The following is a 576,716-nucleotide window of genomic DNA, read 5'->3' as shown; positions in this document are numbered from 1 at the left end:
GTAATCCACAGCCTATAACACATCAGAGGGGTATAGAAAATACAAGAAGACACAAACGAAACATGCTGTCTTACCGGCAATGCCCACCAAGCAGAAAGGCAGTATAAGAAAACCTTAAACCCTAGTTTTGAGGTCAGTCCAACTTGCACTCAAATTCTGACCCTGGGGACTTGATTGGTGGTCCAGTGGCTAAGACTCCACATTCACAGCGCAGGGGGTCTGGCTTCGATCCCTGGTCAGGGAACCGGAGCCCACATGCCACAACTAAGAGTTCCCATGGCTCAAGGAAGATAGAAGACCCAACACAGCCAAACCCACCAGACCCTGACCCTGTCTCTTCCTAGCTGTGAAAGGCTCCTGGATTGTTTCCTTTTCTGTAAAACTGACCTAAAAACACCCACCATGCAGAGTGACTGTACAGAGTTAAGACGGAACACATGTAAACCCTTGACCACATGTGAGCATGACAACAGTAGTTATTACTGCTGTGATTACTAGACACAAAACTTCAAGAATTTTTGATTTGATATTTTTAATGTTTATCATTGCAAACACAACACCGCGACAGTAACAAACTTAAAAAGAAGAACCAACCCCCCATCAACCCAAATCAAACTATTTACCTTTTCCCATATTTTCATTATACAGGATATTTATATATTCAGATTTTCTTCACCTAAGAAAGTGAAGAAAATTATTGTAAGTTTCTTCCTGTCGTAACATGGTCTAGTTTAGTGTAAAATAGTTATTTCAACAAATATACCAAAATCTAATTAATCACTCCTCTATTTGTGAACATTTACTTGTTTGGGGAATATTCTTTCCTTTGTTTTTGCTATTGTTAATATAAACACACGATTTTAAAAATATTTATGTCTTTTTCCTTAGATGTACATGTATTTTTTAGCTCGAGTTTGAGAACATTGTATAAGCTAATGGCTGCTGACTGTGGACAAAGAAAAGCAGCTTCAGACTGGTTTCTAGTGGAAGGCAAACTGGGAAAACCTCAAGAATTCTCATGTTTGTTAACCTCGGTTTCCTCGTCTCCACACTTGACAAACTGGTATAAGGATGACCAAAAATTGAGGTAGGCACTCCAGAGACAGATCTTTAATGTGGACTAAACACACTCATGGGAAATAGATGGGGAAACAGTGGAAACAGTGTCAGACTTTATTTTGGGGGGCTCCAAAATCACTGCAGATGGTGACTGCAGCCATGAAATTAAAAGACGCTTACTCCTTGGAAGAAAAGTTATGACCAACCTAGATAGCATATTGAAAAGCAGAGACATTACTTTGCCAACAAAGGTCCGTCTAGTCAAGGCTATGGTATTTCCAGTGGTCATGTATGGATGTGAGAGTTGGACTGTGAAGAAAGCTGAGCACCGAAGAATTGATGCTTTTGAACTGTGGTGTTGGAGAAGTCTCTTGAGAGTCCCTTGGACTGCAAGGAGATCCAACCAGTCCATTCTGAAGGAGATCAGCCCTGGGATTTCTTTGGAAGGAATGATGCCAGTACTTTGGCCACCTCATGCGAAGAGTTCACTCATTGGAGAAGACTCTGATGCTGGGAGGGATTGGGGGCAGGAGGAGAAGGGGAGGACAGAGGATGAGATGGCTGGATGGCATCACCGACTCGATTGGCGTGAGTTTGGGTGAACTCCGGGAGTTGGTGATGGACAGAGAAGCCTGGCGTGCTGCGATTCATGGGGTCGCAAAGAGTCGGACACGACTGAGCGACTGAACTGAACTGAAACAAGCTCATGTTCTTGATTTCATTCATTCCCTACACATGGTTCAAATCGGAGTGATAGATGTTCACATTATTTAAGGCACAGAGAGGGTAAGGTGCTTACCCTAGGTCACACAGCAGCTGGGAAAGGACAGAGAATATTTTTCGCAGTTTCCCAAATTTCCAGCTCTCCCACTGAGTTTTGAAAAAACAAACAAACAAACAAAAAAATGCCCTCAGACCCCACCGTAATTGGGGACGGAAACTGAGTGGGCTGAAGGTCTGGCTGAACTCTGAAGGAGGCCTCGCCCACCCCGCCAGGAGGCTCCTCCTCCCCGGCGCTTGGGCCCTGCCCGGCTCCGAGCATGCCCAGTGCTCTCCGGGCCGTCCCAATGGTGCCACAGCTCCAGGTTTTGCTGGAGACCCGGGCGCGGGGCGGGGCACAGGGAGGTGCGCGGGGCGGGTCCTGTTCCTGGGACTCCCTACCTCTCCTGAAATTCCCCCGAGGCGATGCTCCGGGGGAGCCCTCTGCAGGGGCGCTACCGGGGACTTGCGACTCGGGTATAAGGACCAAAGTGAAGCAGCCAGGTTCTGCCAGCTGCCGCGAAAGGCCCTAGGCCGACAGGGCCCCTGGACCTTGGGCATTGGTCAGGACAGGATGATTACAACCTTCATTCCCTCCATTCACATATTCGTTCAACAAATCGTTTTTGAGCATCTCCTGGGTGCCACGTGCTGTTGTAGGGGCTGGGACAAGGTAATGAAGACAGGCAGGACTACAGTCCCAGAGCTGAAATTCCAGAGGTGAATACACAACAGTGTTAGTCGCTCAGTCGTGTCCGACTCTTAGCGACCCCATGGACTGTAGCCTGCCAGGCTCCTCTGTCCATGGGATTCTCCAGGCGAGAATACTGGAGTGGGTTGCCATTTCCTTCTTCAGGGAAATACACAATAAGAAGTAAACAAATCAGAGGAAAAGACAGTGACCGACCTCATCTCCTGCTACTTTCCCCAGCTTGCTATTTCCTAAGCAGTCATGCGTCGTAATGTCTGCATTGGCTGATCCCTCTGTCAGGAATGCTCTTCCCAATTTATCTGCGTGGCTGAAAGGTCTTACCGACTCATTGAAATTGCACTCCCTCCACCCCTTCTCTTTATGGTTTTTTTCCCTTGGGCTTCCCCGGTGGCTCAGTAAAGCGTCTGCCGACAATGCGGGAAACCCGGGTTCAATCCTTGGGTCGGGAAGATCTCCTGGAGAAGGAAATGGCAATCCACTCCAGTATTCTTGCTTGGAATGGAAATCCCATGAACAGAGGAGCCTGGTAGGCTACAGTCCATGGGGTCGCAAAGAGTCGGACACGACTGAGCGACTTCACTTTCACATGAGTTCGCTTATTTGCATGTTTATTGCCTGCCGAACTCTAGCAGGGAACAGGATTTTTGTCTGTTCATCACACGTAAAGAATCAAAGTAAGTGATCAAAAATTATCTGTTGAATGAACTAATGGATAATGATAAATGTGAAGAAAATAGAGTGACGACACGGAAAGTTCTATGATCAGGGGACTAATTTAATAAAGTGATCAGGGAAGGCCTTTCGGAGAAGGAGGACGTAAGTACAATGAAAAGGTTCCAGTCAAGGGTAAAGGTGGGCAAAGACATCCCACACAGAGGCGAAAAGGCATATGCAAATATCCTGAGGCTGGACACTGAGTGTTTGATGGACAGAAAGGTGCTCCTGGAGGTGAAGGAATGCAGGAGCCAGGTCAGGTAAAGGGCCCATAAGTCTTGGGAAGAAAGTTTAAGCTGGGAAGTTTTTAGTGGACTGGGATGGGCACTGCACGGGAGTCAGCAGGACCCTAGCTGGGCAACATTTCCCATTTCAAATATTTGTTTAGCGCTGGCTGCTTGACATTCCTAGGCATAAAATCACTGAGGGCTGGGCACACAGTAGGTGCCCAATAAATGGTTATGGCACGAACGCCTGCGTGCATGCGCGAGGGGACGCCGGGCTGCACGGACCTCGGCTGGAGAGCGCGGGTAGCCCTGGGAGACGAGTCCGAGCGCACCGGCCCCGGGTGGGGGCGGGGGCGTCCCGCAGGGCGTTCCGGGCGCCCGCCCCCAGCCCGGCGCGCGGGCCCGTCGCGGCCAGCCGGGCCGGCGGGAGCCGCCTGCGGGCGGCACTGGGCATGCTCAGACGGCGGCCAGGTCGCGCCGCAAGCGAGCTTCCGCGCCGCCCGTACGCGCGACCTACCTGGGCGCCCCGCGCCCCCGGATGCTGCAGGTACGGATCGGCGCGACCCCAGCGGGCTCGGGGCGGGGCGCGGAGCCGCCGGGGGCCGGGGTCGCGCTGGGCGCCGCCCCGCCCCCACCGTCCCCGGGCGCGCGGCGAACGCGCGGGCGGACTGGCGGACGCGGCGGCCCCGGCGTCCCGGCGTCTCGGCGGGGCGGGGAGGGGGCGCCCTGGCCGCGCTCACCTGGTGGGGCGCGGGCGGGAGGGAGCAGGCCGGACCGGGTGGGGCTGGGTCCCTGGCGGGACGCGGCGGCGGCGGCGGCGAGGCGTGGGCGTGCGCTCCGACCCGGGCATGGGCGGACGCGACCGGTAGAGCCGGAGCGGCTGGCGATCCGGGAGGCCCCAGCGCGCCGCGACCCCCCGCCCCCGACGCCGAGGGGGCGCACAGCCCGCGCGGGGAGCCAGCCAAGCGCGGCGGCCAGACCTTCTCGGCTCCCAGGGCGAATCCGCCTCTCGGCTTTCAAAGATGGCATTTCCTGGGCCTGGCACGAACTCCAGCCCCAATAAATCCTCCCCGTTCCGCGGGTGATATGGAATGATTTATCAGGTACCTGCGGTGAGACAGCTGCAGTGGGGGACTGTATGTGAGAGCGCCCAGTGCCCCGGAAATTCCCATTTTCAGCAACCTGAACTTACTGAGAAGTTGCGGTTGCCTTAAAAAATTCATGGGAAGTTGAGACGACTTGACACCTGGGTTTTCCGAGGTGGTGGAAAGAGCTTGTGACTGGGAAACTGGAGACCTCGGTTCAGGTTAGGCCCCCAGCTTAAGCCAGCTGATGACCTTGGGCGAGTTGTCTAACCTCGTTGATCGTCAGTTTCCTCCCCTGCAAACAGCCGGTAATAATGCCCACCTCACTGTGTTGTTGGGTGGATTAAGTGGGATAAATGATGTGGAGGTGTTTGGCACGGTGCCCAGCACAAGGCAAGCGAGCAGTTGGCGTGATGTGAATTTAATTCGTTTAGAGACCCTCGTGGCTCCCATTTCACCAGGAAATTAGAATTAGGAAGGCATCTTCAGGGCCTAGTGGCAGAGTGACAGACCCTGCCTTGTGCCTGGGAGAACTTCTCCTGAAATCTTTGGAAAAACAGTTTAGCTGAATTGTATTCGGAGAGCATCTTCTTTAAAAGCAGTTTTATACGTTTAGAAACTCCAAGAGTTGGCAGTTCAGCTTTACTTACAAAAGAGTTGTCTGGCAATCCATCTTGCAAGTGTTTAGGCAGCTCATGCTTGAAAGTAAAGCCTGGTTAGGAAGATTTCTGCTCTAAAAAGCTCCCAAACTCAACTTTCAGTGATTATTTAGATTAGGGTTTTTTCACTCTGGCACTATTAACATTTGGGGTTCAATAATTCTTTGTTGTGGCGCTTTTTCTCTGCATTGTGGAATGTTCAGCAGCGTCTTTTATCTCTGACCAGTAGATCCCAGTAGCAGTCCCTCTCCCTCAGTTGTCTCCCCAACCTCCTTCCCTCTGGACGAGGGCCACATTTTCCCTTTCTCCCCCTTTAGAACCACTGATTTAGATCCACCCTGCTTTTTGTCATTAGCCTGTCTGAGTTGTTTGAGAATTTCATCTTCTGTTTTCACTGTAATAACCAACTTTTTATAGCCTTGTAGAACTGCACCGGAGTGCATCCACATGCATCAGCTCATTTAATTTTTACAGCTCCCACCAGTAAGGCTGGTGTTATTCCCATTTTACAGATGAGGAAATTGAGGCTTTGAGCAGCCAATTGCACAGTATGTGGTGTAGCTGGGATACAACTCCTGTCATCTGGTTCCACAGGCAGGTCTTTTTTCTTCTGCATCAGGCTGCCCTTTATTGTATTCTCAAATAGATGGCTTTCCTGATTAAATCAAGATGGAAAGTAGATTGTAAGCTGGAAACCTTTCTGGCTAGTTGAAAATTAACAACAGTAAGCTATTATCTGACAGAGAGTAGGTCATTCTAGTTAAATATTCTAGTTCATAGTGAGCTCCCGTAAATTCTGTGCACAGTTAATGGAACACCAATTTGCAGAGAATTAGAGTAGAAGACAACGTGCCTAATACTCTGTATTGATCCAGCCTTGTCTCTGGTGATTTGCTGGCTCCTAAAAACAACTCCTATGCAAATTAGACATCAGCTGGAATGTAAAAGGTCAGGTTCCTGAAGGCATCTCAGAGTGGCTGGAGGGTCCTAGACATTCCATTCAGCATTTATTGAGCTGCTTCTGCATGGCAGGTGCAGTGCTGGGTGGGGATGCAGAGTGGGCCAGACTCCAGTAAACCCAGGGTGCCTGGGGAACTCCTCAAGGAGAGGGCAGGTCCTGGCCAGGCCAGACACATGGGAGGCCAAGGTCAGGGACAGCTTGGGGCAGAGGAAAGAACCTAAGTTAGCACAGAGTCAAATTCAGGATCCCACACTGCTTCACCATCCTTTATCTGAGCCCTCCTTCCCACATTTTATCATAGAGAAGGTATTCTCATAGCTTTTTAACATTCCCATTCAACCTAGTCAGAGACAGTCTTATCCCTGAAAGAAGCTGGGGTTCCAGGCTGGTTATTGGTCTCAGAGGATTGGGACCAACTCCTCGATTGTTGAGTGTGAACTAGGAGGTCCCACGTGCGGTGTTTAATTTCAGTGTGGTCCCTCTCCCCTCTTACAGATGAGGTACCTCAGCTAGCAAAGATGGAGTGGGACCAGGAGCTAGAGGGATGAATTGGGATTGTCTGACTCTCAGGTCCAGGCATATGAAGGATTCCGTTTTCTAGGATGGATATAACCTACCAGAGGGGCTTAGGGAATGGTGGGAGACAGGAAGACATGGCCCCTCACCTCCCCCGCAATCTTTAGGGTTTGTGGCCCATTGGTGGAGGGGGATCCTGCGATTTGTGGTCCTTCCCTCTTCCAGAGAAGTGCCTATTAACCCTAATTCCCATGCTCACCTTCCTTCCACCAGACAATGGGCCTGGAAAGCGGGGCCACCCTCTTCATTTCTCAGCAGGGGCTGGAATGCTGAGGGCAATCCCCTGGCGTTGACAAGCTGGGTGGGCGGGGCAGCGTGGCTAGCTTAGTTTTCTAAGCCTGAGCTCTTCTTACCGACTCTGAGACAAGACCAGGTCCGTGTGTCCGCTCTGCCCAAGTCTGGGTCCTGGCCACTGCAGACCCTGCTCTCACAGGTGTGTCCTTTCATCTGCCTGAGGGACAATTAAAAGGGAGTGCTAAGTAGGTCCCTGTCTGAAATCTGATCAGATCGTGCATTCCAAGACCCAGAGATCCTGCATCTCTGTAGCTTCTCCTGATGCATACACGTGTAAGGGACTTCCGCCTCCAGAGGAAGGCCAGCTGGGAGCACAGACCTGACAGCAAATTCAGGCCTTTATTGAGCCACTTCTGTGGGTCACAGAGATGGAGGGTGAACCTGTCTTGGAAGGATTCATGGGGGAGTTAGGAAGGCAGTGACATCGTGACATTTCTGTGTGTATATATGTGTGTACACGCATGTGGGCATGTGTGTGCTGTCATCTGTCTGATTAATGCTTTAAAAGAGGATAAAGCTAGATGCAAGAGATCCCAGTGGAGACAGCCCTTTGTTCTGATGGGCATCAGGGACCACTCATCGGGAGTAGTTGGCATTCAAATTCAGCCTTGGAAGTGGAAAAAGATGGTATTCAGTGGGCAGACAGAACAGCAGATGGGACAACTTAGAGGCATGAAGAAACCTGTTGTATTTCAGGAGTGGTGACTCTTCCCAGATCCAGCCTTCTGATCTTGGCTAATGCAGGACCGACCTTCTGTAGTTAGGGTAACCCCCCAACCCCCCCGTCTCTGTATAGCGGCCTAGCCTCACTCAGTCCAGGGGTAAAGCCTTGTTTTCCCTGCATAGGAGCAATGCCTCTGGGCTCTGTCTAAGGCATGAGCACCTTCTGCCAGAGATACCTCTGTTTTTAGTTATTAAACACTGATACGGCACTTATTGGCTGCCAGGCACTGTTCTGAGTACTTTCCAAACATTAATCAGTCCTTTTAATCTTCGTAGCAACTCTCTGGCTGTGCTGCTTTCCTGCATACAGGCCACTGGGCAGGTAGATGGAGGCAGAGCTCGTGTTCCTAGTCTGAGTCCCTCTGTGGGTGATGCTTTCATCGCGGTATAGCTTCTCCTGGCCTCCAGTTCACGTCCACGTGCCAGGAAGCAGCCGAGTCTGAGAGTCCTGACGGAGTGCTGACTGCCCCCAATTTCTCTCCCTGACCCCATTTCCTTCAGGGGGCCAGCGGGGCTCCACTGACTACATTTTCGAAACCAAAGATTGGGATCTGTAGTCTGAGAAAGAATGTTTGTGCTGCGTCTTTGTGCAAGAGGAGGCCTGGGAGGTGTTGTTTGGATACTGAGAGAGTGGAATTTTTGAGACATTTCAATGGTTTATGTGGAAAGTTAGGACAGAGGATTTGAAATTGGGGTAGTCCTGGAAAATTCAGGTCCCATGATTTACTGTCAGGATACACAAGCTCTTTGTAAATATTTAAGCAATGTGTAGTTTGAATTTTCTGTCCTCAGCCTCTTGGCGCCTCAAAAGGGAATAAATAGTACCTTCTAGCCCCAGAATGTTGCTAATACTTAGCAGCCCCAGTTTACAGAATGGGATGAGAAACTTGAGGCTCAGAGCAATGAAGTGACTCCTGGCAGTGTATGCTGCTCTGCAAGGACAGCCAGGATTGGAACTCAAGTCTGTCCCTAGACTCATCTTGACTGTAAAACGAGGATAATGAAAGAACCTGTTGCCCTTAAATCGACCATTTTAAAGGAGCCAATGAACTGAAAACCCACTCGGGCAGAACCTGGCACAGAAAAGGGTCTCCTCCCTTTGTGGTCGGGCCCCTGACTCACAGACAAGCGTCCTGTTTAGCGTTTGATCCTGAGAGAGGCTGTGGTGAGTGATGGCCGGCTCCCAGGGCCGTGCTGAGGGCCCAGTTCCCAGGGCTAGAGGATCATTCCAAGGGGCAGGATCCAGGACCAGAAAGGGGCGGTGGCCAGCTGCACGCCGTGGTGATGAAAGGCACTGGTAAGAGAGGGGGTTGTGAAGACCTGGTCCCTGCACCCCGCTTCCCTCAGGTGAGTCAGCCTCAGTGCAGACCCCAGGGTCTCGGTGGGAGAGGCAGCAACCGGCTTTGTCAACCACCCCTTGACCCGACCCACTGGTGGGCCTGGAAGGGGTGTGGCGACAGCCTGAGCTCGTGTCTGGCCCACTTTGCCTCCCACTCTTCCCTCAACGCCCTCCCCACTCCCAGCCCCTTTCCCCGGTCTGGTTACCAAATTCATACTTGGTGGTTGTAGAAAGTAAAGGCATCAGGGAGCAAAGGGAAAAATCATGCGTGGTGTTCTTCCTGGAGGCGGCTCAACACCACCACTGTGGTGGACGCCACATGCCTGCCACGCGCCAGCCTGTTCTCTGCCACCTGCCAGAGGGTCTTTTAAAATCACTTCCTTTTGCTCCTAGAGTAAAAGACAAAACTAACGCTGGCATCTCTTGCAGGCCCTAGTGTACATGCTTTGGTCCCCATGCTTTCTCTGCTGATGGGGCCAGCGAGAGCCTGAAACCTTCGTCCCCACCTCCTCATTAACTCATGCTTCAGACCTTGGCTCCATCATTGCCGATGTCCCCCCTTGCTTTCCTGCTGTGGGTAAAGCCGCCTGCTGTAAACACTGCCATCGCACCACCAGGTCTCTCTCCTTTTACAGCACTTTTCACAGTTGCAATTTTGTGCTTAATTAGTGCCATTTATTTGTATTAGTACCTGTCTCCCCAGCCACACTATGAGTTTTGTGAAATCGGAGTCTGTCTTCCTTTAAACACACACACACACCCCCCACACATACACACTGTCCCTGAGATTTATTTTTTCCTTTAACTTTTCATTTTGACCTAATTCAGACTTATAGAAAAGTTCTAAGAATAGAACAAAGAACTCCCATATACCCTTCACCCAGATTCCTCAAATATTGCCTTCTTATTCTTCTGTATATGCATTTTTTTTATCCTGGACCATTTGAGGATCATTTGAGGACTCTTCCTATCCCTCCAGATACTTAAGTGTATTTCTTAAAACCAGTGACATCCTCCTGTATAACTGCGGTACACTTTTTAAAAGCAGGAAGTCAGTACTGATGCAGTACTGTTATCTCATCTACAGACCTGTAGGCTTTGCCAGTTGCCTTGAGAGTGGCCTTTGCAGCAAGAAAACCCCGGATCAGGCGTTGCTTGTGGTTGTCATGTCTCTTTAGTGTTCTTTAGATTAAAGCAGTTCCTCAGGCTTTGTTTGTCCCTTATGATCCTGACATTTTTGGAGAATACAGGCCAGTTCTTTGGTAGGATGCGCCTCGATTTGAGTCTGTTTTAGCCCGCCCTTGTATCTTCACTGCCACTGAAACATCACACACACTCAGTTAACATTTGGTGAATGAAGATGGAAGGAGGTGGGAGGAAAGAAGTCAGCAGGTTGTCTAGTTTGCCCCACTCCCACGCCTCTTCTTGCTGAAGGATGTTATTTAGTTGCTGTCATGCTGTGTATAGGTTTGAATCTGGCTACTCTTATTTTCATGCATTTGCTTTTTAATTGAAGTGTAGTTGACATACAATATTATGTCAGTTTCAGGTGAACAACATAGTGATTTGACATTGGCCTGTGTTATAAAATGATCACCAGGAGAAGTCTAGAAACCATCTGTCCTCCTGCAGAGTCATTACAGTAGTATGGTCTTTATGCCTTAAACTGTATCTTACATTCCCCATGGCTTATTTATTTTATAGCTAGAAGTTTGTACTTCTTAATCTCCTTCACCTACTTCGCACGACTCCCTCACTCTCTCCGCTCCTGCCACCACCTTTTCGTCCTCTCCATCTATGAATCTCTTTCTGTTTTGTTTCATTTGCTCTTTTGTGTTTTTAGATTTCATGTGTAAGTGAAGTCATACAGTATTTGTCTCTCGGTCTGGCCTACCTCACTTAGCATAATACCCCCTAGATCCATCCATGTTGCCACACACAGCAAGATTTTATTTTTTATGGCTGAGTAATATTCCATTGTGTATTTATGCCACATCACCTTGCTGATTCATCCATCCTATTTTTGTTTCAATAACACAGCTTTCTCCCAAAACGAGAGAGGCCTTTGCTGTCTCTGCAGGAATACAAGCAGATGCCAGGTGATGGCCTGGCAGGCATGCTAGAGAGGGAAGGAGAATATTTCATGAGGGGCAGGACTCAGCCTGACTGTCCCTCCAGACGCTTAAGTGCCTTCGCCAACTGCAGCTCTGACTTCATAGGCCTAGGGGCCCAAGAATAAGGCGACTAGAATTTTGATCCAAACCAGAACATTTTGAGAATAAACGGGGTGCAGTTAATTGCATCTAATCGAGAGCCTCAACTAGGGCTGTCCCGCACAAATCAGGCTGTGTGGTCACTCTGCCCACATGCGACTTTGAATAGGAGATCAGCGCCAGGGGATCAGCCTAGGAAACTCTTCTAGCACTAAGAATTTTCTGCCGGGACAAAGCAAACCTCATTGCCCTGGCATCATCTGCCGAGTCACGTGTTCATGGCTTCGGTTGCCTCTGTGGTCTCACCTCCCTTGGCATGCCCCTCCCAGCCTTTCTCCTGCTACATGAACCTTGTGTGAGCCCTCCCCTCACCTGCTGCTTCCTGCCACGGGGACTGTGAGAGAGTGGGAGCATCACTTCCAAAACCAGGAGGAGGGGGGACAGAGTCTGTGATGGGTGTACAGGGGGAAGGACAAGCCAGCTGTGCTTCCTCCTGACCCAGTCCTAATGGATTTTAAGAGCCAAGATGTGTAAGTGAAGTGGGGCTGGAGACCAGAGTTCCCCTGGACCTTTTCTCCACTCCCCCCAGCACCCACAGTGCTCACACTTCCCCTGTCTTTCCTGCCCGCCCCCCCCACCCCAGTCCCAGCACCCACAGGGCTCACACTTCCCCTGTCTTTCCTGCCCGCACCCCCCTACCCCAGTCCCAGCACCCACAGCGCTCACACTTCCCCTGTCTTTCTTGCCCGCACCCCTCCCCACCCCAGTCCCAGCACCCACAGGGCTCACACTTCCCCTGTCTTTCCTGCCCGCAGCCCCCCCACTCCAGTCCCAGCACCCAAAGGGCTCACACTTCCCCTGTCTTTCCTGCCTGCCCCCCCAATCCCAGCACCCACAGTGCTCAAACTTCCCCTGTCTTTCCTGCCCAGCACCCCCCCCACCCCAGTCCCAGCACCCAAAGGGCTCACACTTCCCTGTCTTTCCTGCCTGCACCCCCCCCCCACCCCAGTCCCAGCACCCACAGGGCTCACACTTCCCTTGTCTTTCCTGCCTGCCCCCCCAATCCCAGCACCCACAGTGCTCACACTTCCCCTGTCTTTCCTGCCCAGCACCCCCCCACCCCAGTCCCAGCACCCAAAGGGCTCACACTTCCCCTGTCTTTCCTGCCCAGCACCCCCCCACCCCAGTCCCAGCACCCAAAGGGCTCACACTTCCCCTGTCTTTCCTGCCCGCACCCTCCCACCCCAGTCCCAGCACCCAAAGGGCTCACACTTCCCCTGTCTTTCCTGCCCGCACCCCCCCACCCCAGTCCCAGCACCCACAGGGCTCACACTTCCCCTGTCTTTCCTGCCCGCACCCCCCCACCCCAGTCCCAGCACCCACAGGGCTCACACTTCCCCTGTCTTTCCTGCCCGCACCCCCCCACCCCAGTCCCAGCACCCACAGGGCTCACACTTCCCCTGTCTTTTCTGCCTGCCCCCTCAATCCCAGCACCCACAGGGCTCACACTTCCCCTGTCTTTCCTGCCCGCACCCCCCCGCCCCCAGTCCCAGCACCCACAGGGCTCACACTTCCCCTGTCTTTCCTGCTCCCCCCACCTAATCCCAGCACCCACAGTGCTCACACTTCCCCTGTCTTTCCTGCCCGCCCCCCCAACCCCAGTCCCAGCACCCACAGGGCTCACACTTCCCCTGTCTTTCCTGTGCAGGCACCCAGGTCCCTCTTCCAGCCCTAGTTCTGAGATTAGAACCGAGTTGCTGGTCTTTGGCAGAGGCACAGAAGCAGCTGGCGCTGGGGACCCAGACATAAGAGGATGGGCATTGAATGACAAGGTGCAGACAAGGACTTGGATGCAGAGAGACCAGGCCAAGAAACCAGCATCGAGGGATTCTGGTAACAAGGCCATTAGGGGGCCATTTATCAGGAAGCCTAGACCTGCAGTATTGAGTGCCCTGACACTCATCATAGGGGGCGAGCTCTGGGGTCTGATGAGTCCAGTTCCTTAACTCATTTTCTGCCTGGCAACAAACACAAACCCTGCCTGCCTGGATTAAAAAGTGTAGGCATGCCTCATTGTACTGTGCTTTGCAGACATTGCATTTTTTTTTTTTTTAATTACAGATTGAAGGTTTGTGGCAACCTTGCACCAGACAAGTCTTTTGGTCCCATTTTTCCAATAACATTTGCTCACTTTGGTTGGGTCTCTCTGTCACTTTTGGTAGCTCTTGCAACATTTCAGACACCCCACCAGCAAAAGATTGTGAGTCACCGAAGGCTCAAATGATGGTTAGCATATTTTAGCAAAGTATTTTTAATCAAAGTACATATATTGTTTTTTTCAGATATAATGCTCTTATACATAATAGACTACAGTATAGTGTAAATGTAACTTTTGGGAAACCAAAAAATGTGTGTGATTTGCTTTATTGCAGCATTCACTTTTTTTATGGTGTTCTAGAATGGAACCAACAGTATCTCTGAAGTATGCCTGTATTATAGGGTGAAAATGTGAAGGTATAGAGAGATTTCCTGGGGGATCCTGGTCTTGTGGAGTTCAAGAACATGGTGCAGTACGGTATCATGTTTTTATAACTAAAGGTGTTGGTGGCTTTAATGGAAAAGCCAGTTAGTGAAAGAGTTTCTAGGTATTGGAATGCAAGATACTAGCACTAGTATCTTGGAAAATTTTCTAGTTAATTGTGATATGTTTACTGGTTAATAATGTCTCCCTCATCCCCTGTGAGACTGTGTAAAAGTGTTGAGTTTGAGGTCACCTTTTATAGGACAAAGGGTCATACAGTGTCTGAACTGGAAGGGACCTCAGAAGAACCTTTTTCAGCTCCCTCTCTTTACAGATGGGGAAACTGAGGCATGCCCAAGGCACACAGTCAAAGAAGCAGGGACCGATCATACAGGGTCCAGCCCCAAGACCCTGGGTGCGTTTTCTAGGTCTCATCTAAGGAAGTCTATGAAGTAGACTGTGTATTTCTATTGTTTTATTAACCTCCTGTGGCATTTCTCTAACTGTAGAAATAAGCTGTGTTGGCATCAAAGCAGTTACTCATTCCTTGCTCTTTTTATGTAGAAGTTGCTAGGCTGATCTTTTTTTTTTTTTTTTTTTTTAGTTTTTGTGTAAAGATGATATAAACCCTTCACTGAATTTCTGTATTCCGCATTAGTGTTCCTCAGACTTGAGGACATCACAGTCTCATCTTTTAAGATCCAGGCTGCTGGGCTCCACCTTCAGAGATTCTGAATCAGTGGGTCTGAATCAGACTCACGTGAGGCCTCAGAATTTGCATCTCTTAACAAGCTCCTCTGTGATGCAACTGGTGGGTCCAGAGACCAGGGACTGTCCTTTGAGGACCGCTGCCCCAGGCTTAGTGATTGTTGCAGATGGTGTGCTCTGGGCTTTACAGCCAGCGGGACCCTTCCTGCTGCCCAGCCAGGCCTCTGTTTTCCCCTGTTGCTCTCATGCCAGCCAACCTGACCTTTCCACTCTCTCCAGCTCTCCTACCTGTTGCCTTCCCCTCTCCAGGTGACCCCACCACCTGTGGCGCTGGGATGGCCATCCCTGCTCCCTCTTTCTTTCTTTCTCTCTCTTTCGTAGAAAATGAGTGTCTCTGGCTCAGGCTCACCTCTCCACTTCCAGCTGAAGACTGTCATCATATCACCTGAGGGGGAAAAAGCCTCCTCCCAGCCTTGCCTCACCGTTAGGTCACCACCCCATCACACCTTTCCTTTCACTGGGAAGCCTCCTGGAGGAAGTCTACAGTCACTGAAAAAGATCCACTCTCCCCTCTCTTGACACAGACAGTTCCAAGAGCTCAGGTTTTCTATCCCTCTGCTGGAAAAAAGACATATGTTTTCAGAGTATGTCCAGTCCAGTGGCATCAAGCATGATTTTGTGTGACCATCACCACCATATAGCCATGGAACTCTTGTCCTCTTGCACAACTGAAACTCTGTAGCCATTAAATACTAACTCCCCATTCTCCCCACCGCCAGCCCTGGCAGCCAGGCTTCTTCTTTCTATCTCTATGATTTTGTCTACTCTAGGTACCTCATATAATTGGAATCATGTCGTTATCACGTCAGTACTTGCTGTTTTGTTACTGGCTTATTTCACTTAGCATAATGTTCTCCAGGTTTATCCATGTCTCGTGTCAAAATCTCCTTCCTTTTTAAGGCTGACTAATACTTCACTGAATGTACATACCACATTTTGTTATTCATCTGTCAACGGCCGCCTGGGTTGCTTCCATTGTTTTTGGCTATTGCAAGTAATGCTGCTAAGAACAAGGGTGTACCAGAGAAGACAGTCTTGATGAAAGGGGGCTTGCAACCCCAGGTGAGATGTTTAGACATGTATTTATCTAGCTGCTGCTGCTGCTAAGTCGCTTCAGTCGTGTCCGACTCTGTGTGACCCCATGGACTACAGCCTACCAGGCTCCTCTGTCCATGGGATTTTCCAGGCAAGAGTACTGGAGTGGGGTGCCATTGCCTTCTCCAATATATCTAGCAGTCTCAGCTTTACCGCCTGCAACTGCCAGCCCAGTGTCCCCAGGCCTCCCCACCTGACCCTTGAGTAACACTACCCTTGCTGTGGTGGATCGCTCACTTGTCAAGATCAGTGGGATTTGGTCATTCAGCCCACTTGGTCTCCGTGCTGACGCCCTCATGCTGGGGCTTCTGTGATGCAGCCCCGCCTCCTGCCTCCCTGCCCATCCTGGCTCATCTTCAGCTATCTGTTTTCCCTCTGCCCTTAACCGTCCTGCACGCCTTCCTGGGTCACATCATCAGGGCCTGCTCCAGCCCAGTCATCTCTGTGTGTATCACATCTGAGCATTCCCCCCACCTGCCCCCCGTGCCCTGAGTTTCCCCAGGGTTCTCCTGTGCACGTGCATGCCCAAAGCAGAGCTCTCCACCCTCCTCCTTAAAAATGTTCTCTCTCCGAGTGACATGTTTGCTAACTTAGAAATCTCAGTATGTCCCTCCCACTACAGCCGCACTGGACAAATCCCGCCCATCAGCCCAGCTCAGCCCCTCCTTCAGCCTGCCCTTGCCACCCCTCAGCAAAACTGGGTGGGTTCACACGCTTCTCCCATTTGCCCTCCACTTTGCCTCTCTCCCCAGTGGGCCCCTCGCATCTATACCTGCTTCATGTTGCTGTCATTGTTCCCTGCAGAAACACCAAGATCACCTCTTCTCTGCGGGTCCCCTGTCACCTGTCTCCATAGGCCTTGCTTTTCCCTGGTCTCTCTCTCTCCCCTAAGCCATGCAGACCATGTGCTCTCAGCCAGGGCATCCCAAGCTTTAGTGCTGACGTGCTGATTCTGACTCGAGGGGTCAGGGGTGGGCCCTGCCTGCTGCGTCTCTAACAGGCCCCCCAGGTGGTGTTGAGACTGTGGCCAGGAGACCACATGGGGAGCAGGTGGACTCCAGAGGAGATCTGTGTTTCACAATTTTCAGCCTATAAATAGTGGTGGAATTTAAAAACTCTTGTGTTGTAATTTTAAGGTTTTCTGTCTTACGCAAAGTTAATCTTAAATGGTTTCGATCGGATTCCTTGTTGCAGTGGTTATCTGTTGCTAAAAGACATTTTCAAAAACTTAAGATTTCAGTCTCTTGAGAGTTCGCAGTGGATCCAGGTGCCTGAGTGTATGGGCAAATGAGATTGTTCCCCTGCCGAAGGGGCTGCACACTCAGGGTCAGGCTCCCCCTCGTCAGCCCCCCCAGGGCAGAGAGGGCCTCTTTTTTCAATTCCATTCCCAGGGCTGAGCTGGTGTCTTCAGGCTGTGGGCCACAGGGGAAGGAGGCAAGTCTCCACCTGTCTTCTTGGAGATGATGGTGGAAGCTGGTGATTCTATGTGGGAAGACTGGGTTTGGAAGGGAGCCCTGTCCTAGGAGGGGAGGGAAAGGATTCCTGGCAGCTGGGCTTTGTTGAGGGCCACATGGGCCTCCTGGAGAGGGGAGGGCAGGGCGGGAAATGGAGCCGAGCAAACCCGGGGAAGTCGGCTGTATTGGCCACTTTGGAGGGTTGGAGAAGCCTGAGAGGGTTAGGTTAGGAAGGAGGGGACGGAGTGAATGCCAGGGAAGGTTCAGCAGCTTAGGGCCACCCTGCTCCAGAGGCGTCACTGCTCCTGAGCCCCAAAAGCTGCAGCAGTTGAGTCCGTCATTGAAGGGCTCCGTGATCTGGCCCCCGCCTGCCTCTCCCACCTGTTCGGTGACTCTGCCCCTGGTTTCTAGGTCCAGCCAAGTAACTGTTCCCAGTTAAAATACAGGTGTCCCTCCTCCTCCCCAGTCTTCTGCGAGGCTATGGTGCGCACTCGTATCTCTTGGTGCTGAGCGTGAACTGGGGCTGTCTCTGGAAGCCTGTCTCACTAACTCCAGGACCCCAGCAAGCCTCCAGAAGTCTCAATTTCCTGATTTCCGTGGTGGGGGTGACAGGTGTCCCAGGGTATGACAGGGTTGAGTGAAGATTCCATGATGACCCGGGCCCCTCCCAGTGGCACACGGTCATTTCTCGGGAGGCGCTGCTGCTCAGTCACTGCCTGCCATCTGTCCCTCTCAGTGAGCTTGTCAGGAGGACCGCAGGGTGACAGTTGACCCTGGGTGGGGCCGGGTGTCGGATGGAGGGGGCTGTGGTCCCTGTGCTGGGGCTGGAGGGTGGGGCTGGAGCAGCGCCGCTGTGGGGTGGACGTGCTGCAGGTGTGTGTGTCAGCTCTCTCTGTGGATACTAAAGGCACCGAAAGGTGGCAGCTGGCCCCACAGTGGAGAGGAGAAGGCCGAAGGCCTGGGGGTGTAGAACTGGGGTGGAGAGCAGGGCTTCTCAGGCTTTACCATGTGTATGATCTCAGCCCGCGGTTGGTTGTGAAATTGTGTCTTCCTAATGGCATGTGGTCATGTATGGATGTGAGAGTTGGACTCTAAAGAAAGCTGAAGAATTGATGCTTTTGAACTGTGGTGTTGGAGAAGACTCTTAAGAGTCCCTTGGACTGCAAGGAGATCCAACCAGTCCATCCCAAAGGAGATCAGTCCTGGGTGTTCATTGGTAGGACTGATGTTGAAGCTGAAACTCCAATACTTTGGCCACCTGATGCGAAGAGCTGACTCATTTGAAAAGACCCTGATGCTGGGAGGGATTGGAGGCAGGAGGAGAAGGGTATGACAGAGGATGAAATGGCTGGATGGCATCACCGACTCAATGGACATGAGTTTGGGTGAACTCCAGGAGTTGGTGATGGACAGGGAGGCCTGGCATGCTGCAGTTCATGGGGTCACAGAGTCGGACACGACTGAGCGACTGAACTGAACGGCATGTGGGTAATACTGATGCCGCCAGTCCAGACACCACGCCTGGGTGGCTCTATTCAGGAGTGTGGTGCGAGGTGGCCAGGTGAGGACAAGAGGATGTGGAAGATGCTGAACAAACGCAGCTGTGTGGCTTTCTACCCAGCCTCGTGGAGCAGGTGCACCCAGGTGTCTGGGGTCTGGAGGATGAGATGGGAATCAGCTTGTGAGTGATGGACAACAGGGAGCAGGGGTCCCTGCAGACTTTGAGGGAAGTGTTGGGTGACTTGATTGTGCTATTTGAAACTCCAGCCTTCAAGGTCTAGTTTTGCCATGAGAATCCCCCTAAAAGCTGTTTGCTTTGCTCCCAAGCTGAGCTGTGGTCATGCCAGGCTCCCCCACTCCCCACCCCCGCAGCCAGTGGTTCACAGCTGTCTTCACAGACGTACTTCCCACCCTGGAAGGAGATTATTGGATTATTCATGCATCTCTCTCTCTGACTAGCCTCTCAGTTCCCTGAGAGCAGGGCCCTGAGACAGCCTCTTAGTCTCTGAGCCCCGGCACCTGCCGTGGAGCCAGGCTACAGGCAGGCCTCATTAAACGCCTGCGGGGTCATCAGGGGCTGAGCACAGAGTGTTCACACGCAGGAAGAACAAAGCTCCATAACCCAAAGAACAGGAGAACCAAGCCCCTGTGAGGAGGGCCCGGGAGATCAAGCATTGGTGTGGATGGGAGAAGGTGGCGTCAGGAGCTGGCAGGACCTCAACTGAAAATGCGGGGACCGCTTTGGCAGCTAAGATGGGGACACGGGGAGGATGAGTGCTGGGGGCGTGGGTTTAGGCATCAGCTGTGAGAGTTGGGCTCTTGAGTTTTCTGGAGTGCTGGAGGCTTCAACAGTGAGGATGGGAACTTCAGCCAAGAAACAGTTGTTTAGTCCGGGATCCCAGAAGCAGACCTGCTTTTCTGCTTCCTGCAGGGGAGGGCAAGAATTCTGCTGATCGAGAATTGAGAAATTTCTCCCCAACCACCGGTGTGCCATAAGCAGTGCTTCTCAAGGCTGAGTGAAGCCGGGAGGTAGGGGTCTGTCCCGAGGTAGGGGGCTAGAGGCACACCGCCGTTAGCATGTTGAACCTCTAGCCGGGGAAGAAAGGACCCCCTGGGGTGTGGGGGCTGTCTAACGCCTGAACCTCAGATGCCCTGTGAGTTGGGGTTCACCTCATTTTCCTGCGGAGGAATTGGAGTCTCAGGTTCAGCAACTTGCCCACAGTCACGCAGCTGGGAGGCCGAGGAGTCAGGCTCCGACCTGGGGCTGGGGGCCAGGGAGTGTCGTGGTGGGGGCGGGGGGTGGGGGGTGGGCAGCCCCGCCTGGGGGAGGAGAGGAGGCGGTGGAGCAGGGTCAGAGCTGTGGTGGGCTGGGGAGGGCTGCTGGTGCCAGGGGCTGGGGGCCAGCGGGAGCACCAGGGAGAAGCAGGGTCAGGTGAAGGCAGAAAGGGGCGAGGAGGTGGCCGAGTGTCATGGGGTGGAGGTTTAAGCAGTTACACACCCTGTGCACCAATGAGGCCTCAGGTGATAGTGTTTTAAGTTCAGTTCAGTTCAGTCGCTCAGTCGTGTCCACTCTTTGCGACCCCATGAACCACAGCATGCCAGGCCTCCCTGTCCATCACCAACTTCCGGAGTTCACCCAAACTCATGTCCATTGAGTCAGTGATGCCATCCAACCATCTCATCCTCTGTCGTCCCCTTCTCCTCCTGCCGTTAATCCTTCACAGCATCAGGGTTTTTTCAAATGAGTCAGCTCAATAGCGTTTTAAGTGCTATCAATTTGATTTTTGAATTCATTATTACTCATAAAAAACTTAGGCAATACAGAAAGATTGAAAGAATGGACAAGTTAACAATTTTCACATCCTGTGAGTTCCTGTATACTTTATACAAGGACTGTTACAGTTGTGCTCACACTGTAGGTACAATTTTAAAACCACCTTTTTTTTTTACTTATAATATTTTCCATGTCATTATGAAGTCTTCATGGACATCCCGTGGCTGTTTTGATTTACTTAACTGGCCTTCTGAGCTTGGAAATCTGGTTTTTATTTGTCATTTTCAATGTTATGTCTCTGCGAGGAAGATTTTTGCAAATAAAACTTCCACGTCTCAATATATCCTGACAGTAGGGTCCTAGAAATGACCTACCAGGTCAAAGCACCTCCCAGCGTTGTTGGAATGATGTGCTGTTGGGAATGCTGACGCAAGCCTGCTAGGAGTGCAGGTGTCAGCCTTGTGCACATTAGCCATTCACTGGTATGTGTGTGTGTGTGTGTTTCACAAGCATTTGATAGGCATCTTTGGGAAAAGACTCCATTCTCTGTGGCTGGGTGAGCACAGCAGCAGCTGCTGGCATCCTGGGCTTGGCTGGGACAGGTGGGAAGTTTGATGGTACATGGTGTCCCCGCCCTGCCTGCGCCATCACAGGCCCAGGAGCCTGGCACGGCCGGAGGGCCTCTGGCCGCAGGGTCCAGGCAGTGCCCGCCTGTGAGTCTGGAGCCGCCCGCCTTCCCCGCCGTAGCACTCCGGACCCAGAAGTAGTTCTGGGTGTGTGTAATGGGGAGTGTCATGCTCCCCGTTCTGTCCTTTTGCCCATGTCATCCGCAGGTGCATTACAGGGCACCTCAGGCTTGCTAGGAACGGGTCCAGGTGCTAAGGACACAGCCAGTAACAGTAAAGCCCCTCCCTGCCTTTAAGGAACTTCCATTCTAGTGGGAGGCATGGACTTGGGTATTGGGAGGAAGCAAGCCATGAATGTATTTAACATATCTAGGGGTGAGCAAGGAAGAAGGGAGATTGGGAAGGCCTCACCGATCCGACACTTCGAGTGAGGGATGGAGCCAGGTGGAGGATGTTGGAAGGAGAAGAGTTCCAAACCGGCGGAACAGCAACTGCAAACAGCTGCGGTGGGAGCAAGCTTGGAACATTGGGGTACCGGGGAGGGGGCAGTGTGGCTGGAGGAGGGAGCAGAGGAGGCAGATAGGGAGGGCACCCCCCCCACCCCGCCCCAGTGCAGCAGGATGAGGTCCAGGACCCAGAGTTCACCCTTCCACTGGCAGGTTCTGGAGTCAGAGGGCCGCTCCCACCATCGGAAGCAGTGGAGGCTAACCCGGTGCCTTGCGGTGTTCTCCAGGGGGTGATCGCTCGGGCCTGTGTTTGGTGGGGACGCCCTGGGCGTGAAAGCCCAGACTTTGGGAAGTCACTGGCTCCATTGGCCCTTTGATTTCCTCCTCTGTGCAATGAAGGACTTGAACTAGGAGACTGGTAAGGACATGTTGAGCTTTCCAGGGCTGGGACCCTCTGCCTTGTCCTTAGTTAAATGTGCCGGTTAGATCTTGGATTGTTTTGGTTGAGCTAATATTGTTGTTTAGTTGCTAAGTCCTGTCCAACTCTTCAGCGACCCCATGGACTGCAGTCTGGCAGGCTTCTCTGTCCATGGGATTTCCCAGCCAAGAATAATGGAGTGGATTGCCATTTCCTTCTCCAGGGGATCTTCTGACCCAAGGATCGAACTCGCATCTCTTGCATTGCAGGCGGATTCTTTACCACTGAGCACCTGGGAAGCCAGTTGAAGTAATAGGAGTGTATAAAGTGCAGTTGTTGATACATATTTAGTTCTTAATACGGTTAGCCTATAAGGTTACTTTGTTACAGACCAGAGGCTTTCAGCCAGCTGTGGGTGTCTGACAGTAGTGATGAGAAGCAGGTGGGGGATAGGGGACACCCCCCCGCCATGGTTTATCCACTCAACTGTCCATTTATCCTACAGTTAATTCTTGAGCACCTGCTGGGTACCAGGCCCTGGAGCATGGTTTTTAAAAGACCCTTGCTTCATGAAGTTCACAATCTAGTGTAGCAGTCTTGTGCCAGAGGATTGTGGTAGGGAGGGATCCTTGTTAGGAAGACCAGGGTGCCTCCTGCTGCTGCTAAGTCGCTTCAGTCATGTCCGACTCTGTGCAACCCCTTTGACGGCAGCCCACCAGGCTCCCCTGTCCCTGGTATTCTCCAGGCAAGAACACTGGAGTGGGTTGCCATTTCCCTCTCCAATGCATGAAAGTGAGCAGTGAAAGTGAAGTCACTCCTTGCGACCCCATGGACTGCAGCCCACCAGGCTCCTCTGTCCATGGGATTTTCTAGGCAAGAATACTGGAGTGCCTCCTACCTTGTGCCATATACAAATATTAACTCAACATGGATTAATGCCCTAAATATAAAAGCTTAAAGACTTGGAACTCTGAGGGAAAAACAGGGATAAATCTTCATGTCCTTGGAGTTAAACTTCGATATGACACCAAAAACGCAAGCAACAGAAGAAAAGTAAATTGAACTTCATTGAAATTACTCTGGTGCCTAAAAGACATAATCAAAAAAGTGAAAAGAAAGCCTGCAGAATGGGAGAAAATATTTGCAAATCATATCTGATAAAGGCTTAATGTAAGAATATATGAAGAACTTCTATAACTAATCCAAATTAAGATAACCCAATTTAAAAATAGGCAGAGGACTCAAATACACATTTCTCTGAAAATCTGCAAATAGCCAGTAAGCACAATGAAAAGATGCTTACCATCATTAGTCATTAGGGCAATGTAAATTAAAACCACAGTGAAGTATCACTTGACATCTACTAGGAAGGCTGTTATCAAAAGTACTGGTAAGGATGTGAAGAAATTGGAACCCTCTTATATTGCCAGTAGGAATGTTAAATGGTACGACCTCTGTAGAAAACAGTTTAGTGGCCCTTCAAAAGGCCAAGCATGGAATTCCTGCATGACCCAGCAAGTCATGACCTGCTTCTAGGTGTACACCCCAAAGCAGTTACTGATAAAGAGATGTAATTGCAGCACTATTTACAATATGATAGCCACACGGTGGAACCAGCCCAAGTGTCAACAAATGAATGGATAAACAAAATGTGGTCTCTCTGTACCATGGAATATTATTCAGCCTTGAAAAGGAATGGAGTTCTTATACATGCCACAGCATGGATGAACTTTATACATTAGGCTAAGTGAAATAAGCCAGTCACAAAGGGACAAATATTGTATAATTCCACTTATATGAAATATTTAGAATAGGCAAATTCATAGAAAATAGCTGGTTGCCAGAGGTTGTGGGAGGGAGCAGGGAGTTATTGCTTCATGGGTACAGAGTTTCTGTTTGGAGGGATGGAAAAGTTTGGGAAATAAATCGTGGAGTTGGTTGCACAATGTTGTGAATGTAATGTCTCTGAATTGTGCATTTAAAAATGGTTGACATGCACATGTTCTGTTTAAGCACACACCAGAGCAGGTGGTGCGATGTCTGGGGGGAGTATGACTTCATCAGGAGCCACTGGGCCTGGGCTCTGCTCTGTGCCAGGTGACCTCAGGCATGGACCTCGCTGTCTAACCTGGGTCCCGCATCTGATATGGGAGCTGGATGAGATGAGAGGGGTATTCTCTAGTGGCTCATGGGAGGTGGTCAGGAGATGCCTTTCCATCCTCTTTAAATTCCGCTCTAAACTGGTGAATAACAGAACATCTGGTGGTTTTGTTCCAATTAGCATTAATTACCTGCTCATCTGTTTTTTGCCTTTTTTTTTTTTTTTTTTTTGGTCAGATGGTGGCCTAGCCTTTCCCATCACCTTGTGCCCATGCATCTTTGGTGGCTGGATTGTGTTTTCCCCCTAAAGCGGGCTCACCTGGGCCCCAGTTCTTCATGTTGGTCACCTGCTCCTTCTTCCCTACCTGCTTTACTGTGGTTTCCTTTGGAAGTCTGCTGTGCTGTGCTGTGTCACTGTTGTGTCCAACTCTTTGCAACCCCAAGGACTGCAGCCCACTGGGCTCCTCTGTCCATGGGGATTCTCCAGGCAAGAATACTGGAGTGGGTTGCCATGCCCTGCTCCAGGGGATCTTCCCAGCCCAAGGATCCAACCCAGGTCTCCCACATTGCAGGCGGATTCTTTACTGTCTGAGCCACCAGGGAAGCCCTTGGAAGTCTGCTGCTGCTGCTAAGTCGCTTCAGTTGTGTCTGACTCTGTGTGACCCCACAGACGGCAGCTCACCAGGCTCCCTCGTCCTTGGGAATCTCTAGGCAATACTGGAGTGGGTGGCCATTTCCTTCTCTAATGCATGAAAGTGAAAAGTGAAAGTGAAGTCGCTCAGTCGTGTCCGACTCTTTGTGACCCCACGGACTGCAGCCCACCAGGCTCCTCCGTCCATGGGATTTTCCAGACAAGAGTACTAGAGTGGGGTGCCATTGCCTTCTCCGTTGGAAGTCTGAGCCTTCCTAATTAGAAGTCATCTGAGCACCCAGCCATGGTTACGGTTCCACTTGGTGGAATACTATAAAACCATAACAAAAATCCCAGTAAAGTGTTTGAAATACCTGGACAAATGTTTCATTATGCGATGATGGGAAAGAGTAGGCTGTATGGTTATATAGACGTGAAAGTACAACTTAAAAAAAAAAAAAGCCCTCCCCAAACAGACAGCACTATTCATGTGTTGGAGCGGCACTCTCCTTCCGGTGGTCGGAGTCAACTTGTTTTTTTCACAGGCGTGGAGGTAGGTAGGTTCTGTGCTGCCCAAGTACCTCCAGTAAGTAGCCAGATGAAAAAAACTTCAAGGTTTGGGTGCTGTGAGGCTGTCCTGAATCCTCCTGGAAACCCAGGCCCCTGCCACACTCAGGCTCCACTCTGCCACCCCCATCCCCCCACACCCAGTGGCTGTCCTCATGAGGTCCAGTGGCTCGGAGCCAGCATGTGTGCCCCAAAGGTGAGTTGGCAGGGATCTGGTTGAGCTCAAGTTCACTGAGAAACCCAGGCTCCTGGGGGCTGCAGTGTACCCAGGCCTGAGTCTTTCTCAGTTCCGAGATCCTTGGAGGCAGGTGCCGTGGAAAGGGATTGGCCAGACACTCTCAGGATCTCCCTGGAAGGAGAGCTGTTAGTCACGGGGTAGGAGAGGCCCAGGCCAAACCCAGGGCCTGGCCTCAGGAAATGAGGTGGCCCCCCCTGCTCTCCCGCTGTTAATAATTAGCTCAGGGTGGCTGCCTCTGGAGCTGGAAGGGCCTTCAGATGTTCTGGGCGCTCGCTCCAGCCCACGCCTTTTATAAAAGTGAGGCGAAGTCCCTTGCTATATCTCCACAATTCTGAAAGATTCCTGTTCCACACTTCTCTAAAATCACAATCCTCACAATCAGAGGGTACTTTGGATGTACTGTCCCTTTAAAATAACTTCTGAAACACCTGTTGTCACTTTAGAACAGAGGGACGATGGTAATAAATACTCAGGCATTACTCAGGTTTCTGATGTTGCAGAATTAATTAGAGGGAAAAGGGGTTTTTCTGGATCATTTCCTCCCTAAGAGGAAGTTTACCAACATGTGAGCTGGGGGAGTGCCGATGAAGACGATCTCAAAGGGTGAGAACATACCTGTAGTCGGTCGTGATGAGGTGGGGTCTTTTCCCTGCAGCAAAGCACCTGTAATTCACCTTCCTCTGAGTGCACAGGCCAGGGAACTCAGTGGGGAGGTATGTGGTGCCCTGCACCAAGCTGGGGCCCTCATGCCGTTTGGTGGCTGACTGCGACTTGGGCAGGGTTCTCCCAGTGTCTCCTTTACCATCTGTAAAATGCGGACAGCTGGGCCCCATCAGATAGAGGAGAGTCAGGAGGAATGGGCGTCAAAGCCCTGTAGGGCCCTTGGTTGCTCCTCAGGGTAGGAAGCCTGGCAGTGGGAACGGCCCCAGGACTAAGGAGGGGGCAGAGAGGGCCACTGTAAAGGCTCAGTCCTCAGGGTAGCTGGGGCTAACTGTCTGCACAGAGTTAGATGCGAGATCGCTGCTCCTCCACATTTCTTAGAGATGCGGAAACAGACTTTTGAGAGTGAATTCGTCCAAGGTTCCATCAGCCTGGGCGTGGCAGAACAGAGATTGGAACGCTAGTCTGGTGCATTCCTTCAAACCTCCAGTTGGCCCTGGCCACCGGGTGGGGGGGGCCCCAGACAGCGGTGTCCCTGGTCAAGTGGCTTGAGGACTCCTGGAAATCAAAGAGTGGATCATATGTCCGTATTCCCAGCTCCCAGCATGTGGAAGGTCTCCGTACAAATACATAAATGCAGCTACAGCAGCAACAAGATGCATTATTTTCATTTCATTATTCCTAAATACTAATCTGATGAGCATTTTGGCATGCCTTTATAAGTCGTTTTTTTTTGTTTTAAGAGTTTCTTTTGTGGTTTCTTTTAATTAGTTTTCTGGTGCCCTCATCTCACCAAGTCAAAGCCCTGAAAATCAAAATAGGCTATATGAAGATAGATTTTTAAATTGGTTTCTAGACCTGCTGGGAGCCAGCAGAATTACTGTAGCTAATATAACTGGAGATGGCTCCTCCAATGAAAACCTTACAGGCAGAGGATTTTAAAGCTGAGAGGGGCCTTAGAACGCTTGAAGTTGGAAAACCGAGCTGAAAAGAAATGAAGCAGTAACTTTCCAGGTCACTTGGCTGAAAAGTGACAAAGAGGGTGGTGCTTTGGTTAAGAATCTGCCTGCTATGCAGGAGACCTGTGTTCGATCCCTGTGTCGGGCAGATCCCCTGGAGAAGGAAACGGCGACCCACTCCAGTATTCTTACCTGGAGAATCCCATGGACAGAGGAGCCTGGCGGGCTACAGTCCATGGGGTCACAAAAAGTTGGACACGACTGAGCCACTAACACTTTGGTGGCGGGAGGGGAGTTCGAGGGTATTTTTCTCTGTGTTTCCTTGAGATAACATTATGGCGTGGGCTGCTGGTGGCAAGGACTGCGTTTCTCCAGGCAGGCTGCTGCTGGCCTCAGACTCCTTGGCAAGAACAGAGCTGGCGGGATGGTCCAGTTGTGAGATTCCAGCTTCTTGGCTGGGATGTGCCGTGATTAGCACATCTCAAACCTTTCACAGTGACTTTAGCTGTTTTCTTTTCTGAAGGCTTCTGCTGCTTCTGGCTGTACAGGGGTGGGAGCTGGAGCCTAAGATAGAAATATCATTGACTGACACCCAAATGGGCGTGTCTGTGCCCCAAGGGCAAATATTAGCACAGTATTTTTGTAAAGTTTATGCAACTTGATTCATGTCCCTGTAGAGTAAATTTATTCCATCCTGTTTTCCAGCCTGTTTGGGGCCCAGTGGAACTATTCAGAGGGAGAGTGAAGAGAGATGGGTAGCTTAATTTTAGGTAGAAACTGCTCAGGATAAGATCGACTTCATCGTCTATGTTTTTAGCTTTACATACTGCACTTTGTTCATACTATTTTGTCCTCTTGTTTCATAGTTTAACAGGCCATTTTAGCTTTTTTCCGCCCAAGATTGAGGTATCCATTTAGAATTATTTCCCATGAGAAATCCAGCTTTGACCCAGCGCTACTTTGAGTGCTACTTTGGGTTTTGGCACTTTTGAAGTGGAAGTCATAGAATATTGGTCCTGGAAGCTGGAGGAAGTTCACCTCTCCTACCCCTTCCAGCGCCGGCCTGCCCTCTACAGCTTACCAGGGGCCTTATCCCCCTTCTTTGCTTGATTACATCTAGCGCTGGGGAGCTCACTCCCTTCCAAGGCTGTCCCTGCCGTATTTGTGCAGCCCTGAGTGTTCAAAAGCTCTTCCTTTTTTTTTTTGTTTTCATCTTCTACCTATTGAACCTTTGGGGTCTGAAACAATCAGTCTCATGATGGTAGTAGTGATAAGTACCATTCGTCAGGCCCTGCTAGTGGCAGCTAGCTTGGATCCATATACCTTCAGTGCTTAACACAACCCAGGAAACAGAATTTCCCCCTTTCTGCAGATAAGGAATCTGAATCTCGGGCAGGGTGATCTCTTTATCTTCACATAGCTGGCAAGCAGTTAAATAGGGTTTCCAGTCCACATCTCTGCCTGATTCGACTGATGCTGACCTTCTCACCACCTCTAATTGTGTCCTGATTCCTCTTCTGTGTGACACCCTGGATTTTTGAAGAACCTACTCTCCTCTTTCAGATTTCTCTAGGATTTCAGTTATTCCTCAGACACTCCTACTAATAAATCTGTTTTTGTGGGGTTCCTAAAATGTGCATGTGCCTCCCCTCCTGGCCTTTGCACACATGGTGTGCAATTTCCAGACTGCTACTGCTTCCACCCGGCCAATTCCCCCTTTATCCTGCAGACTTTCCCTTGGAGCCTCTGTGAGCCAGTCCTGCCCCCTACCCCAGCTTCCCTGGCTCGGATCGGGAGCCTTTCCACTGTTCCTCTAGTACCCTGAGCTTTCATGCCTCTTAGAACGTGAAACTCCAGGCATCTCTGCCTTCACCCACCCCATTCCCTTGGCCTGGCACCGAGCAGGTGCCCAGTTAGCAAATACTGAGTAAGTAAAAGGTCCAGAACTCCTGCCAAAGTAATAACAAAGGCTGGAAGCAATCATAAACGACATGGGTTGGCCTGGGAAACTCCAATCCCGGTCCCATGCAGGGGTTTGGCTTGGAGGTTGTGTTGACAGCTTGTCTGGTAGCAGGTCCCATGGGTCATCTCCCCCAGCGTGGTTTGCTTCAGTCCCTCCACTGCTGGCAAGTGTCTCTCTCTCTCTCTTTTTTTTTTTTCTTCTACCAGAAGGCGGGCTTGCTGGCCTCTGAAGTTTCTGGGTTCACTGAGGTGGCACCCACAAAGCCTCCACGTGCACAGAGAATGGTTCTAGGATGTCTGGATCCCGCCAAATGTGTGGTTTAGTACCACACCATGATAACCTCTTCCTAAACATTGTTTTTAAACTTCAGAAACTCTCATTTAAAAAAAGCTGTGAAAGTGATGTTAAAATTTGGGAGCGTGCTCCCTGGGGCATGCTGGGGCGGGGGGGCATCATGTTTGGAAGGAGCAGGAGGACACTCGCCCCAGCCTCCTTGACAGCGAAACACGTGCACTTGAGATTTGTGTTTTTTCCTCGGTGGTACTTCAAGAAAGAGGAGAAAAAGAAGGTCATGGGTTCACAGGTTGAGCGTGTTTTCTGGTCACCGAGGAGCGAGCTGTGTGTTGCAGGTGCTAGCTGGCCTCTCATTAAAGCCCTGGACTCCCGGCTCGCAGGACGTCAGAGGTTGGTTTCTCTTTATAGCAACATTACCTCTGTCCCTGAAACTGCCTGCGGCTCCCACAGCATTCTTTGTCTTGCCCTTCAGGCAGCTTAAAACTACTTCTTGTTATCCTCCCGGTATCAAGTATAACTTTTATTTGGTTAGTTTTGTGCGTGTCATGGTGTCGGGCCTATAAATAAACCCAACTCCATAATAAGAAAACTATTTGACGTTTTGAAGTTGTAGGAGAACAAGGGCGCTAATTACAGGCCTCCATTGGAATACCACTGATCCTACATATGACCCCTACCCTGCTTCCCAGGGGCTCCTGGATGGAGCTCCATTCCCTGAACAAATTACGGATCCTGTGGAGTAAAGGGCTTGATCCCAAGATGGTACTTCCAGAGTATTGGGATTAATAATTGCAGAGATGGGGAGGGATAAATTAGCAGGTTGGGATTAACATATACATACTGCTGTATTAAAAAATAGAAAACCAACAGAGACCTGCTGTATAGCACAGGGAACTATTCTCAATATTTTGTAATAACCTATACAAGAAAAGAACCTGAAAAGGAATGTATATGTGTGTATAACTGAATCACTGTGCTGTACACCTGAAATGAACACAGCATTGTAAATCAACTGCACTCCAATTAAAACATAAAAATAAAAAAATGAACTAAGAAAAGGACTAACAATTGCAAGATAATTTGGGTATTGAGCTGTGGTATTAAGGCAACTTGTGTGAGCATTTTCTTCCATATGGTGAATAAGATGAAGTCAGAGTTAAAAACTCATAAATGCATTCATGGAAGCATTTTTCTAAATAAAATTTATTAAGCACTTTTATATATGCATACCCAAATTAAAAATAAGTCTTGTGCACCAATACTTCCATTGTCAGCTGTGATTATTGCATTCATTAGCAGGCTTAAAGCTGTAAAGATGTTAGTTAAAATTTTTTGGTATGTAGGCCCAGGACAAAATAGTTTATTGGTCTTATCATTGAGTTAGCATCATAAAAATGCCTCTCTTAGTGAATAGATTTTTGTAATTTAGTAAGTATTCAGTAGTAATTATGTTTACATTCTAAGCTATTTTTTAAAATAAGTTCGTATATTTCTGTTTATTATTATGCAGTGTTGTACTTTGGAAATTAAAGCCAAGTAAGTGGGGGGAAAATGGCAGAAGGTGGTGCTGATAAATTTATGAAAATTATAGTCATGAGAATATTGAACTGCATTGTACCAGTTGTATGGTAACACGGTTATCAGCTGCACATAATTTAAAATAAAGTGAAATAGTTATTTCTAAGATATGGGCATGTCACAAATGAACTAAAATCACTGGTTTTTAATTAGTTGGAGCGAGTTTATTAACATTTGTGAAGCATATAACTTGGATATTATGAATTGCTAAGAATTGCTGTCTGTGAAAGATATGAACTAATTTGAATAATTCAAGAGGACAGACAGTCACACGACAGGATCCTTTCTGAACGGAGTTTGTTGTCGTGTTGCTCTCTTCCTGTTGTGACCGCAGCACTGATTCCAGGACCAGCATGCAGCCTGGAGAGTCGGTTACTTCAGCACTGCCTTCGGAAGTGCCTCCAGACTGAATGACGGGGCAGCTGAACTGTAGAAACCCCTTCTGGTTCTGGGAAGTGACTGGCAATAGAGACAGGAAAACGGACTTGGAGGGAGTGCTGACCTAACCAAGCCCCTGACTGTAGGCACAGTCGGTCAGAACTGAAAGGTGATACCTGGCTGAGAGTTTTGCATGGCCGTGGTGCTCAGGCCCCCTGCATCAGCGTCCCCTTGGGACACTTACTACAAATGCAACTTCTGCCTGACGGCTAAAGCAAGGCAAAGTCCTGGTTAGGAGCATCCCTGGATAAGAAGGAAAGAAATAAAGGGGTATCACCAGAACAATTTGCAAAATTTTGGTATGGACTATACATACTTTATTGATGTTAAATTTCCTCAGTATGATTATGGTGGTTATGAAGTACCCTTGTCCTTGGAAGATACTTACTAAACTATAGAGGTAAAGAGGCATGATATCTATAGCTTCCAAGTGTTCAGTATTAATCAGGAGAATGAGGGGTATGTGTATGTGCAGGGGAGAGTGTGAAAGAGTATGTGGTAAAATGCTGCTTTTATAATTCAAGCAGGTGGGGTTTATTAAGCAGGCAGCAGATAGTACACCTTTGAGACGTGAGAGCTGGCCATCCCCTGTAGGAGTGGCTTATACAATGTTTTTTTTTGTAATTGAAGGATATTTTCTTTACAGAATTTTGTTGTTTTCTGTCCAGCTAATGTTATGGTTTTGAAAGATACTCATTTGGCTGAGTCGAGGGCACTCAGCAGCTTCGTTGCATCGCGCGGGATCCTTCGTTGCAGTGCACAGACTCTCTAGTTGTGATGGTCTTAGCTGCTCTGTGGCCTAGTGGCATCTTAGTTCCCCAGTCAGGGATTGAACCCCTAGCCCTTGCACTGCAAGGCAGACTCAACCACTAGACCACCAGGGAACTCCTGCAAAATGTTTAAGTGGAATCCAGGCCAGGGGGGAATACAGGAGCTCTGTTTTTCTTGGAACTTTTCTATTGTTTAGTCACTAAGTCGTCTGACTCTTTTGTGACCCCATGGACTCCAACCCACCAGGCTCCTTTGCCCATAGGATTTCCTGGGCAAGAATACTAGAGTGGATTGCCATTTCCTTCTCCAGGGGATATTTCCCACCCAGGGATCGAACCCAGGTCTCCTGCATTGGCAGGTGGATTCTTGACCATGGGCCACCAGGGAAGGCCCAACTTTTTTGAAAGTTCAAAAAAAAAGAAAATTTCAAGTTTTAAAAAGCGGTTTCCAAAGTCCTTGCAAAACCAGAATTTCTATGGGTGGTACCCAGGGATCTGTGTTTTAGCAAGCTGCCCAGATGACTCTTAAGTACATTTAAGTTTTATTTAAGTCCCTGCTTAAAGAGTCTCCTTTTAATCATTGTTTTTTGTTTGTTTGTTTGTTTTAGCAACTTAAGTATACACTATTGCAGTTTGATTTGAATCTAGTGCTTGATAAGTGATAAATCCCCATACAGATTTTGTAAATTTTCTCTTTAGGATACCCCAGTTACTGCAGGCGAGTGTAAGGAATGCTGAGGCGCAGGCTAAGAACAGATTGGAACTAGAAGCTCCATTACGGGGTGAACTGGTAATTCAACCCAGCTTCTGTGTTTACTGTGAAAAGGAAGAAGCAGTATTGGTATTAGCAGTTAAACAAAACATTTATCTTAAATACATCAAATACTGATATTTGAGAAGCACACAGTTTGAGTCATCCGTCTAGCATGGCTGATTGTGTATGAATGTTTATTACCTTTCCATCTAGAGAGGTCCCTCTTCTGCCTATCAGACATCTGTTGAGGCTTGTAAATAGTCTAAAGGAAAAAAAAGGGAAGAGAGCTCCCCTGAGTTCAGGAGGGAAAGGGAGAGACTTAGGTGACAGAGAAGGCCTTGTATATTCTAGGAGACTTTTACAATGATCATCCATGGCTGAGTCATGGATGGTAAACCAGAAAGGAGCCTAACTGTACGTGTTTCCCTTGAGGAAGAGGGAGGCAAGTCATGCTCAGAGCTGAAGTGTATTCCTCTGGAGGCCACTAGGGGGTGGCATTGGCCTAGGTCAAGCTTGGGGATGTCAGGCCAATTATGTAGGGAGCCAGCCGTGATTGTCTGTGTGGTTTACTCTCAAATTGCTGCTGCTAAGTCGCTTCAGTCGTGTCTGACTCTCTGTGACCCCATAGACGGCAGCCCACCAGGCTCCCCCGTCCCTGGATTCTCCAGGCAAGAACACTGGAGTGGGTTGCCATTTCCTTCTCCAATGCATGAAAGTGAAAAGTGAAGGTGAAGTGACTCAGTCGTGTCTGACTCTTAGCGACCCCATGGACTGCAGCCCACCAGGCTCCTCCATCCATGGGATTTTCCAGGCAAGAGTACTGGAGTGGGGTGCCATTGCCTTACAAATCAGCACCGCTACCTTTTTTTTTTTTCCTAACTGAAACTTTTGCACTCTTTGAGTTAGGGATGTAGTTCTTATTCTTAAAAACAAGGGTATGACATAACTTTAACACTCCTTTTGAAATGATCAAAATGGAGTTGGGTTGCTTTCTAACTTAGTGGAGAAGACTCCTCTCCCTTCTTCCTGTCCATGATTCCTTGGCTTGTGAAAAGAACGAACGTTCCCAAGATGAGCGTGTAGACCCTCAGGAAGCAGCACACAGCATCACATCCCTCTCAGGCTCCAGGGCAGGTGATGGCAGCTCTGTTCCCCGACTCTGACCACCAAGGCTCTGGTGTCTGGACGCCTGCTTCCGGGCCCATTGAGTTGGCAGAGCAGCTGAAAGGTGTATCACATCTACAGCTACAGGGAACGCTAGGACATCTCTATTTGAAATAGTGCATTTGTGTTTGTCCTGCAGAATCCAGACTCTGCAGTCAGCATCTGATGGCATTATAACTTAGAATGCCAAGCTTAACATTGCTTTTGTTTGTTTGGGGCCAGTTATGCTCAGAGACTGAGATTTAACCCAGGTTTGCTGTGGGAATTATGATTTATAATATTTTACAAGCCAATAGCATGCAGGATGTCAACTGGAAAAAAAATAAATAAAAAGCACAGCCTAAAAGTTGAGAAATGCATTTTATTTGGCAGACTTTCTGAGGACTTCATATCCTGAGAGGCAGCCTCTCAGATAGCTCTGAGGGTCTAAAGAGGTAGGGGAAGGAGCCAGGATATATAGGGTTTTGTTTTGTTTTGTTTTAGCAGTGACCAAATAGTTGGGACATCAAAAGATTCCTGTTCATTAGAGAAAACCAGATGTCTCAAATTAAGGAATTTCACTCATTTCTATGTGTGAGAGGCTACAAGAGTCTGGGTCCGTTGAAATCATTCCTTTGATATGCACCTTAGCTCTCTAGGGCCAGCGTCCTGGGCTTTTTCGTCCCCAGTGATGAGGGTGGCTGCAGAGGCCAAGGGCCTGGCAGCGGGCAGGCCATGTGTTTCCATCCTGAGTTCCCTCAGGGCTCACCTTCAGAGGAGGCTGTAGCGGCATGTCCTCTGTTTACTAATATGGCAGGCAGCATTGTTCATTCACTAGGATCATGTCTCTTAATAAGCCAAGAAAGAAATAACACACACCACACCAATGACAGATTGATTGCATTACTGTTCCAGGCAATGGGGAGTTGAAAGAAGTCCAAATTTAGTTGAGCTGGACCTTTCTAGGAGGTGGTTCTCATAGAGATCATCTTTTGAACCAAAAGCTGCCAGTTTGGGTTCCTGGCTGCTGGGGCACATAGCTTATGGGCAGTTGGCACCAGCATTGCCAGGCTGGGTGAAATGCTCCAAAGGTTATTATTCCAGGAACCATTACTTGGCCGGCACTGCTGTCTATGTACAAGGAGTAGCCTCGCCAAGGCAGGAACAGACGTCCCTTCTCTTCCTGAGGCTAGTGCGTATTTTAACACCTCTGCAACCAAGAGTAGCCTGGGCGTGGCAGGAGCAAATGTCTCAAGTGCTTTGTAGAGCTATTTAGATCAACAAAGAGTAGCCTTGCTCAGGTCGAACACTCTTGAGTTGCTGGTCAACCTCCTGGTATTCGGTCCATCAGGCGATGGCCACCAAGCTGTTACTATGGTGTCAGTGACGTGATGGTCCTCGCCACTTCAGGTTTTAAGAGTTGGATTTTAAAAGTCCTAATAATCAACTTCCAAGCCATTTCATCAAAACAGGCTCTTCAAACAAGTTCCAACCACAAACAACTTTTGTCTGAAACCAGCCTTCACAGCATAGATTTGAAATCATAAGTCAGAACAAAACAGATTGTTATTAAAATGCCTGCTATTGAGTGTCTGGTATGTATCACATTGTGTAGGCACTTAACACGTGGTGATCCCATGGCTCATGGTAGGTATGGAGCCCCCACCATCTCATCGTACTGAGATGTGCCTCATTCTATAATGTTTTGCAAGTGTAATCTTTGTTAAAAACTATAGTCAACAGTAGACCCTGAGGTGTTGTGCATGACATTCTTTTTTTCTTTTTCTCTTAATGCAAAGAACCAGCTGGGCTTCCATGTTGTAAAATTCATCAGCTCCAGATGTAATCATCTGTGGTTGGAGAGGCCAGTGTGTTCCTGGTTGGGTTGTCGCTTTGTTTAGAATTAAGAGGCTTATAAAGGAAGCCATAGAAACCCTGAGTTCCCCAATTGCCGCGGTACAGGAAACAGGGCTGTTAGTCAGCATCCATTGTCCTGACCGGATTGTTTAAGATATAATTTCAAGACAATCGGAAAACACCACATGGCTCAATTATGTGGTTATTCAACATCAGGCTCACTCGTATTAAGGTTTGCTTTGGGGATAATTATGGGGAGAACGTTTCTGAAACTCATGAAATTTCACCGAATTATGAGGATGTTGGGCCCCAACCTGATTATGTAACAGAGATCATGCGAGGAGGAAAAAGTAGATCTCTTCTGGGCAGCTGGTCTGCAGAGTTTGTCAGCAGCTGGCTGAGGGATCATGCGGGGAGCACCACTAACCCTGGTTAAGTTAGTAAGTCCCCGGCGTACACACGCTGGCGCCAGGCGCAGAGCTGCCCAGGTGCAAGCGGTGTGAAGATCAGACCTGCCGTCGCCACCTCAGCCCGTGGCACTTGGATTTGGAGGCTCCTATTTGAAATCACGTTCGGTTTTTTCCTGTCCAGGGTCGTGGTGTGCTTTGCTCTCAGTTGTAGCTGCTCTGAGCACCTCCCTGAGTGTCGCACATGTGGTCTCTGAGTGGCTCAGATTTTGTGGAACCTGTACAGTTGTCCCTTTGGTATCTGCAGGGAATTGGTTTCAGACTGGGATGTGAAAACCTGAGGATGCGTAAGTCCCTTATATATAGTGGCGTAGTATTTGCATATAGCCTGTGACATGATTTAGTGTGCTTTAAATCATCTCTCGATTACTTATAACAGCGGTCCCCAAGCCCCAGGCCATGGGTCAGTACTGGTCTGTGGCCTGTTAGAGACGGGGCTGCACAGCACAAAGTGAGCTGTCAGCAAGCGGAGCTTCATCCTATTGGCAGCCGCTCCCCGCCGCTCTCATTGCCCCTGAGCTCCACCTCCTGTCAGATCAGCAGTGGTGGTAGATTCTCAGAGGAGCTCCAGCCCTGCTGATCTGTGCACATGCGGGATCTAGGCTGTGTGCCCTTATGAGCATCTAATGTCTGATTATCTGAGTCTGCATTATGGTGAGTTGTATACTTATTTCCTTATATATCACTATGTGATAGTAATAGAAATAAAGTGTACAATAAGTACAATGCGCCTAAATCATCCCAAAGCCATCCGCCCTCCTGCCGTGGGAAAGTTGTCTTCCACGAAACTGGTCCCTGGTGCCAAAAAGGTCGGGGACCACTGACTTGCGATACCTAACGCAGTGTAAATGCGTTAATAGTTACAAATATGACATAAATGCTGTGTTAACTAGGTGTGGTCTCATGCATGACAAATTCAAGTTTTGCTTTTCCCAACTTTCTGGAATTTTTTGTTTTCCTGAAGAGTTTTAATCAGTGACTGGTTGGATCCGAGGCCAAGGAACCTTGGATCCGGAGGGTGAACTGTATTCTAAATCTGAGCATCTGAAACACACTCTGAGGTTCCCCCCAAAACTTGCTCTTCTAGCCCAGGCGGGCCTGACCCTCTGAGGGCTTCCCGAGAGGAATGTCATTCTGCGCCACACCCCGGGATGCTGAGTCACCATCTGTGGGGCAGGGACGGCATATATTCTGAAAGCTCTCCAGGTAGTTCTGATGTGCACCTCCCACTAAGAGCCATACTGGAAATGGTTCTATTGTATCTTAAAAAAAATTTTTTTTATAACCCACCTGAAATTCTTCGACAAGAACTAAATAATAAATTTGACATGTGAAATTCAAGGCAGTTAAGGCATTATGGAACACGTTTGTTGTCTTTTGATAACTTTTGGTATTACTCAGAAAATGCACCCCTTCTTCTGATGACATTTTCCTTGGAAAGGGCACGGTGGAGGTGGTGGGGTGGGTGGAATTTCATAAGTGACAACAAGTTCCCATCTATTGCCAGTCCCAAGAGTCTTTTTTGATGAATTTTTGATATTTCCTGTCCCCATCTACAAAAGAATGGAGGTTTTCCTGGAGCTTCTGAAGTAGGATTAGCTTCTGAAATACCCAACGACACCCTTCTGTCCTGGGTGTATCTTCCGCACAGCTTTCATCTCTTCTATGTCTTTGCTGCCTGCAGCTAAGCTGTTCTGCTGTGGTTCCCGAGGCTCGACTGTCCTCAGGCCTCTCGTCAGCTTTGTCGTCATTCCTTCCATGCTTCCGGCTGCCAAATCTTGATCTCTGGCCCTGCCCTTACAAATGTATGTGGTTTTCTGAGTGTACGTGACTGACTATCACAGTGTGGGCCCTGAACCTGCAGCTTCAGTGTCACCCAGCAGTCTGAGAAATGCAGGTTCTCAGGTCCTACCCAGTTCAGTTCAGTCGCTCAGTCGTGTCCGACTCTTTGCGACCCCATGAATTGCAGCACGCCAAGCCTCCCTGTCAATCCCCAACTCCAGGAGTTCACTCAAACTCATGTCCATTGTGTCGGTGATGCCACCCAGCCATCTCATCCTCTGTCATCCTCTTCTCCTCCTGCCCCCAATCCCTCCCAGCATCAGTCTTTTCCAGTGAGTCAGCTCTTTGCATCAGGTGGCCAAAGTATTGGACTTTCAGCTTTAGCATCAGTCCTTCCAAAGAACACCCAGGAGTGATCTCCTTTAGAATGGACTGGTTGGATCTCCTTGCAGTCCAAGGGACTCTCAAGAGTCTTCTCCAACACCCCAGTTCAAAAGCATCGATTCTTCAGCGCTCAGCTTTCTTCACGGTCCAACTCTCACATCCGTACATGACCACTGGAAAAACCAAAGCCTTAACTAGACGGACCTTTGTTGGCAAAGTAACGTCTCTGCTTTTTAATGTGCTAGGTTGGTCATAACTTTCCTTAGAAGGAGTAAGCGTCTTTCAATTTCATGGCTGCAGTCACCATCTGCAGTGATATTGGAGCCCAAAAAAATAAAGTCTGACACTGTTTCCCCATCTATTTGCCATGAAGTGATGGGACCAGATGCCATGATCTTAGTTTTCTGAATGTTGAGCTTTAAGCCAGCTTTTTCACTCTCCTCTTTCACTTTTATCAAGAGGCTTTTTAGTTCCTCTTTACTTTCTGCCATACGAGTGGTGTCATCTGCATATCTGAGGTTATTGATATTTCTCCTGGCAATCTTGATTCCAGCTTGTGCTTCTTCCAGCCCAGCGTTTCTCATGATGTACTCTGCATATAAGTTAAATAAGCAGGATGACAATATACAGCCTTGACGGACTCCTTTTCCTATTTGGAACCAGTCTGTTATTCTATGTCCAGTTCTAACTGTCGTTTCCTGACCTGCATATAGGTTTCTCAAGAGGCAGGTCAGGTGGTCTGGTATTCCCAACTCTTTCAGAATTGCCCACAGTTTATTGTGATCCACACAGTCAAAGGCTTTGGAATCATAGTCAATAAAGCAGAAATAGATGTTTTTCTGGAACTGTCTTGCTTTTTCCATGATCCAGCAAATGTTGACAATTTGATCTCTGGTTCCTCTGCCTTTTCTAAAACCAGCTTGAACATTTGGAAGTTCATGGTTCACATATTGCTAAAGCCTGGCTTGGAGAATTTTGAGCATTACTTTATTAGCATGTGAGATGAGTGCAATTGTGCGGTAGTTTGAGCATTCTTTGGCATTGCCTTTTTTTGGGATTAGAATGAAAATTGACCTTTTCCAGTCCTGTAGCCACTGCTGAGTTTTCCAAATTTGCTGGCATATTGAGTGCAGCACTTTCACATAGCTCAACTGGAGCTATTTCAATAGCATCACTTCCACTAGCTTTGTTCGTAGTGATGCTTTCTAAGGCCCACTTGACTTCACATTCCAGGATGTCTGGCTCTAGGTGAGTCGTCACACCATCGTGATTATCTGGGTCATGAAGATCTTTTTTGTACAGTTCTTCCATGTATTCTTGCCACCTCTTCTTAATGTCTTCTGCTTCTGTTAGGTCCATACCATTTCTGTCCTTTATTGAGCCCATCTTTGCATGAAATGTTCCCTTGGTATCTCTAATTTTCTTGAAGAGATCTCTAGTCTTTCCCATTCTGTTGTTTTCCTCTATTTCTTTGCATTGATCGCTGAGGAAGGCTTTCTTATCTCTCCTTGCCATTCTTTGGAACTCTGCATTCAGATGCTTATATCTTTCCTTTTCTCCTTGGCTTTTCACTTCTCTTCTTTTCACAGCTATTTGTAAGGCTTCCCCAGACAGCCATTTTGCTTTTTTGCATTTGTTTTCCGTGGGGATGTCTCCTGTACAGTGTCAGGAACCTGCGTCCATAGTTCATCAGGCACTCTATCTGTCAGATCTAGTCCCTTAAATCTATTTCTCACTTCCACTGTATAATCATAAGGGATTTGATTTAGGCCCCGTCCAGACCTGCTTAAATCCTTGTCTGCATCTTAATAGTCCCTTGGACTGAAAGGAGATCCAACCAGTCCATCCTAAAGGAGATCAGTCCTGGGTGTTCATTGTAAGGACTGATGCTGAAGCTGAAACTCCAATACTTTGGCCACCTGATGCGAAGAGCTGACTCATTGGCAAAGACCGTGATGCTGGGAGGGATTGGGGGCAGGAGGAGAAAGGGACGACAGAGGATGAGATGGTTGGATGGCATCACCAACTCGATGGACATGGGTTTGGGTGGACTCTGGGAGTTGTTGATGGACAGGGAGGCCTGTCATGCTGTGGTTCATGGGGTCACAAAGAGTCGGACACGACTGAGTGATTGAACTGAACTGAGCATCTTAAGACCCCCAGATGATGTGTGTGCGTGTGGCAGTGTGAGGGCCCTGGTCGACAGCACCCCAGTTCACAGTGGAGCTTGGGGTCCACTCTGCGTTCTAATCGAAGCCTCCACTCTCACCACATCCTTTTCTCCTGCCTGTTTCCACCATCCCATGTTTGTCTATTAGGTTGTAATATTTTTTTTTCCAGGCTATAATCTTGGCTTCAGTGTTCATTTTGTTCATTGATTCATTCAGATATTTATCAACTGCTCCCAGAGCTAGGTGTTGGGAGATGCAGTGAGCGAGACCAGACCTGGCTCCTGCCCTCATGAAACTCAGCTTCTGGTGGCAGAACCAGATATTAAATTCATCATCATTTATAAATGTGAAATTACGATGAGCAGTGTAGAGAGCCTATAACAAATATATGAGTCATCAGGAATGCCAGGGAAGGCTTCCCTGAGGAGGTGATCTTCATGCCAAGCCCTGAGGCCCGAGTAGGAGTTAACAAGGTGAAGAGGAGCAGAAAGAGCTTCCCAGGCAGAAGCAATAGCATATGCAGAGGCCTGGCTCGTCAGAGAAAGTCTGCAGAAAATTAACTTTTAAACGGACATTAAATTGCTCTTTAAGTCTTTCATCTTTATCTGCTTTTCCACTCAGTCTTGTCAGATTTACACCTCTGTTCCTAAGCCGAGGAGCTGGCCTGGATGCGTATGCCTCCCGCTTGCACAAAGTGGCTGTGTCCTAGGTTGCATATGGCTTTAGCCTTGTTAGTCTAACATTTCATGATGGCATTCACTGGTAAAGCCGCTTTCCTTACTGTTCCCTGATTATACCATGCTCAGATTGCAAACTGCTCTCTAATTCCCTCTTCATTCATGTTTTCAAAAAGTGAACTCTGTTGAAATATACATCAAAAAAAAAGCACAAATCATAATGATGTTTGATGCATTTTTACAGAGTACATCAGTGTTATTAGCACCCCAATCAAGAAGTAGACTATACACACCCTAGAAGACCCCTGTCCACCCCCTCAGTCACTGCACCCAGAGGTAACTGCTGTCCTGTCTCCTATCGATTAGTTTTGCCTGGAGCTGGGTCAGTTGAATCATGCTAGGTCATCTATTGAGTCTGGCTGCTTTTGCTCAACACAACACTGGAAGAAGTCCTACCGTGTATCACAGGAGTTCATCTGTTTTCTTTGCTGGATAGGCTGTGCATGGCGTGACTCTACTACAGTTTATCCATTCTAGTCGGCCTTTTCCAGTGTGGAGCTATTATGAAGTCTTACGCATGTCTTTTAGCAGATAAGTGTATACTTTTCTTTTGGAAATAAGCCCAGGAGTGGAATTATTTCACAGAATTTGCGTATGTTCAGCTCTAGTAGATACTGCCAAACGGTTTTCCAGATTAGCTGCACTAATTTCCATCCTCACTCATAGTGCCCAAGAGTTCCAGTTGCTCCTCACTGTGGCCAACTTTTGGTTTTGTCATATTTCCTGGTAGCCATACTGGTGGGTGTGTGGTACTATTGCTTCGAGGCTTCACTTTGCATTTCTTTGACAACTGATGTTCCCATTTTTTACCTACTTGTTTTTTCTCTTTTTGATTTGTAGGAGCTCTTTGTATATTCTTTGTAGTTATTTATTACAGATATCTCTGTGGGTTGCCTTTTTTAAAAATAGCCTCTTAATGAATAGACATTCTTAATGTAGTCTAATTGATCAATAAATGTCTTCATATTTTAAATAATTTCTGTACCACATTTAGTTCCGTGGTGCAAAAAAAAAACAATCTTAGCGGTAGAATACACAAATATATAAAGTAGTAAAGCATAAAAAATTATAGGCGTGGAAAATATGAATTAGAAGATTTAGACTAAAGAGATAATAAGACACAAAGAAGCCATATAGTTCTCTGAATGTGTTATAGTTGAGCAATAAATATTGTCTAAAGCAGCTTAGAAGTCAAAACTCAAAGGGAACATGGTTTGTTATCCAACTCACATTTATCTGAGGTCTTCAGGCAGACAGGCGAGGGGTGGATAGACTGAGAGATACATTCAAATGGAAATGGTAATTTGCATATTAGAGCTAACAGGCGTGTCTTCTGTTACAGGTTATTCAGCGATAGTTATGACCTCCCGGTTACGTGCGTTGGGTGGAAGAATTAATAACATACGCACCTCAGAGTTACCCAAAGAGAAAACGCGATCAGAAGTCATCTGTAGCGTCCGCTTTTTAGATGGCTTGGTACAGACCTTTAAAGTTAACGTAAGTTCTTTAATTTTTTTCTGAATAAATGCCCCTAAGAAATATTTTTTCATCTCTTGGTTTGTAAAATGAAGAGAATTATTTTAAAATAAAAGCTCGATGTCTCCGACCTTGCATGTTGAGCTTGAACTAGAAATACCCATAAAAACTTTGCTCACATTCTTGTCTCTACCTGACGTGTCTTTCCCTCTTACTTGTAAACTGTGTGAGTCTTAGATGTTACTGCTTCTGTGGCACCTCTGCCCTCCTGCACTGACTCTCCAGTAATGGTGCCCTGTGTATGCTTTCTTAGAGCCCATGTCACGTTGCATGAACAGTAGTTACAACTATCAGGTTATATGTCGCTCTTCAAGCTGTTGAGCTCTGTGGAATAGCAATAGTGTCATTTTCACTGTGCCTGCCGCACAACAGGGGCTCATTAGTTGTGCAGATGGTAAATAGTGGGTCCTCTCTGGAGGGTAGTGACGTGGCTAGCTACCCAGATGGCAGGGTTTGGAGATGGCCTGGCTTCTCCCACCTCAAGCCTGTGGCAGAAGCAGGCCTAGAAATGAGGTCTCTAGCCCTACATCAGCAGTGTGATGCCTAACCAGAAGGCTCCCCTGCCGCCTCACCCCACACCACTCACCACCTGGGTTTCTGTGACCTTTGCCTGTCCCATCCTCTGGCCAGTCTTAATGGGGTCATCTCCAGTCCCAGACTGGCTGCCGGCAACTGCCCCAGCCTGGAAAATTAAGTGTGCAAGGGAAGGCATCAGAAAGAGGAAAGAGGGTATGGAGAACCATTGAGGGATGATAGGAGGCCACAAGAATTTAAAGGGTAACAAAAACCGGTCCCTTCTGAAATGCCCCCCACCCCACGAGTCTGCTTCCTGCTGACCCCAGGTCACTGTGGACCTGAGCAGGGAAGAGAAGAGGGTGGTGTCTATGAAGTCACCGCATGTGGGTGCTCTCTAAAGGCCCCACGGGTCTCTTCCGGTTGCTATAAACTGACAGCTCAGCTTAGACCTGGCCCTTCTGTTAAAATTTACATTGTCCTGGAGCTATTCCCTAGCCGTATAGCTTCTTCCTGACAAGAACGTGAATGTTTATTCAGCACGTGTTTACTGAGCACCTGCTCTGTGCCAGGCCCTGTTCTGGGTACAGAGAATACAGCAGTGAGCAGAACAGAACAAAATCTGGGTCCTTTTAAAGCTTGCCGCCCAGGGGGAGGAAACGGACCATAAGCAAATGTCTGTTAAGTCAGGTGGTAGTAGGTACTTAGAAGAAAACTCTGGATAACAAGGGTGGAGAGTTCAGGGCAGGGCAAAGGGTGGAGCTGTCATTTACAGATTAGGGAAGACCTCACTTGTAAGATGACATTTCAGAGATGACCTAAAGGAAGTAAGGGAGGAACCCTGTGCTTCTCTGGAGGAAGCACATTCCAGGTAGAAGCAGCAGCAGAGCCAAGGCCCTGAGGCGGGGTTCCCTTAGTGTGGTTACAGAACAGGCTGGACGCCAGTGTGTCTGGAGTGTAATGAGCGAGGAGGAGGGGAGCCAGAGATGAGGTCAGAAATAACAGGTGATGGGGGTTTAGTTTTTCTTCTGATGCATGCATGCATACGTGCTCAGTCGTGTCTGGCTTTGCGACCCCCTGCCAGGCTCCTCTGTCCATGGGATTCTCCAGGCAAAAATACTGGAGTGGGCTGCCATGGCCCCCTCCAGGAGGTCTTCCCAACCCAGGGATCGAACCCATATCTCCTGCATCTCCTGCATTGGCAGGCGATTCTTTACCACCGTGCCACTTTGGAAGCCCTAATAGCCATTTCAAAAGATTTTTTTTTTTAATATCATAAAATGTTTTTATGAACAAATGAGCTGGCGAACACACATACACCAGCGTGCTTTTTAACAAAATGTCCCTTCCTCCCACATCAAGGTGGACACAGGATTGGAGGAATGAACACGGCAGATGGTACAGATAGAAGGAAAAAAAAATCAGTAAGGATGGAATATAACATTGTGCTTGATTATTTTCCCATGTCACAACAAAACATTTGGGTGCAAATAGTTAATTTTTCCTCTTTCCCACTTAAGTCTGGAGAAGAAAAAAACAACTTTTTCTATAATAAAATAGGTACAGTTTTGGTGGTTTTTTTTTTACTTTTTTAACGTAACTTTTTTCCTCTTAAGGGGCCAGGGGGATTGTGAAGAGCCCTGTAGGTCGGGCTGAGCGCTGGCTGTGTTCTGAATGAGGCAAAGAGTGTTGAAGGGTTAGGGCAGAGACCTGATGTGATCTGACTCAAGTCTCACTCAGGGTGCTCTGTTGACTGGGAGGTAGGGGTAGGGCAAGGGCTGAGACTCACAGTCTTTGGCAGAGACCGTGATCATTAGATGGGGTGGTCATTCGGCCAAGAGTAAACGAAGCCTGGAAGTAACTTAAAACATGGAACCAATGGGATCTGGGATGTGAAAGAAGCCTCGAGGTGATCCCCAAGGTTTTTGACCTGATCAGTGGGCAAGATGGAGTTGGAATTATAGAAATGGGAAAGGCTGAGAGAGAAACAGGTTTGGGAGCAGAAATACCTGGTTCTGTTTTAGACGTGGTCAGTTTGAGATGCTTGTTACTTGTCTTTATAGACATGGCAATATGTACATGAATGAGTTGAAGGAAGAGTCTAGGCTAGGATACACGTGTGGATGCAGAGATGTTATCTCAGGATCACTTGAGACGAGACGGAGAAGATGACTGAGGTTCTGTGTTTGAAGCCTGGGGAGATGAGGAGCAAGCGGGAGACTGTCTCCGGAGATGAGGGGAGGCTGAGAGGGAACGAGAATCCCAAGTGAGAGCATGTTTTAAGGAGGAAGAGTGGTGAGGACGGCGTCCACCCAGAGGTTACGCGAAGCCTCGGAACAGAGCCTGGTGTTCAGCGGGCGCCCGTCATCATTAGTGACAGATGTCGCCGTGACAGTCTCTCCTGCCTCCGCTGCTCCCCGGGCTTCCAGCAGCCTGGTCAAGGCTGACCCGTGAATACGAGGGCCCGGTTCCAGCTTAGAATCTCCATCACTTTGTATGTTTTTGCTCCCAGGGGTCCCATTCAGCTTCCTTAGCCCAGTCCCTCTCATGACCAGGAGCGAGCATCCTCAAGGAAGCTGGCCTGGATGTCAGCTGTTCTCAGCTCAGCCCAGAGAGCAAGGTTGTCTCGGGCAGTGACCTGATGTAGCCAAGGTCACCTCTGGCGGCCCCTTCTCATCAAAAATGTGTCTTATTTCGGGTCCATTTGAAAACTGGGTGAGTTGTGCAGATACCGGAATGAGGGATGATGCGTTCCGGAGGGGAGAGAGGCAGTGCAGAGGGCACGTGCAGGCTCTGGCATCAGACCCACCTGAGTCAGGCAGTCAGACACCCGTCAGCTGGCGGCCCAAGGTACGGAGCCTTTGGGACCTCTGTTTGCTTCTCTGCACAGGAAATGTGGTGGCGGCTATGCGATGTTGCTGCGCAGATTGGAGATCCTATATAAAATGTGCAGAGTACCGAGGCTGGCTCCTTGTAGATGCCCCATCGATTACAGTGATTGGTTTTGTTGTCGTTCAGTTGCCCAGTCGTGGCCAACTCTTTGCAGCCCCGTGAACTGCAGCACGCCAGGCTTCCCTATCCTTCACAATCTCCCAGAGTTTGCTCAAACTCTTGTCTGTTGAGTCAATGATGTGATCCAACCATCTCATCCTCTGTTGCCCCCTTCTCCTGCCTATCTTTCCCATCATCAGGGTCTTTTCCAACAAGTCAGCTCTTTGCATCAGGTGACCAAAGTACTGGAGCTTCATGTTCAGCGTCAGTCCTTCCAATGAATATTCAGGACTGATTTCTTTTAGATTTGGTTTGATCTCCTTGCTGTCCAAGGGACTCTCAAGAGTCTTCTCCAGCGCCACAGTTCACGTTAAACATAATATAAAATCATACAACTAATAACTTCAGCAAGGGCAACGGATAGCTCTTGTCCTTGTGAATATCTTGTAATCTGGGGAGAGACTATGTCATGATTTGGAGTGTGTGGACTAGGTCATCTTTTCCAAACCATCCTGACTCCCCTGGGATGGGAGGTGACCTGGGAAGCGGAGGCAGCAGCAGGAGCCAGGGCCCCGGCGCAGGAAGGGGACGTGTTCAGGACACGGGTGTGTCTCACATTCCCACACTGCGGGCCAGATAATGTGAGACTGTCCTGGAGAAGCAGCTGCAGGAGAGGGTGACAGTTATCTAATTCTCCCCATCCTGGTCATGGTGACCTGTTTTCAGGTACATCATCTGCTCTCACGCGCTCAAAAAAGCTACCTTTGCTGGTTCTCTACGTGGTCTATTTCTGACTCACATTGCCCTTAAGTTAAAGGGTTGGGTTCAAACGATTCCGGAGAAGTCTGCCTGTTCAAGTAGAATTTGCAATTCCCACCCTCGCGCCTTTGTGCTGGGCCTTCCGCTCGCTGCCTTTGCTGAGTGCCTGCACCCGGAGAGAGGCCGTGGCTCTCAGGCCTGTCACTCTTGCAGACCACGGTCAGGGGCTGCCTTGCTCTGCCCCGCTGTGTTCACTGTGCCCCAAGTGTTCTGTGGCACTTGGCACACGGAGTCCTGGTCACTGCTTGCACAGCTGACCTCCCCGGGAGGGCAGGAAAGGGACGCGTGTTGTGGCTCTGTCCCCGTTCCTCAGCCCCACGCCCGCTCCCTGAGCAGCAAGTGGAGAAGGTGGCTGAGCCCTGCTCTGGACGTGAAGTGGGCTGAATGTCTCCACTGGCTTCTCACTTCAGATGGCGCAGAGTAGGGAGGCAGATAATCCTCCAGTGTCCCCTGCCAGATCCCTTTGAGAGTATTTCCAGTGGCATTTGAGTATTCTTAGCTGTCTTCCTTCATGCCGTTAGAGTTTTCCTCCCTGCATATACTTGCCCGGCTTCTGAGGAGCCGGCACGGACCGACGTGGATTAGCATTTCGCTGTGGATAATCCATGAGCAGGTCATGCAGAATTTACTGTCATCAGGATGTCTTAGTTTTCCGATTCAGACATTATCACTTGAGAATCTCAGCTAAGAGGAAGGAAGAAATCTTAGAAAATTAATCTCATTCTCCTAAGTCATATTTACCTTAGCCTTATTTTCCATATGTTCAGTTGTGCTTCTTAACTTGGAATTTATTAAAGCATTTCTTATTGTCGGGTAGGGCTTCCCAGGTGGTGCGATGGTAAAGATTCTGCCTGCCAGTGCAGGAGATGAAAGAGACATGGGTTTGATCCCTGGGTGGGGAAGATACCCTGGAGGAGGAAATGGCAACCCACTTCAGTATTCTTGCCGGGAGAATCCCATGGACAGAGGAGCCTGGTGGGCTACAGTCCATAGGTCACAGAGAATTGGACATGACTGAGCGCGTGCGCGCACGCGTGTGCACACACACACACATACGCATTGTAGGGTACATGCGTGCATGAAGTCTCACCACATGTTTTAATACTTTCTTATCTGCAATAAAGACTTTAGAGACCAGCTCTTAATTTGTTTTAAAATTTTGTCCACTGGCCATTTTCTTTCCTAGAAACAAGATACCGGTCAAGTTCTGCTGGACATGGCTTACAACTGCCTGGGTGTGACTGAGAAGGAGTATTTCGGTTTACAGCATGGTGATGACTCACTGGACTCTCCTGTGAGTATCCTCCCTTGAGGACATGCTGGGCTCCTGCAGGGGTTGGTTTTATATCTTATGTTTTCTTACCCAACAGAGATGGCTTGAAGCAAGCAAACCCATCAGGAAGCAGTTAAAAGGTGGGTGTGAGCTTCCCATTCCGATTGAACACTAGGTGTTAGCATATCATGGCCCATTTCTCTCCTCCAGTTCTCAGCATACCTGAAATATCTGGAACCTGGATTCCAGGTGGCCCAGGAGATGTGAATAAGCTGGCTTCCTCCTGCCTGACTTCTGAGTTAGCAGAGAAACTTCCAGATCAGCCCCCAAGGCTTCTCGGCAGCTGTGGGCAAGAGAGGGAAACGTAAAAGAAGGCAGCTAAGAGCAGGGGAACCCACACTTCTTTTTTATAGGAAAGAAAGGGGAAGGACGATGACCTTTTTCAGCCCAGTGTGAGAGCCAGGATGGGAAAGACACACACACACACATCACACTCCCCCACCCCCCCGCCCCCACCATCGCCAGTCCTTTTCAGCAGCACAGTTCCATTCCCTGGAAGCAGAGGCATGCATGGATAGATAGTGTCACAGATACACACGTGAGTATATCCTGTTGCTGTAGGTTACCTTCCAGTTAGGCAGGCTGTCCAGCTACACCTCACCCCCCTCTGTCTGGCTTTCCAGTCATGCTCTCTGTTCCCCTCTATGCACTTTTTGCCCCAAACCTAGCTGACACACAGGGCCACAGTCCCGCCTCTGCACCTTCCCTGGGTCTGTTCCCTCTATTGGGAATGCTCTTCCCTCCCACTTCTCTATGTCCCAGTCTTGCCATTTCTCTTCAATGCCACTCAGAGTCCATTTCCTCTAATAGAAGGCCTGCCTCCCTCTCCCCTCGCTTACATTGATCACTGTCTGCTTTGTGCCTCAGAATACCCTCTCCTTCACTCTGAGTTATTGGCCTTTATCGTCCTTGCAAAACAGCCACCTCTTTGCAGCTAGGGTACTTGTCACACCCCGCGTGGTGCTCTCCATATAGGAGGCAGCCAGTAGATGATCGAGGGGTGAAGCCAGGTGGATCTGTACACACGAATGTGCACACCCATGATGACACGTTCCCCACTGGCCCGGCGCCAAGGCGGGAAGGAGTAGCGATCAGGGGACCTGACTCGGATCCCATTGGTGCCCTCACCTGGAGTCAGGGCCTCAGCCCCCTTTCCTCCTGTGAGTTATGTCCTTAGCATTCAGAAGTACCAGGGGGAGCCGCAGAGATGCTGTGCAGGCAACTCTGTGCCCCCATTTGAATTTACAGAGGAATGAGCTCACATGTGCGGGGACAGGTGTTCTCATTCATTCTCTCATTAATTCTCTCATCAGACAGGTTCCATGCTGAGACTCTGACATGGCACTGGGCTAAGCTCTGGGAATGAGAGTCGGACCTTGCTCTCAAGGAGCTTACAGCCAAGTGTAGGGATGGAGACAAGGGTAGCGGCAGCTCTGGGGTAGCCCTGAGCACGTGATACGATGCTCTGGGTGCACAGAAGAGGATGAGAAAGGCAAGGAGGCATGCTTGGGACACAGAAATGAGAAGTTACAGAGTGGGGAGGCAGGGAGGGGAGCCAGTAGGGCATCCAGACCGTTGGGAGGACTTATCCATCCCCTGCCTGATGTATAGGTCGTCACCCTGCACCTAGAGCTACAGAATCACCCACTGGACCCAGGTACCTGAACAGAGGGACATTCACAAGTACACGCACACCATTAGAGGCTTTGATACAGGCTGGAGATAAAGACAGGAGCTCTACTGAGATGGGAGGGTGGAGCCCAGAATGAACTACTGTAGAGGAGCTCAGTGGAGGAGAGCAGGGTAGAAGAGACTTGAGTTTCAGAGAGCAAGAAGGTTCTGGAAAGGATCAGTGACTAGATACTGAGTAATGGAGAGGTGAGAAATGGACATGAAGAAGAGCGTGGGATCTTTCAGACAGAATCTGATCGTCTGTTACCACATCCAGCAAAAGAAATGGACAAAAATCTATCCTTACAAATGGACTCTTGGCCTCGTTGCATAAAATATCTGAGTATGTTAGCTGTGTAATATTTGCTGGTATATGAATCATTTTTAGAATTCACTTTGCATTAAAAACATGAAATATTTTCCAGGATCAAAATTAATTTTAAAATGTGGCCATGCAGAATCAAAAGACTCAGTGCAGTTAACCGTGGTGTTGTCTTCAGCTATGTGACCTAAGGCAAAACTCTGAGGGGCTGGGTGGCAAACCTGGTGGCTAAGTTGTTGCACGCTGCAGTCGACAGCCCCCTAGCCTGTTCATAGTCGTGGTGGTGTTTGCATTCAAGAATGTATCTGAAAATATTTGAAAAGTATGGAGTCATTGTATATGTGAGAGATTTTCTTTGTGAGTTCTGTTTAATCTGCTAAATTAAGGATTTTTAAAATTCCTAGTACAGATGATGGAGTGCAGTGTTTGAACACCTCCCTAGGTTAAACATGTTACGGAAAATAGATTATATCTCATTTTATGCTGATGTTGCAAAAATATTTTACTCCTTATAGGCTTGGAGATTTCTGAACAATTAACTAACTCATGCACTCCTTTTGTGAAGCTAGTCCTTTTATTGATGGAAAAAGCTGTGGTCTAGTAAAAAACATGCATGACTTACGGGAGAGTAGCTGCTTACATACATTGCCTTTCTTAAAGGGAAAATTTAATTTGTTTTTGAAAAATGTTGTAGGAGGTTTCCCCTGTACCCTGCATTTTCGAGTAAGATTTTTTATACCTGATCCCAACACACTGCAGCAAGAACAAACCAGGTAATAACACTTTTTCTTAAGTTTTCTATTTAGTGTATAAAAATTGAGTAACCACTAAAAATGTACCCTTCAATTTGTCACTGTGGTCAAATCCTTCATTTGGGTATAACTGCAGCAACAGTCATTTAAAATCCCAGTAAAAACTGGGGGATATGTATTGAAATTTTAATCAGCAAATTAGTTTTCACCTTGAGCCTCTTTCTTCTGATTTGGTGTGGTCCCCAGCATGCTCCTACCACCGTCTCCCCTTCCATCCAGGCTCCTCTTTGAGCTGAGCACCCTTGGTCTGAGAACGTGGGTATTTTCTGCTCCTGCAGGAAGGGAAGTTTGTCAAGGTCCTCTACTGATCAGATAGCACAGTGTCTCTGAAGGGCTAGGAGTGAGCTCTTTAGGAGAACCAGAGGTCTCTTACCTGAGAACTTTCTATCAGATCCCCAGTTGGTAGGAGAGGAGGCCGGCCAGCATCTTGCCTCCGCCTCCGCGACTGTGAACCAGATAAGGGAGAGAGGGCTGCAAGAGTTGTTTACCCCTCCAGGGTTGGCTCAGGTCCTGGCCCTCCTGTTGTGTTGGCACGTGGGTTTTCTGGGTGGGGACCCGTGCTTGGAACCAAAGGGCGGGCACAGGAGAGTTGATGCTGTTTAAACAGGGCTCTGCAAACTCACCTGGCCTCTCCTTCCCCTCCCCCAGGGCATCAGCCAGCCCTTTGGTTATTGAAACGTTTGTTTTTCTTAGGGAGGGAAACTCTTCCACCTGAAAAAGAGCAGTGAATGTTCAGGGTTGTTAATTCCTGTCTTGTGCCCATGGTGTCCGTGAGATTGTCACCAAGGAGGCAGCATTAACTGGGACAGAAAGTGCTGTTTCATTTTTTTCCTTTTTTTTAATTAGTAATCACATGATCACATTTTTAACTTGTAATGTGTGTAAAGGCCAAATATTACTCTATTATAAGTTTGTCTTCTTTGTACACCTCGTCCCTCTACAATAGAAGGCATTGAAAATTTGACTTGTGTTTACTATCAAGTTAAATTTTAAGCAGATATAAGATGTCCCACATGACTCATTGGGTAACCACAGGACATACACGTGGTGCCTTGAGTTTTCCCCATAATAGCTCTTCACCCAGGTGGACTAAGGGAAGGTGTAGGATGCTCAACCCAGCAGATTAGCTCATGCTGGTGGATGCAAAGTGGTGACATGATCTATGAGATTTCCCCAGGCTGCCTACCCCCAAATACCAAGTTTTTTTCAAGTTTTGTTTTAAAATGTCATGATGGATTATGTGTGTGTGTGTTTTTAACCAGTGGGATTTTTTTTTTTTATCACAACCCCACATATATATTTTGCTTTGTAATATAGTACACGGATACATGTAAATGACTGAAGCAGACATTTCTTGAAACAGTAATAAGTGCAAAGCACCCTTAAGTTTTATCTTTCCTTCGCTTAAAATGTCAACTGTGGCTCATTAAGTTGATTTTACTACCCACTGAAGGGTTCCCACCCCAAGTGTGAACTGTGCTTCCTCCACTACTGGGTTGTCCCCCATAACCCCTTGTTCCTCCCTGAGATGCTGGTGCCCCAGGGTTGTGGCTGCCAGGGTACCTGAGTGAAGGGATCACTCCCGCCAGCTTAGCCCAGGCGCCCCTCAGGCGTCGGACCCCACATCCATACCCACCAGGAAAGCCTCTGCCTGCTGAGCCTCCCTGGTGTTTGAGGGACACCTGAGGAGGTGTAGGGAGCTGAGGACCGAGAGAAGACTCAGAAATGAAGGCTGCCTTCGGATCTGCAAAGGGCTGTCATAGGAAAGGGGGAATTAGATGTGCTTGGTGGTAGAATTATAGCCAGTGAGTGGCGGATTTTGGCTCAAGACAAGTAATAGACTAAATTTTGTTCTTACCTAAGTCCCAGGTAAAATTCGGTTTGTCCGTGTCCCTCCTAAGAGTCACCAGTTGCAGACGGACACCCAGCCCCACCACCCCACCTCCCATCTTAAGATGGGTGGTCGCCCCAGTGTGGAGACGATTACAGCTGTCAGTTCCTGGGATGTGGGCACCACTTTGCTCCTAACACAGCAGGGGCCATGTGCTGCCCCTGTGCCTCCTAAGAGCCTGGAAGACAGGCAGGACTACCAGATCTTCTTTTTAGTCTGGGCCACGTTTCCACCATTAATTTTTTTTAAATGGTCTTTTGTCTTGTTTTTGCTTAAAGGAAGAATTTTTCCTGTGTTCCTGACCCACAGTATCTCTCTCTTTTTTTTTAACTGAGGTATAATTGATGTACATATTATACGCAGTATCTTTTTTAAGCCCCAGCTCTATAGCTTATCCAAAAGGAAGTTCCCCTTTAAAGAAATTTTGGTCTCAAGGGTCAAAGAAGGAATACAGAGGTGGTGTGTGTTGCGTCCTGTTTGTTTGCCAAGGATCTAGGCAGGCAGGCCTTCACTGCTTTTTTCTGAAGCTGAGGTCATGGATGGGGCAGACTCCAGCAGTGAGCCTTTGCATTTCTCAAGTCAGACACACGGAGCGGCTCTTCTAAATGACTTCCTTTATCCTAATCACTGTCTCTTTGATTGTGAGCCTCTACAACGGCTGTTCCTGATAAATTTAGACCATTCTATATAGACTTTCGTGTACTGGCAGTCTCAGAATCAGGCTCCTTTAAGATTCTTAGGGAGATCCAAGATTCCTAGGGACTTGGGCATCATTCCACTATTCCTGTCTCTTTGTGTGATATCCTGGGGTTGACTCAGAGACATTGCTGAATATACAACAAGGTAGCATGTGGTGAACGGGGGTGTGCAGGTTCCTGTCCTCCTTTACGGCCCAAGGAAGACCTACTGCCTAGCAGGACTCGGCAGTGAAAGTCCAGATTTAACACTGGATTACCTGTGATTCCCTCCCTCCTCTTTTTTCTCTCAGTAGAATTATAGGAGGAGAGAACACTTAATTCCACGTGAATATCAGCTTGAATAAACATAGGAACAAAGTAGAAAGGACCCGTTGTGTTCCCCTAGGTGGCAGAGATAGAGATTCCGATACGAAATAAGCGTGAATCAGCGTGTGTATGTCACACCATCCCTCAGTGTTCTGGCGCTGAATGCATTAAGAGTAATTGACAATTCTTATAATCAAAGTAATATCAGTTAGGAGATTGATCCTAAGGTTTTTAGTCATTAGACACATAAGAAATTTGTAATATAGTCAGATTTTTTTTTCATAACATTAATGTCCAGGTTGAAATAAGACATCACTGACCCCACGTCACTCATCTGAACATCTGTGTCCTCATCAGTAAAAAAGAGAGGCAGTGGTACCCACTTCAGAGTCCTTCAGTTCAGTCTCTCAGTGGTGTCTGACTCCACAACCCCATGGACTGCAGCACACCAGGCCTCCCTGTCCGTCACCAACTCCTGGAATTTACCCAAACTCATGTGCATTGAGTCGGTGATGCCATCCAACCATCTCATCCTCTGTCGTCCCCTTTCCCTCCTGCCTTCAATCTTTCCCAGCATCAGGGTCTTTTCCAATGAGTCAGCTTTTTGCATCGGGTGGCCAAAATATTGGAGTTTCAGCTTCAGCATCAGTCCTTCCAATGAACACCCAGGACTGATCGCCTTTAGAATGGACTGGTTGGATCTCCTTGCAGTCCAAGGAGGTCAAAATGAATCAGTAAGTTGTGAAATAACCACACACAGCCCAGAACTGTGCAAATACAGGGTTGTAACACCATGTGAAACATTCACATTTCAAAACACTGGCACCTTGACCTTTAAACATCAAAATTAGGACTATTGAGACTGATTTGTTTCAACTACCAAAATTCTCTCTCTCTCTCCTGCCCCTTGAACACTTCTATTGCCTCTGTATTAGATTTCAAGAAGTTTCCCTTTTGTCACCTTGGCCAGACACTGGAATCTGTATCCCAAGTGAGTCCAGGCTTTGAAAAAGAGTGAGGACAGCAGCCAAGTGTCACATGTGTGCCGCGTCCCTAAATATAACGCACTCCAGGGCCCTTCCTGGCCTGCATGGCACTGTCGATGCCCTCTGCTCCCTGGATGGAGGCGCCTGTGACTTACCAAGAGCTTACCAGGTTTTGTCCACAGATCAAGTCCCAGGTTTCAAAGCAGCAGTGCTGGGAGCTCACAGACACTCGCAGAATTCAGCCTGGAGGCCTAGCAGCCTGGAGATGGCTGATGTCTGTGCTTTTGCTCAGGTACCAACAGTTCCTGGGACACAGGAAAAAGCCCAGCTGGGTATTTGCACCCCAGCCAAAAAGGTATCTGCATAGACCCTCCTCCTCTTAGCAACTTCACACAGCGGAATGTGGGTGTGCAAATACTATGTGCAGAACGGCAGCCCCTTGGTGTGCAGGGGCTGCCTGGGGGTCCTGGTGCTCTCAGATACCCCAAGTTTGACTGGGAAGGTCCAGGGCGGGGGCTCCCACTGGCAGCAGCACCAGCCAGTCATTGGTGGGCTCCTCTTACTCCGTCCATCCCCAAGACAGCATGTGCATGTGGGGCTGGCAAGAGGCTGGCTGGAAATCACCCCCTGGCCCATTGAGACTGAGGCAGCCACATGAACCACTGAGACAGAAGGTGGGCAGCTTTGCAATGTACGGGAACAGCACCTGATACTTGAGACAAAAATATGTTTTGTGTGTTTTGCTTTTCAAATGTGTTGGTCTTGTCCTTGGTTCATCTTTTATATATATATATTTTTGCATGTTTTCCTTTGTGTATTATGAATTAATGAGATCAATTATTTCATAGGCATTTGTATTTCTTACAACTGAAGATGGATATTTGTGAAGGAAGGTAATGAGAATTTTGCATCTTCTTTTTCCATCAGTTGCCCCAGACTACTGAAATTCCTGGTTTTAATCTAATGAGCGTGCATTTCTGGTAACAATATTAAATGTAAACAGCGATCGGATGTTGAAAGCAGCATCCTGTTTGAGACGTCTGTTTCTGGCTCGGTCTGGACTTGGGAAGCTGAGAACCGATAAACCTCATTTTGTGTTGTTTCAGTTTTATTACAGAAGGCAGTTATCTTTCTGGTAAAGAGCTGAGAAACTCCAGAGAGAGGGAGGGAGAGACCCTGAACATGAAAAGAGCTTCACGCAGGAAGGCACATCAGGCCCAATTTAGGTCCCCTCCGAGCCCCTGAGTACCCAGAAGTGACTCATTTTCTCTCTGGGGAACTTTGCTGGAAGACTGGAGCTTCAGCCATGCTTCAGCAGTTCTCGTGCATGAGGACCGTCTCCATGGCTGCAGAGTATCTGAGCGGCTCAGGAAGGGGCAGGGAGACTCCAATCAGTGGTCCCTAAGCCGCCACCTCCAGCATTCAGAGCTTTTCTTGACTTAGCAGAGACACTGCAGCAGGCGAATGGGTGGGAACAGCCGTGTTTTGCTCCTGTCCTTCCCACTTCCTCTTTCCTTCTACCGAGGAGGGTCTTCGGAAGCCCCCGCTAGGCTTCCATGTGGGAGCTTGCGGTCTCATCGGAGAAATGAGACAGGAGCCCATGAAGCAACTGGGACCAGTATGCAGAGTGGAGAGCACAGCCGCCTTAGGTGTTAGGAAAAGACGACGCCGATATGAGCTTTGTGAAGAGTGTGGACCGCTGTGATGAGCTGGGGGTTGGGGGCTGGTGGAGACGTGAGGAGTCAGATCTCCTTGGGCAGAGAGGACAGCACCCCATGCCCCGCAGTCCCAGTTGGAAAGCACATGCTGGGGGCTTAAGAGAGAAGAGGGAGAGAGGGGGAGCTCTCCCTGTCACACGTAGGCATGCGTCCTGGATCCAGCAGGCAGAGCAGTGCTGTCAAGGGTGTTTAAGCAGGAGGGATCTGGCAGGAGCAGCATCTACAGGGAAGGCTGGAAGAGGCTGAGGAGCTTCCGTCTAGGTGAGAGGGAAGGTGCAGCCCTTAAGGGAGCTGTTAAAAGGCATCCAGGCCAGAGAATAGGGGGCAAGGAGTGTGGGGCAGGAGGGACAGTTAGAAGCAAGAGACCCCTCGAAGAAAGGATCGCCAGAACTTGATGCCCTAGTGGGCCTAGACTGGTTCTGTAATGTGGCTCATCCTCCCATTTGAGGGAGGAACAAGTCCCTTCTGTAGCATAATAAACAGGACATGAGATAAATCACTTCTCGGCCTCTTGGCTAAGATCAAGCGTAGTATCTGCTCTTACCAGTTTAATAAGTCTCATTGGGCAGTGAGGACACCGCCCTACCCGCACAGTCCCAGCGGGAGCCCCCCTGCCTATGCGAGAACACAGGGGGAGAGAGAGGACCCCTCCCATAACCCGGTGCCCACCCTTTCCTGCGGCAGCCTCGTGTTTCAGGGGAACTCTCAGCTGCAGTGGTCACCCCTGCCCTGGGCCCAGGCAGCCCTCTGTGGCAGCAGACACGGTTGTGTCTCTCTTGGCTACACACCGCCGTGTTTTCCCCACACATTTTGTGAGCACCTGTTACAAGACGGGCACTGACTATGCTGGTCACATGGGGCTGGGCCCCCCACCCCTGTGCTCGGGAGCTTCCAGTCTGGCTCTCCAAGTGTTGGAAATTGCTCATCTTCATTTTCAGCAGGAGAAGCCTCTTGAGGGCCATGTCCTGGCTTAGACCCCTGGCACTTGTGAGGCCTGCAGGTGGCCCTCATCTCGGGGGCGAGGGGTGTGAGGTCCAGGTGGCATCCGGCCCTTAGGAACCGTGGATCTCTTGACAGAGTCAGTGGGGCTAGTTAGCGTTCCTCCCGGGCTCAGAAGGGTTTGTTCATCCTCTCCTTCCTGCTGAGATAGGCGATCTTGTCTGACAGATGGAGACCCTGAAACTTACTGAGAAAGAGAGGAATCTGTCGAACATGGTGTTCTTTAGTTTGTTATTTACACCATTCTTTGGAAATGTTCTTTCTGACCTACTTATAGGGTTGTTCCTTCCGTCTAGACCAAACCTCCTTAGCCACTCTCCTAAGCTGTTCCCTGAATCCCATTCACAGGCTCTTCCTGTAGCAAGGACACCAGCTTTGACTTCACTGAAGCCCATCCTGGTGGGAGAGTGACAGCTGACCTTTGCTCTCCCCATGGGCTGAGTCTCCAGATGATTGAATAGACAGCGAGTATCCCTAGATGTACCTGCATTTAGAAGTTCTCGCAGGAACACGTGGCTACTTGAAAGATGGGGCCCCCCTCAGGGCTACCTCCATATTCATGTTCTGCTTCAGGACCAGCGCACAGCACAGCAGGCCAGGAGGGGAACCCTGGTGAGCCAGCCAGATTAGTCAGAGAGGTGGGGGTGACTCACATCTTGGGAACTTCACGGGCTGCCATGGAAACTGCACGTTTTCTCTACTTCCCACAGGGTTGCTGGGCGGAATGCTTTTAAACTCTGTGTCCCCCCAACCCACCCAACCCTACAAGCCCTCACCCTTGCTGCCATTCATGTGTTGCTCTACCTTGGCAGTGATCCCCGGCCCAGATCTGCTGAATGAGCTCCTAGGCAGACTGTGAAATCTGAGGTTGAATGGAGAGAAGGGAGCCACCAGATGGTTCGGAATATGACAGAGACAGAGATAGAGCCTTTGGCCCAGACAGGGTGTTTGGGAGGCACTGAGCTCAGGAGGAAAGAAGGAAGACACGCCCAACTCGGGTTCGTGGATTTCTGATGGACGCAGGAAGACTGAGGTGCCATTGCCTCTAGATGGGAAGTTTCAGGAGGGTGAATAGATTTAAGAGTCTTAAATCATAGTAATCAAATAATTGAAAACTCACAGGAGTTTTAAAATTCAGAATACGTTTCTGTTTTTCCCTTCTAAAAGGATGTGACCCTTTTGGAAAGCAGGTAATCAAGAATCAGAGTTAACAGAACTCAGGAATTCAGTTAGTCCTAGGAGAGGTCTCACGTCTTTACCAGAAAGAAACAAAGGCTGCCTGCCCATTGACCTAAGAGTACAATTTTCGTCTTAGTGATATGAGCCTTACCTTTCTTGACCAGCTAAACCCTGGCCAACATCGGGCCTTTAGCCTTATGGTATTTGTATTAATAATGTATTATTTTAAACATGGGAAAATTCTCTCTCAATTTCAAAAACTCTTCAGTGTGTTACGTTTATCTTTACTGTTTGAGAATCCTGAAATTCTTTGTTATCATTCGTGATGTGTTTAAATGATTAATCCAAGAAAAAGGCACCTACCCATGATCAAATGATGTTTTGGGCTGTGGTAGGTTCTGGTAACTTTTCTAATGTGTTTTTCTCCTGACAGGTTAACCTGCCCTCTTAACTCAGCGGTGGTTCTAGCATCCTACGCAGTACAATGTAAGTCACAAATGAGTGTCCCGTGGATGGACAGCTTGCTCTGACCAGTATATTAAGAAACTCGCTGGCCTCTCCTATTTGACGGAGTCGCTTCCTCCCTTCCCCAGGAATCCTGTTAGGCAACATCTCTGGCTATCCGGATGGTCCCACTTTTCGTCCTAACTTATACTCTCCTGTGGTTCAGGGGTGTTCGGTTAGAGAAGATGAGGTTTTCTCCCCGGGAAGCCGAGAAGACAGGAGTCCTATCACATGTTACATTTTCCAGTGGCTTCAGTCAGTTTCCAGAGGCTTCAGTCTCAATCAGATTTGACTCTGTAACAAATCCCAGTGGGGCAGATGCTTCCACCAGTCACTTCGTATAGATGTGGGAACAAAGACCCAGCTAGGTTCAGAAATTTGCTGGAGGTCACTCCCAGTACTTGCTGGGTACTGCTCAGAAACACTGCTGGGATCTTAGGAATTTTATTTTTAGTTTCGGTAGAGTGATGGGTTATAGGCCTGGAGCAGCACAGTAGAATAGAAATATATTGGGAGCTGCACATGTAGTTTTAAGCTTTCTGGTAGCCATATTAAAGTAAAACAAAATGGATCATATTAATGTACTTAGCTCAGTAGATTCAGAATATTATTTTAATATGTAATCCATGTAAAAATAGTTAAGGTATTTTCCTTTTTTTTTTTCACAGTAGGTCTTTGAAACCAGTCCGGGTTTTACACTCCCAGCACATCTCAGTTTGGACCAGCCACATGTCACGTGCTTGCTAGCCACTTGTGGTTAGTGGCTGCCATGTGGGATGGAAAGTCCAGATGGAATTTTCCATCAAGGCCTGTTTAAGCTGAAGGAAGAATCCACTTATTCAGTCATCTCCCCACATAGCTGCATCTCCTTCTCCCCAGTGGGAGATATGGAAGAGGTGGCACAGGGGTGAGCCCGGGTGGATGCAAGATCCCCTCTCCCTTCAGTACAGCTGAAACAGACCTCGCCTTGTCCCGTACACGTGGGAAATGACACCAGCCAACCTTGTTCTTAGTGGTCACTAGACCCACTGGACTCCATCTCTGCCAGGCTGGTCTGCTAAGGAGAGGTTTTTTCCCATATCTCAGAGTGAATCTGGTACCCACAGCTAGAGCTTCAGGTTTGAAGGAGAGGAGCACCAGGAAGAACTTAGCTTTATATGCTAACTCCATTCAAACCCGGCCCTCCATCTGCTTCTAATGTGGTGTTACCTTGCTGAGTCTCAGCTTTCTCACCTGTAAGAGGGAGGTGGTGATGGTGAGTAGGACAGCTTGGAATAGGACTGTTCAGTTCATGTATCACCTGGGAAGGTGATAACTAGAAGCTCTTTAGAGTTGGACCATCGCTGTTAACTGAGTCAGTGAAAGCACAGGCTGAAGCCACACTACCTGGGCCTCAGGTCTTCCGCTTATCCCTACCTGACTCTGAGCCTCTCTGGGTCTCAGCTTTATCTGTCCGGTAGGGATGATAACAGTATCTAGTCATAGGGTCATAGCAAAAATGAAATAGACGTAAAACTCTTAAAATAGTGCCTGGCTGATGGCAAATATTACAATGTTTAATTCGTACTATATTTTCTTTTCTGCCCAGCAGAAAACTAAGGAACAGCCTATTGGGGACTTCCGTGGTAATCCTTTGGTTAAGACTTTTGCCTTCCCATGGAGAGGGTGTGGGTTTGATCCCTGGTCGAGAAGCTGAGATCCCACATGCCCCATGGCCAAAAACCTAGAACATAACAGAAGCAGTATTGTAACAAATTCGATAAATACTTTAAAAAATAGTCCACATCAAAAAAGAAAAATCTTCAAAGGGAACAGCCTATTGTAAACAAACTATTTGTTATTGTTCAGTCGCTAAGTCATGTCTGACTGCGACCTCAGGGACTGTAGCATACCAAGCTCCTCTGTCCTTCACTATCTCCTAGAGTTTGCTCACACTCATGTCCATTGAATTGGTGATGCTGTCCAGCCACCTTATACTCTTGTCACCCCCTTCTCTTTCTGCCTTCCATCTTTGCCAGCATCAGGGGCCTTTTCCAGTGGCCAAATCTAGAATCCCAAATAAAATTCCTAAGTTTCAGCAGTCAGGTTTTCCTCTACAAAGAACCAATAGAATAGGGACTAAAGAAAGTTATGAGCACTTAAAAAGTCTAAACTAGCTGCAGTGCAAATTTGAGCATGACTGTCATGCTAATAATATCATAAGTTGTCAGATGAGCAGTTTTAAGTAGAGGTTTCTTATTCTTCCACCCTCAAGTATATATACCTACATACATTATCTTACACTTCTGTGCATATATTTCTATAAGATTAATTCTTGGATATGAAATTGCTTGATCAAAGAGCAAGTCTAAACTTTATCTGATATACTTTGCCAGATTGTCCCAGAGAGACATCTGACATGAAGACAAGCCTACCAGTGGTCAGCGATGGCCAACCAAAAGCACATGTTCTGACCAGATAAAAAGTAAAGTGATCTGTGGATAAAGAATCTGAAAGGACTTGATGGTGAAAAATTGCTGGTGGCCTGCCAAGGATCTGTGCGGGTCAGAGAATGAAATTTTTGAAAATAACGTATCTGTTCTATAATGATCTCTGAGCCCCTGCCATGTGTGGGTTCTGCACATTCCCCAAGTTGCACAGAGAGCATGACTGCTCTCTGCAAGGGGTCTGCAGCTGGTGGGAGGCAGAGCTGGACCAGCTGATGCTGGCAGTGAGGATGCACCCGGGGGAGGCACTTGCTCTGTTCTCCTTGGTGAGGGGGATAGGAGGTACAGGGGGGCATAGTGTGGGAAAGCTTCCTAGTGATGACCCCTAAGAAGAGCCTCCAAGATCAAGTTGGACTATGATGAATAGCAAGGCAAGCACTTTCCCAACAGGAAAGCTTGACACGCCATACATTTGAGTACCCGAGACACCTTCTGTCCCGCAGAAGAATGCATGGGACTTAAAGGACAAGGTATTTCCCACATAAGCGCTTATTTCCTTTTCTTTTTGCGATAGTTAGCTTTCTCGTGTGTTGCTTCCCCACAAATAGAAAAGTGTGTTGCTCTGGAGTTTTGGGCGTGTGGTACAGTAAGTAGATAAAGAGGATGGACTGTGGTCCGAGTCTAGGCTCCAAGTTACCAGCCTGGGCAGCAGTGGGCAGGTTCCTTCCTTGAGTCTTAGTTCCTTTATCTGTTTAATGGGGATAGAAGCAATGCCTGTCACTAGGTTATCAAGAGCGTCTAGTGAGGTGATGTCATTGGTCATTAAATTCAGTGTGAAAACTGCCCTGTGCTTTGCAGATGGTTTCCAAAGACTGGTTTAACTTTATTTCCCCCTAGTGGTTGGCACAGGGCATTGCAGAGTAGCCGACTAAGATTTCAAGGGTCTGTGAGGGTCAAAAAATGAAGTTTTTGAAAACGCATATTTTTATATAATGGCCTTTGACCCTCACAGAACCCCCTAGAGGGAGTTCTTTGGTTTTATATTAAGTACAGATATTTGTCAGTGACCTGACTAAAGAGAGAAATTTGCTCTGCGTTTGCAGAAAGGCACAGGGGTTGGGACTATTCGTTTGCATGATGGATGACCAAGTCAGGCTCTAAGGTCTTCATGAGCTGATGTAACATGCGGCATTCACTTTAATAGGACTCTGCCTTGAGTTGTTTGACCTCAGGAAAGCCGTTTGCAGTGTTTGGCTTCCCTCTGGGGACGTGACCACTGTCATCTGCAAATGGCCAGCAGCAGTTCATAGGCCTGGCAGGCGGGCTGGTGGAATGATGGGAACTCCAGCCGGGTTCTGGCCGTGACTGCTGAAAAATGGCTCTGTGATAGGGGTAGGTCCTTTCTTGCCTCTGGACCTCAGATTTCTTTTCCTTCAAGACTCAGAGTTCGGATGAGCTGATTCTAAGGCTTCTTCGAGCTTTCTTCATTGGGGACCCTGCCTAAGGGCATCTAAATTACTTCTTGTAAATGCCCTGTCATACACTTCACCATGAAAAGACTCACCTGTAAGCCACACTTGTGCTTACATAGTATAGCCCTGACACTCCTGTCCAGAGCTTAGCCACATTTAGTTGGCCTTCCTGGCCTGTGGTCCACCCATGACCAAGTCTGCCCTTTTCCCCTTGCAAAGTTCAACTTTGCAGTAGCCTCTGTACAGGTCAGTTCCAAGCACCCAAGTACCTACTATGTGCCATGCCTCGATGCCAGGCTCAAGAGAGGAATGTGAGCTACTCCTAGCCCTCAAGGAACAGTGAAAGGAGAACACAGACCCCTTCATCACAGCCCAGGTCTCAAAGAGCAGTCCTTCTGTGTGATGGCAGTCGAGGGTGAGCCAGACCAAGTAATTGTAAAGGAAATACTCTTGCATCTGACTTTGCAAATTGGGGATGAAATTCACTTAAGCAACCACCTTGCTCATCTCCTTCCCTTCTGGGATGGGAGACATCGATATTAATAGCAGAGAGTATTTCGGATGAATTTTTTTTCTTGTGATGTAGGTGCTTAAAAATACAGACCACATTGAAAAGGTGCTCTTCCCCTCATTCTGTCTTGATAGCTCATTTCGGAGACTACGATTCTTCCGTTCACCTTCCGGGCTATCTCTCTGATAGTCAGTTCATACCGGATCAGAGCGAGGACTTCTTAGCAAAGGTCGAGTCACTACATGAGCAGCACAGGTGAGGAGGGGCGGGTGACCTACTTTGGGTACTCAAGTCGGTGCTGTCAGACCTCGCATCCCCTTGGGTTTGATGTCGTCTTCTCTGGCTTTGGCTCGTGAACGCTCTTTCAAGAAGTGGGAGGTTTGTGAACCTTGAGCTCTTATGGTGACAGGTATATTTGGCATAACTAGCATTTCTGTAAAGTAGGAAATCCTATGAGAATTCGGGATGACTTGCTGTGTTCTCTTTCAGGATGTCATTGAAATCCGTTAATTCCTGAAGGAGATGCCCATTGTAAATTTGGCTTCCCCACACGTTGACTCTACCAAACAAATCTTTGAACGGTTTCCTACATTTAGTGAAATGGACCGTTCCCTTAAGTGGTGTTGAATAGACAGACAGGCACATGGACCTACGTGCTGTCAGGCTGGGTAAATCCCAGCCCTCACTGGTTCAGTTGGTGAATCCGCCTTCCTTCCAGAGGGGAGCACCAGCCTTCTGTAGCTGCCTCGGGCCAAGCCTCCATTCCAGCAAGGTCACCCTACTCTGGCCTCCTCTTCCCTCGCCGCCTTTCTCTTCAAGCTGCAGTGGCTCCATTCAGTCCAGGTCAAATAAGGGCCACCCTGACCCAAGGGACAGGGTCCCTGACTCAAGGGACCTCACTTTCTCAGGAAGGCCTTAAAAAACGAAGGCCTAAGCAACCAGTGTCCCTGCAAAGAGGCACTGCCAATCCTCTCCCAGAATTGCTCCCCATGCAGGAGCCAGCATCCTAAAATAGTACAGTGACGTTTGGAAGTTTGAGGCTGCTGCTAAAAGGATAGATAAAGGCCGAAAGACCTAAAGAGCATGTGCTCACTTAGCAACTTGGAAAAAGTGGGGTGGGGGTTGCAGAAGGTGACAGTCTTTGTCTCTGGATGTTGAGAACCCACTAAATGAGAGGTGTTATTTAATATAGGAACATGAGGGCTAAATGAAATCATAGTCAGTGGACAAGAAAAAGAAAAACTTGGTTTAGTAGCTTTAGGGGTTCAGTTGTTTAAGATGAACAGTGTAAGGCATTTCATCACCTTATAGTAATGATACCAATTTTTAAAGATTTTTATTAGCTTTAAAATTTGGAGTTAATGTTCTGTTTGTTGGATAAACACTGTGTATTCCCTCTGCCTCTGTAGTGGGCTAAAGCAATCGGAAGCAGAATCTTGCTTTATCAACATAGCTCGGACCCTCGACTTCTATGGAGTGGAGCTGCACAGTGGTAGGGTAGGTACCTTTGACATGTTGTAATTCAAAACTTTTTTCAGTTTTAATTTCTGAACATCTGAAAGCTGCTGTGAAACTTTTCCAGTTTCAAATAAAAAAGATCTTTTTTTTTTAAGGTATCTGAAAAGTTTATAAAATAATATTAAGTTTTGCTGGTTATTTGTCCACTATCCACTTGGTTTTTTCATGTTTTCCTTTGTACTTGAAGACTTTTTACTCTTGGAAGGTGATGTGGGCTAGAAACAAGTAATTTTTATAAGACCATCTCATGGTTAAAGAGGTGAAAAATGTATAAATTTCCATTTTCCAGTTGGCTCTTTAATGAGCCAAGGTTTCTACTGTTTAATCTTAGTGCTGCTCAAGTTAGAACCTATTATGTACTCAAATGTGATAATTTTTATTATGATGATCAGTTCAGTTCAGTCGTGTCCGACTCTTTGTGACTGCATGGAGTGCAGCATGCCAGGCCCCTCTGTCCATCACCAACTCCTGAGTTCACTGAAACCCATGTCCATTGAGTCAGTGATGCCATCCAACCATCTCAACCTCTGTCGTCCCCTTCTCCTCCTGCCCTCAATCTTTCCCAGCATCAGATCTTTTCAGATGAGTCAGTTCTTTGCATCAGATGGCCAAAGTTTTGGAGTTTCCGCTTCAGCATCAGTCCTTCCAATGAATGCTTAGGACTGATCTCCTTTAGGATGGACTGGTTGGATCTCCTTGCAGTCCAAGGGACACTCAAGAGTCCAACGCCACAGTTCAAAAGCATCAATTCTTCAGCACTCAGCTTTCTTTATAGTCCAAATCTCACATCCAAACATTGACACTGGGAAAACCATAGGTTTGACTAGATCGAACTTTGTTGGCAAAGTAATGTCTCTGCTTTTTAATATGCTGTCTAGGTTGGTCATACATAGCTTTTCTTCCAAGGAGCAAGTGTCTTTTAATTTCTTGACTGCAGTCACCATCTGCAGTGATTTTGGAGCCCAAGAAAATAGTCTGTCACTGTTTCCACTGTTTCCCCATCTATCTGCTGTGGAGTGATGGGACCAGATGCCATGATCTTAGTTTTCTGAATGTTGAATTTTAACCCAACTTTTTCACTCTCCTCTTTCGCTTTCATCAAAAGGCTCTTTAATTCTTCTTCACTTTCTGCCGTAAGTGTGGTATCATCTGCATATCTGAGGTTATTGATATTTCTCAGCAGTCTTGATTCCAGTTTGTGCTTCATCCCACCCAGCATTTTGCATGATGTATTCTGCATATAATAAGTTAAATAAGCCAGGTGACAATATATAGCCTTGACATGCTCCTTTTCCAATTCGGAACCAGTCTGTTGTTCCATGTCCAATTCTAACTGTTGGTTCTTGACCTGCATACAGATTTCTCAGGAATCAGGTAAGGTGGTCTGGTTTTCCCATCTCTTTCAGAATTTTCCATTTTGTCGTGATCTACATAGTCAAAGGCTTTGGGATAATCAATAAAGCAGAAGTAGGTGTTTTTCTGGAGCTCTCTTGCTTTTTCTATGATCCAGCAGGTGTTGGCAATTTGATCTCTCATTCCTCTGCCTTTTATAAATCCAATTTGAACATCTGGAAGTTCATGGTTCACATACTATTGAAGCCTGGCTTGGAGAATTTTGAGCATTACTTTGCTAGCGTGTGAGATGAGTGCAGTCATTCAGTAGTTTGAACATTCTCTGGCATTGTCCTTCTTTGGGATTGGAATGAAAACTGACCTTTTCCAGTCCTATGGCCCCTGCTGAGTTTTCCAAATTTGCCAGCATTATTGAGTGCAGCATTTTAACAGCATCATCTTTTAGGATTTGAAATAGCTCAACTGGAATTCCATCACCTCCACTAGCTTTGTTCATAGTGATGCTTCCTAAGGCCTACTTGACTTGGCATTCTAGGATGTCTGGCTCTAGGTGGGTGATCACACCATCATGATTATCTGGGTCATGAAGATATTTTTTGTATTGTTCTTCTGTGTATTCTTGCCACCTCTTCTTAATATCTTGTTTCTGTTAGGTTCATACCATTTCTGTCCTTAATTATACCCATCTCTGCATGAAATGTTCCCTTGGTATCTCTAATTCTCTTGAAGAGATCTCTGGTCTTTCCCATTCTATTGTTTTCTTCTGTTTCTTTGCATTGATCACTGAGGAAGATTTTCTTATCTCTCCTTGCTGTTCTTTGAAACTCTGCATGCAAATGGGTATATCTTTCCTTTTCTCCTTTGCCTTTAGCTTCTGTTCTTTTCTTAGCTGTTTGTAAGGCCTCCTCAGACAATCATTTTGTCTTTTTGCATTTCTTTTTAGGGGGGATGGTTTTGATCCCTGCCTCCTGTACAATGTCACAAACCTCCTCTACAGTTCGTTAGGCATTCTGACTATCAGATCTAATCCCTTGAATCTATTTCTCACTTCCACTGTATAATCGTAAGGGATTTGATTTAGGTCATACCTGAATGGTCTAGTGGTTTTCCCTACTTTCTTCAATTTAAGTCTGAATTTGGCAATAAGGAGTTCATGATCTGAGCCACAGTCAGCTCCTGGTCTTGTTTTTGCTGACTGTATAGAGCTTCTCTATCTTTAGCTGCAAAGAATATAATCAATCTGATTTCGATATTTACCATCTGGTGATGTTCATGTGTAGAATCTTCTCTTGTGTTGTTGGAAAAGGGTGTTTGCTGTGACCAGTGCATTCTCTTAGCAAAACTGTATTAGCCTTTGCCCTGCTTCATTCTGTATACCAAGGCCAAATTTGCCTGTTACTCCAGGTATCTCTTGACTTCCTACTTTGGCATTCCAGTCCCCTATAATGGAAAGGACATCTTTTGGGGCTGTTAGTTCTGAAAGGTCTTGTAGGTCTTCATAGAACCATTCAACTTCAGCTTCTTCAGCATTACTGGTTGGGGCATAGACTTGGATTACTGTGATAATGAATGGTTTGCCTTGGAAACAAACAGATATTATTCTGTCATTTTTGAGATTGCCCAAAAGTACTGCATTTCGACTCTTTTGATGACTATGAGGGCTACTCCATTTCTTCTAAGGGATTCCTGCCCACAGTAGTAGATATAATGGTCATCTGAATTAAATTCACCCATTCCAGTCCATTTTAGTTTGCTGATTCCTAGAATGTCAACGTTCACTCTTGCCATCTCCAGTTTGACCACTTCCAATTTGCCTTGATTCATGGACCTGACATGTCAGGTTCCTTTGCAATATTGCTCTTTACTGCATCAAACTTTATTACCATCACCAGTCACAGCCACAACTGGTTTTCACTTTGGCTCCACCTCTTCATTCTTTCTGGAGTTATTTCTCCCCTCTTTTCCAGTAGCATATTGGGCATCTACCGACCTGGGGAGTTCGTCTTTCAGTCTAATTGGCAACTGACCTTTACATTTTCTACCTGTAATTGGCCTACATCATATCCAAGGAAAACAAATAGTAACTGAATACCTAGTCCACCTAGTCCATAGTCGGAGAAGGCAGTGGCACCCCACTCCATTACTCTTGCCTGGAAAATCCCACGGACAGATGAGCCTGGTAGGCTGCAGTCCGTGGGGTCGCAAAGAGTCGGACACGATTGAGCGACTTCACTTTCACTTTTCACTTTCATGCATTGGGGAAGGAAATGGCAACCCACTCCAGTGTTCTTGCCTGGAGAATCCCAGGGACAGGGGAGCCTTGGGGGCTGCCGTCTATGGGATCGCTCAGAGTCAGACACGACTGAAGCGACTTAGCAGCAGCAGTCCATAGTAGCCATTGTTCCAGATGCATCCCTTCTGATCATAGCTCATTAGCCAGGACTAGTCACACAGTCCTGCTCCACAAGCTGGAAGGTGGAGATGGGCCTGAATTTAGCCGGCAGTACCTGTCCTCGCTGCTGTGGGTGTGGTGCAGACGGGAGCATCATGCAACCAGGAGATTTGAGACCCATGTCACTGGCCCATCCAAAGCGTTCATTTATTGCTTTATTCTGCACTCAATTTTTATTTTGTTTGCTAATTTTCTCTCCCACCTGCCTCATATTTCCATGTATTCCGATTCCAAGTATCATGTTTCGATGCCACCCTGGTTTTCACCTTGTGGTTTGGTTTTGCTTTCTGCGTGTGATTTCAGCTGGGGGCCCAGTCGGGATTACTCTCTGGATGCTCCATGTGTCAGGAGCATTTGCTTTGGTCAGTTTCTTCAACTCCCCACATGCACGTCACTGTTCATAAGTGATTCATCCCACTATCTCTTGAGAGGTGAATGAGATGGATGTTTATTATACCTACTGCATGCCAGGCCCTGTTCTACGTTCTTATATTCTCTAAGTTCAACCTGATAAAACTGTTAAGAGGTGGATTCGATAATCCTTATTGCACAAAAGGAAAAATTGAGGCTCAGTAGCCCAAACCAACATAGCTAGTTAAGTGACAGATCTAAGGTTCACACTCACTGGTAACTCTGCTCCTTCTTGAAAATTAAGAGGGACTTCCTTGGTGGTCCAGTGGCCCAGTTCTTCACCTTCCAGTGTAGGGGATACAGGCTAAATCCCTTGTCCAGAAGCTAAGATCTCACACTCCTTGGGGCCAAAGAACCAAACCTTAAAAACAGAAGCAATATTTTAGCACGTTCAATAAAGACTTTTAATAAATAGTTCACATCAAAAATAAAATTATGAGTATCCGAGTGGGTAAATAGAATGTAGATTATTCAGGGGGAGGAACTGTTTTCCTTTGGTTTGGTTTGTTCTTTGGCCATGCTGCACAGCATGCAGGATCTCAGTTCCCCAGCCAGGGATCAGACCGAGGTTCCCAGCAGTGGAAGCTGAGTCTTAACTGCTGGACCCCCAGGGAATTCCCCGTGATGGAACTGTTTTATTTTAAAATTTTCATTACTTGTTCTTTAACAGATTTAAGATAGCTTTCATCACCGTATCTTTCTTTTGTCATCTTAATTATCTACAACAATGCCTAGCACATAGGCTCTTAAAAATGTTGAATATATTGGATCTAAAAGCCATATTTTATTTCTTCATTGGGTTTAGAATCAGCAGTGCTACACTTCAGCTAAAGCCTTTGCAGTGATGGGAGTTGAGATTTGTTTAAAGCAGTGTGGGGGGATGAGGCTTTTCTGTTTTTAATACGGTGCCTGATACTCATTATTGAAAGTATAAAGGCAGATGTTCATTTCTCTGATTCTGTGGAATGAGTGAGCTTGCCTAATAACTTTGTAACCTGGCAGGACCCAGGTGTTGCTGTCAGGCAGTATATTTTCACTTTAGGAGAATTTGGTGCTAAGTACTTAGATCTTAAGTTTATCTGTTAAGAGGAGATTTTTGCCTGTTTTCTATAATCTTCCTTTTGGAGCTTATACTTCGTGCTATTTATAAAAGCGTGGGTGCTTGAGTTACCAGAGGCCATAAGCATGACAGTAACACACTGTGAATCTGAGGTCTTCCTATTTTACAGGATCTGCACAATTTAGATCTAATGATTGGAATTGCTTCTGCGGGCATCGCTGTGTACCGAAAATATATTTGCACAAGTTTCTATCCTTGGTAAGTGCAAACCAGTTCTAATTATTCTCTGAATCATGCTTTAAAAATATGCTGAACAAAAGTAACGGTACCTCTAATTTTAAACTTTTATTTCTAAGGAAGGGACAGAGACTTTCTCCCAAGTTTTTACCTCTGACCTCTACAATTCATCCAGATTCTGTACCTGGGAAAATTCTTCTGGTTATTACTGGACATCCCCTTCTGCCTTGGTCACCCTGTGGTTTGGGATACTCTGTGAAACATGGATAAAAACAGCACAAGGCAGGTTCTGGTGTTAAGGAATCCTTCCTGGGCGGCACATGAGCCAGAATCCAGAGAACTTCCTCTGAGCAGGAGTTGTATTTTCTGTGCAGTTCCTGAGCTATTAACTGAAGCTTTGTGCCAGATTCTGGTCTAAAACCTGAGGAGGCCCAAAAGACTCGAATCATCACAAATCTGAGAAAGGCAGTGCTGTCCCCGTTGTTCCTAAGGCTCTCTGCTGGAGGAATTAAGAGTACATGCTCCGATCCTGGCTTCAAGCATCTCTGGATGAATGACCTGGAGCGCTTACGGGATATCTCCCAGCCTTAGTTTCCTCATCTGAAAATTGGTTATAACGATTTGGACTGTTGCAAGGCTTAGTGAAGGGGCTGCCGTAAAGCTTGAAGCAGAGGATGTGGTGCATAAAAAAGGCTCAGTTCGTGGTGGCTCTAATTGTGTTACTCTGCAGACAAGAGGCTAGTTGACACATGGCTGTTAAGTGGCTTTTAAGTTGCAAAGCAGCTGGGCCCTGGATCTAGGTCTGTCTGCGCTCCTCCCACTGCTCCACACTGCCCTCAGCTGTCTTGCCCAGGTACACACCAGCTCCCGTAAAACTGCAGCGTCACCGAACAGCTGACAGCAAAGGGAGCGCCTTGCCCGTGGTCCTTGTTATTTAAGAGCTACATCATAATCCAGTGGCCGTGATGTGATGCTCGGCTTCGGTCAGCTACTTGGTGTTTGGCCGGGGCCATGGGGCCGCCATCCTTTCTACGCTGAAGCAAAGTCTAGGAAGCCGAGAGCCCCTGGCCATCACCGCGAGGTGTCAGCTGCATCCTGGCTGCTCCCTGATGTGCTTTCTTTGTGTCATGTTTTATTTTTTTTTGGCAGGGTGAACATTCTAAAAATTTCTTTCAAAAGGAAAAAATTCTTTATACATCAGCGACAAAAACAGGTGAGTTAAACCTCTACTCGCTTTGGTTCTTTTGCTTTTAGCCACTTCAGCTCTTAGCCCTTTGGTAGGTGAAGGCATTTGTCGTACGTGTAACAGGGGAGAGAGAGCTCAGCAGGCAGTGGAAAGAAAGTAGGCACTGGGATCCAGAGGGCCCCATGGTCCCCTGTGTAATTCACTCTGCTTATCTGGCTGGGGAAGTCGCTTGCTCTGGAGCCAGAGACATTGGGTTCAGGCCCTAGCTCTCCCACTTGCCCAGTTGAGCGGGTTACTTAACCTCCCCTAGTCGGAGTTACCTTGTTTGCTGGAACACAGCAATACCCATTTATCAGGGAACCATCTGATTTAGGTAGAAGTGCCATTGGTCAAAGCCCCTGGCCAAGCCCACAGCAGAGATAGCAGTGAAAGTCAGCAAGGTCAGTTTCTGCCCTCGATGTGTTTAAAATGCATGGTGGCCTTGGGCGTATGTCTCGTAGGAGGAATCCACAGCCCTCCACATAACTCAGCTTGCTTTTCCACTTAGAGAAGAGCGACTTAGAGGGGAGGGAATCCACAGCTAGCAAGGTGGAAGAGCTGGAATTTGAGCCAGTCTTTATGAATCTGAGCTGCCAGCTCTTACCATGACGCCACACTCTGTCTTGTTTGTTAGGCTGCATATTTCTCACTTAGCGTCACTATGCCACTTCCCAATTTCCCAAAGACAATGTGTGCTTACAGGGGCTCCACACCACAGTGAACTCTTAGGAATGAGAACACTAAAGCTCAGCACAAATAAGGACTAGAATCTGAGTCTGCTGAGCCCCACATCCAAGATGCAGGGTACCAGAAAAATGCACAGGATGGTAATTTACCATGAGAACAGAAAGCCTGAATTCAAGTAGGAGGGAAATTGAGCAAATGATCAAAATGATGATTTTGAGTGAGCACTAGATTTAACTCGCTTTGTGGAAAGCAAATAGAGAGATCCAAAGCGTTATAAGAGGCCTGTCATTTGACAGGTTAAAGATTCAGGGGAGAGATTTTTCCCAGAGCTAAATTTTAAAAAAGATTGTATCAGACAACCCTTATTTGATTGCTCCAAATATATCGAACCTAGAAAGGTAGACAGATGTGAAATGAAAGCATTCATGAAAGACCACAGAGGATGAGAGAGAGTTTGACGATGGGCTTTTTTTTTTTTTTTACCACGTTCATAAAGATGGTTAACAACTCCCACTGTTGAATATTCTTAGAATCCTGTTTTGTAGCCTAAGGAATTTTGAAGCCAGTTTTCCACTGTCTGTCGTTTCTTCCCGGATTACCACTCATGTGGGCATAAAGTGTTCGAGACCCTACTTCTCCAGCTATGCAGTTGAAATCTCTACTGTGCTTTTTCTCCCAGACGGAATCCAGGGAGCATATAGTGGCCTTCAACATGTTAAATTACCGATCTTGCAAAAACTTGTGGAAGTCCTGTGTCGAGCACCACACATTCTTTCAGGCAAAGAAGCTGCTACCTCAGGAAAAGAATGTTCTGTCTCAATACTGGAGTCTGGGCTCTAGGAACCCCAAAAAGTGAGTATTCTCTGGAGGCAGTCTCCACACTAGCCTGAAATGTAAGCCCGACCTAGTAACCCCCGGGGAGCAGACATCCCCCGGGAAAGAGATGTCTTTCCCCGGAGGCCCCATGTCCTGGGGCCAGAGCTGCTGGTGGATATTAGAACCTCAGATGAAAGTCTCCTCAGGGACAGGCAGCGATGTCTCCTTCCACACACATTCAGGTACTTCTATTCCGGTTGCTTGCTTCTGCCTCCTCAACTCTGTATTACTCAGAGCTCCCAAGCGCTCACAGTTGCAACGACTCCACCATGAAAGCCCTCGGCAGTGACTCATGGTCATCGTGGTGGCATTAAGACAGCCTCTCCCACTGAACGTTAACTCCATACGATGCTCTGTAATAATGAATGAGTGAATGAGCACAAGGAAAGCTTTCCAGAGTCAGGTGACTGACATACGCGACATACGACAGTCACATGGTAGTAACAACAGTAATTGCAGTTGACAATTACTGAGTGCTTACTTTGCTCCTCGCACAGATTTTGCTTAACTCTTTTTTAAATATGGCAATTCCATGTATGCTGTTAGTCCTAGGAATGATATTCAAAATATCTAATGATTAATACAGTAAAATAAATCTATAAATTGAAATTTTTTAGTTTATAGTATATCGTCTAAACTAACCATAAAGTGTATATTTTTGTATGTTTTTATCCTGCCCTCTAAATAAAAGATGTAGCAAAAATTGCCTGTCAAATTATTTAAATTGTTTGGTTGGAAAATTTATTTTTGTGGGTTTTTTTTTTTTTTTTGATGTGGCTGTTACTAAAAATGGTGCCCCTTTCTGAGCCATTATCAGATATGTGGGACTGTATCAGACTATTTGACCATTTCAGTGACTTTCCTACTATATTGGTAATCGATAGCATTCTAGATTGAATGAGTGGTAAATGTCTTTTGATATCATCGATAGTATTTATGGTGCTAAATGCTGTCTCTCTGTTTCTGATGAACCAAGAACAAATATATTTTTCAAGGTTTTGGCTTATAAAACCATTCAGTATTTTTATACCTGCAGTAACTACTTCTGTCTTCTATTTCTATAAACATAATTTGCTGGAATGTAGCATTTACTTTGGTTGGACTTAATCCTCTCGGCGAGCTGAGAAGTGGCATTGAGAGCAACTGAAAGCTTGGACTCTGTTACTAAGAAACCTGGCTTCAAATCTGATCTACATCAGTTTTAATTTAATTTGCTTTTTCAATTTCTTTTTCTATAAAGAGTGGCCAACATGGAGGATTTAAAAACTTTTTTTTGGTTATCCATTGCAACAGGTAAAACCACCCCTATTTTGGTAGCTTAGAGCAGTAATCATTCTATTATATCTCAAGACCTTGTGGGTCATGTTTTCAGGAAGGGCGTGCTGGATGGTTCTGCCACTGCATGCAGTGTGTGGATTGGGGTTTCTTGGTGAGATGAGGCTGGTGGCTGGGCTGGGCTAGGCTGAGGGTCCAGGACCATCTTTCCACACCTGGTGCCTTGACAGAACGATCAGAAGGCTGTACTCATCTGGACCCCCATCCTCTCTGTGTGTTCTCAGGGCCTCTCCCAGGGTAGTTGGCCTTCTTACGTGGAGGCTCAGGACTGCAAGAGTCTAAGACAGAAGCAGCTGGTCATCTTAAAAGCTAGGCCTAGATCTGGCACAGTTAATCTTGGTCAAAGCAGTCACAGGCCATTCTGGGTGGAAGAATCAGAGAACTTGTCCCCCGCACCACCCGTTAATCTGCAGCTGTGGGTCACTTGGGATATGGAGGGTGACTCGGTGGCCATAGGTAGACAGTTCTTGACCACCAATCCCAGCTTCAGCATACTGGCAAATCGCATTCCTTATTATCTCTGTTTCACAGATAGAGAAACTGAGGCTTAGCTTACATGATTTGCCCAAGCCCTAGAGATACAATTACACATTTGCATATTGGGCCCCTGAAACCTTCCACATGAAAGAAACTTGTTTGGTGTTTTCCAGGCTTACAGGACAATGGAACACTTCTTTTTCCAAAGAGTACCTATTAATAACCTGTGACACATACTTTGGGGAACTGCTGGATTCAACCTTTGAATCATCTGGCTTGCTCCCACTGTTTGATGCTGTGCTCTCAATCAACGATAATTGGGTTTCTGATGTAGATTCTCCTGGTGATGCTGCTGTGAGATTTTGATCAGGGTGACAGCCATATTTCTCATTGAAAATCAGTACATTGATATTCTAGAGGGTGTGCTTCATGTCACCTATGGTCTTTTGAGGTTTTTTGTCATGATTTTTGTTGGCTTGCTAGCTTTAGTCTGCAAGGAAATGTGTCAAATATTTTAAGGTATTAAAATATCGTTTAAAATTTAGAAGTGCCAGACTGAGTTTTCCGGAAACTAGTTTCCAACTCCATCCTCTCAAATAATCCATACTCTGAGGGGTCTAGAGAGCTGAGATTTAAATTACCTAAGTATAAATGAAATCCGAAAGTAACCTTTAGGGTGGCACGTTCAAAGAACACAGCCCAAAACTCTGCTGTCTAAGCGTATCTTCTCTGGTCTGCTCTTAAAGAGTTCTGAGTGATTTACGGTGACAGCTTCTGCCAGCTAGAATGACAGAGAACACCGGGAAGGATGGTTAATGTTTGTACTCATGCCGCTGTGAGTAAAAGTGAGAATTCCTTGAAGTTCCTTGAACGGTGTTTCAACGTTAATCCTGAAATTCCTTCTCATCTGGTAAGGCGTGGTTATATTCTGAAAACAGTTTTGTTGCTTGCAGTAGTAAGGACAAGAAAATATTTTTTCACCCAAAGAAAAGAAAAGAACGTCAGAGAAAGCCAGCCCAGAAAGGAATCTCTGACCCAGGTGCCTCCACTCCCGGGAACCTCGGCTGGGGTCACCAAAGTGTTAACTGGCCCTGCGTCAGGGAGGGAGGGTGTGCAGACTGTTTGTTTCATTTATGCTATCACTTCTATCTCGTGGAACATGTCAGTGTAGAAAGTGAACCTGCATCTGGTTTTTCAGGTCTGTAAATAACCAGTGTTGCAAAAAGGTGATTGGAGGGATGGTGTGGAACCCAGCCATGAGGAGATCTTTATCAGTGGAACATTTAGAAACCAAGAGTCTACCGTCCCGGTCTCCTCCTATTACTCCCAACTGGTATGTCTTCCTTTTTTTGGTACTATCTGCCAGGAAACACTTTATTTCTTTTAAAAACTAAGTAAAAATAAAAACCTAACTATAGATGGTCTATGATGAGAGTTTATATTTGCATATTTGACTATTGCAGAAGTAACTATTTTTATGAGATGCACAAGTATAGCTAGACATTTTTTTTAGTGTATGATGTTTGGATGTTCTTTTATATATATATATATATATATATATATATATATTTTTTTTTTTTTTTTTAAGTCTTTCAAACTTGTTACAACATTGCTACTGTTTTGTGTTTTGGGTTTTTTTGGCCATAAGGCATGTGGGATCTTAGTTCTCCAGCCAGGAATCAAACCTGCACCCCACCACCAGACCACTCGGGAAGTCTCTGGGATGTTCTTTTTTAAAAAGTTATTTGGTCTAAATAAATTTGAGCACCACAGCCTACTGAAGTGCCCCTCAGCAACAGTAGCAAATGCTCATTGGAAAGTAGCCTGCCAACTTCTAAGTTGATGGACTTGGCTTAAAAGGAAGGAATTGGCAGTTTGGTGAAGTGGGTAAGGGCACTGGGCTTGTAGCTGGAACACCTGGACTCAGATTTTGGCTCTTCTGTTCATTAACAGATTTGTTTAACTCTCTGGTCTCAGTCTTTCCATCTGTAAAGGGGTTGAATGAACTAACAATGTACAAGTGCTTTGTAAGCTATACAAAAAGGATCAGGTAGAATTGTTGTTTATTGTCAGTTATTTTTATTATTTTATTATTATTATTGTTAGTATAATGTTCCTCAGAGACATCAGGCCATTTTTTAAATGCCTCCAAAACAGCCAGACATTATGGGGGGAAGGGGGAACCAAGCTGGAAACCTTGGCTCAACTCCACCCTAAAATAGGATTATGGCTTTCTGTTCATTTCCTGATAGACAGAGTGCACCTATAAATTCTTAAGGAGTGATCTACCAAGACTAAGAAATATTCTGCCAGGCAGGCTGAAAGGGAGTGGCTGTGCAGGACTGCTAGGAAAGGACTCTCTGCTGGGGCCAGATGCTCTGGGCAGGAATGGTGATGGTGTTTAGTGTTGGAAAGTTATAACATGACCGAGTAGATTGATTCTTGGTTTCTGAAATGTAGGCACTCATCCTGTAGTGGTCCATGTGTGCTATAAAGTAGCAGCTTAATTTGTCTGCAAGTCTCTTAGCAGCAGAGGCCAGGACAACATTCAGGAGAACAGCGGGTTTTGGCTCTTAACTGCTATTTATAGGTCCTCTCCGGAGGAGTCACGAGCCTTGCTGCTCAGCTTTGGGCACAGTGTATTGATCGTTCAGGCCCAGAGGGATTGCAAAAGTGGAGGCCCTGACAGGCCCAAGGAGAAATGGTTAAAAAGGAAGGGGAAGATGAAAAAGCAAGGACAATGAAATTTAAGAAAGTTCAGCAGCCTCGAGTTGTCGACCGCAGGAGCTGCTAGTGCCTAGGTGCTGCCCCAGGTGTCAAGGCCTCCTGAGAACATTGCCTCATTTGGTTCATTGTCAGGAGCCAGATGGGTACAGCTGAGGCTCAGAGAGGTAGTGACTTGTCTCGTGGCACACAGCTACTGCTGCTATTGGAAGGACAGGGCGGTGCTAATACAGTCCATGGGGTTGCAAAGAGGTGGACACGACTGAGCAACTAGCACTTTCACTTTCAATACCACATAGATCTATTTTGAAAAGCAAACATTTCTTCTTGGATCAAGTGAAATTGACATTAGGGAATATAGTTGAAAGAAGGTTCAAATTTTGCAAAAAAAAAAAAAAAACCACCTTACTTTAGCTTCTGAACCTTCTATTTATATTGCACAAATGAATCAGAAAAATTTGTCTGATGAGCAGCCAGTTTGGCCTCCTTATGCATTGAGATCTTAAGTGCTCTTGGAAGAATAACTCCCTCTAAACCAACACTCAGCAGCTTCCCAAAGGGCACAAACCAGTCTCATCTGCTGGTTTATAAAGTTGAGGGGCTGTACCACTGGGCCCAGAGTCTCTGGGACCACGCAGCCCCTGGTGGATTCTGGTGTAGTAAGGCGGTTAACTGGCTCTGAAATTCCAGCAGCATCAGCAAAGCCCCCCTTGGGACGGTCAGGGCACAGAGGTTAGATCACTGATGTCTGATAGAATCCTTCAGTAGAATCTGCCTTCAGCACTTCGCCCTGCACTTTTCCCCACCAGGCGAAGTCCTCGGCTCCGGCACGAGATCCGAAAGCCACGGCACTCTTCTGCGGACAACCTTGCCAACGAGATGACGTACATCACTGAGACGGAAGATGTGTTCTATACCTACAAGGGCTCCCTGTCCCCTAAAGACAGTGATTCCGAGGTCTCTCAGAACCGAAGCCCGCACCGAGAGTAAGAAACTTGCGCTCCTCTCTTTCCTGTGTCTCCTTGTTGGGGCTGTTGAGGAATTTGCACAGGCCCGCTGGCCATTTAAGAGGAGGCAGAGGCTAGAACCGGCAGCCAGCTGCCTGGGGTGCTCTCTGCCAGGCTGAGAATATCAGTCCGCTCTCCCTTCCCCCACGAGCTGTGTGCCTGGGGTCATTAGCTCGCCCTGCTTTTTGTCAGTGACAGCAACCTACCGTCCACATACCCATTAGCTCTCCTGAATGGTGTTCTTTCCAGTTGATGAGCAAAACTCAGTTTAAACCATTCCATACACCAGAGGTTGAGGGCGTGTTGACTAGAGCAGTGTGTCTCTAGATTGTCAGTATTTGTCCGCTGCAAGATTCCCCACCCCTGTAAGTGTGCTCATTTCTCTCTGCCCACAGAAAACCTTCTCAGATCCACAGTCTGTCCTCAGGGCATTTGTTCGCTTTGGTTTTTAATGAATATTTAGTATAAAGAAAAAAAACACGCAGAGAACATCTCAGCATCTCAGATTTTCTTTGTTAAATTTTTGTTAAGGACAATTTGCATCAAATTCTTTTATGTTCCCATAGTCCTTTTTTTTTGTGTGTGACAAACTCCCTTCACATTTCAAGATCAGGAAAAAATATGTCTCTCCTAAAATACTGCCTTGAGTCCTTTTATTATTCAGTAAGATAATATCTGATTTACTTGTTACCTGTTCGCTTGACTAGCAAGAAGCTCAGAGCTGCATGTCAGACTCCGTTGCATTAGCTTCGCAGAGCCCAGATTTCTGAAATAGTCCTTACTCTTTCTTCTCTGTCTTATTAATGAGTCTTATTTTTTCTCTGGTCTTAATGAGTTCACTGTTCTACCATGTCTGCACATTTTAGAGTAAGCTATCTCAAATCGTTTTTTAAAGGGAGCAAAACACAGATCATAAGTGACAAAGTGTGATGGGAATGGATCTTTTTTTTTTTAGGAAGTCAACCAGGGTCATTGGGTATCCATTCTGTTTAGTCCCATGCTGTGCCCCAAATGTAGAAACATACGATTCCTCCCCCTGACTGCAGAGGATTAACGAGAACGCACGTCGGTTAATCTGTAAATTTTTACCACTCTAGCTCCTAGGATTAAAGCCTTAAATGCATCCTGACCATTCTCTCAGCATCACAGGTGAATCAGGGATCTCACTTCACACTTAAGTGTGAGATTGCTCTCTCTCTGCTGTCCCTGACCGCAGCAAACATGGTTTCCAGTTTATCTGTGTTCTTAACACCTCTGGCTGAATAATCCTCTGGTCATTATTTCCTTGTGACCTGAGCTTGGATGATGCTTCTGTTGAAATGATCGCTATCTCTTGCTCCAGCTTACAGCGCCGTTGAGCCTACAGTGGAAGGGTGTGAGTTCCTCTGTGGCGCACAGTGGTTGTGCATGTCCTACAAGGCAGGAGCCCAGACAAGCATGACTTGAGCCAGAATGAGCCTGTCAGGGGCTATGTCGCTTTGGTGAAGGGAGGAGGAGGGTTAGGAGCTGACTGAAGGCTCTGAGATGCCCAGTCACACCTTCCTCTGTGTCAGACCCCTGTTGTGGTTTGCAGTCCCATCATGGAATTGTACTGTCCAGTACAGTAGCCTCTAGTCACATGTGGTTATTCAGATTGAAATTATTGAATGTAAAATAAAATGTAAGTTCAGTTCCTCAGTCACACAAGCGTCATCTCGGGTGCTCTGGACCACATGCAGATAGAGGCTACCAAACGGGACAACACAGATACTGCACATTTCCAGGGTGGCAGGTGGACGAGAGATGGATTCTGTCCACGGGTACGTGGATGTCCTCTGCTCATTGTGGGTACGTGGACGTCTTAAAGGGCTCCACTCGTTGCTGAGTCCTGCAGTGCACTTTATATACCCTTGGCTGCTCCTTGAGGGACCATGAAGGTGAAGTAGACAAGTCTTTGCTTTCAGGGACCTCAGGCCACCTGGGCAAGTAGCACATTATCAGCCTTCATCAGCACACTGTGGGGCTTGGTCCGTTTGATGAAAGGAGAAGAGAGTTTAGGAAAACGGTGGTTTCTGAGAAGCCTGATTACAGATCCTACCTCAGATCTTCCTAAGTGCAGTCTGTGACCCCACCATGGAATTACAGAGCATCCAGACCTTCACAGGCCAGGACAGCCACACACACGTGGCTGTTTGAATTTAAGTTTATTAAAACTCCATTGAAAATTGACTTCCTCAAGCCCTGTTTGGTTTAAGTCATTCCTGGCCCTACTCATCCCTGGGCCTTGCCCATCAGTTCTTCCTGAAACTCCTTCGTGAGACCTAGGAAAGTATATCATCCTGGGACACTCTTTATTTTGCAGCAAACCATTAAAAGTAGCAAGTAATGGTGATTCAGAGGCAGCCTACCTTGCCGTGGCTTTGCCAGGTGAGCCACAGTAGACAGCTCACAGAGTCCAGGTAGCAGCTATACTTTGCAAGTGGGATGAACAGTTGAAACAAGTTCAGCCCCTCGCACCTCACATAGGTAGGGGACCCCGTCCCACTGGCAGGAAGCCACCTTCTGCTGAGCTTTTCAGAGGCAGCAGGCATCCATTGGTCCTCCGTTGCCCAAAGCAAGAAGGGAAGGTTGGTCTGTACTTGGTGAAAAAGCTGCAGTGGTGTTTTCAGTGAGTACAGTCATCCCAAAGTACCTAAGGGGGATTGATTCTAGGACCCTCAAAGGTATGAAATCCATGGACACCCAAATCTCTTGTAAAATGGTGAAGTGCGGTTGGTCCTTCACGTGTTAGTCGCTCAGTCACGTTCTACTCTTTGTGACCCCATGGACTGTAGCCCGCCAGGCTCCTCTGTCCATGGAATTCTCCAGGCAACAATACTGGAGTCAGTAGCCACTCCCCCTTCCAGGGGATATTCCCAACCTAGGGATCAAATCTAGGTTTCCTGCATTGCAAGCAAATCCTCTCAGGATTCCCTGAGCCACCAGGGAAGCCCTGATCCTTCATAACTCTGGATTTAATTTGATCCCCAATTAGCTGAATCCACGGACTCCCAGGGTTGGCTGCAGTATTTGCAAAGTGTTTAAGAAGCATTGGACATGTTTTATATAGCAAATTGCCGTGTTAAGAGGCAAGGAGAAATATCCTGTCAGAGATATCAGATGAATACAGACAGCAAGGAGAGTTCCTTTTAGAAAGAAGGAGGACATGCAGTGTTCTGTACCCATGTAAACAAGAGGAAGAAGGAGAGAAAGGAAGAAAAGAGTGATTCAACTTTGGCTCTCAACTCTCTGAACATTGTCCTCGCGGATGAGTCACTGTGGTTTGTCGCGTATTTATAGCAGCGCGGCAAAGTTTATGATTATAGTTACGAGTCCTTGGCAGTTTGCTTTGTGCCCGAGCAGGCAGTCCTCTGGTTACCCCTCAGCCATTCTGTGTTCCATGCCTTGCTTCAGAGCCAAGGCCAAAATCTGCAGAGAAGGAAGTTTCCAAAAACAAAAACAACCTGCCACCCAGGGAAGAAATTTTTTTAAAAAAGGAGAGGGAGTGCCCCAGAGGAGAAAACGACTTTGCAGAGCAGAAAGCCAGAGGAAAACAACTTTGAGGGCAGATGAGGGTTGTGTTTGAAGAACTTTTCGGCCCCCATGATGTCTTGGCTGTTTGCTCATTTCCTTCTCCAGAGCCTGCCTTGTTCCGGGGACATGGGGCAGCTGTCGGCTTTTATTTCCAAACTTCTGTATGTACAGCCATGTAAATACACTTCATGCTACTGAGCTGTACACTAGAAAATGGTTCAGATGGTAAATTTCATGTGTATTTCACCACTGTTTTTTAAAATGTTTTAAAATAGCCTCTATGCATTGGAAGGTACTCTAGGTATCCCCTTCTTCAGCTGCATCACCAGGGGTAGGAATTCCCTCTGCCCTGTCACCTGATCACCCAGCCAGTGATGAGCAGCTCTCCTGCCGTGGGGCAGCCTGCTGTCCTGGACAGCCTGGTTTCCGAACTGTGTCTCCCCACAGGAGACCAGCCAGCGACAGGGTTTCACAGGAGTTTTGTGTTCATTTTCCCTGCACCTTGCCTGCCCTTCTCTTGGCCTCAGGCTGCTTGCATGTGGACGTCTGATGACTACTTTAAACGCAGCCTGGCCCGGCCTCAACTCATCATCTTCTGTCCAGCCTGAGGCTGCTCCTGTGTCTTGGTGAATGAGGCCATGTTCAAGAACCACCCTCTTGGCACCTGTTGGGACTTGAAGCATCCTCGACAGCTTCTCTCGCACCTGCGTCGTCCAGTTCCTCACCCCTTGTTTCTTTCCCACAAACATCTCTTGACCTGGACCCCTCCACCAGCCTCCCCATCGCCTTGCCCGTGTATAACTGCCATCATCTCTCAAAGGGGGGCTTGCAGCAGTGTTCTGAGTATCCTCCTGTCTTTGGTCTCTCCTCCTCCTTCCAGAGCATCCTTAACAAGGGCTCAGTTCAGTTGCTCAGTCGTGTCCAACTCTTTGTGACCCCATGGACTGCAGCGCGCCAGGCCTCCCTGTCTGTCACCAACTTCTGGAGTTTACCCAAACTCACATCCATTGAGTTGGTGATGCCATCCAACCATCTCATCCTCTGTCATCCCCTTCTCCTCCTGCCCTCAATCTTTCCCAGCATCAGGGTCTTTTCAAATGAGTCAGCTCTTCGCATCAGATGGCCAAAGTATTGGAGTTTCAACAAGGGTAACAGGCTTATCTTCCTGAAATTCAATCCTGAGAATGTCACTCCCCTACTTAGGTGTCTTTTCTGTGCTTTTTCAAAGTTTCATGCCTCTGCAAATGCTGCAGGTTTTTTTTTTTTTTAATTAGAGTTTTATCTAAAATACTTTCTTCTTCCCTCCTGACTACCTGTTTAAACCGCTACTAGTTTATCTCTGCCCCCTCTTCTGTGGAGTCTCTCGTGGCCTCCCACTGTACCCCAGACATCTGAGCATCTCCCTTAGAGCGTGATGATAATATTTGATCTATTTCTGTACCTTAAAATAGACAGTGAGCTCTCGGAGAGCAGAAGTAGTGCCCTGTTCACCTCTCCTTCCCCCAAACCTGGCATGATGTCTGGCACTTAGATATGCAATGACTGTGTGGATAGATGGACAGACAGACACATGGTCACATGAAATGGGATGCAGCCCTTGGGTAATGCCCAGACCAACGCCCAAGTTTTCATAATGGGTGTCTCCTCTGCCACTTCCATGGCAGGTCGCCACATCACATGAGCACACAGCATCTGATCTGCACACCAAGGACTCAGACAGGTTTATTGCGACAGGTTCTGGTTAACTGTCCTCTATCAGCAGTTCTCTGTGGCAGGTGCTGCTGCAGGGTATATATGGGTGAGAAATTCTCAAAAAATTCAAGCACAAACTGACCAAAATATACCCAGTGCTTTCTTGTTATTGAGGTATCACAGCATCCAAGGGGGCAGCCTGGGGACGGTGCATGACCTGTGACTCCATTAGTGATGAGACAGAGCTCAGAAAGCAGCGTTTCTGACCCGTGTTCCCTCCACCACCTGCGTTGCTTCTTGCATGAAGTTTTGATCTTGGGCCCTTGACGTGTATTGCAGAAAGAAAAGTATCACCTGAACAACGTCTCCACATCATAAACACGCAAACTACGGAGACACTTCCTGTTACTCAGTGCGCCTCACATCAGGATCCATGTAGATTAGCTGGCTATGTGTTAGGTGCCCTTGGGGAGGAACAGACAGAGGGCTAGGGTCTCTCCCAGCCTGGAGAAGCTCACAGGCTTGAGAGAGAAATGCCGTCCGGAGCAGCTCCCATCCTGTCAGGCGCCTCCAGTGACAACTGTGAAACCCTTGGTGGGAGCACAGCTTGGCTTGGCTGACAGGTTTGGGGACGGTGGGGGGTGGTCTTTGGAATTTTCTAGGGTGTAGGAAAGAGTGGTATAAAAAATATCACGTGGTAAATCTTGTCATTTTAACTTTTTCTTTAACCTTGCTTCTCTTCAGAGAAATGAACTCTGTCCTGGCTTTTGTTTCCGATGCCTACTGCGTTTATGCCTCAGAAGCGTCGGCTTCTGAGGGCGAGCACCCGTTTGTCTGCCGGTCAGTCCGTCTGTCTGTCTCTGCCCCTTTCTCCTCCAGGAGCTGGGGGTGGCCAGTCCCTCCCCTCTTCTCCTGCCTCTGGGACAAACTGCTTGCTGCCAGTCTCTCCCCCTGCCTTTCTCGGCCCCTTTCACAGTTGGCCCCTAAGCCTCAGCAGCCCCCCTCGCCCCTCCCTCCTCACATCCTGCCCCAAGAGGGGAGGACGGCTGCTCAGCCTGGCATCCTCACTCATGGTGTCCCTGTGCTGCGTCCAGCTGCCACCTTCTCGTTGCATCTCATCATTAGATGTCCTCCTCGCCATCTGTCTGTCCATCTTCCACGCTGAGCTGAACCTTACTGCAGCCTGCAGGGAATGTCTGTACGTGGTGGCTCAAACAAAAAAAATATTGTCATGTTTAATAAATTACCATCTAAAAGTAACCTCTCCGCCCCTACTTAGAAAATAGGATTGGGGACATAATGACTTTGAATATGTTATTTTTAGTACTGTGGGTTGTTTTGGGTAGACCATGAAGTGTGATACTGAAAAAGAAAAATACTTTAAAACCTTATAAAATGTCGTCTAAATTCTATATGACGTATTTCAAAATTCGGAATTTAGAAGTTAGACAAAATGAATACAAAGATACATTACACTTTACTGAGAAGCCTGCCCGCTTCTGCTGCGTCGCCGTCTCTTCTGTTTACATGTCGTCACCCTTTCCATCACGCTCATCTCCAGATTCTTCCAAATACTTGAAGTATGAATGCTGTCGGCAGCTTCATGTTAGAGGTTCAGTCCCACGCCTAGCTGGAAATAGCGTTTCCTGAATCCTTTGGGCTTCATCTTGTTTGGCAACTTCAAATCTCCCTTTCTGCCACTAGGAGGTGCTCTTAGAAACATCAAAACAGAAAAGTTGCCCTACTTGAGAACTTTTTTTTTTAGTTTCCTGTTACCTAAAGTCATTTATTTTCAGCCTGAAAACATCCCGCTGGTACACAGCTTTAAGTCCAAAATCTCCTCGCTCTGAAATGCTTTCACATCCATAATACCCCTTAACCGGCAATTTGAGCACCTTAAATTCAAGCTCTTCTCTTGCAAATAGCTCTGTTTCTACACTACTCTGTCACCGAAATTTTTTATCCAAATGAATTGGGATTGTGAATCACTTTGTATGAGTAAAACAATATAGATTGTATATTTAAAGTAAGCTAATTTAAACTTTCTGGGAAACAGAGAGGTACTCCATTAATGAAAAAAAAAAAAAAAAAAACCCTGGAAAAGAACCTGAAATAAAGGTTTAGTAAGAGGCAGCAGTGACTGTTGTCTGTCTGTCTGTCTGTCTGTCTCACTGTCTTTGTCTGCTCACCTTTCCCATCACTAACCTGGAGTGAGGTCAGAATGTGCAGGAGTCTGTGCAACATGAGGACAGCCCCATATTCTGTAGGCGTTTGAAGGCATCTTTTGCTCACCCTGTGGCCCTGGAAGGAGTCTAGTGTGGGTGTGCGTGATGCAGAGAAGTTGTGTGCGCTACGCAGTGTTCATCCTTGCAACCCTAAGAGGTTGGAGAGGATGGTCTTAGGAGCAGATCCTGTGGCTGGGAGAGGGGAGAGGTGCTCAGGGACTCATGTTCATCAGACTCCTGCTGGGTGAGGAGAAAGCTGTGTGACCTGGGGCAAGTCACTCAGTGCCTTTTGACTGGTTTCTTCATCTGTGAAGTGAGAATGGAACAGATGAGCCTAGAGCTCTTTGACACTTCTCAAAGACAGCGTCATCCAGTAGAACTTTCTGCAGTGGTGGAAGTCTTCTGTGACTGGTCTTGTCCAGTGCAGGATCTTCTAGCCACATGTGGCTATTGGGCATTTTTGCAGTGTGACTGGTACAGCTGAGGAATTTCCTAATCTTCACTTCTTTAAATAGCCACTTGTGACTGGTGGCTGCCGTATTGGACTGTGCAGCTCCAAGGTACAGAAGTACCTATATTAGAGAAAAATAAAATGTATGATCTCAGCGGAGGTGATAAGTGGATGTCACAGGTGAATAATGCAAACTAGTATTGATATAAATTGTCCTGAATGTGCAGAGTCAGTCCCATTTCCTCTGGGTAGCAAACTGTCCTGTGAAGCAGAGCTATGAGCGGGAATGAGATGGAAGAAAAAACTTTCAGCTGTGATGGAGACCCACATGCATCTGAGTGAGCTTCAGTAATTAAGCACCAGAGTAGCTGGGCACAGCTCCCTTGTTACCCTTCTAAAGCTGCTGCGTTTTCAGCAGTTCTTGGTACTGCCCTGCCCTCTTTCCCCTTTTCCCCAAAACTAAAAGCTGATGCTATTGAGGCCAGCTGGGGGTGTGGGCAGCCAGTGGACTCTGGGTGTGCACGAGCCCTGGGCTTGACCTTCAGAGCCCCTGTAAGGTTCTAAGGATCAGTAACAGCCGTGAGATGCCAGGCTCCAACAGTCAGTATTGTGTGCTCTGATAAAATATTAATCCAGTTATTAAAATATCTCCTCCTCCCCCACGATGAAGGAGTATATCCGAGAACAGCCCAGCACAAAGCTGCCTGACCCAGAAGTCATCCAGTTCTGTGTCTCCATCTTCAAATGCTCCAGGCTCCTGCTTCCGGGATGGCGTCGATCAGCAGTTCCTAGAGGACTTCCACAGGGTGACCGATGGGGGCTCCGCCGAGGACTCCAGCCAGTACTACTGTGACAAGGTGGGGGGCGGGGCGGCTCAGGTGCTGTGGCCAAAGCAGGGCCAAGCCGGCCAGGCTTCCTGTGTGGGGCCGCCTCTCGGGCAGTTAAGTAGTTAGGACTCAAAGGAAATAGGTTATCACCAATCACTGGAGAAAGAAGTAACGTGATTGACAATTTTCTGACATTTCCCAGAACGATGGTGACGGCTACTTAGTCTTGATCCGCATCACGCCGGATGAAGATGGGAAATTTGGATTTAATCTAAAGGTACGTTGTATGTAATTTATAAGGACGTGTGATGCTCTGAAGCACTCTTCAGATGACTTTTAAACTTCCATTACAAATGTGCCATAGACCTAAGGCTGTGTAGGAGAATTGGCTTGGCCTTCAGAATTGGGAGCTTTTCAGTGGGGCCATAGGAGTTGCCTCATACCAAGTGCCTACTCTACATACTTGTTTATATCCCCTAATTGAGGATATAAAGAGGATCATTCATATCCCCATATTGAGTCCTTTTATTAGGTGGTGAAATTGGTATTTTGAAACATTTTATAGATGTACACTAAGGGGCTTCCCAGGTGGTGCTAGTGGTAAAGAATCCTCCTGCCAATGCAGGAGACCCAAGAGATGCAGGTTCGATTCCTGGGTCAGGAGGATCCATCCCCTGGAGGAGGAAACGGCAACCCACTCCAGTACTCCTGCCTGGAGAATCCCATGCATAGAGGAGCCTGGCGAGCATCAGTCCATGGGGTCGCAAAGAGTTGGACACGACTGACTGAACACAGGCTCAGAGAGATGGGAACCCCTCAGCACTGCTAAGAGAGAATAGGGATTCAGGTGCAGGGCCATAACCTCCTCTTGTTTCCCTCTAGGCCGGCTCTGCACACTATGACCTACGGGCCCAATCCCATCTGTTCTTACAAGTAAAGTTTTATTGGAACACAGACACCCCATTCATTTACAAATGGGTTATATCTCCTTTGGCATTTCGATGGCAGAGGTGCTAGAGTGCCCTCTGTCCCATAAAGCCACAAAAAGTAATATCTGGCCCTTCACAGAAAAGGTTTATCAGCCTTAGAGCAGAGTGAGGGCAGGTGATCTTTGCTGCCCACCCTGCAACTGCCATCATACACTCCTTTCTGATAGCCCAGCAGCCCCGCTGACAGCCAGTTCTCAGAGGTCAAAAGCCCTCACAGTCTGGGACCTTTCCACGGCTCCTCCCCTCCACCGTAAACTCCTCTCCCAGCAGTGCTTATGGGCTGGGCTTTTAGAGTCTTTTTCCTGAGGATGTTTGCATTTTTTGAAAGGAGCCTGCTTCTTCCAAGTGCATCTTTAGTCCATGGATGGTGGGGATGGCAGTGGGAGGCTTCTGAGTGGCCTTCTGGTTGACCCGCTAGACCCATAGCCTCTGGAACCTTATCCTAAAAGGTACCAGCCCTTGGGAGTAGAGTATATTTAAGTGAAAGTTGAGCCCTCCCTTTGTGTCAGAGATATCTGCATGTCTTTGGTGCTGGGAACAACTCAAGTGGTTTTTAATGAATATGTTTACAGGGAGGAGTGGATCAAAAGATGCCTCTCGTGGTGTCAAGAATAAACCCAGAGTCACCTGTAAGTAGACGTATTCTGTAATTTCCCAAGTCCGTTTTCCCATAAATGTAACAGATTTCTATTTCTGTGTCCTGTTTCTTTTTTACCGGCAGCATAGAGTGTGTGTCAATGCATGCATAGAGATAGGAAGAAAGAATTTTCCAGGACCTTGCTGCCTAGTGTGGCCCCCAAGGCTGCAGCACCAGCATCCCTTGGGAAGCTTACTAGAAATGCAGATTCTCGTACCCCACCCCAGACCATCTGGACCAGAATCTGCATTTTTAACCAGATCCCCAGGTGATGGGGAGGCACATTAAAGTGCAGAAGTCCTGCTCACAAGAAGGCAACTGGGGCGTAGCGTTTGCGGTTCTACAAGCTCTAAGTGGGCTCGTGGGTCTTGTGCCTCTTCCTCCACCCCACCCCCACCCCACCCCATCCTCAGCCCTCTGCCTGGGCCTCTAAGCATCTAGGAGATGATTTTTTTTTTAAGCATTGAGCACCAAAGAGTCCCTGTACCTCCTAAGAAAGGGACCCTTTTGGGGGTTTTACTCTTAAGAAGTCTTTAAGCTTGTGCTTTACTTTTTCTTACTGTTTATGGCCTCTATGAATTAAGAAGCCTATTGATCAGTTACATGGCTTCTTGTCCATAACAGTTCGTGCCTTGGGGGTTATGCTTGCAAAGGCTTTCTCCATCACAAGACAGCTATATATTTGCTTTTAGCTGACAAATCATTTTCTACCAAAACACCTAGAAAAACAGAAGATAGAGGTATTAGAGTCATTCTGACATTACAGTAATAAGTGAAGCTTGACTGCCATAGAGAAATAGCCTCAGTACTTTTTTTCACTGTATTCTGAAATGTTTTCATTCGTAATGTAGGTTCTGAGCAGCAGTTCTTTAAAATCCCACCACTAGCCACCATGTCAACATAGCAGTTGCTGTAATAAAAATAAAGGCAGTAATGCCAGGGGGAGAAAAGCAGAACTTGGTCGCAGTCTCCAGTGTCCAGGCTCAGAAAGCATCAGGTTCTCCCCTTGAGGATTATGTTATGGTAACGAAAGAAACTCACTCTTCCCCTGCATGCAGGCAGACACCTGCATTCCTAAGCTGAACGAAGGGGATCAAATCGTGCTAATCAATGGCCGGGACATCTCAGAACACACCCATGACCAAGTGGTGATGTTCATCAAAGCCAGCCGGGAATCGCACACGCGGGAGCTGGCCCTGGTGATCAGGAGGAAAGGTAACAGCCCCTGAGGGAGAGGAGCCTTAGCGAAGAGGGCCTTCTCCGGCCCGTTCCTTGGTTTCGAGATGTTGTGCTCATAGCCAGCATCGGTAAATCAAGACCTTTCCCCTGTTGGGAAACAACCTGCTGGCTGACTTCTCACTTGAAAAATGTGGAGATTTGGCCCCACAGGGCCCCATCCCTCATGACCAGTCCTCTGCGGGTAGGCAGCACCCCCTGCCCCCACTTTCAATACAAGACATGACATTCCTCTCCCCTGTTCCTCGCAGGTCCATCTCAGCCCCCTCCACACACCCCTCTTAGCTGCCTGCCTCTGCCTTCATTTGCATTTTCAACCCTTTCTCAAAGGATCGGGTTATATTTCATTCACGTGCATTTGGTTTCCTTGGAGAGGCTTTAGCAGAATGGGGCCGGAGCCTGGCTGCCTCAAGGCTGTTCTAACTCTGCCTCCTCCTGGCTTCCGGGACCTTGAGCAGATTTCTTACCCAGTCTGTGTTTCAGTTTCCTCTAATGTAAAATGAGGATGACATAGTCGCTACCTCCCGGGATCCCTGTGAAGATAAAATGAGGCTCATACTGGAAAGCATCAAAGATGCTGCCCAGTTCTTAGTGGGTGTTGGAAGGGCAGCCTCTGTTGAATACGGCTACTATTAGTGTTGTTGTTGTTATAAAGCAGGAAGCCCAGTCCTCGAATCCTCCTTCCCAGCTTTCAGACACTGAAGGTAAATGAAGCACGTGACTCGGGCCCTGGCCCTGCATCTCCGTCTGGACTCACAGTCATTGGCACAGCCCACGCCCCCCACATACCTGCCGTCTTTGTTCCCACTAAAACTCCCAGTGCCAGCGCTCATCCCACCTCTTCTGTGAGGTCCTCCCGAATCTCTCCAGCCCCCTAACCCAGCTCCTCCCACCACCCATCTCCACCAAGCCCAGCTCCACCCTGGGCACATAGTAGGTGTCACTAGTGACAGTGGCCGACATCTGTGCAGCTCCAGTGAAGTGCCTGCCTGGTGTTAGTTGCTTTGCATAATTACCCCCTTCCATTCTTACAATGATCTCATAAGGCTGGTATTCTTATCCCCGAACGAGGATAACAGTCACAGAGAGGTTAAGTAACTTGCTGTGAGTCTCGTAAGGCCACGTGATGGTAGAGAAGGAAGGAACCCAGCAAGTGGAAGCAAGCCTGTCCATCACGTGAAGTGCCAGGTGACCTGCTGGCTGATAAGGGGCGGGGCCTTGGGGGAGGGGAAGGGGAGTGCTCTGGCCAGGCCTTGGGTGGGCATCCCCCACTGACCCATGGCAAGCGGCCGGCACCTTTTTGAGGTGAGGAACAGAGATGTTTGTAGACTAGTGGAGTTGCAAGAGCCATGCCACCGATTTTCTGTAACTGTCATGATAAGTTCGTTTTTAAAATAAACATTTAAATAAAAAAATAGTAGTAACAGAGTTACAGAACCCATGAAAATCAGTGAAGCATCTGAGCTTCTGTGATCAGTGAAACGAATGTTCCCTTTAGAGTCAGACGTGTGGACTGAATCCCCGGGTCCCACCCTGGCAGGCTGGGTCACCTTGGACAACTCTTTCGCCTGTGAGCCTGTAAAGTGGGAATAAATAGCTAAATAAGGTGGGAATACTAGTCAGCACTGTAAGGATTCAGTTCAACTGTGTGGCAAAATGTAAAAGTTGTTTCTTCTCTTTTACCTTGAAGACAGTAGAGAGTCACTGAAGGCTCTGGAGTAAGGGAGTGACTTCTCTTTCTGGGTCGAAAGGGAACATTCAGAGATGATCCCAAAGTTGGACGTGATGGTGGACAGAAAGAGGCACGTGAGGGAAGTGGTGTGCATGGAGGGGAGGAGGAGGTGCTCTTTTGGTTTTCACCTGTATCGAGTCTGACGTGAAGGGAGAATTCTGAAGAAGCAGCTGAGAGGTGTCTACTCCAGAGCCTCCCACCTAACAAGAGCCTTGAGTTAGAGATGAACTGACCTAGCTCTGTGGGGTAGGGGTGTGGGCAGCGCCAGACCCCATACCAGCTTCCTGGGAAGATGCCTGTTTGAAGGGAACCTGAGAAGGAAAGAAGAGCTGGGTAGAAGAAGAACCAGGTCGGAGAAAGCAAAGGGAGAAAATGTGTTCTCTTCAATGACATGTGTTCCCGTCCTCTTACCTCTGACAAAAGCCTCTTGAGTCCTAAACACCATCATTTAAGGCTAACCAGAAAGATTAGTATGTCATTCTGTATAATTAGCACATATTGAATCATTCAACGGGAAGTAGTATCTTTGGTGAAAATGATTACCATGTGCTTAATCATTTAATAAGATGTTTTAAACTGTCTGCATTCAGGTGTCACAAGTATAATTTGCGGGGGAGGAAACTGATTCCCTGCGCGTGGCTGGGCAACCCTGACGCACCCTTTCTTGTCCACTGCAGCTGTCCATTCGTTTGCCGAAATCAAATCTGAAGATGAACTGAACCAGCTCTTCCCAGAGGCCATCTTCCCCGTGTGTCCGGAGGGCGGGGACACACTGGAGGGTTCCATGGAGCAGCTAAAGAAGGGCCTTGAAAGTGGGACGGTGCTGATCCAGTTTGAGGTAAGAGACCCCCGGGGCCTCGGTGGGCTGCTGATGGCTGCAGGGTCCCCCGAGTCATCACCAGGCAGCCGGACTCATCGAGGAACCCCTGAGGGGCTCAAGGCCTCCGGGAGAAAGCCGGGGTGGGGTGGCTGGGGCCATGGCCCATCCCTGAACTCTGCCTCCCCTTCCTGTTCTAGTAACGATCAGTAGTCATGGAGAAATCTGTCAGAAACCGAGGAGGTGGGACTCTGAGAATGTTTAGCTGCCAACACAAAAGCTCAGAACACTCGCAGTCGAAGGTGGTGGAGAGGCAGCGTGGGCGAGCGCAGAGGGCTGATGGAGGAGCCGGGCCCTGACCCCAGCAGGCATGCTGTAATTTGGAGCACTTGATACCATCCCATGAGGGCACAGGGGCTGGGCTTCTCAAGTCCCCCAGAACCTTGGGGACATGAGTGGGGATCAAAGTCAGACCCCATCTTCCCTCCCCAGGAGACACCTCTGCTCATGGGATTGAGGTTGTTGACAAAGGCACACACAGAGACTCTGCAAAATAAAGTAGGACTCAAGGAGGCTCAGTTTTCAAGTCAGTTTTACTGACTGCCAGCAGCAGCAGCAACAGAATATAAATAGAATGTATTTATCTTCCACATTTTTTAAAAGTGGTAGAAGACAGAGTCGTTCATGCAGTGAAAGATAACAGAAGCGAACAGAGAAAGCATAAAACAGGCCGATGAAAGACAGTTGATCATGATTAATGACAACACACAGTCTGGATTCATAAATTAGCAAAGTCTCAGGTCAGATTCAAAAGCCGGAGTCTGCACTGCATTGTTTATTAGAAAGCCATATAAAGGGAAGAGTCGCAGAAGCAAAACTAGGGAATTTGTCAAATGTTTATGACTGCATATTGGTTTAGGAAAGCATAAGTAATGTGAATATCAAACAAGAAAGATGCAAAGCAGAGAGTCTTGAGTGAGAGGTTTATTTTACAATGGGGTAAGGAATAGAATGTAAATAAAATACATTATTAGAGCAGTGTGTATTGAACAACAGTAGAAAGGAAAACCCACAATGAAAGGTGAGTTGACCCCACCCAAAAAATCAATAGGGAATTTTGAACTTAACAGCCTTGACAGATAATATAGACAAAAAATAAGTTGAAATCAGGATAAAAGGGTAAGAATAGTAAGATTACTTAGATAGAATTGATGAACATATACTAAATATCTATTAATACAAAGATAAAACCTTTTTTCCAGTGGCCTGCAGGAGGCTAGGTAGGCTTAAGACTTTTAAAAGAAAAAAAATTGTAGACTCTTTGCATTGCAAAAACCTCAAAATTGAGACATACATTTTAAACACTACAACTCAGGTTTTTGGGCAGGGGGGTGAAGTGTCTGATTTGTTTTTTTAACTTTTTATTTTATATTGAAGTTTAGCCATTTAACAGTTGTAATAGTTTCATGTGCACAGCAAAGCGACTCAACTTTAAACATGTATTAAAACACTTAAAACAAGGAGTACTTAAAAGCCAGAACATATCAGTTTTATTCTGTTGGCAGGGAATTGGAAGGAAATGTCAAGGGGGAATTGTACTTTGGAGTCGTCCGTTCCTTCATCCAGCGAGTGTGTATTAGGTATTTATCATGTGCCAAATGCTGGATCAGGAACACAGTCGGGGAAGAAGGGGGATTTCTGGCCCCAAGAATCTTACAGTCTTAATTTTGGTATATTGGTGGGAATGTATCATGAGTCCCAGAAGCAGCTGAAGACCAAGGTTTCATTCCACAGAATGTATGTTCTGTAGGAACTGGAGGTGAGAGGTTTCCTCTAGAATAAGATGTAGTATTAATAGAGGGTGGATGGGATTAAGTGTGGAGGGGAGGGTATCCCAGGATGGTCGCAGACTAAGCTCATAGGCGCAGGTAGGCAAACAATCCTCCCTGGGGTGACCGGCACTCAAGAGTCCTGGGAGATGTCTCCAGGTGACAGAAGCTCTTCACCCAGGCTGAACCAGGTCTCTTTGATCAGACTGTCCACAAGGAGGCGCTGTGGGCTCTCTGTGAGGAAAAAGATGGCGCCTGGTCTTCAACAGTGCTCCAGAAAATCCCCTCCCCTTTCACGTTTTCCATGAGACTCCTCTAAGAGGTTTGTTTTCCTTGAGCAATAATGTTCACTGAAATTTGTTAAGAAGATAAAAAATGCTTTAGCAAGAAGTACCCAGCTGTCCCCCTGTGGTTTTGAGCAGTATTTCTCACAGGGTGACACCCTGACCACCTGTGTGGGTATCACCTGTGAAGTGAAGTGAAGTCGCTCAGTCGTGTCCGACTCTCTGCGACCCCATGGACTGTAACCCACCAGGCTCCTCCGTCCATGGGATTTCCCAGGCAAGAGTACTGGAGTGGGTTGCCATTTCCTTCTCCAGGAGATCTTCCCAACCCAGGGATCGATCCCAGGTCTCCCACATTATAGGCAGACGCTTTACCATCTGAGCCACCAGGTATCACCTGAGGAGATTGTTGAACAGCCTCAGCCCACAGCTACTCAAATCAGCCGCACTGGGAGGGCACCTGGGTACTGGTTCTTAATAAGGTCACCAGGAGGCTTTCTTGCACAAGCTGATCCTCAGAATGAGAGAGTAAAGATCACACCAGAACCACTGTCCCACCTAAGTCCTGCCTTTAGAGCCTATACTTGGACTACAGAAGCAATAAGAAATGGAGGACATAGAATTTTTCGGGTTAAATTCTTGTATGTACACATTTCATTCATTTAATCAAAACATTTCCTAGAAATTAAGTAGGAAAAGCCTCTTTTTCCACACACTCCAAAATGCGGAACAAATAATAGCAGAGCTGCTCTTCGATGGAGCTAGAGGGATCCATGGAGCCCTGACTTTCCGTCTCTCCACATTGCCCACGAAGGAATCCTAGACTGTGAAACTCAATTCAACAACCACTGCTCTAGGTGGGGGAAGATGTCTTACACAGCTGCTGAAGGAGCGGAAGACCAGAGGGAGGCAAAAGGTGCCTCGAATGTGCCTTTACCGTGTGCCAAGGGCTTATGGACATCCTCTCCCAGTAGCCCCCCTGTAGGTGCTGTCATTATCACTTTGTATAAATTGTATACAAATTTGTATAAATGAAGGATCAGAGTCTTGGAGAGGTTCTCTTACAATAAATGGCACAGCCTGATTGGAACCCAGGCAGGCTAAACTCACAGAACTTGTCCTCTTAACAACTGTAGAACCTTCATGTAGTTATATGCGCGTGTGCTCAATTGCGCAGTCATGTCTGACTCTGCAACCCCATGGACTGTAACCTGCCAGGCTCCTCTGTCCATGGGATATCCCAGGCAGGAATGCTAGAGTGGGTTGCCATTTCCTCTTCCAGAGAATCTTCCTGACCCAGGGATCAAACCAGTGTTCCTGCATGGGCAGGCAGATTCATGGTGCTACTGAGCCACCTGGAAACCCCCTTACATAACTGCTGTTTCTGCATGAGAATTGTTAGAATAACATAACATCAGAGCTAAGAAAGATCTGAAATGCCGTCTAGCCACGTGGAGTGAGAAGACTAAATCCTGACTCTACCACTTGCTTCCTATGTGACCTCACACACGTCCCTTAACCTCTGTGGCCTCTACTTCCCCATCTGTAAATTGGGTATTTCACGGCTAGTTGGTTTTTTTTTGAGGAATAGCTGATTAACAATGTTGTGATAGTTTCAGGTGAGCAGTGAAGGGACTCAGCCATTTGGAATGGACAGGTACACACTGCCATGTCTAAAACGGATAACCAACAAGGACCTACTGAATAGCACATGGAACTCTGCTCAATGTTATGTGGCAGCTTGGATGGGAGGGGAGTTTGGGGGAGAATGGAAACATGTATATGTATGCCTGAGTCCCTTCAGTGTTCACGGGAAATTGTCATGGGCTAGTTGTAAGGGTTAAGAGGAGATAAATGTGTTGTCTGCCACATGGTCAGAGTGCAATAAAAAGTAACTATTACAATTTATAAATAAAGTCTAAAGAACCCGCCCCGTCCATACAAGAAGTGGAACCCAGCGTGTCTGACTCCAGGGTCTTGGCTATTCTGTTTCCCCACCTGCTCCTCTTCCAGTGCCTTTGGCAGGTGGCAGCTTGACTGTTGGAGGCTGTGTCTAAGAGCAAGAGGCAGGGCCTGGTTCCTAGCAGGTGCCCATACCACCCTCTCCCCGGCACAAAGGACCTGCCCTGGGGGATCTCGGCTGTGGGTGGAATCCCTTTTGCAATGATAACAGGCTGGTTTTCAGAACAGCTTGCTTTGAAGCATTTTTCATTAATGGAATTCCCCTGTCCCTCCTGTGGCTTTCAGTAAACAATTACAAATGTGTTCCAGAAAGCATTTGGTTCCGGCTGTAGTAAAATCGCACTTAATAATTAGTGTTTCTATAGCATTTTAGAATGCACCAAGTGCGTCTCACATATGTTGTCCCAGTTGACTCTCTCAGCAGTTCTGTGAGACAGATAGGGGCAGAATTATTGGGATCACTCCTTTTGTAAGTGACGAGAACAAGGCTCAGTGGCTGCAGGACTCCCCCAGTGCCACCCTGCTGGTCAGAGATAGAGCTGGGATTAGCATCTGTGTTGAAAGCCCATTGTCAGAACTCACCAGGTGTGACCCAGTTCTCCACCCAGCCTCCAATGGGAGCTCTTGTCTTCAGGAGCCACACGGTGTGAGCCATTTCTTGTGACCCATTTGCCAGCATTGATCACCAGCCCCAAATCGCCTCAATACCGTGTGCAGCCGAGGTACACCGTTCCTCTGTCTCTCACGTAAAGGAGCCCAGACTTGGGGTTCACAAGGCCCAAATCCATTACCATTACCACCTCCAGGACGCTCTCCTCTAAGGAACTCTTGGACTCAGCCCCAGAGTCATTCCTTCCTGAGTAACCTGTGGCTCATTCCATGCTTTTTCCCGAGTTGAGCTTTCTGTGTCGGCAAGGGAGAGGGAATGCATTCAGTATAGTCAACCCTGGGTAAGAGCTAAGTGATGATGCGAACTGTCCTTTGAGAACCAACTTCCCAGCACACGAAGGCCCCTCGTGCCCATCCTCACCCAGTGGCCTTGCAACCTCTCTGGAGATTTGTGGAATGCAGTTAATAGAAAATGAGAAACATCTGTCCTCTCGCCTCCCAGGACTGATGAGTTGGAGGAGTGTCTACAGAGCTCCATCAAAGGTCATGCCAGACTTGGAGACCCCTGCCCCTCCCACCTCAGCATCTTCCCTCTTTACCAAAACCAGATGCCATCTTTTTATCTCTTCTGACCACTGTTTTTCCTGAACCTGCTTCTACATCACCCATTAGAAGAAACATCCATTACTGTCAAAGCAGGTGACTTACTACTTACTGGCTGCTATGATCATTGTAAACTTGACTTGGAAGGACAAAAACAGCTGAAGGCTTAACACATGTAGGTGCGCCTTCAAGATCGAAGCTCACACCAAAAAGCTTTTTTTTTGACTTTCCAGATTTTTGTTTTAAGAATGGCAAACGTTATCAAGTATAACATCCATGGAATACAAGGAGCAGACTGTGGGCTTTGGAATGAACACGAGAAGCCTTTACCTTTCATGTGCCAGGGACCCATTTAAAGGAGTTGCCACCCCAACTCATTGCCAAGGATTTCCCTGTGAAAGAATAAGAGTCTTGTAAGAATACTTGAGTCTGCCAGCCCTGGGACCTGCATCTAGGACTGGGATCTGAAGTAGCACTCTCAAAAGTCCCCAGATTGCCAGCAACAGTGTCAGTTCATTTCGGCAAGCCTTTACAGGAAGGTAGGGAGAGATTCTTGAGTCCCCCCAAGGCAGTGTCCTGGCCCTCTGACTGGGTCAGGTACAAGAAAGATGAAAGTCCCTAATGTGGGTGAGCTGTTGATGAGCAGGGAATTGTTCTTATGTCTGCAAAGTAGAGAATAACCTCTCAAGGCCTTCATGAAAAGGGACTACTCTTAGCCTAGTTACCTGCCTCTAAGCCACCTCTCATCCTGCTCTTTTGTTCAGAGCAGCAGATCCCATCATTCTGCCACACTACACATTTTTATTGAGCACGCTGGCCTAGGGCTTTAATGGAACAAACAAAGTTACCTGCTTTCGTGGAGACCACAGTTTAGTGCTTGGTACAGAAAGTACAGTGTATGACTGTCTTGAAAGTCTTTGCCCTGCATTGGACTGTGGGTCATTGCCAAGGGCATGAAAGGCAGTCTCTTTCTACCGTTTGCTCTCCTTGCCTATTGTCCCTTCAACTCCCTTCATTTTTTTGTCTTTCCTTTTTTTCTTCCTCCTCCTTGGATTGTTGCTGCTGCTGCTAAGTCGCTTCAGTCGTGTCCGACTCTGTGCAACCCCATAGACGGCAGCCCACCAGGCTCCCCCATCCCTGGGATTCTCCAGGCAAGCCTTCAGGAATTCTAATGGGAATTCCCTCTCAGTCTGGTAGTACAGTTGATGGGGTGCTTGCTTCCACTGTGCTCAGCCTTGCCAGCACATGCTGGTTGGAGCCAAGTGGGTGTCCAAGGCCTTTATCTGAGGGGTGTGAGCAGGGTTTATATCTTTGGTTGGACCAGAAATCCGAGATCAGCGTTGTCTCCTGATGTCCTCTCTCTGCTCTGAGATGATCTTTTCAAAGCAGACGTGTTTAAACTGGAAAACTGATACCTTATCCAGCCCATGCAAACCATGCTGATCTCCTCCAGTTCCCAGTGTTCAGTTTTCTGTCTCTGAAGTTCAGAGCCAGTGATACTGTGTTTAAAGCTGTACTTTAAATACAGCTGTCCCATAGCAAACCCTCTCAGCTGATCTTATAATTCACCCTTAGTTTCACAACTACTCAGAACTAGACCCTGGTGGCTCAGATGGTAAAGAATCTGCCTGCAATGCAGGATCCTCAGGTTTGATCCCTGGGTCAGGAAGAGCCCTGGAGAAGGGAATGGCAACCCACCACAGTACTCTTGCCTGGAGAATTCCATGGACAGAGGAGCCTGGAGGGCTACAGTCCATGGGATTGCAGAGTCAGATATGACTGAGCAACTAACACATAGAATTACACTCTGATAATGATGAGAACAAAGCACTTGAGGACATTAAAAATTAAGATTTTAATAAAACTAAGTGGTCTTACAACCCTCCCTGCCTATGACCTTCCTCAGCCTCCTGATTGCTCTCATTCTAGGGCAGAATTAAAGGGATCTTAACGACTGGCAGTTCTTGCCTGCTTCACATACCTTTAGCCCAAGAATGAACAAAACAAACTGTCTTTCCAACGAGTAGTTCTTGAAAGAGCCGTGTCTCAAGTTCTGCCTAATGGTCTTCAGCTCATTTTCTTCCATCCCTGATTCTTGCAGAAAGACATACCTGTGTTTCTAACACATCACTGTCCACTCTGGACCACTCTTCCTCTGGGCAGTGTGCCACACAATTTACAAAGTCTGGAGAAGAGTCAGTAAATTAAAAGAACTTGAAAAGCAACTGCTAACTCCTTCAGAAACTAAGTGTGTGAACAGGACTGAAGCAATCCAGTGGGAAGAGCATTCAGTATTAGCCTTGGCAAGGCAGACATAAAAATGAGTGTGTTGTCAATCCTTCTAAAGGCCAAAAAAACACAAAAAACAAAAACTTACCTTTACTTACCCAATTCTGTGTAAAAATTTTTTAGTTTTATATATAAATTTCTTTTGTTGTAGCTCTTTTTCTTCTTTCATTTGAATTTTTAAAAATTCACATTGTAATAATTCAAGTAATTCAGAAATCTCCTTTAACTTCTGTTATAACTTACAAATAATAATTTGATGTGTATCCTTGCATACTTGTTCTATTGTTCATGCAAATAAACTTTATACACACATGTATGTAAGTGCACATACATTGTACACACATTGTACATACGCTGCTATGTATAGAAGTGGGATCATCACTGTTATTCTGCCACTTTTATTTTTTACTTAACTAGATGAGGGGATATCCTTTTGCATCTGTACTTTTAGTCCATCTTATTCTATTACTTGCACATAATTTGTGGTATGACGGTATCATAATTTAAGTCGACACTTCTCCCTATTAGGAAATATTCAGGCTGTTTCCAGTTTTCTACTAATAAGAAAATATTTTGATGCAGATAAATTTCTTTGATATGTATCTTTATGCACTTCTGTCAAATAAAGTCCAGGGTGTGCACATTTAAAGTTTTACAGATAGTTCTATAGTACTTTATTTTTTATTTTGCTTTAATACTCTATAATCTTATCAGCACTTATTTACTGCTGAGATACTTCATAAACTTGTTGCAGTTAAAGCCCTTTGCTAGATCTATGCTTTTCCACTAAACCATCTCAAGTTGATTACATTTACATTTTTGTTATTTGGAAAAGAAAAACTTCCTGCCTCCAGGTTAGCATTACTGATTATATTCACTCAATTAGATTTCACTTCTATGAAGTTAGAACTAAAATGACATTTAGGGGAATTGACTGACTTAGATATTCTCCTTCTCCCGGAATCAAACCAAAACTTCTAATAAATCACAAATGTATTTCTAGAAGGAGCCTGGAGAGTCCATTAAAGCTCATAGACATCTAAGAAGTTGCTCAGTGGCTACTTGATTGTTAGGAGCTGAAATTGTAAAGATGATTAATACTTGAGCTTAGGGAAATACTGGAAATTCTGAACATTTGGTAAATGTATGAGACATAATTATCATTACCAAAAATCTCTCTGCTAATTGTCTCCTGTGCAGTTTGTTTGTTTAGTAAAAGAACTAATCAGAGAAAAAAAAGAAACAGACCAACAAAAGCTGGTTTATAAAATAAAAAATACAAAATATGCAAAAATATACAGGGAAAGACATTGTTCTGCCTCTCTATTCACATTGCAAGCACATTTTAATTGATGATGCTGGCTGCAATTTGGCAAACTAACCATTCTCATATTCCCCTATAGGACAACTGCACTATATACATACATATCTCCTCAAAAATATGCTTTAATTCAGTAATTCTGTTCCTGGGAATATTTAATAGTAAACAATTGAAAACAGTTCAATCAAGAAGTGGAATAAAAGTTAAACTTTGAAAACTTACAGATTGTTGAGCTAGCTGAAATCATGTATATAGAGAATATTTCAAGTGTTTAAATGACACAGGAAACTAGGCATTATATAATAACTAGGAGAAACAGCCTTCAAAAATATGGTGATAGGTCCCAGAACACTTCTTGTGAGACATGAGATCCTCCATGGCCAGGTTAGCTTGAGAAATGCTCTAATCAGAATTAAACAAGCTTATGCACTGCAGGACTTGCCAAGTTAGAGATTCATAGAATATAAGATGACTTACAGTATTACCTAAATTTCCTTGACCTTGAAACTTACTCTAAGCACCACCTAGTATAGTTTTTTCTAGAATACTTGGGTTCCATAGAACATAATATAGGAAGTGCTAATATACGTTGTCTCATTTTTTGTTTTTAAAAAAGTAATGTATCTGTGTATTATGTGTAGTCACACATATAATTACATACATTGGTATACATGTGTGCATGAAAAACAGATAAAATAGATGGAAAGAGATATCTTAGGGTTGTGAAGTTACTGATTGTTTTTTTGGTTTATATTAGTCTGAATTTTTCAAGTTTTCTCCAAAAAGTCACTTCCAACACTGAAAAAAAAAAGAAAACTTTTAGAATTCCCACAAAGTTAACTAAAACCACTGGTGAATATTGTTTCACACTCTAGTTCAAAGTGACAGATACAGATGTGTAGAAAAGAGAACTCAAAAGGGCAGGAAGAAACTTTGGGAAGGAATAGATGTGTCTTGGGGCTTCCCTGGTGGCCCAGCTAGTAAAAAGCCCATCTGCTAATTCAGGAGACGAGACTCGGGTTCCATCCCTGGATCAGGAAGATCCCCTGGAGAAGGAAATGGCAACCCACTCCAGTATTCTTTCCTGGAAAATTCCATGGACAGAGGAGCCTGCAGGTCTGTAGGGTTACAAGAGTCAGACACAACTTAGTGCTATCTTTCTTTCTTTTTCAAAGAGAAAAGCTCAAGCATTAGAGTCAGATCAGAGTTCAGCCTCTCGTTTGTAATCTTGAGCCAAGCTTTTCATCTGTGTCTCTTGCTTGCAAAATAAGAATACTATTCAATACCTTTCCTAGAGCTGTTATTAACATGACATCAGGTACAGTACAAACGTGTCTAATATGTGCTTCTAGATATGCAGTGAGGGTTTTAACTGAATTTTTGCTAGTGATTGCATGCATAGGGAAATACCTCCTTAAAGGAATATTTAATTGAAGTTTACTATGTATTGAAATAAATGTTTTTACTGTGGAGGTATACTTCTGAAATGATGAATGAAAATCCTCTTGTTCTTGGCAAAGAACGTGGTTCACTCCATTAAATTGGAGGTAAATGTTTTTAGACTAATGTAAATGATTTCTATTTAATTTTTAGTCAGAACTCTATTTTTTTCCTCTACTTGCTTTTAGTTCTTGTCAAATAATTGTCATGAAGATGAAGTTTTACTTACTGTGATCCATTATCTGTGACTCACACTCCTTCCTATGACTTTTTTCCCCCAAGAGTCTCATGTTAAAAAAAAATCCATATATATTGAAGAATTTAGTCAGTTTCTCATGGGATTACAGAATTTCTTCCTGGGAAGATTTTTCTCTTAATATATAAAACCACTATTAAATGTTAAGATTTGGCTGCTGTGAATGGTAAACTTTACTGTTAGAGTATGTTTTCACACTCTTCATAGCTGTTTTTTCCTTTTTTTTTTTTCACTTTCTGTTTGTCATATAGCAACTCTATAGAAAGAAGCCTGGTTTGGCCATCACGTTTGCAAAGCTGCCTCAAAATCTAGACAAAAACCGATATAAAGATGTACTGCCTTGTGAGTATCTGGCATGAATGCCTCCTCCCCCCACACACACTGAGATAATGTTTCCCTTTTTAAAACAGATTGTCTGGTATTCTGGAACGACTCTCAGTGTGTCTGTAAACACCACCGTCTTTATTGCAGCCATTTCAAACTCGGAACAGTTGGGGAATAGTGTTTATGCTAATGAGGCGAGGGCTGCAGATGGGCTGGGAACTGAACCCTTGTTTACTTGGGGTGGTAAAAATAACACTCCGAATAATCAGTAAATTTCTTTCTCCTCCACAGATGACACCACCCGGGTATTGTTGCAGGGGAACGAAGATTACATTAATGCGAGTTATGTGAACGTAAGTTAGAATTCCGGATCATGAGAAAAGGCACATTAATCGTTGTAACAAGCATGACAGTGACATGCGTGGTGCTTTGCAGTCGGTGAACTGCTTTCCTATTCACTGTCTTGTCTCAGCACCACAGCAGCCGTTGAGGAAAGGCAGGATAGTCTCATTATACAGAGGATGACACTAAGGTTCAGAGATTAAATCATCTGAAAAGTCGTAAAGCTAACAGGAGACCAAAATTCAGCCTTCTGTCCTCAACTGCTGACCTGTAGGTGTTTTGTTTGACCATTGGTACATTTGTAACTTTCTGTATTTTCCCCCCAGTCTGATTACTATACATCCTGCCTAAAAATAAAACCACCACAGCCGAAAAACAAAAGGTCCAAAATTTCAACTTGTCGTGGGGAAAGTATTCATTTCACTGTGAAAATGCATCTTGAGCAACTTAGCCTCTCTGAACCTCAGCCTCTTCATCTAAACCAGGGCTCAGCACACTATTTCTGTAGAGGGCTAGACTGAAAATATTTTGGTCTCTGCAAGCCAAAAGACAAAATTGAGGATATTAATTAGGTACTTATATATACCATTTCAAATGCAACCATGCAAAAATATTTAAAAAAATACTGTTAGCTCTCAGTGCAGCATTTAAATTTGGCCCTCAGCTCACTGTTTATCTGACCTAAATAAACAGAGGACTTCTCAAGTTCTCAGGTTATAGCATGATGTCAGTAACTACCAGCAAGAATGGGTCTGATCAGTGATTCTACTCATTCCGAAGCATCTGTGAGATTCATTGACCCTCACTTTCAGCATTTCTGGTGTCCTGTGATTAGAGCACTGAAATGATGGGGGCGGTAAGACCATGCACTCAGGGGTGGGGAGTGGCTAAGACCAGGGCTGAAAAAGCCATTAACCAAGCACCAACCAAGCCATGAATGAGGCACCTCCATCTACTATCCCCACCTAAGAATGAGTGAATCACTGTGCTGTTCCAAAGCTCAGCCAGTTCTGAGTGTTCTTTTACAGAAAACACTTAGTTTAGGGACTTTGTGGCGGTTTAGTGGTTGAGAGTCTGGCTTCCAATACAGGGGATGTAGGTTCAACCCCTGTTGGGGAAAGCAGGATCCCACATGCCAACCAATAAGCTCGCACACTCTAGATCCTGCACGCCACAGCTGAGACCGGACACGGCCAAATAAATAATTAAAAACAGAGAAGACTTAGTTTAGAAGTAAAAGCAGAGCAGGGTAGGAGAGGGATGACAGTGGCACTTATTTTAACATTTTAACATTTATCAGTTCGGACAGTAACTATTGTGAGGGGGTGATGTGTTCAGGAACTTGAATCTGATAATCATTTCACAGTGTATATGTATATCAAACCATCATGTTGTATACCTTAAATATATACCTTTTTTATTTGTCATTTATACCTCAGTGAAGCTGGGGAGAAAAATTGATCAGCTGAGTGGCGCAGACATTGGCAGCCATGCAGAAAGCAAAGTGTAACAGTAGTTGGTGGCATAAGCCTGTGTGGTTTATGCTTTAAAGAAAATATTTTGATAGAAAACCCTGCATATGAACAGTTGTGGGCATAAGGATTGGCATGGGTTGCTGAAAATGCAGATTCCCAATATTGATTATATTTAGGATACAGCAGAGAAGGTCATTTAAACTCTTTCATCTTGTAGGTCCACTTCTGGTTATCACCTATTGAATTTCACAGTTTTACCCTGAGTAGCTAACATTATTGTCAAACACCTTTGAAGCATTTTCTAAAGTAGCTTTTCCTTTGATTATTCTTATTGACCAAACTTGGTAGAACTGTTCTTCTGGTGTGCTGATGGTCAGCAGCTAGAAGTGTGTGAGCTGTAGTTCCCTGTCCCCCTTGTGGCAGTAACAGATTCTAATGCCTGAACCATCTCCTGCCAGATGGAAATTCCTGCTGCTCACCTTGTGAACAAGTACATTGCCGCTCAGGGACCCCTGCCACATACCTGTGCACAGTTCTGGCAAGTGGTCTGGGACCAGAAGTTATCACTTATCGTCATGTTGACGACTCTCACCGAGCGAGGCCGGGTAAGTGGCTTGACTTCCAGACAGGCGTGCGTCACTCTATGCTCTGCCAGAACGCGAACTTCAGAGCTGGAAAAGGCCTTACTGAAATGTTGCCCAGTCCAGCCCACTTGGTGACCCATGAATCTGCACACAGCTCCTGACGGACAGCTCTAGGGATGAGAAACTCAGCCCTCCTCCTTCCCACTTGCTGGCCTTTCCGAGTTAAGCAGTGATCAGACAGCTCCTTCCATTCCTGCCTTGGATCTGTTACAGCAAGCTGCAAGGCACTTCCCTTGCCTCACCTGCCCCAGAACTCCTGTGTTAGCTGTGATCTCACCCACCTAGGACACGTGCTGATCCTCAGAAGAGCAGTGTTTAAAGGCCAGGTTCACAATGGAATACAAAGTAGGAGAAATTACCTCTGCTTGTGTTACAGCAAAACCTGATGCAAAAAAAAAAGCTAAGAAGGGCTTAATTAGAAGAGCGATGGCAGCATGCTGTGTTCAGCCTGACATGTGTGTTTCACAGGAACAGATCGCTGATTGTGTAACTGAAGTCACTGTGCAGGGAGTGCTGTGTAGCATGAATTCTCTAACTTCTGTCTGCATCTAGATATCTTCATGATGAAATGTTCATCTGGAAACACATTCAAAAATCAAATATAAATTAATATTTAAGGGATCTATGTGCCACTTCCTTCCAGGCCTGTCTTCAGTATATAGTTCAGAATGCCAGATGAATCTGTGCCAGAAGTTAGATTATAGAATCAGAATGGATCGTATGTTTGAGGAGATCAGTCTACACTCTCACCCCAAAGAGCAAAATCAGGGTTCCTGCTAATTCTGGAGAGCCTTGTGGGTTCACCTAGGCTGTCCCAGGCAGATGGCTCCCCACCTTGGCTAAAACACTTCCAGGGTCTATCCATGGGTTATTCAGCTCTGATTAAAAAAACAAAAAATCCCTCTTCATAATGAACTGAAATCCACACCGCTTTGAACCCCACCCCACCAGCTTCTCTTGCCTGGAAGACACAGTAATAAGTGGCCCTTCTCTTCCATGCAGTGCCCTTTCAGATATCTGAAGATAATCTTGGACCACCATTAAGTGGGTGGTCAGCAGAAATTGTCTGGTCTTTGTCTCAGTCTTGCTGTGGAGTAAGTCTCCCCATTTTGTACTCATACACTTGACTCCTGAGACCTACACTGTGGCATATCGGTGGGGCTCTGGAGCCAGACTCCGTGGGTTCAGAACAGGTTTTTCTGGAGCAAGTTATAAATACTTAACCTGTCTGACCCTCAGCTTCCCTGTCCGTAAGCTGCAGATAGTGGTGCCGTCTCAGAGGGTTTGTGGGGACTGAGACAGTATATATGGAAAGCTTAGAGAGCTGTCTGTCACAGTGTCTGGCAAACGGCTCTGTGTGTGTGTCCGTCACTATCATCCCTGGGAGGATCTGCCATCAGATCTGGCCTTTTGTGTGCCTCACGCTGCTTGGCCTTCCCATCTGTCATTGTTCACCTCGGCCCTCACTCTTGGCTTCTTGTCACTCATAGTGTTGATCAGAATCTCTTCATATAAAATCACTGTTTAAAAATATAAAGGCCCTCAAGAGACAATCAGAAGTTCCTTCTAGGATGCTGTGAGTCAAAGGCGTTGCAGACACTCATTGGGGAGCAGTTGCTGACTCTCCCAGCTCTGCTTCCAGCCCTTGCCGTCTCTGCATCTGGTTTACCTAGTTACTGTGAGAACTCTCAGAGGCTTTGCTGAAATCACAAGGCAGCAGGTCTATGGCATCCCATTGTCTGGGAGTCTTGTTTTTTGCCTGTTTTTAATTTTTGTTAATATTCTGTTTCTGTGTGCCTGTGTGTGATTTTCTGATCTTGTTTTGGAAAGGCAGTGAAGTTACTGGGGCCTTTTTGAACTCCAGGAATGCCAGCTGGCTCACAGTCCTATAATGCAGTCTCTGTGTTTCTGGATCACCTGCACCTGTCTTGTTCCCTGGTGTCCTGAGTAAGAAGGCAGATGCCAGGGCCATGCTTTCTGAGTTCATGTTCCTGCTCTGTCACTCCCTACCTGTGCAGTTAGGGTTAGTGAGCACACCATCATGGTTATCTGGGTCGTGAAGATCTTTTTTGTCCAGTTCTTCTGTGTATTCTTGCCACCTCTTCTTAATATCTTTTGCTTCTTCTGTGTATTCTTGCCACCTCTTCTTAATATCTTTTGCTTCTTTTAGGTCCAGACCATTTCTGTCCTTTATCGAGCCCATCTTTGCATGATGTGTTCCCTTGGTATCTCTAATTTTCTTGAAGAGATCTCTAGTCTTTCCCATTCTGTTGTTTTCCTCTATTTCTTTGCATTGATCGCTAAAGAAGGCTTTCTTATCTCTTCTTGCTATTCTCTGGAACTCTGCATTCAGATGCTTATATATTTCCTTTTCTCCTTTGGTTTTCACCTCTCTTCTTTTCACAGTTATTTGTAAGGCCTCCCCAGACAGCCATTTTGCTTTTTTGCATTTCTTTTCCATGGGGATGGTCTTGATCCCTGTCTCCTGTACAATGTCACGAACCTCATTCCATAGTTCATCAGGCACTCTATATATCAGATCTAGTCCCTTAAATCTATTTCTTACTTCCACTGTATAATCATAAGCGATTTGATTTAGATCATACCTGAATGGTCTAGCAGTTTTCCCTACTTTCTTCAATTTGAGTCTGAATTTGGTAATAAGGAGTTCATGATCTGAGCCACAGTCAGCTCCTGGTCTTGTTTTTGTTGACTGTATAGAGCTTCTCCATCTTTGGCTACAAAGAATATAATCAATCTGATTTCGGTGTTGACCATCTGGTGATGTCCATGTGTAGAGTCTTCTCTTGTGTTGTTGGAAGAGGGTGTTTGCTATGACCAGTGCATTTTCTTGGCAAAACTCTTATTAGTCTTTGCCCTGCTTCATTCCGCATTCCAAGGCCAAATTTGCCTGTTACTCCAGGTGTTTCTTGACTTCCTACTTTTGCATTCCAGTCCCCTATAATGAAAAGGACATCTTGTTTGGGTGTTAGTTCTACAAGGTCTTGTAGGTCTTCATAGAACCATTCAACTTCAGCTTCTTCAGCATTACTGGTTGGGGCATAGACTTGGATAACTGTGATATTGAATGGTTTGCCTTGGAGACGAACAGAGATCATTCTGTCGTTTTTGAGCTTGCATCCAAGTACTGCATTTTGGACTCTTGTTGACCACGATGGCTACTTCATTTCTTCTGAGGGATTCCTGCCCGCAGTAGTAGATATAATGGTCATCTGAGTTAAATTCACCCATTCCAGTCCATTTTAGTTCACTGATTCCTAGAATGTCAACGTTCACCCTTGCCATCTCTTGTTTGACCACTTCCAATTTCCCTTGATTCATGGACCTGACATTCCATGTTCCTATGCAATATTGCTCTTTACAGCATCGGACCTTGCTTCTATCACCAGTCACATCCACAACTGGGTACTGTTTTTGCTTTGGCTTCATCCCTTCATTCTTTCTGGAGTTATTTCTCCACTGAACTCCAGTAGTATATTGGGCACCTACTGACCTGGGGAGTTCCTCTTTCAGTATCCTACCATTTTGACTTTTCCTACTGTTCATGGGGTTCTCAAGGCAAGAATACTGAAGTGGTTTGCCATTCCCTTCTCCAGTGGACCACATTCTGTCAGACCTCTCCACCATGACCCCCCCGTCTTGGGTTGCCCCGCGGGCATGGCTTGGTTTCATTGACTTAGACAAGGCTGTGGTCCTAGTGTGATTAGATTGACTAGTTTTCTGTGAGTATGGTTTCAGTGTGTCTGCCCTCTGATGCCCTCTTGCAACACCTACCGTCTTACTTGGGTTTCTCTTACCTTGGGTGTGGGGTATCTCTTCACGGCTGCTCCAGCAAAGCATAGCCGCTGCTCCTTACCTTGGACGAGGGGTATCTCCTTACTACCGCCCTTCCTGACCTTCAAGGTAGGATAGCTCTTCTAGGCCCTCCTACCCCCGCGCCGCCACCAGCACCTCGGGTTGCTCCTCCCAGCTTCCGCCCTTGGCCTCGGGCGCCGCCCCTGGCCTCCAGCGTGGGGTGGCTCCTCCTGGCCGCCACCCGTGGCCTCCGGCGCCAGGTGGCTTCTCCCAACCGCCCCTGACCTAGATGCGGGGTAGCTCCTCTCGGCCTCCTCCCCTGGCCCCGGACGCGGGGTGTCTTCTCCTGGCCGCCACTGACCTCGGTCGCGGGGTAGCTCCTCTTGGCCGCCTCCCCTGGCCTCAGACGCCGGGTAGCTCCTCTCGGCCGCCGCCCCTGACCTCAGACGCCGGGTAGCTCCTCTCGGCCTCCTCCCCTGGCCTCGGACGCAGGGTGTCTCCCGGCCGCCACTGACCTCGGACGTGGGGTAGCTCCTCTTGGCCGCCTCCCCTGGCCTCAGACGCCGGGTAGCTCCTCTCGGCCTCCTCCCCTGGCCTCGGATGCAGGGTGTCTCCTCCCGGCCGCCACTAACCTCGGACGTGGGGTAGCTCCTCTCGGCCGTTCCTGCGCCGTCACAGCCTGGCACACTCGGCCACTGCCCCTGACCTCGGACGTAGGGTAACTCCTCTCGGCCGCGCCTAGCGCGCCGGGTCGCAGCCGCCCGCGCCTAGCGCGCCGGGTCGCAGCCGCCCGCGCCTAGCGCGCCGGGTCGCAGCCGCCCGCGCCTAGCGCGCCGGGTCGCAGCCGCCCGCGCCTAGCGCGCCGGGTCGCAGCCGCCCGCGCCTAGCGCGCCGGGTCGCAGCCGCCCGCGCCTAGCGCGCCGGGTCGCAGCCGCCCGCGCCTAGCGCGCCGGGTCGCAGCCGCCCGCGCCTAGCGCGCCGGGTCGCAGCCGCCCGCGCCTAGCGCGCCGGGTCGCAGCCGCCCGCGCCTAGCGCGCCGGGTCGCAGCCGCCCGCGCCTAGCGCGCCGGGTCGCAGCCGCCCGCGCCTAGCGCGCCGGGTCGCAGCCGCCCGCGCCTAGCGCGCCGGGTCGCAGCCGCCCGCGCCTAGCGCGCCGGGTCGCAGCCGCCCGCGCCTAGCGCGCCGGGTCGCAGCCGCCCGCGCCTAGCGCGCCGGGTCGCAGCCGCCCGCGCCTAGCGCGCCGGGTCGCAGCCGCCCGCGCCTAGCGCGCCGGGTCGCCGCCGCCCAATCCCACACTCTGCAGGCCTTGATCTGGGCCATTCTGGCATTTTATATATACAAGACAGCATGGTTAGAGCCTTGCTGTCGCCAGAATCTCCGCATATGAAACTGTGCTGGGTTTGCGTGTCTGTTCTGTGACTCTGGCAGTGGGGGGAGGGGTGCTGAATGCTCCAGATTTTCTCAGAAACTGCCCGTGGAGCTGCCACTGCCCGAGCTCAGGAGGTCTTTAGCGACGCTGCACTTCCTCAGAGCCACCACCTGAACCCACAGGGCAGCCGGGCGCTTTCTCCTCACCTGTGTTGGGCCGCTCTTTCGCCTTCTCGGTTGTCTTGGCCCGTCCCAGCTGAGCGGCCATTGTTCTCCGTGGAGTCAAGGGAGCCCCAGCAGGCGTGGTTGGTGACAGATGATCTGCCCCGATGGCAGCCCCTTCCCTTCCTTCTGCCCACACCAGTATGGGAGAAAAGGCGCTTTCTTTCATCCAGGAGGCCTCACTTCCCCCAGCTGCTCTAGAGTCCTGCCCCTCCTGCTCTGTCCTGATTGGAGTCCGCTCTGAACATGAGCTCCTCCGAGGTCTCCTTGTGACCCAGGGCATTGTGGGGCGGGGTGGGGGTGGGGGGTGGGCGGTGTTTGTTTCCTAGCCCTTTCTTCCTAATCGAACCCCTTCCGGCTGATTCCTTCAGGTTCCTGCGTTAGAGATCTCCATCTCCCATGAGTCAGAGCATTCCGTTCGCCATCTCTGGCCCCAGGAACTGACTTCTGTTGTTTATGGGTGGCTGGAAGCCTGTTCTTCTCAAATCCAGGCTACTACGTTTCCTGCCTCTCCTGTTACAGAGTCTCAGCTGACCTGAGCCTTTTGTCCCGAGGTCCCTTATCTGGTTGCCACCACTGTCCCTGAGTTCCTCCGGATTAGGAGCCAGTCCTCCTGGGTTAGCAGCTCTGTCCCCTGCTTTCCTGAGAGATGAGGTTCTCAGCGTGTCCTGTTTGCTTTTTCCCCTGTTCTGCGTTTAGCTGAGCGGCCTCCCCGTGGGCCTGAGAGCTAGTGGGATCTTCCTCTCTGCTCTGTACTGCTCTCACGTCAAGTGCACAGAGCCTCCCCCAGAGGCTGAGGTCTGGGAGGCACTCCCACCATGGGCTCGCTTTCATTGCCCTCTCTTTTTATTCCCACCCAAAACGTTTTCCATTGTGCTCTCTCTTCCGATCCATTGTTTCCTCCAAGAGGAAACAGAGCTATAGAGAATAGTCCTTCCATTGAAACAGACATCTACATATGCCCCACTTCCTATCTGTAGGACAGGACACAAGCAGATTCAGTCTCTGAGCCTCAGTTTACTCTTATGCAGAACAGAGGCAGTGACATTATCTACCTCATACGGTTGTTTTGAGGCCCAGATAACATAATGTCCATAAAAAGCACCATTTAGTGCTTAGCATATACCGATCAAAAGAAAATAGGTATTAGAGACTTCCCTGGTGGTCAGTGGTTAGGAATCCATGCTTCCCTCTGCAGAAGGCATGTGTTCAATCCCTGGTCAAGGAACTAAGATCCCACAAGCCTCAAGGCACAGCCAAAAAAAAAAAAATGTCATTAGCATCATCCCTTCCCATAGCAGCAGCATTCATGGGGAAACCGGGGATCAAAAAAGTAAAGTATCTTGGCCAGGATGGCACAGTTAGTGGAACTTAAAAACCAGGAGGGAAATTCAGAATTTCCACAGACTTCTTGCTCTTTCCTCTATACCCCCAAATGGTTTGAGATCCAAATCAACCTAAAATCTAGATTTGATCGAGAAGTAAAGAGAGTCCCGTTCTGGTCAGATTCACTGGGAATCTCTAGAAATAGAGATACTTGTGGTTCTGCCCTGAATGGGCTCATCACTTCAGACAGAAGCTTCCCATCAGCTGTCCTGTGGGCAGGACCCCAGGAAGCCTGCAGCAGAGAGCCACACCCCTTGTGCAGAGGAGGAGATGGGCACAGGCCTGGTGGGTATCCACTCTGCCTCAGGTTCTACAGACAGCCTTCCTTTGTGTCTGAGAGGAATTGGGAAGTGGTCATGAACCAAAACCCCCAGGTTTAACATTTGCAAGTAAATTCTTAGCTCCACCTTCCCAGCAGCATGCTTTAATTCCAAACATTCACTGTGATGTTTGAAAATAAAAATAGGAAAGCTCTTTCAAATTTTTGTGCATTTTCAAATTTTCTGGGGGTTTATACCCCCTCTTCACTTTAAGTAAGCATAATTTTTACCCAAGTTGATGAAGCTGTAGGCTTGGAGAGAAAAAAACATTTTTTGAATGAGTCAGAAATTGACTGATGGATCGATGATGGGATAGGCAGCTTGACCTTGAACTTTGCTCTGAGGCCAGAGGCAGGAGCAAGACTGCTAGGAAAGAGAATGCAGGATTTAGAAAGTGAAAGTGAAAAGTCAGTCAGTTGTGTCCGACTCTTTGCAACCCCATGGACTGTAGCCCACCAGGCTGTGCTGTCCATAGAATTCTCCAGGCCAGAATACTGGAGGCTATAGCTGTTCCCTTCTCTAGGGGGTCCTCCAACCCAGGGATCAAACCCAGGTCTACCACATTGCAGTCAAATTCTTTACTGTCTTAGCCACCAGAGAAGTCTCTAATATCTAGCGTGGGTAGCCTATCCCTTCTCCACTGGATCTTCCTGACCCAGGAATCGAACGAGAGTCTCCTGTGTTGCAGGCAGATTGTTTACCAGCTGAGCTACCAGGGAACCCCTAGGATTTGGAAGGGGGAAGAGGAGACTGGGGGGGAGGGGTGGGGGCAGGGGGCAGTCCACCTGTGGGGAAGCACAGCCACCTGGACCGGGGGCAGCTCACTGAGTCCCACTGAGCCCGGGTTCCTCCTCTGCCATCTGCTGAGCGTCGGCTCCATATGAGTCATATGTGAACGCGCTCATGGGACTGTAGCAACAACAGTGATGACGGTGGCCGCTGACCTGTCCCCGCCTCCCCCACGGTGAGCCGGGCACTGCACACCATCACCCCCAGCCTCTGTCACCATCTGGGAAATAGGTGCCGTCCTTTCAGGTGAAGAATGCGGAAATCAGAGAGGTTAAGTAGTAGCAAGTTTGAGGTCACGGGGCTCACAGAGAGGAGAGAATAATCCTAATGGAATTCTGTCTGGCTCTTAAATGTGCACTCTTAGCAGCCATGCCTCAAGGCCTTCCTCCTCAAGCGGGGAAGGAGCGGATAGTGAAGGAGGGATGAGGTAAAAGGGGGTGTTGAGAGCAGGGAAGGGGCAGAGGCCCTGCAGTGGGGAGGGTGGGGGGCAGAGGTCGCTCCTAAGTCAAGGCCTCTCACGTCTGTCTGAGGCTCTCCTGTCCTTCCAGCAGTTGGACCCGGTGATGAGGAGGGAGAGTCAGTGCGTTCCTCCTGGAGCTCCAGCGGGGGTGAGAGCTGTGTCCTGGCCCCTGGCAGGCTGACTGACCCCTCCCCCTGAACAGCACAGACACAGGGCAGAGCGGCCTCGCCCGCGTTTCTTTCCCCTGCAGCAACTCTCAGAGCATCTAGTGCAAGTGAGAGAGTTGTAGCCCAGCGTCCGACCCGTCTGTCCGGTTAACCACTCACAAGCACCGCCACAGCCCAGCCTAACTCCTGCCCGGCGATTCCTTTGCAGACCAAATGTCACCAGTACTGGCCCAATCCCCCTGACGTCATGGAACACGGCAGCTTTCACATCCGCTGTCAGTCAGAGGACTGCACTATCGCATACGTGTTCCGGGAAATGCTGGTCACCAACACCGAGGTGAGCGGGGCCCGTGTGGCAGGAGCTGTGGGGGGACCCGGGAAGGCGCGAGTTAAACGCTGGTGCTAAACCAGCGTCCACCGTGGGCCTGGGGAGGCCTCTACTTCTGGGTCAGTCTGGGTTTTCTGCCGGTGAGCATTTCAGTAGATGTGCAAGGTTGCCTGGAAAAGAACCAGCATCCATGTTCACAGCAGCATATTCACAACAGCATATGGGGGAAACACCCCAGGTGTCCACTGACAGATAAACAGGTAGACAGAACATGGTATATTCATACCGTGGAATCCTAGTCCCCCCACAGAGAAGGAGAGTCTTTCTAACCCATGCTGTAGCATGGCTGAACCTAGAAGACGTTGTAATGAGCGGAAGAAGCCAGACACAAAAGGACAAATACCATGTGACCTCCTGGAGTAGTCAGTTCACAGAGACAGAAGTAGGACGGCAGTTGCTAGGGCTGCAAGGCTGTTGGACGAAGAGTTAGTGTTTAATGTGCACGGTGTTTCAGTTTGGGAAGCTGAAAAGTTTCTAGGAAGAGTGAGGAGGGTTGTACAACTTTGCCAATGTACTTAATGCCACTGAACTATACAGTTAATAATGTTTAAAATGGTAGACTTCTTGTTATGTATATTTTGCCCATTAAAAAAAAAGCCAGTGTGGGTGGCCTTGACAGCAAGTACCACGGGAGCAACCAGGAAGAGATGGCTGTGTGCAGAAGTGGTGCAGAGCCATCAGGCAGGAGGTGGCCTCCGCAGAGTCCTAGAGACAGGGCCGGCCTGGGAGCATTGGGGAGGTGGGTAGGTGGGAGTGGGCAGGACTCAAGGCCGGGAGATCCCCAGTGGGCAGAAGAGCATCCAGAGACAGGAGCTCACTGGCTGGAGGCTGGGAAGGGGCCGGGGTACTCCTGCCCACCAGTCCAGATAGACTCAGCGAGGCTCCCCTGCCCCTTTGCAGACCGGGGAGGAACACACACTGACCCATCTCCAGTACGTGGCCTGGCCAGACCACGGTGTCCCCGATGACTCCTCAGACTTTCTGGAATTTGTGAACTACGTGCGGTCCCTGAGAGTGGACGGTGAGCCTGTCCTGGTTCACTGCAGGTACTGTGGCTTGTTGACCTGGTTTTACCAATACTGAAACTCCTTGGGCAAGGCCTGGAGACAGTTGGCAGGCATCAAACCCACCTACCTCCCACAAGACTCAATATACGCTTACAAGGCTCTGGTTGCTTTCTGTCTTCACTCTGTCCAAAGATTTGGACAAATTCTGACTGCACCGTAGAACTGGACAACAGAGTCCCTACCTCGTTTTTCCCTCTGTTCCTGTGGTAGATGTGCAGGAGATGGGGGTGGAGTTTGCACAGAAAGATGGATTTCTTCCCATTGGTTTCTTAAGCCTCTGGCTTGTTTGGGAGCATGCCCTGAGCTCAAAGTTCCATGTCCTTTGAAGGTCAGGGAGGAGAACTCCGTCTGAGTAGAAGTGGGAACTGACAAGGAGCTGAGCTGGGCTGTGCATAAATGCTGTCTGAGCAAATTCCGCCTCTGCTTCTCTTCCCCCAGTGCTGGGATAGGTCGGACCGGTGTGTTGGTCACCATGGAAACAGCCATGTGCCTGATCGAGAGGAACCTGCCCATTTACCCACTGGATATTGTTCGGAAAATGCGAGACCAGCGCGCCATGATGGTGCAGACATCAGTGAGTAGAAATCTAATAATAAAAATACTAACAGTGGCCAGGCCTGTACAAAGGGCTTTTCAAGTCAAGAGGCCAAGGGCCCACGGGACTGAGTCACTCACACACGGTCACAGAGCTTGTCAGGGGCTGAGCAGTTCCAATGCCCACCCCATCTGGCCTCTGCGGCTTGCTGCCCTCCACTTCTCCTGCCACATAGTTTTTTTCCTGACAGCCTCTTGCTCCCTGCTGACCAGGGAGCAGCCCTGATTGCACTCTGCATTGTCAAGCCCCTGACCCATCATCGCCTGTCTGTCAGAAGTAAGCAAGGTCACCTGAGGGTTTCACCCCACCCACCTAGATGTTTCACAGGGCCCCCTCTCTCCCACTCTGGGCTGTCTTCCCCTTGGTACCCAGAGCTGCCGGTGTCCTTAAGAGGAAATGATCTGGGGACTTCTTTGGTGATCAGTGGTTACGATTCTGCCTTCCAATGCAGGGGAGTTCAATCCTTGGCTAGGAAATTAAGATCTAGGTGCCTCATGCTGCTGCTGCTAAGTCGCTTCAGTCGTGTCCGACTCTGTGCGACCCCATAGATGGCAGCCCACCAGGCTCCCCTGTCCCTGGGATTCTCAGGCAAGAACACTGGAGTGAGTTACCATTTCCTTCTCCAACGCATGAAAGTGAAAACTGAAAGTGAAGTCGCTCAGTCGAGTCCGACTCTTAGCGACCCCATGGACTGCAGTGCACCAGGCTCCTCCGTCCATGGGATTTTCCAGGCAAGAGTACTGGAGTGGGGTGCCATTGCCTTCTCCAAGGTGCCTCATGGTGCAGGCCAAAAAAAAAGAGGAAATATTCTGGTTTCCCCTAGATCTACAAAAGGGGCAGGGGGCTCTGGGGAAGTACACAATTCACTCTCCCCATGTACAGGGCCACCTTTGAATAGTCCCTTAACCTCTCTAAGCCTCAGTGTCCCCATCTGCAAAATAAAGACCACCCCCTATTCATTCATTCATCCCTTCAACAGGTAGTGCACTAACAGGAGAGGCCTGAGCTTTTATCTAGTAGAACTGCCTCAGTTAACTATGAATCTCAGCAGCAGTGGGAGGAGTCCAAGGGGAGCCTGAGAATTCAGGAAGAGTATCTGAAGCTGACTTGGAAAGGCAGGGCTTTCTAGAGCCAAGGCCTCCAGAGCACCCCACACACCCCCACACCTAGCCACCCCGCCCCTGATGGGTGAGGAGGAGTTAGCAGAGAAGAGAGTGGGGCCTGCACACAGCTCTGCATCCTCACAGGCTCATGGCCTACGGTTGTAAGATCTCTCTAATGATTATGAGCTCTTGTTTTTATTTTATTTATTTTCTTATTATTTTTATTTTTAATTGGAGGATAATTGCTTTATAATATTGTGTGAGTTTCTGCTGTACAATAACATGAATCAGCTATAAGTATACAAATATCCCCTCCCTCTCACTTACCCATCTATCCCGACCCCACTAGGTCATCATAGGAGCTCTTGTCTTAAATTCGTGTGCACTCCTGGGTGGCCCTAGTGGTAAAGAACCCACCTGCCAATGTAGGACATGCAAGAGACGTGGGTTCAGTCCCTGGGTCGGGAAGATCCCCTGGAGAACCCACTCCAGTATTCTTGCCTGGCGAATCCCTTCTATGAGAAGCCTTTTGGGCTATAGTCTATGGGGTTGCAAGGAGTCGGATATGACTGAAGCGACTTGGTATGCACACACCCAAGAAATCTGGTTAAGAAAATAAAAAAGTTGTTAAGACTATTCTCTGCCCGGTTTTGTGGTATGGAGGACCTCATTGTTAGTTAAAAAAATAATGTTTCAAGTGTATCTTCTGGACACATTTTCCTAGCTGGTGCAGCTCAGTCTGAGGCTTTCCTTCACCCTGAACACATCCCTCAAATAGTCTCAGGTGTTTGTTAATGAAAAGAACCATATCCTGCAGAGTGACTTCCAGTGGCTGTCCTTTCAAAAAGACAAAGTCTAGACTCCTGACCCCAGTGCAGGGGTCCCCCACAATGAGGTCCCAGCCTACCTCTGCAGCCTCCCTCCAGTCCCCCCACACCCAGGTGTTCCACGCAAGGACCATGATCCCTGACCTTGCTCTGACCCTGCTCCTCTGAGCGAGCATCTTTGTCAGAGCCGCCCACTGGTGCATCTGGAAGGGCCACCCTCCAGCAACCTTTGTCCCTCCCGGGCTTCCCCAGACTGCTGGTCCCCCTCGGCTGAGTTGTCACGCAGAACAATGAACTCACAGGTGTGTTCACTCCACTCTGTGCCCCTGGGTGTAACCCAGGGCTGGGCCCCACTTGAGCTGGAGCTCAGGGTGTTTATGAATGAGGTGGAAGAATAACTCTGTCCGGGGTCAGAGGCTGTGTTTGTGGAGCTGCTGGCTTGACGGGCTTTCCTTTCCTCCCCAGAGCCAGTACAAGTTTGTGTGTGAAGCAATTCTTCGCGTTTATGAAGAAGGCTTAGTCCAGATGCTGGATCCCAGTTAAGACTGCTGTGAAGACGTTCATTCCTCTTTCCCCGGGGCATCCTCCTTCTCTCTGGAAGCAGCAAGAGGAACCTGTAGGCTGTGGGAAAGGAGTGAGCACATTTGACCCAGGCACTTTAAATTTCTATTAAAAAAAAAAAAAAAAGGTATCGTGTACATAAGAACTGTAGATAACGCATGCGGTTATAGCATCACGCAGGCCTGTGTCTCCTCTGGAGAGAACTAAGCAGAAGGGGAGCTCAGTTTGGGGCCTGTCCTAATGCCTTCCTCTCTCTTCATCTCCATATTCCTGTAAACCATCCTTGGGCAGTTGGGAGAGGGCACCAGCCATGCTGTGGGCCTCACAGAAGCAAGATGGTATGGCTGTTCAGAGTTACTTGGATGCGTTGTGTGTATACGGGTCTAGGACTAAGAGCTGAGCTTTCCGTGGGTCTGGGCGGAGCTGAAACAGTGTTCGCCAGCCTTGATGATGCTCGGGGGGACCCCATGAAAGTACTGAGTGGCAGGGGATGGGGTGTCAGGCAGAGAACGAGCAGTGCCTTTGTGCCCTTGTGCCCTCCCTTCCTTTGTCCAATCTCCCTGCCACGTCTGACATTGGCATTTCTGAGAATCGTGTCCCCGTGCCCTGCCTCCTCCCTGCATTAGTGACCCTCCTCAGGTTCCCACCAGTGCCTGAACCAGACGAGCAGTGCAGGTTTCAGGTGAGTCTTCAGCTGAGACTCTGAGAACGAGGACTCCCGGCGTCGCCCCGGTGTTAGCTTTCGGAGCAGGTGCCTCTTGTGTCTGCCTCCCTCCTGTTGCACACCCAGCGCCCAGGACTGGAATCATCCACTACTGAATCTAATACATGGACTGCTGCTACTTCAATCTATTACACTTGAACCATTACGATTTTCCCGAGGGGAGATGGGACGTCATCTAAATATTCAGAATCGTTGGCCCTTCTGAGGAAAGATCCAGACATTGAACCATGGGGAACCCAGCTTCGAGAGGGTTGCCTGTGGATGTGTGTGTGTGTTGTGTGTGTGTGTGCGTGCCCACGGGTGAGTGTCTCTCAGGATTCCTAACTTGATTCGAATTACAGTTGAGTTTATATAAAGAATGAGTCTCTGTATAGAAGAACAAATGTGTGCATTCACTCCTAGTTACAATGGTCTCCGTTTCATTTCAAAGGAGAGGATCAGACTATCTGAATATAAACACAATTTGATGTTAATTTATTCTAAGTACACCAAGATTTTGATTGTCCTAAAGAATTCTGCCTTTGTTGATACTGTGTTAATTTTTTTTTTAACTTGTGCCAGGATTGTAGCAAATTATTATTTAAGGAAAATAAATTACGTGAAAATTCGAATGTGGTATTTTGAAATAGTGGTTTTATGTATCCAGAAGAAGCAGCTAACTAAGTATCCAATTTCTTGATGGGATTTATAGAAAAAGGATGGTTCCATGTTACAGAGCACTGAAATGAGGCTGTTTTGATGTTTAGCAAACTCCAGACCAATTGAGCCAAAACGTTTCCTGGTCACAAGATGGGTAAAGATCTTTACATAGGGGCCAGGTTTCTAAAGTTCTTTGTCTCCAGACCTAGCATATTTACTGCATTCTTTCCATCTTTTCCCCACTGACATTTTACTCTTAAATGACAGGGGTTGGGGGAGCTGTTGTACAGGGTCATAACCCACACTGGGCAACAGGAGATGACGAAGCCCCAACCTTGTCAGCATGGTGCCAAGCTAGCTGAGTGTAGCAGCAAGGCTTGGCGCTAAGGGCTGGGGGATCTAGTTTCTGATTCCACTCAACAGCTAGCCCTGGGCCTAGTCACCTGAAAGCTTTACCTCCATTTTCTCATCTGTAAAATAGGCGAACTAGATAATACTGAGGACTCTAGGTCAAATATGAGGGTTGAATGAGATCACGCTATTAAAGTTTTCATCAGCTGGAATCTGACTCTGCTCTGGATGCATTACTTGGAAAGATTAATTTATTAGTGACTAGCCCCCAAATGCATGAATCAGAAGTAGAATCACTGGGGTTTTTATAAGAGGAAATCGCTTTTATTCTCAAGAGAACCAAGGGCACAAAGGAATATCGTACAACTACTTCTATTCAATCTGGACTCAGAAAATTCCATCAGCAAGGCACCAAAAAAGAGAGAGGCTGAAGTAAATTAACCCCATCAGGATATTGAGCAAATCATTGCCATTTGATAAAAAAAAAAAAAGGCATCATCACCCTGTGTATAAAAAGCTTGCGAAGTTTAAATGAGTTTGGAGATTTGTGTTTGTGTGTGTGTGTTTTTTTTTTAAAGAAACGCATTGTTTAATATGGTTGCAGAAATGCTGCCATTATTTTATATCAATTTCTCAAAAGTTTACCAAAGATTGCCACCAGCCTTTTTCTGCCACTGTGCAAGCCAGTAGTTCAGACTCAGCAGATGTTACCAGGAACAAAATCCATGCAACCCTGGGGAAGAACAAGACAAGAGAATTATCAAAAGGAGTAAAATGTGCAAGTACCTATTATAGATGCTACTGATCAAATTGGGGAGTTCAAGATTTCGGCTTCACCACCGTATACACTTCCTCAATTGGACCTAAGAAGCCCTTATTAGCTGTAAGTGAAGAACTTCATCAAAATCAGGATAAATAGTTTGTCCAGGAAATTGGAGTATGCACGGAGAAGACATTTACATCCTGCATTCTGGCGCTCTCGGAAGATCTAATTAGACATCAGTGTGCAGACATAGGATGGGAGGTCTCTCCTGGTGTCACTCCTTAGAACCTGCACTTGACGTTGTTTGACTTTCCAGAAGAAGAGATTCAACTCAGTTCGGTTGGGGCAGGAGGGTTAGAGAACAAACTTGGGCTGGTCTTCAGTTCCTACCACAGTAATTTCATTTGTCACTTTGCTTTGAGATGAGCATAGAGGCTGTTGCTGCAGTTGCTGGTTGACGTTTTTTTGTTTCTCATAGAAGTTATCATAGAACTAGAGGCATCGAAGAGGCAGCGTCAATGGGGAGGGGCAGTGAGAGGCAGGATGTGGGTCCAGACTAGACTTAGACAAGACACGTCACCCTTGGCCCTCACCTTCCTCATCAGTGAAAGGGAGGTTGGGCTGGACTAGATGAGCCCTCAAGGCTACCATTCTGGGAGTCTGTGTTCCAGAGAATCGAGATTAATCCTAAGCCCAAGCCTCCAGTAAGCTACTAGAGGGAGATATGTCACATTTCTAGAACTTGTCTCCAAGAGCTGGTCCCTCAGCTCTTGGCAAAGAGTCTGACCTTAGTCTGAGGAGCCAAGCAGGGGCGGGGGGTCTGATAGTCTGGCTGTCCAGCATCTCTGATAACTCACGTTCCATCTGGAACAACCAAGGGATTTGTGTTAAGTCTTGTCGTTTTGAAAAGTATCTTAATTGATTAGCAATATTTTGTCTGTAAATTTGGAATGTTTCTTACAGTGACTCTGCTGAAATACAATTTGATCAATATAAAAACATTCAAGCTATGCAACACTGTTATTGTGTGTTGATACTTTTATTCTGATGTCTTGATTTTCTGGAGGTGTTTTCTCATTTTGTTTGCTTTGTTTTTTTAAAGTAAATGTTAACCCACTTGGAGGAGATTGTTCTGTGCCCGTCTCTACCTTCCCTCTGGTCGGAAGCGTGACCACGGGCAGCCTTGACCTGTGTGGCAGGTTCTAGATCAGAATCAAGTTCAGCTGTCATGACAACAGTAGTTTACACAAAGGAGGACTCTCTTGCCCACTACCGTGCAGAACTGCCAGGTGGGCCCATGATCCCTAGGGTCCCAGGTTCCTTCTGACTTTTTGCTCGGCCCTCCCCAGTATGCAGCCATCTACACTGAGGTCCGTGATGGCGGCTCCAGCCACGTTCACATTCCAGCGGACAGAATGGAGGAGAGGGGAGGAGAAAAGCAAGACTTGTTCCTTAGCGTATGTCATGTGGATGTTGTACATTTCACTGATCTGAACGTACAGGGAAATACCTACCACACAGAAGTCTGGGAAAGGTAGTTTTTATTCCCAGATGCTATGTGCCTAGTTGAAATTCAGGAGTTCTATTTCTGAGGAACAAGGGAAGGATGGGCTTGAGGGACAATTAGTGATCTCTGCCATAGCTCAGCCCTTTGGTGTCACCTTTTCTTAGCTCATGTGGAGCCCATGCCTCCTCTCCCCTAAGGTAAATAACCTAAACCCCTTCCAGATATGGCATGGACCTACAATGAAAATCTTGTTTGAATGATTTGTGGTCTTCTCCGTCAGCTTTTGTGGTCTAATGACCTATGAACTCAAGTTATCTCCTCCCAATGCATCCCATAAACAGGAGTGAAGTAGAAACAGGCAAACAGCCATTGAAATGAACAGGAAACGCTACTGCAGGTGGTTATCCACTCCCACTGCAGGAATAGTGAAGATGCTTCTGGCAGGCCAGCAAGTCCTTTGGATAGCCACCTGCCATCGCAGTCCCACTCTCCAGGAGGGCCTCCTTGCCATTGACCTTCATGGCCATATCCAAGGTGGGACTGCAGAGCTTTTGTAGCCCTCCTTACTTCTGGGGTAGTTTGGGGAGAACCAAGGGTTCTAATTTTTCTGCCAATAGAATTCCACCAAGTACCCACAGCCAAAGATCTTATCTAGCCCAGTGTTCTCTGTTCTTCCTGTGCCTCATCTCAGCTTAAAGATAGCGACCTAGGGCCTCCTGACCAAGACGTTTGAGGGAGGAGGGTAACACCTGCAGTCTGATCTTTGGAGCTACTGGTTTGTGTTTTCTGGCAAAGAAGTCTTGACAGTGGCTTGCTGCCACCAGTCTCCCACTTCAAGGCCACAGTTTTTAATAGCTGCAGTTTGGCCAAAGGCAATTGGCATTGTCTGTACTTCAAGACCTTAATCAGTTTTGAGCACAGGCTCCAGCCAGTGCCTCCCTTAGTAAAGCAGGATTGTCTTCCATCTCTGCTGCAGTCTGGCTGGCTCTAGCCCTTGTTCTTCGCAATTTTATATGACTTTGTGAAAAGCAACAAGGAACAGCACTCACCCTTTGGCACTCTCCCACCATTTCCTCTATGGCCGTATCCTCAGTCAGCATGTGGTCCGTCCAATTTCATTAAATGTTTAACCATTATATAAAAGACAGTATCTATTCTTGCCATCCACTGCCTCCTAATTCCACTAAGCTAGTGCTATGTTTTAGATGTTATTTGCCACATCCTATCCAAAGTAGCAAAGTGGAAGCAAAGTTGGAGCAAAGTGGAAATTTATTTCTCACATAAACATAGGAGTCCAGAGCTAGCACAGTGGCTCCACAGTCATTGGGACCTATGCTCCTCCAATCCGCAACATACACTTTCACCTCATAATCCAAAATGGCTTCTCTAGCTCCAGCCATCACACCCACATTCCAGCCAGAAGAAAAGAGGAAGATAGAGAGAGGGGGAAAGAATGCCCTTTCTCTTTAAAGATAATTCCTGAATGTTCCATAGGCTATTCAGAATAACACACAGTTGGCCGGAACTTCATCATGTGGGTACACTTAGCTGCAAAGGGGTTAAGACATGTAGTCTTTACTGTGGATGGCACTCAGTCTGGCTGAAATTCAGGAGTTTTATTATTGAAGAAGGGAAAATGATTATTAGGGAAAAAATATCAGCCTCTCCTGCAGACTCCTTGACTTCAGATCTAGTGAAGGGCTGGCTTATGAGGAGCTAACAGTCCTAAGACCCAACATACAGCAACAAATGCAATTATGTCATTTAAGTAAAACTGACCCAACATCTTGAAGAACAACACTGACAGCTCCTAACATGATCAGCACCCATACATTACATACACGAATCATTTGGCTAAGAATAGACTAATCACAAACTTAACCTCTTTTCTAGAAACCCCAGATTGCCACCCATTCCGAAACCCCAAATCATACAGGTCATTCTTCTGTGGCCACCCTGTATCCTTTGCTGGTTAGTCCCAAAACCTCTGGATTCCTCTCGTGGTTGAGGCAGGCTCCAGAATTTCTCCTTAGGCTGCCCCAGGGCTTCCAACATCATTGTCCAAAACAGGAAGAGCCAGAGAAGAAGACCTGTTGGGATGCAGTGGCCGAGATCCGGGGAGGACGGATGGTGGCAGTGAAGGCAGTAGGTGGTCATAGTTTAGACATATTTAAGAGGGAGGAGTATGGCAATAACAGGTGTACCAAGGGAGGGGCCAAGGAGGGGGCCAAATTCAAAGCTGGGCACCTGGCTGGGTATGGATGCTGCAAACCAGAACTAGGTGTGAAGATAACAGATTGTTCTTTGGGTCTGAGATCTAACATTAGGGACATGTGTAACCAATCTGAGTCTCACACAGCTACGTCTGAACATGAAAGTTTATTCTTAAAATTGATGTAGACATTTCTGGGTCTTGAGCACTCTATAAACAGCCACAGTAAATGTCTTATATGCCATTCTTATTTGAATTTTAATCCATTCAAATGATTTCTGTAATAAAATCCAATTATTAAAGTAGCCCGTTTTGGGGTGAATGTGCAGTTGTCTTTGCCTCCTTGGACTGAGATAACGAAATACCCTGACCAGGAGGCTTAAACAGCAGACATTTATTTCTCATGGCTCTGGATCTTGAGAAGTCCAAGATCAAGGTGCCAGGAGATTTATTATGGTAAGAGTTCTCTTCCTGGCTTGCAGACAGCCACCTTCCTGCGGTGTCCTCATGTGTTGGAGGGGGAGCCCTGGTGCCCCTTCTTTTTATAAGGGCACTATTCCCATCACAGGGGCCCCTCATGACCTCATCTCAACCTAAATATCTCCTGAAGGCCCCATCTGCAAATACCATCACCTGGGGGTTAAGCTTCAACATAGGAATTTGGAGGACGTAAGTCAGCCCATAGCAGCGAATTCTTATTTGATCATGTAATCAGAGGTTCAAGTTCTCTCTGAATTTCTTTCCCCACCCCTCCTCTGTCTGCCTGAACACTCAGAGGCCTCACTCCCCTCTAGAGCCCCACAGACAAGACAGGTCGAGGGCACAGCACACTGGGACTAAGAGAAGTCCCCAACCTCAGTCTGGATGTCAGCCTTTGTGGGTCGGTGTTCTCGGCACAGGTGTTCATGATTTTCTTTAGTGGTGGTCACCATTACCCTGACCCCCTCCAGCCCAAGGGAACAGCCCTCTTTCTCCTTCCTGGAAGGGTGGGGTAATGGAGTGGGGCAGGAGGTGGGGATACCCTCCTTCAGCTCCCATCAGTGGTACCCACCCCAGCGTACTTCCAGAGTCATATATCCCATCCCTCAGCCAGGTGGCTGCTGGGTAACTGCACATTTCTGGCATCTCTGTTCCTCCATCAGTGACGATACAAATCACATCCCCAGAGTTGTACCCAGTGACAGTTCCCATCATGCTTTCTCACATTGACCAGGGGAACCATTGGGTCATCTGTCCTGCCCTGGAGCCCCACAGAAAACCCTTCAGTGCTTGATGGATTCCTGGCCTAGGCTGAAACACCCTGCCCCACCCAGAACCCCATCCACTTCTCACTTGTATTTGGGGAAATGAATCTACCATCTTTGTTGTCTTCCAGAACTGCTCATTGGCTACCTGGTGCCAAGCCTGAGATTCTGATTGAACATTTTCTGAAAATAAGCCTCATGCCTTAGAGGCTTTAACTTGCAACTCATTATTTAATGCCAAAGTGAAAGTGAGTGAAGTTGCTCAGTCATGTCCGACTCTTTGTGACCCCATGGACTGTAGCCTACCAGGTTCCTCTGTCCAAGGGATTTTCCAGGCAAGAGTACTGGAGTGGGTTGCCATTTCCTTCTCTAGGAGATCTTCCCAACCCAGGGATTGAACCCAGGTCTCCTGCATTGTAGGCAGATGCCTTACCATCTGAGCCATCAGAGAAGCTTAGTGCCAAACAGACACTTATGAATACAGGGAGGAAATATCTCTCCCCTGGCCTCTTCCTGCTACATACACACACACACACACACACACACACACACACACACACACACACAGGAAAGGTGGTGAGTGGTACTCTAAATAAAGTGGTGTGGCCAGTGTCAATGTGAAGATCAGATCTCAAAATTGGTCCCTGTGGATGCCATTGCCACTGTACCTAAGTACGGAACATGGCAGGAACTACTGACACCACTGAAGCCCATCCCACTTTGGATACTGGATGGAGCTGACCCTGCAGCTGCCCCACCCCCTCACAAAATGAACCCTCACGGTCCCTGCAGCCTGTCCTCTCTGAGTCCTGGGGCAGGCGCTTCTCATTGGCAGAGTCTAGCTTATGAGCCCAGGTCTAGCTGCAAGGGAGGCTGGAAAGCAAACGTGTGGCATTTTCAGGGTATGTAATGGGAGATATGGGAGGGGATATCTGCCTGCTATGGTAGAAGGGTTTCCAAATTTAGAAGCTGGGTAACCAAAGCCAGATGCCCACTATAATCCACTCCTTTTGCCACCTAATACCCAAACTCCTCAAACATAACAGTGCACCTGCCTGACATGGAATAACCATCCCTTATATAACTGAAAATCTTCTCACCCCTCCCACAAAGATGTCAAGCAGAACAGACATCAATTACAGCAACAGCGATTCCTTTTCTCCTGGGTAATGTTCTATCTCAATTTCCTATACTCTGTGGTCTAAATTGTATATGACAGCTATCAGCATATCCTATAAAAGAGTACAAGAAAAAGAAGAAAAATTAGATTAAATATTTTAAAATATATACAACACATCCAGGGGAGCTGGGGGAAATACAACAGAACTATCTGGTGACTCACTGGAAAAGACCCTGATGCTGGGAAAGATTGAGGGCAGGAGGAGAAGGGGGGCAACAGGATGAGATGGTTGGATGGCATCACTGACTCAATGGACATGAGTTTGAGCAAGCTCCGGGAGAGGGTGAAAGACAGGAAACCCTGGCATGCTGCAGTCCATGGGGTTGCAAAGAGTCAGACAAGATTCTGCAACTGAACAACAGCAACCTCTTGGCGTGAAGATAGCTGCCTGGACTCTATCCAGAGTATGAGGTCAGAGTGACCTTCAAGGCTCCGGCCAGGAACTTAGCTCTTAGATTTCACTGACATCAGGTACACAGTTTGGGTTGCAGTGAGAGACCTACCTGGCAGAGGCAGAGGTGTGTAAATGAGAACAGGCTTGATAGTAATCAAGACCAGTAAGTCAAGTTTCTGAAGAAAAGTTATGCATGCTATTTGTAAACCAACCATAAAAACTCAGAAACCTGAAACAAAAACAACTGGGAAATACCTAGAAAAATATGTTCTAAAAACATTTTTTAAAGTTACTGTCCTTCAGCCATCCTTCGTTTCTTGTATTACATCCAGATCGTCCTCAACAACAAAAAGCTTGTATGAATTCTATTTTTGCCTTGTGTAGGCATTGTCCAAAAGCTCAGAAAGAGGTGATATCTTCCCTGCAGACGCCACCATGTCCAAACTCCTGTATTTCTATATTTCTCTACTTAAATAAATTGGTGAGCCTTCCCCCACAAATCCTTTTATCATCTTCTTTCTGCCTACCTAAAAACCCTCCTCTCTCTTCTTCATAACATCAAGAACTAAAAAAAGTTCATAACAGTTCATGACCTTCTTAAAGGATGAAAAGTGGAAACCACCCAAATGTCCATCAGCTGTTGGATGGATAAGCAATTTGTGGTCTAGCCATGCAATGGAATATTATTTGGCTATAAACAAGAAAGAAGCTCTGATTCATGCTACAACATGGATGAACCTTGAAAACATGCTAAGTGAATGAAGCCAGACATAAAGGGTCACATACTGGGGACTTCCCTGGTGGTCCAGCAGTGAAGACCCTGTGCTCCCAATGTAGGGGCCCGGTGTTCAACAGCTACTCGGGGATGCTGCATGCCGTGGTGAAGATCTCGTGCTCGATAACAGAGATCCCATGTGCTGCAACTAAGACTCGGTGCAGCCAAATAAATAATTCATTTTTTAAAAGTCACATACTGTATGATTGTATTTATGTATGTTATTCAGAAAAAGCAAATACATAGAGACAGAAAGTAAATCAGAAGTTGCCAGGGGCTGGGAGAAAGTAGAAGGGGCAGTGACTGCTAATGAGTATAGAGTTTCTTTGGGGAGATGATGAAAAGGTACTGAAATTAGAGAGTGGTGATGGGGCTTCTTAGGGGGAGCTAGTGATAAAAGAAGCTGCCTGCCAGTGCAAGGAGATGCAGGAGACACAGGTTTGATCCCTAAGTAAGGAAGATCCCCTGGAGGAGGGCATGGCAACCCACTGCATTATTCTTTCCTGGAGAATCCCCATGGACTGAGGAGCCAGGCGGGCTACAGTCCATGAGGTCACAAAGAGTCAGATGTGCCAGAAGCACAGTGATTGTACAATGTTGTGAATAAATGAAAAAATATGGAAGTGTACACTTTGAAATGGTGAATTTTATCTTATGTGAATTTAGTCCTATTTCTTTAACTGTTAAAAAAGAAACCAACTAAACTAAAAAACGGTGTCACAGCTCCCAGGCAGGGGAGCCTAAGCTGTTCTGAGGAGTAGGTGGCTACAGATGTCAAAACCATAAAACCATCTGCAGACCCACCAACCCAGTAACTTCACTTCTGGGAATCTGACCTAAGGGAATAATTTAAGGGTCTTGTCTTATGTTATCAAGACAGTTTTAAAATATGTTCTTGCTTTGAGATATTTTTATAATAGTGAAAATTTGGAAGCAATCTCAGGGCGCATCAGTCTGAGTTTGTTCCAACAGAGTTTGGTGCATTTTTGTTACAGGATGCTGAGCATCTCTGAAAGTCACAGTAGATAGCATACACAGAAAGAATCCAGGATATTTTGATAAGGGACACAGGATACAGAAGAGTATTCCTGTGTGATTTTAACTTTAGACACAGTCAGTATAGTGTGGTAGCCAAGAATATAGATTTGAAAGCAAAACCACCTAGATTCAAATCCCAGCTCCTCACCATTTGCCAGTTTTAAGTCCTTGGGTTAGATAACTAACGGCTCTGAGCCTGTGTTCTCTAACCTTTCCATGCATTTCTAAGCTTCAGTTTCCTCACCTGTTATACTGGAAGTAATAATACCTATGTCAAAGGGTTGTGGTGAAGAGTGAGTTATTATGCAGAAAATGAAACCATCTGTGACACATAATGAATAGATAGATGACAGGTAGGTGACGGATCAAAGAGATAGATACAAGATCAAAGAGATAAAAATAGGTCAAAGATAAATAGATCCACAGATGACAGTCAAAAGTGAGGGAGCAGGGAACCCCAATGTGCTAAGAGTGACTGTCTCTAGGGACAGGGTAGTAGGTGAATCTCCTTTTCTTTTTGCTTATTGGTTTAGTCTAAGTCTCTGTAATGAACATGAAAGTGAAGGTCGCTCAGTCGTGTTCATCTCTTTGCCACCAAATGGACTATACAGTCCATGGAATTTTCCAGGCCAGAATACTGGAGTGGGTAGCTGTTCCCCTCTCCAGGGGATCTTCCCAACCTAGGGATCGAACCCAGGTCTCCTCCATTGCAGGTGGATTTTTTTACCAGCTGAGCCACCAGGGAAGCCCTGTAATGAACATGCATTACTCTAAAATTTACTGTAGAATTTTTTTTAAAGGCTGGAATATTGCTACTGGTGCACATATACTGAAGAAGTGAAAAACATTAAACTTGGCAGTGAAATTAAATATAAGAATCAGACTTTTATTCCTCTTTGTGTCAGACAGGATTCTTCTGTTTGCAAGTGGCAGGAACCCAATTCAAATTAGCTTCAACCAAAAAGGAGTAATCCTAGGCAGGACACTGGGGCAGTATCAGTACGGAAGGAGGACTTCAGGGGGCAGGACAGCTAGTGGAAGGATTGGATTTTCTTGAATCCTTTTGCTTCAGCTTCTCTTGGCTTTCATTATCTTGATGCCTTCAAATGGCTTGGAGGATGCTGATCCTCAGAGCTCCAAAGCCAGAAGGGGAAGACAGGATTCTCTCTATGCCCATTCAGCACTGCTCAGGGGGCCATTCTTACTGGTTCAGGTCAGGTTAAGAGTTCATCCCTTGGACCAAGCTCTGGGACCCTGGGGTTGGTCAGGAAGTCACAGCCCCACCCCTATAGAACTCAGCTGGATTCAGGAGTGGGAGATTGAAGCAGCTCTTCAGAAAAGGAAGGAGTTATTCTGAGTAAGCATGAATAACTAACAATTTGGCCACGTCCTGGCCAATTTGAACCCATCACTGGCCAAAGCAATCGGCGCGCTGGTCTCATTGCATAAACACCTGGAGAGTGCTCAGAGGCCTCCTCTGAAGTCACAAAAGTCACAAACTCCTGCCTCATCTTATCCTAGTTAAAGCTGCATTATCTCAGAGACTTCCCTGGAGGTCCAGTGTTTGGGACCCGCGCTTTCACTGCCCAGGGCCATGATCCCGTCCCTGGTGGGGGCAACTAGATCCCACAAGATGGCAAAAAATAATAATAATAATAATTTTAAAATTAAAAAAAAACTGTATTACTTCAAGGACCTATCTTCAAGAAAGATCTTTCAATATGTTTCCGCTTTGACTGACGTCACCGTCAAACGATATTCTGCTGGTTAATCTTGCAAGTATGATGTGGATTAAATGGACAAGTCAATTTGGAATTTCAAACCTTCATAAGAAGATGGTGTGTTCTAATACAACTCTTTCTTTGTGAGTGGGAGACAGCCTGTATTTGCCCATTACTCTAAGGAGGGTTTTGTTTTGTTTTGTTTTTGCCTCGTACCCCTAACAGTGTCTTTCTGCTCCCTTCCTGGCAGGAAATGACACCTTCTACCCTTAGCAATTCCTGCAGCTCCATCTCCTCCCGTCCTCTTATCCATAGGCTGCATGCTTTCCCAGTCATCCAGGTCTAGCTCAAATACCCTCTCCCCCAGGAAGCCTTCCTTGCCTGCCCTTTCCTGAACTGGAGCCATGTTTCCTCCTCTAGAATGGTTGGGATACATTGCCTGTCTTGAGTCACTGGTCATGCTCATCTTATCTCCCTGTGGGAGAGAATCATGCATGATTCATCTGTGTGCCCTTAAGGGGCACATGCAGTGATAAATGGGTACAAATAATGCCTGTTGAATGGATGCAGGCCAGCGCCCTTTACATGGCTGATCACAGCTAGGACACTGTGCTCCCTAACACTCATTCTCTTATACGTTACTTTATGCCCTATCACTCTTATCCCTTTGGCAAAATAGTTTTGAAAGGGCTAGGGGAGGTGAAGTTCTTCCCCAGTGGCTCCACAGTAAAGAATCCACCTGCAATGCAGAAGACACAGGAGATGCAGGTTCAGTCCCTGAGTCTGGAAGATCCCCTGGAGGAGGGCATGGCAACCCACTTCAGTGGTCTTGCCTGGAGAATCCCCATGGACAGAGGAGCCTGGCGGGCTGCAGTCCATAGGGTCGCAAAGAGTCAGACACGACTGAAGCGACTGAACACACACTCACAGGGGAGATGAAAGAAAAAGATTTCTAGATCTGATCACAAAAATTCAGAATGCAATAAACACAATAAAAAGGCCACCAAGAAGCTGAGAAAAATATTTGCCACACATATGACAAATTCAAATAAGAAATCCCATTTTTAGCTTCAAATTGGCAAAAATAAATGTTGTGGATTTGAAGCATATTTAATGACAATTTCACCAAAAATATTTGAACAGAGAAAAGCCTAGAAAGTCAACACCATTTTAACAGTGATTAGACCAAAATTTTGTGATTATGGGTTGTTTTAAGTTTTGCTCTTTTCCTCTTGTTTATAATAATAAATAAGCATTACATATATAATCATAAGAACAAAGCAACAGATGTCACTTTTTGCTGAATTCCCTATATTATAGGATAAAACTTCATGTGTTTCAGAAAGTGGTGAGATGAAGACATTGGAGCATAAATTGGCACAACCAAAAGAGGACGGGATATATTCAGTGCATATTAACTGTATATTTGGGCTTCCGAGGTGGCGCCAGTCGTAAATAACCTGCCTGCCAGTGCAGGAGATGTAAGAGACGTGGTTTGATCCTTGGGTGGGGAAGATCCCCTGGAGGAGAGCATGGCAACCCACTCCAGCATTCTTGCCTGGAGAATCCCATGGACAGAGGAGCCTGGTGGGCTACAGTCCGTGGGGTCTCAAAGAGTTGAAAAACTTTTGCTTTCACTTCTTAATTCTGGTGATTAGAATAGAAAGTGATTAGGAAAGCAGACAAAGATGGAAATAATAACTTACATACAGAAATATTCATTGCAGAGCTTTCTAAAATGTGAAAAATTGGCAATAACTAAGTGTCCAAGGAGATCCAACCAGTCCATTCTGAAGGAGATCAGCCCTGGGATTTCTTTGGAGGGAATGATGCTGAAGCTAAAACCTTCTTTGGACACCTCATGCAAAGAGTTGACTCATTGGAAAAGACTCTGATGCTGGGAGGGATTGGGGGCAGGAGGAAAAGGGGACAACAGAGGATGAGATGGCTGGATGGCATCACTAACTCGATGGACTTGAGTCTGAGTGAACTCTGGGAGTTGGTGATGGACAGGGAGGCCTGGCGTGCTGCGATTCATGGGGTTGCAAAGAGTCGGACACGACTGAGCGACTGAACTGAACTGAACTGAAGTGTCCAATACCAAGGATATAGGTTAAGTAAATTATGTTCCTACATGGAATAGTAGGCAATCTTGAAAATGTCATTTTTAAAGAATATTTAAATAAGATAATAAATGGTTAGGATATGGAAGTTCAGTGTAAAAAATTCAAATAAAATCCAAGTAAATAGTGTAATCGCCAACGTATGTACATGTGTATGTACATACACAGGGAAAAGGGCTCAGAAGATTATACCAATGTTAACAGTGAATATCTCTGGGTTTATGATTTATGGGTGATTCTAGTTTTTTTTCATAATTACTATGTATTTTTCATCATAAGACAAACAATCATTGTTTAAAAGGTCCCCATGATTTGTAACTAGTCACAGATTGCTTTATAGTACTATATAACTTCACAAATTTACATTACTCTGACCCAGCAGTGTAGCCTTTAGAAACAGATTTCTTGTGTGTATCGTTATTCAGAAGGTCGGAAGCAACTTGAATGTCCAACACAGAGGTATAGTTAATTATAATACAGACCTGTATTATAGAGTCTTCTGCAGTCATAAACAAGAATGAGGAATCCCTTTGTTATTTTGTCATTATATTCTAATATTAATCATAGTATATATTCTATGATATTATTGTATTATTATTATTCTATACTAATACAGAATGTACTCCAAGACAGGGTGTTAAATGAAAACAGCAAGATTAGAACAAGGTATAGGTGAAACTTCCAACTGTGTAGAATGAGTATGCACTTATGTAGATAGACTTGTATGTAGTGATATCTCTAAACACTTGCTTCTATAGTCACAAAATAACTCTTGAAGTTACACAAGAAACTAGGAACACTGGATGCCTCTACTGGGGGACAGAAATGGGACAGAGATGTTTTAGAGAGATGTTCTAGACCTTTTGGCACATTTTGAGTCAGGAACTGTATTGCCTATTCAAAATTAAATAATGCAAAAAATTAGAATCAAAACAAACAGCCACAGTCTCTGTTAGAAGCTTGGACAGTGGATTCAATTTGCCTCAGTTTGAATCCCAGCTGTATTGCTTGGTGATTGTGTAAACATCAGGGAAATGTCTTAAACGGCTGTAAGCTCAGTGTCCTCAGCCACATAATGGAGGTGATAATAACTCCTGCCTGGAGGGATTGTTGTGAGGATTAATGAGATTGTTAAATGAGAGCTAAATGAGATAATCCATGTAAAGCAATTTATTTTATATGTAACATTTCATTTTTATTCTCTGACTACCCTGGGGATGGCCCATCCATGGGCCCATCAGCATACTCTCTGCCTCCCCAGAGTGGGACCAATTTCACGAGCTTGTGCACATCTAATGAGTTAATATACTGCCATTGAAACCCCTGAAACAACGTCTAGTTCACAGGGGAAGTTTAACAACTGTTTTTCACAGAAACATCCTTTCAAAGGAGATTTTCATTTCCCCCTCCCATCTCTGAATTCACAGACTCCCTTTATCTCAATTTTATTCTATCTTTCCTAGAATGTCTATGTAGATAATTTTTAAGCCTGTGAACTGAACTGATTCTTTTCTCATGCTATTCTGTTCTGGCTTTAAGGTTTAAAGTAGCTGTTCCTTTCCCTTCCTTCTTTCCTTTCTTTCTTTTTTTTTAATATTTTCTTGGCTGCACTGCGTGACATGTGGGATCTTAGTTCCCCCATCAGGGATCAAACCCACATCCCTTGCTTTGAAAGCATGAAATCGTAACCACTGGATGGCCAGGGAAGTCTCCCTCTTCAAAAATTTTAGTCCTGCTTGTTTCAAAGTTTCTACTATCTTTAGTTCCTGGCGTGCAAAATCTTGCGCTAGTTGCAGCTGCTGACTGCTTGTGGCTTATTTCCTCACACGCATCATGAAAGCCCATCCTCATGGGATTTCTGTGAGCAAACTGAACCCTTCATTATGGAAGTGTCCCTATTCCAGGGCTTCATGGAACCTGAGGTCTCCAGAGTTTTAGCAGTTCAAGACAAGTTTTCACTTGCCCACTTGGAATCCACTTGGAATCCTCATACTGTACACGTGATGGGAACCCATACCCCAACCCTACCTTGGCTCATGAGGCAGCCTTGATGGTATCTCTCTTTTTCAAAGCAGGCAACTCATCTTCGCCTCCCTGTGAGCACAGAGCCAGTGGCTGTCCTCTCCTCACAGGCAGATATGAAATCTCCAGCCCCAGCCACCAGCTTTCATATCCTATTAGCCTTGCAAAGTGAAAGTGTTTGCTGCTCAGCCAGGTCTGACTCTTTGCGCTCCCAAGGACTGACACTCACCAGACTCCTCTGTTCATGGGATTCTCCAGGCAAGAATCCTGGAGCAGGTTTGCCATGCCCTTCTCCAGGGGATCTTCCCCACCCAGGGATTGAACTCAGGTCTCCCACATAGTGGACAGACTCTGCAACCTGAGCCACCAGAGAAGCCATCCTATTAGCCTTGGGCTGTATCTTATCTCATCTACTTCTGCTTTACTGACTATGCCAAAGCCTTTGATTGTGTGGATCACAACAAACTGTGGAAATTTCTCAAAGAGATGGGAATACCAGACCACCTGACCTCCTTCCTGAGAAACCTGTATGCAGGTCAAGAAGCAACAGTTAGAACTGGGCATAGAACAACAGACTGGTTCCAAATAGGGAAAGGAGTATGTCAAGGTTGTATACTGTCATCCTGCTTATTTAACTTACATGCAGAATATATCATGTGAAATGCTGGGCTGGATGAAACACAAGCTGGAACCAAGATTGCCAAGAGAAATATCAATAACCTCAGATATGCAGATGACACCACCCTTGTGGCAGAAAGTGAAGAAGAACTAAGGAGCCTCTTGGTGAAAGTGAAAGAGGAGAGTGAAAAAATTGGCTTAAAGCTCAACATTCAGAAGACAAAGATCATGACATCCTGTCCCATCACTTCATGGCAAATAGATGGAGAAACAATGGAAACAGTGACAGACTTTATTTTGGGGGGGTTCCAAAATCACTGCAAGTGGTGACTGTAGCCATTTGCTTGCTCCTTGGAAGAAAAGTTATGACCAACCTAGAATAGCATATTAAAAAGCAGAGACACTACTTTGCCAACAAAAGTCCATCTAGTCAAAGCTATGGTTTTTCCAGTAGTCATATATGGATACGAAAGTTGGACTATAAAGAAATCTGAGTGCTGGAGAATTGATGCTTTTGAACTGTGATGTTGGAGAAGATTCCTTGAGAGTCTCTCAAGGAGTCTTGACTACAAGGAGATCCAGTCAATCCTAAAGGAAATCGATCCTGAATATTCACTGGGAGGACTGATGCTGAAGCTGAAACTCCAATACTCTGGCCATCTGATGCAAAGAAATGACTCATTGGAAAAGACCCTGATGCTGGGAAAGATTGAAGGTGGGAGGAGCAGGGGACAACAGAGGATGAGATGGTTGTATGGCATCACCAACTCGATGGATGTGAGTTTGAGCAAGCTTCAGGAGTTGATGATGGACAGGGAAGCCTGGCGTACTATAATCCATAGGGTCGCAAAGAGTCGGACATGACTGAACGACTGAACTGAACTATCTTATCACGGCTTTCCCGGGTGGCTCAGTGGTAGAGTCCACCTGTCACTATTAGAGACACAGGAGACATGAGTCTGATCCTTGGGTTGGGAAGATCCCCTGGAGGAGGAACTGACTACCCACTCCAATATTCTTGCCAGAAGAATCCCATGGCCAGAGGAGCCTAGCAGGCTACAAACAGTTCATTGGATCACAAAGAGCAGTACATGACTGAGCTCTCCCTTAGCCTGGTTGCAGCACGCTTCCTTCGTGGAGGGGGAAATATCCATGATTCCAGGACTGTGCTGATATCTGAAGAGAGAAATGGGGCCTAAAAGCTTCATGATAAGGCTGAAAGAAAGAAACAGAAAGCTTTTGGCCTAAGTAACTTCTTGGAAATCAATTTTCCAAAGCAAAAGACAGAAGGGTGTGGAAAACCTCAAATACCTCTTTATTGGAAAGAGATTTGGAGGTAACATCCCCAAACGTTAACTGAGCTGGTTTTAATGTTACAAAAATGCATAAGCGGTCTTTCTACTCTTCTGTGTGTTCTGTCTTTTCTATTCCTTACCTTGGAGAAAAGAAACCATAATTTTTTAAGTGGTTTTGTTTTTTCATAATGATCATGTTATGAGGTATAGAAATTTTGAATCATTATGCTGTCCACCTAGAACTAACGCAGTATTGTAGGTTAATATACTCCAATAAAAAAAAGAAGAACATGTAATCACAGCTTTCTAATAGGTTCTGCAGTGCACAATGCTTATGTTGTCATAATGATACAAACATTAATTATTGATATAATTAAAAGTAAGATAAAGTTTAAGGGAGGGGACAACGAAGGAGAGGTGGAGGCATTAAACTTTCATCCATTGTAACATTTATCAGTTGAAAAATTGCTTTTGTTTTCTTCATTTATTGTATCTATAAGAAATGACAGGTGTTAATGAAACCTCTTGTGGTGACACCGTTGCACAACATATGTAAATCAAACCATTAAGCTGTATCCCTTAAGTGTATACAGTGATGAATATCAACTATTTCTCAATAAACTGGGAGAAAATTCAGTGATTTTCCAATCAGCCGCAGGAGGTTGCTAAGGTGACAGCGTCAGACCACTTCCTCCTGTCAGAGTGAGCGCTCAGTTGTGTCTGACTCTTTGGGACCCCATGGACTGTAGCCTGCCAGGCTCCTCTCTCCGTGGAAATTTCCAGGCAAGAATACTGGAGTAGGTGGCCGTTTCCTCCTCCAGAGACTCTTCCCAGGGATCTTACCTGTGTCTCCGGCGTCTCTTGCGTTGGCAGGTGGATTCTTTACCACTAAGCCACCTGGGAAGCCCCAGTCAGTCAGTCAGTTCAGTTGCTCAGTCGTGTCCGACTTTGCAACCCCATGAGTCACAGCACGCCAGGCCTCCCTGTCCATCACCAACTCCCAGAGTTCACTCAAACTCACTCATCATCAAGTCGGTGATACCATCCAGCCATCTCATCCTCTGTCGTCCCCTTCTCCTCCTGCCCCCAATCCCTCCCAGCATCAGAGTCTTTTCCAATGAGTCAACTCTTCGCATGAGGTGGCCAAAGTACTGGAGTTTCAGCTTCAGCATCATTCCTTCCAATGAACACCCAGGACTGATCTCCTTTAGAATAGACTGGTTGGATCTCCTTGCAGTCCAAGGGACTCTCAAGAGTCTTCTCCAACACCACAGTTCAAAAGCATCAATTCTTCGGTGCTCAGCTTTCTTCACAGTCCAACTCTCACATCCATACATGACTACTGGAAAAACCATAGCTTTTACTAGATGGACCTTTGTTGGCGAAGTAATGTCTCTGCTTTTGAATATGCTGTCTAGGTTGGTCATAACTTTCCTTCCAAGGAGTAAGCGTCTTTTAATTTCATGGCTGCAGTCACCATCTGCAGTGATATTGGAGCCCAAAAAAATAAAGTCTGACACTGTTTCCGCTGTTTCCCCATCTATTTCCCATGAAGTGATGGGACCAGATTGCACTCATCTCACACGCTAGTAAAGTAATGCTCAAAATTCTCCAAGCCAGGCTTCAGCAGTATGTGAACCATGAACTTCCAGATGTTCAAGCTGGTTTTAGAAACGGCAGAGGAACTGGAGATCAAATTGCCAACATCTGCTGGATCATCGAAAAAGCAAGAGAGTTCCAGAAAAACATCTACTTCTGCTTGATTGACTATGCCAAAGCCTTTGACTGTGTGGACCATAATAAACTGTGGAAAATTCTCAAAGAGATGGGAATACCAGACCATCTGACCTGCCTCTTGAGAAGGTCAGGAAGGAACAGTTAGAACTGGACATGGAACAACAGACTGGTTCCAAATAAGAAAGGGAGTACATCAGGCTGCATACTGTCACCCTGCTTATTTAACTTATATGCAGAGTACATCATGAGAAACGCTGGGCTGGAAGAAGCACAAGCTGAAATCAAGATTGCCAGGAGAAATATCAATAACCTCAGATATGCAGATGACACCACCCTTATGGCAGAAAGTGAAGAGGAACTAAAAAGCCTCTTGAAAGTGAAAGAGGAGAGTGAAAACGTTGGCTTAAAGCTCAACAATCAGAAAACGAAGATCATGGCATCTGGTCCTATCACTTCATGGGAAATAGATGGGAAGCCCCAGTTGGTGGCAAATCAGGGAGGAGCTGAATGAGACCTGTGCTTGGAGGTGGAGGAACTGGGTTGGAATCTCAGCTCTGTCATATATCCAATGGACCATCCTCGGAAGTAAAACTTATCTGAGTCTCCTTTTCTTTCCAAGTGGAGATCTGTTCATTGAGTCATTCATTCCACGACTGCTTATTAAACATGTGCTTTGTGCTCAGCGCTGATGCAGGGACCAGGGTGACCATAAAGAACAAGATGGACTCACCTTGGAAGCTCATGTTCTAAGGCAGCACCGTCTCATAGAACTTTCTAGAATGATGGAACTGTTCTCCATCTCTACTGTCCAGTATGGTAGCCACTAGACCCACAAGGCTACTGAGCAATGAAATGTGGGCAATGTGACTGAGGGACAGAATTTTACATTTTTATTTAAGTGTAATTAAATGTAAGGGGCCTCGGGAGGCTAGCAGTTACCAAATTGGACAGTGTCATAAAAAGCAGATAATGCCTCTTGTCCTGTCTTCTACAGTTTGGGGGTGGGGAGGGGTCAACACAAAGAATGCAACTGTGGGCATCCCCAGATGTGAGGATGTATCACGCCTCCCTGAGGCAGAGCAGGAAGAGGCTCAGATGTTGGGACTTTTGAGACCCAGATGCTGTTATTCAGGGCACAGGCGATGGAAGGAAACACTCGGAGGGCTGGTCACATGGTCTGGGAGAACCTCCCCCACGGGCAAGCTGAGGAGTCCCCATGGAGTACAACACGTACTGAGGGAACAAAAGGTAACTAAACCTGTCCCAGGGACACCTGACTGCTTGCTGCTTCCTTCTCTCTCCTGCTCTTGGCCCCTGGGTCCCTGCTTTCTTCCTGTGGTCGAATATCTGGAGCTCAACTTCCTTTGAAAACAGGCTGGGCTAATCCATGTGACTTCATTCCACACATACCCACTCTCCCCTCTGCCTCCCTCAACCCTTCGTTCCAAATCCAGCTGATTATCTCCTTAGCCCAGAGCACAGGGCTAACAGCCCTGCCTCCTTGCTTAACACAGTGTTCTGATTCTTGTCCTTTCCTTTCACCTGGGTTTTTAGGGGTTGCATTTGTACTGATATCACCTTCTTATCCTTACTCACAATGCCTACCCATCCCCCCACTAACCCTGCTGAAAGGGAGGCCCTAAAGCCCTGAGCTTTCCCCACCCCCTATGCCAATGACCACAGCTGATCGAACTGGAGGTGGGTCCCTGACACAAAGTCAGCCAGTCTCTTGGTTTGTTGGCAGCCTATGAGGTGGCTTGACTTGAAAAGCTGAGCTGGGCCAATCAAATGCTCTCTTGAAGGAACTGACACAGTTCCCAGAAGAAATACCCAGAGAATGAGGGGATTAGCAGTGGAAGACGAAGTTGAGAAGTTTTGAGATGGCATTAGGACCACCAGTGGTCAGGAAAGCCTGACTTCTCCGGAAGCCGTCATGCAGAGAAGATGCAGGGAAGTGATGAAAGAGACAAAAACGGCTGTCCTGATGACTCTAGGTCCAGCCCTCGTGACTGAAGACAGCTGAGAACTGGACTAGGCAGTAACTGGTCATGCATCATTAACTGGGTTTCCTGGTAATGGTCTCTGAGAAGGAGGATTGTAAGCAGAAAGGTGACTGGGGGATGCTTTTGAGAGAGACACTGGTAAGAAGATGAAGGAAGAAGGACTGGATTGGGGAAGAGAGGTGAAACACAGGTGCAGCTGTCTTGAGTGATCCTTTGGAGAGTTCTGGAGCCATGATGAGCTTCGGAATTGTCCCAGAATTGAGGCAAAGGGGCTGGGCTTTTTACCATGCATTAGCTGCTCAGTGGTCATGGACCATCCCCAAGAGGGAGCAGAACCTGGAGGCAGGCAGTTCTGTGTAGCTGAAGAAAGTTCCCACTGAGGTGTGTGGCTGGGAGCCATCGATAGCCACACTTGCCAGTATCTGGGGATATGGGTACCAGGGCAAGAAGAGGGGATCTGGTTGGAGTAGCACAGTACCTTTGTGACACATCTCAACACACACACACACACACACACACACACACACTGTACATTGTCCCTTAAGGGCAGAGATGTGTCCTGTGGTGTTTCTTACTTCAAGCCTAGCACCTAGCACAGGGTACTATTAGAGTTTGATTCAACAGGTATACGTTGAGCACCTACATTGCGCCAAGCATCATGCTAGGCATACTATTTGGACTATCTCACAGAACCCTCAAAGTAGTTTGTAAAATATAAATCTTTATAAAGCACAAATTTTTAGCACCATTTTACAGAAGTAGGAATTGAATCTCAGAAAACAACTTGCCCAATCAGCCAACAACAAGTAAGGGAAAGACACCATGTCTGGCCAAGATTGGGTAGGCTAATCGCCTACCCAATACCCATTCTCTTCTATTTCCTTACTGATGGGACCCTGATTTTGGGGGGAGCTGACTTACACACAGCTAAAAGACTACATTTCCCAGCTCTCCTTGTGCTTAAAGGGTGGCCAGTGAGACATAAATAGAAATCATTAGATGAGACTTCCAGGAAGTTCTTGGAGAGGAGGCGTTGACTCAACTTGAAGACTCACCTTCTTCCCTTACCACTTTTTCCCTCCTCCCTGGAAGTGGACATGATGTCAAAAGTTGCAGCAACCATCTTGGTTTGAAGATGGAAATCACATTATCGAGTTGGCAGAGCAGAAAGATAAAGGAAACCTGAGACATCACAATTTCCCCATCAGTCTTAGAAGGCCCATTTTCATCTGTTTAAGACCCTTGTTAGTTTAGACTCTATGGTTTCTTACAGATATATTAAATTAGATTAAATTCATTATTAAATTAAATTAAATTCATTATTCTGCTATCTTATAGATACAACCCAATATTGCGTTTGGATTCCTTGGCCCATGAAGTCACATGCTGAAAATATACTTTCACCACAGTTGGAAATTCTAATTGACAAATTAGGAGATTTTTGAAAAAGTACTAGAATGCTTAGTTCCCACGCTAACATATGACATACTTCAGATTGAATTAAAAATAGTAACACCCTGCTTTTATTTAGCTCCTGTGGAATGTGCATCATCTAGTTTGGTCTTTGTGATTTGGTCCCTGTATGAAATAGACAAGGAAGTGGTGCTTTTGCAATTTAAAGAAACAAAAATTCAGAGAATCATCAAGTCTTGGGTCAATAAAGGATCTTAAATCGTCTGATCATGTCAATCTTGTACTCAGTGTCTTTGAGTTTTCTTCTTCCCTGCAGAACAGAATCCAAATTTCTTAGATGATATTTAATGCCTTAAAAAATGATCCTAGCCTATTTCTTCTACTCTGTCCTCTCCCAACATGAATCGGTATCAGATAGTATTGCTCCCAGCTAAAGGAGAAGAAAATGGGGTTGACAGTCAAAACTTAGCCTGGGTTCCTTCCAAAAATGGAGACTGAGACAAGAACTTGAGTCAGATAGTCTATTTGGGAGTTGATCCCAGAAGACTGAGGTACAAAAGAAAATGAAATAGGGAAAGAAGAAAAGCCGATTTAAAGAGTATGTTATTATGCTGGTCCCCGTTGGGGTCACTGGGCCTCACTTCTCCCAAGGGTGCCTGAGGAGCACACAGAATTCTTGAAATTGTCTGCTGGAGAAGTATTTCTCCAATGACTTCCACCCCCCACTACTTGATGGTTGCCCCAGAAGACTTTAACTCCCTCACCCTTCTGGGCTGCACACACGTGAATGCCAACCATCCCACACAGCAGCACTGGAGAAAGCTTGGGGACACAAAAATCAGTGGAATAAAAAAAAAATGGAACAAAATAGAGATTTCAGAAATAGACTCTTTCTAACATAGTCAAAAGATTTTGATAAAGATGCCAAGATATTTAAAATTGGGGAAAGATAGGCTTTACAACAACGGTACTAAAACAGCTGGATATCAACATGGGGGAAAAAAAAATGGAACCTGACCCATATATCAAACCATGCCAAAACAGTAACTCAAGAGAATTCATAGCCCTGGGAATTCCCTGGTGGTTCAGTGGTTAGGACTCAGCGCGTTCACTGTCATGGCCCAGGTTCAATCCCTGGCTGGGAAACTAAGATTCCATAAGCTGTGTGGCATGACCGGAAAAAAAAAAAAAAAAATCAAGAATCTATTAGCAAGGGAGAAGAACAGAGACTGTGTATTGGGTAGTCACCTTACAGTGTCTGTCACTTCACCCTAAACTCTACCCATAAAAAATAATCTTTTTTCCCAATGTATTCCAAGATTTTCTATATATCCAGTTCTTAGCTCGTAGCATCTGCTGCCTGGAGTGATCTTGCACTTTGTCTTTACCTAATTCCTTCTTAGTATTTAAAACTCAGGACAGTTTTACCACAAATACATATATATTTAAAAGCTCGGGGCAGATATCATCTCCTTTTGAATGCTCATCCTCCCTTCTTCCCTCTCTTCTTACTGTGAATTAAATGGTCCTCATTAGGAATACCTGAACTCCCCCAAAACACACCTCCTGGATTGTTTGTCACTACTGGGTTGTCTATGAAACTAAAAACCAAGTCACTTCCTTTTTATTTTCTCACCAAGTCAAGAGACGTGGTACCAAGTCAAGAGACGTGTCTCAGTGCTTTTGCAATTCCTGATTCTAATCCCTGCTGGATGTTCAGTTTTATTTCTGCCATTTGATTCTTGAAGACACCTCAAAAATCCTTGTAATAAGTTTTCTTTTTTGTTTGTGCTAACTCAAGCTGGTTTGTTACCTGAACCCAAAGAATCTTAATTAATACTGGATCCCTTGCTTGCTGGTGTCATAGCATTTCCTAGGGAGACAGAGACAGTCAGTGCTCACCAAGTACCTGTGAACTCCCCTACATCTCCTGGCTCCCATGGAATTAACTTAGGGTGGCCACGTGACCCATCCTGACCAATGGACCATGAGCAGAAATGATGTGCTTTACTTATGGGTCAAGGCAGTTAAGAGCCAATGTTCCTCCTCATCTTCTTTACCCCACTGTAACAACAATGTGTCCCTTATGCTGTGATTATAAGAAGGAAGAGGGTCTCCGAACCTACACTGGACTTTGCATGAGCAAAAAACTAAACTTTTTTTCATGATAAGCTACTAAGATGTGGAGAGCAGGGAGGGGTGTTATGCAGGAGCTACCATTAATTACATCATTATATTCACTAAATTATAGCTATACTTCAGTGGTCTCTTTCATTAGACTGTGACCTGTTTGAGGTCAGTAGCAGGTTTTCATCTTCTGACTCCAACATCAAACCCTAGAGGGCCTGGAACATAACATTTGCCCATTAAATGTGTGTTGAATGAATTACAAGTGAATGAATCACTCCACCTGATGTTTCAAAGATTCAAATGAGTGCTTACTAGTAACCCAAGGAATCTAGAAACTTTCCAAGCTGGAAACTGAGCCTAGAGTCTTCTAACTCCAAGCCACGGGATCACTGTCATCACTGTGGATGGATCATGGGAACTAAGAATTAATTCCAATTTATGGCAGTCCAGCACACAGTCTGCCCATATGTAACTTTCTAGGACAATTATTCTGGAAAGTCATTTCTGGGAAAGGGCCCAAGAATGTACAGCTGAGGAGAAAGACTTCTTTAAACGTTGACTGTTTCTGTTGCTCTGGTCATGACACTCTGAAAACAACACAAGTCAGAAGCCTCCTAGGGGACAGAGGAGCATCTGTCCCTGCCAAAATTTGCACATTCCTGTTAAATAATTTCCCTGGAGTTAACAAAGGGCAAACTGAGCAGGGAAATTCTTAAAATCCCACAATTAGAGTCAAAAAGTCAATGCAAGTTCAGGGTAGGAAAACAGATTTTATGACAGTTTGTCTTAAGTGTCTGAATTAACCACAAACTCAGTAATAATGAAAATAAAATTTGCTTTGCTATTGCCAATGGAATGAGTCTACTGTGTGTCAAGGACTGAACTGGATTGTACACAACTTTTAAAATTTTTGTTTATTTATATATGCTGCGCTGGGGCTTCGTTGCTTTGCACAGGCTTTCTCTGCTTGCGGCGAGTGGGGGCGACTCTCCAGTGGCAGTGCATGAGCTTCTCATTGTGGCTGGCTTCTCTTGTTGCAGGGCACAGACTCTAGAGCGCGCGGGTTTCAGGAGGTGCAGCTTGTGGGCCCTAGAGCTCAGGCTCGGTAGTTGTGGCGCACCGGCTTAGTTGCCTCTCAGTATATGGAATCTTCCCAGACCAGGGACTGAACCCACATCAACCTGCACTGGCAGGAAGTTTCTTTTCTGGACTACCAGGGAAGTCCCCTGAACTGGATTTAGAAACACCATTCTTTCTTAGTCCTTACTGTCAAGTGATGAGGTATCTAAGGCACTTCCCTTGTTACAGGTGAAGAAAATGGGTTTAGACTAGTTATGAGATTTGCTGAAGGTCACAAAGCTAGTAAAGGGTTAATATAGGACTCAAATTGAGGCTTTTTGAACTCCAAAGTCCATGGTCTAGACTCTTAGATGTGATCAATGTGATTCTTTTATTTGAAAGTCTCAGAAAAGCACTGGGTTAGACAGAGGATGGTTATAGTTCACAGAATCCAAGGAAGATGAATTGACAGCCTACTGGAATGACAGGGCTGGCACACGGAGCTTCCAGATACCTGAAGGCTTCTAGCAGCCCCTCACCCTCCACCTCTCCACGCCTCTAGGGCTCCCTTCTTTTTCTCTCGATGTCTTTTTGCCACACATGGCCCATCACTCACATCCCTCAGCTCCCACCAGCAGAGAGGATCTGACTTGCCTCAGTTTCAGTTTGAAAAATGCCAGAGCAGAAAGCTAATGGGCCAGCTTGGGTCTAGAACTGATCTGTTCTGGCCGTGGAGATGGGTCATCTAAAGAACAGGGCAGCTCCTTGTTTGCTTGGAAGAGAATGAAGTGTCTGAAAAAACCAAAATGGTCAAAGGAAATAGAAAAGCGTAGCTTGAAGCATTTTAGGGGGTAGGGAGGGTTCCTGCTACCTTTAAACATCTGAAGGATGGTCAATGAGGAAGATGGAGGGAGTGATCCAGTCACTATGGGATATAAAAGTTTATAGGAGACAGACTTTAGGTACAGATTTAGCATCCACTGAAGTGGATCACAATAGACTGTGGAAAATTCTGAAAGAGATGGGAATACCAGACCACCTGACCTGCCTCTTGAGAAACCTATATGCAGGTCAGGAAGCAACAGTTAGAACTGGACATGGAACAACAGACTGGTTCCAAATAGGAAAAGGAGTACGTAAAGGCTGTATATTGTCACCCTGCTTATTTAATTTATATGCAGAGTACATCATGAGAAACGCTGGGCTGGAAGAAGCACAAGCTGGAATCAAGATTGCCAGGAGAAATATCAATAACCTCAGATATGCTGATGACACCACCCTTATGGCAGAAAGTGAAGAGGAACTAAAAAGCCTCTTGATGAAAGTGAAAGAGGAGAGTGAAAAAGTTGGCTTAAAGCTCAACATTCAGAAAATGAAGATCATGGCATCTGGTCCCATCACTTCATGGGAAATAGATGGGAAAACAGTGGAAACAGTGTCAGACTTTATTTTTGGGGGCTCCAAAATCACTGCAGATGGTGACTGCAGCCATGAAATTAAAAGACACTTACTCCTTGGAAGGAAAGTTATGACCAACCTAGATAGCATATTCAAAAGCAGAGACATTACTTTGCTAACAAAGGTCCGTCTAGTCAAGGCTATGGTTTTTCCAGTGGTCATGCATGGATGTGAGAGTTGGACTGTGAAGAAGGCTGAGCGCTGAAGAATTGATGCTTTTGAACTGTGGTGTTGGAGAAGACTCTTGAGAGTCCCTTGGACTGCAAGGAGATCCAACCAGTCCATTCTGAAGGAGATCAGCCCTGGGATTTCTTTGGAAGGAATGATGCTAAAGCTGAAACTCCAATACTTTGGCCACCTCATGTGAAGAGTTGACTCATTGGAAAAGACTTTGATGCTGGGAAGTATTGGGGGCAGGTGAAGACGGGGACGACAGAGGATGAGATGGCTGGATGGCATCACTGACTCGATGGATGTGAGTCTGAGTGAACTCTGGGAGATGGTGATGGACAGGGAGGCCTGGCGTGCTGTGATTCATGGGGTCGCAAAGAGTTGGACACAACTGAGCGACTGAACTGACTGACTGACTGATCTAATGCTTCCCATGTGCCAGCTAGTATATGCAGTTCCTTCAGATAGGTCAGCTCTTAGTCCTGACAACAACTCTGTCAGATAAGTTTCATTACTCTGCTTTACATGTGAGAAAACAGACCAAGATCAGTAAAGCAAATTGTCCAAGGGGCAGGGATTGGAATCCCAGTGTTCTGTCTCTGCTGTGTCCACATTCTGCTTTTTCATGTTCAGTTCAGTTCAGTCGCTCAGTCGTGTCCGATTCTTTGTGACCCGTACAACTCTCTAATAATCACTTCTGTCCAAAGAGAACTGAGATTTTTCTAGGAGCGAGGGGCTGCCCACGCCTGAAAGTCCCCCTGCAGGCATCAGTCACCGACCATCTTCCCAGGACTTGATAGAGATGCATTTCAAGATGGGAATCTGGTTGGACTGGAAACCTCTAAGACCTGACTCAATTTTGAATCAGTCAATGCTTCAAGCTTTTATAAATCTTTTTAAAAGGCTCTCCTCCGTACGCCCCTCCAGTTGCTCTGTGGTCTGCTCTGAGCCTCATAATGCTAACCTGAATGCATTGTAACGTGGCTCCTGGTGCTCCGGCTTCCAGTGGGTTCTGTCTGGTAGGGAACTCCAGCAGGAGGTCAAGGAAGGGAGTAAGTGGCTCTGTGAGGTCACTCTGGAGGGCTGTTGCCTCAACTAAACGTTACTGCTCCTCTAACCTGGCTTGCTCTGCACAACTCTGACTCCTTCTCAGTTCTGTTAACTCCTTCCTTGCCTCTTCTCTTTGGCCTATGGATAGCAACAGCTCTGTCTTTTCTATACCCAAGGTCCTACAGCATTTCTTGAGGTTCCCCTGCACCCTTAAGCCTTTGTAATTAATCCCCTTGGACCTTCTTCAAACTGCTTGAAGTGTGCCCTCTGTTTCCTATTGAGACTATGACTGATTAAATAACTTTTTCCAGATTATAGACTCTATGTGATAATTACATTTTTTAAACATGCTCTGTGTGGGCCTTTCAAGTATAGACTAAAGAAGAAAATAAAAACCATTTATAATGCCACTCCTAAAGAGAGCTACCATTTGGGGCCATTTGTTCCCAGCAGTTTTCTGAGCACATGTTATGGGGTTTCTTTTAAGTTTTTTTTTTTTTAATTTTGGTAAAATATAAAAATATAAAACATAACCATTTTCATCATTTTTAAGTATACAATTCAGTAACATTTTAAATACATTCACAATATTCTGTAACCATCATCACTATTTCCAGAACTTTTAAAAAAAGAGTTTATTTACTTTAGAGCAATTTCAACTTCACAGAATAATTGAGAGGAAGATACACAGATTTCCCACATACTCTCTGTCCCCACACATGCATAGCCTCCTCCATTATTAACATTCCCCACCAGAGTGGTACCTTTCTTACAACCGAGGAACCAGCGTTGACACATCGTAATCACCCAAAGTACACAGTTTACATGAGGGTTCACTCATTTTTTTAATAAATGCTTTGTTGTTTTGTTTTAAAATATTTATTTATTTGGCTGTGCTGGGTCCTAGCTGTGGCATGCAGGATTTTCGATCTTCGTTGTGGCACGCAAAGTCTTTAGTTGCAGCATGTGGAATCTAGTTCCTTGACTGTGGATCAAACCCATGCCCCCTGCACTGGGAGTATGAAGTCTTAACCACTGAAGGCCAAGGAAGTGCCTAGGGTTCACCCTTGTCATGTAGTATATCCTACAGATTCAGACAAATGTATAATGGCATGTCACCACCTTTATAATAACATATGGAGAAATTTCTCTGCCCTACAAATCATCTGTGCTCTGCCTATTCATCCTTCCCTGCCCTATATATGTTTCTTAAGCTTGTATCATGAGTATTTCCTTGTGTTATTAAAAGCTACACATATATATTCACACACATCATATTTCCAAGTTACTATTATATCTACTACTGCGAGCAGGAATCCCTCAGAAGAAATGAAGTAGCCATCATGGTCAACAAAAGAGTCCGAAATGCAGTACTTGGATGCAATCTCAAAAACAACAGAATGATCTCTGTTCGTCTCCAAGGCAAACCATTCAATATCACAGTAATCCAAGTCTATGCCCCAACCAGTAATGCTGAAGAAGCTAAAGTTGAACGGTTCTATGAAGACCTACAAGACCTGTTAGAACTAACACCAAAAAAAGATGTCCTTTTCATTACAGGGGACTGGAATGCAAAAGTAGGAAGTCAAGAAACACCTGGAGTAACAGGCAAATTTGGCCTTGGAATGCAGAATGAAGCAGGGCAAAGACTAATAGAATTTTGCCAAGAAAATGCACTGGTGATAGCAAACACCCTCTTCCAACAACACAAGAGAAGACTCTACACATGGACATTATCAGATGGTCAACATCGAAATCAAATTGATTATATTCTCTGCAGCCAAAGATGGAGAAGCTCTATACAGTCAACAAAAACAAGACCAGGAGCTGACTGTGGCTCAGATCATGAATTCCTTATTACCAAATTCAGACTGAAATTGAAGAAAGCAGGGAAAACCGCTAGACCATTCAGGTATGACCTAAATCAAATATCTTATGATTATACAGTGGAAGTGAGAAATAGATTTAAGGGACTAGATCTGATAGATAGAGTGCCTGATGAACTATGGAATGAGGTTCGTGACATTGTACAGGAGACAGGGATCAAGACCATCCCCATGGAAAAGAAATGCAAAAAAGCAAAATGGCTGTCTGGGGAGGCCTTACAAAAAGCTGTGAAAAGAAGAGAAGTGAAAAGCCAAGGAGAAAAGGAAAGATACAAGCATCTGAATGCAGAGTTCCAAAGAATAGCAAGAAGAGATAAGAAAGCCTTCCTCAGTGATCAGTGCAAAGAAATAGAGGAAAACAACAGAATGGGAAAGACTAGAGATCTCTTCAAGAAAATTAGAGATACCAAGGGAACATGTCATGCAAAGATGGGCTCGATAAAGGACAGAAATGGTATGGACCTAACAGAAGCAGAAGATATTAAGAAAAGATGACAAGAATACACAGAAGTACTATACAAAAAAGATCTTCATGACCTGGATAATCATGATGGTGTGATCACTCATCTAGAGCCAGACATCCTGGAATGTGAAGTCAAGTGGGCCTTAGAAAGCATCATTACGAACAAAGCTAGTGGAGGTGATGGAATTCCAGTGGAGCTATTTCAAATCCTGAAAGATGATGCTGTGAAAGTGCTGCACTCAATATGCCAGAAAATTTGGAAAACTCAGCAGTGTCCACAGGACTGGAAAAGATCAGTTTTCATTCCAATCCCAAAGAAAGGCAACACCAAAGAATGCTCAAACTACCGCACAATTGCACTCATCTCACATGCTAGTAAAGTAATGCTCAAAATTCTCCAAGCCAGGCTTCAGCAATATGTGAACTGTGAACTTCCTGATGTTCAAGCTGGTTTTAAAAAAGGCAGAGGAACCAGAGATCAAATTGCCAACATCAGCTGGATCATGGAAAAAGCAAGAGAGTTCCAGAAAAACATCTGTTTCTGCTTTATCTCCTATGCCAAAGCCTTTGACTGTGTGGATCACAATAAACTGTGGAAAATTCTGAAAGAAATGGGAATACCAGACCACCTGACCTGCCTCTTGAGAAATCTGTGTGCAGGCCAGGAAGCAACAGTTAGAACTGGACATGGAATAACAGTCTGGTTCCAAATAGGAAAAGGCTGTATATTGTCACCCAGCTTATTTAACTTACATGCAGAGTACATCATGAGAAACGCTGGGCTGGAAGAAGCACAAGCTGGAATCAAGATTGCCGGGAGAGATAGCAATAACCTCAGATATGCAGATGACACCACCCTTCTGGCAGAAAGTGAAGAGGAACTAAAAAGCCTCTTGATGAAAGTGAAAGAGGAGAGTGAAAACGTTGGCTTAAAGCTCAACATTCAGAAAATGAAGATCATGGCATCTGGTCCCATCACTTCATGGGAAATAGATGGGAAAACAGTGGAAACAGTGTCAGACTTTATTTTTTTGGGCTCCAAAATCACTGCAGATGGTGACTGCAGCCATGAAATTAAAAGACGCTTACTCCTTGGAAGGAAAGTTATGACCAACCTAGATAGCATATTCAAAAGCAGAGACATTACTTTGCCTGCTAAGGTCCATCTAGACAAGGCTATGGTTTTTTCTGTGGTCATGTATGAATGTGAGAGTTGGACTGTGAAGAAGGCTGAGCGCTGAAGAATTGATGCTTTTGAACTGTGGTGTTGGAGAAGACTCTTGAGAGTCCCTTGGACTGCAAGGAGATCCAACCAGTCCATTCTGAAGGAGATCAGCCTTGGGATTTCTTTGGAAGGAATGATGCTAAAGCTGAAACTCCAGTACTTTGGCCACCTCATGTGAAGAGTTGACTCATTGGAAAAGACTTTGATGCTGGGAGGGATTGGGGGCAGGAGAAGACGGGGACGACAGAGGATGAGATGGCTGGATGGCATCACTGACTCAATGGATGTGAGTCTGAGTGAACTCTGGGAGATGGTGATGGACAGGGAGGCCTGGCGTGCTGTGATTCATGGGGTCGCAAAGAGTTGGACACGACTGAGCGACTGAACTGAACTGAACTTATGCTACGATGTAGTGTGATGGGTTTTCCACTTTCCAATTTAGGTTATTCATATTTGTTGATATATAAATGTCACTGCTAGGATTATCCTAATTCATAAGTCTTAGGCCAAATATCTAATTATGTCCTTAGGTCCTTCAAAATGTTGACACTCAAGTAACACCCAATACATTGTACACACTAGAGGGAGCTTGAGACTTCTCAGAAACAATGGTGTTGTGTGTGTGTGTGTGTGTGTGTGTGTGTGTGTGTGTGTGTGCGTGCCCTGGTGAAGAATGAAAGTAACCTGCCAAGACTGGCCAAAACATTAAAGGCATTTGAGGGCTTCCCCTCACCACTGGGAAAGCTATGCCTGATCTCATGGTGAAACAATGTGAGCATTTTCTTCTCAGGCCTCATTCCATCGTGGTCATGAGCAGAGCTCAGTATTTTGACTGATGACAAGTGTGGTCATGAATCTTTAGGTCTGTGGATGACCAGTGGGTGAGTGCAAAGGCTATGCTGAGTCTGTGAAGAAAGGCACCGTGAGCAGGCTCTGTGAGGAGGCCCCACCCAGCCCCAGGGAACATCAGCACCCAGGGAGCTCCCTGAGTTGCAGGCCAGACCTCACCATGGAACCCGCTGGACAGGTTCTCTGCCGCTGTCACGGTGGTGACTGCCCTTAACCAGGGCCCAGGGTCACCAGCAAATGTGCGGGTGGCAGGCAGTGTGACGAGACCTCCTGGACTGACTCGGAAGAGGTGGGGGCAGGGACCTAGCACTCCAGCCCTCGCGCCTCCTCCAGAACCCACTCCCACCTTTCTGGATGGTTCTTATAGCAGAAGATTCTGACACAGGGACAGACTGCCAGAGCCCCTGCAATCAAGAGTGGCTGGGCAAATGCAGCTGAGAAAAGAGGGAAAAGAGACTGGGGCTGTGGGCAACTTCAGTGTCAACTCTACAACTCCCAGGGGTTAAGATGGCACCGTCTGTTGCCCTTGAACCAAGGATCTTGCCTTTTCTCCTCCGCCCCCACCTCCTCCCACCCCCCACCTAACAATCCCCAACCCCCTCCCCTGCCCCAGCTCCCTCTTCTCGGGGGGTTGGCCACTCCTGCCTCACCATACTTGCTCATTTGTGCAGAAGATAAACTAAGACCCTCTTTCCTTGAGACTATAAACACAGGAAGAATTTTGACTGTACGCCAGAGTGCTCACAAGACCTGGGAAGGATTTTCATAGTGGGCAGAAGTGGTAAGCTTTGGGGAAGGTGGATCTAGTCAGGTTCAAGGACCTGTGCTTTCACATGCTAAAAGCAACACAGGTGAAGGTAGAACTTTCTCCTAAATCCTTGGTTCTTCCATCTTAACTACATAAAATCACCTAGAAAGTTTTACAAAATTGCCACTCCCAGAACAAGCTCATCAAAATCTCTGAGGATGGGACCCATCCATCGGTGGTTCTGAAGCTCCCAGGTGACTCCAATGTGTAGCCAAGGTTGAGAGGCAGCAGCCTTAAAAGGGCAATGAAAGAAGGCCAAGGCTTTAATGAATTGATGAACATATAAATTTCATGGCCATATTTCCAGTCTATACTTAGGTGTTTTATTTCTTTAAATCTTGCTTTATAATGCATCCTGGCCTTCACTGACAAAGCCAACTAGAGATCTGTAAACAAGTTACAATTTTAATAGATAAATTTAATGAGGAAAAAAATACCATGCCTGCTCAGTGAGTTACCCACATATGAAGAAAGCTTCATTCACTGGCACACCCAGGTCACCTTCTTTCACTGAGCAGGCAGATGGCTTGGGAGAATGGAGGAAAGGTCATCGAAGCAAAAACGCAAAGCTAGCAGGTTGAGAAGCTGGGGGAACATCAGATAAGCACCCAAGGAAGGATTCTGTATTTTAGGTGCAGTGGAAGAGGCTTCTGAGGCCATGGGGTGGGGGCACAGGGTCGGGAGCTTACCAGGGTAGCATACCTTCATTCAGGACCTCTTTAGACTAGACTTTGGTTAGCCCAACAGGCAGCAAAGCCAACATTCATCAAATCTTAGAGCCTCAAAATTCAGCCCCCTGTTTTCTGTACCCTCTTCTCTCTTCAACCCCAGCCCCCAGTCCCCTTTGGTCTTTCAAGGAATAGCATAGGATCCAGAAAGAGCAGGATCTTGAGGTCAAAACAACATGAGTTCCCATCCTAGCTCCATCACTTATTAGCTATGTGTTGCTGTCCTCTAAATTGTGTCCGACTCTTTTGCAGCCCTATGGACTGTAGCCCGCCAGGCTCCCCTGCCCATGGGATTTCCCAGGTAAGAATACTAGAGTGGATTGCCATTTCCTTCTCCAGGGGATCTTCCCAACCTAGGGATCAAACCTAAGCCTCCTGCTTAGCAGGCAGATTCTTTACCACTGAGCCACCTGGGAAGCCCAATGAATATTCAGTTCAGTTCAGTCACTCAGTCGTGTCCAATTCTTTGCGACCCCATGAATTGCAGCACGCCAGGCCTCCCTGTCCATCACCATCTCCCAGAGTTCACTCAGACTCACGTCCATCGAGTCAGTGATGCCATCCAGCCATCTCATCCTCTGTCATCCCCTTCTTCTCCTGCCCCCACTCCCTCCCAGCATCAAAGTCTTTTCCAATGAGTCAACTCTTTGCATGAGGTGGCCAAAGTACTGGAGTTTCAGCTTTAGCATCATTCCTTCCAAAGAACACCCAGGGCTGATCTCCTTCAGAATAGACTGGTTGGATCTCCTTGCAGTCCAAGGGACTCTCAAGAGTCTTCTCCAACACCACAGTTCACTGAGCACAGCCCAGTGCTCCTTGGAATGGACTGCCATTCTCTATTAAAAGTATCTGGTAAACAATAATAAATAAGAACTATCAGTGCTCGGTCATATCCAGCTCTTTTAGACCCCATGGACTGTAGCCCATCAGGCTCCTCTGTCCATGGGATTTCCCAGGCAAGAATGCTGGAGTGGGTTGCCATTTTCTTCTCCAATTAACTATGTGACAGACGTGTGATGTTTAACCTTTCAGGGCTTCAGTTCTCATAGAGGAACTCAGGGGTGGATTTGGGAGTGTGGAGTGCTGCTGGGTCAGCCCTGCATCGCCCATGGATTAAGGTGGAATCTTCTATTGCCCTTGGATTAAGGACTTTGCTTCTCCCCACCTGGGTTTATCTTCCCAGGGACTGGCCCCTCTGACAAGCTGTATTCTACTTGTTTATTTCTGCTGGAGATAAAGTCAGTGAAATCTTTAGGCCCAGGCAAGAGGGGCCTCTACTCTGGTCCTCATCGTCTACAATGCTGTTTTTTCATCTGTACTTCTCCCTGCTGAGTGAGGGATTCACGGGACGAAAGCCGCCTAGAACCTTGCTCCCTGTCCAGGCCATGTTATAAGGGCTGGGACCCTTGAAATCCCCTGTCCATATGGACCTGAATCCACTTCAGGGTCTGTGGGAGCTGATCCGCAGATCCATTCTCTGGATGTGCTACACTGCCTATCTGAGGCCTGATGGAGACCAAGGTCTGCTGTTGGGGAGGGTGTGATGGGGATGCAGGTGGACAGGGCAGAGACTTCTGGTTTCCTCACAGGCATGTTCTCTTCATGGCTTAGGACAGACTCAGGCCCGAGAAGAGAAGAGGGCTTTCTCTCTGCCCTTCCACCCTCTCAGCTCAGAACTCTAATGAGTCTCGGAATTCTAAACTCCAGCTTGGCTTCCCAGGTCATTATGAAGCTATTTGTCAGTTTCAGAGGGTAGCACATTCTTTATTTATCAGCTTTTAGGGAAGTCCAGGTGGCTCAGCGGTAAAGAATCTGCCTGCCAATGCAGGAGACATAAGAGATGCGGGTTGGCTCCCTGGGTCAAAGAGAGCCCCTGGAGTAGGAGCTGGCCACCCACTCCAGTATTCTTGCCTGGAAAATTCCATGGACATCAGAGCCTGGCGGGGCCATGGCGCCTCAGAGAGTTGACACACGACTGAGCACTATTCACACACACAGCTTGCCTTTTAACTCTAAAGCGCTGACACATAGGATATGCGGTATGTGGACCTCCATCTGTGCGCTTATCCTGCAAACGTTACCTGCAGGCCTCATGGAAAACAATACTATCAGCATTTAGATTGTGAGGATTCAATGCAAAAAATTACATGAGGGCATAGTAGGTTCTCAGTAAGGTTATTCTCTTGTACCTTTCAGTACATCAATGTTACTCAAAAAAATGCAGTTTCAGAGGAGAATCCTTCCCTAGGCAGGGCCACCACCTTCCTCTTTTTCAGTTCCAGGGTGCAGCTTCACGCTGTGTTGACTTACTGGGGCTAACATGCCCTCAGGCCTTTCCACCGAGAGGCTGATCCATGTTTGAGAGCTGAGCTCTGCTGCTGCAGCCAACCAGGAAGGCTGCGGGTCCTTCTGAAGTGGCTCTGGGGTGAGGTGGCCTCAGGGCAGGCAGGGCCTGAGGAATCCAGGCCTTACAGATGGCCAGTGAGCTGGAGAGACCTGTGGAGAGAAATTCCTGGGTCAGGAAGCAGGGAGGGCACCCCAAGAGTTGTCTGCAGAGTTACATTGGCCTGAGTTCAGGAATGGTACCTAGAAAAGCAGCAGAGCTTCCTGAAGGGCCAGGGAAGAGGGGACGGGGCAATGAGAGCTGACTGACTGGTACTTGGCGGTTCAGGACTCAGGGAAGCCAGACAGGAACCAGTTCTGTTGGAACCAGCTGAACTGGTTCACTTTGCTGCATATCTCAAACTTGCTGTGGTGTGTCTGCTTTATACTTCAAGTACATTTATTGTTCACATTTTAAACAGCAATTGGTACTGTGTTTTTTTTTTAATTTTTTTAATTTTTCACTGAAGGATAATTGTTTTACAGAATTTTGTTGTTTTCTGTCAAACCTCAATAGGAATCAGCCATAGGTATGCATATATCCCCTCCTTCCTGAATCCCCCTCCCACTCCCGCCCCATCCCACACCTCCAGGTTGACACAGAGCCCCTGTTTGAGTTTCCTGAGCCATACAGCAAATTCCTGTTTGCTATCTATTTTACATACGGTAATGTAAGTTTCCATGTTACTCTCCCCATACATCTCACCCTGTCCTCCCCTCTCGCCATGTCCATAAGTCTATTCTCTGTGTCTGTTTCTTCACTGCTGCCCTGTGAATAAATTATTCAGTACCATTTTTCTAGATTCCATATATATGCTTTAGAATATGATATTTATCTTTCTCCTTCTGACTTACTTCACTCTGCATAATAGGTTCTAGGTTCATCCACCTCATCAGAACTGACTCAAAGGCATTCCTTTTTATAGCTGAGCACTGAAGAATTGATGCGTTTGAACTGTGGTGTTGGAGAAGACTCTTGAGAGTCCCTTGGACTGCAAGGAGATCCAACCAGTCTATTCTGAAGGAGATCAGCCCTGGGTGTTCTTTGGAAGGAATTGATGCTAAAGCTGAAACTCCAGTACTTTGGCCACCTCATGTGAAGAGTCGACTCACTGGAAAAGACTCTGATGCTGGGAGGGACTGGGGGCAGGAGGAGAAGGGGACGACAGAGGATGAGATGGCTGGATGGCATCACTGACTCGATGGATATGAGTCTGAGTGAACTCCGGGAGATGGTGATGGACAAGGAGGCCTGGCGTGCTGCAATTCATGGGGTCACACAGAGTTGGACACGACTGAGCGACTGAACTGAACTGAATATTCCATTGTGTATATGTACCACAACTTCTTTATCCATTCCTCTGTCGATGGACATCTAGGTTGCTTCCATGTTCTGCTGCTGCTGCTGCTGCTGCTGCTGCTGCTGCTAAGTCGCTTCAGTCGTGTCCAACTCTGTGCGACCCCATAGACGGCAGCCCACCAGGCTCCCCGGTCCCTGGGATTCTCCAGGCCAGAACATTGGAGTGTCATGTGGCTTCATGAATCACAGAGAGAAATGCCCTTGAAGACCTTCTAATGTGATTTCCTCGTCATCAGGAAACTCTCATTTCCTATAAACTTTAGAAAGTTTTTTCACTGTGGTTATTGCATGTCAAAGAATGTTTAACTGGTGTATTAGTTGGACTTCATGTTGGTTGAGCTTTTAATCTATCTCTCATTATCCATCTGTATATGTTTTAATCTCTCATTATCTATCTATCCGTATATATTTTTAATCACCAGAAATAGAAATTTCTTTAGAAACAAATAAAATTTATTTTTTAATCACAACGAAGTTCATCTTCTCCCACTTAGTTCTAGAAAACAGATTCTTGGAAATCACTCTTAGAAAAAGTTCCTGTAGCCTCAGATGTCAAAAACAAACTGTATAAGTATTTTCAACATATTCAAATGCTAAAGAGGGCTGTAACTCCCAGAAACAAGATCTGTTTGGTCATCCAGGATAGCATTATGTTCCCTCAAGATCAAGAAATGTGAGCTGACATTGAGGCAAAGTATAAAAAGCTTTCAGGATTTCCCTGATGGTCCAGTGGTCAAGAGTCTGCCTTCCAATGCAAGGGGCTCGGGTTCAATTCCTGAGTGGAGAACTAAGACCCCACATGCTACTGGGCAACTAAGCCTTCATGCCACAACTACTGAGCCCACAGGCCACAATGAAGAGCCAGTGCAATTATCCTTCAATTAAAAAATAAATAAATTTTAAAAAAGAAAACAAGAAACAAACAAACAAAAAAGCCAGTGCAGCCTAAAAACAGTAAACAACAACAAGTCAATTACTGCAATAAATAAAAACCTTTCTATTTATGCTCTGCCAGATGGTATCTGAAGAGCCTGGGGGTTAAGGATGCAGAAAGTTCACCTCTGTATCTATCGTGCATTCACCCTCCACGCCTGCTTTCTTCTGACTCTGTATCACCCCTCATTTTAAACCCAGGTTGGCAACTTTCGATGATAAACACTAGTTCTTTACACCTATTGTTGATACAAATGCAGCACTGTTTACTTGCCAGATCCCGGAGAGGCAAAGATCCTAATTAATCTACTAAAGCTTTTCTTGGAAAAACGTCAGACCTTTCAGATGGAAAACCTGGGTAGATATCATCATTGTGTTTTGCAACAGGTCTGGCCAGATTGCTCCAGACAAATCAGCCAGTTTCTGCTCAGCACTTTGTGCAGTTCAGGCAAGCCAGGAATTTGCCGGCTAAGAATACAGAAGAGGGAGCCGTCCTGATTGAAAATGTTAATCAGGGGGCCTGAAGCATCTGCCAGGTCAATGTCCAATGCCCTCTGCAGTGGAACAGCTGTGCCTGTGTCTCAAGACCTGGGACTAGAAGAGGGGGCCTCAGACACCCCCTGGCATGTCCCTGTAATCTTCCAAATGGTGTACTTGAGGGTGGTGGAGGCTCAGCTCTGCTGAGTGAAACTCTCTTCTGAGGCTTTTCCTGATAGGCATGGCCACTCATGGTAAGGAGGTTAAGCAGACCCCGCAGAAAGGCCTCCCAGGAAAGCATGGTACTGGAGTCGGCCTGGAAGGAGTGGGAAATTTGGTTTATTTTCTTTTGGCTGGACCATAAGGCTTGAAGGATCTCAATTCCCTGATCAGGGATTAAACCCAAGCCATGGTACTGAAAGCCTGGAATCCTAACCACTGGGCCATCAGGAAATCCCCAGGTTTAGTTTATCTTTAATTCTAACCTTTCAAGCCCAAGAATACTGGAGTGGGTAGCCTATGCCTTCTCCAGGGGTTCTTCCCGACCCAGGAATCGAACTGGAGTCTCCTGCATTGCAGGTGGATTCTTTACCAACTGAGCTATCAGGGAAGCCCAACGTTTCCTGTTTTCCCCAAACCTTACTGGCATTGTGGAACCCTGGACTGGTCATCCCTTTCAAGGGTCCTCTCCCTTATGGGTGCGTGTGTGCATGCTAGGTCGCTTCAGTTGTGTCCAACTCTTTGGGACCACACGGACTGTAGGCTCCCAGGCTCCTCTGTTCATGGGATTCTCCAGGCAAGACAACTATTGGCTGCATTGCTAAAATAATAATAATAATAATCAAGAAGGAAAAAGAGGACCTAATGGAATCTTAACTCTCTGCAAAGTGAGAGAAAACCTTGAAGTTCTCCATCTAAGAAACCTGCCAGTGGTGACTTAGCGAAGTGATGCAACTGTCCTCAGAAGAGCTTTGTTACATGGCTGTGGCTCTGTAGCTCTCCAGACACAAATGCTAAACCATCAAGAGATTTCCAAACTGGTTTTGTGCTGTCTGTCCCCACAGGGCAGGTGCAGTGTGACCAACATTTGGCAGGAGGGCAGAGGGATGGGAAGACGGCTTTCTCTATAGTTCTGTCCACCCGAACTTTCTGCAGGAATACCACATGCCTCTAGACCTGTGTGGCTGTTGCGCCCTTGAATGTGGCTAGTGCCACTAGGCAGCTGAATTTATTATTGCAGTTCATTGAAATTAACCCAAGGGAATTCTCTGCGGGTCCAGGGGATAGGAATCCATGCTTTCACTGCTGAGGGCACAGGTTCAATCCCTGGGCGGGGAACTAGAATTCCACAAGTCACATGGTGCAGCCAAAAAAAGAAAGAAAGAAATTAAATTAATGGCTACACATGGTCAGTGGCTCTTGTATTAGACAGCAGAATAAGAAGTTCACTGACCTTGAATTTCTACAGAAGGGAGGGCAGCTTCAATTTCCCTGGGTCTCGTCTTTTGTCTTGCTTCCCTGGACATTTAGCTTCTTCTTCTGGATCCATCTCTGGCAGCTCCATCTCTGAGGTCTCTCCTCAGTTAACCCTATGCACCGGCCAAACTTCAGCAAGAAGCGACATTACATTATCTGCTTTGAAAGGACTGAGTATGGCTTTCTCTGAGCAGGATGAGGTTGGCATGGATTGCTGAAGCTGAGTATGATACACCAAACTGCTAATTTGCTAAAATAATTTGAGAAAGTGCTACTTTCAAACCCTGACATGAGTGCCACTTTCTGAAATTGGTGGGAGGCCAGAGTCCATGCTACTGGAGGTTATGCTTGCTAATTGTCTCAGTGGTCATTTATGAAATGGCTATGGAATATTTCTTCCTCTCTGTCAGAGCACTTGGCCCAGAAAGGCAGGCTTGTTCACTGAGATTCTCTACTCTGACCCAAGCCAAAGATTCAGCCTGATTTCTTGTCAACTGGAAATTGGGAATTGCATAATCTACTTTCCCCCCCAAGAGATCCATATTTTCATGATTGCCCTTGCATCCCAGGTGACCTGTCCTCTGCAAAAGCCCTGTTGAGGAGAGGGAAACAGGTGGGCCTGGGGACTGTGTTTTGCACTATTCTGCTCAACCATCTACAGCCGGTTGGATCTGGGCTGGGCATTAACCCCAGAGCAGCTGATTGCAAAGGTTGGCCAGTAACCTATGACTTGGCACAAAAGAATGTCCTCCAACCAGAGTTCCTCTCTCTGGGCTCTGGAAGCAGAGAGACTGGGACACTGGAAATGGCTGGTGGGGGATGTGGAGGCAGGAGCCTAGTGGCTTAGGCAGAGGCTGGTTTTCACACACATGGAGTAAAGCTTTGGAATCTGTTTTTAAAATTCCTCAGGCAGTTCAAACACACTGATAACCATTTTTTTTTTCATTCCATATGTACTTAGTCACCTCCAAGAGAACGCTTCTACTTCACCTTACGACCCCACGGGCTGTAGCCCACCAGGTTCCTCTGTCCATGGGATTTCCCAGGCAAGAATACTGGAGTGGGTTGCCATTTCCTCCTCTAGGGGATTTCCCAACCCAGGGATCGAACCTGAGTCTCCTGCACTGCAGGCAGATTTTTTTACCCACTGAGCCATTGGGGAAGTCCCCTGTCTCACCTTACACCTCCCATTTGCAACTTTAACATAGGATACAGCCAGTATTTCGGTCTTGTTGGTAGCACTTCAGTGTAAGGTTTTCTTTTCAACATTTCCTAAGGAGAGATTGCTAGTAGTGGGATTCCTAGTCGAAGAGACACTTGTCTTTGTGATTCTTGCCCCATATCGCCCTCCAATAGGGCAGTGTCAGGTAAATGTCCATTGGAGCGTTGTCCAGCAGTGTTCTGCACACAATGACCGACTCAGGTGCTTTTCAAGGAACTGTGATCCTCTGGTTATGTGGCTATGGTATTCAGTGGTCATAATTAAGATAACCGGATTAAACAAAATCAGCCAATTCTGGACCTGTGTGAGATACCCTGCTGCTGCTGCTGGTAAGTCACTTCAGTCGTGACTCTGTCCGACTCTGCGCAACCCCATAGATGGCAGCCCACCAGGCTGCCCCATCCCTGGGATTCTCCAGGCAAGAACACTGGAGTGGGTTGCCATTTCCTTCTCCAATGCATGAAAGTGAAAGTGAAGTCGCTCAGTCATGTCTAACCCTCAGCGACCTCATGGACTGCAGCCTACCAGGCTCCTCCATCCATGGGATTTTCCAGGCAAGAGTGAAGATCCACTGGAGAAGGGATAGGCTACCCACTCCAGTGTTCTTGGGCTGCCTGGTGGCTCAGACAGTAAAGAATCTGCCTGTAATGCAGGAGACCTGGGTTCAATCCCTGGGTTGGGAAGATCCCCTGGAGAAGGGAATGGCTGCCCACTTCGGCATTCTTGCCTGGAGAATTCCAAGGACAGAGGAGCCTGACAGGCTACAGTCCATAGGGTTACAAAGAGTCAGATATGGCTGAGAGACTTTTACTTCACTTCATCTTAAGAAATACTTTAAGTAATATATTTTAAAAGTCAATAACGATGTCAGGAAGATATTTTGTGGTGTGGAAAAAAAAAACTTCACCATGCCATGTGGAAAAGGATCCCATTTTCTGTTCGAAAGAAAAAGATATATCTTACTGATTACTTCTTGTCTCCTCCAGCCCCTACCACCACTAGAATTTGTCTCCAACAACAAAAATGTCCAGTCACACATGCCATTCTGAGCTTGTTTAAAATTTTAGGGTGTGGTTATATTGATAGATTATTGTGTTGTTGACCGCACTTTCCTATTATGCTTTATATTTTATTTTAAGATGTGTTTATATTATAATTTTTTGTTTTACCAGCAGAATGCCATTTACTTAATAATAAAGTTATTTTAACAAATGCTAGACAAGGTGTGGGAAAAAGGGAACCCTCCTACAACCTCCATTGTAGGTTGCAATGTAGGTTGATGCAGCCACTGTGAAAATAGTATGGAGATTCCCCAAAAAACTAGAAATAGGGTTGCCATATGATCCAGCAATCCCACTATTCAGTATATATCCAGACAAAACTATAATTCAAGAAGATAAACACACCTTTATGTTCACAGAAGCCCCTTTACAACATAACATGGAAGAAACTAAGAATGAAATTTTGCCATTTGCAACAACATGGATGGAGCCGGAGGTATTATGTTTAGTGGAGTAAGTCAGAGGGAGACAAATACTTATCATTTATATGTGGAATCTAAAAAATAAAACAAACAAATAAATGTAACAGAAACAGACTCACAAATATAGAGAACAAACTTGTGGTTACCACTGGGGAGAGGAAAGGGAGGAGGGGCAAGGTAGGGGTAGGGGATTAAGAGGTACAATTGTTATGTATAAAATGAATAAGATATACAGATATATTGTACATCACAGGAAATATAGCCAATATTTTATAAAATTTTACTTGAAGTATAATCTATAAAAATATTGAATCACTATGTTGTACAACTGAAACTAATATAATATTGTAAATAAATTATACTTTAACTTTAAAAAATAAAATTAATAAACCTTCTTAAAAAGAAAAAAGTCCATTCACAGAAGAATGGATAAAGAAAGATATGATACATATGCATAATTGACTACTGCTGCTAAGTCACTTCAGTCGTGTCCGACTCTGTGCGACCCCATAGACGGCAGCCCACCAGGCTCCCCCGTCCCTGGGATTCTCCAGGCAAGAACACTGGAGTGGGTTGCCATTTCCTTCTCCAATGCATGAAAGTGCAAAGTGAAAGTGAAGTCACTCAGTCTTGTCCGACTCTTAGCGACCCCATGGACTGCAGCCTTCCAGGCTCCTCCATCCATGGGATTTTCCGACTACTGCTTAGCCTTATTATTATGAAATAATGCCATTTGCAGCAACATGGTTAGACCTAGAGACTGTTAAGTCATAAAGAGAAAGACAAATATCGTATGATATCACTTATACGTGGAATCTAAAATATGACACAAATGAACTTATCTGTGAAACAAAAACAGACTCACAGACATAAAGAACAGATATGTGGTTGACGAGGGAGGAGAGGCAGGCAAGAGATGGATTAGGAGTTCGGGATTAACAGATGCAAACTAGTATTCCCAGGAGGAGGGCATGATTACCCACTCCAGTATTCTTGCCTAGAGAATTCCATGGACAGAGAAGCCTGGCAGGGTACTGTCCATAGGGCTGCAGAGTCGGACACAACAGAAGTGACTAAGCATGCATGCACGGTATAGTGCAGGAAATTATATTCAGTATCCTGTGATGACCCATAAGGGAAAAGAATATAAAAAGAATGTATACATATGTAAAACTGAATCACTTTGCTGTACAGTGGAAACTAGCACAACTAGTTGAAATTAAATCAAATAGACTTCTAAAAAAATTCAAGATATTATTAGTAAATTTCATTGAACGTTTCAAAAATTATTACTGTGACTTCCCTGGTGGTCCAGTGGTTAAGAATCTGCCTTTCAGTGCAGGGGATGAGGGTTCGAACCCTGGTTGGGAAACCAAGAAAGGAGCAACTAAGCCCAGTTGCCAAACTACTGAGCACATGCGCCCCAAATAGAGCCCATGCGCTGCAACAAAACATCCAACATGATGCAAGGGAAATTTTGCATGCCACAACTAAGACCCATTGCAGCCAAAAAAAAGTTATTAGTAAATTAACTTGATTATGAAACTCGCTTCTCTCTATTGGATATTGTCTGAGAAGAATGTTTTCACAATGAGTGTGTGTTCATTTTGTAACCAAAGGGAAAAATTAAACTATTTTTATTTGGATGTGGCAATAGGGAAGAGAATATCTGAGCATATACTATGCCCCAGGTGTAGCAATTATCTGATATCATTTAACCTGTTTGATTATTATTCCGCCTGGTGGGCTACATTCCATAGGGTCGCATGGAGTTGGACATGACTGCAGTGATTCAGCACGTAGCACACATCAATGCACATGGACATCACCAGATGGTCAACACTGAAATAAGGTTGATTATATTCTTTGCAGCCAAAGATGGAGAAGCTCTATACAGTCAGCAAAAACAAGACTGGGAGCTGACTGTGCCTCAGATCATGAATTCCTTATTACCAAATTCAGACTTAAATAGAAGAAAGTAGGGAAAACTGCTAGACCATTCAGGTATGACCTAAATCAAATCTCTTATGATTATACAGTGGAAGTGAGAAATAGATTTAAGGGACTAGATCTGATAGATAGAGTGCCTGATGAACTATGGACGCAGGTTCGTGACACTGTACAGGAGACAGGGATCAAGACCATCCCCATGGAAAAGAAATGCAAAAAAGCAAAATGGCTGTCTGGGGAGGCCTTACAAATAGCTGTGAAAAGAAGAGAAATGAAAAGCAAAGGAGAAAAGGAAAGATACAAGCATCTGAATACAGAGTTCCAAAGAATAGCAAGAAGAGATAAGAAAGCCTTCCTCAGCGATCAGTGCAAAGAAATAGAGGAAAACAACAAAATGGGAAAGACTAGAGATCTCTTCAAGAAAATTAGAGATACCAAGGGAACATGTCATGCAAAGATGGGCTCGATAAAGGACAGAAATGGTATGGACCTAACAGAAGCAGAAGATATTAAGAAGAGGTGGCAAGAATACACAGAAGGACTGCACAAAAAAGATCTTCACGACCCAGATAATCATGATGGTGTGATCACTCACCTAGAGCCAGACATCCTGGAATGTGAAGTCAAGTGGGCCTTAGAAAGCATCACTATGAACAAAGCTAGTGGAGGTGATGGAATTCCAGTAGAGCTATTTCAGATCCTGAAAGATGATGCTGTGAAAGTGCTGCACTCAATATGCCAGCAAATTTGGAAAACTCAGCAGTAGCCACAGGACTGGAAAAGATCAGTTTTCATTCCAATCCCAAAGAAAGGCAATGCCAAAGAATGCTCAAACTACTGCACAATTGCACTCATCTCACATGCTAGTAAAGTAATGCTCAAAATTTTCCAAGCCAGGCTTCAGCAATATGTGAACTGTGAACTTCCTGATGTTCAAGCTGGATTTACAAAAGGCAGAGAAACCAGAGATCAAATTGCCAACATCTGCTGGATCATGGAAAAAGCAAGAGAGTTCCAGAAAAACATCTATATCTGCGTTATTGACTATGCCAAAGCCTTTGACTGTGTGGATCACAATAAACTGGAAAATTCTGAGAGAAATGGGAATCAGACCACCTGACCTGCCTTTTGAGAAATCTGTATGCAGGTCAGGAAGCAACAGTTAGAACTGGACATGGAACAACAGACTGGTTCCAAATAGGAAAAGGAGTATGTAAAGGCTGTATATTGTCACCCTGCTTATTTAACTTATATGCAGAGTACATCATGAGAAACGCTGGACTGGAAGAAGCACAAGCTGGAATCAAGATTGCTGGGAGAAATATCAATAACCTCAGATATGCAGATGACACCACCCTTATGGCAGAAAGTGAAGAGGAACTCAAAAGCCTCTTGATGAAAGTGAAAGAGGAGAGTGAAAAAGTTGGCTTAAAGCTCAACATTCAGAAAACAAAGATCATGGCATCTGGTCCCATCACTTTATGGGAAATAGATGGGGAAACAGTAGAAACAGTGTCAGACTTTATTTTGGGGGGCTCCAAAATGACTGCAGATGGTGACTGCAGCCATGAAATTAAAAGACGTTTACTCCTTCTAAGGAAAGTTATGACCAACCTAGATAGCATATTCAAAAGCAGAGACATTACTTTGCCAACAAAGGTCCATCTAGTCAAGGCTATGGTTTTTCCAGAAGTCATGTATGGATGTGAGAGTCGGACTGTGAAGAAAGCTGAGTGCCGAAGAATTGATGCTTTTGAACTGTGGTGTTGAAAAACTCTTGAGCGTCCCTTGGACTGCAAGGAGATCCAACCAGTCTATTCTAAAGGAAATCAGTCCTGGGTGTTCATTGGAAGGACTGATGCTGAAACTGAAACTCCAGTACTTTGGCGACCTCATGTGAAGAGTTGACTCATTGGAAAAGACTCTGACGTTGGGAGGGATTGAGGGCAGGAGGAGAAGGGGATGACAGAGGATGAGATGGCTGGATGGCATCACCGACTGGATGGACGTGAGTTTGGGTGAACTCTGGGAGATGGTGATGGACAGGGAGGCCTGGCGTGCTGCGATTCATGGGGTTGCAGAGTTGGACATGACTAAGCAACTGAACTGAACTGACACATCAATAAGGAAACTTAGGCCAAAGCAGGTAACTGACTTGCCTAAGATCAGGGAAATCTCTTCGTATGTGATGGAGCACAGGTTTTTTAAAATAGTGATAAAACATACAAAACATAAAATTTACCATTTTCACCATTTTAATGAAAAAGTATCCCTATTCTGGGCTTCCTGGGTGGTAAAGAACCCACCTGCCAATGAAGGAGACCTAAGAGATTCTGAGTTAATCCCTGGGTTGGGAAAATCCCCTGGAGGAGGGCATGGAAACCCACTCCAGTATTCTTGCCTGGAGAATCCCATGGACAGAGGAGCCTGGCAGGCTACAGTCCATGAGGTCGCAGAGTCAGACACAACTGAAAGGGCTTAGCATGTGCACACACGTCCCTATTCTCTTGTAGGGATATACCACGTTTTGTTTACTCATTCATCTGTTGATGAACATTTGGCTTGTTTCCACATTTTAGCTAACGTGTATAATGTTGCTGTAACATTAGTATACAAGCAGTCATCTGAATTCCTCTTTTCAATTGGTTTGGGTATATAGACCAATTAGTGGAATTGCTGGAACATAAAATAATAATATGCTTAACTATTTTCCATGTCTGCTCCATTTTCCATTCCCTACCAGCAATATACAAAGTTTCTAAAGTTTCCATGGCCTCATCAACATTCATTCTCTGATTTGCCTTGTTTTATTATAGCCATCCTATATGTGTGTAGTGTTTATCTCATTGTGGCTCTAATTTGCGTTTTCTTAAGACCTTCTATTTCTGCTGCTGCTGCTGCTGCTGCTGCTAAGTCGCTTCAGTCATGTCCGACTCTGTGCAACCCCATAGACGGCAGCCCACCGGGCTCCCCCATCCCTGGGATTCTCCAGGCAAGAACACTGGAGTGGGTTGCCATTTCCTTCTCCAATGCATGAAAGTGAAAAGTGAAAGTGAAGTCTCTCAGTCGTATCCGACTCTTCGCAACCCCACGGACTGCAGCCCACCAGGCTCCTCCGTCCATGGGATTTTCAAGGCAAGAGTACTGGAGTGGGGTGCCATTGCCTTCTCCGTTCTTGAACTAACACCCCAAAAAGATATCCTTTTCATTATAGGGGACTGGAATGCAAAAGTAGGAAGTAAAGAGGTACCTAGAATAACAGGCAAATATGGCCTTGGAGTACAAAACAAAGCAGGTCAAAGGTTGACAGAGTTTTGCCAAGAGAATGCACTGGTCATGGCAAACAGCCTCATTCAACAACACAAGAGAAGACTCTACATATGAACATCACCAAATGTTCAATACTGAAATCAGATTGATTATATACTTTGCAGAATATTCTTTGCAGTTATATTAATGGATCTTTAAAGATGTGTTAAAGTGCTGCATTCCATATGCCAGCAAATTTGGAAAACTCAGCAGTGGCCACTGGACTGGAGAAAGTCAATTTTCATTCCAATCCCAAAGAAAGGCAAGGCCAAAGAATGTTCAAGTGAAAGTGAAAGTCGCTCCATTGTGTCTGACTCTTTGTGGCCCCATGGACTACAGTCCCTGGAATTCTCCAGGCCAGAATACTGGAGTGGGTAGCCTTTCTCTTCTCCAGGGGATCTTCCCAACCCAGGAATCGAATCCAGGTCTCCTGCATTGCAGGTAGATTCTTTACCAGCTGAGCCACAAGGGAAGCCCAAGAATACTGGAGTGGGTAGCCTTTCTCTTCTCCAGGGGATCTTCCCAACCCAGGAATTGAACCCAGGTCTCCTGAATTGCAGGTAGATTCTTTACCAGCTGAGCTATGAGGGAAACCAAGAATGTTCAAACTACCACACAATTGTACTCATCTTACATGCTAGCAAAGTAATGCTCAAAAATCTCCAAGCCAGGCTTCAACAGTACATGAACTGTGAAATTCCAAATGTTTAAGGTGGATTTAGAGATTTAGAGAAGGTAGAGGAACCAGATATCAAATTGTCACTGAAAAAGCTTGAGAGTTGCAGAAAAACATCTATTTCTGCTTTATTGACTATGCCAAACCTTTGACTATGTGGATCACAACAAACTGGAAAATTCTGAAAGAGATAGGAATACCAGACCACCTGACCTGCCTCCTGAAAAATCTTTGTGCAGGTCAAGAAGCAACAGTTAGAACTGAACATGGAACAACAGACTGGTTCCAAATCGGGAAAAGAATACATTAAGGCTGTATATTGTCACCCTGCTTATTTAACTCATATGCAGAGTATATCACACGAAATGCCAGGCTGGATGAAGCACAAGCTGGAATCAAGATTGCCAGGAGAAATATTAATAGCCTTAGATATGCAGATGACACCATCCTTATGGTAGAAAGGGAAAGAGAACTAAAGAGACTCTTGATAAAAGTGAAACAGGAGAGTGAAAAAGTTGGCTTAAAACTCAACTTTCAGAAAACGAAGATCATGGCATCTGGTCCCATCACGTCATGGGAAATAGATGGGGAAACAGTGGAAACAGTGGCAGACTTTATTTTGGGGGGCTTCAAAATCATTGCAGATGGTGACTGCAGCCATGAAATTAAAAGACACTTGCTCCTTGGAAGAAAAGCTATGACTAACCTAGATGGCATACTAAAAAGCAGAGACAATATTTTGCCAACAAAGATCCGTCTAGTCAAAGCTATGGTTTTTCCAGTAGTCATGTATGGATGTGAGAGTTGGACTATAAAGAAAGCTGAGTGCTGAAGAATTGATGCTTTTGAACTGTGGTGTTGGAGAAGACTCTTGAGCGTCCCTTGGACTGCAAGGAGATCCAACAACCAGTTCATCCTAAAGGAAATCAGTCCTGAATATTCAGGGACGACTGATGCTAAAGCTGAAACTCCATTACTTTGGCCACCTGATGCAAAGAACCAACTCATTTTAAAAGACCCTGATGCTGGGAAAGATTGAAGGCAGGAGGAGAAAGGGATGATAGAGGATGAGATGGTTGGATGGGATCACCGACTCAATGGACATGAGTTTGAGTAAGCTCCGGGAGTTGGTGATGGACAGGAAAGCCTGGCGTGCTGCAATCCATGGGGTTGCAAAGAGTCGGACACGACTGAGCGACTGAACTGAACTGAACTGATTGAATGATTAATGATGTTGAGCATCTTGCCTTGTGTTTATTTGGCCATCTGTTTACCTTCTTTCTTTTAGAAATGTCTTTTCAAATCCTTTGCCTATTTTTGAATTGGGTTGTTTTATTGAATTTTAGTTGCCCTCTATTCATTTGGCTGCACTGGGTCTTTTCTTTTCCCCCACTTATTTCTTTCTTTATTTTTGGCTGTGCTGTGTCTTTATTGCTGCACTTGGGCTTCCTCTACTTTTGGTGAGCAGGGCTACTCTTCGTTGCGATGCTCAAGCTTCTCTTGTTGTGTCTTCTCATTCTTTTGATAGTATCCTTTGATCCACCAAAGTTTTTCATTTTGAGGGATGCCAATTTATCTTTTTTTTTTTTCTTTTTGTCTTGTGCTTTTGGTGTCATAACCAAGAAAGTACTGCTGAAGATTTTTCTGTTTTCTTCTAGGAGATGTCAAATGACAAAAATAATACAATTTAGTAGTGAGTTTGCTGTCCTTTATTCAAAGGAAAATAATCAATAGATTAGGGAGTATAATGCCTATTGCACTGGGGCATCCTTCCTGAGAGATTCTGAGCAAGAGTGAGTTTTATAAAGTGTCAACAGAGGCAGTGCTGAAGCAGGATGTGATTGGCTGAGAGGTCAGGAAGTTTCTAATCAGGCCAGCAGGTCTTATTTTCCAGGTAACATAACTAGACAAAGCTGAGCTGGAAGATTTTGATGTGTATGTGAGGTTTCCTTAACTAAGAGGTGTTACCCATAGGTGCAGGCTGGCTTGGGTTTAGATCTGTGACATGAGCCAGGCCCCTGAATCTGTTCATCACCTCCACTGTATAATCATAAGGGATTTGATTTAGATCATACCTGAATGGCCTAGTGGTTTTCCCTTTCTTCAATTTAAACCTGAATTTTGCAATAAGCAGCTGAAATCTGAAATCCAATGAATATTCAGTGGAAGGACTGCAGCGAAAGCTAAGGTTCCAATACTTTGGCCAGCTGATATGAAGAGCTGACTCATTGGAAAAGATTCTGATGCTGGGAAAGATTGAAGGCAAAAAGAGAAGAGGCCAGCAGATGTTGAGATGGTTAGCTAGCATCACCAACTCTGGACATGAATTTGAGCAAACTCCAGGAGATAGTGAAGGACAGGGAAGCCTGCAGTCCCTGGGATCGCAAAGGGTCCGACACGGCTTAGTGACTGAACAACCACCAGACCCCTGAAGAGGCCCACATTTTGTGGGTCTTGATATACCAATTACCTTTGTAAGAGCTAGTTTTTTAAAAAGTTTTATTTGTTTTTGGCCATGCAGGGTCTTCGTTGCTGTACAGTCTTTTCTCCAGTTGCGGTGAGCAGGGGCTACTCTCTAGGTGCTGTGCTTGGGCTTCCCATTGCACTGGCTTCTCTTGTGGAGCACGGGCTTTAGAGCTTTGGCTCAGTAGTTCTGGCACATGGGCTTAGCTGCCCCGTGGCATGAAGGATCTTCCTGGACCAGGGATCGAACTCATGTCCCCTGCCTTGGTTGGCAGATTCTTAGCCAATGGACCACCAAGGAAATCCTGTCAAAGTTTTACAGTTTTGGTTTTCCTGTTTAGGTCTTTGATCCATTTGGAGCTAATTTTGGTATACGGTGTAACGTTAAGGGTCCAAGTTCTCTCTCTTGCATGTAGATATTGAGTTTTCCCAGCACTATTTATTGAAAACACTGTCCTTTCCTACTTGAATGGTCTCGGCACCCTTGTTGATCAGAATTTGGAATCTAGCTCTGCAAGGCTTTATGGGCTACACTTTTTTGTAGTACACTGTGTGCCCCAGTTTTCTCGGAAGCAGTCTTTCCCTCTCTCTCCCAGACCCGGAAGGGACTGTCACAGGCCAGGCCTGGAGAGCCCCTTACATGCCCCCCTGGTCAAATGAGAAAGCCTCGGGCATCACCCAAAGCCAGCCCTGCTCCCTGTGGCTGCCACACCAGCTGACCCAAGCTGGCTCCAGGACTGCCCAGACCGGTTTCCAGGGTTTCTGTTCACTGAGAGCTGGTTCCCTGGCCACAGTGGTGGTGTTTTTTCACTCTCTCTTTCTGGCTGTATTTCTTCTCGAATTCCACCCCGTACCCCCACCTTTCTCTCTCTTCTCTCTCCCCTCCCCGTCCCTCCCTGGCTGCTACCAATCCCCAGGCCAAAGACCCAGGGTCCCTGACTTCATTTCCACTCCCATGCCCAAGACTTTGGGCCCCTTTCCAGCCCTGGGCCCCCTGCCAGGCCAACCAGGCTGTGACCCAGAAGTTTCTATTTATTTAAGACATAAAATTATCAATAATTACATGACCAGAAATGCTAGCAATAATACTTCACATTTATTGGGTACTTCCCAGACATAGTTGACATACCGTGTCATTTATTCTGCACAATAGACTCATGAAGTTGATACTATTATTATGTCCTGTTAACAGATGAGAAACTAAGGCGGGAGGGCTCAAATTCAGTGCCCAAGGTCACACTGCAAGTAAGTGGCACAGTCAGGATTAAAACACCACCTCCAATAAACGCTTCTGGGCTGGCCTGTGTGATACCCCTCCTGGTTGGTGCCCATAGCCATTTAATGAACATCTATGTGTGCCAGCCAGTGTGTGTGTGTGTGTGTGTGTGTGTGAGTAAGACAGAGCAGTGAGGGAGAGAGAGAAGAAGCAACCTTCCCAAGGCCAGGGGATGGTGGAGAGAGGTGGAATTAGGTCTCAGAATTAGTTTTCAAACTCTAAACCTTCCAATATCCAATGGGCATTGGTCCTTTTATCAAGGGAGGAGAGCAGGTTGGGACAGAAAGCCAGTGACCGAGGCAGCTTGTAATGAAAGTTCTTGAGCACATCCCAGGACCCCTTGCCTGGAAGCCTCCCCCTTCCTCAGGCCTGGCTCTGTGCTCCGCCTCTGTCTTTCCCGCACCTCCTGGCTGGACCCCCTGATACTGCTTTCCTAGCAGGCTCAGGCCTGCCCGGGTCTGAAGAAACTCCCCCAACCAGGCCAGCACGGGGCAGGGAATGAAGAGATAAACAAGACATGTTTTCACCTTTGAAGCACTCCCCACCTGGAGGAGAGGGGGCTCACCAGCCTGTAACCTAGGAGTCGAGTCCTCTGACGCTCGCTTCTTTGGTCCCGGAAGCCCACCCATCAGCACATCACACTGGGGTTCCTCCCGATTACCTCTTAATTCTGTCCACTTTCTCCATTCTAATCCAAGCTGTCATCTATCTGTAACTACTAACGACTGCTAGCCCTTAGCACAGGGAGGCTGTCCAGTTTATGTGGCAGAGGGAGAGGCAGATGGCACTGTAACATGACAGAGAAAAGGGGAATCTGCCAGATCTCTTAGAGAGGGTCAGAAAGGGCTTTACTGCGGGGCCGATCGGGTTCTGAAGGTTGAATAAGAGTTTGCAAGTGGGAAGACATATTTGAGGGCCATAGGATTCACATGTAAAAATTTTTTTGGCTGCACTGGGTCTTCACTGTCTCCAGGTACATGGCCTTCTTTTGTTGTGGTGTGCAGGCTTCGTTGTCCCACGGCATGTGGGACCTTAGTTTCCTGATCTGGGACCAAACCTGTATCCCTGTACTGGAAGGTGGATTCTTAACCATTGAAGTCCCAGATTCACATATGCAATATTGAAGGTCATCTTAGGGTGTGTGAAGAACGGCAGTAATTTAGAATTCATGATGGGGGTGGTGGTGAAGGGACAGTGGGGGCTGTGGGGGCAGGCAGGGCTGATGGACGCCTTTTCTCTATAGATTATGAGGAGTCCCTTAAGGTCTCCAAGGGGGTGGGGGAGGGAGCTGAAAATTCATTCCGCCTCTCCAGCAAATATAGGCTGGCTAAAGATTTCTATGTGGAATTTGTCCAGATAAGAAATACAGATGGCCCCAGGCCTCCGTCTAGGCGCCTGGAACTCTGTCATTTTCACCAGCGTCCCTTGTCATTAGCTTTATTGAAAGATCAGAAATAAGGAGATGACTCAGCCCATTGCCATTGCAGAATAGTCACTCTAGGGGGTGAGTAAGTAGTGGACTCGAGAGGGAGAGCCTTCAGGGGAAGCTGTGCAGTGGTCTGGGAGAGTCAGGTAATGGCAGTGGAAGAGTTGAGGTTGATGGGTACCGACGTCAGGGGATGAAGGAGAATGAGGGCTGGAAGTTTCTAGCCTAGATGCATTGGCAGAGAAAGGCCCTCCCCTCCTCCCCTCCAAGGAAAGTCTCCTGGCCACATCTTCTCGGCTCTCCTCCTTAAGAAGAGGGAATACTAATCTGATTGGTCAGATTCCAGGATGATGCTTGGGTCAGGTTTACTTATGCATAGTGGGGTCACCAAGCATCAAAAAGTCACACAGAATGTGACTCTCTTCCCTTCACCCACACCTTAATAAGCTTGCCTTTGCTTCTGCAGGCAGCTACTAACCAGAAGGGAGAAACAGGCTCAAAACAAAGGAGGGCTGGGGAGAGGCCCTCTTTCAGACTGGGCCCTGGGCTCCATCCCAGCTTGATCAGAGAGCCCCGGGTGCTGGGCAGGCCCAGTAAAACAAAGCACAGCCTGCACCTCCTGCCATTGCCCTGGGTGCCTGTTTCCCTTGGGAATCTCTGGGGCAGAGTGGGGAGTGGCAGGGCAGGTCTGCAGTGGCTGCCATTCTAATATGCTCCGAACCCTGCCTTTATTCTAACAGCTTAGTCCAAAGGGAGGGACAGGCTGGGGAAGAGGGTGGCAAAGGGAAGAGAGAGGGTGTTGTCTTAAGGTCAGAAACTGGCTCTAGGGAGTGAAGAGGAACAGGGGCCCCTCCCAGTGAGTCAGTGAGGGCAGGAGCTTCGGGGAAGCGCCAGGTTTCAGTTTAGAGAGGGCACTGAGGGAAGGATGCAGGCCAGACAAATAGCCCTGGGATCAGGGGCTCCCATCCCAGTGTGTGGCTGCGTAACCTCAGTCCCACACTTCTCCAAGCCCTGGGTTCCCCAGCTGTGAACCGAGGCTAAGAACACCACACAGCCAGGATTGTCTGGCAGGGTCATTAAATGCGGTCATGTCTGTGACAGCACTTAATAAGCCATAAACCTCTGCACAGCATAAAGACGTGTTATTCTTTTTATTATTCCCTTGGGAATAAAAAGCAGGGTGCCTCTGATAAACATTTGTCAACTCTTAGCTCCACCCAGCTTCTCTCTAATCAGCCTTCCCTCCAGCTTAAAAAAAAACATGCATTTATTACTTCCCTGCAAACATCCTCTATAGGTTTGTTCAATGATACTCCTTTACCCCTTGGATCTTTCCCTCTCCACATGCCTCTTCCTTTAAAATTTTTCTTTTTTTAAATTTTGGCTGCGCTGGGTCTTTCCCTCGCTGCGGTGAACAGGGGCTACTCTTCCTCGTGGGGCGTGGGCTTCTCACGGCGGTGGCTTCTCTTGTTGCAGAGCACAGGTTCTAGGCACTTGAGCTTCAGTAGCTGCAGCTCATGGGCTCAGCAGTTGCAATGCACAGGCTTAGTGGCCCCGAGGCATGTGGAATCTTCCAGACCAGGAATCGAACCCGTGTCCCCTGCATTGGCAGGTGGATTCTTATCCACTGTGCCACCAGGGAAGCCCGCCTTTTTTCTCCTAATATGTAATGATCTCCCCAATATTAAAATTAGAGCCATTCCCCCCCCAAATTTTCTTTGTCTCCTTGCCCCTTCTAGCAACTGCCATATTCCCTCCTTTTTTGAGCCTTATATTTTCACAGAATTTTGCAATTTATAAAGCCTTTTATTTTTTGCACCTGTGATCTATCTTGTCCTATTATTATTAAAACAAAACAAAACTCATTTAGCAGATGAGAAAGTATCAGCCGAGGACCCAGCAGTCCTCGTTCTTCCTTTGATACCTCACTGCCTGCCTTTGATACTAAGCCTTCAAGATGAGTGGCCTGGATCTGCTATCTCCATCTCCCTGCATCCGTCATATACTCCATTCTCTGCTTCCACCAGGACTGCCCTCAAGGCCACAAGGGACAATGGCTCCTCCCAGCTGGTCCAGTTCAGAGGCCCCTCACAGACCTCACTCCTCTTAAACCTTCACTGGCATGCATCTGACCCTACCCACTACCTTCTCTTTCTTCAAATTCTCTTTCCTTGGCTTGAACTAGGGCTTGACATCTACAACAGAGAAGGAGGTGATGGAGAGGGTTCCTTTTGTGTCTGTGGTTCCTGTACCTTGGTTGTGTGATGTTAAGCCAAGTGGGTCATAGAACCCTCACTTTGGAAATCTGCTTTCACGGTGTGCTCTGAGCTGTGGAAGGATTTCAAAAGCACATCTTTACCACCATAGCAGCTCAGTTACCAAGGTCTTTCCCCCAAAGAACAAGTTACCTTGGTTTTGACCAACTTGGCAGAAGATGGGTTTTTGATTCGATGGCAAACAGGATCAAGTCATGACTTGGCTGGGCCTGGGAAGGTTAATGTCAGAAGCCTGGGATGAGAAAAAGGGTCACTACTTGGACCCAATAGGAGTGGATCAGGGACCACAGAAATGAACCCAGGTATAGGTGATGCCCTCTGACCAGTCCATTCTAAAGGAGATCAGTCCTGGGTGTTCTTTGGAAGGACTGACGCTAAAGTGGAAACTCCAATACTTTGGCCACCTTATGCAAAGAGTTGACTCATTGGAAAAGACTCTAATGCTGGGAGGGATTGGGGGCAGGAGGAGAAGGGGACGACAGAGGATGAGATGGCTGGATGGCATCACTGACTCGATGGATGTGAATTTGAGTGAACTCCGGGAGTTGGTGATAGACAGGGAGGCCTGGCATGCTGTGATTCATGGGGCTGCAAAGAGTCGGACACGACTGAGCGACTGAACTGAACTGAACTAATGGATGGGTGATGCGGTAGAGTGATGTCTAATTCTGCACGGTCGGATATAATGACTTCTAATGTGGCTCAGTGGTAAAGAATCTGCCTGCCAATGCAGGAGACACAGGTTCCATCCCTGGGTTGAGAGATCCCCTGGAGAAGGAAATGGCAACCGACTCCAGTATTCTTGCCTGGGAAATCCCATGGATGGAGGAGCCTGGCGGGCTACAGTCCACACACAAAAGTCAGACATGACTTAGTGACTAAACAAAAACAACAAATCAGGTTTACATTTAAATTAAAATGAAATAAAGTTAAATATTTAGTTCCTTAGTCACACTAGCTTCCTTGTAAGTAGCTTCCCCATAGTCACATGTTGCTAGGGGCTGCCATGTTGGACAGCGTAGATATATTAATAGAATGTTTCCATCGTTGCAGAAAGTTCTATTGGACAGCACTGATTTTAGACCATTGGGTAGAAAAGCATCAAAGGTAAGCAGTTGGCTAAGAGAGGGTAAGAGACTGGGAAGCACATCAGGAATGTTAAATAATAAGTGGTTATATCTGAGATGAAGGCAGGGAGGCAACAAGGCTGGCAGGCACTGTAAAAGTGCTCCCTCCCCTTCCATTCTCTTTGGGCATCTCTAGCATCTGAATGTTGGGGCTATTACATCAGAGCCATGTGGGTCTCTCCAGAGAGGGATGCACATCCTTCAGGGAAGAAATGGGTCCTCAGATAGGGTACACATGCTAGGGTGGGCATCAGGGAAGCCAGACCACTCCTGTTTCTCTCCAAATGTTGGTCTCTTGAGTCTAGACTCAGGGCTGGGCAATAGATGTTTGGAATGCAGATCTAGGGATTAGATGTTGAGAAGGAAGTCAGAAATATGATTTAGAGCAGGGGAAAAGGATTGGCTAAAAATATAAATTTGGGACTCAGTTGTAGTCACCCAAAAGTGCTTTCATCTCTGCCACTTCTGAACCTAAAAATTTAGATGATTTATTAACTCTTCATTTATTTCTGTAAATTCAGTGATGAGCATTGCTTTGCTAATTATTTGCTTGGAGATGAGTCCTTTAAAGAATGAACAAAGCGGGGGTTCCTATTCAAAATAATGCTTATGCCTCATGTTCAGGAAAGAGAACAAATGAAGCCAAGGAACCTGGGACCCAGAAAAATCTTCATTCTATTTTGATTCACTTCTTAAACCGAAAATTCCAAGGAGTAGCTTCAGGCATGGCTGGATCCAGGTAGTCTAAAACTGAACTTTCACCAGAAAACTATGTGCCTTGGCTATGTTTCTCTCTGTGCTGTTGTCCCCAGAGAAAGAAAAAGGATGCAAGGCTGGCAGAAACCACAGCTGCCCACAACACAGTCTTTAATTAATGATAGCTATTATTGTGAAATCATAGCAGAAAGACTAAGCCAACATTTACAAACACTTGGAAGAGTGGGGAGGGCTTTGTGAGACGTAGTAACGTCTCAGTAAATGTTTATGGAAAAAAATTACAAGGGAATAAACAGGAGCATACATTCAAGTGTAATCTTGTTCTGTGGGAAAAGAAAAAGAGTCTGAGGGAATGAGGGCATAATCTTATTGAGCCTGGAAATGAGCCAGGAAACAAAGGCTAGAGATAAATGGCACATTTCTGAGAGGAGTTTCTTGCTTAGAGACAGGGCTAAGGGCTGTTTAATTAACACGTAAAACTACTATGGAGGAAGGGTCCATGTAAGGAACTCCCCAAGGTTTGCTGATGCCGCAAAATTCTGGGAGTAGGGATGGGAAGGAAGCTAGGAGGTTCTCATGAACCTGAGGAGGTGGACAAAGAAGTGGTGCCTGAAAGACTCTCCTGGCTGTCCAGTGGTTAAGACTCTGTGCTTCCACAGCAGGGGGCACAGGTTCCATCCTTGGTCAGGGAAATAAGATCCCATACGCCACTTAGTGTAGCCAAAAATAGAACAAAATTAAAAAAGAAACCAGTGTTGTACATATGAAACTTATATAAGTTTTATATAAACTTTATATTGATTTATATAAACATATAAATCAATGTCACCTCAATAAAAATAAAATTTAAAAAACTGGTGGCTGATCTTTGATGATGAGAAGGCAAAGTGACTCTACGGGTCAGCTTCCAAAGTGCCGTGACACTGAGAAACTCAAGCTACTGCTTGCGGCCAAGGAAAGGACCTGGAATTTAAGTGTAGACTCTTTCTTGAGAACTTCAGCTCAAGATGGTTCTAGACAGGAACACAGGTAAAATACTAACTGATAGTTTGAGGACCAAAAGGCCCATAAAAGAGCAATGTGTTGGCAACCTAGAAACACGTGCATTTCTGGTCCATTTTCATTGAGCATAGAGAAGGTCTTCAGTTCAGTCACTAAGTCGTGTCTGACTCTTTATGACCCCATGGACCCGGCCTCTCTGTCCATCACCAACTTCTGGAGTTTACTTAAACTCATGTCCATTGAGTCGGTGATACCATCTGACCCTCTCATCCTCTGTTGTCCCCTTCTCCTCCTGCCTTCAATCTTCCCCAGCATCAGGTTCTTTTCAAATGAGTCAGTTCTTCACATCAGGTGGCCACAGTATTGTAGGCCTTCTCAGAGAAGGTCTGAGAAATGGCAATTAAAATTTCTGAAGGGCTGGTACAGAGCTTGGATAAGAGGGAAGGAATTTTTATGGTCTAAAATGCCAAGATGAAGAAAGAGTGATCACTGAAATACACTGTGAACAGACAAAATGCAACCTTACTATTCAAATGTGGAAATTCTGGGGAGGAAACTTGAGTAACGTGAAATTTAATCAAAGAAAGTCCTGAGACTCTGTTTCTCCTCTGTGTGGTGGAGAAAACAGTGCTTAAATCACTACTGCGGGGACTTCCCCGGTGGTCCAGTGGCTAAGACTCTGCACTCCCAATAGAGGGGAAGCAAGTTCAATCTCTGGTCAGGGAGCTAGATCCCATGTGCCACAATTAAAGATCCTGAGTGCTACAGCTAAGACTCGGCACAGCCTAATAAGCAAATGAATATTTTTTAAAAATCACTATTGTGATGAAGACTGAATGAGATCAGTTCTATCAGTGAGTTGACAGTGCCCAGGACAGAGGCGGTACAGGTAAAATGAATGCAATCTAGGGTCCCCATGGGATTCTGAATGACATGGTACTCTCGGCAGCACTTGGGAGCTGGAGTCAGGACAGGCGAGTGTGAGTGTGGACTCGACTCCAACCTTCATTTTCTCTATTTCTAAAAGGCAAAGGCAATACCTACCCCACTGGCTATTACGACAATGAAATCTGATCCTGCATTCATTCAATAAGCATTTATTGAATGCTGACTATTTGTCAGGGAGCAGGCTAGGTGCTGGGTGGGGATACCGTGATGAATAAGAAAAAACTCCTGTCTTCATGGAGCTCAGCATTTAGTGGGAGAGAAGGATAGAGGATACGTAGAAACTGAATGACCGTTCCTTTGAGAGGGATGGCACTATGACAGTGCCAAGAGGCTTGGAAAAATGTAGTGCACTGAACTAACATGATTTAAGACTGCACTTGTATGAGTCTCCTTATCACTGCTGGAATAAATCACCATCACCTTAGTGGTTTAAAACACAAATGCATTCTCTTATAGTTCTTAAGGTCAGAAGTCAGAGTCAGATTTTACAGGCTGCATTAAAAACCAAGGCTGTGTTCCTTCTAAAATACACGGGATAATTGTTCCATGCCTCTTCCAGCCTCTGCCTCCTCTCCTTGACTCCTGGACACATCGAGCTGACTTCTGCTCCCACGGTCACATCACTTTCTTTGTCCCCGACTCTCCTGTCTCCTTTTTACAAGGGCCTTTGTGATTATATTGGTCCTACCCAGATAACCCAGGATAACCTCCCTACCTCAAATTCCTGAATGTACAAGGAATATCTGTGAAGTCCCTTTTGCCATGTGCAGGAACATATTCAGGAACAGGTTCTGGAGACTGAGAAGTGAATATCTTCAGAGGACCATTATTCAGTCTCCCAGAGCACTTCTGGGCTATAGAGTAGGAAACGGGCTACCCTTGTAAACCGTAAGCAGACTGTGTCCCCTTTGAACACGTTTGCTGACAGTATTCTATTAAGCCTTGGGGGGAGAGGAGCAGAGAGGATATTGGAAGACTGATTGCAGGTGCACCCTCAGAATACACTGTCACCAGGTAGACCCCTGTGGAGTCATAAGAGAAACATCAGGCCACAGGGGAGGGTACTGGCTGCTGCCATTCATGAGCTCTGAGACCTCAGGCAAGGATGTTACTTCTCTAAGCCCCAAACTCCACCTAAGTCAATGGGGATAAACAGAATATCTAGAAAGGTTGGAATGAGGGTAATGAAAATACCATCCATGAAATCACCTAAGACAGTGCCTGATCCTCAGTAAATGTCGATTTTGGAATACCTCCTGAATTCATCCTTCTCTTTCTCTTTCCCCTTTGCTGTGGCCACTGCCTCTGTCCAGGTCTCTCAGAAACCATCACTGCTTGCCAGTCATGCCACATGCCTCAGCCTGGCAGTGGTTAGGAGCAACAGCTTTAAATCCCAGCAAACGAGCCCCTATTTGAAATGAAATCTGGAGCAAGTCTCTTAAGCTCTCTAAGCTTCAATTTCCTCCTCCGTACAATGGGGATAAAACCATTTATGGAACCAGGCTGTCCCGAGGATTTAGTGAGATGATGAATGAGAAGGGCTTAGCACAGTGTCAGGCACACACAGAAGAAAAGCAGTGCTGTTCTCAAGAGGCCTGACCTTCCTTCAACCACAATGGACAACCCACTTCTCCTTGAACCAGTCCTTGAACCTGAGGAGCATTGTTTATAAACATTTCCTCTGCCTCCAATATTCTCCGTGTATTCTCATAGACTGCCTCCTAACGCGTCAGTTCTGTGCTCCGCTCCTCAGTAACTTCTTCAGCCATCACTCTTATAAGCTGTGGCTATTTATGCGGGCCTCTGTGGATGGCAAAGAGACAGGACTGAGCGACTGAACACACACGCACGCACACACGCACATTTCCTCCATACTGGACACGAGTTCCTTGAGGAAAGGTGTTTTTCTGCGTAGTCCATTGGAAAAGTACACCTCTCCTAGCCTGGCCTCAATTTCCTTATCTGGAATGTGTCCATCGGACTGGAATGGCAGAAAGGGCCCTTTCAGCTCTGAAATTTTAAACTGACAGAATTTAAGTTGTGGGGACCTGGTAGATTACCTAGTCCACCCCACCCCCGTCCTTTTCCAGAAAGGGAAACTGAGGGCCTAGCAGGGCCTTCGCTTCCTGCGTTTTTCTCTCGGCCTCCCGGGCATAGCTCCCCTGAGGGCATGCAGCCTGGGTTTACAAACTAGGCAAGGGGAGACTCTCGGGCGTCTTCAGGGCTCGAGGCGCCGGAAACACGTGTGTGCTCACCTACGTGTACACACGTGAGCACACCTACAGCAGCAGGGGGCGCTCGGGCCGGCAGGGGGCAGCACAGACTCGGTTTGCAAATACCCGGCGCAGCCCCGAGGGAGGAGGGCGTGCTGCAGTCCCGGCGGCGGCGGCGGCGGCGGCGGCGGCAGCGGCGGCTGGAGGTGCAGCCTCCCAGGTGGGAGGCGGGGGCTGCGGGCGCAGGAAAAGGCGCCTGGGGAGCGGGTACTCCGCGGGGCCTCCTCGGTCCCGGGCGCGGCGAGTGGGAGCGAGCGCGCCAGGAGCACGCAGGCGCCCTGCTCCGGCTGGCCTTCGGCCGGCTCGCGGCGCGGGAGCAGCCGGCAGCCCGCCCCCGCGCCCCCCCGCAGCCCCCCGGGCCGCCCGCGGCCGGCCGTCGGCAGCGGCTCCTCGGCCGCGAGCGCAGGCCGCCGGCCCGGCAGAGCGCGTGGCGGCGGAGGCGGCGGCGGGACGGCTGCCGGGCCGCCCCGAGCGCGCCCTCCCGCCCGCGGCCACTCGCAGTCGGCGCTGGCCCGGCCGGCGCGCCCCGCAGGCACCCGGAGCGCGGCCTCGGCCTCGGCGGGAGCGAGCCCCGGGCCGCAGCCGGCGGGAGGAGGCGCGGGCGGGCGCTGGCACTGACGGCGTCGCGGGGCACTCCCGGGCGGCGGCGCAGCGGCAGCGGCGCAGGGGGCGGAGGCAGGGGACGCCCCCAGCCAGGATGCTGCGGTTTCTGCGCCGGACCTTTGGCCGCCGCTCCATGCAGCGCTACGCGCGGGGCGCGGCAGGGCGCGGGGCCGCCGGGCTGGGGGACGAGCGCGACGGGGGCCCGCGGGGGGGCCCGGCCGCCGCTGTCTCCACGCTGCCCGCCGCGCCCGGGGGCAGCGTGTTCCCGGCCGGCGGCGGGCCCCTGCTCACGGGCGGCGCGGCCGTGCACATCTCTGCCGCCGGAGCCTCCAAGGCCACCCTCTACTGCCGCGTCTTCCTGCTCGACGGTACCGAAGTGAGCGTGGACCTGCCGGTGAGTGACGGAGCCGGTCCGGGCCACTGGCACCCCGGGGCCCGTGGGGCAGTTCCCTTCCCCCGATGCTCCCCTCTGGGGCGCTCCCCTTGTACCTCTCCGGGATCCCCTCCCCCTTCTGCGCGCACTCCTAGTCCTGGTTCCCTCTCGGGCCACCCCATTCTGGTCTCTTCCGGGGGGCCCCATCCCTGGCCCGCGCCCCCTCAAGTCCCAAGTCCCCGCCCCCTGGCGCGGGTGACTGTTGTTCCCCTGAGGTCTTTGAGGTTCCTGCAGCGGCCTTCTTGGAGCTGGGCTGTCGTTTAGAGAATGTCAAAACAAGGCGGGGCTGCCCCGGGGTAGCCCGTTTGCCCCCACAGACTCGCCACCAGGCCGTGGTGGGAAGGCAGGGGAGGAGAAGCCCGCTCGCCTCCTGGCCGGCAGGTGCCCCAAGTTTGGGAGGGAGTCAGGGAAGTATTTCTGCTCTTTCCAGTCCCCATCTGGGCGCTCCCCACCCCTTCATCCCATCCTAAACAGCCCCTCTGGCCCGCTGCCTCACAGGGGGTTGGGCGACTTGGGAGCTGACTCGAGAATCGACTCTTGCTGATCGGGTCAACTTTGCAGCTGCAGAGCTCCCTTCTGGGCCGCTGGGAGTCGGCCCCCGGGCCTGGGGCGCCGGACTTTCCCCGGGGTCTGTGCAGGGAGCCGCGGAGGCACCCCAGGGCGGCTGCGCCGCGGCCTCGGCCCGGGCCACCCGCCCACAGGTGGTTGCACCCCGCCCCCTGCAGCGGAGAGCTCGGCTGGCACTGTTGTCCCCGCCAGGGCGTCCGGCCACCAGCGGGTCTTTCTAGCCCAAGGGGCCAGATCTGATCAGATCGAATCCGCACATTAATGGGGCGCCTACTGTGCACCCGGCGCTGCGGCAGACGTTGCCTTTGGGATTCTTTGGGTGTGACTGAGGACACAGAAATGGTTGAGCTTTAGATGAATGTTACAGATCGTCCCGAGGGTTTCAAGCGGGGCGGGCGGAATAACATACCGGGACTTCTAAAGAAAGCATTCAGACCTTCTCGGGTTGGGGAAATTGGACGTCAGGAGAGAACTGGCTGGGAACCTGTAAGGGTTTTAGATGGGAAAATCAGAGCCTGCCTGGCCTGCGGTTTAATGTTTCCTTGTGTTAGGTTTAATTTTGAGACAGTTTCAGTTTATGGCGATTTTATTTTTGTGGTTCCTGGTGCTCTCCATAGGATATCATTTTGTTACGATAATACCCTTCGGGGGCCTTTATATTCATGGAAAAGGAGCCAACATTCCAGTGCTCAGAGCAGTTGTCTTTAAAATAGTATTAAAATGTTACTGTTTTTCCAAGACTGGGCTCTCCAGCTTTTTATTCTGCTGGGAGAGGAGGCTTGAAAAAGGGGAGAGGGGCGGGCCGAGCCGAGTGGAGGAGAGGTGAGTGGGTTGCTTCTGGAGCGGGCAGCTGGTGTGTGGAGAGGATGTGGCGCGTTCTGCATCTCAGATCTGCGAAAGGAATGCTCTGGTTGGGAACTTTGACAACGCTCACTGCTGATGATTTTCTTGTCTGTTCCCCCGAGATGATTCGTTTATGAAGTGTATTGCGTTTGTCAGGTTTCTGCGACAGGCTTAAGTGGTGTCTCTGAGATGAAAAATGCAAACCCAGTAAAAATGCATGCGTGGTGAATAGACCCAAACAGGTACCCAGATGAACAGGTTGGGATGCGAAGGCTGACTTACCTCAGCTGGTGGAGCCCTGGCCCAGTGTGGCAGAGGCAGGTTTTGCATCCTAAAGTTTTCTTCGCTTAATTAAAGGCTACTTGACAGAAGAATTCACTAGGTTTTCTTACAATGGCAGATTTGTTTCCTTTTTGTAAAAGAAAATTTATTTATTTATTTTTTGGTTACATTGGGTCTTCCCTGCAGCTTGGGTTTTTATCTAGTTGCAGAGAGAGCCGTGGGGGGGAGGGGGCTACTCTTCACTGGCGGTGTGCAGGCTTCTAGCTTCGGTGGCTTCTCTTGTTGGGGAGCGCAGGCCCTAGGCACACAGGCTGCAGTAGTTGTGGCATAGCGGTTTAGTTGCTCTGCAGCATGTGGGATCTTCCCAGACCAGGAATCGAACTTGTGTTCCTTGCATTGGCAGGCGGATTCTTATCCACTGTATTCACCAGGGATGTCCAATGGGATGCCTTAAGATGTTATTTAGTGAACTTCCAATTTTATTTATATAGACATGCATATAATGTATATGTGCCGCCCTTAGGCAGGTCCAGAGCAAATGTTGGCGTTGGTCATCTGTGCCCTTGCTTGGGGAGGAAAGATGGAGAAGAATTCACCAGGGAGCACAGCTCATTGACTGAGAGATTTATTCGCTGTTAGATCTGCATCACAGTCTCCCACAGTCATCCTCAGAGTTTCAGTGCCAGTACAGCATGGGCTCCAAGCAGCCCGGCCTCCATGAAGCCATAGCATCTGTGCTTCTTCTCAGCCCCATTTCACCAAGCTCACTTTTTATGCTGTCCTTTTTTGGCATTTAGTCCCACTGGTCATTCTTCTCGTCTCCTGCATTCCTGAATTTTTACCGCTTCTTGGCCCCTGGGATGGCTTTGCGGCCTGGTATACCGGATTTACCTTTGACCGCCATCTCCCTAACCTGGATTTTCTGTCTCCAGTCACTTGCTCAGGCACAAAGCACACTTGCCAGGCTAACTATGGCTCTTTTGTAATTAAAACTCTCTGGTGTTGGTAGCGTCATGCATTCTCTGCTCAGCATACTAACCATGCTTAGGCATTGTCATAAGCCGTTTTATTAGCCCTCGTCAGGAGGCCTGTGTTCCAGAAGTGCTTCAAACACAAGGCCCTCAGTGGGATTGTGCTGGGGCACCTTGGTTTTTCGCTGGGCTGTGGACCCAAAGGTGAATGAGAGGTGGCCTTGAAGCCCTTGAGAAACACAAGTGGCAGTGTGTCTTTTTACTGTAAGTGATGCTGAGCTCACAGGCTCACCAGATAGGGTGCTGGGGGATGGATGAATCAGGAGGACTTCCTGGAGACTTTGATGCTTGTGGCTCTAGGATCTCGAATCCAGTGCCCCTTATGCATTTTTAGACTCCCTGTTGTTTCAGGGAGTCAGCCACTTCTTGGCCATGCCACGGCCCCGCTGTTATATATAACAAAGGAAGAAGCAGCTATAATTGTCTTCTCCAGTGATGCTTCCCTGATGGAGCCTGGAGCCCCCTTCCCCAGGTGGTGGGTCTCATCCTCTCGCACGCCTGTGTGTTCTTAACCTTTGCTGTGCATCACGATCTTTGGGGAAAAAAAAAGAATCCATCTATAATGGGCAATCTGGAGTGGGCTTCCTGTGCCAACCCAGCTCCCAGGGGAGGCGTTGGCCCACCATACAGACCAGAGTGCCCCACCAGAGCCACTCCTCTTCAGAAACCTGGGTGCTGGCTCAGAAGGTGCGTCCCCCTCCGAGGCCCCGCCCTGCCAGGCCCAGCCCTCAGGTGTGGTCTGGCCAGAGCAGGGCAGGACTCCCTCGGCCTGCCCCAGACTCTTCCCTTCTGTTAATGCTGCTGAAGATCCCATTAGTGTGTTTGGCAGCGGCACCCGCTGTTGACTCATATTAGCTCTCTGTTGACTAAATCCCTGGCATCGCTTTTGCTCGTGCGGCTGTTGCTCAGCCCCGTCTCCCCACTCCCTTGCATGCGCAGGCTTCCAGCAGCTCTGTGTGGAGAGCCAGGAAGGGGTGTGGCTGGCTGGTTAGCACTCCCTCCCATGCCCTGCAGGGCATGCCCCGTTGGCCAGTGGGAGGTTTGGCGCAGTTGCTCTCACCGTCTCTGAGCTCAGTGTGGACTTGGGTGGTACAGGGCAAGCATGGAGAATTTCAGGGTGGGAAGGTGCACGTTTGAGTTGTGCAGTCTGGCTGTGCCATCCTTGAACCTCGATTTTCTGGTCTTTAAAATGGGAGGATTATACATCTAAAAGGATGTGAAAAGGCCTTAGGAAGCAGCAGGGTGCTGAAGGGGTGCTGGTAGGCTGTCATCTTACACACATCTCTGTGCCTCCTCTTTGGCCTGTGAAAAGGGATTGGGAAATTTTCTAGAATGAACATTAAAAAAAAAAAAAAGGGTGGGAATCCCTGGTGGTTCAGTGGTTAGTACTCTGCGCTTTCACTGCCAAGGGCCTGGGTTTGATCCCTGGTTGGGAACTAAGATCCCATAAGCTGCATGGTTTGGGAAAAAAAAAAGCCATGCCAGGAAGGCTAATTGCTTGGCTCTCCCTTATTGTAAATTGGAAACTGGATGTAGTAAGAGCGATACTTTATAAAAGTTGCACTTTGAATGAGAAAAGAATGCTACCCGCCCCCCCCACCCCCACAGTGGCTCAAATGGTAATGAATCCATCTATAGTGCAGGAGATCTAGGGTCAAACCCTGGGTCAGGAAGATCTCCTGGAAAAGGGAAGGGCAGCCCACTCTGGTGTCCTTGCCTGGAGAATCCCGTGGACAGAGGAGTGTGGTGGGCAATAGTCCATGGGGTTGCAAAGAGTCGGACTAAGCTACTGACACTTTCACTTTTCACCCCCCACTTACAGTCCGAAATAGAAAGAAAAATGCCGGTCCTTAGAATTTCAGGACTGGAACCTCAGACCTAACAGAACATACATGATACAGCATGAAGATCGTAAGGGACCCTAGACAACACATATCCACCCATCGTATGTATGGGACACAGAGGCCTGGGGATATAAAGTGACTCCCTTGGTCACTCGGTGAGGAGGTGTCAGGTGCATCTTTGGGAACCAGTCTCACCTTTGGAGATGTGTTGGATCAGCAGTAAGGTGGCTGGCCCGAGTCCTAACACAGCATCATGGCAGGGGGCCAGATATGTTCTCGGCATTTACCTAAACAACGGGAAACTCCAGCAAAAGCGTTCTCTAACTTTAGTGTACGCAAAGAGTGCATCTGGGATTTTCTTGATTCCAGTTCAGCTGTGCAGAGCCCACCTCCAGAATTTCTGATTAGTTTAGGAAGCTGGACTTTGAATCGGTACCTTGGGCGTGCAATTCCGACACAGTGGTCCCCTTCACACCCTTTGAAAAACACTGGCTCTGAACTGGGAGAGCAGAGGGCAGCCGCACTGTGCATTAAAAGAGGCTTCAGACAGTGAGGATGGGAGCAGCAGCCTCCAAGCTGGGGGTTGGCAGGCTCACACCTGCACTGTAGGGAGCCCATCTTTGCCACCCCAGAGTGCAGGCTGGGCTGGGAGAGGGAATGGAGACCATTCCCTCTCTGGAGACAGTTCTGCTGTTGCAGTAATCCAGGTGAGGGGTGATGAGGGCCTGGGGTGGAGAAGGGACTGAGTGTTGGTGTGTTCCCCAAGGTGGGGCTGTTGATTGAGTGTGAGGGAAGTGAGGAGTGGGGTCTAACTTGGAGGACAGGGCTATCTTCACTCTCAGGTGTGGGAAGAAATGGAGGACCACATAAGACCCATGAGAAGGCAGCTCCTCATCTCCACCCACTCCTGAGGTCCCTGATGCCATGAACACCCTGCCTTCTCCCAGACTTCAGGTGGCTTGCTTTTTCTTCCTTGTGAGGGCTGGTAATGGCTCAAGGCGGCCCTCCAGGGCTTACCCCGCTCGAACTCATCCTGGACTATGAATGAGGCCATGGGGGCCCTCAGATAAGTGTGTCATGGGTTTATGTATTTTTAAAACATACCTTTGTTTTCAAAGGAGGGCAGGTGGGGAAGGGGAGAAGGCAGGAGAGGTGGATGGTGACCATCCCAAGTGGGACAGAGGTGCCCTCTCTTAACTCCGGTTCCTTACTCGCCGTTAATATGCAGGGTGGGGGTGTCTGCAAGCCTCTCCAGCACCAGGAACATGACCCTGTGCAAGTCCAGGACAAAACAAATTTTCACTGGTTAAGAGCTTTCACGTGCATAGTCTCATTGAGTTCTGTCCCTCGTGCACTATTGTGGATGAAGGCGCAGGTCTGTTTAATTCTGAAACAGCAAAAGATTGTGGTGGGGGTCAGGTCGGTGATACGGGGAGATAGCCTTTCTCCTACATTCTTGCGTAGGGACTTAGAAAAAACTCCACTCCATCACTGCAGAAATCCTCCACCCACAACCTGTCCTCAAAACCCGAATCCCATCCTTCTCTATGGCCTGACTCCTGTCTCCAGCCTCCTCCACGCTGCCCAGAGTGTTTCTTCTGCAGGAATCTGGTTCTTTGCACTGGGGCTTCCTCCTCGGGCCCATGGCAGCTGCCTGCAGGCAGGGTCAGCTGCTGATTCATGTTGGTGGGTTTTTTTTTTTTTTGGTGGTTGGCATGTGTTTTCCTCCCCCACTTGCATTTCACAGGAGAACACGTTGGCAGCAGAAAGATTAGAAAATATAGATATGGAGGAGAAGTTAAAAACATCTAAAATCTCATCAGAGATAACCACTTTTAAAACTGTGGTGTGTATGTGTGTGTGTGTGTGTGTGTGTGTGTCCGTCCATCTGTACTTTTCTCTTTGTTTTTAGTTCTGAATGTTATTTAAAATGATGAATTTATATGGGTTGATAACAGTAAAATCTCTTTCCCCACCTCTATAGCACAGTTGAATAGGGATCTAGACCCCAAGTTTGGGCCTCTTTAGGATGAGACCCTTCTGCCCCCACTACTTTACAGCCCCTGGGATCCTTAGCTGGGGCAGGGAGCTTCCTGTGGCCATCTGAGCTGTATGCTACCTAAAGCCTGGCTAAGGAGTGGGGTCCTCATCCTTGTAGCCCTTCCCCACCAATCACCTCTGCTTTCTGGTAGCTTAGCAGTCCCATTGATGTGGCCACAGACTCCCCTTGCATCTGAGGACTTGTGTTCTGAACACTGTTTTGGGGAGGCTCTCACCTGCCCAGGGAGCTTAGGCCCTGCTCCCAGCTGGGGCTGATCTGGCATAGGTGGGTGGGTAATCCTACAGCATCCCAGGGCTGCCTCCTCTGCCCTAGGGTCTCTCATCTCATTCTGCAGCCTCTTCGGCTTCTCTCAACAGTGGATGTATCTCACTAGTCCCACTTGATTTTAATTTCTGGCTTATTTTTGTTCCCCACAATGCTTTTGTTTGGCCACAGTGTTTTCAGTCACCCAAGACTGGTTGTGCACTTACCCTGCATGAAGCATTGGGAGGGGTACAGGACCGGGGAGAGAGTTCCAGTCTAGAAGGTGGGAGACAGTGTCAGGAGATAACTCGGAACCCCACGAGGGGTGGCGAGAGGGTGAGCGATGGAACCTTGGGCTGGACTTGGAGAAGGTTTGATGCCCCGCGTGACACTGAGTTGTCCGGAAGGTTGCCTAGGAGGTTCCGCTGTTAAGATCAGAAGGCCTTGCAGTGGATGAAGCAGCAGGTGCAGATGCACGGAGGATGGGAGCCAGGAAACCCCACTGGCTGGGCTTCCAGCTCCTTGTGAGTAGGAATGATTGTGAGCGCCGGCTGAGCCCCCAGATCTTGAAGGAGTGAGTGAGCAACCTCTGAAGCACAGAGGAGGGTCTCAAGCTGGTAAGAGTCAGGGGATCACAGTGTGCTGATACTGTGCTAAGTGCTTAAGTGACTGTTGAATCCTCACCAGACCTCTTTCGGTGGTTACTGTTCTTATACCTTATTTGTGAGAGGGGTGAATCAGGGCCCAAGAGACTGATTGAAAAAACCCCACCGGTGTCACATATTAAGGCAGACTCTAGCTTCGGGCTAGAAGAGGTTTGTGTCAGGGAAGGTCGTCTGACCAGGACTGGGTCTGGGAGGAGTGGGGGTGGGTGGAGCCTGCCCCAGGGTTGATGGGGACCCTGAGCCTCAGAACGGTGGCCCCCTTTCCAGGCCACTTGGGGTTCCCATGCATGGGATTCACACCTGTAAGGCATACTGGGTGAGTGTGGTTTCAACCAGAGCGCCTTCTGGTTTGAGGCCCATAATTCTTCAACGCTGAGTTTGGAAATAGGCTACATTTTAAAAAAGTGTTTAATAGAACAACACTAAAATTATCCTAGAGAGAAACATTTTATATATTCCCATCCTGCTGCATAGCAACTGGTTGGTTTCACCGCTCCCTTCAATCTTTGTGCTTTTGCATACATGTTTATAAACATGGTGTGCAGCCTTTTATATACTTTTTTTATTTAAAAAAAACCTTTCTTCCTCTTATCCAAGCCTTCCAGACATACTTTTCACCCAGTTTGGTGCCTTCTTTTCGGCTTATTCTGAATTACTTACAGAAGTTTGTGTGTGTGTGTGAAATAATACCTGTTCCTACCTGTCTCTTGGGGTTGAAGGTTGTCAGTCACAGCACCTGGTATCTTGCCTGTTGGCTCGCCTACCCCCCCAGGCTCACAGAATCTGTGTTACTTCCCTTAATTGCTACCATCTGGGAAGGTGTTATTATCCCCTTTACGCAGGTCTCCAGGCCACTCCGCTGTAAGTAGGGTGGAGCCAGAATTGAATCTGGGTTTCCTGACCCATTCTTTAGTGCTCTACCCCTAGCCCATGAAAGGTGTGCTCTCCGGAACTCCAAGGGAAGGTCAGAATCTTTTGTAATTTGACAGATTAGAATTTCATGCTGTAAATTGCCCTGCCTTTGCTGAGCCTCTTTGCTTCACAGCATCTCTGGCATTTGGGTTCTGTCTACCATTTTTCAGCATGTCTTGTAGGTTCTTTCCCCCAGTGTCACAGTTGGCTGAGTGCCCAGCATTTCCTTCTAAAAGTTGTGAACTGGAGGGTGATATCCCCAGGGCCCTGTGCCATCTGTGGGGTCATCTGGAGTGTCTTTGTTTCCCGGCACTGAGCTGGGTCCCAGGGGCAGACTCGCCCAGGGAAGCTGGCCCTGCCAGGAGGATGTGGACCGCCTGGTTCCTCGGGTGCCTGCAGGGTCAGCCTCCTTTGGCTCTGTGGTGTCTCTTCCATGCCCACTTCATGCCTGAATGCTGTTGTCATGTCTTATGTGTGTTCAAGGGGCTTGAGGTAGGTTTGGTAGCATGTCTCCTTTATCCTTCCAGCTTGCTTGCTCAGGTGTACCTTCTTTGAAATATGGATTTTTAAAACTGTGATAATACGTAAGTAGCATAAAATTGACCATTTTAACCATTTTTAGGTGTACACTTCAAAGTATATGCACATTGTTATGCAAGACCACCGCTGTTCATCTCCAGAACATTTTCATCTTCCCCAACTAAAACCATGTCCAGTAAGCTCGAACTCCCCATTCCTCCTTCCCCGTAGCCCCTGGCAGCCTCTAATCCACTTTCTGTCTCTGTGAATCTGACTCCCCCAGCTCCCTCTCGTAAGTGGAGTCATACGGTCCTTGTCCTTTTGTGTCTGGCTTCTTTCACTTAGCATAATGTCTTCAAGGTCCATCCAAGTGGTAGCATGGGTCAGCTTTTTAAAGGCTGAATGGTATTCCGGTGCGCAGACACGCCACAGTTTGTTGACCCATTCATCCGAGTTACAGACTTTTCTTCGTGTCTCGGCCTTCCTAACTCTGCCCTGCCGTTCACCGATGGCCTTGCCGTTCACCGATGGCCTTGCCGTTCACTGATGGCAGAGACTTGGATGTCCTCCACCTACCCCTCGGGGTTTTGTTCTTGGCATCCTGGCTCCTCTTACCTGGGACTCTTCCTTCTTTGGCTAATCCTTCTCCCAGGTTGTCTGGTCTTTTGTCAGAGTTGCTCAGTGTTGGCAAGTCCTCTGTCCAGTCAGTCTTTAAATCTTTTAATGATGAAATACAGAATCAAAAGAGTATCTGTAATATGACTGGTTTTAAAGAAAAGTAGGGGCTTCCCTGGTGGTCCAGTGGCTAAGACTCCACACTCCCAATGCAGGGGACCCAGGTTCCATCCCCGGTCGGAAAACTAGATCCCACATGTCCTGCAGTGAAGATGGACAATCCCATGTGTCGCAACTAAGACCCGTGCTGCCAAATAAGTAAATAAATAAATACTAAAAAAATTAATGTAACAAACATCCGTGTACCTACCACCCAGCTTAAGAACAAAGAGCCTCACCAGTGCTGTTAATCCCCCACCCACGTTCCTCCCTAATTGCCTTCCCTGCCCCCACCCCTGAAGTTTATCTCATTCCTTTTTTGATGGGTCTGCCTCATATGTGTGTTTCCCTAAAAGATAGACTGTTCATCCTGCATATTTGTGAACTTTATAGTATATGGATTTTTCACTCAATATTCTGTCTGAAGTTTATCCATATTGATGAGATGGCTGGACTTCTTGCTGTGCTGCAGGAATATACCCGAATATATTTATCCTTTGTCGGTGGACATTTGGGATGTTTTCAGTTTGGAGCTATTAGGGGAAAAAATGGCGCTTTGAACCTCCTGAAATTGGTCTCCTGGTGCACGTTTGCACGCCAGCGTCTCTCCTGGGTATATACCCGTCGCTGGGAGGGTGGCAGGCAGGGCCTTTTAAGATCATATGAAATTGTTTTCCAGAGTCCCTGCAGTACATAAAAGCGTCTGCTAATCCATTCTTCAGCCCTGGGCGTTGGGCAGCTTTTCTGTTTTATTTTACCAGTCTTGCGGGAGTTAGTGGGAACTCACTGTAGTCTTCACTTTTTCCCAGTTGTTGATGGGTTGAGGATCTTTGCCTGTGTTTATGGACCATACATGCATTTTTTCCTGGTATGCTGTGTTCTATGATGTTTGCCTGTTTTTTTTTTTAATTTTTATTTTTACTTTATTTTGCTTTACAATACTGTATTGGTTTTGCCATACATTGACATGAATCAGCCACGGGTGTACATGAGTTCCCAATCCTGAACCCCTCTCCCGTTTGCCTGTTTTTTAGTTGGGTTCTATTTTTCTCATTGTGTTCGGCTCCTTGCTCTGCTGGCCTTGATGAGGTTGTCTCCCATACCCACTTCCTCTTCTGAGCTCAACTCAGTGGAACAAGGGAGAACACGTCCATGTAAGTCCCCCTTGCCTTTCCTCCCTAAGTGGAAATGAATGTTCCGTCTTCCATTTCGCTGTGAATTAGCTGAAGTCTGTTGCTGCTGGTGAGCAGTTGCGGGATGTGTAGTCTTCATTCAATTCTGCCTACTTTCCTTCCAGTTTTTATTAATTGAAATTTTAAGTGCAGTCAAAAGCAGAGAGCCCTAAGTACCCATCATATAACGAACATAACTTAAGTACCCATTGTTAAACTTCATCACTTATTAATGTGGCCCCTTTCTTTTCACTTGTATTCTTTTATCTGTTCCTTCCCGATTCTTTTTAAAAAAGTTCCAAAACAAAATCCCAGTTATCTAAAAGATAAGGGCTGTGTTTTCTAAAAAACTATTCACAATATTATCACAACACCTAAAAATAATTAATAGTTGTCTTTTAGCCTCAGATATATGGTCAGTGTTTAAATTTTCTCATTTGGTTGTCACACCAAGGTCCTTTGAGTGTGTTTGGTTGATAGTCTATCTAAAAAGCTCTTTAAGAATTTTTTGAAATGTTATTTTCCCTTGCTTTATTGAGGCATAATTGACAAATAAAAATGCTATTTATTTGAGATGTAATGCATGTTGATTTGATATACATCTGCCTTGTGAAATGGTCACTGCACATTGAGGAATTAACGTATCCATCGCTTCTCTAGTCACCATTTGTGTGTGTATCTTGGCAGATTTCAGGTATACTCTACATTATAATTAACTATTGCATCATCACGCTGTCATTTAGATCCCAGAACTTTTTATTTTATAACTGAAAGTTTGTGTCCTTTGACCAACATTATCTCCTTTTTCTCTGCCCCACAATTTAGCTAAAGCTCTTAATCTGGAGTTTTCCCTTCTCCCCTCCTTTTCTTCCCCATTTGTTGAAGGAGTTGGGCCATCTGTCTTAGAGTTTCCCACTGTGGATTTCCTCGATGGCATCCTCAACATTTGGTTCCCCTGAGGTACAGTTGGTACAAGCATCACTTAAAGCATCTGACTCAGCACACAGAGAACAGTGAGGCAAGTTCCTTGTCCTTGAGAAGCTTGAGTGGAGACAATTCATTACACCTGGTGTGAAATGAATTTGCCCAGGGGAAATTCAGATAAGCTTAAAGAAAGGGCTAAGGTGGGAGGACTGGGAGAGGAAAGATGGGCAACCAGAAAATTTCAGAGAGAAAGCTTTGAGTTCTGAGGACAGTGGAGAACAGCTTTTCTGGTGGCCAGTCAGCATATGCAAAGGCACTGAGGCTCGAGATAATACTTGGAAGATTTCTGCTCCTGTTCAGCCCCTGCCTATGAGCCTAGGTATCCTGTCTTTCATTGGATGTTGCTTCTTTGAAAAGCTCCAGATTCCTCATCTTTGAGAAGTGTTCAGTAGATGTAATTAAAGTGAAGTCGCTCAGTCGTGTCCAACTTTTTGGGACCCCATGGACTGTAGCCCACCTGGCTCCTCCATCCATGGGATTCTCCAGCCCGAGTACTGGAGTGGGTTGCCATTTCCTTCTCCAGGGGAACTTCCCGACCCAGGGATCAAACCTGGGTCTCCCGCATTGTAGGCAGACGCTTTACCATCTGAGCCACCAGGGAAATCCAGTCACTGGTAGATTTAATTAAAAGAGTATCTTTTTCTTCTGGTTCTTCATCAGCTCCATAACTGTAGTTTTGAATGTCTCCCCTGGTGGCTTAGACAGTAAAGAATCTGCCTGCAATGCAGGAGACCAGTGTTTGATCCCTGGGTGGGGAAGATCCTCTGAAGAAGGGAATGGCAGCCCACCCCAGTATTCTTGCTTGGACACAGGAGCCTGGTAGGTTACAGCCCATGGGGTTGCAAAGAGTCGGACACGAGTGAGTGACCAACACTTGACCTTGAGGTTCTCTTTTTCTGTATCTTACTCCTGTTTGGGTGCCTTTACATTCTACCGGAACACCTCCCGCCCATCCCCCACTGCCCTCCACGCCCACCACCTTGAGCCCTTTTTCTCCATCTCCTGGCCAGAGGTGCCTGCAGACATTTTTAGGAGTAGAGTCAATGAACTTGGACACTGCAGAGAGAAAAGAGGTGGAGCAGATGGCAGGGCAGTGGGAACCACTCGGTTTTACTCCTAAAGAAACACTTGAAAGCCACGTGGTCCAGAGCGTCATTCTGGGGTGGCAGGTCTTTGCCTTGGAGCATGCCTGCTGCTCCACAGCCAGAGGCTGCTCACCTGTGGCAAATGAGCAGTAATTAGCATGTAATAAGAGCAGTTTCCTGCATGCACCTCCCGGCTCCTCCTCTCAGTGGCCCAGTGACAGCAGTAGGCCTCTTTGCCTCTCTGAGGTCCCCCTACCTGTTCCCAAACTAACTTGTGGTTCTCCCCAGGGCCCAGAAGAAACTGCCCGCTCTGCATCTGCCTGTGAAACAGCTGTGGGCTTCATCCAGGAAAGCCCGATACACTGTAAAGGTGCTTGAGGGTTAGTTATTAACCCACAGCACTCCCTGGCAGCCCATTCCAGTCCTTTGATGGTTCCTGTTTGCTGGGGCCCAAGGCCCAAGCCACATGCCCAGTGAGTTTCAGTCTGTATTGGGTGGCAGTGACAGTGGGGGTCAGAGTCCAGGGAGGGGCCCAGCTGGCTGGAGACCAGCTCCTGTCCCTGCACACAGGCTGGAGTGGCAGATCCCAGGGGGACTGGAGGGAGGGAGCTAAGAAGAGGGGATCTGTATGTGGGATGTTTCAGTGGGAGCCAGGCAGTCCAAGGTCAGAAGCACTTACTTGGGATGCTTCCGTATTCTACATAGGACTGACTGACTTTGCTTTGAAGTCCAGAAGCGTTTAGCTTTGTTCTCAAAGCTATGGCGATAGCTCCTCTTCATTAAAAAGACTTCCAAAGAAAAATGCAAAAATTATGTGCCGTCTTCATAAAAGAAAAGAAGCATTGCGTGTACTTGGATTACTGTTATGTGTCATTTATCTTATTAACTCACTTCACAGGATGAGCCATCTGTTTCATGTATTCGTTAAAAACGACAGTAAAAAATGATACCGGTGATATTATTTACAAAGCAGAATGAGATAATAAACTTAGAAAATAAACCTATGAGTAAAGGTGGGGGGAAGGATAAATCAGGAGGTTGGGGTTAACATATGCACAGTACTTTATATAAAATAGATCATCAACAAGGACCTACTGTATAACACAGGGAACTTTACTCAATATCTGTGATGACCTGTATGGGAAATAGAATCTGAAAATGAATAGCTATATGTATGTCTATAATTAAATCACTTTGCTGTACACCTGAAACGAATACAATGTTGTAAATCAACCATACTCCAATACAAAATAAAAAATTTAAAAACAACACACACACACGCAGCAAAACATGAGATCAAAATACAAAAGCAGAGAGAGATCAACTAGTGTGTGTAAGGCCCCATGCAAGGAGTATGAAATGATAAAAAAATGTGGGCCCTGCTTCAAGGGAGCTCATTTGGTGTGGGAAGTGGAATTGTAATTGATTCACAGGGCACATCTCCTGGCCTCTCACGTTGCCTTGGTAGCCCAGGATCAGTGTGCTAAGGATGTCAGGGTTAAAGGACCACCCCCCCCACTCCCCTCCCAGGCATCTGCGTGGTCTGGCTGCTCAGGTGGGCTGTGTACTGTGTTCCAGCCTTCATTCACCCTGTCACTGCTTACCTCCTGGCTCTGCCAGGGAACCTGCTCCACCCGCAGCCTCTACCCCAGGAGGGCCCCAGTCAACAGTGGAATACCACGTGCCGCTGGGTTTGAGGGGCCGTGTTCTCTGCACAGTCACGTCCCTTGTGTTTGTGTAGTATTTTAGGTTGAGATGAAGCTTTCGCCTTTTGTGGCTTTCTTTAATCCTCGTAGTACCTCTGTGGCAGAACTGCGGGCATTCCAGTTTTGTAGAAAGTTCAGCAGCAAGGTTTCTGCCCAACATCCCACAGTACGTGAGAGCGCCGGATGTAAAACCCTTTTCAGACTTGGCATTCCCGTCTGCCTGGTTCTTCCCCAAGGCTGCCACCCTCATGGTTCTCACCCTCACACTTTGTACCTTTGCTGTTCTTTCCCTTTCTTCTTGGCTGATTCTTATCTCCTAAGGGTCCAGTTGTCTCTCAGGACCCATTTCAGATGCCACCGTGTCTGTGAAGCTTGTCCCATAACCCCCGCCCTGCTTGTACTCTATAGTATTCCCGCTCATGTTTTGCCATGTGGGGGACTTAGTACATCCCATGCCATGGTAGTGGTTCATGTAGTACTTTGAGTAATAATTGTAATTATTTATATTACTTACAAAAAATAAGTAATAAATTGACTTATTGTTTTGCAAAAGTTTTTATTTTGGTGAAATGCAGATAAAGTTTCAACCATTCCATCACACTCACTCACAGTGTTAGGCAACCATTACCACAGTCTAGCTCCAGAGCCTTGTCATGACCCCTGAACCTAAGGAAGCATTCACCCTCCATTCTCCCCTCTTCCCAGCCTCTGGCAGCCACTAACCCGTTTTCTGTCTCTGTGGATTTGCCAACTCTAGATATTTCATATAAATGGAGTCGTACAGAATGAGTGGCCTTTGGGGTCTGGCTTGCACATAGCATGTTTTCAAAGTAGACTGACCACGTACATTATGATGTAAGCACTTCACACGGCTTAGCTCACTGATTTCGCACAACCCTATGAGTTAGATAGTTCCCATTAACATCCTCATTATACAGTGTAGGGAGATCGAGGCACAGAGAGGGTAAGCAGCGTGTGAGAGCGTACACAGCACATAAATGGTTTTGGCACCTTCGCTGTCCTACGAGTGTCTGGTCTGTCTGCTCTTGACCTTGATCTTCAGAGATTACATGTATAAGTTTAACCTATGAAGTTGAATTTGAAGGAGAAAAACAGAATTCAAGACAGAATTAATCTACTGTACAAGAACAACATATGATGAAGCTCCAGCAGCAGAAACCTGTGGGGGGTGGATTCTGCAGTCAGAGTTCTTGGCTTAATTGGAGTGGCCGCTGTTGTTCAGTCATTAAGTCGTGTCCAACTCTTTGCGACGCCGTGGACTGCAGCACGCCAGGCTTCCCTGTTCATCACCAACTCCCGGAGCCTGCTCAAACTCGTGTCCATCGAGTCGGTGATGCCTTCCAACCTTCTCATCGTCTGTTGTCCCCTTCTCCTGCCTTCAGGCTTTCCCAACATCAGGATCTTTTGCAGTGAGTCAGTTCTTCTCATCAGATCGCCAAAGTACTGGAGCTTTAGCTTCAGCATCAGTCCTTCCAATGAATATTCAGGACTGATTTCCTTTAGGATGGACTGGTTTGATCTCCTTGCAGTCCAAGGGACTCTCAAGAGTCTTCTCCAACACCACAGTTCAAACGTATCAATTCTTCGGCACTCAGCTTTCTTTATAGTCCAACTCTCACATCCATAACCTGACTACTGGAAAAACCATAGCTTTGACTAGACGGACCTTTGTTGGCAAAGTAATGTCTCTGCTTTTTAATATGCTGTCTAGATTGGTCATAGCTTTTCTTCCAAAGTGGAGCTTACTCAGTGCCAGACATAGTTCTGAGCACTTCGTGTATACTTCCTCAGTTAATTCTCACAAAAACTTTATAAGGTAGCCACTGCCCTGTTGCACCGATGAGGAAACATGTGCAGAACGATTTAATGCCCCACCTGTGGCCTTGCCACTAGAGCGTGGTGGGCCTGGCAATTGTGGCTCCAGCATCTGTCATCTGCATCTTTGTTTTTTTAATCTTAATCTTCTGTGTTTGACTATAACAAACCTTTCCTGAAGCATTGAGAACAAAGTAGCCTAGTTGGTTAACTAGGAAGCAAAAAAGGGAAAAATAATGAAAATACTGGTTTTATAAAAAATATTATCCTGTCATACCAGCTCTGTACTTTAATTTAAAGCATGCTGTCCGTCTAGTCAAGGCTGTGGTTTTTCCAGTGGTCATGTATGGATGTGAGAGTTGGACTATAAATAAAGCTGAGGGCTGAAGAATTGATGCCTTTGAACTGTGATACTGGAGAAGACTCTTGAGAGTCCCTTGGACAGCAAAGAGATCCAACCAGTCCATCCTAGATGAAATCAGTCCTGAATATTCATTGGAAGGACTGATGCTGAAGCTGAAACTTCAATACTTTGGCTACCTCACGCGAAGAGTTGACTCATTGGAAAAGACTCTGATGCTGGGAGGGATTGGGGGCAGGAGGAGAAGGGGATGACAGAGGATGAGATGGCTGGATGGCATCACTGACTTGATGGACATGAGTTTGGATGAACTCCTGGAGATGGTGATGGACAGGGAGGCCTGGCATGCTGCGATTCATGGGGTCGCAGAGTCGGACACAACTGAGCAACTGAACTGAACTGATGCTGTTTATTTTAGAATTTCTAGGAATTATCAATTAAAAAAATACCAAATAAAAGTCGTATCATACCTCCAATAATACATCATCACTTCATTTACATTTTGGTGGTATCCCTCCACCTTTTTGCTAATAATGGATAAAAAATGGTTTCTTTCAACAAAAATTCCATCACACTCCATATGCTCTTTTTTTTTTTAAATTGTGGAGTAAAATGTGTTCTTAATCGTTACACTTTACTTCCTGTTATATTTGGCGAAAAACTTGGGACCTCACCATGGGAAGGAAGGCAAAATCTTTGGAGCCAGGGGAGCAGCTAGTCCCTGGTAGAGGAGGGTCTGAAATGACTGTGGTGTGAGATGGCCTATTACTGGGGATTTATGATTCATGATAGAGCCAAGGTTGGTCCCAGGTTCTGATATTGTGCTGAGAACACTGGGTCTTCAAGTGTGTGCCCAGCCATCATCTCACTTAATCCTCATCTGGTCCACACCGCTCAGCAGTGCAGTGCCCTCATCCCCATTTGGCGGAGGAGATGGCTGAGCCCAGCAAGTTGCATTTGCTCTTTTGACCTTTGGGAGCTCTGCCACCCCATTTTGCTTCTCAGGTCACCTTAGTACCAGGCAGAATGACTTGGGCATATGATCAGAGCCACACAGCTGAAGCCTTGTGGGGGTTCATTGGAGGGAGAGGTCGATTTCCATCCATGAGGGCTTTGGGGGATGTGGCTGTGGGGTGATTTTGACTCTGGACGGAGGACTGACCAGCCTCACTGAGGAGGCTGTGAGGGGAGCCGTGTCTGGGAAGCAGAATGCAGCTCAGGAGAGGATGAAGCAGAGTGATGAGAAGGGAGCTAGGACCACTGGATGCTTGGAGTTTGGCTCAGGGATGGGTGAAGGTGGACAGTCATCAGGCTGTTAGCTGTATCTCGGGTCCGAACTAGTGTGGTGCTGGGCGTGGACAGAGGGGCAGATGCAATGGCGTTCAAGCACGTGGAACCCAGTGGCTTTGGTGGCTGGATCTAGGAGTAGGGTTGATGCGAAGCTGAGCCAGGACAATCCCCGTTCCACTCCCTGTTTTGTGCATGGAAGGTTGGCAGGGTTGATAGCCTATGGATGAAATGGTGATGCGGAGAGGTCCTGATACTATGCTGCCTGGGTCCTTGGTTTGTTTTTTTTTTTTTAAGTTTGCAAATGTAGTATTTATTTATTTATTTTTGCATTTTATTCCTTTAAGAGGACCTCCAAATGGTATAAACTTCCAGGTGCCATAAAGCCTGGATTCACTCCTGGCTGTATTTTAGTCGAGGCCAGTGTGAGGGCCCAGTGGGATCAGACACCTGGAAAGGAGTGTGGTAAGGCTTTCAGCGCAGCTCACATCCACCGGGCCAACTGGGAGGCTGAGACAGAGAGACCCAGATGGTGTCCGCTGTAGACTTCTGGAAAGTTGTTCCCGGCCAGGCTCTGGGCTGTGTCAGCGCGCACAGTCCCCGAGCACGGGTGTTAGGACTCCTGCCGACGTGGAATCCCTGGGGAAAGGAGGGCGGCCCAAGCTCTTGCCCTCTGCTCTGTTGCCTCCCAACCCTGGGTGGCCTTGACATCTTCAAGGAAGAGTGAAGAATAAGAAACATGGGTGTTTATCGAGAGCCTGCTTTATGCACAGAACCATGCCGGGGCCAGGTGGATACAAGACTGAGTCAAGATTGCATCTTTCCTCAAGCAACTGCCCGTTTAGTGGGAAGATGCGTCTAGGGGGGTTGCAGAGAACACTACAGCTTTACCTGAATATTCACTGGAAAGGCTGAAACTGAAGCGCCAATGCTTGGGCCACCTGATGCAAAACACCGACTCATTGGAAAAGACCCTGATGCTGGGAAAGATTGAGGGCAGGAGGAGAAGGGGCTGACAGAGGATGAGATGGTTGGATGGCATCACCGACTTGATGGGACATGAGTTTGAGTAAACTCTGAGAGATGGTAAAGGACAGGGAAGTCTGGTATGCTGCAGTCCTTGGGGTTGCAAAGAGTTGGACACGACTCAGCAACTGAGCAACAAACCCACTTGTACCCAGTTTACTTGCTTAAGAAGGAAGAGCCAGGGCAAAAAAAAACAGTGGTCAGTCTTGCTTCTCAGAGGTCACCACAGGTCAGAGCTCTGGGGTGGTGGTTGTCACACATTTTAGGTGCAGAAACCAGTATCTGGAACACGGGACCCAGGCAAGAAAGCAGGATTTGAGTAATTTATTGGAAATCACAGCTCTGAATCCCAGTGCAGGTTATCTTTATCTCAAATGTTTATCTCAAAGCTTTATAGTTTATCCATATAAGATAGCATGAGAAAGGTGATAAAGACATCTCTATGCAGCATGGCCCAAAGGGAATTTTAAAACCTGTCTTTCTGTCTTCATAGGTGTTATGCTGAGTGAAATAAGCCTTGTACAAGAGTACCTCTGGATGATTCCATTTCTCTGTCACTCCAGAACTGGCAAAACTAATCTGGAGAAGAATCAGTTCAGAATGGGTGTTGCTTCCTAGGGAGTGGGGACAGCCAGGAATTGACCCAGGAGGGGTGCCCAGGATCTGGGGAGATTAGAATGTGCGGAATGGTACAGGGGTGTGGGTTGCACAGATGTTTCCATCTGTCAATATGGAGCGGCTCAGATTTGCACATTTAGATGTAAGTAAATGTACCACCACCATCTGTGCAAAAGAAGTGTGAAAAAAATTAATGGAGGGAAGGGGGAGGAAGGAGTAAAGATGACACTGAATGTTGATCCCTGTTAAACCTGAGTGACAGGTGTTTACTGTACTCTTGTTTATTTTTTTTCATGCGTGCGTGCATACTGAGTCGCTTCAGTCATGTCCAACTCTTTGCGACCCAATGGACTGCAGGCCGCCAGGTTCCTCTGTCCATGGAATTCTCCAGGCAAGAATACCAGAGGGGGTTGCCATACCCTCCTTCAGGGGATCTTTCCTACCCAGGGATTGAACCTGCCTCTGTTACATGTTGGGCATTGGCAAGCATGTTCTTTACCACTGACACCACCTGGGAAGCTCACATGTATTGATAATGACCTTGAAAAAGGGTTTTAAAAGTGGGGGCATGCTAGGTAATCTTTGTTGATTCCTCCCCTTCCAGGAATCTGGCCCAGTTGGCGTCCTCTGGGGAAAATGCCAGTCTCGTGGGCATGGGAGTTGGTCCCAGTCACCCCGGCTGTGGGTCTCCAGGCACGCTCTCCTCTGCCTTGTTGGTGGCTGTGAACTTTGGCTTCCTACCCCTGGCACCTGCCATCTCCCCTGCCCTTTTGTCCCCTGTCCATTTACTCGGGAGAACAGACCCTCCCCTTCTGTGACTTTGACCTTCCCACTCCACCCACACTTGGGGCCTCTTATCTGGGACTCCTCCCTTGGCGAGTGCTTCTCAGCTGTGAGTGAATCCACAAAGGCGCGTTCAGTTGGGCCTCATTTCCCTTCTACTCAGGGCTGTAAGGTCCAGCGGTGTGCCTTTGCTCAGCCATCAAGATTGTGGACTGGGGGGGCTTGGGCCCCACGTGGCTGTAGAGGAATACAGGCCATGTGCTTCCGTTTGCGTCTAGAACTGCAGGATGGGCACAGCCAGTCTGCAGCTCCTGTGGGAGGGAGGGAGAGAGGGGTATTGGGAAGACCTGCTCGGGATGTCCAGGGGCTGGGAACAGTTCTGTCTTTTGACCTGGGCGGTGGCTGCATAGTCATGCTCATTTCTGATCATTCCTAGCGTTGTACACGTGTGACCTGTGCAGTTTTGTCTGTGTGTGTCATGCTCCAATTAAAAAGTAGACTAAAGGTCTGTACAAGGCTTTAAAAATTTTCCACATTTCACATAAAGGAATTTCAATTTTGTAGCTTTCTTGAGCAACTGGAAAGTCTGATAGCACGGTCTGAATTCTCATAGAGCAGCAGTTAACTAGATCTGTGTGGTGACTGCCCCCAATTCACTTGTGAGTACCATCCAGCAGGAACCTGCTGGAATGGTTGGCGCCTGCATAGACCCACACAGATTTTCCTCCTGCCCCTACAGTAACTGCCTAGGTCCCTGAGAAGGTATAAGGGTTGGGGTTCAATGCCTGGTTTAGAGACAGTCTTGGAAAAAAATCTTTTGACACAGATTTGAAGTCCTGGGTCACTGAGGTCTTCTCTTATGTGTGAGATCATTCTAGGTGAATTAGTTCTGGTTGAACTGGGAAATGTTGGGGTTAGCTATGACCAATCCACAGCAGTGAGAGATGATGAAGAGTTGCTGTATTTGTGTGTGTTTGTGTGTGTGTTTAGTCACTAAGCCATGTCTGATTCTTTGTGACCCCATGGACTGTAGCCCACCAGGCTCCTCTGTCCATGGGATTCTCCCGGCAAGAATTCTGGATTGGATTGCCATGCCCTTCTCCAGGGGATCTGCCTGACCCAGGGATCAAACCCGAGTCTCTTACATTATAGGTGGATTCTTTACCACTGAGCCACCAGGGAATCCCTCTGTATTTGTGCTTAGGTATTTAGTTCTGTCGGAGAAGGCAATGGCACCCCATTCCAGCACTCTTGCCTGGAAAATCCCATAGACGGAGGAGCCTGGTGGGCCGCAGTCCATGGGGTCGCACAGAGTCGGACACGACTGAAATGACTTAGCAGCAGCAGCTTCTAGTTCTGTAGATAATTTCCTATTTGTATCTTCTACTTGAAAGTAACATTTAAAGTAACATTCCATAATACTACATAGTACTATTTCATGCTTTTTTTTTTAACCATGTTTGATATTCAGTATTTTTTGCTTTTAAAAATGCATCTGTGATTGGAACATTTTTCCTAGATCATGATTAAGAAGAGGCTCACTTTCTGTGTGGTGAACTTGCAGCCAAGAGTCTTCTCACCACAGCTCCCAGTAAACACAGACCACTCACCTCATAATAATCTTGACAATGCCATCCCTGCAAATCCAGACCCAGGGAGTGCCCGTAGGCATCACACCCTCCTTTTCTTCTTCTGAATGTGTCATTCTCTGCCTTCTTCCAGGAGACTTTTTAAAGAATACTGACTCACCAAAGGAAAAAGAGAGAGAGAGAAGAATGAAAAATCAAAGGCCACCTGTAACAAGACAGCTTTATTTTATATCCCTCCATCAGGGACATGGATGATGGTGCCTCAGTTGTAGTTTTATGACCCTAACAGTCATGCTCACCAGAGACAAGGTTAAAAGTTTTATGTGCTTTTCCACTCATTAACCTGTTTTGAAAATCTTCCACGCACACAGAGCTGGGTAAATTAAGCCCTGGAATTCTGTGCCTCAGCAGTTGATGTGATCACTAAAAGAGTTAAAGTGGCAGTCGCTCAGCTGAGTTCCACTCTTTGTGACCCCATGGACTACAGCACGCCAGGCTTTCCTGTCCCTCACCATCTTCTGAAGCTTGCTCAAGCCAGATTGAAAACTGGTCCTAACTTGAATCTGCCTGTACTACTCGGCTTGGGCTGCCGTAAGCAAAGTACCATGGTCTCGGTGGATTGAACAATAGAAATTTATCTTTCCGTAGTTCCAGAGGCTGGAAGTCCAAGCTCAGAGTGCCGGCAGAGTCAGGCCTGTCCCCTTGCCTTGTGGATGGCCGCTCTCTTGCTGCCCCATCTCCTCCTGTCTTCGGGTGGTCTTTTCTGTATCAGCCTTGGTTTGTGTGTGAGCCCCGCTTATAAGGACACTAGTCAGATAGGCTAGGGCACGTGCTAATGAACTCATTTTAACTTAATTACCTCTTCTCCAGTTACAGCCATGTTGGGAAGCATTGCAGGGTTAAAGCTTCAACATATGAATTGGGGGTGGGGGGACATGGTTCATCTTCTAACACTCCCCAGTCACTCCACCTCTGTAAAGCTCATCTTCCACGTGTTGATAGGCACCTAGAATGAAGCCTGCCTCCACGGACCTGCCCTATGGGTGAACCCTCGGGCCAAGCCCAGTTAAATTCATCATTTCATTTTTTGCCATCCTCAAACATTCCTACCAGGTAAGACGCTTCTGACACCGGTCTCAGCCTAAGCTGAGGACCAGGGCTGGGACTCAGATCCCTGCCACGCTGATCCCAGAGCCCATGCTGTCAGCCGCTGCATCATGGGGTGTGTTGCGACTTTCAGAGCTGTAAAGGGCTCCAAGGAGAGAAGGGGGCGGTCGTGACAGGTCCCAATAATTGAAAGATGCGAGGTAGCACCGACCTGCTTTACTCTGCAAATTTAGTCGCGTTCCTAGGTTGCAGGATCGGTGGGGGCAGTCGTCCACCCAAAATTAGTTCTTTCTGTTCATGTTTCTTGGCTGGGTTTCCTGGGAATTCATTGCATATTTATTTATGTGGAGTTATTTGCTTTTAGAATCACATGGATGGGGAATCTGCAATCTGGCTGCAAAAAGTGATTTGGCAATTTATTTTCAGGGCTGCCCTTCTTCCAGCAGCTTGTTTCAAACTCAACCTCTGGCACAAAGGCATCCATCATTTTAATTGCATGTTACTGTTTGGCCAGGCACAAATTTGTTTCATTTTCTTTTCCTTTCTCCTGTGTTTCTTTCTTCTCCCCACCCCCTTTTTCTGATCCACCATTTTATAAAGCCAAAAATATTTGCCCAAACAAGACACTTTTTATAGCCAACAAGCTTTTAACACTGAAATTTTTGGTATTGCCTATTTGATCTCTAACCTTTCCATAGCAGAAATGCTAGGCTGGGTTTTTTTGTTTCCTATTCAGGTAACATAATGCATTTGTCTCAAGACAGTTCTGAGAAAGAAAATTGTATTGGTCTCAGGGTCAGAAGGCTACTGTTCTGTTCTTGGCTTTGCACTGGCTGCTTGGCAACATGACCTATGCCTGGCCTCGTTTTTCCCCATCTGTAAAATGAGGAACTTGAATGTATTGATTTCTGAGCCGTCTCTGCTTCTTATTTGGTAACTTGGATCCCTAGTAGGGCCTGTGTGGGTCCCTGGTCACCGTGGCTAGACACCTTCAAATTCTCAACTTCTTTGCAGTTTGTGAAGTTTTCATTAAGTTCTTATTATGGAAAATTTCAAATATACAAGTTGAGACAATAGTATGATGAAACTGTCTTGTATACAGCACCCATATTTTGTTATTTCTCTGGAGTATCTTCAAGCAACTCTGAGACAACTTTGTATCATTTAGCCTGTTAATACCTAAATGGGTGTCCCTCTCTCTTTCTACATGTCTACCATCTGTGATCACACTCAACAAAACTTGAACAATGAATGAGTCTTCAGTGTTGTCTGATGCCGAGTCCTTGTTCGCTTTTCCTCCAGCATCTAAAACCTTTTTGTGGTCAGTGGTTGGCATGTTTGAATCAGGAGCCAACTACAGACAACACATTGCATTTGGTAAATATTGTGTTTTAAGTCTCTTTGAATCCCTAGCTGTCCTCTCCGCCATCTACAGTGCAATTTATTGAGTTCTTAATACAGTGTTGGTGAATGTAGAGCAAGGCAGCTTCAGTCATTCCAGCCCTTGATTTTAATATCTTTTTCCTAAACAGTTAGGACCTTCAAAGAGTAGTTTTCAGGTTTGTTTACCCCCCTTTTTTTCGAAGACTCAATATATTTATCATTCTAATTCCTTGTCTCCAAGCAGATGATACCTGAGCTAACATCAGTGTAAGGATTCCTAAGAAACAGTTTTTAAAGTTATGGAAAACTTTTTTGTATACTAAATCTTTTATGTACACACACATGCCATGCACACATTATATCTGTATTTGCATGGTTTTCTTTCTGCTTATCTATTGCATAACAAATTCCCCCAGGGCTCAGTGGTTTAAAGCATCACTGTTTATCATAGTTCATGGGTTCTGTTGGTCAAGAACCCATTGAGGTAGGGCCAGGCTGAGATTTTCTTTTGCTCCTCATGTCGTGGACTAGGTCACTCAGGAAGAAACTTAGTTGCAAGATTGGCTAGTGAGGGTGGTTCATGATGGCTGTGCTCACATGTCTGGCACCTTGGCAGGGATGGCTGGAGGCTGGGCTCAGCTGGGACAGTTGACAGGAACATGTTCACGGCCTCTTCAGCGTGCTAGTCTTAGAGTAGTTGGATTTTTTACCTGGTAGTCGGCTCTTCCCACAGAGCAAGTGTCCCTAGAGAACTGTCACTCACCTTGGAAATGACAAAATATCATGAATACCATATTCTATTTGGTTGTGGCAGCACCAGGCTCTTCCAGATGCAGGGGCAAAGGAGAAAGACTTGACAGCCCTGTTTGTAAGTGCCACAGTTTAAAAAGATCAAGCTGAAAATTAGCATGCTAAGTACTTGCCACCTGAGACCTTTTAAGTCCCCCATGTACTTGCTTCTCTTTTGATGTAAGATGGAGGGCACTAAGCTGGGAAGCACCTGCCTGAGAGGTCATTCAGGGCAGTCTCCTGCCCCCGATCCCATTCTCCAGAGCTTCGTGTGGACTCAGTTGGGCCAAGAGCATTGTGACTGGTTCATGACTCACCTTGCTTACTAATAAAGGTGAGGAGAGTCTCCCAATCCAGAATTCTAAGAGTAATTTGTCCAGTGGACCTTGGTGTTAAGGAGGTTGTCTGATATTTTTGTCCCTGTCAGTCAGGATCACATATTAAAATGTGCTTGACAGTGCGTGCTCAGTTGCTAAGTTATGTCTGACTCATTGCGACTCCACGGACTGTAGCCCACCAGGCTCCTCTGTCTATGGGATTCTCCAGGCAAAAACACTGGAGTGGGTTGCCATGCACTCCTCCAGGGGATCTTCACGACCCAGGGATCGAACCCTGTCTCCTGCATTGGCAGGTGGGTTCTTTACCACCGAACCAGCAGGGAAGCCTGGGCTTGATTGTTCAGTTCAGTTGCTCAGTTGTGTCCGACTCTTTGCAACCCCATGGACTGCAGCACGCCAGGCCTCCCTGTCTATCACCAACTCCCGGAGTTTATTCAAACTCATGTCCATTCAGTCAGTGATACCATCCAACCATCCTCTGTCATCCCCTTCTCCTCTCGCCTTCAATATTTCCCAGCATCAGGGTCTTTTCAAATGAGTCAGCTCTTCGCATCAAGTGGCCAAAGTATCAGAGTTTCAACTTCAACATCAGTCTTTCCAGTGAACATTCAGGACTAATTTCCTTTAGGATGGACTGGTTGGATCTCCTTGCAGTCCAAGGGACTCTCAAGAGGCCTGATAGTAGTTACCCCCAAATTAAAGAGTATTCAACCTGTGCTGTTTTAGGGTTTCTTACTGAGAGGGGGAGGTGTAGTATTTGAGGTGTTGGGTGAAACCAGTTTTCAGGGCTGCCAGGATTAAGTAGCATTAGTGTCCAGACTTTATTCAGCACTTAGGTGAAGGTACTGCCTTCAGCTGAGTTCTGAGTCACCTGTGGTAGGCACGGTTGGAAGCAGCTATAGGGAGACAGAAACTGAGGTCATCAGAAGGTGTTAGGCATTCCACGCTGATTGCAAGAAGGTTCATAGGATCATGGCTGTTGGGGCCATTTAATTCTCACAGCAGAAACAAATGAGAGCTTTGACTTTCGGCCCAAAGATGGCTTATCAGCCTGGAACAGAGGCTGATTGATAGGTAATAAGACAGCACAAAGTCGCAGTGTTTAGATTGATCGCTCCATCCTTGGAAGCCAGTGTGGCGGTGCTCTGTGGGGGAACCGTTACACCTACCCTCTACCCGCCCAGAGCTCATGTCCCATGTGGAGAGCCCTGTGCCCCTGGTTGGAAGAGAACCCCACTCACACTGTCCCCTTTCACTGACGTGCACACCAAAACACTTTCTTCTGAGACTTTTCTCACTTCCTTGTTGACCAAAAATAAGGGCCGTGGTATTGGTTGCTTCCTCCGATTTCCAAGAGATGGTTAGCCAGGCAGGTCAGGAAATTAGTAACACATACTCTGTTTTACCAGAATTGAATTTCCAGGAGCCACTCAGATTCTTGGTGTCCCCCACACAAAGTGTCTTGGCTTCTGGGTTAGTGTGTGAGTGAATCAACTACTTTTCATTCTGCCCCAATTTCCCTTCCTCCAAACAAAATGGGAATTGCCCCCCACCTCCCACCAGGAGGTCTGCTGGTGTTTGACCGGGTGGCCCTGTCTCCCACCTGTAGCCAAGACCATGCACGAAGCACGCATTCTGCAGCCGTGTGTTGAATTGGGCTTCAGAAATATTTCTTTGCTGGCTGGACACATTGCATGTGTTTGGAACCAAACAGGTGAATGAGCCGACTGGGGAAGCAGTGGGATGAGATGGAAGGATCTCTGTCCTAGGAATCCAGAAGGCTGGGTTCTGATTCTTGGTCTGCCACTTAGGAGTAATAGGAACTTGGTCGTGTTGATCTCTCTGAGTCTCAGGCTTTCTCTGCAAACTGGGGTCATGGAACCTTGGTAAACATGGAAGCCTTCTTCAACTGTGAGGTGGAATTTATAAGCTGGACAGCTTGGCCTTCAATCCAGCAGATTAGGGATCCTCTGCATTGTCTTTGCACCAATAGATTTCAGTTTTGAGTCACCAGATCTTGCTGAGGGCTGAACTGCTATTTCTCACTCAGGATGAAATTTCAAGGTAACTTTATTCGGTAATTTCAGATATTTGTGTTTATGACATCCTGGTGTAAACAGTGTATATTTCTTTGTGATGACTTAGTAGGGATGGCAGTAGGAACAGAGACCCCTGGCCCCTCTGTGTGCACATGCAGGTATTAGAGAGCTACTTTCCTACTAAGGTTCAGAGAAAAGTAGCAAGTTATCAAGTTTGGGGGTGAGGGTAGGAAGTAGTAACTAACCATGAAATTAGCACTTCCTAGAGACAGCTTACTCCTTGGAAGGAAAGTTATGACCAACCTAGATAGCATATTAAAAAGCAGAGACATTACTTTGCCAACAAAGGTCCGCTAGTCAAGGCTATGGTTTTTCCAGTAGTCATGTATGGATGTGAGAGTTGGACTGTGAAGAAAGCTGAGCACCAAAGAATTGATGCTTTTGAACTGTGGTGTTGGAGAAGACTCTTGAGAGTCCCTTGGACTGCAAGGAGATCCAACCAGTCCATCCTAAAGATCAGCCCTGGGTGTTCTTTGGAAGGAATGATGCTAAAGCTGAAACTCCAGTACTTTGACCACCTCGTGAGAAGAATTGACTCATTGGAAAAGACCCTGATTCTGGGAGGGATTGGGGGCAGGAGGAGAAAGGGACAACAGAGGATGAGATGGCTGGATGGCATCACTGACTCAATGGACGTGAGTTTGAGTGAACTCTGGGAGTTGATGATGGACAGGGAGGCCTGGCGTGCTGCAATTCATGGGGTCTCAAAGAGTCGGACATGACTGAGCGACTGAACTGAACTGAAGTGAGAGACAGTTGAAAGATGCCTTGAGGCAGGTACCTTCTGGGAACCATTGGCCAGGAAGACCACTAATGAGAACAGTTAGAGTTCTGAGAGCTGTTTAAACAAGGGGTGATTAAGAACTTGGAAAGGAAGGATTTGATCTCCAAGAACTAACATGGGTTTACCCAAAATCCCAAAGCCAGGCTTGCCTGTTTTCCTTTAAATGGGATTACTAGATTATGTATTTGTTCTCAGTTCAGTAGCTCAGTCGTGTCTGACTCTGCGATCCCATGGACTGCAGCACGTCAGACTTCCCTGTCCATCACCAACTCCTGGAGCTTGCTCAGACTCATGTCCATTGAGTTGTTGATACCGTCCAACCATCTCATCCTCTGTCATCCGCTTCTCCTGCTGCCTTCAATCTTTCCCAGCATCAGGGTCTTTTCCAATGAGTCAGGTCTTTGCATCAGGTGGCCAAAGTATTGTAGTTTCAGCTTCAGCATCAGTCCTTCCAATGAATATTCAGGACCGATCTCCTTTAGGATGGACTGGTTTGATCTCCTTGCAGTCCAAGGGACGCTCGAGTCTTCTCCAACACCACAGTTCAAAAGTATCAATTCTTCGGTGCTCAGCTTTCTTTATAGTCCAACTCTCACATCCATACATGACTACTGGAAAAACCATAGCTTTGACTAGATGGACCTTTGTTGGTACTTGTTCAGCATTTGGCAGAAAAAACACATTGTGTTATTCCTGTGGACATGTGAGAGGTTTGGATGAAAGTGATAATAATTCCTTTGTGTGTATAGGACACTGCGGTTGACAGTGGATGCTTGTTTGCTTTCTTTTTTATTAATGCAGTGGCTTAGCAGGGTGGACAGGGTAGAGGAGAGTACCCATTTTTCAGATGGAGAAGCTGAGACTTGGCATGGGGAGTGCCTAGAGTCACAGTCATATTGCTAGAAAAGAAATAGAACTGGTTTTCCAACCTGATATTTTGGCCTCTAAGAGTCCCAGGGCATGCCTCCACCGTGGTACAACTGTGTGTATTTATAACCAGTTTGAGGCCACCATCAGATGGGCACCTTAATACTTAGAGCTAAAGAAAGACTCTACCCCTCCTCCCACCCTCTCCTCCACCTCCACCCTCTGTCCCTTTCTGTTTATCAAGTTTCCATGTGTTATAAAACTTAGGATCATTGATAAATGGAATGATAACCTGGGACCACTCGGGGGACTCTTGCTATGGCCCACAGATGAGGTGATGTGGCCTGAGCCATAATGGAGAGGAAGGAGAGAGCCTTCCAAAGATGGGTGCAGAGGGACTTGCCCTCTGATGGATGTGGAGCCGGTGGATGGAGGGGAGAGAGCCTCGTGTGCCTTCAAGGCTCCTGAAAGCCTTTCTCTGCCCAGATGGCATTCTTGCCACCACCTAGGATGTGCACGCTTGACTGGCACTCTCACACACAGCTTATTTCCTCCTTTCAAACCTACCTGGGATGCGCAGCATTGAATGCTATGGAGACTAATGAGATTTGGATGGCTGGCCTTCTGTCTTCTTTGTTCTTCCAGGACCACTGTTGACTTATTACATTGCCCGTGGGTCAGGCTGCAGTGAGATGTTGCCCATTGCATCTTATCTGAGAAGGTCAGGCTGGTTCATTTGTCTGCAGGACAGTTAAGACATCAGCTGTCCAGCAGTCTTCCTTATCGAGACCTTGGCTGGGAACCAGCAGATAGACTAAATGGGAACCTCTGACTGGCCAGTGAAGGTATCACAATGTCCATACCTTTCCCTGCTGGCTGCCTGCCTGACCCTGTCTTTAGCTGGCAACCCAGTACTCTTATTTTACATGGTTTTAATGTGCATGGTTATTTTTAGCTCCTGTCAGATCAGAAGGAGCTGCTATAGAGAGCTATACTGTCTCCAAACCACTAGTTGCTGGTCCTTGTGAAAAGTGATGTGTGGAGATGGGAGGCCGAAAACCTAGGTGCTGTGGATGCAAGAACTCAAGGGTAGAGCTCTCTAGATCCTGCTGTGTTTGGGGCAACTCTCCCTATGTGTCTTGTAGCTGGATTTCAAGATGGTGCTCAGAACTTTGAAAGATTTTACACTGAGTATGTTTTACACTGAGCTTGGGAAGGCACGGAGTACCACTTGGTACTGCGACCTGTGGGCTCGGGTCTTCAGCTGTTCAGGCTGACTTCATTCTCCAAGAAGGATTTGTTCTTCTGCAGTTTCCTGTAGCTGCTCCTTCCAGACTTTGTGACCCCAGTGTACCCCATTGCCTGGAAGGGTGACTGGCATTTGATGAGCAGTTGATAAACATTTGTTGAATGAGTGAGTGAATTCATCACAGAGAGGGCGACTTAGTTAACGATGAGGCAACAGGATCAGCTTCTAGTCTTGCCACATTAACTGATCTCGTGTACTCAATTGACAGCACTTCATGTAACAACCACGAAATCATGTTTAGGTAAATGGCCTTGGAAGCACAGCACAGTTCCCTAAATGCTTCTTCATGGAAACTCTATCTGAAAAGATTTTAATGAGTGTATTCTCATTTTTAGGTCTGCTGCTTGGGAAATATCAGTCTGTTTTTTGTGCTTTACTGTGGCCCCTCCAGAAGATCCATTTCTTGGCCCTAGACCCTACACATCCCCCATTCATCCATCCATCTTGTCCGTCCATCCATCCATCCATCCATCTATCCATCCAGCAGACATTTGTGGAGTACCTGCTGGGTGCCAGCCAGGCATGTGCTTTGGGGATGGAGGGAAGAAGGGGTGGTACCCAGAGGAACTCAGCAGGTCTCTGCCCTTGGGAGTGCTGAGTCTGAAGCAGGAGTAAGATGGGAACATGAGTAGCCATGATGCAGTGTGTTAAGTGTGCCTGTAATAAAGGTCTGAGCCTGCTTGTGGGAACCCAAGGGAGGGGCACTTACTGCCTTTGAGGGGGGTGGGGAGAACAGAGTTGGAGATGTTGCCAAAGAAGGATATGTTTGGGCAAGTAAGCCCAGGATGACAGCTTGTGGGGCTTCCAGGGGCTGCTCTCAGTAAGGTGTCCTGGCTGGTGGTACAGATGAATTATCTGGAACCTTCTCAGTTTTGAGAGTGGACACATTGCAGGCTGGGAGGGGTGAGAGATGGTTGATTCAAGCGCTGTGGTCTTGACCGTCCTATCTTCAGCCCCCTGGGACCTCTGTTTCAAGGACGTTTTTATTTGTTCCAGCCCTCATAATTTCATCAGATTCTTTTTAGACCCAGTAAGGGCCACTGGGAATTCCGTCTTCCAGCAGAAGAGACCCAAGAGTGTACTTGGTTGGGAGGTGAGTGGGGGGGAAGTGTTTATCGGTGATTAAAAATTGTACATCCTACCCACCAGACTGTGTCTGCCACCTCCACGTCCAGCCGAGTGAGGGTCTACCAGTAAGAGGAGCCCATCTTACATTGGCAGAAGGGATCCACTGCCCCTAGAAAGGTTATTTTCCCAACCACCACCTTGAGCTCCTTCTAAATTAAGAGCCATTTTAGAAAGACATGAGAAAAATAAAATTTGGAATGGCCTAGACAAAGACTTCGGCTAACTCCCCTCGTTTTACATTTGCGGAACTGTGCTTTTTTGAGTTCAGACCCCGAGAGTGTTAAAATTACATACCTGGATGGTAAGCCCTGAACCAAAAGCGACCCAGGTGGGGAGCAGGTTGGATTTGGGGTCAGTTGAGCTTTGGTGGCCCTATATATCCAGGGGACCATGGGCAGGCCTGATTAGCAGCTATGGGGGGAAGTCCAGGGTGGCCATGTGGATTCGGGAGGTTATGAATTGCTTTAAGGTTGCAGTTGGTGGTGCATCCGGGACGAGAGGTCTCTTGCTTCCTCGCAGCCCAGCTGTTTCTGCCACATCCTGCTGCTAAAGCTTTACTCTGACTAGTTCTTTCCCGCTAGGAAACCCACTAATGAAGCCTTGGCACCGTGCTAATAGGTGTTGCATGGGGCCAGTAGCACTGGATAGTAATTGGAAAAAATACCTGCAGAGAATGGACTGTTATGGGCAAGGAGGAAGAGTGCCAGGATTGTGATTTTTTTTTTTTACATTGTATTTGTTGCCTAACAACTGCCAAAAGATCAGTGTTAAAGAAAACTTGGGAAATAAAGCATCTATCGTGTCTCCATGCTGACGCAACTGTTGTAATTTTTGCCACTCTCCTGTTTTTATCAAGTAGTCAGTCCATGTGCAGTACAGACTTAGATTTATGTAGCTGGAGTCACAGTTGCTGTTCCCTTGTGCTCTGTTTATTGAACGTTTGTCGTAAGAATTTTCCATAGTTCTGTCTCATCCTCATAATTCTCTTTTGTAACAGCCGAATAATATTCTGATGTGCTGGTGGGCCCCAGTGCTGTGTTCTGTGATTGGAATTTTGATTGTTTCTCCTTTTTGCCCATCCCTAATCCCACCTTATTTCTCCACTAGATTCATTTACAGAGAATGCCACTGCATGTCGAGCCTTCTGGAATCTTGTATTGAATTATTGCTTTCAGAGGAGTATTTTCGGAGAGGAAGGAGACTGTAATTCATTGATGAAGTTTTTATTTTTTTTAAACTTTTTGTTATTGTTGTTTATTTATATAACACAAATAGAGGCGTAAAAAGGAAACAAAAAGGTACAGTTTGATGAACTACTAGAAAGTAGACAGACACCCTGGTACCATCACCCACATCAAAAGCTGGAACCCAGCCAGCCAGCCGGAAGCCCACAGATGTCACCTCCTCCCAGCCCCATGCGCAGCCCCAAGAGCAACACCTACCCTGACTTTATTGTAATCAACTCTTTACTGTCTTTCCAAGACTGCTCACCCAAGTGTGCATCCCTGGATACTGCAAGTTAAGCTTGCCTGTTTACAAATGTCTTTTAAATCTCTTTTAATCTGTACGTTTCCTCTCAGTCTCTTCTCTTCCCTACATTCTGTTGAGAAAACTGGGTCGTTTGTCCTGAGAAGTTTCCAGAATTTCCCACAGGCTGGATCTTGCCAGTTGCGGTTCTTTGTAGTTTAGAACGTTCCTCTGCGTGTCCTACAGTTGGATCTAGTGGTTTAACCAGTCGCAAGGTAGATTTCTTTTTTCCCTGTGGACAGGGAGGTGTGGGGAGCTAGATTATACCTTGGGTGGTAGGATGTCTTTCACCTGGTTATCCGTCTCCTATTGCAATGTTAGTAGCCACTGGCATCCAATACTTAGAGCCTGCCATTCATTAGAAGCTACTAAATTGTGAGATCACAGTTTTGTTATTCTTTCTTCATTTAATTTCTGGAATACTGCTCTAAAGAAAAACTCTGCCTCTCTGCTATTTTCAGTAGTTTACTTATAGAGACTCACATACCATACATTCATCTACCTGAAACATACAGATTTAATGGATTTTAGTTTATTCATAGAGTTGCACATCTGTGGCCATGGTCAATTTTAGAACACTTCATTAACCACCCCCCCAAACCCTGTTCATCTTTGCTGTTACTCCGTAGACCTGTCAGTCCTAAGCAGTTACTAACTATCAATCTAATTTCTGTCTCTAGACTTAATGTTCTGGACATCTCAAATAATATGTGGTCGCTTGTACCTTATAACCAGGTTCTTTCACATAGTATAATGTTTTCAGAGTCCATCAATGTTGTAGCATGTATCAGAACTTTATTCCTTTTTATGGCCAAATAGTTTATCATTGTATGGATATGCTACATTTTGTTTATCCATTCATCAATTGATAGACATTCGGGTTGCTTCCACTGTGGGGCTATTATGAATAATGCTGCTGTGAACATTTTTGTACCAGTTTCTGTGTGAGCATAATGTTTTCAATTTTCCTTGGATATTTACCTAGAAGTGGAATTGCTGGGTCAAATGGTAACTCTGTGTGTAACTGTTTAAGAAGTTGCCAGGCTTCTTTTCTAAATTAGCTACACAATTTGACATTCCCATCAGCAATATAAGAGGGTTCCAATTTCTCCAGCATTGGTTATCTGTCTTTTTTTGTTATAGCCCTCTGAGTGGGTATGAAGTGTCTAACTGTGGTTGTGATTTGCACTTCCCTGATGACTAGTGATGTTGAGCATCTTTTGACATGCCAGCTATTCATCTCTCTTAGGTAAACTGTCTCTCTATCTCTCTGTATGTGTGTGTGCTCTGTCACTCAGTCAGGTCTGATGCTTTGAGACCCCCTTGTAGCCTGCCAGGGTCCTCTGTCCATGGGATTCCCCAGGCAAGAATATTGGAGTGGGTCACCATTTCCTTCTCCAGGGGATCTTCCCAACCCAGGGGTCAAACCCCCTTCTCCTGCACTGCAGGTGGCTTCTTTACCACTGTGCCACCCGGGAAGCCCTCATCTCTATATATCCTTGACCTGTGTTTAGATTATTTGTCTTTTTATTATTGAGTTGTAATAATCCTTTATATGTTCTAGAGAAGTCCCTTATCAGAAGTATGATTTGTAAGATTTTCTCCCATTCTGGGTTGTCTTTGTACTTTCTTGATGTCTTTGTGTTCTTCGAAGCATAAAAGTTTTACATTTTTATGGTGTCCATTTGTTTTTTTCTTCTGTTGCTGGTGCCTTAGGTGTCTTAGCTAAAAAACTTTTGCCTAATCCATGGTCATGAAGATTTGTGTGTATGTTTTATTCTGAGTTTTACAGTTTTAACTCTTACATTTAGGTCTTTGATTTATTTTTAGTTAATTTTTGTATATTCTGTCATCTACTCTTGGGTTGGTCTTTCCTGGTGGCTCAGTGGTAAGGAATCTGCCTGCAATGCAGGAGAAGAGGGTTTGACTCCCGGGTTGGGAAAAACCCCAGGAGAGTAAATGGCAACCCACTCTAGTATTCTTGGCTGGGAAATCCCATGGACAGGGGAGCCTGGTAGGTTGCAGTCCATGGGGTCGCAAAAGAGTGGGGTATGTCTTAGCAACTAAACAACAGCAACTCTTTGGTTTCCTAGTGCTGCAGCTAAAGGCAGGATCAATGCTTGACTTTTTTTTTCTATTTATTAACCTTTTGTCATAATAAGGTGTTGGTTCCCTAATCATCCTATAAAGTAGTAGTTTGGTGGGGTTTTCTTGTCATCACGTATGCTTTAGATTTAATCATGAGTTTGTATTATAATAAAAAAATAATTGCATTTAAATAAATTTGTGTACTCTGACACATATGTGTATGGTAGAGAGGGGAAAGTGATTTTATTGTTTGGGGTTTTTTTTTTAAATCTTGTTTCTTATCAACTGTCACCTCCTAAAATTTCATCTGCCCATTATCTTCCAGAAACATGCCAAAGGCCAGGATTTGTTTGATCAGATTGTGTACCACTTAGACCTGGTGGAAACAGATTACTTTGGCCTCCAGTTCCTTGACTCTGCCCAGGTTCCGGTAAGTATTCCTTCGATTCCTTACACGATGGACTGGCTAATCACAGGTCCACGGTTACTAGAAATTGGTAGAGAAAGACAGGAGTAAAACTGCGTTAGTGTTGCGGTAAAGAGCGTTGGGATGGAGGTGTGGGCGCCCATGTGAGGTGGTACATCCATGACGCCCCACCCTGGAGGTGTCCAGTATCTCGTTGCACGTGGAGATGTGCTAGGGAGACATTTCCAAGCATGAGGATGCAGTGTAGGCACATCTCTAGAGTAGGTAGAAAGAAATCTCATTATAAGAATTCTTCTGGGGATGCTGTGTGTATTTTTAACTAGCAGAAGAGGCTGGGCCGCCCTCTCCTCGTGGACTCTTGCCAGGTGCAGAGAGCAGGTGCTGTGAGTACAGCTGAATCGCAGCCAGGCTTAGTGGGCTCTGGGGCCGGGTGGTCCGAGCAGGTCTTGGCATTGCCCAAGAGCCATCTTGCAGGCTCCAGGAGGTTGTGTTTGGTCAGCAAAGACTTCCCTCACTTTGCCTGAGACAGAACTGTCCAGAGTGGAGGTGCCTGAGTAAGTGAACTCAACACAGCTCAGAACTGCTCTTTTGTTTATTTTTATTTCTTCATCTATTTTATAATTGACCAACAATACTACATTAGTTCCTGTTACACAAGATGGTAATTCGATATTTCTGTACCTTTGTAAATGATCGCCACAATAAGCCTATTTACAGCCTGTTTCCATACAAAAATATTATATAGTTACTGACTATATTCTCCTTGCTATACATTTCAGACCCGTGACTCATTTATTTTGCAACTGCTGGATGTTAGTACTTCTTAATCACCTTTGCCTATTTTTTCCCTCCCTCCTTCCCTCCTGGCAACCACCTGTTTGTCCTCCGTATCTCTAATTCTGTTTCTATTTTGTAATGTTTGTTCATTTGTTTCTTAGACTCCACACATAAGTGATAAATCAAACCGTATTTGTCTTTCACTGTCTGATTTATTTCACTTAGCATAATACCCTCTAGATCCATCCCTGTTGTCACAAATGCCAAGATGTCATTATTTTTTATGGCTGAGTAGTGTTCTGATGTGTATGTATAGGTACCGCATCTTCTTGACCCATTCATCTATTGATGGGCACTTGGGTCCCTTCCATATCTTAGCTACTATAACAGTGTGATGAGCGTAAGAGTACCTATATCTTTTCTCATTAGTGTGTTTGTTTCTCTGGATAAATATCCAGGAGTGGAAGTGCTAGACCCTACGGTAGCTCTGTTTTTAATTTTTGAGGGCTCTCCATATTCTTTTCCATAGTGGCTGCATCAGTTAACATCCCTACCAACAAACACTGCACAAGGGTTCCCTATTCTCCATATCCTTGCCGATGCGTGTTTTCTGTTGTGTTTTTGATAATAGACATTCTGACAGGTGTGAGGTGATGTAGTTTAGATTTGCATTTTCCTGATAGTGATATTGATCATTTTTTCATGTTGTCTGTTGGAGATCTGTGTGTCTTCTTTGGAAAAATGTCTATTCAGATCTTCTACCCATTTCTAAATAGGATCGTGTGGATATTCTTTCATGTTGAGTTGCAGGAGATCTTCGTGTACTTTGGATATTAATCCCTTATCAGATATGTCGCTTGCGAAGATCTCCTCCCATTCAGTAGGTGGCGTTTTTATTTTGCTGATAGTTATCTTCACAGTGTAAAAACTTTGTAGTTTGGTATAATTGCATTTATTTACTTTTGCTTTTGTTTCCCTTGCCTAAGGAGACATATTTAAAAATACTACTAAGATTACTGTCAAAAGAGCATACTGCCTATGTTTTCATCTGCAAGTTTTATGATTTCAGGTTTTATGTTTAAATCTTTAATCCATTTTGAATTTATTTTTGTGTGTAGTATGAGATAGAAGTTGTTTGATTCTTCTATCTGTAGCTATACAGATCTCCCAACACCATTTATTGAAGAGGCTGTCTTGGCTGCATTTTAGATTCTTGCCTCCTTTGTTGTTGATTAATTGATCATATAAATGTGAGTTCATTTCTGGGTTCTCTGTTCCTTTGAGCTATGTGTCTGTACTAGACTGTTTTGATTACTGTAGCTTTGTAGTATAGTTTGAAATCAAGGACTGTCATACTGTCAGCTTTATTCTTTTAAAAAGCAAGAAAGACTTCAGAGTTTCCATTCCCAGCAGAATCTAGCTTTGGGTTTCAAAGAGAATTTATTCAGCAATCTAGAAATATTTATTGAGTGCTTGTTGTGCACTAGGCCCTGTTCTAAGCAGTGGATAATGCAGTATATGTGTGTAATACCTGCGTAATATGACAGGTGGTAGTAAGGGTTAAGAAAAATAAAGCAGAGTGAGCAGATAGAGTAAGGGGCAGTGCTATTTTAGACAGAGTATGAAAGGGTGAGTGCTCTGGTAGGAGATATTTGAACTGAGACCTGGAGCTCCTCCTGTGTAGCTAAGCCTTTCTACCTGAAAGACACTTTTTAAATACTTCCTGGGGCTATGCATGATGGTTGTAAGGAGATACTCAAAGTTGATGCCTGGAAATTGGGTCTGCCTGAGAGGGATGGTGTGGTGCCCAGTCTGTGGTGATGCAGTACAGCCTGGGTTACAGTGCCTGCTGGGCAGATGTGTCCCCCTGCACCCACTGGATGCCCCGTCTACACTGCCAGCTTCTGCCCCACCTTCAGGACCTCCTGTCTGCCTGCAGCCCTCTCCCTTACCCCCCGACTGTTGCCATGAGCATCCTGCTTCCTCCTTGAGATCGTGGTCCTGATTCCTTCCTGTGAGCAGGAGACTCCCTTTGGCCCCCATGGCTCAGGGAAGGGCAACCCACCATCCTTTGTCCCCTCCACTGTGTACTTCTGCTTCCTTTGAGGTTGGACCACCCAGTGCCGCACCCTCTGACCTCAGCACTCTCTTCCCATCCTTCAAGGCCTCAGGTGCCCATTTTCCTCCTCCCGGGGCAAACTCAGAACTCAAGTTGTTAACGCCTCTAAATATTCCAGACCTGGTTTCCTCTCACTGAAGTTTCGTTTGAGCAAACCTCACCCAGAAGCACCTTGGGTCCTGTCACTGTCCATTCACTCCAAGATCCAGGATTCTGTTGTTTCTCATCCTGTGGCCAGGATAAGATCCAGGATTCTGTTGTTTCTTACCCTCCTTCCAGTTCCTCTGCATGTGGCCTTGGCCTCAACAACAGCCTCCTGCCCTCGTCTTCCTCCCCGCCCGGTCAAGCCTCAGGCATGTCCTTTGTGTCCCCATTTGCCCTTTGATTCTCCTGCCCCCGTGACTGTCTCCTGACCCCCCTTCAACATGCATGCAGGCCCATCTGCTTCCTCTGCTGCTTCTCCAGGACTGCCAGGTATTGCTGGAGAGGCCACAGGCCATGCCTTCTGGCCCGAGCATAGATCACAGGTTCAGTGAAATCCAAGCCCTGAGCTGTTCCTGGAGCCTCATGAGCCCCCAATGGACCCTGAAGTGCCCCAGGGTTCCCCTTCTGAGTCTGCACCACAGGCCTCTAGTCCAGTCCCCACAGAGACTATTCTCACGGGTGGCCTCACCTCCAGCTGAGAAGACCGAGTTCATTTAGCCTGAATGCCTTGAGTTTTCTTCCCTGCCCCTCAGTGTCTCTTTCTCTCTGTCCATTCTTTTTACTGATTTCTCTTAAGGGACTTTGCCTGTTTCTCCAGCATTTACACACCTACATCAGAGTTCCATTTCCAGTTGCTTCCTCAGTGCTGGATTTAGAGTTCTCCTTCCCGTCCCCAGCATCTGACACTTGTCAGTCCTCTTCCCAGAGCTGCTTTTCCTGTTGTCCTTTTGTATATGGTATTTTTGGCTTCAGATTGTCTATGGCCCAGGGCTCAGTTCAGGTCCGAACCTTGCTCCTGGTCTGATGGGCTTTAGATAAGCCACCTTCTCTCCCTTGCCCTCAGTCTCCTCATCTGTAAAATGGGTTTGTTGGATGTGTTCTTCCAAGAGCCCTTCTGGTTTTAATATCCCGTGATTCTGAGACTAAAGGGGAGGCAGGGTACTGTCCCTCACATCTCCTCTAGTCAGAAGGGAGAAAATACCCATCTTTCTGCCTTGAGAGCCAAGTACCTGTTGCCCTGGTGGCATGTCCTTAACCCCAGGCGACCACTCCCCAGCCACTCGGGTTCTCCGAAAACCACAGAGGGGACTCCATTATGAATGTCTTTGCTGTGAGCTTCTGCTCACTTGGCTGCCAGGCTTTCCTGCCTGCCGGTGCCCAGGCCCCGTGTGGCAGGAGGGATGTTCACAGCGGGATCCAGGCATCCTTCCCAGGCCATACACCAGACTCTGAAGGTGCTAAAGCCTTTTCATCCTGCAGCTCTGTGAACATGGCGTGCTTCTCTGCCCCGCAAGAGCAGGTGCAGGGCCGTTATCTGCCTGACTCTGAGGCTCCGAGCCATGTGGAGCAGCGGGAGCTCCCAGCCCCCTTCTTCTCATCAGTCTGCCTTCCAGTTGGGGCTCATTGCAGGCTAGGCTCTGGCGACGTTTTGTTGTTGTTTAGTCACTTTGCGTATGCTGGTGCAGCTCCTGGAATGCCCTTCCTCATCCCGTTTAAGAGACTCCCCTGGTGGCTCAGACGGTAAAGCATCTGTCTACAATGCGGGAGACCCGGGTTCGATCCCTGGGTGGGGAAGATCTCCTGGAGAAGGAAATGGCACCCCACTCCAGTACTCTTGCCTGGAAAATCCCATAGACAGGAGCCTGGTAGGCTACAGGCCATGGGGTCACAAAGAGTTGGACACGACTGAGCAACTTCACTTTCACTTTCAGTTCATCCCGTTTAACTCTGGCCATCCTTCAAGACCAGCTCTGATGACAGCCCTTCATGCGGCCTGCCCTGAACTCCCAAAGTGTTTTTCCTCCTCTGTGTAAATCTAAGTTTATTTCACCCTCTCTGGCAGTTTGCTCATTTGGCCTCAAGGTCATTATTTGTGTATGTGAGCAAACCTTTCTAATTAGATCCTAAGACTTAGGACCTTCTCCTCTTGACTTGGCGACTCGTGGTAACAAGGCATACAGCCTAGAACTTTAGCCTCAGAAGGGACCTTAGGAGCCACTGGTCAAATTTCTCCCGTCTTCTGGGTGGGTAAACCAAAGCTCTTAGACCTTGGCGAGTCACTGAGTGAGTCGCACAGCTCGTGCATGAACCCAGGTTTTTACAATTTCAGGTTTAGGCACTCTTTTCAGTACACGGTACTCTGGAGCCTGAGTTTTCTTAGCACCAGGGTGGATGCAGTAACATCCATTTCACAGGGAAACTGAGGGACTCTTTCAGTTAAGGGAGGAGAAAGGGCTTTGTAACCCATCATGGTTGTGGGTCTCTTCTTTCAGGTGGGCAGGCTCATCAGGCTCCCAGAGGTGATACACTGAGCTTAGCTGGAACCTCAAGGCTGCCTTGCCTGTAGGAGAGACCTTAGCAATTTAGATGAGACCTTTTGGAAAGGTTTTCTGAGCCATTGATTTTTTTTCCTAGGGTCTAGGATGAAGCAGTTGGTGGCAGTTGTAATAGATGGGGGCCAGGAAGGGGATGGTCCACTTGGCCAGTGGCTTACTGCACCATGATAGAGGCTCCTGCCAAGAATGACATCCCCACCCAGCCCCTGATACTCATATCAGAGGGCTGGCAGTGGCAGGGCTCTTGGCACAACTCTCTGCGTCCCCAGCTCCCTGCGAAGAGCCAAGCCTGGTTTCCATAGTGCACTGCCCAGCCCTGAAGCAAGGTCAAAGTCTATTGGCATCGCCTATTTTTAGCAGTTGGGGCTGGGGCCTCCTGTTTCCTTTTTCTGTATTAAAGCAGGAAAGCCACCCAGGAATCCATCTGCAGCTCTTGCTGGGCACAGCTCAAAGCAGGGGCATGGGCTCTATTTTTACAAATCAAAGCTGTCTTCTGAGAGCCCGGGCTCTGGCCTGCACCCACCCAGCTTTCTCCTGGCTGGTCTGGTAGGGGCTGTTTACTGAGTCCCCACTCTGACCTGAGACTGGCATCAAACCGAAGGCTTTATAGCACTCATGTTTAATTATTCATCATCGATTCATGAAGCAGACCCATTTCACAGATGATGAAGCTGTGGCTTACTCGGAACCTCACAAAGGTTAAAGTAGGGGATAGAGCCAAGATTCAGAACTTGGTCTGTCATTGCAGTGGCCAACCCACTGGGTTATACTGATTTCATGACACATAGTAGTGTCACACCCCTCCACCCCCAGACACCCCCCCACAACACACACAGACAAAGAAAACATTTAGTCAGTAGCCATTCAGTGTACTGTGGCTTGGAGCTTACTCAGTGGCCAGCTCTGTGGCACATGGGTAGGCTGGACAATGTCCTTGCCTGCCACAGTCTGGGGGGCAGACAAACAAGTGGTCCCCTGGAATACTGTGGGCCCAGTCCTCTCATCTGTGAGCCTGGAGCCTGAGTGTCACTGACGAGGTGATCACACTGTCAGAGGGGGAGGGCGAACATGGGGAGGGCTGCAGAAGCAGAGGACAAGCGAAATTTGCCAGGCAGAGGAGGGGCAGGCATTTGGGGCAGGGGTCTCCACTGCCCCACTAAGCGGGAGCCTCCATCCCATCTTGGGGGCGGGTGTTCTACTGGGTAGGGGTAGCCATCCTGAGTCCTTTCCCAAGTCCATCCCAGCATGAAAAGAGAGCATCTTATGGTGATCCATTTGGCCGCAAGGATCCAGAAAAGGGGATTTTGGCCTTTGTCTCAAGACCTGTGAGAGGTTTTCTCTCCGGTCTCTGCATCATGGAATCAGGTAGATGGGTAGTTAGGGGCCCACGGCTGCCAGGGAGGTTGACACACAGACATGGTGACTGCTGGAAAGACAAGCAGAGGGACTGTTGTGGCTTCACTCCGATGGGTGCCTGGAATGTCACCATGTTTGCGGACAAACCCTTTCTTGCGTATGAATGGTTCATTAGTTTCCAGAGACAGGGAGTGGATTCTTTAGCCAGTGTCAGCAGACAGCTCAGGGCACTGACAAGGAAGCGAAAGGGTGAGTGCACAGCCTCACCCCAGGCAAGTGCCAGGGCTGGGACTTGAATTCTGGTCTTCCGCCTCTTTCTCAAAGACATGTCAAACAGCTCAAGAAACGCCCCAGGCCTCCCAGCAGCCTGCTTCTGAATGTTGGCAGAGCACGGGTTTTCCTGCCCACGTGCAAATATCAGCACTGAATGGGAAACAGTGGATCAAGGGAAGTCTCTGTTTAGTTGTTGCATAGTCACTAAGTCGTGTCCTACTCTTTGCAACCCCGTGGACTGTAGCCCACCAAGCTCCTCTGTCCATGGGATTTTCCAGACAAGGATACTGGAATGGCTTGCCATTTCCTTCTCCAGCGGATCCTCCTGATCCAGGAGTCAAACCCACGCCTCCTACATCTCCTGCATTGCGAGTGGATTCTTCACCACTGAGCCACCTGGGAAAGGAAGGGCAGGGAAGGGAAGGGGTCTCTGCAGTTGAGCTAAACGAACCCCCAAGGAAGCCTGGAGTGGCTGGTGTGCACAGCAGGTTGACAGGACTTCCTTCTGGATGAGATTGAGAATGAGGCGAGAGCCCTCCCATAGGCAGAAAAGGAGTATCAGACTGGGGTGTGTGTGGAGGCCCAGAGCATCATGCTGACACTTGCTGAGTTAGAATCCTGTCTCACTAGCGCCGTGATGCAGGGTACCCCTTGCCCTCACCACAGCCACCTTTCTCTACTCCGAGGCCCGAGAAGGCAATGGATGTTACATAATATAATGTGTGTTTTTCCCAACACCACCAATATATGAATGCTTCAAGTAGATAGTGTCAGATATCCCACAGGTTAAGGACTCAGTCTTTCAAGACTCCCCACCTCCCTTCCCCACCCCCGGCTCCCAAACACACACTTCAGATACTAATCCCAAGTCCAGATCATCACCTATGCTTCTAACCTACTGGCTATAGGTGAGTGGGAGGTTCCCAGACCCCCTCCTTGGGAATGATCAATTTTGCCAGAGCCAATGCAGAACTCAGAAGAGCATTTAGCTTACTAGGTTACCAGTTTATCATAAAAGGATGTAGCTCAGGAATAGCCAGATGAAAGATGCACAGAGCAAGGTATTGGGGGTGGGAAGGTGTGGAGCATCTGTGACTCTCTGAACACATCACTCTTCCCAAATCTCCATATGTTCACCAACCCTGAAGACCTCTGAACCTTGTCTTTTTGAGTTTTTACGGAGGCTTCATCACACAGACACTATTGATTAAATCATGTCCCGTTGGTAATTGATTCAACCTCCATCCCCTCTCCCCTTCCTGGAGATCGGGGGATGGGACTGAAAGTTCCTACTCTCATATGTTTGGTTCCCCTAGCAACCAGCCCCATCCCTAGGTGCGTTCCCAAAGAACCTCATTCACATAAACTCAGGTGTCATTGAAAGGGGTTTGTTATGAATATTAAGACACTTTTATTGCTGTTACCACTTAGGAAATTACAAGGGTTTTAGGGGCTCTGTGCCAGAAACCAACGAAGACCAAATATACATTTCTTATTATGAATCACAATATCACACACAATAGGCTCCAAAAGTGTTCGTTTTCTTCTTTCTCTTTATATCCTTTGGATATGATTATCTCATATTCCTTCCAGCTCTAATTTAAATGCAAACTAGACACTTTTTACGAGCCAAGAAAATCTAGAGGTACTAGAAAGCCAGTTATGAGTTCCATCACTCAAATGTGATGGCCCAGGGGTTGTTCCGGCAGAGTTTTTAGACCCTTGTCAAGCCCTGAGCCTCTCCTGTGATTCAAGTGCTTGTGTGTAGGTTTTAGACAATTAAATTCTACAGCCAGTCTCATATATGTCATAACTCTAGAACGGATTTACAGTCAGAACAGATGGGCTTTGCCAGATCATCTCACATCTCAGTTTATGGAAAGGGTTTTGCCAGATGGACTTGGATGGGAAATTCAGATCAGAAACTACCTAATACCCATTAGAGTGTCTGAGTTAAATAGCTTGCCCTTTGAACTCAGAATCGCACCTGTCTCTTTCCAATGACTGGTTTACCAGTCTGATAAGAGGGCTGCAGCCATTTGTCTTGGTCCCTGCTGACAGGCGGCCTGGCTATATTTAGCCAGATGCAGGTGAATATCTGAGATAGGTCCTGCTGCTGTTAAATTGGGCTTCAAGCCACGTACAGGATATGATTTGCTAAATGCCACACTGGGCCTGAGTATCCGGGGTCTTTAAGTCCCAGGGTGGTCCTGTGGGATTAAATACGAGTGATCAGGGTCCGGTCAGCCCCTGCAGCTAAGAAGGAAGTTGGGTCAGTTTGAACTGGTAGGACACAAGAAAGGTTTTATCATCTCGTTTTAGGATTGTGACTGGCTTTCTTATTGCCTCTGATGCAGATGAGCAAACCTGATCAGAACACTGCAGGGTCAAGGAGCTTTTTAAATGGAGCTGTTGCTGATTTTTTTTCCCAGCTTTGTGAGCCCTAGACCTCCATCCTGGTAGGTCCTGCTCGGGGCAAGGCTCCATGGCTGGTGACTTGCTGGGAAGGATGGGGGCCAGTGCACGAGGATGAGGGGAACTTCTTTAGCAGTGTGGTCAGAGGGAAGGGTGTTTGCTGTCCAGGAGGAGCGTCCAGCCATGATCTGCCTGTCAGTTAACACCGGGCCATAGCCATCTGGCTCGTAAACTCTGAAATTGCTGAAGATTTTACAGACCTCAGACAGCAGTCTTCAGAAGGGGTTGTGGATGTTTCAGGATCCCCAGGGTCATTATTAGGACATATTCTTGGGTAGGAGAGGATGCAGGGAAACTTCAGCATTAAATATTTAATGAGCACACTGGCAGCCTTTGGAAAACACTAATGATCTAGAATTCTGTATAATGATCTTGGGTGGAACCTGGGTATCTGTGACTGAAATGTGCAGCCAGGGTTGAAAACCACAGCTCAGGAAATGATACAGGCGGGGCCTGGATTAAGATTAGAGTTTGACAGTAGGGGGAGAGGAGCAGTGGGCTGAAATTTATTCTATTCCAAATATGATAAGGAGACTTGGGAAAGGAAAGAAATGGGACAAGCTCCTTTAAGCTCTGAGCCTCCAGGGCTAATAAGATTAGAGGTTGGTTGTGGGGAGAACGTTCCTTGCCTGGTATGGATAAATTCATTTGAAAGTGAGGCAAAGAACAGGTTTATTCAAGCCGTTAGCATGATACTTACTTTGGCAGGAAAGCAAATATGTTGATTTATAAGTCCTTGTATGTCTTCTTCCCAGGGTCTAAGGGTCCCGGACTTCAGCTTGGCTAAGGGGCAGCAGTGAGACCTCACTCTAGTGAGACAAATTGATCATCAAAAACCACCCGATAGGCAAGTGGTGAATGAGTAATAAAAATTGACAACCTGGCAGGCCCACCCCACCACACCCTCTGCTGTGAAAATAATATTCTCATTAAAAGGAAGAAACTACGCAGAAAAGTGAAAAAGAAAATAAGTAGACGTCATTCACAGTCCCACATTCAGAAATAACCTGTATAAATTCTTCTGGACATGTGTCGATAGGAAATAATAGTTTTCTATAAAGGGGTCCTACCTGCTTTTTTTTTTTCCATCTCACATTGTGCTATGGATCTCTTGTCACATCAATATAATAGGCCTAAATCAATTTTAAAGGCTGAATAGTATTTCACTACATGGAGGAGTCATTTTTTAATCCGTCTTTGTTGATGGGCATTTAGGTCATTTCTCATTCAGAGCTATTAACAATAAGACGAAGCATCCTGTGCACAGGCCTTTGAGATAGACATCCAGCTGTGGGGATCGGGGGCTTTTATCACTCAGTTGCCTCGCTGGGGAGCAGGGATGACAAAGCCAATGTCTCCCATTGCACTGCTCACAGCTTATTGTGTTATAATTCATCTCTTATTTGCTTTTGTGTTGCCTTATGCCTCTCCTCCCACAGATTCTCGTAATGGGCTCTTTGGTGAGGGGTAGAGTACACTGTACTCACTCATTCCCTCCCGTTTTCATTATTAGAATGAGCAGGGTTTGGATTGCTTCTGAAAGTATATTGACGGTCAGCAGAATGACCTCTGATTCTGAACAGCTATTGAGAAACCCACTCTGTGCTGTTGTTCTAGCTGCTGTCCTAACAGCAGTGTTCCGCACGCACAGAGTTTCCATAAAGGAAAGTCCCTTTTTGCCCCATTTAAAAAAATTATGTTGAACATTTTTATTTATTTCTCAAGAATCCAATAAGGCCTGCTGGGTGGCCAGCTCTGTGTGTGGCACAGGAAACTTGAGAGATGATTAAGTATGTGGTCCTTGCCCTCTGAGGCATATGTTCGCCTGGAGGGGCTCACAGTGTCATGTTCTTAAATGTTGTTTTTCATGGAAGTCAAGCTCCCAAGGCTCCTCAAGACTGTAGCACCAACAAGTTGGGTGTTACAGAGGAACTTCTATATGAGGGAAGTGGTTTTGTAATTTCCTCAGGTGGATAAGACTGAAGTGGTGTTTCTGGTGAAAGCTAGCGGAACTAGAAACACCTTCATGGACCAGAGCAGAATTATCTCAGGCAAATTCCTTCCTGTCTTTCCATCTTCAGTGTGGGTCATTTAAAGGGTCTTGAATTTTGGTTGTTGAATTTAGGGGGACTGAGTCAAAAAACCCGTGTATGAACAGAGACTTTTGGCAGCGTGGCCTATGGTCGTTACTAGGTTAGTAGAGACTTAGTTCTATCGTGAGAAAACTCAGGAGGAAAAGGCTGCTGATGGCTCCATTGACTTGAAGGGACTTTATAGATCAATTAGGTAAAGGGTTTTAGGTTATTTTCAGCACCTCTTTGGAAAGCTAACTCTTCCCAGGAAAAATGAACTTGATGTGCATAAGCACAGATATTTTTTCTTTGTTTAACTGAAGTGAGTTTGAGTGAACTCCGGGAGTTGGTGATGGACAGGGAGGCCTGGCATGCTGCAATTCATGGGGTCGCAAAGGGTCAGACACAACTGAGCAACTGAACTGAATAGTTAATTTATAATATTGTGTTAGTTTCATGTGTACAGCAAAGTGACTCAGTTATATATAAATTTTCATCAGGTTATTTTCCATTATAGGTTGTTATGAGATATTGAATATATTTCCCTGTGCTAAACAGTAAATCTTTGTTGCTTATCTGGTTTATGTGTAGTAGTTTGTATCTGTAGTTTAATCCCAAACTCCTAATTTATCCCTCTCCCCTTTCCCTTTTGGTAACCATAAGTTTTTTTTTTTCCTTTTTTTTTGTGAGTCTGTTTCCATTATTTTATATATAGATTCCTGTGTCATTTTTTAGATGTCACATGTGAGTGATAGCATATGATATTTGTCTTTTCTCTGACTTATTATGATCATCTCTAGGTCCATCCATGTTGCTGCAAATGGCAATATTTCATTCTTTTTTATGAGTAATAGTCTATTGTGTATATATGTCACACCTTCTTAAACCAGTCATCTATTGATAGGCACTTGGGTTGTCTGTGAACACTGGGGTGCATGTATCTTTTTGAATGTGTGTTTTTGGGTTTTTGGATGTTTATCCAGGAGTAGAATTGCTGGATCAAATGGTAGTTCTATTTTTAGCTCTTGAAGAAACCTCCACACTGTTCTCCATAGTGGCTCCTCCAGTTGGCATTCCTAGCAACAGTGTAAGAGGGTTCCCTTTAACTTCGGGGGGAGGGGGAGGGGTGTTAAAATAAAAAAGAAAGGAAAAAAAAAAAGAGGGTTCCCTTTTCCCACATTCTCTCCACCACTTATTATTTATTTGTACACTTTTTGATGATGGCCATTCTGACCTGTGTTAGGTAATACCTCATTGTAGTTTTGATTAGCATTTCTCTAATGATGTTGACATCTTTCATGAAGCACAGATATTTTTATACTATACCAAGCAGGATGCAGATAACTAGCTTAAGAGCTCATAATCTGGTCCAATCCCTGGTTTTGTGAGTAAAAGTCGCTCAGTCGTGTCTGAATCTTTGCAACTCCATGGAACTATGTTGTCCATGGAATTCTCCAGGCCCGAATACTGGAGTGGGTAACCTTTCCCTTCTCCAGGGGATCTTCCCAACCCAGGGATCGAACCCAGGTCTCCCCCATTGCAGGTGGATTCTTTACCAGCTGAGCCACAAGGGAGGCCCAGCCCTGATTTTAGTTACTAAGATTTATAGGGGAGGGTAACCCCAGGGAACTATGAAATCTTATTGATGAAACTATTCCTAAAACAAATTTTTTCTTTCTTTCTTTTAGCACTGGCTGGATCATTCCAAACCTATAAAAAAGCAGATGAAAAGTAAGTAAGCAAAATTCAGTTTACTACCTTACTGCTTTTTCAGAGAGTGAACTCCTTTGCCAATGTTTTGAAGTATTACATTTTCATTAGAACTTGGGAGCATTTTCAAATGGATTCAGTTCTAAGGATGTTTTAATTTCCTAAGACTGGCTAAATGTTAAGAGTCTGAAATTTGAATGGGAGTTTTTAGTAGATGTTAAAAAAACACACGATGCCCTCTTTTGAAATTAGACACTTCCCCCAATGAGGACTGAAAAATAGGATGTTCAGAAACATGACTTTATAACTGTGACATTCATTTTCTTGTGGGTTATGAAGTAGATTCAAAGAATGGGAGAGCTGGCGGGATCTTTGACAATCTGGTCCTGCTCTCTGATGTTATGTTGTGGTAACCACATTTCTTCAATGTGGTTTATGTATGAGTAATTTTTTTAAAAATTTAATACTTTTAAAGTGTTTTTACTGTAGTTATTTTTAGATTACAGAACACTTGGCTGTTTATGTGTCACTTTCCTATAGCCCACTTAGTATTGTGTTAAAAGTTAGTGTCACTGGGGTATCTTGGCAGTCAGGGGTGAAAGTAAAATGTTAGCTCTCAGTAAGTCGTCTACCATGAGTAGGATTTTCTTCCAGAATGAGATTACTAACTACACTGTTTTTGTCAACACCAAAGTCCATTTTAGTTTTCCAAACTGGGATTGCTTTGTATGTTCTGTTGTTACTTTCCAGTGGTGTGGTGGATATGTTAATAGATTTAATGTGTTTTTCCTTTTGTCCATTCTGTGATCTTCAAAACTTGGGGAAAAACATCTTCAACCTTCCATCTCCAAACGCTTAGTTGGACCTGCTTATGCTTTGCACTTTCGAGTTAAATATTATTCTTCAGAACCGAACAACCTTCGTGAAGAGTTTACAAGGTAGGACAAGATGTGAAGCAAGGTCCTTCCACCACTCACACCCCATAGCACTTGCCTTAGTTATAATCAGCAGGTCTTCTAGACTGTGGACTTGCCACCTCTTCCATCTGCTGTCTTTCTGTTCTAAGAAAAAGTTATGAACACTTTGCCTGTGCTTATCTCTGTATTCTGTTGAAAACTGCCTGATTGAACCTTTTCTTAGTAAATCAGAATTTAAAAGTGTATCTTCTCATCTCATTTCTGTCTTGATGGACCTTGGGTAAATTGGCTAGTTGGCCTCTGGCACTTGATTTTTTTATCTCAGATACCAAAAGGGAAGGCAGATGTTAGAAGAGCATTTCAGCATCCCAAACTGCCATTTTATTTCTTTAAGGGGCGCTGCCTAATATTCCCTCGATTGTTGTAGTATCAGATTTGTTGGCACTCCTTCATGGTGACTTTCCACCCCATTGAGTTTCTTCCTTGGTATACCTGCCTATGTCTGCCTCTGAGACTTCAGAGAGAGTGCTGAAGCAAAAGAGACTTAAAACACACTTTGTGTGTGGACTGTCCCTTCAGCCACTGTGCTGTCGGTGAGACTCTCGACTCAGTCCCCTGCTGCCTTTGATGCCCCAGACTCCCCTGGTTGTTGTCTGTGATGCACAGCAGTGGTGACGGGCGGTCCATGGCTCTGGCCCCTGGCTTGGAGGTGACCACCTAAGTAGCACTTTAATGACTGACTTTATCACCATGTCCTGCCACGGGAGGGGCCTATGGGCTTCTGTAGTTAAGACTTCCTATAGGAATTGGAAGTTCTGGCCACATCAGCACTATTTCCTCCTTAATATGGGTACTCAGTTTAATGGTAGTTGAGTGCCTGTCAGAAGTAGTAACATTCTGGAATGTACTAGAACCTTCACCACCACCCACATGTCTGGGTCACCCACATTATCCTGTATCCATCCCACAGACAGTGACTGTATTCATTGTGTTCAAAGTTCAAACAAATTACATTATCCTAGGGCTCCTCTTCAGAGTCCTTTATGAAGTGAGCTGCTTCTAGCTGTCATCAAAGCCAGTGATTCTTAACCAGGGGTTGTGAATCAGAAACACCCAAGATGCTTTTGAACAAATCACATTCCTGGGGACCACTCTTGCATGTAAGATTCTCATTCTGTAGGTGTGGAGCGGAGCGTGGGCAGCTTTGGTTTTTACAAAGCACTGTAAGTGGTTCTGATGCCCACATCATCCTGGTAAAAAAGGACACTTACTTAATCTCTTACTTCAGTGAACTCCTCTGGTGTTATTTGCTGCCTTCCTCCCCATTTTCCATGACCAGTTCCAGGATTTCTGTTTCCTGTGTGTGTGTGTATCTGTCTGTGTGTGTGCACACGTGTTTTTTGAAGACAGAGTCTGCGGTTAAGCTCAGCAGAAAAAAAGCCTCCAGCAGTCGCTCACTGCAGTCAGCTGCAAACTCTTTGATACAATCAGCTGCATCCTTCCTGAAATCTGCTGGCGGGGTTAGCTGAGGGTCAGATGCAGTGGTTCCACCCTACCTGTTGGATTGTGTGAGCTCTGCGTGTGTGTGTGTGTCTGTCTGTCTCCTGGAGGCCCACGGGCATTGAGGAGGCGTCATTGGACCATGCAGCTTTCCATGTTCCATCCTCCGAGTATCTTGCAAATTTCCTACATGCATTCACCTTCCTAGCTAGGTTCTGGAATGCCTTCCTGGGACAGGAGGAGATGCTTCCACCCGGGTTCTCATCTGACCTGGACTCCCTTGTTACAATGCAGACTTCTGGACTGCGTGGGGGTGGGAGCAGTGATGGGAAGCTGGGGATTGGAAGTGGCTGGGGAACAGTGACCCTCTGTTGACTTTTGTATATGTTTATCAGGTACCTGTTTGTTTTACAACTCAGGCATGACATTCTTTCAGGAAAGTAAGTATGTTTTTTTTTCTAACCATTAACTCAAGATAGATCATAGTGTATTTTCTAAATAATTCACTGTGTGTGTGTTTTTTTTTTTAATAACTCTTTACCTTTGTTCCCTTTTCAACATTCAAAAAAAGTACACCAGGTGTTGTGAAGTGAGTCTAATTCTTGTATCACTGTCATCAACATCTTATGTTAAATAGCTCCTATATGGCTTGATAACACCAGGCTTCCCTGGTGGCTCAGATGGTAAAGCATCTGCCTGCAGTGTGGGAGACCCGGGTTCAATCCCTGGGTTGTGAAGATCCCCTGGAGAAGGAAATGGCAACCCATTCCAGTACTCTTGCCTGGAAAATTCCATGGACTGAGAGGCTCCTCAGAGCCTGGTAGGCTACAGTCCATGGGGTTGCCAAGAGTCAGACACGACTGAGCGACTTCACTTTACTTTTTTACTTTATATGGCTTGAAGCATTTCCAAGAGCATTTGATATCTTCAGTGATGTGTATTTGGGAGTCATTCTCTCCCCGGTCACATCATTGCTCCATTCATAACGGCTTTTGTTGTATTTGCAAGCAAGATACTTTATTAGTATGTATACACTTACAAGTATTTGGATCATCTGAAAGTCTCGCTCATCATCATCTGCATTTATGTAAAGAGGTTACATTCTGATTCTACTAGAAAGAGGTTTAGATGTCTCATCTCATTTCCTTTTTCTCTCTTAAAAATGGTTTTTAAGTCCTAGGCCTCTGGCTATACAATGTTGAGCACGACAAGCATTGGCACTGAAGTGACTGATTTTACAGGCAGTGTATGTATTTTAAGGATATGCGATTTCAGCAGTCACAACTTTTACAGCTGTGTCATTTTTCACCAGACATATTGACTGTTTTTTGCTACATGAAAAACTAAGACCCACTGAATCTAAAAAGCAATACCTGCTCGTGACAAGAATACATTTTGATTTTGAATAAGACCTGAAGGAGACTTAAAATGTGATTTCTGAATCTGCAAATTCTCTGTAGAATATGTGCTGCAAGAATCCTAGTGGAATGTACACTCTAGAACATGTAGATTGTACAGTGTATACATTTGCCTTGGCGGTGTGATACAGATCTTTGATTGTGTATGTATCAAAGTGTGTGTGTATATTTCTCTCTCACCATACTGTGCTCCCATACTAAAAGCCTCTTACCTGGTGATTGTCTTTAGTCTGGAAAAATATTAATGGCGACATCTTGGATTTGTACAGCACTTTGCAGTTGACATGCGCCTCAGCCTGACATTACTCTGTTCACAGTAGACTGGTGTTCTGGCCCCAGCACTGAATTTGCCAGCTGGCCGGTGGTGGGCAGGACACTTGAACACTCAGCTCTTCCTCTCTGAGCTGAAGGGTGGGGGGCGCTGGCCACACACATAGTAGGGGCTGACACACTTGATGCATTGACCAAACTGGATAACACACGTATGTGAAAAGGCTTTGAAAACTATGAAGTGCTATACCAATGTATGTCGTTATTATTTTTCTAAAAAAATTTGTGTATTAAGTATGAATGGGATCACTGGATTTGTAGTAATACAGCTCTGTGGCAGTGTCTCAGTTATTTGATTGCTTGGGGGTATCTGGCTGTCCTGGCCATCTTAGATATAGTGTCTGTCTGTTTATTTCTAACACTAGGACCTTGTCTCAAGAAAGATTTAAGGCAACTTGAAAAGATGCATGTGTCAAATCAAGATAAAATAAGTTTAAAACTAGTAAAGCAAAGGGCAGGGCTTTTCATTCTCTTTTCCAAACTTCCCCATTCTTGCCAGATTCAGGAAAATTGCCCATTATGCTTAGAGTTGAAAGTAAACCTCGACGGGGTTAATTTAACATATGAGGAGAACTGACTTTGGGAAACAGGGAGAGTAAGTCAGGTTGTTTGCATTTTTTAATGTAGACAGCAGAAATAGAAACCACAGAGAACAAAAATCATTATCTAAATATCACTACCTACTGAAAAATGGTTTTAGTGACATTTTGTGTAGTTATGAATATTAAAGTTCATATTTAGAATTAATTTTTTTCTTTTTTTTTTTCAAGATTGAAATGCCCATATGAAACAGCTGTGGAATTAGCCGCTCTCTGCCTACAAGGTACATTACTCCTTAGTGGTAATTAGCATTTTAAAGGTATTGCTTTTCCTTTCAGCAAACGAGGGTCTACTATGTAGCAGGCACAGGGCTCTGCTTTGGGTGTATAAAGGAATATGATACAGTCTCCATCCCCAAGTAGCTTCCAGTCCTCTGAGGACCACAAGGCAGGATCATATACTCGTGTGCACATATACAGCAGAGTGTGGTGCCTTCGGCAAGAGAGACCTGCAGGAGGCTCGGAAGTGGCAGGCCCATGGGAGGAAGGGTAGATGGAGATGAACAGAGGAACCTAGGCACAGAGAGGTACACAGAGGGCCAAGCTCAGAAATCTAGAGAAGTGGATGACCTTGACCCCAGTTAAAGCACATCAGCTTCATGCTGTCAGCAGTGGCACCTTTGAAGAAGGGGGCAGGCCCCATCAGATGTGTGTTTTAGAAAGGCCACAGTGGTTATGATGGGGAGAAGGGACAGGAACAAGACCAAGACTGGGGCTGGGGGTGTAGTGAGATGTAGCTGTAATAAAATCAAACTGACCGAGGCTGGGGGTTAAACACCGCCCCCCCCAAACCACATCAATAATATAAGGAGAAGGACCCAGTCATTAGGCTTCAGTGTTGAAAGAGGAGTCAGAAGTGACTGCTAGGCTTTTGCTGAGAATGGATGATGCTAACAGTGAATGGCTAGACTAAGAGTTGGGCTCCATGGCGGGACATCTGTGCAGTCTCTTGGCTCAGAGGTGCCAGTGGGGCCTCTGGTAGCTTCTTGAGTCAGCAGGCTCCACGAGAGAGGTCAGGCTGGAAGCGCTGATAGGGGAGCCATCAGCATGTGGGAATTGGTGGGTAAGAGGGCTGCCTGCCTGACTTTCAGTGTTGACCATTCTATCCGTATGATGCATTGGTGGATTTTAGTTTAAGATGCACGAGAAACACTCACTAAAGTCTCCAGCACTAATTAAGAGGATACTAATGTGTAGCTGCACATAGGGAATTTGGTTAGCACATCAGATAGACATATGTTGTGGACTCTTCACCAGTGTGCTCTTTGGCTTCTATGGGATAATGAATGATGATGTATTCATTCATAATTACTAATTCTTTTTGAACACCATAATAAGATTTGGCTTCCGACTTTTGTATTTACCAAGTTTTAAAACTTAATCTAAGTCTTTTCAAATTATAAAATCAGTAGAGGCTTATTATAGACTATCAGGACAACAGACGAGTAGAAGGAAGGAAGGAACCCACCATCCTACTCACAGACAAGCAGAGTTTTTATGTGTTTTGAAAATGTAGTTCTGGTCAGAGTCGTATACAAATTTTTTTGTATGGTTTTCTACTTGGTAATTTTAGTACATATATTTCATCATGTTTATACTCGTAAAGATGGTTTTTAATGACCAGATTACTCCCATTCCCTGATAGTTCAGTTCTTTAGTCACCTTTAGTGCTTATTCTTGAATGGGGACTTGGCTTATTGTAGGTGATCAGTAAGTGCAGAATGAACTTGAAGAGCTCCCCAAGGACTGTGAAATTTCTCGAGAGCCTCTGTGCATTTGAAAACTGAGAGGAAAGGTGTTTCCTCTCATGCTGGAGCCATGAACACGTGTCTTGCCGCAGTTGTCCTTGAATCAGTGCCTCCATTGTTGTGATGCAGTGGCCCTGCTTGGAGGCTCTGCTCTTTTGAGAACGAATTTTACGGTTGATTTGAAAATTAATTCAGGTACAAAGAAAAGGGAGGAGGGAAAACGTAGTCATTTGTGGTGTGTCCCTGCTTTGTAAGTTTCAGGTCTGTGGATAAGGCATTAGAGACCCAGGCAGTTAAGGGACTTTACCCAGGTCACACCGGTCAAGTGGGAGTCAAGCCCTCCTGCCTCTGAGCTGTTTCTTCCACACCCACCATCCCCCACCACGGCTAAGCAAAGTGTGCTCTTGCTGGCAGGTTCTTGGAAGGCAGGCAGCATGCTTCCTCAGGATGGGTGTCCCTCTGGCCTGCTTTAGTCCCCCTGATGATAAGGGGGGACACTAGCCCCCTCACCTGGTCTCGTGGGAACCTTGTCATTAGCTTCTCCCTCCTGTGCTTGATGATGTCAGAGGCACAGTTAATCAAGTCTGGTGCAGACACACCAGTAAACACATGGCTCACTTTGGCCCATGCTGTAGGGTGGCTCATATCAAGGAGACCTCTTTCCAGACGGCCCTTCCGACCTTGCTGGGTCCGCAGCTTCAGGGTAACATCTAGGTCAGATGTCAGTTGCAGCCCCCAGCCTTGGAAGCCCAGCCCTCCCCTTTTCTGGGCAAATGTGTCCAGAGCAGAACCATCACTTGTGGCTGTGCCCAGAGTCCCCAGCAGCCGCATACCCTGATCCAGACCCCTGGTGGTCTTAGGGCTGCCTTCCAGCTGAGAGCTGCATATTTGAGGGGCTGTGGTCAGGCGAGGAGACAGCCCTGAGTTCCCCGCCCAGTGTCAGAGGCTGTCTTGTGCAGTCCTCACACCAGCCCTCCCAGTTTGGTTTCACTGCTTCCTCTGGGTGGACAGGGACATTTCATCCTCTTCTGCAAGCCCACAGGAGTCTCTCTTCTGAAAGGGGGCACTGGGATTGGGGCTCAGAAGCCAGTGGAAAGGGCTGCCAGGTACATTAAAGGTTGCTGTCAATTCGGGGTGTTTGGTCATGTGCTGGCTTGTTGGTGGGAGTCTGTGTTAAGCAGTGGTTCTCAAAGTATGTTCCCCGGGAACATACTGCATCAGCTCCATCAGTATCACCTGGGAGCTTGTTAGAAATGCAGGGTTTTGGGGTGGGAGGTGGGAGGGAGGTTCAAGAAGGAGGGGACATATGTATACCTATGGCTGATTCATGTTGTTGTTTACAACACAACATTGTAAAGCATTATCCTCCAGTTAAAAATAAATTTAAAAAGAGAAATGCAGGTTTTCAGGCCTTATTCCAGACGTATGGATTTAGAGCCTGTAGGCGTGGGGGCCAGCCATGTGTGTTTTTAACAAGTCCTCCAGGCAATTCTGACGCATATTTGTTAGAAAACCCCTGTTGTAGATCCATGTTTTTCCAAGTAACGTGTGCCCCACCCTCCTGGGCGTCTGGTGGAAGGTGGGTTTGCTCCTGCAGGTCTCAAGTGGGGCCTGAGATTCTGCATGGCGAGCAAGCTCCCAGGTGATGGCCACACTGCTGGCCTGCGGACCACACTTTGTATTAGCCAGGTCCTAGAGGCAATCGCAGAAAAGGAGCAGAGGGGCCTCTGGGGCATTCCTTTTCCCTCTGGGCTCTGCCTCCTGTCCTGCGAGGGTTGGGGGAGTGGAGAGAGATTTTCTCATTCAGGTCGAGGAGGAATGGGCCTCCTGTGTCCTCCGGCCCTGCGTTCTGTGGGGGCAGCTTTGGGCTTTTTGCTTGGGATCGCCCACGTGGCTGTTGCTCCTTTCTGCACAGCCGCCTCCTTCCCAGCTTCTGCCTGAGCTGCCGCAGTTGCTCCTGCAGCCCTCTCACCCCCTCTTCCCACCTTCCTCACGCCTTCCCTCTCCCTCCTGATAGTCCCCCCACCCCAACACCCGGTTCTGCCTGTACTGAATTCTTGCTTGGTCCTCTCCAGTACTGCAGACTCTTGTGTGCTGCTCAGACCCACCCTTAACGAGAGCCTTGTTACATGGATGTTCCTGGGCAGGTCCCCATTCCCAGCAGTTGCCTTTTATTGCAAATTTAGGCACTACAGTTTGGTGGGGGTAATGGAATCAGGGCCTCCCTGGGCAGGAGAAGTAGTCGGGAGAGAGACAGTCATAATCGAGATCATGGTGTATGGCCCAGTGGGGAGCGCAATGGAGTGATTGGAAGGGATTCTGAATGTATCTGTGGGGACTGAGTGGGAGTTAAGTCCTCCTGAAAGGAGGGCCTTAGTTATACCTGAGGGGGTACCTGTGCTGTTTACAGTTGGGCAGAGAGCCTTTGGACTTGCTGCTGCAATAACCAGAAGCATTCACTGTCTCGTGTTTTCTCCCTTTTATGAAACCTGCAGCCGAGCTTGGGGAGTGCGAGCTTCCAGAACACACACCAGAGCTTGTGTCTGAGTTTCGGTTCATTCCAAATCAGACAGAAGCGATGGAATTTGATATCTTCCAGAGATGGAAAGAATGCAGGTACCTTGATGCTACCATCCAGCATTCCAGTGTATGCATTTGGTCACGTGTATGCATTGGTCAGAGGGGTTCCCTGATAGCTCAGACAGTAAAGAATCTGCCTGCAATGTAGGAGAGCCAGGTTCAATCCCTGGTTCAGGACGATCCCCTGGAGAAGGGAATGGCAACCTACTCCAGTATTCTTGCCTGAAGAATCCCACTGGACAGAGGAGCCTGAACCTGGCGGGCTACAGTCCATGGGGTCACAAAGAGTCAGACACGACTGAGTGACTAACAAACGTTGGTCAGACTCTACTGGTGGAGTGGCTCTGCTGATGACTGAAACAGCTCCAGCTCTTCAGTGCTTTCTCTCCTGTGCTTCAGCCCTGATTTTCCAAAGGCTCACAGGACGTCTCTCTATCCAGAGCGGTACAGTAAAAACCAAACCACATTCTGGGTCCTCTCAGAAATGGAGGGCCTGGTCCTGATTTGCTCATTGAATAACCAGAGTCACTATCCCAGCCTCCTGAACAAGCCAGTGGGGTGCTGCCTGGATCCAGCCCATCTGCATACCAGGGGCTGTGCGCATGGCCTGAACTTCAAGGCCAAATCCTACAGAAATGTGTCCTGTGGTCCCTTATGGGGACACTCATAGACCATGTGTTGTACAGAGTTACATTTCAGGACACGTGGTCACCATAGCTAAATCCAGCCCTGTCATTTACCCTTTGCTTTGTCCCCTTTTCCCCCTCAGTCACCCTAGCCTGGCACTTTTATGCCTGGAGAACAGGCCCGCTGCCTCTCCTACTGCCCGCCCATCTTCCCCAAACACTGCCCGTGCCAAGTCACTCCTAGGCTCAGAAACTTATCATGGCCTCACGGTGTCCTGCGGCCATTCTGACTCTTGAAAACGGCATGTGACATCAGCACAGTTTTGTATCCCACTGAAACAACGTGGAAAAATGTGGATATGGAATCTTGCCATACCCCACTCCCCATATGTCCCACCCCACTCTCTGCCCTGCAGGAGGATGCTCTGAGCAGTCAGCTCTGTATACTCAGCCTTTCTCCTTTGCACACACGTGCATGCATCTACACACACACAAAAGTGCTTCCTCAAGCGTTCATATTGTAAGCTCTGCTCTGTCCTCTTTTTGTTCGCAGTCTGTCCTTGGAGGTTGTGTCATGTTAATGTAGATGGCATCCCTCGTCCCTTTAATTGCCCCAAGCACCCTTCGAGTGGCCATGCCCTGCAGACTCCTGTGGGTGTCCACATGGCAGTTCACACATATCTTGTTGGTTTCTCTAAGGGGAAAGAGCCCTGCCCAGGCGGAACTCTCCTATCTGAATAAAGCGAAGTGGCTGGAAATGTATGGGGTAGACATGCACGTTGTCAGGGTAAGAACTGTGCCATTTAAGTAACTGGGGTTCCCCGTGATGGGAAAAATGTGTAAACAATGTGCAAACAAAGTAACGCGGTGAAGAACTGTTTTGCATTCTGCTCTGTGACCACCTGTTAGAACCTTCTACCGACTGTGCCTTCGTTTGTTTGTAGGGAAGAGATGGCTGTGAATATTCTCTTGGACTGACCCCGACAGGCATATTAATCTTTGAAGGAGCTAACAAAATAGGCTTGTTCTTTTGGTAATTTAGTTTTGTCCTATATTAAAAATGTCTTTTTCCTCTTTTGTGGTGGAATTCTATGTGAGGGATGATGATCGAGGGATACTGGCAACACCCAGATTCGTTTTTAAAACACACAGACTCTTGCGTGTGTGGGTGTCTGACAATGGAAGTGGCGCTTCTGAATAATCACGCTTACCTGAATGAATGATTTTTTAAGCAAATTGAAGCGTAACCGGTAGAAAGAAAAGGGCTGTGTAATGTGTAGATGGTTGCTCCTGCAGACTGTGCTTTTAAAATGCTTTCTCTCTGGCCAGGCCGAAAATTACCAAAATGGATTTTAAAAAGAGCAAATTGACGCTGGTGGTGGTGGAAGATGACGACCAGGTAAGCCTTGCCCCGTCCCTCCTCTTCGCTGGGAGTGACCCTGCATCGGTGTTACCAGTACCCGCGTAACCAGAACCCACACTTCCCCTCGAAGGGCCGCGAGCAGGAGCACACGTTCGTGTTCCGCCTGGATAGCGCCCGGACCTGCAAGCACCTATGGAAGTGCGCCGTGGAGCATCACGCCTTCTTCCGGTTGCGGACACCGGGAAACAGCAAGTCCAACAGGTCGGACCTCATCCGGCTGGGCTCTCGCTTCCGGTTCAGGTAGGCGCCATTTTTTACAGCTCGATCACGAGCCCTGAAGGAGGGCGGCGGGGATGTTCTGCGGAAAAGGAGTGGTGGATGTGCATTCGGGGACTTGCATTGGACCTCACGCTCCAGCTTCTTTCTTGACATCTGAGCTCTTTCAGCCTCCCTATCCTGCTTGATAAAATGAGACTAATAATCACAAAATGCTTAACCATCGACATTCAGCTGGAACCATGCTGTCTAATACAGTAGACATGAGCTACAGGTGGCTATTTAGATTAATTAATGTTAAATACATTTTAAAATGTGGTTCCTTAGCCTCGCTAACCAGGCTTCAGGAGCCCAGTGCAAATGAAAGCGGGTGGCTGCCACACTGGGCGGTGCCCTTGTAGGTAGAACACGAACATCATTACGGAAAGCTCTATCAACCACCCAGCACTGCAGCTTTTCACGTACCAAACCTGTGGTCCTGATAAGATGGGTTCTCAGATGATGCCCATTTTGCGAATAAGGGAACTAGTGCCGGGGTGCAGATAGTCCACCCAGGGCCACCGTCTGTCAGTGCTAATGCTGAGCCTCAACCCCAGGTAGTCAGGGTCCTTTGTCTTATATTTTAACCACTGTTCTATGGCCTGTCACATGCTAACATCAAGGTATTTGGTGACAGTTAGGAATAAGAGCGGATGTCACTGTGTGTGTGTGTGTGAATGACCCAGACGGGCTCAGGAGTATTTGAAAAGACTCTGGAGAAAGAATTTATTCTGAGATGTTTTTACTCATGATTCTAAGACCATGTTTCTTAAAGTGCACGAGGACTCCCTGGGTGTGTGTTAAAAATGAGGATTTAGGACCCCAGCTAAGACTTTCGTAATTAGAGTCTGTGGCTGCACACATTTGTCTGTATGAGTAAAACCTGAGAGTGTCCATTTTAAATACACTCCCAGGGTTGATTTCTGAGGTGTGTTTACAGATCTGGGAATTGCTGTTACAAGATCTGAAACTTCACATGGTTTCATAACCTCTTCCCACACATGGCATGTCCTTGAACTCTATTTAAAATGCCAGAGGATTTGTTCATTTCAGATTCTTTGGCTGTGCACAGAAATGGCTGTGCACTTGTATAAGAATTACTTTGTTTGAATGTATTTTTAAATGCTGCAGAGGGGAGTAGGGGGGCCAAGTCCTTTCTGAGGAAGACTCAAATCACGGGTCCTCTGGTCATGACCGCAAAGCCTGGCAGAGACATTGCATGGTGTTCTGAAGTCTGCTCTTACTGAAATGAGCAGGGGACTGTAGAAGTTGCCTAGACAGGCTTTTATCCCAGGAGGACACTCCCGTGGGGCTTGGCCTAGCCCAGGTTCCCTTGTGCTCTTTAAAGAGAGGCATGAAATGGAAGGGAGTTTGGAGATGAGGTTGCCCCAGGGAGGCAGTTAGAGCAGGTGGCAAGTGCCTCCTTCCAGGTGATAAATTGTAAACCGAGGATGGCTGGAATGAAGCAGTGATAGATCAGACAAAGACAGCATTGCCGCTTGGAAGCTGCAGCTGGGCGTCAGGGTGATTGAGAGCCTTGCTGAAAGCAGCAGTGTTCTCCTGGGCATAGCAAGGAAAGCCATCGTTTAGTTTAAGTGGTCATTGATAACAGCCTTTTAAAAGAGTTTAACGTCTACCTGATATGTTTTATGAAAGGTTATTTTATGTGCGATTCGGTGTTCTCTTACTCAAACGTTCCAGATACTTGGACCTCCTTGGTTTGTGTGGTCAAGTGGCTGGTCCCTAAATTGTAGGTTTGTCCTTTGGAAGAAAGAGAATACAGCCTGGATTTGGCAATGGCGATTTTATTTCCAAACAGAAAGCTAAATTTAGTGTGTGTCTTTACCAAACGAGTTTGAGATAAAGTTGAAATTTACACTGGAGCTCTTGAAAATAAAAATTCACTTCCAAATACATGTACTGTACCGACGTTCCGATTTTGGTAGCATGCCGTGAAATGTTTGCTTTCCAGTGGGCGGACGGAATATCAAGCGACACATGGCGCCAGGTTACGAAGAACCAGCACCTTCGAGAGAAAGCCTAGTAAACGCTATCCATCCCGAAGACATTCGACGTTCAAAGGTGGTGTGATTTTGCATTCTGTTTTGGAATTTTTTGTCGTGGTTTAGTTGGTTAAGCCTCAGGGAGTTTGTTGAAGCAGTTTTTGGAGGAACTGTTTATTCTCTGTCACTGTGAATCTTTCAACAAAACCCCAGTGGGATTCTCTTGGTGGGAATCAAGCTACTCTCACCATCCGTCTGTCTTTAGTCTTTCCCACTGGGTGCATTCATCTCCTTCTTTCCCTTTTCCATATTTCCTTTCTTGTGCCTGTTTGCTTCTTTGGGACCTGGAACCTCAGAGATGTCATAGGTAAACTTGTTTCTTGCCTGTGGAAGACGATGGTGTGTCTCTGAGGGAACAACAGTCCCTGTCTCTCCTCCATATTCCAGTTTATCTTTTCCTTTGTTGGGTTTTTTGATGGTTGTTTTTTTCGGTTTAATTTTTTTTACTTATTTATATTTGGCTATGCTGGGCCTGCATTCCTGTGCCCGCGCTTCCTCTAGTTACAGCAAGTGGGGGCTACTCTGTAGTTGTGGTGGGTGGGCTTCTCGTTGCTCTTGTGAAGCGGTGCTCTGGGACACGTGGGCTTCAATAGTTGTGGCACACAGACTTAGTTGCACTGTAGCACGTGGAATCTTCCCAGACCAGGGATCAAACCCATGTCCCCTGCATTGGCAGGCCGATTCTTAACCACTGGACCACCAGGGAAGTCCTGTCTTCCATCTTCCAGTTTCACCTGGGGACATCAGACTTGGGCTACCCGGAGCTCTGACTCTGTAAGAGGAGAGCCAGAACTCTGATATACTGGACTCAGGGCCCACAGTCAATCCAGACATTCCCTGCCCTTGAATTTAGCCAGACCCGGAGATGTGGGCCCTACTCCTCCCTTCCCTGAGTTTGGCCTGTCGTTTACTACTGTGGCTGCGCACGTGTATGGGCCCTAGTACCCAATACGGGGGCAGTCAGTAGATGAGCCGTCCAGGATTGTTTACAGTCCCAAAGCCTAGTTCTCCCATGCCCATACTTGCTTGCTCCTTCATTTAGGACATTGAGTTTAGCACTAAGAGGCTTGTTCTTTTATAGCAGGACCTTTGCACTCTCCCTACCCCTCCCTTGTTCCCTGCTTGGATATCAGTGTAGTGGCCATTCCATATATTTTTCTTGTATAACTCAGGACTTAGTGGGCCTTTGTGGGACCTGGCACCTATGCTTTCCCATTCTAGAATCTTTAACCTTGCTTTCCCCGCTGTTTCCTTCTTTTGTAAACCAACGGTGCAGTAGTTTGGTGACCAGAAACTCTCTAAAGTCATTCTTGGCTGCTTCTCTGGGGGAAAATGCCCAGAGCCCAGGGAATGTGGCCTCACTTTCAAGAAAGGCCAGAGGTTGAGAGGGTGGGGGTGTGTCCAGGGAGGGTAGGGCAGATCCGTGAAGGGTGATTGATTGCAGGAACTGGGAGTGACGGGTGATGGGATGGGGAGAGAGACGAGAGCACGCTCTGTCCCAAGAGCTGTGTTCACCTCCCTGGCGAGCGCTGTGCTTGTAGCCAACTGGTTCAGTGTTGCCCAGAAACACCCCGGTATAAGGAAGAACTTTCTGATGTGGCCGGCCAGAGATAGTGCTCCCTCTTTAGAGAGTGAGTCCCCAGCCCCTGGAGGTGTGCAGACACAAAGGCTGTGGCTGCTGCAGTCAGGAGGGGCCTTGACTCCATGGTTCTGTGCTTCTCCTCCACTTCCCTTCCTGGTCTCCAACCTCTTTTCCTCCTTTATTTTCCTGACATTTTCTCCAGCCGGAGTTCTGGCCTCTTTGGGAAACATGCAATGATCTTCCGTGCTCCAGTTTTCACCAAACAAAATGGAGTCTAGATACACAAAATCTACTTCTGTCCATGATCCTTCTACAACTCACACCCGGACTGGGTTGGAGGCATCCGCCCTGAGCTCCCCTGCACAGGCTCATGCTTGTATTTCAGTTTGTAGTACCTCCCGATGCAGTCTCTATCTGTATGAAGACCGTGAGCTCCTTGAGAGCAGGGACTGTCTCATCTCTGCGTCCTAGGGCTCCTGGTCCTGAGAATTGGCTCAGTGATCATTTTCAGAGCGAAATCAGAGGGTGGGGCCCAGCAAGAAGGTGATTTGTGTTTCCTCCAGAAAGGAGAAGTAACCAGGATGAAGAGTCTGCTTCCTGGGATCGGGACTGCTCTGAGATCATGGAAGTCTCTTCCCCAGTCCTTGGTAAAAAGTGGTCCAAAGTGGTCAAGCTCTCTAAAATGTCTTATTTTTCTGTTTTTCCTTTAAAGCAAGTAACCCAGTGATAGCAGCTCAGTTCTGGTAAGTGCCCTCAGTGTCTGGGGACAGCTCTGCTGTCGAATTATTGTATTTATTTGCAGTGGTGACGTTTATCCTTAATACAATTAAATCATGAAGTGAGGCCCTTGATGGTCCCCCCCCCACCCCCTTTTTCTGCTGCCAGGCTATATGGCCCACCTGGCTTTCAACAAGTACACAATAGAATGTTCCAAGATAGTTTGTTACTTTGGAAAACACAGCTGCTTTGCTTGAGTGGCTTTGTGCTCTGGGTATTGTAACAGTGGTGACGAACGTGATCGGCATGTGTGGGACAGGGTGTGCTAACGGCCTTGCAGGCGGTGGTGGGAAAGAGGGGCCATGCTATGGACAAGCTGAAGCTCCCGGAGAAAAGCTGGGTTCCCTCAGTGACATGTGGGTTTTATACCAGACCACGTGGAAGACCTTTATCAGACACCCAGTGACATTCCTGCAGGAAGAGAACTCATCATGAGACTGAAACTCTAGCACAGGCGTCAGCGAACTTTTTCTGTCAAGTGCCAGGTAGTAAATATTTCAGATGTTGTGGGCTCTGCTGTCTGTCTCAGGACCACTCTGCTCTGTCCTTAGAACATGAAAGCAACACAAACAGGACGTCAGTGGATAACCGGGACTGTGTTCCGATTAAATTTTACTCACAAAAGTAGGTGGGCCAGGTTTGGCCCATGGGGCGTGGTTTGCCGCCCCGTCCCCAGCACACAGGTGGCCTACATCTTTCCTGTACATTGAAATCACCTGCTGAGCTTGTGACAGCCTCAGCCAGGCCGCACCCCAGGCTAATCAAATCAGTCTCTGGGGGTGGGGACCCGGGCATCTGTGGTTTTAAAGCTCCCAGGGGGATCTAGGTCCCAGGTCTGTCCCACCTGGTATGTACCTTTCTCTCCCTGAAACAATTGCTTTCTTATGTGAGTTTTGATCTTGGTAGACAGCTATTATGCTAGAGAACCCAGACTGATTGTTTCAGCCCCTGGGTCCAAGCTCCAGCCACTGGTGGTCCTGTTTAGCTGGCCATCCCAGGCATAGAGCTCAGGTTGCTCGAGAGGGTGGTCTTTGAGGTCAGCACAGCTCTGGGGCGCTGTGCACCCTGAGCAGTTGGCGGAGCGTGCGGAGGAGCGGGCTGGTGATGAGACGTTGGGAGGCCTCTTGCCCAGCCCCAGTGGTGCACTAACCAGCTCTGGGCATTCCTTTTTCTCATCTAAAAACAAAGAGGTTGGGCTCAATCAAATATTTTTCAAACTTTTTTAGCCTCTGGCTTTGGCCCCCTAGGGGAAACCTGCCATGGAAGGTTTTCCAGGACAGAGAACAGACCAGTTGGCGTTATTCTGGATGCTGCTGAGCTGGGACCCGAGGGCAGGGCTGACACCTGCTGCTCATCACCCCACCCCACCCCCAGGCAGCCTCAAGACACCTCAGGGACCCCAAGGTTCTGGAGAACGTAGCTGGCCCTCGTATTAACACAGCTGGAAAACTCAGCCATGCATCTCTGATTGCACACGCTGCCTGCAGTGCCGTTCATTTGGCTGGGCATCAGGTGTCTGACTCCTGTGTCTGGGTTCAGTTCCCAGCATCTCACGAAGGCCCCGAGGGGCCTGTTAAACTGCTCCACACCAGGCTTGGACCTCGAGAATAAGAGGAGAGCTCAGGGATCCCACGTGGGTTAGTTTTAGGCCCACAAGCTTGCCGTGTTTCCAGGATCCCTGTGGTGGGTAGTGTGCATCTTGCTTTTCATTCTCAGGGGCTTATGACTTATATTTCTTTCCTTTGCTCGCTCAGGAAATGATTGTTTTGTTTGTTTGTTTTTCCCTAATAAAATTACATTTTCCTCATAGCATCTAGTAGAGATTATATATACCGGGAACTACAACAAGCTAAAAAAAAAAAAAACAACTTCACCAAGGGAAAAAAACCAACCCCAGTAAATATACCCTTTAGGAACAAATGAGCTAATAACCACTGTTCGCAGCTGTTCAATTGCTCTTCACAGCCTGTGGGATCCTGGGGTGGGGAGGAGTGCTGTGGGAGCAGGGGATACAATTGTGTTCTGAGGACCGAGGTAATGGCAGGAGTACGGCATCTTGCAGACACTTAGCTCTCCTGGGGAGGGGCAGCGGGGGGTGAATCTGGCCCAGAGCCTGGCGCTGTGCACTGCCCCCTCTGAAAACTGGAGCCCAGGACTATTTGGACCTCAAGCAAGACTCATAACCATGATGGGTTTCCTTCTCATTGCTGGAGAAACCTTGATTTTGAACACACCACCCTAGCAGCGTAGCCCGATGGCTGTGCTTGGGTTGGTTTGTGGTTTCTCTGGCCAAGCGTTGTGTTTTGCACCAGCTGTCTCTGTCCATACTTCTGACCAGAGTGGTTAGACTTCAGATTCCGTCAACATAGGATCATGCATGAGGAGCCCGGAAGCTTTCCTCAGGTTCTCAGAGAGCCAGGGTGGCTCAGCAGAAAGGGTACAGGCCTAGAGATTATGCAAAAAATGTCCCTGCCGTGGACTAGCCAGTAAGTGTTTTAACTCCTCTGTTAGGCAACCATTCCTTTATCTATAAAATCAGGTGGTAGCATGTGTGCACCTCAGAGCCTTGCTGTGTGGATTAAATGACAAGATGTGACGTTCCCAGGAAAGAACCTTCCAGAGTGGTGGCCATGTCATGGCTGCCTTGTTGAGAGCAGTGGGGCCCATGGTGGTGGACGCTCAGAAGGGACCCATGACTCTTCTGTCAACTGGAGAAAGCCCTGGGCATCACTGGAGCTGCCTGATACCATGGGCCACCCAGCAATGCCAGGGCAACCTGAAACGGGAGCTAAAGTTACTTGATTTGCCCAACTGTGAAAGGACCTCTTTTTTTACCACCAAAATATAACATCACAAGTGGGATTCTGGAATCTTACCTAGATATTTTTATTTGTGAGCTTTTTTAAAATTTGTGAGCTTTAAGTGACTAATGAGAACTGCTGTTTAGTTTCCCCAATTATATACTCAGTTAAACTGCTGGTAACCAAAAAGAAATAGGATTTGTAAAAGTTGCTAACAGAGTAGCCAGCATCCTAAATTAGTTTATAGCTGTTAAATAAATCAGTAATCAGTCTGCTTTACAGCCTATTACAATTTTTCTTTTTCTTTTTTTAGCTCTAAAACAAATCCTGAAGTCCATAATTACCAGGTGAGCTATTGCTTTTAAAGGTTTTCATGTCATATTTCTTAAAGTGTCTAAATTTTCCACACTGAGCAGTCATTATGCATAACCAGGTTTTGAAGAAATAACAGCAATACGTGTTTTTTCTTTTCTTTTTTTTTTTTTGAGAAAACAGTAAGAGAAGAACCTTCTCTCCAACCCTTCCTTCCTCTTGGTTTTCTGAGCTGCCTGTTTTTCTTCACCTTGTCCACTGGCAAGCATCAGGGACATATGTCCGAACTTGCTGGGTGGTCAGACGCAGCCTCTGGGGGCCTCTCAGGAGGCGGTTGTCCAGGCGTTCTAGGCCTAGGGAGCATGAGTCCCTGGAGATGCACCTCCAGGAAAGGATGTGTTCACACATTTGGGAAACGCTTCGTCCTTCATTCTCTTCTTGGATCTTCCAGTGCCCTTTGGGGTGTCAAAAGTACCAAGAAGTCCTTCAAGGAAGACACATGTTGTTGTCGTTGTTTTAATCTAGGGTTTTCCCAAATCATTTGACTATTGGACAGCCCCCCTGCCCACCATAAAAACAGCTAGTTTTCTCCACCACTTTCTATTGGTGGTGGGTCCATTACCATTCATGGAGTGGTAGTCTCTAGAACCTGCTTTATAAGTACCGCGCTAGGCCTGTTACCTGCAGAAGGTGCAAAGGTGGGTTTCCATAGCTGGTGGCCTGAACCCCGTGCCTGCCCATCAGCTGCGGCCCATGGGTAGCTCTTACTGGCTGCTTGCAGCCTTCTACAGCCTGGGTCCAACTTAACTTTTGTATGTATTGTCTCTACTCCTTAGGATACAGCATGGGTTCAGGTCTTAGAGAATCATATCATCTTTGCCCCATAATTTTTTCCCACTGTTCTTTACCCACACTCATCTGCTGGGAAACCATCACCTTCAAAGAGCCTTCTCTGAGCCCCTTCATTGGAAATCATGCAGCCCCGCTGCACGTTAAAACCATCTGCTTGGGGCTCACCCTGGGCTGGTTGAATCTGAAACTCTAGGGTGGGCAGGATCTGGTATTGGCAAGCATCAGGGCCTTGAAGGTGACCAGGCAAGGACCCTGAGCTGATGGTGTGCTCCTGGCTTCCTGGGTTGTCATGGGCTGAGAGGCAGCACCCATGTCTGATGACCCCCTAACGTGAGGCCAGTTTTCTTGTCCTGGGCGGGTGTGAATGTCCAAGGGACACTCCTCTCCTGGGTCTTTGTGCCCTGTCACCAGTCTGGTTTTGAATGTCACAGGTAATTAAATATTCCATGATGAGTTCACTTTGGAGCCTTATTCTAATCAGCCTCTTTCTGGATCTTTCATTCCTGTAGGTTAGTTAATTCCTTAGATGGGACTGAGATCCCAGTGTACATTATCTTCATGAGACCGCCAAAAGATGTTTCAGAACTTTATGATACTGTCTTCTGTACATGAAATCTTATTCCTTGTGTGCAGAACCTGGATGTGACTTTCGAGTTGTTGTGAATAAGTGTAAAAAGTGCTTTGTATCTGGTAGTGCAAAGGCCAAGTTTCCCTATCTCCTTGCCTTCTTTCAGTTCTTGGTTCTTCTTAGTTACAGATTTTTTTTTGCCCCCCTGAGGGACTTTCAGGTGTGAGTGGCTAGAATGTTGTTGATGGGTCACTAGTGCTTGAAGGAGAGAAAAAGATAAAAATAAGCAAAGCAAAGCATTCCCAACTTAGTACTGCCTCTGCCCTGGCAACCTCACAGGTGTGCCCTTTCTCTGCATTCTCTGCTCCAAGTGAACATCAAGGCAGTTGTTCATTGAGATCAAATCCATGAAAACCATTACCTGTATGTTATTCATCTCTTGACATCTCTGGCAAACACTGGCCCTTTCCCCTTGCCAGCCTTACAGGTGCTGTGTTGGGAATAAATTGAGTGGGCAGAGAACATCCTGAGAAGTGGCCCAGTAAGCATCTTAGTGCTGAGAAGGGTTTCCAGAAGACAGTGTCGTAGCATTGTTGTTACTCTGAGCTCAGCAAGGCGAGCCAAATGCAGACGATGGATTGCTGTGCTCTCAATGAGAGGGCTCTTGGCATTTGGGGAGGGACAGTTCTTCACTGCTTGGGACTGTCCTTAGACTTACAGGAGGTTGAGCTTCCCTCTTCTCTGCCAACAAGTTACAGGTAACCCTCCAGTCGTTATGATAAGCAAAACTGCACATACCTCCTTACAGTTGTTCCCAGGGGGGCATAAGTGCCCTGGTTAAGAGCCATGTGGATTAACTTTAAAAAATGCTCCTTGACAGCTTTCTAGTCAGTTCAGTTCAGATGCTCAGTCGTGTCCGACTCTCTGTGACTGCATGGAGTGCAGCACGCCAGGCCTCCCTGTCCATCACCAACTCCCGGAGTTTACTCAAACTCATGTCCATTGAGTCAGTGATGCCATCAAACCATCTCATCCTCTGTCGTCCCCTTCTCCTCTTGCCTTCAGTCTTTCCCAGCATCAGGGTCTTTTCCATTGAGTCAGCCCTTTGCCTCAAGTGGACAGCTTTAGAGGGTATATAATTTTCTGAAGGAGAACAAGGAAGGTTTTGGAATATCCTTCTTCCAGGGCTTTATGGATAAGGTGACCACCTCTCTCCAGCATCTGACCTGGTTGTGTTTGAAGACGAGGTGTTAGAAGATCCATTTCTAGTCTAGCTTAGTCTCTCTGGTTGCAGACCCAGTTGGTGGAGCCTCATTTGGAGCCTAGCTGTGTGATCGAAACGCCTGAAACTGTGCAGCTTTGGGCGAGTCATCTATCGCTTCACTGGTCTTCTGCAGCCCCTAAAAGAGAGACATGTGCAGAGATGATTTCCAGGAGATTCTAAAGCCCTGGTCAGCTTTCAGACTCTGCTACTGAGATTTTCCTCCAGATTCCACTTTCCCGTAGGATGTGCTTTGGTGGCTGCAGTCTTGCTGACCGACATCTTTGAAGGAGAGAGGCCACTGAATACGCAGTAGGCCAGGAGGGCATCTCAGGTCCAGAAACCCTGAACGAACAGAATGGCTGAGAATTTTCCATAATAGAAAATGGACTCCTTATTATTAACAAAAGCATCAGGGAGGGAGAAGAAGGGAAAGAAATGATGAAAAGAATAATAGTGGCCAGACTGTAGTGACTTCAATGTCAGGAAAGCCTCATCTGCCCCATAGAAAGTTTAGGCTTGAGAAGCCCCAGGACTTCTGGCAGTGTCTATGGCTGCTGCCCCCTGCAGGCCAGAAGTGGAGCTGCAGGCAGCCTGCCACCCACCCAAGCCTGCCTTGTCTTGACCCCTGGCCAGTTTTGTGAGTCACCTGTCTGGGTCCGTTTTTTTTTTTTTTTTTTTTTAATGTTAAAATAGGCAAACTACGTCTCTCTCTCTGTTTTATCAGGATCTAGATGGTTTGTGGTTTTGTTTCCAGAAGATGTTTACTTTTGGATCACCTGATGGAAAAGTCCAGTCCTGTTTGCAGCGTGACTATTTACACACAGTTGTCGTCCTTTTCAGCAATGGCAGAAATTGTTTCTAAAGAATAAGTTGCCCCCATTCTCCCCTTTCTCTGGCCCCTTCCTTCGGCTCCCTTGGGAGAGATGAATGCTACGTGGCCCTGGGTGCTCTGGGGCACCCTTTCAAGGCAGATGCTTTCCACCTTTCTTCTTAGAGGGCAGTCCCCCAGCCTTTGTCATGGGGGAAGCTTGATATCCTGGGAAATTTCCACTCCCCTAGCCAGGCATCAGTGAGGGCCTCTCCATCCACAGCCAGTGAAGACCATTGAAACCAAAAGGGCAACGAGTAATCCAGTTTGGTATTTTATTTCTAGCCCCAGTATCATCCCAATCTCCACCCCGGCCAACCTCGGTGGCACCCCCACTCTCCAAACGTAAGGTAAGTACCTGAGCTCCCAGCGCTGTCCTTTTCTACTTCTACCGTCTTTTTCCAAGCTCTCCTTTCCTACTCCGTTGTGAATTGAAATTCTGCATCGGAAACCACTGTTAAAAGAGTTGTCTTGTCCTGGAAGAGATGAGTTATTTGCAAAGCAAAAGAAGCCAGTAATGGGTCTGGATTTACTAAAGCTTATGCTTGATGAAATAAAATGAACTGGGAGGGGATTTTTTTGGTTTTGTTTTGTTTTAGTCAGTCTAACCTCAGATCTTTGGGGTTTGGTGTTATGTTTGAAATGTTGCTTAGAGTTTAAGTAACATTTTTCTGTCCTGAGAATTCATCTACTAAAAATACGGTTAAAGCTCAGGGATTTTTGTTGTGGGACTTTTTTGAAAGGATTTTTTTTTTTTCCACCAAGGATGGAGTAGAGGGTTGCTTTCTGTGATGGTGAATTTTTTTCTAAACCTTGGGGTCAGTAAACTTTTCTGTAAAGGTCCAGATGGTCAGTATTTTCAGCTTTGTGATCTCTATCACAACTACTCAACCCTGCTATTGTACTGAATAGCTTGAAAACAGCCACAAAGGATACAGAAGTGAATGGGCCTGTCTGTGTTCCTGGAAAGCTTATTTATGAAAACAGACAGTGGGGTTTAGGCTGAGGGCCGTGTTTGCCCACCTGTGTCCTAACCGACCGTGGTCTTTCCCAGGTAAACTGGCATCTGCTTTGTTGCATTCATGATTAAGCTTGGGATTTTTTTTTTTTAATGCCAGCTTCGTAAAAGCAAACGTTCCTTTTAAGATTTGAATTTTAGATCAGTCTTAATGGGTGTTTATGTGTGAAGCTCTTTCAGAAACATAGTTGGCAAATTCAGTTTGTATAAAGTTATTTCTTAGTGAGATTTCGAGCCTGGCTCCTTGAGAGAGTATGGTGAACGGAGTGATGGGAATACATCCATTCAGAACAAGGCCAAGGAGAGCAATTAGTTCTTGATCTTTCTTACCCAGTCTGTTGTGGATCCTGTAGGACGACAGTGAGATTTAATCATAAGCACTTGATGTCCATGGAACATTGAAAAGCAAGTTAGACTAGGGAACTAATACCTCTCAAAGTTTCTGTATTGCAGAGACCATTTCTTTTCCAGACATGAGGCATGGAAGAGATTCATATAAATGCTTTTTAATTTAACTTCATGCTTACAAAACATAACACTCATTTTCACCTGTTTACCATGTTGGTTTCCTTGTGAGGCAGTCTTCGCTGGGAATGCTAGGAAGGCTGGGCTAGTGCAGCTCGCAGGTGGCCCTGATGCCCAGCACCATCTGTGCCACCTGGGAGCTTGACCATGCAGAGTCCCAGCCCCACCCCAGACCTCCAGCATCAGAATCTCTGGGGGTGGGACCCAGCATATGGTATTTTCTCAGACTCTCCATGAAAAGAGAATTATTTGGTCCAGCACTTTTAGAAAAGGCTGAATAAGGCATTCACGGTATATGTTCCCATGGCAACAGCTCTGAGAATTCCCATAGAAAAGGAACCTTTTTCACCATCACCTAGCTTTTCCCAGACTGACTAGATCCTTAGACACCCTTGGAGGGATGATGGCCCAGCCACAGGCAGCGCTGTTCTCAACTTGGAAGTTGATAGAGGACCAGAGCATCTGAATTTAAAAAAACACTTGAAAGTAGAAAATGTGTTCGTTTCTTCTGAAAGCCATCTGCATTCATGCACTTCATGGTTTCCCCTGCCCATTTCCTTGCGCTTGTGTTGTTTCGCTCAATTCTCTGATTGTCTTCCATATCCCCCCACTAACTGCTCCCTCTGCAAACAAAACAGGCCATCCTTTCAGGATGACAGGCCGCATTGGAAAGCGTCGGCCAGTGGAGATGACAGCCATTTCGATTATGTCCACGACCAGAACCAGAAGAACTTAGGAGGAAAGCAAAGTATGATGTATCGAGATAAAGTCATGACTGCACTTTGAGAGACTGAAGCGCCTTACTTCCATTCACCATCATAGTTTCATTCCATCCCATGGAAAGTGCCTTGGCATCACATGGACGTGTTTATAGAAATATCTCCGAGGAATAGTTCTGAATGGTGTTTTCAGTGTCCGTGTAAATATTTGCACGTAACCACGATAGGTAGTCATAACTCACTGTGGACTGCATTCTCAATAAAATGAAGGTAGTTAAAGGCTCAGGAATTGTTTTGATATTCTGATTTTAAAATTGGAGTATAAGTCTGTGTTTACTGTATTGCTGTGTACCTTATGTTTCTTTGTTATTTAATGATTGGGACCAAGTAAACCCAGGAAAACGTGGGAAGATTGCTCTGTAGAGAGAATATCATGTAGTGCGGCAGTGGGGATTGGGATCACTGGGGCCCAGCTTCTGTCTTGTGTGATCTTGGACAAACCGTTTTCCCTCTGTTGGCCTCGTTTTCCCTCCCCTAAAAGAGCAGGTTGGACTAAATGAGCAAAGGTCTTCTCTAGCTCTAAAATTCTGTGATTTAACAACATTTAATATGTTTAGGCTGAGCACATAACATTCAGACTTTCTCTAACAGAGGATTACCTCTTTCAGAAGCTAAGTAAAGTACGTAACATGTTAGAGGTTATATAAATACAGGGAGATTTTGAATTTCCTATCTTAAAGCAGTTTAGCCACTTTGAATTTTAGCAGTTTTATTAATCATAAATCGCACAGCATTTGTCTTTATAGAAGTTACTGCTCAAGTACAAGAATAATTTTTTAATGTCTTAATGATTGGTGCTGCTAAACTTGCATGATTTCAGAAGACATAATTATGAATACACACTGTCAGAATATTCAGAGTTTGAGGGTTGGTTTTTATCCTAGACTTCCTTATTTTAAGAAGCAATCTACAGGAACTTCCCTGGCAGTCCAGCAGTTAAGACGCCACGCTTCCATTGCAGGGGGCATGGGTTTGATCCCTGGTTGAGGAACTAAGATCTTGCATGCCTCAAGGCATGGCCAGAAGCTAAAATAAATAAACTTAAAAATATATATATATATATATATATGGCAACATGCATCTGAGACTCATTGATGGCTCAAATTAAAGCATATAGAATTTTAATGACATTGTGCCAAAGCATCTGAGCAAGAGGACAGGAGGGTGTTGCTACAGTCTTTTTGTAGAACCAGAAATCAGTATGTTGTCTTTTAGAATAGAACTTGTACCAAAATATTTATTTTCCCCCATTTCAAGCTCCCAAGTAAGACATTTTTTCCCCTCTTGATAGGTAGGCTCGAGATACTTTCCTTAGTATTTTTGTGAAATCAATTCTTGTGCCATTTTCATATATGTAATGGTAATTTAGGCTTCCCTGGTGGCTCAGAGGATAAAGCATCTGCCTGCAAAGCAGGAGACCCGGGTTCGATCCCTGGGTTGGGAAGATCCCCTGGAGAAGGAAATGGCAACCCACTCCAGTATTCTTGCCTGGAGTATCCCACGGACAGAGGAGCCTGGTGGGCTACAGTCCATGGGGTCGGAAAGAGTCGGACACGACTGAGTGACTTCACACACACACAATGGTAATTTGGCCCTCTTAAGCCTTTAAAAAAAAAAAAAAAGATGTGTTGCCATCCTTTGAGATAGTTTATTGCTGAAATCTGAACTTTTTTGGAGGGGTTGCCACAAGTCTATCCAGAAGGAGAGAATCAACTGCATGCGCTGCCTACTCAAGTCGATCATCTATAAACTCTCCCTGAGGTCCTTGTTTACAGGTGTATTTCCTTGTAGCAGACGTTTTGATCCTCAGTGTTTGTAAAGCTGCATACAAGTTCTGAATCTTTTGATTTTTTTGATACAGTTTTCCAATTGTGTTTCCGAGGAATAAAGACTATTCTTGCTTCTTCTTTTTTTTTTTTTTTTTGGACACCATCTTCATTTTACACTGCATAGAGGTATCATTTGTGGATGAAGTAGGTGATGGGACTTTGGAAATCTGAAGATAAACATTCAGTTAGGCGGTATGGAGCAAGCTCATCCTAGAATGGCACTACTTGTAGGCACAGTAGCCGAGGTGTTTCTTCATCCAGGGCAGCTCTGGTGAAGGTTTCTATGACCTGGTCCCAGGGGGTCTCCACTGTAACAGCCCTGTGGTTAGGGTGGGTGTTTCCCTTGGCAGCCGCTCATCCTGGCAGAGACCTCCACACTTGTGTCTGTGACCTCCTGGAGATTGTGTATGCTTATCTAATAATCTCTAATAAATACCTTTCTGCCTAAACTAACTTGAGTGGATTCACTTGTCTGCAACCAACAGGTCTAACCAGTATACCTACACATGGCCTCCTAATTGCTAAAGGAAGTGTGTGCTTTTTATTCTTCAACTTTGCACATCTTTCTCTACTGCATCTGACAATGGTAATCACTCATTCACAGCTTCTTGAAGCTAGTCCCTTGATTTCTGGCCCTTGTGCTTTGTCTTCTTTGTAACAGCCTCTGTGCCTGTCTTCCTGTGAAAGACTGGTGTTTTCCAGGGGTTCTTCCGCTGCCCGCTGCTTTTCTCACTTAGCAGTCTCCCCGCTCTTCTCATCTTGTCAAGATTTTATAAGTGCTGTTGACCTGAAGGTATTCTCTGTAATGCAGACAACTCTTGTGAGTTTTTATACTAACGTTTCAACCTGTATATCCTTGTACATGTCAAACATCACATGTTAAAATTAAAGTCATCCTATTTTCCTGGGAAAAAAAAAAAAAAGTAACTTCCCCTGGATTCTCTTCTTCCTACCCAGGATAAGAATTTATGTCATATACAACTCTTCTCCTTTTTGCCCTGTGTATCTAGGCAGTCCCCAGGTCTGTTCAGCTTGCCTTCTTAGTATCTGTCTGTCAATCTGCATTTCCTCTCTGTCAGCAGTGATCTGTAGCAGCATCTTCTTTCTGGCTGAGAGGTGCCCTTTTCCTGATCTCTCTGACTCCTATCACCTGACAAACTCATCCTCCTCACAACCACTGGAGTGATCTTTCTAAAACGCTATCTGATTGCATCCTTGCGAGGCTTGACATCTGCCAGGGTTCTCCATCGCCCATAGGACGAAGTCCAAGGCCTTCTCTGGAAATCCCCTGCTCTCTGTTCCTGTCCTGTTGCTCCAGCGAGGGTATTTCCCCCATTTCTCACCCTCCTGTTTAAACTCCTACAACACCAAACTGCTTGCAGTTCCTGGCATTCCCCATACCCTGCTGTTACTCCCATCTGTGCCTTTGCAAATGCTGTTCCTTCTGCTGAGGATGCTGTCACTCCCATCCTCTTTGCCCAACTCCTGCTCATCCCTTAAGCCTCTGCTCATGATCGCTGTCTTCTCCCAGGGACTCTGACTGCCCCCACCCACCTCTGCAGCTGAGCTAGGCGCTGTGCTCTGTTCTACGACTTCCCCCCGCTCTGTGTACGTCAATGATATACTCACTATTTTATGCCTCTCTTATTCATCTCATCTTGGAGGTGGTACATTCCTTAGGTCTAAGCTTTGTGTCACACTCTCCTTTGTTCCCCAATGCCTGATGAATAGCAAGTGCTCAATGAATGTCTGTTCAGGAGATGAATTATGTTACATTCATTCTAAAGGAAACATCTCACCAGATGACAGGCAGGAATATATCACTTCTGAGCTGGTCTGAAAAAAATCTGAACAACCGTACCCAGGTGGGAGCATCGTCTTTTGAACAGGACTTTGACCACCACGTATCTTCTGGATTCATCTGCCTCCCATGAATATTATTCAGTGTACCTGTGGTGTTCTCATTGGAGGCATTGCTATAGTGTTGAGCGGGACAGAGGACAGTCTAGCCATGTGATATTGGAAACTCTGGTAGGTGGACACTGATCCACAGAAACATTCAGGGGCCAGTAGCCAGATGTGTGCTTCAAACTCTGCATATGTCACATCATTTGATCTTCCTGACTGCTCTGTGATACTCTCTTCTCATATGGGGAAGCTCGGGCTTAGGTCTAACCAAGCAGCTTGCCCGTGGTCACACAGCTGAGAGGTGGTCACTCAATTCTGACCCCAAAGTCTGTCTGCCCATCTGTACTTTAAGACCTTTCACTGCTAATTATTCCACCACTTGGGACCCTGTTGATCCGCATCTACAGGAGACTTATTAGATGATGCTGAAGAGTCACGACACTGAAATCCAGAACTACTAGGATGTCACCCCCCACCACCAGCAGTGTAGTCTCAGTCTGTCTGTCCCTCCTCCACACCAATTGTCTGTAACCTTGTTCATCACCATCACCAGTGAGCTAGTAACCCTCCTCCATACCTTGTCCATTCCCCCACCCTTCCTCTTGCAGCCTGGTCACCCTGTCCATGCAGGCATTCATGCACCAACAGCACCCTTTTCAAAGAAGCAGAGATTGAGAGTTATTTTCATATTGAATCACTCATTTGAGATGATCCCCTTCTTCCTTCCTGAGAGCTCACAAATTAGTCATTTCTTCTGGAATATTATCTGCCGGCAAAACCATACTCAGTATTCCATAAACTAAAGGGATTAGCTTTTTGCATTTTTGAAACTTGGTTACTTACTGACCTTGTAAATATCCATTGTTTTTCTGTGATCTCTAAGAAGATGTAACAGTGAATTGACAGTATCATCAGATTGATGTAATTTCCATGTGGACGGAAAGTCTTGAAATCATGACAGGTAATTACCTTGGCGTTCAAAACCTGCTTGCCTGTTTCATCTCTTGGTCTACCACTTCCACTGAAAGTGGTTCTCTTTAACAACAAAGATAAAGGAAAAAGGACAGTGCACGAGCCCTTTGTTTTTCCTGCCTGTTAATATCCCACCATCCTTCCAGGTCAGTGACTCGAGCCTCCTGGGTCCTGCTCTGAACTCAACTAATGATAGATCCTTCTTGTTGCTGTTGACTCTAGCTTTTAACTAGTCTTTTAAGATCCGATCTCATCAAAGAGCTCCCTGAGCAGCCATATCGATCCCTTTTGATCAATATTTCCTAAACTTGGCTGTAAGTCAATTCCCTGTCTGACTGAATCTTCCCAAAGTACCAGGTAAATAACCCTAAATAGGCCTAGGATGATCTGCTTGCAGCATTTTGCTACCAGAGGCGACAAATTCCTAGGCAAGGTATAAGGAGGGCAGAGATAGAGGAAAAGCAAGTTGCAGCTAAATGAAGGAAAGTCCCTTCTTTGCACAGGAAAGGTGGCACATTTTTAATTTTTTGAAGTAATTTTTTTTTTGAGATGATTGTATATTCACATGCAGTTGTAAAAAATAATATCAATCCAATTTATCCTTTACCAGTTTCCTCCAGTGGTAACCTCCTGCAAAACTGTAGTGCAGTATCATACCTGGATATTGACATTGATACAGTCAAGATGAAGAACATTTCCATCACCACAAAGATCCTTCATATTGTCCTTTTATAGAAAGGCATTGCATTTTAAGATATCCCAAGAGTATATAAAAGGTGAAATAGAGGTGAAATTGACATTCAGCTAAGACTCCACTAAAGAAGAAATTCTCAACAATTCTGCAGAAAGCCCTGCCCCCCTCCAAAATAAATTAGGAAGCCAAATAATTGCTTGAACAGTGTGTTAAAAACAGAGATGATGAGGCTCTAGGTGGTTGGGGCGAGGCCTAAGAACCATCCTTTTAATGGCCACTCCAGGACAATCTGAGGTGGGCAGGTAAGCACAGCTTCTTATTTAGTTTTGTTTGCCTTTGTTTTAGTGTCTCAATTTTAACTAATTAGAGGCTGACTTTTTTTTAAGAGGCATAATATTCAAAAGTAAATGGATGGATGCTTCATAAGCAGCTGCTTCATCTGACCTCTTGGCATAGTTTTGCATTTCCTTAAGCTTGGACACGACTGAGTGACTTCACTTTCACTTTTCACTTTCATGCATTGGAGAAGGAAATGGCAACCCACTCCAGTGTTCTTGCCTGGAGAATCCCACGGACGGGGGAGCCTGGTGGGCTGCCATCTCTGGGGTCGCACAGAGTTGGACACAACTGAAGCGACTTAGCAGTAGCAGCAGCAGCATGTGTGTAAGACGCATAGTTTGATGCTAGCTGGTATGTTTGATGCTATCTGGTAGCAGTTTTTAGCAGTTTGAGATTTAAGGCCTTAGCCGTCTGTGGGATAAGAAGTAGGACAAGAAGATTGAAAGTCTAACTCAAGGAATGGTGTATCTCCTAGGTTGATGGGTTGAGATGTATGATCTAAGTTTAGCAACAGAAAGGGGTGCTTGGTTCCAAAGGAAAGATCAGATGGAAGAAGGTTCACACAATAGGTAAAGACATGGCTCTGAAACTCTAACAAGCGAAGAGCAGAAACAGCATGGGGATCTTTTGAGAGGGGATAAAAGGAAATAGAAATGATATTTCTGCCTGAGAATATGGGAAAGTAACTGTTCAGGGGAAACGTGGGCAATGCTTTCCAGTCTGCAAGACTTGGTTTGAAGAATTGGTGAGAAGGAATTGGTGGAGAATCCTTTCTGCTGGGACATTTTGGACTCAGAAGTTGAGAGAATTGAAACAGAGTTTCCATTCAGTTCCAACCTGTCCCAACCTGGGATTTCACCTTCCACAAAACAGGATGCTTTTAACTATTTGGAGACGAAGTAGAAAGTTAGTAATAAAGGGAACTGCTGTGCTTTTCAACTTTTTTTAGTAAGTAATACAGAGAATGGTGAAAATTCAAAAATATCCATAAAAGTTACTTTTCCCTTTCCACCATTTTATTTCCTAGTTCTCCCCAGAGGCAACTACTGTCAGCATTTCTTATCAATCTAGAGCTATTCTGTGTATAAACAAGCCCATATTTATTTAGCTAATCAGTATTGATGGACATTTAGGCTGCCTTGAATCTCTGAAATGACAACTTGTATGCTTTGTACACTTGAGCAAATCCATCTGAAGAATAAATTCCTTAAAGTAAAGATGCTGGCCCAAAAGGAATGTGCACATTTAATTTGGATATTGCCTAATAAAATTTCCTTCCAGAGATGTTCTATCTGATTACACCTCTCCCCTCTGCACACACAATAGCAATCTGACAGGGCCTCTGTGATCCCATAGGAAGTATGCTCCTAGCTTTTGCTAACTTTTTAAAACCTTATTAGTCTGATTAGTCTAAAAATCAGAATTTCTATTTCAGTTGCTTTCCTGTAGAGGTTAAGTTGCGTAGCTTTTCCTCGTTTTGAATGCCATTCGTTCCTTGTTTACTGTGGAAACGTCTGGAGCCCTTAATCTGGGGTCCTGCTCTTTAGTAAAGATCAGATGGATGAACTGAAACCCATCATCTCAGCCTTCTTAATAGTGAAGGCAGGGAAGGCTGAGAAGAGTTGATCTTTGCCAGATAGTCTGTAAAAGCATTTTTCGAGAAGTTCAAGTAACAATCAGCATGATACCTCATGCCCCGGAGATTTGAAAAAGGAAGAGGGGCAGCCTAAAAATATCCATGATAAAGGAATTGATTTCTGATATCTACATTCCCTTTCCTGTTTGGGAGTTAAGAACTTTCTACTCAGACATTGTGAATTTCCCTGGTGCATTTGATCAGGGAAGGACGGATTTACATTTAATTACAATTAAAATTCTAATCCATGCAATCTGAAATCACAGCCACATTCCAAAACTCGCTACTGTTTTGACTGGGGGGAAGACTGCAGAATTTAAAATACCAAAACTGCTATAGCCTAGGCAATCCACTTAAAAGAACTAGAATAATTATAGGAACATCCCCGTAGGCTCATGTCATCCCCTACTGAATAGTGAATGGTTTACACATCCTCTTTCTACAGCTGAGACCTCAAAAGCAAAAAGGTGTTGCTATGCTGACAACTGCACCAGCTGCATTCATGGCTGGGTAGGGATGCTGTGACTATATTAAAGGCAATTTTGAAAGCCTTTAAAATTGGCCCAGTATATGGCTTCAGAGGTTAACCTCCAAGAATTGAAGGACAGAGAGAAGACCATTTGAGATATTTTTTAAGCACAAATGACAAAATAAATGAATCCCCTTCTGTATCGCCTCAGAACCTCGTACCCAGTGTTCAGCTCCTGTTCACACTAGGTCTTGTGCAATTAGTGTCTAAAACCGGCCCTGAACAGAGTATGCATTTTATTCATCTAACCTGAGCTTCTTTTTGGAATGAATAATTTCATTCATTTGGGTGTATTGGATGGTGTCTGCTGAATAGAAAAATAACCCTTGCAGCTCATGCCTGAATCTGCCATAGCTCTTTCAGACTGCAGAGGCTGATAAAGAACAGACTCTTCTAAAAAAAAAAAAAAAAAAAAAAAAAAACCAACAAAACTTTATTTTATATTGGGGGATAACCAATTAATAGCACTGTGACAGTTCCAGGTAGGTGAACAGCAAAGGCACTGATACATACACATGAATCCATCCTTCCCCAAACTCTCCTCCCGTCCAGGCTGCCACATAACATTGAGCAGTTGCATGTGCTTACTATAGGTCCTTGTTGGTTATCCATTTTGAATATAGTAGTGTGTACATGTCCATCCCAGACTCCTTAACTATCCCTTCTGGAACCCCATCCTTCCTCCCAGCAACCATAAGTTCAAGGACGGGCTCTTTACACATTAATTTATACCCTAGCAGTTGTGCTTTCATGGCAACAATTGTTTTGTCTTAACTGTTCCTTGAGGGCTCTCGTGCGATGCTGTTGGGGATGCATTTGAAGCAGTGGCTGGGGGCAAGTCTGCTAATGCTGTTCCCTGCCTGAAGAAGGGCTTCCCAGGTGGCTATAATGGTAAAGAATCCTCCTGCCAGTGCAGGAGATGCAAGAGACTCAGGTTCTATCCCTCGGTTGGGAAGATCCCCTGGAGTAGGAAATGGCACCCTACTCCAGTATAGTTGCCTGGAAAATTCTATGGATAGAGGAGCCTGGGGCCACAAAGAATTGGACACAACCAAACAACTGACCGCATACACACAGACCTAAAGAAAGAAAGGGGGAATAAAGAAGACTTCTTTTAAGGCTGAGGAGGCCCTGAAATGCAGACGAGAGGCAAAAGGAGAGTCTGTAAGAAACCAAGGAGGGAAAGCGCTGTTGGATTTATTAAAAGTGAGCTCTCTAGAGGAAAACAACAATAATCATGTCAGTATTTTTTTCTTCAGGCAGGAAAGAGGTTGAATATGCTGTTAGTCATGAGCTTCTGTGCAAAAGTGAACTCATGAAATATTTATTCTTTGGCCCCAGATCCTGAAATTCATCTGGAACTGCTAAAGTCCTAGATCTCCCCACAAAAGTTATAGAGCTCTTCCTCACGGCCTCCCACACAAACAGTCAGATTAAGGCTTCGTAAAACTGGGCAAGCATGACATCAGGATAAAATGGATTTTCTGGCGGATGTTCGACTTGCTTACCTGCCTACAGTCATTCATTGAAACCAATGGAGAGCAGAGCCACCAAAGGAAAACTCCGGACTGACACATGGAAACAACATATCCTGCTGTAGCTTACATGGGACAGAGACCCAGTTACCACCAAACAAACCTCATCATTCCTTAAGATGTGTAATGTTTTTCTCTGCAGTGTTGCTGAGATCATAATGTAACATTAGGGACAACTGGGGAATTCGTGACTAGGGTGAAGGGAGCTGTTATGAATGGACACCTGATAAGTTACCTAGGGAGAGTCCAGTTTTAATGCACTATACCATTCATCCAACAAATATTTAGTCTGCTGCCTCCCTGTGCCAGGTACTGTATGCTGCTGCTGCTGCCGCTGCTGCTGCTAAGTCTCTTCAGTCGTGTCCGACTCTGTGCGACCCCATAGACGGCAGCCCACCAGGCTCCCCCATCCCTGGGATTCTCCAGGCAAGAATATTGGAGTGGGTTGCCATTTCCTTCTCCAGTGCATGAAAGTGAAAAGTGAAAGTGAAGTCGCTCAGTCGTGTCTGACTCTTAGCGACCTCATGGACTGCAGCCTACCAGGCTCCTCTGTCCATGGGATTCTCCAGGCAAGAGTGTTGGAGTGGGGTGCCATTGCCTTCTCCAGGTACTGTATAGGCACTGGGAATTGCTTTTGAGAAAGACACCATCTTTGGCGCCAGGCATCTGATAAACTGGGCTGCTTTGGTGGCTCAGTGGCAGAGAATGAACCCACAGTGCAGAAGACGTGGGTTCACTCCCTGGGTTGGGAGGATCCCTTGGCGGAGGAAATGGCAACTCACCCCACTATTCTTGCATGGGAAATCCCATGGACAGAGGAGCCTGGCGGCCTGCAGTCCATGGGGTCACAAAGAGTTGGACACAACTGAGCAATTGAGCAGACATGCATTTAGTCAGCTATTGAAAACAAGAGCGTTCACTCTACTATGGACTCAGATATCACCCGTGTTAACACTCACTAGACAGTTCCTAGTTGATTGCCTGGAAAATGTCTTGAAAGAAATATTTACAAATTGGGGAAAATTTTTCCCTCCCACTTAGTAGTTCATATAAAAGATTAAGCCATGCAAAAAAATAATAATAATTTTGACCTTTTCAGACAAGAGAAAAATGAGGTAGTGGCATTGTTTCTCTCTGGTCACTTTTAAAAAAATATAACCACTAAGTTACTGTGGGAAATCATCCCTAATTAATAGACCTAATATTTGTAATGCGTCACATTTCTAAGATGTAGGTACAGTTTCCTTCTGAAACCCATTGCGAGAAAGGTATGGTTTTCAATTACACTCTTACCACCAAGTGGTGTGCTTGCACTAAATCAATAAGAGCTTGCAGCAGTGTGTTGGGATAATGCCTACTCTGTTTAGTTTCTGCTAAATTAAAATGGAAATAAGTGACAGGTGTCCTGGAAACCGTGATGGGTAAATGCACCTTCTATCTCTCAGCCAGACTTGGCAGAGGTCAAATTATTTCATTAAACTGAGTTCCTAACATATAAATGCTTAATAAATCCAAAAATGCAGCATCTGGGGCTCAGAGAGGTGAAATGAGTTACTTAAGGTCACAGCTAAAGGGCAGCACAGCCAAAGCTAAGTGCCAATTAGCATCCGTTTACCGTCACAGTACTGCAGCTTTCATCGTCCCCATGGATCCACAGTCTCCTAGCACTGAGGAGAGCGCAGGGCTCTATAGTCGTCATCTGGGTTCAGATCCCAGCTCTGCCATTTACTAGCTGTGTCTCTTTGGGAGAGTTAATTAGTCTCTCTGGTCCTGTTTCCTAATCTGTAAAATAAGGATAGTAATAATTGTTCCTTATTCAAATGTTGAAAGATTAAGTAAATTAATAGATGGCACAGTGCAGGGCATTCAGAAGGTGAGCGCTTCCCCGCCTCTCCCCCAAGGGTATTTAGAGAGCATGATTAATGCACAGTCAGGAGGGAGGATTCTGGCTGATACCATCTGCTGTGATGGCGTGGTACTTGAGTGGATTCTGCTAAGAGAGTCCCAGTCAAGAGCCACGATTCCAGGCTAATGGACTGAATTATGGACCAGAAATGATGCTTGCCAGCCTTTTCTTGTCCTTGGCACCCATAGAAACTGTGTTGTTGTATAGCGCACTGGGTGGGGCAGGGGAGGGAGGGTGGGGGAGCTGCTTTCCTGCTAGCTCAGCTGGTAAAGAATCCGCCTGCAATGCAGGAGACCCTGGTTCGATTCCTGGGACAGGAAGATCCCCTGGAGAAAGGATAGGCTACCCACTCCAGTGTTCTTGGGCTTCCCTTGTGACCCAGATGGTAAAGAATCCACCTGCAATGCAGAGACCTGAGTTCAGTCCCTGGGTTGGGAGATCCCCTCCTGGGTTGGGAAGATCCCCTGGAGAAGGGAGGGCGTGGCACCCACTCCAGTATTCTTGCCTGGAGAATCCCCATCAACAGAGGAGCCTGGCAGTCTATAGTCCATGGGCTCACAAAGAGTCAGATACAGCAGAGTGACTAAGCACAGCACACATAGCCACACTGGAGTAAGCAGATAAGGCTGCTTGAGGCTCTAGGCTCCCCCAGTCCTGTTCACTTGCTCCAGCAACCAAGAGAACAAATGGTTTAACCTACTTGCAACCTTCTGAACCCTATCAATCAGGACGCTCTACTGAGATATTTGTCAGCATCTCCCCAATGCTTGGGCTTCCCTTGTGGCTCAGCTGGTAAGGAATCCACCCACAGTGCGGGAGACCTAAGTTCAATCCCTGGGTTGAGAAGATTCCCTGGAGAAGGGAAAGGCTACCCACTCCAGTATTCTGGCCTGGAGAGTTCCATGGACTGTATAGTCCATGGGGTTGAAAAGAGTCAGATACAACTGAGCAACTTTCACTTCACCCTAATGCTTTAGTTCTGATTAGGAACATGGAGTTGTCCCCACTTAGGCTAAAAGTAAAACAGGTGCCAGTTTGACCCAACCAGGCTCTTCTGGAAGGTGTTTAGAGAACTGCTGTGCTGCTGTGTAGACTACATAGAAGCTGTTCCTGCCTCCGGGAACCCTGCTATGAGGTCGAGACATGAGCCAGCGTAGGTAAAAGAGTAACTGAGTACAGGCAGCACCCAAGCGTGAACAGGCAGCACCTAAGGGTGCACTGAGCAGCCCAGAGGAGGTACCAGAGGACCTTGGACGGAGAATGTTCATTCTGCTCTCCCAGGAGACTGCATGCTAGCATATCACCTTGGGGGACTTCTTGGCCATCCAGACACTGGCATTCAGTTGCAAGCAGAGCATCTGTTGAGGCCTTGGCCTTTCTGGCTGATGATTTGGTTGTTTGGAAGGTAGAAGAAACACTGCTGGTGTTGTGTTGTTAATGCTGGGTCAGCGAGGAAGACTGGGTTGGAATGTGTGGGTGACAAGACCCTCAGAAGAAAATGATCCTGGTGTCTTAGAATCAATAATATGAAATGAGTGGAATTCAGGGTTTAATCCCCTGTGTATTCTAATCTGTAGATTAGATTTCAAAAATATCAAACAAAGGGTAGATCTAAGAGGGAATATTTTTACATTCTGAAAATGTTAAAACTGAAAATATCAGGTAATCTGAAAGAGGAAGGCATTCAGAACCCACAGTTTAAAACAGTATTTTAAAGAGAAGAAAGTCAGTTCAGCTCAGTCGCTCAGTCAGGTCCGACTCTTTTTGACCCCATGAACTGCAGCACGCCAGGCTTCCCTATCCATCACCAATTCCCAGAGTTTGCCCAAACTCATATCCATTGAATCAGTGATGCCATCCAACCATCTCATCCTCTGTCATCCCTTTCTCCTTCTGCTTTCAATCTTTCCCAGCACCAGGGTCTTTTCCAATGGGTCAGTTCTTCACATCAGGTGACAGAGGTAGGAGAAGAAGGTAGAACATATCAAAAACAAAGGGATGAGACCTTTTTTAAAAGGACCTCTATAGATGCACGCTTTGGTTGAAGCCAAAAAATGAACTATTTAATAGCAGAGCCATCTTGAGGATGGTAAATGAAATTAACAGGACAGAAGAGCTGCTCAACTTCTGTTTTGCTTTTCTCTTTCAACAAGGAAGCTAGTCAGTATACGAACTACAGAAGGTAAAAAGAACAAAGAGGATGAAATTGAAGTTGAAGATAAGAGAGAGTAGTCAGGAAATATTTTCCTTTACAGCTAAAGTCTTTTTTAAAGTTAAAGCTTTACAGTTAAAGTCTACAGGTTCAGGAAAAAAAAAAAAAAAAAACAATGGCCTTGAAGAAAATATGAATGTGTCATTGCTGAACCTACCTGTACTCTTTGAAAAACTATAGAGTCTTGGGAAAATGCCAGGAGAATAGACAGGGAAATGACATACAGATTCTTGAAAACTGAATTCTAAAACCTGGAGTGATAAGTTTCGTGGCAAAATCCAAGAGAGTTTGAGAACAGATTTTTTTTAAAGCACCTTAAAGTAGTGTTCACTTAGGAACAGAGTGGATTCACTCAGATAAGTCATGCTAATCTTTCAAGATTCTTAGTAGGCTATGAGTAGAAGGACTGTCTCTAACCTAATTTACAGTATGTCACAAATCACCATTTAATATTGAAACAAGATAATCTACCCGTTTTAGAAATAAGACAAAGATGGCTGCTAATATTCAGTATCATTCAAGAGGCCTTACCAGTGCAATATGCCAGGAAAGCAAAATAAAAAATAAATGCTGGGGTGGGATGGGGTGGGAAACGGGAGGTGGGAGGGAGGTTCATAGGGTGGGGATATATGGATACCAGTGGCTGATTCATGTTAATGTATGGCAGAAACCAACACAGTATTGGAAAATAATTATCCTCCAATTAAAAATAAATAAAGAATAAATACTGGGAAGGCAAAAACAAAAGTCATGTGATTATCCCTAAAATACAAGCGAATTCCAATTAATGAGTCCAGCAAAGTGACCAGAGGCAGAAATAGCCTAAAGTTAGTAGTTTCATATATCTAGTAGTAAAAAAAAAATATTAGAAGAGATGTAATAATGAGATCCTATTTTCAACTGTGACAGAACTGATATATAGCTAGGAATGAAGTTAGTAAGATATGTTCCATACTGTTATGGAAAAAAGTTTAAATTCTGACTGAAGAACATTTGAGAGGATCTGAATAAATGCTAAGAAATACCTTGTGAATTCATTCTCCCAAATTAATTCATTATATTCAATGCTTCAAATCATAATTCCAGTGGGATTTTTTTTTTTTTAGTAGTAACTTGAATTGTAATCTGGAAGAGTGAATGCATGAGGATAGCCAAGACAAAAAGAAAAATGATGTGGGAAAGGAAACAGGATTTGTCCCGTCAGATATTTAAGACTCATATGTTAAAACAAAAGTAATTAAGACAGTTTGGTGGGCCTCCCTGTTGGCTCAGTGGTAAAGAATCTGTCTGCCAGCGCAAGAGACTCGAGTTTGATCCCTGGTCTGGGAAGATCCCATATGGCGTGGAGCGACTTAGCCCCTGTGCTCCACAGCAAGAGAGGCCCTTGCAATGAGAAACCCATGCGCTGCAATGAAGAGGGGCCCCTACTCGCCACAGCTAGAGAAAAGCCACACAGCAACAAAGACCCAGCACAGCCAAAAATACATAAAACTATAAAAATATATTTTAAAAAGACAGTCTGGTGCTGGTTTAGCGATACACAAATAGATCAATTAAAAATACGAAGAATCTAGAAACAGACACGGATAGATATTGTGTCTTATCTGCCTTACGACAGAAGTGAAGAGGAAATAAAGAGCCTCTTGATGAAGGTGAAAGAGGAGAGTGAAAAAAACTGGCTTAAAACTCAGCATTCAGAAACCTAAGATCATGCCATCCGGTCCCATCACTTTATGGCAAATAAAGGGGAAAACAACGGAAACAGTTACAGTCTTTTTTATTTTCTCGGGCTCCAAAGTCACTGCAGATGGTGACTGCAGCCATGAAATTAAAAGACGCTTGCTCCTTGGAAGAAAAGCTATGACAAACCTAGACAGAATATTAAAAAGCAGAGACATTAGTTTGCCAACAAAGGTCTGTATAGTCATAGCTATGGTTTTTCCAGTAGTCATGTATGGATGTGAGAGTTGGACCATAAAGAAGTCTGAGCACTGAGGAACTGTTACTTTTGAACTGTGATGTTGGAGAAGATTCTTGAGAGTTCCTTGGATTGCAAGGAGATCCAACCAGTCAATCCTAAAGAAAATCAGTCCTGAATATTCATAGGAAGAACTGATGTTGAATCTGAAGCTCCCCTACTTTGGCCACCTGATGCCAAGAGCCGACTCACTAGAAAAGACCCTGATGCTGGAAAAGATTGAAGACAGGAGAAGGGGATGACAGAGGATGAGGTGGTTGGATGGCATCATCAACTCAATGGACGTGAGTTTGAACAAGCTCCGGGAGATGGTGAAGGACAGGGAAGCCTGGCGTGCTGCAGTCTGTGGGTCACAAAGAGTTGGACATGACTGAGCAGCTGGCTGAACAATGACAAACCCCCTGTAAGGTGGTTGTCTCTTGAAATCTTCATCGGCTATTCTGTAATGCCCGTGCCAACCACTAGAGGAAAACAAAGTTAAACCAGTCTGTGGAAACCATCTGCAAAGCACAGGGCAGTTTCCACACTGAGTTCAATGACCAATGGCATCACCTCACTAGACGCTCTTGATAACCTAGTGACAGGCATTACTTTTATCCCCATTAAACAGACAAAGGAACTGAGACTCAAGGAAGGGACCTCCCTTGAGCATGGTCTGGGAAGCCTGGTGTGTTGCAGTCCATGGGGTCACAAAGAGTCAGACAGGACTGAGCAACTGAACAAGAAGATATTGTGTATCAGTCATGGGCAATCAGGAGAACTGAAATCACTCTAGGCTTTTCTTACAGAGGGAATTTAATACAGGGAGTTGATTACACAGGGAGGAAGAACTAAGTGGCTTAAGTGACCAGTGAGGCAACTCAGAAATGAACAATAGTAGAACCTGTTTATTACTCGTCGAGCTGGAGAGACAAAGGGACAAAGAGAGATGGCAGTGTTCCAAAGCCTAGGAGCTGGGGCCACAGGACGCCAGTCTAGTGGAAGCTGAAGCCCCAGGGGGCTGAGAGTTGCTGCTGAAAACATCCTCTGAGGAAGAGAGAAGTGAGGGAGAAAATACCTTGGCTTATTTCCTTTCCCCACCTTCCAGTTTCTGTCGGTGCTTCCCATTGGTCAAACCTACATAGAAACCAGAGGGCAGGGAAACTGGAAAATGCATTTCCCTGGAAACAGAGCCGGGCAGGGGAGAGCAGAGAATGGCTCTAAGAGGAGTCAGGAAGGGTAAGATAAGAGTGAGCTGGGGAGAGGTGCCCAACCCAGCCTGGGAAGGAGCCAGTTTAAAGAAGGCTTTAGGTAGCTATTGTGAGGGAGAGGTCTCTTTTTTTTCCTGAAATGTAGAACTGGATTTCTCAACATCACTAAAGGACATGAAAACATGTGAGATGACAATCTCTGTTCCTGCCGTATCATTGAGAAGACAAGATGTGTGCACAGAGATGTCTCAGGCAGTGAGGTTCGGAGGAGGTCTTGGGATTTTCCCGATGAGTGCGTTTGGTGCCTTAAATAGAAGCCGAGGCAGATGGGAAGATGCACCAGATGGGCAGCGCTTGGGATGCTTGGCTAGTGGAGAGGTCGGAGTCCTGGATGGTCTCCCAGGCTCAGCCAGTTACCCACTGTGTGACCTGGTCACCTCACCCCTCCCCCCCCAGGAGGCCCCCATTTCCCCATATGTGAAATGAGGAGATTGGACTAGGGCATTGTTTGTTATCCCTGGCTGCACATTGGATTTAGAGATAGATGATGATGTAATTAGCCAGGGTAAGGATTGTACATTGATTTTTTAAAAAATATCCCTTGGTTGATGTTTTTAATTGGCTTTATTAAGATATAAATTACATACTATGCAATTCACCAATTTAAAAATTGTACAATTCAGTGGTTTTAGCATTTTCACAAAGCAGTACAGTCACTACAGTTTAATTTTAGAACATTTTCATTTCTCCTAAAAGAGACCCCATGCCCATTAGCAGTCACGTGTTATTTCCCCCATCCCCCCAGGCCTAGTCTACTTTCTATCTGTATGGATTTGCCTATTCTGGACATTTCATATAAACAGAATTATGTAGTATGTGGCCTTTGGGGTTTGGCTTCTGTTACTTAGCATGTTTTCGAGGTTCATACATGCCATAGCATGGATTGATATTTCATTCTGTTTTATGGCTGAATGATATTCTATTATATAGATATATCACATAATATTTATTTGTTCATCTGTTGATAGACATTTGGGTTGTTTCTGCTGCTGCTGCTAAGTCGCTTCAGTCGTGTCCAAGTCTGTGTGACGCCATAGACGGCAGCCCACCAGGCTCCCCCATCCCTGGGATTCTCTACCTTTTGGCTGTTATGATTAGTGTTGCTATGAATGTTTATGTACAAGCCTTTACATGGACACATTTTCATTTCTCGGGTACATAACTAGGAGTGGAATTGCTGGGTCCTATGGTAACTCAATGTTTAACCTCTCTGAGAATCTGCCAGGCTGATTTTCGAAGCAGTCGTGTCATTTGGCGTTCCCACCAGCCATGTAAGGGGTTTCCTCTAGTGCTTTCACTATTCATCCAGAATCTTAAACCACCTAACTGGGCTTCCCTGGTGGCTCAGTTGGTAAAGAATCTGCCTGCAATGCTGGAGACCTGGGTTCAACCCCTGGTTTGGGAAGATCCCCTGGAGGAAGGCATGGTGACCCACTCCAATATTCTTGCTTGGAGAATCCCCATGGACAGAGGAGCCTGGCAGGCTGCAGTCCATGGAGTCACAAAGAGTCAGACACGACTGAGCAACTAAGCACAGTGCAGCACACCTGGATGATATCTGAGTGGTTCTGTTGCTACAGTTCTATGCTTTTTTATCTAAGATTAGATCCTCAGAGCTGCTTGCAAAAGCCCACATCACCCAGAACTTGACTGAGCTATAGAGTATGTGATTGGGTCCTCTGAGCGCTTGATAATTCCCAGCCTTATTTCTGAGAGAAAGCCCTATAAGTTTCAGCTCAAGACCCTCCCCCATCCTTGCCCTGCACAGGTCATAATTCTGGCGATGGATTCTGGAGGATTATTTGAACATTTATAGCATTATTTTACTAAATACTATAATTATTTAATAATTAGTGTACTAATGGTACAATAATATAATTATTACAGTGTTACAATATTATAAATCTCTGAATAATTATCCCATTTTTCAGTACACAATGCATTTTGATTGAGTACCATGTGTTTGGTCTGCTGGGATCCCAGAGTCAGGGAGTGGGGAAGCTCTGGCAGGATCAGGCAGGGCCATAAACCATGCATCTGCAGAGCTGTGTCCACCCCGATACAGTCAAGAACATCCCGTGTGACACAGGCTCCCCCAGGAGGAATGCTCTTTTCTCTACAGTTGGAAGCAGAATGAGAGTAGGGGGCTTCTCCAGAGAGAAGGGAAGAGAAGAAATTAGATCCAGTTAGGGGCTTCCCTCGGAGAAGGCAATGGCACCCCACTCCAGTACTCTTGCCTGGAAAATCCCTTGGACGGAGGAGCCTGGTAGGCTGCAGTCCATGGGGTTGCTAAGAGTCGGACATGACTGAGCGACTTCACTTTCACGCATTGGAGAAGGAAATGGAAGCCCACTCCAGTGTTCTTGCCTGGAGAATCCCAGGGACGGGGGAGCCTGGTGGGCTGCCGTCTATGGGGTTGCACAGAGTTGGACATGACTGAAGTGACTTAGCAGCAGCAGAGCAGCAGCAGGGGCTTCCCTGGAGGCACTGTGGTAAAGAGTCCGCCTGCAAGGCAGGCGATGCGGGAGACCAGGTTTTGATCCCCAGGGGTGATAAGATCCCCTGGAGGAGGGCATGGCAATCCACTCTAGTGTTCTTGCCTGAAGAATCTCATGGACAGAGGAGCCTGGCAGGCCACAGTCCATAGGGTCGCACAGAGTCAGACATGGCTGAAGTGAGTAGCACGCATGCACACACAACTTCTCTCTCACATCTACTAACAGGGCACGTTACTTCCCTTCACTAAGCCCCAGTGTAAAAGGGGGCCACACCAACTTCCTTGCAGGGTAACTGTCAAAGTTAACCATTAGAGCGCCTAGCATGTGCTAGGCACATAGAAGCCCCCTTCTTCCACACCAGACCCTTCTCAACTGCCAGCTCATGGAAGTGTGCACCTCTTCCACCCCCTCTGAAAACCAGGACTTGTGACCTTCTTTCCAGCATGCCAGAAACCTGGTGAACCCGTCTCTGTTGACAGCATGGAGCTGGCCTCATCTCCTGGATCTCAGCCACTGGGCCCTGAGGCCCATGAGCTGCTGAGTGCTGCTGGGTGGGCGTGGCCTTCTCTGAGGTTCTGTGGACAGGGCAGGTGCAGTGGGTGCCATTACGTCATAGCTTACATGACCATCACCCCCTGGAATTCTGCAGGGAACAGTCCATGAGGCCAGCAGCAGTGGTTTCCTTAAAGGACCTACAACCCCACACAGTGCCGTAAGTTAGGGCCTCCCGGATGGTCCTCAGTGTGAATGAGCTGAGAGAGCACCCAACTCATTCCACTCCTGCTTAGGAATCTTTGCTCTTCTAGAAACTCTGACCCTGAGAGACCCATGCTGCTTCGCTGACCCTCATCTGTTTCTGTTCCCATTTGTCTCTTTCTCAGCCTTCCCCAGAAGTTGTTGTAAAGTGAAAGTCACATTAAATACGCATTATCACTCCCTGCACATATATTGATTTCCCTGTTTAACTTTTCACTCTGAGTTTCTTAGAAATAAAACACACACACACGCTTTTAACTTGGGAAGACAAGAAGATACATGATATTACTGTCTTGTTTCCAGTCCATGGCAGACATCACCAATCAATCACAGCACTCCCTCCTCCTGAGCGGGGCGCAGCTTCAGTGTCCTTTTTCATCATATGTTCCAAGCGGAGAGTGAGAGTAGGTTGGAGTGAACATGGGAGATATCTATTTATCTATTTACCATTCCTCAGAAATTCTTACTCAAAACTTACTCAAACCTCCAGCCCTGAATGTACTCCGGATCTCTGCTGTAGGGCACCTTGTTCCTTGGGGATTCATTCTCACATTCAGTGTGACCGATTTGAAATTAAATCATGGTTTCTCTTCTCCAAGTAGTCCTCACTCCCAAACTCCTTTTTCCTGTTAACAGCATGCCATTTTCCTGGCCCCCCAGGCTGAAGCATTCACAGTTTTCTGACCCCGCCACGTCTCTGTGTTCTCCCCTTCTCAAGTCCTGCCAGTGCCCCCAGCCTGTCCCTCTGGCTTTAAGTGTTTCTCTGGTTGGTTTTTGCTGCCTCGACCATTTGGGCCTTTAATAGGCGGGCAGCAGTGTGCTACTAACAGGGTGGGTGGAGGATGAGCCTCAAGTTGTGAAGTCTTCCAAGCCGAGGGCATTTTCTCTGTTCTGAGCTCCCAGCCTCTGTGCCTCCTTGAGACAGATATTATTTTCACCGTACTTGAGACATGGGAGAATAATGCCCACGAGCTCTGCTCTTCATACCCTTGTCACATCCCAGCTCCACCGCTTCACTCATCCTTCCTCCCTCTCTCCCCGCTTCTTTCCTTCTCTCCCTCCTGCCTCCCCTTCTTTCCTTTCATCAAATATTTATGAAGCACCCATTATGAACTAAGCAAAGCCTCTACATGTGTAAAGTGGGATGGTCAATGTAAACTGTGTAACCCAGTGCCTGGGGCAGAGCAAGTACTGGATAAACGAGTTGCGGGTGAGAGTAAAGGCTGATTTTCTGGCCTAGAAATGCATCCAGAAATCACCTGACCCCTCTCATGTCACAGAGGAGGAAACTGTGGCCCAGGACAGCTGGCCAAGATTCCTGCGCAAGGTTGGGCAGAACTAGGATGAGACGCTAGAAATTCCAGTGACACCTCAGTGCAGTTTTTTTCTGCTGCCATTGCTGCCTCCGTGAGGAGGGTGAATAGCCTTGGTGATGCTTCAGGTTGGAGAGGTGAGGCTGACTGTGACCCCAAAGACACACCCACACATTCTTACACACGCACACATTTATTTCCCTGTTGAACTGTCCTGAGCAAAATCTCTAGGAGGCAGCCAGGGTGGGCCAGAGACTAGCTCATGGAACAACATAGGGGCAAAAAAATGCGGGAAAAAAGTGCAAAAAAAAACGAAGTGCAGTTTCTTCTGAAAAGCATCCTGTATCTCCAGCAGAGTCCTCCTCTGAACCTCCTCCCCCTGTGCCCCACGTGCCTGGCCTGCACACCCCACCTGCGCTTCTTCAGATATAGCCCAGAGGGCCGCCCCTGTCTTCCAGCCTCCTAGTTCGTCTAGCCCATCATAGTCTCCAGGGTATCTGTCCTCCACACAGCCCTCCACGTGAATTTTATAAAATGGAACTCCAATCATGTCACACCTTTGCTTAAACCTTTTCCACTTCTCATTCCCGCTCTAGCCATTCTGGTTTTTCAAATGTCATTCCTTTGCTCATACTGTTCCTTAGGATCCTAATAGCCATTTCCACCTTGGCACTCAGAAGACATTCCACAAAACAAATAAGCAAAAAACAATAAGAAAACAACACACCATCACTGATTTAGAGCACGTGGGTTATAAATGGGAGAAATCCAACTACATCAAGCATAAATAAATAAATAGGACTAACTGAGAAGTTCAGTGGTATACCAGCCTCAGGCATGGCTGGAACCAGCGGATTCAAATGCTACCAGTAATGGTTATTTTTCCCCCCTCTTTTCATCTAGCTTTAACTTCTGCTCATCTTTGTGTCCCTCTGTGCATTGACCACTTCCCATAGATACTTCTTTGTGTCCAGGGAATATGATCATAAGTAGCCTCAACTTATATCATCCTCATAGCCAAACCTGACTTATCTATGAGGCACAGCAGATGCAGTGCCTTGGGTTCACAATGCTTTTAGGGGCTCACAAAAATGATTTCATTTCTTTTAAAGTCAGAAGAAAAAAATGAATTACTGGTTGAAGAAAATGGTTTAATATCTGATATTAATATATTTGTTTTGTTTTAATAATATAAATGCAGTCATAAAATGTAATTTAAAATTTTTTTTCTAGAGAAGAGATGAAGGCCAAACGGCTGAGGGCCCACAAAAGTCACAGTAGAGCCTTGTTTGACTCTTAAAAAGGAAGAAAGACCCTTTCTTTCTGTTTCCATGTGTTAAACCTCCTGGAAACTCTGATTGTCCCTGATTGGATCATGTTCCAGAGCAAGTCCCTGGAAAGAGGGAGAGCTCTGATAGGTCCACCCTGAGGGGAATTATCAACCTCATACAAACACAAGAAATGTAGTTTCCTGTTTAAAAAAAAAAAAAAGGATTCTGTTTTAAGAAAGTCCATCAAAACTTGACTATCTCCCTCAGTGGACTCCCCTTCCCCAATGATTCCTTGCCCACCTTTACCAGCCCCAGGAAAACTAGCTGCCTTCCCCTGTATACTCCCTTCACTGCTCATTCTTGTGTGACTGTAGCTGATTAAATGACAGTTTCCTACCCTGGGGTGTGAGCTCCCTGAAGACAGAGTGAAGGAGTAAACAGCAAAAATCTGGTCTTTGGGAATGAGCACAAAAAGGGATTGGCTCTGCTTAGGGGTGTGAGGAGACCTTTAATCTGGGTCTTAAAGGCTGGAAGTCTTCCTGGAGGAAGGGGTGCTTTAGCTGAATTTGGTGATGAGGAATGACTCCAGGGAACAGAAAGAGGTGAAAGGCCCCAGGATGGGAAGAACTTGGGGGTATAGAGAAGAATATAGCCAAAGATGAGCTGCAAGGAGAATGGGATGGGATCACTGGTTGGGGAGCAGGGGGCAGGCGTGAGTGATACATAAAGGAATTTGGATTTTTTCCTGCAAACCAAGCTCTGAGCCTTGGTCCATGGAGGGGTGAAAGAGAGCCTAAAATTGAGTGTGAAATGTTGTGTCTGGGTGCCTTTTTCTGCAGAGAAGATCCATAGCTTTCATCAGATTTCATCTTAAGAATCACTAGCAACAGAGAGATATTCAAGCTCCCGGAGGGTGGAGTGCCACACTCTAGAATGTAATCAGAACAGCTCTCTGACGGCTGCTTTGTGGAGATGGGCTAAAGAAGAAATAGAGGCTGGGAGAGCTTTGAGAATCTGTCTCAAGAGCCTTAGGGCAATAACACCAAGTGGGGCAATTGGAATTAGAAGATGTAGCAGTAACATTTAACAGGTGCTTTCTTCATGGTGGAGTTGATGGAGAGGAGGAGAAAGTGACTCCAAGACTTCTAGTTTGTATGGTAATCTTGTTATTGTAGGGTGTTTAATTATTTTTAATTTGATGATTGCCTTTGATTTACACTTCCCATTTAGATGATGTCATTTTTAAAAAATTGAGATTTATTTCAAACTTAAGAATTTTTTTAAGGGTTAACATCTCTGATAAATACAAATTTCCACGTTCTGCTTTTCCTTTGAGTCGCCGTTGTTGCCACTGGGTCCTGTTCTGCAATAACTCTGCGGAACTACTTGTTGCACCTATTTCTCTCAGTTGTCAGTGCTTGGAGAGCATCATTTAAAGAACAGACAAGGGTATCAAGACTCTCTGCTTTTCTAAATCCTGACTTTGACACCCTCCACAGCTACCCGCTCCCTTCCCCAGGGCTCAGCAGCTCGGACCGGCTGCCTTTCCGCCTCGAGGAGAACGGGGGCACTCCGTTCACCACCAAGGCTTCGGGAAGGCACCACCATCACCACCACCAGCACCAGCACCACACGAACTATGGCCTCTCACTGACCCTGGAGAACAAGGAGGGGCTTGCCAGGTCCCCAAACTCCAGCAGTAAATCCCTTACAAGTAAGTTGGGCATAGGGGGCGAGGTGGGGGAGCGGTGCTGCAGGGCGTGGGTGGCTTTCCAAGATGCTCAAGACATCGATGAAGCTTGGAATGGTGGTAATATCTGCGCTGAGTTACCAGGTCTGGGTGAGAGCAGATAAGAGCCTTGTGCATTAGGCAGAGGTGACTTAGGGATTATGGCTTACCCGCCAACTCTGGTTTTGTTATGAGGGAGCAGATGTCTCTGCCTCATTCCACGCTGGCTCTCTGCTCCTGCTGTATCCAGCACTGGCTCAAGCTGTGGAACAGAGAGAGGGGAGCGAGGTGACTGAGTCTCTAATTCCCAACCCCAGGAAAGCTCATTCTGTCACATTCTGTCTCATTCTAGCCTTCTGAAAGCAAGGTATCAAGTAGATCTAGCGCACACTGCCAGAGTAGTCACGGAAATGGGGAATAAACGAATCCGAAAAGTTTCTAGGCCCTCCTTGGAGTTCAGTGCTTAAGACTTAGCCTTCCAATGCAGGGGGTGTGGGTTGGATCCCAGTCAAGGAACTGAAATCCCACATGCCTCGCAACCAAAACACCAAAACAAAACAGAAGCAATATTGTAACAAATACAATACAGACTTTAAAAATGGTCCACATCAAAAAAATCTTTTGAAAAAAGGGAAAAAAAGAAATGTTTCTAGCAATATGACAGGGTGATTTTGTATCTGTTAAAACTAATTAAAAATGTGGGCTTGGATTTTGTATGCCTGTTCTTTTCTTTTTCTAGAAAATCCTTTTTATTATATTTTACCAAAGAATTTGTGTGTGACAGGAGGTGGGGGGAGAACTTGTTCTTTATCACATGTGGTTTGAACAAGTGCCAAGACAGAGGTGAGAATCAAGAGGCTTCGATTCTAGTTCTCATGGTTGAGCCAAGTCCCCTCTTGGATCCAGGGTTTTCTCAACTATGGAATGGGGTGGAGGGTATTGAGATGATGGCCAAGGGAATCTTACAGGTCTGATATTTCATGAGTCTGTGGCTGGTGAAAAGGATGAGCCATTGAGCCTTCACCTGTAGACTGTGAATAGCAATTCTGGGTTGGCTGAGCTAGAAATGGTGACTCATCGTCCACTTTGGTATTGAAAAATTGATCCTATCCTCACTATCCAGGCCAGAATACTGGAGTGCGTAGCCATTCCCTTCTCCAGGGGATCTTCCCAACCTAGCAATCAAACCCAGGTCTCTCGCATTGCAGGCAGATTCTTTACCAATTGAGCCACCAGGGAAGCCCCCATATACAATTAAATAAACCTTTGGTCACTCGTATTTGGAGTATCTGTACAGGTGTCTGTCTCCCAAATGGACTAGAATTGTGTCTCATTCATCTCCTTATTCCAGCTTCCCAGATCCCAGTTGCTATCAATGCCTGGCACCAACTTTAATATGTAATGAATACCAAATGTTTAATGAATATTTAATGTACCCACGGATAAAAACAAGCTAGTGGGAGCAGTGGTGGTGAACTAATCCAACATACAATGAATTTGATTTCAGAAATATAACATGGTTTTTAAGAGCACATTCGTCTGCCTGTTAGCCTGAACACTAGTCTTTCCAATGTGCATAGTGCTTTTCCATTCATAAAGCATTTGCACATGAATTACCTCACTTAATAATCACAGCAACCCTGCAAGGTAAGTAATTTTATTTTCATTTGAAAATGGCTCAGAGGCTCAGAGAGGTAAAGTAATCTTCCCCGGGTCACCCAGCTCACATATGGGGGACTTAGGCCTTGAAACTTTGACCTTAAAATGTTCCCACATCCCACCTGCTAGTACATCCTGAGAGATTCAAGCTGCCAGAGGAGGAACCAGGCTGCAAGGCTCTGAGGGTTGGTCTCTGGCGAGTGTCTTGCATCACCTATCTCTCTCTGCCCTTTCAACCTTTCCTTACTCACTTTACAGAACTGAGTCCGGGAACACCTGTCCTTTTCAGCGAAGCCGCTGCCCATCTAAAGAAGCTGGAACTGGAAACTGTGAAGCCCGCTGGACCCTGGCCTGCTCTGCACATCAATATAAATAAGGTGCCAAGGACCAGAGCTGGGTGATGCACGTGGACCTGGGGTTCACTCACACCTCTCATTATGACCCCGCCTGCCTCTTAAACTATGTGCCTTTGTCTTGGAGGGATTTCTACTCTAGCGCTCATGACGTTTCTGCTCAGGCATGTCTCTTAGGAGCTGAAATTCACTTCTATTCTTTTGGGGTGGATTACAGCAGCAGGGGCTGCCTCTGGTGCTGAGCCCCTCAGCCGGGAGCTGTCCGTGGTCCTCTCCATCCTTCTAACTGAAGTTCCTCCAGGGAAGCCTCCACATTTACCGCTTTCCGGTTTTACTCCTTGGTATTAATCTGCACGGGCTGCTGTCACAGATTGCCACAGACCAGGTGGCTCAAATAGCAGACATTGATTTCTCACTGATCTGAAGTTTGGGAAGTCCAAGGTCAAGGCGCGGATGATTTGGTTCCCTGGTGAGAGCTCTCTTCCTGGCTGGGAGCCAGTTGCCTTCTCACTGCCGGAAGAGAGGGCTCTTTCTTCCTCTTCTTATAAAGCCATTAATCCCGTCATGAGGGTCCCACCCACGTGATTTTATCTCAGTCTAAGTACTACTTCTCAAAGGCCCCGTGCCCAGATCCCATCACAAGGATTGTTAGGACTGCAACATATAAATTTGGGGAGAACACAGTTCAGTCCATAGCACCCTCTGTCTCTCTCCGACAGCACCTGGCACTTCATAGATATTCAGTGACTGTTTGCTAAAGGAAGGAAGGGAAGGATTCGAGTGGGGAGGGAGGGGCACTTCCCTGGCTGTCCAGTGGTTAGAGCTCCACACTTCCATGGGGCATGGGTTCAATCCCTGGACAGGGAACTAAGATCCCACATGCTGCGTGGTGCAGCCAAAAAATAAAAGGCTGGCTTAAGTATTTTTTTTAAAAATCAAAAAATAAAAAAGTAGGGAGGGAGGTCTTGAGGAAGGGCCTGGGCAAAAACCAAGTTCCCTTTTGGCTAGACCTGTTCTTATATCCAAATGGGCAGCCTTATAAAAACCAAGTTATATCTTAGACCTGCAGAAAGCCAGTGCTGGATTCAATCTATCATTTACTTCAACCTTTTCAACATCTCAGACCCGAGGAAGGGACCTGGCATTCTTGAAGTCAGAGAGTGGCTGAATCCTTGGACCCCTGACTCCCAGTGCAGTGCCCTTTGCAGTCCCACATGCTTCTTCAGTTTCTACCCTAGGGTCGCTCACCTTAGGCTCTAGTGCTATTTCGGCCTGACACTTTGGAGGAGAGGCTGTCCTGTGCGTTGCAGGATGTTTTGCAGCACCCCTGGCCTCTACCCTCTAGGTGCTAGTAGCATCCCCCTATCCTGGCATGACAACCAAAATTGTCTCCAGACATTGCCAAATGTCCCCTGAAGGGGAAAATTGCCCCTGGTTGAGATCCGCTGTTGCTTACACTTTTCAAAATCCTTATAGGAATAGTCTTCTTTACTCATGGATCGTTTTTTCTAACCCCAGTGCCTAGCTTTGCCTCTTTGTAAGAGGGGGTTAACAATTTGGGATTAATTAACAATATCCCTTTAATTATTAATTAAATTATTTTAAAATTATAATTGATAGTTATATTAATTTAATTATACATTAAATTATTAATTACCAACGTCACTTTGCTGACAAAGGTCCATATAGTCAAAGCTATGGTTTTTCCAATAGTCATGTATGGATGTGAGAGTTGGACCATAAAGAAGGCTGAGCACCAAAGAATTGATGCTTTCGAACTATGGTGCTGGAGAAGACTCTTGAGAGTCCCTTGGACTACATAGAGATAAAACTAGTCAATCCTAAAGGAAATCAATCCTGAATATTCACTGGAAGTACTGATGCTGAAGCTCCAATGCTTTGGCCACTGCTGCGAAGAGTCAACTCATTGGGAAAGACCCTGATGCTGGAAAAGATTTAAGGCAGGAGGAGAAGGACGTGACAGGATGAGATGTTTGGATGGCATCTCTGACTCAGACTTGAGTTTGAGCAAACTCTAGGAGATAGGGAAGGACAAAGCCTGATGTGCTGCAGTCCATGGGGTCACTAAGAGTAGGACATGACTTAGCAACTAAACAATAACAAACTGTTAATTAATTATTTGGAAGATCTGGCCTGGAAAGCTCCCATTCCTTACCCAAGTTGATGAACATGGGAACATTATACTTCCTATCTGGGCTGTTCCTCCACCCTAGACATCCCTCTAGTCTACGCTAGACTTCCACAGTTTCTCAGAAGACCCTCCATCCCCTTGCACCCACCACAGTAGGGAAGCCTCAGGTCCCTCTGATCACTCTTGAGCCCCAACTTTAAGATCTTGTTCACCTACTTTTTCTTCAGTACTACCCTCAATGATAGCCAGTTGGAAAAATAATTCTTCCTGCAGGATGGCACTTATATTCATTCAATCAACACATCTTTATTGAGCAGGCTTGTGCTAGCTGTTTGGAGTCAGCCTAATGGATTATGTGCCTGGGATTGGTCTTCTTTCTCTTAGTCTCCAGGTTTTCAACTTTTCTTCTGCACTCCACACAATAAATCATTTTAACAGGGGCTTACCTGGAGCTTGGTAAAATCAAAAATATTTTGCAGGAAAGTATAGCATACAGTAGCAGAGAACTCACAAGTTGTATGTAATTTGTAGTTGCAGTGAATCTTGGTGGGACATTAACAATCGTGGCTTGCTCGGGTTAAGGTGTAGCTGAGGCAGCTGTGAGTTATTGAGCACTTGCCACGCACTTGGGGCTTCCCTGGTGGCTCAGATGGTAAAGAATCTGCCTGCAAGGTGGGAGACCCTGGTTTGATCCCTGGGTCGGGAAGATCCCCAGGAGAAGGGAATGGCTACCCACTCCAGTATTCTGGCCTGAAGAATTCCATGGACAGAGGAGCCTGGTGGGCTACAGTCCATGGGGTTGAAAAGAGTTGGACACGACTGAATGACTAACTTTCACTACTCCCATGCACTCAAGCAATAATGCCCTTCTTTTCTCCTTCATGTGAAGAAATGGATTAGTGAGCATGGAGAAGAGAGTTATGCCAGATAACCATGACTTTGTCCTAACACATAGGCAAGTATATGACTTCACACTATGATTCCTTATCATTAATAAAAACAATCCTTGCAACAGGCATCATAAATTATTATGATACCACACCTGGGAACCAATGGTTCTGATGGCTTTTAAGGTTTTTTTCAGTCTCAAGAATCCTCTGACTCTTCTAAGGTTTGGATATGTTAATGGTGAGAAGACATTCTGATTGCCCATTTCCAAAGGTGCACCCAAAATTGTCACAGACATTTGAATCTCATCAGATTTGAAACATGTAAACAATTTGTATCAGTAGTTGAAAACTGCATCTGATCACTTCTTTATCCCTGAATGACATCCTTAAACAGAAGGGCTATTTACAATGACAATTATATCAAAGCCCAATTATCATTCATCTGTGTGTTTTGAAATCTGAATTTCCGTATTGAATGATACAACCTCTTTTCTCAATTCACACTGAATGTAAAATACAAAATATGGTTACACAAAAGAGAGAAAGCACAACATTCTTGGAGCCATCCTCCTGGCTGGAATTATAGTCTTGCTGTAATTCAGATGTTTACCCCTCACAGAGATGCCTTTTATGCAAACATAAATGCAATGATGATACTCAAGTTTTCCAAAATTTATATTGGTTTTCACCTGAGTCAAGTCATAGAGCTGAACAGTAGCTCCTGCTTGGTCAGATAGAGCAAGAATAAGCCAGCTTGATGGAGAAGGCAATGGCACCCCACTCCAGTACTCTTGCCTGGAAAATCCCATGGACGGAGGAGCCTGGTAGGCTGCAGTCCATGGGGTCGCTAAGAGTTGGACATGACTGAGCAATTTCACTTTCACTTTTCACTTTCATGCATTGGAGAAGGAAATGGCAACCCACTCCAGTGTTCTTGCCTGGAGAATCCCAGGGACGGGGGAGCCTGTTGGGCTGCCATCTATGGGGTCGCACAGAGTTGGATATGACTGAAGTGACTTAGCAGCAGCAAGCCAGCTTGAATTTTATATCCAAAAATCAGTATAGAATTGCTAAATTCAAGGGGGAAATCAATGCTAAATTCTCACTGATTTCTTATTTTAGCAGCATTCTGTTTTCTTTTCAAAGTGAGTCTTTGGTCATTACTGTCAGTATAGCTATATCCCCTTAAGCAATCATCAAAAACCTCGAATGGGCTTTAGGACCAGTTCAATTCTTGTATTCCAGCATATCATTCCAAAAAATTAAATCTAATTAAAAATTAACTCTTCATACACCTGTGAAAACCTCGTGGTTCAGTTTAGTTCAGTTCAGTCGCTCAGTCGTGTCTGACTCTTTGCAACCCCATGAATCGCAGCATGCCAGGCCTCCCTGTCCATCACCAACTCCCGGAGTTCACTCAAACTCATGTCCATCCAGTCGGTGATGCCATCCAACCATCTCATCCTCTGTTGTCCCTTTCTCCTCCTGCCCCCAATCCTTCCCAGCATCAGAATCTTTTCCAATGAGTCAACTCTTCGCATGAGGTGGCTGAAGTATTGGAGTTTCAGCTTCAGCATCAGTCCTCCCAATGAACACCCAGGACTGATCTCCTTTAGGATGGACTGGTTCGATCTCCTTTCAGTCCAAGGGACTCTCAAGAGTCTTCTCCAGTACCACAGTTCAAAAGCATCAATTCTTCGGCACTCAGCTTTCTTCACAGTCCCAACTCTCACATCCATACATGACTACTGGAAAAACCAGAGCCTTGACTAGACGGACCTTTGTCGGCAAAGTAATGTCTCTGCTTTTCAATATGCTATCTAGGTTAGTCATAACTTTCCTTCCAAGGAGTGTCTTTTAATTTCATGGCTGCAGTCACCATCTGCAGTGATTTTGGAGCCCCCCAAAATGAAGTCTGACACTGTTTCCACTGTTTCCCCATCTATTTGCCATGAAGTGATGGGACCAGATGCCATGATCTTCGTTTTCTGAATGTTGAGCTTTAAGCCAGGTTTTTCACTCTCCTCTTTCACTTTCATCAAGAGGCTTTTTAGTTCCTCTTCACTTTCTGCCATAAGGGTGGTTGTCATCAGCATATCTGAGGTTATTGATATTTCTCCTGGCAATCTTGATTCCAGCTTGTGCTTCTTCCAGCCCAGCATTTCTCATGATGTACTCTGCAAAGAAGTTAAATAAGCAGGGTGACAATATACAGCCTTGACGTACTCCTTTTCCTATTTGGAACCAGTCTGTTATTCCCTGTCCAGTTCTAACTGTTGCTTCCTGACCTGCATACAGGTTTCTCAAGAGGCAGGTCAGATGGTCTGGTATTCCCATATCTTTCAGAATTGTCCACAGTTTATTGTGATCCACACAGTCAAAGGCTTTGGCATAGTCAATAAAGCAGAAATAGATGTTTTTCTAGAACTGTCTTGCTTTATCCATGATCCAGCAGATGTTGGCAATTTGATCTCTGGTTCCTCTGCCTTTTCTAAAACCAGCTTGAACATCTGGAAGTTCACGGTTCATGTATTGCTGAAGCCTGGCTTGGAGAATTTTGAGCATTACTTTGCTAGCATGTGAGATGAATGCAATTGTGTGGTATATTCTTTGACATTGCCTTTCTTTAAAAAATGGCAAAAAAAAAAAAAAAAAAGAAAGGTGGTACTAGATTATTGACATCTGAGACACTCTACAGTGAGGCAACAGATACAGATTTCTTATTGAGAATCACCGTTTTCAGCAAGATTATTGTAAAAATACGAACGACCCTTGAACTAACAAGTCACAGAAGATCCCCTGGAGAAGAAAATGATGACCTACTCCAGTGTTCTTGCCTGGGAAATCCCATGCATAGAGGAGCCGCATAGGCTACAGACCATGGGATCACAAAGAGTCAGACACAACTGAGCAACTGAACACACACACACACACACACACACACACACACACACACACACACACACACACACACTACATGTCACAGTATGTGACTCAGAGTTTGAGTCCTGGTTCTGCCACGGGCTCTGGCTGCGTGAATCTGAAAGAGTCTCCTGGACCTTCCCAGTCCTGTGACTCGTGAGCTTCCTACCTCTTCCTCTCCCTGCTTCCCATGAGAAGGAGAGGATGTGCTTGTGACTCCTTGGCAAATAGTAAAAGCACTGGTACAAACATAAGGAGTTGGTGACACACTTGTCTCTGTGTTATTTGCAGTGATGATTCTTGGGGAGGATTAATGTATGTGTTTCTTCAGTTCTTTGTTTACCATTTGTTACATGTATTTTGGTTCATCTCAGGCCGAAGAGAAAAAAGTTCCTGAGAAGACTCTTCAGACTCCACTTTTGCCATCCCCCGTGGCTGATCACGTCAAGTGTAACATTTTGAAGGCCCAGCTGGAGAACGCATCCCGAGTGAGTGCCCAGGTGCGTGCCTGCAAGCCTTTGATTTTCTGTCACGAGGTTTCATCAGTGACGTGTACAAGAGGTGCTCTGGGACTGCTGTGTCAGTCGGGTCCAGCCAGGACATAGGAACCACACCTGTTATGTGAACAGAGCTTTTAATATAAAGAGTTATTAACCAGTGTAGTTATTGGGTTGGCCAAAAGGTTCATTTGGGTTTTTCATAACATCTTAGAGCAAAACCTGAAGGAACATTTTGGCCAAAGCCCAGGAATATTTGGGGAAGTGAAAGGGCCAGCTCTGTACCCCGTGGAGGGTCTGAGGGCCGCTGGCTGCTAAATCTCCTGTTGATCTCCAGTGTGAGCTCAGCCGGCCTGGCTGGCTGAGTGGGTGTCCTTCCATCCACACACTTCTTTGTGGGACTCACTAGATGGAGGAGGACGAGGCTTCTTTCAAAATCATATGATGTGACTCCTCCCAGGTTTGTTACACTGATGTGAGAGGACAGATTCTAAACTCTTTTGAAGGCTCTAAGTGCTATGTGAGCATGGAGCTGCTTATTATTCCTGACCTAAAAATGTGAGGTAGGGAATTAAACTGTGGGTTTGACTTTTCCTACACCATCCTTTTCTCATTCAGTCCTGAGCTGGCACATAGCAGGTATTCAATAAGAGTGTGAATGCAAGCATTGATTGTATTTGAATGATTGAGTGTTAATCCCCAGATGGGGAATGACTCAAGAAAATATTTTTTTGTTGAATAAACGCCGGAAAAAAAACAACTGGTTATTCACTGAGTACTTGATGGTCTACCTCTTTGATACGCCTTCACATTTGTATAATCCTTTGAATGTAGGACACTTGGGAACATTTTTGCGTGCCAAGATATTAAGTTTTGACTAACCTGCCTGTTTTCTTTAGCAGGTTGGAAAAGAGGAATCACCGTTTGTAAATATTAATAAGAAATCCACTCTTCAGGACGCTAATGTAAGGTCTGTTGCTTCTTGTTTGAATGGGGAAACAATAGTACCATCAACATTATTCTCAAAATGTTACTCATGAGGAAATTTGATAATAAAGTAGAAGGCAATGGCACCCCACTTCAGTACTTTTGCTTGGAAAATCCCGTGGACGGAGGAGCCTGGTGGGCTGCAGTCCATGGGGTCGCTGAGAGTTAGACACGACTCAGTGACTTCATTTTCACTTTTCACTTTCATGCATTGGAGAAGGAAATGGCAACCCACTCCAGTGTTCTTGCCTGGAGAATCCCAGGGACGGGGGAGCCTGGTGGGCTGCCGCCTATGGGGTCGCACAGAGTCGGACACGACTGAAGCAACGCAGCAGCAGAGAAGAAAAAGAAAACTGAGAGAATGTGAGCCTGAAGAGAGAGCGAGAAAAAGACTGTCTCAACTTCCTTTATGTCTCAAAAATGCCACTTACTCTGTTTTAATATTTCTACCTGCTGTATTAGCGAGTCACTTTGAGTTGCTTCTCAGGCATGTTGACCTGACCGTGTCAGTTCCCTGTTTAAAGTCAGGGTGGAGTCCTGACTCCTTAACAGAGCAGAGGGAGCCCTTCGTGACCTGGCTTCTGCTCACTGTCTCAGCTCAGTTCAGTACTCGTCCCTTGGTCCATTATCTGAGCCCCTGGAAGTACTAGAGTCACAGATATTCTTTAAAACCTCCAGACCACCACCAACCGGAACCCAGAGAAAAACCTTTCTTTCCTAATCTCATAGAAAGTAGACACTCTTCACCTCTCTGTGAATAACTAGCTATAGATCATGGCAGCCCCATGGACACCTTGGCAGTCTGCTAACACTGGTGGGGTCTCCCTAGGATAACGTTTCCTAAAATGTGTCCAAGGAACACTACCTCAGTATCTTGTTAAAACCAAAAACTACAGTCCTCCTCCAGACATTTCAGATCCTTTGGTGGGAGGTAGGGCCGTTTTGGTGAGGGTAGGGGTGTTGTAGTGGGGAAAGGCCAGAAACAAGAATTTCAAAAAAACACCTGATGTAATCTAGGAAACACTACCCTGGGAAATTCTTATACTTGATGCTAAAAATAAAAATGAATATTTCTCTATGGTATCTTATGATGCCTAGTCCATTTTCTTGGTATACATTTGTCTTACTCCAGAGACAAATACCCAGCTGTCTCTTGGACTTTTTGAAGCCTTAATTCATCTCTTCCAACCCTACTCTGCTGCCCATTTCATCAGTTTTCCTATCTTGGTTAATGTCATTGTGTGTGTGCACGTGTGCACAGTCGCTTCAGTCATGTCCGAGTCTTTGCAACCCTATGGACCGTAGCCATCAGACTCCTCAGTCCATGGGATTCTCCAGGCAAGAATATTGGAGTGGATTTCCATTCCCTCCTCCGGGGGATCTTCCTGACCCAGGGATCGAACCCATATCTCCTGCATCCCCTGCATAGCAGGCAGATTTGTTACCAATGAGCCACCAGGGAAGCCCCAAAGTCATTGTTACCTACCTGTTATTCAGACCTGATGCCTGGGAGTCTTTGACTTTCTCCTATTCATGCCCTCATCTAATTGGTCACCAAGTCCTGCCAATTTGGCTTTCATATTATCTCCCATGTCCATCCCCTCCTTATCATGACCCTCTTCCCAACCTACCCCCAGCCCTCACCATTTCCCATCCTGGATAACCACTACTACCGTTTTCTAAGATGCTCCGTCTGGCCTGTCCTCACCAGCATCCTTTGTTGCTCTAAGGGCCTTTCTAAAATGCAAGTCTGACCACTTGCAAGTCATGCCACTCCCTTGCCCAAAACCTTCAGTGACTGCCTTTGCCTTTATATGAACAACTCAGCTTGAGGCACCTCATGCAGGGGCCCCTGGTTTCCCCTCTAGTCACAAGCCCCTGATCTTCCCCTGGAACTTTACCTTGTTGTTCAGTTGCTAAGTTGTGTCTGACTCTTTGCGACCCCGTGGACTAGCACACCAGGCTTCCCTGTCCCTCACTGTCTCCCGGTGCTTGCTTGGATTCATGTCCATTGAATCAGTGATGCTGACTCTGCCTTACCCATCAGCAGATCTGGGTCTCCACTCTGTCTCCCACCTTGGAAGTCTTCCCTCCATCTGGTTAAGTCTAAACCCCTCCTTGAAGCTTTCCAAACACCACCCATTCCACCCCAGCGGAGTAATGTGCTCCCCTGAGTTCTTCCAGGGACTGCGTTCAGTTGCCTCTGGGGGGCCAGCTTGAGGAAGTCATGAACCTAGAATACATTGACTCTATTTCATGTTTGCTCATTTATGTTTCTTTAGCATTTATTGCCACATACCTATCACCACCAAATTAGGCACTCAGCAGAAGGGAAGATGGAGGCCCAGACGTGTTAACTGACTTACTAGAAGTCTCTTGCTGAGAATCTCAGTTTGTTTTGATGTCCATTGGTCCCAGAAAGTAATTACTGGGGTTTTTTTTTAAGTGAAATCACTCAATCAGAAAAATGTGTCAAAACTTTTCCTTAAAATCACAGTTAGGAGTAAGCCCATTGGTTAATTGCACTGTTTTCTAATATAAAAATGAAACTTAATTTTTAACATTTTAATCTGGACATAGAATTAAAATGTTTTAGAGTGAGTCCTAAAGGTCTCCTGATTATATATTTTTTATATGAACTATTCTATCATTCTTTATCTATTTAGAAAATGTATTCTGTGTTATGTTTAAAATCACATAGATACAAGATTACTTACTTGGAAGTAAAAATAGGCTATCCACAGGTTTCCCTTTACTCGTTTCACTGGCAAAACCTGGTTATGAACAAAAACCTAATATTGGGAAGGGCGTGTTTTGGGCAGAGAAATTTCATGTGATACCCCAATCATGTTCAGTTCCTGCTTGCTGTATTTTCCTCATCATTTTTTTATTTTGGCTTTTCTGTGGCATTTTTAAATAATTATATGTAATAGGTAGAGTGAAGAGGAGGAAAGAAATGGCTATCTTGACTATCAGTGTTAGTAAGGCATAAATTAACTGAGAAAGCAGTCCCTACTGTCAAAACCAGACCATAAACCTCTTTGTTGGTGTTGTTCTGCTCTTCTGATCTCTCTCTAGAAGTCCTATCCCTATACGTGTGGAAACTACGCAACCAGCTATGGAAAAGCCGGAGATCAAGCCTCCCCGAGTGCGGAAGTTAACAAGACAGTACAGCTTGTGAGTTCCATGCTGCAAGTTTTTCGATTATAACAACAAAGGCGATGCCAAATGTCCAGTTGTAAATGCTTCTTAGCCCTTCACACCCCTCCCAAAGGACCACCTCAAAAATACAGTCTATTTTCCGATGTAAGTCATAATGGCGCTGGATCTTTGTCCCTGAAAACATGACATGGGTGCCATAGGCATTCTTTATTGACTGCTTTAGAACAAATTACTACAAGCTTTAGTGGCTTAACACAGTCTGCAGTTATTTTCTCACAGTGTCTGTGGGTTGGGGTCCAGACATGGCTTAGCTGAGTCTTCTGGGTCAGAGTGTCTGTTAAGGCTGCCCTCAAGATATTGGCAAGGGCTGCAGCCTCATCTGAATGCTCGCTCATACAGTGTGGGGCAGAACTCAGTTCCTTGAGGACTGTTGGACTGAGGACATCATTCCTTGCTGGCTTTTGACTGGAGGTTGCCTTTAGTTCCTAGACATGTAGACCTCTTCCACTTTCTCTGAGAAAATACACAAGAAGAGCCAGAAAGACTTCTAGAAAGGCAGCATCACAGCCTTTTATAACCTAATCTCAGACATGACATTTCATCCCTTTTGCCCTACTCTCTTCATTAGAAGCAAGTCACCAGATCCAGCCCACACTTCAAGGGAGGAGCTTCCTCAGGGGCGCAGACGGCAGAGGAGGAACATGGGGAGTATGTCGAATGCTGGCTCCGTTGTGTCTTAGTGAAGTGGTGGCACTGTCTGTCAAAAGAGCCAAAGCTGATCCCTGAGCAATAGGAAGAGCCCTATTCCTGTAGGAATTTCCCGGTGGCTCAGTGGTAAAGAGTCCACCTGCCAATGAAGGAGACGTGTTCAATCCCTGGTCCGAGAAGAGCCTTGGAGAGGGAAATGGCAACCTACTCCAGTATCCTTGCCTGGAGAATCCTATGGAGCCTGGCATACTATAGTCCATAGAGTCGCAAAGAGTCAGACATGACTTAGTAACTGAACAACAACAACAAATTTGTGTAGGAAGAACCACATTCCTGTAGAAGAAGCCCATATTCCTGTAGGAAGAACCACATTCCTGTAGAAGAATCCCATATTCCTGTGGGTGAAGCCATATTCCTGTGGAAGGATCCATATTTCTGTAGGAGGAGCCGTATTTCTGTAGGAGGAGCCATATTTCAAAGTGTGCCAGACCCAGCAGGACCTGTCCAGTTCTGTTGAACTTAACACAAGTTTCCTAACTCCCTTGCACACAGGGACATTCTAGGCACTGTGAGGGAAGAACACGGTGACTTTGAGAATTCCCATGCGAGGACTTAAATTTATGAGAAGGAAAGACAGATTGTAAATAATTTTAATCCAAAGAGGGCAGGTAAATGCTGCAGTTAAATGTGGTGGCACATTAGTAAAATCACAATGGTTGTTCCCATTTCTTGACCTCATCTATGGCCCAGGTATCATGTCTGGATATATAATTGGTCAGAGAGGTGCAAGGGGATCTTTAGGTGCAGTGCAAAGCATGGGGCTCTGGAGTTAGAAAGGCTTCTTGTTTACTGTCATAAACTCTTGGGAAAATTACTCTTTGAATCTCTCTGTAATCTGTAAAATGGACAGAGATTTTGTGAGGGTAAACATCAGATAACGTGGGTAAGCCCTCGCAAGGGACCTGGCTGAAAGATGAGTTAGTTCCTGTTGCTTTCTTATTATGCACCTGAAGCCTCTGAAAAGGTCAAGTGTAGGAGGTCCCAAGACTACAATGTAAAGGACAAGGAGCAAACTGCAGCTGCAGTTCTCTAGCCGTCAGCTCTGGCCTGCCACTTGCACCTTGTAAAAAGGAGAAGCGGGGCTATTTCAGGACAGACACATTCCACCTCACTAGCCTTAGTAGAAACTTCTGGACTGTATAGCAGCTGTATTTCCTAGGAAAGTCAACATGAGAAAGCTTCAGATGATTAACATTCCTAATGATCTCTAGGGGACAGATTAACCAATGAAAAATCTGCTTCCCAGAGGATAAAGCTGGCAAGATTAGCCTTTCATTTTACATTTCGAAATTCAAAATGTTATTATCACCCATTCAGGATATGTAATCATGTTGGAAACAATGACTATTACATAGCCTGGAAGGAAAGAAAATTTAACTAATTCACCAAATTGCCTCTTTTAAGGAAACCCTTTTTGAACCTCTGATTTCTTGTGTATTTCATAAGATACCCCAAAGTATTCTGGTTTGAAAATCAAAGAATGGCACCGTTTTCCCCATTAGTAGTAAATAGCAAAATTAACAGATGGGATGTTCCCAGTTTTGCATTTTCATCCCATAAATAGTTCTTGTATAGTCAACACTAGTTACCACTACTTTACTCATCTCTTCCACTCACAGATATTGATGAAGTTAATAAACACATGGTTAAGGGATGTAGATTGGAAAAATTAAGATTTCTCATTCCCTGAAAAATAATTCTGCATCATTATTTTTGACATGTGGGGAGGTGTGTGCCTTTTTTAGTGGTTACAGTATTCCTAGTTCCTAGGTCAGAATTATATGTGTTTGTTTGGGTTTTAGGCTACTTCATCAAAGCATCATGATATTTAGGTTCTCTGAACAGGTTTTCAAACTGCCACTTTCTAGGATATAAACAAAAATCTCAGCTGTGTTCTTTTCTCGAAATACGACATAGGGAGGAAAAGTGTGACTGCTGTGTTTAGAGTGAAGGAATTAAACTCTGCAAAGAGTTTAAGGCAGATAAAAGTGTATCTTTATATCGAGATCAGCTGGTATGTTTAGAAAATGATGATCTGCTTAGTTTTCCCCCATAAATTGAACTTTACTATTCGTTTAGATATAGTGTAGGGATTTTCCTGACTCTCCAGTGGTTTAGATTTTGCCTTTCTATGCAGGGGGTGTGGATTCGATCCCTAGTAGGGAAGCTAAGATCTCACATGCCTGGCAGCCAGAAAACCAAACATGAAATAGAAGCAATATTGTAACAAATTCAAAAAAGACTTTAAAAATGATCGACATTAAAAAAAAAAATCTTTTTTAAAAAAGGTGAAAGTAAACATAGTGTAAAAATCTGAAACTATTCAGGCAAGACAAAATAATCCAAAGAGAAAATAAACTAATCCCCTAAAATTATACCATCAAAAATAACCAATGTTCACCTTTATGACTAATACTCTAGACATTTTTCTATGCCTTTCTTTAAAACAGAAAGGAATCATTTCAAAGAAAAGAATCATACCATATGTAAAACTTTACTTACTAAAATGTTTCATGAATTGACTTTAGATACCATGTGTTCATCATACATCACATTGATAACATAAGCTATCTGGCATGGCCCAAGACCTTAGGTATGCTAAGCCACTTATTCAGCAGGATATCCCAAGGGTCCAGGGGTTCTCTCAGGAGCTTGTCAATGACCAGTGTTTCCTTTGGAATGTACAGGGTTCAGGCAACTGGGTCTCGCTGGTTTAGCACTTTCCTGCACAGGCGGGAATCTGGTTGGCAGCAGGCAATAGGGAACCTGTCCTAATTTCTGTAAGTTTGAGAAAATACTGTCCATGCCAAGAGTAGACGATTGATGGTGCTTCTCTTTGCCAGGATGATCAGATCAGAAAGGCTTCCAGCCTTGGCATACTTTGTGAGAAGTCAAGCCTTCCCCATAAATTGAGGCTCTGGAGATGAGCCCCGGGTGCCAGCCCAGACTTCTCCTCCCTCATGGTGACTTCCTGTCCAGTGTCCTTTCCATCATGGGTCATCCCGTTTGATCAGAGAGGGTCTAAAATCAGAAATACTTGGCCCCAAGACAATTGTGCCCAACTCCTCCTTTATAACCAGTTTATCACCAAAGGGACAGTTCCTATTAGACCATAAGAGGAGTCTTTCATTCAAAACAGTAGGTTTCTACAGCTCTTATATTTACCCTTCTATGGGAGGCTACTCGGAATAACATCCCTTGGTTTGGTGGTTCTCAAAATATTAAACATAGAACTACTATACAACTCACCAATTCCCCTCCGAGGTAGAATTCCAGTCCAAAAGAGTTGAAAGCAGAGATTCAAACAGATGTTTGCACACCACGTTCATAACAATAGCTAAATGGCAGAAACAACCCAAGTATCCATCAACGGATGAAGGGATAAACAAAATATAATCTATCTATACAATGGAATATTATTCAACCATAAAAAGGAATGAAACTTTGACTTATGCTACAACATGGATAGATCTTGAAAACATTATAGTAAAAAAAAATAACCCAGATACAGAAAAGTATTTACTATATAATTTCATTTATATGAGGTACCTAGAGTAGTCACATTCATTCAGACAGAAAACCATGTTGAGGAGAGGTGTAAAATTTCCCCTTTTCCCTTTCTGAGTTCTTGTGGCCAGACTAATAATAAAATAAGACAGGTTATTAGGAGAACAGGAAACAAGTTTTAATTCATGCACATGGATATCTCATAGAAATAGCACCTAAGAAGTGGCCAAAGCAGGCAGCTTTTGTACTTTTTAGACAAAGAAATAAAAAATTTGTAAGCAATTGACAGGTATTGAGTGCTCAATTAGTGAAGAATATAAACAGTTTGGACTTGGGGAAGTAACTTAAAGAAGTAGCAGGGTTTGTTTATATAGACTTCTTGGCCTAAATTCCCTATCTCTGTGATAATGGGGTCTTTCTGCCTAGGAAATGGCAACGCACTCCAGTACTCTTGCCTGGAAAATACCATGGACGAAGGAGCATAGTAAGCTATAGTTCATGGGGTCGCAAGGAGTCGGACACGACTGAGCAACTTCGCTTTTTTTTCTGCCTACTATAGGGAGTACACCTTTCACATGAGAGATTTATATCCTGCTTTCAGGGAGACCGAGAGAAGGGTCAGAGTGCTGGTGGCCATTTCTTATGTAAATTAATTCAAAATAATCAATATGACAGACTTTTATACCACATAACAAGCTGAAAGGAGAAAGTCTGTCAGAAATTAAGGAACAACTTTTTGTAATACTTTACGTTATAATTTGACATTATGAAGAGAAGAAGAAAACTTGAGACCCTCAGCAGAATTTCAATATTCTCTTGGAAGCCAGTACGAACTATATATATACATTTTTCAACCACTCATGAAATCTTTATTTTCAATTTTCTGCTTATTCCCTTGTCCTCTCCCTAATCATTTTATCACGTGCATCCTAAGATCATTGCTCTTCCACTTCCCATTTTCCAGACTGTACTTGTAAGCACTCTTTGAAGGGGAAAAGAAGCACAAAAATGCAAATATTTCTCGTACAAAACCCTTGACGTCATACTGAAATCCTCACGTTGAAATTTATGTACCTCGGTACCAGTAAGTTTTCTTATCCCCCACATAACTGCTATTTTGAAAAGAAACACTGAACACACAAGGCAGGGAGTACAAACTATATTGATAAATATTTCTTTCTGATTTAAATGCCAAAAGTCATTACTCTTTCTGACTAAATGCCAAAGGACAAAATTACCCTAAATTGTTTCTAAAATGCAAATTTTCATAACTAGGATATTATATCTCATAGTGAATACATATTTTATTTAATGGTAAAAATATCCCTTATCTGATTAATTAAAAAATCCTGTGGACATTTCCAGAAATAAATTTTCAGTGATGGTGGTAATTCAATCTTTCCTTCAGGGTCTTCAAAAAATGCTATGTAAAAAATGTATTAAGTTTTTTCTCCATATAGTTTTATTAAAATTAAAAACTCTATCCTAATAAAAAAATCAATATGCTACTGTGGCATATTTGGGGGTGGCCCACTCTGAGCCCCAAGAGCAGAACAGACATTATCCAGGACTACAGGGAGGGGACCATGGGGAGATATTGTCTGACGAGTACAGAGTTGCTGTTGGGATGATAGAAAAGTCTAGGGTATAAATAAAGTAATTGTTATCCAACATTGTGAATGTCTAAGCCACTGAATTATATGCTTACAAATGGATAAAATGATAATTATTATGTTATATTTTTATATTAAAATTTGTTTTTCATCCCTTGGCAAGTGACAGAAAATCCAGCCCAAATTTGCTTTGGCTAAAGGTCGATATATTGGCTCCCGTAAGCTGGACATCTGGTAGACATCTGGGGAGAACCCCGACCCCCAGCCTAGCTGTCCCAGCCCTCCCCACCTACCTCCACTCCCCACGGCCTGTTTATTATTGTAATGAGCAGAGCTTCATGTGCTTTTAGTAACCGCAGTGATGAAGACGACCTCCCTCCAGACCTGGCCGAGGCAGTGGGAGCGACCACAACTGCACCCGCAGCTACCACCACCGCCACCACCACACAAGCCTCAGTGCCACTGCTGTCCCCCAAAGTCCACAAGATCAGCTCGCCTCAGGGCTCAGAAGGCAAGGGCCAGCTGTCCCCAGGGGCCAAGGTACGGGAGAGGCCCTGAGGAGGAGCTCTTCTTGCTGCAGTGTCTGCGTAAATTCAGTGTGTGGCATCTGTGTGCGTTTGAGCTTTGTGTCATCAACTCTGGGTGCTCCTAAAACAACAGTAACAACCACGTGTTTTTTTTTTAATATAATCTGTCCCTGAAAGATAACCATGTATGAGAGACAAATAGTATCATATAAAAGTATGTGTTCTGTACTTAAAGGGAAATTTAAGAGATTTCTGAGGGCAGTTTTGGTTTTAAAATATCATCCCTACGAACACTATTACTCCACTGTGAAGATAGAAAGTGAGAAATGGCTTTTTACCCACCAAAATGGAAAATCTGAAGAAGAAAAAACCTAGAAGTATCCCCATCTCGTTCCTTATGGGAGATAGCCTGTGTTGATAGTTTGAAATTGGTCAATATTCTATCTGTCGGCTTGAAATTTCAGGAAATTGCCAGTGGTGTGAATGGGCTGACAAAGGTCTTACACAAGACATTTCTCTTGGTTTTCTTTGAGTGATGCTTGGTTGCAGTCACTCTTCAGTGATTGGTCTTGCTCTCCAAGCAAATGCTGGGTCAAATGTTGCTTGGTCCCTGGACCCCACTGAGGAATGCTGTGTGCATGAGGCAGGGGCCCCTCAAGGCAAGACCAGAGCCATAGAGTCTATTCTCAGTTGCTCCTTTCAAATACCTATGGCTGCTTTAAATGAGCAGTCACTCCATGGACCCTGTTTCCCTGAGCCTCAGTTTCTTCTTCCCAAAAATGGGAGTAAAATCTACTACCCTGCTCAACCCATGAGTCCAGTGGAGATTAAAGTGCTTGTGCAAACAGGATGCCTGAGGCTTCTGCGGCTCCAGGGAGCACGATTCCCAGTAACATCAGAGTAACAACAGTCTAGGCACATCCCGCATGCCTCGGGCAGTCTTTCAGGGTCTCCGTTCCTAGGGGTCTCTGGGAATATCTCCATGTTCCTCAACAGAATCCTGGCTGGACCCCCTCAGCCTATAACTGGCCCAGACTGAGGCTCCCTGCTTTTCTGTAGATCACCTCCTGGGAACTGAAGTCGGGTTCCCCTCCACTATGCCAAGTCCCAGCACTGCTTTGTCCCAAGTGCGGACACAGGGTCCTCTCTACGGTCCCAGGCCGTAGGTAAAACCACGCAAAACAGAAGGGAACTGGGTTGGAGGTGCAATCAGCATCCTGTCAGAGGCCACAGGGCTCCCTCTCCTGGCCAGCTCTCTCCTTAGGGCTCTGCTTGCACCAAGTTAATGAGATTTGAGACTTATTTTTTCCCATATAGAGCTTCAAGGCCCCCATGCTGCTGAGACTCCAGGGCAAGACAGAAAAAATTTTTCCAAAAAATGAAAGATCCCACCCTCCCGCCAGAAAGCTTTTCTTCACTATTGTGCAGATGAGTTTAGCTTCTTGAGGTCTTGGCCCCCTGGATCCAAGATGGGGTCTTTTCTTTCTCTTTATATATTCAAAGGACTCTTTGAAGTATTTTTCCCCCAAAGGCCAGTCAAAGAGCACTCAGAGCATTTAAGAAAAATTGTTTGCAGCTTCAAAAAAGACAGTCCCCCTCCCTATAACCTGTTTCTACCCATGAAGATGTCAGAAAAACTGGGGTTTGGTCTCAATATTTTGTACCCTGCTGAGCAAGAGAACCGTGAAGTAGGGGTTGGTGTAATAATGAGTTCAGTGCTAGCAAGTGAGGGGAGGAGAGAGGTAGGGAACACCTGTATTTTCTGATGAAATTCCATGGTCAGTCGAGAGCCAGCACTCACTGGGATATTTCTGTTTTCCGATTGTTTTTATTTTTTAATTGGAGGATCATTGCTTTACAATGTTGTGTTGATTTCTGCTGTATAACAACGTGAATCAGCTATATGTATACGTACACCCCCTCTCTCGTGCGCCTCCCTCCCACCCCTAACTGGGATGTTTTTGTCTGCCTCTGTAGAGCCCCTCTAACCGCGGAGGTGCCTTTACCTTGGAGCCGGGGGATCTCCTGATGGATTTCACGGAAGCCACTCCTCTGGTAAACTTTCCGTTTTGCTAAAACCAGAAAAGCCGCAGACCGTAGACATGTCTTGGCAGTGGGACGGATGGACGGAGGTGGGCATCACCGAGGGGAAGGCTCTCCCTCTTGTCCTGCTCACAGCCTGGAGGCTCAGGGTCAGCTTTCTTCCAGGGTTCAGGCGTCAGGAGTCCCTCCACCTCCCAGAGCCCCTAAGGGAGGTCGGTATCCCCTTTCCTCTGAGGGTGGCAACAGGAGCCCCACCCCACCTGTCTGCTGATCCTTGAACATCGTAGGGCTCCTCCACGCCTGAGGCTCGGGTTCTCAGCTTCCTGGGCTGCGCCCCGCATGCCTGCCATGGGGCATCTCTTGCTGTCTCTTCCAACAACATGCTCTGGCCTAAAGCACCAGCTCAAGGCCTCACCTTGGCTTTCCAGGCCCCTTGTGCCTCCCTACCATTCTATATCCTCTGCAGACAGGTCTCTCCTTAGGGATGGGATTCCTGCAGGAGGGAAAGCCACTTGGGGGAGGGAGCACTGTACCAGGAGTCATGCAGATGAGAGCTAGTTCCAGTCTCTGCTCCTCACCTTAAGATCCTGGCCACTGGATAACTGCTGCCCCATCTTCTGTCCAATAAGGATGTCATTGTTTGCCCTGCTTGCCTAAGAGTATGATGAGGATCACACAAGAGAGAGCCCCACATAGAAAGCAACATAAATGTGTATAAGATATTGTTAATATCACTAGATGACACAGGCAAGATTGAATATAACTTCGGCTGAGCTTAGCCTGATACCCAAGGGTACTGGAGCATAAATCATGGTTGGCAAATTTGGCCTGTGAGTTAAAATATGAGCCAAGTGAAAAACTGTCTCCCGAGAACTGATCTGTGTGTCTGGCTGTGTGCGAGGCTCTGGGAGCGGATAGGGCAGCTGAAGGCTGGAGGGGCTCTGGTTGATAAAGAGTCAGAAACCGTAGGAGAGCCATGTGCAAAATGCTTGGGGAGAAGCCAGGTGGCACGTCATTCAGAACAGGCTAGTTGGATGAGGGTGCCCTGGATGGGAAGGTTTTCTGGGCAGGTTTCAAGAGGGGACATATGAGGCCAAATGCTGCGCAGGCTTTAGGAATGATCACTGTTCCTGCCTTGGCTGGCACAAGGAAATCACTGGTGATTTCTGCAACTGTGCATCTCATCTGGTGAGCTGGTACTGTCTGAGAGCTTTGAGTCAGCTCCTTCGGATAACGAGCTGAGAACTGACCAAGGGTGATGCCCAGCTCAGGAACCTGCAGAGTTACTTCCTTCCCATGTTCAAGAACATGGAGCTGGTAATTCATGCCCTTCTTGTTAGACAGATTGCCAAGATAGGGTAACCTCCAACAGGGAGCTTACTCCCTGTCCCCAGGACACTCTGCCTATGTCTCTGGGCAGCTCTGACAGAGCTCTGAAATAGGATCCAGGTGCTGCACTGCCCAGCCGTGGGACGAGACACAGCTACTCACTTCACAGCTGGCATCGGCAGGGAGTATCTGTTCTCAAGATGAAGCATCTTTGTCTTGTTTGTGCAAATTTGAGGCACAGGTACATGTTCACAAAGCACATACACACGCTAGGTGTGCTGGAGGGCTGGTATTTCTGGTTTTACTTCAGTTCAGAGTCCTATCTCTGAGAGTGATAAAGGGTCCTAGAGAGGAAGAGGGGCTCCCACTGCCTGCTTCTACCTTAGTCTGGTCCTCTTACTTCCATCTCCTCCATCTGTTCCTCCCACCATCCCAGAAATAGGAACTGGAGCCCTCTCTGCCCTGTTGCTGGGGTGATGGAGAGGCATGGCATCTGTATCTCCTAGGATAGCCAAGGAAAGACTAGACTTGGGTTCTAAGACTGGACAAACCTCCTAAAGCCACATCACTACCCTGGCTCCTTGGGCTAGAGCTGGAAGGACAGGGAGCTGGTGAGAGAGGAGCGGGACAGATTTTCTGAACTTCATTCAACCAAGACAATGTTGGAGCTAGTTTAACCCTTATGACTTTTGACCCTTATGATCCAGTCTCTGCATAGAATGAAGTATGGTCCAAACAGCCGTGAAAAAAAAAAAATTTCAATCTTTAACTGGCATCTCTCAAAATAATGAAAGAAGATTAAATGAACACCTCCCAGTAACACTTCTCAAATCTCTTTTTGCTTCTTTCTTACTTCTCTTGTACTGTGCACTGCTCTAAGGACTTGCAGCCTCAAACTTGCCACAGATACATGCTTTCCAGCTTTCCCCCCTCATTTTCCCAAATCTTCTCTTCTCTAATCTCCAGCTCTTTGGTTGTGTGGCTCAGTTTAGCCATCCAGGTCCTGCAGCCTCTGCAGCTTTATTGTCTGCCCATTCCTGGAATCTGCATCGCAGACTCTTTGCAATCAGATAAGAGTTTCTGCCTGGGAGGGAAGCATGGGGGCGTGGGGATGGGAAGGGAAGAAGGCATGTGAGTACAGACAGCACCCACTCTCCATCTGGCATTCTCATCTGCTGTGCACGGGGGTGTGGGTGTTGGTCGAGTGAGGGGAGGCGGAGGGAGGGCATATGGACACACGAGTCGTGTTGACCTTGGGTTGCATCATCCTATCTACTCCAGGTCAGTCACACTAGCTTCCCTCCCTAGGTAACAAAGACCATTAACACCCACACCTCCTGCCTCTCTGATGCTTTCTCTTGGGGTCTTGTCCCTCCCTGATCTCCGTACTTCAGGTCCACTCACCCAACTGCAGAGCCAGTCAGGATCCGAGTCCCCTCTGGGTCAGGGAACATCAATCAGGGGTTCATGGGTCAGGGAGGAGATGGTTCAGCCAAAGGAAGGCTGTGTAGGGCCCAGAACGGGCCCTGGGTTGGGGATCAGAAGGGTTGGTTTTCCATTTGTCTCAATAACTTAGTTTTTATTCTGACCCTCATTCTAGCAGGAGGGCTAAAGCTTAATCTCAGGTCAAACTGGGTGCCTCTTCCAGTCTCCCTGGGGTTGTGTCCATGTTCATCAGGGCACAGGGGAAGTGAGGGAAGTCTCTTTAGTTTGTGAAGTCACCTGTTGGCTGGTGCATCTGGGACACCCTCTGCTTTGTTCATACCCCATTGTATGATGGAGATCACAGAGCTTCTGGGATGTGGACCTCTCTGCTAGGGCGCAGGTCCCCTCTGCTCTTTTATTTTATTTTTTGAGGAGGAGTCTTACAGGTACATTTATTCATGCCTGAGGGCAGTGGCATTGCTGCAAGTCACCACAATGTCCCATAACACAGTCAGACAGACATCTCGTCCAAGGAAAGCTGGTTAGTGATAACCATGAGCAGGTGTAGGACTGGAAGCTTCCAAGGCTTCACTTCTTTTATCAACACTCCTGATTTTATAAACGATTAAGCCCACCAATCCCATTCCTACCCACATCTGGTAAACTTGGGTATAGTAGGTCTTCATGGGGATCCAAACATTCTTAATAAGGCTTTGAAGCATCTTGGCGCAGGACCAGCGGCTCAGGCAGCGCCAACTCAAAATCCATCAGAAAGGTCACTCCCCTCTGCTCTTTCATCCTTGTCCCCCAGCCTCCATTAGGAAATGAGGGGGCACAGAGCCCCTTTGCTCAGCACTTACTCATGTCTACCCCTCTTCCCTTCCCCTGTGAATTTTCTCACCTATCCTCAAGCTGGCAATCTCTTTTGAAAGCTTACACATTTTAATCATCATTTATCTATGCCTAAACCTTTCTATTCCCCCAAAAGGTCAGATTTTGAAACTCAGAAGCCACTCAGAACCTAGCTGTGTGAGTGTAGAAAAGACCCTAGGAGGGAAAGAAATACCAGGAGAAAATATAAATGGTATTTCAGAGTAGTATCCTATTACACGTGTTATCTTATTTCCTGTTCATTTACTACGAGTCAGAAGTGTGGGAACCTCAAGGATGTTCTTTTGTTTAAATCTACTCAGATGCATTTAAAAATCTGAGTTCTAAATCTCCATTTAGAGAGGTCAGAGATGTTTGTGGAATGGACCAACATTTCTTTACCAGTAAATCCGATGCTAGGCAAATAGGTCATCCATTATAATCTTCACTTCAGACTCTGGTGGCCAATACACATTTTGGCCTCAAGGCAGAATGTCCCTGTTTCCTGGTGATTTGTGCCTTAGATAGCGTCCTGTGGAGCATGGGATTTGTCCTGAGGACCAGAAGGGGAGATTTTAAGTAGGCTGGTAAAGCTTAACTGCAGGTGACTAATGTGGATGCCCCTGTTTCTGAAAAATGGACTTAGAAACAATAGCCGAGAGGGTCTCGACCCATGGACTTAGGCTTTGCAAATGTCATTTCTGCCTCTCCCACGTCTGAATAATAAAGCAAGGCTGTGTTGAAGGCCATTGGGAATATGGCTGTAAAAGCCCCTTGGAGATTTTCTAGGACTGCACTATCTATGGATGGCGTTAGATCCATCTGGAGATGAAAAAGAAGGCTGCAACGTTCTTGATAATTTTTCAGTTAGACTTTCCCAGAGGCTGTCCTTGATCCATCATGGCAGGATCATAGCAATGACTTAAGAAAATGCTCATGTATTTGTTCTCTGGAGTGAATGGTTCTTTCCTAAGACTCACACTAACCCTGTCAGTGACTCTCCTAACATCAGAGCTTTCTCTCCTCACCATCCTCATCCTCACTAGTACAAGCTGTCGGATCTCTGCTGGGTGCATGGCACTGTTTAGCGCTGGGGCTGGGTAACAGGGACATGGGAACCCACTCCAGGACTCTTGCTTGGGAAATCCCACGGACAGAGGGGCCTGGTGGGCCACAGTCCGTGGGGTCCCAAAAAGAGTCAGACACAACTCAGCAACTAAACAACAACAACAAAACCGGGGAACCCAGGATCCCAAGTGACATGGCGTTTTCTCACAATGCTTGGTACCTTCCAGCTAAGCAGCAAGTCTCCCCTTCCCCCGAGTGCCTAGACGAGACGCCAAGGCCTGGGGCCGTAGATGTGGGAGGGGGATCATGGCCAGCACGTCTTCTGAGCACAGATAAAGAGCCGTGACAGATGCAGTCTTGAACTCTGTATTTCTCCTCACTGATGTACCTCTTTCTTGGAGCTCTCTACTCACCTATCCACCGTAATGTGGATCCTTATTTAGCAGAGTGTAGGAGGCCACTGGGCATGGGAGGCCGACGCTTTCAAGCGCGTGGCCATTGCTCATTTTGCCCCCAAGGCCGTCTTCATTGATTCCTCTGAGCTCTTTCTGACTTGGCCTGGGCAATGCTTTAGCATCCTCAACAGCATACTGGTCCTGTGCGGTTGGCGCAGGAGATGGCCCTCACCTGCCAGTCCTGGCAAGAGAGTTTTGATGGGTCCTTCTGCCCAGACAGTGGAGCAGACTGAGGAGGGCTGGGGAGGAGGAGAGAAGGCGGAGAGAAGAGGGAAGCGGGAGGGACCAGAAGTCAGGTGGCCAGAGGCTGGAAGGAGGCTGTGGGTGAGGCTGGCTGGAGAGCAGACTGGAGTTGACAAATCCATCTTGCACTGTGCTGTCTTTCTCTCCTCCCCCTCCCTTATCTCCTCCCCCCCTCTCTCACCACCTCGTCCTCCCCTTCTCTCCTCTCCTCTCCTCGTGAGCAGGCAGAGCCCACCAGCGCCCCCCACTGTGCCCACTCTCGCTGTTCTCCTCCACTCTCTCTCCCCATGAAGGAAGAGACCACTGGAGTTTGCATGCACCCTCCAATCAAAACGAGGCTGGTAGGTACCCTGGCAGGGAGAGGGGCCTGGCCAGGAGAGGTGAGGCAGGCAGGAGCACCAGGCGGCAGCCCCAGGGGTGTGCATGAGCACCGGACCCCGGAGGAGCCCGGGCCGCAGGGGCTGTCACTCCAGGATGGATGCAGAGTTTGGAGTCCAACCAGCCCTGGTCAAACTGGGACTCACAACTGTGGTCCCACCCCTTTCTCTGTAGGTCTCAAGAACTGTGAAGAGTTCGTTTTCCTAGAGCCATGATGTGCATAGATGCTTTCTGCAGAGAGAACACTCGTAGTTGCATTTCTGTTGCAAACAAAAGCTTTTAACTTGTCTTTTCCTGCTGTTTATCAAGATGATGATATGAGAATTATGTAATGACTTGAAAGGAATCTCCTGTAATCCCAACCTGGCACAACTTTTTTTTTTCATTTTTGCATGTTTCCGTCTAATATTTATTTATATTCACTCACAGTTTTACATAGTTAAATCATAGCATCACCTACTATTTGCCTCTTTTTGCTTAATGTTGTATTGCTTCTAGCTTGCTCTTGGTACCACATTCTATGTATTCCATCAAGTGAATGGTCCATCATCTACCTAACAAACTGTTTCCTGCAGGATGTGTGCTTTGTTTCCAGTTTGTCACTGTTCCAGGGAACACATATAACTTGTGCATCAGGGGCTTAATTTTTTCAGGCCAGACCCTGTTGGGTTCAATATTGCACCTTTGGCTTTGTCCCCAATTCTAACGTGGTGATACCAACGACAGCACCATCAGGAGAGTGTATGTGCTTTGTCAGAGCTCAGCAACCCAGAGGATAACTGTTGGAATATCTTTTTCTTCTTTAGAGCAGGTATAAGATAACTCTTGGACGTTGCCAACTCTTGCATTTCTTTAATAGCAATAATAATCCTCTTTTTCCCTTTTATTTCATGATGGTCTGAGTCTATTCTGTATGTTACTTTCACATTGCTATTGGTCTCAGCATACCACGTTGAACCAGTAAGCCCTGCAAGGAGTGAGGCTTCCTCCAGTCCTTTATTTGCTGCACAGCAGGTAGTCACTACCAGGAACGTGAACTGGCTCCTGAGTCCAAGGGAATTTTGAGATGTTTAAAAAGAGAGGTTGGGGAAGGGGTGAGCGGGCTTGGATTAGACATCTCAGTGCCCACTGCAAGGACATTGTCATTTCTAGATGGGTTAAGTTGAGACCTACTCAACTCCCTCAGAAATCCTCAGCAGATTTGGGTCTGATCTGTTGTGTTCCTGTGCATCCCTATCTTACCCCCATTAGAATGACTCAAAGCCATCAAGTAACTACTGTCCCTGAAAGACACTAAAGCGACTGCACATGGGAAGTGGTGGCCTTGGTGTCTTGGCTGCAGCCCTCTGGTGGAAGTGGAACAATGTGCATTCACCAGCAGGCAGTTTCTGTACCCTGAGGCTGCAGACAAAGCTAGTGCCAGTCATCAGGACCCTGGGCCTGCTGGCAGTCTTTGAGGCCAGCTTAAAGAAACATAACCCCTCCCCGCCCCCTCCCCTCCAAAGGCCTCTAGGAGGCCAAAGATGAAATGACCCAAGAGAAAGAAATGGAAGCAAAGGCTCTTGATGGCCAGTTGGCACAACCTGATCCTGCAGGATGTCCACCCTCTCCAGATGCCAGCACAGGGCGCTTGTGATCACCATGCCTTCTGTCCCCAAGGCCAGGGTGGTAGGAGTCTTCCAGGCTTACCTGGGTTCCCCTGAGGTTTCCCTCTATTGCCCAGAGTTTATAGGGAGCCCAACAACTAAAGTGAATGGACAGCGAGCCCTCCTGGCCTGATTAGTCCAGGCCTCCTGGTGCTCTGTCCACTCTGATAGACTCTGTTCCCTATCAGTGGCATCTAGTCCATTCCCCACAGCTGCAGAGGGGCCATCAGCAGGCCCCCACGTCGCCCTTGCCTCCTCATTACACTCCCTGGCTACGGTCAGGGTGAGGCAGTATAGGTGTCCTGCAAACACAGGACTCTAGCCTGTCTTCCTTGCAGAGGTCTGGCCCTATGGCACAACTCCAGGCTCAGATACAGCCGCTAGGCAACACTCGTAGGGGCCCTTGGTTTACTTCCTCAGCAAGCAAGGAAGGCTTGGTGTGTGTGCTTCTGTATCCTTCAGTTTGAAAGTGTGCTGCCAAAGAGTTCAAAGCTTTGTTTTCTAATCTGAAAGTAACACTCTTCTCTATCTCTTTTTTGAAGATAAAAACATTCCCGGCTGATACAGTGACCCCTTTTCCTGATCCTTTCATAACAGGGCCACAGCTTACCGTAAGTAGATCCGGAAAACAGATCTGTGTTTCAAGACATAGTTCCTGGGTGGCATGCTTTCCTGTGGATTGCCAGCCAACAATGCCAACAGCTCATGTTTATTTATTTATTTTTGACTGCAATTGTTTCTTAGTTGCGACATGCAGGATTTTTTTTTTTAGCTCATGGGCTTCTCTCTAGTTGTGGCGCATGGGTTTAGTTGCCCCGAAGCATATGGGATCTTAGTTTCTGGACCAGGGATGAAACCTGCATCCCCTGCATTGGAAGGTGGGTTTTTAAGCACTGGACCACCAGGGAAGCCCCACCAACAGCTTTTTCTGATCACTGTGAACTCTGTGAGGCTGAGAAGAAGTCAGGGTTTGAGGGTCAGCATTTTCTAGTTACTTTATTTTATTGAGGTGAGCTTCATGTAACATAAAATTAACAGTGTTTGAAGTGACAGTTCAGTGGCCTTTAGTACATTCGGAGTCATGCAACTACCACCTCCAATTCTAAAACCTTCTCATGACCCCCAAAGGAAATCTCATGCCTGGTAAGTAGTCATTCCCATTTTCCCCTTCACTCTGGCCCTTGTCAGCCACCAATTTGCATTTTGTCTCTTTGGATTTGCCTAGTTTGGATATTCCATAAAAATGGAATCATAAACTATGTGACCTATGTCTAGTTTCTGTCACTTAGCATCATGTTTGTAACATCTATGTATGCTGCAGGATGTATCAGTATTTTATTTCTTCTTATGGAGGAATAATATTCCATTGCATTATATACCACGATTTGTTAATCTATCCATTCATGGATGGGTTTTGGGTTCTCCCCACTTTTTGGCTACTGTGAACAATACTGTGATGAACATGCATGCACATGCATTTATCAGACTCTGTTTTCAGTGCTTTGGGGTTGGATCTGCATCTTGATAATGGTATGACTTATGATTTTAAGTTGAGATTTTGCCACTCTGAGCACCAGTCTCCTTTTATTTAAAGTGGAAATAGTAATAAGAACATCCTCCTCCTCATATCTGGTTGAGGCAAGGGTCAAAAGGGATCAAGAACTTGAAAGTACTCGACCATGCACAGACCATCCCACGAATGTCAGGTACGATTGTTGTTCCTCAATGCTGGAGAGGCAGGGTGGTGTAATAACAAGAGCGGGTAGTCATGACAACCGGCTTTCCTGTTGCCATGGCTCTCTGTGTCGCTGAGCAGCTTATTTAAACTCTCTGCAAACTGCTGAAATGTTTTTAAACATTTAAATGTTGTAGTTTCCTCATCTGCAAAGTGAGAGAGTTCGATGATTTTCAAGATTCTCTTCAGCTCCTCGACTTTTTTCTTTAATTAAGAGCTTGTGCAGAAGCTCACTCTCTGATGAACAGAAGTAGGGAGTTTAGGCTCCCTCCTCTCTCTTCTGAGGCTTCCCTGGTGGCTCAGTGATAAAGAATCTGCCTCCTGATGCAGGAGAGGCAGGTTCAATCCCCTGGGTCGGGAAGATCCCCTGGAGAAGGAAATGGCAACCCCCTCCAGCATTCTTGCCTGGAGAATCCCATGGACAGAGGAGCCTGGGGGGTTACAGTCCATGGGGTTGCAAAGAGTTGGGCATGACTGAACACCCATGCATGCCTCATTCCTCTCCCTCCCTCTTCCTCTCAGGGATCAGAGTTTGCAGTTCCTAGAACCACTTGGTCCCTGAGGTTCCTTCCAAAGGTCTGTCTAGAGGATCTTCTGGGTGGGCTGTGTGGTGCCCTAGGGGTAGCTCGAAGTGCAGTCTCAGGGGCTGGCTGATGGTGGCTACATGAGGTGGCTTCAGCCATATGAATAGGAGGGCGTGAGCAGTGGCTGATTCAGGTCTGAGGATGAACAGACCTGGGAAGGTGTTCAACAGTCTGTGCAGAGACAAAAGCAGGTTTCTAGAACAATCCATGGGGCTTCCCATGTGGTGCTACTGGTAAAGAACCAGCTCACAAATGGAGGAGACATAAGAGATGTGAGTTCTGTCCCTGCGTCAGGAAGAGCCCCTGGAGAAGGGCATGGTGACCCAGTTTTCAGTGTTCTTGCTGGAGAATCCACGGATAGAGGAGCCTGGTGAGCTACAGTCCATGAGGTCACACAGAGCGGACGCAACTGCAGCGACTTAGCATGCACACATGCAGAACAGTCTGCACTCGGGTCATGATCGGCTTCCAGCACCTGTCTTTTAAGGAACAGAGGGCAGAGACACAGGGGCTGGGCCAGGCATTCAGTGCTGCTGCCAGATACTCATCTGGCCCCTGCAGCTTGGCTGGGCACAGCTTCCCTAGCTGGAGGCTCCAGCTCCACTTCCTCTGCTGGCCATGGCGGGCACTCTGGCCTGCTGCCCAGCCTTGGCAGTGCTGTGAGACACCCAGGGAAGTCCTTCCTGAAAAGCCGGGGACCGAGATGGAGCAGGAAGCCAATGTCAGAAACCATGCTGGGACTTTGAAGAACTGGGCAAGAGTGGCTTGAAGGCAGCCAGAGCAGGCAGAGGGAGCGGCATGAGCCAGAGTCCTGGGGCAGAGGGGGCATCCCACCTCCAGGGGACGGAAGCAAGGCCAGCGGGCCTAGATGGCCAAGAGCAAGGCTGTGGGCCACGAGAGCAGGAAGGGGAGGAACGCAGGGACAAACCCTGCAGGGCGCAGCCATGCTTGGCTGAGCTCAGAGGGGGAGTCCGTCCGTGAGAAGCCTTTGAAGGACTCTGAGCAGGCCAGGGACAGGGCAGCTGCATTTGGCGATGATCCCTGTGATGGCAGTGAGAGGAGCTGGGTTCAGGCAGTGTGGACTCTGGGCAGTCCTCTAGAAACCTCGAACAGTAGTTCAAGGGAAAGAAGGCAGAGAGCTTGACCCAGAGTGCTGTTGATGGTGGAGGTGGATAGATGTGCACAGATCGGGGAAATATTTAAGAGGCTGGTGAGGAATTGGATGGGATGAGGGAGAGAAAGGGCCAGAAATAGCTCTCAGATTTCTGACTTGCAGAATGTGGATGGAGAGTGGGTGCATTCACTGAGACAAGGAAATCTTAGGGTAGACTGAACCAGGAGGGGTAATGAATTTGCCTCTTGCCATGATGTGTTAGAAATGCCTTGGAAATGCCTGGATGAAAACAGTGAATGGGCAGCTGGATCAGTTCAGTTCAGTCGCTCAGTCGTGTCTGGACTGCAACACGCCAGGCTTCCCTGTCCATCACCAACTCCCGGAGCTTACTCAAACTCATGCCCATTGAGTCGGTGATGCCATCCAACCATCTCATCCTCTGTCGTCCCCTTTCTTCCTGCCTTCAATATTTTCCAGCATTAGGGTCTTTTCTAATGAGTCAATTCTTCCCATCAGGTGGCCAAAGTACTGGAGCTTCAGCTTTAGCATCAGTCCTTCCAATGAATATTCAGGATTGATGTCCTTTAGTATTGACTGGTTTGACCTCACTGCTGTCCAAGGGTCTCTCAAGAGGCTTCTCCAACACCACAGTTCAAAAGCATCAGTTCTTTGGTGCTCAGCTTTTGTGGTCCAACTCTCAAATCCGTACATGACTACTGGAAAAACCATAGCTTTCACTAGATGGACCTTTGTTGGCAAAGTAATATCTCTGCTTTTTAATATGCTATCTAAGTTTGTCATAGCTTTTCTTCCAAGGAGCAAGCATCTTTTAATTTCATGGCTGCAGTCACCATCTGCAGTGACTTTGGAGCCCAAGAAAATAAAGTCTGTCACTGTTTCCATTGTTTCCCCATCTATTTGCCATGAAGTGATGGGACCGGATGCCATAATCTTCATTTTCTGAATGTTTAGTTTTAAGCAGGTTTTTCATTCACTTCTTTCACTTTCATCAAGAGGCTCTTTGGTTCCTCTTCACTTTCTGCCATAAGGGTGGTGTCATTTGCATATCTGAGGTTATTGATATTTTTCCTGGCAATCTTGAGTCCAGCTTGTGCTTCATCCAGCCCGGCAGTTCACATGATGTACACTGTATCATATGACCTAAATCAAATCCCTTATGACTATACAGTGGAAGTGAGAAATAGATTTAAGGGACTAGATCTGATAGAGTGCCTGATGAACTACAGACAGAGGTTTGTGACATTGTACAGGAGACAGGGAATAAGACTATCCCCAAGAAAAAGAAATGCAAAAAAAGCAAAATGGCTGTCTGAGGAGGCCTTACAAATAGCTGTGAAAAGAAGAGAAGTGAAAGCAAATGAGAAAAGGAAAGATATACCCATCTGAATGCAGTTCCAAAGAATAGCAAGGAGAGATAAGAAAGCCTTCCTCAGTGATCAGTGCAAAGAAACAGAGGAAAACAATAAAATGGGATAGACTAGAAATCTCTTCAAGAAAATTAGAGATACCAAGGGAACATTTCATGTAAAGATGGGCTCAATAAAGGACAGAAATGGTATGGACATAACAGAAGCAGAAGCTATTAAGAAGAGGTGGCAAGAATACACAGAAGAACTGTACAAAAAAAATCTTCACAACCCAGATAATCATGAAGGTATGATCACTCACACTCACCTAGAGCCAGACATCCTGGAATGTGAAGTCAGGTGGGCCTTAGGAAGAATTACTAAGAACAAAGCTAGTGGAGGTGATGGAATTCCAGTTGAGCTATTTCAAATTCTAAAAGGTGATGCTGTGAAAGTGCTGCACTCAATATGCCAGCAAATTTGGAAAACTCAGCAGTGGCCACAGGACTGGAAAAGGTCAGTTTTCATTCCAATCCCAAAGAAAGGCAATGCCAAAGAATGCTCAAACTACCACACAATTGCACTCATCTCACATGCTAGTAAAGTAATGCTCAAAATTCTCCAAGCCAGGCTTTAGCAATACAAGAACCATGAACTTCCAGTTGTTCAATCTGGTTTTAGAAAAGGCAGAGGAACCAGAGATCAAATTGCCAACATCCCCTGGATCATCGAAAAAGCAAGAGAGTTCCAGAAAAACATCTATATCTGCATTATTGACTATGCCAAAGCCTTTGACTGTGTGGATCACAATAAACTGTGAAAAATTCTGAAAGCGATGGGAATACCAGAACACCTGACCTGCCTCTTTAGAAATCTGTGTGCAGGTCAGGAAGCAACAGTTAGAACTGGACATGGAACAACAGACTGGTTCCAAATAGGAAAAGGAGTGCATCAAGGCTGTATATTGTCACCCTGCTTATTTAACTTATATGCAGAGTACATCATGAGAAATGCTGGGCTGGAAGAAGCACAAGCTGGAATCAAGATTGTTGGGAGAAATATTAATAACCTCAGATATGCAGATGACACCACCCTTATGGCAGAAAGTGAAAAACTAAAGAGCCTCTTGATGAAAGTAAAAGAAGAGAGTGAAAAAGTTGGCTTAAAGCTCAACATTCAGGAAACTAAGATCATGACATCCAGCCCCATCACTTCATGGCAAATAGATGGGAAAACAATGGAAACAGTGGCTGACTTTAATTTGGGGGGCTCCAAAATCACTGCAAATGGTGATTGCAGCCATGAAATTAAAAGACGCTTACTCCTTGGAAGGAAAGTTATCACCAACCAGACAGCATATTAAAAAGCAGCGACATTTCTTTGTCAACAAAGATCCGTCTAGTCAAGGCTATGGTTTTTCCAGTGGTCATGTATTGGATGTGAGAGTTGGGGTATAAAGAAAGCTGAGCACCAAAGAAGAATTGATGCTTTTAAACTGTGGTGTTGGAGAAGACTCTTGAGAGTCCCTTGGACTGCAAGGAGATCCAACCAGTCCATCCTAAAGGAGATCAGTCCTAGGTGTTTGGAAGGACTGATGTTGAAGCTGAAATTCCAATACTTTGGCCACCTGATGAGATGAGCTGACTCAATGGAAAAGACCCTGATGCTGGGAGGGATTGAGGGCAGGAGGAGAAGGGGATGACAGAGGATGAGATGGCTGGATGGCATCACTGACTCGATGGACATGGGTTTGGGTGGACTCCAGGAGTTGGTGATGGACAGGGAGGCCTGGCGTGCTGCAGTTCATGGGGTTGCAAAGAGTTGGATATGACTGAGGAACTGAACTGAACTGAACTCTGCATATAAGTTAAATAAGCAGGGTGATAATATACAGCCTTAACATACTCCTTTCCCAATTTGGAACCAGTCCATTGTTCCATGTCCAGTTCTAACTGTTGCTTCTTGACCTGCATACAGATTTCTCAGGAGGCAGGTAAGGTGGTCTGGTATGCCCATCTCTTTCAGAATTTTCTGTAGTTTGTTGTGATCCACACAGAATTTAGCATAGTCAATGAAGCAGAAGTAGATGTTTTTTCTGAAATTCTCTTGCTTTTCTGTGATCCAACGGATGTTGGCAATTTGATTTCTGGTTCCTCTGCCTTTACTACATCAGCTTGAACATCTGCAAGTTCTTGGTTCACATACTGTTAAAGCCTAGCTTGGAGAATTTTGAGCATTACTTTGCTAGTGTGTGAGATGAGTGCAATTGTGCAGTAGTTTGAACATCCTTTGGCATTGCCTTTCTTTGGGATTGGAATGAAAACTGACCTTTTCCAGTCCTGTGGCCACTGCTGAGTTTTCCAAATTTGCTGACATATTGAGTGCAGCACTTTCACAGCATCATCTTTTAGAATTTGAAATAGCTCAACTGGAATTCCATCATTTCCACTAGTTTTGTTCATAGTTATGCTTCCTGAGGCCCACTTGACTTCACATTCCAGGATGTGTAGCTCTAGATGAGTGATTACACCATTGTGATTATCTTGGTCATGAAGATCTTTTTTGTACAGTTCTTCCATGTATTCTTGCCACCTCTTCTTAATAGCTTCTGCTTCTGTTATGTCCATACCATTTCTGTCCTTAATTGTGCCCAACTTTGCATGAAATGTTCCCTTGGTATCTCTAATTTTCTTGAAGAGATCACTAGTCTTTCCCATTCTATTGTTTTCCCCTATTTATTTGCATTGATCACTTAGGAAGGCTTTCTTATATCCTTGCTATTCTTTGGAACTCTGGATTCAGATGTATATATCTTTCGTTTTCTCATTTGCCTTTTTCTTTTGCCTTTTGCTTTTTGGCAGTTGGATATCGAAGTCTGTATCAGGAGAGAGGACTAAACTGGAGATTATAATCAGCAAGTTATTAATACCAACAGCTCGATGGTAATGGAAGCCAAATTCATAAGCTTCAGCTTCCTAATTTTCTTCCTCGTGTACATCATATTCTCTTTTCCTCCCTACCAAGGTCAAGATATTTGACCTTGCTGTAGAGGGGGCCTCTCCAGAGACTCCCTGCCCTATCCTGTCCACAGTCAAGGGGGAGTTCAGCAGCTCCAGGGGACTTCATTACAGTTATTCTGCTAGTTGATCCAGCATTGACCTTGAGCCTGAATTCAACAACCAGACTCCTTGGTTGGTTCTGAAGCCAGTTCCTACCTTGTATTTGAGCCTGTTGAGTCTACTTGATAGTCAGCCAAGGGCCTCGATCTGTCTAAGATGAGGACCTCTGCCTGACTCTGGTCAGATTTCTGTGCCATGATCTTCTTCTTAACCTGCCCTGGCCCTATGTTACCTGCTTTGTTCCAGCAAATGTTGGTTCATTCATTTCTTCGTTCAGCAAATATTAAGAAGACTAGTACTCAGGGTTGAGATTTAATAATAGTAATTTTTGCTGCTCCCTGAGGTCATTCTTGGGCTGCTCAGGTGGTGCTAGTGGTAAAGAACCCGCCTACCAGTGCAGAAGACTTAAGAGAACGTGGATTCCGTCCCTGGGTTGGGAAGATCCCCTGGAGGAGGAAATGGCAACCCTCTCCAGTATTCTTGCTTGGAGAATCCCATGGACAGAGGAGCTGGTGGGTTACAGTCCATAGGGTCACAAAGAGTCGGACATGACTGAAGTGACTTAGAGCACAAGGTCGTTCTTAAGTGAGGTTGGCTCTTTTTCTCCTATTTTGCGTGCACGGCAGTGAGGAATATAATGACTGTTAGTAAAGCTTGATGCCACTGCCTTGGTTCATGCTAAGGCCCTGGTACCTTCCCTGCAATTGCCTTTGCATGTAAGTACATTTCCCTCTTTTTCCAAAAAGTGTCAAAATTGGCATCAAAAGCCCAACCTACACCCACTTTATTGAAGCAACAAAATAACATCTTACGCCAGCTCCTGTATCAGGAAGGCTGGACTCAGCCATGCTTTAAAATGACAAATTGAATTTCCTATTCATGCTGCATGACCACCATGGGTGGGCTATGCCTTCTGCTCTGTGTTGCTTTGTTTCTGGGACCCTTGCTAATGGAGCAGCTGCCCTCTAGAACACTGCTGGTCACAGAGGCTGGGGGGAGGTGGGGAAAGAAGCGACAAATCGCACACCAGCTTAACTCTTCCAATGGAAATAAAACATGGTGGCTCATGTCCATGGCTAAAGCAAGGCACTGGCCATGCCTAACATCAGAGTGGGGTTGAGGGGGACTTTCCTGGGGGTCCAGTGGTTAAGACTCTGTGCTTCCGCTGCAGGGGCCACAGGTTTGATCCCTTGCTAGAGAGCTAAAATCCCTCATGCCAGGAAGCAGAGCCAATAAATAAATAAATATTTATTAAAAAAAACATTTTTAAAAGTAGGCTGGGGAAGTGTAATCCTACCATGTCCCTGGAAAGAAATGAGCCAGCATTATCTAAGGAACCACACAAGTGAACACTGCATCCCAGAGTTTGTGAAAGCCCCCTGTGGCAAACATCACACGCCAGCAACTCTGTGATGCTCTGTTCTTGTGACCAGTTCTCTGGCATTGCTCCAGCCCAGGCCAGCTCAGTTCTGTCTCTGGAGGCAGTTGTAAAACAAGCAGGGGCTTATATTTTTCAGCAGTAGTCTTTCAGGACTCTCAAAGATAAAGATTCTCCCCATTTAGAATCTTGGTTCTAAATACTGGTTCTTAGTGCTTCCTGTGTGACCTCGAGAAGATTACCTAACATCTCTGAGCCTCAGTTTCCTTTTCCATAAAAATCAGTTCCAAGATGTGCATTTTTCCACCTTCTAACATCTCTGAAATTAGAGTAGATATTACACTAGTGGGCCTGACAGAGTTTGAACGGTTACTTTTTCTCTGTGGCGTGTGCAAGAAATGGTGCGTCTTATAAACAATGGTGTCCACCAGTCAGAATGGCTGCAATCCAAAAGTCTACAAACAATAAATGCTGGAGAGGGTGTGGAGAAAAGGGAACCCTCTTACACCGTTGGTGGGAATGCAACCTAGTACAGCCACTATGGAGAACAGTGTGGAGATTCCTTAAAAAACTGCAAATAGAACTGCCTTATGACCCAGCAATCCCACTGCTGGGCATACACACCGAGGAAACCAGAATTGAAAGAGACATGTGTACCCCAACGTTCATCGCAGCACGGTTTATAATAGCCAGGACATGGAAGCAACCTAGATGTCCATCAGCAGATGAATGGATAAGAAAGCTGTGGTACATATACACAATGGAGTATTATTCAGCCATTAAAAAGAATACATTTGAATCAGTTCTAATGAGGTGGAGGAAACTGGAGCCGATTATACAGAGTGAAGTAAGCCAGAAAGAAAAACACCAGTACAGTATACTAACACATATATATGGAATTTAGAAAGATGCCAATGACGACCCTGTATGCAAGACAGCAAAAGAGACACAGATGTGTAGAACAGACTTTTGGACTCTGTGGGAGAAGGGGAGGGTGGGATGATTTGGGAGAATGGCATTGAAACATGTATACTATCATGTAAGAAACAAATCACCAGTCTAGGTTCGATACAGGATACAGGATGCTTGGGGGTGGTGCACTGGGATGACCCAGAGAGATGATATGGGGAGGATGGTGGGAGGGGGGTTCAGGATTGGGAACTCATGTACACCCGTGGCGGATTCATGTCAATGTATGGCAAAACCAATACAGTATTGTAAAGTAAAAAAAAAAATAAAAATAAATAAATGGTGGTGTCTACCGTGATGAAACATGACCTCCCCCTTAAAGACTGTGAAGAGGTAATACATGTAAAGTGCTTAGCCTAGTGGCTGGCACTAAATAAAATGGTTTAATACATGGCTATTGACGAACTATTATTAAAAAATGACAGGGACTGTGTAGTAAGGCTGAGGAAACAGCTGACAATATGAAAATGAAACCCAAATTGAGATTGACGTCCTCTCTTCTGTTTCCCCTCCAGGCAGACTTTAGAGACAGTAAATTACAGTGCTGTCCTGGCCAGTCTTCCCCGCTGATTCCTGCAGCGACCCTGAGGCCCTTGACAGAGACCGTGTCCACAGTACAGACCATCTACACCATTCGGAAGCCTGTTTCTCCAGCAACCAGGTGTGTCAGGTCAGCAGGTGCCAACAGGTAACTCTGGTGACAGGGAAACCAGGCTCAGGCTCATTGTCACATCTGCAGCAATGTTTGCGACTCTCTTATTCATGCTTTTCTTCACGTATTCTCAAAGTATTTACTGAAAGATCATCAAAGGTGGCTGCTGCTGCTAAGTCGCTTCAGTCGTGTCCGACTCTGTGTGACCCCACAGACGGCAGCCCACCCGGCTCCCCCGTCCCTGGAATTCTCCAGGCAAGAACACTGGAGTGGGTTGCCATTTCCTTCTCCAGTGCATGAAAGTGAAAAGTGAAAGTGAAGTTGCTCAGTTGTGCCCGACTCTTAGCGATGCCATGGACTGCAGCCCACCAGGCTCCTCTGTCCATGGGATTGTCCAGGCAAGAGCACTGGAGTGGGGTGCCATTGCCTTCTCTGCATCAAAGGCTAGACAGTATTATTCTAGGTGCTAAGGATGTAGAGTGAGCAAAACATAACCCCTAACCACAAACTAGCCCTCCAAATGGTTTCCCATGCTTTCTCAATACACATGCGCACGTTTCTTCCATCAGTATGATCAGTGTGTACACTATCTTTGATTACTTCCTCCATCTAACACAGATCTCTTTTCAACACTGATCCTGCTCTCACCACTTTCAGTTTCTTTGTATTCATGTAATGTGGTTGACCTCACTTGTTGCCGTTACTAGATATTTGAGTTATATCCTATTTCAGATTAAACTGAAGATCCCCTGGAGAAGTGAATGGCTACCCACTCCAGTATTCTCGTCTAGAGAATTCCATGGACAGAGGAGCCTCGCAGTCCATGGGGTCGCAAAGAGTTGGACACAGCTGAGCGACTAACACTTTGACTTTCACATTGCTGAGGGGGTGCTGTGTGCCAGGTCCTACATTCAGCTCTGAGGGTTCAGAGAGGAATGGTGTATGTAACAGGCAGTCCTCTGAGGAGCGGTACCTGCAGAAGCTGAAGTCTGGTGGGGGAAATCCATGGGCAGCCAAGTTCAGGTCACTGTAGGGCTGGCAAATGGAAGGGTTCCTTAAGGAGCCTGAAAGAGCAAGTCAAGAGCTGGGCTTGGGAAATGGCGTTTAAACTGAGGCTGCTCTTACCATTTTTGAGCGTGTATCTCACCATTTTGTCACCTCCTCTTTCTCAGTGCAGAGACACTCCGGCAGGAACTGGAGAGAGAGAAAATGATGAAGAGACTGCTGATGACCGAACTGTGAAACTCTCCCCTGGCTGCCTGGAGGAGGGCATGGTGCCTTCTGTCCGTTTTCTTTCTTCGGGCTTCGTGTGCTCGCTGCAGCACAGCATACACGCGTGTGCTCTGTTTGCCCAGGTCTCCATGGCCGGTCAAAGCCAACCTCTGGCTTGACTTTTATTGGAAAAGTTATTTGCTGTCTCCTGAGTATTAGAAGTTTTCCTACTACTCAATGTAGTTGAGACAAAATTTGGTAAGCCTAGGAGAAGAAAGATGGGAAAACCGGGATTCCTTTTCAGAAGCACCTGTGTGTACATATTAATACCCACAGGGGTTAATATGGCATGGAATCCTTTGTGCTCAGTCTCAACCGTGTGATTTTGTATGACTGACACTTGCACCAAGCTTTGACTGTTTGTTAAAGAGTCATTTTTAATGAGAGAATAATTCTTTACTGCTGGTTTTTCATTTACACTGGTAAATGCACAGATCTTATAAAGTCTTTAACATTCATTTTTATTCAGACACGAGTAGGTGAACTAAAAAAGGAGAGTTGCAATCACCAGGACTGAAGTTATTGCAGCTTAATCAGAAATATAATTTAATTTGTGAATTTGGGGGTTATGATATTATTGGGGATACATAGAATTTACTGTTGAACCCAAAGTAAAAACTTAAATTGTCTGAAGTAGTTGAAATTGTCTCAAAATCCTTACAAAGGGATTTGATGGCAGGATTCATTTGGGTGTTCCATGAAGGAAAATGATCTCTAAAGCTGATCAACTCATGTCCTGCTGATAGAAACTTGAGCAGAAGAAACGTTGCTCTTTTTTATATAGTTTCAAGAAATGTGTTTTTAAATTTTTCTTATGCACTTGAACAACTTTGCAGGAATAAAAGAACCCCCTAACCACAAACCAGCCCTCCAAATGGTTTCCCACGCTTTCTCGATGCACAGGCACCCATTTCTTCCATCAGTATGATCAGTGTGTACATAATCTTTGATTACTTCCTCCATCTAACACATATCTTCCCTTTGCAACACTGATCCTGCTCTCACCACTTACACTTTCTTTGTTTTCATGTAATGTGGTTAACCTCACTTGTTGCCATTACTAGATATTTGAGTTACATCCTATTTTTCATTCTCATAAATAGTGCTGCTATGAATGTCTTTGTAAAAAATAAAATGTTTCTTCCTTTGGATTCTTCCCTTGGGAGTATCTCCAAAGAGAGATGACAAAGTCAAAGAGCATGAAGCATTTTATAGCTCTTGTTTCATATTGTCAGATTGCTTTCTAGAAAGATCTAGTCTCCTGGTTGAAAGGACCTTAAAGGTCATCAAGTTCAACCTCCCATCCTCTCTGAATGCTTGAATCCCCTCTACGATTTTTGATGCCACCAGCAAGGTATAAGCATTTCTATTTACCAATAGTTCTGCCGGTATTGGGTTTTGCCATTTTTATTTATTTTTGCTAGTTTAATAAGTACGTATAGTTGTTCTTAAAAGGTTGTTTTATTTCATTCATTGCTAGCAAAGCTGAGCACTTTTCCATGTGATGACTTAGTAGCTGTGTTTCCTTGTGTGTAAAATATCCATCCATTTCTTATGACCACGTAAGTGGGATTGATCTCATATATTCGTATCAGAATTGTATCTTTATGTTGTATTGTATGCTTTGCTCTCCTCTCCCTCTCCTTAAATCTGAATGGTGCCAATAATTTGATACTAATGATATATATTAAAAAAAAGAAATCAACGCCTCATTGACTAGCATTGTTGTGAAATGAGGTAATGTACGCAAATATTCAGATAACAGAGGATTAACCCTTTTAAGCGATGAATCTTTAAAATTTTAATATTTTTTGAGGGAAATCTTTCTAAACTATATTACGCACTTCCCTGCCTTAGTAAACAGAGTTCACTGGAGAGTATTTAACCTTTTCTTGATGAGTCATCATTACAAACATCAGCCCCATTTGTACCTTGGTGTGGTGTCGTGATGTCATCAAGAGCCTGTCCAAACGTGCAGGGCTTGGCTTGCCTTTCACAGACTAACACTCTTCTCACTGATGGTTCGCACTGCTGTCTGCTCTGTTGGTGAAGCTGTCGGGGGTCACTGTGGTATCTGGGAACTTTCACCCCCTTCCATACTGCCCGATGCCTGGCTGTATTTAAACAGCTTTCGCCGTTCTTTATGTTGTGCACACGATACAAAATGTGTTCCTGTACAATATGGGGGAAGTGTTTGTGTCTCGGGTTGTCGCGTCCTGCTGACCCCTCCTCTTCTAACCTGCTTTCTGCGTCTTCTGCTCGTCACCTCCTGCTCTCTGATGGAAACCTCCAGGGCAACACTGAAGTTTTCTTGAGGAAGCCGGAAACGCAGTGTTATATACGCGTCAGGTTGGCTTTGTGTCTGAGGAGGGGGGTGCATGCGGGTTTTGGCCATTGTTCTCAGGAGGCTCTGAGCCTGCTGCTTTTTCCTCCACGCCCCCCTGCGTCACAGATGTTTCCGAAGGTCAATGTCACTGAAGTCTGACCACGAACAATTGGCTGTTACTGTATATGAAAACCCAGTACCTCTGGCAGCTCAACTCTAACCAGTAAAATCAACAGGATTCCATCCTTTCAGCAGTTGTCCTGTTATTTGCCTATGTACATGTATGTTGGGTGCTTGGAGTTGGGACCTGAGAAGATGACACTGTGTTGGGTGGATATATAGTGATAAAAATGAATTGGTATAGTCACTTCACCTTTTTAAAAAATATATACTTAAACCCAAAATAACAGTACCGTACAATCACACAATACATCATATGTCCAGGAAGAAAAATCAGCTTGCTGACATAATCATTCCAGAGTAAGGGTTCCAAATTGTGGGCCACAGACTCCTGGTGGACCTGGGGCAAGTGAAATTGTCAGTCAGTCAGTCATGTCTGACTCTTTGTGACCCAATGGACTGTAGACCTCCAAGGCTCCTCTGTCCATGGAAATCTCCAGGCAAGAATACTGGAGTAGGTAGCCATTCCCTTCTCCAGGGGATCTTCCCAACCCAGGGATCAAACTTGGGTCTCCTGCATTGCAGTCAGATTCTTTACTGTCTGACCCACCAGGGAAGCCCAGTGGACATGGGGGTGGGGAGTTAATGCAAGTGCTCTGGGAATCCTGCAACCCTGAGTTTGTGGATTGTAGCCTGCATAGGAGATCCTTATGTTTGAAGAATTTAAAAACTAGGTCCTAGAGAATTTGGAAGATCCCACCTGAATTCACCCCAAAATTTATACCCCCAGAATAGCACAAGAATATTCTGACGTCACCTTTAACTTTCTTTCACCATCTCAAAGATCACAGCTTTTTAAAAACTTGAAATTCACCATGTTAACCATTTTAAAGTATAATTTGTATTTTTTTTAGCATCTTCATGATATCATATCAGTTTAGTTCAGTCACTCAGTCGTGTCTGACTCTTTTCGACCCCATGAACTGCAGCACGCCAGGCCTCCCTGTCCATCACCAACTCTCAGAGTTTATTCAAACTCATGTCCATTGAGTCGGTGATGCCGTCCAACCATCTCATCCTCTGTCATCTCCTTCTCCTCCTGCTCTCACTCTTTCCCATCATCAGGGTCTTTTCAAATGAGTCAGCTCTTCGCATCAGGTGGCCAAAGTATTGGAGTTTCAGCTTCAACATCAGTCCTTCCAATGAACACCAGGACTGATCTCCTTTAGGATGGACTGGTTGGATCTCCTTGCAGTCCAGGGGACTCTCAAAAGTCTTCTCCAACACCACAGTTCAAAAGCATCAGTTCTTCAGTGCTCAGCTTTCTTTCTACTTCAACTTTCACATCCATACATGACTACTAGAAAAACCATAGCCTTGCCTAAACAGACCTTTGTTGACAAAGTAATGTCTCAGCTTTTTAATGTGCTGTCTAGGTTGGTCATAACTTTCCTTCCAAAGAGTAAGCACCTTTTAATTTCATGGCTGGAATCACCACTTGCGGTGATTTTGGAGCCCCCCAAAATAAAATCAGCCACTGTTTCCACTGTTTCCCCATCTATTTCCCATGAAGTGATGGGACCAGATGCCATGATCTTAGTTTTTGGAATGTTGAGTTTTAAGCCAGGTTTTTCACTCTCCTCTTTCACTTTCATCAAGAGGCTTTTTAGTTCCTCTTCCCTTTCTGCCATAAGGGTGGTGTCATCTGCATATCTGAGGTTACTGATATTTCTCCCAGTAATCTTGATTCCAGCTTGTGCTTCTTCCAGCCCAGCATTTCTCATGATGTACTCTGCATAGAAGTTAAATAAGCAGGGTGACAATATACAGCCTTGACGCACTTCTTTACCTATTTGGGACCAGTTCTAACTGTTAGAACTGTCCAGTTCTAACTGTTGCTTCCTGACCTGCATATAGGTTTCTCAAGAGGCAGGTCAGGTGGTCTAGTATTCCCATCTCTTTCAGAATTTTCCACAGTTTATTGTGATCCACACAGTCAAAGGCTTTGGCATAGTCAATAAAGTAGATATAGATGTTTTTCTGGAACTCTCTTGCTTTTTTGATGATCCAGGGGATGTTGGCAATTTGATCTCTGGTTCCTCTGCCTTTTCTAAAACCAGCTTGAACATCAGGAAGTTCACAGTTCTTGTATTGCTAAAGCCTGGCTTGGAGAATTTTGAGCATTACTTTACCAGTGTGTGAGATGAGTGCAATTGTGCGGTAGTTTGAGCATTCTTTGGCATTGCCTTTCTTTGGGATTGGAATGAAAACTGACCTTTTCCAGTCCTGTGGCCACTGCTGAGTTTTCCAAATTTGCTGACATATTGAGTGCAGCACTTTCACAGCATCATCTTTTAGGATTTGAAATAGCTCAACTGGAATTCCATCACCTCCACTTGCTTTGTTTGTAGTGATGCTTTCTAAGGCCCACTTGACTTCACATTCCAGGATGTCTGGCTCTAGGTGAGTGATCACACCATCATGATTATCTGGGTCATGAAGATCTTTTTTGTATAGTTCTGTGTATTCTTGCCACCTCTTCTTAATAGCTTCTGCCTCTGTTAGGTCCATACCATTTCTGTCCTTAATTGTGCCCAACTTTGCATGAAATGTTCCCTTGGTATCTCTAATTTTCTTGAAGAGATCTCTAGTCTTTCCCATTCTATTGTTTTCCTCTATTTCTTTGCATTGATCGCTGAGGAAGGCTTTCTTATCTCTCCTTGCTATTCTTTGGAACTCTGCATTCAAATGGGTATATCTTTCCTTTACTCCTTTGCTTTTGACTTCTCTTCTTCTCACAGCTATTTGTAAGGCCTCTTCAGACAGCCATTTTGCTTTTTTGCATTTCTTTTTCTTGGGGATGGTCTTGATCCCCGTCTCCTGTACAGTGTCATGAGCCTCTGTCCATAGTTCATCAGGCACTCTATCAAATCTAGTCCCTTAAATCTATTTCTCACTTCCACTGTATAATCATAAGGGATTTGATTTAGGTCATACCTGAATGGTCTAGTAGTTTCCCCCACTTTCTTCAATTTAAGCCTGAATTTAGCAATAAGGTGTTCATGATCTGAGCCACAGTCAGCTCCTGGTCTTGTTTTTGCTGACTGTGTAGAGTTTCACCATCTTTGGCTGCAAAGAATATAATCAGTCTGATTTCGGTGTTGACCATCTGGTGATGTCCGTGTATAGAGTCTTCTCTTGTGTTGTTGAAAGAGGATGTTTGCTATGACCAGTGCATTCTCCTGGCAAAACTCTATTAGCCTTTGCCCTGCTTCATTCTGTATTCCAAGGCCAAATTTGCCTGTTACTCCAGGTGTTTCTTGACTTCCTACTTTTGCATTCCAGTCCCCTGTAATGAAAAGGATGTCTTTTTTGGGTGTTAGTTCTAAAAGTCTTATAGGTCTTCATAGAACCATTCAGCTTCAGCTTCTTCATTGTTACTGGTTGGTGCAGAGACTTGGATAACTGTGATATTGAATGGTTTGCCTTGGAGACGAACAGAGATCATTCTGTCATTTTTGAGATTGCATCCAAGTACTGCATTTTGGGGTCTTTTGTTGACCATGATGGCTACTCCATTTCTTCTGAGGGATTCCTGCCCGCAGTAGTAGATATAATGGTCTAAATTCACCCATTCCAGTCCATTTTAGTTTGCTGATTCCTAGAATGTCGACGTTCACCCTTGCCATCTCTTGTTTGACCACTTCCAATTTGCCTTGATTCATGGACCTAACATTCCAGGTTCCTATGCAATATTCCTCTTTATAGCACTGGACCTTGCTTCTATCACCAGTCACATCCACAACTGGGTATTGTTTTTGCTTTGGCTCCATCCCTTCATTCTTTCTGGAGTTATTTCTCCACTGATCTCCAGTAGCATGTTAAGCACCTACCGACCTGGGGAGTTCCTCTTTCATTCAATTCAGTCAGTTCAGTCACTCAGTCATGTATGACTCTTTGAGACCCCATGAACCACAGCATGCCAGGCGTCCCTGTCCATCACCAACTCCCAGAGTCCACCCAAACCCATGTCCATCAAGTCAGTGATGCCATCCAGCCATCTCATCCTCTGTTGTCCCCTTCTCCTCCTGCCCTCAATCTTTCCCAGCATCAAGGTCTTTTCAAATGAGTCAGCTCTTCGCATCAGGTGGCCAAAGTATTGGAGTTTCAGCTTCAACTTCAGTCCTTCCAATGAACACTGAGGATTGATCTCCTTTAGGGTGGACTGGTTATAAACACAACTAATTCCAGAACATTTCCATGATTCCAAAAAAAAAAATGCTCCATATCTGTAGTCACTATCAGTTCTTCCCCCACTCATTTTCTAACAGTCATTAATTTATCTTCTGTCTTCAGATTTCTATAGATTTGCCTATTCTGGACATTTCTAAAAAATGGAATCACATAGTATCTGGTTCTTTGTGATTGGCTTCTTTCACTTAACATAGTGTTTTCAGGGTTCATCCATGTGTCATTTCTTTTTTAATGGCTATATAATATTCCATTTATGGATATGCCACATTTATCCACTCATCAGCTGGTAGACATTTGGCTTGCTTTCACCCTTTGGCTATTATGAATAATATGAACATTTGTGCCCCACTCTTCAAACTCTTGGGCATATAACTGAGATTGGAGTAGCTGGGTCATACCACAGCTCTATGTTGAACTTTTTGAGGAATTTCCAAGATCACTATTTTTATATCATAAACAATCAAAAGTGAAAAAAATCATGCATATTACTAGACAGACAGAAGCATGGGCAAACCTGTTGTTACTGGTCAGGTACCGAGATGCAGCGCTAGATTTTCAGGTGGAGGAGGGTTGTGAAATTTATAACAGAAAAAAAGTTGTTTTAGAGCAATGGCTTTGGTGAGAAGAGAAAATAAGGGGGTTTTTCCTTAAAAAATGAAAGTGAAATTAAACTCAGGTTCATCTCTAAGTTCCTGTTTGAATAGCCAGCTCTTGTTCAGGTAGTGGTCTCAGAACATTCAGGACAAGTTCTTCCTTGGAAATTGTGTACAAAAGGGAGAACGACAATATTCTTCGCCACTCAGTGGGTTCCTGTTGCCGGGGAGCAGAGGATATGAAAAACCTGGGATGAAACAAAGTAGAGAACACATGCTGAGAGTAAGAGTATGTCTCCCTCCAGGGCTCACATCTTGTGAGAAAACAAAAGTAAGAAAAGTTCAGGACTTTTCCCCAGCAGTCCAGTGGTAATGACATCACCTTCCAAAGCAGGGGGTGGGGGTTCAGTCCCTGGTCGGGCAGCTAGGATCCCACATGCCTCGTGGCCATAAAAACAAAACACATAACAGAAGCTGTATTGTAACAAATTCAATAAAGGGTATTTTTCTTTTTAATGGTCCACATAAAATTAAAAAATCTTAAGGAAGAAAATCCCCAAAGACAATTTATCTGGTTGGGAGATATCCTCATGAAAGAAAGAAGCCAAGTCCATAGGGAAAACAGGGTAGGTTCTAAGACCCTGGAGTGGCATGAAGACTTGAAGTAACCCATGAAGACTGTGGGTGTTCTCCCTAGAAAAGTCCACATGTCACATGTTATTCCAGCACTTTCATTGGATCTTCACACCATTTCTGAAGCCCATCTAAGGCCTCCTTTGAGTCCAGGGACCCCAGGTCCTTGATCATGGTTTTAGGCCATTGACATCAGTTCACCTCCATGCCTCATTTTAGGCTGTGGGTGCACACCTTTCTCCAATACTACCGCCCAACATTCTCTGTAAAGAAAAAAATAAAACCCCCACATGATTTTATCAGGCCAGTTTACCAGAGAACGGCTTGATTTTAATATACTTTCTTTCTAGCATCAACATTGTTAATTATATTAATTTAAATGAACGGAATAAAAATAAAGAAACAGGTAACAACTTGGATTCCCAAACCAGTGAGTCAACATCAAAATCAGAAGTCAAGTGCTTGCCTTTTGAATCTGGCTTTATCTTTCCTGGTAAACAGGAAGATGAAAAAAGAAAAACATTTCACTTTTTAAAGAACAAGGTGTTTTGTTAAACTTTTTTAAGGACAACTCTTTAACAGATTTTCAATTGATTGAATTTTTGTATTTTAGAATTTTATCTTTTGCAAAGCTATGTTTTGCCTAGCTTTGCAAAAAACAAATCTCTTTGTTTTGATTTCTAAAGTCACTATAGTTCATATTACCTTTTTCAAGCAATAAATATCTATTTCTTGCAACAACTAGAATATTGGGAGACCTAGTGAAGCCCAGGGTTTCCATGAATTATACCCAAATCACCTGTCAGGTGATTTAAATGCCAACTGGACAACCCACCATCAGTATTAAGTGATACCTAAAAGCAAACATTTGACCTCTGGGACATAAAAAACTTCTCAATTTCCACAGCAGTATTCTGTCTCCCATCTGCCCTGTGCCAAAAAAAAAAAAAACCTTTGCAATCACCAGTTTCTTTTGACTATTTGTAGAGCATAACCATCGGCATATTCATTCATGCCATTTATAGTATTGAACCGTATTGATCCTCACCTCCACCATCTTACCTAATCTCCATTGAATCCTGGAGGTTGCTAATCACCACCACAAACAGCCTGATTTCTGGTTCTACATTAGAAACCTCTACACTTTTCTGCCACCATAATTATTTTCTTTGTTTATGAAATAAAATTTAAAAGCAAGCTAGAATGCTGGCTCTGAAACACCAGCATAAAAAGAATTGTGTCCATGTTTTCTAGTGGAAAACAGCAGTTTGAATGTGTTATCATTCCAAAACCATCATTAGGGAAGAATTGGGAACCTGGCAAGTGGTAAGTGTGTGCTTGGTGTGAATGAATGAATGAATGGCAAAGTAAACAACCACAGGAAGAGAATTACACGCAGCAGGAAAGGGTTTGGGAAAGTCCGAATCCCACAGTCTGGGCCAGCAAAGGCCTGTGCCTGCGTGCTGTGGGGAAACAGCAAACCACTTGCCTGATTTTGAAGGGGGCATGTTACTCAAGGGCAAGGACAGCCTCTGACTACACACTCCAAAAGTCTCGGTGAATCCAGCCCAAAGAGCTGGGTTCTGGGTCCCCTCTGGCTCTGAAGACCTCGGTTTACCTGTCTATAAAGTGGGGGTTGCCATTTCAACTTTTCCATCTTGATCCCAAGATATAATGGATACAGCGAGTGCTGTATATAAGCCAAAACGTGCTGGAACAAAGTCGGGGAGGCAGTGACACGGACAAGGTGTGCCCCAAGGTGAACCCTCCGGGGAGCACTTCTTAAATGGGAACGTACATTGGGGCCTCCCGGGAATCTTGGAAAAATGCATCCTGATTCATATAGATGTCTGCCGTGGGGCCAGAGATTAGTGATGCTAACGTTCCTGGCACTTGGGGATGTTAATGCTGCAGGTCCGTGGACCACTTTTTGAGTAGTATCAAAAGTGAAATAGGGTCAAATCTGTTCGGTGAGAGCCTCATGGAGGGAGGGAGGAGAAATGGGGAAAAGGACGGAGGCAGAGACAGTCCGGCCGAGGAGGTGAGGATGTGAGAAGAAGCCGAGGCTCCGGGCGCGAGCGAGGATGCGCAGCCTGGGCTGGGAGGCGGCGGGTGCGGGCGGCTCCGCGGCTGCGCGGGCTGCAGGCTGGGGGCGGACGCGTGCTGGCGGCGACGCAGTCCCGGCCCCGCGCCCGCGGCGCCCCCGCTGCGGCCCCAGCGGCCTGGCTACGGGATCGGTGCGCAGCGATGGCGCGGTCGCGCCGGTCCTGGGCGCAGCTGCTGTTGCTCCTGCTGGCCGGGCCGGCCGCCTGTGCAGCCAGCCCGGCGGACGACGGCACGGGCCCGGGTGGCCGGGGACCCCGGGGCCGTGCGCGGGGGGACTCGAGCGCCGACGAGGCGGTGCCGCGCCACGACTCCTCCTACGGCACCTTCGCCGGGGAGTTCTACGATCTGCGCTACCTGTCCGAGGAGGGTGAGGCTGCGGGAGGATGAGGGGCTGCGGGGGCGGAGACCCGGGATGGGGGACCGAGGCGGCAGGAGAGGGGTGGGGGTGGGGGCGGGGGAGGGGGAATCGGTTAGGAGGCGAATGGAGGCTCCGCTGGCTCAGCCGAGGCCCGACCGCGGAGCACAAGGCTCACCCTGCCCATCGGCCTGGAGAAGAGATCCGGAGAGCTGTCAGCGCCTTCCACCCGCTGCTGGCTTTACAGGTGGGGAGACTGAGGCCGGGAGGGAGGTGGTCAGCCAAGTCCTGCGAACCTGCAGGCTGCGAACCTGGGGCTGAGTCAACCCCCCCAACCCCGTCCCCCTCGCGCTCTCCCCCGCTTCCGCCATCCCCCAGGTTTCAGCGTCTATCTGTGACGGGGATGGGGTAGCGGATGGTAAGGGAGGAGACTGTCGTCTGGCCTAGAGTGTGTGAAATCAGAGTAGCTGGTGGGAAGCCCAAGACGCCTCTTAAAGAGAGATTGCCTTGTTTCCTGCATGTCTGTATTGACCTAAATATGCCGTGGCTACTGTTCCAACTTAAGCGTTCTGTTCCTGCTTGCTGCTCAGCACCCCCGAGAGCTGGGTCACACCTCCCTCCCCACTTCCAACCCCCTTCAGTACTGTTTTCCCATGTGTCATGAACCCCTAGTGTGAGCCACCATCGTTGGGGTCTCTTGGGTCCAGCAATTGGGGGTTTGTCACGCAGACCTCCATGCACAGGCAATATTTCAGTGAGCACAAAAGCCAAGCTGATTCTCTTCAGAAGGAATGGAAACTGGCTTTTTAGTTCTGCTGTTTGGAAAGTGATTTTCCTTTTCTCTGCTAAGAGGAATATCTAAGAATCAAGTTGGGGTTTGAAATGTTGTCTGTCCCAGCAGCTGATACGATGCTGGGTGCCTCTGTTACTTGGGATTAAGTTTACCTACTTACCTACAACAAACACACGTTAACAACACAAGTAAGATAGAAATTTCTCTGTTATGTAAAGAAATCCAGAAGCAGGCAGTCTAGAACTGGTCATCTGAGATGCTAATCCTGGTCTTCTGCTTCTTCACAACTCTTAGTGTGTAACTTCATGGCCCAAAATGGCTGCTTGATTGCCAGCCATTACATTCACTTTCCAGACAGTGGGAAAGAAGAAGTGGGAAGAAGAAGGTCACTGACTATAAAGAGATTACTCAGAAATCCCATGAAACAATTCCACTTACACTTCATTAGCCACAACCTAGTCATGTGCTCACACATAGGTGCAAAGGAGACTGGGAAATGTAGCCTTTTAGCTGGAAAGGAATATAACTAGTTCAAAAATTGGACTTACTGTATTCTATGGAGAAATGGATTTGGGGAAATAGATTAGCCGGGTAGATGCTTACCTGTTGAAACAGGGACCCCCAACATATAGTGGCTTAAATAAGATAGCTTATTTTTCTCTCACAAGAAAGAGTCTGACTGTTCTAGACTGGTAGGCCAGCTCTGTTCCACATTGTCATTCAAAGACCGAGGTCCCTTCCTTGTTTCTGCATGCCCTAAGGCTTTGTTCTCATCTATGTGGAAGTCATGTTGTTTGCATGTCTTCTTTCAAGCTGGAGGAAATGAGAAAGAGAGGCAGTTCAGGACAAGCAGTTACCTTTTAGGCTGGTTGCACAAATCCGTTATTCACATTCCTTTGGCAAGAAGCTGATCATATAACTTAGCTGCATGGGAGGCTTGAAAGTGGAGTCTTCTAGTTGGGTGGCCATGTGGCCTGGGAGAAGGAGAGTGCAGGGGCAGGGTAGAAGGACAGCAAGCAGGAGTAGAATCTATGGCTCTGAGAAAGAATACGTAGTGTAGGACTTCCCTGGTGCATCAGTGGTTAAGAACCCACCTGCCAGTGCAGAGGACAGGGGTTTGATCCCTGGTCCCATACGTGGCAGGGCTGCCAAGCCCATGTGCCACCACTACTGAGCCTGTACCCCGGAACCCGTGAGCTGCAATTACTGAGCCCACGTGCCCTAGAGCCCATGCTCCACGAGGGTAAGAAGTAAGAAGCCCGCGCACCACAACTAGAGAGAAGCCCTGCTCTCTTCAACTGGAGAAAGCCTGTGCGCAGCCACAGAACCCAAAGCAACCCCAAAATAAAGACTACATAGTATTAATACAAAAGCCATCTCTTTCTGAAAGCATTTAATACATAGTGATACTGTTCATAGTCAGCTTAGCACACGGCCAGGTGACTCAGAGGTGGCATGTGAGAAATTGTGTTTTCACTGGGCACATGTTCTCTAATGGAGGACAAGGTCAGATTCTATGTCAGTTTGTATATGCAGAGAGAATGGAGTTAGTTGTGTAGTCCAGGCAGTTTTATGAACGTGGACATCAGGTGCGCTGCAACCCTAAGGCTTTACAGAGCTGAACCAGGAAGTCTAAGAGACTCTGGTGAGACAGAAGGGGGAGGCACTTAGGTGAGGTGACCCCACAGGGGTAAAAGGCCTGGGATCGGTGTACAGATTGCTAGTTTGTCTGCTTGCCACCCTTGACCATTCTGCATATGCTCCTGGAAGCCTGGCTCTAACCCTCAAAAATCTGTGATAGGTCCACCCTCCTCCCTGGATGAAGCTTCATCTCCTATACCTGGAATTTCCTCTCTGACTCAACTTTCTTTTACAGCCATCTCTCACTCCCTGTCTCCCTTGCACTGAGCCTTCATTGTCCACTCTGCTCCCTTCTTTGACCATTTTGCTTATCTTCAAAGGCTGACCCTACAACCATCTGGTGGATGCTAGTGGGGATGTTTGTGGGGTAAGCCTCTCAGGGGTTAGCACCTCTCCCAGATTACCCTGGACCTAGGCTGGGTAATGGGGTCCTGAGTAGAGACTTTCCCAAGATCCTTAGAAATCATCAGTGACACTGCCTTAAAGGGTGCTGCCAGAGAGGGAGAAGCAGAACCACGGGATGTCCCAGAAGGGTGTCCCACCCAGAAGGTGAAGGAAAAGAGGGCATCAGAAAGTGTCCTGTGCCACGGGGAGGCCCAGGGAAGACTTAAAGTAGTCGACAGATTCAGAAAATGAGAGCCAGTGGGCAAGTTCTCCTGGGATGAATTCAGTGGAGAAGGAAGGAGGGAGCCTAGTTGATGGTGAAGGAAGTGGCAAGTGAAGAGGTGGGAATAGCACCTTTAAACGATTCTTTCTTTCTGTCAGTGCAAGTGGGGTTATCTTTTTCTGGTGATTGGGCTACTTGTTTTCTCTTTGCAGGGTACCCCCTTCTCAGGTTGAAAATTGCCAACAGACTGAATTAAAAAAAAAAAAAAAAGGCAGCCTGGTAGTGTGAAATCAGAAAAAGGGAATTAGAATAATGGGATAGAGAATTTCCTGAAACTATAGGACAGCCCAGTGACCATTATCTACCTTCTTCAGAGACCATTTCTCCAGTATCCAGATTGTGCAAGACCCCCAGGCCAGAGAGTGAACACTGGCCAATTTGATGTTTCTAATCACCTCCTGAAATGTCTGTTTTTTAAACTTTAATTATGTTTTGATTTAATGATGCTAGTTTTCAGAATTCTTGGGGGCTCCTACTGTCAGCCCATACTACTCTTCCTTACAGTCCCAGCTCAAATGCCACCTCTTTCAGGGAGTCTTCCCTGATTTTTCCTCCCATTCTCTGCTGTTAGGCAAGGTATTTTCCCACAGCACACTATCTAACCCTGCCATGACCCTTGAACTCTCTGTGGTTGAGTTTGGATAGGTTCTTGGTGCTTGAATCCTATAATTCATACCTTTTCCCCTTGAGATTCTCAAGCCAGAATCTATGTATTCAGTATAACAATAGAATGTAAAACAGATTACTGCATGATTACTGCAGATTACTCCTGTTCTGAGTGTTCTCTGAAAAGAAAATCAAATTGGGCATTGAAAGTGAAAGTGTTAGTCGCTCAGTCATGTCTGACTTATTGCAACCCCATGGATTGTAGCCCACCAGGCTCCTCTGTCCATGGAATTCTCCAGGCAAAAATGCTGGAGTGGGTTGCTATGCCCTTCTCCAGGGGATCTTCCCAACCCAGGGATTAAACCTGGGTCTCCTGCACTGTAGGTGAATTCTTTACTGTCTGAGCCACCAGGGAAGCATATATACTAAGATTAAAAAGACAGCCTCCCAACATGGGTACATCTATAATATCTATTCATTTGTACTTCGGTTTGAACAAAGATAGCATCACCTTGTTTGGTGAAAAAGTAGAAACTGTATATATACTGTTTGGGGGCAGAAAAATAAAATGAAAACAAATAACAGAAAGGGTAAATAATTTAAAGGTAAATAGTCTAAACCTAATTTATCTCCATGAATCTAGCCCAATCGTAACACTAATTTGTGCTTTTAGTAAGTGCTTACTGTGTACCAGTCCCTGTTCTAAGTACCATATCCATATTAACTCTATTCTTTAGGGCAAGGCGCTGACTTAGACACTCTTGCCATTCCCGCTTTAGAATTAAAGGAACTGACCTACAGAAGATTTAAATATTGTAGCTAAAGTCACACACCTAGAAAGTAGCAGAGAACTGGGTGGGTTTGTTGATTGACCTTATGGATAAGGTGGTACAAGTTGCTGACCTGCTCTGGGAAATGCAGTTGAACAGATAGGATGGGGCATTTTCATGGGCAAGTTTGAGAAGAGGGGCTTGGAAGTGATGGGGTAGACCGTTGGGAGCGGCAGGTTCCTGAGTGATGGATTGCTACAATGAAAGCTTTGCTGAACAGACTCCACAGGGGTGGAATGTTCCATTTTATAGAGCCCCTTGACATTTTCACTTCGCTGTGTGGCTCTGCTAAGCAGAAGTGATTCAGACAGTCCAGAAAGAGAAAGTGGCTGATGCAGCCACTCTCGGAGATGTGAACAGATAATTTCTGGTTAAAACTTCACAAGGAATTAAGTACTATATTAATACCTGAGAGCTATGATCCAAGGAGTTAATTAGAAGCAATAAATAGCAAACCAGAAGCCATTAACCACCCAGTGGAGTGTGGCAAAACAGGCTCAAGGGATTGCAAAAGAGGAATGGATAGTGGCTGCGAGTTCGACAAGAATGGAAACCACAAAAGCATGTTGAGAACCTGGAAAAATGAACCAAGAAAATAAGTGCCTCTTGTGTGATAGGAATAGCTGAAGGGAGAAAAAAAAATGGCTTTAATCCTGCAAAACAGAATAGTTATTGGAGGGGTTTATAGGACACATGTGAGAAGAACGGAAGTGAAAGAGAAAAAAATTTTTGGCCCCAAGCCAATATTATTTGGTCTTAACCCAAATTTAATTTTAGATGGGGCGGGGGGGGGGGAAGCACTAAAATGGAAAGTGGAGGGAAAGGAATAAATAAACAAAAACATAAAAACACAGTAATAAGGGACTTCGGTGGTGGTCCAGTAGTTAAGAATCTGCCTTCCAACCCCAGGGATGCAGCTGCGATCCCTGGGAACTATGCCGGTGTGCTACTACAGAGGCCCCCATGAGGCACAGGTAGAGAAAATCCCGAGCACTGCCACAAAGACCCAGGGCAGCCAAAATTAAAAATAAGTACATAAAAATATGTAAAACCAATAATAATTTTTAAAGTGGGAGCATGGACAAAGCTAAGGGGAGAATGAGAAGCTGGCCAGTCTGGGTATCCGACCCGTATTTCTCAGGAAGATGACGGAGCGCAGAGAGGTAGGAGAGGGTGGGGAGAGGCCAGTAAAGGTCTCCAAGCAGCACTGTGACAAGATCCGATTGCTGTTTTAGAAACCTGGCAGGCAGTGGAAGAATTAGAAGGGAAGTAGGGAAGTCAGAGCGGAGGTGGCACAATAGCCAAGAAGCTGGCTCGGGTGTCAGGAGTGGGAATGAAAGGAATGGTGGTGGAGAGGGTGTTCCAGGTGGAGGAATCTAGGGTTTCAGGGTTGGGAGCCTGCGGAGGGTGGTGGGATTCTTCGCTAAGACAGAAAACACAGGAGGAAGACCATCTGGGAGGTGTTGGGCACCTGGAATCGCTTTGCCTGTGTAATGTCCAGGTGGAAACCCCTGGAGGCAGCTGATAGTTGGGCTTAAATGTTGATATGGGAACAGGAGAAATGCCAAAAAAACTTGTGAGGTTAGAAAAAGAATAACTTTAAAGAAAATCGGAGGAAAGAAATAATAAGCATGTGCAGTATTCAATGGAATAGAAACCAAATATTCAGTGCATGTGTGTTAAGTCGCTTCAGTTGTGTCTGACCCTTTGCAATCCCATGGACCGTAGCCCACCAGGCTCTTCTATCCATGGGATTCTCCAGGCAAGAATACTGGAGTGGGTTGTAAAGAGGATCAAAAAAGTAAAAAGTGATTTTTTGAAAATACGAATGAAAGGGTTAGCCAGAGAAACAGAACTGGTAGGGTGTATATGTGTGCGTGTGCATGTGTGTGTGTGTGTGTGTGTGTGTGTGTGTGTGTGTGTAGATGGGAGAGAGTATGTAGATGAAAGAGAGAAAAATTTTTATTCTTTCTTTTTTTTTTTCAACTTATTTATTTAGAGAGAAATTTGTTTTAAGGACTTGGCTCACACAATTTTGGAGATTGGCAAGTCCAAAATCTGCAGGGCGGGCTGGCAGGCTGGAGCCCCAAGAGAGAGCCAATGTTGTAGTTCAAGGCTGAAGGCCATCTGCCGCAGAATTCACTCTTCTTGGGGAATGTCAGTCTTTTTGTTCTCCCCAGCTGGGGGAGAAGCCTGCCCACATTATGGAAGGCAATCTGTTTTACTCAGAGTCCACTGATTTAAAATGTTAAATGTTTGTCTCATCCAAAAACACTCTTTCAGAAATATCCAGAATATTGCTTGACTGTATATCTGGGCACCTAGCCCAGCCAAGTTGACCCACAAAATTAACTATCACAATAGGATACTAACAAAATTGATCAAGAGAAAAAGAGAAGACAGAACATGTTAGGAATGGAAGAAAAAGGGGAAATAACCCTAGACGTGGATGTGTGCTCAATCGCTAAATCGTGTCCGACTGTTTATGACCCCGTGGACTATAGCCGGCCAGGCTCCTCTGTCCACGGGATTTCCCAGGCCAGAATACTGGAGCGGGTTGCATTTCCTTCTCCAGAGAATCTCCCTGACCCAAGGATTGAACCTGCATCTCTTGCATTGCGGGCGGATTCTTTACCACCAGCCACCTGGGAAGCTCATTAAGCCTAGACATAGCAGAGATTTAAAAGCTAATACATTGCAACCCAACATAAAAAGACAGCTAACCCTATTTAAAATTGAGAAAGGCTCTAAATAGACCTTTCTCCAAAGAAGATACACAAATAACCAGTAGGCACATGAAATTATACTCAACATCATTCAGTTCAGTTCAGTTCAGTCCAGTCGCTCAGTTGTGTCCGACTCTTTGCAACCCCATGAATCGCAGCACGCCAGGCCTCCCTGTCCATCACCATCTCCCAGAGTTCGTCATTAAGGAAATGCAAATCACAGTCATAACGAGATACCACTTCACATCTACTAGGCTGACTATAAAAATTTTTGAAAAGGACGCTTCCACAATACATTGCTGGTAAGAATGTAAAATGGTACAGCTACTTTGGAAAATAATTTGATAGTTCCTCACAAAGTTAAACATGAGAGTTATCATATGACATGGCAGTCCTACTCCAAGAGAACTGAAAACATATGTTCATAGAAAAGCTTGTGCACAGATGTTCATGGCAGCATTATTCATAGTAGCCAAAAAGTAGAAACAGCCCAACTGTCTGTCAACCTGTGAATGGATTAAAAACAGGTGGTATATCCATTCAATGGAGTATTCTGTAAACTAAGAGAAATATCATTCATCTGTGCACCTAGGGTACTTAGAATTCTACAATCAAAATAGTTTCCCAATAAAATTGTACAATGCATGCAAAATAGATCCTATTCGATATCATTTTCTAGATGTCAAGGTGACAACTGCTAATAAGATGTGGTTTCTACAAATACATTTGTACTGGTAGTTAAGGATTAATACATTTAGTCTCTACCCAAAAGTATTAATTAATACATTTAGTCTCTACCCAAAGGTTCAGTAGGAAAGCCAGGAACCAGTTTTTTAAGCTTTTTGAAAACCAGCCCAGATGACCAGCCCAGAGAGCTGTCTGAGAAGGTGTTGGGAGACTACAGAAGCATAAAGGGAGCTCAGAGAAAGTCACTGTGGGAAGCAGCTGCCAGCCCTGGGGCTGAGGGAGCCGAGAAAAGGGCTTGAGGTTTTGAGAACCTGGGAGCTCAGACAAGGGACCTCAGTCCAGAGGTTCACCCATCCTCTGAGAGTGGGCTGTCTGCCCAGCTAATGCTGGTTCCTTTGATGAGGCTGGTTCTGGGAGTCTAGAAAACAGCTAGAAAAGAAAAAGAAAAAAAGGCTGGAAACTCAAACCAATTGCCACTGCAAGGATGAAGTGGAGTTGCTGAGGACTTGCTGACTGGACAGCAGTCAAACAGGAACAAATGGTCTTGTTTTGGCAGGTCCTCCTGCCTCTAAGCCTCCCTCTAATGTTTCCTTTTGGCAGAACCTAGCGAGCTGGCAGAGGAGAAATGTGGTTTGCAGAGTCCTAGCCCATGCTAGAGCTGACTATAGAGGTTGAGCTGTAGCTGAGATATAGGAGCTTAAATATTGGCATGTGGTTCCAACTTACTTTATTCCAAATAGGGAGATCATTTAATTTCAGGAAAAAAAAATAAAATATTTCTCTGCTTATCTTCTGATACCAAACCCAGCTGTTGTCTTGAAATTCAGTTCTGGGACTCATAACCCCAACAGGTTAAAGGGCATGGTCCGCAACAAGACTGTCCTCACTTCAGACCAGCTGGCTACCAATCCAAGGGCCACCCACAATCCCTCTCGTGTTCTGTCATTCACTAGAATATCTCAGAGGATTCAGAAATGGGCTGCATACAATTGTAGTTTTAGTATCAAGGAACTCAGGACCACTCAGGAACAGCCAATGAAGCTGCACACAGGTCAGAGTCTGGGAGCCCACAAATACAGTTTTCGTGTCCTGTCCTAGAAGGAAATATTCTTCTCCATGGAATCAGGACATGTCACCCTCCTGGCACGTCAGTGTATTCACCAACCAGGAAGCTGCATTCAGCTTCAGTGTCCAAAGTTTCTGTTGGGGTTTCATCACCTAGGCATGGTTAATTTAATCATTAGCTACATTATTGAACTCAATCTCCAGCCCTTTTACACTCCCCTCCCCCCTGCCCCAGGTGGGGCTGGCTCAAGCCCCAAACCTGTACCCATGTGTTTGGTCTTCCTAGTGACCAGCCTCCATCCTGAGTCATTTTATCTCTTAGCATAAATGCAGGTGTGACCAATACAGTATACTAACACATATATATGGAATTTAGAAAGATGGCAATGACGACCCTGTATGCAAGACAGGAAAAAGACACAGCGGTGTATAACGGACTTTTGGACTCAGAGAGAGAGGGAGAGGGTGGGATGATTTGGGAGAATGGCATTCTATCATGTATACTATCATGTAAGAATTGAATCGCCAGTCTATGTCTGACGCAGGATACAGCATGCTTGGGGCTGGTGCATGGGGATGACCCACAGAGATGTTATGGGGAGGGAGGTGGGAGGGGGTTTCATGTTTGGGAACACATGTAAGAATTAAAGATTTTAAAATTTAAAAAATAAAATAAATAAATTTATATGGAAGAGAAAAAAAAAAAAATGCAGGTGTGATCCCAAGGGGCTCATGAATAACAAAGACCCACTGGGAAATTCCAAAGATTTAGAGTCTCTCCCTCCCACCCAGGAACCAGGAACAAAAACCCATCAAATTCTTTATTATGCAGCATCTTCCCTGGTTATATATTATACAGGACTTCCCTGGTGGTCCAGTGGCTCAGAATCCACCTGCCATTGCAGGGGACACAGGCTCACAGGCTGTATCCCTGGTCTGGGAAGATTCCACATGCCGAAGGACAGCTAAGCCCACACACCACAACTGCTGAGCCACCGTGCTGCAGCTGCTGAAGCGCACGTGCTCCAGAGCCTGTGCTTTGCAGCCAGAGAAGCCACCACCACAAGAAGTCCACGCACCACGGCTGGAGAGCAGCCCCTGTCTGCTGCAGCTAGAGAAAGCCCACACACAGCAACAAAGGCCCACTGCAGCCAAAAATAAATACCTTTTAAAACCATCTTACAAAATGAGCGCAACGTGACATTATTAAATGGTGCCGAAATGCATTTGACAACATAAGTTCTCATTCCAAGATTTAGAAGCATATAAGATAAAAGGGAATCAGTGCTAGAAAAACCCCAACAAATGAGCCATTTGCCAACACTAAATAAACCAGTTCAGTACATTTATAAGTGACCTTTGTTCTACAACTTGCTCTTACTTGGAGCTTAGAAACCCATTCTTCTAGAGATGATCTTACCCAATGGTTAGTTTTAAAATGTAACAGTAATAATAAACCAATAATAATAATGACTGGCGTTTATTGAGCTGGAAACCTGCTGTATGCTGATGAATTATTCTAGATGCTAGAAAGTATAATGGAAGAAGTTGGGGAACCTTAGTCAGAAACAACATTACATGGGATTGTCTCTTTCAGACACCTCTAGAATCTTAACAAACATAGGTAGTTGTTGCATTCCTGGATAAATATCCCGAGAAAAAAAATGGTCATGGCATTGTAGTGAAAGCTAAAAGGAAGAATGTATAGGAAGATGCTTGACATAGCTGTAGCAGTGAACTCAATAAATATCAAGATAAAAACTCATCCAAGGCAGAACTCATTCTAAAGTACTGAAGTGGACATAGGACTTAGCATAAAATAATTATGAAAGTAGAAAAAGTAATGCATTTTGCCCGTACTTAAGGATGGTGAGAAGGTAGGGTTGTCCTTTAGCATTTGATCAACATATAGGGTAGTCAGCCTAGAGGGGTAAGGTGGAGGAGGGGTGGGAGGGAGGCTGAAGAGGGAGGGAATATATGTATACTTCTAGCTAATTCACATTGTACAGCAGAAACCAGCACAACATTGTAAAGCAGTTATCTTCCAATTAAAAATAAAGATCTAGGGTAGTAGAGATGAACAGAAATCTGGTAGTAGAGATGAACACAAAATGTACAGATATAAACCAGGCAAGTGTGACCTGTTGGTCTTTAATTTAATGTAACAAAGTAAACAAAACCTCATTTAAAAAAGCGTTACAAATCACAAAGGACTTCAGAATAGTGAGAAAAGAAAAACTAATACAATAATTTTTAAAGTGTATTTACATTGCCTAATATCTATGGGTGATTTAACTGATTCATTGCATAATCAATTCAATGTCCAGTGCCAAGCACTGTGCTGGGCAGAGAATACCAGATGAATCACACACAATTCCTATGTACATGGAGTGAACAGCTTAGAGTAAAAATACTTGTGGTCACAAACTGGAAGCACAGTGCAGGCTCTCCTTTGATGTGGGGTTGAATGCATTATTGGAGAAGACTCTTGAGAGTCCCTTGGACTGCAAGGAGATCCAACCAGTCCATTCTGAAGGAGATCAGCCCTGGGATTTCTTTGGAAGGAATGATGCTAAAGCTGAAACTCCAGTACTTTGGCCACCTCATACGAAGAGTTGACTCATTGGAAAAGACTCTGATGCTGGGAGGGATTGGGGGCAGGAGGAGAAGGGGACAACAGAGGATGAGATGGCTGGATGGCATCATTGACTCGATGGACGTGAGTCTGAGTGAACTCCGGGAGTTGGTGATGGACAGAGAGGCCTGGTGTGCTGCAATTCATGGAGTCTCAAAGAGTCCGACGCGACTGAGCGACTGAACTAAACTGAACTGAATGCATTATGATGTTAAGTCATCTTACAAGAAAGATGCATGAAATGATGTGATTAACAAATTTATATGAGATATGAAAATGTTCTCTACAGCTTGATGAAAAACAAGTTCACAGAAACAGAGAGATCCTATTGTAATATATAGCTATAAATGGAAAGCTTCTGCTATCAAATAGAGAATTGTTCATTCTTTCTCTTAGAGCAAGTGTATGGAATAAAACTCTATTTTCATGCTTCCAATGGACACTGGTGAGCCAGTGGTTATGATATTATGTCCTCTTTCAGTGCCCCAGGCACTCTACCTGTAAATGAGGAGAAAGCCCTTTCTCAGTTAACATGTAGGCTGGCTTCAAAGATGCGTGCCCCATACCTGCCCTCATGAAGAGGGGGATTAGGCATCAACTGAGCTCTTTTCTGAGGCTTTGACTATTTCTAGACGCATGTGATAGAGAATAGTCAACCTACTAAAAAGTAGCTTTTCTCATTGGAAACGCTGTTCCTGGATTTTCTAACCATTATTTATTCTCACTGGCCAGGTTACCCTTTCCCTACTGCTCCTCCTGTGGATCCATTTGCCAAAATCAAAGTGGATGACTGTGGAAAGACTAAGGGCTGCTTTAGGTTGGTAGACCTGTGAGTTGGAGAACTTTAAAGCTAAGACTTTGATTTGCTTCTCAAGGTAGTATTTAAATTGCATGCAGTTCACTCTCACCAGGAGCCCACACCCCTCATTAACTTCAGCACGAATGTAACCTATTTCCAATGGCCAGCCCAGGTTGCAGCCTTAAAGGCCTTGAGCTGTCTCACGCCCCTTGGCCCTAGAACTTACTTCTCTGGTTCTTCATTTATGACTGTATCCCATTGACGTGGGGGTCTAACCAGTTGGCTGTATGAAGAAGAATTACATGACACAGAATTTGTCTTTGCTCATTTCAGTACGGGTGTGGGCAGGACAGGCAATAATATTGGGTTGGCCCAAATATTCATTTGGGTTTACCATAACATCTTATGGAAAAACCACCCAAACGAACATTTGGGCCAACCCAAGAGATGTGTCTAAGACCCACTTCCTTTTTAAAACAATAGTTATAACTGTGGATTGCTATATAATCCTAGCTAGTCAGTTTGCACTGATTATAGTGTCCAGCTAGTTATTTCAGATCTAGCGCCTGATTATTAGTAGTATTCTATCTAGATGTGATAGACTGGGGCTAGAAAACAGCTAGACAGTGACCTTCCATCTAGACAGCTCTGCTTTGTTGGGAAAGCCTCCTTTTCTTTGAGTCCTTTATTTCCAAAACCAAATTGTCCTTGAGTAAAGATTTTGATGGCCATTGCAATGAATTTGTGTTTTGTCTTGTTTTGGTTCGGGACTCAAAGTCCAAGGACTAAAAACTGAATACAGGGGGTTTGAGTTTTTGGATTGCAAGAGTATTGCTAAGGAATTTTTAAAAATCTAGTAATACTATTATTGTTGAGGAAGATAGCCAGCAATGAATAATTCTGGTGATTAGGAGATACTTTTGAGAAGAAAAGGAGTTTTAGTGCTCTGCTGGCTTCACGGAGACTTGTTTTCTGGCCCACTCACTTAGCTTTGTTCACCTGTTTCAGCTTTTTCACTCCGGTTCCTGTGGTCTTGAGCTTACACCCCTTGCCAGCTGCTCAGGGTATCTGCCTGCAAAGCTGCATGTTCCCTGTCTCCCTCCTCCATTAGTACTTAGCAGCCTTGCATCCTATACCTTTTATCTGAGCTTAGGTTATCCCACCCATTGCTGCAGTTTTCAGTCATTTCTGAAAGGCACTATGCCTAAAACTAGGGCTTGCTGATCCTCCAAGGATCCACAAGTTCTCTGTAAGAAAATTTTAAATTCATGTTTTCATTTCAGTGGTGCTCCTTAAATGGATTAACGAATGTATAATCTGATTATCTGGATAAACATCTTACTTTAGTGTCTGAATTGTATTAGCCCCAAGCAGCTCGATAGAGCAAAGGCAAATTTTTTTTTTTCCAAAGGCAAATTTTTTAAGTAAATGATGCATTCGCATCCAGTGAATATAAATAAATGAGGCATTTGTTTGGTGCCTTGTATGTATAAGGGTTTTGGAGCAGTTCAAACAGATAAGAGTAGAGGAGAATGGAGTCATGACTTGTAGTAAGACACAGGCTCAAAATAAAGACCCTGCGGAGTACAATCAGACATACCGGGGTGGGTAAGTAGGAAGTCAGTTTCAGCCAATGACATCATTTATCCCCTGAATGCTATGAATTTAAAAGGTCCTGGTTTTGTGGTTTAATCTGTATTCAGTTTTTCCATTTTCGTTAATTGAAAATTTGTAAATGAAAAGAAATGGCAATCTAAATTATTTAAATTATTAACTCAGGATTTTTTTGTTCTCTAAAAGGAGTCAGAAATAATTTGGTAATTGCGAATATTTGAGAAACTCTTAATAAGATGCAGAGAACCCTGGCTAGGACTTGAGGCCTGTGCCACAGCTTGATTCACTCTGCAAGTCCCTTCCATCTCTGGACCTCGTTTGTACATAGATAAAGAGGAGCAGATCATCTTCGCAGTCTCTCCTGGATGAAATTGTGATTTTGAGATCCCAGGGAGCAGAGATCTAAGATTCATATTGGTTAGCATTCTGCCTGACACAGAGATGCTCTCTTAATGTGCTCTGAAGACGTAGAGGAGGAAGCAGTAACACCTGTTTTGGATTATCCTATAGATACGGCAAGCCGGGCTGTAACGCAGAGACCTGCGACTACTTCCTTAGCTACCGGATGATAGGGGCTGATGTGGAATTCGAGCTGAGTGCAGACACCGATGGTTGGGTAGCAGTTGGATTCTCTTCAGACAAGAAAATGGTAAGACACAAACCGTGGTGGAAGGTGATTTTTCTCTTCTGTCTGCTGTACCACTTTAGATTTTAGAGAATGAGCGTGGTTATGTTTCCCTAAGCGCCCATGCCACTTTCAAATGGCAGAAGCCAATTCCTGGTATTTGATTTTCTTTATCCAAGCAAGTAAATTGATCACAGCATGATAGCCATTATACTAGTTATGTCTCTCTGATTACAAGTTAAAAAAAAAATTCAAGTTATTTTAAACGGAGAAGGAAGGGTTGGTTATGAGAGTACAGGGTATCTCCTGGTACCTGTATTCATTAGTTAATTCCACAGTCATGCTGCAAGAGAGCCCCACCAAAGCACATGGCTGATAACAGTCAGCATTGATTTGTTGCTTACATGTGTGTGGATTGGCTGGGACTCAGTTGCTTTTGGCTCCAGTCCATGGCTTGGATTCAGGTATTGTCTAATCATTCTGGAACCAGTGGCTCCCAAGGCATGTTTTTTTCATGGCAGAGACAGAAGCACAAGAGTCATCCAAGCTGATTTCAAAGCTGTGTTCACATCACATCTGCTGGTAAAATTCCGTTGCCCAGAGTAAGTCACCCAGCCTAACCCAGAATGAAAGGGCAGAGAAGTATTCTTCCCAACCAAGAGGCCTTGTGAAGGGGTAGATATATAACCCAACAACAGGGGAGTGAAGAATTGGGTCCAACGATTCAATATTCCACATCATGCCTTGTCAAGAATGCATCTGGCCCTCAGAAAGGACTGTGGACAGGAACAGGCAGGAGCCCAGGTTGCTGTCCATTGCTTACCTCTGCTTCTCTCTGCCTCTGCCGCATTCTGCCCTCTTTCTTCCAGAGCCTCGTCATTTGCCACGCACTGTGCCAAGGTGCTTCCCAAACAGCCACACTTTCTCAGGCCGTTGAACCTTTGCATGTGCGGCTGCTTTTTGGATAAGATGCTTCTCTTCACCTGGTCTGTTTTGAGGTTCTTAGAATGAGATGGGGGCCGCAGGAGTGGTGGGAAGGGCCCAGGTTTCAGGTATGTTTTGAAGGTAATACTGACAGGCTTTTGCCGGTGGATTGGACGTGGGTTATAGGTGGGTCATAAGAAGAGATTTGGGGATCAGGCTAAGCAATCAAAACTCCATTAAGTTTGTTTTTGGAGAGGTCGCTAGAAGAATGAGCTTCTCATTCCAGGCGGCAAAACAGTGGGGTCACCTGGTAAGACTTCATGGATACTAGTCTACGTCACTTATCTCCTACTTCAGGGTCAATGGGAGAGAGGGTGGTTGTGTGCCATCCAGCAGGCTGGCTGGCAGTGCAATTGACCATTTCTTGTCCAGGAATGGATTTGCACCCATGGTGCAGCTGTTACCATTAGAGGGCTCAGAGGAGGGAGGTTGGGTAAGAAGCATCCAAATTTCATGTTTGACGTTTTGCTATCTAAAGGCCTTTAAAATCTAGGTTTATTTTTCTCTTCCTATTACTCTAAGAAGCACAGATTTAAAATTTTTCAAAACCTGATGCATAGGAAAAGCAAAATGGAACCTCTTTGTAATAGTCATTGACCTTTTTTCGGAAACAATGGATTGCTGATTTCTTTATTAGATTTTATTCTTTAGAGAGGTTTTAGGTTCACAGCAAAATTGAAGAGGGTACAGAAAATTTCCATATACCCTGTCCCCACACATGCAGAGCCTCCTCCATTGTCAGCATTCTCCACAGAGGGGTACATTTTTTTTTTTTTTAACATTAATCCTAGAGACAAGTTGCAGGAGTAGGACTGATGTTGTTCAGTCACTCAGTCATGTCCGGCTCTTTGCGACCCTGTGGACTGCCGCATGCCAGTCTTCCCTGTCCTTTGCTATCTCCTGGAGTTTGCTCAAATTCATGTCCATTGTGTTGGTGATGCTGTCCAACCATCTCAGCCTCTGTTGCCCCCTTCTTCTGCTCTCAATCTTTCCCAGCATCAGAGTCTTTTCCAATGAGTCGTCTCATAAACTCCTATATATATGTTTCACCAAATGGTAACTTTTCATTGTGGTAAAACATACACAACCTAAAACTTACTATTTTAACCATTTTAAAGTATACAGTTCAGTGGCATCAACTACATTCATGGTGTGGAACCACCACCATCTGGTTCCAGAACCTTTTCACAAACAGTAACGTTTGCCGTACGTGCTTTCTCTCTCTCTGCTGCTGCTGCAACTGCTGCTGCTACTCTGACTTCTACTACTTACGATTTTTATTATTTTCTACAAACTTGAGAGGTTAAATTGAAGGCATCATGACCCTTTAACCCTAAATATTTAAGCAGGTATTTCCTAAGATCAAGGATATTCTTTTTCATTATATAATTTATTAAATTCAGGAAGTTTAACATAGATACTACAGTATTATCAGATACACTGTCCACTATCAAAAGTTGCCCTTTGCCCCAATGCTATGCTTTATAGATAATTTTATTCTATGATGCAGGGTTCTGTCTAGGAACACCATTAGTTGTCATGTATTGACATGACAGTATCTTTAGTCTTCTTGATTTTGAAACAGTTTTTTAGCTTTTTCTTTTTTGGTCTTTCATGATATTGACCCTTTTGAAGGTTACAGGCCACTTTTTTTTGTAGAATGACCTTCAATTTGGATTTAATTGTTTGCTTATGATTAGGTTAAGTGTCTGTGTTTTCGGCAGGACTACTAGAGAGCTGGTGATGTAATCTTCCCTAAGTGGCACATGAGGAGACACTCAATGTCAGATATGGTGGTGCAAACTCTGGTCACTTGATTAAAGCTTTTTTTAATGGCATTTAAAACAATTTTGGGGGTGAGACTTCCAATTACAGAGCTCACGGAATGTACATTTTGGAGTGAAATTTCTTTTTAGCTGAAGAGTTTGCCTAAGATGCACCTTTAACTTTTTTTTCTCCATCATCTTTTGTGTTAGGGTGGTGACGATGTCATGGCCTGCGTCCACGACGACAATGGCAGGGTCCGCATACAGCACTTCTATAACGTAGGCCAGTGGGCAAAGGAGATTCAGAGAAACCCTGCCAGAGATGAAGAAGGAGTTTTTGAGAACAATCGGGTCACCTGCAGATTTAAACGGCCTGTAAATGTTCCCAGAGATGAAACGATTGTCGATCTGCATTTGAGTTGGTATTACCTGTTTGCTTGGGGTCCAGCTATTCAGGGTAAGCTTACATTTTGGCATCTGGATTAAACACCAGACACTGCTGTGCTTTAGTCATTATTGACTGGGAGTCATTATTTACAAGAAAGTAATGAGCACTTTGTATAACACAGAAAAAGGAGACATGATCCTGTCTTCAGAATATAGTAATGGATTTACTATACACATGAACACAGAATGGGACAAGTTATACACACGCATAGTTAGAGCGAGATATACAAGATAATATATGATGAGCTATGGCTTGATGAAACAGATCGTATGTCTGCTGTATATGGTGTATGGACTCTAATTCTTACAATGGTCTCATTTACTTCTCACCATGTCCTCCAGAATTGTAGGAATTATCATCCTCATTTTAGAGAGCTTAAGGAATCTGCTCAGGGGATTCCCAGGTGGCACTTGTGGTAAAGAATCCACCTGCCAATGCAGGAGACTCGAGACTCGTGTTCGATCCCTGGGTCAGGAAGATCCTCTGGAGAAGGAAATGGCTACCCACCCCACTATTCTTGCCTAGAAAATTCCATGGACAGAGGAGCCTGGTGGACTATAGTTCACGGGGTCATAAAGAATTGGATACAACTGAGTGACTGACACTTTAACTTTTTTTTTTTTTTCCCATCTATTGCCTAATAGGATCTTTTTCTTTCCTTCAAATTGTTGCCATTGATTGATTGGAAATTTCATGCCTTTCTTTGCCTGTTTCTAGTTGGGAAAACATCTGGATGCCTCCAGATTTGTGACCCCTTTTCCGTTTGCTTATTTCCCAGGTTACTGACAATGAATCTGCAATTATATTTTTGATTACTCTTAGTACCCTGGGAAATAAACTATGTCTTAGGCTGGAGAAATGAACTCATTTTAAATGATGGGGTTTGGAATCTAAAACGCTGAGTATGAGTGTTGATTCTGCCCCTTGGTAGCTGTATCTAGCCTTTATCTAAATTCTGAGTTCTAATTTCTTTTTATCTAAAATGAGGATAATAATGATATTGAATTCATAGCATTATTCTAAGGGTTAAATGAAAACAAGTATTTGACATTGCTGGCAAGTGCTGTACCCCTGAAGGTCATCTTCTTACACATATGGCATCATGACCCAGTATTCCAAGCCCTCCCCAACACTGGAGACTTTGCCTGTAAGCACTCTCAGCATTCTGACATTGTTCTCAGTATCTCCAAACAGCACGGACGCGTTCCTACCTTACAGACAGGCTTGTGCTTTTCCTGTCTCCTGAACACTATTCTAATGCCTCTCTGGTGATCAAACCCTATCCATCCTCTTAAGGTCTATCAAAGAGGATAGACTGTGAGCTGAGCCTTGAAAGGGGGATATGGGATTAGATGTCTCTCAAGAAGGGCATGAACTGGAGGTACATGGTTAAACCTGGGAATTCACAAAGGTGACCGGTGAGCGAGGTTAGGGAAGAGAGGTGAGTAGGACCTGTTGAGACAAAAAGTCTTGCCAACCCGAGGAGTTTGGTTTGTGTTAACAAGAGTCAGCATGGACACTGGGGTAGGGGCTGGGCATGTCAAGTATGGCACAGCTTCCCTGGCAGATTGTGCCTTCAAAACCCTGCCTTTGAGGCCCGTTTTCCAAGGAGATCTTTGCTCTGAACTCATAGGCATGTCTCCCTCACCCGAGTTTCATGTTGGTTAATCAAAAGGTCAGGCCCTTCCTATCAATTTTAGCTTATGAAGCAGCCTTTACATACAGCCTTTCCCCTTTTCCTCTTCTAACCAGCTCAAAAAATGCTTTCTGTCCAAAAACTTGTTTGGTATCTTAATTATCCTCCTTTTGTACCGCTCCATTCCACTCCGCCAGACAGACATGCAGACTTGTAGACACACAGCACATCCTCTCTGATCTGGCCTGGGCAGGCTACCACTTAACATCCCATAGACTTCCATGTGCAAGGGAGTCAGTCAGGAGTTGTTAGTGATCCATATATTAATATTAAAAATATATTTGAGAAAAATAGCAGCTCTTTGAAGATTTGTCTCATTTTTCTGTGGTTTGCATGTATCATTTTAAATCTGTACCTTTTTTCTCTTGCTGGTTCCTTTTTCTTTCTTTCTTCTCAAAGGCTCTATCACCCGACATGATATAGACTCACCACCGACTTCAGAGCGCGTTGTCAGTATTTACAAGTACGAGGACATTTTTATGCCATCGGCTGCCTATCAGACCTTCTCCTCTCCGTTCTGTCTGCTTCTAATTGTTGCCCTGACCTTCTACTTATTGATGGGAACCCCTTAACCACAGTGGCAGAGCCAACAGAGTCAATGCATTAGAAAGCCTTTAGTATATTTTTTAAAAAATATTCAGTATTATTTTAACATCTATTATGTAAAAAAATAAAAACAAGACACATATGATTCAGCTTTTTGGAAAAAAGAGCAAGCTGCTTTTCTAATTGAAGAGTGTTGTTTAATAATGACCCATACTTTTAGAAAGTACTTAAAACTTTTCTAAGCGCTCATTTTCAAATATGGTTTCTTACTTGAGCTTTACAACATGTCTGAGTTGGCTTGATGAAAATGATTATTGCCATCATTATTACACTGATTGGAATTTGAGACCCAAGAGGACACTCTTTTTATGACTCTTGTGCCATGTAGCCTTGGCTGCTCAGCCAGATAACACAGAGCAAAGCAGAGAAAGCCAGGCTTAGAAACTATGTCCCTAAACAACCTTCACTCTTCCAACTACAGTTCAAGAGAGTTATTTGGAGTAATATTAAAGAGAACTTCGCTGGATGGCCCAAATTCACAGTCAGCCTTTTAGGCAGAAGAACTTTCAAATTTCCACAGAGCATGAAGGTCTTTAGATATTTACACAGCTCATGAGGAGAATGATGGAGATAACAGTGATATGGAAATGGTTCAAACTTATTTGAAATGTCTTCTCAATTAGTAAGTAGCTAAGAGAACACATTTTTTATTGCTGCTTGGAAAGGTTAGAAACAAAACTGTGAGTATTCCTGAAGATGTAAAATTATATTAATGATAAAAAATTGGGGCATTCTTAGAAGTTAGAATTTTGACTCTACTACCACTCTATTTAAGAAATTAAGGTATTCATTTGTGGTTACAGCTAATTCTGTTGGCAGAATCAACATATGTTGAGTACAATTAAATGTATTATAATAGACAAATCATCTTAAATATTCAAGGCATTTTGATAATAAATTAACATTTTTGGAGATTGTGAAAATTTGGAGTAGAAACCTTTTAAAGATGACATTTTTAAAATTAGAAAATGCCCCATCAAGTGAATTTACTTAGAGTATCCATTCACATGTTCAGACTTATAAATTGGGTTAGCCGTCAGCATAATTTATACTAATGTCTTGACTTAATGCACTTCCTTTTTTTCAAAGGAACTCAAACGTTGCTTTACTCCGGCTGTCTGAGTTAACAGCCCATTTAGAGGGAAAGTGTCTATGGGTGTATGCTGCTGAGGCATTCCCATTGTAGAGTTCTGGAGTCTTCTGGCTCCCCGCTATACCCCACCCTATTGCTTTAAAGCTGACTCCAACTTTGTGGGTTTTGTGATTAAACAACACTGGAGACTGTAATTTCTAATGCCATCCTTGGAATCCATGTTGGAAGTGAAAGGCCACTTCCCCTGTGGAAAAGGCTTTCACATTCTTCTGGAACTGAACAAAAATGAGGAAAGCAACCCAATTCTGTGACTTTGCACAATTTACCATGTGCATCCAAGGGATGCGGGAGAAATCCTCATTGCAGGTCGAGAGAGATCAAGTGTCACTGAGCAATGGCTTCAAACTCAAGTCATCAGACTCAAGTCCTAGGCTCTGCCCAGCTGCAGCCAAGCCTGCCAGCCATGGCTGAGGAGGGCCTGTATGTCACCTTCTAAGGTGGTTGTGTAGTGGTTGTGCAGCAGTGAGGCTGAGTATGCAACACCCACGTTGTAAATAAGAAAGCAAATATTTTTATATTTCACCCTCTCATGTATAATATTTCCTCTATAAATAGGTTAAAACTAAATCGAGACTCAAGCTAGTCTCGGTAGCAGGCAGGGAAAGAATAAATTAAGGGGTTTTCCTTCTGCTTACTTTCAAGTCAGGCTAATTGTTTCATGAACTGTTTTTCCTTGGATTGCCAGTTTTGCACGTTTGGGCTTTGAACTTTCAGTGATATCTCATTTCCATTAGTGTAAAGTGAGCACCACTTTGATTACCTCCACTGTCATCTTTCGTCACCACTCCTCAGCTTGCTGTGTCCCAGCAAGACTCAATTGCTCTCAGTTCTTCAGACCCAATTTCTCACCTCTCTTGACATTCCCTGTGCCCAGACAGTCTCTACAGCCTAGGCGTGCTAAACTCCTAGGTCACAGCATAACTGTTTCTTCCTCCAATCCCCTGGATTAAGTAGGTTCAGGCCCCTGCCAGATGCTCTCATAGCACACTCGGCTTCCCCATCATTTTACTCATCACACTTGCCTGTAATTGCTGGCTTGTCCTCCCTGCTAACTCCCTAATGGAGGGACTATAGCTTGTTACTCATCATTGCATTGTAACAGACACTCCTACATAGTAAGTACTCAGCAAACATTTGTTGAATGAATGCATAAATGAAACTACTTCTGTGGCAAGTTTGGTTCACAAAGCTTGTATTTCACATACATTGCCAGACTAGCCAACATTTTTATGTTCTTCTACCTGTGGTCATTCTCTTAGCAAACACTGAGCTTTTGTCTTTTGAAACATAAATAGAAAAATCTTTTGTAACAATGCTGTTTTGCCCTGTAAAACAGAGTTTGACATTTTTAACAATAATCTTAGTTCAGAAATGAGAACTTATAGACCAGGAATGCAAAACTGAATTTCACCATCATCTCAGAGAATCATCAGTTTATGGACATACTAAAGTTAAAATTCTGTAGACTCAAATTTTATTAATTCTTACCTAGGATAGGAGAATCAACTTCTATTTTATCTCTGTAGTCCTTTTTCTAACATTGTACTTGTTACAGGGGAGATACCCAACCAGTGTATTTTTGTAAATGCCCAGGTAGAATAATAATGTTTGCTAAATTTATTTAGTGCTGTTTTAAGCACTTTACATGGATTAACTCACTTAATCCTCACAACAACCAGAAGAAGTAGATTCTGTTATTAGTCCAATTTAACAGATGAAAAAACTGAGGCTAGGCATTTGGCATGAATTACCAGGGTTGGCTTCCAAGGTGGCGCTAGTGGTAAAGAACCTGCCAACCAGTGCCGAAGACGTGAGAAAGGCAGGTTCAGTCCCTGGGTTAAGGAAGATGCCCTGGAGGAGGGCATGGCAACCCACTCCAATATTCTTGCCTGGAGAATCCCCAAGGACAGAGGAGCCTGGTGGGCGGCAGTCCATGGGGTCGCAAAGACTCATACATGACTGAAGCGACTGAGCATGTACCAGTGTTGGCAAGGGCTTGAGACACCATTTTATCCAGTCCACTTACTTTAAAAAGGCGCATGCACATTCATTAAAACTTTCATTAAAGGGAACCCGCTATCCACACTCGATGCTTTTTTTCCCCCTTAAGCAATTTACAATGAATAGGAGGACTTTTTGTAGTTAGATTTAGGGAAAGGGGTACATTTTACTTTTTCTTTTCTTAAAAACATTTTGATTCTCTATTTTGCCATTTTAGTGCTTTTTATGTTATTTAAAAATAATACACAGATTGGAAAAGATTCGAATGCATTTGTCTTAAAAGTGACTTACCTAAAACCCGGGTCTTCCAACGTAGAGCCCTAGTGCCCTTTTCTTGCTTCACTGTAGTTTCAAAGATGAATTTGCCAACATGATTTCAGATAAAATGCAGGAGCCATATTTAATTATATTTAGTTGGCTTCTGTCCTTAAGGAAATTGGACAGCTCAGGGATAGATTGCATCCCACAGAGTTTTTTTTACTACTGTCTCTGTAATTAAGTTTACAGTCTATATTCAGGATTTTGTGCTTAAGAGCTATTACCACGGAGGTTGTCATTCTTAGTTCTGGCCTGAGGGTCAGCAAAGTTTTTCTGTAAAGGTCCAGATGATAAATATTTTAGGCTTTAAAGTCTCTCAGCTGTTCAGCTTTGTCACAGTCAATACATAAACCAATGAGCACGGCAGTGTTCTGGTAAAACTTCACTGACACAAATTCAAATTTTATATAACTTTTTCATGTCATCCATATTTTTCTTTAGATTAAAAAAAATTTTTTTAATGTAAGAGCCATTTTAGCTTGCAGACCATACAAAAATAGGCAGCAGGTTGGCCTGTGGACTGTAGTTTTCTCACTCTTCCTCTCAGCTAAATGACCCAGGTATCATGATCAATTGCATAGGATACTGCCAGTAATGTAAGTTGTTACTGGTTAACTGTAAAAATATCAATGTTAGTGAGTAATTTGTAAAATATATTAGAATTGATGGATTGTTATCTTGATAATGGATTCCCATTAGAACCTGCATTCTAATGTATTTTCCAGAGTTGATGTGAAAGAGAGAGCAGTAAAGTCAGAGCTGGGTGAACAGCAGTTTAATTTTATCTAGGTTGAGGCAATTGTGAATGACTTTTACTGTGCCACTGCTCTTCATGGTGGGATTACAGTTGACCCTTAAAGATCAGAAAGGCTTAGGGATACTGATACTGTCCTTCAGTGGAAAATCCACCTATAGTTTAGAGTAATCCCTCCAAAATATGTGGTTCCCATGTCTGAGGCTCTTCCTATCCGTCATCCCACATCCAAGGATACAACCAGCCTCACTGAGTGTAGCACTGTCATATTTACTATTGAAAAAGATCCATATTTAAGTGGACCTATTCAAACTAGTTCAAACTGGTGTTGTTCAAGGGTTGGCTGTACAATGTTTCAAACTAATGTATTTTCCTTTAGACCGTTTTTAAGTGTTACCTAAAATCTATTACAGTCATGGGATAGGAGTGTTTTACACACGGGACTATGGCATCACCTCCTGTATCATAATGGAAAGATGTTTGAGAACCACCACAACAGTCCAAATGCTGAGATGGGAATACTTTACTGTATAGAATTGTTCTGTTCTCTAAACACAATTGGTTACGTTTAGCGAACAGCTTGCTTATTCTCAGCGTGTTTGTATATACATTTGCGCAATGTGGTGAGCACTGTGTTTATACGTAAATGCCTGTATATATACCATTTGAAAGTCTTTGTCAGGATTGTTTCTGTTTCTGATCTCTTAAATACTTTAAAACTCAAGAGGTAAAACATTGTGTGTATTATAGGCCAAACGACCCTTGAGTTTATGGTAGTTTAGTTTGTAGAAAGGATTCTTGGGTCCTTTATTAAACTTTGCCTCCTCCATTCAACATTCTATGACTTGTTAAGAATGTATAAAGTATCATTGTTGAGTTTGACTTTTCTATACAGTTAGTTAAGAAACCAAGACTAGTGTGAACTGAGTAAATGGCATGTTGATGCAACCTATCCATGTTTTATATTTAGTTAGAGTCCTTATTCATTTAATCAATTATTTAGTTTCAAGTTATACTTGGTTGTTTTTATATTTAATAGATAAGTATACATTCTTTTTCATGAAAATAGTGGCTATTAATGTGATATTAAATATGATTAAAGATTTAAGTGAATCATCAAGCTCTTTGGGAAGTTTCACTTCAACTATGCTGATATTCCATTAATGTTTTCCGTTTCCCCTGGATATTGGCCATTAGGCAAATAGCTGTTCCATTCCATTCTTCTGGAGAGCGATCAATTCTGTAGGATTATGGGGTGCTGTGGTGGTTGTGGCATTCACCCAGATCACTGAAGCCGTTATCGTTTCATCAGATAGAATGTCCTGACCACCTGGAAGAGCAAAATGCAACTTCTCCACACGCCTTATCCCCCAGATGCGCTGATATGCTGGAGCAATCTGGCTCCAGAAGTATTAATAATACTTTTTTGAGACTTGTCTATCAAATACTATTTTGTAAGAACTATGCCTTTAAATAGACATTGATGGGTTATATTTGTTTTATAATAATTGTGTACCTAATGTTCACTTGTGATTGATTTTGAGATTTATGTATATTTATAAGCCTGTTCAATGTGAATTTTTACTCTATGATGTGTGGTACCTTACTAATAAAGACATGGATTTCTGTTTATGTAAAGTAATTGTAGCAATATTTCTAGATGGTTCCTGAGTGATTGTTCTGCCCATCTGACATCACAAATACTCCTATATTTAGAGGATTATCTTAGAGTTAGACTATATTAACTAGATTTAAACTTTAAAATATAAATTCTCAACATGGTTTGAAATTCTTCAGTTGATGTAATTAAAGTTTGTAATTCTTTACTGATTTACTCTGATGCATTTTTTATTTTATGTTTGTTTGTTTTACATCCTTTCATCAGTAAAGTCTTTGTGAAGTTATAAACCTTGGAGAAGATAAGAGCCTGTCATCCTGACAGAGGAAAAATCATGTTGCAGTAGTCAGGTAAAAATATTTGCAGAAAAACAATTTGCAAAAGAAATCTGTATTTAAAGCTTCAGCCTAATCCCTTTATCAGATAGTAAATGGAGGCCTATAATCCCATTTAAATTGTATTAGTTGACTAACAGTGCATACTAGCTCTAAGAATTTCGTTATAGACCTTGCTACTGCTACTGCTAAGTCGCTTCAGTCGTGTCCGACTATGTGCGACCCCAGAGACGGCAGTCCACCAGGCTCCCCCGTCCCTGGGATTCTCCAGGCAAGAACACTGAAGTGGGTTGCCATTTCCTTCTCCAATGCATGAAAGTGAAAAGTGAAAGTGAAGTCGCTCAGTCGTGTCCGACTCCTAGCGACCCCATGGACTGCAGCCTACCAGGCTCCTCTGTCCATGGGATTTTCCAGACAAGAGTACTGGAGTGGGTTGCCACTGCCTTCTCTAGTTATAGACCTTAGTGGTAACTAAATTGTATGTTAACAACAGTTAGTTTAGTGGTAAAGGCTTATGAATCATCAGGGTGGTGTGGAAATTGCAGAATGCAATAGCTGAGCAAATTGAGAAACTGGGACTAGGTTGAAAAGTACAAGGAATGTCATGTTAAGAAAGAATTACCACATTCTGCATTATAGGCTGTAATTCTTACCACCTCCTCAAACAAGTATTTGGTTATTTTTTGGTATCCTAGTGGTATTTATTTTGGTATCCTGTGGTATTTATTTTGCCGTATTCTCAGTGGGTAGCTCAGCTATCAGACCTGACCCTGGCTGATGCTGTTTGACTTGTAAGTTTCTTAGGGCTCAGTCCCAGGTGCAAGGGCCAGAGGATGGGCTGTAAAAAGAGACTGCTGAAGTGGAGTGGACGTGAAAGTCACTTGCTTCCAGGAGGTCAAGCAGCTTTAACCACCTGTTGATTCATTCATTCAATGAATGTTTATTGAGGACTCTTATGTGCCAGTCTGTATGTGAGAAACTACACATGGAGGACAAGAGGAAGACCTGCTCTTGCTTTCTGCCTCTAGGAGGCTCACAGCCTATTTTGGGAGTCAAATACATTAACACCGCGATCATACCGTTTGGCGTCTGCAGTGTAAGGAAATGCTCGGGTGGAGTAGGGATCCTCACCCAGCCTGGGGTAACCAGGAAAGCAGGTGTAGTACTGAGGCGGAATCTCTCTTTTTTAGTATTTATTTACTTATTTGGCTGCACAGGGTCTTAGTTGCTCATGCAGGATCTTCTGGTTGCATCACACAAATTCTTAGTTGCAGCATGTGGAATCTAATTCCACATGGTCAGGGATCATGATTCCTGGTCAGGGATCACACCTGAGCCCCCTGCATTGGGAACGCAGGGTCTTAGCCACTGGACCACCAGAGAAGTCCCTGAGGTTGAACCTTAAAGAAGGAATAGGAGTAAGGCAGGCAAAGGATGTGGAGAGGCATCTTCAAGAAAGGGGAGAGCAACCCAGGAGAAAGGCCAGCAGGATGAGTTGGGAACCACTGTCATTTGACAGGGTTGGTATTCATTTCCGATTGCTGCTGTGACAAGTTACCATAAGTTTAGTGGCTTCCAACAACAGAAATGTATTCCCTTGAAGTTCTGGAAGCCAGAGGTCTGAACGGAATTGTATGCAGCTAAAATCAAGAGGTTGGCAGGGCTGGTTTCTCCGGGGAACTCCAGGGGAGAGAGCCCTTCCTCGGCTCTTGCAGCTTCTGGTAGCTGTGGCTGTTCTTTGGCCCACTGCCTCATGACTCCAGTGTCTGCCTCTGTGGTCGGAGAGGTCAGGTTGCTTCTCCTCTTCTGTAGTCTAATCTCCTTCCCTCCCTCTGCTAGAGATACCTGTGATTACATTTAGACCCCATCCATATTATCCAGGATAATCTCGCCATCTCAAAGTCCTTAACCTCATCATATCTGCAAAGTGTAAGTAAGGTAACATACTTCACAGGTTCTAGGGATTAGCTCCTGGATATCTTAGGGGCCACCCAAGTGCTGGAGGATAAAGGATGAAGCAGGGAGTGGGGAGAGGTGAGGCAGGGTGAGTATGGCTACATCACAGAGGACCTTTGATGTCATAGTAAAGAGCTTGGACCCTTCCCACATGGTAAGGAGGATTTGAAAGGATCAGATTGTATTTTAAAATGATCACGCTGGCTACAGGGTAGAGAAATGATTGGAGTGGAGCAAGAGGGCAGATAAGAGGGACCAGCTGGAGGCTGTGGTGACATCAGTGTGGCGCCAAGGGTGTACAAACCCCCAGCAGGACTTGATTCTCAACTAAAGATAGTTTACTTGTAAATAAAAGAGGGATTAGTCTGGTCAATTTGAAATGCATCCGCCATCTCCTGGTGGATCAGTCTTGCCCTGATTTGCAGCAGAAGGCTGGTTGTTTATACTCTGGGTAGCCTCAGTGTTGCTGCTGCTGCTAAGTTGCTTCGGTCGTGTCCGACTCTGTGCAACCCCAGAGACAGCAGCCCACCAGGCTCCCCCGTCCCTGGGATTCTCCAGGCAAGAACACTGGAGTGGGTTGCCATTGGAATATATTGTTGGGAAAAATTCCAAGGTAGACTAGGAATTCCAAGACCTGATCCCTAGCTCTCATACTTCAATCATTCCAGGTAAAACATTCCAGAAAAAAATCACTTCCGTGAAGATGAGGAGCTACCAGCAAAGGACACTTAGGGCCAGCCATTTTTCAGACAGGCAGTTCTGGCTCTTCGTAATGACTGTTAATCACAAAATTCATCTTGTAGATGTCAATCCCCTCTACCAAACTTCCTCCTACCCTGGAAGAGAAAGGGGGGAGCAATTTTGGTTTGCAGATTTTTTGTAAAGGGGGATTGTGTGTGTGTATGTTTTCCCCCCAAAGAACTTCCCAGGTTTCTTTTACTCATCTGGTCTGTTGCTGGATAGCTGGGTCTCACCTGGGTTGGTTGAACCAACTTGGTAGTTTCTTCATTGACCTTTTTAGTGAACTGGTAAACTTGTCTTTGTTGACATGGCTTGGAAGGTCAGCTACAGTTGGATGGTACAAACCAGAAGAACAGGAACCTCGCCTGGATGAACAGGAGCCCGGACACAAGAAAGGCTAGACTCCACTCAGTGAACTGGCAGGACTTGTGCTTTAAGTGAGGGCACATGGCTCAGCGCAGGAATAGAAGAGATAAGCAGGAGTGGTCAGGCAGGGCCCATTGGTATCAGACTTGGTTGCATCATTCCTTCTTCAGGCACTGAGATTTAAAAGAAAAAACAACAAAAAACAACCTTTAGTAATTTCTCATGTTCATACTTCCCAAACTCTTTTCTTCTTAACCATTTATTTACATTTGTAGTCTGCCAATTGTATCTAGTATCAGACACTAGATGGTTAGGTTTTGTAATTATTTATCTGGCTGCACTTGGTCTTAGCTGTAGCACTCTGGATCTAGTTCCCTGACCAGGGACTGAACCCAGGAGCCCCTATGTTGGGAGGGTGGAGTCTTAGCCACTGGGCCAATAGGGAAGTCTCTGGATGGCTAGTTTAATATAGAAAAGGCAAATATGTTTCCCCTTGGGTGCTTGCTTTGTGGAGTTGGTAGTGGTTCCCTAGTATGTTCTGCTGAGAAGGGTTTTGAGGCTGTATCTAGGCTTGGTGAGAAAGAGTTCAGTGATTTATTAGCGATGTCTGCTATGGGTTTTATAAAAAGAGTGGTAACTCATATTTGGAATCTAAATGCATGTCTGTCTGATTCCCTTTTCACATGGCTTCTCCTCCTGCACTGTACACACCTCTTTTATGTGTAATGTAGACACTGCACTGTAAGCACAAGATTTTTGTTTAAAGGAGGTGCTCATTACAACTCAGTAAACATTCTAAGACAGACGTGATGCCCTGGGGAATCCTCTTCCGTGTTTGTTTTATCTCTGGGGCTTTTATCTTGATGCCCTGGGAGTCTGTGGTTGACTGTGACTTAAGAGATGCCTCTTGGCGTCTCCAGGACAAAATGAGGAGTCACCCTGGGAACCACTATTAGATTTTCACCATGTCCCAGGCCCTGTGGCTCTGCTTTAGACACGCTCTCCCATTTTATCCTCACGGCAGCCAATGATGGAGGTGTTATCATTTTATCAGCCGAAAGCTTTCTGTTGCAAGAAATGTTAAAACTGAACCCAAACTGGCTTAAATGGTTAGGAAATTCATCAGTTCATGCAACAAGCAGGCCAAAGGCAGTGTGATCCCAGGGTCAACTTGATCCACTCTTTTGCATTCACTGTACCTGGATGCCCACAGAGGCTGTTCTTCCCTGAGGTGAGTTGCTACATGGCATTAAAAAAGAAAACCCAAGTAGCCTCAGGCTTCCCTGGTAGTAAAGAATCTGCCTGCAAGGCGGGAGACCTGGGTTCAATCCCTGGGTTGGGAAGATCCCCTGGAGAAGTGATAGGCTACCCACTCCAGTATTCTTGCCTGGAGAATTCCATGAGCAGAGGAGCCTGGCAGGCTACAGTGCACAGGGTTGCAAAGAGTTGGACACCACTTAGTGACTTTCACTTCACATCAAGTAGCCTCACATTTTGGAGGATGTGCCTAAAAGCATACACTCTGTGAGTTAGAGATGTAAGTAGACTGTGTGTACTCAAATTTATATTGTAGGCCCTACATCCCAGTATTTTAATTTTTCTCTGCTCTTAATCATTGGACTACGTAGGAGACACATTCCCAGTGTTTCAGTACCATTTCTCACAGGAAGCACAAACAACTTTTTTGAAAGGATAGCGAATCATCCATTCACTTGCTCAGCAAACCCTGAGCTTATGCTCTGTACTATGAATGGCCCATACCCTGCATCTCCTGCATTGGCAGGCAGATTCTTTACCCCAGCAGCCCTGAACAAAGTAAAGAGGAAAAAGGATGGTTTAGGACACCTGAAGCAAATTATTTACAGAGTCAACGTCCAACTTGAAAAACAAGGACTGTGACCTGAAACCCAGAACAGGATGGAAAGGAATCACTTTTTCTTCTACTTGAAAATTGTTTGAAAACAGAAGAGGGGTAACTTGCAGAGTTCCAAAGTACTCTCATATTGAGTACTCAGTGAAACCTTCCTCCTTCCCTCCCTCCTTTCTTTTCCTTCCTCTTACTTCTCTTCCTCCCCTTCCTCATCCTCCTCTTCTTCCCCTTCCTTCTCTTCTTTCCCTCTCTTTCTTCTTCTTCTAAATAAAATGCCATTGGAGGCGTTTTTCAAGTACTAGGCTTGGGTACCAGGACCTTTCCAACAAGAAAACAGAAGCACCATGCATTGTCTCAGAGCTTCCTTTTTCTCTTTTGACACAAGAATTTCTATTATCACTCCCATGCGAAAGGGGAAATTAGAGTTGGGGGCTCAACTGACCTGACCTCAGGTCTCAAAAATGGAACAGTGGCAGTTTGAGACTCTGACTTAGGGTTCCTTCAGGAGTTTAGACTGCTCCAGCATTGACACCTACATCAGTTCAGTTCAGTCACTCAGTCGTGTCCGACTCTTTGCGACCCCATGAACTGCAGCACCTCAGGCCTCCCTGTCCATCCCCGTCTCCCGGAGTTCACTCAGACTCACGTACATGGTTGTCAACAATAGCTGCACATTAGAGTTTTCTGAAGAGCTTTAAACAATATATGCTAAACTTGCAGTGATCCCCAACCTTTTCGGCACCAGGCACTGGTTTCGTGAAACACAGCTTTTCCACTGGGGGTGAGGCTGGTTCAGGCTGTAATGCAAGGAGTGAGGAGCTGCAGATGAAGCATCTCTTGCTCCCCCATGCTCATCTGCTGAGCCACTGATTTCCTAACAGGTCCCTGATGGGTAGCAGTCCGCAGCCTGGGGGTTGAGGATCCCTGTGCTAAAGGCTCCCTTGTCAGACCAATTTATTAACCTAGTAGGTAAGAATCGACTTAGGAGTCAGACTCTTAGTTTGAATCCTGCCTCTGAGCGTACTAGCTGTGTACCTTGGCAAGGTACTTAACTTCTCTGAGCCTCAGTTTTCCTCATTGAGAAGTGGGGATAATAACACCATCTTCTTTGTAGGGTTGTTCTAAGGATCAGATGGATTAATAGGAATGAGACTTTTATAACAGGGTCTGCCGTATGGTAATCGCTATTTAAAATCCTGCCAAACACAACAGAGCCAACACTTTGTTAAATAAATCAATAAAACTGAATATGGTAATTGGTCTTTTTAAAGTATTCCCCCACGGATTCTAATGTGCAGCTTGGGTTTTCAATCTGTGAAGATAGTGACTCTGGGGATTCTGCCACCCTAAACGTTGACATTAACCAGCGAGCAAAGGGAGGGTTTTGTTTTGTTTTATGATACAGGGTGTTTTGTGTAAAGGCTATTATCTGACATTCCTCCCTCCCCCGTTTGTGACTAATAGAACACTTGAACTGAGCTAGCATACATTGCTCTTATATTGTGTGTTGGTGGGGAGAGGAAAGTTTGTTTTTTGCCCCCTTCTAACACGCAGACCCCAGAAACCTGTTACCTGAATTCTGCAGGGACCAATGAACCACAGGGAGCCCGAGGGCGAAGGAACGCTCGCTATACTCTCTGGGAGTTGGAGTTCCTCAAAGGTTGTGTAAGCTTTCAGTGGTCAGTTAGGAACTACAGCTCCCACAATGCCGCGTGTCGCCCGCCCTGCCTCTCTCCCGGCCTCCCAGTGCCGTCTCTTGGCGGCGGCGGCGGCGGCGGCAGCGGCAAAGGCACCATGGCCGATGATGGCGGCCCTGAGGAGGCGCTCAGTCCGCAGGGCTCCCCGAGCCGGGCGCCGCGGGCTCAGCGTGCGGTCGGGGCAGCCAGCGGCGGCGGCGGCGGCTGCGGGGAGACCCCGCGGACAGCGGCGCTGGCGCTGCGCTTCGACAAGCCCATCAAGCAGGCCTTCTACAACACCGGGGCGGTGCTGTTCGTGTGCCTGTGCTGCGGCGCCGCCGTGCTCGTCTACTTCATCCTGGAGGCCTTCCTGCGCCCGTTGCTCTGGGCCGTGCTGTGCGGCACCTTCCTGCACCCCTTCAAGAGCTCGCTGACGCGCCTGGGGCGCCACTGGCTGCAGCGCCTGCACCGCGCGCACACGCCCATCGTGCTGGCCGCGCTGCTGCTGCCGATCTGCTTCGCGGACTACGGCGTGGAGGCCCTGGGCGAGCAGGCGCTGCGCCGCCGCCGCCTGCTGCTGCTGCTGGGCGCCGGCGGCCCGCTCCTCTACGGCCTCTACAGCCTGGGCAGCTACCTGGGCGTGCAGGTGCTGCTGGCGCACGCGGGCGCGCTCATCTGCCGCGGGCTGGACTACTTCAACAGCCTGTGGGTGAGTGAGCCCCGGCCCGGGCCCTCGGCCGTCCCGCCCGGCACGCAGTGACCACCACACCGCCAGCTCGCTGGGGTGCAATCCTGCTGCCCCTCGGCCCGGTGCAAGGAAGGCCAAACGTCCAGACCTGAGCGCGCAGACAGTGTCCGTCTCCGCCTTCCTTCCCGTGCACCCGAGGAAATTGGCGCCCTTCCTTCCAAAGAGAAGACGGGTGTGGTTCGAAACAGTCTCCCCATTAGGGGGACCCGTGTCCTGTAGGGAAGCCCTCTTCCGTTTTGCAGGGAGGGCTTTCAGCGCGTCGGCAAGTGGACAGGAATTTATTCCTGGTCTTGGAGAGGGAGTGCTCAGCGTCTTCAGTTCTGCTCACGTGGGACTATCCTGGAAGAGACCTTAGAGGTCCTAGTCCAATCTGTCATCCTACAGACAGGAGAGGTGGCTTCTTAACAGTCTTGTTAGGACAAAGAGGGGACTGGTTGATGCAAGTTTCTCAAGTCCTGGAGCAAATCTTTCTTAATAATTCAGAGCTGCCTCAGTTCAGGTGATTTCTGTATTCTTTGTGCCAGGCACCTAGGTGCTGAGCCCTGTGGGCCTGTTTCTTGCCACATTCTCTTCTTGGGAACTCCTTATGCCTTGTGCAGAGATTGCTCTGCGACGTTACATCTCCTCCCACCTGGATTTCTTAAGCAGACTGAGTGAAGGAAAGGCATATTTGTGATTCCTCCATCCTCCTGAGGTTATTCTTAGATAATCAGGGAGCTTTAGAGTTGGAAGGGATTTCAAGGATAATCTGGTGACACGTTTCCTAAATCAGGCCAGATTGTAGATCAGTTAATGATCCAAACATTTCACTTAGTTATTGAGTTGCTAAGTCGTGTCAGACTCTGTGACGCCATGGACTGAAGGACTCCAGGCTTCCCTGTCTTTCACTGTCTCCTTGAGTTTGCTCAAACTCGTGTCCATTGAGTCAGTGATGCTGCCAAGCCATCTCATCCTCTGTCTCCTCCTTCTCCTCCTGCCTTCAGTCTTTCCCAGCATCAGGTTCTTTTCCAGTGAATTGGCTTTTCACAGCAGGTGGCCAAAGTATTGGAGCTTCAGCTTCAGCATCAGTCCTTCCAGTGAATATTCAGGGTTGATTTCCTTTAGGATATTTCACTGGGGGTGACAAAAAATAAGTGGATATTTAATGCATAAGACTGCTACTTCATTAAGAAGCAGTACCGTCTAAAAATAAACTTATTCACTTTTGTCCCTGTTAAGTGCACCTTGATTTCAAGTTGCAAAATAATTCCCTTTATCGGTCAAGCAAGGTTATAACTTGCCTGAAGTTATTGGTAGAGTCAGTGACTGATACCAGAACTGTATCAATGCAACTTCTCAATTAAAGTTAAAAAGTTGATTATGTTATTAGGTACTGGACTTTGTGAGGGATTTAAAAGGATTAAGGTACAGGCTCTGTGTTCAAGGAATGTTCTCGTATGTGAGCGTATTCTCATGGACATGACAGACCCACCAGTTATTGGCCAGCAGGGTATTGGGGAGCACCTCATCCATAATTTTGGGACGCTGCCTGTGTGTGCAACTGCGTCGTGATCAGACAAAATCCACTGGCCTCCAAGAAACTTGTATTATTTCAATTGTGATAGGAAGGAGAGGTGTGGAAGCACCCTCTTTCACTTCCTGGGTAGATTGTCAGGTGAGAGTGATCCTAGTGTTACTTTGCTCTTTATTGTCTTCTTGCCTGCCACTCTCCAGGAGAGGTTTCTGAGGTCCCGAGACTGTGATCGTCCCAAAGGCACTCAGACTTTGAACAAATCCAAGGTTCACATTCATGGAGCAGCAGTTAGACGTTACTTCTCCTTTACCTTGTTGTTTTAAGTTCAGTTAAGTTGACTGAATGCCCCTTGCATAAAAGGCAGAATACTATATGCTGTTAAGAAATACAAAGATTACTATAACTTGATTCCTATCCTCAGGAAATTCAGTCTTGTCAAATTCAGACATACTTATAGATCCTGCTAACATTTTTAACTATTGATACTGCAGTATATTGTAAATTACTGTAGGCAAGATCAAGTAGTGTTTCCACCAAACTGTAAGAAATTAGGAAAGAAAGGCCTAACATATATGAACGCTGTATTTTCATAGTGAAGTTAGAATTGAATACCTGGGTACATTTGGTATGACTAATGGAAACTGGGACATTTGAGCCAGTCACTCACAGATGGTGGAAAGAGATGAGGAATTGAATAATTGTGAAAAAGTGCCCGCAGCTTAATGTATATAGCTATGAATATCTTTTTACTGAAGATAAACCCCTTCCTTATATTTTATTTACATAATATTTGTATGGGTTGTGGATTAGCAGAGGAGGAGTAAGGACCAAGATTAGCTAGATTAGAAGAGGGGAAGGAAGGTAAAGACAATTAATTATTTTAGCTGATTAGCTAAAGTGATGGGAGGAAGGGATAAAAATCCCATTATAAAAGGCACAGAATGAGTTAGTTAAAAGAGAGTAGGAAGTGGTGGGGGCCCTAAATTGAGGGAGTAGAGCCTGGAGGTTGATCTGAGTTGGAGAGAAACTTGCGGTTGTTTCTTGAAGCAGTCCTTAGGAGCAGGTGGTTAGATGGGGGTGAGCTAAAAGTTAAAAGTGTACCTGGGAAGCAGAGACAGGGAGTCCTCAGCTCTCTGTCCCAAGTGCTGAGTAAGGCCTAACATGAAGTGAAAGTCAGTCATGTGACCGGGCAGCTTGCCCTCTCTTGGACTTTTCTATCTCATGGTTCACAATGGTTTGGTTTTGTGAGCCCAACCAGGGCTGCATGTGATTAAAAAAAAAAAAGTCTTGATGCTTTCTAGACAGCTTGAAAATCTGAGCTGCTGCTGCTGAGAAATATGGATGGGAGAGGTATGGATGGGCGAGGTAGAGAGAAAAGTGAATTTAAGTAAATCTACATTTTGGAGAGCCGACAGTGCGTGCATTTAAGATCCAGCTTTTGAGCATCTGCCACTCACTGGTAGGCACTTTCATGTGTGTTATTTCATTCTCACGATAGTCATGTGAAGTTAGAGGAATGGATTTCATAGGTGGGAAGATTTCGAGATAGATCTGTTCGTTCAGTAAATGGTACTTACTCAACAGACCTATCAGCAGTTGAAGGCCCTTTGTCATCAAGACCTTCACTAAAGATTTTAAAACATTTTCCTCCAGGATGTTGTGGAGGAACATTTTTTAGTTTAATTTTTTTTTTTTTTTGTACAAATTGATTTTAGTTATTAGGGGAAAAAATAGAAGAATATCAGGGTTGGACTACCCACACATGTTCCCCCAGACACCCCTGAATTCCTGTCATCTATAAATCTCAGTCGTCTCTCTTTTATCTTTGTACCTGTTCATTTATTTCCAAGTCCTATCCCGTTTTCCTCTGTAGTGTCTTCAGTACCTGTGTTTTCATTTGTTACCACATTATCCTTCCCATTCAGTTTCTCTTCCCCTTACTTTGGGGTTCGTTCAGTCTCCTAGCTCTTTTCTTCTCCTAGTACTCCATCCTACCTGCAAGTGAAATACTGATCATTTATAATATGGGCAGTTGTTAAAAAAACAGTTTCAAATATTGTATTGACTTAGTGATTTCTAAACACTGGGGGAAAAAAAAATTATCTGTTGCACCAGACTCAGGTATAACTCAGTCCTTAGGATCCTGGTCATCTTCACTTGGTGTAGCACTGTCAAAATAAATCTAAAAAGCTAGCCTTCCTGCTCCACCATTCTTCTTTGCTGGGAGTGTTTTGGGTGTTCCTCTCTCCTTTAGTTCAGAATTGTTAGAACATTTGAAGACATTTACAGTTTTTGCAGTAGTAATGGATTTGTTTTCTCCATGGCCTCTGATTGCATTGTTTCCATTTTACTTTATAAAGAAGTATAAGGTGGAAAGAACAGTGGCTGAAAGATAGGAGTGTAAATTCTAAACTGAACTCTGTCAGTAGCTTGCTTTGTGACTTTGAACAAACCAGGATCCATCTCTGGGCTGCCCAGCCCTAGTTGTGTGAAGTGTTGGCTTATCTTGAATGATGTCTAATTATCATCCTCATTTTAGAGAGCTTAAAGAACCTGCTCAGGGAATTCCTAGGCTAGTAGTAAAGAACCCGCTTGCCAATGCAGGAGACATAAGAGACACGGGTTTGATCCCTGGGTTGGGAAGATCCCCTGGAGGAGGACATGGCAACCCATTCCAGTACTCTTGCCTGGAGAATACTAGAATGGACAGAGGAACCTGGTGGGCTCTTGCAGGGTTCTTGGATATTCAGTTTTACAGATCCTAAGAGTTTTGTAGTGCTGCCAGCAAGGCTCTTTGGGATTGTACGTTAGCCAGCCGGCCAGGCCTGCCCCATCCCACTTCTAGGTGTGTTTTGCTTGCCTGGCAACAGTAAGGAGTAAAGTTTTCAGTGCTTAGGTTCTTTCTCACGTAAAGACTTTGATTATGAAATATTCTTGACTCTAAGTTGCCACATCATGAAGAGAACAGAGTTTTCAAATTAGAATAAAGTGGTTTTAAAGGAGAATGAAGTATCTGAAACAATGATCTGATTAGGGCTATGATTTGACCATGGATGTGTCCGTATTAAGTCACTTCAGTCGTGTCTGACTCCATGAGTTTCCTTTAAAAAATTTGAAGTATGCGATCTCTCATTTTTTCCTTGCTGTGCAAGTGATACTAATTCCGTATGAATACAGCTAAGAAACAAAAACTTGTTAGAGATGGGTTGAAAAGTATCATAGGCTTAAAATCTGAAAGCATATCCTCTGGTTCACCTTCTCACTGAGGGCACATTATCCTACTTGGTCTTCCCCATCAGCTTTTGCTTAAACTTTTAGTGATAGTCACTTACTTCCTTTTTAGATTTGTTGTTGTTCAGTCACTCAGTCGTGTCCAACTCTGTGCAGCCCCATGGACTGCAGCGCCAGGCTTCCCTGTCCTTCACTATCTCCTGGAGCTTGCTCAAACTCATGTCCATGGAGTTGATGATGCCATCTGATCATCTCAATCTCTGTTGCCCCCTTCTCCTCCTGCTCTCAATCCGTTTATTCGAAAAATTCATCATATTAAGCTGAAATATATGGCTTCCTAATTTCCACCTGTGATTTCTGCTCGCAGAACTACAGAAAATTGTCTGTTGCCTCTCTCAGATGACATTTCCCCAGCTATTTGAAGATAACTGTTGAATCTTGTTATTTCCTTCTCTTTCCTAAGCTGAACAATTCCCCCCGCCCCCACACCCTGCGCCTGTATCTGTATCTCCTGTATTGTAATTTCCATTTCTTTTTGCACTCTGAATTTTATTGCCCAGGTGGTTTGATAGTGCAAGTCACTGAAACACTTTCCCTAATGTACTTTAACTAATAAGCATTCACACCAGTTCTACTTCTGACGAGCTATTCTCTTCCCATTCTGTATTTGCATAGCTGAGTTTTGAACCTAACAGCAAAACTTTGCATTCCTCTCTATTAAATTTAATCTTACTTGGTTAGCCCATTGTTCTAGTTTCAGAATATCGTTTTGAATCATTTATATTCACTATTCCCAACTTTGTGTAATCTGCAAGTTCAGCTAATACGCCTTCTAGTCTTTTGTCTAAATTACTGACTGCGCATTTAATTAACAGGGCTGATTACATTTGTGTCACATACCTCTCAAGACTATCCGTTTGCCGAGGATCATTTTTAAAGAAAATTTCAAAAATTTGTAGTCATCAAAATCAACTGTTTTTATTTTCCCTTGTGAATACTGGAGCAGCTTTTCCTCTTTATTTTTCTGGCACTACCCTTTTTTCTCCTTAACGTTAAGAAAGTAGATTCTGGACCCAAATCCTCAGGTTCTAATCTTGACTCACTTTTTAGGTGTGTTACCTTGGGCAAGTCACTGTTTGAAGTCTCAATTTCTTTCATCTCTAAAATGAGAATGATAGCTGTACTTATTTCCTGGGGTTATAAGGGTTAAGTGAGTTCATGTATATAATGTGTTAATATAGAGCAAGGCCTAGCCCATGGTAAGTGCTATATAAGTGTATTGTTACACACAGATTTTGTTCTGAGCTCTACCAGCCTATCTCAAAATTTTCTAAATTCCCAGGGTTAAATCTGTGTGGTCCTATAAGCTTGAACTTTTTTTGAGGCAGCTGAGAAGACTCCTGAGAGTCCCTTGGATTGCAAGGAGATCCAACCAGTCCATTCTAAAGGAGATCAGCCCTGGGTGTTCTTTGGAAGGAGTGATGCTAAAGCTGAAACTCCAGTACTTTGGTCACCTCATGCGAAGAGTTGACTCATTGGAAAAGACTCTGATGCTGGGAGGGCTTGGGGGCAGGAGTAGAAGGGGACGACAGAGGATGAGATGGCTGGATGGCATCACTGACTCGATGGACGTGAGTCTGAGTGAACTCCGGGAGTTGGTGATGGACAGGGGGGCCTGGCGTGCTGCGATTCATGGGATCGCAAAGAGTCGGACACGACTGAGCGACTGAACTGAACTGAATTGAACTGTAGGCTCACTTCCCATGTGCTCATACATCTGGGACTTTAGATCTCTTTAGTATTTCATCTTACTAGTTGCTTGAAGAAGAATATTTTAGTGTCCTTTTCATTATAAAAGAATTAGTGCTTATTAAAGACAACTGGGAAATTACCGAAAAAGGAAAAACAAAATCTTATCACCTAAATACAACTTATTAGTACATTTCCTTCCCCCCACCATGAAATAGATATAATCCTGTCATATCTGTTTATTGTATTTTGCTTTTTCCTTAATGTCTTAAGTTATGTAGTCTTTATTTAAAAAAGCCTGCTTTAATTGTTGCATAACATTTTATTGAATGAATCGTTCAGAGTTAACCATGTCCCAGTTATTGAAACTTTAGGTTATTAATTTTTCAAGGTCCTAAATTAGACGGTGATGAGATTTTTTTTCCATTTAACCCTTTTTCAGAATTTATTATTATTTAATAAGGTCCCAAAACAGAATTCTCAAGTCTGAAGCTATAAACATATTTTAGACCTGAAGAGTATTTTGACGGAGTTGATCAAAATAAAGTAGGAGGTAGTTTTTCTCTGTCTTTTGTAGTAACCATATCAGTTCTTTTTTCTTCATTCTCTGGGTTACAGCTTAAAGTCCTTTCGTTTCCTTTTGTTTTAATTTGTCTATATTTTTTTCAAGGTTCAAGTTGTTTTAATAAAATGTTGATGCTCGCATTTGTTCTAGCTTATGTATTCTTTGCATCTTTTGTGTGTGTTCTATTAAAAGTGTGAGGTTATTTGAGTTTCTATGTCAGCTACATTGAGGGTTTGTGAGTACTTCGAGTCATTTAGTTTTAGGGTGGGGAAAAACTGAGGAGGGGACTCTGGTTCACCTGTCCTTCTGTTCTCACATCTTCCTGTTTCTTCCTCCGGTAATACTTTTTTCAGCTATACTTCCTCAGCTGTGTGTAACTCTGGACTAGTTTTAACCGTCTGTTACCTAGGTTATTTCAGCAGGGTCACACTTCAGCTGCCTGCCTTCTTTTTAGCTTTCAAAAAGTTCTTTTTGTGGTAACAAGCATATTTTCATAGGTTGTAATTGAATCTTTTAACCTGCTTCTTTTTGGAAAGCTTCCTTTCTTTCTCTCTTTTTGGCCATTGTGTGGGTCTAACCACTGGACTGTCAAGGGAATTCCCACTTGTTTCCTCTTTTCTTTCGTAAACATTAATCTGTAGAGAAAACTTTTAAGAATTCCACACGGTGAAGCTCTTAATTTAAATCCATGGCTTAAAAATTGAGTATCTTAAGTATCTTTATGGATGCTGCAGCTTTTGAACTTAAATGAAACTGTATTTATGTATTTTTTGTTAAAGATATTTAATATCACTGCATGGGATTTTAATAATAACATTAAACAAACCTGTTTATTTCAAAACTTGATTAATCAAGGAAGAGGAAGAGAAACTGTGCCCTCTTCTGTTAGCACCACCAGCCATCATCCATGGTGTTCCCACAGCTTTCATGCTAGATGAGAGAGGCTTGCAAGTTCTGTATAACTGTATGCTTATTTCACATGTATATATTTTACAGCTGTGTCTGTATTTCATTTATTTAAGATCTGGACCTTGGTAGTTGGCTATGTGTTGGCTGTTTCATTCAAGTGGAATGCAAGCACTGAACGCTACTTGAGAGCAATGTCAATTCCTGTCTGGATTATATTGCTTTTTCATTTAGGTGGGTCTGTTTTTGTTTTTTTCCCTAAGAAACTCTAGCTTAAGGTCAGCACTGGCTAACCGTGTGAATGAAGGCGAATTTTTTGAAGTTTCACGTGTTGCATGTAAAATTCTTTAGTCGTTTGAAAATGTTCTGGCTTAAACAGTCATTAATCTTGAATGAAAATGTTGTACTTTAAGATATCTTTTAATTATATGGAATGTCCATTTTCAATAAGTTCTTTTAAGAATAAATATTGATTTATCTTAAAAAGTAGAACACACTTGGACTATCCTGGCTGTTTCTGAGTGTCTTACTTAAGGAAGATATAGATAAGCAGTCAAAAATGATAAGAGGTGCTCAAAATCATGTGAGAGGAACTATTAAGGGAACCAAAGATGTTTACTCTCCATAAGAGCAGAGCAGTGGGGCTACAAGGGAGGGAAGAGGTGGAGATGGAAAGATATCAAATATGGAAGCCTATTTCATGTATTTGAAGGATTCTATGAAACAGTGGTTTAAACAGATCTCTAACAATTTGGGGCAAGTGTCAGAGCAAGGAGTAACTTCAGAGAGACACGACTCTGTTTAACATAAGGGATGATCAGTGTCAGAGCTCTTAAAAATAATGAGTTCCCTGTTATTTGAGACTCTTCACTGTTATCTGAGAGGCTGCTACGATGTTGTAGAGTGATTTTTCAGGGACTGATTTATCTTTAAGTCTTAGTATATGGAAACATCAAGTTCTAATTTAAAAACAAAATTCAGTAACCTGGAGTAGTAGATAGCCTATTAAAAGCAGTTTTTAGAGCTGCTTATCATTAGGAAAAAAACTAGAGTTGATTGGAAGTATGTCTTCCCTCAGAATCTGATAAGGAACAAAGCATAACTTTCTAGCTTGCTGACTTGGAATGCTAAAGGAATTTCTCAACAAGAGCCCCTAATATCTGTTGGGATTCATTTTGAGTTTGGAGAAGGTAGAGGAGGGAGATTGGCAGGTATGTTCCTAAGGCTCTAGACCAGCTCAGGGAAATGCAAATGGCTTTTGATCCTTGGCCCTTGTTAGGTTACATTAAAGCTTTTCTCCGTGCTCCTGTGGGCTATTTCACTCTTTCTTGAGAGGTAGAATTCACAGCCAGCTATTTTCAGGAGTGCAGGTCAGACACCATGACTTAAGGTTCTGTGCCTGATGCAGGTCATTCTGGGGTTAGATGTGGGGCTTGATGGTCTTAAACCCTGAATGTGCTTTAGAATGGACTTGATTCCTCAGGAGTCATGCCCATTAAAGGTAGACTCATTCTTTAGAGCAGGGCTGGATTTCCTGAGAGGAGCCTTGAATTGAGGTTTCTGCTGTCTGGTGGCCTTTAAAAATTTTTTTTTCCCCTGTGAAACTGTTTTGTTGTTCACATATTTTGCCGAATTGTTCTGTCAGTCTACTAAACTGAGTTTTTTAAAGGCAAGTGCTAGGTTTTTATTTCACTAAACATGTTGATTCTTAATAATTTGCAGCATCCTTGGCTGGCGCATGGAGAATTCCAGTATTCCTGGTTATTGTTTTCCTGATGTCTGTGGGCACCCTCTATGAAAAACAGAATGGAAAAGAGTCTTCTGGTAAGAAATAGGGCATACTGTTCATATTATTCTTAAGAAGTATTTGGGAGAGTAACTTTATTTTAAAAACATGCTGTGATGAACTGCTTTATTTTAGTGGTGTTTTCTGAACAGAAAATAAATTTGTTTAAAATATTTTAGATCGTTAAACTATGTCCCAACCCCCCTTTTTGCATTTTTAATTGAGGTTTAATTCACGTAACATAAAAGGTAACCATTTTAAAGTGGCATTTAGCACTATCGCAGTGCTGTGCAGCCATTACTTCCATCTGATGGCACCCCACTCCAGTGCTCTTGCCTGGAAAATCCCATGGATGGAGGAGCCTGGTAGACTGCAGTCCATGGGGTCGCGAAGAGTTGGAGGCGACTGAGCGACTTCCCTTTCACTTTTCACTTTCATGCATCGGAGAAGGAAACGGCAGCCCACTCCAGTGTTCTTGCCTGGAGAATCCCAGGGATGGGGGAGCCTGGTGAGCTGCCGTCTGTGGGGTTACACAGAGTCGGACACGACTAAAGTGACTTAGCAGCAGTTCATTTTCATCACCCCACAGGGAAGCCCTGTGCCCATTAAGCAGCTAGCCATAAAGTTGGGTTATTTATTTGAGATCTTTTTTTTTTTTTTTTTTTTTTTGCTGTAAACCGCCTTCTTAGAAGTACTTTTGTACCCCATAAGTTTTGATGTGTTGTATTTCTGTTTTCTTTGGGTCAAGATACTGTTTGATTTATTCTTTGATACATTGGTTAACCAGAAATATGTCACTTAATTTCCACATGTTGTGTCCTAACAACCCAATGCCAGATCCAAGGTTATGAATATTTACAGTCCCTGTAGATCTTGTATCCTGCAGCTTTGCTGAATCTGTTTATTAGCTTGGATAGTTTTTGTGGCTTCTTTAGGATTTTGCACGTGTAGGGTCATTTCTCTGCATAGTTTTACGTCTTTTCACATTTGGATGCCTTTTATTTTTATCTTGGCCTCATTGCTCTGGCTACAACTCCCACTACAATGTTGGATATACCATCTTGTTTTAAAGATTATTTTTGAGATACCCTGGTTGCAAGTGACCTTTATCTAGACTAGTTTGTTAAAGATAGTAAGCACAGGGCTATTTGTGGCACTTTTGTGTATTTGTGCAGTTACTTTACAGAAGTTTTTAAATCACCCTTTATTATTTGATAGTTGAGTGATGTCTGACAATTGTAAAACATCTTTTGTTCATAAATATTTGTTTAGAGTTTTATAATAACTGCCTGAAACAAAGAAATTTTACTTATCTCTGTGACAGTGGAAAATAGGAAAGATTCTATTTTATTTTATATTTTGCTATCTAAGTTTTCTTTTTTCAACCTGTCTTCCTGTGGTTATCTGTGAAAGTAAACTTCCTGTTTTGGCAACTACTATAGCAAGTTTGGTGGTTTCCTCTTGTTCCTCTGGTGAGCTTAGTTTCCCTTTTTCTCCTTTCCTCTAGTAGTGATTCAGACAGCTCTGCTTAACCCCTTGACAGATTTTTCCTTTTCTTTTTTCAACTGAGGTATATTTCACATACGTCATTATATTAGTTTTAGGTGTGCAACCCTGGTTCCATGCTTGTATATATCAGCACACTGAATCTGGTTAACATCTGTCACCTTACGTGGTTACCAATGAGAACTTTTAAGACCTACCCTCTTAGCAACTTTCACATCTACGGTAAGGTAGATTAACTTTAGTTAGTTAAGATTAACAATAGTCACTGCGCTGTACATTCTGTCTCCGGGACTTACTTATTTCGTAAGTGGACGTTTGTCCCTTTTGACTCTCTTCACTCATTTTTCCCACCCCCTGCCTCCAGCTCTGGCAGCCGCCAGTGTTCTCTGTGAGCTTGCTGTTTGTTTTCAGATTCCACATATAAATGCAGTCGTACAGTATTTGTTTTTATCTGACTCATTTCACTTAGTATAATGCCCTCAAGGTTCATCCATGTTTTTGCAGATAACAATATTTCATTCTTTTTTATAGCTGAATAATATTTGTGTGTGTGTGTATCGTATTTTCTTTCTTTCTTTTCATTCAGTTCAGTTCAGTTCAGTCGCTCAGTCATGCCTGACTCTTTGTGACCCCATGAACTGCAGCACGCTAGGCCTCCCTGTCCATCACCAACTCCCAGAGTCCACCCAAACCCATGTCCATCGAGTCGGTGATGCCATCCAGCCATCTCATCCTCTGTTGTCCCCTTCTCCTCCTGCCCTCAATCTTTCCCAGCATCAGGGTCTTTTCCAATGAGTCAACTCTTCGCATCAGGTGGCCAAAGTATTGGAGTTTCAGCTTCAACATCAGTCCTTCCAATGAACACCTAGGACTGATCTCCTTTAGGATGGACTGGCTGGATCTCCTTGTAGTCCAAGGGACTCTCAAGAATCTTCTCCAACACCACAGTTCAAAAGCATCAATTCTTTGGTGCTCAGCTTTCTTCACAGTTCAACTCTCACATCCATATATGACCACTGGAAAAACCATAGCCTTGACTAGATGGACCTTTGTTGGCACAGTAATGTCTCTGCTTTTTAATATGCTGTCTAGGTTGGTCATAACTTTCCTTCCAAGGAGTAAACGTCTTTTAATTTCATGGCTGCAATCACCATCTGCAGTGATTTTAGAGCCCAGAAAAATAAAGTTAGCCACTGTTTCCACTGTTTCCCCATCTGTTTGCCATGATTAGTGGGCCCTTAAGTTTCTGTATCTTGGCTATTCTAAATAATGCCACAGTGAAAATGGGGGTGCATGTCTTTTCGAGTTAGCATTCTTATGCTCTTTAGATATATACCCTAAAGTGAAATTGCTGTATCCTGTGCTAGTTCTGTTTTTACTATTTTGAGTACAGTTTTGTCCCTTTGACTGCTTTTGTCCAGGGCTAAGTAAGTATTTTATTGCAATTATATGAATAAAGTAGGTCTAACCAAGCGTTTCAGATAGGTTTTCTCTTGTGTAAATTCTAGTCAGCTTGTGATGGCAGCCTAGGGAGCTGTGAGCACAGAGTTCCTAAGACCCAAGTTTTGAGCTTGGGAAGATAGACTATTTGTGTGATTATTATTCTCCCCCATAAACCTGGTAGTTGTGCGCCACTATGCAAACCAGATTTCTGGTATTTGTATCCTAGCCTGTTACAAGAAAGGAAATCACAGACACAGAAAAATGTTGAGAGCAGATTTGGAAATGTCGGTTTTCCTTGTTTTATTCACTCATTCCAGCCTAATCAAGAATAGGTTATTCTTGATTTAGAATCCTTTTATGGACTTCTACTGTAGATACTCCTCATCATAAAAGACATTTGTTTAACTTTTTTTTTTTTTAAATTTCTGTGTACTTTTTCCCTCTTGCCCCTAGAACCTTGTTTTTGTAGGCATCAGAACTCAGGCCGTGTCGGGCCACCCTTTCCCTTCTTTCTAGCCCCTCCCTCCTGCAGATGTCACTGTAATATAGTAGGCGCGGCGAGGCCTCAGTTACTGCCAGCATATGCGTTTATTCCTTCTGCTGTCGCCTTGTAGGACTTGCTCTTGTATCTTCGTCACCTGTGTCAGCATTTTTCTTTGTGTCTTCTGAGCTTTGAATCTTGTGCTGGTTTATACAATCTGTGGTTCACTGGATTCACAGACTTAATCCTTTGAATGTCACCAGACTTCAAAGCATGAATTTGTTTAGGGCTCAGATCCAGAAAACTCTTCTTATGGATCATTTCTGAGTTAGTTTCAGTGGTTCTTTCTGAACCCAGGGGCCCTACTCAATGCTTTTTCTTCTTAGACCTTAAGGGGCGCTTACTTGATATTTCTTGGAACCCCAAGATAACGTAGGGAAAAAATGTTAAGTGTCTGTCATATTTTCCAGTGTACTATCTTTTTTAATCCACAAACAAAACAACACCCCCTCCCCAACCTTACAAAATAAGTATCTACATTTTGGGGGGTGAAGACATTTAATAATAGGTTAACTGACTTGCCCATAGTCCCACAGGTGACCCCTTGAGCTAAAATTTGAATCCAGTTCATTGGCTCTCACCTACTCCCCGTGTGCTTTCCTTTCACCTCTGACAGTCATCAGCCCGCCTGAAACAGTATCGACTGATCACTGAGTGGTTGTCTCTCTCGCCCTCAGTTGCAGTTGCCCGTTCCTTCAGTCTTGATGTTGGCCCCGGTGGCTCACTGCAAGTATAGCACCTGGCTTCTCTGCCTCCTGGGTCTCTGAAGTCCTACCTGGCAGAAGCCTGGGATCCAGCTTTGGTGTGTTCCCTGGACCTGGGAGAACAGAGGGGCATGAGCAGAATTGCCTCCTGTGGGTGAGGCCCCGTTAGGCTCTTAAAACCTGCCATCTCTCTTAATTTTCTTAGTACTCCAGTGTGATTAGTAGTATGTTTGTGGGACTTCCCTGGTGGTCCAGTGGTTAAGAATCTGCCTTGTAATGCAGGGGACGCGAGTTCAATCACTGGTCACGGAACTAAGACCCTACATCCTGTGGGATACCTGAGCCCATGCTCTGTAAGTAGAGCCTGTGCGCCACAGCTAGAGAATCTGTGAGCCCAAAGAAAAGATCCCGCGTGATCCAACAAAGATCCTGCAGGCTGCTATTAAGACCTGATGGAGCCAAATAAGTAAATGAATATATTTTTTAAAAAGTATGCTTGTTTTACTGGAGAAGGAAATGGCAACCCACTCCAGTGTTTTTGCCTGGAGAATCCCATGGACAGAGGAGCCTGGCGGGCTACAGCCTGTTCATGGGGTTGCAAGAGTCAGTCATGACTTAGTGACTAAACCACCACCACCCCCATACTTGTCTTACAGATGAAGAAAGCTGGCCATTTATTATGAATATGAAAAGTGCTTCTTCAGCAGCTAGGCAGACAAACATAAGATGTATCTTTAATACCTGAACGCCCAGGATGAGATGTACAGACAGTTACACCTGGGCCTGCTCCTCCTGGGATTGCTCATTGTTTATGAGTGACCAGAGATAATCTTGATAAGGAAGCCTTTCCTTGTCGCCTTGTTGGGGATAGCATGTGATATGAAGAAACAAGTGTTGTCCAGTTAAGCCCAAATTGGAAAAAGAAGAAGAGTAAACGAAATTTTCTTACTGCTTATCTGTCCTTCCTCAGTTCAGTTACGTAGACTGGGAGATACTCCTAGCGGTCCATATCCAAGCTCTTATTGCAGTGAAGTGGTACTAGAAGCCACTGAGGAGGAGATGTATTTTCCACACTTGTGATGGAAACAGAAGCCGTCTTCAAGCGGAACTTTATTTACATGCTGGGAAGAGTCTACTTGATATAAAGGGCCTCCTTCCAGTAAGCATCTTTGGAGGTATTCCCGGAAACTTCAACTAGCCCTGTGAAAGAGAAAAACTTAGATCCAGTTTCTCCTTATTTAGAACGGCTTCCAAATATATTTGCCTCTGTTATTAAAAAAGCAGTTATTCTGCCCATTGTTGATTTAGCCATATCTACAGATATCTGAACATGTGATGTTTTTCTTATATACCAGACCATGAGTTTCTGTCCACTGGTGCTAGGCTGCTAATGTGGGTGGCCTGCTTATTTAGATTTGTCTGGGTTCCTGCCCTTTGGGCTTCCAGTTAATACTGGCCCAGTCCCTGGGTGGATTGACACTTGAAACCTTGGATGCTCTTTCCTTTCTTTGTTTATAGTCCTTGAGTCTCAAGATTATGTTCCCTCCGTCTGTGTGCTTATTTTTAGCTAGGGCTTTTTTCCCAGTACCATGACTGCCTAGATGCTCAGTCCTGGCATTCTTCTGTCTAGTTTATCAATTCTCTGCCCAAACCCTTGGGGTTTTTGAAATGCAGAAGGATAGTACTAGACAAAAGTCATTTAAGTACATATCTATTCGATGAGTAAGAGCAGTTGCCAAATCTTACATCCCTAATTTTCAGACCCGCTGATTTTCTGTGTGCGCTGTTCCTTTTGCTGCTTTGTGGAGTTTCAGGCATTCTGAAACTTTGCTGAGTCCTTTGTGTGTTCACTAAGATGATACTGCATTGTGTTCATTAACTTAGCTAAGATTTATTAAATACTTATTGTATATTTTAGTGACATCAGCAAGTTGAAGAAAGAGTTTTTAAGCCCTAGTTGTGAGGATTTAATCTGTTGGTCTTAACTTTTCCTCAAGCTTTTTAGTGCCGATTGTATGGTAAGATGTTTTTCACAACTCAGTGTGGAGACCTAAAAATGTAAGGATAAGACTTAGGGGAATGGCTGTAATATAAAGCAGAAAGGGGATGAGAGGTGCAGGCAAATACTGTAGGAGTGCCAGTGGCTTTGCTTGTAGTTTATCCTGTTAAAGCCAACTGTTGATATAGATGATGGTGACGATAGTATCATTTATTGAGTCAATTTCTGTTAAGTCCTGCCTACCAGGCATTGTTCTAAGCACTTTTTAGGTATTGTTTCAGTTAACTCTCACATGAGATAGGAATTTACATATGCTACATTTGACACTTGACGAGACTAAGGCACCTAGATCCTAAGTCACCTGCCTGTTGTCATCCGACAGATAAGGGCTAGAGCTGAGGTTTGCACCCGGGCGGTCTTGCTTCCTCACTGTGACCCCGGTCGCTGAGCTGTCTGGCCTCTGCATAGGCAGTATGAGCCCTTCCGTCCTCGGCTCCCATGTCCTCTTGCATCCCCCTGTCTCTCCGCTCTTATCACTGGACCCTGTGTCTCATGCTCATTGGCCTTCTTAGAGATCTCTGAATAGTACACTCTGCTGGTTCTTGACTTTGTGTCTTTACACTTGGTTTTTTTGTCTTCCAGGAAAACTTTTCTACCTCTGTCCTCTAAGAGACCAGCTTCTTCGTTTCTCCACAAGATGAACTTGTTCTGTCATCTTTATCTGGCTACCTTATGTAAATGGACTTCAAGGGTGGCATCTTTTACCATTCTTGTTAGATAGTCCCTTTGGAAACTCTTCCCTGACCTCCCAAGCAGGGTTTTCTCTCCTCGATGCTCCTTTGAATATTCTACACTTCCATCTACCTTAGCTCTTAACATGCGGAATCATAACTGATAGTTTAGTGTGGGGCTGAGCTTGAGACTACTTAGTCTCTCATCCCAGCACGTAGCCTAGTCACCTGCTTGTGAATGAATGCTTGTTGTTGTTTAGTTGCTGAGTCATGGCCAACTCTTTGGGACCCCATGGACTGTAGCCCGCCAGGCTCCTCTGTCCATGGGACTTCCCAGGCAAGAATCCTGTAGTGGGTTGCCATTTCCTTCTCCAGGGGATCTTCCTGACCCAGGGCTCAAACCTGCATCTCCTGCATTGGCAGATGGATTCTTTACCACTGAGCCACTTGGGAAGGCGACTGAATGCTTAGTGGGGGTTGAGAAGTATACACCTATGTACAAATGCCCAAATGGGGTGGGTTTTTTCAGCTAAACTGAAAGCCCGTATTTGAGGAACTGTGAAATGATCTTGTTATTTTGGAGCTACCTAACCATCAAGGGACTTCTTGTCAGTCTCTCAAAGATGACTCACCACTTTATCTTTCTCCCTTGTGAAGGGTGGGTGTAGTGATTGAGGGCCTGGGATTAGTCTTCAGGCTCATGAGAGAATTCTTCGAGTTTTGACTGGAAGCATTTCTCCCTTTATTGTGCTGTCCCAGGCCATTAGTCATTAGGTGTTCCCAACCTTTGCTCTTAAGTGGAGCCCAAGAAATCTCTTGTGGGCACCGAAGAATCTAAGACCTCTCGAGCCTCTGGTGTAATCAGTGTGTGTTAAAGATTTCTGTTTGACAGTCTGAAAAGCACTTTGGTGTATCTAAAATCTCCATCCATTTCCCCCACGTGCGGTCTATCTGATCATAATCTGGAATCTTGGGGGATCATGGTTGCATCCTTTATTATTTCATCACCAAATCCGGTCAGCGTTGACTATCCCTTGTCTCTTCGATGCGGCTACTTTTCCCAGCTTCTTCCCTGTTAACCAGTGCAGACCATGCTGTCGTCCTGTCTTGCCTGTAGTGTTGCAGTAATGCATCTTCCTGTACGTCCTCCTGGTCTTCTCTAATCTGTTCTTGATCAAACAGTAAGAACGATCCTTTTGAATCCCTAAAACTGATTATTTATTTACAGAGTCGGGAGATGTGGTCATAAAAGGGCAACATAAGAGATCTTTGCAGTGACGAAACTTCTGTGTCTTGTATCCATGCTGACACTCTGATTGTAGTAATGTGCTACAGTTTTAAAAGATATTACCATGGTGGGGAAGGGGACACTGGATAAAAGATAGACAGGATCGCTCTGTATTATTTTGTAAGACTGCATGTGATGTTACAATTATCTCAATAGTATTTCAATAAAAAAAAAACTCTTCAGTGCTTTCCTACTCCTTTGGGATAAAGACTAAAGTCGTTTAGTATGGTCTTCTGTGACTTTCATCATCTGGCTTGCCATCTCTGTGTTCCAGACACACTGGCCTTTCAGTGTCTTCAACATGCCAGCTTATTCACTTACAGCCTTCTTATTCTCTTCCTTCTGTCTAAAAGACTATACTTCCCTTTGGTTAGTTCCTCCTCATCTTTTGTATATCAGCTTCATTTTTATTTCTTAAAGAAAGGCTTTTCCTGATTTCCCAAACTAAGTCAGATTTCTTCAGTTAGGAACTCATAAAATACCCAGTATTTTTCCTTTATGGCAGTGATCATAATTTGTATACATTTGTTTATTTGTGTGGTTCTTTGATTTGTATTTATCTCTTTCACGTAACTCCTTTGGGGCGGGGTCTGTATTTTTATTCTCAGCTTTCAATACAGTGAGTAATGGAAACGTGTATGACACGAAAGATACTGTCTCTCTCTCAGCCCTTTTTCTCTTTTCGGCATCAAAACAGCCCTTTAGATACCTATGCCAGGAGAATAGGTCCCAATCCAGACATCTAATTTATGCTCTTCCCAGATAATAACTTTGGATTTCTCTTGTTTTGTCTAAAATAAGCCTCTTTCAGGTTATGAAGACATTTACTAGAGGAGGGATAGGATGTGACTGGGCAAGATGGGTGCTCTTGCTCCTGAGAGCTGAATCTACCGAAGAGCCATCTCAGGCACTGCCTGCTTACCTGTGGGAGGTGGCCAGCCTTGGATTTATTGGGTATATGAAGTTTATCTGGAGCTGTAATTCACTGACCTTCTGAAAGTCATGGCTCTTTTCATTGGCCTGGCAGAACTTTATGTTGTCACATTGAATATCAGCCTACTGAAAGGTCCCAGCTGTATGAATGTGGGCGTATGTATGATTTGGTGACTAAGAACGCTTGTTCTTAGTTGGGCAATGGAATTCATGCCAACTAGTCTTAATAGAAAGGAGTATTGGTTAGCATAAAGAATTTGTACACACAGAATTTTTGGACAGATCAGACAGTTGAGCTTGGACCTGACATGCAGAAGCAATGCAACCAGGAGAAATGCTCAGCAACACCCAAGGACCATTTGAGCAGAAGTGCCACATAGTGTTGCTGCTGCTGTTTGCCACAGAGTCGGAGATCAGACGGCAGAACCTCTGGAACGTCTGCTAAGTTCCTGCAGGAAAAACACGTGTCTCCGTGACTGTATTTGACATGAGAGCTTCCAAATTACAGTGAGTTGCTGAGGCTTCCACGTCTGCACAGGCGTGCCTGCACTGGTATCCACTACATCACAGGTGGAGCGATGGCTGCAAAGGAGTCCAGGCAACAGTCTTCAGCTTTCCAGTCTCTAGGTGCAGGAATGCACACTGGAACCAGGCGTTGGGTGAGCTAGTCCTCATCGCCTGCCATAGCACATTAAAGGCTGATCGTTACACAGACCTCATTGAGTGTGAATGTGTTTCTGGATCTAGGTTAGACTTGGTTTACACCTGTTAGATACTTGACACGAGAACCTAGATTGTGAAACAGGGTAGTGACGATCTTCTAATTTTCGGGTGGTAGATTTTGTCTGTGATGAATTATGGACTTTATAGATATTCAGTTGACCCCTGCACCATGTCAGGGGTAGGGGCAGTGACTCCCCCATGCAGTCAACTGTGAACTCCTATCTCTGCTTCAAAAAGGAATTGATAAATGACTCACCCAAAAGCAGGAAGCTGAAACAGTCTGGGTAGAATCGGAATTCAAATCCTAGTTCCACCTGTGATCTCTCATTGAACAAAAGCTTTTCCTGATACTTAAAGATCTGTGAAATGAAAATACAGATATTATAGTTATTGGGGAAAAAACCCACATATATGTGGACCTGCACAGTTTAAACTCATGTAGGTCGAGGATTGATGGGACATGATTTTGTGCGATACCCGTACATTTGCATATTCAGTCATGAAATGTTGTTATTGAAAACAAGTATGGGCTCTTTTGGACTTCCCATTGGCGCTAGTGGTAAAGAACTGCCTGCCAGTGCAGAAGACATAAGAGATGGGGGTTCGATCCCTGGGTCGGAAAGATCCCCTGGAGGAGGGTATGGCAACCCACTCCAGTATTCTTGCCTGGAGAATCCCATGGACACAGTAGCCTAGTGGGCTACAGTCCATAGGGTGTCAGAGTCGGACACGACTGAAGCGACTTAGTATGCACGTGGGCTATTCCATACTGTACTAGGAGTTATTAATACAAAGGAAAGTAAGTCTGCATTCAAGAAGCTCATAGACTTGGTGTGGCAGTGTTTTTCAGCAGAGATGTGCATTAATATAAGCCTGTGAAGTGAAAGTACAAGTGTGGCATTTCATGTTTATGTCTACTATCTTCCACATGCACCAGCATCAAGTCCCCAAATGAGAGAGAGCGAGAATCCAGAAACTTGCCTTTTTAGCAGACTTTACTGTTGACTTTTAAGTGCTGTCTCTTGATGAAGAAGTGGGTCAGTAATAACCATTTTGTTTTATTGCTGTTGAAAAACTAAGGACTGTGTTTCAGTTTGCAAGTTATTTTACATTTTTTTTAAAATCGCCTTTAAAAAGCTTTTTAACTGCATGCTTGTTTTACAGGAGCAGAGTTACCAGGACAAGTTATCTCCATGGCAGCTTCTACTCTAGCAACCTTGGCCATCTCTATCACAGGGTATGAATCAAGCACTGAGGACCACACCTCTACCCAGCCTGCAGGTGACTGGTCTTGTGAGAATGCGTTCAGAATCATTCTGGAAAATGGAATGTACATAGAACATAAAATTAGGAGAGACACTGGCATCACAAGATGCTACTTACTGGTCCTTCATTTTTCTCTCTGGTTCCTATTTTTACACTTTTTCCCTTCTGTCTTTGTTTTCGTGTATCACTTTTTTCATTCATTTAATTATTTATCTTCTTAAGTTTCTTATCTTGATTCTTCATTCTTTCCTTTTTTTTTTAAAGGGCTTTTCTTATTTTTCTGTCATTCTTTCTCACTATCCTTTCATTTTATTTTCCTTTTCTTAAAGACCCATTTACTTTTGTCTATATTTTCCCCTACTTAAGTCCTTTAATTTGCCATTTCTTATACAACTGTCAATTCTCCTCCATTGTTCTATTTTGCTCTCTTTATGTTGCATTTTTTGGTCATTGTTCCTTTTCTCCATCTCTTTCTTTTGATTTTTATTTTCCATCTTCCAGTCATTCATTTCTCTGGCATTTTTGCTTTTCTTAAAGTTTGCTTTGCATGCCTCTTGCTGTTAGTACATTGATTGTTTGCCTTAAAACAGAATCCTCTAATTATTTTGGACACAGAGCTCCTGTGAGATCCAGCTAGTAGTTTTATGCCATACTCACACAGAATTCAGGAATGTAAAGGTCTTGTCTGTCTGTGCCAAGAGGCCCATTACTGCCAGAGGTTTGAGAGTTAAGGAATTGTTTCAATGAGCTCTCCTGGAAGAACTCACTTTAGAGAAGTCTTAAGAGCAGGGATCAGCTAAGAAGAAGGCATTTCGGGTAGTAGGAAAACTTACTTTTCTTACACATTAAATTATGTTTTCAGAGTAGAGGGGGGATGATGTTTTGGTTGTGGACTTACTATTCCTATGAATATCTGCCACATTCGGCAACATAAAGTTTCCAAATTAGGAAGACATTCAGAGAGCAAACAGAAGTGTATTATAATTAGCTTGATGTTTAGCCCCAAACCTCTGGGTAGAATGTTAGTTTTCATGAGATGAGCTGACTTAAACATGGTCCTAGTTACATCAGTAGTAAAAATGTACTCACAGCTAAGCATCATTACAAAAAAAAAAAACCACTAAAGAAATTATAGTAAAGCACTCACAGGGCTATTTTGGGGTTACTTATGAAAGTTATGAAATAACAGCGAAGGCATTCTTAGAATAAAGACTTAATGAGTACCTTCTACATGTCAGGCAATATTTTTTTGCACTAGGAATTCAGTGGAGGGGAGAGCAAGACAGACAAGGTCTTATTTCTCCTGGAGTCGGCATTCAACTGAAGGGAGAAAGTGGGAAAGGTTCTGAGTGGAAAATGATACAACTGTGTAAAACTGTATAAAGAAAATGGGGCAAATAGGGTGTTGAAATTAAGGGTGTTCGTGGTTTTTTTTTTTACCTAGACTTTAAGAAATATGATAGACTTTTATTATTAACTTTTTTTAATAGAAGGCAAAATATAGGTTTTAGGATCTTACTCATTTCCATCATTGTGATGTATTCTGAGTAATAGTGAAATATAGCAATAGTTGCATTGTTAGAAAGCAGTGCCTTATGAAAGAATTCAGTGTGATATCCTATATTTGAAGATTCATTCACTCCCAGCAACCTGTTATTTTTTAATATCTCATTCTAAGAGAAAGATATGCTTCAAAGCCCTGGGTTCTTGTAAGAGCAGCTGGTCCCATTTAGATAAAATGACGCTGGAAAGCCATATTGTTTCAGAAACACATATAAATACATCTACAATAAAGTTAAAAGAGAAGGAATTTTTAGATAAAGAATTCTGTATGTTAATATTTGTCGCTTTATATGGTTTGAGTAATTTTCATGGGCTAATGATAATTCTGTTACTTTGTCATGTGTTTTTCTTTAGTTTTTTAAAATCTAAATGTTACATATATATAAATAGAAATGATAAATATGTCATAAAATACTTAACCAGTGTAAAATATATAAAGTAAAAATAAATCATTTCTCATACTCAACCCTATCTCAACAAACTTAAGTTCCTCAGATATAAACACTGTCGGTGTTAATTCTCCACACCTTTTTCATTACATTTGCAAGCACACATCGTTCTCCACACCTTTTTTTTATTACATTTGCAAGCATACATCCGGGTCTTATTTTCTTTTTTAACCCAGTGTAATCATGCTATCTTAGTACATCTTGAAGGCTTGAACCAGGCTAGCCTAGCTAATTGCTCTGTATTACTATTTATCAATGTGGACCAATATGTAGGTGATTTTTTTTTTTGCTTTTCCTTCTCAGGGACAGAAACCATGGACAGGGGAGAACCCCCTCCAGCACTGTCCTCGTCTTCTTCACCCACCTCCCCTACACCGACTCTGGGCAGACAGAGATCTGAAGTTGGAACGTTTCTTAGGAAGAAGAAAACTAGTGACGTCTACTTTGTGTCTCTCCTCTGGGCCATCGTCGGAGTCCAGATCTGGTCAAACCTGTGGATTGTACAGTTGCTGCCAGTGCCTATTGCAGGTAATTGGTTAGTGATGATCTTGTCTTGCCTTTGAAGATTTTTTTTCTTTAATTTGTGGATTTTTTTTTTAATGTTTGAGGTAACTTTACTATCTTTTTAAATAAAAAGGAGGAGTAGGCTGTGAACATGATGGCCCCCACAAAGTTTTTACAACTGTAATTACCCTGGACTTATTCTCGAGACCATAGGAACTTTCTTCCTAGGACCTCTCCAGAGGTTTAAAAATGCTGATGAAGGAACTGTTGACCTGGCATGTAACACTGAGCTCATGGTTCAAAATAGTAAACTGTGAACTGTTAGATTACAAGGCCAGGGCTAAGGACACAGAGCTCCCTGGAGTTAGGGAAATCATAGCGGCTGGGACCAATTATCTGGGGTCCAAACGTCAAGACAACCCTCACAGATAAGTAGCACTTCTTTCCAGTCCCTCCTTCTTAGTTGGCTTTTAACCCCTGTTTGTTTAACCCCTGTTTAAAGGGAAACCACACTACCCTCCTGCAGAGGGGTACCTTCATATTATAGTTTGAGTAGTTCCCACTGAAATCATGTAGTGTACAGCTGTTTGTAGCAGCCCTGGTTGCTACTGAACCCTGGTGAAAGATTCAGATGTACAGAGCATCAAGAAGAGAAATAGAAATACAAATGAAAATGTTACCCTGTGGGGGTATAAAATTATGATGTGTATGGAATACTTTCTACTTATCTGGTCAGTACACATCAAACATCTAAGGAACAGAATTTGGCAAGAGCAGCTATAATAGCCAAAGAGACAAGGACAGGTCAGAGGTTAGTATGCTTTATCCTGGAACGGTACAGTGTGAGGGGCCAAGATTGTAGTCAGTGAAATCCTCATGATCAAGGTATCTAACGTTTGTATGGGCTTTGAATCCCTGGACCCCTTCAAGGATTCAGACTTCACAGAGAAGGTGGGAGATAGGTAGGTGGAGATTGTGTGGAAAGTGTCCCAGTTCTATCAATCTGGAATATTTTGAACTTTCTTCCTTCCCTCCTCCATTAAACAAAAACAAAACCTATAATCTTTATTTTTTTAGCACTAGCTTTCCTGTTTGAGGAAGGTTTTGTGAAACCGAACCTGTTTGTAATCGCTGTCTTTTGTGTGTGTGTATTTCTCACCTTCCTCACAGTCTGGGTACTCAAAAAGCTTGTTATTCACTTTGGTGTTGTGAACTTCCTGGAGAAGCGCTGCGCTGTGTGGTGGGAGGCCACGGAGTGCTTTCTGAAGGAGCGGCAGCAAGCCCTGGCCCCATGGCCGATCATCGGGCTTGCGAAATTCTTGTTAAAAGTTGATAGCAAGGTACTGTATTTTCATAACTTGAGCTGCTTTCAAATAGAGCTTATGCATTTCGTTGTCTAAAAGATTCCGTTTTATGGTGTATCAGTATTTACGTTGTACTTGCTGATAACACATTTAATGTCTAACTGATGAAATTTAAAGTGATGGATGGGATAGAGGTAGTTTGAATTAAGTGTTGTGTAAGTATTTTTACTATTTAAAAATGAGGGAAAAGGAGCACCTAGTTCAACTCTCAATTTATAAGGACCAAATTGAAATCTAGAGGGGTTAAGTGACTTGCCTAAAGTTATATAGCCAGGTGTAGCTCAGTTCAGTGAATAATTTTGGATAATTCTCATGTGTCAGATAGCATAAGTTTTAGGGAAAACCAGATGAATCCTGGAAAACTAGGTACAGAAGCTCTGTTTTAGTGGGGAGACAACAATCCATTAAAATGTAAAGGCTGTGCTAGTTTCAGAAGCTGATGTTAGGAGCATAGTCTCTGAATTCAAACTTCGGATTCAGATCCCATTAGCTCTGTGATCCTGGATGAGTTTTGTAACCCTTCTGTGCCAATGAATAAAGTATAACAGCAAGTATATCTCACAGAATGGTAGGGAGGGTTCAGTGAGTTATTACATGTTCAGTTCCTAGACCGGGATCTGGTACACTGTAAGCTCTCTAAGTGTTAAGCCGTTGTTATAATTTGAGGGGAGAGGTGTGTACAGCATACAGTGGTAGTACTGAGCAAGAAACGACTCACTGTTGATGAGCAGTGGGAAAGGTGATACCAAAGCAAATTTTGATGCACTGCCAGGAGTTTATTAGAGAGGCATGGCAAGAAGAGCGGGTAAATGGAGCAAAGGGTACAGGGACTCCCACAGAGTGAGTTCTTAGTGAACAAAGTGGGATATGTGAAATGGTGATTAGTGGGAGGCAGAGCTGGAGAGTCAGGCAGGACTGGATCGAGAACACCTTTTTGTGTGCCGTGCTGTGCAAGCTGGACTTTATCACAGGGCTGGTGACTACTTTTACTTTTAACAGGTCCATCCATGGCTTAAGGTTGGAAAACACTGTTGGATGAAGCAAATGTAGATAGAGACAAGAACAGTATCTGGAGTTCATGTGAGGGGGAGGAAGTCAAAGGAGGTGCAGGGGGTACATATTTTTAATAGATTGCTTGGTTGTCTTCCAGAAAGTCTGCTAGTTTTAATCCCCACCTCAGCAGCATATGAAAATGCCCATTTCTTTGAACTCAACATTATGGTATAACAAAGTCCATTTTAGTTTTGTAAAAAGAAGTATCTCAGTGTTGCTTTAATTTGAAAATTTTAAAAATAACAGTTGAGTTGACCATTCTTTTATTTGCTTCTTGGCTGTTTATATTTTTCTTTTTTAATTTGCCTGTTGTGTGTGTGTGTGTGACTTTTGTGACCATGATACGTGGCTTGTGGGAATCTTAGTTCCCTGACCAGGAGTTGAACCTGGGCCCTTGGCAGTGAAAGTACAGAGTTCTAATCACTGGACCACCAGGGAAATCCCTGCCTATTGTGTTCTTATTAATTTTTTTCAATTTTTAAAATAAGAATCTAGGACTTCTCACAGATTTCAACATGTTTATCACATCTCCCTGATTAAGGTGAAGTTTTATCTTATTAGAGCAGATTTATCGCTTCAAGCTGTTTAAAGAGGGTGACTCTTACACAGTTAATTTCTTTGTCTTACCACTATCAGATGGCGTAAAAACTAAGTCCTATTTTCAGTGTTCCCATATACTTGTATTGGGAACACTTCATTTAGGACAACTGTATAGTTGTGTTGGTTGAAATTCCAGGGGCATCAAAAAGCATTTGTTAAGGGTTAGTCTTGTAAAAGTTTGTCATTTTTATTCTAATTTATATGTCAATCTGTTGTTCTTCAGAAAGAGAGACAGTAAAATGAATAAAACTAGCATTTTCTGTTACATATGATACATATCAGAAAAAATGGGTATCACAAATTGAATATTTGTTCAGTTATAATTGATGCCAAAATTATGTTTTATGTATAATATATATGGGGGTCCTGCTTTGGGGAATAAATCCATTTTCCGTGTTTCTATTTAATTTCAGTTGATTGGGCCAGCGTTGAAATGATCCATCTAGAGAAGGTTGTTCGAAGTGTGTGTCCAAACATGTACTAGGTGTGCTAGGAATAACTCTGCAAAGAGCATTTAGTCATTCAGATGAAATTAAGCTTTTTAGTCTTTATGCTTTTTATATCACTAATAATGCTTTAAATCCTATGTTTGCTGATCTTTATTTTATGTGACCATTAACTAGCATTGGTTATTATAGTGCTAAATATTGTGAGGTGTAGATTAGGTAATGCCTATGTGAAAAAACAGCAGGATATCGCATACAGTAGAAAAATGCATGCCTAAAAAATTGGAAATGGAAGAAAACGTGCCTAATGTGATCAGAATCTTAAATATGTCTCCTTTATGGCCAGGTGTTCACTGTTCCAAATGAGCACTGAAATGTTTTACTCTAGGAAACGCAAAATAAGTGCTATTATAAAGCTGCAACTACAAAGTTCAGTGAAAATGTAGGGTGTGAACAGGAGTTAGTTTACATAGGGACTGAAAATCCTTTTAATGCATGGTATGTGAAAAATCTTAATCACCGCTTTGATCTTCGGAATTTGGTATGAAAGTTTAAGCCTGTAAACATTCAGGTTATCTTTATGTACTTTTGATCATTGAATTTCGAACAAAGTTTGTGGTTATCATCATTTCAATCGTGGGTCTTAAAGGAATACTACATTCACTTGATTTCGAAACTTTGTTAAAGCATTTCAGTTTTTTTCCCAATTTTTCCTTTGTCTGAGATAATTTCCTCCTCATGCTCTCAGTGACTCTCTCTTCTTTTCATACTGTAACTGCATTCTCTAATGATATGCCACTGTTCTTATCTTCTCTCTCACCTTTACCCCTATCCTCAAGCTCTGGCACTGGCTAAATAAGAAGGTAAATGAACACCCGGATGTTGATTTTTACTACTGAATTCTGTAACTTCCCCCCCCCCGTATCTCCTTTCTCACCCTGTTTCTGTTCATATGTCAGACTAAGTTTTTGTTTTTTAAAGTTCTAATTATAAGCTATGGAAGGTCGTGAAGCATTAATGTTGCCACAGTGCAATTTGCTAAAAAACTTAAAGCTATTTATTTAGGACGTGGATGGTATCTCCTTACCTGAGTGTGTTGACGTTCTGTCTCATGGTCCTTTTGTCCACAGTAACCCCTAGACCTTTTCAGCTCTATAAATGTGGTCCAGCCTGATACTCTCGTCTCCTTTGATGTGTGAGAGCATTTTAGGCAAAAGTTACTGAAAAGGAAAGAGAACTCTTTATGGCTACTTTTTCTATAAATAACACCACAGTTTTTTAAAAAGGACTTGTAAAATATTTGTATGATTCTCTTGGCCCATAGTGTTTTTTGTCTTTTTTTTTTTTTAATAGCTAGTGTTTCAAAATTTTATTTTTTATCTCAAAAAATGGTGTAGCCATGGCCCATGACATCTAGTTTTATGTATTTCCCGAAGTGTGAGGTTGTATCTACAGTCAATGCCTCACATGATTGGCATGAAATTTTCAGTAACTTAAATGAAGCCTAATCCAGATAGATTTGGAGTACCGTACCTTTGATATATAGTACACATACAGTAATTCTGACAGTGTTATCAGATCCCTAGGGCAGATAGCAAAAGATGATATCATTCATGTATATTGTCATTAAGCACGATAAGACCTCAAAAATCTTCAGTGAAAATATTATAGCAGGCCTCAAGAAAAATGTGTTACCTCTTAGAAATAGTTCAAAATGAGGCTCTTGCATGTAAAGATTAGAGTTTCATTCTTTCTGTTGAAAGAGAAGAAAGGGAGACTTATTGACAGTGCTTATTACACTTTTAAACTTTGGATTGAAAATTAACAGTGTGTAAAATCAGCATACACAAATGCAAACACACATACACAAATGGCTCTGTGTACCTCGCTCTACAAAACAAATATGAGTAAATGAGTTCAATCCTTGGCAAATGATAGTGCTACAAAATAAGTTATATTTTCTTACTTTGATTAAAATAGGTGGTCTTATGTATTTCCCTACTTTGTTTTTATTGAAATGAAATTGTTCTCAAGAGATGAGAGAAAGGAGAGCTAAAGTCATTAGGTTCAATCTGATTTAACCTTTGGTGATTTGAGTTAGGTTACCTAATTCATAGCTGACTGACTGTGAATTAGTTTTAAAAGATTCTCAAGGAGTCAGGCAACCTTTTCCTTTTCTTTGATTCTGTGTAGCATAGGTAAAGTATTGGGGTAGAGTTGGAGTAACTGCTGTAACTTCTGAGGGCCTGTGCCCCGGGAAAGCACATAAATAAATTGAAGTCTGTTTTGTTACATATTTCATCCAAGGGCAGAAAATTTGCAGCATTGGGTATTGGTATTCCAAGTTCAAGTGGAGTGAATTAGAAACTAATTCAAGAGAAGTGAGCGTGAGAAACACGGCTGTGATTAATTGAAATGTAACTGTTTCTTGAGACTTAGTTGTTTTATTTCTCAGTATTTATTATTTGCACTGAGACTGCTAGAAAGAGGTTAAGAAAAACAAAGCAAAATAAAAACCTACATGTCCAGAATAATGCATAGAAAACTCAGTAGTGGAATGGCAATTTCTTCATAACTTGACAAAGAAGGCGAGTCAGTTTAGAAGCCTCAGAGTATCTTTTGATATAACTATGTATTTACTGACATTTCTACATTTAAAAAAATGCATGCCCTTTATTTATACTTAAAACATTCAGAATGTCATTTTAAAAGTACTCCCCTTCTACTCTTAGAATATAAAGTCTCAAACCTAAAATAAACTGGGAAATAAATGGAGCAGGGTAGGGATCAACAGGCAGTGTGGTTCCCCTTGCTTAAAGCAGAGCACAGCCTCATGGGACAGCGCCTCTGGCATTTCTTTACGAATTCTCTCCTTCATCTCCTTCCCCTTCTCCTTTGCTTCCTCTGACCACATTTCTCTTTCTGTGTCTATGAGTTGCAGTTTCCTTATGAGTCTTGTTCCATTCACTCTTTTAGGAGGTTCGTTTCCTCCATAAGTTTTCTATCCTCTTTGATTGTTTCCTCTCGATTGGCCCTTGTAGTTCTCCACATTTTTAAGTCTTTCCTGTCTCTCTTTTCCTCTTTTTCTTCTGTTTTGCTTTTGCTATCTTCCTTTTTGCCTGTTTTCTCACCTTATCTTAGCCAGCCATATGTAAATAGAAACCTCCCCCAACCCCCGCCATACACACACCTTTTGCTTGTGTATGGAACATCTTAAGCGATTTTACTTACAGACCTGCCTTGGAAATGCTGTGGGTTGGGTTCCAGACCACAGCAGTAAAGTGAATATTGCAATAAGGCAAGTCATATGGTTTTCTTTGGGTTCCCAGTACATATAACATTTGTTTGTACTATACAGTAGTCTGGACTTCCCTGATAGCTCAGTTGGTAAAGAACCTGCCTACAATGCAGGAGACCCGGGTTAGATCCCTGGGTCAGGAAGATCCGCAGGAGAAGGGGAAGGCTACCCACTCCAGTATTCTCGCCTGGAGGATTCCATGGACTGTATTATACAGGTCCATGGGGTCGCAAAGAGTCGGGCAGGCTAAGTGACTCGCTTTCACATACTGTAGTCTGTTGGGCTTAATAGGTGGTGCAGTGGTAAAAAGTTGGCGACTGAGTTGGACACATGTAGTCTATTAAATGTGCAATAGCATTATGTCCCCAAAATTGTATAAACCGTAATTAAAAATACTTTATTGCTAAAAAAAAAGACTAAACATCATCTCAGCTCTCAGTGAATTGTGGTAGTAACATCAAAAGTCACTGATTACAAATGACCATAGTAAATATCATAACAAAAAAGTTTGAAATATTGGAAGAATTACCAAAATGTGATAGAGATACAAAATAAGCAGATGCTGTTGGAATAAATGGCGCCAATATACTTGATCAATGCAGGGTTGCCACAAATCTTCAATGTGTAAAAAGGCATGTTATTTACAAAGCACAATAAATTGAAACACAATAAAACGGTTCTTGCCTGTATTTTAAATTTTCAATAAAACATCTAACCCTTAGTATTATCTCTTGAAAATAAATTTTTATTTAGGTGTCTCTTATTCCAGTCCTTAGGTATATAGAGCTTGTGATAGGGAAATTCTACCCTGGCTTGAACACAAAAGTTTGACTTTTGTAATGTTGTTGTACATAACGTGTTTGTAAATATTCCATGTTTTATATGTTAAAAATACTCAGACATAACTTTAGATACTTTCCAAATAAAAACATCTTTTATGTTAATGTATTTCAGGATGTGAATTTTCTAAAAAAAAAAATTGAGGCCCCTAAGTTATTTTCAGAAGTTGTAATTTGTGAATACCCAATCCAATCTTAATTCTGATATTTTCTTTATTTTGCCTATTCAGATATGGATTAACTGAGCTTTTACCACATGCTGTGCACTGATAGGTTTTGGAGGTACAAAGAGGAATCATGCAACACTAGCTCTTTGCTCAGGAAACTTTCAAAAACCAGATGTTGAGTTAGTTTCTGATTGTGATACTTTTCACTTTCACCGATTTTAGAACTTACATTCAAAATATGACCTCTGACCTTCCATATCTTAGAAACCTGTTATTACTTTTTTTAATCTCTGCATTGTCTTTGATGCTTTGGTAGCATGCACTGAAAATTAACTCTTCTGTTTGAAAGCTGTAATTGTCAAGATAAAAATGCACTGTTTATCTTTGAGTTCACTGTAGCATCGATCTTTTGGTGACAGTGGCCTTCCTGAAAGATAAGGAGGTGCAAGCTTATAATCTTTGGATAGAAAGCAGATGTTTTAGAAGACATGCTGTTTTAACCATCCTTCTCTGCTCTTGGGTGTTTAACTGTTTGGAGAGCATAATTCATATTTAAAAGAAGAGTAACTTACTCATCAGTGCTTATGCTGGGATGGAGGGGTACATTGTGGTATTCAGTCATCAGTCTGGTTGTATTTTTGAAATGTTAATTGGTAGCTTTCATGGCAGGAATTCTAGAAATCTGTCCAGGTTAGATATTCTGAAAACAGAAGTTTTAGAAAATGTAGGATTATTTGTGATTGTGAAAGATGAGAGAAGTTATACTCAAAATAGAATGTCTAGACACAACTGAGCAACTTCACTTTCACTTTTCACTTTCATGCATTGGAAAGGAAATGGCAACCCACTCCAGTGTTCTTGCCTGGAGAATCCCAGGGACGAGGGAGCCTGGTGGGCTGCCCTCTATGGGGTCGCACAGAATCAGACACGACTGAAGTGACTTAGCAGCAGCAGCAGCAGTGGCATTTTGGAAAAGCATAATTTTTATTATTGATTAAGAGATGACCACTGCATTAATGATTATTTTTTATTTACAGTCAATTATAATTTGTCCTAAAGCTTATGGTTTAAAAAGAATAGAAATTTCAAGTGGATTTCTTATTTTATTATGAAATATTTCAAATATAAAAGGATAGAAGAGCACCCACATGCCTGTCTTCCAGTGTGACAAAATATTACCTGTGCAGCTGAAGTCTCTTGTATACCCCTCCCTGATTGTGCATCCGTGTCCCAGCCCTTTTGCTTCCAGGGTAGCTATTATTCTGAAATTGGTATTTATCACTACTGTAACAATAGATGTTATTTGTAACCCTGATGACATTAGAGAAAAAAAATATTTTGAATGTAATTCCTATTTTAATTTGCTCCTATTTTATCTGTATAGTTTAGGACATATCTTTATTGTAAGAGTCATCCTTTTTCTAAAGTCATATCCATTTGCTAATTGACAGTAGAGATTTGAGGTCACTAATGGATTGTCTTTATTTAGTTTAGAATGTTTATCAGATCATAAATTCTAATTTGAAATGTCAACATACCACAATATGAGAATCCAAGCATAGATTTAGGTTATATTCAAATTGATTGCCTTTTCTTAGAAGTGACAATAATAAGCTCTTTCTATAACAACAATTAACACTGTTAGTTAATTTTCTAAAGTGGCTTATAGCTTTCGCTGCTTTAATCATTATGCCATAGTTTCTGCAATGCTGAATATCCTGTTTTGTCTTCATGATGTTTGAATGCACATGTGTTTTTATTAAGCTGTGCTTGAGATGACTAATTCTCTTTCTCATTTCTGTGCAGATGATCATCTGGTTGGAGAAGATGTTAGACAAAATAATTAGCATTTTCATCATATTTTTGTTAGTGATAGGAACACTTCTTTTAGCCCTACTCCTGACGGCAAAGGTACAGTACAACAATTACTATCACCATTAATAAACTCTTTAACTATTAGAATTTGTTGTATAGATAAGAAGCCAGCAGTTGCACGCGTAGGAAATGTTACTTATAAATCATTACAGCATTTAAAGTATTTATGATTTTTGTATTGCTGGTTTTGCCATGAATTTGCCTAATGTATTTTTATCATTAAAATTTTATTACCATAAAAATCCTCTGAGGTAAATGGCAGATGAAAAATGGAGATACTGAGGGAGAAGTGGGTTCTTCTCTCAAAAGGAGAACTGTGGTCTGGTCCATGACTCCTAGCGTAGATCCTGTTCATGTATCAGAATTTGATTCCTTCCTTCATGTCTCATTGTTCTTTCTGCTGATTTACCATTAAGATATTTCTGGAAGGACTTTCCAGATCCTTCCAGCTTGCATTTCCTTTCCACCTTCTTAGTTTGGACTGCCATAACAGAATACCATACACCAAGTGTCTTAAACAACAAACATTTATTTCTCATAGTTCTGGAGGCTGAGAGCCCCAGGTGAAAGTGCGAGCATGGTCAGCTTCTTGGTAAAGGCTCTGTTCCTGGTTTATAGGTGGCTGATCTCCCTGTATTCTCACATGATAGGGAGAAAGAACACCTCTGTATTCGTTTAAGGACGCCAATCCCATTGTGTCTCCCATCAGGTCTTCCCTGGTAGCTCAGTCAGTAAGGAATCTGCCTGCAGTGCAGGAGACCTGGGTTCGATCCCTGGATTGGGAAGACCTGCTGGAGAAGGAAATGGCAACCCACTCCAATATTCTTGCCTCGAAAATGCTATTGACAGAGGAGCCCTGGTGGGCTACAGCCCATGGGGTCACAAGAGTCAGACACGACTTAGCGACTAAACCGCCACCACCAGTCCCATCATAAGAGAGCCACCCTCATGACCTAATTACTTCCCAAAGGCCCTGCCTCTTATAACTATCAACATTGGATGTTAGGCTTTCAACAGATGAATTTTGAGAGGATTTTAAAAATTGTAGTCCTTATTACCCCTCTTTCATCAAAGAAAATCATTCTCCAAAATTCAGCTAAATTTTTTGTCTCTTACTGGCTTTTTGAAAAACTTTTGTAGTCTATCACAGTCTTTATTTTATTTGGACCCTACTGAACTCTGCACCCCAGATTTTTATATGTTGTTTTCAAGAAATTGTGCAGCTTGCCTGATATCCTGGATGTGAACCGTTTTCATATAGTGCTGTAGAGATATGGTAGTACCTATTAGCAATAGATAATCTAATATGCAGCAATTAACTAAAGGATTGCACTGTTTGCTACTATTTGACTTCACTTGGAAGTCCTGTTCTCAGTCACTCTTAGCTTCAGTATGCCCTGATCTTATCATTTCCTTCTAACAACCTGTTCTCTCTGTACCTGTTTCAATTAAAATGCAGTTTTTACCTTTTCTTTGGATTTTAATCATGTGTAGTCACTTATTTAGACTCTAGAGACTTGAGAGGTCTGTCTTCGACCTTCCTCTGTATGTTTTTCTAGTTCTTAGAGAAACCTTTCACCAGTATGTAATTCTTTTCCTTTTTTTTTTCTCTTTTTCCTCTCCTATTCTACTTTCCCTTCTTTGTCCCTTTGTGTAGGGTCTTCTTGCCTGCTCATCTCAATTGTTTCATCTTTCTTTTTCTTTGTTCATTGCATGCTTCAGTGAGCTTTTGCTTCCCTGAACTTTGATAACAATTATTAGTGAACCATTTCTTTGTAGTTTAGGACTCATGCAAACTGAGCTTTAAAGGAAACTTACTGGTTATCTAGTTCATTCTCCTAGCCAATAAAAGCATCGTTCTCTAAAACACCATGACAGTATCCATTTGAAGTCTTAATAGATATCTCAAATATAACATGTCAGAACTGAATTCCAGACCCTCCCATGCTTGTCTGTTCTTCTCATTTCAAGTAAGTGACAGCTTCATTCTGCTTGCTCAGGTGAAAAGCCTCAGGGTCATTCTTGACTGCTTTTTTTCTTTTATTAATAGATGCATATCCAGTTTGTCAGAAAATCCTTTTTGCCTCCATGTTCCTAGTATATTTTGGGATAATAGCAGGGTTGAGGATGTTAGGTAATTCCTTTCTCCCTAAAGCAAGGATTAAATGGTATAAAAATTATTATAAACACCATAAGGGCATTGAAAAATGATCAGCCAGGCAATAATTTGAGGAGTGTTTGCTTGTGGAAAACTGCTACTGCATCTGGTAAAAGCATGTAGTTTGTGGCTTTTTTACTTGGAGTTATCCTCCTCTGCCTTGTGTGGGCAGAAAAAACCTACAGATTTTCTTATGGGTTGTGGTGGATTTGGTTTGGGACTGGCAGCAGAGAAGCTGTGAATTAAAGAGAGAGGTTCTGGAAGCAAGAGAGGCATAGAAGGGCTGAGATTAATATATCACATTTTAGAATGGTATATGGGAGACCCTAAGGTATCCTGTGAATATTGAAAGCCTAGGGAGATTTGCACATTTGTTGTACCTTTGATTACATTTCTCAAGTTTCACACATCTCAGGCTAAAAGGATGCAGCTTCCTAGTGTGAAGTGTCTGAGCATAACTTTATGCCAGAGTTGTTGGCTGACTGTTTAGCTGTTCAGGTTCAGGGGGAACCTTTGGGGTTTTCAAAAAATAAAAACACTGAGCAGAGACATTAATGACGGGGAAGACAAACTTTGCAGTTATTACAGGTAAGTTGTTTGCTTACTGAGACAAAATGACAGCTCTCAGAGTTACAAAACAATCTAGAGTTGGCTTGTTATGGATAGTGGCTGTTCAGTGCAGGTCTCTTAAGTTAACTGAAACTAAGATATCTAATTACTTGACACTTAAAGCATTGTTCCTAGAGTAGTATAAAAGATAAATGTTAAATTGAGTTTAATTTTCATGGATACTCTTTTGTCCATAATACAGGTACATCAAGAGAGTGTACACATGATTGAAGTCACAAGCAATTTGATTAATGAAACTCTAGCAAATCATCCTGAGTGGGCAAAGTAAGAATGTAATATTGACAAAAGTAGAGATGGATGGCCTAGGTTCTGTCTGTTTTCATGAAATGATCTTCATTGGTACAGTTACCTTGGAAGAGAGAAGAGTTTGCCAAAACTTTGTGAATGTTGTCATTTTTGCATAAGAATGACATGTAATGGGATGGTGGATGTAATTTTGACAAACAGAGATGGATGGCCTAGGTTCTATGTCTGTTTTTATGAAATGATCTTCATTGGTACAGTTACCTTGGAAGAGAGAATAGAGAAGAGTTTGCAAAACTTTGTTAAATGTTGTCATTTTTGCATAAGAACGACATGTAATGGGATGGAGGGGAGCAGAGGGGAAAGTCCGAATGTTGAATTGAGTCTCACAGTTTACAACATGTCTTTGATATACTAAGCTTTCCCCTACTTTATGTTGTTTGCTGAAGAGTTTATCCCCATTTTACAGATGAGGAAACAGGATCAGAGGTTCAGGGATTCAAGAAAATCCCCCCCATGGCAGAGTCAGCAGCGTTCCCATACTGTATCATTTTTTGTGGCAGAGTTGGCAGACTACGGCTCAGAACCAAATCCAACCACCTATTCCTATAAAGATTTATTGGAACAGCCTACACCTGTTCATGTCATGTTGTCTGTGGCTATTTGGAGGCTGCAGAAAAAAGCAGACAGAATTGAGTAGTTGTGATACAGATCATATGTCCCGAAAAGCCCAAAATATTTACGCCTTGGCCCTTAACAGAAAAGAAAAGTCTGCCAACACCTGTAGGATCTCTTTGCCTACTTGTTTAATTTGGCTTCTGTGAGAGAGTTTTTACGTCTTTGTGGAGAGTGTTCCTAGGATTATGCTGTTCACCTAATTGAACTTGATGACAAATTGTATGGCCTCCTCTTTTATTTTTTTTTAACTACCCCCAAGGTAGTCAGTAATTTAAGTTAGGAAGTACTCTGCAAGTTTTAGAATTGTAAATTTTAAATAATTGTTTAAAAAATTAAGTTCCAGGTATTACTGGTGCAGTACACTATACCAGTTTTTCATTTTTTCTTTCTTTATTTTGAATTAGTTGGCTTCCTGAGGCTCAGGTTGTCCAAAGGGCCCTTAATTCTGCAGCCAACAACGTATATCAGTATGGACGAGAATGGATAACCCACAAGGTAAGGGAAGAGCCTATTTTCACAGCTTTTTCTTTGCAGGGTCTTCACTGGTAGTGAGTTCTTGCTTTGATAAAGCAAAAATGGAGATTCTGTTTATAATTTCTGTTATTGAAATAAGCTTAAATCTATAAATCAACAGGCAACATAGGATGAAATAAAACCATCTGGACAGTCCTATTGATAATTGCTGGTAGCTCGAACAATCCAAGAGGCTGGGCATTTGCTTCATGTTCAAAATAGATCTGATTCATTGTTTGTACATTAGGGCAGAATGATCTCTAAGCTTGGCTAATCAAATATGGCTTTGTGGAGAAAAAATTATTAACACCTATTAAATATTATTATCTGCTGATAACTGTACTTGACAGTTTCCAATTTGTTTCATTTAATCTTTCCAAGAAACCTATAGTAGTCTGAATTATTTTACCCCCTTTATAGACAAGGAAACAGACTTAAGTAAATTTACTTAAGTAAATTCCCAGTGGTCATGTAATGAATTGCAGAGCTTGCTTTCAGACTGAAGACTAATTCTAAATCCTTTGCTCTTTCTACTATGATATGCTAGAAGTGTGTGCCCGGAACTGATTTAAGTGCTTTAATGTGGCACTTGAGATAAACTGTGAAGGAATGGAATGATAGATCCTGGATGAATAGAGAGAAGGAATAGTGTATTTTAAGAGGGGGTATTTATGTGATCCAAGATATAGAGATAGGAGTGTACTTGAGGAGGTGAGTTTGACTGAAGTTTTGTGAAGGGGAAGCGAAAGGCAGAGGAAAAGACACAGCTCTTGTGGCTAAGAATCAGACTCCATGCTACAGATGTGGGACATCACTTTTTTCCCTAGTTTTTACAGTGGAAATGAAGGTAATTTGTAGTTTTAATGTATGAGTAATTAGGGTTATCTAGGGATTGCCAAAACTTGTTGCACTGAGATGTGTGCCAAAAAATTCCCTGTTTAAAATTCAAATTCAGAATCTTAAAAAACAAAAGGTATCTGGGAAATTACACTGTGTATACATGCCTACTCAGTTGCTCAATTGTGTCTGATTCTTTGTGACCCCAGGGACTGTGGCCTGCCAGGCTTCTCTGTCCATGGCATTTTCTAGGCAAGAATACTGGAGTGGGTTACCATTTCTTCCTCCAGGGGATCTTCCCAACCCAGGGATCAAGTCCGCATCTCTTGTATCTCCTGCACTGGCAGATAGATTCTTTACCACTGTGCCACCTCTTGGAAATTACACTATACATACAATAATGGGCTAACCTAAGGATAGAATCGTGGTCAAGTTAAAAGTTAGGAGAAAGATGTGTTACTGATTTTCCTGGGTCCATACCAGATAGCCAAATCCACTGTCACATGGAAGTTTTAAAGAAAATGTTTATTGAGTAAACAAAAGATAAGTACAGTTGACCTTGAACAATGTGGTGGTTAGAGGTGCTGACCTTCGCTGTAGTTGAAAAGTCCCTGACTTCACCGCTGGCTCTCATTTACCTGGCTCTGCATTCTTAGGTTCAACCAACTGCAGATCTTGTGCCTCTGTAGTACATATTTAGTGAGAGACATTCACATGTAAGTGGGCCTGCACTGTTCAAACCAGTGTTGGTCAGGGGCCCACTGTGTGTGGATACACCTCTCAGAACTGTCACGGAAGGGAGACCGAATATTGCAGAGGACTGTTAGATGCTTAGATATATGTTTGCCGGACTTATTCTGTGGATAACCTAGCGTTTAATTCTTGAATTATCTGTTCAGGAGAAACTTTTATTCTGGAATTTTTACCTATTTGGGAAAATAATAAAGGGAATTTGGATAGCTGGAAGAATGTGCCTTAGATTTTAAAGTAAATTTTTAATTACTTAGAGGAAAAAATAGGTTTGAAACCTTATACTTGAGAGTCTTTAAAATGGAAGACCGCGAAAGAGACATGAATTTCTATGAAAAGTTGAAAAATATTTGTGATCCTGATTTAGGAGGCACAGGGATAATATCTAAAAACAACCATTGAATTGAATGGATAAATAAAATGTGATTTATCTGTATAATGGAATATTATTTAACCATAAAAAGGAAGTACTGGTACATTTTACAACAGGATGAACCTTGAAAACATTACTAAGTCAAAGAAGCAGTCATAAAAGACCACATAAGTATGATTCCATTTATATAAAATGTGTGAAAGAGGCTTATCTATAGAAACAGAGTAGAGTAGTGGTTTTCAAGGGTAGGAGGATTGGGAAGAAATGGAAGAGTGATTACTAATGAGTATGGAGTTAACTTCTGGGGGCTTGAGAATGTTCCAAATCGATTGTGGTAATGATTGCATAACTGTGGATGCAAAAAAACTGTTGAGTTATACACCTAAATGGGTGAAGTGTAAGGTGTGTGAGTTATATCTCAATAATTTTTTTTTTTTAAAAGAGTCATTGACATTGCAGAGGTAGGTCAGATCTTATCCAGCTAAGAGTCAAATAAGAATTGAATCCTAAGAACTACAGTGTAGAAAGGGCCAAAACTAGGTGGGGATGGAATGCCACACTCAGGAAAGAAAAAAGGTTTTTTATAGCCTATGTTTAGGTATGAACAGAGAAGGTTACTTTCTATCTGCCTCCAGCCTGCTTTGTCAACTGTATCTCCTATGTCCTCTGTTCATCGTTATGGTTCTAATCAGACCCCCTAGTTTGCTCTTTCCTCAGCATTCAGTGATCTCATTTTAACTTGATTACTTTCTTCAAGACCCTGTCTCCAAATACAGTCACATTCTGGGGTCCTAGGGGTTAGGACTTTACATAAGAATTTAGAGGTGGAGGGCACCATTAAGCCTGTATTGTGGCCTAAGGAGAGAGTATAGCTTGAGGAGGACCAGATTTCCTGCACACTTAGGCTTTTGAAGGCCAGAGAAGTGAGCCAGCAGAGAAGATGGAGGAGGAGGAGCCCTGTGTTGTACCCTGTGTGTCAGCAAGGCCTGCAGAAGAAAATGTTTCAAGAAAGACTTGGTTGGTTGTATCAGATGCTGCCAAGATTTCAAGCAAGGTTGGAACAGACATTTGCCTTCTGACTTACTCCTATTTTTGCAGATTAGGCTGTTTGCCTTCAGTTGCACAGCCCTCAGATGGCATTCTGACTGCTCTTAGTGTGGGATTATGTTTCGTATACAAAGCGCATCTCATACCACCAGCGGTATGCATGCTTCAGTGATTTTTTGTAACAGCAGTGATGTGCCTGTTAAACTCAGTTCTCTGGCCCAGTCTTCCTTGTGACTTTTGATAATATAATGTTGCAGGCTGGTAATTGGGGTCTGTAGTATTCTGCTATGATTGATAGTGCCACAGATTTGAAAAGAGTGTTTTATAACATGCTGCAAAATTTTGCTGAACTCTCTTTTGAGTTAGGCTTCCCAGGTGGCTCAGTGGTAAAGAATCTGCTTGCCAGTGCAGGAGATGGCACGTTCGATCCCTGGGTCAAGAAGATCCCCCGGAGAAGGAAATGGCCACCCATTCCAGTATTCTTGCCTGGGAAATGCTATGGACAGAGGAGCCTCGTGGGCTACCATCCATGGGGTTGCAAAAGTCAGACATGACTTATCGATTAAGCAGCAACAACTCCTTTTAGTTAATAGTTGTGGTATTTTAGTTATTCACCATTGTGCTGGGAGTGAGACAGCTAAAGGAGATGTCAGTTTGAAATAGCTCTTTATTGCAGTAAAGGCCACTGTGCAAGCAGCCAAAACTGGAGGCTGTCTGTGACCATTTTAGGCCTGTTCTGGTAAAAGGAGATCCCAGAGGCTGACAGGTCATAGGACTGTGAGAATCTGATGATCGTAATATATAAAAAACACAGTTAAAGTCAGTAGAGGACTTCGTTAGTGGTCCAGTTTAAAAGCCCGCCTGCCAAGGCAGGGGACATGGGTTCCATCCCTGATCAGGGAAGATTCCACCTTTGTGGGCAGCTAAGCCCGTGCGCCGCAGCTACTGTAGCCTGCACGCCTAGCGCAAGTGCTCTGCAGCAAGAGAAGCCCGCACCTTGAGAAGCCTGCACACCACAGGTAGAGAGTGACCCCTGCTCGCCGCAACTTGAGAAGCCCTTGTTCACCGCAACCATGGAGACCCAGCAGGGCCAAAAACATTATGGATGAATAAATAAATAAAACTTTTTAAAAAGACTAAGTCCCCATGATTGTAAAATAAGTAGGGAGAGTTAGAATAGGGGTAATGGTGGTTTTTAATTATTGTGGATGATTTGCTCTGTTAGGTGTTCTTTGTTCATAGGTTATATATGCTATAGATGAAAGACTATTAGACTACTTTTGATCCTAACTCTGCTACTTTTAATCCCCACTCTTAGCTGCATGACCTTGGGCCTATCATAGATTCTTTCTGTTTTCTCATTTTAAAAGAATAAAGGGTTAACCAAACCTTTTTCTGTCTAACTTTGTTGAGATTGTTGCAAAGGTCACAGAATGTAGGTGAAAGCCATTTGTAAACTAAAATACTATGCAAAGATGAATGGCTTTTATATTCACTAATTTGTCTTTGGTTTATGAATAAATCAAATGTAAGAGAAAACACTGAGCAGATATATTTGTATCAAGTATGTCAAAAAACTGGTCCAGGTATCTATAAGATCAGCATTAAATGGTCAAAAGGTATGGTTCAGTTCAGTTCAGTTTAGTCGCTCAGTCATGTCCGACTCTTTGCGACCCCATGAATCGCAGCACGCCAACTCCTGGAGTTCACTCAGACTCACGTCCATCGAGTCAGTGATGCCATCCAGCCATCTCATCCTCTGTCTTCCCCTTCTCCTCTTGCCCCCAATCCCTCCCAGCATCAGTCTTTTCCAATGAGTCAACTGTTCGCATGAGGTGGCCAAAGTACTGGAGTTTCATCTTTAGCATCATTCCTTCCAAAGAAATTCCAGGGCTGATCTCCTTCAGAATGGACTGGTTGGATCTCCTTGTATGGTTAGGTCACACAAAAGGAAATACACATTGAAAACCAACATGGAAAATGGTCACTCTCATCACTAAAGAAAAATAAAAATAATTATTACCATTTCACACCTATTGAATTATCTAATAATTTAATAATTTATCAGTTCATAAGGTTTGGGAAAAATTGGTTCTTTCATACAACATTGGTAAGTATTAATTGGTATAGTCGTTATAGAAGACAGTTTAGCAGTGTTTCACCAGAGTCATTAAAATGCTTATTTCCTTTGATTCCTGTATGTTTATCTTAATGTTAGTAATAAAAAAGTTGCATAAGGATATTTATTGCAGTGTTACTTGTGACATTATAAATTGAGAACCATCTCTATGTCCTATGATTGATTAAATAATAATAGAAAAACTTAGCTAATATGAAACCATTAAAAATAAAGGTTAGTGTTGAAGAATAAAAATGAAATACTTCTGATGCAAAAGAAAACATAGAATTCTAAACTGTATCTGTGTAAGCAGGCAGAAAGTTGCAGAGGGAAAAATGGCAGCAATTATATTAAGTGGGGCAACAAATCATTGTCTTTTTAAAAGCGTCTTTAAGATTACCATATGGTTTTAATAACATGTAAAATGTGGGATGAGATACTATAATGAATAGCTTTCTCCAAGTTATTTGTCTTAGTGTTTTTGATTTCCCAAACCCTGAGCCAGTCTTAATTGGTCATAACTCTTGAGTCCTGACATCTCTGGCTCAGACAGTAAGGAATCTGCCTGCAGTGCAGAAGACCCGAGTTCAATCCCTGGGGTGGGAAGATCCCTAGAGAAGGGAATGACTACCCACTCCCGCATTCTTGCCTGGAGAACCCCATGGACAAAGGAGCCTGGCGGGCTACAGTCCATGGGGTCGCAGAGTTGGACACGACTAAGCAAATAACACACACTGAGACCTAACATCTCAGCATATTCAAAGGAGGATTTGTGTTTATAGCTAAGGTTCTAAAATTTTACCTAAAGTTGTGTGGTAATTCTAATGCTAATGGTAAGTGTAACATGATACTTCCATATAACGGATGAGCACCAGGGTCACTTGGAAAAGATTTTTCTCTGGGCAGATGAGATCAGAAAAGTCAGTAAGCATGGCTTTGTTCTCTTAAGACCTAAAGAAGTTTTCTTAGAGACCTAAGAACAAAGGAAATAATCAAGAAGCAAAAAGACGGGAGAGAGAGTATTTACTGGACATACTGGGTAGAGTTTAAGGAAAGAACAGTGTGGTTGGAGGCAGTTAAATAGTCTGGGACATTTTAGTTTGATTTGGAACAAATATAAAGACCAGCATGTATTAATTTTACTGGATTGTTGCCTGAAACACTAACTCAGATTAAATCTGTATTCCTTCCAGCTTCATAAAATTCTCGGAGATAAGGTGAATAATACGGCTGTAATTGAAAAACAAGTACTAGAACTTTGGGATAGGCTGTATCATTCTTGGTTTGTAAAGGTAAGTTATTTTAGCTAAGGATTTCAGTTGTAAACTAAAAATGTCCTTTTATGGACTCATTGACTAGGTCGGATTGTGTTAACACGGAGATTTCATTTCTTGACATTTTTAACCTGCAAGGTCTTAAACCTCAGGTCATTAAAAGTCAGCTTGAATTGATGATTAACCTCATGGCAGAACCATCAGTTTCTCTGTTATTGGTGTTCTATCTGCTTTTCATTATCCTCAACAGTGTCTCATCCTCTTAACCAGATCTGTGCAGTAGAAGTGTGATGCAAGCCATATATATAATGTTAACTTTCTAGTGGCTGCATTAAAAAAAGGAGAAAAAAAAACTAGGATGGATGAGATTCATTTTAATAATGTATTTTACTTAACACAGTATATCCAATATATGTCATTTCCATATGTAATTAATGAAAAAGTAATGAGATTTTATATTTTATATATAACATATACATAGAAAACCTTTTCCATTCTGAGTGTTAGAGGTCTGGTTTATCGTTTACGCTAAGAGCATATTTAGGTACTCGGTAGCCACAAGTGGGTAGTGGCTACTATTTGGGACAGTACAGCTCTGGACGTTGAGAACTTTTTCTTTGCGGAAGTGAAAATAGATCCAGAAGTTTAGAGATGATTATTTTATTTTAAACAAACCGTTAGTGCTACTTGTAATGATGTGTATAATTCTTTACTAAATATAAAAATGACAGTTTGAAAGCAGGTAGTCATGCCAGCCATTCTGTACACTTGTGTTGGCAGGGCCCTTGGGACTGCCATCAGGGACTGTGCTGTGGAAGGTGCCCGTGCAGGGGGAGAGAGATCGCGTCGGACAGAGTTAGCTTGGGTAACGGGGAGGAGGGTGTAGTTGAACATTTGCACATGTTCCCTAGTGACCTGTTTGGCATTGTGTGCTCTTGGCAGTGCAATTCAGTCGCTCAGTCGTGTCCGACTCTTTGTGACCCCATGGACTGCAGCACACCAGGCTTCCCTGTTCATCACCAACTCCCGGAGTCCACCCAAGCCCATGTCCATCGGGTCGGTGATGCCATGCAACCATCTCATCCTCTGTCATCCCCTTCTCCTCCCACCTTCAGTCTTTCCCAGCATCAGGATCTTTTCCAGTGAGTCCGTTCTTTGCATTAGGTGGCCAAAGTATTGAAGTTTCAGCTTCAGCATCAGTCCTTCCATTGAATATTCAAGACTGATTTCTTTTAGGATGGACTGGTTGGATCTCCTTGCAGTCCAAGGGACTCTCAAGAGTCTTCTCCAGTACCACAGTTCAAAAGCATCAATTCTTCAGCCATCAGCTTTCCTTATAGTGCAACTCTCACATCCATACATGACTACTGGAAAAACCATAGCTTTGACTACATGGACCTTTGTTGGCTCTTGCCTAGGAGAAGTTGAAGAAATGGTGATGGGTTTTGTGGGTTTTTCAATAATTGAGAGTTAAAACTCACTGGGAGCACCTCCTGGTGGTCCAGTGGTTAAGACTCTGAGCTCCCAGTGCAGGGAGCTGGGTTTGAGCCCTTGACAGAGATCTAGATCCCACATGCTGCAACTGAGAGTTTGCCTTAAGGCCCCACAAGCTACAACTAAGATCCAGTGGAGCAAGATAAATAAATAAATATTAAAACCAAACAAAACCTAACTGGGGAATCTCTGGGTAGATACCTGCTGAAGAGCCAATTACAAAGGTTGTATCTTGTTTCTTCTGCTAATTCTGGGGCTTCTGCTTACACACAAACAGCTTTTACTGTCCCTCACCCACTTTGAGCTTCCTGAATGCTCCAGGGAGGTCAGGTCAGTGTTTTAAAAGCATTGGTTTGTAGGTGGGTAAGTGCATTGCTTTCTTTACCTCTTTTACTAGGACCTAAGTCTAGTCAAGGCTATGGTTTTTCCTGTGGTCATGTATGGATGTGAGAGTTGGACTGTAAAGAAGGCTGAGCGCCAAAGAATTGATGCTTTTGAACTGTGGTGTTGGAGAAGACTCTTGAGAGTCCCTTGGACTGCAAGGAGATCCAACCAATCCATTCTGAAGGAGATCAGCCCTGGGATTTCTTTGGAAGGAATGAGGCTAAAGCTGAAACTCCAGTACTTTGGCCACGTCATGCGAAGAGTTGACTCATTGGAAAAGACTCTGATGCTGGGAGGGATTGGGGGCAGGAGGAGAAGGGGACGACAGAGGATGAGATGGCTAGATGGCATCACCAACTCGATGGACGTGAGTCTGAGTGAACTCCGGGAGATGGTGATGGACAGGGAGGCCTGGCGTGCTGCGATTCATGGGGTCGCAAAGAGTCGGACATGACTGAGCGACTGAACTGAATGTTTTCCTTGCTAGTGAAAATTGACATCCCTGTGCTTTTTGGAAAAGTACAAAAATGGAAACACATGCAAAATGTTAAGAATCTACTTCTATTTCTAAATTCTAACCTTAGTAGTCGCTTTGTTTATTCATCACCCTTCCACATCCATTATTCCTGCATATCTGCCAATGTAATTCTTTTCCCGATAGACAAGTTCGATTTCTCCTCTGCACCCTTCTCTTTCACATTCTGTTTTTCCCTCTTTTATTGAGATATGATTAATACATACCATTATATTTAATATTGCTTTTAGCTATACTTTTTCATATTTTATTTCTCTCTGCTCTCTTTAGCTTGTTTGGAAGAGTAGTAAGGTAGATGAGAAAAGGAGGGAAAAAGCAAAAATGGGAGACTAAAAGAAAGGTTAGAGGGGAGAAAGAGGGGGAAAAATAAGATGAAAGTATATGCTATGTTCATGTTCAATTGAATATACTGACGAGTAAAGTGTGTTCATGAACATGCTTAGGAGGGATGCATTTAAGCTAGGCTGAGACACAGTAGCTAGAACATAAACAGAAAAATATATTTCGGGTCTTTTTGATGGAGTTCTTTGTTAATTTCTGATATAACAGGAAGTTTTTCACCTCTGTGTATTTGCTAAACTGCTTAAGTGGACCTGAAACAAAGTAGGCTGTTTATATGTCTTCTTGTCTTCAGGTTAAGACGGGGATTTCATGTCTGAACTGTTTTGTTCCACAGAACGTATCGCACTCTGGAAGGCACAGAGGGCACAAGCTGCACATAAGTCGTCAGAATAGCTGGCTGGGGGACATTCTCGACTGGCAGGATATCGCTTCCTTTGTCCACGAGAACATTGAGACATTTCTTTCGGTAAGAAATAGTATTTTTTAATTAAATTGGACTTAGGAAAAAACAGACTCTAATTCCCAGGTTTTTTTCACGCACGTAAATGTCTTTCATCACCCTGATTTTAATGCCATGAGATTTTGCAGTTTTGAGAATTCTAAATGCACCAGGAAGATGTCCCAAAGCCGTAGGCCTCAAGTGTAGCTCCCCTGATCCCTCCTCTATGGTTGAAGAGTAACCAAGAGATGCTGACTCAGGAAGCACGCACGATGCTGCGGCTCCCGGGTTCTGAGAATGGTGTCCTCATCCCCGAGACTGACCAGAATGCCCCTAGTTGAACCACTAGCAAGGGAGCCGCCTTTGGTTGGTCAAGTCCTTTGGCAGATAGAAATATGGTTCCAGTTACAATAGAGAGACTGGGTGCCTAAAGGCTTAGATTTCTGTCATCCCTCCTGTCCTTCCTTCATGCCACCCGCCTCTGCCTTGCTATCCAGAAGATCGGAGGCAGCAAGGAACAGTCTGGAGTGTTGCTGAGTCTCACTCCATAGCGTACTTTGTGAGGTCTCTCGGCCTATGACTTTTCACAGAGATGAGAAATCCTCTCTTGTGAATAAACTTGTAACTCTTATCATGTTAATAAAAATGAGGTTTGGGACTTCCCTGGTGGTCCAGTGGTTGGGAAAAGTCCTTCCAGTGCAGAGGGTGCAGCTCCGATTCCTCATTGAGGAGCTAGGACCCCACATGCCTTGGTGCCAGAAAACCAAACCAGAATGGAAGCAGTGTTGTGGCAAATTCAATAAAGAGTTTAAAAAAAAAATGGCCCACATCAAAAAAAAACTTTAAAAAAATAAAATTTTTTAAAAAGTGGAGGTTTGCTGTGCTAGATGTTTTTAAATTTTAATTTTTATCAGAACAAGAGATGACCATAGCTGAAAAGTCGAAGATGCTTTAAGGTGTTAAATAATGAATAGCGTTGCCCCTGCTCTGTGCTTCCCCCTTCAGTCTCATTCTCCAGAGCTCTGCATTCTTTCAACTTTCTCTGTGTATTTACCTCTAAATTTCTAAAATAATATTTATGCTGGTCTTCCTGGGTTTCACAGTGTTATCTTTGGCTTCTGACATGGAAGATGAAGATACAAGTCTCTCAGTGCCTCCTTACTGCTCCCCTGGGGTTTTCTTACGACTCTGTTGGGCCCTTCGCCCATTCCTGCACTCACATTTTCCCGTCCTCCCAATCGCCTAATATAGCTGTGATAGTTTGAGGTTAAATCTAGAAATTCATGTCCTTCAGTTCTAAGAATGTTGCTTTGGATAATCCCTTCCCTCTGTTTTCTCTAGTCCAGTGGCTCTCAAACTTTTTGGTCTGAGAGCTCCAAAGAGCTTTTGCTGATGTGCATTCTATTGGTATTTATTGTATTAGCAGTTAAAACCGAGAACTTTAAAAATATTTAACAGCTACTAAAATATAATGTTGACATAAAGAACATGCTTTTTGTGTTTGAAAAATAACCATTTTCCAAAACAAAATAATGATTTAGTGATAGCGGCTTTCATTACATTTTTGCAAACCTATTTGATGTCTGGATTCTCATACTTGTTCCTGTACTCAAGTCTGTTGGAATATGTTGTTTTGGTTGAAGTATGTGAGGAAAATCCAGCCTCACACATATGTAGTTGGAAAAGAGAGGGAAGTCTGTTAATAACCTTTTCAGATCATTGTGACAATTCTTTGATACTACTGTGACACTCAGCAGATGGTATTTCTTTAAGGTTAGTTGCAGTGTGGAATTTGAAAGCATTATCAGTGAACGTTTTCTACTCTCTTATATTAGGGTCCATGGATCTGTCTTGGCTAGGAAAGGATCTTTCACCCTTGCATGATTTTGTAATGTGCACTGGTCATTTGGAATTAATGTTCACTAATTTCTAAATATTGACATATTTTATTATACAGTATTAAAAAAAATCACGTTCTTTAACATCACCACCTATCTCATCAGAAAAAATCTTAAGAAACGTCAAGGTCAGCCCCTGATTCGGTTTTTTAGTTTTATAATACCCAACATCTATTTCTTATTTTCTGAACCTTTCTTCTTAATCCCTTTGAGTACATAGAAAAGTTGCTGGTTTGTGGCTGGCAACTACCAGTCTACAGTTAATGTATTCCGTTAATTTCTTAAGAATTACCGCAGCGTATTTCCTATCAGTATGACCCAGAAACTTTTTTTTTTAATTTTTAATAAAAATTCCAAAGACAGAATTCCCCAAAAGAATGCTTGTCAAAATCACAAGTAAGGGCATTGTTGGTTTGTTTCTTGGAATCAGTGGCATTATTCATTCATTCTTTATCCCACAAGGTCAGTCAGTCAGTCATGCATATTTTTGTAGGCATCATGAAGCATTTGCAAGATTTTATGTAAGGAGTTATTGTAAATGAAACTAGCCTTCCAAACTCCTCTCATGAAGCCTGCGCTGAGGTTTGCAAGAAACACCGAGGACAACAAAATACGCCTTTTATAAGTCGTACGTTTGAGGCAGGAAAGGAATGGATAGGCCTTTCATAGCACAGATGGTATAACTTGGACATATGACAGAAAGCAGAATTTCTCTTTTGGAAAGGGCACCAAAATAAAACAGATGTTAGGAGTTCTGGTGCCCAGCTCTGGTTCCAACTTACTAGCTTCAGGCCCTTGGGCAAGTTTTTTAAAATCCCTGAGCTTCAGTTTGTATATCTGTAAAACGGAAATATCATCTCCACTGCCTCCCTCACCGCCTTGCTGTGAGGTTTAGGGAAGCATTTTGAAAGCTATAATGGAGGTGTTTTTCTGATCATCTTGCCTCCATGTTTTTCATTAAGAGAGAGGGAAGATAGTCCTCTCAATCTGATTTAGGTATTGACCGTCCAGTGATGTCCGTGTGTTCAGTCATCTCTTGTGTTGTTGGAAAGACGGTGTTTGCTGTGACCAGTGTGTTCCCTTGGCCGTACTCTGCGAGCCTTTGTCCTGCTTCATTCTGTACTCCAAGGCCAAACTTGCCTGTTACTCCAGGTATCTCTTGACTTCCTGCTTTTGCATTCCAGTCCTCTGTGATGAAAAGGGCATCTTTTTTTTCATGTTAGTTCTAGGAGGTCTTATAGATCTTCATCGAACTGTTCAGCTTCTTCAGCATTAGTGGTTGGGGCATAGACTTGATTACTGTGATATTGAATGGTTTACCTTGGAAATGAACCGAGATCATTCTTGCATTTTTGAGACTGCACTGAAGTACTGCATTTTGGACTCTTTTCTTGACTATGAGGGCTACTGCATTTCTTCTAAGGGATTCTTGCCCACAGTAGTAGATATAGTAGTCCTCTTGGGCATAATAATGGAACGGACATTATCAAGTAGGACTGAATTAATGAAGAGATAGGAAATGAAAACATGTAGGCGTGCTATAAACATTATACATCTTCTTTCAGTAATATTTCACATGTGTTACTATCTGGTTCTAGTGAATTTGCTGGTGGATCAAATGAACTCAGTAGGTCTTAGTATAGGGTCATGTCTATCTGAGGAAAGATTTTCAGTTGCAGAGCTCTGACCCCATCTGTTCATTTTGTTTTTGTGACTTCAGTTCGTTTCTGTTATTGTGATGTTAGTGAAGTCATTGAAGTGATGTTTTTATATTTTTCAGTTGTTCTAAGTTGGAGATGGCAAGGTAGTAGGGGAGGTGACTAATAAGGCAAATATTAGGATTTCATGGCCTGCACTTGTGGTCCTAGAAGCTACATCCAGTCACAGGTTACATTCTGGCATGTTTTCCTGTAGGTATTTTTTTCTCTGTGTGCCATGTTCACATAGTTATAGTCATGCTGTGTATAAACTTTCTGTGTCTGGTTTTTTAAACAGAGGAGGTTTTTTAAACAGATACATTTAAAAAAATATCATCAAATATATTTCTGCGTTATAGCAGGGATGTTTTAATGGTGGCCTACTGTTTGCAGTAGGTTCACCGTGATTTACCTAACCGTTTTCCTTACTGAGCGTCGTTCGAATGTTTGCAGATCTTAGAGTCTCTGTGGGTCGTCATGAGCCGGAACGTGAGTCTGCTCTTCTCCACCGTCACCACGCTCCTGACCATCCTTTTCTACAGCGGGACTGCCCTCCTCAACTTTGTCCTGTCGCTGGTATGTCCACACAGCCGAGCACATGTCGCACGCCTTCCACAGCAAAGCATATTCTTGGTTCCGCTTGTGTTATCCTTCCTGTAGTTTCCAAATGTGGTATTTTAGGAAATACTGTCCTTTGTTTTGCAGATAATTTTCCTGACCACACTATTTTATCTGTTAAGTTCCAGTGATGAGTACTACAAGCCAGTGAAGTGGGTGATAAGCCTGACACCACTATCTCAGCCAGGTCCTTCTTCTAATATTATTGGCCAGTCTGTGGAAGAAGCTATCAGGTAGGGATAAGATTTATGCTGTTCTTAATTCCTTCAGAAACTGCTCTCCACGAGAGGCCTGTTTTTCTGTCTTGAGCCTTCCTAGCAGCATTGAGTGCTAAACGACTGAGGGACACTGGCATTTTCAAATTTTTAAAATCTCCTTTGCGAGGATAACGTAAAACATTTTCAGTGTCCTGCCCTCAAGTCTGTGATGTGCAAAGATCCAGTGGCCTGTCTCCATCAGCTTTACATCCACAGGCTCTTACTCCAGCTTCTAATCATTACTTGGTTTACTCAGGTGAAGCCCCTCCTGCACCACACGTACACCTCACCTTCTCTCAGAAGCCTCCTTGTACTCTCAGGAATTCTGACTTTGCTCATGAAGGAGAGTAGATGGCCTTCCTGTTTCTTCCTCTTGCCCTCTGCAGCCAGGCTGTGCCCTCTGCAGGGGGTACTTTGGATCCTAGAAATGAGAAATTTGCAGTTATCTCCAAATCATAGGCTCTGTATCATAGCTGTGTATCATAGCTTCTGGCCAGAAACTTCCATCATGTCATCTGATATCCATGTATCACAGGCTTGACTTTTGAATGAGCTGATTTTTCAACTTTTATTCTTCATATTCTCTTTCCAAGTCACTGACTTCCTTTTCATCATGTCAGGTAGGGAAAGGCCTTTGGCAGCCTTGTTTCAGCTCCTTCCCCAGCCTTTGTCCCTCATTGTTCTTAATTCATTAATAAGACTCTACTTCATTTTGACTTCTGTTGAATAGCTACTCAAATTAAGTCTTCGTGTTACCCATGAGAGCTTCTTTTTTTAATAAGTTGTTAGGTGTCTAAAGCTTCTCTGAATAGTGAATCTTTGGCTGGCATTTCTGTTTCCACATACTTTTTTAAGAAAATGATAGTTGCTCAAAACTAGTCTTCTACAGAAATCTTGATTTGACCTGATAATTTTGTCTGACTGTTTTGGCTTTTTTTTTTTTTTTTCTCCACTGTGTTCATGTAACAGCTGATGAGGATACCACTTTAATCTTTGGAAAATCCTTGGTTACATTCAAATAGCATGCATACACCTAAACTGTATTTTTCTCTGGAAACTTTGCTAGGTTTTTTCCCCCTTTTTCCTCCTAGACTTTATTGGACAGTTGTTGTTTTAGTCACTAAGTTGTGTCTGACTCTTTTGTGACCCCATGATCTGCAACCAGCCAGGCTCCAATGTCCATGGGATTTCCTGGGAAGAATAGTGGAATGGGTTGCCATTTCCTCCTCTAGGGGATCTTCCTGACCCAGGGATCAAACCCTCGTCTCCTGCATTGGCAGGCGGATACTTGATCACTGAACCACCTGGGAAGCCATTATTGGACAGTAAGTGGGATTAAAAACAAGAAAGCTCGTATCCCCTTTGGTGCTCTCAGGTAATCCACCTGGAGCCATCCATGTAATTATTCCAAGTTTGGGACTATACTGTCTACTGTAACACCTTTCAGGGTGAAGTTGTCTTCAGGAAAGATACTTTTTGGTTTCAGCAACCCTTCTAAGCCTATTTGACCTTTGGTTATCATCTTTATTAATCTAGCAATAGATTAACTTTAGTTTATCTAAGTGACATCTGTCTGACTCAGATAAGTTTATGCAAATATTCTTACCAAAAAGGAAAAATAACTTTCTGTCTTCCCAGTAGGGTAAAGTTATGGAATCAACCATATCAAGGCTGTCAGAATCCTCTAAGCGATGTTACTTAAGCCAAGTCTTACACAAAATTATCTAGCTTGTCTGTAAAGAACTTAAAGATTAAGATACTACGTTTTCCTGACATAACCTTTATTAGCATAGCTGACCATCCTCTGAATATCTGTCACTGAGTCATTTTTTTCCACACAAGATAATGCCATCTCCTTTGTTTTAAACATTACTCTTTAATGTCATGATTTCTTGGAATTGGTAAGCAAAGCTGTGATTTGCACCCATATCCAGCTGATGGAGATCACACATTCTTCTGGTATACCATGATGCTTTCCTCCAGGAGGAAGTGGTTGTGTCAAAAGTGATGAATTAAATTTGTGGTACTGTTAACATTATTCAGCTGGACACATGAAGCCAGAAGCTAAAAATTTAGTTCTTTGCAGAGAATGACAAATACCATATGATATCACTGATATATGGAATCTAAAAAAAAAGGCTGCGAACGAACTTATTTACAAAACAAATAAACTCATAGACATAGAAAACAAACTTATGATTACCAAAGGGGATATGGAGAGGGTCAAATTAGGAGTTTGGGATTAAAATATACACACTACCATATATAAAAAATAACTAGGACCTACTGTATATCACAGGATACTCAATATCTTGTAATAACTATAATGGAAGAGAGTGTAAATATGTATGTATATGTATGTATAAGTGAATCACTTTACTGTACACCTGAAACAAATACAACATTGTAAATTGACTGTATTTCAGTGAAAATTTTTTAAAAATTGAGGTCTTTGGTTCAGGAAGGAATTTGAGGTTAAAGAGAGTGTAGTCATCTATAGCGATATGAGGAAATATATATCTCTTTACAGGTTAGATTTGCTTTATCTTCTTGGGATCATACACATTAATTATGTGCTGTAACAGTAGCCCATGTCTTGGTTCTAATGTGTACTCATACAAAAACCATTCATTTTATTTTTAATATGGAAAAAATTTTAATAATCCTCAGGAGCAGTACAACAGTCCTAATTGTTCTCAACATTGATAGATTTCTGTGAGTCTGAAAAATATGGTGCAGACAAGATAACTTGATACAGGCTGGGCCATTTTTCTAAGCACAACTCTAAAGTTATATAAATTATAGATTATAATTCAGGATGATTTTTAGCAGTCTGAGTGCTTTTTACTTCTTTACTGGGTCAAATTCAAGACTTAAAATATGCAGTTTTACATAGATGTCTCTAAAAAAATTTCTCATGTATGTAGGATAACAATGAGCTCTAGTTCCACAAACTGTCAGTTTTTTTGTTCTTAGGGATTATATTCAAGATGGAATATGTTTCTTCAAGGAGACAGATTTTAAGAGGGAAAAATATTCTATAAATGATCGTGAAAATATTATTACAATGTCCTGAGGCTGTAGTTTTGTCTGTAAATTATCAGTTATATCAGATTTTATAAGCACCAGTCATTAGTCCTCATCATTGTTACAGTTAAGTGAGTTATTAGACTCATTTCACATTATTCATTAATAAGTTAAAAAGTGGAATTGAAATTGAGAGTGAACTGCATGTCCAGACAGTGAAAGTGTCTTTGTTCTTCAAGCTTTGTCTTCTGAAATATGTGGCTATTTGATAGAAACACTGTCCCATTGAATTTCTGAACCTTTGTTATTTTTCTCCATTCTGGGTAAGTGTTCCTCTATACTGACTACATCTGTGGTTGGGTTTACATTTCATGAATTTTTGAGTTAGTGGCATGCATCCTTTACCCTCAAACCATGTTCCTCCCCTTAGAGCATGTTGTGTCCTGAATGTTTGCATCACACCCTTCTTCCCCGATGCTCCATTCTGCTTGCTCTGGTGGAGATATTGCACATTACTAAGTTGCATGTTGTCACGGCCTCAGTGCAATTTAGTGTGTGTGATATTTTCACATGAGTGCATGCACACGGGTATGGCTCTTGCTTGTGGGATTACAGCTTTTCAGGGCTGGTGGGTGGGGGGGGGGTCCTAGTGATCAATTTGATGGGAGAATGCGTGTACTGTGAGATTTTCATTTGGAAAGTAAACATGCTCCCCACCTCTAGTTTTGCAGAATTGAAAATACTAGGGTTAATAGAAATTGATGTCAATCATTTAGTAAATCAGTATTTCCAGTTTTCACTGAAAATATTAAGTTTTAAATGTTCATTGGAAATTGTTATAGATTGAAGATTATAAATATTGTTTAAATTGAAATGTATAAGGAAGAGTTTAAAGCTGTAAGAAAATATATTTTCACTTATTTGAAGAGATTTTCTAATGCTGTAATAGAGAGGCAGAATTTCATGCATATTTGGAGAAATTAAATTAATTTGTTTAAAGTAATTTATTAATAATTTAAGCTAGAGTTCTTAAATAATAACCAAGTCAGTAAATATAATGCCTTTTTCACTTGCTTGATTAAAGATCAACCTAATAAGCCTAAACTTTGCTTCAGGTTTCTAAGGAAAATAAATGACTTTTAAAAACTTCATATTTAGTTTTTTTGTGGTGCTTTAAAAATTACTAAATTCATTTTATTAGTCTTATAATAGAACTAGTGTTGAGATACAAATGTTTGCTATTTGTGCGTGTAATTGAAACAACCTCTTGTTGATTTTCTTAGTTAGTGCTAGAGGAGTACAGAGAAGGCAATGGCACCCCACTCCAGTACTCTTGCCTGGAAAATCCCATGGACAGAGGAGCCTGGTGGGCTGCAGTCCATGGGGTTGCAAAGGTCGGACATGACTGAGTGACTTCCGTTTCACTTTTCACTTTCATGCATTGGAGAAGGCAATGGCACCCCACTCCAGTACTCTTGCTTGGAAAATCCCATGGACAGAGGAGCCTGGTAGGCTGCAGTCCATGGGGTTGCAAAGGTTGGACATGACTGAATGACTTCCCTTTCACTTTTCACTTTCATGCATTGGAGAAGGAAATGGCAACCCACGCCAGTGCTCTTGCCTGGAGAATCCCAGGGACGGGGGAGCCTGGTGGGCTGCCGTCTATGGGGTCGCACAGAGTCGGACACAACTAAAGCGACTTAGCAGCAGCGGAGGAGTAAGTATCCATGATTGGTAGGGATTATCAAAGACACAAAACCATGTATTAACTATATAAAAATATTGAATTAATATTTACCACTACCACGGACTCCACATGGTTTCATGTGATGCCTTTGTCATAGGCTTGTGTGTGTGACTGTGTTATTTCCAGTGGGGACAGAAGGTGTCCATGGGAGCAACCGATCCTGAGCCACTTAGCAGCACGCTATGTCTGCGTGCACAGCGTGCTTTCCCCTTCTGGAAATCCAGTGTCAACCAAGTTTCTGTCCGATTTACTGTGAAACTGGGTCTCTGGCGTGGCTGGTAAATCAGGAAGGGGAGGGAGTTGTAATGAAGGGAGCTGGCAGATCCTTTTCCCAGTTGGGTTTGTTGTTTAGTTCCTAAGTTGTGTCCGACTCTTTTGTGGCCCCATGGGATTTCCTAGGCAAGAATACTGGAGTGGGTAGCAGTTCCCTTCTCGAGGGGATCTTCCTGATGCTGGGTTTGAATGCAGGTCTCCTGCATTGCAGGCAGATTCTTTACATTGCAGGTGGATTCTTTACCATCTGAGCCACCAGGGAAGCCTGTGGGAATAGCATACTACAGTGATTTTCTTCCTACTAGAGAAATAATTTCATAATCTCTTGGACTAGTATATCTTTGTCCTTAGGTCCCTTATGAGAATACAGCTCACTGCCCCATTTTTTCTAGGCTTACGCCTTGGGGTATCTTACCCTTTCCTATGATTAGGATTTTTCTGGCATATCTCAAATTTCTTGTCCCCAGTTTGCTGTTAAGCCTTGTCTCTTACTTCCAGCTGCTTCCAGGGTATTTCCATCATCCTTTTTTTTGGCTAAACATGGCCCAACGAAACGTATTCCCTTTTCTTCCATGTTCTCTCCTATTCTGGGTTTCTCCACGACTTTGATACACTGCCATTCTTTCTCCCTCAGGTTTAAAACCCAAATCTCTCATGTTCCTTTTTTCTTCCATGTTTTGTATTCAGTTACTCTTCAGATCGTTTATATTTCCTGTAGGCTATGTCCCTTCCTTTCAGTCTTTTTGATACCTCTTCCATCTGTGTCCTTACTGTCAGAGGTCATACAGCACCTTTAAGATATTTTTGAGTGAAAGCCGCTGGTCAGTATGACAGGATTTTGCAATTTGGGAGCCACTCTGTCACCAAGTCCGTGTCTCAGACCGGTATGAAATGACTGAATCACCAGGTTCCAGAGTTTGACGTTACTGTCACAGTACACCTCTTGGGATACTTTAGGAAAGCTTGGTGTGTCCTTCTCTGTATACAGCGTCACCTTTGTTGCCACGGTCTCTGCTTTTTTCAGTTACAGACAGCTTTTCCTTCTCTCCTGAGTGTATGGGCGTGCCTCCCGTGTACCCCACAGATTCCTTGTTTTTGTGACTTTGTGATACCTTGGATGATTTTAGGTTTGTTGCCTTTGTGCTCTCTCTGAGCAGTTTCTTACTTCTCCTCCTTAACACAGTCCTGCCTTAAGTCTTCCAACTGAAAAGCAAAAATGAAGTACCCGAGATTACATATTTTCATTCCTATTATTCATTGAATATGTGTGCCTGTTTTTACACCTCTTGTATTTTAATCTCAGATTTTACTTTGGAATTAATAAGGTTTATCTTCTGTAAATTCTCTCCAAGTGACCTGCATTGTTTGATACCATTTTCAGACGTTACTTTGTAAGTTGGGTTGCATGGTTTAAGAAATGTGGAAACATTTTGTTAACAAAAGAAGAAAGACTGATGAAGTACCAGTTATATTATCCCTCACTTGCTCTTCCCAAGGGGAGGGCTGGTCACAGCCTGGATGTCTCAGAATTTAATTACCTCCTCAGAGATAAGATAATCACACTTATTTTTCTTTCTCTTTATTTTGGTGGTGAGTAATCTGCTTCAGAAGTGAAAACCTGATGAGTTATTTCAGTGAATAGGGTATCTTAAGGTTTTTCTGTTATCTTTTTATTAGAGAAATTTAAAGGACAGTTTAGTAAATCTATTTCAAGGTTTAAATAGAAGATTTGTATATTTTATTGAAATAAAATGAAAACAGCATTCTCAGGCCACTGGAAAAATCGAAGCTATTATCAGATTTGGAATAAAATCTAGAAGCCTAGAAATAATTGATTTTTCTGAATCCCAGTATGATACTGTGTTTATTTTGTTTCTACTTTATCTTTGGACATTCTAGAGGGGTGTTTGATGCTTCCCTCAAAATGGCTGGCTTCTATGGATTATATACCTGGCTGACTCATACTATATTTGGCATCAATATTGTCTTCATACCATCAGGTAACAGCTGTACCATAACTTCTGCTGTGCTCTATTTAAGGAACATTAAACCATTTTACATGCATTGTCATCTTCGTCAAACTTGGAATGCTAAATTTTGATATCTAGTCTAGATTAGCAGCAGAAAGGTGATCTGTAATGTTTATTTATTGCTGTGTCCCCAGTAGCTAGAATAATACCCAGTACATAGTAAATACTGCATAAGCAACAAATATTCATTTGTTAGTTGAGCATACTATTCTGAAAAGGGTTGATTGTGAAGTAAGGTCCTTCAACTAGCAAGGTTATTTGTGGTGGGTTTTTTTCGTTTTTTTGTTTTAGATACACTATTAGAAAGAAGCAAGGTAAGGAATATATGTTCTCATCTGAGATTTAGAGACTAATCTCTGAGTTGGCTTTGGTCTCAGTACAAATATTTGGCCAGTGCTCTACAGTTATATTGGAGAAGGACATGGCACCCACTCCAGTACTCTTGCCTGGAAAATCCCATGGACGGAGGAGCCTGGTAGGCTGCAGTCCATGGGGTCGCTAAGAGTCGGACACAACTGAGAGACTTCACTTTCACTTTTCACTTTCATGCATTGGAGAAGGAAATGGCAACCCACTCCAGTGTTCTTGCCTGGAGAATCCCAGGGACAGGGGAGCCTGGTAGGAGGCTGTCTATGGGGTCTCACAGAGTTGGACACGACTGAAGTGACTTAGCAGCAGCAGCAGCAGCTACAGTTATATTATAGGGCTATACAGTTGTCATTTGGTGTCCCTGAGGGAGTGGTTCTGAGACCCTCTGAAGATTCCAGAATCTGTGGGTGCGCAAGTACCTTGGCTCTCCGAACCTAATGGTTCCACATCTGAGGATACTGAGGCCAACTATATACGTATTAACTAGCCATTGATTGAGAGTAACAGCTGTGGGGCACTAACATTTGTGACTTAAGAGTAGAAGTAAACACATGCCTCAGAAGGATTTTCATGATCCAGTTTTAAGATCTTGGATTTCATTTAACAGCCAATTCAGTTAAACAGGGTGTATCATTGCCCTAAAATTTGAGTATATATTTTTTAAACTTGTTCTGGTGGAAATTTTTAAACAGTAGGAGCTAGTGTTTAGATTCTGCTGTTGGTATTGCTCTGATGATGATGTTAAAGTTGCTTCTTCTTCTTTTTAACCTTGTATTAGCCTTAGCAGCAATCCTTGGAGCAGTGCCATTTCTGGGCACATACTGGGCAGCAGTACCTGCAGTTCTTGATCTGTGGCTTACCCAAGGCTTAGGATGCAAAGCCATCTTACTGTTGGTTTTTCATCTCTTGCCAACCTACTTTGTAGATACTGCCATCTATTCTGATATATCAGGGTAAGTACTGCACTTCTGCAGTTGGTGATGAATCATATCCAGGAATTTCTCTGGCCTTTTTTTGTTAAGGTTTATTTTTTTCCTTTTCCTTTTGGGCATGGGTGAAAGGACAGGTGATAGTAGTCTTTTGTGATCCCACTGATATAATCAAAGTTTAATTTATATGATTAATATCATTCACAACGTATGTTATTTTGTTCATAGTAAGTAGTATTTACAATATATGAGACCATTGGCTAAAGTGAAATTGTGAATAATCCTCTGGTTTAGTGACATTTAATGTAGGAAAAAGTACTCCTGTACATACTTCAAAATAAGAATATTTTAAGTATGGTAAGAAGTTAGTAGTTATTTTCAGAACTTCTTTGCTTTTGGAAAAACATATTTTTAGATTTTATGAGGATTTCCATGTAAAATGAAATCTCACAAGTTTGTATCTGAGAAACAGTGCTTTCTTTCTTAAGGTACTATAGTATGGTTCTATGATGAATACAGGTTAAATTTAAGGCAGAAGCCAAACTAGCAATATAATAAATATGTCATTTTTGTAGATTTTGATGTCTCTTTTAGCAATTTGCATTTACTAAATTAAGCTGATTTTCATTTAGCCATGTGTCAAGATAAACATTGCTTATTAGAGTCTAGAATGTGACCAAATAATTGAATTTTATTCAGCTACTCAGATATAGAATAAGACCTACTTAAACTATCCTCATAGTTAATGTAATAAATTTTCTTTGAATAAAACTCATTACAATAAGGTCAAAGTTTATAGGAAGAGGACCCTTCAGTTAATTTGAAATTATGAAGAGACGAGTCATATGCTACCTTGTTTCTTTCTAGTTAAAGTAGAAAGTAAATATATAGAACTATAAGAAGCCCCAGAGTTTCAGAGCAAAAAGAAACAAGCACATCCATAAGTCAACTTTAGGGGGACTTTTGTGCCTAAAACGTCAATATAAAAGGGGAACTTCACTGTGTTTAACTAACATTTAATAGTTGAAATTTAAATAATAACTAGTTACATGGTTTATAGTTAAGTATTTTCATTTCTTTAAACTTTGTTGCAAATTTTGTATTAAGGTTTTAGCTAGAATTGATGTTACTATTGTAAATTGTATTGGGGTGCTATGAACTACATCCGTATAAAATGGGAAACTCTTACTGATAGATGTTGCACGTGTTTTGACTGCCCCATCGCCCAGCCGTTCCCCTATCTTCTTCCTTTCCTTGGGTCTCCCTAGTCACTGAGACACAACAGTATTGAAAGAAGACTGGTTACTAACCCTACAGTGGTCTCTAAGTGTTCAAGTGAAAGGAAGAGTCAAATATTGCCCACCTTAAATCAAAAGCTAGAAATGATTAAATTTCACGAACAAGACATATTGAGAGCTAAGGTAGGCCGAAAGCTAGGCCTCTTGAGCCAGTTAGCCAAGATGTGAATGCAATGGAAAAGTTCTTGAAGAAAGTGAAAAGTACTCTTCCAGTGAACACGTAGATGATAAGAAAACAAAACAGCCTTTTTGCTGATATGGAGAAAGAACATTTTGATGTTCTAGATGGAAGATCAAATCAGCCACAACATTCCCTTAAACCAGAGCCTAATCTGGAGCAAGGCCGTAACTCTTTTTAATCCTGTGAAGGCTGTGAGAGGTGAGGAAGCTGCAGAAGAAAAGTTTAAAGCTAGCAGAGGTTGATTCATATGCTTTAAGGAAAGGAGCCGTCTCTGGAACATAGAAGTGCAAGGTGAAGTAGCAAGTGTTGATGTAGAAGTTATGCAGAAGATCTAGCGAAGAAAAATAATTAAGGTGACTACTACATTAAACAGATTCTCAGTGTAGACCAAACAGCTTTCTATTGGGGAAAGATGCCATTTACGACTTTCAGTGCTTGTCTTCAAAGCTTAAAAGGACAGGCTAATTCTATGGCTAGGAGCTCATGTAGCTGATAACTTGAAAATTGAAGCCAGTGCTCATTTCAATTCAGTTCAGTTGCTCAGTCGTGTCCGACTCTTTGCAATCCCATGGACTGCAGCACACCAGGCTTCCCTGTCCACTTACTGTTCCAGAAATCCTAGGGCCCTTAAGAATTGTGCTGAATCTACTCTGCGTGTGTTCTAGAAATGAAACTACAAAACCTGGATGATAGCAGCACATCCATTTACAACATAGTTTACTGAATATTTTAAGCCCACTCTTGGGACCTACTGTTCAGAAAAAATGAGTTCCTTTTAAAATACTTTGGGACTTCCCTGGTGGTCCAGTTGCTAAGACTTTGTGCTCCCAGTGCAGGGGGCCCAGGTTCAATCCCTGATCAGGGAACTAGATCCCACGTGCCGCAGCTAAGAGTTTGCATGCAACAACTAAAGATCCTGCCTGCTGCGACTAAGGTCCAGCACAGCCAAATAAAGGAATAAGTATTTTTAAAAAATACTGTGGGTCATCTGACAACACACCCAGTCACCCGCAAGCTCTGATGGAGATTTCAATGAGATTAATGTTGTTTTCATGCCTATAACACAACATGCATTCTTGCAACCTGTGGTTCAAGGAGTAATTTCAACTTTCAACCCTTATTATGTAAGAAATGCTGATCCTATGATGGATCTGGGTAAAGTCAGTTGAAAACCTTCTAGAAAGGATTCACCGTTCCAGATGTCATTAAGAGTGCTTGTATTGCATTGGGAAGAGGTCAAAATATCAACATTAACAGAAGTTTGGAAAAAAGTCGATTCCAACCCTCATAAATAACTTTAAGAGGTTCAAGACTTCGGGAAAGTAACTGCAGATACGGTGCAGATAGTAAGAGACCTAGAAGTGGAGCCTGAAGATGGAATTGATTTACTGCAATCTCATGATAAGACTTTAATGGATGAGGAGTTGCTTATGGATAAGCAAAGAAGGTGGTTTCTTGCCACTTGGAATCTACTTCTGGTAAAGATGCTGTGAAGATTGTTGAAATGACAACAAAAGATTTGGAGTAGTACATCAACTTGGTTGATAAAGCAGAGGCCGGGTTTGAGAGGATTAACTCGGTTGAAAAAAGCTCTGTGGTGACTAAAGCTCTCAATCAACATTGCTTTCTGCAGAGAAATCACCAATGAAAAGAAGAGTCAGTCAGTGCAGCATAACTTTGCTGTCTTGTTTTAAGAAATTGTCACAGACTCTGCACAGTCTTCCAGCGGCCAGTCATGTTGACCAGTTTGCAGCCATCACCACTGAGACAAGACGCTCCACTAGCAGAAAGATGACAATTTGCTGAAGGCTCACATGATAATTAGCGTTTTTACCAATCAAGTATTTTTAAATTAAGGTACCTTACATTTTTTTAGACATAATGCTGTTGCATACTTAAAAAGACTACAGATCAGTGTCAACATAATTTTTATATACTCTGGGGAAGCAGAAATTTCTTGTGACTCACTTTATTGCCATATTTGGCTTTATTGTGGTAGTCTGGAAGCCGAACCTGCAATATCTCTGAGGTCTGCCTGTGTGTTATTTCATTCCAGTTATATAAATGATACTGTGATAAGCTAGAGGACAGTTATAACTCTCCTATGAAATAAAAATCTTGGGCTTTCTAACAGATGTTTTTCTCATGAGGCCTTTTATCACTCTGTGTTAAAATCTGTATTTTAGGAGCTTACAGGAATGACAGGAATGCCATTGTATTGTTACATCTTTTTAAAAAAGCATAGTTAGTTGAATTACATGCTTAATTTTGCCCACTTAATTATTCTAGACAAAGGTAAACCTAACAGGTAGCTTGTATAAACCAGTCCTAAGCTAACATTAACCCACCTCGGACAGCCATGTAATGGTACCTCTTAATACTGCTGACTTTACTCCTCAGTTGCCAGACTTACAAAAAGGCAAATGTCACACATGTAGTCAGGAAAAGTTTTGCATCTTGATACTTTTACAATTAATATTCAGATATCCACCTTGAAGCAATCTAAAGAAAGCTGATAACACAATTCAGAAGTCAGGTGTATTAGGGAATGAACAGTGTGTCAGAGAATGTATTTCCGACTTACTCCAGGGTTTACGTTTTGTTAAAAGTCGTGCGTAATCTGTGTGCTCTTCATTCCAGAGGTGGCCATCCTTACTTGACGGGCTTGGCAGTGGCTGGTGGAGCTTACTATCTGGGCCTGGAAGGAGCAATCATTGGGCCCATACTTCTCTGCATACTCGTGGTCGCTTCCAATATTTACAGTGCCATGCTAGTGAGTCCCACGAACTCAGTGCCCACACCCAACCAGACCCCATGGCCTGCTCAGACTCAGCGGTGAGTTCCGGCTGAGTGATCATAAACTGTGTATGAAATTGAGCTCACTGGTCTCTGTGTTTTCACCTGAGTGCAGTCTGTTAAGATACGGAATATCCTTTTGCCTGTTATAGAGCTGTTACCTTGCAGATTCCCTTAGCTCTCCCCTGTGTTGGAATCATATTTCCCAGTATTGTTTTCTTTCTTGATTTCTTCCTGCTTTTTGTTGGAGCACATCCTCCTGTAGATTTTTGGGAAAGAATGCATGGAGGTAAATTTAGGGGATGATACATGTCTGTAAAGGCTTCTTCTAAAGTCATTCTCACTCAGTAGCTTGCCTGGGTAGAGAATTCTGTTTAAGAATTTTTCCCTGTGTAACTTTATTTCTTCTTTGTTTTCTAACTTTCATGGTTGTCGAAATTCTGAGGCCAGTCTGATTCCTGATTCTTTGTAATTCAAATGTTTGAAAACCTATAGGGTCTTCTTTTTTTGTTGTTGTTTTTGATCTATTTTTGTCGTTGTGTTTGAATTGGCACTTTTATCAAGTGTCTCTGTGACCTTGAAAATTGGAAATTTATGTTCTGCCATTCTGAAATTTTTCTTCAATTATTTTATTAATGATTTCCTTCTCTCCCTTTCAGAAACGTATTTTTGTTTTGATGTTGGCCCTCCTACACTGGTCTTGTCATTTTAAAATCTTTTCTCTGATATTCTTCTGATTCTGTCTTTTTGGCTCCCATTTTCTGGATTATTTCTCCAATTTTATCTTCTATCATCTTTGTAGAGGTTTCCATTTGAACTATCATATTTTTGGGCAGTCTGGTTTATTGAAATATTATTTATGTAATAAAACTTGCCTTTTTTAGTGTATAGGTCTGTGTTAGTTTTCTGTGACATATAGCAAATTTTCACTAACTTAGTGGCATAAAGCAGCACATTTATAAGAAAGTCAGAGTACAGGTGCAGTTCAGCTGGGCCTTCTGCTTAGGATCTTCCACGGCTACAGTCAAGGCATGAGGGCAGGCAGGGGGTTTCATCTGCAGATTGGGATCCTCTTCCAGGCTTGCTTGTTATTGACAACATTCCTTTGTTTGCAGTTGTAGCCACAAGTTGAGGCTCCCAGAGGCTGCCTCTTTCCATAGGCATTTTATAACATAATGCTTGCTTTTGCCAGGCCTTCAGGAGTATTTTTCTGACTTCTGTTGCTGATGGCCAAGACTCTTTTGCAGAGGGCTCACCTGATTAGCCCTGGCCCACAGAACATATTGTCATTTTGATTAAAGTCAGTTGCTTGGGGACCTTAATTACGTCTGTAATATCCCCTAACCTTCACCATATTAACACAATATAATCACAATATTAGGGGCCTCCTTGGTGGTTCAGGGAAAGAGAACCTGCCCACGAGTGCAGGGTACACAGTTTTCATCCCTGGGTCGGGAAGATCCCCTGGAGAAGGAAATCACAACCCACTCCAATATTCTTCCCCTGGGAACTCCCATGGACAGAAGGAGCCTGGCAGGCTGCAGTTCATGGGGCCACAAAAGAGTTGGACACGACTTAGCGACTTAAACAACAGCAACAACAATGATCACAGTATCAGGTATCTGATACTTTTGACTGTTGGCTGATGTGAAGAGTGAACCTCTCAGGATTTGCGGGGTGGTTTATTATGTGTGTCACCATAATATAATCTGCCAGGACCATTGTCTGTGCAGCCACTGATGTCAGTGCTTTCTTGGTTTCCCTGTGGGGCTGCTAAATTCCTCAGTGAAAGATCTTTTAATCTCCTGCTCAGAGGTTGGTGGCTTGGCTGCCAGCCTTCTGGGAGCCCTGACAGGGAGAGGGACGGGACAGCATCTGAGATGCAGATCGTCACTCAGTCTGCAGCTCAGTCTGGTAGGGGTCAGTATGCACCCCTACCCTTATCCCTGCCTGCTGTCCCCCAGTCCAGAGACTTTTTTGTTTTACCTTTGCTAAGGGAGGAAAAGACTCGAATTTCTGCCAGTAACAGGGAGCATTTGCCTGGCTGGGTGGAGGTGTGGGTTGGACCCATGAGGTTTTACTGCATTTTAGGCACACTTCAAAGCAGCCCTTCTGTTTCTAGCCCTACCTTCGACCCCATTTCCAAAGTTACTTGATACCGCCAATTCCTGAGCCTTATTGAATAACTCCTGGCTTAGGATTCAGTTTTTTAGGTCATGCTGGTCATAGCAGTTCTTCATCCGCTTTCCACTTTCTGAAAGTTTGTTTCTTTTAACCTCTTATGTTCTCTTTTTTAAGGTAGATTTATGCCTTCTAGTGGATATATTGATTTATTTGGCTTGCATCAGGTCTTAGTTGTAGCATAGGGGCTCTCTAGTTATGGCAGGGGGGCTCAGACATGCAGGCTAAGTTGCTCCAAAGCATGTGGGATGTTAGTTCCCGACCAGGGATCGAACCCCCGTCCCTCTGTATTGCAGGGTGGATGATGGATTCTTGACCACAGGACCACCAGGGAACTCCCTCTAATGGGGTTTTGAAAAGGCCTGAGGGAATCATGTGTCCCACACAGCACTTCCTGGGGGAAAGTCTAAATGACCTCTTAAATAGTAACAACCAGCTGCCACTGACATTTATTGGGACTCAGTGTGCCAAGTTCTGTGCTAAAACTTTAGCTGCATTGTCTTTCTTTACTTAATCTGTCCAGTGTTTCCATGTGAGGTTAGGAACAGTTGTTTTCCATATCTTATAGATGAAGTCAAGGCTTAGAGAGGTTATCCTGCCTGTGGTCACATAGAAATAAGCAGGTGAGGTAGTGTGATTTCAACTAGAGGTCTTTCTTTTCCTTAGCCACCCCCCCGCCGCTGCTCAGGGAAAGACACTCTCCTCTGTCTCCTTCCTCAGTAGGTGGTACCCCTCACTTACATGTGCCTGTGTGTGGTCATCCTTACAGCCTCCTGTCTTCTCAAGTCACCATCTTTCCCAGTCCTACCTGTTCCGTCTCAAGTCCGCCCTTTCCTCTTTTTCTCCAGCGCCACCCACCCTGGGCCCAGCCACGGGGTTTCTCAGCTGGACTGTCGTGGCATCTCAGTCTCCCGGCCAGCCTCTCAGCATCCACGCTTGCTGCCTTCCGGTCTCTTGACACTGAGCAGATGTGTCCTTTTTAAAGGGGAGGCGTATCTGGTCGTGATGCTCTTCTACCAGAACTGGCCTCCCACTGTTCTTACCAGGAAGATCAAAATCCTTCCAAGGCCCTGCGTGGTCTGCCTGTGCCTGGCTCATGCGTCTGTAACATCTTCCCCATGTCAGAGCTGCAGCCACACTGGCTTTCTGCCAGGGCCTCAGATACACCAGCTCCATTCAAACCCTAGGCCTTCAGACACGCTGCCTTCTGTGTCTGGACAGACTCTCCCCCTCCCCTATCTTTCCTTGCCTAATTAGCTCCTAATCATTCTTCAGATTGCAACTCAAATGTCAGTCCATCAGAGCTTTCCCTCCTCTCAAGATTAGGTTATGTCCTGCATTTAATGCTCTTAAGGATAGCACCTCCTACCTTTCCTTTTTTTACAGCTTTCATTTATACACTTGGTTATTTGTCTTTTCCCTTTTTACTGTGGTTGCTGCTACTGCCAGGCCGTGCCTGTTTTAGTTACTGGGGTATTCACCATACCTGTCAACCTTTGACAGCGCCCTCTTCCTAGTTCAAGCAATGACTGGGCTGTGAGGGAATAGTGTCTACAGCGTCATGAGCTGTCATTCAGCTTGTCTTAGGACTCTTAGGCTGTAACATGAGAATGTCTTCGTTCCGTTAGATCTTCTAATTGTAGATATGGGCACTGGTGGCTGAGAAGATCCATCTGCGTGACTATTTCTGTGTACTGTTTCTAGGTCCCATGTAGTGCTTCTCACTGTTGACAGTGGGGAATACACTATTTCATGGCAGTAAATGTCGACACAGCACAGCTTTGGGCTCCCAGCTGTTTTGGCCTCAATTCAATAATCAGAACCTATGGCTTCCCCTGTTCTCTGTTAACACTGGGACTGTCTGGGATGTGTGGGGAAGGACATAACACCCCTCCAATCACAATTTTTCAAGTCTCAATACTTTTTTGATCTTTGGATAGAATAATAAGACTTGATTTGATAGACTTATTTCATTCCTACCAAAACCTGAGCAGCAATCTTTGAACACTAAAGCTCAGAAAAATCTGTAAGAAGGAAGTCAGGGCATATCCCAGGAACTCCTCTGGGGATGCTGTTCGCTGTATTTAAGTTTTCCTTTGCCCTCTGTCACACCTTGACGTGACCAGAGGTGACAGCTAGAAGGTGGTCCTTTAAGGAACTCAGCTTTACCTTTTGGGGGATAGAGTTATTAGTCAACTCATTCCTGTTTTTAGAAGCATTATCTTAACCTGACTGTGATTATCTTCCATAATTTAATACCCAAAGTTCACTCAAAGGTCATAAGCTTTTTATGAAAGAAATTACAAATGATTCCCAAATTAAGAAGGTTTAACTTATGATTTTTCAACTTAGTGATGGTGTAGAAGCAATACACATTCAGTGGAAACTGTACTCAGATTTTTAATGTTGATCTTTTCCTGGGCTAGCGATATGCTGTACGACTCTCTCGTGATGCTGGGCAGCGGTGGCTGCAGCTCTCAGTCAGCCACATGGTCACAAGGGGATACAACTGATATGCCTACAACCATGCGGCACCCAGACAGCTGTTCTGTTTTTCACTTTCAGTACAGTGTTTGGTAAATTACTTGAGAAATTCAACACTTTTATTCTAAGGCAGGCTTTGTGTTAGATGATTTTGCCCAACTGTCGGGTTTCCCTGGTGGTTCATTGGTAGAGAATCCACCTGCTAATGCAGGAGATGCGGGTTTGATCCCTGAGTGGGGAAGATTCCCTGGAAGAGGAAATGGCAACCCTTTTCAGTATTCTGGCTTGGCTAATCCCACTGACAGAGGAGCCTGGTGGGCTCCAGTTCATGGAGTTGCAAAAGAGTCAGACATGACTTAGTGACTAAGCAACAACAGCAGGCCAGTTTAAGTGTTATAAGCACGTTTAAGGTAGGTGAGGCTAAGCTGTGATGTTTTGTAGGTTAAGTGTATGAAATACTTTTTTGACTTAAAATATTATTAATGTACAGTGAGTTTCTTGGGACGTATGTATGTGTGTGAGTCGCTCAGTCGTGTCTGACTCTTTGTGACCCCATGGACTGCAACCTGCCAGGCTCCTCTGTCCATGGAATTCTCCAGGTAAGAATACTGGAGTAGGTTGCCATTATCTTCTCCAGGGGATCTTCCTGACCCAGGGATCAAACCTGGGTCTCCTGCATTGTAGGCAGATTCTTTACCATCTGAACCACAAGGGAAGCTGTCTTAAGGATATTATTGAACCACAAGGGAAGCTGTCTTAAGGATATTATTAAGTATGAAGCCAGGTATAATGCAATCATAAGATAAGGAAGATCAGTGTTGGGCAATTAAGCTAAGGTTTAACACCTCCTACTTTTTAATAGAGCAAGATGTTATTTTTGTCTTTGTAAAATAATATATGAAAATAGTCTCGTAAAAAACCATGATTCCTCTAGACCTTTGCCTAAATCTTGAGGACGTCGTTTGGAGTATGCTCTGTATCATTCCAGTTTAGGATAAATGCTCAATGAAAATTTGATGAGTTAATAGATTAGTGAAACCAGGAGCAGATCAGATTAAAAGATCCTTTCACTATAAGGCTGATAAAAGAGTATGGGCCATAGCAAACTCCAGCCTTAGAACTTTATTCCAAATTTTTGGAAGAGGCAGAATGTACGTAAGTAATGACATGTGCTCCATCACAAGGTGTGCTGGTGGGGGTTTAGGAAATACATACTCAGCTGTCCTGAACCTACTGAAGTAAGGTACATTAGTCAGTGTATGCTTTCATTTGTAACATCCACAATTTATTCTTTCTCTGGGAAGCTGGGAGTCAACAACTCTTGAATTGTTAAATCAGAAAAGACTTCAGCATTCTCATAAATGGATTTTTTTTAAAAAAATCTCCTTGAAAACTTCAGGGGAACCAGATCCCAAAATATTTTCAAGGAGCCATGAAGATTGCAAGTGAGAAATCACATCACACAATCCCCATTGTAATGAAAGGAACTGTAAAATGTTCACAGCAATCTGCTATCCCCCTAGTCACATGCGGCCCCATTCCACCTTTTATATTCTTGAGAAATTCTACCACTGTGGTTCAAAAGAACATAACAATCCTTATGGTTTGGGAAAGAATACTATATTTAGATGGTTTAGGTAGCTGTTAAGTTACTTCAGTCGTGTCCAACTCTGTGTGACCCCATAGACTGCAGCCCACCAGGCTCCCCCGTCCCTGGGATTCTCCAGGCAAGAACAAGAAATAATACTGTCAAAGAAGTACCCTGGCAGCCCAGTCATTAGGACTCTGTGCTTTCACTGCTGAGGGCCCAAGTTCACCCCCTCGTTGAGGAACTAAGATCCCACAAGCTATGCAGCACAGCTGGAAAAAACACTGTCAATGCAATTTTTATTCCTTTGTTTCTTCCTAATCTAGAGAGTTACAGTTTTATGAGCCCTGTGGATTAGTTCGTGCTATGCCTTTTGATGAGACCAGGAAGAAATTATATCTCTATCTCTGGGTTATGGAGTTTGTTTTCCAGGAGGTAATTGAGGTTCGGTTCAGATCAATGTACTTCTATAGGGTTTTACACACACCCACCCACACACCCACACACCATCACTACCAAACATTTAGAGAAAACATACTGTTGAGATGGAAAATACTTAATAGCTGTTTTCTTAGCTTGCTTCATTGTGTTTTTTTTTCTTCGGAGTCCTTCTGGAGGCTTTCTTGGCCTGGAGGCAGAACTGAATAGCAGGTATGAATTTCAGGGTTGCAGCTAAGCTTACTTGTCAACAGAAAGCAGTCACCAGGCCAACCACAGTTTTTAATCTTATTTCATGTTATCTTTGCCCTGAGGCAGCCGTTTTCATTCATAATTTAGGGGAATTGAAGAGTTAGAGATTGAAGCTTGCAGGTATCTTAGAAATTTGAAAAGATATGAAAGAATGAATTTTAAAACTTTTTGGTGTTGGAAAATGCTTCGTAATACTGATCAGTTTTTGGTTATTGGTTTTAAAGATATTCCAGGGCTTCCCAGAATTGAGTGCCACCTGAATTTCATATAGTCTGGGGCAACTTGTAGCTAGCTTTACCTGCACACAAATGTAGGTGAGACTGTGAAAAAGAGAGATATAACTAAATGGGTAGGTAGCTGTCTAGAGCAATGGTCCTGGCGGAGGAGGGTGAGGCTCCCCTCAGGGGACGTCTAGCCGTGTATAGAGACGTGTTCACCATCACAGCTGTAGAGGGTAGGAGCGGGGATGTTGCCAAGCCTCTCACAGTGTACAGAGTGGTCAGCAGTGCAGCTATGGAGAAACCTTGATTAGATAGATACAGAGATAGATGGCTATTAATACATGTAAAAGGGCTTCCCGGGTGACTCAGCGATAAAGAACCTGCCTGCCAATGCAGGAGACGCGGGTTCGATCTGTGGGTCGGGAAGATCCCCTGGAGAAGGAAATGGCAACCCTCTCCAGTGTTCTTGCCTGGGAAATCCCACAGACAGAGGAGCCTGGCAAGTTATAGTTCATGGGGTCTCAAAAGAGTTGGAAATGACCTAGCGACCAAAAGACAACAACAGTACATAAAAGGTGTGTGTATAAATCTTAGTTTGGGAGAATTTTTCTCAGCATAAAAATATTTAAGGAGATAGATTCATTCTAGTTCTTTGACCTGTTGGCATATATTCAACATGGTGAGTTCAGTCATGTCATATATAATCCCTTTCAGAGACACAGGAGCCATAGCCGGGAAGCTTACCCCTTCCTCAAAGCTGTTCCTTTGGATGTAGAGCTGTGCTAGTTAGAGATGTGCTGGAGATATGAGACTTCCGACACCATCCAGTGAAAGAGCCTTCAGATAACTGAGCAAATGTAATCTTTTTTTTTTCTGTATCATTTGACCTGTGCCCCACTTGACATTTAAGTACTTCCTCTGTGATGCTAAAGGGTTAACCTTTATTTTACCTCTGCCTGCCTGTCTAACCCTCCTAATTGCTGATATGGTTATAAAGGAGCAAAGCAATCTCTGTCTAAAAGAATGGTAATAAACTTGTGCTTCATATCTGTATCATTTTAAGATAGATTTGCCTGTATTATAACCAAAAAAAACCAATTCAAAAAACCCCACCATCAGTAGAACTTTAACAGCCAGAAGTTTCTCTCTCTTGGCTGTAAGAAGTACAAAGGTCGGCAGACCAGGGCTTGGTGTGTCTGTTCCACAAACATCCATGCCAAGCTTGACCTTGATGTTCTGTCAGCCTTGGTGTGAGGTCTTTTCATCTGAGATGAATGCTTGTTCATTGATGAACTCTGACCTGGCCATTTGGCTGCCAACAAAGATGCAGACCTGGCTGGATAAATTATGTAGCAAAGGCCAGCTAGCTACTACAGTCCTAAGTTAGGCCCCAACACAGCAGACCCCCTCCATCCAACCCAGTTATTACCTGCCAGTGAGCCACATTCACTTGGCTTGTTTGATGTAGGTCAGAAACAGTATAAGTTCACAGTCATTTGATGAAAAGCCCTATCCCATTTCTCCTGCCCTGAACCACAGCACTCAGAGCTGGGACACTGCTGGATCAGTTCTCCTATTTTGCAGTAAAAGTGATCGAGTTAGCGTTTAATCTTCAGTCTCTTACTGTTTTTCTCTTTAACGTCATTGTGTCTACTTTCCAGTCAGCACGAAGGGGGAAAGGTCAGAAAAGATCACCTTTCTCTTCTAAGGACATTGCCCAGAAGTCACTCAACACTTCTACTTACATCTCATTGGCCAGATGGTGGTCACATGGTCATTAGTTTCAAGAGAGTCTAGGGAAACAGTCTTTTGGATAGACCTTCCAAAAGAAAACTAGAGTTCTTGTTGCTGCAGATTGAGAAACAACTATCAGATTTCAAAACAATACTCAGTGAAAATACTAAGAAAAAAAACAGTGACTACCTAATGGCACCAAGGCTCTCAACTTATAAGAATATTATATGACAGTGAATTACTGGTTAGATGCTATTTTTCTTTTCTGAATATCTCTGTGGTTTTGTTTTCCCCCTTTTCCTAAAAGCAAAACTAATCATCCTGTCTTTTTTTCTTAAAGGACTTTCCGTGACATTTCTGAAGACCTGAAACCTTCGGTAGACTGACTTGGTTTCCAACCGCAGTGATTTCTCTAAGGAAATTCAACCTTGACTGTGAGTTCAGCTCAGCTGTGGCCTCCTGTCCTTTCAGCCACGGCCTCCTGTCCTTTCAGCCACGCCTGGCAAACAGAGCCCAGGACGAGACGCAGGAGCCTCCTGGCCTTCCGTACAGAATGCCTGGACAAGAGAGGACTGGCTCTGGGCTGCTTTGCATTTTGAAGCACAGCTTTAGAGCTCAGAAATGTGATTTACTCACTTAAGTGTTGCTAAGATGGCTTGAAAAGTTTCAGTTTATACACTGGTATTGTGGCTTGAAATTTTCCCACTTTGGTTATCTATATTATAATACGTATTTATAACTTTTTTTTTTAAGAGCCGTAATCTACCTGCTGTATATAGTGTGACTTTCTCCTGTTTTAAGAAATCTGTCCTTAAACTTTTCTACAACAGTCACTTTTCAATGAAGAGGGCTTTCACTTTTGAGAATATAGTTGCTTGAGCAGGAAAAATGAGTCTTCTCCCTTCTTCCACAATGTATGGTCCTCTCATAAGAAAGATCAAATCTTCAGTGTAAGGGTGGGTGGCTTATCTGAAGTTCAGTTAGTTATATGTTGCAACCATAGGAGAAGAGAGACTGAAGCCCTTCCTCCCCTTCTCCCTCTTTCCCCTATTACACTATTGCCAAATTTCTAAACCTTGGCTGACCACACTGAAATTAATTAAGTATTAAGCTGCTATTAATGGTAACAATATGATAGAATTCATGTTGTGATTTTTTTTTTCCTTTCCAAATGTTTTAAGTAAAAAAATCTCAGGGGCAGCAGTGTTCTGATTTGTTAAATGTCTCTGTTTTACTATTTAGAATTTGGCCAATTAGTTAGTTACTAGCGTAAAATTTTGTATCGGTGTAGTATTTTCCCATCATTTAGCACAGTGCCTTGCACACAGACTCTAGATGAATGCTTGTTGAATTAAATCGTGACTTTTAAAATATCTCAGATATCACAATAACCAGCATACTGCTCTACACTTTACAAAATCTTTTTGCACATATCATTTCATAGTCACTTCACATCAGCTTTCATACAGCTGCATATTATTTTGTGTTTCACACAGATGGGGAAGCTAAGGTTCAGAAAAATGACCAACTCCAAGTCATGAAGTTTAGTAAAATTTGACCTCAGATCTTTCTTACTCAACAGTCTGCCAACCTTGCTATACTCTGGTGACTCTTTTAGTATCTTTTTTTTAATATAAATTTATTTATTTTAATTGGAGGCTAATTACTTTACAATATTCTCTTTTAGTATCTTAACACAGTTTTTCCAGTGCTTTGAGGTAGAATCATGTCCTGTTCTATTGCACAGACTACAGTAAATGACAGGGCCAGGACTAGAACCCAGCTTTTACCTTTGTGCCCTTTCCCTATTGTAAAACAACCTTCAGCCTCTTTCTCTGTCCCCAAAGGAGTATTCAGTATGGTGGAGAGAGGATTCTTAAGTAACAAAGATTTCCTTTTTGGGAAGAACATTTAAAAGTAGAAATCCTTTTTTCTAAAACTTTATTTTCTCATTAAGAAGCATAATTAATGATAATTACATTAAATTCTGATATTACTTAAGAAAAACTTGGTCTAGAAAAGAGGCTACTGTGAGGTCTTTGTTTATACAATAAACTATATGCAGATCTCTTATATTTCCTATGAATCCTTCAACAGTTACAGTCTGATATTCAGCCAAGTGCTGCATTTGGCATTGAAAGTGAAAGTGAAAGTGAAGTCACTCAGTCGTGTCCGACTCTTTGTGACCCCGTGGACTGTAGCCCACCAGACTCCTCCTTCCATGGGATTCTCCAGGCAAGAATACTGGAGTGGGTTGCCATTTCCTTCTCCAACATTTGGCGTTAATTAACTCATTCTTTCTTTAATCACTTGTTCAGTCATTCATTCTGTAAAGCATTGGTTGAGTTTCCCCAGCTCTGGGTTCCATGCTGGGCACTGTACAGGGTGCTGTAGGGGATAGCTCGTAAGAAGGCCTTCTCTTACCTTAAATCTTAGCCAGATTATGTGTATTGCATTAAAAGTTTGAAGAAATAAATCAGGTTTGTTTTTGTTAATGATATAATGATAAGTTTACAGCTGTGATTAGCACATATTTATAAGAGGTAAATATTATGCACAATGAGTTAGTGTGCATATACAAATTATGTTCCTCCAAAATGTTTTTAGCTCTATAAAGTGAAATGGTAAACATATAAACTTGAGGTTAATACATGGTTCTTCCTGGTCATAATTGTTAGTATGAATACTAGGTCTTTAGAGGGGAACTCTGAGCCCTAAGAGAGGAGTTTAGAGCTGTCAAAGTTGATTCTGATGTAGTATCACCCTGAAATATCAAGAGCAGAGGTGCCCCAGACTACTACCCAGTCATATCAGGAAACTTGAACTGCCCCAATGCTCCATCCAGCAAGATGATCTCAGGATTTGACCCAGAAAGAGAACATTTCCCTAAAAGCATATAATTGATGAAGTATACGTAGCTTCAGTAAAAACTAAGTACAGAAATCCTATCACAGTGTTCTGCATTTTATCACTTTATTAAAGATAAGTTTGAAGCTCACATTCACTACTTAACTGTAAACTGAATGGAGGGGAAAAAAGCTCCCCACACAGTATGCGCCTCTCTTTTCCGAGAGAGAACGGGGCATAGTATTTTCAGCATAAACCCATGCCATGTAAGTCCAGCGTCAGTTCCAAAATTTCTATCACACTCTCTGTTTCTGGAAGTGATCTCTGCCAGACTGCCTTAGATACCAGTTTTATTTATTTTTAAGTTTGCAGGAATTCTTAACACCCATTTCCATTAAAGGTGGTTAGCTGGCAGAGTTTTCCCTTGACTTTTGAGACTGGTGCAGATTGACTCTTGATACCCAAGAAATGTTATTTAAACAAACTGAGTAGCTTTGGAAATAGCAGTTTATTCCACTTGGAGGGCTTGCAGATGAGGTCCTCTGGCTAACCTTGGTCTTAATAAGAACCTGCTGTAACCCCTCTGGACTTTCTAGTACCTCTGGTTCCACTTTGGTTGTATTCAGCGTTTCAGGATGTGTCACTACAGAGCCATATTTACTCAGAAATTCATGCCATGAGGCGTTAGCCTAGAGCCTAGAGCAAAGTAATTTCAGGTGAGCTCACCAGAGCTTTCAACCTCAAGGTTTATCGGAAAACTGTGGTCTCCACTAAGGGTCTTCCAAGACCCTTATAAAAGTACTAGAGTAGGCATTTTGCAGTAGAAATAGCCCCTGGCAACATAGTTCCAAATGTTAGTTCCAACCAAGGACAAGTAGTTTTTTGTTTTTATGTGTTTCTTGTCTTTGCACATTTTGCCATCAAAATATATTCATTTCATTAACTTATGCACACATGCATGCTAAGTCGCTTCACTCATGTCTGACTCTTTGTGACCCCATGGACTGTAGCCTGCCAGCCTCCTCTGTCCATGGAATTCTCCAGGCAAGAATACTGGAGTGAGTTGCCATTTCCTCTTCCAGGGGATCTTCCTGACCCAGGGATCGAACCTGAGTATCCTGTGTCTCCTGTATTGTCAGGCAGATTCTTCACCCCTAGTGCCACCTGGGAAGCCCCAAGAGGAAGTTCATTTCAGTTCAGTTCAGTCGCTCAGTCATGTATGACTCTTTGCCACCCCATGAATCACAGCACACCAGGCCTTCCTGTCCAGTGTTCAGTAATTATGTTTCAAAATCTCATTTTATTTGGAAATGACCTAGCTATTCAATAAACTTTCATCACTTAGTTTAGTTACTCCAATCTGGAGAGACTATTTTAGATAGACATTCCTACTAAAGTATAATTATTCTTAATAGAGTTTGTCTGAAAGCTGTTATCTCATTTTTATTTTTTAAAGTTGCTTCACTCAAGTTACTTTCCTTGTTGACAAATTTAGCTTACGTTAACTTAAGATCTGCAAAAAAAATACTCATGCTATATGAAACCACTAAACAGTTAATTTTTTTGGTAGTTTAAAATTAAGAGAATTATAAACCAACATGTTCTGTCTGCTTCCTGGAGTCATAGAAATTCTGTGCTAGAATAGGCCTTATATAATTAGGTGATCCTGTCATTTAACAGAGAAGGAAACAAGTCCATAGGTTGAAGTGTCTTTTCTAACACGGCGCCTGTCAGTGACAATTCAGAGTAGAGTCAGTTCTTTTTTCTCTCAGTCCATTGTTATACTTCTTTTCCCTTTCCCTCCTAGTTGAGTTGTTGTTCCGTCTCTAAGTCGTGTCTGACTCTTTGGGACCCCTTGCAGCTTGCCAATTTTGGAAAAAATGTGTTCCTTATAGCAGTAGTTCCAAGGAATGTTGTTAGATGTTCTAAGTGAATGAAAGTGTATATGGAGTTGGGGGAAGGGACTCTATGGTAAGTTAAAACTGAGGAATGCTGAATTTGTTTCCTTTCTGAAGTAGGACTTCGAAGTGTTTTTAACATGCTGTTATATATTGTGAATTTATAAGAGGGGACAAAGACTCTGTTTACGAGACTTATTTGACCTTAAACTACACCTTCATCTTCTTTTTCTCAGAGCATCTCAAAGGACTTGGGGTCCTTTGGGAAACATGGCTCTCAAATAAAAGTTTACAGCTCTTTTGGAAGACGTCCGTAATAGAATTCTGAATGGCAGGCACATCTGCCATATAAACTGTAATATATCTCAAAGTTTAGTGAAATACCAGAAAAAAACCGTATTTGCCATTCAGAGCTATACATCAAGTATAGAGATTCTTTTCCACCTATGGTGTGTAAAGTCAGTATTTGTGTTTTACTTTTGAAAGTTTTTCAAAGATCAGTTAGAGTGCAGATGCAGTGGTGATATATTGATATGACATTTTAATAATGCTTTTGTATTGCACTTTATAGGTTTCAGACTGCTTTCGTAACAACCCTGTGAGATAGGCAGGCGTCAAGTATTATCAGATCAAAGCTCAGAAAAGTTTTTTGTGATCTTTCCCTTAAATTTATACCACAAAATGATGGAGCCAGAGTTCAGTTGCAGAAATTCTGACTCCAAATCCAGAGTTCTGTACTCTACACCTGGTTTCTTACTTTTTATTCTAGCTTTATATATTACTCTGAAAGCTGTGGTAACAAATTTTAAAACATTGTTTTGGCTTATTATCAAATACTGTTTTTAATGGCAGTGACCCAGACAATGTAACTCCAGTTGTAATTATTCCAAAGAAGACCCTTCTTTTGTGCTTTGCAGTGCCACTTGTCTAGGTGATTGGAGTGTATTTCAAATACCATTTGATTTTGAAGCCAAGATTCGCTATATAGTTGTTATTGCTCATGTAACTTGTGGCAAATGTATCATCTCTGCATTCTCAGGCAAAGTAGAGATGGTTTGAAAGTAAAAAAGATTATTCAGATATAACCATGTGTCTTTATCCTCACAAATGCTGTTTCTTAGCTTTAACTTGCTTTGACAACCTACTGATGTAACATCTTTGTAAATGTAAAAATATTTATATTTTGAAATAAAATTACTAGTGTTGAATGAATCAAGTGGTAAACTTAGTCTCTGTTGAGAAATTTGATCTTCAGTGAAGTCAAACTTTAATGAATACATCTGTCCATCTCTTATGTCTTATATCTTGCCTTTCCTTTGGCACCAGTGCCTACAATGAATTTTTATGGAACATGGACAGTTTACACAAGGGGAGATGTGTTTGTGAAAGCTCCAGAAAGACTGTAACCTGTAGAAGGCCTATCTTAGGGTAGAAGCCCGTCCCTACAGGCTTGACTCCTGTCCTGGTCTACCAGTTATTAATAGTTTCAATCACAGCGGAGTTTCCAGGAATCCTGGGGAATTCGGATTTAGGAAGAGTCACTTCTCCAGAGGAGGGCAGGTAGCTTCCCTGAGCATGGATGTCCTTGGTCTGGTAAGAGGCCACATGTTCATGGGAGGGCCTCAGGTATCCTGTGCCTCTCATTTGGCAGGAGCGAGACTTGTGCGGAAGCCACTGAAGAATGATAAAAGAAACAAGGTGGGTGGGAATGGGGGCAGAAGGGGCGGGGCCCGGGCTGGGGGGCGGGGCTGCAAGGCGGACCCCAGGCCGGAGCGCGTGGAGGCGGGGGGGCGGGGTCTTCCGGGGGCGGGGTCTCGGGCGGCGCGGGTGCCTTGCCGCTGCCGCGGGCGGGCGGGCAGGCTGGCTGGCGGGAGGCGGCGGGCCCGTAGCGGCGCGGCGTCCCGGCTGCGCGACGGGCTGAATAAAGGCCATGGCCGCCTCTCTGGGCCCCGCAGGCGGTGGCGGCGCCGGGGCAGCGCACGGCTCCGGCCCGTCGGGCTTCGCCTTCGACTCCGGACTCGAGATCAAAACTCGCTCGGTGGAGCAGACGCTGCTGCCGCTGGTTTCTCAGGTAAAGCGGCGCGCGCGGCCCCTGGTCTCACCCCTCTCGCCGCGGCCCTCGATGGCGGCGGTAGCTCCCGGCGGGGACCGGGCCGGGCCCAGCGGGAGGCAGCCGCTGCCGCACATTCCGCGCCGGGACTGCGGCGTCGGCGTCTGGTCGCCTTTCTGGGGCTTGAGGACTGCCCTTCGTTGAGGCGGAGGGAATCTGGACCATCCGAAATCCGGCTGCGGGGCAGGGAGACCTGTGCGGACCGGAGTCCGGCTGCAGGTGCGCCGCCAGGCTTCCGCACCCGAACCGCCCGGGACTGCGACTCCGGCGGCTCCCGGCCCTGCTCCCAGGGAACGGAGGGGACCCCCGCGGGGGCTCCGCTGGCCTTCAGAGGCCCTCCTCGCTGCCGTCACACCTTTGCATCTCCAGTCCCAACCCGGACTGTAGCCAGTCTGGCTGGCGCGTGCCTCTGAGTCCAGCGTGCTCTCTCCCCTAGGCCTTTGTCCCTTTCCCGGATCGTGTGTAAGTCTGCTCCCCAGTCGCCCATTTACCCCGGGCCACCCTTCTCCTTAACCTGCCTGCTCACTTTAATTGGCTTTTGCTCGGCCTCGAAATGGTGAAGTGGAGGACCGCCTGATAGTTAATCCGGGTACACATCTTTTTGCCAAATCCCATTTGGGATGTATGGTTTATTGAATTTACCGGTCACAACAGAAGTCTGGAATCAGCTAATTGACGCGCTTAGCTTTAGAGAAGTTTTTGTTACTGAGAGCCGACTTATACGAACCCTCCGGGCTAGAATTCCTCTAGGTCTGTTAGGTGCCAAGCACTGTGGGCAGTGAAGAATTCTGTGCCTTAAGGAGCTCGTTGGATGTGTGACTCACAACTCCTTTGTAACGTCTTGATGATTCACATTCGTATTGCCAAGATTTTCAAGGTAGAAGGAATCTTAAAAGTTATCTGACTCTGAATTTAAAAAAATTCTCTCTTACAGCATCCTTGACATCTGGTCACCAGGGCCCTGCTTAAACATGCTCAGTGGTGTGGGCCTGTAGCTCGTCCATAGAATTTTCAATACTATTAATATCTCTAATCTATCCCAGCCTGCAAATATTTGATAACAGTAGCCACACATATCCCATACTTCTGTTATGCTGAGTAAATAAACAGCCCCATTTTCTTCACCTGTGCTTATTTTAGCCTGGCTAACAGAACAGTGAATAACCTTGATGCTCTGTATGGGCCTTCCCTTCCTTGTCGGAAAGAAGCACTGACAGGTGGGATGAGTTGAGGATCAGTTAGTGATGTCTGCATTGCCCTCTCCTACAGAAGAATACCATTACCACCACCGACACAACCACAACAGAAAATGAGAAATACTGGAGTAGTTTTAAGAGAGAGTTAAGAGAGTGGTATTTTTTCCATTTAAAAATATAATAGTAAAGATAGAATGCTTACTGTGGGTGAGACCATGTTCTATGCACTTTATACATATTAGCCCATTTAATTCTCATAAATCTTATAGGGGTAGAGATATGTTTATTTTCATTATATGAATGAGGAAAATGAGGATAAGGGACTTGTGGGACTTTCACCTGTAAATGTCCAACTAGGGTTTGCACCCTGACAGCCTCGTCCCAGAGTCTTAGCTACACCGCACTGTATTTGTCTCTAGAGATTAGAAGACGTGATGAGGTCAGCTAGTAGTAGGTCCAGATAAGAGAGTCACAATAGAAAAACAAGGTTGTTGTAATCTGCAGAAATGGAAACATTTCACAGTATCACTGCTAAAAATGTATCCTACAAGTTCTGCATTGTGTAATTCGGGGGTGAGAGAGGGTGGAGAGAGTAGGAGAGTGGAGAGGGAAACGTGCATTGGCTGCTGAGAGTTCACTAGAGGTCAGTGCTAACGGGGGAAAATGTGGGCGTTTTTTTGTTTTTCCTTCCCTGTTAAAGGCTAATTCAGGGCCATAGCTGAGGTTCTGCATCCCACATATTGTGTGTCCACAACTATATCTTTAGCATTATTATAACTGATGTTCCTAATGATTAACTGTGAAAGTGAAAGTCGCTCAGTCCTGTCCGACTCTTTGTGACCCCATGGACTATACAGCCCATGGAATTCTCCAGGCCATAATACTGGAGTGGGTTGCCTTTCCCTTCTCCAGGGGATCTTCTTGACCCAGGAATTGAACTGGGGTCTCCTGCATTGCAGGCAGTACTCAACAACAAAAAAAGTTAAATCATGCTTAAAATAAAGAAATATCTATAGCATGGGCAAAACACTCACAAAGCAGAAGTGGGGAATGTGATTTAGAATGATTTTTATGTTTTAGTGAGTATTAGTGGATTCGGGAGTTAACTAGAGGTCAGTGCTAACTGGGGAAATGTGGGTATTTTTTTTGTTTTTCCTTCCCTGTTAAAGGCTAATTTAGGGCCATAGCTGAGGTTCTGCATCCCACATATTATGTGTCCACAGCTATATCTTTAGCATTATTATAACTGATATTCCTAATGATTAACTGGTTCCAAATAGGAAAAGGAGTACATCAAGGCTGTATATTGTCACCCTGCTTATTTAACTTATATGCAGAGTACATCATGAGAAATGCTGGGCTGGAAGAAGCACAAGCTGGAATCAAGATTGTCGGGAGAAATATCAATAACCTCAGATATGCAGATGACACCACCCTTCTGGCAGAAAGTGAAGAGGAACTAAAAAGCCTCTTGATGAAAGTGAAAGAGGAGAGTGAAAAAGTTGGCTTAAAGCTCCACATTCAGAAAACGAAGATCATGGCATCTGGTCCCATCACTTCATGGGAAATAGATGGGGAAACAGTGGAAACAGTGTCAAACTTTTTGGGCTCCAAAATCACTGCAAATGGTGACTGCAGCCATGAAATTAAAAGACGCTTACTCCTTGGAAGAAACGTTATGACCAACCTAGATAGCATAGCATATTGAAAAGCAGAGACATTACTTTGCCAGCAAAGGTCCATCTAGTCAAGGCTATGGTTTTTCCAGTGGTCATGTATGGATGTGAGATTTGGACTGTGAAGAAGGCTGAGCGCTGAAGAACTGATGCTTTTGAACTGTGGTTTTGGAGAAGACTCTTGAGAGTCCCTTGGACTGCAAGGAGATCCAACCAGTCCATTCTGAAGATCAGCCCTGGGATTTCTTTGGAAGAAATGAAGCTAAAGCTGAAACTCCAGTACTTAGGCCACCTCATGGGAAGAGTTGACTCATTGGAAAAGACTCTGATGCTGGGAGGGATTGGGGGCAGGAGGAGAAGGGGACGACAGAGGATGAGATGGCTGGATGGCATCACTGACTCGATGGACGTGAGTCTGAGTGAACTCTGGGAGTTGGTGATGGACAGGGAGGCCTGGCGTGCTGCGATTCATGGGGTCGCAAAGAGTCAGACACGACTGAGTGACTGAACTGAACTGAACTAAGTGGATTCGAGTGAAGCTCTCTAGAAAACTCATGTCCAGGAGTCTCATCTTTCTAAGGATGCTGCATTATTATTCAATTCATGTTTTACCACTGTATCCATTAGACTAGTCTAAGCTTTTTAGGCAACCATTTGTTGTAGGCTTTCTAGTTACTACTCTTCGAGGGACTTGTATTCTAGTTGGGAGATAGGACAGGTATAGAATAGCACGTGGCAAGTGTCAGATGAAGATCATCAATAGTAAATGCTCTAAGAGCTCAGAGCAGGTGTGGATGAGTCAGCAATGATACCCTAGAGGAGATAGGGTCTGAGGTGAGGAAGTATGGCTATTGAACAGTTCAGTCAGTTTTAAGCAGTTTCTACTCAGATCATTTAACCTCTTCTGACTCTAAGTAAAAAGTTCTGGACTACTGGCCTTTTTCTAGGAATGCAATGTTACATCAATATTGGACAAATGCACCTGTGTAATTTTCTGCATCACATATTAGAAAAGATACATGTTCTTTTCAGTGGATGCAGGAAAAAAAGTGAAAGTGAAGTCACTCTGTCATGTCCAACTCTTTGGGACCCTGTGGACTGTAGCCCACCAGGCTCCTCTGTCCATGGAATTCTCCAGGCAAGAATACTGGAGTGGGTTGCCATTTTCTTCTCCAGGGGATCTTCCCCACCCAGGAATTGAACCTGGGTCTCCTGCATTGCAGGCAGACTCTTTACCCTTTGAGCCACCAGGGAAGTATTTGGTTAAATTCAACTCCTCATTGTGATAAAGAGCACATAACAAACTAGTAATAGAAGTTGTTGTTCAGTCGCTCAGTCATGTCCAACTTGTGATCCCATGAACTGCAGCACGCCAGGCTTCCCTGTCCTTCACCATTTCCTGGAGCTTGCTCAAACTATGTCCATTGAGTCGGTGATGCCATCCAACCATCTCATCCTCTGTTGTCCCCTTCTCCTCCTGCCTTTAACCTTTCCCAGCACCAGGATCTTGTCTAAGGAGTCGGCTCTTCACATCAGGTGCCAAAGTATTGTAGCTTCAGCATCAGTCCTTCCAGTGAGTATTCAGGGTTGATTTCCTTGTAGTCCAAGGGACTCTGTGGAGTTTTCTCCAACATCACAGCTCAAAGGCATCAATTCTTCGGCGCTCAGCCTTCCTTATGGTCCAACAATCATGTCCATATATGACTACTGGAAAAACCATAGCTTTGACTAGATGGACCTTTGTTGGCAAAGTAATGTCTCTGCTTTTTAATATGCTGTCTAGGTTTGTCATAGCTTTTCTTCCAAGGAGCAAGCGTCTTTTAATTTCATGGCTGCAGTAACCATCTGTAGCAGTTTTGGAGCCCAAGAATATAAAGTCTGTCAATATTTCCATTGTTTCCCCATCTATTTAATGTCATAGCAACAAGTCAAATTTAAAATAAACATTTCCTTAAAACTAAAACAAGAGGAGGGATACCTGTTAGCATAGCTTCTATTCAGTGGTACTCAAAATCGTAACCAATGCAACAAGACACGAAGTGAAAGGTGTAATGATAAGAAAGGAAAAATCAAAGTATAATTATCTACATAAGAAATGGAGTCTACAAATAAATTTTAAGAATTTAGAGGTTTAGTAGGTTCACTCAGTGTAAGAGTCTTAAGTCAGCTGCACTTTGCTCTGCATTAATAACAGAAAAGTAGTCCTAAAAAATGATACCAGTTATAAATCAACTTATACTCCATTAAAAATTTGTTTAAATTTTTAAATACCAGTTAGAATAAAAATGAAAGCAAAATATGTGTATATATGTGTCTAGTAAAAGAGTTGCTAAGCTTTGTGGGGAGTTTTATGAGAAGGCCAATTAAAGCTAAATAAATGGGAAGGAAGTACCATGTTCTTGGCTAGACTGACTTGATGTCATGGGCATATCAATTTTCCCTGTGCCAACTCGCTTCAGTCATGTCCAACTCTTCGCAAACTCATGGACTGTAGCCCATCCAGCTTCTCTGTCCATAGGATTTCTCAGGTAAGAATATTGGAGTGGGTTGCCATTTCCTCCTCCAGGGAATCTTCCTGACCCAGGGATTGAACCTGAGTCTCCCGCATTGCAGGCAGATTCTTTACTATCTGAACCACTAGGGAAGCTCCCAATTTTCCCTATTGATATGTAAATTTAATGCGATTCCAATGAAAATTTCAACAGGATTTTTTGAGTAGAATTTGATAAAAGTAATTCTAAAATTTATATGAAAGAGCAGAAACCCAAGAATATCAGAAGAGAAACAAGGTGGGTGGAGTTGCTCTACCAGATTTCAAGTCTTATAAAGCTAGAGAAGGCAAAGGCAACCCACTCTAGGACTCTTGCCAGGAAAATCCCACGGACGGAGAGGCCTGGTAGGCTGCAGTCCGTGGGGTCGCTAAGAGTCGGGCACGACTGAGCAACTTCCCTTTCACTTTTCACTTTCATGCATTGGAGAAGGAAATGGCAACCGACTCCAGTGTTCTTGCCTGGAGAATCTCAGGGACGGAGGAGCCTAATGGACTGCCGTCTGTGGGGTCGCACAGAGTCGGACACGACTGAAGCAACTTAGCAGTAGCAGCAGCAGAATAATTAAGACAATGTGGATTTAACAGAGATGGACAAAGAGACTAGTGAAACGGAATAGAGAACTTAGGAACAATCACACACATATGGAAACTTGGTAATTCACAGAATGGGCACTTCTTGTCAGTAGGAAAAGGAAGAACTTCTTAAAAAATGAGGATAATTGGTTCTCTAAATAGAAACACATGATATTGCATCTCTGTCTCACATTATATACAGAAACAGTTCCAAATGGATTAAAAATATCAATATGGAAGTAAAAACTTACAGTACTTTTAGGCAAAAAAAAAATGGGCAATATTTTCCCCACCTCATGGTAGGAAAGGAATTCTTAATAGACCAAAAGCGAAGATTAATATATTTGCTCCATTAAAATGAATCTTTGTCAGAATTGAAAGGATAAGCCATAAAACAAGAGAATATGATTGCAACAGAAATAACCAACAAATGATTGTAGCTCCCAGAATAAAGAACGCCAATGAATCAAAAATAAGATTACCCATTAAAAATTGGTAAAATAAGTAGTCATGTTGCAGAAGAGGAAACAGATGTCTAACACATATGTGAAAAGATGCTCAGCTTTATTAGAAATCAGTGAAGTACAAGTTAAAACCACAGCACAAGCGTTGGAATGTGGAGCTAATGGAAATGTCTGTAGTACAACCATTTTGGAAAACAATTTGATGTAATATATTAAAGTTGACAGTAGGTATTACCTACGCCCAGTACTTTCACTCTTAAATCCACACCCTAGGAGAAAGTCCTGCACGTGTGTTAGACACATAGTTTGGAATGTTGATAGTCAGTTTGCTTTTAACGGCTCCAAACTGAAAACTACCCAAACGTCTTTTAGCATTAAAGATGTTTAAATAAAGAGTGCTAGGTTCATAAAATGAGATACTGCTGTAGCAGTGAAATGAATGAACCATGGCTATAATTATCAGTCTGGATGAATCTCAAATGTTAAGGAGAAAAAATTAAAAGGTTCAAAGCAGGCAAAACAAAACCATGTATCATTTAAGGATATAACAGAGGTGCAACAGTTATAATAAGGGGATGATGAGCACAAAATTAGGACAGTGGTTTCTTTTGGCTGGTGAGGGGGTGATCTGGAAAGTGAGGGACCCATAGGGCACCTGAATTTTCAGAGGTGCTGGTATGGTGTTTTCTGAAGGTCGGTGGTAGGTGTGTTTTGCCTTCCTGTCATTTCTTTAAATGATACAAATATCTATTATATACACTCATTTGTTGTATGTTTTGTAATTCAGACAGTTTTTTTACATGCTCTGGGCTAAGTCCCAAGCACAATTCCTGCAGAGCAGCACCCACCTTCTTTAATAATCACTTTATTCTTCCTGTCAAAACTCCCACTCCCAGTCTTACAATGCTTTTATCCAAGGAAGGGAAGAGGGCAATCTGCCACACAGCCCCACCCTAGCCTGGAATGTTATTCTACCACCCACCAGTCTTTTCCTGTCTGTGATAGATTTACTCCACTCGCCATTACACAGAGGCTTGAAATCTCTAGGGTAGCTCCCCTGTCTTCTTGATTCTCATTGCACTGTCCTGGAAGCTTTCAGGATCTATGGTCTCACCAAGTTGGAGATGCATTGAGTCCATATGGGGCGCTCTGCTGATCTCTGTATGTGAATGAATATAGTTGTTTTTAATGCAAAGGTGAAACAGAAATGGTGTAAAAAGTGAGTGAAAGAGCCCCTTTTCCTGCTTTTAAAGACCTCAGCATGATTCAGTGTGCTTTCTTCTATATTGGTCTCTATAGCAGATTAGTCAATTTTTATATGTTGTAATTTTGAGAGTTTACTAGTGAGTTAAGCCCAGAGATGAACTTCTCTGTCCTGGGCTGACTCCCTTGTTTTTCAGGTCTCAGGGAATTAAGACTTTGTTCTGTTTTCTGGCCTACTGCTAGGCTTGTTTATTTTTCCTTCCTGGATCTTCACCTCTTTTCTTATCGTCCCACAAAATAAACTAAGATAATCCATTACAATCAAGAGATTGCTGTCAGTTATTCTAGAAAATAAGATAGCATCACAAACATGAGGAAAGAACAGATTCTAGAAATGTAAATTGGATAACATCTAATCATTATGTGAAAGTGTTAGTGACTCAGTCATGTCTGACTCTGTGACCCCCATGGACTGTAGCCCACCAGGCTCCTTTGTCCATGGAATTCTCCAGGCAAGATTACTGGAGTGGGTAGCCATTCTCTTCTCCAGGAGATCTTTCTGACCCTGGGATCCAACCTAGGTGTCCTGCATTGTAGGCAGTTCCCTGGTGGCTCACATGGTAAAGAATCTGCCTGCAATGCAGGAGTCCCGGGTTGGATTCCTGAGTTGGGAAGCCCCTCTGGAGGAGGGCATGGCAGCCCACTCCAGCTTTCTTGCCTGGAGTATCCCATGGACAGAGGAGCTTGATGGGCTATAGTCTATGGGGTCGAAAAGTGTCAGACAGGACTGAAGTGACTTAGCATGCAGTCATTATGTAATGTTTACTAAATACCAGACACTCTTCTAAGCATTTATTTACCACGTGGGTCTCTCCATAGCATTGGTTGTCCTCCATGATTTGGTAGCTGGTTTTCTTCCACAGTGATTGATCCCAGAGAGAGAGAGAAAAATGTAAGTCACAATGTGTTTTAATACCTACTCTCAGAGGTACATCCTTGCTTCTACTTTATTCTAATCGTTAGAAGTGGGTCACTAATTTCATCTCACTCAAGGGGAGAGAAGTGAAGCTTGAAAGGAGAAATATTGAAGAACTGGAGCACACATTTTAAAACCACTACTGAGATTAAACCACTGTCCTCAAAAATTGTTGAGTGACTTGTCACACAGAGTCAAATACAAACTCTGTTCCAATTCACAGCCTTAGATGGCTGGTCCCTGCCTACCTGTTGGATATTGGTTTTACACTTGTCCTCTTGCCCATTATTCTTTATTCTGGCCTTACTTTATTCTTTGAAAAAAAAAGAACAGTCTCATTCTGAAGGATGCCCCTCCTTTTTCTTTTCTTCCCTTATTTTTCTTAAACAGTTATTTCTTCTCCCTGCAATACTTTATCCTTTCATGTTTACCAGCCTCTCTACTTGGATTGCAAGGAGATCCAACCAGTCCATTCTGAAGGAGATCAGACCTGGGATTTCTTTGGAAGGAATGATGCTGAAGCTGAAACTCCAGTACTTTGGCCACGTCATGCGAAGAGTTGACTCATTGGAAAAGACTCTGATGCTGGGAGGGATTGGGGGCAGGAGGAGAAGGGGACGAGAGGGGATGAGAGGCATCACTGACTCGATGGACGTGAACTCCGGGAGTTGGTGATGGACAGGGAGGCCTGGCGTGCTGCGATTCATGGGGTCGCAAAGAGTCGGACACGACTGAGCGACTGAACTGAACTGAACTACTTGATATCGTTTAGTGAAAGTGAGTGAGTGAAGTTGCTCAGTCGTATCCGACTCTTTGCGACCCCGTGGACTGTAGCCCACCAGGCTCCTCCGTCCATGGCATTCTCCAGGCAAGATTACTGGAGTGGGTTGCCATTTCCTTCTCCAGGGGATCTTCCTGACCCAGGGATCAAACCCGGGTCTCCCACATTGCAGGCAGACACGTTACCCTCTGAGCCACCAGGGAAGCCCATGATATCATTTAGATCACTTCTTCATAGAAGGAAGGTCACCTTATCTCTGGTAGCTTACACAGATACTTTCTGTCACATTGTCTTATTTTAACGTTTTGTATAGCATTTACATTAATTTCTTTAACCTATTTGTGTGATTATTGTGTCTCCCCTCACTCCACTAGAATGTAAGCTCCGTGAGATTGTGGGCCTTTTCTTTCTTGTTCATTGCTGTTTGTAGGCAATAAAATTGCCTAGAATTTTATTTGGCATATGATAGGTGTTCAACAAATATATTGTGTACAATTGAATTATTGTTATCTGGTTAGACTGTAAACAGAATGAGGGCAGGATTGTGTTCGTCCTGTTCAGTGATGTATCCTCAGGACCTAGACTCTGGAACATTTTCAAAATTTGAAAAACAGTATGAGAGATGAGGAAATTTAGAGAGATTTTTAAGTAAATTTCCCTAGATGATTTAGCTAGTAATGGCAGAGCCAAGAAACTAACAAAACTATGAATACCACAACACGTAAAGTGCTTGCCACGTAGTAGCTGATCAAAGAACAAGCCTCTTCCTCTTAATTCTCTATTCTGATCTTTGTTAATATATTATAGAAATTATTTCAAAGTTATATGCAGTTTACATGTACCATTTGGGATTTACATTTTTCATGTAACATTCTTTAAATATTTTTATATGTCACCATAGATTACATTGGTCCTTCGAAGTGTCTGGTTATTTCAGTAAGCATCTATGGTTCACATAGCATTTTGTACAACCTACACACTGTGCTAGGCAGCAGAGTGATGTGCCTGGTGAACAAAATGCTGTCTCTACTCTCACAGCAGCCCAAGTCACGGTCGAAGGATCTAGACCTGAAGTGCTTTGGTTTCCTGTGGATTCTTTGGATGTAAGAATCCACCCTCTTCTACTTTTCTCCCGTCTTTATGATTTGTTGATCTGTCTGGAGGGTTTACAGAAATGTGTGCCCTTGATAACCCCCCTCAGGTACATTTGGAATTGTTATTAAAGGAAACACTGACCTCAGGAGAGATGCAAGGTGTTTGCTGGTTGTCTCTGGGTTGAAGCATTAAACCTATCAATTAATTGAGTTTATTAGGCTATTGTATGCTGGGTTGATTTTCTTGGTCTTTGTGATATCGCTTTAAAAAAATACTGAGATAAACTTTAAGCAGTTTACTTTTATCTTTTATTTTTAGATCACCACACTTATTAATCATAAAGATAATACCAAAAAGTCTGATAAAACTCTGCAAGCAATTCAGCGTGTCGGACAAGCCGTCAACTTGGCGGTTGGAAGATTTGTTAAGGTGGGGGAAGCTATAGCCGATGAAAACTGGGACTTGAAAGAGGAAATAAAGATTGCCTGCATTGAAGCTAAACAAGCGGGTACGTTGAAGCCTGTTTATACGAATTTTATTGCTTTGGATATCATGACAAATGATGGTCTTGTGTCGAGTAAAAATGTATACTGCCTTTTAATCCTGTTAGTACAGATGCGTAGGTCATTAAAGCCCTGGATTAGCTTCCAGGAATATCGAATGTCTCTTGGATCAAGTCCTAAATCTGCGTCATTGAATTTTTTCACTGGGCAGGGTAGAAGCCCACCACCCCTATGTATGTGTGCATTCAGTCACGTCCAGCTCTTTGCAAACCCATGGACTATAGCCCACCAGGTTCCTCTGTCTGTGGAATTTTCCAGGCAAGAAATACTGAAGTGGGTTGCCATTTCCTACTCCAGGGGATCTTCCCGATCCAGGGGTCAAACCCACATCCCTTGCGACTCCTGCATTGGCAAGCGGATTCTTTACCACCCTTGCCATCAGCCATTGAACGTGAGAGGTGTAGAGAATGTGAGGCATGGGCTCTGCCATCAAGGACCATAGTAGCCTATTTACCACTATATGGAAAATGGAAATAAAAGTAAGCACGTTCTTGTGTCTACCGGAGACAAATCTGACTTCAGATTTCCTGATGTCTCAGACGTCTCTATAACTGGTAGCATAGAAGCCTGAGAGAACTGGGGAGTTTTGCTGGATACAAATAGTTTTGTTGAGTATCATTTATCCACTTATTCTTTAAATAAAAATTTACTGAGTGCTGGCCATATGCCAGGCATTCTTCTAGACCAAAGGGATATAGCTACACAGAAGTCAAAAAAAAGTCTGTCCTTGTGGAGCTTGTATTCTAGAGAGGGAGACACAAATGAACAGACAGATAAGTGCCCAATGGCAGGTAGTGATAGTTATGGAAAAGATGATAAGGCAGCATAAGGGATCAAGATCGCCAGGAGAAATATCAGTAACCTCAGGTATGCAGATGACACCACCCTTAAGGCAGAAAGTGAAGAGGAGCTAAAAAGCCTCTTGATGAAAGTGAAAGAGGAGAGTGAAAAAGTTGGCTTAAAGCTCAACATTCAGAAAATGAAGATCATGGCATCTGGTCCCATCACTTCATGGCAAACAGATGGGGAAACAGTGTCAGACTTTATTTTTGGGGGCTCCAAAATCACTGCAGATGGTGATTGCAGCCATGAAATTAAAAGACGCTTACTGCTTGGAAGGAAAGTTGTGACCAACCTAGATAGCATATTGAAAAGCAGAGACATTACTTTGCCAACAAAGGTTTGTCTAGTCAAGGCTATGGTTTCTCCAGTGGTCATGTATGGATGTGAGAGTTGGACTGTGAAGAAGGCTGAGCACCGAAGAATTGATGCTTTTGAACTGTGGTGTTGGAGAAGACTCTTGAAAGTCCCTTGGACTGCAAGGAGATCCAACCAGGCCATCCTAAAGGAGATCAGTCCTGGGTGTTCATTGGAAGGACTGACGCTAAAGCTGAAACTCCAGTACTTTGGCCACCTCATGCGAAGAGTTGACTCACTGGAAAAGACCCTGATGCTGGGAGGGATTGAGGGCAGGAGGAGAAGGGGATGACAGAGGATGAGATGGCTGGATGGCATCACCGACTCGATGGACGTGAGTCTGAGTAAACTCCGGGAGTTGGTGATGGACAGGGAGGCCTGGCGTGCTGTGATTCATGGGGTCGCAAAGAGTCGGACACGACTGAGCGACTGAACTGAACTGAAGGGTTAGGAGACCAAAGAAAGTCTCTTAGGGAGGCCAGCAGGGTTTCTCAGTTGGTGATGCTGTTGATGTTTTAGACTGGATAATTATTTGTTGGTAATTCTTTGTTGGGGTTGGAGGCTGCCCTGTGCATTGTAGAGTCCCCAACTGCTACCTATTGGATGTCAGAAAATCCCTTCTTCAGCCATTGAAGCAACCAAAAATGTCTCAACATTCCCAAATGTCCTTTGAGGAATCAAAATGGCCCTGAGTTGAGAACTAGTGAAACAGGGAGAGAGGAAATCTCTCTAAGGGAGTAACACCGGAGCAGAGACAGCACTGAAATGAGGACCCCAGCTATGTTAGTATCTGGGGGAAGGACTTTCCTAACCAGGAGTAGAGTGAGAACAGGTATGGCTTTCTAGGCAAAGAGAGGTATTTTGGACTGTTTTCTCAGTGTCTTGGGGCTAGTGGAAGGTCTGGTGCAGGGTAGTGACACAAGTTCATTTATAGTTTGAAAGGATCCCTGGTGGCTTCTGTACAGAGAATAGATTTTAGGAGCTATGAGAGTGAAGCCAGAGAGCAGTTAGGAGGCTGTGATAGATGATGGTGACTTAGGCCCAGCGATAGCATTTGAGGTGGTGCAAAGCAGTTGCATTTGGTTATATTGAAAAGGAGCTGGTAGGTTTTGCTGATAGTTTGGATGTGGGATGTGATAGGAAGAGGGGTCATGGACAACTCCAAGGTTTGGTGGGTAGATGATGGCACTGTTAATTGAGGTGGGCAACCCTGAGGGAGGAGCAGGTGTGTTTGGAGTGTCATTGTCGGGGGAACGGAGTGGGTGAGATAAGGCCAAGTAGTGTGAAGGGGCCAGCTAGACGATACATGCCCTGATGGTACCTGAATGGCTTCCGGCCCTGCTCTGTACTTGATAGATTGAGGAATTTGGGGCCAGATGAAAGACAGTAGGTTTATGTTAGAAATCTTCCTGGTTGCATGGGAGAAATGAACAAATGAGGGATAATTGAGAGAGCGTTGAGACTGAAGGCAGAGAGATTAATATGGAGTTGATAACACTTTTCTGTTGTACCAGGCTAAATCAAGACAGTGTTGTAGGGGTATAAAAGGCAGAAAAAGTACACTAAATAGTCACTAGGTGATTAAATGATAGCATTTGGTTATTGATTAAAGCAAAGGGAGGATTCTGAGTTTGGGTTTCTAGTCACTCACTAGGATATGTCAATAGAATAGAAATGAGATGGCCTTAGTCTATTCATAATGTATGTTTTGCCTCATATTAAGAGAGATTTAAGGAAATTTCTTTGTGGTCCAGTGGGTAGGACTCATGCTTTCACTGCCAAGGCCCAGGATCAATCCCTGATTGGGGAACTAAGATCCTGAAAGCTGTGAGGTTTGGCCAAAAAAAAAAGAGAGAGAGATGTAAGAGTTACAATTAAATATATGATTAATAAACCCATTAAAATAGAGATGTAAAAGAGTTACAATTAAATATATGATTAATAAACCCATTAAAATAGGAGATGAATATAAGTATACTAGAAATGAATTGGCCAACATTGTTACTCCAATTAAACATGAAATTTATCTTTCTGCTTCCTGAAAAGCTAGACAAAAAATGTGGGAAAGAAATGGTTATTTAATTCTCATTGTTTGTTGGAAGGAAACGAACCAGCTCGTCAAGAGGAGAGAGGCTTTTTTCCAGGAACTAAATTGTGTGGGCACTTACACAACAGACATTATTACATAATGCAATGGACAATTCCACGGAAAATGGAGAGACATTCTGCACATTATTGTTTCTTAAGCGAATCCTTAATTAAAGCAAGAGTAAGGATTTTTAAATGAAAGGGCAGTCCGAGTCCTCACCTTATTGGCTTCCTAGCATGCCACTGTGCTCTCAGTGTTGGGGGAATGGGGCCGTGTACAGCTGCCCCAGCTCCAGCAGGCTGTGCGGCCCTGAAAGGCCTGTAAGCCGAGGAGCGCCGTGCGGGCATATTCGGGAGGCTGTCTGGTATCATGGTCTCCACATGTTCTCTCTTACGTGCAACGTCCTTTTCCTTCTTGAGAACTGCCTCCTAAAGTCACTCAGATAAAAGGATGAGAACGGTCATTTGAGGAACACAGTCTCAGTTTTCTCGTCTATGAAACGGGGATATTGTTAGAGTTTATAGAAGTGTTTGATATAATCCATGTGGGCATTTGACACATAGAAAGTGCTCAGTAAATATTAGTTGTCATTACAATTATTAGTTTTAACTTTTCTTGTGTTGAGCTTTTGCATTATAGTTTTGCTGTTTTCTAATTTGAGGTATAATCGACATACAGCATTATACTTGTGTCAGGTATTCAATGGAATGGTTTTTCTTCTTGTAGAGACCTTAAGATTTACTCTGTAACACCTTTCAAATATGCAGTATAGTATTATTAACTACAGGTGCTAGTCTATACATTTATATCCCCATGACTTATTTATTTTATAGCTAGAATTTTATACCTTTTGACTCCACCCATTTCATCCACTGCCCCCCAACTGTTTTTACTTGGCTTCTAGTCAAGCTTTACATTTTCTATGGGTGCATAATAAATATTTGTATTTGACTGACTTCAGAGTTTTTGCTTTAAGACAAAACACTAATACATCTAACAAGTTAAAAAAATGACCACCGTGAATCTATAAGGCAACTTTGTGACTTTTCCAGGGAACTAATTTCAGAGTAGTCTATACTTGGAACAACTCTGTAATGTTAAGGAAGCATTTAACTTTGTTGGTACAGCTATCCAAATGTTACCATCTTGCAAACTTCAGGCTGAATGCCTGAGGTGTAGTCAGAAAAAGGAAAGGTTAAAAGATGCTATATGTGCAAGCTCATATTAATATATTTGAGGATTGAGAACTGCTGGAAAAAGGAACATTTTCCAGGGGTGCAGAGGAAACATTTTTATACTACTTGCTATTGCAAAGTGGTACTTTCCCTCCAACTCCTTTTTCTGTACATTCAAGTTTAATTCTAACCTCTCTTTTCTCTTTATATTTTGCTGTATAATCTTTGTATTGGTTACCTATTGCTGTGTAACATATTAACCCAAACTTAGCAACTTAAAACCACAAACATCTCTTCCCTCACGTAGTTTCTGAGGGTCAGAAATCAAGGAATAGCTTAACCAGCTGGTTCTGGGTCCGTGTCTCTTGTGAGATTGCACGCAGGGTGTTGGCTGGGCCTGCAGTTGTCTGAGCTTTTGGCTGGACTGCAGGATCTGCTTTCAAGCTCCGCCCCTCGATGATTGGCAGTCTTCACATTTTTGCCAGCTGTTGACCGGAGGGCCCGGTTTCTCCCCATATGTACCTGTGTGTGGTAGTGGCTACGTACAGCATGGTAACGGCTTGCCTCAGAGGGGAAGAGAAACCAAGATATCAGCCTCATCGTCTTAAACAACATGACTTTGGCGGTAACATACTATCATTTCTGCCAGGCCAACCCTGGTACGACGTGGGAGGAGGTAACACAAGGGTGAAAATATCAGGAGGTGGGGACCATTGGGAGCCACCTTGGAGACTGGCTACCGCAGGTTTCATCTGTTAGTGGAACTCCAGCTGTGGTCATGATATGTCACCATTCCATATGTAGTGGCTTATCTTTTGGGTTTTCCTGTGTCGTATCTGGTTCCCATTGTCTGAAACTAAGTTTTTCATCTCCCTTCCCGTGCCCTACTGACTTTTTTAAGTGACTTGGGTTTACAACCTTGAAGCCATTTTTTCCCCTTTTCCTTTCCTTCTTATCAGTTGTTAAGGTCCTGATTTTGTATTTTCTTAACTCAGTGTCTCTCACATCGTCTTTTTTTAATATTCCTATGGCTGTCATCCTGGTAAGATCCTTACCACTTCACATCCACAATTAAAATAGCTGCGTGATTAGTAGCCTGGCTCTGAATCTCTCCTTTCCAGTCCATTTTATGTGCTTCTATCAGACTAATCTTCCTGAATCTTGACTTCATTACATCATACCTTGTGATATATCCGTTAAAATACAGGTAATTGTTCTCGGCTTCCTTAACCTCTTGGGAGTTTGTAATAGTATTGACAGGAGGGTTTATGTGAGGAAAATCGATACATTATGGATTCAGATTTATTTAGGACTTGAAAAATGATCTTGAACAAGATGATGAAAAGCTTATTTAAGAAAAAAATGTACTTAATTAAAAAGTAGAAACTACAGTCCAGTTTCAATTGGGGGGGATAAGAAATATTTGAATTGTTTTATTGATGGATAATTGCTACTACAGAAATTGAAATACTTTCATAGCAACAGTGAAGAAGAGACTTTTTCTAGAGGTGGGGAGCTGGTTTGATAGAATGGCTTATGCTGGGCATCGTGAAAAGTGTGTATTCAGACAGCAAGCCTGAGGGCCAGCCTGGGACTTGAGTCCTTAGGAGTAGTTTTGTTTTGCCACCAGAGCCCAAGCTGACCAGCAGATGAGCTTGCTTATTGTTCCCCTCTGCTACTGAGGGCTGATTTCGCCAGTTTCCCTTGTCACTGAGGATGCCTCCTGCTGATGCCCAAAACTTTGTCTTCTCTCCCTGATTGTCCGGAAAAACCCACGCCCCTTCAGATTGTGAAGACAGGCAGTGACGCCTTCTCCCGTGTAACCACCAAACCCCCACCCTGCCCCCCCAATCTCTATCCCCTCAGTTCAGTTCAGTTTAGTCTCTCAGTCCTGTCCGACTCTTTGCGACCCCATGAACTGCAGCATGTCGGGCCTCCCTGTCCATCACCAACTCCTGGAGTTTACGCAAACTCATGTCCATTGAGCTGTTGATGCCATCCAGCTGCCTCTATCCCCTCACCCCTGGGCAAACCCTGGGCAGCTGTTCACTGCTCTGCTTTTAGGTTCTTCTTTGGTTATTGGCTCTCGGGATCACTCTTACTTAGTCTTTAAGAACAGGCTTTGGGGATCATGTAGTTTGCATACCACTGGAAACAAAAGTTATAACATTTTTCAAACTCGCTGAAGGCAACAATTTTTCACAGGTCTAAGGAATGTGCTGTTATTATGCCTTTAGGGATCCTTGTATGATAATCTTTGGGTTCATCAGGAGCTATTTCTTATTCCTGAAGTCGAGTTTCTACCCACTGAGCACATGACCTTAAAATCTGGATTTTAATTTGTGTATATTATTCCCAGTTTAATTTTTCCCCCTCCCCCACCTTTCTTCTTAGGAGAAACAATCGCAGCACTTACAGATGTGAGCAGCCTGAATCGTCCAGAATCAGATGGCCAGATCACAATTTTTACAGATAAAACAGGAGTCATAAAGGCTGCAAGATTACTTCTTTCTTCAGTGACGAGAGTGTTGCTACTGGCAGACCGAGTAGTCATTAAGCAGATAATAAGATCGAGAAATAAGGTACTTACCTTCCGGATGCCTCTGCTTGTGTCTTTCAGGGGTGTTCAGAAAGTTGGTTTTTAAGTTAATTGCAAGTAATTTAGCAATGTTTGTCTATTTCAATTGGTTATTATTCTGATTGTCTATAGTTTAAAAGTGGTGTTTCATCTATACCTATAATTCCTAAATGTTGGTACACTGGACCTAAACTTTTGATTACAAATAACATTTCTTCTCAGAAAGCCATTATCTGCTTGTCGAGATTTATTGGTGAAAACTTTTGATGTGTACAAATTTGGGATAAATAGTCAAGTACCATGACAATGTATGTAGTGGAAACCTACCCGATGAAAATACTGAATTCCTCAGTACCTCCCCCCACCAAGGCAGATATAATAGTAACGATTTTTATGCTTAAGAAAGTGCTTGGGTGGGAGGGAGGCTTAAGGGGGAGGGGTTATTTGTATACTTACAGCTGATTCATGTTGTTGTACAGCAGAAACTAACATAACATTGTAAAACAATTATCCTCTAATTAAAGAAAAAGCTCAGTCACCTGAAACCACGATTATGCACATTATAAAATTTCTGTATGCTGAGTTTCTAAATATTACTGAATAATGACAAAATTTAAAGAACAGATTTTAACTCTCCCAGTCTAGACCTCTTCTAGTCTCTCAGATAATAGCCATTATCTTCTCCATCATCTGGGAGCCAGGGTGTGTATTGATACAATCACTTTTTTCCCTGGATAATCCCTGAGGCAAGGGAGAGCAGTCAGCCAGAGAAGGGACCCACCCTCCCACTGGTTTGAAGACAAGACTACCTGGAAAAGTGTAAGATTAAAGAGAAAATTTAGAGAGGTGGATGGACAGTGCTAGAGGAATAAGAAAAACCTTCCTCTCTCTGGAAGACAGAGGTTTTGCTCGGTGGTGGGATCTGCCTTATCTGCCGTAGTCGCCTGGACTTCCTAAGCTGCCAGGGCACATTAACATGCCAAACATCTATCATAGCCTCATTAAAAATAAGTAAACACAGGATATCTGTGTTTTCTTTACCTGTCTTGGTCTGACTAAAACTAATCCAGTACTGTTATTTCAGAGAAAAGAATTTGAAAATATGTTTCACATCTATTTACTTTATTTCTGATATCAAGAAAATACATAACACTGTCTGTTGGCTGTGTTACAAACATGCCGTCTATCCACCCCTGGCTGCCCAAAACTTCTTGACAGTTATTCACCACAAGCAGTTTCTGACTGACTCAGACTTTTCCTGCTCCTGAAGTCCCCCATTTCCCTTCCACTCCTCAGTTTTCCGTCCACCTTTCTGAGAAGGTGGGATTTCCCCAGCTCTGATTCTCAGAACCTTAAAGCTTCTTGTGTCATCGCTCATCCTCATCCCTGTCCTTGTTCTCTGAAGATTCGATCACCTTAGCCCTGCCCAGTTGGCACCTTCTCCAGACTTTGTTACATAAATGGGAGCTCTTGCATATTTAGTCATTTCATTTACTTTTTCTTTTAATTTTCAAGGAAGCCCAAGTCTTCCTATCCTAAAAAGAAATCATTCCCTAGATGACTCTTAACTTTTGAATCTACTTCTCGGAGCCCCTCCTCCTTCTCTGTCTTCTGGGACTCTTTCCCAGCCTTCCTCTAGAATTTAGAATTTCTCTTTTGTTCCTCTGTTGCCTCAGGCTTGATGTCTTAGTCTCTTTCGTATCTTAACCTGAAATAAAATAATCTCTTTTGCAGGTTCTTGCAACTATGGAAAGGCTGGAGAAAGTGAATAGCTTTCAAGAGTTTGTCCAAATATTCAGTCAGTTTGGGAATGAAATGGTGGAGTTTGCACATCTCACTGGAGATAGACAAAATGTATGTATTTACCCTATTTACAAGTCTCGAGATACATGCATACTTTTCAGTTTGGTTAGAGATGTGATCTTTGTGATCATTTGAATTGGTTGTCTTGCTTATTAAATCTCTAACCTTGTTCTTAAAAGCCTTTCCTAAAGAAGCCAGGATAAAGTAAATCGATCCGTGTGTTTTTTGTTGCTCACAGATAATAGTTAAATATTTTCCCACCTCTCACACTGGGAAAGGTCATACTTGCCTTCAAGGCCCAATTCAAGTACTTCCTCTTTTATAGAATTTTCCATTTGACTCTTCTACAAGGGCTCAGGCAAATAAATGAGTCATCATACGTATCCTGATAATATTTTATTACACATCTCTGTTATTGTTCTTTGTGTAACTTGTTATATATTATTCTATTGTTACATCTTTCTATAATTGTTCTGCTGCTGCTAAGTCGCTTTAGTCATGTCCGACTCTGTGCAGCCCATAGACGGCAGCCCACCAGGCTTCCCCGTCCCTGGAATTCTCCAGGCAAGAACACTGGAGTGAGTTGCCCTTTCCTTCTCCAATGCATGAAAGTAAAAAGTGAAAGTAAAGTCGCTCAGTCGTGTCCGACTCTTAGCGACCCCATGGACTGCAGCCTACCAGGCTCCTCTGTCCATGGATTTATCAGTTTAATAGTAATAACCCAAGCACTGGGTTACTGGATTGGCTATAAGTTAGCTGATCTTGACTCTCAAAAAACAGCTGTGTAAGTAGGTATTGTTATTACTGTTTCACACCTGAGGCTGAACTTGAGAGGATAATCAACTTTCCTAAGGTGACTCTTCTAGCAGATTGAACTCAATTGTGTCTGATGCTAAAGCCTGTAGTTTTCAGCTGCACCATGATGTTGGTTCTTTGTAGTAGTGTTCCCCAGTTCAGACTGTAAGTTCCAGGGTTGCCTGTCCTTGCTGGGGGACTTGTGCATGATTTTATCATGTCAAGTTAAATATATAATTGACCTCTTCTTGAGATGCTCTGGTAGAGTCCTGTAGACTGGTTTTGGGCGTGAACTTTCCTGGTTTGTAGCTGGAGTTGAAAGATGGTTATTGGCGTGAAAAGTGGCGGGCTGGATTATATGCTTCACTTAGTTCTTCCTGGACATCCGGGGTTAATGAGACCTCGGTTTTGTCCTGTGGACCAGCCCTCTAACAGATTGAGATGCCATCTTTTTTGATCATTTGCTGTCACCTACAATATGTGGTGTAATATATGGTTTACAAGTGTAACGTATGTACATCTGATGCCTTGTCATCTAGACCCACGAGGTTTTTTTGCCAGAAGTCCCGTTCAGTATGTTAAAGACAAGGAATAGGTGGGAATTTTAGCAGTGACCTCAACTTCTTTTTTTGATTGCTACTCCTGGTGGGTGATAGTCACATGCAGGACACAGACCTTTGGAATGTTACCTTGTGATCTGAATTAGCTTCGGGGTTTTGTGCAGTTTTTCATTTACTAGATATAACTTCGTTTCCTATTAAAGAAAGCTGTACTGAGATGCAGGTGAATGAGAGTTATATTATTGTAGAGATAACTTTACATCCGCTCTAATTTATTAAAAGGCAAATCATTTTCAAACTTTAGGTCTTTCTTATTTATAAGAAAAGACTTTTCATCTAGTTCGCAAATAAGAAAAAAAAGACTATGAAAATTTTATGTAATCCAGATTTCAGTGTCCATAAGTAAAGTTATTATAACACAGCTACATTTATTTGTTTATGTATTGTCTGAGCTAGCCTTTATACTACACTGGCAGAATTGGCATTGTTTCAGGGACCAAATGACCCAGAAAGTCTCAAAAACTTATTATCTGGCCTTTTATTGAAAATCTTAGACTGACTTCTGATTTAGATGGTTATATTCAAGCTCTTATGAGAGTATTTGATTGTAGATTTAATCAGCAAGATTTGAGGACCCTCTGTGATAGCACACCTTCATATTGAGGGATGTTTGAAGAGAAACCAAATGAAAAAAAAACAAAATACAGTGTCTACGTCAGAGTGTATATTCTAGTTGGGGAAAATTATATACCCAAGAAACACCTTAAGAACATTTTAGAGCAGCATATAGGCTAAGTTTAGGATTAAAAAAAAAATTCACATAGAGATGAGTAAGCACTTAGATGATATTAATCAGACCTGGTTCCTGAAAGAGTTGACTTCTGGGTGTCTAATCTGAAGGAAATAATGGTCCACAAATGCTAAATAAATAAGTCACTTTTAATTAAGTAAAGCATGGGATGGTTGTTTCTGGTTGGGAGTGAGGTGTCCTCACCTGGGCACCAGAAAGTCAGGTGTGCCGGCCAGCAGAGTGTGAGCCATATGACAGCTTATCCGTCTCACTTCCTGACTCTGCCGCCCTTTCTGAGGGCAGCTGTTTCTACTCCATTGTGTTAATGTATTTACACTGAAATGGTGACATTTTATTAAACTTTATTCTGTTTTTGTTTTTCAAAAAGCAGTGTTAGTTAAATTGTTGAGTATTGTTTTTCTTGAATAAATGGTTTCTCAAGAAATTGAGTTTTTTACATGATCCTAGGCAGCTCAGTGGTTTTATTCCATTTTTAGGATTTGAAGGATGAAAAGAAAAAGGCAAAAATGGCAGCAGCTAGGTCAGTTCTTGAAAAGTGTACAATGATGCTGCTCACAGCTTCAAAGGTAAGAAAATTTTTGTTTTACTATGTTGTAAGTTAATTAGAAACCCTAAATGGGCATAATTTATATATATTTCACTTTTAAAAAAGATGAAAGTGATAACTTGGAATATAGGCGATAGTAGTCAAATTTCAGTTATTCTTTAACAAGAAAGTTAACTTCCATCCCCAGTCCAAACATCAGGTAATCTGTGAGTCAGCTTTGATTGAGCATCTAAGCAGAAAATGGCTTATTAGGTGCTGCGAATGGAGGCCAGTCACACAGGATCAGTGCCTACACGGTCTGCACTATCTCACTGGGGAGCCTGCACACACGCTCTAGAAAAACTAGGCGACTTGGAATCTGTTAAGTAACAGTGAAGTATGAAGTCAGCCCTCAGTTTGTTTATTCTGTAATTTCATACCTCTCAGTCCTTATTCTGCTTTTCTCAAAATTGTCAATCAAGAGCTTGTAATTCCAAACAGCAATTGGCCAGCAAATTGATACAATTCAAGAGTGCGCTGCTGAACATCTCATTAGCACTTTGTGGGAATTGCCTTTTCTGCTCAGAGCACTGCTTCCGTGCTAGGCCCAGCGAGGGCACAGAAACAGGCTTCCCTGGAGCCTGTGTGGAAGGCTCTGTTCACAGCTGGGCCCTCAAATAGTTCCTCCTTCATATCATTTTTTGAAAATCAAAGATGCCTCACAGTCATAAAACATCTGTCCATTTTCCCTCATTCTTTTTTTAGCTCTTGCACATATTAGGCAATATTTTAAGTTTTAATCATGATGAAGATATAGGGTTTGTTTTTTTTTTTCCCAAAAATTTCAAGTAAGCATGTTAAAGTCTAAAGATGCGGTTTTGTACCCTGCTTTTTTCACTTAAACTTGCTGTTACTCTTTGCTCATCCTGTTTCCACCTTTAGTGAGGAGAAGCGGTGGGTGAGCCAGGGACCCAGGAGATTTTGGTAAAGAACCACTTTTATTAGCATGGCATGTTCTCTGTAAGATTTTGTGTATTATGATATGGGTCAAAACTTAACATAAAATTTTTCCATTGTTTCAAAGACTTGTCTCAGGCATCCCAACTGTGAGTCAGCCCATAAAAACAAAGAAGGAGTATTTGACCGGATGAAAGTGGCATTAGATAAGGTCATTGAAATTGTGACTGAATGCAAACCAAATGGAGAGAATGACATTTCATCTATCAGTATTTTTACTGGGATTAAGGAATTCAAGGTAAGAATACAGAGAGTATATTTGGGGTTTTTTTCTTACCATTTCAAAGAAACATTATAAATAATACTCATAGTTTCGTGTGGTATTTTAGAATATAGACGCTTCACAAAGCGAGGTAATTGTCTTTAAAACAATGCTATAGTATATAAGGAAGTTCCCTGTTGGCCCAGATGGTAAAGAATCTGCCTGCAATGCAAGAGACCCAGGTTTGATCCCTTGGTTGGGAGGATTATCTGGAGAAGGGAATGGCCACCCACTCCAGTATTCTTGCCTGGAAAATTCCATGGATAGAGGAGCCTGGTGATCAATAGTCCATGGAGTCACAAAGAGTCAGACACGACTGAGTTACGAACACACTTACAGGATATAAACTTAATATTCCGTAATATAAGGCTTAGTGCAGTTTGTACGGAGAATACCAGTGTAGGGTTATAGCATTTACCCTGGCCGTGTTTAGCTGTACGGTTTAGCTGTAGCTTCCTGTCCTCTGTTCAGAACAGCTTTCCTTTCACAGTCTATAGAGCAGTACAGTACCATCCACATCTGATGACAGACAGTAAATCAGTTCTGCTGGAATTCCCGCTCTTCCCTGTGCTATAGAATTGATACTTTGAGACTGTAGTGATAGCAGTAGTATTAATTATAATTAAAATTTTTAATGACCAATAATGCATACTAACATTTATCAAGCACTTACTCTGTGCCCATCCTAAATGCTTTAAATATGTGTGTGTGTACATCACACAATATTATTATTACGGCATTATATGTTGAGGAGACTGAACAACAGAAATTAAGTAACTTGCAAGCTACAAAGTGCCAGAGTTAGGATTTGAAGGTCGGCAGCCTGACCCCAGAATCCCCATCTGCCCTAAATGAGTTTTAGGGCAGGACTCATTGCACATCAGAGAGGTGGTGACAAGCACTTTTTGCTAGGAGCAGTGCCTGGTCGGGAAAACCCTAGGAAGTCATCTAATAGGCCTGTGTTATTTAACGGATGGGAAAACTTAGACCCTGAGAAGCTCTCTAATATGCTAAGGGTTACCTACATCTCCAGCAGCCAGAACTGCAGCAGGAATGGTATTCTTTCCATCTTACTGGCACTTGGACATTTTTTTTTTTTTTTGGCTGAGCCACACAACACGTGGGATATTAGTTCCCTGACCAGGGATCAAAACTGTATCCCACTGGAAGCAGAGTCTTAACCGCTGGACCACCAGGGAAATCCTGCACTTTGACTTTTAATTGTTTAACGGTCTACGTAGGAACATGGGATGAAAGAGAAAAATGGAACACTTGTTCTCAATATTCTCTCATTTGTTCTCTAAACTTCCCTTTTAGGTGAATATTATTGTACCCATGTTTTTGAGGAGGAAAGCTAATATGTGATAGAACCCTTGTTTAGAACCAGGACTCTGATCCCAGAGTCCCTGACCTTTGGGTTTACACCTCTGGCTTTGTTTACGTGCTCTCCGTCTTACCCCGTATCTCTTCCTGAGAGGGAGGAAGCTACAGGGACCAGCCATTCTTTCAGAGTCTTTATTACTGAAAGGAATCTTAGGGCTTATTTTTCTAACCCCCTGTTTTTGTTAAGGCTGAAAGGAGAGAGGTCAAAGGGCCATTAGGGAAACCAGTCAATGTAAAGCCAGGTCTCTGGGTGCCTGGCACTGCATTTCTGGTTCCGGTTTAACTAGACCAGTGCGGTACCGGTGGCTGTTGTCGACCTTTCGCCAGCAGGCATTCTGCACAGAGAGCTGTTTTAAATACACTCAGTCTCACTGTTGGTGGTGATCTTCTTTGCATCTGTAGAGGGAAACTGGATGTATTCATTACTTTGAATATATGGACAGATCTTATGAAAACCTGCAAATGAATGGCTTTCATAAAAATGCTACTAAGTTGCTGTTTTAAAAGCCATATATGATTCTCTTTAAAGGGAAAATAAAAAACCTTAAATGGTTTGTGGGCTGATTTTTATGTTGCAGTTATCTTTAAATCCTCAAATTCTCAGGTTCTCCTTGTCAGTTCCATACTTCACTTTTATCTGTGTTCTTTACTGGCTTAAAAAAACCAATCCTGTCTCCATAGGACAGAGTGATTACCGGAGCTAACTTTGGGCCAAGAGAAAGGGAAGCTATTACTTCCCTGTAGCCTCTCGACCATCCCAAATCTTGGTATTTGTATGGGTTCTGTTAAAAATGGGTCTTAAAATAAGGATCAATTTGAAATAATTGTTGTGAAAAGACCTTGAAGTATGAAGCAATTGTAAGTTATCTTTATCTGCACAAGAAGTTTGTCCACAACCGTGATCCTCACCACTTAGTGCCTCTTAGCCCAGGTTTTTCCTATGGGATATTTCAAGGGCTAGAGGTTGAAGGGCTAAGGTTGAAGTGGCATGGCATATCTCAGACAGCTGAGAGAGAGAAGGTTGCCCTAATGGGCACGTGTTCATCACACATTCAGGGAACTCTAAGCACAGGACGGCTAAAGTGAAAGGAGGTTTAGAAACTCAGAAAGGTGAGAGGGACTGTTGGAAAGACATAAAGACAAGACCCTGGAAGGGTTTGTGCTAGGTGGTACAAGTCTGGGCTTGGTTTTATAGGGGGTGGGGAACCAATTAGAGGGAGGGGGCAATATCTGAAGGTATACATTTTAGGAAGATTATCCAGGCCCCCTGGTAGAGAATGTTTTGGTCAGGAAGGTCTGATGGGGACATGAAACAAAATGTAGGGAAACCAGTTTCACTGAATTAATGAAGGAAAAACTGATGCCCTTCCCAGCCCTTGCTGTACCCCACACCCTCCACACCCTTCCTCCTGGGCTCAACACATACTCATTTTTGGCTGTAACATCTTCCAGGACTTTGCCTTGGCATTTTCTCAGATAACAAATCCTTTATCTGGAGATTGGTTCATTTTCCCTACCGGTTGCTACATGATCATGCTCTTTCACTGATGGTATAGAAATGTTTTGTTGACAGCTGTCGGAATGAAGCTCTGCACAGCCACTGTTGGCTCTTGAGCAATGTGGGCCCCCTGGGTTTGTGGACAATAAAGTCCTTGTTGGAGGCTGTATTTCTCCTGAGCTTTCAGACAAGGAAAGAAGTTGCTGGCTTCTTCTTGGGCCCTGGGAGGAGAGTCCAGCACATCTGGTTAGGTGGGAATGTTGTTGACTCCTGTGGATGTATATCCTTTTTGTTCTCAGATGAATATTGAAACTCTTCGGGAGAATCTTTATTTTCAGTCAAAAGAGACTCTCTCAGCGATGTTGGAAGCCCTCTTGGAGCGCACGGAGGACTTCACTGATTGTGCCTACACCAGCCATGAGCACAGGGAACGCATCTTGGAACTGTCAGCTCAGGCGAGGACCGAATTGCAGCAGTTAATTTCTGTGTGGATTCAAGCTGTAAGAACTTTATTTCATCAAAGTAAATCCTCTGTGATTGCTTTGCTCTAAAGTTCTGAGAGTTACGCAGGTACTGTAATCATCAGGAGTGTGAATGTGGTCCAGAATGGAACAAGGGTATCTCATCCCTTTTCTGCCTCCTGCTTGACCATCCAGCATTCATAGTACTTGACACATCTCGGCCTGTTGTTTTTCACCCTGACCAGTCTGGATTCTGAGTCACCCTCACTAGTTCACCCTGTTGTCCCAACTCGTCCACCAAAATCACCTCTGGAAAATCCCTCCCAAAGTGCTTCTTCAGAGTAAAGATCAGAGTAGTAGAACCCCTACCTAGAGGTTCTTGGGTCCTGAGTCTTAACTGCTGGAGCCTTTCAGATGTGCACAGTTCTTAATTCTGAGGACACCTGATTTACAGACACAAGGATTTGGAAAACTCATTGAGGTTCAGATGCAGCGAAGACAAGGGTAGATCCGGCTGGCAGGTGAAAGATTTTTCACCCTTGCACAGATTCCTGGTCTCAGATTGGTGGGCAGCCGCTTAAAAAGCCTTGAATAGGCTGCTGATGTGCTTCAAACATGGAAGTTATGTGGGCAACAGTGGCAAAGCCTGCCAGCAGTGGTACAGCACAAGGCAGTATGCACCCAGTCTCTGACAGGCGGATTACAGATTTGAAAGATAGAGCCCTGACACGTCTCTGACACCATTTATTTGTTGCTTAGACCTAGGCTATGTCAAGAATGCACTTAACATGATTTACAGCATACAGATCTGGAAGTCATGGACATAAGTTTAGGCTGTAAAGATGAAGGGTGAAGGTGCCTGAGGCCCCAGCAGTCTGCTTCCTTGTGAAGAGATGGATTTATGAATGAAGAGTAGGATAAATCAGTGATTTCCCTCGGAATTTCTTGGCATCACAACATTGCAGATGCTCATATTAACAAGGAAACTTTAACTCGGGTAAAATGACGTCAGGGATAAAAGCATTATTTTGTGTTCAGCTTGACTTTAGTTATCTATGTAGTATCTAATCTGAAGTGGAGATTGCTTCAGAGTTAAATTTTAAGCCCAACATGTAATATAAAGAGCTTCTGTGAGGAAACACTCTTTACGTTGGGAATCGAGGTCTATCAGTACTTAAATGTGCAGGTATCACCTTTCATATGTTTCACAGCACTCGGATCTCTGATTCTGCATATCAGATGTATTATTCATTCATTTACCCTTTTTAGCAGTTATTGCTCAGTGCCTTTTATATGCCAGGCATCAGAAATCTAAAGATGAATTAAATAAAATTTTTGCAAGAATTTTGCAATGTAGGAAAATGTGAGACGGTATGAGACAAGTCCAAAAAACTTTGTAAGTATCCCAAGAGAAGCGACAGATCATATGTGGAGAGTGTCTGAAGGAGGGTGAGTTTGTATTTAGCAAGAGGAATCTAGAAGCTTCATGAAGAGATTGACATTTAGCTGGGATGTATTTATTCAAAGAATTGAATACCTGCTACCTTGCATTTGCTGTGCCAGGTATAAAGCAGTCATTGGTGAACAAAATACGTGTGCTTCCAGCCTTCACAGAGCTTATCAAAGCCTAGTGAGCAAAATAAACTTTAAACAAAAAAGTAAAAACTACAAATGTAATTGCAAATTAAGATGATTACTTTGAGAAAAGGTTAGGGTAAGAAGAGAGTCTAGTCTAGATTTTCTGATCAAAGAAGGCCTTTCTGAGAAACAGAAATTTCTGTAAGGATTTGAAGATGGAATAGGGTTTTAAGTTTTGATGAGGTTAAGAGTGAAGAGATGAGCATTCCAGGCAGAAGATGAAACAGATTAGTTTTAGCTGTGATGAATTTATTAAAGAAAATTAGAATTTTAAAATTCCCCTATTTAAAAGAGTTGAAAAAAGTAATAAATGTTCTCTTTGCCACTTTAACATAAACAGGTGAATTTTTAAAATATACGTTTCATACAGTTCACAGAATGATATTAAAATTTTATTGTTATCTGTAGTTAGAGTACAATTGGAATTGCTAGATGAAAAAGATAACTCTTCACATGTACTTTTAAATTTTTTTAGCAAAGCAGGAAAACAAAAAGCATTGCTGAAGAACTGGAACTCACTATATTGAAAATCAGTCACAATCTCAATGAACTTAAGAAAGAGGTAAGTATAGTTGGAAATCTAGCCTCTTTTAATTCTTTGCAAGTTGTCATGTTGTACAGTATGTACAAAGTGCCTTAGAATTAGTATGTTCCTGTGCCCAGAGAATGTTATTTAAAAGTTTTCCTTTGCCCTAGTTATTTTGAAGCGATCGTTTTATTGGGGCCATCATCCTCAAAAATTGTACACAAATGTTTATAACAGCCCCAAACTGGAAACAATCTAAATTTCCATCAACAAGGAAATTTATAAATGAATTTTGGTGTAACTGTGTAACTATGCCAAATACTATTCAGCAATGAAAAGGAACACTATTGATATGAGTAATAATATGGATGAACTGCGTAAATGTAACACTGAGTGAAAGAAGTCAGACCCAAAGGTTATGTGTGTGTGAGATTCTATTTAGAAAAAAAATTTTTAAAGGCCAAATCCATGTACAGTGACAGAAACCAGATCAGTGACTGCCCGGGGTCATATGTAGGGGGAATATTTACGACAGACGGGCTTGGGAGAACTTTGGGGGGTAATAGAAATGTCAGAAATATTGATTATGGTGGTAGTTACTTGGGTGTAAATATCAAAACTCATCAAACTGTACCCTTGGTACATTTTGTTACATGTAAACTGTACCTTAATAAAGTTGATTTTTAAAAATATTAAGATTTCCCTGTTCCCCGAATGAAAACTTAATCGTTTAATGGTTACTTTTAGGTAACTGAAAATCACCTTAAGTCAGGGGTTTGTGAACTACAGCCAGGCTGTTTTTATAAATGAAGTCTGGGGGACATCAGTTCAGTTCAGTCGCTCCGTTGTGTCCGATTCTTTGCGACCCCATGAATCGCAGCACGCCAGGCCTCCCTGTCCATCACCATCTCCCAGAGTTCACTCAAACTCACGTCCGTTGAGTCCGTGATGCCATCCAGCCATCTCATCCTCGGTCGTCCCCTTCTCCTCCTGCCTCCAATCCCTCCCAGCATCAGAGTCTTTTCCAATGAGTCAACTCTTCGCATGAGGTGGCCAAAGTACTGGAGTTTCAGCTTTAGCATCATTCCTTCCAAAGAACACCCAGGGCTTATCTTCAGAATGGACTGGTTGGATCTCTTTGCAGTCCAGGGGACTCTCAACGTAGTTCTGCCCATTTGATTTGGGCAGTTGTGACTGGGTGGCCTGAAAAGTCTAATTATTTACTCTCTGGCCCTCTACAGAAAATGTTTACCAATGCCTGCTTTAGGTCATAGGACACAGTCTCAGTTAAAAATGAGAGTGTGCATTCCGATATACTCATCAGTGTTTTGGTTCGTCCAGTTGTGTGACTTCCCCTCTGTCCCCCACTCCTCTGTCCTGCGCCACTAGGGCTTCTGGGAGAGGTGTGGTCTTTTGTCTCTTTCAGGCCCTTCATCCCCTGTTATCTAGCTTCTGTTCCAGATCTTTGCCAGGCTCTGGCACAAGGAGAGAAGAGAGGAAGTAGAGAGGTAGAAAGTTCTTAGTGACCAGTGCCCTTATGAGATGCACTGGGCTCAGAAGGTGTTTAAAGCTGGCTTTCTCTGTCATTAATCCCCGAGTGTGCTCTTCAGAGGCTCTGCTCGTGCCTCCCCTGACCACCCCTTTACTTTGTAACCCCCCTGCCCCCTTGTTCCTCTGCTATGTGTATGCCTGGAGGGGAACTCACAGGGAGTGAGCCAGTGCTCCAAACAGATCTTCCTTCCAAACTTGTTCCTTCTCACTTAGCTCTAATTTTATATTTTTTAAGAGAGTCAAGGGCTCAAAAGAAGGGAGCTGGTTTGGGGAAGTTTCATATATAAACTATATGGTGATGTTTCATTGACCTCTGTTGAAACCTTCTTTTTAACATCCTATTAAACATAGAAGAATATGGTCTTCTATGGTTTAAAACAAGCCTACTCATTTTTTTTCCAGCCTGTTCAACTAAACTATTGTTAAGACTGACTATCAGTAGAACATAAAATTTTTTGGTGATAGATTGAGTGGCGTTCTATTAAAGTTCATTTTCCTTACCTCTGAAATGGGTACAAGGATTAGGGAAATAATGTCTATAAATGTGTACAATATCTGCTTTCAGTAACTTGCACAGAGCAGGAACTTCATGTTTATTCACCCTTCTTCCCTTGGGGTTTGTAAGTTGTCTCTAGAATCATTTATAAGATTTACGTGACCTTGAACAAGTCACTCAGTCTTTAGGGACCTGTTTCATAGTCTGTAAGATAAAGGGTTGGCATTAGCTATTTTCTAGGGGCCTGATGGTTAAACAAAATCTTTTGAATTCTTATGTTGTTTAATTTCCAAAGGAAAATGCATTTTAATGTCTTTGTTTCTGACTGTAATTATTCTCACTTGAGTTCATGAGTGCGGACTACCCTATTGTTAATTTTGTAGAGTCCTGTAATCTGAATTGACGTTGGATTACTTCCAGGAAAAAAAGAATCACTTTGTACAAATAGACTTAATTAAAAATCAGATTAAAAATGATCTCTTTCTAGTGAGCCCAAAATAACCTGTCATGACTTTTTTTTTTTTAAGACAAGATAAGGAGAAGAAAAGATTTTGGAGTTGATTGTATACAGAGATATTCAGTGAGAGTGAACCATGTTTAAAATTCATTCCACCTAATGTTAAATAAAGCCTTGAGGTTTTCTTTATTATTTTATCCCTCATTTCTCCTGTGACCTAAGAGTTAGAGCATAAAGTTCTGGATGGCAATATAGATAAACTGTGAGCTCCCTGAAGATGTTGCGTCTTACTTGCCATGTATGTCCAGCCTTTAGGCTAGTGCCTTTCCTGACATAGGTATTTAGTAAAATTTGTTGAATACATATTTGACTGTATCTCACAATGATACTTTCCCAAATGTCTGTTTAAAAACACATTAATGATCCTGAGCTGCCATTTGATTTTCCTCTTAGTATTCAGAATGCCATTCTTTTCATAGTGTTCTGTTTTCACTAACTTTAAGAGCAGCAGAAGCTCAGCTGAGGTAAGAGAGAAGCCATGTGGGAAAGAGCTGGTTGATAATAGGATGAAAAGAGGTCCAGGCTACTCTGCCAGGGTGACCAGTTCATCTTCTGCAAACAGGATTACTGCCAACACCAGGGGACTCAAAGATGCCAGTCTCCTTCCTGCCCTTGGGAGAAGCTGCAAGCTCCCAGGGCTTTGCAGTTCTGTTACCACAGGAAACTTTAGGCTTTTCCCCTCAGGACATCAGGTGGGCGTGACCTGAGGTTGCTGCTCTTGAGTTTTTAAAGGACTCGGGAGGTTTTTCATCACAAAACCTTGTCATTTGTTGTCTTTGTTTCACCCCCCACATCTGCAGCTTCATAGTACAGCAGCTCAGCTGGCAGCAGATCTGTTAAAATACCATGCTGATCATGTGGTTCTAAAAGCATTAAAACTTACTGGAGTAGAAGGAAATTTAGAAGGTTTGGCTGAATATGCCTGCAAACTCTCTGAACAGAAAGAGCGGCTTGTTGAGGTGAGTAATAGGTTGCTTGTTAAAGAAACGTTAGTTTAATGAAAGCTGTACTGTCATCAGGGAATGTTAACACAAATACAGTTTTTGGCTTACTCATAAGAGGGTTTTCTCTCTTGCCTTTGGAATTTTAAAAATATCATGTTTTTCTGTTCTGCTCTTACAAGTGTGGCCTCTAAAAACAATAAAAAGTGCTAGAACCCACAAGGGCACTTCTTTTTTAAAAAATTTTTATTGGAAGATAATTGCTTTACAGTATTGCACAAATGCACATCTTAATCTTCTTCCTTATTCCATCAGAGAGGTTAAATCTTGGAGTAGAGCAGTGGAGATACATCTTGTGACCTTGTTTGTATTTGACTCTTTTGAGTCTCAACAGGAAAAAGAGACGGCACATTCAAATTAGGTTAATTTTAAGAGGGTTTAATAAAGGAGCTGTTTACAGTTGCATGGATAGGGTGTGGGGAAACCATGAGAGTATAGGAATTGGGGTCAGTGATAGCAGAGCTGATTCTGCTCCTACGACCAAACTAACATGGGGAGTGAGTGGTTTTGGAAATTGGAAGGGCATGGAGTCCTTCAAGAACCTGGAGAAGTTGTGGTTTTAGGACTAAACAGAGACAGCTCCAGGCAGCCTCCAGGGAAGGAGCGTGAGAATAAAGACCCTTACCCTCCTCATTCCTGCTGCTCTAGTACTGGGGCTTCCACAGCCAAACACATCTGTGGACCACACAGGTCAGTCTCCCAAGGAGGAAGAAGAATGGACGTGGAAGGACAAAGAAAACATTCCATACACTATTTGTGCTCTGAATCTCTCCTGCCCAAATCTTTGTGATGTGTTATTGGTGCTTTGTTTGCCCCTTTTGTTACAATTCCAATTATTGATTGATATTGTAAGACTTCTACTACTGAGAGTGTCAGATATCTGCTAGTATAGAAATGTATATTAGCCCATGTACATATGAAGAATATATACAAACACACACACATACATATATGTATGAAGTATGTGTTAGCCAGCATGTACATTAATGCACAGATATGAACCACCTAGCTGTCTTCATGTTATCTGTTAATATTACCCTGCTCACTGAATGTCACATACTAATGGTTAAAAGGAACTTTCAGATGAATTAAACTAGCTTCTTCTCCTTTATTTGTTAATATCTGAAAACTACTAGGGAGCATTCTGTTTATTTATTTATTTTTGACTGAAGGATAATTGCTTTATTATAATGTGTTGGTCTCTGCCATACATCAACATGAATCAGCCATAGGTATTCCCCTTCCTTTTGAACCTCTGCCCCACTTCCCATCCCATCCTGCCCCTCTAGGTTGCCACGGAATACCAGTTTGAGTTACTAGACAGAATTCTTAAAATCACTGTAAATACATCTCCTTTAAAAAATAGATTTGATGCTGTTTTGTTTATAAACCAAGAATTATGACCATAGGCAAACTTGCTAATTGTAGGACTCCTGCAGCAAGTCTTTTTTAAATGTGAAAAAAAATTTTTTTTCCTAATTTTCTGTTGTAAGCCTCAAGATTATTTTTTTCCAGAGTTCAAAATGGATGCATTTTGTTTTCTATGAATTATATCTCAAAAAAGTAGATTTTTAAATTTCTGGATACTGACACAAATATTCTAAGAACTAGAAACATAGGATAATACTATCAGTAAGGGGTTCAATTAGGAAAAAAGTTCTAAATTGCTTTATTGCAAAGCCCTAGGTCTTCATATAGTAGCCAGAAACCCTGATGCATTCTCTCAATGTTGGTTATTACTACTAGTTGAACTTTTCATGCTTTTTCACTTAGGTTGAATGTTTTCCAAAGAGGCTCCTCAAACCTCACAAATAGGCTTTTATAGGGGAGCCCCATATTTCTTCTGGAAGAGCTTGAACATGCTGTAAAACTTGCTAAGTTGTGTCCAACTCTTTGCGATCTCATGGACTGCAGCACACCAGGCTTTCCTGTCCTTCACTATCTCCTGGAGTTTGCTCAAACTCATGTCCATTGAGTTGGTGATGCCATCCAACCATCTCATTATCTGTTTTAGATAATGCTCCTAAATGTTAAATGCACTGGACTCGGGTGATTTTATGGGTGGAAATCATATTGTTTATTCCAAACAACCTGCCTTTATTTCCCCCAATGCCATTCCTTTGTTTTTATTGTTCTCTTAAGTGTTGCCAGGAATTTTATGGCTCTAACTTTGAAGCAGTTTGTAGTGCTTGACCTCAGTAGTGGGTCAGGGTAATATTATAGTCATGTTTCTCATCTTGTGTATAACCTTGTTATAGTCCTTCTGAATTCCAGTGTGGAATAAAATTGACTTTTTCCTTAGAGAAGGGAATTTACTTCTATAGTGAACTTCAAGGATGGAATCATGCCCTTTTGTTAGAACTGGATTAACAACCACTGGGCACCATAGTTAGAAGACTGCTGTAATTAGCACATAAACATAATAAATCATAGAAAATAGACTGACATTGAGCAAAATGCCAAGTTGCTGGATCTGTACAAGGGATACAATTAGGTTTATTCCATTAGTGTTGCGCTGTCTCCAAGGTGAGAATGATACAGTGAGAATGAGAAAGATTTTTAAAATGTGTTATATAACTAAACTGCTCATGTATTGATGAGTGACTTATTCAGAACAGGTGAGCTGGGATAAATGATGGAAAAAGAAAAACAAATTCTTCGAAAGGAAAATCATCTATAGTATTGACTATACTCTTGAGAATCCCTTGGACAGCAAGGAGCTCAAACCAGTCAGTCCTAAAGGAAATCAACCCTGAATGTTCATTGGAAGGATTGATGCTGAACTGAACCTCCAATACTTTGGCCACCTGATGCGAAGAGCCAACTTATTGGAAAAGACCCTGATGCTGGGTAAGGTTGAAGGCAGGAGGAGAAGGGGACGACAGAGGATGAGATGTGTTTTGGATAGCATCACTGACTCAATGGACATGAGTTGGAGCAGACTCTGGGAGATGGTGAAGGACAGAGAAGCCTGGCATGCTGCAGTCCATGGGGCCGCAAGGAGTCAGATATGACTGAGCGACTGAACAACCACAACAAATACATGATTTCTTGATTCCTTCTGCATATGGTTGTAATCAAATTCAACTTTTCCTATTTCACATACAAAATGATCCTGGGAATTGGACTGGGAAGAGAATTTCAATTGGCTTGACAGGTTGGAGTAATTTTCAACATGGTTTTGAGATAGTGGTTTTGCTTGGCTAATACATATTTTTCAATATTGTCAATTGAGACAGAAACCCCAAACATTAGAAAACTGCATACTGGCTGTTTTGTGCCAGGAAGGCACATTGACTTTAGTGTACAATGTTAAGATCATGAATTTTGCTAAGTACAATTGCAAACACATGTTCTATTGCAAGGCAGGCAATGAAGAGCAAATTGAAGAATAAACAATACAAATGGATTTCACTAAGAAAAACTGAATAACACCAAGGGTGTTTTAAAAAATGACAAAGCTGTGCAACCACTATAACTAGTTTTTGCGTTACTAATATATTAGTGAGTCGTATTGGTTGTGCTGTTTCTTTCTACTTTTTAAATAATTAAGATTAAATCAAGGAAGCTTGTAATTTACAAATTCAATCTTCTTTTTATTAGTGAAGGCATTTTAAATGCATGAGGAACTAATTTGAGGATGGTTGAAAATTTAATTTAATTATTAACAGTGAACCATGAACTTCCAGAAGTTCAAACTGGTTTTAGAAAAGGCAGAGGAACCAAAGATCAAATTGCCAACATCCACTGGATCATCGAAAAAGCAAGAGAGTTCCACAAAAACATCTATTTCTACCTTATTGACTATGCCAAAGCCTTTGACTGTGTGGATCACAATAAACTGTGGAAAATTCTGAAAGAGATGGGAATACCAGACCACCTGACCTACCTCTCGAGAAACCTATATGCAGGTCAGGAAGCAACAGTTAGAACTGGACATGGAACAACAGACTGGTTCCAAATAGGAAAAGGAGTACGTCAAGGCTGTATATTGTCACCCTGCTTATTTAACTTCTGTGCAAAGTACATCATGAGAAACACTGGGCTGGAGGAAGCACAAGCTGGCATCAAGATTGCCAGGAGAAATATCAATCACCTCAGATATGCAGATGACACCACCCTTATGGCAGAAAGTGAAGAACTAATGAGCCTCCTGATGAAAGTGAAAGAGGAGAGTGAAAAAGTTGGCTGAAAGCTCATCATTCAGAACACTAAGATTATGGCATCTGGTCCCATCACTTCATGACAAATAGATGGGGAAACAGTGGCTGACTTTATTTTTCTGGGCTCCAAAATCACTGCAGATGGTGATTGTAGCCATGAAATTAAAAGACACTTACTCCTTGGAAGGAAAGTTATGACCAACCTAGACAGCATATTGAAAAGCAGAGACATTACTTTGTCAGCAAAGGTCCGTCTGGTCAGTTCCGTTCAGTTCAGTTGCTCAGTCGTGTCCAACTCTTTGCGACCCCATGAACTGCAGCACGCCAGGCCTCCCTGTCCATCACCAACTCCTGGAGTTCACTCTAACTCACATCCATCGAGTCGGTGATGCCATCCAGCCATCTCATCCTCTGTCATCCCCTTCTCCTGCCCTCAATCCCTCCCAGCATCAGGGTCTTTTCCAATGAGTCAACTCTTCGCATGAGGTGGCCAAAGTATTGGAGTTTCAGCTTCAGCATCAGTCCTTCCAATGAACACCCAGGACTGATCTCCTTTAGGATGGACTGGTTGGATCTCCTTGCAGTCCAAGGGACTCTCAAGAGTCTTCTCCAACACCACAGTTCAAAAGCATCAATTCTTCGGCACTCAGCTTTCTTTATAGTCCAACTCTCACATCCATACATGACCACTGGAAAAACCATAGCCTTGACTAGACGGACCTTTGTTGGCAAAGTAATGTCTCTGCTTCTTAATATGCTATCTAGGTTGGCCATAATTTTCCTTCCAAGGAGTAATTTCATGGCTGCAATCACCATCTGCAGTGATTTTGGAGCCCCCCAAAATAAAGTCTGACACTGTTTCCACTATTTCCCCATCTGTTTGCCATGAAGTGATGGGACCAGATGCCATGATCTTCGTTTTCTGAATGTTGAGCTTTAAGCCAACTTTTTCACTCTCCTGTCACTTTCATCAAGAGGTTTTTTAGTTCCTCCTCACTTTCTGCCGTAAGGGTGGTGTCATCTGCGTATCTGTGGTTATTGATATTTCTTCCAGCAATCTTGATTCCAGCTTGTCTGGTCAAGGCTATGGTTTTTCCAATGGTCATGTATGGATGTGAGAGTTGGATTATAAAGAAAGCTGAGTGCCGAAGAATTGATGCTTTTGAACTGTGGTGTTGGAGAAGACTCTTGAGAGTCCCTTGGACTGCAAGGGGATCCAACCAGTCCATCCTAAAGGAAATCTGTCCTGAATATTCATTGGAAGGACTGATGCTAAAGCTGAAACTCCAATACTCTGGCCACCTGATACGAAGAGCTGACTCATCTGAAAAGACCCAGATGCTGGGAAAGATTGAGGGCAGGAGGAGAAGGGGATGATAGAGGATGAGATGGTTGGATGGGTCACCGACTCAGTGGACATGGGTTTGGATGGATTCCTGGAGTTGGTGATGGACAGGGAGGCCTGGCGTGCTGCAGTTCATGGGGTCGCAAAGAGCTGGACACGACTGAGCAACTGAACTGAACTCTCTGAAGTTTTATTTTGGTCAGATCAGAATACTACAGATTTTAAATGAAGACTGGTGTAGGCCAGAATACACTGATTCAGACTGGATCAGATTGATCTAGACCAGAATAGACTGGTCTAAACTGGAATACACCAGTTCAAACAGAAATAGACTGAATCAGATCAGTTCAGACTGTTAAGCGTCAAGATTTTCAATAAGTTTTGCTGATACAGACTCTCTATTCATTATACCAGTCTGCCTAATCCAGGGTTCTTTGCAGTAAAAGGTGTGCTAATTGACAAAAGTGTTGTTTGTTATCAGAAAGAATGTATAGCTTGTGGCAACTGACAGTTTAGCTGAGAGATCTTGGGAAGTCCTTCCCTGAACCACATTTCTTCATACATAAAATATGTGGGCACTACACAGTCTTTCAGGGCTCCTCCTGGTTCTTTTCTTCTTGGCCGTGCCATGTGGCATGTGGTATCTTCGTGTCCTCACCGGAGATTGAACCTGTGCCCTCTGCATTGGTAGCATGGAGTGTTAACCACTGGACCACCAGGGAAGTCTCAGGATTTCTCCTGGCTCTTATCTTTTGTGACCACCTTACAGTGTTCAGATGGGAAGTAGAAACAGTAGTTTATATGCTCAACCCTTACTTATTCCAGTTTTGCTCCTAGAGAATCTGTTTGGAACCAGTATAGTGTAATAATCTTTTCATTAACGTACACATTTATTTTTTAGGTTTTAATGGTTTATTTTCTTATAATTTTATCTGTATGTATTTAGTTTGGCTGTGCTGGGTTTTCACTGCTGCACGTGAGCTTTGCTCTAGTTGTGGTGTGCGAGCTTTTCATCTCCGTGGCTTCTCTTGTTGCAGAGCACAGGCTCTAGGGCGCACGGACTTCAGTAATCACAGCACGTGGGCTCGGTAGTCGTGGCTCCCGGGCTCTAGGGCACAGGCTCGATGTTCCCGGTGCACAGGCTTAGTTGCTCCGCAGCATGTAGGATCTTCCCGGATCAGGGATCAAACCCATGTCTCCTGCATTGGCAGATGGATTCTGAGCCATCAGGGAAGCCCTGTCTTATTTTCCTTATTAATTATAAAATGATGCTATGTATTGTGAAGAAGGAGAAAGCTGAACTATAAAAATGTTTTCTTGTAGACCTGTCGATTATTGAGACATGTATCGGGGACAGAACCTCTTGAAATAACCTGTCTACATGCAGAGGAGACATTTCAGGTGACTGGCCAGCAGGTATGATGAACAGCAGATTGTTCATTCTATATTATGTTTTATCTGAGTGTCATAACAGGTTGTACACCGGAAGACACTAGTTCTGTACAGCTACAGGCCGCATCTGCTGAGAGAAATGAAGGTAATGGAATGTGTTGATAGCGTGTCAGAACATTCCACTGGGTTATCTGGTCATCTGCCAAGCTAGAGATTGGCTCATTCAACTGATGCTGTAGTTTATACCTATTTAAATGAAAAGCTGTTTATAGTGTAGGTTGTTATGACATGTTTGCAGACTAAGTTACCATTATGTAACAAGCCATAAAAATACATTTTGACCCCCAAATTCCTAAAGACATAAGGAGATTAAAGAAAAGTAAAAGATTTTGTTACAACATTGCTTATAATAAGATTCAAATAACAATCTTTAATTAGGCAAATAGTATAGTATATTATGACATTTAGAATAGTAATTATGATAACTAGAATTTGCAGCATCAAAAGGTGTTTTATTAAAATGTTAGGTGACAAAAGCAGGATCCAGATTTATTTCTATGCTATAATTGCTACATATAAAATGCCTATATGTATGAAAATGACTGTAGGATTGTGCAGAAAGGAATGTTCTACTTGTTAGGGAGAATTGTGAGTAATTTTTTTTCTGAATTCTCTATAATGTTACTTTGTTGTTATAATTTTTAAAAGCATTTTTAAAATGGATATCCCATTTAAAAATGTCTCTGTCTAGTTAAGGGAAAACCTGAGGGACAGACCTTCTCCTTATTTAGGTCTAAGCTCTAACATACAATTTACCAAGTGTTCTTATTTATCATGGCAGTCAAAAGGACTTATTCCTTTTTTTGCATTATCGGATGACAGATGTTGAGCCCCTGAATTTATAGTTGAGAACAGCAAAAGCATCTTAGTATGTGCAGGCTCTCAGAGCCATGCTGGATGGATGTTTATGCTCCCCTGTAGAGGACAGTGTCAAAGGCTTGGAAGCAGAAACTATATGAGTGACCATCCGCAGTGACCATCTGCTGAGCATTTTGTTAAAACCAGAAGACCTCTGTTTATGGGGGGAAACCAAGGTTTCAAGATTTACCTGTCCATTTGGGAGTCACACGACTTGCTTTGGCTGTAAGTGTATTTCATTAGAACTAAAGTTCAGATCTCCTGTGATACACAGTCAGCACTTGTAGTCCTCAATCTCTACCAGCTCCGTGGTTGTAATTCTCTGCTTACTGTTTTTGTGGTAGCAGGGATATTAGGAAAAGCTTATTTTCTTCCCCAGGATGGTGATAGAGGCCGTTGTCAATTTCTACAACTTGAAAGGCTTTTTCTATTCCTTTAGCCTCAGCTTTTATTCTTGGTCTTATCTATCTCTCAAAGGGGTAATTTAAGAAAATAGAGCACACTTCTAGAATAATTTATAGGATTTCTGGACATCTCTGCTCTGGCAGTGTCGTTTTTATATTTCATCTACAGTGTCCCATCATACCCAAGGCACAGCTGAACAGTTGGCATCCTGTACAGTGGCCCCCAGTTGAGAAGCCCTCACTGCTGTGTCCAGCTTCCTGTCTGCTGGCGGGCCATGCACCCACCTTCCCTGAAGATGGGGAACCTTGTTCTCCTCATAAAGCTGCCACCTGCTTGTGAAGCCTGTGCCTGTGGGACTGTGCCCACCCAGGAGGAGCACCCAGGTCTAATTCTCTCGAAGGCAGCTCTGACCATATTGGTTTCCTTTCTTTAATTGAAGTATCGTTGATTGACAATGTTGTGTTAGTTATTAGTGTACAGCAAAGTGGTTAGGTTTTATGTCTTTTTCTTTCTTATATTCTTTTCCATTACATATCAGTTTCTAAAGCTCTTCAGTGACTCCCTGTCTCCCTCAGAGTAAAGCCTATCCTACTGTGTGCATTTCTGCATCACAAAATCATTGGTGACCTTCCTTTTCTCCATGTTAGTCCAGTCACACTGGCCTGCTTGGCTGCTGTTAGAATATATAGAAATGTCTCACCTCAGATGCCTTTGCCCAGGCTTCCTTGTGATTCCCTCACGTTTTTCAGCTCTTCTTGTACACACCACCTTTGCCAGTGACCACCTAGCTTAAAATACTGGGACTACCTAATACCTTCCATCCTCCTTGCCGTTTGTTTTTATACTTATCATTTATCATCTTTGAAGACATTTCATGATTTGCTTACAAATTTTTAATCATCTCTCTCCCCATAGTATAATATGAGCCCCATGAGAGAGGAACATTGATGTTTCATTCACAGCTGTTTTCGCAACACCTGGAACATGGGTACAGTGCCCTGAAGAGCCATATATAAGTTACTTGATATCTTTGAGTCTCAGTCTTCTCCAGCTGTAAAATCGGAATAATACTTACTTGAAAAGGATAGTACTTTGTTTCTATGTTGGAGGATTAATACTAATGTGTATCAAGCACAGTACCCCAAGGTTGTATCCACCATGTAGTTGTAGATATATGCATCTATTGCTGCCACCACCGTTACCACCATCATTACTGCCAGTGCTGATACCACTGCTTGTGTACAATAATGCCTACTATTCATCTGTAGATAAGCATGTAAGAGACAGTGAGTTTTATTCTACTGTGTATGTCTGTAATGCCCGACATGGGACTTATGTGTAGAAATTGCTTTGTATTAATAGTTGAATCACTGAGTTGATTTTAAGTTTGGTTTCCAGTATGATTCTGAGGGGTAAGATTTTGAAGTTTAAACCTGTGTGTTGTTTCTTTAGATAATTTCTGCTGCTGAAACTTTGACACTGCATCCATCTAGTAAAATTGCTAAAGAAAATCTAGATGTATTCTGTGAAGCCTGGGAATCCCAAATTAGTGACATGTCAATACTGCTGAGAGAAATCAATGATGTGTTTGAAGGAAGACGAGGTGAGAAACTGTCCATATATTGAAATATATTCATATTTTAATGTAGCTGTTAATTTTTTAATGTCAAAAACGTCAGATGCCAAATGAACAACTTTTATAACCCAACTGGATTATTTTTATAATAAAGTATCTTACACAAAAAAATAGTAAAATTATTACTTGTCCTTCAGTGTAGTATCAAAGCAGTAAAATTTGTTGTACAACAGTATAGGGGATTCTTTTTAATTAATATTAACATTCTAGCTTTCTTATTGAAATTAAGTCATTTTTATATTTCTTATAATTTTTTTTTTAGTTTTAGTACAAAAGTTCTTCTGTAGTACAGTAATTCTCTGATATAATTCTACTAACTTCATAATGAAATGAATGTAGTTATTTGATTTTCAAATTGCTTTCCTTCCACTTGGATGGAATCTCTTTCCTTGATGACTACATAATCTTGGAATATTTCGTTTGATGGGTAAGTTCACTGGTATTTCTACAACGTGTAGAATAGCACCATACAATGTACAGAGGCATAATTTTTACTCTTTATTTTAACATCAACTTGGATTTTTATTTCCCATTGTACTGTGTGTCCAGTTGTTCATGTGTTTTTATGTTTTTTTTTCCTTCTTAATGGCTTCTGTGTCAGCATGCTTGTTTAAAATGTCATTTAAAGTCAAAATAACATCAAATTACATATTTTACTGAATATGAGCATCTAAACGTATCATATTTTTTTAAATACCCATCTAGGATAATTATTGATTTATTTAAAAGTCAGAGAATAGTAGACTTTGTAGATATAATTTGTAAAATGTAATAAATGCTTACCATGCTTCTGCATTTAAAAATCGATAGCTAGTCTGAATGGCACATTATTTTGATACTTTGATAAAGTATTGAATGGGTCTTTATGTGAGGTGAGTTTTGTATACTAAAAGGTAAATTGATTATAACTGATCCATATTTAAAGAAAATGGTCATTTAACCGTAAGACTTGTGTAGAAATGAAGAGAAGCTTCCCAGTCTTTCTTAAGGTTTGGGTAACCTGTCCCCCCAGATCAGGATTTTCTTAACTTCCTAAGTGCTGAACAGAAATTCCTCTTTAGGTAGGAAACTGCTGCCTTTGATTAATGGGACACTCATTCTTTAACTAGTAGTATCTTGCTGTTCAGAGGCATCCTTACTTATATAGGGTGAATTGAGTCAGAGTTGCTTAATTTCTTGCATTGCCTTTTTTTCCCCCCTGACTGTTATCATGAAGCTCATAAATATAGCTCTTCCTCCAAAGAAGTCCAGCTCTGAGTTAGCTGTCATTGATGAGCTGAGCCAGTGTAACAGTGCTGCTCTTCCTACTCTGTATGGTTATTTCAACAAACCTGCCTGTTACCTCGCACCTGCCCCCTGCGAAGGACAGAGTGGGTCCTTCAGATTCTGGTTTCTCTTTGCTACTGTTATAACTCATAACTATGATTGGAAAGCCTCTACTCGATTTTAGCCAGGTTAGTTCTGCTCTGCAAATTTTGACTCCCCTGACTGGGAGACTAATCAGATATATTTGCAAGTATCAGTTAGCCAACCAATTAAGTAGCAAACAACATGCTAAGCAGTGAAAAAGAGCCTTTAGTGTTTGCATATCTGAAGTCAGTCTGAGAGCTAGGTGGTTGTCCCCTTACCAAGAGACCCTTAGATTTCATAATAGGACCTCCTGAGATTGTGTCAAGAATTCAAAAATCAATCTTTGTCTTCCTGCCTCTCTGCCTTCATCCAATTCTGCCTTTAGGGAGGCCATGATCCCCCTTTGTATTAGAAGGGACCAGATCAAAAAGACTCCACCTTTCCTTAGTGATGAGTGTGTATCAACATTTAGGATTTGAGGTTATTTTAGACAAATAAAAGTCAAATTCTTGCTTTCTCTCGTAGCCTGCAGATTCTGACCTAATTGAGGTCCACTTTCAATATCCAGAGCTTTTCTGCATCTCCAAAACAAAGTTAATCACTCAAGAACAGGAAGGCCTTATTATTTCACTGAAGATATGCTCTAATATTCCGTATTAGAAGTTCTTATAATTAGTTTTGATCCTGAAAGGGACTTTACATGGTATGATCAATCAGAAAAAGAAAAATTCATGTTCTCAGTGGTAGGACTGGGGCATTACAGAATTTGGATTAGATCAAGCCCAGTTATCCTCAAACTGTCTCTTACCTCTGTACTCATCAAATCCTACCAATCTTACTTGTAAAATTCTTCTTAAATCAGTCCTCTTATCTTCCTTTCTACTATTAACATCCTGGCCCCTACTATTAACGTCTGGCTGGATCACTCCCTTATTCCCAGCTCATATTCCCCCCCCCCCAGTAAGTTCATATTCATCCATAAGCATGCTCCTCTTCCTATTCATCCCACTTCAGTGAACAGCATCTCATACATCCAGTCTGCCAAGTGACAAAATAAGTGCAGAGCCATGGAACCTGGTACATCCCTATAAACTACAGGCTACTCGGATTAACTTCAAGATGGTTCAAATAGAACAAAGGAATATTAGAGCATATCTTCAGTGAAATAGTGAGGCTTTCCTGTCCTTGGGTGATTAACTTTGTTTTAGAGATACAGAAAAGCTCTGGATATTGAAAGAGGACCTCAGTTAGGTTGTTATGAAAAATCATTCTGCATCCTCATAAGATGAGAGGGCCTTTGGAACTTAATTCTGGCCTTAATTTATCTAGAGGTATAAACTCAGAAGTAAGGATGGCACAAATGTCATCTTGATGTAGGGAGTATTAAACATAAATTGTGAAGACAGGGCTTCAGAAACAATTTTATAAATCAAAATCTGTGCCAAATATATTTTTTTCATGTTCACAAACAAAATTAAAATCTTTTTCCTCAGTCATATGTAATTACTAGACTAAATTATCAAAACTAATGTACTAACATTTTATTTAATAATATTTTAAAAATTAAATGTGAATAGTGGGAAATTTGTTTTAAGTTATATTATGTTATTTGCAGGAGAGAAGTATGGCTACCTTTCACTTCCAAAGCCAATGGTAAGTAGAAGACCTTTGTCCACTTGAGAATATTTTTGTTCAGAATTCAAATTATGCTCTTGTTGTGGAGGTTGCTACTGTTCAGAATTGTTATTCGGAGCAGTAGTCTGGATGTAGCCCATAGTCTGGTTATTTGTGTTTGGTTTGGGGGTTGAGTGAATAGGTAATGGATGTTATGGTTAATAAGAAGCCATAATCCGAAGTCAGGGTTTTTTTTTTGTTTGTTTTTCATAGCTTGGGTCTAATTCACAAGGTCATGTTGGAACCATTTTATGCAGACTAAGAACTTTCTGAATGCTTTCTGCCTTGATGAAAATAAGCCATTTTGTTTGTTTTTAGACACATGAATTGTGTGTGTGTGTGTGTGTGTGTGTTTTGGCTTTATACGACTAAAACTGATGCATCTGACTGCATTATAAAATAATGCCCACTAGATGGCAAGCTTGGTTATATGATTAGGATGGTTTCTGTACCTTTTCAGGCAAGTCCCTTTCAGTCTTCATATAAACACTTTAATAATAATAATTTGTAAAATTAAAAATAAAAACAATAAAAACACAACTAAATTGAATAAAGGTAGAGTGTAAAATTCCAAATAAAATAAAACCTAAAAACCTCTAGGGTATTCTTAACTTTCTTAAATACTTCTGTCAATTGCTTTATAGTCTACTAGACTAAGGAAGAAAATACAGATGATGTAATTATACATGGAGCCAAAGAAATCACTGGTCTTCTCTGCTTATTTTCTAATGAACCCAAGAGGCTGGCTGGCTCTGTGTGTGTGTGTGTGTGCGTGCGTGCGTGCGTTTTATCATAATTTGCATTTTGTGTCCATGTGTGTGAATATATACTCGGGGAGGGGGAGGTGTGATTTAAATAAATGTTTCCTTTAAAAAGTAAATGGCTCCCTGGTCTCCTGGCCTTTTTCTTTCTACTAGCCCAGCTGTTCTGGAACTGCTGCCCCAGCTAGGGGAGTTCCCACCAGATCTCAGAATGCAGGGAATACCCAAATTGGGCTGCCATCTCAAGAGAACTTCTGAATATATTTTTCAAAGAAACATTGCTATAGGTAGTGGTTTTTACAAGTAAACAATCATCTGTGGGCCAGCCTGGTAACCAAACTGGTGTACAATGTTTTCTCCTGCCCTAGAGGAAATACACTCTTGAGTTTTAAATAGCCTACATAGAAACTAACTTGCTGTTTCAAAGCTAGGGGCCACAAAAGCATGCTGGTTCAAATAGTAAATCCTAAATTCTAAGTATAATTACCTATATAACCTGGGATATAGGATTAGGAATCTGGATGTAAGTGAAACCAGGAGGCTGAAATTTATCCCTCAAAAGGGCAAACTGGTTAAAGGAAATGAATTCCAGAGTCTTAACATTTGGAAGATATTGAAAGCTGCCATGTAGTGGCTAATTTTATTACATCATTTCTTAAGAATAATTTAGTGGAGGGGCCAGGGAGGTTTGGGTGTGTAGTAATTGGTCTGTGGGAAGACTGCGGAAGTCTTTAGGAGTCTGAAACACAGATGCTTTCCATAGCCCCAGATTTCCAACTACCTACCTGTTCAAAGCTGAAGCCACATATTCGGGTATTTGCCATTACGGTGGACCCTTGAACAATATGGGTTTGAAGTTTGAGGTCCACTTATTAGTGAATTTTTTTCAATCGTTCATACTACAGTGCTACACCATCTGAGGTTGGTTGAATCCACAGACGCAAAACCATAGATATGGGGGAGCTGTGGATATGGAGAGTGGACTCTTTTTAAGTTATACGGAGGTTTTTGGCTAAGGTGAGGGTCAGCGCCCTTAACCCCCACATTGTTAAGGGTCAACCATAATTGTTTTTACTTAAACAGTTTAATATAGTTTTAAGTATGAACTGAAAAAATTTTAGTTAAAATTTTGTTAAGGTACTTTGTTATGCTTTCCGTTACTATCGCATGTCTTCACAATTAACTGTACCGATTTTTAAGATGCTCTAATCTTTTTATTGTCACAGAAGAATAGTGCAAACCTGAGATCATTAAAGGCAGATAAGCCTGACTCTGAGGTAAGATCTTCTCTTTTGCAGTAGTCTTACTTCCAGTCTTACTTTTACATAGTTAATGGCTACATCATTTTGATTAAAATGTATGTTTTGTAGGAGCAAGCCAAGATAGCAAAGCTTGGACTCAAACTGGGTTTGCTCACTTCTGATGCCAACTGCGAGATTGAGAAGTGGGAGGATCAGGAGAATGAGATGGTTCTATCTGGACGGAACATGTCCAGTATGGCCTATTCTCTGTATTTATTTACTAGGTAAGTGCAGTTACATTACCTTTTAAAATGAATTTAATGATATCTGGTATAAAGAAAAAGTGCCATGTTATGTCATTGATAGGTTGAAGTTGGTTTCAAATATATGTAAAAAGACTAAGTAGTAGTTCTTATGACAGTTCAGTGAATGCAGCAAGAAGACATTCATTTAATGAGGATTTAGACTTCGATGAGATCCTCTTCTAGGTTTGTGTGCCATTCCTTGCATAGTTCTGAAATAATTTTGCTTCCTGATTTTTCGTCATCCCACATATCAGTGTCTCCCCCAGCCTGCATCAGTAAGTTTAAGCGACATGCCTTTGAAACCTTTATGCAGGGACTGCTTATACACAGGTCAAGGAATAGAGCCATAGGTCTGCCTTGTGGGTGGGGTGCCACACCTCCACGGGTCAGCATTCATTATGTAGCAGAGTTTCCCTAACTTTACATTTATCTGAGCTACATTCTCTGTCTTTTCTTATAATAATGGAAGATTATACATATGGCATAGTATCTCAGTGTTGTTAAAACTTTAATCAGTTATGCACTCAATAACCTGTTCTAGAATTTTCTCAAGGAATGACCTCAGACTTTTCACTCATCCTTCTGATATGTATCTTTCTCATTTTTGAAAACTGGAGAATACTTGGTATCTTCAGTGTTGTGGCTTCTCTTCTACTCATTTTGACTTTGAAATTATAACCAGCAGTGGGCCGCACCTGCCAGTTGTTCCGTATTCTGGAATGTAATCTGTTTGGTCTGAAGCTCAGTTAAACTAATTGGGATCTCTACCACTGTGTGGGCTTTGGGGCTCAATAAAGAGCCTCTTTTTCTTCACCCAAATTCAGAATTAACTGAAAAATAAGCAAAAGAATAGGCAGATGGGGGCCAGTGGCATTTATAAAGCTGATACTCAATAATGTAGTTTATAGCCATAGGCAAATAGGTTTTTAAAAATAATACCTAGAATTAAGAAATCTTACCCCCTGGGGCAGAATGTATCTCTTAAAACACTTGAAAGGCCAGATATATTCCAAGGGTACCTTTACTACCAAGAGAAAAAGGAAAAATGAAAGGGCTACCGTGTCCAATTTATTTTCGCAAAGTCAGCAAAAAGACTGAACATAAAAATCAATCATCGTCCACCCTCTTCTGAGGAGTGAGATAAGTGAGAGCACAGAGAGAAGTCAGGGAGGCTGTGCTGGTGAAGATTTCTTCATATAAAGGAAGATTAGGGGTGAGGAAGGAACATTCCTTCTTGTCTTCATGATGTCTTCTACCTTTTCAAGAGAAATGATTCTTCCAGGCGGTAAAGGAGAAATGATAGGAGTTGAATAAGTTTGCCTCTGGTCAGCAGTCATTTGTTAATATCTTTCCATATTTTCCATCATTGGAGAGCTTTTTGTCCCCCACTTCGGTGGTTTCCTTCCTTTGTTCTTAATTCTTAGCAACCTTCTCCCAGAATTGAATTTTCTCAAACTAGTTTTGACCTCCTTTTTTAGTTTATATCACTTAAAAATCCGATGAGTCAAGCGTGCAAAAGACAGTAAAATAGAGGTTCCTTGTTCACCTACATTCAACGTGTGGTTAACTGAAATGTGAAGATTAACTGAAGAAACAGAGATCTTTGCACTGGAATCATGCTAGTTATCTCATGGTGATAAAAATCAGATTAAAAATTTTTTGACTGCTAAAAACTGAAGAAATAAATTTTTACTTACCAAATGTAGTTTGGTATTGTTTGTTTTGAAGTCGCTCAGTCGTGTCTGACTCTTTGCGACCCCATGGACTGTAGCCTACCAGACTCCTCCCTCCATGGGATTCTCCAGGCAAGAGTACTGAAGTGGGTTGCCATTTCCTTCTCCAGGTTTGGTATATAAAGTGAAAATGTTAGCTGCTCAGTCATGTCTAACTTTTTGTGACCCTCCCTTGTCTGTAACCCACCAGGCTCCTCTGTCCATGGAATTCTCCAGGCAGTAATACTGGAGTGGGTTGCCATTCTCTTCTCCAGGAGATATTCCTGACCCAAGGATTGAACCCAGGTCTCCTGCTTTGCAGGCAGATTCTTTACCATCTGAGCCACCGGGGAAACCCTTGGTATATAAAATCTTCCCAAATAAAAGATTCATCAGTAGGAACTTTTTTTTTAAGTTTGTGACTGCCCCTTTTATTTCTTGTTTCTTATCTCAGGATATTTCAGGATTATATGGTAAGCAGTTTTTGTTTCTGAGTCAGAATAGTGGATCCTGGCAAGGGATGACATGCGGCCCACAGAGAGTAGGAAGCATGAAAGGCTCTATTGTGAAGAGAAGGGATAACTAAAGCTCCGTGGAGGCAGACTTGTTCCTGGGGTATGGTTATTGTTCCTGGGGTATGGTTATTGGACAGGAACCACTGACGTTCAGGAAAATAAAATGAATTTTCTGTGATGTATAGCACCTTGTGTCATTCTTGCAAGTCTCGGTAATATAATTGTCGTAGACTCTCAAGCTGGCTTTGTTTTCTACCCACCCTGTCAGTATGCTTGTTTCTCTGTTTTTCTGTTTTCCCTTAAGACAGTGGCTTACCAGCCTCATCTAATTGCGTTTTTCTGAGACTCGTCTGTTAGTCTTCACAGTACCAGTTTTGTAATGGTCCTGGGCGGTTTTATAGTTTTTCTTAAGGCTGTTATTTAAGGTTGTCTTGACAGTTTATATGGTTTCTTTGTCATTTATTTACAGTTACTCATATTTCTTATAATTTATGCATTTTAGATTTTCTAATGCATTATACTTTTTAAAGATTTCACACATGCCAGTATCATATAGTTTTAAAGTGGTTTCTGCTTCATAATTTCATTTGTCCTTCCAACAGTTTATCAGAATAAAAGAATGTTGTGTTCATAACTAGTAGCTACTGAGGGCCACCGGTACCTGCTAGATTTCAGATCTTCTGATTCACGCCTAGGCTGTTGCTCTTCTTAATGTATTCTGTTGCCCTTTGTTGTAATTTACTTTTCACTTGTGAAGTTCTTAATTCTTCTTGGTAGTTTTCAATGTGATATTCCTTAATCTTCTTGATGAGAGTGGTACCGCAAATATTGTTTTGCTGATTTTATAGACTCAGAATTGAAACTTAACTGACGTGCCTTGCCATAGTTGAAATTAGAATAAAAAATGAGAATTTCTTGATTTTCGGTCTCATCTTTTATCTCTTATGGAACAAAGGCCTTTTATTTTCAGATCTCATATTTTGAGTTTATGAAGGAAAATGAAGAAAGTTAAAAAAGAAACATAAAACTTAAATATGTCAGTTTTAATTTTCTTTACATTATAAAATTAACATATATAATGTTGGCCAGTTTTTAAATGTGCCTTAGGAGGTAAGAGTTAAAGCTGCTTTAAGAAGAGTGACAATATTACTCGTCTCCAATATTATTCTTCAAATTTTGGATCTGTAAATACACAGGATGCTCTGAAACTTTAAAATCAATTTCTAGGCAATAACTTTTTCTGACCTCCTTAATAATTATTTTATTTCAGGGGAGAGGGGCCATTAAAAACCTACCAGGATTTAATTCATCAACTAGAGGTATGTTTACTTTCTATTTTACGATAATACTTTAATTCTGGACTACAAGTTGGTAACAGATAGTTTTCTGAATGATTTACTTTATCACATTAGTGTGTTTACCTGTACATACCACACATGTGTACAGTAGAAGCGTGGTAGAAAAGTCAAGGGTTTGCACAGCATATTTTACAGCTAAATCTAAAAAATTGTTATCCTTTTTGGAAAAAAAAACATAGGGATAAAGTAGAATGGGCTTTGATAGTCACTAGATGGAATATTAAGGTTTAGGTTTTCCCAAGTAGGTAAAAATATCCTGTTAGCAGATGCCTGTCTCTTATATTGTCCTGAATACTAGGAAAGCTTTTTGACTTCATTATTGCACTGGATGAATGGTATTGACTAAATGAGGAAACACATAAGAAAGCTTCTGTCACAGGCTTGAGACCATTGCAGCTTCGCAGTACATGTTAGTTTCCTTCTTCCATAGTCCTGATGATTAGGGCGTTCAGGGAGAGACACCTGCCCTTCTGCCCTGTGTGTCTTACGAAATTTCACACAGGCCTGACTCTAATCCTCCTCCCTTACTTAGAGGCTTAGATGGTGAGATTACAGGATGCCTTTCTCGTTTCCCCTGACTCTCATGTCAGTCTGTTTGCCTCTAGAACCAAGGGCATTCTTGCATTTGAAATTTCTATCACTTTATCACCTTTATATAGTTTCCTTTGGCATTCCCCTGTATTTTCACCTAAGTCTCTTCAGGAAAGGGATTTCATCTTGAGAGGATGCCAGTCAACAGAGTCAGAAGAACTGCAGAAGATATTTCATTTGGTTTTTCTGTAAAATTGACTATAAGTGAGCTATTTCTGTTTAAAAAGTTGGAGTAAGTTCTGGATTCATTTTGTTCAGTTTGACCCGTGTCCACTCCAAGGCAGACCACATCGTAGAGAGTATTTCACTGCAGAATTATCCACTCTTACCTTCTTTCTGTGTTAGCTTATTTATTAAACCAACATCTGCTGAAGTGTCTACATAAAATGTTCATCAAATAGTCATTGAATTTGTACTGGTGTGTCAGATCCTGGGGTTAAGAGCTCTGCAGAGAAAAGTGAACAAAAGGAAGCCCCTTCCCCTCCCCATGGAGCTTACATTCTAGTGGGAGCAGATAGACAATATGCAATTAAGTATATAATGCCCATATATAAATACTTAGAGATAAAAACATAAAAGTGATAGAGGGGTGGTCAGAAAAGACCTCTTTAAGGAGGTAATATTTGAGTAGAGTGTTGAGAGAGTGAGCTAGATGGATATCTTGGGGGTAGAATATTTTAGGCAGACAGAACAAGTGCAAAGGCCCTGAAGTATAGGAAGTGCAGGTGTCTGAAGAACAAGGAGACAAGCGTGGGTGGAATGGATTGAACAAGAAGGAAGGTGGTAACGTATGACATCTCTGAGCCTTGGGAAAAACCTTGATTTTTTTTTTTCCCCCCCAAGAATGATAGAAAACCCACTGAGGGTTTTGCAATGGCATGACCTGACTTCTGTTTTCAAAGGCTTTTGGTTTGACCAACAGGGTAAACAGTAGCGCCATTTACTGACATAAGTAACAGAGGGACAACACTGGATTTAGAGGCTGGAAATCAAGCATGTAGTCTTGCTCAAGTAAGATGTACAGTTCACGTCAGGATAGCTCAAGAATAGAGAGACTTAGGAGTCATCAGCTTTTAGGTGGTTTTGAGACCATGATATTCTGTGAGACAGGGATCTTGCTCCTAGGGGTTTGCAGGCTAGAAGGGAAGAGCTGATACGTACAAGAGAAAGTGGTAATGTGGAAAGATGAGGAGGAACATGGGGTTAAGTGAATCATTCCATTAGGTTTGAAGGTTGGTGTGAAACACATTGGTTTTCCTTTTAAAGGCTAAGGAGGGATGTAAAGGGCTATTTGACCCTGAGATCAGTTTATCCCATGATAGCAAGGCTGTTGGAAAGAGGGTTAAAGTTAACCCTAAAATGATTTTCTCCTTCTTCATATACTTTACCTAATTTATTACCAAGATCTATTCTTTTTCTTCAAAAATCATTCTCAAATTTACCCAGTTCTTTTTACTCTTACTGCTGCCACCTAAAGCTATGTCTTCATTTCCCTGGTATCTCTCACTCTAAAAGATTCTGTGTACCATTTAAAAATAATCATCCTGAATATTCTAAAGTTTTTCCAGCATTCTTTCCTGTCATCCTATTCTGCTTACTAATAAATCATAGAATGTGTGGTAAGTAGTAAAAATCTAATCTGAATTGGTCCATTCAGATGGCTGAAGAACATGTCTGGGTGACAGAGTCCCTCTTGCTAAGCCAGAAGCAAAAACCAATGTTCTAATGCTTTTGACCTCATGTTCCAAGATTCATCACCCTTTTATAATTGGGGATATTATGGGATGAACTTCAGATCCATCCAGAAGTCCAGACATAATTTTTCTAAGTATCTCGTGATCCTCCACGGTAACTGGAGGTGGTCACACGTAGAGGAGCCTCTGCAGGGATAAGTTTACATCAGGTCTGGGAAATCTGCTTGTGGATAGAGTTAAACTCTTATGTTTTCCTGGGCACAAGAAAAACCTTAGGAGTTCCATGACAGGTGTTTAATGTTGGGTTTTAGTTTTAAATTCCATATGAAAATTATCTATGAGTGTACTTGTTACCAATAGAAGACATACACCTAAAGTAGTTTTTCCTTTCTACCAGGTTTTTGCTGAAGAGGGTTTGAAGCTTGCTTCAAGTGTACAGGCTTTCTCAAAACAGGTAATTCACATATCCCCCTGCCTGGTCCTGGTGGTGATGTCGTAAATACTCATTTTGAGAGTGTATTATTAAGGTACATTTGATGTTTAAAAGGTGGCGTTTCATTGGAACTGTTACAACTGCCATATTTACATTTCAGCTGAAAGATGATGACAAACTTATGCTTCTCCTGGAAATAAACAAGTTTGTCCCTCTCTGCCACCAGCTCCAGACAATAATTAAGACACCTTTACAGAATCAAGTGTTTCTAAAGGTAAAAGGGACAGTGGGATGTGCAGGAAGGCACCTGAGAAACGTTCACACTCCTTTTTTTATTAGGTTAGCTTCCAGCCTCTTTCTTCAAATAAAGTGTTAATACCCAAAGTACAATTGATTTCCATTTTCCTGCCTCAACTACAAGAACTGTTTATCATCTGCAGCTGACCTCAGGGAGCAGTAGGTTCACCAGATAAGTTAGCTTTTTGGACATGATTAATGCCATAGCACTGAGTTGCTGCTGCTGCTAAGTCGCTTCAGTCGTGTCCGACTCTGTGCGATCCCATAGACAGCAGCCCACCAGGCTCCCCCGTCCCTGGGATTCTCCAAGCAAGAGCACTGGAGTGGGTTGCCATTTCCTTCTCCAATGCAGGAAAGTGAAAAGTGAAAGTGACGTCGCTCATAGCACTGAGCAGCTGCCCCTAAATGTCACCATCATCACCTGTCTAGGGCACAGACCCTTCAGAGAGAAAGGCTCCTATTGTTTATCTTAGGAGGTTTGTGTGCAGCAGAGTGCGAGGGATTGCAGGTTAAGGGGCTCACTGCCACTGGTGCACCACTGAGAAACCCGTCAATGGTCTGAAATAGAGCAGGTTGGTTTTGCATTCATTCTCCTGAGGCTCCATGAAGTTGGCACACACGAGACCTCAGCAGCAATCGCGGCTTCTGTGTTCTGGGGCCTCAGTCCATCAAGTCAGTTCAGAGACCTTAATCTGTATACCCGCTGAGATCCCTTAGATTTCTGTAATGATGAAGTTGTAGATACTGAAGTCTTTTGAAGGCCCCCTGGTAGGAATTTGATCTGCTTGCTTTCTGTCACTCTAGGTTGATAAGTGTATTACAAAGGCGAGATCCATGATGGCTCTTTTGGTTCAGCTTCTCTCACTTTGCTATAAACTGTTGAAGAAGGTGAGATGATTTCTCTGTCTTAAACTCAAATTTTAAAAATTATTGTAATTGAAAATGCAAAAGAAAATAGATACTGTTTAACTTTGCAATTTTTATTTTAAGAGTAAAGCAGAAACTAATTATATCAATTCTTTCCAGCTTTAGATGGAAAACAGCAGATGGGTCTCAGTTACAACTGTGGATGGTAAAACTTGAGAAACTTTTGAGGTCAGATCTTGGGAACGCCATGTGGCAACACTGACCGTTTTAAAAAGCAAATGATCCTTTATGTTTCAGAAACTCAACAATTTTGCAGAGAAAACAAACTGAAATCTTGCTTTATTTTCTGATCATGAAACCGATTGTGAAGCTTTCTGACAACTAATAAATGCCATGGTAGTTGCTGTATTTCTAATTGCAGGGTGATTTTAAAATGGGACATTGCTTTGAATAATGTTCTTTAAGTCAGACCAAATATCCCAACTGTCTTAACGACAGTTTAATCCAAAGAAGCTATTTTAAATATATGCTCACGGATGGCATATTTTACCATAAGTTTCTATTTTATAAAATTTAAGCTTCTCATCTAGGACACTAATTTGCAGCAGAAGATAGCCAGTAGTCTCGGTGATGCAGGGTTTCCCATAAGCCTGTGGACTCGTCTTCACTCCCTCCTGTCTACTGAGAATGACTGGGCCTCTGCCTTCCCCTCTGGGGCAGGTCATCCATCCTAAGAGCACACGTTTGTTCTCTGTATTTCAGAGCACAGGCAGTCTGTTGTGATGCATGTCCCTCTCCTCTCCCTTCCCAAAAGCAGGATCATGGAGCTCACTAGGAAGTGGTTGTAGTTCTCATTCTAGCATAGCTGGCTTGTTTCTGCCCTGAATATTAGTTGGAACCCTAAGTCTCTGTTACTGGCTTCAGAAGTAGTTTTTGTACTTCTCAGTAGCGACTGATGGAATGTAAGATAGAAGACAGAATAACTGAACTAAGCTGTTTAAATTCTGAGTAAACATACATTTTATATACATGCCTTTGGAATGTTCCATTATAAAACAAATAAACATCTTTAGTCTTTTAAATTTTAGGGTTCAAAGCTTTTGTTTCTGTGGGGTGGGTTTGTAGGATCCGTTTATAAGTTCTGTCCTGATGCTGTATTGTTAACTTTGTTTTTCTGTTCTTTTATCACAGTGCTTTGAAATTCATTTTGAAATCTAACAGGACATGCCAGTTGCCAAAACGCAGCATTTCTATAGGCTTGTCTGATGATAATTATCTGGTTCAGCCCTCATAATGAATATGCACCCGATCATGAAGAACCACAGAACTACCACCTAGCTAGTCAGTATTTTATTGAAGGAAACCTGAATTTACTGTAGGCCTTCGGGAGAAAATGGGATGTAGTCAGCTTTGTTATGACCTTTATAAAATATTTCTTTATAGAAATCACCAAACATGATATTTATTCCCTGAAACCAAAATATTCTTTTAAATTACAGTGGGAATAATGGGAGAATGCTGTAACAGTATATGTAAAAGATATATAATCCTTTTACTATCTTTAGTATCTTTGTTTTATGACATCTCTGGGAATCATTTGTGCTACATGAAATGGGGATTTGCTGGTTTACACTTAAACTTTGAGCTCACAGTACTATCAGAGCGGAGGTTCAGAGTTACTACTTGTATCATGTCTGGTGGGTATACTTAGGGGACAGTCAGGCTGGCACTTAAAAGAATTTTCCTTATAAATCAAAAATAATTTAAAAGCTGTATTCACTAAAGAGGTTATATACTTGAAATGAGAATTATTCATTTGCTAAGTCGTGTCTAACTTTGTGACCCCATGGACCGCAGTATGCCAGGTTTCCCTGTCCTTCACTATCTCTCAGAGTTTGCTTAAACTCATGTCCATTGTCAATGAAGCCATTCAACCATCTTATCCTGTCAACCCCTTCTCCTGCTGCCCTCAATCTTTCCCAGCATCCAGATCTTTTTGAGTTGGCTCTTCCTATCAGGTAGCCAAAGTATTGGAGTTTCAGCATTAGCTCTTAAAATGAATATTCAGGGTTGATTTCCTTTAGGATTGACTGGTTTGATCTTGCTGTCCAAGGGACTCTCAAGAGTCTTCTCCAGCACTACAGTTTGAAAACATCAATTCTTTGGCACTCAGCCTTCTTTATGGTCCAACTCTCACATCCGTATGTGACTACTGGAAGAACCATAGCTTTGACTATGTGGGGACCTTGGACAGTAAAGTGATGTCTCAGCTTTTTAAATATGCTGTCTAGATTTGTCATAGTTTTTCTTCCAAGGAGCAAGTGTCTTTTAATTTCATGGCTGGAGTCACTGTCCACAATGATTTTGGAGCCCAAGAAAAGAAAGACTTTGTCACTGTTCCATTTTTTCACTATTTGCCACGAAGTGATGGGACCAGATGCCACCTTTGTTTTTTGAATGCTGAGTTTTAAGCCAACTTTTTCACTCTCCTCTTTCACCTTCATCTAGAGGCTTTTTAGTTCCTCTTCACTTTCTGCCATAAGGGTGGTGTCATCTGCATATCTGAGGTTATTGATATTTCTCCCGGCAATCTTGCTTCCAGCTTGTGTTTCATCCAGCCCAGCGTTTCTCATGATGTACTCTGCATATAAGTTAAATAAGCAGAGTGACAATATACAGCCTTTTGAGGTACTTCTTTCCCAGTTTTGAACCAGTCCATTGTTTCAAGTCCGGTTCAGAGTGCAAGTAGGGATGGGAAAGGGATAACTTACAACTTGAACAGCAAAAGATGAAGGAAGTCCAAAAGAATTTACACATCAATGATAACTTTTATTTAAAAAGAAATATTTGTATGTTTGTATGTGTTGCAGCCCTTAAGGAAAAATAATTTAAAAAGCACTTTTATTTGAAATTCATTGTAAATATCTAATCTTAAACCATAAATTCATAGATTTTTGTTTCTTTAAATATGAAAGCTTTTTTTCTGTTCAAAGGCATCTGTGTCTTTGAATTATAATAACTTCTTCACTGGTTATCCTGTAACTGAAGTGTGAGATTGAGTGACCACAAATAAATGTTACGTAACACCACATGGTAATACTTCCATGTTAGCAAAGCCCCTTTCAGGCCTTTTCATGTGTCCCCCATTAAGAAGCCAGTGCTACATTGTTCAGAGCTGAAGGCCAACCTGTAGGAACAGAGAAGGCAAACTATACCCTTGCCTCTTCTTGGCAACGTGAGACCAGGCGTTTTGGTGGTGTCACACTGAAGCAGATTGGGGAAGAAAGGCCGGTTGTTTTTTCAGCTTCAACATGACGGAAAATTGAGGCAAAAACAATTACCATCTGTAACATTCAAACAGAATTATGTCAAAACATAGTAGTTATTAATGGGCTACAGGATGATGAGTAAGTTTTTCCTCAAAATGCTTTGTTGGTTTTTAACCAGGAAAACATCTCTTGCTTGCCAGTTGTTAGAGAAAAGCAAGAGAAGAACAGAGTGAGTGAGCACATGGGTAGTCAGATCTGGGAGGCAGAAGACAGAACTGAGGCTTGTTATGCAAGATGAGGAAGGGAAACTCGGTCAGGCTTTCAGATCGGGCCTCGCTGCGGGTGGCCGGGTGGCCGGGTGGGAAGGCGGCCTCACCCGCGGTTCTCCCTTGGTGCACGGACTGGTAGGCCAGGTGAGGACAAGGAGGCAGCGCTGCTTTCACTCCGTCTCAGTCCTCGCCCCTCATGAGGCAGCTGTTGTGGCGTTGAGGCGTTTCACCACAACGTCTTCATACTCCTTTTGTGTCAGTAACCCTTCTGTTACGCTTTTACTTTCTTCAAATTTGGGCAACACAACTGCAATGTAGCCTTCGGTAGATGGCTAGAAAGGAAACAATATTAAATGTTGTTGAATGATACAAAAATCAGATAAAAAGTACTGGATGGGCTCCTACTTCCCCAGCCCTTTTTACCTTCTCTTGAAGAATAGATGGTTTATGGAGAATGTTTTCATTCACTTCCATCAACCGTCCCCTAACACAGCTAGTTAAAAAAAAAAAAAAATTGTTTTGAAGCAAAGTATTAACCTCCTTTCTTTCTCCAAAGTTGTGGTTCAAAAGTAACTTACCTAGATATGGTATATTCTTCTCCATCTGAGCAGTAAATCTTACACAGAGGTGCAAGTTCTGTGAGAAACTGTGCCCCCTGATAATAAAAGGGAAGAAAAATTAATTGATGTACATTTTCATTTTTCTTTGAGAGGCAGCCCTCAGTGTTACAATAGCATATATTCCTGGAATTTGTGTTTTAAGTAAAAATGAGTGAAGTACAGAAAAAACATTCATTTCTTCAAACATTTATATATTAAATGCCTGCTACGGGTCAGGTAACATCCTAAGCTCTAGGGGAAAAAGCAGTCAAAGACACATGTGATAATAGTTTAGTTACATATTAAGAATATATTTTATCTTATTATATGTTATATTTAACTGTATATGAGAAAGCTCCATATATCCAAGTGTAAATATATCAAAAGGACAGGGAAATCTTATCAATAAACAATATAAAATCCAATATTATAGCAAACGACAGCAATGTCATACAGTTAGTTTCATTAAGATTCCCACTTATTTTTATATTAGAACTATAATAGATAAAGGGCTTCCCTTGTGGCTCAGCTGGTAAAGAATCCACCTGCAATATGGGAGACCTGGGTTTGATCCCCGGGTTGGGAAGATCCCCCGGAGAAGGGACCAGCTACCCGCTCTAGTATTCTGGCCTGGAGAATGCCATGGATAATAGATAAAAGATAACAGATAAAAGGCCTTGGATAATAGATAAAAGGACTTCTTTATTAGGGTCAATCACTAAGGCTTTTTGAAGAGGGATCTTTGTTCTAATTTTTTTTTTAATGCACTTTAAGGAAAATGTGGAAAACGGAAACGTTTTAAATAGCAGTTAAGAGTAATTTACTCCTTACCCTGTCTCCCACTAGTGTATACTGAATTTTGACATTAATCTCTCTGAATGTCATGGCACAGTTTTAGTTTCACGTTCTCCACTGTACGGATATATCTGGAGAGGTTCTGACAAATACCTACAAGAAGGCTCATAGGAAATGGATGCACGCATGTCTCATGTGTTGCTCTTTTCTTCCAGGAATTTTTACTGCAGTGAACATTTGAGGTCTAGATACGGTTCTTTAGGGCCTCTTTACCACTCACAATATCATTAGTATTCAGGTGTTGTTAGCGCACGCTTCACTTCTCTGGCATGTGCTGACTCTGTTTCAAAATATTAGTCAGTGTGACTCCCCACTTTTGAGAGAAGCAGTTAGGGATTTATCCTAGATGGTTTCTCTACCACTGGGTCTGTGTCAAAAAGAAGTGTGTTTGTTGTCACCTCCCTTAGAATAAATGATGAGCAGCGCTGAGATCCAATCAGCGTTTCTCTACAGAGGGTCCGTATGCAGGTCCCTCTCTGTTCCTCAGTTGTAACAATGGTGTTACTGTTTTGGACAAAGATTTATCACAGGAACATCAGAAGCAGTAACTGTTACTTGTAGTTTGTAGATTTCAAAGAATGGTCCATGCTTTTTAAAGTCCATTTTCTTCTTGAATGGGGGAAAAAAATCAATAATTTTAAGGCAGGTTATTAGAGGCCTTTAGGCCTAGTATAAATGAGGGTCTTATAGAACAGTGAGGGTAATTAGCAGAAACTCTTTGTATGAACTCAGTAAATGAAAATCACTGCAGATGGTGATTGCAGCCATGAAATTTAAAGACATTCTTTGGAAGAAAAGTTATGACCAACCTAGACAGCATATTAAAAAGCAGAGACATTACTTTGCCAACAAAGGTCTGTTTAAGCAAGGCTATGGTTTTTCCAGTAGTCATGTATGGATGTGAGAGTTGGACTGTAAAGAAAGTTGAGCACTGAAGAATTGATGCTTTTGAACTGTGGTGTTGGAGAAGACTCTTGAGAGTCCCTTGGACTGCAAGGAGATCCATCCAGTCCATCCTAAATCAGTCCTGAATGTTCACTGGAAGGACTGATGTTGAAGCTGAAACTCCAATACTTTGGCCACCAGATGTGAAAAGCTGACTCATTTGAAAAGACCCAGATGCTGGGAAAGATTGAAGGCAGGAGGAGAAGGGGACGACAGAGGATGAGATGGTTGGATGGCATCACCGACTCAATGGACATGAGTTTGAGTGAACTCCAGGAGTTGGTGATGGACAGGGGGGCCTAGCGTGCTGCAGTCCATGGGGTCGCAAAGAGTTGGACACGACTAAGTGATTGAACTGAACTGAAGTCATCCACTCAAACTTCACCATCTGGGGTCTTTGTCAAGATATTTTAGTATGGTATTGAATTGTCCTTGGTGTGATACCCTCCTTTAATATTAATAATATTGGTCTTGCATAGAGTTGTAGAGGATAGAGGTAACATTTTTCTATAACTGAACCCTCTTTGGAGGAAAAGGTATAGCTAGACGTGTACTAAACTGGCAATGATTTAGGAATGGGAAATGATATGAAGCAAATACTGTGTATTTTCTTAAGACTGATTTTTTTTTTACTACCCCAGAACTTTTTCTCTTTTAAATTCACATGTGAAAATATGTGACAAAAAAGCATTGATCTAGAGTTTATAAAATTTGACATACTGGTTTAATAAAATTAGAAGGGACAAAATATCTTCTTATATTGGTATTAGAGTTGTTCTTTCAAAGGCCCACTTTCTCCATCTTTTATCCCGGGGATGGTAGGGATGGTGGTACAGAACCTATATGACAGATAATATACCTTTTGAAATACCTTATCTTTTTGGTCTGAAAATTTAAAGTTCAAGGTGATTCTTAAAATCATCTCTTAACTGCCAGGGAAGTGTGCTGAGTATATATTGCTGGTTATAAGACTGACTGGCTCTATCATTATTCTGATAATAGAGAATTTAAGTAAAGAAATATAGGTACATACCCGCTTAAATTTCCCAGAGACTTTGTTCTGAAGTCTGCTACAGTTGGTACTGATTTGATAAGAAATGCTTTTAATTGTTTTTCCACTTTGAAGAACTGGATGAGATCCTGCCAACGTGATGACACATATTCTACGAGGAGCAAAAATTGATCCTATATTATTGCATGGTATGATTCTTCCTCCTATAACATAGTATTCCTGCTGGCACTAGAAGAGCTGAGCTGACATTTGTTTAGTCAACCTATCATTCCCTCCCCACCAACCCCTCCCCCGCACTTTTTCCCCAGCTACTATTGGAGCTTAACTGAAGAATACAATAATAAAAATGGAGAAAATGGGATTGAATTTCCTTCCCCTGAAAGGGTAGAGTACCAAGGTGTTAGATAGCACTGAGACATGCCCGTATGCACATCAGTGTTTCCACCCTGGCCCTCTCCATGGGCTCGGGCAATTCCATGGGTAGGCACAGGCTGGTTACTTGAAGTAGTAGCTGACTAAGGGTATGGTCCTCCATTTGGATGTCTGAGTAATCAAGTTTACTTGTTTAATGTAAGCATTGAAAAACTCATTCTTGTCAACCAAATGCCTATTATATATATATATAAAATACCATCTCAACACAGTGGACGATAATAATTTAATGAATATTCAGTACAAGACCATACCAGGCTACAATACCAGAAAAAAAATTTTTTTAATAATTTAAAATTTCCTATTTGCTTACCGGTTAGAGTGCTGTAGTATACAGTGGTCTTCACAGGGTTTTCCTTTGACATCTAGAAGAAATTAATGAGTCTATGGCTCTTGAGTCAGTATTTACTGCCACTGTGTGGTACTTTCTTTGGTTCATAAAGATAGTTAATTGTGAAGACTAGATACATAAATCACTGGTATCCCCTCATTACTCAAAAAGATACACCTAAAGGCTTCCTATAAAGAAGTTAAAGAAATCTGGACCAGATGGAATCATTCATTCAATGTCAAAGTGATGTTAATTCTTTGCTCCATCTTGTTTTATCCTCACTTTAAAATGATTATACTCGTTATTTCTATTAGGAAAAAAAGTGATGATTAGTGATGCACCTTTTTAATATAGTAGCACATGTTTTCCTGGTCAATTTTAGAGTGTGTAACTCATCCTGGTTTGCCCAGGACTGTCGTGATGTTAGCACTGAAAGTCATGCATTCCAGGATAGAATAGATAGATTCCTCAATCTAGGATAAACCTGATGGTTGGTTACACAAAGTTTGGCCAATAAGACATATGGTATTATAAAATATTTCAATATTGCAATAAACGATTACACCTATTATCCCTGAATGAATATAAGCAAGGATGTGGAGGAGGGTCCCCAGTGATGGTCCCATCACTCTTATTTGAAGGGACACAAAGCTCTCCAATAGGATACCTACTTGTAAGTGTATGTTAGTATCTCAGTCATGTTCGACTCTGCGACCCCATGGACTGTAGCCCACCAGGCTCTTCTGTCCATGGGATTTTTCAGGCAAGAATACTGGAGTGGGTTGCCATTCCCCTCTCCAGGGGATTTTCCCGACCCAGGGATCGAACCTGGGGTCGCCTGCATTGTAGGCAGATTCTTTACCACTGGGCCACCAGAGAGTGGCGAAGAGTAATAGATTCTGCTTTCTTGGTGTTCAGTAGCTCAGTTGTGTCTGACTCTTTGCCACTCCATGGACTGCAGCACACCAAGCTTCGCTGTCCTTTACTATCTCTGGGTGTTTGTTCAAACTCATGTCCATTGAGTCGGTGATGCCATCCAATCACCTCATCCTGTCACCCGCCCCCCCTTCTCCTGCCTTCAGTCTTTCCTAGCATCAGGGTCTTTTCCAATGAGTTGGCTCTTTGCATCAGGTAGCCAAAGTATTGGCGCTTCAGCATCAGTCCTTCCAATGAACATTCGGAGCTGATTTCCTTTAGGATTGGCTGGTTTGATTTTGCTGTCCAAGGGACTCTCAAGAGTCTTCTCCAGCAACACAACTGGAAGCATCTGCTATCTAAACGCCTCTTTCTAACCCACCCTCTTTTCTCACTCCCTATGCCTCTAGCTTAGTTTCGACCTGATTGTTTAAATCATTTTATGGTGCACTGAGTCCCTTAAAACTCTTTAGGTACTCAAGGAGATTGCAAGCCAGTTCCTATCTCCCTCGGAGATCGCACCTTAGACTATCGTCTTCCCCCAAGTAACCCACCCTCCTAAACTCGCACTGCACTCGCCCTCCCAAGAATGCACCCTGCTCTTTTGCCAGGTCTCTGCAAATACATTCCCTTGGCCTAGAGGGGAACAAAGATCCAGTTCCTTTTGCTGTGGGGAGAGTGCGCGTGGCTTATGATCTGTCATATTGCCAATGGGGCCCAGGAGAGACGAACATCATTCCCCACTTACCCGCTTTGTACCAGCGAGTAAAGTAACGATCCACAAGCGACGGCACCGCAGGCTCAGCAGCCAAGGCGGCCTCAGGGTCCTCGGGCTCGGTAGTCATGGCGACCTCCAAGGCTGCAAACCCCGCCCTCCGGGACCCGGACACTTCCTCTCGCGGGCCCAGGAGTAGGGCGTCTTTCCGGCGTGTGGCCAGAGACACGCGGTGCGCGCATGCGCGCTGCTCCTCCGATCCCGCGGGCTCCGCCTACCAGCCAAATTATGGAGCTTAGGCATCTGACGTCAAAGCAGAGGTCAAATACAATAGGCTGGGCAGGAAGACGTAGCGGTAGGGGGCGGTGGCCAGCGCAGCTCCTCACGGTACTTCGCTGGGCAACGGAGAAGGCTGGCCACGCCCCCTCCGCCTCGTGACCTCACTCCAGCGCAGCTCGGCTAGGGTAGTAGCTGGTGTCGCTCGCTCGTTAGGGTCCCGCGGCTAGCATCTCCGAGGCCCCGCTTCAGCCACTACCGGAAGGGGTCGAGCGGCACGGCGACAGAGTGCACGCCGCGCGAGCTCAAGAGCAGCGGACAGAGGCGAGTGCGCGACCCAAGGCGGACGCACAGCTCTTTGGGGGAGGTCCTCGGGGTCCTCGGAGTGCGGCGCAGGTGAGCGCTCGAGCGGCCTAGGTGGGGTGGGGAGGGCGGGAGGCACAGAAACGGGCCCAGTCCTCCAGAGGGTGTCCCGATGAAGAGATTGCCCGAGCGCTCGGCCGCTGCCTGCTGCAGGCCCCAGAGTGAAGTCCGGCGTGACCACCTCTGCGCTCGAGCCTTGAGTTCTCTGCCCGACTTGCCACCTGCTGCACCCGCGGCCATCAGAGGGCTCCCCGCGGCGTGGCAGGCGGGGAATGGACCTGCTGCTCCCCGAGCCGCGCACTTTACCCAACCTCCGGATTCCTTGCAGGGGCGGACAATACAGCTGAGCCAGTTAATGCACCAATTAAAGTCTAACAATGCACTTGAGAGAGAACTTCAGATGATGTGTTGCGAGCCCCTTCGGGCACCTGCGACTTTTTTCTTGGAAATGTTGTCCGTGTGCTTCTCCATGTTATATGGTATCCTAGGTGGCCCTCTCCCCTGTGACCTCTGTGGAGGCAGTGACTGTAGTCATTTCTTGTCCAGAATTAACACTTAGAAAGTGCTCAATGTTGGATGTAGCCGATGGTAGGATTACGTACTATGTAAAGGATTCAAACGGTACATTGACAGGCAGGGCAGTAAGTAGTGAATAGTTTACTATGAAAATGTGGGCAAAAGGAAAGCAAACACTGTTTCAACTTGAAGAACAGACAAAGTAGAAATGCCATGTCCCCAGCGGGGAAACTAATTTGGTCGAGAATAGTAAGCCATTTAACAAGTTGCATTTGATGTGCATTTGAGAAATCCTTGTAATAACAGTAGAAGGTTGAAAATGTGAGTTTAATGTTCAGTTTGGGGAGGGTCCGGGCTAGACATTTAGATCTAATAAGCATATTAATGATCTGTTTGGTACTTATAGTCATGGACATGATAATTAAATAAGTGGATGGATGAGGAGCAAGGGAAGAAAATAGAGGCATTGTCAGAATTTCAGAGAGGATCCAAGCTTGAGATCTTTAGCAGGTTAGCAGGCTGAGAAAGGATGAGTCATTGAGGGCAGGGGAGTTGGAGATTGCAGATGTAAAAAAAAGGGACTGATAAGCCGAGGTCCTGGGGAGTTTGGAGGGTTCTCCTTTCCTGGTCTTGAAAAGGAATAGGACACTTCTGAGAAGATAAAGGAATAAAGGTGATGAGTGTGAAAATTTAGAGAAGTTCATTTTAAGGCTGGGAGGGTTGGGGAGAAGGGGGATGAACGATGAGCTGCCCTTGGCTGGTGATATTGAAAGCTCAGTGATTTGAGAACTCAGGTTGTTTGCTATATCTGTCAGGGTCTAGGCAGGAAAGCAGAAAACACACTGTATTTCAACAGAATTTGAATAGGAAGAAGTGGTTAAGTAGCTCCTGGAAGAACAAAAAGCAGAAAGGAACAGTGAAATAACTGAAAAGTAAACGAATGAAAGAAGTTACAACACTTAGCTAGATCTGAGGCTCCAAACAAGGGAAGCCTTTGGGGTTGTCATGACTTAACCTTAGATGAGAGAGATTGTAAAGCTGGTATTGATAACTCCGGAACTCAGAGGAGGAGCTCCGTGTTAGTAGATGTCAAGCACCTGGAGGGGCACCTGTCTGGTTAAAAGTGCTGATACCTTTGGGGTGGTTGTTACCAGACTCGTCCTGGGAGTGCTAGAGACTGGGACCAAGGGCCCCTAGAAGGAGGAGGGTCCATTGCTGGGGTGGCATTGACTGGAACAGCAAGGTTACAGGAAAAAGGGAGTCCTCAGTTCCTTGTGCCTTTACCTTCCAAATTATTATGCTGGGTCCAGAGGTTATTGATGAATAGAATGCAGGTTTACAGAAAGACATTTTGATGATCTTATCAATGCAACAATAACAGCATAATTAGCTAAACCAGCATGAAGTACATCTCATCCCCTGTCGCCTGTTTTCATCTCTTGCTGCTCCTTGTTTACCCACCTCTAGCCCAGACATTCTCTCGTCTCATATCTTCCTATCCTTTCAGATCTATGTCAGTGGTCATCTTTGTGGTTTCTTTAGATGAAAGATAATGTAATTTTCATATTCTTTGAAAAAACACAAGCTTTCTGTATAGGATTAGATCTCAATTGAAAGTTTGCCTGATAGAATACAGGTTCAAATAATTCCCAGAAATTCTTAAATATATATGTCGTGAAACCTTACAAAACCATTGCCTGCCTTGATTCTCTTCCTCACTTCTACCATGTGTGGTCTTGCTTTCCTCTTTTTTTTTTTTTTGCTTTCCTCTTAACTCACATGTTATGTTGCCTCATTCAAACTGCGCTTAATCTGCTATGTAGTATAAGAAGTGACTTGTGTTTATTCTTTCATTGTCATATGTACAAAATGCAAGACGAGAAAATTCACCTTGGATTAAGGTGACAACTAGGCCAGTGTGGTCTATGTAATTGTCACTCCTAACATAAGTTAGGGAATTCTACTTATAAACCTTAAAGCGGTCTGGATATAAATATTAGCATATAAGCTTTGGCTCAGAGGATAAAGTGTCTGCCTGCAAAGCAGGAGACCTGGGTTTCATCCCTGGGTCAGGAAGATCCCCTGGAGAAGGAAATGGCAACCCACTCCAGTATTCTTGCCTGGAGAATCCCATGGACAGAGGAGCCTGGCGGGATACAGTGCACAGGGTCACAAAGAGTCGGACACGACTGAGTGACTTCACACATGCATTAAAGCACGTCTGATTTTGCCTAAACCAAAGTATGTTTCCTATTGATCATTCGTTTCTCAGCTTTTCTATTGCCCTGGTGAAAACCAGACCAGAAAAGTGGAGCTACATGAAGCAGTGATGTCAGGTTATCAAGCTCCTCTAATTGTTGCTCGTCGTTTTGAAGGATCCTATTGTAATTTCATAGTGTCTTTTCTTTCTCAGAGCAGTAAATGCTTTTCTTTATTTCTATGTTTGATTTCAATTTTAACTTTTTAATTAAGATAAAAAGCCAGTTTATAATAGGTGGTGATATTAAAGTAATTGTATTTTCTCCAACTGCCAAGCATGTACACATGTAGATTTTTATACAGTGTTGTAAATCTGTCAAGTTACAAAGATAGCCTCATGTGCAAAAGTAACATGTTTTCTCATTCATTGTGTTCTTAGCTTCCTTGCAAAATAACTGATGTTAAATCTTTTTTGAAGAAAAGACTCTGAAGTTGAGAATCTTGCCTCTTCCAAAGAGTGAGAATGTAAAACAGATTTCACAGCCTCACTTTGTAGACTCTAGATTTAAACAGTTGGTTAGATTTCTACCACTTATCTCTCTGTGGGTTCAGATTACATCTTTTTTTTTTTTTTCCTGGTTATTCTGACTTCTCTGCTCCCTGAATCATTTTGCTTGTACTGGAGTGTCATTTGTTGTTATAAAGCTGTTTCTATTTCTCAGAGAAATTAAAGCTTCATTAAGGGTATTTGTACTTTTTTTTAGGCATTGCTTCATCATGAGGAATCTAAAGTTACTTTGGAGCCTGGAGTTCAGGGATATTCAGGCTCAGGGGAAACCACAGTGCCTCTCTCTCCGAGCCGAGCAGGCGACAGTGCTCATCGGCTCAGAACGTGGACTGGTAGAGGTAGACCCTGTCACGAGAGAGGTAAATTATTGATGGAGGTTATTTGGGTGAATTCTGATATCTCCCCTTAATTATATTTTGCTACTAATGTATTTTAGGTGATGACATTCTTAGTCCCTTTTCCCCAGACTGTAGATTTTAGAAAATCGTAGTTTTTAGCTTCATGTTTTATTGGATATCTCCAAAGAGACCAGGTATTTGTTTTATGTTTGCTTGGCAAAAGAAGCATATTAACTGTTTTCTTTGTTAAAGATGGTGGTGGTGTGATATTTCTCAAGTGAAAGTTTGGATTTTAATCTAGGAGAAAATTTTTTGAATTATAAAAGAAATATTTTAAAAAATGTTTTACTTCTAGAAATGTTATGAATTGTTCTTGAAAGTAGATTGACTTAAGTTGCTTGTTTGTCTTGGTGAAAGGTGAAAAATGAAATTCCTCTGGTGGCAGAAGGCTTTCTCCCAGAGGATGGAAGTGGCTGCATTGTTGGTATTCAGGACTTGCTGGATCAGGAGTCTGTGTGTGTGGCCACAGCCTCTGGAGATGTCCTGCTTTGTAATCTCAGCACACACCAGGTAAGCAAACGACCAAGGAGGAGGAAATCTCAGGCTTCCTCAAACGTCCTTTTTTTTTTTTTTAATCATGTCACTAGTTTTTCATAGATGTTTAAAATATCGGGAGCCATGATATTTAGGCATTTTGCAAATTAGAGTCTTTGCATTTTACAGTTCTTTGCGGAAAATTGTTGGCATGGTTCTAGCCGTATAACAGGATTCTTCTTAAACTCAGTTTTGTCTGCTGCATCTATTAATTAGAACAATGAGAGCATTCCAGATAAGAACAAAACCTCAAACCCATTCTTGTGTGGTATGGCTCACCTCTTGCTACACTCAGATCCTGAGGTGTAACCCTTATTTCTCAGTTTAGGAAGTCTTTGGGATGTTTAGTGGGCTCATGTTTTGTGTTAAGAATGCTGAATAGGCCTCTCTTTGATGATTGACTGTAGAGTCCCTGAACTACAGGTACTAAGGTAATACATTTTCATTTTGTGCACATTTTATGACTGTCATCAGAAGTGATAGATTTCAATGACTTCCCTCCTTCTCTACTCTAGCATAAGGCTGAATTTCTGAATTTCTTTACTCGCCTTGATAGCTTTTTAAACTTCGTTGATAACTCCCTTAGCTGTTATCTCTTTAACACTGATGTGTCACAAGAGATTACTAATCATGGGATAATAATAACAGCTGGCATTTATTAAATGTTTACAGTGTGCCAGGCACTTTTTAAAGTATTTTTTCATGCCAGATTACATGAATTTTGTAATTTTTCTTTATAACCTTAAGAGGTAGATTGTTGTTTCTCATTCTTCAGAAAAGGAAATTGAGGCTAGGCCAAGGTCAAACAGTTTTCAGGTGAGATTTGAACCCTGGCAGTCTAAATCTGGTACCTTTGCTTTTAACGGTTCCATTTAGTACAATAATAGATCTTCCTCTTAGTTCATGATGAGAAACATCAAAGCCATCCAGTAGAAATTGGTATTTCTCACATTTAAAAGATATGCTTTTACTTGTAAAACATTTTGTAGAACTTTTCCCTAATTATTGAGCTCCTGTAATCCGCTGGTCTCCATCAGATGGTGCCGATCTCCCTATTTATGGCATCAGAGTGTCTGTAAGACAGAATCCATGTTCCTTCTTGTCCTTATCAGACGGTTCACTGTTTGCCAAATTCCTTTTTAGCCTCACCTCCCACCCCCATCGTCCCTGTGTATGTGTATACCTTATGCTTTAGTGGCAGTTGATTAACTGCTCTTTTTTATAATTTTATGCCTTAACACCGCATTTTTCCCCCCAGTCTCTTCTTCCTAGCCCTGTTTCTGCCCTTTAAAGCACCTCCTCAGAGAGGCTTTCCTGAACTCACCTGGGCCATTTGTGATTCTCTGCTCTGAGTCCCCACTTAATTCCTGGAGACCTCAGTTACAGCCCTCACCCTACTGTAGAGGCATCTTTTTATCTCCTTAAGGGGAGGAGTGGAGTGGCCGTCATCACATCCAGTCCCCATGATCTGTATCACGCCTGGTCTTTTGATACCTGCTACTGAACAAATGTTTACTGCTTAATTTCACCTTGGTGTGTTGTGAAATATTTTGATTAAGGTCATAATAAACATTTATCGGGGTGCTTATATTTTCGTATTTCTCTTAACATTTTAAAATGTCTCTCTCAGCTGGAATGTGTCGGGAGTGTAGCCAGTGGTATCTCTGTCATGAGTTGGAGTCCTGACCAAGAGCTGGTGCTGCTTGCCACAGGTAAGCATGTCACCAGTCCCTAAATCGTGACTTTATAAGACATGACTCCTGACAGCTCAAAGACTTTAAGTTTTAGGGTGCTTAGATTTCAAAAAAATATTTCTTGAAACAATTGAGGTAAGTTTTACTTCTTAACACATTGTTTTAAAAAGTTGCTGCGAAGTCTGTAGTTATAATTTAAAATGTCAGCAATATTTATTTTAATACACTCTTAAGAGGAAGAGTTGCTGATTCTGAAAACTGCTCTTCCAGTCCTCTTTTTGTTTTCCTGTAAGTCTTTTCATTCCGGCTGAGAGTCTGTAAACTAGCACCCTGATGAGTTACACGCTCACAGAGGTATCCTGGCGACTGAAGAGTTGCAGTTAGTGGAGGAGGAAGGGCTGTGTGCACTTTTATGTTAGCTTGACATACAGAAACAGCCGAGAATAAGCACCAGCTGATTTACCCAGGCAGAACTTTGTTTTTTTTAATGAGAGTCAGAACATTTTGAATGAATTCTGTCTTCCCTATTTCAATTACAAATTCTTCCACTTCAGCTCTGTATCTTGCAGTGCTGTAGATACTTAACGGAACAGCGGATTTGTTAAATGAGAACAAAATCATTCTTGTTTGTGCTCCTTCAAGGTCAGCAGACCCTAATTATGATGACGAAAGACTTTGAACCAATCATGGAACAGCAAATCCACCAGGATGATTTTGGTAAAAGTAAGTATAACTTTTCTGAAACATTTTGTGACTTTTCTTGCAGACTGATAGTCATAAGCCCAAACAGCTGTAAAGCTTAAACCCTGACTTAATTAAGTGTCTGATAGTCCAGTTCCTTTAGTTCATTCCGGCTCTTAAAAGGCATACCTCTGGCGGCTCTTCAGGTCTGAGAGTTAGCTTTGTCAATAACCTGGGAAATAAAAATCTGTGCTTATAGATTGGGTTGTTATTGCCCAAACCCATGATGGGCTTAGTCATGGGGTTTGATGAAAAGAACTATACTGGCTGGAATAAGGAGAGCATTTCTGATACACAGTTTGGGGGAAAATACAAGAGAGGTGGGATAGAGAGCTGACTTCTGTTCCTGTTGATTAGTCCTGAACCACCAGATTGTTTTCTTGCACGGGTCTAGCTGAGCTGAAACGGGCACTAGGCTGTGGAAGTGTTGAAGAGAGTAAGAGTGGAGATGCTTCTTGAGTCTAAGCAGCTCTGAACAACTTGAGGGTACCAGGTAGCTGGCTTCATTGAGGAGAGGAATAGGGGCGATGGTATTTTAACTTTTGCTGAGTTCTCACCTCCTGTCTTCTCGTTCAGCCAAATAAGAAATCATTTAGAAAATTGCTGCTCATTTTTCATTCAAAAATAATTTGGTTTTTTTTTCAGAAATAATGTTTGAGTAGGTACTGTGACCCCAGCAGTGTGTTTGGTACTGTGGCTAAAACTGCTTTTCCCTTAAGGGGTCCCGTTAGTTCAATAATAACAGAACACTGCAAGTATTAGGGTAGCATAAGGAGAAGAAGGGAGTCATGGGGAGGGAAGACTTCCCAGAGGAGGCCAACTTGAGCTGAGCTCTGGCTTATCCGGTGTGGGGTAGATGAGGGTTGAGGGTGGGGGAGTGGTCCAAGTAACTGAATCAGTTCTTTCCAAGGCAGGGATGTTTCACAGAAGCCTTTAACACGTCTTGGCTGATTCAGGCAACTGTGAGTACTTCAGCATTGCTTAGTGACTGGATATGGATGTGGAATGAAACAAAAGGGAGAGATTTTGATTAAGTTTGATAGAGAATTTAGACATTGAATTATAGGAGATCAGTCATTAAAGGTTTTGCTGATGCACGGTTGATTGGTGGAGAGGGAAGAGACTGGAGACAGGGTGACCTGGTAGGAGGCTGCTACAGGAACCCAGGTGAGAGATGAAGGTGGGTCTGGGACTAGAAAGGGGGGAAAATGCAGGGAAGTTTTGATTCTCAGTGCGTTTTTTGGAATTATGAGAAACAGTTTTGGAATATATGTGCCTGGTTCCTCTTTTGCCCTAGCTAGTTTGAGAAATACCAGTTTAGAGAATGAAATAAACAGGCTTTGGGTATATAAGGTGAAGGAGAAAGTTTAGTTGGACTGTAGCCAGAAACTCAGGTTGTAAAAATAAAGATGCCAGTATCTGAGAGGAAAGGTGGGGAAGTGTGGTCTGTAAGAGGTGGGTGGTGAGTTCTATTTCGAATTTGTTCAAGGGCCATATGGGGTCACCACATGAAGCATGTGAATTAGAAGGGGCTGATGCTCAGCAGAAGCCAGAGCTGTGGGCCGGGAGTCACTGACAGAAGCTACAGTTTTACTAGCTCAGGGAGCAGGTATGGTGCTGGTCTAGGGTCCAGGGTGGGACTCTGGGGCATCCAGCTTTGAGGATAGTCATAGAGGTTGCCGTAGAGGTAAGAAGCACACAGCTTTGCATGGGAAAGCGCGCTCTCGTTCATCCTGCCAACTTCATAAGTCTGATAGAGTATATCAGAGGAGGAGGAGTCCAAGTCAGGGTCTTGGGTCTTAGAAACGCATTTGTCAGTACAAAAAGTCACTGTGTGGAGTCATGAATAGATATTTTTCTTCTAACTTGTTCTGTAAAGAGCTGGATAGTAATGTTTTTCATCTTTACAGGCCATGTGGTCTCTGTTGGAACTGTCCAACTATGCTGACGTAGTGGGAAAGCACTAAAAGATAATATGTAAAGAAATGGGTTTGGCTGTGTTCCAATACAAGTTTATTTGTAATGATGCAGGCTGTAGTTTGCTGATTTCTGCGGTAGTTTCATCACTTATTATCTGAACTCCCACTGGGAAAGGTTTTTCGCTTTCCTCCAGACCCTTTACCTCTCTGTGGAAACTTCTGCATGGAAACCCAGGGGCATGCACCAGGCTAGGCACTACTATTTGAATACAGCAGCAGGGCATGCCCTGTGGTGTGACCATACAGTACTTGGATGTGCCCAAGCAGAGCAGACGGGAAACGGTCCTGCCAGCCCGTAATTCACAGACATTCTCAGCAGCCCTGCTTTAGCACTGTCAGCATCAGTTGCAGGGAGGAGGTATTTGGGTCCTGAATCTGATGGATGCTCTCAAGGACATCTCTGTCGCACCTCTACATCTGGAGGATGCCAGACCCTACTTCCAGGAACAGAAGAGCTGCATCATTTCAGCAACTCTGACTTGATGTTTTACGTAGTAAGCTCAGCATTATGATTTAAAAAGAAGCCCAACCTGAAAGGCAGAAGCCCTGTGATATAATTTTGGCCTCTGTCCCTGGGGGCTCTCGGTTTCTGTGAGGAGCTGAAGTCCGTAATCTATGATCTCCATCACTAGCAAGGAGGTTGGATACATTTAGCGAATCGAACATTTAAAATTGGAATTTTAGTACCAACATGTTTTTGTTATCCATGGCGGTGTCACATAGATTTTTCGTGTTTCATTCTTCTTACTTGTAAAGTGCAGTAGATGGCTGACTGTCATCAAGGGAATTTATATATGATGGCAGTAATGCTCCCAAATAAGGGTATTTCAGAGTCTTCAAAGTCACTGAGCATGTAATGTGGAACATAGGTTTTAACATCTTCACTGCTGGGCAGTTTATTAAGAGGTCTCAGAGGACCCAGCTTCATCAGTTAGCTTTTATTTTTAGCTTATTGATTGCCTTGCATGTTCTCACTCAATTGTTCTCTAGGCAAGTTCGTCACTGTTGGTTGGGGCAGGAAGGAGACGCAGTTCCATGGATCTGAAGGCAGGCAAGCAGCTTTTCAGATACAAATGGTAAGGTTGGTCTGATGGATAAAGAACTTTGTTTGGAACAAATAGAAGTTCTGCTACCCACCAGGAACTCTTGGGTGTCCAGTTGTTATAGAAAGGGATCCGACCGCTTGCTGCTCTAAAGTCAAGGAAGAGGCAGGGTTGATGGAAAGGAAAGTTTGCTTTATTCCGGATGCTGACAACTGAGAAGGGGAGGGGGGCACGCTCCTCTCCAAAGGCTGGCATTCCCTGCCCCCCACCCCCACCTTTCTGAGTTAGCTTTCACTGGAAGGTGATGAAGGCTGCCCGGGTGGTCACTGGTCCCCAGCCCCACAGAACCAGCTTCTGTCTTCAAGGCTTTCAGGACTGAGATGCAAGTGGCACTTGAAACCTTTCTTCCTTCTGTGCTGCGGAACGAGGCGCTTATCCATGTTTTCATCATGGCTGCTGGCTTATCTCCTCTGGCTGTTCCTTGCCCACCTTCCTCTCATCTTCTTCATTCTTCTGTGCACTGTTGCAAAGTTTACACAGTAAATAACATGCTACTCTCTCAAATTTAGACAAACATTTATTTCTGAATATAGTTACCGGATAGATTCCTTACTTTAATGTTTTTAATATCTAGATCTGCAGCTCTTTCTCTATTGCTGTGCTTAGAGGCCACTTTCTAATGCCCAGAAACGGATTTTGTTTTGTTTTAGGTTGAGGATTTCTGGGTCTAAGGGCCCATTGAATAGGGTTCCTGAGGATTCTGTGAAACTCATTTTCAAGTAGCTTAAACGTATATAAAAGATTTAATTTTAATAGCCTGAGGCTGGTTAGGTTCTAGATCATTTAAGGCCCCCAGTAACATCTGTGTTTTTCCCTCTCTTTAGCACGAATCTGCTTTGCCCTGGGATGACCATAGACCTCAAGTTACCTGGCGTGGTGATGGGCAGTTTTTTGCTGTGAGTGTTGTTTGTCCAGAGACAGGTATGGAAATAAATTGCTGCAGTTAAATAAAACTTTTAAAAATCTTACTTAGCTCAGGGAGTTTTTCTGCCTTTTGCTCCGAGGGTTTACTTTCATTGCACATGACGTAACAGTGTGCTGCTTTAGGTGCTAAATGCATAAAGAACTAAGCATTAGAAGAGTTCCTTGAGGCTGTTTGGTCCAGCCTCCTACATGTTAGATACAACTTTTTAGCAAGATTAATCTAGTTGGCTTTGTAAAACCATGACAGTTTTTATTAAGAAGGAAGACGTTTGAAAGTTCTGACTTGATAGATTTATCACAGTGCTCCAAGTTTTGTTGTCATTTCTTCCCCCTCTTTCTACTGCACAGGGGCTCGAAAGGTCAGAGTGTGGAGCCGGGAGTTCGCTTTACAGTCAACCAGTGAGCCCGTGGCTGGACTGGGACCTGCTCTGGCTTGGAAGTGAGTGGGAGAAGGAGCCTTGTAACTTCTTCCCCAGAGAGAACGAGGGTGGGGGTGGTGGAACCTATTGAATGTAGGTATTTATAAATCACAAGAGGATAATTACATGTTCTCATTTGACTATAAGCCTGTAACCTTCTTAGTTTTCTGAAGTCTGAATGTGGTTTGAGTAGTAGATTCTGAGCTTCCCAGACCTCATCATTGCAAGGCCCACACGTTTTGTAGCTGTAGGCAGGGCCTACAGGAATCCACTGTGTAAAACAGAAAGTGGTACTTAGAAGGGAAGTCGCAGTCTGCAAAGTTCGGTAGGGCAGCAGAGCTTTGGTGAAGACTAGGAAAGGGACTTCCATTCTCTACACAAGCTCCCACACTAAGGGGACCTGTTCACTGAGGAACAGGCAGGCTGGATTTGGGCCCAATTCACCTGTTGGCCCAGTACCCTTTTGCAGGTCACACCTTCTTGTCATACTTGGCTGTCCTGATTACAGATAGAAGAAATAGCTTCTGTCTCAGAAGCATCTGTTATAGGCAAAATCTAGGTCTCTAGATTTTAAACATCTGTTTCCCACCAGTGTTTGAGTGGCAATTGGATGATAGTACAAAGAGAGAGATGTATTTAAATTAAAATTCTAGAGACAGATTAAAGCAAGATGCAGCGATCAAGCTATTTTCAGTAGATTGAGAGGTCTTTAAGACTACTTACCTGAGCATTACTGAATGCATGGACTATTACTGAATACATGGAATATTACTGAAGATGTAATTGAAGGAGAAGTAGGTTGTGGCTTTATTGGACATTATGCTGGAAATGGTTTAAATAGTTTATTGGTATTTTTCAAAAGTCAGCCAAGTGCAGTCTAAATCTGTGATGCTTTTGGGCAAAGAGAATCTTTGGGTGGACAAATCAGGAGAAGGCACTGGCTGCTCTGGGCAGATTTAGTTCCACACTAGGGTGACTGCTTGCCAGGAAATATGGAATTTAAAACTTCCTTGGATGGAGGCTTCTTGTTTTTGTAGAAAAAAACTGTTTCTTTGAATTTCATCTTGTTCTTCGCCAGCGCGGTGAGCTTCTGGATGTTCTGACACTCTGGGTTTGCTTTTAGGCCCTCAGGCAGTTTGATCGCATCTACGCAAGATAAACCCAATCAACAGGATGTTGTGTTTTTTGAGAAAAATGGACTTCTCCATGGACAGTTTACACTTCCTTTCTTCAAAGATGAGGTTAAGGTAGGTGCCTTAGTTCTTTCACCATCAAATTTAGAGGACTGTCCACAGCTATAGAGAAAGTTTCTATCTGATATGGGTGTGTAAACAGAAGCCCCGGAATAGCAGTGACTACCTATGACTGAATTTTTTATTTTGCAAAACAGAAGTTGTTTTTCTTAAGGAGGTTTTGCAGGGGAAAAAATGGCATTCTTTCCACACACTAGATAAAAACACAGAAAAGAAATAGAACTGCTAGTTTTTATTGTTTATTTTGACAAAAGCATAATTCTTCCAGTGATAAAGATACTTGTCATTTATAACGTTTAATCCTTAAGGTTGTGTACCATTTGGATCTTTGTGGGATCAGAAACAAATCATGATTATTTTTAATTATGTAAAAAAATTTTAAATATAATAAAGATTGAGAGAAGTGTTTAATGAACTCCCATGTACCTATTACTTACTTTCATCAGATATATACCAGCATTTTGCAAAATTATTGTCATCTATTCTTTACTCTCTGGCCTACATACATAATATACACACACACAGACACACACTTTGTAAAAATTCCCTAGGATTTTAATTCTAGAAATCATATTGTCAATATTCATTTCTCTAACAGTTAAGAACATTTTTCATTATGTAACCACAATTCCATTATCACACCTTACAAAATTAGTAATAATTTCTTAATATTATCCAATGCCTAGTTTGTAATCAAATTTCCCTGATTGATTGTCTAAAAATATCACCTTGCATTTGGTTAAGTATTTAACTGCATTTTTTTAAATGTCCTTTACATGTGATGACAGATTTAATAACTCCATAGGTTAATAATTTACAGCTAGGGATCGACTCACGTGTGGAATTATTTGACTTGTGAGAGCAGAACATTTAGCTCTTACAAAGATTTTGAGATAAATATTTAGTTAAAGGCCAGTGACAGGTCTTTTTTCCCTCCTAGGTTAATGGCCTTTTCTGGAATGCAGATTCCACTGTGCTAGCAGTTTGGCTGGAAGAACTTCAGAGGGAAGAAAATTCATCTCTAAAAACCTATGGTAAGACAGCACCGATATCTCAGCCTTCTGCCCCATAGAGTGTAGTTGAAAGTAGTAGGCTGTGGAGTTTCCTTTGTCCCTTCCACTTAGTCTTGTAATGGATCAAAGACAACTAAGCAGGGAGGTGGAGATGAGGGAGTGGTTATGGAATTTTCATGGGATGATTTCATGAGATGAGCTTTTCATGGGATGATTTCAGTTATGTATCAGGCAGGGTTCCCTAGAGAAATAGAAGCAGGGTAGGCTGACTATTTGGAAAATTAGTGAAGAGTTGATGTTGCAGTCTTGAGTCCAGAATCTGTGAGATAAGACAGGCCCACAATCTGGAAACTCGGACAGGATTCTGTATTACAGTCTTGGGGCAAAATTTCTTTTTCTCTGGGAAGCCTCAGGTTTTGCCCTTAAGGTCATAAACTCTTTGGATGAGATCTGTCCACATTATGGAGGCTAATCTGCTGTACTTAAAGTCAGCTGATTTGAAAGTATAATCGCATCTTCAGAATATCTTCCCAGCACCATCTTGACTAGTATTTGATCAAACAGCTAGACACCATAGCCTAGCCAAGTTGATATATCGGATAACCAAGTCATTAGTGCTTTTTCATCATGGATGATATTACTGTAGCAAATCAGAATGCTAGCCAAAGGAATACTGTGGAAGTGAAAGAGAAATGAGGTTAGATATAAGTAAGAATCTTCTATAGATTTTAAATTGTAAATCAAATTGTAAATATTGTTTTCAGTATATATGTAATATGTGGAAACATTAGAAAATAAAGATGGGAAGAAAAAAGTTCTTCCATAATTCTATCACTCAATAATAGTCATTATTAAAATTTTCTTGTCTTCCTGGGTTTTATATATAGCTATAATCTCATTTTTGTTAAATAATGTAGGTATGATACCTCCAGGTTTCTAGCTTGCTTTTACAGTGTATCTCAAACTATTTCCATTTCAGATATGTGTATCATTTTAAATTGCTATATATTGCTTTATGCTACCGTTTATTAAATCCTATTTTGTTAGGCATTTAAAGTTTTGTAATTTTACACCATGATCAATAGCAGTATGCTGAACATTTTTTTCCATAAATCTTTTCATTTATTTTGTGAGTGGCTTTCACAGTTTTTAATTGATAGAACTTTAGCAGAAATGTTATTTGGAAGTTCATTGATTCATTCATTCACCACAATAGTTCTCAACCCTGGCTGCAACTTTAGGGAAAAAAATGCTATCCAGGCCTCATCTCAGAGTTGCTTTCAGTGTGTTATAGTGGAGAATATACATCGATATTTAATTTTATTAAAAAGAGCTTCCAGGTGATTTTTTTTTTAAGGTGCAGCCAGAGTTGAGACCTACTGATTCACCAGGTGTTAATGGCTTGTCTCCTGTGATATGCTCACAGGGAAAGTGTTAGTGCAAGAAGAGCCACAATACCTGTCCTTACAGAACATGAGTGTGTGATCTAACTTAACCCAAAGCTCGGTGGAAGTATTTATAATAACCTGGTTCAAGAACTAGGTTGGATTTGCTGTGATTGCTGAGTTAAGAGTTAGTGATCAGGGAGATGCTTAAAGAAAAGAAATACCTTAATACAATTAAAATATTCATTTATGTATGGTGGTGGTGGTGGTTTAGTCACTAAATCATGTCCAACTCTTTTGACCCCATGGACTGTAGTCTGCCAGGCTCCTCTGTTCATGGGATTCTCCAGGCCAGAATACTGGAGTGGGTTGCCATTTCTTTCCAGGGTATCTTGCCGACAGAGGAATTGAACCCAGGCCTCCTGCATTGCAGGCAGATTCTTTACCATCATTTTTGATAGCTATCATCTGTTTAATAAAAGTTGTCTGTGATGTGATTAGGTGTTTGTTTTTTTTTTCCCCCAGCTTTATTGAGATCTAATTGACATGTAACTGGTACATTCAGGAGGTATAATGTGATGATTTGATACATGCATATACAGTGAAATGTTTACAACAATAGGTTGATTAACTCAATCTTCACTTAATAGAATTATCATTTTTGTTGTTATGGTGAGGCCGTCTGAAATCTACTCTCATAGCAACTTTCAAGTATACAATACAGTATTATTAATTGTAGTCACCAGACTATACATTAGATCCCTGGGACTTATAACGGAAGGTTTATACTCTTTGACCAGCTTCTTCCTGCTTCCTGCACCCTGCAGGTTTAGGTCTTGTTCTTTTAAGAGATGTTGAAAAGGGTAATTGCATGTAATCTCCCACGGATTTAACTGCATGCAGAACAGCTAGAAGAAAATAATAAGCATCTTAAGCATAATGCACCGTAATGATGCTAGTCTAGTGCTCTTGGGCTGGGCATTTTAATCTAATGGCCAAATTTTCTTTCTAAGTCTTTATGAAAAAACAGCTCACTAAGGCCCTGTCCTATTTTGGTAGCTTTCCATCCTAATGATCATAAAGTATGAAGGTAGAGGCAAAAATGAACGTGTGTGCTCCTGGCCTTACTGATGCTTAACGTTTTAGCCTCATTTTTTTATGTTCACCTAGCTGGTCTTTTAATATTTATTTTTATCTGGTTGACTCTGCCAAGTCTTGGTTGTGGCATGTGGACTCTAGTTCTCTGATCAGGCATCAAACTCAGGCTCCCTGCATTGGGAGCATAGAGTCTTAGCCACGGGGCCTTCAGGGAAGTCCTGCTTTAACAAGTATTGTTAATATTATTATCTTAACGAAGAGGCTGCACAGAAAGGGTCATTTGAAAAAGAAAAGTGCCTCCCCATCCCTCTCTAGCAAGTGGTGCAAAGTCTGGCCCCCTGCCCTCTGCCTCTGACGGCCTTCATTTCGTTTTCCCCTGCAGTTCAGCTCTGGACTGTTGGAAACTATCACTGGTATCTCAAGCAAAGTCTGCCCTTCGACACCTGTGGGAAGAGCAAGATCGTGTCTCTGCTGTGGGACCCGGTCAGCCCATACCGGCTGCACGTTCTCTGTCAAGGCTGGCATTACCTCTGCTATGACTGGCACTGGACGACTGACCGGAGCTCGGGAGATAATTTGAGTGACATGGCAAATGTGGCTGTTATCGATGGAAGTAAGGAGCTGAAGAGTGTCTGTGGGCCCGTGAGGGGCCTGAGCCGGGGGCTTGCAGATGTGGTGGTTTGACTGGAACTGGGGGATTTCTGTTCAGTTGATTATTCTGGTTGTTCGCTTTGTTTTCACTTGTGCTTTTGGTTTGGTTTGAATGGGAACACCCTTCGGTGAGGTGTGTACTCCCCTGAGAACCATAGTCTCTCCTCCCACCCACCTCCCCCGACTCCCCGTTTTACTGCAGCCATGACCTCTACATATTTACTTGTCGGAACTTTGAAGACATTGACATTTCTGACCTCGGGTCAAGAGGAAGACTGCAGTAGGCTTGTGGCATTGCTGTGTCAGCCTTGTTTTCGTGCCCTGACATAGAGCTACCTTGACCCTCGCAGCACTCTGTTAGGTTGCTTTGTTTTTTAATAAATGCTCGTTAATTACATACCTTTCCAGGATGTTCAGTTCAAGTCATGGACATCTTCGTAGTTCAAGGATGGGTTTGGTGTTTTTTAATTAGGTTGAGGGTGTTTGTTTACTGAGGGGGAAGAAACAGGAAAGCCGTAATCCCCTGAATAGACAGTTCATTTATTGCTGATGACATAAAGGAAAGCTTGCGTCTAAGATTGTAATGTGAGTTGGTGTGCCATTTATGTTCTGTGTAGTAGTCACGATACTGGTTTTGCAGTCATACGTTCTGTACAGAGGACTCAAGCAGATATGCCTTGTTACCAGATCCATGCACAGGGAAGTGCTTTAAGGATTTTGGTTTAGTCTGGCTTGGTTGCAGGCCCAGGGTTAAAGCTAGAACTCTGACCTTTTGGCCTGCTTGCCCTAGTCCCTGGCACCTGACTCCAGGCCCAGAGATGGGACTGCTCGAGGCCTGGAGGTAGCCAGGCCTATCGTCAAGGTCTGATAATAGCCAGATACAGACAGAGCCCAGATACTTGCTTTTCTCCCCTGCAGTGTATTTAAGCTGCTGCTGCTGCTGCTGCTGCTAAGTCGCTTCAGTCGTGTCTGACTCTGTGCGACCCCATAGACAGCAGCCCACCAGGCTCCCCCGTCCCTGGGATTCCCCAGGCAAGAGTACTGGATTGGGTTGCCATTTCCTTCTCCAATGCATGAAAATGAAAAATGAAAATGAAGTCGCTTAGTCGTGTCCAACTCTTAGCGACCCCATGGACTGCAGCCTGCCAGGCTCCTCTGTCCATGGGATTTTCCAGGCAAGAGTACTGGAGTGGGGTGCCATCGCCTTCTCTGGTATTTAAGCTAATTCATTATAAAAACAGCAACAGTTGCTTTTAAAAATGGCCTTGTTTTGCATTTTGAGCATGCATGCATCTAACCCTCTTCTCTCTCGCTCCCAGACCGGGTGCTGGTGACGGTCTTCCGGCAGAGTGTGGTTCCGCCTCCTATGTGCACCTACCGGCTGCAGCTCCCACACTTTGTAAATCAGGTCATGTTCTCGGCACGCCCTGAAAAGAGTAACGACCTCGCTGTCCTAGACGCCACGAACCAGATTTCTGTTTATAAATGTGGTATGTTCAGAAACTGTTATCAGGATGTTCTGAATCACATCCCTCCTACCCAGAAGCAAATTATAGTTTGGTGTTGCCTTTGCTCTAGGGCTTCCAAAAATTTTGAAGTTTATAATTAATATCATATTATCGTGCTGTTTGATTGACCTGTAGGGTTTTGGGGGGCAGGGATTCAATCCTACTCTGGCTGAGAAGAACAGTTCCTTTTGCTTTATTGAAGTTGAAGGGTTAGTTATTTAAGAATAGTACTCAGCTCTAGAAACAATGTCGCGTCTCATTACATCCTGAACATGTTTTACAGTTTTCGTTGCCATTGCACACATTTTCAGTTGCTCTCACAGCTTTCCTAGGAACTGTGTCAGGGTGGGGTTTTCCAGTTTTATAGACGAGGGAGCAGAATGCCGGAGGGTTTGAAGTTTGCTTCAGCAAAAAGGGGTGAGAACCTCAGCTTAGGTGTTTCAGTTTCTAATCTAATTGTCCTTCCACAATTAACTGCTGTTTCTGGTTGCTTTCCTGATACGCTGGAAAAGCCTGGAATTTGTGAATTCTGTGTTGTGTCATGAGTTATACTGGCGCATGGCTGTGGTAACCTTGTTTTCAAATAAGTTTTGCATTCTCAGCCTGAAAGGTGCAGAAATTTAAGAAAGAGTTTGAGATGTGGTTATTTTCTAGATTACTTTGTGAAGTGGATTACCTTGTAGAACCCCATTAACATGCAGGACCTCATGTGATTAATATCAGGAAAAATGTTTGTAGTTTACTATGACAATATTTGCTTTTTTTCCCTTAGGTGCTAGTCCAAGTGTAGACTCTACAGTGAAACTGGGAGCTGTGGGTGGAAATGGATTTAAAATTTCCCTTAGAACGCCTCATCTGGACAAAAGATACAAGTAGGTTGTTGTTAGTTATCTTGGACCTCTGGAAACAGGAGCAGCCAGCCTCTGTCCTACACTCAGCCAACTGTTACTGTCTTATCCTGTGCTTGTTGCTCAATGGAACAAGAAACAGATACAACACCTGGGCCCTGGTTTTTCATCTTGGTTGGGGAAGTCAGTTATCTGAACAACATGTGTGCTGATAGGTGATGATGGAGTATAAGTCTTAAGCTGACTTAGAAACCATTCCCCCAACATCGCTTGGGGAGCTTTCTCCGGGGAAAACCCCACAGGAAAGATGGAAATGAAGGTGATGGAGCAGAGTGCCTTTGCTTTCACAGATGGGGAGTCATACACTGTTAGCCTGTGGCTGACTGCACGGTGTCTACTCTGCTCATCCTACAGTAGAACTTTCGGTTGCTGCGTTTTGAGGCTCTTGGGTTGGAAATCAGGAGGCATGTTTCCACTGAAACTATACTATAAACAGTTGGATATAGGAATTTTGAGTTCACTTCTGTGAAAATCCAGAATTTGATTCTATTCTATGTAATACGTCCACGTTCTTAACTACTGTACGACTTTGTCTCCCTAGGGAGCATTTATTCCTAAACTATTGGGGAATAATGAACAAATAACTGAATTTAATACTTAATATTTAATTCTTAAATATATGCATTATATTTAATAAGTGAATGTGTTTCCAACCTCTGTATGATTGGGGAGCTGGCTGTGTAATGCTTAGTAGTTTTCAAAGAACATGTACATGGATTTCATTTCACAGACTGGAAAGAGAGAGAGGACAGATTTAAGACAAACTTTGAAAGTGTGAGGCAATTGAGAATATGGTTTCATTTTTTTAAATTGTGAGGAGGATAGCTCTAAGTCATTTAGAGAAGATTTCATGAAGGGCATGAACTACCTTTTTAAAATTCTTTTATTTACTTATTTTTTTAACTTTTTATTTTGTATTGGGCTACACTTAACAATGTTGTGATAGTTTCAGGTGAACAGTGAAGGGACTCGGTCATACATACGCATGTATTCAACGAATACTTATCTTGAACCTTGAAAAAGAGATAGGTTGAGGATGGCCAGAGAAGTATGGAGGGTGTCGGGTGTGGCGGGCAGAAGAGTGTCGTGAGAACCAGAGGCGGGGATGCTCCTGCGTGGGGCTGAATTGCGGTGGAGTGACAGTCCAGGAAGAGCTGACCCAATAGGAAGATCAGGCTGGTAACCCAGCTTCTTCAGTGAGCACCCAGATCTGCTGCCTGAGCGGAATGGCAGGAAGTAGCCATCATGAGTTTCCTTGTGAAGTAGCAAAAACAAGGCCCTCCACCAGTGTTTAAATGCTATAGGAGGAAGGCATTAGCGGCACAGGAATCATCTCTTAAGCTAATTAGTCATTTTGCTATGAGATGCTTAGGAAAGGAGGCATTCAACTGAGACCTAAATATCTACGGAATATTTGAATGCTGGTGAGTGATAACAGTGAAAACCTGCTGGAGTTCATTTGTGTAGGGCCTGGTACAGGCAGTTTTTCTTGTGTTATCAGTTTCTTAAAGTGGTTTCTTCAGATCTAAAAATCTCAGAGTGTAAGAAACTTAATTTTAAATAGCAGAAAAACATTCTTAAGCCAGGTAAGCGTTATTATTTTTGGATTTTCTACTGTTGGGCATTAACATTAGGTTTTGTCCCTCCAAATAATTAGGATTTGACTGTATAGAAAGCGGTGCATTCTCCATTCAGGAGAACTTCAGTGATGTGAAGATTTTATTCATGCTTTGAAAATTCTTCAATATTTAAAACAGAATTCCGATTGAGGACAGTGAAGCTGAAGAAGTAAACCCACTGAAGTTCAGCCTGCTCGCCTGGGTTCAGGAAGACGTTTTCCTGGCCGTGAGCCACAGTCAGTCCGGCCCCCAGTCTGCCATTCACCATCTGACTGTGGCCCCTTCTGAGACGGACGACGAGCAAGGACAGCTCAACATCAGGTATTAAAATTGCCTGTATTCCACGTGGTAATAAGCATGTAGATACAGGCTTTTTTTCTTTTGTGAACATTGGAGTTTTGGGGGGTTTTTTGCATTCAGAAAGCAAGGTTGAGGGGTGATTGCTTCTTTTTGTACACACATTTATCAAGAGCATTAAGTCTGATTTTTAGGTCTGTCAAAATATGGACTAAAATGCTTCAGAAAATGGTAAAAAATAACACAAATGCCAGTAGATGAGGCAAAATGTTTTTAAGGTGTATTAAAACTTTTAATTCAACTTATACTTACATTCTAGAAAGTAATTAGCAGCCTAGGAGAATTAGCAGCTCATCAATTGTAAGATCTCTACATTTGCGCTTCGTTTTGATGATGTTATTGTTCAGTGACTCAGTTACGTCTGACTCTTTGCAACCACGTGGACTGCAGCATGCCCTTCCCTGTCCTTCACCATCTCCCGGAGCTTGCTCAGACTCATGTCCCATCGAGTTGGTGATGCAATCCAGCCATCTCATCCTGTCATCCCTTTCTCCTCCCACCTTCAATCTTTCCCAGGATTAGGGTCTTTCCCAGTGACTCGGCTCTTTGCATCAGGTGGCCAAAGTATTGGAGCTTCAGCTTCAGCATGAGTCCTTCTAATGAATATTCAGGGTTAAAGTTATTTCGATGTAGTGACTTCAAAATACTTCTTCCAGCCTCCTCTTCTATACTTTTGTTTGGCACCTGATTGCATGTGTTACTAGAAAGTCTCCTCTATTTTTTTTTTACTAAAATTCCGCAGCTCCCTGACCCTGAGTTTCATTTTGATTCCTCGCTGCATCTTGGTCACCTAACAAGTCTCTAATGAATGCTGTCTTCTGTATTGCAAGCTCTATTGTGCAGCAGAATTGTCTGGGAAGCTCTGAGAAATCCTCAGGTTTCCAGTGTGAAAACTCAGCACCTTAGGCATACGCTGATAATAATCCCTAGATTCACATGTAATTAAAAGTTCACTGATTAGCTTTAAATCCTGAAAACCATTGTTGCAAAATTAGGAACCTTTCTTTATTGTACTCGTGAAACATACTCCAGTGCTGTTATTACCTTCTAATCTTTGAATGATAATGCTTCATATTTTTAAAAAATTTTTGTGAATCTGTCTAGATGCAGAATATGTTCTAGCTACGTGCAGACTTAACAAGGGCTCCCTTAAGAAAATGGAGCAATTGACATTAGAAATGCCTAAGTTATGCATATATTTACTACACAAAATTTGAAATTTTTTATCATTATCTTGTGAAAGGAAATGCCGTTATCTCATTTGCTGTAAAGGAAGTGAGAAGTCATTTAAAATATATTTCTGCTGCTTTGAGTTCTGTTTCTCAAAAAAGACTGTTTGATTCATATAAAATATCAATGTGTTTGATAAATATAAAGTCCCACAATCAAGTTATAGCTCTTCATAGTTAACATTTACTATAACTTATGCTTTGTAAGAGGTACTCTTTTAAGTGCTTTTGCCTATGTTAACTCACTTATTTTTCACAGCATGTCTCTGACATGTACTGTTGGATCGTTTTACAGCTGAGGCACAGAGCAGTTTAAGTCACTTACTGAGACAGTGGAGGTGGAGCCAGGCTCCAGGCCCAGCAGTGCGCCTCCAGAGTCCATTCGCTTGACTTCTTCACAGATAATTTATCCTCTCCAAATTGGTGGCTTTTTTTTTTTTTGTAGGTTGGTTAAAAACTGAATATATATTAGCATTGGCAGCACTTGCTTTTATCACTATTTCCACTTCCTTTCAGACATGTCTACTTTTGGTTCCTTGACTCAGAAAAAAATACAGTAGCATTAACAGTCTCCCTTCTTGCCATTAATGAGGCCCACATATTCTAGGGATAGGCACAGTAGCCATAGAGATACTGAGTAGGCTCACTTTCCTACAGATGGAGTGCTTTATTTAACGCAGTTTGTATTGGGTTGGCCAAAAAGCTCATTCAGGTTTTGGGTACAATGGTATAAAACAACCTGAATGAACTTTTTGGCCAACCCAATGTTGGCAGATTATTGACACCATATTGTCTACTGAAGGCAGCAAATTGTGATTCACAATAAGCTGCGTAAGTTGCTGCCAGAATAGGACTGATGACCTCACAGTGCAGACACCTGGCTTCCTGACATTGTGGAAAATAGTCATGTTGACAGGTAATTGCATTACCTGGCCTTGTGCTTGCAGTAGTTTATCTGTTATATGTATATAAACATGTATGTGTTAGTGTGTATATAAACATGCGTGTGTTAGTGTGTATATAAACATTGTGTGTTAGTGTGTATATAAACGTGTGTTTGTATGTATATAAACATCTTTATGATGTTTATGTTGTATTGAATGAGGCAGTGCAGCACCAGAGGGAAATTGCTTCTTTTTGTTTTGCAAAATCAATGAATTGTCACTACTTTTGAGAAGAATGGTCTATTCATGTGTTTTTCATCTCTTTTTTTTTTTTTTTTTTCCCACTCTTCTCAGTTCATCTGTGACAGTGGACGGGGTCATAATCAGTCTGTGTTGCAACCCCAAGACCAAGTCAGTAGCCCTACAGGTGGCTGGTGGCCAGATATTTAAGTACCTTTGGGGTGAGTATCAGGATTGGGAAAGCATGTTGATGACTTATATACATATGTAAATCTTGAGAAAGTGTACTTGTGAGTGTCTTACCAGTGCCACGTTGATTATTAGGTCTTTTAACTACCCTAGAAAACCTTAATCTATAGAGTGGAATCAGCAGATACGTTCTGCCTATATTTTCTCTTGCAACGAACCAGATTATTCTCATGAGTTTCCAAAACACATTTGGAAAATGATTTAAATTGCATGTTAAGTGTTTTGGCAAGCATTGATGTGAGAGTTTTTTTTACAAAGAGCAGATCAGCTTTTGTTAAACCTCATCTGCCAAACCTGCAGAGTCACCCTCTCTGGCTGTTGAACCGTGGAAGAACCCTGCTGGGTTTCCTGTTCGGTTTCCTTATCTGTGCACACAGACTGAATTGGCCATGATTGGAGGAGAGGTAAGTGAACACAAGGCAGAAGAATTTACATCATAGGGCAGTGACCCAGCATTAACTAGAAAGAGTGTGTGCTTTAAACGTGGACCTGAGTGTCCACTAAATCTCAAGGCAACAATGGGAAGTTAACTCACTCTCCTGAACCTCAGCTTCTCAGTTTACAAAGTAGGTTTAAGAGGTTGCCTCACATGTGTTAATAGTAGTTAGTTGATTCCTTTCCTTGGAGGTATAAATTCGAAAATAGAAAAAATGCAGTTGGCAGACCTATCCCCAGTTGTATAGAACATTCAAAACAGAACATGGACAGAACTAACCAAGTTAGTCTTATAAGTAACTTTTGGGGACAAGAGAAATGTAATCTTGAAATGGGTCTTGAGTAAGTTACTGTTCATCACATATTAGAATTGCCTATAATTGTGCAGGAGGTAGGCTGCAACGGTTACAGAACCAAACTGCTGACCGGTTCCTGCCCTTCTGGAAGTTTTAACCTCTCAGTGTGGGTGTGGCCGCCCCCTCTGATAGGAGAGTGAAGTCAGGGAGCAGGGTGTAGAGGCAGAGCCCAAGGATTGCTGGAGGCTAATCAGAGGACAGCCGCTGTGAGGGGCGGAGGCCGGCGTCTGGCGCGCGGGGAAAGCCTAGCAGGCGGTGGGATACGTGCTGAGAGGAGAAGAAGAAGAAAGCTCTGTCTCTGAGAAAGGGAGAGTGTTTCAGGGAGGAACTGTGCACATTGTAAAGCAACTTAGAGCTCAGCTTCTTCAAGGAGCCTAATGGAAGCAATGGCTAGACGCAGAGGAGTGTGCATTTGCTCACTTAATAAAGACTGAGAAACTGATGATACTAATCGGGGAGTAATGTGATGTCCTGCACGGTTGGAAAGGTTATTCTGGCTGCCCAGTGGGAGCATGTTGAAAGGGATGAGAGTGAAGTGACTGTTGGAGTGGAGGCAGTGAGGGGTGAAAGGTGATATATTTGAGATGTGTAGGAGACAGAAATGTCGAGGCTTCTGATGGATTGGATGGCATCATAGACCACTTTGCCTTGGACCAACCACATCTTAGGCATCTTGAGTCCCGATGACAGGGACTTAAATGCGAAATCATAGGACAGTAGAACCATATAACAGGAAAAATTTGGAAGAAGGAATTGTTTGGCTCTCTTGAGAACCAATAGACTGTGGCCCACCAGGCTCCTCTGTCCATGGGGGTTCCCAGGCTAGAATATTGAAGTGGGTTGCCATTTCCTTCTCCAGGGGGATCTTCTCAACCCAGGGATCAAACCCACGTGACCTATATTGCAGGAGGATTCTTGACCACTGAGTTACCAGGGAAGCCCATTTGGTTAGAATTGTTGGTGATTTCATATTTTATTTTTTTGCAGGAATGTGTCCTTGGTCTGACTGACAGATGTCGCTTTTTCATCAATGACACTGAGGTAACATGGCTTGTTTTGTTGCTGGATCTTTTTCCATCTTGATTCCAAGTAATATAACTAACTCTCCCCCTTGCCTCCCCGACCTATTGTAGGTTGCATCAAATATCACTTCATTTGCTGTATATGATGAGTTTTTATTGGTGACGACTCATTCTCATATCTGCCAGTGCTTTTGCCTGAGAGATGCTTCATTGAAAAGTAAGTTTTCAGTGTAGAAGATAGATGATAGTCTCTCTTCTAGTATCATTTGTCCTCTGAAGTCTCCATGACTTTTATGTTTGTCATGTAGTTTTGGCTTTTTATCCTGGAGTCCTAGACTGGAGAAAACGGCAAGTTCATTTACTTAGCCTCTTATCTCAATAGCTCAGTTAAATCACTCCACGCCAGTTATCAAAGAGTGGGAGGTCCTTCCTTAAAGCAGCATACCCTGAGATAAAATTTTCAGGAAATTTCTTAACATAACTCATATTTTACTTTGAATTACTGTGTAGATGGCAAACTGGCGATATCCTCAGCCTTCTTTGTGGCCGCCCTCCATTGTATGTCTGGAGGACTCTATCTTGGGGTTTGTAGGAAATTGGCTGCAGGTTTTCCTCGATTCCTTGTGCCCCTCCCCTGTGTGTATGTATGTGCGTGCACACAGTTCTGATACTAAGAAAGAAGTAGCCCACTTGTTTCCTTTGCTTCTAACTTGGAAATGGACTCTTTCACTGATGTGATTGTAGTGTACTGATAAAGCTAAGACATAGAGAAACTGCCCAGTCCTCCCACTGGTTTCCATGTCAGTTCAGAAGCTGTTCATGCATCACGCATGAGGCCTCTGTAAGAGAGGGCGAGATCCTGGGATGAACTTGTGTATCCAAAAGGCTGATGGTCTTGAAGGCTGAGTGACAGAGCAGTCCAGCCTCATTATTAATGGCTTCCTTCTCCTTCGGGTATTAATGGCTTCCTTCTCCTTCGGGTATTAATGGCTTCCTTCTCCTTCGGGTAATGTGCTGTTTCAGCTGCAGTTAATGGAGAGTAGCTTGTTGTGACAGTGATTCTCAAGGCTTGGTCTTTGGTGTCTTTAGCATTGCAGGCAGGTCTGAGCAGCAGCTACGTGCCTAATGGTGAGTCTCTACGGAAGGTGGAGAGGGGTTCACGCATCGTCACTGTTGTGCCTCAAGACACAAAGCTTATATTACAGGTACATTGATTTTTTTAGGCCGCGTTTCTGATTGTCATTTGGCAGTAAATACCAGACAGTTCTTGTGGATTATATTTTATCATTTGTATTAATTTATTATAAGCCTTTCCTTGCTAAGTTCTCTGTTAGCATTATACAAAGTAGTGTTAAAACAGGTTCTTCCCAGTAAGGCTAAGAGGGAAACCTCTTGAAAGTCAAAGTAAATTTTGAGCACAACTAGATTTTGCCAAAAGTGTGCTCATTTTACAGTGCTGTGTTAATTCTTGAAGAAGAGTTAGGTAAAGTTGTATATCCTGGGTATTTAACTTTTTTTCTGTTTAATTAAACATGTTATTGATTTGATTTATTTATTTTAAGATGCCAAGGGGAAACTTAGAAGTTGTTCATCATCGAGCCCTGGTTTTAGCTCAGATTCGAAAGTGGTTGGACAAGTAAGTACCATATATATGATTAGTTAGCTCATTGTTATGACTTATGTGTGAAGGCAGCAAGTATTAAGATTTTTAAAACTTAAAAAGTATTTAAATATTTCATTACAGATATCTTCAATCAGATTCTCATAAGCTTTCTTCTTTTGGCACTTAGATTCTTAAATTGTATGGTGTAGAAGATATTCCTAGGAGAAGGAATGATGAGGCTCATGGTATTAAACAGCTTCCTAGCTCAAGGGGATCCATATGGGCTTTAGATGGCCTGTGAACCCAGGGCAGTTTTACGCTATCCTGTATCTGTGTATTTATCTGGGCAGAAGGTCCAAGGCTTTCAGCAAATTATAAAAAGACCTATGACCCCACAATACCTGAGCCACTGTTGTGAAGGAAATGATCCATTGTTTGCATCTTTGAATTTGGGGGAAAGTTTATATTGGAAAGGCAGATGTTTACTAACATTTTGTTAAACAAGAAGGTAGCCCTGAGTTCCATAAAGATTTTCTTGTGTGAGTGTGTGGGGATCAAGTCCTTGGATGGCCTTGATGACTAAGTCATCACACCATTTAGGAAGGTAAATGAACCTGGTGCCTGATTTTTTTTTTTTCATTCTATGATTTCAGAGCAGAAATCCAGTAGTAGTTGGGCTGTAGTCTTTATTTTAACTGGTTTATATCCTTACGAAAATGTGCTGAGTCCAAGGAGCTGAGTTTCTGTGAAATGTCCCCTCTCTCCATTTTCTGTCTCTCCCCAGACTTATGTTTAAAGAAGCATTTGAATGCATGAGAAAACTGAGAATTAATCTCAATCTGATTCACGATCACAACCCTAAGGTAACATTCTAAATCCGATATTTATTATAGTGTACTTTAGCTTGAATTAATATGATCTGAACTAAGATGTTTTGTTGTTTTTTTTATTCTTTTTTTGGATAGGTGTTTCTTGAAAATGTGGAAACCTTCATAAGACAGATAGACTCTGTGAATCATATTAATTTATTTTTCACAGAACTGAAGTAAGTATTTTGAATAATTCATGAGTATCATATCCATAATTTTCTCTTTTCTGGTTAAGGAAATCAAACCGATAAATAGAGGAGAAAATTTGCTTTCAATATAGTTTTTTAAATCTGTAACTCCTAGATGCCACATGTACTGGATTTTTGCTCTTTTCCCTTCTTTTTAAAACTGAGACTTTAAAACATGTCATGAAAATTATTCTTTGACTTTATTTTTAGGTATACATAGAAAAACTATTAATTGAAATAAATGGCTTCTTTTTCTGCAGTGACTTTTATCTAAGCTTTTAAATGAAAAATTTTGAACATGTAAGAAAGTTGAGAGAGTTGTCTAGCGAGCATCTTGTACCATCACCTAGATTCTATAGTCCATATTTTCCTGTATTTGCTTTATCACTGTCTACCATCTGGCCATCCACCATTCATCTTTATTTTAAACAAATTTCAAGGCAGTTGTAGACATAAATCCCCTTTGCCTGTCAGTACTTCACCTTGTGTAACATTGACTAGAGTATATTCTTTGTGTACAGGGTCCCACCCCCTCCATGTCAGATTTATCTACAGCAAAATGCACAGATTATAAGTGTACCATTCACTGAGTTTTGACAAATGTATGCTTCCATGCAGTCCTGGCCCCTATCAAGATAGAGAACATTTCCTTCTCAGAAAGTTCCTCCAGATCCCTTCCCATTTATTCTTTCCCCACCCTTTTGGCAACTGCTCTTTTGAGTTCTTCACTGAAGATCAATTTTGCCCGTTCAGGAACTTCATAGAAATGAATTATATCCTGTAGTATTGACTTTTCTGTGTAAATAAAGCTGCTTTCATTCCACATGTTATCTGGAGATTCATCCCATGTTTTTACATGTATCAGTAGTTTATTCTTTTCTATTGCTCAGTAGTATGCCATGAAAAAGAAAGAAAGTGGAAGTGTGAGTCACTCAATCATGTCCAACTCTTTGTGACCCCATGGACTGTAGCCCACTGGGCTCCTCTCTCCATGGAATTCTCCAGGCAACAATACTAGAGTGGGTTGCCAGTTCCCTTCTCCAGGGATCTTTCCGACCCAGGGATCGAACCTGAGTCTTCTGCATTGCAGGCAGACTCTTTACCATCTGAGCCAGCAGGGAAGCACAGTATGCCGTAGTATAAGTATGCTGCAGCTCATTTCTTCATTCTTCTGTGAGTGGACACCTGTACTAGACCCAGTTTGGGGCTATATTAATGTAACATCTATAAGCATCACCATTTAAGTCTTCTGTGGATATGTTTCATTTCTCAGTTAGTGTCTCCATTTTTCACTAGATATGACTCTTTTTAGAATTAACTGCCTTCCAAAAGCCATTTTTATTATTTTTTAATTTTATTTGTTATTTTTTATTTATTATCTCATCAACACTCCAGCATACGTGTTAGTAGTTTGGTCGCTGGGACATATGTTGGGTTTGTGACCTTTTAATACACACTTATTCTTAGGGAAGAAGATGTTACAAAGACCATGTATCCTCCACCAGTCCCAAGCACTGTTCCACGGTCCAGCGATCCTGATGAGAAGAAAGTAGACCTCATCTGCGATGCTATGAGAGCAGCCATGGAGAACATAAACCCTCGCAAGTACGTGTGCTGTCGTGAGCTGGCATCTTTTGAACATCAGAAGCGGGTAGTAGTTTTTCTTCAGCTTGTTTGTTGCTCTTACTGTGCTGTCCTTCATGTACCATTGCAGGTACTGCCTGTCAATACTCACCTCTCACGTGAAGAAAACTACCCCAGAGCTGGAGATGGCACTGCAGAAGGTACACGAACTCCAAGGTAGAGAAATGTGGGCAGTCTGTGTGTATCGGGGCCCCGACTGACATCGGGGCTTCAGTGTTCGGGAGATAGCCCTGGCCAGGACCAGCACCACATCACCAATTCAGACTGTGGCCTTTTGGTCTCCACTTTAAAACCTGGGTCTGTTTCTTTTGGTGCTGCCCTACAAAGCATGTACAAAATCGTCAAAGGACTGTCTTCCGTCTGGTGTCTTCCACTTCTGTCAGGAAAATGTGTTACTTTCTCTTTTTGGTTATGCTGCTAGGTGTGTGGGTTTTTTCCCCCAAATGATTTTGTTCTCTTGTTTCCTTACACACCGACAGGAAATGCTCCACCAGTCCCTGACGCTGTGAGTGCCGAGGAGGCCCTGAAGTATTTGCTGCTTCTGGTAGATGTCAATGAGTTATATGACCATTCTCTTGGGACCTATGACTTTGATTTGGTCCTCATGGTAGCTGAGAAGTCACAGAAGGTATGTGGAGTTACTCTTTCGACGTAGTTAGCATGTTTGTCGATGCGGACATGAGAGTGTGAACCAGTGCTCCTGACGTGCAGGGTTTGGGCTGAAATTAAAGCTGTGAGCACAGGCCTCCAGGCAGATCTGCCAGTCTCCAGGGTCATACTTAAAGTTCATTCTCTACCACTGTTCTGGGCTTACCAGAGTGTTTTGATTGCTAGATTGAACAATTGAAACAAAGCTATTTGATTGTTTTCAAGCTTACAAGCAAAAATGAGAATAAATTCTGCTCTTTTAAAGGAAATACAGCAGGTGATTGATTTATAGTCCAGCTTTATCATGCGGCATCTTTTTCCAGTGGAAACTGGGAACCTGGAGAATAGAAGGGTTCGAGGGCTCTTCGTCTCACCTTGCCATGCTATGGTCCAAAAGTCTGAGCACCTCTGGTTTTGCACAGTTTTTGTTTCTTTTTTTTTTTTGGCACCCTCAGTTTCAGCCCCTATCTTTTCTTTTTTTGCTCTTGCCAGAATGACCTTCCCAAAAAGGAAAATTTGATCCCCATTCCTCTGCTTACAATCCTTCATGGGCTCTGCCTTCCCCCTAGGAAGTTCAGAGGCTCTATGCTTAAAATCTCTTCCGTGTTCTGGTATTTGTGAATCAGTTCTCACCTCTTGATGTTATCCCCTTTTCTCTGCAGTGGATGCAAGGCAGTACTTTTGTCTCCCAACTGCCGCATACCTTTGCAGGTAGCATTATTTCTGTTTCCCTTGGGCCCATGCGCTTCCAGCACTCTCATCCTCTCTGTTCACCTGGCTGATTCTCACTCATCTTGGTTGAAGGATGCCCAGCTGACGTGTTTTCAGTAATCTCTTCCTGCTGCCTCCCTGCCCAGCATCCAGGGATTGAAAGAGATGGCCTTCCTATGTGCTTTTATGACACCCAGTGCCTACCAGATGTACCAGTCTATCTCCTCTACTAGATTTTAAGTTTCCTGACGATGAAGGAATCTTGTTTTCCTTATTAACCTATGAAACAATTGGTATTATGAGATTTAGCTAAGAGTTAGTCGTTATTATTCTGAGTGAAAACTAAGAACACCCATATGTTAAGGCATTTTTTCCAAATGTGGTTCTGTGTAGTTTGATTTTTTATATAATTAATATATTAATATACTACATATTTTGAAGAGGGCTTCTGTGGTAGCTCAGATGGTAAAGAGTCTGCCTGGAGTGCAGAAAACCTAGATTCGATCCCTGGGTCAGGAAGATAACCTGGAGAAGGAAATAGCTACCCACTCCAGTATTCTTGCCTGGAGAATTTCTTAGACAGGGAGCCTGGTGGGCTATAGTCCATGGGTTTGCATAGAGTTGGACGTGACAGAGCAACTAACAATCTCGCTTTCACATATTTTGAAAATGATGTAGCTTTGGGTTTATTGCTATAATTACTATATATTTTTATTTTTAAAAGTAAATATAATCACAGTCACTTAAATTATCCTTTAAAAAAATTTTTTTTAGGATCCCAAAGAATATCTTCCATTTCTGAATACACTTAAGAAAATGGAAACGAATTATCAGCGGTTCACTATAGATAAATACTTGAAACGATATGAAAAGGCCATTGGCCACCTAAGCAAATGTGGTAAGTATGAGTTAGTATATTTATTTCTGTTCAAATATTCTGTGGTAGGGTATAAATTGAAGTCAAATGTTAGTTTAGACAGACTGATTTCAGTTTCCACACCTGAAAATGTTAACAGCTGTGGCCGCAGACCTTATTTTTGTCAGTTTTGATAAACTGAGGGTACAGTGATGTCTGCGTGAACTCGGGGAGCTGTCAGTTTTGAAAAGCTGAGGGTACAGCAGATGTCTCTGAGTGAACTCAGGGAGCCCCATAGTTCAGACCCTTTTGAGTCAAGTGATCACCTTTGAAACTCACTTCTGCGTCTCAAAATCACAATTGGTTGATGGCTTCATTCTTCTCATGGTGTATGCAAACACCCTAAGGAGACTTAGCTTGTCTGAGTGACCATACCTTCTGTGCCCCGAAAGACACAGTTCTGACTGGCAGTCATATGAAGTAGAACCAGCACGATGCCAGGTGGTCGTTTCACCCATGCCTGACTGGTGCTGAACCTCGGCCTTCAGTATTCATGATTTTTTTCCTGACGGCTGAGATAGGGACGAGAAGAGTCGCCTGAGGTGCTTCCGTTCAGGTCTCTGTTCCTTGGAGAATCAGGTTCATCTGGGCTAGGCTGGGACTCAGGCGTGTGTATATGGTTAATAAGCTCCCTAGATGATTCTTATTAAGAAGTTTAAGAAAGCACTGGGCTGGATGGTCATTTCTCAGGGGCCGTGTAAAATTCCTTTTGAGCAGAACTCTGATCCCAATTAGTGCTTCTCAAATCTCAGAATCTGCAGCGGTGCTCATTAAAGTTCACATTCCTGCATTCCATTCCTCTGGATACTCTTAATTATGCAGGTCTTAAAAAGCTCCCTTGTTGATTTTATGTAAGGACCAGTGGTAGAGATGCAATCCAATATGCTTCTCCAGTCTTAAGCTTGTGTGTGTATGAATCTTATTCCTGTAGGACCGGAGTACTTCCCAGAATGCTTAAACTTAATAAAAGATAAAAACTTGTATAACGAAGCTCTGAAGCTCTACCCACCGAACTCGCAGCAGTACCAGGTGGGTAACGTGTGAAATGAGTGCTCCTGATTTTGCTTCGTGCTGCCGTTGGAAAGGGATGAGGATCTGGTGTCCCTGACACTTTCCTTGGTTTCAGAGTTAATCTTCAAACTAATTACTCTTATCTTGAGCTTCTTATCTGAGAGAATGGCCCTCATCTGTTCCTCTTGGAAAGAAGTTGCCCAGGCCAGAAGCCTAGGCATTGTCGCTGGATCCTCATCGGAAATACCTTGGCGGCCTCCATCCTGCCCCCTCCAGCCCAGCCTCACCGAGCATCCTGAATAGTGCATCTTTCCCATATAATTCTGCATGAAGTTTGGTTTATTTGTTTAAACAAACATCTGTTTAGCTTTTCTCATATGCTAGATACTTCACTTATCAGATGTTACATGAAATCTCACAACAGCCTGATAGATGTGCACGATTTTAAATGAGGAAGCACTTTGCCCAAGAACCTGCGATGTGGAGCCCATGCCATCATCAGCACCATTTTCACTTTGTCCACAAATTGCACACATCTTCCTGTGATCTGGCCGCTGCCTCCTCTTGAGCATCGGCTTTCTGTGCCAGCCTTCTGCCTCCCTGTCCTTTAGCCCTCCTTGTCCTTCTAAACTTGGTTCTCCTCTGCCAGAAAACCATTCCTGGAGGAGGTGCCAGACACTGAGCTCCCAGCACACCTCCTTCTTGCCTTGGGGATGGCATTTATCAATCTGCCTTGTACTGATTCTTTCCCCACCAGGCTGTGGGTTCCCTTAAGGGCAGGGACCCCATGTTATATCCCTCTGTTTCCCTGCCTAATGCTGAGCTTGGGGAACAGAGAATTTGGCCAGAGGCCGCCTCTTTGCTCTCATGTTCATGATCTGTTCCTCTCCTGTGCACTCTCCGCTTCAGTCGTACTGGCCGCCTTGTTATTCCGACCTGTGTGTTCCGTACTCATTCCTGCCTGATCGCCACGGTGCCTTCTGTGCTCTTGGTGCAGAACACTCTCCCTTAGCTCTTCACATTGCTTCTCCTCACAGCCCTCTGAAATAGCATTCCCATCACCGTGTCCCTTTACCACGGTCTACCATTATAGTGTTGACCATGTCGGGTTTATAAAGTATGTTCTCTTTCACCACCATAACAGTAGCTTGATCATGGTTCTTGTTAGAGTTTTCTGTGTTTGGTTGGTTGGCTGTTTTGTTTTCTTTTTACCCTTATATTTTTTGCGTTGCTGTCTTACTCCCAGGCGCTGAATAGTACTCAGTAACTATTTGTTGGATGAGCAAACAGCATATCCTCAGTAAGGTTTTGAATGAAAAAAAGATTGAATTCATTAGTCATCCACAGAAAAATTACTTATTTTCTAAGTAATTCCAAGGAATTTCAAGTAATTTCAAGTATAATGATCAAGACAGCCTTCCCTGGAGATTTAAAGAACAAGTTGCCACCTCTCCTCACTGACCCTGTGTCTCCTCCTGTCCCAGGACATCAGCATTGCTTACGGGGAACACCTGCTGCGGGAGCACCTCCATGAGCCGGCCGGGCTCGTGTTCGCCCGCTGCGGTGCTCACGAGAAAGCTCTCAGCGCCTTTCTGGCCTGTGGCAGCTGGCAGCAAGCGCTCTGTGCAGCGGCCCAGCTTCACTTGCCCGCAGAGCAGCTGGCTGGCCTGGGCAGGACGCTGGCAGGTAAACACGGTCGTTAAGGTTCTCCCAAACGAGAACTTCCCCTAAGGGTTTGTGTTTCTTTGGTTTTGTTTGGAATTTTTGCAAATATCTGTAAGGCAGCCCACCTTGATGCCTTCTCACAGGCACTGATAAAAATTAATTTGGAATGGCTTACTAGGTAGAGTAAAAGTTGAACTGCTACAAGAGTCCCCAGATAACGATGGCACGATAGGGAAAGCAGTTTACGTCTCTCTCTCGTAGTTCTGGCAGGTCTTCCCATGGTGCAGATCTGCCGTCTCTTCGGCAGTAGTTGAAGCTGGATTTTTTCCGTATCCATGTTCCAGTCCTCGGGGAAGGGAAAAGCTGGAGTCATTAGAGAACACTTTAACCTTTTTTTTTAATACTTATTTATTTATTAATATTCTTAGTTATTTGGATGCAGCAGGTCTTAGTCGTGGTATGTGGGATCTAGTTCCCTGAACAGGACCAAACCTCGGCCCCCTGAATCAGGAGTGCAGAGTCTTAGCCACAAGAGCACCAGGGAAGTCCCAGGAACACTTAACTTTAAGTTGGCGATGACCTAGCTAACCCTCCTCCTCCACCTCGTTCACTGAAACTCACACCTTATAGGTACACTTGGTACAGTGTAGCTGGGTAGCCAGGAGCCCTATAAGAATGTAAAGATGAATTTGGGGATGGAGCCATTCAAATACAGACAGTAGATTGTTGGGAAATGAAAACAATGGCGGTTTTCAGAAATGAGGCCAAATGTATAAGCAGTCCGAAAGGAGAGCCAGTTCAGCCATTTCTGGCTGTGAAACCAGAGGCGAGGCTGTTGCAGAGTCTGATTTCTTAGAGTGGAGCGGCCTTCCCAGGGTGCCCAGCAGAAGAGACAGGTGGGGCTCTGGCCCTCGCAATCATGCTTGAAGTGAGTGGCTGGTATATTTTCCCCCTAATTTTCAAGAGTCTTGTAAATATTGTTACGATTTCCCCCAAAACAGTCCTGAAAAAAATTTCAAATTACAGCGTGTTAAACGTATGAACATATTCTATTTAGTTATTTCACTTTGTTTTTTTTCCCCTGGGGATTAAAAAAATGTGTGAGATTATGACTTTTCTTTTTCTGGCATTTTCTGGTTATCAGATGGGCTTCCCTGGTAGCTCAGCATATTGGTTCTGTAGACTCTTATGTAAGCCCTTTCGATTTCCAAGCTGAAGTCTTTTTACAAGTACTGAGAAGTCCTTATTTGAGTCCTGTTAAAACTGTTCATTCTGGCTCCATTGATACATGTGCTCTAGAAACTTGTTATTTGTAGCTTATACTTTCCAGCTCTGTTCTTGGGGTCTGTTATCTTACATTTTTTGTGACTCTTAGCTTCCTGTTTTTCATGCCTTATAGTGCAATATACCTAGTTTTTCCAGATGTTTAGCAGAAAAAGGTGGAGAAGAGAGTGGCCAAAGATTTTGGGGAACTGTTATAAGGTGGAGTCACTTCATTCATACATTTAACTTAGGCAGTTCACACAAGTCACCAAAAGAGAGAAAAGATAGCTGTTTAGTAGAGGTGACTCTTCCTGGTTTTGTAAATGATAATATGCCCTGGAATTAGCATGAAATAGAAGACATGAATCTGCCAGCCCCTTAGTTAACTTTGGTTTCTGTGTGCCTCTCATTGAGGCACACACCCTCTCAACTGGACCAAGAGTGATTCTCAAATCTAAAGATACTGCCACATTCCCGACAAATGCCAACCACCCCCATCTAGTGCTCAACCAAAGAAACAGCAGCATCTTCCTATTGGAGGAAGAAATGGATTCGTGAGAGTGCTAGGTCAGTTTCCATATGAACGCTTGTAAACATTTTTTCCTGAATGATTTTGACTATATGTGATTTTCACATCCCATGCTAAATTTAGATTTTAACTGCCACTTTAGGATAGGACTCTGGTATTCCTGCCTATATCTCTCATAGAAATTCACAAAGTATCAATACTTTGCTTGATGGAAAAAAGACATAATGCCGTAGGTGGCTCAGTGGTATAGAATCTGCCTGCCAATGCAGGAGATGCAGGTTAGATCCCTGAGTCAGGAAGATCCCTGGAGGAGGAAATGGCAACCCACTCTGGTATTTTTGCCTGGAAAATCCCATGGATCGAGGAGCCTGGTGGTCTACAGTCCATGGAGTTGCAGAGTCGGACATGACTGAGCACACGCATCAAAGACATACTGATGAAGCATGTTAGCAAAAGAACGGTTAACTCTGTCTTACCCAGTGCTTCACAACATGCTTGGCCTGAGAATGGTTTCTTGGTCCTGCCTTTCATTGTTCTTTGAACAATCCTGGGGAACACTTTTGAATAATGCTATTTTAAAGCAGCTCATTTTGAGTTTATACTCTAGAGCTCAATCTCCAATATGTCAGAGACCGTTTTGATTTAAATAGTACCACTGAAAACCATTTCCCCTTGTGTTTTGGTAATGCTGATCTTTGCCAACTAGGAGAGTCAAATGCTTATTATTGTCTTTGCAGGAAAGCTAGTTGAGCAGAGGAAACACAGTGATGCGGCTACAGTTTTGGAACAGTACGCTCAGGTAAACTCAGTTCTTCCCTTCCTCTCACACCCCCAACAACACACACACACCAAGTAATTATTTCCCATTTGTACCTTAGCAATCATTAAAACAAGAGGAACTGTGGGTATTTAGGAAATCCAGAGATAGTATTTCCCTTGAAGGTCTTCCATCTTGCCTACTTGACTTGCAAATCTAAATTCAGTCTATCTCTAAATAATTGTAATTTCTGTGAGGCAGAATACCAAAGAAATCTAATATGCACTAGTGGCTTGACCTTGGTGGAGAGTAGAAAGTAAATCATAAGGCAATTATATTTTTTATATTAACATACCAAAGTAGGAACAATGAGAAAAGACCATTCTAAACCAAAGTGATTGAACCTGAGACCTCCTTTTTTGGCTTTCAGTCCCATTGTCTCTCTTGGAAATGTCTTTTTTACCTCAGGCAGCATTTGGGTTCCAGTTTTCCAGCAGATTATAAAGTATCCATACGAGCTTTTGATAGAATTGTAGATTTATTATGAAAACAGTAAATCCATGCATTGTCACGGGCCACAGACTCAAAGGACACAGGCATACAAATGTTACCAGGGATCCTTCCTTGCAGAGTTTTGGCCTTTGATCAGAAAGTGTTGTTAAAGTTGTTATGCAGGCACACTTGCATAACTAGATTATGCTTTTATAATACTTCATTGTCTTTTGTGTAATAAGGATGAGTGAAAGAAGACAATTAAAATTTGATATCACTAGATGCTAGAAAGAGAAAATGGTGATTCAACTGAAAACATGAAGACATATCCCACTGAAGATGGTTAATTAAATGGATAGGATGCTCGCTTGTGATTTCTAACATTTCTGTTTGATTCTTAGGATTTTTCTGTCTCTGGTCTCATTACCCATCTGTCCTTGCATGTTGTCTCTTTTTTCCATTTGAGGTGTTATCATATTTATTATACTCATGTTTTAATTCCCAGCCTCATAATCTCAAGATACCTGCCATATCAGTGTCCGGTTCTGATGCTTGCTCTGACTCTTCAAACTGCATTTTTATCCCTTTTTAAAAATGCCTTGTAATTTTTTGTCAAAAGCCTAATGTGATACCTGGGTAAAAGGAAATTTGATCAGAAGGCTTTTAGTGACATGATGCGGCTGGTGTTTGGGTAGGAGGAGGTGTGTTCTCTAGTCCTGTGATTAGGCCTCAGTCTGAGTATGTGCTTCAGCTGTGAACTTCACCAGGGCTTGTCAGTTGTTTTTCACCCCTCAGTAGGACAGGAAAGTTAGAGTGGGCCAGAGTTGGGTATTTCCCTGCCCCCATATTGGAGGTCCTGGTGAAACCCTCTTTGATTAGGCTCTGGCAAAATATTTTCTCTTGAGAGCAGGTCTTGTTAAAATCAGCATGCTTTGGGTATAACTTCACGTCTCCTTTTTCCTTCCCCCTGCTAGAAATATGAGGATATTTCCTCATATTCACTATGAGAAGTTCTCTTAAGGCTCCTGGAGGTAAAAACTCATAAAAATGTAGCATCTCCCTAAGTGTGGACCCCTATAGAGTTTTTAACTCTTGGTCTTGTTTACAGTGAGTGATACTAGCTAGAGAAGTTCAGTCTTTCACCCTGTGTGTGATGTTTTCTAGTTTTTGGCAAAGGAGTTGTTTGTTCAGTAGATGCGAGAAACTGGTAAGGCTCTTATTGGATTTGGCAAACTACAACCTGGGGGCCAAAGCTAGCCGACCACACGTTTTGTTAATAAAGTTGTATTGGAACATAGCCCCACCAATTGTTTATACATTGTGTGGCTGCTGTTGCACTTAAAACCACAAGAGTTTGAGGACTTGTAACAGTCTGTCCCAGAAAGCCTAAAATATTAACTGTCTTGCTTTTTATGGAAAAAAAATTGCCAGTCCTTGCCCTCTTGGGTTGAGAAAATTCTCCTCTGTTTCTGGTTCTGAGAGTTTTTATCATGAATGAGTATTAAATTTTGCCAAATGACTCAAGATATGTTTTTTGTTTAGACCAGTGATAGGGTGAATTGCATTGACTTTTAAAAAAAATTCTTTTATATTGAAGTATAGTTGATTTACAATGTTGTGGTAATATACAGGAAAGTGATTTGGTTTTATATATATACATTTATACATTTATATATCGGAGAAGTCAATGGCACCCCACTCCAGTACTCTTGCCTGGAAAATCCCATGGGTGGAGGAGCCTGGTAGGCTGCGTCCATGGGGTCGCTAAGAGTCGGACACGACTGAGCGACTTCACTTTCACTTTTCACTTTCATGCATTAGAGAAGGAAATGGCAGCCCACTCCAGTGTTCTTGCCTCGAGAATCCCAAGGATGGGGGATCCTGGTGGCCTGCCATCTGTGGGGTCACACAGAGTCGGACATGACTGATGTGACTTAGCAGTGGCAGCACATTTATATATATACATTTTTTATATTCTTTTCCATTATGGTTTATCATTGCATACTGAACATGTCAACAGTTCTCTGCGCTATACAATAGGACCTTGTTGTTTATCCACTCCATATGTAATAGCTTACCTCTGCTAACCCACCCTCCCACTCCATCCCTCGCCTAACCTCCCTTGGCAGCTGCACACCTGTTCTATAAGTGTGAGTGTGTTTCTGCTTCATAGATAGGTTTGTTTGTGTCACGATACCATGTGGAATTTGTCTTTCTCTTTCTGACTTTATGTAGTATGGTAATCTACACTTTAAAATTATTCATTGTATGTTATTAATATATGAATTTTATGTCAATAACAAACTCATTTCCAGTCAAGCAAAACACATATACTGTGTTTCTTTGGGACATATGGTATAGGCCTGAAGTGATCCTTTGGGGTCTGGGAAGAAAATGTTTATTTAACCTTCTTAGGTAAAAGTAACTTATTTAAAGTAGTATATATGTATATAGATTGTTTAAAATACTAAAAGCAGATAGAAGAAAATAAAACACCTCATTCCTACCACTCATGCGTGCATGCATGCTGTGTCACTTCAGTCATGTCCGACTCTGTGCGACTGTTTCTTTCCAGAGTTTCCTCTCTCCTCTCTACCTTCCCTACTCACCCCCCTACACACACACATGCACGCACACACACACACTCTACACACAGATGTACTTTTTAACCAAAATGAAATTATTCTGTTTGTAAATTTGGTTTGTTTGGCTATAATCTTCCTCTCTCTGTGTTGACACATTTTAATTTATCCAATAATGAAAATTAAGTTCCCTCAATATTCCAAAGTTGTTTATAGTAGATTGATCCAAATTAGATTCCTTCCTAAGTCCATGTATTGTGTTCATTATCTTATGTTCTTTAAATCCCTTTTTATCTAGTTTATACACACCTTTTTTATGATAGAGATTACTTGAAGAAATCCAGCCAGTTGTCTCTTTTATTTCATCTTCTAAAAACGTGTTTTGTTTTATGTGCTTTTTAAGAACATAACATAATTATATATTAGGGTGCATAATCAAATTTTTTAGTGGTAAGGATGTAAGCATCACAAATGGCTTAAAGACTGTAGGCTATACAGATGTTTATTAAACTTATTTCAGTTTTTTATAGGTTTGAAGTTGTTTGAAATACAAAGAGAAAAAAAAAAGTATTAAAAGAAAAAAAGGTTTGGAAGGTTACAGTTCTAGTCGACCCTTTTTTCACAGTGTGGTCTTATTAATTCAGGAGCCCACCTAAATCTCCTGAATCAGACTTGGAGGTGCAGCTGGGGAAATGGGCGTTTCTAACAGTCTCTCTCGTGGTTTCGGTGCTCAGGGATGTGGAGAGATGATGCTCACCTTGTGTTTTGTGGTCATTTCCAGAACTGACACTCCTTATTGGTCTTTTGCATCAGCATCTATCAAGCATCCGCTCTAGGCCAGACCCTAGGCTGAGAACTGGGATTGTGAGCAATAGAGGCAGCTCTTTGGGCAGTTTTGCAGTTTGATACGGTGGCATCTGACATGCTTGTCCTTGATGTTCCCTTGTCAGGACCATGAAGAAGCTGTGCTCGTGCTGCTAGAGGGAGCTGCCTGGGAAGAAGCTCTGAGACTGGTAAGAGGACGCCAGAACTCCTCCCTGCCTGAAGTGCTCAGTAGAACGAGGGCCTGCACGGGGGAGACAGTCAGCCGGAGTCCCTGGTCTTCTGAGTCTCCCGAAGTTTGGCAGTAGTTCAGGTTCTGGTCTAAGGATAAGCAGTGCTTTTTAAATCATTTAGTTAATTTATTCTTGAGGTGTGGAATTAGTCCTCTAAATGAGAAATGTTACTATTTCTTACTGAAACGATTTGGGTTTTCTTTGGCCGCCTTGTAGGCCTGTTCCTCCGGAAAATATCCTGGTCACCTCTGAAAGCGATCCACTCCCTAGTGTCTTAACTTTCCAGTGACTTGACGTTTTCCTGCCTAAAATTATCTTATTTTTCCTTTTAGGTACACAAATATAACAGACCAGATATTATAGAAACCAACATAAAGCCTTCCATTTTAGAAGGTGAGGGTTGTATTTTAGAAAGCATTCCTGATTTGGAAGTATCAGGATCAGGGGAGAGGGAGACGGGAGAGTACTGTCTTTGCTGTCACGTCCTTTAATCACGTCAGTGATGAAAGAACGCACTTTATTGAGTCAACCAGAGTTCTCCACTGGGTGGGATAATTGAATTCTGACCATGGTTTTTAAATGTGCTATGTTAAATGGGCTTCCAGTGGTAAAGAATTTGCCTGCCATTACAGAAGACATGGGTTTGATCCCTGGGTCGGGAAGATCCCCCTAGAGAAGAAAACTGACAGCCTGTTCTAGTATTCTTGCCTGGGAAATCCCATGGATGGAGGAGCCTGGGAGGCTACAGTCCATGGAGTCATGAAGAGTTGGACAGACTAAGTGTCTAAACAGTAGCGACAATGATGTTAAATAAATAGTCACACATGAAATATTTGAATGTTAAAAACCTGTGGGTAAGATACAGTTAAAAATTTTTGCATTGAGGAATGGTTGGTAAACTTGCATATGAACTATTTGATAATATCATATCAAGTGGTTAATTTTCTGTATTTAATAATTATATTGTGATTATATATATAATATCCTGATTCTTAAGAGAGAGATGCTAAAGTATTTAGGAGGGAAGGATTGTATCTGTAACTTCCTCTCAAAGGGTTCCACAAAAATAATTATGTGTGTGTGAGAGAGAGAAACAGAGGAAGCCAAAAATATAGAATGATTGATATAGAATAATTGATAAATCTAAATGAAGTGTATGTGTGTGTGTGTATTCATTGAACTGTTGCAACTTTTATGTAGGTTTGAACTTTCAAAATAAAAATTTTTACAATAAAAAGAAGGGCTTTTCCTGTGGCCTTGTGGTTAAGACAGCTTCCAATTCTGGGGGCACAGGTTCAATCCCTTGTCGGGGAACTAAGATCCTGTATGCTGCACAGCATGTCCAAAAAAAATAATAAAAAGGACCTTTGCAGAAGATTAATCAAAGATGAGTGTTAATCAGTTCTAGAATACTCTAGTGTATATTGTAATTCCTTAAATGCAAAGTGTAAGAGTAGGATGTCAGTTTGACGTATAGAAATCTTTGGGAGTAGAGGTTGATTTTAAGCCCTGCACAGTCTACCCTGTAAGTAATGTCTAGCGTTTCTGACATTGACATGCATTCATTCTTACCACGTCTGCTCTCTACTACCCTATCCAACTTAAAACTGGGAGAGTTCTCTGTGTATCATTCTCTTTACGTACTCCTACCTGGGTCCTGGAAGCATCCTCCTGGGCCCTGTAACAATCGTTCTAGCTCACTCTTACTTGAATTTTTCTCCACTAATGAGAACCTAGAAAAATGCTGACGATTCAGTCAGCAAAGACCGAATACTTACAGGTTTAGGAAGCATTTCATGACTTTCTTCCTGTTTTTGTTACTAGCTTCCTGTACACTCCTTTTATTTGCCAGTCCTCTCTTAGGTTAGATATTAAAGACTCTTATTCAGGTGATTTTACAAGTTTAGTGGGAGAGTGTTTTCTAGGATGATGTTAATGAACTTTAAGATCTTGAATCTCAATCTCTAGTTCATTCTCCGAAAGCATTGTTGGTTAATTCTCCATTAAATTTAAAGAAAAAAATCTTACTTGAGAAACTTGATAACTTGTTTTCTTTTCATTGAGCTCCAACTCCCTTGCCAACCTCTCACTCCAGTTTTTTCTCTTTGCTTAAACATGTTTAAATTACTTTCCATCTGCACCCTCAGCCCAGAAAAATTACATGGCATTTCTGGACTCTCAGACAGCCACATTCAGTCGCCATAAAAAACGTCTGCTGGTGGTACGAGAGCTGAAGGAGCAGGCCCAGCAGGTGAACCTGGGTGAGTGCCTGCCTGGAGACAGTGGAGCTTGGGGGTGGTGTCGGGGGCAACGTCACACACTGTCTTATTAGCCGCTTACTGTGCCTCCTGCAGTGTGGTTACTGTGCCAAGTGGAAGTCTGAGGCCTCTGTGAAGGGCATGTGTATGTCTTTGTCATGGGTACTGGGGAGAGTTTGAGGGCAGAATCAAGCACGAATGGGAAGAGGTCTGCCAGACGTTCCCCACTCACCCAGCCAGAGGAACTGACTGCAGTATTTACAGAATGAATCTCCTCCTCTCCAAAAGTTCCTTTGCTTTAAGAAAAGAATAAAGACGTTTGGTAAAGTGCTAGCTTACAGTGGTAAAATTGTATTTAATATCTATTGGTGACTAGTAGTTATTGCTACATTGGTTTTAGTCTGTTGAGCACAAGCAGAGCACCTCTTTTTTTATTGAAGAGTAGTTGGTGTACAGTGTTGTGCCAGTCCAATGGCTCAGCTGTACACATTTGTGCTGTATTTTAGATCAGCTTTGTACTAGTTTTCCTACCTCATTAGAGGTGACCTGGATAACTATGGTTCATTTACCCTGCTGAAGGTGAACCTTATCTGCAGGGAGTTTTCAACTCTGTGTCTGGTTCTTCTTTTCTAGATGATGAAGCACCCCACGGTCAAGAGTCAGATCTCTTCTCTGAAACCAGCAGTGTCATGAGTGGCAGATACTCTCATAGTAACTCTAGGATATCAGCGTATGTATCATGTTTATTCAGCACACTCGCCATTCCCTGGGTGTGTGGAGAAAGAAGTGAAGAGGTCAGCTTTCCACCAGGACCATGCAGCAGGAGGCGGGGGACTGGGGAAGTTGGGGAAGGACCTTCCCAGCATGTCTAAGAGCTCAGACTTGACTGCAGATGTTTTCTGCTGCAGCTTCGTGGCCTATGTGTTTGCCCGCTGCTCATATGGCACTTACACTGGGTACTCAATTTATATTTAACATCTGATTTCATTCATTTAACAAATATTAAGCGACTATATGTAATTGTGTAGGCACTAAAAAACTAGAGAGATTATAAAGAAAAGCGAGTTCACACTTCTTCAAAGTTCAGTTGCTCAGAAGTATTTACTGAACTAGCTGTAGTGGATATTACAGAAACCTTTTAAGGAGATGTGAATTAATAAGAATTTGTAAACTTACTTGGGAAACAGAAAACAGTGCATGATGGTATATTTAAACCAAATGGTGTTTTAGGAATTTAGAGTGGACATCTGTGAGATTGGGTGGGATAAACAGAAACTGCAGGAAAGCCACCCAGACTGGGCTTTTGGGAGTTGGGCTGAGGGTCCCAGATGAAACAAATGGCATAATAAAAGACCTCTGAGGCAGGAAAGAATGTGGGGTTCATTTATATATTTTATGATAATAAAATTCCAATCTGATATGTCTGTCTTCTTACTTAAATTTAATTTTGTTGCCTTTAAATTTATTTAGTCTTTACTACAAAATTGAAGCTGATTGTTCTTCTCATTGTTCCAGCTCTGATTATCAGGTGTAATCTCATGTTCTTCTGTATCTTAATCAAAACTTCAAGGCCAGGCATCACTTTTTAGGGCCTTCCTTATTATTTCCTGCCTTTTCGCTACCAGTTAAGTTTTATGTTTCATTTTAACACCGTCACCGTTTTCCCAAAAATACAAGCACCATCTGTATATACCGTGGTTTCCCAAAAAGTTGGTGACCACACTTATTGCTACATTCGTTTTAATCTGCTGAGCACAAGGAGAGCTCTCCTCTTTTTCTTTATTGAAGCATAATTGATTTACAATGTTGTGATAATCTCAGCTGTACAGCAGAGTGATTCAGTTATACACATATATACATTCTTTGTTTATAGTTTCTTCCATTGTGGTTTATCACAGGATACCGAATATAATTCCCTGTGCTATACAGTAGGATCTTGTTTATCCATTCCAGTGTAATACTTTACATCTACCAACCCCAAACTCACAGTCCATCCATCTCCCTCTCCCTCTCCTCACCTACAAGTCTGTTCTCTGTGTCTGTGAGTCTGTTTCATAGACAGGTTCATCTGTGCTGTGTTTTAGATTCCGTGTATAAATGATACCGTGTTTCTTTCTCTTTCTGACTGACTTCACTTAATCTGGTCATCTTAGTTGCACCCACGATGCTGCACATGGCGTTGTTTGGCGCTTTTTATGGCTGAGTAGTATTCTGTTGTGTGTGTACACCGCATCTTCTTTATCAAGTCATCTGTCAGCGGATATTCAGGTTGTTCATGTCTTGGGGCTGTTGTGAGTAATGCTGCTATGGACATAGGGGTGCATGTATCTTTTTGGATCAGAGTTTTCTCCAGGTATATGCCCAGGAGTGGGGTTGCTGGGTCATATTGTAATTCTGTTTTTAGTTTTCTGAGGAACCGCCATACTGTTTTCCATAGTGGCTGTACAAACTTGCATTCCCACCAACAGTATAGGAGGGTTCCCTTTTCTGCACACCCTCTTCAGCATTTATTTACAGACTTATTAATGGTGACCATTTTGACTGGTGTCTAGTGGTACCTCACTGTAGTTTTGATTTGCATTTCGGTAATAATTAGTGATGTTGAGCATCGTTTTCACATGCCTGGTGGCCATCTATATGTTTTTTTTTTGCAGAAATGTGGGCTAAGATCTTTAGCCCGTTTTTTGACAGGGTTGCTTGTTTTGTGTTGTTGAGTTGTGTGAGTTGTTGGTGTATTTTGGAAATGAACCCCTTGCCTACTGCATGATCAGCAGATCTTTTTCTCCCATTCTGTAGATCGTTTTTACTTATTTTTTCGTGGCTTCCTTTGCTGTGCAAAAGCTTGTAAGTTTGTTTACTTTTGTTTTCATCTCTGTTGCCTTGGGAGACTGGCCTAAGAAAGCGCTGGTACAATTTTTGCCATAGAATGTTTTGCCTATGCTCTCTTCTGGGAGTTGCATGGTGTCATGTCTTAATTATGTTTAAGTCTTCAAGCCATTTTGAGTTTTTTTCTGTGTACAGTGAGAGGGTATGTTTTAACTGCCTCTGTTTACATGTGGCTGTCCAGCTTTTCCAACACCAGTTGCTGAAGAGACTTCTTCCCGTCTGATATTCCTGACTCTCTTACAGAAGACTGACTCCTAGTAGGTGGGCAGGTTTATTTCTGGGCTCTCTCTTCTGCTCCATTGATCCATGTGTCTGTTTTTGTGCCAGTGCCGTGCTGTTTTGATTCCTGTAGCTCTGGAGTGTGTCTGAAGTCTGGGAAGGCTATGCCTCCTGCTTTGTTCTTTTTCTTCAGAATTGCTTCAGCAGTTCTGGGTCACCTATGGTTCCATAGAATTTAGGGATTATTTGTTCCAGTTCTGTGAAAACAGTCATGGGTCATTTGATAGGGATTGTATTACATCAGTAGATTGCCATTTTAACAATGTTAATTCTTGTAGTCCAAGAACATGGGATTTCTTTCCATATCTTTGAATCATCTTCAGTTTCTTTTCTTAATGTTTTATAGTTCTCAGTGTATATGAGTCTTTAATCTCCTTAATCAGGTTTATTCGTAAGTATTTTGTTTTGGGGACTGCAATTTTGAAAAGTATTGTTTTTTTACATTCCCATTCCGATATTTCATTGCTGTTATAAAGAAATGCAGCCAGTTTCTGATGTCATTCTTTTATCTTGCTACTTTGCTGAATTCATTTATCAGATCTAGACGTTTTTATGTGGAGTCCTTAGGGTTTTCCAAATATAGTATCATGTCATCCCTGTCTAATGACAATTCCTAATGACCTTTTGTTCCTTTTTCTTTTCTGATTGCTGTGGCTAGGGCTTCCAGTACCACGCTGAAGAGAAGTGCTGGGAATGGGCATGCTTGTCTTGTTTCAGGTTTTAGCGGGAAGGGCTTAAGGAGAGCCCCTTTTAAAACACCTCTAACATCTAACAGGCGATCATCTAAGAATCGGCGCAAAGCGGAGCGGAAGAAGCACAGCCTCAAGGAGGGGAGTCCACTGGAGGATGTGGCCCTGTTGGAGGCACTGAGTGAAGCGGTGCAGGGGACTGAGAAACTGAAAGGTATATTTTCAATACTGATGATTCTTGCCCACATAAAAACCGTAGTAAATACATCACTTCAGGGCACTTTTGTAAAACAAAACTTCTCAGCCCAGAGGCCTTTCTCATTGGCATTCACCTACTCAGGATGTGAAGGATGATCATTGAAGTCCGAAAGTTTACCCAAGGCCACACAGGGCCTAAACTGTTAAGCAGGTTTGCTCTGGGATGAAAATAAAGGTTAAAATCCAGTCCATCCCCTTCACTTGCTACATCGTGGACTTGGGAATAAGTGTTATTGGTCTGGAGAAAGACATCTATCTTTCTATTTGGCCTTTTGGGAATTTCCCTGGGGGCTTCCCAGGGCAGTAATAATAAAGTAATAATAATGGTGCTAATAGTAAAGAACCTGGCTGCCAGTGCAGGAGACGTAAGGGATGCAGGTTCGATCACTGAGTCGAGAGGATCCCCTGGAGGAGGGCACGGCAACCCACTCCGGTATTTTTGCCTGGAGGATCCCCATGGACAGAGGAGCCTGGTGGGCTACAGTCCATACAGTCACAAAGAGACACGACTGAAGTGACTTAGCACACATACATGCATCTCTGAAATCAGGATAAGGATTGAGGAGACACTAATCCCCTGCTTGGGCTGCAGTGGATTTGTTTTCTTTTCGTAGTAGATATGTTAAATTATTCTAGCTTTGGAGGAGAAAGGAGAAAATATGGAAGATATTGTGTGATATTCGATTTTTTTTGCTTGGGAAAAAATCTCTGTTAGGATTCTAGCACTGGAGCTGGTAATACAACTTAACCACTCTCTCAAATTTCTTCTCTCTAGATGAAATAGGCCATATTTTAAAGATGCTCTTTCTCTTTGAGTTTGATGAGCAAGGAAGGGAGTTACAGAAGGCCTTTGAAGATACTCTGCTGTTAATGGAAAGGTCACTTCCAGAAATTTGGACTCTCACCCCCCAGCAGAGTTCAGCTACACCTGTAAGTTTTCCTCAGAAACACAATGTGCTTTTCATGTTAAAATTACTTTCACAGATTATTACTCTCATAGTGTCTTAACAGTCAAAGCAAAAGATTTTCCTTTTCTCAAAACATACCATACCACAGTTAAATTATCTTAGCAAGCTGTTGGTAAGAAGACTTTGTGATAGAACTTGTAGTACACCTCGGCCTAGGTTAAGTTCGCGTTTAGTTCTCTTTTCCACATGAAACCACTGTCACAGAGAAGATGGGAGTCAGATGGTTGCCCCTGGCCTGCAGTGAAGTTGTTAAGGTCGACCAGAACTGGCCCCTCACCTCTCTGTTCACACTTATGATGGGATCTGAATTCTTTAAAGGAAGCCCAGATAATTGCTGTAAATTTGACTTGTCATTTCTGTGTTGTTATGACATGATTACTAATTATGTTAAAGCTGTTTGTGTCCCATCAAGAATTCTGATGTTTTGTCATCTATTTATTGTTTATATCTGCACAGTCTCTTACACCTCAGGTCTGTTGCTCAGCGTTTTGATTTTGATTCTGAAAGGCTGGTCTGTCCATCAGGGTCCATTAAGGACAATGGAAACCACAGCTAATATTTTATCAGAGAGATTTTAATAAATGGAACTGGTTAACCAAGTACTAGAGGACCAAAAAGGCGGAAGGGGAACACAGAGAAGGAACCCTGAGATAGTAAGTGTGGGCAGCGGCTTATACCCCTAGGACTGAAAGAACAGAAGGAAGAGTTTGAGATTCTTAGAATTTAGACGCTTGGAGATGGGCCTTGCAGAGCTGGTTCTGGAAGCTCCGTGAAGCAGGGGCAGCCATCTGGTGCTGGTATTTCTGAGGGGGCAGATGAGGCTGGTTCAGAGTACATAGAAATAAATGGAAACTGGAATGAACAGATGCTGTGGGGTAAAGAGCCACCGTTGAGTGGCAGCAAGCAAACAAAGGAACAGATCCTATCTCCTTCCTCCATCCAGCCTCGGCCTGTCCTTCTGTCGGCTGCTCTTGTTGGAGAATAACAGCCATCAGAGGAGGGGTTTCTCAGGGTTTTCTCAGGTCCACAGTCCCAGCATCACAAGCAGTGCGTAGAAGGGTGGGTTTGGAGCTGAGACAGAGGCCGAAAGTCAGCTCATAGGCTTATGAAATACATAAGCTTACTGGGTCTTGATTTCCTCAGTTATAAATGAGAATAATATTCTCTGGTATACTTCACTGAATGTTTTGAAGGTTACATGACAAGGTAGATATCAAAGCATTTAAAAGAAAAAACTGTAAAAGCAACTAAGAGTTAGCCTCCCAGAAGCACTTGAATTTACTATAATAGGTATTCCTAGAAGAAATCTGATCACCTTCAAAACTTGTGATTTTGAAGCTAACAATTTATAATGCCTCCCCAGGCCCTCCCTTATTCTCATCTATTCAGATCATATTAACGCCTAAGACACCAGTTTAGGAGTCTTAGGGGGAGTGACAGGAAAATTGTGTTTTTGCTCTGGCTGGTAAAGCACAGTAATGTCATATGTGTAGGATACCATGGGTCACGGGGCAGTGCTTTGAGCATGTGGCATCGCTGCTGGGCATGCGCCAGGAGGGGACAGGCACAGAGCTGAGTGAAGGCGAGGCAGAGGGCCTGGCGTGTGCCCGCTGAGGCTCCTGCAGGCGTGGGCTTCCTATGAAGTCTCTTGTTCATCTTGAACACACGAGGAGTTTGCATTCTTCTCCATTTTGTGTACAAATTATTTTAATGTAAAAATTCTCACAAATCTTTGAGTACAGTCTGATGCTCTGTGTATTCTATAATCTATTATTGTTCCCCTCCCCAGGGTTTGGCTCACTCATTTGGAAAGGACCAGGCGTTTATCACTGAGCTTTTCCTTTTCTGTTTTCCCCCCATCATCACCTTCTGGTAGACAGGAGATACCAAGGTCTGAATGGAGATGGGAGAAACTGTCAAATTAAAATCACATATATGTTTGCTGCCATAATGAAAATGAAAGGCTGCCTATTGCTGCAAAGGTATTTGCAGCCATCAGAAGTATAAAATAATCTTTGCTGATTCAGTCTACTTTCTACTTAGGTTCTAGGTCCCAATTCTACTGCAAATAGTATCATGGCCTCTTACCAACAACAGAAGACTTCAGTTCCTGTTCTTGGTTAGTATTTTTCTCTCTAAATTATTATGTACTAAGCAGAAGAAATATATTTTTGTAAGTGTTTAGGTTAGTAGTATAAGGAGAGATTGGGGAGTCACTGCAGTTTTTCCTCTATTCTCAGAGTCTGTCTGTAGTAAAATTAGTTTAATGCCTTTAGTGTTAGGAACCTGGGTTGGGGGATGAGAGATCCAGTGTGACATTAAATGTATAATTTTTTAAAAACTTGTTCTGACTTGGGCACTTGTCAAAGCAGTGACGTATATGCATCCATACAGGGCATCCCAGTTGAAGTTTGAGTCTGAACAGTCTAATTTGCACGTACATTTCAAGAAATCTTCTGAATCATCATTTTTGGCTCTTGACAGTCTTGCATTGTGTCTTGGGGACATTTTCACATTTATTGCTTAAGAGCCAGACCTTTTTAGTCATCCTTAGGATTGATAAGGTTATCATTTAATCTGCATTTCCTATTGAATTATACGTAAAATGTTTCTGTTTATTTTTGGGGGTGGGGGGAAATGATTCTCAGCAGTTAGGTTACATATGCCTCAAAGTTAAAAACCCTAAAGGCTTTCTTTTCAAAGTTGGTTAAAAAAAAACTTTGGACAGATCAGTTTGGTGCCAAAGTATTTGCCCTTCATGTGGATCATTCCAGCATAGTAACTTCTTTTCAGCTTTGAAAAGTTGGCAGTTACTGTAGATGCTGTTTGCATTTCTGGCATGTGACAGGCAGCATTCTGAAAGTTTTTCATTTAAATGCCAAATTGTATTAGCATTTTGATAACATTTGAAGTACTGGCTTTGTGAGAGCCATGTCAAGTTTAACTTTAATGGTATATTTTGCTACCAGGAATATACTTACCACCTTCCATACCAGCTAAGCTCATATATCCAGACAGTTAACTGCTGTGTCCCTAGGTCCCCTTCTTCCTGGAGGCTGGCAGGCTGCTTCTGGTGTCAGTCCCAAAACACACACTTACTTCTGAGATGCTCACAGTTCATCTCAGACTAGAGGCTATTTGGTAATTGTGTAGCTTGTGGTTTATAATCCAGTTGTGGTTTCTTTCCCCTGTTTTCCTCACTGCTGGCCTGATGCTGGCCTTCAGGTCAAGTCCAGTCACACATCTTTCCCTAGCGTGGTCTAGTTGGCTTTATCAAAGAGCACTTTCATTTCCCAGCTGAGCCTTGAAGACTTTTAAAATTTTTAGGCTGCTCATTATCAGCAGCCTCCATATTTATATTATGTATCATCAGCTCATTATGTGTATTATCTGTGTCTCCGTGTAGGAACACTGGTGTAGACTCTAGGAAAGAAGTTCTCATAACCCAAAAAGGGGCAGATGAGCTGATCACAGAATCAGTGCCACTCAAATATTCCTCACCTGCCCCTGCCCAGCTAACACTATAGGGGAGCAGTGACCTGAAGGGGCATTTTCTGTTTCATGTTTAACATACAATGTAGTACCACACAAGTTGATTCCAGGTCTTGCAAAAATGGAATCTATTTCACAAAATGGATTCATGTTTTACCAGAGTAGTGCTTAAATCATAGACCAGTTGGAATTGTTATAGTTGATAGCAAAATTGCTTTGACTATCAAAGGATAAAGAGAAGTCCTTGGAAAAATTGATAAAAGTCCTCAAAGTATTTTTATGAAATGACTTTCTTTGTGCTATGAAATTCAAACATGGAAATATGAAAGATGTCATGTCTTGCTGTCATACAGTCTTTCAGAATAGCTTCTTTCCTGCCAATAAGTTAATACGTGGTATTTATACTAAGAAAGAACCTCTTTACCTATTTTCTCATGTTTCTACTTATTATTTATTAATCCTACTTAAATCATTCCATAAATGTATCTGAAAGAGGGCCTGGAAATTTTATCTGACAAATTTTCTCCAACTATCACCTGCCTTTTCTAGTTTTTTTTTTTTGTTTTAAGTATTTTCTGTCCGTTAGCTTTGCTTACTGAAAACATGCCACCAATTTTTCCTTTTAGTCTTAAAATTGAGGTAAATTCTACATACAGTGAAATGTACAGATCTTTTAAATGTATCAGTTCAGTTCAGTTCAGTCGCTCAGTCGTGTCCGACTCTTTGCGACCCCATGAATCATAGCACGCCAGGCTTCCCTGTCCATCACCATCTCCCGGAGTTTGCTCAGACTCACGTCCATCGAGTCCGTGATGCCATCCAGCCATCTCATCCTCGGTCGCCCCCTTCTCCTGAAATTCAATACATGTATACAGCCTTGTCATCACTACAACCACCACACTCTCCCAGTTTGAAATACAAAATATTCTTTCACTTTGAATCAGTTAGTGGGCATTTTTTCCTTCAACCCTCTCACCTGCCTGAAGTTCAAGTGGAATTCCTCTTTTTGGAGCAGGGCTTCTAGGCTGTGTTTGCTCTGACCAGGAAGTTGGTAGGGTAACGCAAACATTAACTCTGCTTCTGAAGCGCATCTTACCGGTGCAAAGCCCAGTCACCTCGTTTCAGCTTAGAGCGATTGCCTCAGCTCCCACCAATAGCAAAGAGTGTGTCTGTTACAGTTTCTCTTCCTTTCCTTTAGATGCTGAGCTTTTTATGCCACCAAAGATCAACAGAAGAACCCAGTGGAAACTGAGCCTTCTAGACTGACTGTGACCTCAGCTAGAGGCTCTGGCAGAGAAAGCTGTCTTCCTTCTACTCCTCACTCCTCGAGGCCTGGCTGTGGGAACTGGGAAGAGAAGACCATCTGCCTTAGCCTTGGGGAGATCTGCTCTGTACAGCAGACCTCGGCAGACACAAATTCTGTTTTATTTTGCATGTAATTGTAATCATTAGCAAGACTGTAAGCTTCAACCAGTAGAGCATCATTTTGTAAAAGTTACTGTTCTTTTACTCAGTGCTGGTTGAGAGCATATTTCTGGTATTTATGGTAATGAGGACATTGGGTTTGGTTCCCAGCCACGGATCTGAATCATATTGGGACCACAAACAAATCATAGAATTGATTTGTGCCTCAGTTAATTGGGAATAATATTTCGTGGCTTCTATCTCAAGTGTGAAGAAAAGTAAAATAATGTTTTAAAATTGTTTTATGTTCCTTGAGGAAAGCATTATGTATAAACAACATGGCTATTAGTGGTCTCAACATTTGGTCAGATTCAATCATTTAAATGACTTCTTCACCTTGGATTAAGCAGAATGAAAATCGAAATCTATTCTTGAATGTTCTGAGCTTTCATATGCTGACAGTAATATCTTACCAGGTGATACGCCTCCAGTTACCACCAGTTTGAGCCTCCCGTCACTACACTGTCCACAGGGACTGATTTTACTGCCTGTGAATGTTCTGCTAGAATTAGCAGTGTCAGAACTGGAACAGTCTAGAATTTCTGAAACAGTATTGTGCACGTTTGGGATGGTGAGCAGCATGCATCAGATGGCATGCACAGTAGTGAGTTACTCCTTTTCCTCCAAATGTTGCTTCTTTTAACATAGTGTTTTTGTCAGTGTCTAGGCCATTTCATTTATTTTTCTTTATGGTGCTTAACTGACTTCTGTCTTTTAGTTATTTTCTTTGGAAGAAATGGAATTGTTTTCCCTTTTCAGTGAGTCTAGAAAAAGCTTAATTCATTTTGACAACAACCGTTTTGTTGCTGAGTTCTTGGGTAAGGCTAACAGTCTCTTCCATGCTTTTAATATCAGAACCAGACTTGTATTTCTCTGTGTAAGCTAACAGTAAGTGCTGCTTTTGATCCTCAGAGTGTGGACATACCCAGAACTGTGTAACCAAATAAATGTTTCCCTAATATAGCGAAATGTAAAATGCAGAATCTAGGTGCGTTCACTGTATAATTCAGTTTTTTGTCTGAAAATGTTCACAAAATAATAGAAAAAGAAGATCTGTAATTAAGTGCACAGCATCGAGAGGCTGCAAGTGCTTTGTGACTACCCACATGACATTTTAATATAGTGTTCTTGCTATAGATAATAGTAGAGGGATCCATGCTGATAGAAGTGAACATGTCTTGATAATGGCGTGACTTTGCGTGGAAATTCACTTTCCTTAAAATAATGAAGCGGCAAAAAATAACTTGTGTGAATACAAATTACTGTCACTTACTCTCATCTGAGCAAGATGGGATTTTATTCATCTGGAGAAGCAGCAGGTGGGAGCAAACCTTCCAAATTGAAGGGCAATGTCAAGGGGGAAGTCATGGGGGGAAATGGCTGTGTATGGGTAAAGGAGAACCTCCTGGTAGAGATGAATGCTTAATTTTGGAGAAAGATTCTGTCAAGTTCTACAGGAGAGTATATGATTCTTCCCACAAATTTGGGCTTTTCCCAAAGCAAATTCATGCTGCAGGCAGCTAAAAGCCTCCATTATTTTGTTGGTGCCCCTGAATCAGCTTTGGTCAGATGCTCTGCACATCAAAAGGAATTGTGCAGAGGATTGTCTCCTGTAATCAAAGTGCATTTTAATTTAGACTCTGAAAAAAAGCTGGGGCAGGAGCTTATTATGTTTTTATCAGTAGACCTTGGTATAATTTCTTAGCAGTGCTGCATATTTTAAAATAAATTTATTTTCCATATATACCTACATATACACACACATACATTTATGTGTGTATATACACACGTGCATACATCTGAGGGATTCTCTCTAATTGAAAAGGATGTTTATAAAAGTAAATAAAACTGACAGTTCTTAGTAATTGCAGGTGACTATAAGTTTGGAAGGGCTTCCCTGATAGCTCAGTTGGTAAAGAATCCATCTGCAATGCAGGAGACTGGTGCGATTCCTGGGTCTGGAAGATCTGCTGGAGAAGGGATAGGCTACCCACTCCAGTATTCTTGGGCTTCCCTTGTGGCTCAGCTGGTAAAGAATCCGCCTGCAATGTGAGTCCTGGGTTTGATCCCTGGGTTAGGAAGATTCCCTGGAGAAGGGAAAGTCTGTCCAGTCCAGTGTTCTGGCCTGGGACTATATGTCCACGGGGGCCTCAGAGTTGGACACAACTGAGCGACTTTCATACACACAAGTTTGGAAAGCAAAATTAGCTTTCTTCTCCTCCTGTGGCTGCCTGTAATCTTCTGTGCTTCACTAGAAGCACTACTTGGACAAGTCCTTGGGAGCCTTTGGTTGCCCTTCCTTGTCTGTCACATAGTAACTGGGGGAGGATGACCATTTTAGGAACTAGGTCACCATAAATATCTGAGATTTGTACACGAGCCACAGTTGAGGCGATGATGCTTGCAGCCCTGAAGGCCTGCTCTCAATTCCTGCGCTCTCTGCTCCCTCGGCCCCTACCTGTGCTTCATGCCTGCTGTTCCTCCAGTACTCTTCCTGGCTTTGAAGTCCCAGGAACTTCAAGACCAAGAGATGTCCTGGTATTTGGGAAGAACAAAGTCATGGTCACTCATCTTAGCGTCTTTGGACAAAGTCATTTAACTCACTGAGTCTTTTCTGCGGCCGGTGTGTTCACTGGGCTAACCAGGGTTTCTCAGCATTGTTGATTTGTTGTTCAGTCACCAAGTCATGTCCAACTCTTTGTGACCCCATGGACTGCGGCATGCCAGGTTTCCCTGTCCTTCACTATCCCCCAGAGTTTGCTCGAACTCATGTCCATTTAGTTGATGCCATCCAGCCCTCACCCTCTGTGGCCCCCTTCTTATCCTGCCCTTAATCTTTCCCAGCATCAGGGTCTTTACCAGTGAGTCTGCTCTTTGCGTCAGGTGGCCAAAGAATTGGAGCTTCAGCTCCAGCATCAGTCTTTCCAGTGGGTATTCAGGATTGATTTCCTTTAGGATTGACTGACTTGATTGTGCTGTCTGTCCAAGAGACTCTGAAGAGCACTCTTGATATTTTGGATTATATCATGCTGTGTTGTAGGGGGCTGCCCTGTACATTACAGAATATTGAGCAATAGCCCTGGCCTCTAAGATCATGGCATCTGGTCCCATCCATTCATGGCAAAAAGATGGGGAAACAGTGGCTGACTTTTATTTTTCTGGGTTACAAAATCACTGCAGATGGTGATTGCAGCCATGAAATTAAAAGACGCTTACTCCTTGGAAGGAAAGTTGTGACCAACCTAGACAGCATATTAAAAAGCTGAGACATTACTTTGCCAACAAAGGTCCGTCTAGTCAAGGCTATAGTTTTGCCAGTGGTCATGTATGGATGTGAGAGTTGGATTATAAAGAAAGCTGAGCACAGAAGAATCAATGCTTTTGAACTGTGGTGTTGGAGAAGATTCTTGAGAGTCCCATGGACTGCAAGGAGATCTAACCAGTCCATCCTAAAGGAAATCAGTCCTGGGTGTTCATTGGAAGGACTGATCCTGAAGCTGAAACTCCAATACTTTGGCCACCTGATGCAAAGAGCTGACTCATTTGAAAGGACCCTGATTCTGGGAAAGATTGAGGGCAGGAGGAGAAGGGGACGACAGAGGATGAGATGGTTGGATGGCATCACCAACTCAATGGACATGGGTTTGGGTGAACTCTGGGAGTTGGTGATGGACAGGGAGGCCTGGCGTGATGCAGTTCATGGAGTGGCAAAGATTCAGACACGACTGAGCAACTGAACTGAACTACCCATCAGGTGTCAGTATGACATACCCCCTCCTCCTCTTATGATAACCACAAATATCTCTCAGTTCAGTTCAGTCGCTCAGTTGTGTCCAACTCTGCGACCTCATGAATCACAGCACGCCAGGCCTCCCTGTCCATCACCAAGTCTCGGAGTTCACTCAAACTCATGTCCATTGAGTCAGTGATGCTATCCAGCGATCTCATCCTCTGTCATCCCCTTCTCCTGACCCCAATCCCTCCCAGCATCAGGGTCTTTTCCAGTGAGTCAGCTCTTTGCATCAGGTGGCCAAAGTATTGGAGTTTCAGCTTCAGCATCAGTCCTTCCAATGAACACCCAGGATTGATCTCCTTTAGGATGGCCTGGTTGGATCTCCTTGCAGTCCAAGGGACTCTCAAGAGTCTTCTCCAACACCACAGTTCAAAAGCATAGATTCTTCAGCGCTCAGCTTTCTTTATAGTCCAACTCTCACATCCATACATGACTACTGGAAAAACCATAGCTTTGACTAGACAGAGCTTTGTTGGCAAAGTAATGTCTCTGCTTTTCAATATACTATCTAGGTTGGTCATAACTTTCCTTCCAAGGAGTAAGCGTCTTTTAATTTCATGGCTGCAGTCACCATCTGCAGTGATTTTGGAGCCCAAAAAATGAAGTCTGACAGTTTCCACTATTTCCTCATCTATTTGCCATGAAGTGATGGGACCGGATGCCATGATCTTCGTTTTCTGAATGTTGAGCTTTAAGCCAACTTTTTCACTCTCTTTCACTTTCATCAAGAGGCTTTTGAGTTCCTCTTCACTTTCTGCCATAAGGGTGGTGTCATCTGCATATCTGAGGTGATTGATATTTCTCCCAGCAATCTTGATTCCAGCTTGTGCTTCCAGCCCAGTGTTTCTCATGATGTACTCTGCATAGAAGTTAAATAAGCAGGGTGACAATATACAGCCTTGACGGACTCCTTTTCCTATTTTTAACCAGTATGTTGTTCCCTGTCCAGTTCTAACTGTTGCCTCCTGACCTGCATATAGGTTTCTCAAGAGGCGGGTCAGATGGTCTGGTATTCCCATCTCTTTCAGAATTGTCCACAGTTTATTGTGATCCACACAGTCAAAGGCTTTGGCATAGTCAATAAAGCAGAAATAGATGTTTTTTCTGGAACTCTCTTGCTTTCTCGACATTACCAAATGTCTCTCGGTAGTCAAAACTGTTCCAGTTGGGAGCCAATGGGCTAAGATGGCTTCAAATACTAAAAACTTTTCATCTTTTTTTCTGTATGAGGAAGATGCTTTTTTTCTGCAAGGGCTACTAATATGGAACAAGTGAGAGAATTCATAAAAGTGCTTTGAAAAGAGATTATACAGTTGTTCAGCCTTATATTGGTATTTTTCATTTTAAAATGCAGTATGGCATTTATTCCTAGGATGGCCTAGGAATTCCCATTCTCTAGAATCATCTCCCATTGCCTCCACTTCATCGAGACCCTCTTCACCTTTTGGGGGTTCTTGATTGGGGGGTTCATAGACCCTTAAGGAATCTGGAGATAGTGTATTTCTATAATCCTATGTATTTTATTTGGTGTGTTTAAGGAATATTATTCTGAGGGGTCCATAGGCTTTAACCACTCTGTCAAAGAGGTCCAAAGGTTAAGAATTAACCAGACTTCAACCTTCCCATCAATAAATGTTCTTGAGTGTTGACAGCAGTGGTTTGGGCAGAAACAGGTAAACAAGGCAGACCTCTCTCAAGTCAGTGTACCCAACTCCTATCTGATGCCCTGATCCTCCTCCAGGGTAAGGCTTATCCTTGCTGACTAAGCCCTTCTGTGGCTATTTTTGCTTCTTTCCTCTAGCTTGCTGGTGCCAGCCATCTGTGCTTACTCACCAGGCCTCCAGGGTGAGGCATTTGCGTCTTTCAAGGCTGTCTGTAAGGCAAACCTGGAGGTTATAAGGATGGCTCTGTAGGGTTTCTCCCTGAGCCTGGTAGAGGTGCCATAGCTCTCCTATGCGTGCTTGAATGTGTGCGCCTTTGGGTGTATGTGTGGCTCAGGATCCTAGTAAGGCATTTGGGCTTCTGTATTTAAGCGGAAGAAATCTACATATCTAACAACTCAGGATCACCTCCTGGAGGCCACACACTAGTTTTCAAATGTTTATCTCTGATAGTTTCTTCAAAGCTAAACTTTATTTTTGTTGTTTTATATCTCATATGTATAATCAGCTGTGTGAGGTAGGCGTTTGAATTCAATTTTACAGGTGAATAGACTCAGGTCACGAGCTTCCTGGTAGCTCAGTGGTAAAAAATCTACCTGCCAGTGCAGGAGTCATGGGTTTGATCCCTGGGTCAGGAAGATCTGGAGAAGGACATAGCAACTCACTCCAGTATTCTTCCCTGGCAAATCCCATGGACAGAGGAGTCCGGTGAGCTACTTACAAACTGCCTGCAGGAATACCCCAGACCATGCTGGGCCCTGGAAGGGCTTCCAGGCCATGAGGGTCTTTATGTTCCTTCGGTTCTTCAGTTGGGTTAGAGTGACCAGAATGGAACAACCTCCCACAAACCCACAGCATCCACTGCAAAACCGGCAGCCTTTATCCTGAGCCCATTCCAAACTCCTTGTATACCCTGCAGGTTGATGGAGAATCCAGTCCTGTCGGAGATGAGCAGCTGCTGTTTGAAGTGTCTGGAGATTGGCTGTGGGTTGCATCCTCATGACCTTAGTGCTGATAAACCAAGATAAATCTTCCCCCAGTTTTTAAAGGGGGAAATCTATATAGCACCTATTCCCTGAAGAGTTTTTCCCTTAAGATAACACATACTTTGCTCATAACGCATGGGTTTCAGCAGCTAGTCACCATGATGGCTTGGTAAGAACTGATACTGAGACATCATAAGTGACTACTGGGCCTAAAAGAAAGTACAATCAAAGCAGGTTGTCAGACATCTTCATCAGCTCTTCCGAGCCTTCAGAGGTGCTGATCAAGTGTGAAAGGTGCCCTGCTCCTTTGTGGGAGATTGAACCATTACCGTGTACTTCCTGTTGCTGTTTATTGAAAGGGATATTCTTACATGCCACGACAGCATTTACTCTTAAATCTATCACACTCCCAGAGTTTAACAATTCTACAGTACCTTATGTGGGGGATATACAAACTAAGGGACAGAGCAGTAATTGTAGAGATAGTTTCTCCCCCAAATACCTCAGCAATCAACATAATGCATGTCTTTCTGGTCCATAATCATTCCCCCTTCCTTCCCTTCCCCCACCCCTAACCCACTGGCCCTCTCCTTCGTCCAGCCCCCACCATTGTTTGGGCAAATGCATATTCTAAGGCAGATGCTTCATGCATGAAGTTCTCAGTGCATAAGGAAAGAGAAACACACTGTGGAAGGAAACATGAGGATTGTTTACTACTACAGAAGTGAACGGGCTGACTCTGTTCCCTGTGTGTGAGATGGGTGCTCACCCAGCAAAGCCGATGCATGTCACAGCGACCATACTGCCTTGGAGTTCAGAAGCACCTTCTGTAGAGGAAGAAAGGCCCATGTTCCTCGTACTCAGAGCGGTGGACCCACAGCGGTTGGAAGCCCTGAAGCGACGCCAGGATGGAGCCCCCAGTCCACACTGCCGTGTCTCTCTCGGGCAGCACGCTTACCTGGGGGGTGTCATTGGGACACATGCTGCTCAGTTCCTTCTGCAGACGGTTAGGGAACCCTCTGAGCATAGTGCTCCCCCCGCAGAGCAGGATGTTCCCCATGAGGTCTCGTTTGAGGGCAATGTCACACTTGTTGAGGCAGGACACCGTCTGGGTGTGGAGGCCTAGCTGCATGGACTTGATCAGAGAAGGCTTAAAGAACATCTCCGAGCAGAGGAACCTTTCCTGGCACAGGCAGATTGCCTGCCCATCTGGCAGGGTGTACTGGATCATATGCTGAGTAGCTGGGACTTTCTTCTCTTCAGTGGGGTCCAGGGCCACAAAGCAGCATTTCTTCTTGATGTCCTCCACGATGTCCAGCTGGCCCTCGGTGAAGTGTGTCCCTGCAGTGTTCATCAGGCCCATCAAGTAGGTTGTCAGGTCAGAGCCCGCGTAGTCCAGCCGTCCGGTGATGCTGGGCAGAGGGTAGCCCTCGTAGATGGGGACTACGTAGGACACGCCATGGCCGACCTCCACCACCAGGCCGGAGGTCCTGCCGTAGGAGTACATGGACAGGCGGGACTGGTAGGCGATGTGCATCGCGGGTGTTCTGAAGGTCTCAAACAGCATCTCGGCATACTTCTCCCTGTTGGTGTGTGGGCTCAGGGGTGGATCTGAAACCAAGACCGCATGCTCCTCTGGGGCAATCTTCATTTCTTGATGGAAGAGATATTCCCAGATATCCTGCACTGTATCCCAGTCCACAATGATGCCGTGTCGCAGAGGGTTAACCAGCTTGAGACGAACCTCTGGGTTGATAAGCTCGTGCCCCACGAATGTCTCCTTGCGATTGTCGCCAGTTTTGGCAGTCTCCATGTAGGGTTTGCCCACTGTGGTTGAGATCCTGTGGGTGGGCTTTGGCAGCCCGGCAAAGCCACATTTACAGTAGCCTGTGCCAAGGTCCACGACCACGGCTTTGGTCAGCTCTAGCTTGGGCTTCTTGACCTCAGGTGATGTAGTTTCTGGCTCTGAATGGTTCCGGCGCACCCACACTGCCCGCTTGGCTGGGCCATCCTTCAAGGAGGCTGTCTGGAGGACCTGTGCGTGTGGGGAGCCCTGCTCACCTACTCTCTCGGATGGCCCATCCCCTATGACTGCTGCCTGTGGTGCCCACACGCTCTCAAGAGCCATCTTGCTCTCAGAAAGTTCCTCAATCCCACCGGCCTCAAGACCTGAAAGACTGAAATAAGAGGGCAACTTGAGAATTTCTCCAGTGGTGACATCACTGATTATGACACAATCGAGTGTCCCAGGGCTTTCTAGTTACTGGGAACCTTTGTCTTGTGTTAGGGTATATTTGAGATAGAGTTTTTGAAGTGATTTCCTTTTTTCTAAATTTTGTAATAAATCTGGCTTATCCAATCAGTATTTCTTGAGTGCTCACTATGTGCAAGGCAGGCAGCAGTGAGGGGAACAAAAGGACAAAAATCTCTGCCCTCAGAGAACTTATATTCCAGTCAGTGGGGGTTGGGGGAGAGACAGACAATAACCAAAATAAATATATGGCGGGGGGGGGGGGTTAGTCACTCAGTCATGTCCGACTCTTTGGACCCTGTGGATTGTAGCCCTTCAGGCTCTGCCCATGGATTTCTCCAGGCAAGAATACTGGAGTTGGTTGCATTTCCTCCTCTAAAGATGTTCAGGGATTGAACCTGGATCT

At 44.1% G+C, this 576,716-nt stretch overlaps 8 protein-coding genes, 1 non-coding gene and 1 pseudogene across 13 annotated transcripts; 7 read left to right on the top strand and 3 right to left on the bottom strand.

Annotated features, from left to right (window-relative positions):
• Positions 1-3,982: 3,982 nt before the first annotated feature.
• PTPN3 (protein tyrosine phosphatase non-receptor type 3) lies at positions 3,983-121,497 on the top strand. Of its 2 annotated transcripts, none has more exons than XM_068973679.1 (26): positions 3,983-4,018; positions 42,759-42,913; positions 48,462-48,569; positions 48,646-48,688; positions 51,296-51,374; positions 56,143-56,187; positions 59,624-59,676; positions 64,238-64,358; positions 65,513-65,600; positions 71,067-71,155; positions 72,284-72,347; positions 73,726-73,898; positions 76,933-77,067; positions 79,268-79,444; positions 88,056-88,191; positions 88,415-88,489; positions 89,774-89,830; positions 90,897-91,053; positions 93,484-93,644; positions 104,468-104,558; positions 104,832-104,893; positions 106,816-106,962; positions 115,737-115,865; positions 116,817-116,962; positions 117,422-117,557; positions 119,974-121,497. In XM_068973679.1, exons 2-26 carry the CDS (start codon positions 42,776-42,778, stop codon positions 120,049-120,051), a joined length of 2,688 nt encoding a protein of 895 aa, XP_068829780.1. In that variant the 5' UTR covers positions 3,983-4,018; positions 42,759-42,775; the 3' UTR covers positions 120,052-121,497. The 2 variants fall into 2 exon arrangements, with proteins under 2 accessions (XP_068829780.1, XP_068829779.1); XM_068973678.1 differs by having other exon boundaries at positions 88,056-88,242.
• On the top strand, positions 57,508-57,603 carry LOC138081591 (U2 spliceosomal RNA; annotated as a pseudogene).
• Positions 121,498-156,000: 34,503 nt separating the features above from the next.
• TRNAS-GCU (transfer RNA serine (anticodon GCU)) lies at positions 156,001-156,071 on the bottom strand. Its single transcript has one exon. It is a non-coding gene; the product is annotated as a tRNA-Ser (tRNA).
• Positions 156,072-185,128: 29,057 nt separating this feature from the next.
• On the top strand, positions 185,129-324,638 carry EPB41L4B (erythrocyte membrane protein band 4.1 like 4B). Of its 3 annotated transcripts, XM_068973877.1 has the most exons (26): positions 185,129-185,428; positions 221,401-221,505; positions 234,803-234,845; positions 235,684-235,762; positions 237,637-237,681; positions 239,760-239,812; positions 243,832-243,952; positions 245,242-245,329; positions 245,487-245,575; positions 245,872-245,941; positions 246,036-246,205; positions 248,193-248,302; positions 250,578-250,608; positions 253,757-253,790; positions 257,593-257,657; positions 283,755-283,969; positions 285,902-286,020; positions 292,335-292,460; positions 293,360-293,427; positions 296,523-296,621; positions 302,854-303,034; positions 304,999-305,076; positions 310,679-310,795; positions 313,021-313,089; positions 323,260-323,405; positions 324,569-324,638. In XM_068973877.1, exons 1-26 carry the CDS (start codon positions 185,129-185,131, stop codon positions 324,636-324,638), a joined length of 2,691 nt encoding a protein of 896 aa, XP_068829978.1. The 3 variants fall into 3 exon arrangements, with proteins under 3 accessions (XP_068829978.1, XP_068829979.1, XP_068829980.1); XM_068973878.1 differs by lacking the exon at positions 310,679-310,795 and having other exon boundaries at positions 302,845-303,034; XM_068973879.1 differs by lacking the exons at positions 283,755-283,969; positions 285,902-286,020; positions 292,335-292,460; ... (6 more) ...; positions 323,260-323,405; positions 324,569-324,638 and adding an exon at positions 259,489-260,303.
• Positions 324,639-334,678: 10,040 nt separating this feature from the next.
• On the top strand, positions 334,679-355,209 carry FRRS1L (ferric chelate reductase 1 like). Its single transcript, XM_068973652.1, is given in 6 exon segments — positions 334,679-334,780; positions 334,782-335,067; positions 347,438-347,522; positions 349,629-349,767; positions 352,704-352,950; positions 355,037-355,209. Coding segments are annotated over 6 exon segments (1,032 nt in total).
• A 12,940-nt stretch (positions 355,210-368,149) lies between these two features.
• TMEM245 (transmembrane protein 245) lies at positions 368,150-442,153 on the top strand. Its single transcript, XM_068974603.1, has 18 exons — positions 368,150-368,740; positions 376,860-376,977; positions 378,466-378,567; positions 389,562-389,678; positions 391,985-392,203; positions 393,350-393,519; positions 396,482-396,505; positions 401,753-401,857; positions 404,791-404,873; positions 405,935-406,025; positions 412,363-412,461; positions 415,533-415,664; positions 419,686-419,808; positions 419,938-420,083; positions 427,054-427,154; positions 428,332-428,506; positions 432,602-432,796; positions 441,996-442,153. Exons 1-18 carry the CDS (start codon positions 368,150-368,152, stop codon positions 442,039-442,041), a joined length of 2,637 nt encoding a protein of 878 aa, XP_068830704.1. The 3' UTR covers positions 442,042-442,153.
• Positions 442,154-448,330: 6,177 nt separating this feature from the next.
• On the top strand, positions 448,331-505,670 carry CTNNAL1 (catenin alpha like 1). 2 transcript variants are annotated; one of them, XM_068973965.1, is made up of 19 exons: positions 448,331-448,471; positions 459,344-459,533; positions 466,444-466,631; positions 468,362-468,481; positions 471,073-471,162; positions 472,207-472,377; positions 475,582-475,782; positions 477,857-477,943; positions 481,272-481,430; positions 488,304-488,396; positions 491,148-491,298; positions 494,297-494,334; positions 496,343-496,393; positions 496,487-496,641; positions 500,160-500,208; positions 502,930-502,986; positions 503,126-503,239; positions 504,067-504,150; positions 504,295-505,670. In XM_068973965.1, the coding sequence occupies exons 1-19, from the start codon at positions 448,331-448,333 to the stop codon at positions 504,343-504,345; spliced, it is 2,190 nt and encodes a 729-aa protein (XP_068830066.1). In that variant the 3' UTR covers positions 504,346-505,670. The 2 variants fall into 2 exon arrangements, with proteins under 2 accessions (XP_068830066.1, XP_068830067.1); XM_068973966.1 differs by having other exon boundaries at positions 504,289-505,670.
• A 1,340-nt stretch (positions 505,671-507,010) lies between these two features.
• On the bottom strand, positions 507,011-513,608 carry ABITRAM (actin binding transcription modulator). The gene is made up of 6 exons (XM_068974466.1): positions 513,505-513,608; positions 511,824-511,875; positions 511,100-511,229; positions 508,246-508,322; positions 508,091-508,160; positions 507,011-507,999 (listed from the first exon to the last, which is right to left on the bottom strand). Exons 1-6 carry the CDS (start codon positions 513,599-513,601, stop codon positions 507,862-507,864), a joined length of 564 nt encoding a protein of 187 aa, XP_068830567.1. The 5' UTR covers positions 513,602-513,608; the 3' UTR covers positions 507,011-507,861.
• A 6,371-nt stretch (positions 513,609-519,979) lies between these two features.
• Positions 519,980-568,710, top strand: ELP1 (elongator acetyltransferase complex subunit 1). Its single transcript, XM_068974575.1, has 34 exons — positions 519,980-520,037; positions 520,662-520,742; positions 523,730-523,815; positions 524,667-524,763; positions 525,115-525,205; positions 526,309-526,432; positions 527,379-527,472; positions 530,317-530,547; positions 531,905-532,075; positions 532,866-532,965; positions 534,759-534,941; positions 537,445-537,551; positions 537,880-537,983; positions 539,358-539,411; positions 539,504-539,609; positions 540,482-540,597; positions 540,955-541,028; positions 541,780-541,858; positions 541,961-542,040; positions 543,520-543,657; positions 543,767-543,852; positions 544,176-544,324; positions 545,830-545,953; positions 546,903-547,000; positions 548,467-548,668; positions 551,177-551,238; positions 555,221-555,283; positions 555,658-555,718; positions 557,473-557,586; positions 558,217-558,313; positions 561,524-561,651; positions 562,471-562,625; positions 564,707-564,782; positions 567,354-568,710. The coding sequence occupies exons 1-34, from the start codon at positions 519,995-519,997 to the stop codon at positions 567,419-567,421; spliced, it is 3,642 nt and encodes a 1,213-aa protein (XP_068830676.1). The 5' UTR covers positions 519,980-519,994; the 3' UTR covers positions 567,422-568,710.
• Positions 568,711-574,873: 6,163 nt separating this feature from the next.
• Positions 574,874-576,187, bottom strand: ACTL7A (actin like 7A). Its single transcript, XM_068974517.1, has one exon. The coding sequence runs from the start codon at positions 576,185-576,187 to the stop codon at positions 574,874-574,876; it is 1,314 nt and encodes a 437-aa protein (XP_068830618.1).
• Between the last annotated feature and the right edge of the window lie 529 nt (positions 576,188-576,716).

Source organism: Capricornis sumatraensis, chromosome 6 (assembly GCF_032405125.1).
Source record: "Capricornis sumatraensis isolate serow.1 chromosome 6, serow.2, whole genome shotgun sequence".
NCBI lineage: Eukaryota > Metazoa > Chordata > Mammalia > Artiodactyla > Bovidae > Capricornis > Capricornis sumatraensis.
Note: the sequence above shows the minus strand (reverse complement) of the source record. Positions and strands in the feature narration are given on the sequence as shown.

Excerpts from the sequence above, each read along its gene's own strand:
- PTPN3 (XM_068973678.1), top strand. The coding sequence starts at position 42,776 with ATGACCTCCCGGTTACGTGCGTTGGGTGGAAGAATTAATAACATACGC. Across the intron at positions 56,188-59,623 it reads ATGGATATTTGTGAAGGAAG|GTTAACCTGCCCTCTTAACT; the intron begins GTAATGAGAATT and ends TTCTCCTGACAG. Across the intron at positions 71,156-72,283 it reads TGCACAAGTTTCTATCCTTG|GGTGAACATTCTAAAAATTT; the intron begins GTAAGTGCAAAC and ends TTTTTTTGGCAG.
- EPB41L4B (XM_068973877.1), top strand. The coding sequence starts at position 185,129 with ATGCTGCGGTTTCTGCGCCGGACCTTTGGCCGCCGCTCCATGCAGCGC. Across the intron at positions 235,763-237,636 it reads CTTCGTGAAGAGTTTACAAG|GTACCTGTTTGTTTTACAAC; the intron begins GTAGGACAAGAT and ends TATGTTTATCAG. Across the intron at positions 293,428-296,522 it reads CTTCAGGACGCTAATGTAAG|AAGTCCTATCCCTATACGTG; the intron begins GTCTGTTGCTTC and ends ATCTCTCTCTAG.
- TMEM245 (XM_068974603.1), top strand. The coding sequence starts at position 368,150 with ATGGCCGATGATGGCGGCCCTGAGGAGGCGCTCAGTCCGCAGGGCTCC. Across the intron at positions 420,084-427,053 it reads TCTGTGGAAGAAGCTATCAG|AGGGGTGTTTGATGCTTCCC; the intron begins GTAGGGATAAGA and ends TGGACATTCTAG. Across the intron at positions 427,155-428,331 it reads TATTGTCTTCATACCATCAG|CCTTAGCAGCAATCCTTGGA; the intron begins GTAACAGCTGTA and ends ACCTTGTATTAG.
- CTNNAL1 (XM_068973965.1), top strand. The coding sequence starts at position 448,331 with ATGGCCGCCTCTCTGGGCCCCGCAGGCGGTGGCGGCGCCGGGGCAGCG. Across the intron at positions 496,394-496,486 it reads CAGATAAGCCTGACTCTGAG|GAGCAAGCCAAGATAGCAAA; the intron begins GTAAGATCTTCT and ends TATGTTTTGTAG. Across the intron at positions 503,240-504,066 it reads AGAATCAAGTGTTTCTAAAG|GTTGATAAGTGTATTACAAA; the intron begins GTAAAAGGGACA and ends CTGTCACTCTAG.
- ABITRAM (XM_068974466.1), bottom strand. The coding sequence starts at position 513,601 with ATGACTACCGAGCCCGAGGACCCTGAGGCCGCCTTGGCTGCTGAGCCT. Across the intron at positions 511,876-513,504 it reads TACTCGCTGGTACAAAGCGG|ATGTCAAAGGAAAACCCTGT; the intron begins GTAAGTGGGGAA and ends AATTTCTTCTAG. Across the intron at positions 508,323-511,099 it reads TCTCTGGGAAATTTAAGCGG|GGGGCACAGTTTCTCACAGA; the intron begins GTATGTACCTAT and ends TTTTATTATCAG.
- ELP1 (XM_068974575.1), top strand. The coding sequence starts at position 519,995 with ATGAGTTGGAGTCCTGACCAAGAGCTGGTGCTGCTTGCCACAG. Across the intron at positions 526,433-527,378 it reads TCTTCAAAGATGAGGTTAAG|GTTAATGGCCTTTTCTGGAA; the intron begins GTAGGTGCCTTA and ends TTTCCCTCCTAG. Across the intron at positions 555,284-555,657 it reads GGGAAGAAGCTCTGAGACTG|GTACACAAATATAACAGACC; the intron begins GTAAGAGGACGC and ends TTTTCCTTTTAG.
- ACTL7A (XM_068974517.1), bottom strand. The coding sequence starts at position 576,187 with ATGGCTCTTGAGAGCGTGTGGGCACCACAGGCAGCAGTCATAGGGGAT.